The 576,716-nt window shown below is 41.8% G+C and overlaps 3 protein-coding genes and 1 long non-coding RNA gene across 24 annotated transcripts; 3 read left to right on the plus strand and 1 right to left on the minus strand.

Annotated features, from left to right (window-relative positions):
- Positions 1–373: 373 nt before the first annotated feature.
- FNIP2 (folliculin interacting protein 2) lies at positions 374–72,480 on the plus strand. Of its 6 annotated transcripts, none has more exons than XM_014572962.3 (18): positions 374–772; positions 29,553–29,679; positions 33,830–33,964; positions 38,792–38,892; positions 39,009–39,080; positions 40,065–40,165; positions 40,312–40,401; positions 41,643–41,714; positions 42,451–42,580; positions 46,676–46,877; positions 47,494–47,582; positions 51,143–51,289; positions 51,435–51,601; positions 58,744–60,076; positions 61,461–61,617; positions 62,820–63,020; positions 65,436–65,551; positions 68,293–72,480. In XM_014572962.3, exons 1-18 carry the CDS (start codon positions 678–680, stop codon positions 68,369–68,371), a joined length of 3,414 nt encoding a protein of 1,137 aa, XP_014428448.2. In that variant the 5' UTR covers positions 374–677; the 3' UTR covers positions 68,372–72,480. The 6 variants fall into 6 exon arrangements, with proteins under 6 accessions (XP_014428448.2, XP_006121933.2, XP_075786253.1 ...); XM_075930138.1 differs by lacking the exon at positions 374–772 and adding an exon at positions 18,577–18,807; XM_006121870.4 differs by lacking the exon at positions 374–772 and adding an exon at positions 19,431–20,038.
- Positions 26,107–130,119, minus strand: SPMIP2 (sperm microtubule inner protein 2). 4 transcript variants are annotated; one of them, XR_012904194.1, is made up of 6 exons: positions 129,912–130,118; positions 114,663–114,895; positions 106,305–106,363; positions 75,908–76,070; positions 51,385–51,615; positions 26,107–27,133 (listed from the first exon to the last, which is right to left on the minus strand). XR_012904194.1 is itself a non-coding variant. In XM_075930141.1 (5 exons), the coding sequence occupies exons 1-5, from the start codon at positions 129,976–129,978 to the stop codon at positions 27,098–27,100; spliced, it is 558 nt and encodes a 185-aa protein (XP_075786256.1). In that variant the 5' UTR covers positions 129,979–130,119; the 3' UTR covers positions 26,107–27,097. The 4 variants fall into 4 exon arrangements, 3 of the variants coding, with proteins under 3 accessions (XP_075786256.1, XP_075786257.1, XP_075786254.1); XM_075930141.1 differs by lacking the exon at positions 51,385–51,615 and having other exon boundaries at positions 129,912–130,119; XM_075930142.1 differs by lacking the exons at positions 26,107–27,133; positions 51,385–51,615 and adding an exon at positions 55,363–57,474 and having other exon boundaries at positions 129,912–130,119.
- On the plus strand, positions 124,959–140,215 carry LOC112545581 (uncharacterized). The gene is made up of 3 exons (XR_012904195.1): positions 124,959–125,093; positions 137,751–137,898; positions 140,083–140,215. It is a non-coding gene; the product is annotated as an uncharacterized LOC112545581 (long non-coding RNA).
- Positions 140,216–157,943: 17,728 nt separating this feature from the next.
- Positions 157,944–461,005, plus strand: RAPGEF2 (Rap guanine nucleotide exchange factor 2). Of its 13 annotated transcripts, none has more exons than XM_075930136.1 (31): positions 157,944–158,804; positions 250,939–251,009; positions 270,843–270,899; positions 286,737–286,820; positions 303,572–303,647; positions 308,989–309,156; positions 312,404–312,421; positions 380,468–380,599; positions 398,505–398,682; positions 403,486–403,622; positions 404,199–404,357; positions 407,506–407,658; positions 408,023–408,187; positions 412,019–412,126; positions 412,225–412,428; positions 412,628–412,736; positions 413,630–413,876; positions 418,807–418,964; positions 430,103–430,343; positions 430,555–430,938; positions 433,759–433,970; positions 434,061–434,184; positions 435,136–435,159; positions 436,219–436,442; positions 446,350–446,529; positions 447,150–447,302; positions 448,623–448,745; positions 452,223–452,448; positions 453,442–453,770; positions 457,927–458,232; positions 459,015–461,005. In XM_075930136.1, exons 1-31 carry the CDS (start codon positions 158,736–158,738, stop codon positions 459,038–459,040), a joined length of 4,845 nt encoding a protein of 1,614 aa, XP_075786251.1. In that variant the 5' UTR covers positions 157,944–158,735; the 3' UTR covers positions 459,041–461,005. The 13 variants fall into 13 exon arrangements, with proteins under 13 accessions (XP_075786251.1, XP_075786241.1, XP_075786250.1 ...); XM_075930126.1 differs by having other exon boundaries at positions 157,945–158,804; positions 453,442–454,001; XM_075930131.1 differs by having other exon boundaries at positions 157,946–158,804; positions 448,623–448,697; positions 453,442–454,001.
- The last annotated feature ends 115,711 nt before the right edge of the window (positions 461,006–576,716 follow it).

Raw genomic sequence — 576,716 nt, forward strand, 5'->3', positions numbered from 1 at the left:
AGCTTTTCACAATATTCAGTGGATTATTTTGATCCATGTATTTGGTTTGAGCTATTTCTAATGTTAAGGAAACTGTGCACTTCAGATTTTTCAGTATCATCAAATGGGGGCGGAGGGGGAACCCACCTCTGATCTGTTAAGTCACTTTGTGCGTCGTTTTAATAGTTTACTTCACTGGACAGGAAGGGAGAGAAAATATTGGTTCGGAATGAATCAGACAGCCTCTATTTACTCGCCCCTTCCCATTGAAATACCTCAACCTCAGAGCCCTGGCCTAAAACAAGGCTCGTGTCCCTTTAACTCGGGCTGTTGACCACGTGTCGGGGGACGGCTTGGAATCCCGAGTATCCAATGGAGAACGTTCCATGGGTGTTGCGCGTTCGGACCCGAGCATTCCGGGCTAAAGGGCTCGTCCCGCGGGAGGGAGCTGTCAGCGCCCCTAGGCGGCGGGTCCGTTCGTTTGTTCTCTAGTCATATGACGAGCTGGCGGTTCCCTCCATCGCTGGGCGTGGGGGCCGCAGCAGCGGTTCCCTCCCGCGAGCAATGCTGGGCGGCCACGCTGCAGCGGGGATGCTGTCTCCGCTGCTCTTACTGTCCCTAGCCCGCTGAGCTTCTGTGCGTGCGCTCCCCACTGGGGGCTCCTGTGAGCAGGGGCGGCGGTAACAGCAAGCGGCAGCATGGCTCCTACTCTGCTCCAGAAGCTGTTCAACAAAAGGGGCAGCAGCTCGACTTCTCCCCCCAGCAGGGCCCCTAAGGAAGGACCTGCCTTCAGGTGAGAAGCTGTTTCATTCATGCCAGGGATATTACCAAAAGACCATCACCTTCCCAACGAGGGTGGGGGAGCCTTGAAGCTAAAAAAGCAAGCCCTTTGCAGGGGCACCAGCAGGACCGAAGGGGTGTGTACATTTCCCCGGAGCCGGAGCGCGCACATACGTTCCCCAGCTCTGGTCATTTCTGATCACGCTTGGTATCGATCTGCTCACGTTCACACCGGGCATTGAGAATGTAAAGCGCGTTAAGATTTGGTATCAATCGTATTGCAATAGTTTTCTTCAGCACTTTTGATTTAGAATCAGATAAGAGAGTTGGTGTCTCTGCTGGCGAGTATTCTGCAATTTTAGATTGGCCTTTCTGGTTTGGGAAAAATGGCTTTTCGAGATGACTGAGATTTCTACTAGTCCAGATACTTATACATGTTTGGGAGGTGTTTCGTTGCCATCTTTCTGTAAAGTAATTTTTAAAATCATTCTGCTAGCCTTGTCTGTGTAGGTGCCTGGGTTCAGGGTCGAAAATTGGGTGAACATGATGGATTCTGAGGTGTGGAATTGGTCATTCGCAATTTGGACAACTGGCTCAGACCATCTTTTCTCACTGAGTAGGTCTACAACCCTTATTACCTGGATTTTTATGGTAGTCAGTATTAGACCTAACCTCCTAATATTCAAGCTTCTAGACTGTTTCTCAGTCTTCTGGGATTCCATCAAATTCTCTAGACTTTTCAGCATGTTACAGCTGATCCCAGTAGCATGGCCACTGGTTGCTATAACTATAAATATATTGCATAGAATAGATGAGCAGCAAAACTGACCACTATCGAGTCTCACTATGGACTAGATTAATTAAAAATTGGGAGCATGTGTTCCCAAGTTAAACAAAATGGCTTGATGTCACTTCACCACTATAGTCCTTAAATAGTACAGGAAAAAAACTGCAGAAGAGTAGTGGGAGAAGCAACTGAAATTTATTGTACCATATAGTTGTTTTCTTCTGCTTCTTTTTCTTTTCTTTGATGCCTCAGCCATTTTGTCTGGATTTCAAATCTCATATGCATAAACTGGTATAGTTTTTAATACCAGACTTTAAATAAAATAATATAGAAAATATTATGCATGCACCTTTCTTAGTGTTTATATTTTATTACTTGGAGGACTTGAATTAAAATCTTGTTTTCTTTATTTTCAAATATGAGGTGAAATGTCTTACCTTGAATCCAGTTATTCATCTATTTTGTTACCTCTAATTTCATGGAAAAGCAGGGAGCTCCATGCCTTCCATTGCTTTTAGGTGCTAATGATTTCATTAATTTTTGCACATGAAATGTATAGGGTTTCCTTTAGGGGTCTGCTTGGATGTGTAATGCTGCATTTAATTGTGGCTTTTTTAAAAACCTGCAGGAACTGTATTTATAAGCAAGTTATGTGTTAAGGTTCTGGATCCCTTTTCTATACCTTATCTGGTCACAAGACCAGGTTAGTTGTAGCAAGCAAAATAAATGGTATTGCATATGTGTCCCATCAAACCTTCATGTGACTACTCACCATGACTAGCTTGGTCTTGTGAGTAGACAACATATAGAAATGTATAAGAGTCCTGACTTTCACTTCCAGACATACTAAAAATGATGTGGGGAGCGAAACTAGAGTCAAGTCTCCACTTACTGGAGAATCAGCGCTCTGGCAATCAATCTTCTGGGATTTGATTTAGTGGGTCTAGTAAAGAGCCGCTAAATCAAATGCTAAGAGTGCCTTCTTTGGCATTTCTCTTCCTCACGAGAAGTAAGGGAAGTTGATGGGAGTGTTTCTCCCGTCGACCTCCCGCTGTGGAGATGGCACCAATCTCGGCTTAAGGTTTGTTGACTCCAGCTACGTTATTTACATAGCTAGAGTTGTGACCGTCCTCCCATAGTGTAGACCTAGCCTCGGAGTAAAATCAGACAAAGAAGACCCCATTCAACAAATGACTAAGTATAAGCACAGGGACCACCAGCATAGAACCCTTTTGACTTCAGAGGTGCTCTGCATGGGTCAAATGTCATCTGCTTGAACTATGTTGCATGATCAGAGCCAACACTGGATAATGTCAGGTTTGGATTATATATTGGATTCTAAAATGATTGCTATAAATGTGATGGGACACTGGGGATCTGATGTTATTGCCAAAGAATTTCTAGAGTGTTGCTAGTGGATTGGGAAGACTTCAGATGGCCAGGCCCAGAATTCATTGTCCCTTTAATTCATAATGCAGACAAAAGTCATGTGGTAATGGGAGTATGGAGAAGAGGGAAAACTTATGTCATGTACGTACTTAGATTCTTAATTGAAAATTTAGGTTTTAATGTATATTGCTTTTAGGCAAGGGGATCAAAACACAGTAAGATGCAGACCCGTTGGTAGGGACTTAAACTTAGACCTGGGGGGCATTTTCATTAAAATTAAGGCTTGAATCTCCTGCAAGTAGCTCTAGGTGAGCAGTCTCCTGCAGAATCCAGTGAAATTAATAGGAACCTGTCAGCATGGAGATTCTGGCAGCGTTTATATATTCTGGGTTGGGGTTTGTTTGGCTTGTTGTTTTGAGACTCTTGAATTTCAGTTTTGAAAACTGAAATATTGTGTTTAAATTAAAAAAACCTAACGTTATTAGCAAGTTATTCTTAATTATGCCTTTTTTAATTGCATGCATTTGTTCTGCAGTTCTATCTCTTGTCCTGTCCTCAGATTTAAAAAATAATCTGTCTTTTCTGTCTTGTATTCTGAGGTTATATGCCTATTTATGCCTTTCCCCCCCTCAGTGTCCATGGAATGTTTCAGTGATCAACACTTCCCTTCCTAGAGAAATGCATGATGGTAACGTGTGGTTCACAGTTCTATTCCTGTACACAACCCACACTTCTCTATTTTAATAAGGGCCTTTGATTTTTTTTAACTGAACCCTCAAATCCCAAACATTCTTTGAAAACCCTTAATGTCATCTGCTACTGAATTTCAAAGGATGAGCAGTAACAGCGAGCACTAAATATTTTGAGGATTTGGTGGGCTCTAGCTCAACATGGTTCAGCAGAAAGTCCACTGGAAAAGATCTTTGTACTAATGGGGACGTATGGCTGGAATGGACTGGGAGCGAAGAGGATGTCTGCAATGTTTTACCTCTTCCCCCAATCTCTAACCCTTAAGTTACTAAGATTGCCTTTCCTGCTTCTCCTAGCTTTCCTAAGCAAATCTGTGAAATTGATACAATATCTGTAAATTTCACCTTTGCTCACAGGATTGCATCCATGACATTGACTAGAACCATGGTGACTAACACACTAGTCACATGTGACTATTTGGCTGGCTGAGTGTGGCTGATTCGCTATAGCAGTAGCCAATGGTTGGATACCACGGTTGTAGAATCTTGTTATCTTCCCCTCTTCTGCTGGGTAAGTGATATACAAGCAGCGCACCTGATAGGCTTTGTGGCAGTGAATGCAGCATACGGGCAAGGCTCTCATTGAGCCAGTGCAGGCTGTGAAGAATAGAGTGACTGAACTGGAGGAGTCGGAGAGCTGGAGACGTACATATGTGAGACTTTCCAGCATGCAGAAGAGCGTACCCACCCCATTCTGAAAGCCTTTGCATTCTGAAAGCCTCCTTGCTAAGGAGGATGAAGTTCTCAGGGATGGAGAACATGAAGCTGGAACGGAGGGAAATGATCCCATGATTGAGACCAGGGTAGACTGATTTAAATCAAAGCGATTTAAATAATAAATAAAATGATTTAAATCAAGTTACCAAAAAAGCTAAGACTGACTGTGCTTAGAGTGCTCTTACTCCAAAATTAAGTCCCTTTGTACTCATTGGCACATCTGGTTTTTGAGAAAACAAGTGTAGATTGGTGTTTCCTTGGAAAAGCTGAGGTATGATGAAGCAGAATAGGGATTAGTTATGGCATTACCATTATCGTCTGTTCGTGATTTTTCCAAAATAAGGGGCATGTATTTTGTAATATAAAATAAGAAAATGACTGTCAGTGGCAACTGGCAACTCTAGATTTCTCTTACTGAAGCTTTGCGTATTGTGTACTTGGGTGACAGATTCTAAATTCCTCTCTCTAGTTGTGGCAAGCAAAATAAATGGTATTACATGTGTCCATAAGAATTAGCTAAGCTAAACTTTCTTTTTCTAGAAACATCCAACATGGCAAACAGCTTGGAATTTTCCGGTTAAATCACACTTCTACTAAAATAGTGATAGAAATGTAGCTGGGTTAGTCTGGTGTAGCTGAAACAAAACACAGGACTATGTAGCACTTTAAAGACTAACAAGATGGTTTATTAGATGATGAGCTTTCGTGGGCCAGACCCAGTTCCTCAGATCAAGTAGTGGAAGAAAATAGTCACAACCATATATACCAAAGGATACAATTTAAAAAAAAAAGTGAACACATATGAAAAGGACAAATCACATTTCAGAACAGAAGGGGGATGTGGGGGGGGGAAGGTAAGTGTCTGTGAGCTAATGATATTGGAGGTGGGGAAAGGTAAATGTCTGTGAGCTAATGGTATTAGAGGTGATAATTGGGGAAGCTATCTTTGTAATGGGTAAGGTAGTTGGTGTTTTTGTTGAGCCCGACACGTAGCGTGTCGAATCTTAGCATGAATGACAGTTCAGAGGATTCCCTTTCAAGTGCAGATTTGAAAGGCTTCTGGAGTAGGATGCAGGTAATTAAGTCGTTGAGACGGCAAGAAACTGTGATCCTGTCTAATATCTGTTTTGTGGGCATTGATCCTTTGGCGAAGTGTCTGAGATGTTTGTCCAATGGACGTTTGTCCATTTCAACCAGAAAGGACATTGTCTCAACGACTTACTCACCTGCATCCTGCTTCAAAGACCTTTCAAATCTGCACTTGAAAGGGAATCCTCTGAACTGTCATTCATGCTAAAATTCGACACTTTACACCATGGTCTCAACAAACAAAGTGGGTCTGGCCCACGAAAGCTCATCATCTAATAAACCATCTTGTTAGTCTTTAAAGTGCTACATAGTCCTGCATTTTGCTTGAGCTACACCAGACTAACACGGCTATACTTCTATCACTATATTTTATAGGTCTTTGATGATGGGGCTATATCTTCTTACATGTTCTGAAAAGCACCTCACATGTTTTGGCCTCTGTAAAAATCTTGGGGACTACAGTTATGGAGCTTCCTACCATAATTTAATGTATTCAGCTAGAAGCTCATGTACTTCAACTAATTATCCAAGTGAAACATTTATGTGTGGGTGGCTCTAGAGAAATGAATGACTATGGTTTTGGATAAATTGATCATGCTTTAATTTTCATGGCAATTGTAGTTCTGTTCTGGCTCTGAAACAGGATTTCATATTAATGTTGTTCTGCATCTTTCAGCTCTATAGATTGAATCTGTCTTTAGGAAGCTGAGGGCTTAGGTTGTGAAAAAATCTACTAAGAGGGAAACAAGAGTGAAGCTAACAGTTTATATAACATGTCAGAATGTGTAAAGCAAAATAAATCAGACCTGTTCCTGGATTACATTTAGATTGGTAAGTGTGCGGTTTCTGCTTCATGACATCTGTAAAATCTCTTTCTTGGGATATTGAGTGAAAGGATGTTGTAAAAGCGGATATAGTGTCATTTAACCTGCATGCTATAAAAGATGAGATCATGGTGTTTCAGCTGGATTTCAAACTGGCAAACAGGCAACTATTTCAGCTTCAGATATTCATTGGTAGTTCTGGTGTCCATAATGGAATGGATGTTGTATTGTAATTGTGCAGGATCTCTAGTTGGTAACGGTTTGTTAGCTTTGGTGTAAGATATCATTCACTTGGCAGTTGAAACAAGTAATTCTTTTGGTCATAGTGCTTAAATGCTTGGGGAGATCCCATTTGCTAAGCAGTAGTTCACAGCATTTCATTGCAAGCTGGCAATATTCCACTTTTCATAAAAGGAAAGAAGGTAATAGTGAGGTTTGTTGGGGGTACATGGATGTTTTATTATGTTATTCAATTCTATGTACAGTATTTGTATAATATCACTGGGCTTCTTGCTGTTCATAGATATCCTGATAGCAACAGTAGTCAGACATACCACTAGGTAATTAAATAAGTAATTTAAAAAAATCTGTCCCTAAATCCCTAAAAGAGTTTAGGAATGACTTTTGAAGGGGTCCTCTTATGGAAGGCATTTGGAAAGTGGCCTTGGATTTCATCTCACACTATCCAGTTGGAAGCAATGGACAAAAGGTGAAGAGACTTCCTGTGTTGTGACCTTGCTTACTGGCAGGTAAAGTACAGTACAAGACCTTTCTGACCCCAATAATAGTATTTGCAGAGCATTTCATTTGGTTCATGGAAATTATTGCAAACAATTCCACTCAAAAACATAGCCTAATAAGGAAATGATGAATAAGGTTCTTTTAGACAGAATTGGGCTCCCACTGTGGGGGTGTCTGAAAAAGCAAGTCCTCTGTTTCTTCAGCCCTGTTGGACCATGTCCTTTCATCTTTCTGTAAAACCATTTGGATTTCCTTCCTACCTTCTTCGCAATTGAACAAGAGCCTTTGGAGATTTCTGATTTTTTTCCAGACTTACACCAGGAGTACTGTTAACTGCTTTTCTCTGCTTACCTTCCCCCTTCTGCTATTTTAATTGCAACCCTGGAAGAAGTCTTGGGATTCTATTGTCTTTTTTTCTTTCTCCCCACTGAGGAGCTCAGTGGAAATTTGTAAATCTTATTCCTGGAATCCTAGACAATCGTTATTTTTCACTCTTTTGTGAAAAATATGCCATTTTCTGACTTTGTTTTTTTTGTTTTTTTTTGTTTTGTTTAGAATTGTCTTTGCATATAACCAGATTAGTAGTCATCCATGTATATGTACTTTCAATAACTGTGGGTACATCTATACAGCAGTGTTTTTTCGGAATAACTGGTGTTATTCCAAAATAATCTAGTCTGGATCTACAGTACAAGCAGTTATTTTGACATAATGACAAAATGCCAAGCTTCAGGACTTCTTATTCCGACTTTTATAACCCTCATTTTATGAGGAATAAGGGAAGTCAGAAGAAGAGTGCTCTTTCTTGGACTTCCTGCTGTATAAATAAGCTATTTCGATTTTAAGCTATGCAATTGATGTAGCTCAAGTTGCATAGCTTATTTCGGCTTTTGTCCTACTATGTAGATGTGCCCCATGTGTCCCCGTTTATCACACACTTCTCTGCACTTTGAAAAGCGCTAAGTACAGACCTTAATACAGACTGAGAAGAGAAGCACTGCATTATGGGAAGGCTAGATTTATTGCTTCCGCTGCAATAACTGTGTCTTTTCATCTGCACTGGGGCCGGAGCTTTACTGGTGCATCTAGATATGAACTAAAAAGTGTTACAAAACAGCAAACTTGTGTATTTATAAGACCACTTTAGTATGTAGATAGGGTGTTTTTTTTATGTATGGAGTGTTGTTGGTCCCTGGCTATTAAATGCAGTCTTCTATGGACATTACTACTACCATCAGTGGCAATTTCTGTTTTGCCCACTGCAGGAGAGAGATTACAGTGAAGTGAAACCTATGCTGTGAGCATTGTGAAACTAGCTAAGTCAATTAGGTACTCTTACTCCCATTTTATTTCTATGTCCTCTTCTGCCCAACATGCATGAGAGAGATGCAGAGTTATAATAGTGAAATCAGCCTCACAGCACCCCTGTAAACAAGCTGCTGGTTCGGCTGAAACAGAAATGCTGTGAGACTAAGTTCAGTGTTAATGAATTGCTTACACTTCTGGTTTGATACATTTAATCTTTTTCCGCTCCTCTTTCTTTTTAATGGATGATTCACAATTATTTGTTTGCATTAAATCCACTGTCTGTGTTTTTGCTAACTTTTGTTTAGATCACCGGTTCCCAACCTTTTCCAGATGGGGACTCATTTTGGCAATTCAGGAAGACTTGGTGACCCAAGGCAATTCAAAAACTGGGGGAGGAGGGAGGGCAGAGCCACTTGGGGAGACACTTGGCGACCTTTTTGAAATGTAATAGTGACCCATATTTGAGTCCCAACCCATACGTTGGGAAACGCTGGTTTAGATTAACTTGTTGCTCCAGATTTCAAACAGAGAGCTGTCATCATCTTGGACTCTGAATGCTCAGGTAATCTCTTAAATTTACAAACATGGGCAGAGAGCATTATAAGAAGTTGCTTGCAAATTATGGCTAACTGCCTGTTACGTCTTGCGCTAACTCATAGGGCAGTTGATGCATAGGAAGAAAGCACTGAGAATGTTGTGTAGATGTTCCTAAGGAAAAATTGGAAGTCAGAAGGACTGGTTAACTCAGTGCAACTCACACAGTTGTGGATTCCTGGAAGATGGGTTTAATAGTAAATTCGCTTAAAGACTATTTATAGCTTAGGTTGTGAATGCAGCCAGGGCTTTTTATACACATTAATATAACACTCTGGCTTTATCATGATTGCTAAGAAGGATGTGGAATTTTCAGTCATGTTAACTCAATTGGGTTATCTAGCATCTTAACAAGCATTAAGATGCCTTTTCAATCACAGTAAGCTACCATGTTTGAAGTTGTGTTTTAGCTGCCCTAGTTTTTATTTGGATTGGGGGGGGGGGAGAGAGAATAGGAGGAGACTAGTTTATATCCCAGCCAGCTAATACACATTCAGAGGTTTCACCCTCTCTTTATATGCATTAAGAGAGTTCTTCAAAGGTCAAACTAATGCAATGGGGAAAACACGCCCTCTTACCCATCAAGAGTATGGCTGTTAAATTTAGGTTAACTAATCAAATAGGATTTCCATCCACTATTTAGTCAGTAAGGGCACCTCCACGTTTGAACTGTAGCAAGAGTCCTCCCGGGTTCTTGTTACAGTTCAAAAGTGGAAGCCCCGTAGGGAGTGTGGGGCCAGTGGGGGACTGGCCATGTGCTCCCTGCCATGCCTGAGCCTTTCAAATGTACAAGAGCCCCAGGCTTCCGATGGGGCTTCTCCTTTTGAAATGTACAAGAGCCCTACCAGGGCTCTTGAACATTTCAGAAGCAGAATCGCAGCAGAGCTGGCACGAATGGAGACTGCTTTGGTCCCTGCTGGTGCCGTTTCCACTGTGCCTCTACCTCTCTTCTCTCCCCCCATGAAGATGGTGCTGGGGGGAACTAGCTTTTAGGCCAGCTCCCGCCAGCACTAGCTCCTGCTCCCCTCCCCTTGCTGCCTGTCTCTGATAGATGCAGCAACAGGGGGGAAGTGACTAGTTGACTAGCCAATAAGCATAAGCAGCCCTAATCAAGAAAAGACCTATAAGTAGGGTTACCAATTCTGAGTTGGCTGTATTCCTGGATATGTCATCACATGACACAGTCTTTAATTCCTTGAGAGTTGGCAACTCTAACTATGAAGCCTGCATGTGACAACACACTGTATTTGCTACAGCTGTGCTTCAAAGCAGTTTTGGACATGGTTCTAAGCCCAGTGTAGAGAAGTAACTAAATCAATGACATTCTAGTACTTTGGGAAACTCCAGAATGTAGATGAATCTACCTATTCCCTGACAGATCAAACAGTTGTTTACCTCCAGAAATTTTCCAAAAACAAGTAATTTTCTTCTATTTAAAACACCCACATGTGACTTTTTTTTTATAAGGGTGCAACAGGAAATAGTTGGAGAAGAAAAGTATATAATGCAGTCAAATTTGTTCTTTTTCTGCCTAAATAAAGCAATATTGCCATTAAAGTGAGACAAATCAAAATGCCTATCTTGGGTTGATCTTAATGGGAAAATTAGTCAGCAATGAATGGTATAACAGGGAAGAAAATGGGAAGAAGAATTTTCAAATTTGAGATAAGTATCTGGTTCTTAAATGCACATTGTTTTATTTATAGGTAAAATTACTGTTGCAACTTTATCCATCCTATTTTTTTAAAGATAAAATAAATCACTGGATAAAGTGTTGAGCATAATCTGCACCTATGAGTTGAACTTAGTTCCAGTAGAGTAAAGGAACAATACTATATTTGTATTAAAATGGGGTGTTGGCATAGTGGCAAGATATTTGAGTGCAGCAGTGGCTTTTTATTTGTCATTAGTGAAATATTAAAATAACGATGATGTGAAACGGAGATTTGGCCAGCTGTTCTAACAAATTTTTAGTTGGCAGGAAGTACGCTTTTGAAACTTTAACTCTAGCTATACTGAATGCCCTTCCCTAACTACAGTCAAAAAAAGAGTTGCCAATGTTTGACACTTGTCTACATAGACATATATTTCTTTGCAATCTTTAGGGGAGAAAAATCTTAAATCACAGTGTTTTCTCCATGTGTGCAAAGTTGACCTCTTCATTTTAAGGTACGCATCAGCCTTCTTGATGTAGTTAGCCTTGCATGGTTTTTATTCCGACATTTAGTAAATTCCAAAATACTGACTAGTTTCTTGGGTTATATCACATTTTGGCATCTGAGTGTAAGATGACAATTTTTGTTAAACACTCTATTTATAAAACTTCTCATTTAAATTCTCAGTAGTTTGCATATTGCAATACAAGAATAAATATCTGGCTATGTGTATTACATACTTAGACTTCATAAATATTGTTTCTTTTTAAATTAAACATACAACTTCATAAGTAATATAGGTTAAACCTCCTGCATCCAGGACTCTCTGGTCCAGCAACATCTGTGGTCTGGAAGGACCGTGGATGTTGCTGGACCAGAGAGCCCTGGCACTGGGGAGTGCAAGCTGGCCAGAAGTCCAGCAGTGGGGAACCCCACCAGCAAGGCCAATGATGGCCAGGACCTCCATCCCTGGGGAGCCCTGGCGGGTTGCAGCAGCCAGTGAGCCATGGCCAGGCAGGGAAGCAGTCAAGCCACCAGCAGCTAGTAAGCCCTGTCCACAAGGAACCCTAGCAAGCCTGGTGCGCCCAATCCTGGCAACAGCCTAGTGGCAGTGGGGCTGGAGTGGAGCCAGCCACAGGGAGAGTCAGTGGGCCAAGAGGCTGGTGGTAGGGGACCTCCCCATATTCAGCCAATTCCCTCATTCGGAACAAGTCAGATCCCAATGGTGCCAGACCAGGGAGGTCCAACCTTATATCAAACTTTTATTTAAAGCAGAATTGAAATCCTTCATAACTTGTCTGAATTTAGTTAGGGGCCATGTAGTTTTGGGCAAACTGATCCTATATCCAGCAGTGAGCATTTTGGATTCCAGAGTGGATTTCCTTTGCCATTTCAAAAAGACTCTAGCAACTGAGTTTAGGGTGATGCAGCAGAAGAGCCCTAATGCTTATGTTTGTCCTGGAACTGATTATGCATGTCTAACTTCTTCACAAGCCTTAAAGTTTCAATATTATTTATAGGATATTTTATCAGTATTCCACCTTACAAGAAAGGGTTAAAGAGAATGTTCTGTGCAAAACAGGCAAACTGTCATAAAAACAACAAGAGGAATAAAGTATATCTCTGGCTAAAACTAGAGAAAAATTGTGGGTTTGACACTATATCCGCCTGCAGTTATCGCTTCACTCATCTGCTTCAGGATTTCCTGGTATTCATCTCCATGATGGCTATCTTTGTGCTGAGGGAGTGGTGGTGGAGAAGAGGCTGACTTCTGTTTTTTGTTTTTGTTATTGTCGGGGGCTTTGTATGTGTCCCTCTTTGTCTTTGTGGGGTTTTTTAAAATTAATTGTGTCCGTGTCCACCCGTCTGTTATATAGACAAATCAATAAGGGTGCATCTACACAGCAGGGTTTAACTCGAAATAAGGTATACAAATTGAGCTATGTCAATTGCGTAGCTTATTTCGAAATAGCTTATTTTGAAATTGGGAGCGTTTATACAGCACTTATTTCGAAATAGAGCACTCTGCCTCTGATTTCCTTTACTCCTAGTACAATGAGGGTTACAGGAGTTGGAGTAAGAAGTCCTCCAGCTTGACAGTATTTCAACATCGTTTTGAAATATCTGCCTGCTGTGTAGACACTAAGTTATTTTAAAATAGTCATTTTGAAATAATGTTGCTGTGTAGACATATCCCCAAGCGTTCAAGAGTATTACACACATTATTCTCATTTGTCCTCTCTTCCTTCCTCTGATGTGTTAACAATGTGTGGAATAGTCTTGCTTCGCAAGTTACTTGTTATGTTCTACCATCCAACAGCCACAGTGTCAACATATCAATAGGACAAATGTTACGTACCATCCCTGTGCTCTTGGGGAGCCAGGGAGTGACATTCATGGAAAACCATTCTCTATTCCCCCTCCCCCCTTCGCCTAGGCCTCTACTAGTATCAGAGAAAGCAATGAAACGGCCAGGAAAGACCCACCTAAACTAATTAAGAAAACACCCCAGCCTCATCTGCATTGAAGATAGAACTCATTAGCATACAGAATGGAGTTAGTCTGTTATCTACTCCTCCAGGTCTTCCCGCACTTTGGCTATCACAGATCAGAAGACAGAAAAAACATACACAGGATGACATTTTTAATGAGCAAATACAGGTTGAACCTCCCTTGTCCTGCACTCTCAGGACCTGAGTAGTCCCGAACCAGGGAGTTTGCCACACGAGGGGAGGTCAAGGTTTCCTATCCAGCTGTAGGTTCTGCTGCCGCTGCCTCCAGCTCTCCACCGTGCTAGCCCTGACTGTGGCTGCATCCTCCGCCATTACAGCCACACCTACAGGGGCCGGCCCTGCTGCTTCTAACTCTAGCTGCTCCCCTCCACCAACTGTGACCAGGGCTGCACACACATACCCCATCGCGTCAGCCCCGACCCAGACTGTTTCCCACTGCGTCAGCCCCGGCCAGGGCTGTACTCCCCACCTCACCGGCCTCAGCGGGGCTGAGCTCCTGGCCATCAGCCCTGGCCAGGGATGCATTCCTCACTACCAGCCCAGTCCGGGTTGCACTTCTGAACCTGGCTAGTTGAGGCTCTCTGGTACAGCTGGACCATGAATGTTGCCAGACCAGAGAGTCCTGGATTTCAGAGATTCAACCTGTACAGTCTGCCCAAACTGAAGTTACATCTAAACTACATCTCTTTTTCGATAAAGGGATGTAAATTAGATGTATCAAAATTGTAAATGAAGCCAGGATTTGCATTTCCTGTGTATCATTTACATAATGGCGGCCGCGGCTTTTTTTTTTTTTGAAAAGCCATTCTTCGAAAAAAACAACAATAAAAAACCCCAGTCAAGATGGGGATCTTTTGACAGAAATGCCCTGTTTCAAAAGATCCTATAAACCTCATTTTTGAGGTTTACAGGATCTTTCAAAATGGGGCATATTGGTCAAAAAAAAAAAAAGCCGTGGCTGCCAGTATGTGAATGAAGTGTGAGAAATTCAAATCTTGGCTTCATTTACAATTTCGATATGTCTAATTTACATCCCTTTATCGAAAAAGGGATGTAGTTTAGATGTATGGTGACAGAATGAATGCATGGAGGAGAATCATCTTGCCGATCATATAGACTGAGCATGAGGAGAGGAGAGCATGCAGGGAACATGACTGCAAGACCCAGGATGAGACTGAGACTCATCTATCAGCACCTGCAACACTATCAAGAAGTATCCCCTCTGGTTTATGTGCTCCTTGGCAGGGTGGTCTGGGTCCAAGATAGATGGAACACACATCCTTATCACCCCACCACATTTAGGGAACCTGATCATGGCAAAGCCCTCCATTATGTCCTGCACATTTCTCAGAGTCGCTGTGCTTCCTAGCAGAAGGGTATTGTTTGCGCTGGCTACTTGGATCTCAGCAGCCTCCACTGTAGATTTACCCACTCCGAATTGAGTCCCAACAGACTGGTAGCAGTCTGGCATTGCAAGATTCTACGTTTTGGTATTGCGGTGCTTCAGGACGGGGGAAAGTAATTCTCAAAGTTCCATAAAAGTGGCTTTAAGCATGCACATGTTTTGCAGCCACTGAACTTCATTCCTTAGCTGCATAATTGCAGTCCCACCAGCCTGTGCTTGTCTAATGGGACTAGATCAGAGTTCCACTGTGTCAACAGGATCGACTGCTGCCAGCATCTGCAAATTGCTCCACTCAGTGGGTTCATACGTGTCTGTGTTGTGTAGCCTCCTAGCACTCTTCCTCTCTCCAGCAGCTCCTGGCTAGGCTCTGGACAGACCACAGCATAACGGGTGTGGGGTCGGCAATGTTTGCCATAGCACTTCGAAGCTGAGCCGGTGTCCATGCTTGCCCTACTATGGTGTTTGGATGGATAACCATTGGGGGAGAGGGGAGCACAGGTACGAAATACTGTTTGCCATTGCTTTCAAGCAGGGAAGGAGGAGATAAGTTCATTATGGGAGACTGATAAAATGTATCCAAATCCACCTGTTGCAATATTTGTCCCATCAAGCTTTGGGAGCTTAACCCAGAATTCAAAGGGGTGACAAGAACTGTGGGAACTATCAAAGTCAAAGGTAGCCACAGTACTGGGAGCACACTCAATCGACCTCATGTGCCCAGTGAGGACATTGAATCTTAACTTTGTAAATTTGGATGCTAAAAATCAACCTGAATTAATTCAACTAATTTTGTAGTGTAGACATACCCACTATACTTGTTAAAATAGCTGGTCAGGTCGGAAAGTGTATGGGCAGTAAAAGCTGATAGGGTAAGAGATTCTACCACATGTCAATTTTTGGCAAACGTATTTGTGAGTTGTTCCTTGGCAGTGTGTTTTATTTAGTAGCTGTGTTTTTGGAAGTTGGCCTGATCACGTGACTCACTCTGGAACAAGTAACACATGACTGATCCATTGACCAAGAGAGAGAGCTGACTATAAGAGGAGGTGGAGCTCTCTTGCTGATTGGGACACATTAAACAGAACAAATACCTCTTGCTTTAGTCAAGCTTTTGGTATCCAGACGCATCTGAAATGTGGTGCTAGAGGCCAAAGGCTGGACTTGGTTACTAAACATGTACTTTGAACCATTTAAAAAAAAAAAAAAAAGTAAATATGCCATTTTTTTGAAACTCAAGTTGTTTTTATTCCAGAACTAAAATCTGAGAAACACATGACAGAAATTCATGATAAACCAACAGCTAGTAACAGATGCAATCTTTTAAAAAAACCTTTCTTTTGTGAGGGTAGCAGTCAACAGTTTTATTTAGATGAAGGAAGTTATGTCTGCTTGTATGTAACTTTTCTTTGTCCAGAAAAGATTGGGATCAAGATGGAATTGTAATTAACCTTTTTGTCAGCCTTTGTTTCGTTTTATTCCATATTAAGATTCTACCTATTAAAACTATGCCCCTGCAAGGCCCTTATTTTGGTATTGAAAATGTGTTTACTTTTTTATTTGAACACAGCCATGCTTGGACTCAGTGTTCTCTCTGTCAAGAAATTCCATTATTGGGGCTACTGTTGAAAACATTGTCTGCCTTTGAGCCTTGTCCAGGATGTCTTCAGCTTCACTATTCCTGTTTTGCATATTCTTTTTGCAGTTCTGTCCCAAACTATTGCATTCTGTAGATTAGGATAAGACTTGAAACTCTCTTGAAACTGAGAGAGTTGGTGGAGTTGGAAGTGTTATTTATTTACACCTTCTCTTATTATTTGTGACCACTGTGTTTTACCCGATGGGGAATGAGTTCTGGTAATCTAATTTGGAGATGAAGAAACATAAACAGTTTTATGTTTCAGAAGAGAAGGGACTGTTTTTTAGCAATCTAAAGATAGTTAAAATTTAATTTTTAAGCTGGCAAAGATTCAATGTACTCTATCTTCTCCAACACCAATATCAGAAGTGTTTTGTATTAAGCAAGTGGTCCCTAGAAATATGTACTTCTAACGTCATCGAATACTTCTCATGTATTTCATTTAGTAAAGTAAAATATTGTTTTCTGAAATTGACATTGCCGGCCCCTTCAGTAATTCTGTTATTTCTAATCTGATAGTAAGAACTTTCTCCATAACAACTTCCTCATTTCACTGTAACACCCCCCCCCCCCCCCCCCCGCCCCTGCTTACATGGAAAATCACATGCTTGTGCACTTGAGTGACTAATATAGAAAGGATCTGGTCTAACTTGTGTGAAACTGGTAACAATGCATCAGAGTTAAATGAGGTGGCTTATATAGTTTCAGTGGCTTGTTCACTGAGTTGACTTGAATGCTGTCTTGGCTGTTTTAGGTGAATAAGTATAAGAAAAAAGAATGCAGCTGTAGTGTTAGAATTTTGCATATGCATGGTGATTATGGGGAGAAGTGCCTTTTGGGGAAATACAATATGTACTGGTAAACTTTTTTTTTTTTAAGCATCCCAAATTAACTGTTCAACAAATGGAATAGAAGGATATCTATCTTTAGGTGAAGTGGAATCTGACGTTTGTTTATGTTTTGTTTTGTTTTTGTATTATTCATATACGACAAACCACTTGGTACTACTTTCTACTTTTTAACTAGCTTTCTTGCATTTACTGCTTCAGTTTTAGGAGAACAAGCCAATGTGTAATAGTATATGATTAAAAGGAGAGAAGTTTGTTTGGTTTTGCTGTTTGTGTGAATCTGAATCATGCTTGTTCTTTTGGCAAGGAATTTTGTGAAAGTTTCTGCTTGTTTACAGATATCTCTAGTTTGTCTCCTTAAAGGATGTGTGAAAGAAAATCTTACTAGAGATGTGAATGAAGAATCTACAATAAATCTTGAAACAATGCTTGAACTTTAAGGGATAGTTTTGTTTGGTACAGAAGTTTATATCCTATTACTGCAAGGTATTTGGGAGGTGTGTGTTAAAATTGCATTTGAGATTTAATTATGCATATCCAATGCCGCCATTATAAAAATGATCAAAGTAAAGAGGAAAATTAGGTCTATCTAGGTTTTGAAGTGATGTACACACAGAGCAGGTGACATACTGTCAAATAGTCCTATAAAATAAATGACTAACCTCCATTTTCCAATGGATTATGGATGGAGATTAGGAGGCTTTCCTGATTCACAGTTTATGCACGCTCTCTGCCCTCCCATAGATTGATGTCATCTTTAGAGTTTGTTGCAGATTGAGTATCCTTCAAAAATTGGTTAAATAAAGGAAGTGGTGAGCCAGTATTGAAGTTTTGGGCTGGTAAAATGTTAATAACTTGATGTATCCAAGATGATGGCCATTCACATTTAATCAGAGGTGTCTGGAGTAGGGATGTTAAATTGCGTGTAATCTGCTAACCATGTAGCCGACAAATATTTTCTCGGTTACACAGTTAACCATTGCTGGTCTGCGTTGAAAGTAGCTTGAGAGCTCAAGCCAGGCTCTGGCAGCTGCTACTCACTGTAGCTCTGCAGGAAAAGTAATTTAAGACTCCTAAATCCAGATCAGTTTGGGGTCTGGAGAGGCAGCGGGAGCTCAAATAACACTTGGAGCGGCACTCTCCATAGAGAAACTGAGAAGACACCTCTTTCCCCCCCCCCCCCCCTTGAGAACAAAAGTCTGAGAGGGGTGAAGTGAGGGAGTAAGTGGGGACTCTGGAATAAGCTTGGTTCTTTCACTGCGAACTGACTAAGGAAGTCAGAGACAGAGCCTGAAGATGGAGTTCAGTACAGTTTGACTTGTGAATTGCTCTGGGTTGACCAGAATGGACTCTTCTTTAACTGTAGGTGCTGATCTTGCAAAGTGCTGAGGGTGCTTGATCCCTGGCTCTGCTGTAGGCCCCACCCCTCTTCTGCCCCCTCCCTTGAGCATGCTGCATCCTTGCTCCTCTTCCCTCCCTCCTCGCCTCCTGCCCGCTTGTGTGAAACAGCTGAATGTGGTGGGTGGGAAGCATGGGAACAGAGTGGGAGGTGTTGATCTATAGTGGGTGGGAGGTTCTGATGGGGGCTGCCAGTGAGATAATACCCAGCTTTCAGGTCTGTGGATGAAAAGGGTTTTATGAATGCTGAACTTGGGTTTTGTTTTTATTGTAGCCAGTACTACAAAATATTTCAGTGGAAATTGGTGATCTTGTATTGGGTGCTTGGGATTTTTATGTGGAATCCTTTTTTTTTTTTTTTTAAGCTGGAAGGGACAATTATTTAAAGGGATGAGGTTAGTTGATCTTGTAGAAAACAAGCTGTGTCCTCTTGGCCTGTACCCTTGAGGAGATTCGGTACTCATTTGCTGTAAAACAAAAGTCTGTGGTTTTTTTAAGTTCTTAATTGGTTTCTCCAATTTGGTGTTAGTAATTTAGTTGTACTAATTTATAACAACTCTGATTTGGTATTTATTTATTATTATGATTTATTTTATTTTGTTTTTAAGGGACACATTTTTAAGCAAGTGTAAAAGTGAAAAGTTACATCCTGCATATTCATAAGATATTACCTATCAATTGTATTGGGTGAACAGATTTGCCTTTTGTGGAAAAGCTTTTTTTTTTCTTTTTTAAAGCTGCATTTGATTCTTAGATGAATATAGACTGTTTACAGAGTAAAACCATTACTGTGCAAAAATTCTGGGGTGTTTGCTGGTGTTAATCATTCCTTACTGATAACTGTAGGGTATTGATGACAGATTTTTATTTGCATTTGAAGTATGGTACTGAGCCATAAGAGGTTGCTAAGAGTTGTCAGATGACACTTGCTCACATGAGAGCCATTAAGAGGGTGTTGCAGCCAGTGTTAGAACAACCTTGCAGCTAAGGGTGAGTCTGTGCAAAATCACCTATGCTCTTTCTTTCAGAGGCCATATGGTTTGGTCTTGTGACCAAATAAATAATTGCCAGCTACATAATCACATACCAGGAAACAAAGGTAGTTCAAATCAATATTAGCTGCTGTATCTGCTGACCGCTTTGCACTGGGTGGAAAAACTCCAGCAACAGAAGCAGGAGATAAACTTGGATGGGCTTTAAAATTTCAGAGTTCTTTGTGGTGGTCTTATTTGGGATAAATATACTATATTACATTGGATGCAGCTGTCTCCCAGAATTACTGATGGAACATGCTACTCTTGTTCTAAAAATGAAACCCGTGGATGGCTTAAAAGACTTGGTTAAATTTCTTCTCCGTGAGGAAATGTCTGTGGTTGCTGGACGCTGAGCCCTACAGCCTATCTCTTACGTTCAGTATTTTCAAGAACCTTTGGGAAAGTACATCTACGCTAAAAAGATGTGTGGAGGTACTCCAAAAACTGCACACAGCACAGGCGGGCAAACAGACTTAGCAAGAAAAAGTAATGATGCCTCTTGCCCACTGGGAAATAATATCTCAAACACAGGATTAGATAAAAAGGCTAAAAAATCTTTGGTAGCAGAACAGAGCACCGACCGTAACAGCAGGTAAGTTGAGATTTGTTAAAATTTTAGTTAATTTTGGGAAGTGTTTCAGTTTGCTTTATTTTGAAAAGTTACAACATGATGTTTCATTGCAGTAATTACTAAACCAGCTGTTGGTCTAGTTCCAAGTATTGTTTTCTTCTGCTACTGTACAACAAAATTATGTGTCTCGCCCTCCAACCTGGATTTAATAATCATATTGAGTATAACTGAAATGCGTTCAGAAAACATCACTAGACCAACAGCTCGTTCAATATTTGCTGCACTGAAACATCAGCTTGTTCCTTTTCCAACTAAAGCAAACTGAAATACTTCTCAAATCTAAACAAATGGGTTGCTCAGTTGGAGTGTGCACATAGATTTCAGAATACTTTTGGCTATTATGAATGTAAACTAGCTTTGTTGAGATCAGAGTTCTGTTAATCTCTGCAAAGAACTGATGATCTGAAAACAGTATGCTGGGTAAAGCCTCTGGGTATCTGCAACTTTCCGGTTATCATTTGGATTGCAGTAAGGGGTGAATTTTTCAATTTTTAATGTGTAATTACTATTAAAACAAATATGCATAATTTAATTGGCATCTCAAATTTATCTTTAGCTACACTTCACCTATCTTTTAAATTTTCTAAAGCGACTATCAGTGCATTCGTAGTTAACTTTTAAAAAAAACAAACCCTGTCCTTTATAGCAGTGCACACATGGAAAATAATATAGTAATTAAGTGCTATGTCAAAAAATCAAATAGGGATTTTAAAAAAATCAAACATAATTTTCCCCTAAGCAAAAGAGGTCATCTTATCTCCAAGTGAATCCTCTCTTATGTACAGAAGAAGACATTTGAGTAAGTCTAAGAAAGCAGCTTTGGAAGAGTGAAGGATTTTTTTTAACCTAATTCTGACAAGAAACCTGATGAGTCAACTTTTAATCATGCATTTCTTTAAAAAAAAAAATTCTTAATATGTCCTTTACTAACATGTTACCACAAATACATTTTGAAGAGTGCTAGTCACATTAATTGTAGAAGTGCTATATGAAAACTACGAATATAGAATTTCTTTGCTAAAACTTTTAATTATACTAGCATCTCTTCCATAAACTGGGGTTATGTGCTTCTACTTAGCACTTTCAATTTTTAATCTGCCTAAAGCTTACCCTAGTGCACTGTATATCAGAGCTCCACATTTTTGTTTGGTTCCAACTGTCTTAAAGTTAACTCTATTGGAACTTAGCCTTTCAATATTAAGCAGGTGTCCAAAAGTAGTCCTCATACTTGGTGGACCTTGTATGATGTCTGTGTTCCCATTAGCAGCTAGGTAACTGTAAACAGCTGACCAGCTATTATTAAAAAGAACAATTAAAACAGAACACAAACCAAAACCAAAAAGTAAATAGCTATTTTCCAACTGAGCACACAGATTTATCTACTGAAGCATATCCACGATTGTATTACATGTTGAAGAGGAACTGAAAACATACTTTAGAATTGATTAAGCATCACTGTTTTCTAAACACTTCTGTAAATGAGGTTGAAATGGACTAATAGAACTTTTTTTAGTGTGTTGCAAGTAGAAAATTAGGATTTACCCTTAGGTAACAGAGCTTCAGGAAAAACGGTGTAAATTCTCAATTAATATTCTTCCTCAACAATTTAGAAATCTGTGATGCAAGAGTGGGTGGGTTTTTCTCTTCCACCAAACTCTTAAACAAAGTAGATTTGCTTTAAACATAATTTGCCAGAGCAGACGTTTGCTATTCGGATGGGCTAATCATACGCCAGTCTTGCAATGCCAAATGTCATTATGATTGAGGGGAAAACTGTCTTACATGAAGATGAATCTAAAATAGCCTTTCATTATAAGGAAAAATTGGTCAATAGATAGTTACAATACTAATATTTATATTAAAAGTATATCAAATGCAATGAAACACAAAGTCATGTGAGACTCCAAGGCAGGGCTGGGCAAGATGCAGCCCATGGGCCAGATCTGATCAAGCTAAGACTTCTGCCCCACTTTCTATTTATATCCTGCTACCCATGTCACCAAATTTCCAGACAGTGGCTCAGGCAGCAGGATCCTATTTAAAGGGCTCACAGCTCCCTGGCATGCACTACCCCTGCAGGGCTGGAGCTGTGAGCCCTTTAAATAGCCACGGCAACCTTCGGCAGCTGCCAGGCAATGTGGTAGTAGCAGGGCAATGAACCCCTTGCTGTGCTTTTAATTCAAAGATTCTGCCCCAGACAATTCTGGAGGGATGCTAGTCTCTGACCCTGACCCTTTTTGCTTCAGGCCCTGCTCCTTCTGGGGGAAAGGGGAGCAGGGATTGGAGCCAGCCCCATAACCTGTACCAAAATTAAGTGGCCTCTGTTGGAAAATTATTGCCCACCTCTGCTCCAAGGCATACTAAATGATTGATTACTCAAACACCATGGCGTTGGAGCTGTGCATTTTGTGGAACAGCCTAGATGATAGAGGATGGAGATAGAGCTATCTGCTTTTGTGAAGGAGGGGGAAAAAGTGCTAGCCATGTCAGAATCTTGTGCCTTGTGATGGGTTCCGTAGGGAGATGACACTACTGGGTATATGTCCATATGGTGTTTTCCATGTGCATTTGAATGACATTTGATCTCATTACATTAAGGAATAGATCACTTCTGTAGCGTGAAACTGTATTGTTCAAGAAATGTTCCCTTCCTGTTCCTTCCCCTGTGTAATTAAGAGAGTTAAAATGTGGTCTGTCAAAATATAGCATCACAAAATAGATTTGAGAGGGTGTTTTCTGAAGTTCCCTCTTTCAGTTCAGCATACTGTGTGTAAGTAGTGCAGTCCCTTCTCATAAAAGATTTGAGATCTGCTTGATGGAAGCATGGGTAACATCTTAATAGGCAAATGTTGGGATTTAAATGTTGTCAGTTTGAATAGATTCTGATAGCTTTTTGTGTGCAGTGTAGCTGGGGCAGGGAAACTGGACACAGTGCCTCAGCAGGCTGGTTACAGATCGTAAGGCTGAAACTCAGTCCTGTTCATTCTTGGCCAAAAATTGTTGCCCTTCTACCTGAATGTGGGTCTTTGATGGTCACGTAAAATAGATGGGGCAGTATGGGAAAGTCTCCACTGATCCTTGTCCTGCTCTCCCTGTTCGATAGGTAAATAAAGCGGTTAACTTGCACTTCTCGGGAGCTTTACAGTATATTAAAAATAATACATGTAGAGATTGCTTTGTTTGTTTGAAAGGAGTGGGGACCCCCCTTTCAGCAATTAGTACTGTGATTTCTGAGAGAATGTGGAAAGGAATGAGGAGGCAAGCTATAAATGAATAGGATTGAACTTGGAAAAAGAGTCCAAATACATGAAGTAAATTGAGGCAAATCCATGTACTGCTTTCATTTCCTCCTTGGTTTACTTTTGAACTGACTCTTCTAGTGAATCTCCATAGGCAGTGGATGAGAAACTAGTGATGAAGCCTTCAATATAGGAGATGGCGTGATGCAGTTTTTAGAGTACACGAGTTGTGTAGAATTTCCAATGGGTAACAGTGAAGAGAGAGCCCAATCTGGTTTGATTGCATACAGAGTAACTGCCCCAGTGATAACACTGTGATTATTTTTGAAAGGGCAAATTTAAAAACAAATCTTAGTACTTGTCTAGCACTCCTACCTCTTCAAAGCACTGAATATACATAAACACATTAAAGGTAAGGAAAATGGCTGCTAGCAAAACATCCTTCAGCATAATTTTGTGGTCTGTCTTAGACATGCGTATGATACCCATTGCTTTGGCATCAGAGCCTCTTACAATATAAGAATGTTGTATTAGAGGAGCAGATGGCTTATTTTAACTGCAGACGCAAACATCCCTTACAAATATTGAAAAGGAAGATCCATAACTATGACTTGATTAGGGCTAACTAAGGTTTTTTGTTTTTGTTTTTTTGTTTTAAACCTGAAAATCCTGCCTAAGCAATAGCAGTGGATTGGAACACAAAGTACAATTAGAAAAACACAGAGGAAATAGTCCAGAGAATCAAGATTAAAACATCAAGAGCAAGTCAAAGAACTCTAGAAACAAAACAGCTATGTGTGTGACTCTGGCCTGTTCATCGGAGGGGGCAATTAGGCCTGCTTTTCCATGGTGATATTTATCCTTCTTTCCTATTAAAATTAGTGCAATTTGAGGATGTTTAGCTCTTTGCAAGATCGGGCCCTTTAACAGAGGACAAGTTAAAATGACAAAAAAAAGTATGACTTTTTTTCTGGTGGCTTATTTGTGGGATATACTCTTTTTTTCCTGTGTGTAGAGCCTAGCCAGGAAAATTCCTATTCCAAAGGGGCACTGTGTAGCAAATCAATGTGGCCTTGATGGTCTGTTATGCAACATGATAAACTAAAATGACTATTAATAACAGCTGTATTCTTGCCCCCTAAATGTGGTCCATCCAGATTAGAGCTGAGGCACATCACCTCAGCACATTGCCTGGTACATGGAGAGGCTTACACTGTTGCTACCTATGTTGCTCAGTGGGTAGAAGATTTAAGTGCACATCTGTTATTCCAGCTTCTTACAGAAGGTCTAAAATCCATGTACATTCTTACACTGTGAGAACTATTTTGTAACCTAAGAAAAATAATCAAACCTTTATATTCTAAGGTGTAGGCTGAATGCCTGAGAGTTTAGGAAGGGTTGTCTGTCTGTCTCTCTCTCTCTCTCTCTCTCTCACTCCCCCCACGTTCGTCCTCATCAGATACAATACACCAATGATTTTTATGCCCTGTTGCATTTGAATATACAACAGTTTGGGAACAGAATTGAAGAGCACTGCTTCCAATTGACATTTGAGGGAGGGATTTTCAGAGAGCAGTGCTACTACTTGAAATGTGTTTTTAATAAAGAATTAAGATTGTAAATATCTTTTCACTTATAACATAGTAGAAGGTTTTGTTAATCTAGAGAAAAATCTTAAAAGTTAAGAAACGAGAGCAATAATTCATGAAACATAAATATCAGAATGATCCCAGCATTTGCCTTAACTCTCCCCCATTACCTTTATTTGCCCTCTTTACTAGTGGGGGAATTCCAGAGCTTACTGAATTGAATGAAACTAAATCTTCCCTGTTCAAATATACGTATCTAAAATGAGGACCATTACAGCATGATATAGCCTGAACCTATTCTTCCCCAGGAATTTGGAGATCCAGGCCTATTTTGCAAGGATGTGTGAAAGCAGTGGAATTATGGGTTCTAAAGTTCAGTAAGATATGGATAATGTCTCAGGTTGGCCTTCATTGAAGCCTTTAGGAACTAGATATCTTTGTGACTGGATGAGTAGAAAAGGTTTTTGTGTTGACTGTATGTAGAATTGGTTTCTGGTTTATACTACAAGAAAGGGGTGGGGAAGATAATTGTCAAATCTCCAGTCTTTGATTGGTAAGCGAGTGGGTTTGAAGTTAACAATCTGCTATGTTGAGTTGTATCTTGAATGGTGTTTGGACAATAGCCAAAAGTTCCAGGTTCAAAGTGGCATTCTGCATCAATGGAGTATAGCTAATATTAGTTTTACAGTAACTGAGTGTAGAAGATTTGGACTGCAGTAGTCTTTATTTCTTTTGGTTGTCTTGATTTTCAAAAAAGTGAAAGTCAGGGAAACAACAAATGTTAATGGATATTTGTTTACATCCTTGGATAGAACAAGAAGCAATGGGCTTAAACTGCAACAAGGGAGGTTTAGGTTGGACATTAGGGAAAAAGTCCCTAACTGTCAGGGTAGTCAAACACCAGAATAAATTGCCTAGGATGGTTGTGGAATCTCCATCTCTTGAGATCTCAGGTATGATCTAGATAGTACTGGGTCCTGCCACGAGGGCAGGGGACTGAACTCAATGACCTCTCGAGGTCCCTTCCAGTCCTAGTAGTCTATGATTCTATGATGAGCTCAATACTAGTTTATTGACTGAAAATTTCTCTATACATAGTTTCTTCTATTATGATTTATTAGTATCATAAATGTGAACAGTGATAGGAATGTAGCCGTGTTAGTCTGGTGTAGCTGAAACAAAATACAGGACTATGTAGCACTTTAAAGATTAACAAGATGATTTATTAGATGATGAGCTTTCGTGGGCCAGACCCATTTCCTCAGTTCAAATAGTGGAAGAAAATAGTTACAGCCATATATACCAAAGGATACAATTTTAAAAAATGAACACACATGAAAAGGACAAATCAAATTTCAGAACAGAAGGGGGATGTGGGAGGAGGGGGTTGGTAAATGTCTGTGAGCTAATGGTATTAGAGGTGATAATTGGGGAGGCTATCTTTGTAATGGGTAAGATAGCCAGAGTCTTCGTTGAGACCCACGCGTAGAGTGTCGAATTTTAGCATGAATGACAGTTCAGAGGATTCCCTTTCAAGTGCAGATTTAAAAGGCTTCTGAAGTAGGATGCAGGTAATTAAGTCATTGAGACAGTGTCCTTTCTGGTTGAAATGGCAAGAAACTGTTTTTTCTTTGTGATCCTGTCTAAGATCTGTTTTGTGGACATTGATCCTTTGGCAAAGTGTCTGAGACGTTTGTCCAGTGTACCAAGCAGACGGACACTTTCAGCACGATAGCATAAATTATATTTCTGGATGCGCAGGAATATATATTCTTGATCTTATAACTCACTTGGTTAGGTCCAATAATGGTATCAGCAGAGTGAATATGTGGACAAAGCTGGCAACGGGGTTTGTTGCAAGGGAAGGTGCCAGGGTTGGTGTTAGTGTGGTATGTCCTGTGGTTGTTGGTAAGAATCATCTTGAGGTTAGGTGGTTGTCTATAGGAGACTATGGGTTTGTCTCCCAGAGCCTCTTGGAGTTTAGTATCCTGTTCCAGTATAGGCTGTAGTTTATTGATAATGTGTTGGACAGGTTTAAGTTGGGGGCTGTAGGTGATGACAAGTGTGCATAGTGCTTGATGAATAAGAAGACATTCCCTGCCTTGTAGATCTTAGTCAAAATGAAATAATATATATAAGAAGAAATTACAGGAAAGCATGGTGGGGTTTTTTCTCTGTCTTCAGTTAGGAAGTTACAGTATTTGTACAAATTCTTGCCAGGTATATATCTGAAACGAAAGAACAATTATTACAGCAGTAAGCTTGTTTAAAGAAAGATGTGCAAAATAGTTCTCAGATCTCTCTGTTTAACGAGGTGTTACATATTACAGAATGATCTTCATTACCACATCCATGACGTGCTGTTTCTAATAGTTTTATTTAATTGAGTGGAATCTCATATTTAACAAGCCAGGCATGTCTTGATCATTTCTTTTTATTTGCACTTGGTAGAGGGATAGGATTTTTTTGTATAAAGTTCAAAAATAGTAAATTGGTATAAGAAGGTGACACATTTCTAATCTTAAATCTTTCACGTATGAGATTCTAGCACTGGGGGAAAAAAAGCATAAAATAGCAGTAAGTCTCTATAGTAGTCGTCCTGTTATTGGAATGCCTGTAACAGTGTGCTCTTAATGTAAGAGGGTTAACTTAAGCTGAGGGCACGGTGTTGGCAACCTCCTTGAACCCTAGAGGTTCGATTATCAGAGCTTACAGATTTAGGACCTAGGAAGTTTTTGAGCATCATTGAGACATGTTAATTAGGCATAGGTTTTAGGCATGTTAAATATTGGTTAATTGAATAATCGAGTAATCTCATGAATTATTTTCAGTTACTTGACTGTTATAGTCCCCAGAGGCGGGACCAATAGCCAGTGCGTTCCGGCCTCACTCCCAAGAAGCCTCCTGTCACTCCATGCTGCTGCCGCTATATCAGTTCCCCTAGCGGGACCGGCTGCCTGTCGCCCTGTGTTGCTATCTTGGGTGGCAGCATCCCCCGTCTCGGCGGGGATGGAGGGTCTGAGCTCCCAACCCAGCACAAGGCAGAACTCCCACCCAGCTCCCAATACATTTTAAATGCAGAGCCATAGCAAGGGTAGGTCCCAGACCCAATGAGAGCCAGGATGGAGTCAGGCTGCTGGCTAGCCTGCTAAAAATTTTATTGGGGGGGGAGTTGGGTGGGGGGAGGGGAAGGGAAATGCATGTAGGCTATAGCATTAACCTATAAGCTTTTGCTTATCCATTAATTGACTACACTAATACATCCTTAATAGGTTTCGTAGTCGTACTGACTAGCACCAAAAGTTCTTGTCTTGGTGTCAGCGCTTTTACCAGTCATAAGCATTCCTTTATCCTACTACAGTTGATGCTATTGTGATCATAGTATATTTATGTGAAATCCCTAAATGAGTGTTACGTTTTTGACAAAAATAAGTTGCCAATGCACAGGTTCGGGTAATTTTAATGGAGTATAAAAAAAAAAGTGCATACCTTTTAAATTGTTAGTCTGCATTCTGTCATTAGTGAAAACCCTTTTCTTGGGGGGCAGGAAAGGATTGGAGTAACTTGTCCACTTAGTTTCTAAGATCTAGTTCTGAAATTTTATTCATGGGACTTTAAAAGTGGGTCCGTTAATATATTAATATAAAGAACAGAAGGAAGGTGGACATTTTGGTTTTTGTGAGTAGAAACCTATGCAAAAATCTTGTTTACTATGGTCCTGTATTTTCATTAGAGACAAATATTTAGTGCCACTGCACTTTGGACAAAAATAGTTTGACTGTGTCACATGCTTATTTGAGATAAAAGTTTAGATTTCAGTTAACAGTTAGTTGAGGGCCTCCACGGTTCTGATGGCAGAGCTCCAAACTTAAAGCTCTCTCACAGTGAAAAAACCTGCTGAACCTTGCCATGATTTGCAAAATTATGCACATTTTAGTGCTGTTTTTAAAAGTGTGGGTTCTGGTATCTTGGAAAGGGTTATCTTAAAATGACTACTTTTATCGTCCAGTGTGACCATAGCACGACCACTGTATTTTTTTGTTTTTGATTACAAAACTAATAGTTGCTTTTATTCACACTCTTTCCTTTTCCCACCTCCCTGCAGATAAGTACAGGTTGTCTCCTCCCCTCTCCAGTTTAAAACTGCGCATGTGGTGGCTATCTGGGTTTTCAGGATTCCTATTGCCACCTCCTTATTCATGTTTTTAGTCCTTTCGGTGCTGGTGGCAGTTTTCAGCTTTCAGCTCTTTTTTTTTTTAAATAATACAGGAAACATTACTGCCTTGAAAGGATTTCTCCTCTTTTTAGTATATGAGGATAACTGAGATCTGACAATATGTCACTAGCACAAGAATGTATAAAAAAGGTTTAAAATCCTTGCAGGGAAGACTATGCTGCTGCTTCTATAGCTGTACTGCCTCCCTACATGCGCTTCGCTGTAATAACATGACTTTTTCATTTTCAAATCATGGGTGCTCACTCAGCACATCTCTGAAATCCTCCTCTGGATGCTGTTTTGAAATTTCAGTTTGGTTCCCGCCGGCATTGTGCAAAAGATCTAACTGATGGTACATACTTTCTTCACTTATTAAATCCCTTTAGTTTTCTGGAGAGAATATAATTTCTGACTGTATTTGCAATCTGCAGCTGGCCCTGCTCAGACTTTGACTTGAATGAAATCCGCCTGATAGTTTACCAGGATTGTGAGAGAAGAGGCAGACAAGTCTTGTTTGATTCCAAAGCAGTTCGTAAAGTTGATGAGGCGGCAGCTCAGGTATGAAACACTATAGTACACTGTTATCCTTTGATTATATTTTTTTTGTTCTCTTGCCCTCAAGGTAAATAATTTTAAAAAGACAATGTTCATTTCTTCATCTTACACTGAAAGGAGAAGCTGCAGTGTTTTAAGCGTGGACTACCCTGAAACTTTATTTTGTTACAAAACAAATCTATTGGATAGATTTCAAATCACAGCTAATACTGCTAATTGGAATATGTTAACTGGTACAGTCAATATGTAATGCTAGTTATAGTGTAGACTTAAATAGCAGTGCATTGTGGAAATGGCTCTCATGAAAAAGTTTGAACACAGCCATCTGAACCTCTATTTAAATTAAGCTTCAGTGAGTATCACATATTGGCTTAACCCACATAAGTACGGCACAAATGATGCTCATGACAGATCATCTAGTTAAGTGGGTAAATAGGTCAGAGTGGCCTATACTAATCCAGTTTTTTCTGTCATGAGTCCCAGTACCAAGGTCAGTGCTGTATATCTAAGGGGTTGATGCACCATGTTGCATTTACTTTTAGAAAAATGAGGTGTATTTACAGTTATGTAAACCTATTTTGGTCCTCTTAGAGGCATAAACATTTTAAACAAGTTAATGTATGAAGCATAAATTTCCATTTAAAAATATTGTCCTTTCATGGAGAGAGATTCTCCTTTTGTGTGTTCAAAACATCCTGCACCAAATTCTGTGCCATCTTATTTCCTATTCGTGAAAGTAGCCACTTACATCTTAAATATTCAGAATTGACTGTCAAAAACTATGTATGGCTTTGAAATTATCTAATTAACATTTGATGCACTTGAATTTTCCAGATTTCCAGGCTAGGGCCCAAACCTGCATCCATTTTTCTATGACAAACTTCCTTTTGACTTCAGTTTGGAACGAGATCAAGCCTGGAGCAAAAGATTAGGGAGCTTCTTCTCATATAAAGACAAAATACAGATTTAAAGCAGTTTTACCTTTCAGTATGCATATCTGAGAAACCCAGGCAGATTATCTTCAATTTAACAAGGGTATTGAAATGTATGATTAATTGTGCTGTAGTATATTTAATGTGTTATTCTCTTGCTATTCCTGTGGATAACCTAGAACAGAACACTTTTTTTTATAAGGCCATTTTTGTCAAGAGCTTGTGTCAAGCACATGACTACTAACATTTGTGCATTTGTAACCACCTAATGACAGTCACATTGGGGATTAGATTAGCAGCAGTTACATAAATGCAGTGCCAAGCAAAAGCAGCACAAAAGGAATGCAAATATGCGGTAAAATATGAAAGACCAGTCAGCCCCATGTAGAAAAAAACAACAAAATCCTCTACACATGTCTGGTTATTTTTATAATTGATAGTAAGAGGACTTGCGTGTGCCACTTCTGTAGTCAAACTAGGGATGTTAAATTTTGATTAACTAATCGAATAGTCAATGGGATTACCATTGACCATTCAGTTAGTCAATATGGACTAGCGCGGCATTCCATCTTTGAAATGTACAAGAACCCCAGTGGGGACTTTTGTACAGTTCAAAGTTGGAACGCCACCGCTGTGCCCTTGCCCCTTCCCATGGAGCTGGGAGAAACTGGCTTTTAAGCCAACTTCCTCCCCAGTACCCTCTCCTATCCCCCCCCTCCATATCTGCCTCTTTCTGATAGAGGCAGCAAGAGGGAGGAGTGACTAGTTGACTAGTGTGTCGATTATCTGATAAGCTTTTGCTTATTGGATAGTCAACTAGTTGCTTACATCTCTAAGTCAAACACATTTCTGCTCTCTAGAATTATGAGAGCACTTCTGGGTTGTCTCTGGAAATGACCCAGAAGAGCCCCACCCAAGCTCATGTCTTAAATTCCCATTTTCTTGGTTTTATAACTCTACCAAAGTGGTGCTTCACTTAACAATCAAGATGTTTACTTGATAACAACACTGCATTTAAAAAAAAAAAAAAAAAAAAAAAAAAAGATGAGGTGCAATATTTAGCTTCCAATTTTATTATATCCCTTTTATAATCTCTTTGGGTATGTCTACACTACCCCGCTAGTTCGAACTAGCAGGGGTAATGTAGTCATCCGCAATTGCAAATGAAGCCCGGGATTTGAATTTCCCGGGCTTCATTTGCATAAAGCCGGCCGGCGCCATTTTTAAATGCCGGCTAGTTCGAACCCCGTGCCGCGCGGCTACACACGGCACGAACTAGCTAGTTCGGATTAGGCTTCTAATCCGAACTAGCTGTACTCCTCGTGGAATGAGGAGTACTGCTAGTTCGGATTAGAAGCCTAATCCGAACTAGCTAGTTCGTGCCGCGTGTAGCCGCGCGGCACGGGGTTCGAACTAGCCGGCATTTAAAAATGGCGCTGGCCGGCTTTATGCAAATGAAGCCCGGGAAATTCAAATCCCGGGCTTCATTTGCAATTGCGGATGACTACATTACCCCTGCTAGTTCGAACTAGCGGGGTAGTGTAGACACACCCTTTTTTCCATGATCTGGAATGCAAAGCAGTTGGCGAGATAATGGATGTGCTGCTTATTGCATCAAATACAACAATGTCTGTTATCTCTTTTCTATCCACCTGTTTTTCTCTTCTCTTGGCATCTGCTAAAGACTTCTCCACATTAAGGAAATCCAGATATAACTATTTTAGTGCAAACTCCTAATACGTGGATATAAAGCAAAATGTACACAGATGCAACTTAATCCAATAAACCCTACTTTGCATCAGTGAAGCATGTGTACATTGATGTAGTTACTCCATAGGGCATTTCTTTAATGTGACACTGCCAGAGATTGTTGATTCATTGGTATTCGTGTTTACTACCCTATACAATGACTTCCTGACCGAGACCTCTTGTCATTTATTGCAATACTAGTAGTTTAAGAGACCAAAAGATTTTCAGAGTATGTCTATGCTTAGAGGTGGGGGTTAAGTCCCAGATGGTATAGAAATACCCACTGTAGCTGTCATCAAGTTAGCCCTCTAAAAATTGTTGTGTAGTTGGGGCAACTCAGGTGGCAGCAAACGGCAACATGGTCTAGCCTTCCTGAACCCCTTGGGTATGTATACTTAAGGTAGTTAGTCCATACAGCCCATGCCAGCCCTGCTACACTACTGTTTTTATCATGCTAGCTTGATGAAAACTACCATAGATATTTGTATGAGAGCACAGTATTTCATATACCCCTGTTTCTAGCTTAGATGTAACCAAATGAGTCCTTTGTAAGCATTTATTCTAGGCAAACTAGCCCTTTTGATGGATAGCTAAAAAGGTGTTTGTGTTTTTTAAATATTGTTTCTAAATTGGCAACTCTGCATGCAAGAACTTCTATTTTAAATTTTTATTTAAAAAGCTAAATACTTTTTTCCTTAGTGGTAAATATTACCCATGTAAACAGCATGCAACAGTAGAAGATTAAGAGTCTGTATTAAAAACTGACAAACAGAGCAAGCCAACAATACACTGATTTGAGAGTAAACTTGAGGAGTTGGCAGTGCAGTTACTGACAGGTGACTATTACATACTAAGTATTCAGCCAGGGGTTTGTTTTTAAGCTTCTACACAAATGATTATTCATTCTAATATCCCTGCTAATTATTCACTATTTGTATTTTGCTGCTTGTTCTGTTGAAGAAATCTGCTGTTAATTTGTGAAGCGGAAACAACACCATGCAATTTCATAGAAAGCAGCTTATAAAATGATTTATTTGCATAAGTGTTAGCAAACTGTTATAGACTACAGCTCACTCCTAGTTTTCTATAACTTTCTAGCAGGGAAAAAAAGACCCATTTGCTGTAGATAGATTTGTGACAAATTACTTTGGCCAGGATCATGATTATTGAAGAAGCAGAGTATTTATATACTGTGTGTGCCATTTATTTCTATAATAAAAAAGCATAATTCATTGGCAGACTAAGCTCAAGAATAATCCCACACTTCTGTTCTCTTGGGCACCACTTTCCTCTTTCTCTTGAAAGCCAGAGTTACTAATGTGACGTGGATTGTTGGTTGTTTTTTTTAAATCAACAAATACAATCTTTCAAATTGTTCCAGTATCTTCTGAACAAAAATCACAGGGGTGCAGCTAGAGAAACAGATCTTTGTGTTTGTTAAACGTACATTCACCATCAACCTTTTCCGACAGAAAATAGTAGAAGATGCTCCAGGAAAGGCTTCTGCCAGGTGCTGCCATGCAAGCAGTGGGACCAATAGTATTTCTTTCCGTAGTCCATCAGGGGGCTGCACACAGCATGTCAAGGACCAGCTTCCAAAGTACCAGGTAACGGTCACACATCTATGCAAATCTATATATAGATTTTCACTGAAGGACTAAAGATACTAACTTCGTGTTGAAATATTTAAACACATTTGTGATCTTAAGTAGAATTTGTAATGTGTCAAATAAAAAACTGATGCTGGGGATATGAACTGCATTTCTTTCCCTCCTTATGTTGAGGCAAAAGGGTGTTTTATAAGTAAAGTGTTACATAAATTGAGCAGTTCCTAAGCTTTCAGTGTTTTTTTTTATAATTTTCACAGTTCAGTTTTTCTGAACTTATATGTTAAAATAGTTATAACTGCAGCTTAGAAATGTTTAAAGTATATAAGTGCTCTATGGCTATCCATGTTCTTGGCCTAGAAAATAGTGTTTGTCTCAGTCCTCCATTGCAAGAGCAATGTTAATAATTTCAAGAGTGGTTGAACCCAACTGATTCTGGCAGGGGCAGGCAAATACCCAGCTCTAGGTCACTCAAAGCAGCCAGTGAGCCTCTGTGCACTGTGCACCCCCTTGTTTGGCGATGACTTGAGTGCTACCTCTGCCCCCAGCACAATCATCACAGCTCCCGTTGTCTGGTCCTGTCCCATGGCGCAGAGAGGCACGTGGCCCCAGCAGCCAGCCTCTTTGAGCAGGCTGCAGCAGACAGGGAGTCAGTCTAGGTGAGTGCTTCTCCGTGAAAGCCTGCATCTGGCTCTCAATCCCTCCGTGCCTCAGGTATCATCAAACCCTTTGTACCTCCCTCCTCTCCACCCCAGGTACCAACTCCCTGCCAGAACCTGCAACCCCCCCCACCCTCTCCTCCAGGCCTGAATCCTCTACTGCATCCATACCCCCTCTCCTACCATGTACTCCTTTTGTATACCAATCTCCTGCTCCACATTGTAACACAAACCCTTTGCGCCCCTGTGGGGGTCTGGTCCCACCCCCTTCTCTCCCGCTTATCTTTTCCGCTCCCTAGCTACTGATTGGTAGCCGCTTTTAAAAGTATGTTCCGCTGGGTGTGCAGGGTGCGGGGTCTGGGCCCACCCTCACTCCCAGACCCCAGCCCAGGGCCCTAAAGACAGAGTCTCCTGGACCTGTCCCACCGGAGGGGGTACATACCCTTAACCCACCGGTGTGCCGGCTCCGTGCCCTGCCCTGGGCTGCTTCCACCCCGCCTCCTTCGCACCTATCTTATAGCTGTCTTCCCCCTCCCCTGTCTCTCTCCTGTCTCTCTTTCCCCCCCTTTGCCAATTCCCTTGGGGCTTTTATTCCTCTTCCCCTTGCCCTTCCTCCCAGGCGTCTGATGTCATTTCCGCCTCTGCCATCACTTCCGGCCGCCATTGCCCTGTGGCCGTGCGATCCGCGTTGCTGGGCAACGGCCACCGACCAGCCGCTCAGCTGCAGAGCCGCGACGCTACACAGCCCGCAAGCGGTTAGGTCCCGCGGTGTTGCCCCCATGAGCGAGAGGGCAATCGCGGGGTCAGTACAGGGTGGACCCGTTTCAGGGGGGCAGGCGGGTCTCACCCCGTCACAGCCCCACTTCTGCATCCATCCACCAAGTCAGAATCCTGTCCTTCACCCATACCCCCTCCTTGACCCTGTCACCTAAGCCCCTGCCCCAGGTCACAACCCCCTCCTTCACTCAAACTCTCTCTCAGAACCCTCACTCTCTCCTGAACTCCAGCTCTCTACTGTGAGCTCTCTTCTACACCCAGTCTCCGTTCCAAACCCCACACCTCCTCCATAGAAAAGTGCAGCCCTTAACCACTTTCCAAAACCTTGGAGTGCCCCCCCCCCAAAAAAAATTATTGCCCACCCCGGTTTATGGGAAGGATTTTAAATGGATCCTGTCAATGTGAAATCTAGTCATCTTCTTAAAAAAAAGACTAAATATTTTCAAGTCCCTTATAAACAGGGGAAACTGAGGAAAAGTTCCTGTGAAGATTTAAAGCATATGACTAGTCACACCCCACTCAGTGTGACTACTGTCGTATTAACAAATTACGAAACTTGAGCATAGGATAAGGTTCTTATGTGCTGAGCATCCCATGTTGAGGAAATGGTGCAACTGACTAAACAAAATACTGTCAATTATAAAAAGAAAATTAGACCTTATATAAAACGTGTTGGTTTTGGAGGGTAGATAAGGTATATTTCTTCTGCCTTTTAGTTCTGGTAATATTAGGGTACATTTATGCATCCAAAAAAAAAAATCCCACAACCCAGTAGCAGCAGCAGCAGCAGCCAGCTCAGAGCCTGGGTCAACTGACTCATTCTCCTGCTGTGAGGCTAAAAATAGCAATGTAGATATTATGGGCTCCAGCTGGAGCATGGGCCATGAGAACTGGTGAGGAAGGAGGTTCTCCAGAGCAAGCAGGAGCATGCACACTATGTGCACTGAGTAAGATGACTCAGACTTTGAGACTTGCTGTTGTGGTGGTTTGTTTTGGTGGGTTTTTTCCTGTGTAGACTTTCCCTTAGATGCTACCTTAATAATAGGCTTAAAAAAAGTTTCTGTTGGAAGTGACTTTTTAATGTTCATTTTTGCTTCAAAAAGGGCATATTCTGCTTTTATTTTTTTTCCTAGAAGCCTGCCTCTGAAGCTGTGTCTGTGCCTGTGTTTCTAAAGTGGTTTGCAGACCCATTCTGAGGCTACGTCTAGACTGCAAGCCTCTTTTGAAAGAGGCTTTTTTGAAAATATCTTTTGAAAAAGTGCGTCTAGACTACAACCAGTGCGTCTAGACTACAACCAGACTACAACCACTACAACCAGTACAACCAGTCTGGATGCTCTCTTTCGAAAAAGCACAGTTTGCATTATATAGCGCCTTTTTTCGAAAAAAGGCGTTATTCCTTGTAAAACGAGGTTTTCCATGGTTGAAAAAAACTGCCGTGTTCTTTTGATTTACTTTCGAAAGAACGTGGCAGCAGTCTAGAGACAGGTAAAGATTTTTCGAAAAAAGGCCACTTTTCTCAAAATCCCTGTAGTCTAGACACACCCTGAGAGAACTGCTACTGGGCCTCTCCAGTTTGTTTACTTACCGGCTCCACAACCATGGATCCTTGCTGCTTCCATTGGCTGCAGTTCGCTGTATGCAGCCAAGGGGCGCCACAGGAAGTGGCAGCCTGGGTCACGCTGCTTACCATGGTTCCCCTTGGCTGCAAATGGAGAACCACAGCCAATGCGAGCTGCAAGGGTCCGTGGCTGCAGAGCCAGTAAATAAACAAACCAGAGAGGCCCAGGTAGCAGTTCTCTGAGTGGGTCTGCAGACCCCTTTGAGAAACACTGCTCTATACCAGTGTTTCTCAACCCTTTTTATAAAGTACCCCTCTAAAAAAAATACCCCCAGTACCTACAGTTTTTTTGACACACACAATTTTTTTTCTACCATTGCAACACATTTGTTTAAACAACTTAATCGTAGCCAGGCAGGCAATGAAATTTTTGGGTGTAAAAAGTACAAAAATAATAAAGCGCTGTGAAACGTAAAACAAAAAATTCAGTTTTCTCCAAATTTCAGTTGTGTAGATGTACCCCGCCATACTTCTCTCAAGTACCTCAAAGGGTACTCGTACCACTGATTGAGAAACACTGGTCTATACTATAGCTTATGTCAGCATAGTTCGTCACTTGGGCTACGTCTAGACTGCATCCCTCTGTCGACAGAGGGATGCAAATCAAGCACATCGAAATTGCTAATGAAGCGGGGATTTAAATATCCCCCACCTCATTAACATAAACATGGCTGTCGCTTTTTTTCAAAACGGCGCTTTTTTGGAAAAAACCAGCAGTCTAGACACAGATCTGTCAAAAATAAACCCTTTTTTGACAGATCCTGTAAACCTCATTTTTCGAGGCATACAGGATCTGTTGAAAAAGGGTTTATTTTCCACAGATCCGCATCTAGACTGCGTTTTTCAAAAAAGCTCCGTTTCAAAAAATAGCGGTGGCCATGTTTATGCTAATGAGGCACAGGATATTTAAATCCCTGCTTCATTAGCAATTTCGACATTCTTAATCTACATCTCTGTCGACAGAGAGGTGTAGTGTAGACACACCCTTGGTGAGAAGGAGAATAAATCACTCCCCGATAAGTGACTTATTTTGTTTATTTTAAATACGGGACTTATTTTGTTTATTTTAAAATTGTCATTCTAAGTATATCTTGCCATCAAAATTAGTTAATTTAGACAAGAAAAGATTTTTTCAATATTAAAGTAACATGTGAGGCTATGTCTAGATTACTCGGAAGATTTGAAAGAGGATATGCAAATTCCAGTCTCACTTTTGAAAGTGGAGCTTTTCCTCAAAAAATGAGGTTTACGTGGCTTTTCGAAAAAGGGGGGGTTTGGCAAAAAAGTTGGGTCCCGATTAATTTCACTTTTGAAAGCTCCGCTTTCTAAAGTGAGATCGAAAGAAGATATGCAAATTCTGCAGGAATTTGCATATCCTCTTTCGAATCTTCTGCGTAGTCTAGACATAGCCTAAGGGTCCAGACTTTTCAGACTTGCAGTATTTCTCAACCAACATCCTACAGCACAGGGATGTGGGAAGGAGATATAAAATTACTTGTCTGGCCCAGCTGCAAAGACTCTGTGTGGATTTCTTCATTGCATGTATTTGGGAGAGCTGATTAAAATAGGAACTGTTGGGCCTCCCTGATGAACTAAATGTAGCATGCACTGTAATTGGAAGTCCACATTGTTCAAACACCTCTTGGTATATGCTGCTCTTCACTAGGAAGCAGTTTACGTGTGTTTCACATTCAAAATTCAGTAGTGGTGAGCACCACACTAAACTGATGCAATAGGTTTTGATTTGCTTCTTTTACTCTCTTTTTATAGTATACCAGACCAGCCTCTGATGTCAACATGCTTGGAGAAATGATGTTTGGCTCAGTGGCAATGAGTTACAAAGGCTCTACCTTGAAAATCCACTATATACGGTGAGTTGTTTCCTCTTCTAGGATTATTTCATGTTGCCAAATGCTTAGAAACGGGGAAGGAGAAAGTATTGGAACTGTTGAGTCACTAAGATGATGATAATTGTTTATCCTTTCAGCTCTCCTCCGCAGCTTATGATAAGTAAAGTGTTCTCAGCCAGAGTGGGAAGCTTCAGTGGCAGCACAAATAAGTAAGTTAAGTTGTTTCCGGTCTCTTTTTCCCCCATTTCTCATTTTAGAGTTCTTCTGTCACTCCTCGTACAATTGGTCTGTATAAAACTGGAGGGCTTCTCAGACCAAATGACCAAATCTCTGCTGGCAGTGAGTGAAAGGGAGTGTTCATGAGTTATATTCACATGCTGAGCTTTAGCTGTCCCATGTAGGCGAGTGGGGAATGGGATCGTTCAGGGCACATCTACACTGGGATATGATTTGCAACATGGCAGCAACTTACCTAGATAAGCTGACTTGGGCTCGTGCGGTTAGACTGCAGAGCTAAAACGTACAGTGTAGATGGTCAGACTGGAACCCAGGCTCTGGGACCCTCCACCCTTTTGGGGACCCTAGAGTCTGTACTCCCAGTCCAAACCCAAACATCTGCACAGCAGTTTTACAACCCTGCAACCCAAGCCCCGTGGGCCAGTCAAATGACCCAAGCCCAGAGTGAGTGTTGAATTGCTGTGTAGACGTGCCCTTAAATTCTTTACATGTGCCTCTGGATGAGCAGTGGGTGAAACTCACAGTTAAGAGGCCTGGATTAAACATTCAAAGAACTTGGGTTTCTATCTTCCGTGACACCTTTCCACTCTCAACAAGTTACCTCTTTAATATAATAAGGAAAGTGTGCATGTATTTTTCTACTCCTGCTTTCTCTCTCCTTCATAAATAGCTCCGTGTTTTTTTTTTTTCTCCATTTCCCCCTACCCTTCAAAATCGCTGAGAGCAGTGACCAGACATGGAAAGGTAGTTAATTCCAAAAGGTACAGTCTTAAAATTTGTAGTCCTCCATGTTCTATTTTCTATTCTTATATCTATTATAATATAGGAGTAGCTGCTATTCCATGAACTTGATGGTTAGATTTACAAAACAAAGCAAATAAACAAAATGTAGTTTGATATTAGTGGAAGCTATTCTGTCCACTTCCTTAGAAACCTTGATATTTCTCCCTTTTTAGCTTGCAAGATAGCTTTGAATACATCAACCAAGATCCCAATGTGGGAAAGTTGAGCTCTAATCAAAATGGTTTGGGCAGCTGTCGCAGTGGAAGTAATCTAGGTAAATAATATTTATTTTAAACAATCTTTTCCTGATGACACCATCTGTTTTGTGTTTATTCTTTTTTTAAACTATTTTCCATACATTGTCTTTAATTGTTTTTGTTTGTTTTTTGTCTTGCACTATCTCTGCCTTGCTCTTCTTAGGTGTGTTACAGCTGTATAGCAGCAAAATTCTGCAGGGTGTATCTGAAGGAGTTCCCCTCCGGCTCATCCGGAGTGCTTCTTTCTTTGCAGGTTTGTGTGGAATGCTGAGCACAGTGTGACCCACCCACAATAATCTAGTGCCTTCTGAATCTTGGCAAAAGGTCCATAATTACACTCTAGAAACACAGGGCTGAAGTGATAGAGGAGATATTTTACATATTAGCTTTATATTGGCTTTATAGGCACATACTGGCTTTATATTGTGACTCAAGCCTTCTTGAAGTACCTGGCTGCAATAAATTGCTTCCTGTTCTTCCCTCCCTTACCACAAACGTTCACATTAAAGAAACTGCCCAATGTAAAGTGTATTTAATAATAAATGAGCCTTTGTGTTTCTAAGAGGATTTATGTTTCCTGGTCTACAGATGGTCTCTTGCTGGTGTGCAGTTCCCTTTTGCTTCTTTTATCTTTTTGCTTTCCTCCAATATCTTTTGACCTGTGGAATTTTTTTGCTTGATGGCAACTTTTCAAGATACCATTGAATTGAATCTAGGAGGCTTTTAAGCTTTTTGATTTTACAATATTATTTTAAATTCAAAAATAGCAGTTAGCCTACTTTACATATGAAAAGAACCTTTTACAGGCGTGATGACTCATCCTGTGGGGTGAACCTTCGCTATAATTGATCACGTTGATTGCAAAAATGAAAAGTTACTTAATTTCCCTACAAATCTTGCATGCTTCAGAAGTTAAGTGAGCATGTACTAACACCACTGACTGCTGATCTACAGTGCACTGAGTGTTCACTTAATGATGTTAAGTTGGAAACTTGCAAGCACCGTGGTTACTTAAGGAAAAAAAAAAAAAACCTGATTCTCGGCTACCCATATAAAGTATTGTTAGCCTGTTCAATGCCTGTGACACTACAAAAATAAACTAAATCTGGATTTTTAAGCATCACTAGCAATTTCAGGTGCTTCCGTTTTTGGTAATTCCACCTGAGACTCTTTCAAGAGCCTAATTCTCAGCTGTATGACTTTTCAGTGTGTATAAAATAACGTTCAGATTCCTGTAGGTACTTAAAAGGTATTTTAGCCTAAAATAAAAACAGGTGATCACTCCACTAGTGTTCACTATTGAAATATTGTTTGTCATCATCTCTTCGAATGCTATTTTTTTTTCTTTCTGTCCACACACTATGGGTATAGCTATTGCTTAAATTAACTCCACTGGATGTCAATTTGCTGTTGTGTGGCCTTTAAACATAAACTTTGTTTAACCATCAGTATGAGGCATCTGATGTTTTTGTTGGTCTAATCTGTTTACTTTAGCACACAGCACACCCGTTGATATGCCTAGCAGAGGGCAAAATGAGGACAGAGACAGCGGCATTGCTCGGTCAGGTATCTGTTTCTTTTTTCCCATTTGATGGAAAGCAAAGCCTTTAGCACAGTGATTGAGCAAATTCAAGTTTTGACCAACTAGTGGAGTAGAATTTGGATAATCCCGGTTACAGCAAAACTACCCAAACTTGTAGATCTGTTGAGCAGTTAGTTCCCTTGCCAGTAAGCTAGGTTTCTGCTCATCAGTTCCACTGCAAGAACATTCCCCTGCCCTTCTCTCCTACAAAGCAGCAAGAATGGAGGGATATTTTGTGATACTCTGCCTTTGCAACGTTAACTCATGTGGTTCTCATCTTATGCAGTATTTCAGTAATATAAATGTATAAGTTAAGGAAGAAATTGGTAGGAGTGTTTCCCTCAAAGAAAAGAAGGGTGAGTATTTTTGCTCAGTAGGAAGAAAAGCTGTACATACATAGATGTGAATTGGTCTGTCAGGACTGGCACTGTCTCGTTAAGCAGATGGTTACAGAGGTGTCTAAGCCAGCTCAGAGGAGAGACACACCATCAGCATAGCATCACCACCCACTCCATGTAACAGTCTGGTCTTGTTTACACAGTAGAAGACTTTTTTTTCTTAAGGTAGCAAGAATAGTTAGATTGAAAGAAAAGCTACTGTTTTTAAAAAGAAATTAGAAAATCAATTGGCAAGAATGATACTCATGTTAACCTAGCCAGAGGGAAATGTACTGTTTAATCAGCACTCAGCAAAATGTCAATATGTTTGCTCTTTTGACAGCATCTCTAAGCAGTCTCTTGATTACACCATTCCCATCACCAAGTTCCTCATCCTCTTCTTCCAGTAGCTACCAGCGCCGCTGGCTGCGAAGTCAAACAACAAGTTTAGAAAATGGGATTATTCCAAGGTGGTGAGTGTTGTGAGCTTTTACCTGTTGGAGTTACAATAGCAATTGGGCTGCATTTGCTGATAATATTGGTCAGGCCTCTGTACTTAAAGGGGGAAGTCAATTAAAATAAAATCCGAGAACAGTCTGATCTCTTACATTCAGTGTTGCTTAAGATTATTACAATGAATGACTATAAAATGAGGCTGAAATGAACACATTTCAAATTAAAGATTATCCTTTTATCTCTGAAGCACCTGTTCAGACAAGAAAGTTAAACTATCAGCTGTTACTGGAAGAACAGAGCTGCCTATTGAAGTGAGGGAGAATGTAATAACATCAGCGACACGATTCTGTTCTACTATAACAAACTGTGATTAGTGACTACTTGACAAAACTTTGATGCAATAGACTGAAACAAATCTCTTGGCATGTACAGGATACCTCTTCCCCCCCCCCCCCCCCCCCGCGAAAGGAGGAAGCCCCATTGCGCGCCAGGCCTGCCCCCCCCCCCCACAGAGCAGGGAAGCCCACTCAGGCGACCTCTCAGGGGCAACCCCTGCGCGCACCTGCCACAGAGCCAAAACCCCTGTGCGTGCCTGCCCTGGGGCCGAAACACCCCCCCTTTCCTCCTCCCTTGCGCGTGCCTACCCTGGGGCTGAAACACACTCTGGGGTGCAGGGAAACCCCGCGAGTGCCTGCCCCGGGGACAGCTCATGCCTCCTGTGCCAGTGCAGGGAAATCACCATGCTCCTCTTCCAGAGCCAGGGCCCCTTCCCGCAGCGCGCCTGGCAAAGCAGCCAGCGCACTTCTGGAACTCCCAGAAGTGGCGCTAAGCTGCGGGACTTCCATCCACCCACAGGAAGCCAGCACTACCTCCATTTTCGCTGGAGGTAAGTACTAGGGTTTCTTGGGGGTGGGTGGAAAATGGGGCGGGGCCGTCGCCTCGTGATTGACTGGTCAAGGCCTTGCGATCGACTGGTCGATTGCAATCGACCTGTTGGTGACCATGGTTATAGGTAGTCTTGCTTTCTCATAGCAAAGTAAAGAATACTTACGAGCTACCCCTTTCCTCCTCCCCCACTCACATTCAAATATGGGCATGCGCGCGTGCGTATGCACACAGACATGAATCCAGAGAATCCCTCTCTCTGCAGATTAGGAACAGTACAGAATTGGTATAGGTTTGGGAACTGGCCTTCATTCTCTCCCCTTACCCACCAGTCTGGTGAAAGTTACCTGGAAAAGGGCATCCAGCCTAAAGCTGTAATATGTTTTCAGTGAAGCTGGGGTCAGCCACTGCTAAGGAGCTGCGGATGGTAGGGGCTGATATCCCTGTGCTATTGTGGATCCTGGTGATTCTCCAGGCTTCTAAAAATGCCCTCATAGACTTTAGCAAGGAGCTGTAAAGCCTATTTCTTGCCAATGATATAACAGTTCACAGAGATTCCATGTACAGATTTCACACCTGAAAAGCCCCCTCTATGGATTTTATCTTTAGAAAGAATGCTAAGCCAGTAAGTCACAGGGTGCCTTAATAAACAGGCGAAGTGCCCTACAAACACCGTGGAAGAACCATTTCCCATGCACTGTATCTGTGTGTTCTGTTAATCATTGCTAAAGACAGCTATTTTGGATTCTGTGCTACAGTGGCTTTCTTTTAGTTTGTGGGTCAAAGAAATTCAACTGAAACCTACCATATGAAAAACTGATCAAGTTTAAAAAATGAATGAAATTGTATTTTGTCTAAAAGCTAAGCTCAGCTAATTAAGTTGTGTTTAATTTAGATAAACTTATAGTGATCCGGTACATTAGTATTAAAAAAGAAAAACAACCCCTTTTGACTTTGATTTTTTTAAAGGCCCCTTTAAAAATTTTTCTCAAATAGATTACAGTGTTTTTGGTAACTGAAAGCGGTAACTTTCTGCTGGACATAACTTTCTGCTGGACATAACTTTCTCAGTTCCTGGCATAATATTTGCAGTATACAGCCTCAAATCTTTCTTCTAAGGCAAATAACTTTTGTACTTTCATCACAGCCACAGTAGAGAGAGAAATTGCATAAATGTATTTTAGATCCAGTAGTTAAACAGTTGTCAGGCATTACAGGTGTTGCTATATTCAAACATTCATTTGTGAGCCAATGAAGTATCATGAAACAATAGAATTTTTGCTATTGATCTCAATAGGCATTGAATCTGTGCTTTAATTCATACAGCCAAAGCTGCACAGCCGTTCATAGAATCATAGAATACTAGAATTGGAAGGGACCTCGAGAGGTCATCGAGTCCAGTCCCCTGTCCTCATGGCAGGACCAAGCATTGTCTAGAATAGATCATCCCAACCTGCTCTTAAATACCTTCAGTGATGGAGAATTCCATAGTCTCCCTAGGCAATTTATTCCAGTGTTTGACCACTCTGACGTTAGGAAGTTTTTCCTAATGTCCAACCTAAACCTCCCTCGCTGCAATTTAAGTCCATTAAGTTGACTGATCTTTAGGCCAACTGTCCAAAGAAAACAAAACTTCCATTTGCAACTTCATGTAGTGACTTCTCAGTCAAGTGCAATTAACAGTTTTATTGAAAAGGGTTCTCCGAGTCAGACTTCCATTTCCCAATCTCGAACTCTGGGAAATGTCTCCGTCTGCAGTGTTTTGTATATGCTGATTTACTGACCTTTTTACAAAGTCTATGGGAATTTGTCTTTGCACGAAAGTCACTAAGGAGTTCAAATGAGGTTGTTATCCTTTGGGGCTCTTATTTCTCACAAGCCTAGTTTTCTCTTTGGTGTCTGAAAATGTACCACTGTGGTGATGAATTTTATGTATTTAATATATCCTAGATGAACAAGAAAATAGTTTCCATTTAGAATGCATTTCCAAAAATGCACAGATCTCAGTTCAAATAGCTATCTCAAAAACTTCGTCCTGAAAACTGCTTTACAGTACATTGAAAAAGGAGACATTGTAACCTAGACCGTCTCTTCTTGAAGATCTGGTATGGAGAGTCTTGGTAATGCTAACCTAGTTTATAACCTTCTATAGAGCAGCTATGTTGCGACTGCAAAAAAAAGTGGATTTTGTTGTTGTGGTTTTTTTTCTTTTTTAATTTGAGAGAGTTATCCTGATTATGTCACATCTGAGTGGAGACAAGGCACTGGCAGTGTTTAGCTTGATATAGCTAGATGAGGTCAAGAGAACATCCCCCCCGCGCACTTATGGGTTAGTAACTAGCCACATCAAGTTTAAAAAAGACTGTTATCTCCACTGCATTTTATATCAAGATACTGGACTCCAGTCAAGTGTCAAAGTGATGGCAATTTGTCATCAATAAATCATTTTATTTCTTAATTAATAAGCCTGTTGGAGCAGATACTTTATCTTTTTACAAATAACAAATACATTTTCTGAATTCTGCTTTCTGTTCCATTGGATGGTTGACTGAGAGGGCAGTCCTTTTTCTGGCTCCTAAGATTTATAACAGCCTCTTGTTGATTGAATTCCCCTCCACCTAATATGGCTCAAGGAGCCTGTTTACTTGTGTTAGTTTAGCCATTCCTTTGTCCACCTGCTGGCTATGCTGTCACAGGCGTGTTTACCTCAAGTTAGATAGCACCCACGTTAAGAAGGACGACAGCTGTCCTCTTCTGGGGTAGGCAATCTGAAACCTTAATAGTATGGTTGAATCTATTGAAGAATACACGCCTCTATCTTTGCTGTCAGACATAAAATGGTGTAGCAGTGACATGGTAAGGCATTGAGGAATGATTTTGCAGCAGGATATTATGATAAATTGATTAATTCTTACAAAGCATTTGGATATGATGATGATGTCCGTCAGAAATACCCACACAGAAGTGTTTATAAAGCTTCTGTTTATGGGTGCTATTCCTAGAGAAAATCTTTCATGAGAGGGGATCTTGCTTCTAGCAAAGGCTTCTCTAGTTTTTCTGCTCTCTGTGAGCAAGTAACATTTTGTAAGTGGGGGCAAAATTTTTTCCAAGACATTGAAGTAGCTGTGGAGTTATAGTTAGAATCTCTTGCTGACACTCACAACTATGCATTGTGTACAAATATGGAAAACACACAGGGTAACTAGCAGATACTTCTCTCATTGCAGGTCCACTGAAGAGACTTTTAGCATGGCTGATGAAAGCTGTAGTTCGAATCCTGCAATGATTCGGAGGAAAAAAATTGCCATCAGCATAATTTTCTCCCTGCCAGAAAGGGAAGACTCGCAGAGAAACTTCCAGGACTTCTTTTTCTCTCATTTTCCTCTGTTTGAATCTCATATGAACAAGCTAAAGAGTGCAATTGAAAAGGTGCAGAATGCTATTCAGTGGACTATGAACAATAAGTGCTAAGCAGGGATGGAATACTCTAGAGCCTAGAAAGGTATAAATAATCAGGGGGTGAAGCCAAGCTGCAGACTCAGCCCTGACTGTGGCCTAGCACGTAGCTTCTCTGCACTACTAACTGCATTGGAAAAAGGTGTGCTCTAGGGCCAGAATTCCCCCCCCCCCCCAGCCCTGAGCTGTCTACTTGCACTGGAAGGAGGATATATATGTATATGTGTGGTCTCCTTCTTCCATGATATATGGGGGGGGGGGTGTCCTCCCATTTTAGATGGTTTTTCAATTAGTTCATGTATTGTGGGAGAAAGTGCATATTTGCTTTGAAAGAGTTGAGGGAAGGAAGAGAGTGTTTAGCATATAGCCCTTGCTTCCCTCTCTGCATGCACCTGATCACACGTTCTAGATTGGTCCTGTACAGTCACACATGGGGATGTGGGCAGCTTTTGCTATCCTAAGTGGCTGCAGAGCATCGGGGCTCAAGCCACAGTGTCTGTTGTTCAATTCAGACATGTTGATAGAGCTATAAAAATATCAACTTTCTTCCATTTTTCAAGATGTCACTTTTTGTTGTTTTTCTTTCAAGGCCATGATCTTCTGTAGAAAAATAGCAGAATCCAGCCTAAGAGTACAGGTTTATATCAGCCGTGTTACGGATGCCCTGGGAGAATTCAGGTGAGCTGTTATTACACCATATTATAGGAAAAGCAATTGGCACTATATAAAGTGACGGACATCTGGTATTTCCTGTTATAAGGCCCAGTGTTTGTTTCAGATACTTACAACTTTGCCAAACTGTAATCATTTGAGCTATTGTTTTCCAAGTTAGGAAGCTTCCTCAGACTGAAACATCTGCAAAAATGGTATAGCCATTTCTGAGAGTGACAGTTGAGGAAAACACATTATATTCCTACAGATAATGGAGCACTGTAGCTACAATGACTGGGATTCCCTGCGGAGCCCATTTAATCCTTTCTTAGCTTTTTCAGGATCATCACTGAAGAATGAGCCCTAAAACTCAGCCTTCACACAATGTTTAGCCCCATAGGCAAGAGTTCAAACTGACGCTGTTCATACTGCACCAGAGCATGTCTTAAATAACATGCCTAAGAGTAAGTATTCTCATCACAGAATAGAAAAAATACTTTTGGCAAACTTGAAAAAGTAAATTGCTTACAGAATTGGCATAAACTAACAGATCAAAAGTAAAATAAACATATACAAATATCTAAGAAAAATAAAATAAACACACAAATTGAATTATATGGGCACGTCTAGACTACTTTTTTTCTTTCAAAAGAAGATATGCAAATTTGGTGGGAATTTGTATATCTTCTTCCGATCGGTTTTTCAAAAGAGTTTTTTTCAGAAAAGCAAGCAGTCTAGATATGGTTCTTTTGAAAAAATTGTACACTTCAATTTTTGAGGAAGAAGGCTCTTTGGAAAAAAGAGGTTTTTTTTCGAAAGAACTACGTCTTGGCTGCTTGCTTTTTCGGGGAAAAAAAACCCCCAAACTCTTTTGAAAAAGTAATTGGAAGAAGATATGCAAATTCCGCTGAATTTGCATATCTTCTCTCAAACGTAAAACGTCGTCTAGACGTGCTGTATACGTGCAGGGAGTTGCTTAGAGACACAAAGCTAGATTGCTGTGGTAGGGTTGGAACAGACCTCAGGAGGTCATCAAGTCCAACCCCCTGCCCAAAACATAAATGCATCAACACAGATTTTTAAATGTAAAGTAGAAAGAACATTTTGTTACAAATTTGCATGCACTAATCATCCACAGAACAACAGAAAATTTTTCTAGAAAGACGAAGACTTTGCACTACCATAAGGTTATTTCTGAACTTGCTAACTTGTGAAGATTGTATAAAACTTGTAATGTGTAGAAGCCAATCTCTTTAACTTGAAATTTAATTGTGAATCATGCAAATCTGTTTAGAATTAAACTGGAGGTATGTTAACCTCCATTACTGGAGATGGCTGCCATTTGTGATGGATTTGTGTTTTGCTATTAATCTGCCCATTAAATACTTGTATGTCTAAGATCACACCTCTAAAATTGCATGTTATGTATTAAGTAATCATCTATGCATATTTACGGAGTTGGTAAAGCATCTGGCTGGTTGTTGTAAAGCCAGGATGATCAATCAAGCTGCAGATTTCATTCAGAGTTGCTCTTAGAGCATAGTTCTTCAATCTTAAAGGTTCTCCTAGAGCAGGGGTTCCCAAACTTTTTGACACGGGGACCACTAAATCCATTCACGAGCTTTCGGAGGACCGGTAACATTCATTTGCATTTTTGCATATTCATTAAGCAAATTACGACTATGCAAATATGGTGTTTTTTGGTTCTCCCAAAGCCCCCAGAGCCAGCTTTAGCAAAGCTTTTGATACGGCCACCCACAATATTCTTACCAGCAAGTTAAGGGAATATAGATTGGAAAAATGGACTGTAATCCAATAAAACCCTGCACCTTCACATCATGTATTGAAAAGGGGCTCATTTATTTTCAGAAAGCTGACACCATCTTTGGAATTTTTTATCCATCTTCTCATTCCGGATGGTGAATGCACCAGGTTCTCTCCATTCTGACACATTGTAGTGCCTTTAAACCTCACTGTCAGCAGTGGGGATATTTAAAAGGCACTGCTTTTACATTTTTATTCAGGATCTGCGTGCGGCCTGAACTGTCCTGCTCACTGCTGGCCGATTCTTCTCCTCCCCACCCCCCCCAGCCAGCCCGGCTGTCTCTGCCAGCCGATTCTTTCCCAATCTCTCCTGGCAAACCCTGCTGCTCCTGCGACCTGGTTTCCCACCCCCTCCCCAATGTGATCTCCCCTGGCTCAACCCCATTGTTCCTGCCCCCCCAGCCAGCCCTGCTTCTGCCAGCCAGTTCCCCAGCCAGCCCTGTGGTCTGCCCCAGCCAGCCTCACTGCCCCCGCGAGCCGGTTCCCACCCCCGCGATCTCCCCTGGCCAGCCCCACTGCTCCCACCCCTCCCCAGCCAGCCTCACTGCCCCCGCGAGCCGGTTCCCACCCCCGCGATCTCCCCTGGCCAGCCCCACTGCTCCCACCCCTCCCCAGCCAGCCCTGCTTCTGCCAGCCGGTTCTCCCCACCCCCGCGATCTCCCCTGGCCAGCCCCACTGCTTCCACCCCTCCCCGGCCAGCCCTGCTTCTGCCAGCCGGTTCTCCCCACCCCCGCGATCTCCCCTGGCCAGCCCCACTGCTCCCACCCCTCCCCGGCCAGCCCCGCTTCTGCCAGCCGGTTCCCTCCACCGCGCGATCTCCCCTGGCCAGCCCCACTGCCCTCTCTCCCCCTCCCCCGTCCAGCCCTGCTCCATGATCTCCCCAAGCCAGCTTCACTGCCCCCGCCAGCTGGTTCCCACCTGTGCGATCTCCCCTGGCCAGCCCTGCTTCCACTGGCCAGTTCCCTCCCTATCTCCCCCGGGCACCTCCACTGCCCCGACCCTGCTTCCCTCTGGCCAATATCCAACCCTTCCTCCTCCCTCCACAGCCAGCAATAAGAGCTCACTTGGTAACCCTCACTATGCCTCTGCTGGGAGCCTGAACCATACGGCTACATCCGCCCAGCCCGGCTGAGGGCTTGAGGAACCCAGTGCTGAATGGGCAGTCTGGGAGCCCGGAACACCCTGGCAGCCACGCTGAGGCCCGGTATTTTTTTCCCGCGGCCCGGTACCGGGCCGCAGCCTTTAATTTGGGAAATGCTGTCCTAGAGTCTCAGTTTGCATCTTTTTAGTGACACCATTTACCAGAAAGTATGATGAAATGATTGCTGGTTGTATGTGAAGCAGTTGCTGGGTAAAACTAACCTACTGAACTTTGTGGCAATAAACCATGATTCCTTAAAACATTATAATGCTTAGCCCAACTATTCAATTTGTCTCAGAGGAACACTTTCTTTGTCAGATGAATTTCATATCCTCCTTCCATATCCTTACATGCTCAGAGGAATGCGTTCTCTGTCAAGGGAATTGCAATTGTATCAATAAAAATGTTGCTGATGCACTTACAGTGCATCTCAGATAATGTAGTGTCCTACAGTACACCTCTCATTATGTGAGTGGAGCCTCTGACTAGCTATACAGCACCCACGTAAGTATTAGAACTCCTAACACCTGTTGTTAAAAAAGATGGCAGAAAACTGGGTTTTTTTTTCTTCTGTTATATTTTTGAAACCTCATTGACAGTTTCTTTTTCTTTCTTATGGTAGGCTTACAATCCGGAACCTGTACACCGTTCCAAGGGTTGCAGAACCCGTGTGGCTTACCATGATGTCTAGTACTTCAGAAAAGAACCAGCTATGCCAGCGCTTTGTGAAGCAATTTACACTTCTGATAGAACAGATCAACAAAAACCAGTATGTTTCCTCCTACTTCATCCCTTCAGCCTGGCACTAACTTCTGCTCTAATGTAGACAAACATAACAGGAAACACATGCATGAATATACTTACCTTTTTTTTTCCTGGCATCTCTTTATTTTTGTTTTGTTTTTTTTCTTTAGGTTTTTAGCTGCTTTATTGACGGCAGTGCTGACCTATCATCTGGCATGGGTCCCAACTGTAATGCCAATTGACCATCCTTCAACAAAGACCTCTGAGAGAGGCACATCACAATCTGTAAACCTGCTGGCAAAATCACATCCTTACAACCCTCTGTGGGCACAGCTCGGTCAGTAGAAAATTCTAAAAAAAAAAATTGGTGTAAAAACTGTTAGTAAATGTTAATCTATTTAATTGAAAGGTAGTATTCCTCTACAAATGCATCATTGGACATATGCAGATATTTAAAAAATAATACTTCATAGGTGGGTAGCTAAGTATAGAGGGGATGGTGGTGGAGAGAGGTGTCAGGGAGCTGGTTCTGATTCTCTGGTTCACTCTTCTCTTATATTAATGCTGCCTTGCAGTAGTCTTAGTTTAAGTCAGCTACTGATTTGTGCTTCTTCTACCTGAGGAGTATATCACTGGAGCTCACATGTATCCCCTTTATTAGGAAACAGAGGTGGGGCATGAGAGAGGCAGAGGTCCTGGCTATAATGTAGATGGGCAAGCAGAGTGTTCCCCCTATGCCAGGGAAATTCTGTGCTGGGCATTAGCAATGGGATTACAGTCCTTTTGCTCCCTCTCAGTTGCTCAAAGGGGTAGCTCACTATCTAGAGAATCTGGTCCCAATTCCTCAGATATATTACTTAGGGTATGTCTACACTGCCGCCCTAGTTCGAACTAGGGTGGCTAATGTAGGCATTCGAACTTGCAAATGAAGCCCGGAGATTTAAATATCCCGGGCTTTATTTGCATGTTCCCGGGCGCCGCCATTTTTAAATGCCCCGTAGTCCGAACTACCTGCCCGCGGCTACACGCGGCATGGGCTAGGTAGTTCGCATTAAAGCTCCTAATTCGAACTACCGTTACTCCTCATTGGCGGCGCCCGGGAACATGCAAAAATGGCAGCGCCCGGGAACATGCAAATAAAGCCCGGGATATTTAAATCTCCGGGCTTCATTTGCAAGTTCGAATGCCTACATTAGCCACCCTACTTCGAACTAGGGTGGCAGTGTAGACATGCCCTTAGAAATTATCTTGATATATGGAATCAAGTGGATTCTATATAAGAAGCATGTGACTGAGAGCTGGCAAAATATTTATAACTGGCAGTTTTATTTATCTCTGAAAATTCCTCTTCAGGCCCAGTGTCTGTGGACATGAATGTTTGCAGAGTAGAAAGTTACATGCATAAAATCTCTCTCTCAAAATTCCATTATTTGGAAAATCCCTCCCTACCCCTCGATTTTTTTTTTTCTTCTTGCACTCGATCTGTTCAATGTAAAAAAACAAAAAAACAGAAAATTCAGTGCAGTTTTAAAGAAGCAACTTGAATAACAATAGCTCTGTGTCAGTATCAAGTTCGTTTGCTTATCTGAGCAGATCCCAACTGCTGGGCTATGGACTGCTGCCAGTCTGCGACCTGCTGGCTGCCCGGCTGCAGCAGCTACCGAAGCTCAAGCTGGCTCTTCATGGTGGCTCAGCTCTGGCAGCCATGGTGGCTGTGGCAAGGCAGGAAGAGGCGGAGCAGGAGGAGCCACTCCACTCCTCTGTGCTTTGGAAGGGAGGGAGCATGAAGGAGGAGGGAGCACACGTGCCACCACTAGGGCTGAGGAGGAGGAGGCACCTCCCTCCCCTCCTCGGTAATGGCAGCCAGCCGGGATGCCGCGCTCTGCCTGTATGGCCGTTTTTGCTAGCAGTAGCACTGAGGTGGTGGCAGAAATAGACAGAGGAGGAGATGCCTTCCTCCCCTTCGCCCCCCCTGCCTGTAATGGCGGCCTATCAGGGCTCCACGCTCTGGCCCCAGGGCCGCTTTTGCTGGCTGCGGCAGGAGGAGGCGGAGAAGGAGGCACCTCCCTCTCTCCCTCCTTGGTAATGGAGGCCCGGCCAAGGCTCCTTACTCCCCCCACTCAACCCATTGGGGCACAAGACACGCTTGGGGAGGGAAGGGGCATGAAGGAGGGAGTGCATGCGCCACCAACAGCCGCTCCTCTTTCCGCACAGCTCTCTAGCGGCCAGCCTCGCTCTGGGGAGTAATGAAGGGGGCGGTCAAATGGGTGTTGGGTGAGGATGCTGGCATGGGTTATAGCAGCAATTATAGGCCCCACCCCCTAATTACAGGCCCTGTGGGGGTGTAGGGGGAAGGAGCTCAGCCCCACCCCTTTATCCCTCTTGCTGCTGCTGAGGTGCTTCAACAGGGCCAGCTCTGAAGGCGCCACTTAACATGGCCATGTGGTCTGGGGCTAGCCCCACAGGCTGGAGGTGCTGCTGACATGGCGTCTCCAGAACCGGCCCCGGGCTGCGTGACCACGATAGCAGCACCTCCAGGGCAAGCCCCGGGCCACAGTAGCAATGCCTCTGGGCTGGCCCCAGGCTGCCTGGCCATGGTAGCGGCGCCACCTGGACCAGCCCCAGGCCACGGTAGCAGCAGTAGCAGTGCCTCTAGGGCTGGCCCTGGGTCACGGTACCAGTGTTTCCGGGGCCAGCCCCAGGCTGCGCACTCACGGTAGCGGTGCCTCTGGGGTGGGCTGCAGTAGCGGGGCTGGCCCAGGTTGCAGTGTTGCAGAGCGGACCTGGGGCCGTGTGGCTGTCGGACCTCCGGGGCTGGCCCCAAGCTGTGTGGCTGCAGCAGGGGTGCCTCTGGTGCAGCCTGTGGCCCTGGCACTTCTGAGGGTGGCCTGTGGCTGTGGCTAGGACAGCATGGCTGCAGCCATTTCTGCAAGAGATCACGAAGCCGGGTAAGGTTCCCCCTCATATCCAGACCCCTCCCCCCTCCAATTCTGTCACTTCCCTCCCCTCCAATACCCAGCACCCCTAGCTTGCTCTGACACCCTCCCTTGTTTTTGCACCCTCTCTCCTGGCCCCACACTGCACCCTCCCTTGTTCCTGCTTCTTCCATCTGGCCAAACACCCTATTCCCAGCCTGCTTCTGCACCCCAGGTCCTTCCCAGATCCTGCACCCTATCCCTATCCTACTTGCTAGCAGCCTTGTCTACCACCCTTATTTTTGTCCCTACCCCAGAGCCTAAGGAGGTCCATAAAATCCACTAACTCCAGAATCCTAGAAAAGTAAATCTGGCCTATGGGAAACTCTGAACCTCAGTTTCCCCCTTCCCTTCTCCTCACCCTGTGAGGTTGGGACACCCCGTGAGTGAGGTGTCAGTCGGGGCCACATCAGTGAGAACTGGGGGGCTTTGGAGGGTTTTTTTGCTTCTCACTTGTGTGATCTTGAATTGATTTTGTTTTTTTGGGTGGGTCAGTGACCCCCCCAGACCCCAAATGGTTTCTTCACTCCTCCCATAAATAAAGAAAACATTGAAACATTTTGTGTTGGATAGAATATATTACTTAATTTAAAATGAAGTTTGATAAACTAACACGAGGAAGTTAAAACACTTAATCTGTTTTATAATTTAAATTAACCTGTTCTTACTAGCTGCAGCTGGTTCAGACAATAAGGTCACCATACCCAGCAGCATAGTTCTCAACCTGCCCCTTCCTCCTGAGGCCCCGCCCCTTCCAGGTTGGCCTGCGGCCACTTCCAAAATTTCTGGAAGTGGTACCCCCCCCCCCAAAATTATTGCCCATCCCTGGGCAATAGGGATCAGAGGTTAAAGGGTCAAAGGGCATAGGGAGCAGGGGTGGGGCGTTAAAGGGTGTAAGGCACTGGGTTGGGGCTAGGCAATCAGATAACATTGTATTTACATATTTGCATGTTCATTATTTGCATAATGAATAGGCAAATATGCACATAAAATATTGCCAGTCTGCCAAAGGTTTGTGAATGGGTTTGCTGGTCCCCAGCATAAAAAGGTTGGGAACCTCTAGTTTATCTCTCTCCCTTTCTCATTCATAAATTCGTGGAGAGTTGTATTGCTTGCTTTAAAAAAAAAAAGTTATTGAGTTATTGTGGGGGGAAATTGGGTGTTCTGGGATTCAGGTAAGTGGGAACTGGTTTGGGGAAATAAGCCATGGCTGAGGTTCATAGCCAGCTAGAGTGGAACTGTGGAGTTCCTCCTTTGGGCAGTAGATCTTGTCCTCTCTCTCAGCAAAAGTTACCAGTGGTTCTTTAGGAAAAGAAGGGAAATGAATTGTTACCAAATGTGGTAACCCAGTACCTACATTACAGAGTAGGCTCCATAGGAAGATAATACTAGCTTTAGAAACCCAGACAAATTCTAATGGCTGAGCTCAAAATGTCTCAGTTCTCTCTTCTCAGCACAAAAAAGTGAGTTTAGGTGTTATAATTTGTATTAATATGAAGTAAAATGTTGCCCTCTGGTGGTTCCTTCCTCAAAAGACAGGATTCATAGTACAAATGTACTTTCTAAAAACATTTTTTAAAGGATGGTGTAGTATTTGTAAATAGCTTTTAAAATGGAGTTTTATATAAATGCATGATTTATTATTAAATTATACTAAAATGCTATGTTTGTCGAATGCAGCATTCTATAAGTAATAAAACCATATTGTTAATCAAGGAACTGCTCAGTCTCTGCAGTTCTTAATTTTTTGTTTACATTTTTCTTTTGAGCTGCCCTAATACTATTATTGCTCCAAGACTCTTCCTAAATACTAAATTAGGCTAGAATCCTGCAAGCAAGCAGTTGCTTTAATATACCCAACTGTCAGTCATAGAAATATAGAGAGCTCAAGATGTCATCTGTTGTCACTCCATGCTGAAGCTTACATAATTTATCTCTGAAAGGTGTTTGTCTAACTTGTTCTTATAAACCTCCAGTGATGAGCATTATGGAACCTCCCTTGGTCACCTATTCCAGTATTTAACTGCCATTATAGTTAAAACATTTTCTTAACATCTAACCTAAAACTCCTTTGCTGCATCATCTTCATAGCAGTCTTTAACATATTTGAAGGCTATCATCAGGTTCCCTCCCTCCCTTTCTTGGCAAGACTAAGGTTACACAGTTTTTCTAACTTTTTCTCATAGGTCAGGTCAGGCTTTCTAAACTTTATCATTTTTTATTGCTTATCTTTGGACTTCTCCTTCAGTATGTTCTCATCTTTCTTAAAGGGTGGCTCTCAAAACTGGATACAGTACTCCATGAGAGGCCTCACCAGTGCCAAGTAGAGCAGGACTATTACCTCTCATGACTTACATATGATATGCCTGCTAATACACCCTAGAATTATATTAGGCTTTTTTAACAACTGATATTGCTTCATATTCAACTTGTGATGCACTAGAATTCCTAGATCATTTTCAGCAGTTGTTGCTCTAACAGAAGGCTAGGATACACTTAACGAAGCCACACCAGGTACATTAAACATAGGAGGTTTTATTGCCAGGGCATATTATGCCTCTCAGCCTTCGTGCATTACTAAATATGTGCTTCTCGCTGCGGAGAAGCAGGCAATTAAGCAAGCAAGTAAGCAAGAATCCAATGCTTACACCCCTTCTGCCACAGACAGTCCCGGATCCTCCATCCATTCTCTTGAGGGCTAGTAGTGGGTGCTGCTCCAGCGTGGGAAGTCCCTGGGCACACGCGCACACACACGACCTAGGTCCACAGGTGAGACTGTTCCCCAATCAGTGCCTTTCGGCCATCTTGTAATTATTCCTTTCTTAGGGGCATAAACATTCACAAGCAGATTCTGGCAGGAAACACCATGGCTATCTAATTCTCAGACCTCATGTCCTTGGGCCTAATTATCTCACAATTTGTTGATGCAACTAAGGAGGCCTTGGGCTAGGTCATCACCAGTTAAAACCGGCTCACTGCCGTCTTTAGCCGGACCGTCTGTAATAAGGTGCAGGGGTAACTGGTGGCCAGCCCCGACAGCAGTACTGCTGCCTACTCAGTTATTCCCATTTTGTTGTCTATTTGGTTTTTACTTCTGAAGCAAAGTACTTCGCATTTGTCTTCTATTGAATTTCATTTTGTTGATTGCAGACTACTGTTCCAATTTGACAAGATCTTTTTTAAATTCTAATGTTGTCCTCTAAGGGGCTTGCAACCCTTCCCAGCTTGGTGTCATCTGTAAATTTTATAAACATATGGTCAACCCCATTATCCAAGTCATTAGTGAAATACTGAATAGTACCGGATCCAGGACAGGTCCTCTGCGTGATCCCGCTTGATACATCCAGTTTGACAGTGAACCATTGCTGATTACTTTTTTAGTAGACTTTCAACCAGTTGTGTACCTACCTTACAGTAATTTTAAATTTGACCACACTTTCCTAGTTTGCTTATGAGATGTCATTTGGGGCTGCAACAAAAATGTTACTGAAATAAAGGCACATCATGTCTACTGGTTTCTCTTCCCCTGCCCCCGCTCCCCACGGCCCTCATCAGCTAGGTCAGAGTAACCTAGTCAAAGAAGGAAATTCTTCTGGTCTGGAATTACTTGTTCTTGACAAATCCTTGCTACCTAGCTGTTACTTGTTAGTCCTATGATCCTCTAGGTACTTTAAAAACTTACTGCAGGCAACTATTAAACAATATTTTTTCAGGTATTGGAAATAATGTTGACTGATCTATAATTTCCCTGGTCCTTTTTTTCTCTCCTTTTAAAAAGATATTTACAATGTTTGCTCTTCTGCAGCACTCTGGGATCTCACCCATCCTCCTTGTGATCTTGAAGGTAATTGCTAATGGTTCAGAGATTGCATCAATTAGTTCCTTACGTACTCTAGGGTACATTTTGTCAGACCCTGCCAACTTCAATACATCTAACTTATTTACAGTTTTTAACCTGTTCCTTCCCTATGCCTGTGGGACTGCTTGTGCGCATAAAGTAAATCTTGTGAGTGTGTTCTTAGTATCAAGGCTTTGATGTGGCTTTTAATCTTAGAAACTCTATTAAAAATGTCAGTTGGGCTTCTATTTGTTTCCTTATGATTTCCATAGCAACTAGGCTCAGCTTTTAAATAAAAGGACTTACTTTACTGGTCTCCATTTTCAAATGAAAATTATGTCTTGTAAGCTTTGTTTTGAAAAACAAAACTTCCCAATGGTGTTGAGATGACAGAGGTTGAATACTAGCACTCTCACGATCAACCCAGGAAAACATGCCAGGAGGCAAATAGAGGAAATATGTGGGTTTAGAAAAAAATAGAAGTAAATGGTTCAAGCCTCCATTAATTTGTGAGGAAATGCATTTTTAAAAATGAAATTTAAAATAATTTCCCAAATTGTGTGTTCTTACAAAGTATGTAGTGAGTGTCTGTTTTCTATTTTTGAAGCTTGTAGTGTAACTACGTACATGTTTGTGAAGTACCTGTTTCCCTATATGTTTCTATAGGTGATCTATATGGTGCCATAGGCTCTCCCGTTAGGCTGACACGGACTGTGATTGTTGGAAAACATAAGGAATTAGTTCAGCGTATTCTCTATGTTCTGACATACTTCCTGCGGTGTTCTGAGCTACAGGAAAATCAACTGACCTGGAATGGGAAAGTTGGAGAGGAGGAGCAACTGCTAAATGGAAGCAAGATCACAACTACATTGGAAAAGGGAGAGATTGAGGAGTCTGATTATGTGGTTGTCACTGTTAAGAATGAACCTGCTCTTGTGCCTCCAGTCCTACCTCCGAAGAATGGTGGAGATCAAACCAGTAGCACTGTGGGGCATGTTGGTAATCCAGAGAGCTTTCCTGCTGTGCCAACGTCTTCAAAAGAAAAGAATGAAGAAGTAACAGGAATGGCTGATCAGATCTCCAGGGTCTCCTGTATTGCATCAAAAGACTGCACAGTTGGCAGTCCTGAGTGTAAAGGAATGATGGATGACAATAAGAAAGGGAAGGTAGTTGATGATATAGAAGCTGAGTCCAACCATTTTGAAGAACAAATAGAATCAGAGGATTTAACGGAAGAGTTAAAGAATAGCAACCAGGCCACGAGTGAAGCAGCAAAAAAGCCATATGACAGGTCATCTGCTGTACCATGTCCTGAGAGATTTGTTGCTAGGACTCCTTCGTTAGAAAGGGTCTCCTTCCAGATTGGAAGTTCTACATCACCAGAGTCAGATTTAGAAAGTCACAGGAGAGAAATGGATGAAAATTTTAGGGCATTCAGAAAAAGCTGTACTTCAAGTCCACCAAATGTGCCTGCAGAAACTCCTCAGAGCCAACACGAAACTTCCAAAGCCCCCCTTAAACCATTACACATTAAGCATAATATCTGTTATGCACAAATTTCATCATGCGAAGCGAGTGCAAGTATATTTGAATATTTTGCTGAGGGTAATAAAATTGAAACGAATGTAGTAAATACGTCTGGCTTGTCAGATGAACCACTGAAGTCATCTGATAAGAAAATAGAAATAAGAAAACCACAAACCTTAGAAGCTGGAACTCTGCGCTCCAAGAATGGGGAGGACCATTCATTTGACTCTGTTAAAACAAGTTCTGATTTAAAGGACTCCGGCCAAGTAGTCACTGAAGATGTCTCCTATGGGGATCCTGGAAGGAAAAGCCCCTTGAGAACTGAAGGGGAGATTCGTAGGAATGAGAGTTCAGACAGTGCACTGGGAGACAGCGATGATGATGGTGCTTCATGTACCTTTGATCTACACCCTCGAGGCCATATCAGTAATAGGCATGAAGAATTTACAGAAGTAGAACTTCCTTTACCAAGGTAAAGAATGTATTTGAGTGAGTCTTATACTAAGTGGGGTCAAACATTGTTACTAGTCAAGAGTTGTTCCAGTCATCTGTAAAATTCATGGGGGCCTTAACTCAGTTTCTTGCTGCTGTGTCAGCACTGTAAAATAGCTTTTGTAACTGGGTCCCTTGTTGGCAGTCTCTGCAAAAGGCCTAGGTTGAGTAGGATGATAAACAATTATTTTGACATGCAGTGATCATTTTTGACAGGGCTTCTTTTCTTAGATATTTCTGATCCTTTGGCAGGGCTAAGACCCATCTGATGAGGTAGGGAGCATGGACAGTTACTGTCTTTTTGCTTTGAAAGCTCCCCTGTCTAAAGCATAAGCATTAAATTTGTTTACTTAAAACCAAACAAAATCTTTGACTGGTCTCAAGTACTTACATCAAAGTTACTTTTAATATTTGCTGGAAATCACTATTATAGTTAGGACTACAAAACAATTTCCATTATAACATCTCCATTCCTACCTAGGCTCTGAGCTGTACATGGAGCCCTTGTAAACAGGTGGAGCTCTATGTACTTCATTCAGTCAATTATCTGGGCTTTATTATGGTTATGGATCTTGAAAACTGCTCCCTTGGTGCTGAAATGTTCTATCTTTGGCCTCTGGCAGAAGGTGAACATTTTTCAAAATCTGAGCAAAATATTTTCCCCATCCTTTTATGTTTAGAGAGAGCAAAACAATGCATACGTTTTCCCTCTGTTTACAAAATATTCTAATCAGACTTTTGGTACATAGGATCAATGAAGGCTAAAATTTAATGTAAGCATAATTTTGATGCAAGATGGATGCCTTTGCTTTGTTTGAGACTGCATATGCATTTAGTTATGCATTCATTGAACCAAGCAATGAACTCTCAAGCTCAGCAAGCCAACTAGCAGTGAAACCAAGGTGTGTGTTTATTACACAAGGCCTAATGGTTGCAGACTTGTCATCTTTTCTTAAAATCTAGGAAACTAAAATGTTCTGAACTGTTTAAAACTAGTTAGGGGATATTCAAATTCCTACATCAATATTAATTCTATATTGTTTTTGTTTTTCCTTACGTGTGGCTTCATTTAGCGTTGCTTAATTTTAAATGCTAGATGACATGTTATGTAAATTTAAGCAGACTACAGAGTGAGGCACAGAGTGAGCCCGAGGGCTAGTTAATGTCAGGTCTATCAACAATATCTAAATGCAGTCTGTCAGATAAGAATTGTATTCGTTTCATGTATCTTAACATCTTATGACAAGTCTGTTATGCTGACAATGTCACCATATGCATTGTGCCTATAGGAGGAGTGGGGAGAGAGTTCAAAAGGGTAGCTATGCTCTTGGCTTTTGAATGGGCTTCATATTCTTCTGTTTCAGATCCAACATAATCAGCAGTCCAAGTGTGAAAAACTTTGGAAGGTCACTTCTCGGTGGTTACTGTCCCACATACATGCCTGATCTGGTACTGCATGGAATAAGTAATGATGAAAAACTCAAGCAGTGGTTACCAGCAGATCTGCTTCATGCAGTGCATGTAGGTTTCCCTACGTTTTTTCAGAGCCACTGACCTATAATAGTAGGAATGAAAGATCTTACTGAGAACATGGGGGAAAGACAGAGGATAGTTCCTGTTGAGTAAAACCATTTGCCTCCAATAGGAAAACGTCACACTTCTTGACTCGTGGAACATGTGACGCATATACCACTTTCATATATGTGCTTTCATTTGTACTATGTAAATCTTTTATAACACAAATATAAATAGGAAAATATAATTCTGTATTTACAACTTGGAAAATGTAACACGTTTATTCTTTATATTAGGAAAAATATCATATTGAAGTGCTTCCCTTTTCAGTCGCCTTAACAGGCTGATAGCATTGTAACATACATAATCAAGATGGTCCGCAGATACCTGGAAGCTTGTTAATACACAGTTGCCACCTACAACAGTACATGTTATTATGGATATTAGAAATCTTTACAGGGACTGAGATTTTACTAGATGCCATTAGCACATCTATCTGACAGCAGATTGTAGTTGGCCATAAGAACAAACTTCATCATATATTAGACCATGTCTAAAATGTCTAATTTTGCTCTGTTTCTATGTTCAAAACAAGTAATTTATTGTAATTGATCTATCTATTTATAGTTGCATAGTAAATGCTGACTAAAGATTAACAAGCCCTGGTAGCAGTCATTAAGTGCTTGGATGTTAGCAATAAAAAGAATCATGTTTCTCTAATGGACTTGTTTTTAACAGAGCAATGAAGTTATAGTTTTTTCAATGCTTACTGAACAGAAATTTGTCTTAAAAATATACAGGCCATAGGTTAGCCCCAACCTAATCCTTTCTGCCTCCCTTGTAATAGAAAGCAGCATTAAAGCTGATCGTATAGCGAAGCTGGGATTCCTTTTGTATAAAGGAATTTGCAAATAGTGTATAGCTATCTCTTTCACACCCACCTTTTTTAAAAAATCAACACATTTGACTCGTGTATTTTTTTTCCTTTGGCCCCAAATCAAATTTGTCTTATTAGTTAGTTCACTGTAAATAATAATAATAAAAAAATCCAAATTATCTGTGGTTTTAGACAAAAACAATGTTTGGTCTCATTTGTTTGACACACTCTTCTCTCTTAACTATTTCCCCCCACTTAAGTGCTATTGAAACCTTTTAGTCTCATTAGTGTTGAAAATATTTTGAACAGCTAGTGTTGTTGTCTGTTGCAGCATCCAGTTCTAGATGAGCCCATAGCAGAAGCTGTCTGCATTATTGCCGATACAGATAAATGGAACGTTCAGGTGGCTACAAGCCAGAGAAAGATGACAGACAATATGAAGCTTGGCAAAGATGTCTTAGTATCCAGTCAAGTGTCCAGTTTGCTGCAATCCATTTTACAGCTTTATAAACTCAACCTCCCAGCTGACTTTGTAAGTATTTCTTTATGAACAACTGTGGCTAATGATAATTGTTCAGTCATATGTGCTAAACTGCTTACGTTAGAGACTTCAGGTATTATCTATTTGATTTTTAGTTACTGTGAAACTATTTAGTAAATATACTTAACATGCACAGTGCTGCCCACCTACAGATACACTACATGCACAAAACCATATTAAAAGGACATTAAGATAGCAAAGTCAAGGGCAAGTTAGTAAATGCCAGAATTAAGGATGCCTGATCAACCTTAATTCAGACCCTTAATTCAGTTTTTCTTCTGGGTCACCCACCCATTGTTCAGATCAGCAGACTGTGTTTTGTATGGTACTACAAAAAACAGAGACCAGCTCTGAGCTATAGGCAACAAACCCCAATGGTATGTTTTATTGTGGCATTTCAAGATTTATTAAAACCCAGCTTTAGGAATGTCAGTGGTAAGTAGAAAGAGCAAACTAAAATCAGTGTGGATGCTGCTAAAATAAACCTTTTTAATAAGAAACATCATATAAAATGTTTATAGCCCAGTTTGAGATATTACCTCTGACATTAAAACTGATTTGTAGATAATTTTGCACTTATTCAATGGTATAAGTCGTAAAGGAAGCGTAAAAAAAATCCACTTCGCATCTCATGCCTGTGTAGGCATGATGAGCCTGAACTCTTCAGCCATCAAGAATGAGAGGAATTTTCCCAAGGAACCCACACATCACATTTACAAATTCTAGGTATCTCCAGACGTTTAGCTGCTACTCAATGCATGGAGGTGTTTTGTTTGTAAAGGTTACTATACAGGAGTGTGTGATGCTGCAGAATCTGCTTTAGAATACAGCGTAATGAAGAGATAAACTCTTCTCTTTATTGTCATCTATATTCTTAACTTTCATAAAATTTTTAATCCCCATATCTGTTCTCAAGTATGTGAGAACCATTATGAACTGAAAGGATGTTTTTTCAAATATGTATTTATACTGCTGAAGGACATCTAAAGAATATATGGTATCTTGCCTACCACGGACAGCTCTCTTCTGTTTTAGACTTCAGTTAGCAAAAATGTGTTGTATATTAGCATAAAATACCAAAGGAAATTCAAATTTGTAGGACAGTGTTAGGAATCCCACATGCTTGAACAAATGTAGTGCTTTTATTCTTTAAACTTGAGAAATACACTTAGGTCAAATTAAGTTACTTGCTTCTAATTGCTGCCTCTTCTTGTCAGATGTGCTCTGCAATGTGATTTACTGCATATGCTGCTTGCCTTCATTTCTTAGGAGCACGCAAAGCTGCATTATTTTGATTCTGGTGGACTGGTCTTTGCTGTAGAGAGATGATGTATCAAATTTATTTCATATTTGGTTTGGGATAAAGTATCTTACCAGTCCCCATTCTAGCACTAAAAATATTAATTGTAATTCTAGCCCCCGGGTAATTTTGCCATTGACTTCAGTGGTACCAGGGATTTCCCTCATATTTTGAAACAAGCAAAGTCCCATTCTGTTACCAATCAATTAGATCTTCTATTTTCCCCTTTTTGTATCTCTTTGAGGGTGGGCAGAAGCAGTGCCACCAAACATTTGTTCTGGATTTCTCTGACATAATTGCTCTGTTATGTAAATTCTCTTTTCAGTCTATAAAAAAAATGTAACTGTACTTATTTAATATTAAGGTTATAAACTATGATTTTTTTTAAAAAGTCTAATTATTAAATTACCAATTTAACTTCAACGATCGCCTTTTGAAAAACAGAATTTGATTCAGCAGGGTTTCAGAACTAGTATTAAAACTTTTTAATTCTAATACTACAAAATATTTACCAGGGCTTCATAAGTGAGATTTTAGAGTAAATTAATAAACAAAAGAATCTGTCACTACAGCCCACATCATTGTCCTCACAACTTGATTGCAAATGTAAAAATATACAATATTTAAAAAAATAAAAAGTACTCCATTTTATAATTTAGTTTTTTCAAGAATGGAAGTTCTGATTTTAGATTCAGCTATTTAAGTTGCATCTTTCAGAAAAATAGTAAATTGTAAAGAAGACATAGTCAATATTTTCAGGTTTCAGATGTCTTTGGGTCTGATCCAGCTTTTAATTAAGTCAGTGAAAAGACTACAGTAAGAGTTGACTACAGCAAGAGTTGGATTTAGCTGTTTGACAGATGTGCAACAAAGGTGCTAATCGGGGAAAAACAGCCTGACCCAAATCTATTTTACTACAATTGTGTTGACCACTTGAAAACAAGCAGCATGCCCATTCTTCGGGGGGTTTTAGCTACACTTTACGTACATCATTCCTCCTGGTATAGTAGCTATAAAATTATATTATATAAAATAAGTTTGCACCTTTACAATGGTTTCACATGAAAGCTAATCAATTCTTGAAATTTCTGGTGTGTTTTTTACAGTGTATAATGCATCTTGAGGATAGGCTACAGGAGATGTACCTCAAAAGCAAAATGCTCTCCGAATACCTGCGAGGACATACAAGAGTCCATGTAAAAGAGCTAGGAATTGTATTGGGGTGAGTATGATGTAAAGCTGCAATAAACTGCTGTTTAAGATTGGGTGGCTAACTTCCCTTGAAGTTCAAACGCTACTCCACTGTTTAGTGAGAAGGCTTGCTTCTCTTTCACACACAAACCTACTGGACAGTGAGATGCTAAGTAAAAGTGTGAAAATGTGTGCCTTTGAGCTGTTTTTTTTTTAAATTTATAATAAAGAACATTATTTTTCATAAGCAGTTTGACAGGATGAAACAAGCAAAGTCCCATTCTGTTACCAGTCAATTAAATCATCTATTTTCCCCTTTTTGTATCTCTTTGAGGATGGGCAGAAGCAGTGCCACCAAACATTTGTTCTGGATACAAAAATTATGTGTGGAGAAATGAACAGCAATTCTCTATTCAGGAGATAGTCAAAAGTGTTTTTACTCAATATGCAGCCTGTACATGTGCATCTGTCAACATCCTGAAACCCAAACACACACAACTGTTTTTAGTGTGTTAATCGGGCTGGCTTCTGCTCTTTGCTCCTCTTTCCCACTAATTTTGTTCTCTACAATAATTGAAAAGCCCATCTTTAGAAATAAGACAGACAGAAATCAGTTCTGATATTAATTCACTGTAACGGTTGAAAATACAGGCTAGCCTTCTTGATAGGTTATCTTCTTATTTAAATATAATATAAGAAGTTGGTGGTCACACCCATTCTGAATCTTCAGAATCTTACTGCTGTTAATCATGTGTGACAAAAGCAATAAGTGGTTTTCTTTTTGTTATGTTTTTTTAAAGCAGCTCTGAACAGTAACTCAGAATCACTACGGTGAATAACTTGGTTTTGTTTATGAAGTTTTTCTCAGTTCACTTTTCAGCCTTACTTCTCTGGTCCCATAACCAGATGAAGATACTGTGACCACTTTTTCTTCTCTCTCACTCTATCAATCTTATATGTATTGTTTTTCATTATTTGGATTACAGTAAAACTCCATTGGTCTGGCATCCAGTGCTCCGGCACTCCTAATGGTCCAACACCATTGGGAACCCGGAAATATTCCGGGCAGCCGGACAATTGGAGCTGCTCTGTGCCCGGCTTCCCCGATTCAGCCACTTCCTAAACTGACCAGCAGCTGAATCGGGGAAGCCGGGGGCAGAGCAGCTGGGGTGCTGCTGAGTTGGTCCCGTAGCACCGCCCCTCGGGGCTGCAGGACCAACCTGGCAGCACCCCTACTGCTCTTGGGGACGCCTGGGGCAGAGTAGCTGGAGTGCTGCGGGGTTGGTCCCGCAGCACCGAGGGGCGGCGCTACGGGACCAACCCAGAAGCACCCCAGCTGCTCTGCCCCAGGCATTCCCAAGTCAGCTCTGATGAAACTGACCAGTGGCTGATTCTGGTCAGCCGCTGGCCAGTTTCAGCAGCGACTGAATCAGGGACGCCTGGGGCAGAGCCGGACTACCAGAAGGGGGGGCTATGAGGAGTCTGGGGTGGCATCCCCCCCACCTCACTCCAGACCCCACCCCACTCCAGGGTGGCATAGCCCCCTCTTCCGATACTCTGGCATATCTGATAATCCAGCACCCTCTGGGTCCTAAAGGTGCCAGATTATCGGAAGTTTACTGTACTATAGAAGCCTAATCGTGGACCAAGGCCCCACTCTGCAGGGTGCTCTGGAAACACAAAACAAAAGTGCTTGCAATTGCTCTGGAATTTCTTGCAATTTCTTATTGTTCCATTTTTTGTTTTTAAATAATAATAGAGATATCTTGCTCTTATATAGCGCTCCTCATTTGCTGACTTCCAAGCACTTTACTGAGATCAAATCATTACCCTCATTTTACAGATGGGTAAACTGGGGCACACAGGTTACAGAAATTGCCCAAGGACACTCAACATGCCAGTGACAGTACTGGGAATAGAAATCTGGTCTCTTGAATCCCAGTACAGTTTTCTAATCACTTCACACTGCCTCCCTTCCGTATTTTGTTTTCCATCTTCTTTTACTTTCCCTCCCCCAGATACATGACATGTTCCCATTCTGTTTCTCATCAAATGTGCCCAACATCCCATGTCCGAGTCAAAATCCCATAGCTGAAGTGACTTGAAACTGACAGGGCCGTGCTTTTTCTTGTCAAGCTACTTCAAGCTATAATGCGACTCAGATCAGGTGCTGTTGTCAAGAACTGCTACTGAGGTTTTGATGCAATGTGCATTTGGAATGTTAAATTACTGTGGCTGCAGTCTCAGTTTGTGGAATCTTTTAACTCTAACCTGGAGTTCTAAAGCACCACTGCTGACTTAAGAACATGAACCTCTGTCTCAGGACCTTCAAAGCGGTTGAGGTGCTGAACCACTGAGCCTTTGTGATTTTGATTATATAGAACACGCTGCAAAAACTATTTTCTTCAAATTGGTGTGTGTTTAGTACTAATGCAGTAGAACCGGATTAATTAATACTACTGGCTAAAACTGAATTTTGTGAATTAGTGAAGAATTTAAAATCAAGAAAAGATAATGCACCGTGTTAACTGATCTCTTATTGTGTAAATAAATATTAGACATTTATTAATATGTGATGAATGTTCAAATAATAAAACTAATAAACCCTTAGTGATAAGAGACCTCACTTCAGCCTGTTAAATCACCAACAATATAGGGAGTGACTGCCAAGTATTTCTTGTCTGGATTTGGGAGCAGGAGAGAGAATTTTTGTTTCCTGTAAAAGGTGGATGTATATATTAAAAAACCTTCTTCCTTTTCTTAAACTTCTAGGATTGAATCCAATGACCTGCCTCTGTTGGCTGCTATTGCAAGCACGCATTCCCCAAATGTTGCTCAAATACTCTTATAAGTTGAAATCTCAGGATAGTCATTCCCTAAAAGCAAACTACAGGAGTCTTGAAGAATTCAAGTACCAAGCACTGGCAGAGGGGCACAGTGAGGGAAGCAGGTGATGACCGTGCTTTCCAACAGCTTTTGACTCTGACTTTCAGCTGGATGCTTTATTTGAAGACTTCAGTTTACATAATGTAAAAGACATTCAGGTGGTTTGTTGGGGTTTTTCATTTTGGTTTATTTTTTACACTCACATCTGAGTTAACGAATCATGAAGGTGAATTCATCTTTGTGGTCTTTTTAAATGACAAAAGTAAACACTACAGCGAACACTGAACTGTCAGCAGAAAACACTGCTAAAAACATCAAGTGGCAGTAAAAAGAACAGGTGGAATAAGATGGGCCTTCTAATACTGCACTTGGGATCGCATGGTGTTTTGTGTGCTTCTTTGGTTGTGTAACTGGAGTTGTAAACTATGTACATAGCATTCCAATACAGAGATGTTTGAATGGGTCATGAAGTTTTGCAGAACACAAACATCTTTTTGTATTGTAGTAGTGGCCAGCTGAAAACAAGCAACTTTTACTAAGCAGCTGAATTATGTGGCATGTGTGAGGTTGATATTGTGGGTTTTTTTAAAAGATGAAAGGAAGCTGCAGCTGCTTCTAGTTTTACTAATGAGGAAACCGTATGAGCTCTGATTATAATTTGTGCCACCCCAATATTAGGCTGAAGAAGGCTTTTTGAAAGAGGAGGATTTTTTTAGGAAGCTGTATGGAATTTCTACTTCACGTTTACATTGTTGCATTTGCAACATTAATAGATTTCTTTTTTTAAGTTTCTCTGACCTATAAAACTGGGAATTGGTCCTAAGTCTTAATGGAGTCGGATATTACCATCTTAGAGATTTGTTTGCCAAGCTAAAGTACAGTATGTGTTACTGAATGTTACTCTGTGTGTGTGTGTGTGTGTGTGTGTGTGTGTGTGTGTATGCGCGCATGCACACACATGCACAAATACCATCCAATTGCCATAAAGTTAAAAGTTTATTTTTTTTTTTTAAATTCACTAGTCAAATGTATTACTATTATTTGGAAACGACTCTTTAGTCACACTGGAAGGAGGTACTGTTTTTAAGTTAAACAGAGGATAAAGGCAAGCCTGGGCACCATGATTTATTAGTATGAACATTTGCAAACGTCCACTATGATTCAGCAGAACTTTTGCACTATCATCTCAGTGCCTTCTGATCTATTAAGGACTCACTTATTTGAGGAAGAGATCAAATAGTTCATCCCTCCAGTTTCTTATTGTTCCATACAATAAATTACAACTATCTAATATGCTCTGCTCACAGGCATAGTTAACTTTTTGCTATTTAAATGCCATGTGTACACACTAAGGTACAAAGTTACTTTTTTTCATCAAACACTATTGAGGATCATATTAAACTATTTAGGTCAAGAAAGGGCAAAGGGAAATAAGATTATTTTCAAATAAAGGAAGCAAGAAGCAGGGAACCCCCACCCAAGCAGCGTGTTAGACTATCAGACATTCTATGGCAGCCCAGAGGTGGGTAATATAGGTCACTTTTGGCTCTTAATATCAAGTTGTCTCAATACTCATTTAGAAATGATGAACTCTTCCTACTAGAACCATTCCTGCCTGCTAGGATTCATTAATTGGCTCACTGAATTATCCATGCTGGTGATTCCAGAATTCACAGTGTTGAAGGGACACATTTTAAGTACAGCTTTGCTTTAAAAAAACCTAATCACTAGGGTAATACAAAGAGAATCTTCAAGAAATAAAGTGAGAAAAGGTGAGTATTATGGTGTTTTCATTTTGTTCTAAATAGGACAGAAAATGGTCCTTAGCCTTGTTCATTTCTCTTTCTCATTCTGCGAGGAACATGTAGCTATACCATGAGAAATTTATGTGCGGAAGGTTTGTGTGTTCAAGTTTAAGTCCTCTTAATTTCCAAGTATGATTTCTAAACAGATAAGATTATTTAAGATCTGGGTTCTCCAATCTAATATTTCAGGTGCCTCCTTTTGCTTAGTACTTTGAGGATATGTTTACACAGTAATAAAACAACCATGGCAGGCCTGTATCAGCTAACATAGGCTGCAGTGTAGACTTCCATGCTTGAGACTGTGGGATATTTCCCCCTCACAGGGTCCCAGAGCCTGTGCTTTAGCCCGAGCCCAAATATCTACACAACAATTTCATAGCCATGCAGCCCAAGCCCCAAAAGCATCAGTCAGCTGATATAGGCCAGTCATAGTACTTGATAGCATGGTAGACACATTTCTATACAGTTTAGGCTTTTCGCCAATATCCTCTGTACAGGGGCTTCTGTAGTTCCAGAGGTTTGGGTTATCTCTTTTGCTGATCTATGCAGGCCTTCTGGTTTGCCCGGATTTGGGTTCCCTGAGCTGCATTAACCTCCATTTCATGATTTGCTTGAAACCAAATCATATAGAAAGTGCCCCTGTTGTCAAACTTCCTTTTTTCCAATTAGTGAGGGTATAGTTATGTGTAATGACTTCCTTAGTGAGTACACAAGAATTCTGTGTAATATGCATTTTCCTTACTTCATGTCCTGTAGGTTTTTCATGGTAATTTTGTTTGTCTAGTTCCTGTTTATATTCAACCAAAAATGGCTTGTCTTGCTTAGTACAAACTGACTCAAGCCCCAGTTTTACAGAGATGCCTGCAAGTGGACCACTGTATCCACGTGGAGAGCCATTGACAGCATGTCATCCTGAACATATGTTGCAGGATTAGTACCTTGATCAGAAACCCTTAATTTAATACTTAACCCCCTAACAAATGCTGCTGTGTTTGATAAGATTATAATTTAATTTAAGAATATGTATGGAATTGGTGATTCAGAAGCTTTTCCTCAGCTTAAAATCTTTACAGTGTAGTTACTATCTTTTATATAACTTTGCTGCTGTTTACAAATTACACTATGAGACTGCCCTGTTTTATAGTCTCAAATTTGATTTCTAAAATTAAGGTTTGTATACTTCTTAATTTTTTTTAAAAAAATGGTGTCTTTAGCCTAAAAAAACTTAAATATTTCTCCTTCCCACCAAACATACTACCTCAGTTGACAGGATACTATCTTTAGGGCTTCTTCAACTTTTTAAGTCTTACCCGTTGAACATTTTTGTAGCATCTTGCTGGTTGGGCACGTTAGTGTAGCATGATAGAGCAGTAAGTACGTACAAATGTTGTGTTAGACATCTTTATAGCATGTTTGTTTTATTTTTTAATAGAATGAAAAGTGATATGAATGTACAGGGGAAAATGTTTAAAACCGTGAAATAAAAATGTAGCTTAAATCTTCAAGATTCCAAAGCTTTTTTTTATTGTTATCGGTATTATAAATCTTTTGTAAACTTCTTACTACATATTTTTCTTGTTTTCAAGTGAGTGAATAATGTTTCAAAACCCTTCAGAAATGCAGTTTACACTTTACAACTTAAAGAATGTACACTCTTTAGATTATTACAAACTTTTACAAACCTGGGGGACAAATGCCAATACAGATGAAGCTGTAGGACTGCATCTAAAGCAGTTTTAAAAAGAACTAGACATTTTAATCTAGTTTATAGCTTACCAAATATTAATGAATATTAGTTAGTTATTTTGCTTTAAACGTACAAATATATACTTTAATTCTGTGTGTTTCATTGGAGGACAAAATTATAAATGTTTTGCTTATATATACTTTCACTTTGATAATGAGTCCCTTTAACAACACCAAACAGTTGTATGTAAAGGTGACACAACTTGGTCACTAAGTAACATTTCCTTTCCCCACTCTCCACTCTTGACTTAAAGGGACTCAAATCAGAATTGAGTCTAAACTGCCAATTATACACTATCCATTAGCTACTCCCATTAAATGGATCATAATGACATACCTATCCATACTAGAAGCAAATCTGATTATTACAATTGCATGTTTTATGACATTGCATTTTTGAGGATTGACTGAATGGGTATCAGTCTCAAACTGTGTGAATTTTTTTTTAAACTGCTGTTTATGTACCATGTTGTTTTGGTCTATTTCTTTTTAACATTTGGTGCAATAAATGATTTGAATTCGGTTTAAATTGTCTGGTATATTTGTTTTCCTTTTAAATCTCTTCCTGAAATGCTTTTCTGCTTCTGGTCGAAAAGGCTGATATTGAACACTGTGCAGCTGGGTACAGTTGGCTAGTACCATTAGCAGTTGAGCAGCGGAAAGATATGCCATTGTAATAGATCAGGGATGGGCAATCATTTTTTTTACTGGGAGCCACTTCAGAAATTTTTGAAGTAGCTCTGGGCTGCACCGGAAGGGGCGGGGCCAAAATGGATCATACACCTGCTTCGATTGGACTGGGGCTAGGTGAGCGCGTGAAGTCTTTGCTCCCCACCAGAGGTTCCCCCAGGCGACTTCGCGTGCTCCCCCTTCTTCCCTAGCCCAATCAGGGCTTTGGGGCAGCAGAGTGCGCAAATGCTTCTAAGTGCCGCACACTCCTGGCAGGGTGGAGGAAACTTTGTGTGCTTCCTCCCACTTCCAGACCCTAATTGGCCTGGGTGTAGGGAAGTGGCAGGGCTTTCATGGGCTGTTTCCAGCCCGTGGAGGCCCTTTTCTTCACCCCTGGTTTAGGCTTTAACCAGAGCACCATTTGGGCTAAGTTATGTGGTTACCTGCTGTTGAGTGAAAATGTCCACCTAAGTTTGGGATGAGTCCGTAAAATTGATCTTTACCTAATAAGGCTGAGAACTCTAGATAATGCATTTACTTTTTTATAATGTTATTTTAGGGCAAATTTCATGAATTGAATGAGGGGGTGAGAATGGGATGGAATATCAGCAGTTGGACAAGAAGCAGGAACATAAATTGTATGTCAGTACACATGCAACACCCAAGCAGAAGGATCAGAAAGTAGGCCAGGCTCTATACAGTTGTAAATACATTTAAAAAAACTTAGACTCTGTATGAGGTGGATAATGAGTAATAAAATTGATAGGGTATTCAAACCAAATTAAAGTACTCAAGGCTTGGGGATATAATTTTTCACTAACTTCAATTCCGCTATTTGACACCTGCCAAAAAAAATTCTGATTTGTTTAAAAAAATGTGGCCTGAAACAAAATTAACCTGATACTAGTGGCAGATACCTGGTTTGAGATTTATTTTCCATAAAATAAATGGCAACTGGAATTACAAAGCTGGTGGTGATGGGTTTTCTGGTTTTTTGTTCTTGTTTCGTTTTTTTACTGTAGTGGGCTACAGATGATAGATCTACCGTGGGCTTTATGCAATTACTAGAGGCACCCGACTTGCAATGCGATCAGTTCCTGGGGAAGTGTTGCAAGTCGGGGGCATCGTAACTTGAACCCTCATTTACGATAGGCACTATGCGCCATCATAAATGCGGTCCAAGGACGGAAGTCGGGGGTTTTTGGCCCCTTCCACACTTACAAAAATGGTTGTAAGTATGGGGGGTTGGAACTTGGGCGGCTGCAAGTCGGGGGCCTCCTATATACTAACTCTGGTGTGAAACAAAGAAAAATAGACTTTTTTTTTTAAAAAAAAAGCTTTTCCCTCAAGTACAGGCGATATGATAAAATATGGGTAGGATGAAGTCAGTTCAACCAGTGATGAATTAATATATTCTTGCTATTCTGTCTTCTGTATACATACAATTGAAGGAAAAGCAATGGAGTGAAACTAAAAATGCAAGACAAGCTTTTAGATGTGGGAAAAGACAGCTGGGTGGGTTAGTAAACAAAGCATAATACTTTGACCTATGATACTTCTGTTCCCACATAAAATTAGCTTAATTGCCACATGCTGGTAATCCACATCCTGGAAAACTACCCTTGTAATATGTCACAGTCAATCTTCTGTTTTGGCAGAATCCCAGGACTAAGACAGACTAAGAATTACAAGTAGTGAACTACATGTTGTCCAGAGATCCTTCAAGATCAAGACAGCACTAGAGAGTTAATGAGTGACTGTCTCAAACTTTACAAATAAATACAATGTTCTATAAACTAAATGTTGGAGTTACAATGATCCCATGGTGATCTAGAAAAGCCTTTGACGAGAGAGACCCATTGTTTTTTCTGTGAGAGAAGATGTTCCTGTACAGAGAGCAATCTGTTGCCCTATTACAGATGGAGTGAGAACTGTTTTCAGTTGAAGAATGGATTCATGAGTGTTTTGTTCCATGACATTTCCCCTACCACAGTGTTGAGGTGACTAGGGTATCCAACTTGAAGTACATGGAAAGAGAACTAGAGCTGGTATCTAATGAGCAACAAAGTGGGTCCTCATTCTGCATCTGAATTCCAACACTGCCTATAAACCATTTATTTTCAAATATGAACTGTTGGGCAGTTTTGTTTTTACTCCTGTACCTCTGCGGTCTAGATGCATGCATTCACACACACACTCACACTTTCTCTTTTTTTCTCTCGACCGTTACTCTTCTCTTGGTATTTGTTTACTCATCACAAACAAATCCATAATGTCTTGGTGACTTAGTGCTACAACTATTCCTAAGTTCCGATGATATTGTACACTTCTGGTGCTAAGACTCATGTTTTGAGATTTTGTGTGGGCATTAAAAACCTGTAAAAAGACTGTCCTGATTATGTTGATCACTTTAATTTCAAGTATGTTTATGTAACTAAACTTTCTTGGACAGGCTGAACCTCTCCAGTTCGGCACCTTCATGACCTGACTGGTGCCAAACTAGAGAATTTGTCAAATTACAGGAGGTAAATGTTGTGTAGCAGCATTACCAACACTTCCATTGTTTGTTGGCCTCTTAGAAGACATTTAAGGGGCAAATTAGACCGAAATAACAACACAGAACACTGAGAGCCAGGACTGGTGGCTGTAAACCAGTGGTCCCCAACGCGCTTCCCATGGGCACCATGGCGCCCGCTGGGCCATTTCTGTGTGCCCACCGAGTGATTGGGGCCAGCCCCGTCCCTGGGTGTGTGGCGCATGGGCGGTGCCGACCCCAGGGCACGCAGCTTATGGGCGGCCCTGTCCCCGGGTGCACGGCGCAAGGGCTGTGCCAATCCCGGGCGCGCGGCGTGTGGGCGGTGCCGGCCCCCGGGCACGCGGCGCGTGGGCGGTGCCGGCCCCCGGGCACGCGGCGCGTGGGCGGTGCCGGCCCCCGGGTGCCCAGCAGCCCCCAAAGGTTGGGGACCACTGCTGTAAACAAACTTTATGGAACTCCGGAACTTGGCCACACGCTTGTTAAGTGGACATCTAGCTAACAAATCATTCCAGACCATGGCGGTCACAGGACTAGAGAGGTTCAATCTGTAGTACTGAATATGTGATTCTCTTAATAGCAAATTATTCCCCATTTTAAAAGTCCTACAGAAAGTCCTACAGCACCAGGACCAAACTGCACAACTCTAAGATGCCAGTTTCCTACTTGCATCTATTATTTCCTTGACATTTACCACAGCTTTGATTTGAAATATTCAGCTATACCTCTACTAGAGAAAGTACCATACCTTTAACCTGGGAAGTGAAGATGCCCTTGATGACCAGTTACCCCTGGTCATTAGGGCCCATTTGCTGTTTGCGTGATGGAAATTGTCATAGTCAGTGCAATTCCAGGCAATCTTGCCCCTGGCGTTGTAGCCTTGTATATCAAGAATACTGGGTGGCGGCTGCCTAAAATTTAAAAAGCAGGGGAAAATCAGCCCTGAAAACAAGTTATTCCTGGTACCATTATTTTGATTAGCATTCAGAATTCTTTACATAAGATTTCAATATCTCTAATAGGAAAGGGTTGTTAATTCTAAAGACTTTTTGACGAGGAACTTAAAACAAGATTGCTTCTATTAATACTTACACCTATTCTGCTTCCCAGAAGAATGACTATAGATCTAAAGATGTCAGCTTTTTTAGTAGAGAATGCAACTTGTAGGTACCTAGGTTTCAACTTATATAATTAACACGATTGCAGTTAAACTGTAAAGACTTGGCCCATCTAGGGCCATTGTTCTGTGCAGTCATACAGAACTTTCCAGTTGGATAACCAGTCTCTTCCCTACCTTGCAGGGCCAAAGCTCTCCCCTCCTTACTTTACTCAGTGGTAAACATTTATGGGACAGATGCTGAGCTGATATGTAATAATTTTGAATAATGCTATATCATTTTATTAATACTTTGTGACCTGGGCAGTGAGGGGTAGTTATGTACTGGGGTAATAGAGGGTTTGTGTCTACAATATGTGAATTCAGTGGGGTCTTTGTATAAAGACAACACAGTTGCTTTCCAGAAAAGAACACCCGTATATACTTTAAAGACAATAGGGTAAGCTGTTAGCTTCAAGGATCCTGTCTCTCTAGCAAGTTGCAAACATTGTTTTGCTGAAACTGGGAGTCTTTTTAGTGAAGAAGTGCACTAAAGAGTTAAAAAGTTCACTTGCCCTAACTGTCAAGGGAGACCAGCAAACATGGAGAACAAGTCTGTGGAAGGAGGCTAAGAAGCTGGACTTTCCCAGAGCCTGGGATGCCTTAGGGAAAAGTCAGACATGTACAGTCTGGTTTATTGTTCTTTAAAATACATTTTTCTTGTGAAAGCTTTTGTTCTATATGAATACAAATTTGTTTTAAGGAAGCTGTTTGGTCACTGATTACCACTACTATGGTCCCACAGGGAACAGAATTGCAGAGTTGGGGCATAAGTCAAACCTACTGTGGCAAATTATAGTGGATGCACAGTAGATTGCAACACAGGGCCCAGTTTAAGAGTCAGAGAGTTGTGTAATTCCATCCTGACAGGTGTCTGCTAGAGAGGCGTGAGATCCCGAGTAAATGTACTCAGAGACTAAGAGGGGTCTGGGAAAGTCACTCCCTGGGAGTAGAGAGCTGTGTATGAGGGACTGGAGTTCATTAGTCTGCAGTTACTCCCTCAGAGCAGGGAGTTAGAGTTAGTTCATTCGAAGATGGGGGAGTTACAGGAATGACTCTAAAGAAAGGGTATACAAGGTCTGCACAGTTGCCAGGGAGACTGCCTCTGGACTGGCACACAGAGCAGTGAGCAGGCCTGGGTCCCTCTACCAGCCACAGGGGAGGCATATGAGAAGACCTCCTAAGACCACTGGTACAGAAAGACTTTGATACCCCAAAAGGGGTAGTCAGTAGCAGGGATGGGGAACCTAGGCTTGATCTGGCCAGGAAGGCTTGGGGCTCCCTTCATCCCCACAGTGGGGTTAGCTGGCACTTCAGCCATTTGGGGGGATGCTGGGTGTGCCAGTGCTGGTTTACCACTGCTGTGCTGGATGCTTACCCACACAACTCTGCTGCCACCTCCGTTACCCCACATGTATTTGTGACAAATGATTGACACCATGGACTGTGTGGGTTGCCTTTAACTGAAATGGATGAGATTTGTAAATGGAATACATTGCCAGCTTCCCCCCCACCAAGACCCCACAGTTGACTGTTTCCAGCTAGCTTGTTACACTATAAAATGGTTATAGAGGGGCCTGCTTACAGGTATGGCAATGTAAGGTTATGTACCACTGCTGACTCCATGCTTTGCGCATACCAAGCCCCCAGTCCAACTCCTCATAAAACGGGTGTGAGGTTGGCAAGTTGCCCAAGATGCACTTCTCATCCCTGTTAGTTTGACACTCTGTCTTGAGCCACTTAATCTACTCCCTGCACTGGATACTGGTCTAGCAAATTTCCAAGGTTTCCAGCTTGTTTGCTGGTATGTGTGATCGTTTCTGGAATTCTTACTGAAATCCACTGTGTTTTTCTAGCCTCACACCAGAAATTAACCAAAAATCTGATTGTGCTCCTGCAACCAATGTGCTTTGAAAAGGATGACTTCTGGTCAGCCTCCATTACAGAGAAGGGCTTCCAAAGGTGTGTATACAGCTTGGCAATCAGTAAACAATGGAAGGGTTAAATGCTAAGCTGCTACGCTACAGCAAGGGGTGCTGTTTGTTTCCCTGGAGTGGCTTGGTAATTCTTTGGATAGAGAAGACAAAGGAAGTCAGTGCATCAGAGTGTAGCCCACTTTTGATGGCCTCCTAAGGAGCCCAGTTGTGGGGATTGTGTCTATACTGTGAAATAACAGGCTTAAACCCTGGATCCCTGTTGGCTACTGGGTCCAACTCAAGAATCTGAGGGCACGTCTACACTAGGAAATTATTTTGAAATAACTACTTCGAAATAGGCTGCCCACACTATAGGGAAGCCTCGAAATTAGTCTGAGGCAGGATCCCTTAGTATGGACATGCTACCTTGACTTAAAGCCCCAAGAAGCACTGGAAAGTAATTACTCTGACTCTGGGAGTAGTTATTTTGAAATAGCAGCAGCGGAACATCCACCACTGCTATTTTGAAATAACCATTTTGAAATAAGCATTATTCCTTGTGGAAAGGAGTTATTTTGAAATAACCAGCCTGTTATTTTGAAATAACAGGCTTGGTAGTATGGATGTGCCGCTTGCTATTTCAAAATAACTCCTTAGTGTAGACCAGGGCTGAGAGATTTGTGTATAGACATACTCTTGGGTGCTTACATGGTCCCCATTAATAGTGTCTCATCTCACAACTTTTAATGCACTTACTTTCACAGTGCTCCACTGAGCTAGGGAAAGTAGTGCTATCCTCGTTTTACAGACATGGTGACAGAGAGACTAAGGGCATGTCTACACAGCAGCATTATTTCAGAATAGTAGATGTTGTTCTGAAATAATGTAGTGCGCATCTACACAGGAAGCCAATTACTTCAAAATAAATTTGAAAGAACAGGCTTCTTATTCCAACTTCTGTAAACCTTGTTGTGCAAGGAGTAAGAGAAGTCAAAGGAAGAGTGCTCTATTTCAAAATAAGTGCCGTATCGATGTGCCCAAATTCAAAATAAGCTATTTTGACTTAAGCTACACAAATTTAGCCCTGCTGTGTAGACATACCTTAACTGACCTGCTCAAGATCACATAGAACGTCTGGCAGAGGAGGGAATTAAACTCTCATGTTCCAGGTTAGAGTCTTAGCAATGGACTATTCCAGTTAAAAAAAGGATGGTTGGGTATCAAGGCTGGGGGCTAGTATTTAACATCCTAAAAGACTTGTTTTTCTCTCCCTTTACTGTTCCAAAAGGTGAGGAACTATCTTCAGTTCTTACGAAGCGCCTTGTACTTTTCTATGTCTGTTTATACTCACAATTGTAATTTTATTGTGTGCCATTTGTAGCAGAGACTTTGCTAAAGCATCCACCATATGGATACTGCCATAGAAATATTTTTTCTATCTTCTTCATCTTTCAATGATTGAGGGGAAAAGTCTTTGAAGTTTGAGAAACTGTGACAGTAGACAAGCCACAAATAGCATTATAGTGAAACTGTACCAGTCATTTCCTCAAGTCCTGCTGGGTAACAAACCAGTCTGATTGCATGATAGCATGCTATAAACATTCATACTCTACTCTTCTGCAGTTTCATGGAGTAATTTAAGTGGAAACTTTCCCATTGACCTTCATAATGGCTTTACGTCATGTATCAGAGCCAGCATGGTGTAAATAAAATGTGTATCCATACTCTGGAACAGCATGCTTCTGGTCTACTGAACCTCAGGCTATGTCACTTCAGCTTAAACATCCAGGCACCTATATGCCAAACAGATACATTTTCTCCATCCTAATGCTTTTTCACATTAGACTTATAATGTGCCAACAATATTTTGAAAAAACTACTGCTGATAAAAACAATTTTTATCCAAAATTTTGTTTAAAAAAATTCTGCAAGTGATTTGTTCTGGGCTTTGTCTTCCCTGTTACTGTGTTACAAAAACAGGACTTTTCTTATAAGCGTTTATCTGCTTATTTCTCACTAGAAGTCAGCCTCCATAGATGACTGAGGTCCCAGAGGTCTGTGACTTCAGGAGAGAATAACACCTTCAGGGGCTAATAACCAGCCAATGAGCAAAGGTCTGGGGTTTGGCCCTCACAGTACAAGCTCTTGCTAGAGGACTTGGACTGAACTGAAGTTATGCCCCGTTATGCTAGGCAGTATAGCAACTAAAAGCAAAAGAAACACTGTCCCAAAAAGCTTACAACCGAGAGCCAAATCGGTGAGTGATGTGGGAGCTGGAGCTGGGACTTGGCTTCTATATGTGATGTGTTTGCCATTAAGCATCCCTTAAAGTGCAACAAATTTTAATCTCCGTTGATTGTTTCAGGATTCAGATTACAGGTAGAAGGCTCTCTCTGATTCATTCACCGAGCCCTGAAGAATTCTGTCCTTGAAAATCTGGTTTGATAAATGTATTATAATAATGGCATATATATATTTATATTAAAACAAGCTGACTTTTTTTGGAACAGACACAAGCACGTTCTTCTAGTGTCTGCACACAATGGCAAAAATCTCCTAAATATTGCTCTCTCTCTCAAGCACAGTCTGCCACACCTTATTCTTATATGGTAATGTGTATATTAGTCACATACAAATATTAAAAATGCAGAAGTAAAACAAATATTAGCAAAACATCCTGGCTGTGTCTAGACACTCAAGTTTTTCCGCAAAATCATCTGCTTTGGCGGAAAAACTTGCCAGCTGTCTACACTAGACGCTTGAATTTCCGCAAGAACACTGACGATCTCATGTAAGATCGTCAGTGTTCTTGCGGAAATACTGTGCTGCTCCCGTTCGGGCAAAAGCCCTCTTGCACAAATCATTTGTGCAAGAGGGCCAGTGTAGACAGCACAGTACTGTTCTGCGCAAAAAAGCCCCAATGGCTAAAATGGCGAGCGGGGCAAAAGCGAGTCTAGATTGGCACAGACACCTTTCTGCAAAAAGTGCTTTTGCGGAAAAGCGTCCTTGCCAATCTAGATGCTCTTTTCTGAAAATGCTTTTAACGGAAAACTTTTCCGTTAAAAGCATTTCCGGAAAATCATGCCAGTGTAGACGTAGCCCCTGATACTACAAGCAGGGTCTTAATACTATCCTTTGCACAATTTTTTTTTGCACTCACAATTAATCACCACCGCTTGATCCCACAACTTCAGTGCTATAATATAGGCAGTTTATACTTCCACTAGAGGAGCTCCTGATAGGAAGGGGAAAGCATGCTGGTAACCTCTCTGAATCAGCCCACACAAGCAAAGACAACACACATGCAGCCAGTGTATTACACAGTTCTTTGTGGTACAGCAGTGGAATGTTGGTCATCAGTACTGGGTTTTTTTATGATTTTGGAAGCAGATTGTGGTCTAGTGATGATGGGCAATGCAGCCAAATGTAACAATAGCTATGTTTGGGCCTTCTGCTTGGGACATATGAATGTAAATTGAGTCTTTCCCACTTGAGCTAAAGAAGCATGGAAATCCCAATGGGGTCATGAGTTTTTTCTATATGCTTTAGTTGTAGAGCTGACATGCTATTAGTGTGGATTACATAGGCACCTAATCTAGCATGTTTCTTATAAAAAGCCTTTAGCAATGTGCATGACGCTTGGCTCTTGTGTATTAGACGTTGAAATAGAGCTCTAGCTGAAGTGACTGGATGCAAGTTTTTAATTATCTGTAAGACTGATGAATGATAATGACATCATGTGATAGGGTGTTTACCCCACACTAGTCCTAAAGGAGTTAATGTGGCTCATGTGGAGTTAAATAACCTGAGAGGCTACACCTGAGGAAGAATTGACTTGCTAGACAAGCACTATTTGTGCATGGAGTGCAGCTGAGCCAAGAGCAGAGGAGCTGGTATAAGGCCAGGACATGAGCCGTAAGAAGGCTACAAGGTGAAAGCCTGCAATTTATCTCTGGGCAAAGAAAGAATGAGAGTGGTAGGGGCAGAAACCCTGGGACTGAAGCCCTGAAGGAAAAGTCTATCCAGAAAATGGGGGGAGTGGAAGTCTGATAAAGGTGGAATAGGAAATGGCCTACAGTTATGGCAGCAAAGTTTGGAATGTTTTAGACCTTTGCCATTGAAACTAAGTCCTGGAACCTGGTGGGTGGAGTGGGAAGGGGATCTGGCTTCCCCTATCAGCCACTGGAGAAGGGGCATAGCTTGGCTGTCAGTGATAACCAGTTCTCTGAGACTGATACCCCAGAAGGGAAAAACTATATAATGGTATGGTCAGAGAGCTAAGCCAGGAAGAAGGAGCACCCCCAAGTGATGGAGAGGAAGCACTGCAACTCCTGGACAGAAGAGGGGGAATTATTCCCAGATGTAGGCTGTGTGGAAGGGCCTCAGTTATGAGAAGAGTCGGATCCTCTTACAACTCCCCTCCCTTCTTCCCCCTCCCCCCCCAAAAAAGCATAACATGAATCCTTGGTCTCTGGGCTTATACTTTAGTGTACCTTCCATTAGGCTATAGCTACAGTACCATATAGCTAATTCACCTCTCTTGACATCATTGTAAGACTGCCTCTGCTAATACTCAAAACCATCATTTATTCCTAAGAGCTGCCAACATTGAAATAAAATAGTGTTGTTCCTTTGGTTAAAATGCTGTGTAAAAACTAATTGTGTTGCACTGAATTCTTGACATTATAGTTCCTAATATTTACAACTAAAATATTTTTCCTAGAAAGAATGTCACCTCTGAGGCAGAGAGAGAGAGAGGGGAGGGAGGAAGAAACAGCCATGGATGGTGTATGATTCCACAATTAGATGTAATCTGCTCTGACACTCTTGGGTTTATCTGTTGTTGGCTGACATTAGTGATATATTTAAAAAAATCCAAACCCACACCCACTGCATTTGAAAGGTTTATTCAATATGTGAGCACCCTTGCAAAATGAAAAGTTTAGTTTGCAAACTGGAAGGCTTCACTATCTGTAGCTTGATTGCTTAATAAGCTCCCTCCACAGACTGCATCCAAGCTGTCAGAGAATGTGAAAAATGTTCCCAATGCCACAGTGACATCACTAGCACTAAGCTGATAGCTGCTTATGGGTTCCAGCTGGGCTTTTGATTACTCAGAGGCAGTGCAGGCTAAGCAAATCTTGTTGTCTTACTCTTTGGAAGAATCCTCCAAAAGCTACTTCATTGCCAAGGTTTCTTGACTAAAATCTCTCACTAGCCAGGGAAATGCTGACTTTAGTACTTTGAAATATTTCAAATACAGTAACTTTCTATTAATTTTCCTGAATGCTGCTTTGTTTCCTATAGTCAAGTGGAACTAGATACTGCACTGCGTCCTTACAATTATGTAGTCCACTACAAATATTTCCTATTTAAATAAAATGGGTCTATTGTGTTTAAAATGATACTAGTACATAAATGTAAGACTGAATGTGGAAGTGCTATATGAAACAAAGTTGAGCACTTGTGGTTAACCCCTTCTACTATAAGTGGGGTTGAAACAGGCACTGCAGAAGTATTCTACAAAGTGCAGCAACAGTAATTGTAATAAAGACGTCAAGATGTGAACATACGTAAACTAACTCACAAGGACCTTACTGGCTATTATCCTTGTATTTTTCCTTTCCTTTGGAGTGTTCCTACTCTTGCTTATTTTGACACATCTAAAATTAGATTGTAAGCTCTTCAATGCAGGCACCTGTTTGTGCTCTGTAAAGCATACAGCACACTTTTTTTGGATACAGGAACAAGGAGGGAATTTTGAAAATTGTTACCATATTTTCTCTGATTAATTATCTGTCTCAAAGAGAATTAAGGGTCCTCTTCAGACACAAATGCCTTTTGTATAAGGAATGGATACAGACATGTAATCCTGATGTACCACCATGGATTTCAGTGGAGTTATACCCAGATTGAATTTGGTTTAGCAATTCCAAGCCAAGGATAGTGATACCTGATATAAGTCAAGGGGTTGTGTATTTAACTTACAACACCGGATGTACAGACGACAAACTAAATATATGTGAAGTGACAATACCTACTACTTGGACGATTTCTTGGAGAATTTCAGAAACTTTAGTCTAGCTAGAAACTGGATTTGAACCCAGAGCTGTAGGTTGAGTTCTAAGAAAGTAGTTTTCAACCAGGGGTGCACACGTGCCTGGGGTGTTACCTACAGGTAAGCCTGTGTGGATACAAAGTTTGCATCTGCATCCAGCAAAAAGGGTCCATGAATATACACAAATTTACAAGGTTCTATCTAGAGGCCTTCCAGTGAGTAAAACTCATCTAAGGTACATCTACACAGCAGCGTTATTCCAAAATAAGACATTATTCTGACATTCTGAAATAACATCTAAGCTGCAAGCCTTAATTTTGAAATAATGTCAAACTGGAGAACTTTTTACTCTGACTTCTGTAACCCTCATTTCACATGGAGTAAGGGACGTCTAAGGAAGAGTATTCTTCCTTCAACTTCCTGCTGTGTAGACAGCACCAAAAGCTGAGTTAAGCTATTTTGACTTAAGCTACTCAATTGACGTAGCTGTAGTTGCGTTGCTTATTCCGATGTTAGCCCTGCCGTGTAGACGTATCCCTAGATAACAGATTATTTAAAAAAGCAATAATGAAGTCAGTACAAACTAAAATTTCATACAATGACTTGTTTATACTGCTCTATATACTATATGTAAGTACAATATTTATATTTTTATTTTATAATACAGGCAGTCCCCGGGTTACGTACAAGATAGGGACTGTAGGTTAGTTCTTAAGTTGAATCTGTATGTAAGTCGGAACTGGCATCCAGATTCAGCTGCTGCTGAAACTGACCAGCGGCTGACTACAGGAAGCCCGAGGCAGAGTTGCTCTACCCCGGGCTTCCTGGAATCAGCCGCCGATCAGTTTCAGCAGCGGCTGAATCTGGATGCCAGTTCCGACTTACATACAGATTCAACTTAAGAACCCCAGGCGTCCCCAAGTCAGCTGCTGCTGAAACTGATCAGCAGCTGATTCCAGGAAGCCCGGGGCAGAGCAACTCTGCCTCGGGCTTCCTGTAGTCAGCGCTGGTCAGTTTCAGCAGCGGCTGACTTGGGGACGCCTGGGGCAGAGCAGCTTGGGTGCTGCTGGGTTGGTCCAGTAGCGCCAAGAGCGGCGCTACGGGACCAATCCACCAGCACCCAAGCTGCTCTGCCCCAGGCGTCCTGATTCAGCCGCTGCTGAATCATAGAATCATAGAATAATAGGACTGGAAGGGACCTCGAGAGGTCATCGAGTCCAGCCCCCCGCCCTCAAGGCAGGACCAAGCTCTGTCTACACCATCCCTGACAGATGTCTATCCAACCTGTTCTTAAATATCTCCAGAGAGGGAGATTCCACCACCTCCCTTGGCAATTTATTCCAATATTTGACCACCCTGACAGTTAGGAATTTTTTCCTAATGTCCAATCTAAACCTCCCCTGCTGCACTTTAAGCCCATTACTCCTTGTCCTGTCCTCAGAAACCAAGAGGAACAATGTTTCTCCTTCCTCCTTGTGACACCCTTTTAGATATTTGAAAACCGCTATCATGTCCCCCCAGGTTTCAGGTTTCTGAAACTGACCAGCAGTGGCTGAATCAGGACGCCTGGGGCAGAGCAGCTGGGGTGCTGCCGGGTTGGTCCAGTAGCGCCAAGAGTGGCGCTATGGGACCAACCGGCAGCGCCCCAGCTGCTGTACCACAGGCATCCGGAGAAAAGCCGCGGAGCACGGGGGCAGCGGGACAGCCCAGATGCACCGCAGCTCTCCTGCTGCCCGCGTGCTCCGTGGCTTTGCTCCCCGTCTCCCTGGTCTGCTGGTCTCCAGCAGACCAGGGAGACGGGGAGCAAAGCGGAGCAAAGCCGTGGAGCACGCCGGCAGCGGGACAGCCACGGCGCGTCTGGGCTGTCCCACTGCCCCCGTGCTCCGCGGCTTTGCTCTGCTTTGCTCCCCGTCTCCCTGGTCTGTTGGTCTCCAGCAGACCAGAGAGACGGGGAGCAAAGCCACGGAACATGCCGGCAGTGGGACAGCCGCGGCGCATCTGGGCTGTCCACTGCCCACGTGCTCCCTGGCTTTGCTCCCCGTCTCCCTGGTCTGAGGAGATGTGGAGCAAAGTCGCGGAGCACGTGGGCAGCGGACAGCCCAGACGCGCCACGGCTGTCCCGCTGCCGGCGTCCTCAGAGGCTTTGCTTCCAGTCTCCCTGGTCTGCTGGTCTCCAGCAGACCAGGGAGATGGGCAGCAAACCCCGTTCGACTTAAGACGGATCCGCGTAACTGGGGGACTGCCTGTAATGATAAAATGACAGCATAGGAAATTTTTCAGTGATAGTGTGCTGTGATACTCTTATATTTTTATGTTGGATTTGTAAGCAAGTAGAGAAGAAACCTGAGGTAGACAGGACAAATCCGACTCCTGAACGGGGAACAGTAGTCTGGAAATGTGCAGAACCACTGGTCTAAGAGAACCATAGCCCATCTGTCAGGAGATGGAGCTGTGCTGTACCAATAAAAGCAAGCAGGATCTTCTGAGGGGGATAAGGCAAAAAGCCACACTTATTGTAAAGATAATAAAAAATAAAGAAAAGATAGAAGCAAACAATGTTGTTTAACTACTTAACCTTTATGCATATAAACATTCATTCATCCATTCATTCAGGTTCTGTGTATTTGTTATAGTTACCAGCCCGGAAGTTGCTTGTGACAGAATACTGGCCAGGTATTCTGTACACAAGTGATGGTAGTGGGGAGCGAAGTCCTGATCAGATGCGCATCTGAAGCTCCTGGTAGGCTGGCAGCAGAACCTTGGACTCTGATTCTATAGGTTTTTTTAGTCCAGTTCTTATAGGAATTTCTTCCTATGCCAGTCTATGGAAATTGCTGCATCATGCTGATGTCTTTAGGGTGGCTGCCAAGTGCTCGTCAGTGATCTCATCGGGTGGACCTCCAGTACTTGGTTTTCTCCACTTGACACCTTTTGGTTGCACTGGCACCTGACACCTTCAGCCCTTTGTTGCTGTATTCTCAGGCTGGCACCTCTCAGAACCATTCATTCATCATCCAAGCACTCTCTCTCTTACATACATTCCCTAATTAATGTTTCCCATACAGTATTTCGTATAATAACAACTTTACATATTCAAGAGTTGTAGTTATAAAAAAAGTCACAAGTTTCTGGGTGGCATTTCTTGAAACATTCTCTGAGTGCTGAGTTAGTTACAGTTGCTTTGAAGAGAACAGGCGTCAATTATGTAACAATGCCCTTAGTCAATTAAAGGGCTTTGCCCCCAGAGCAGAGTTAGTGGCTTGACAATGCATTGTTACAATGTATCTCTGCAATGTCAATTTCAAGCAGCCCCTTGCACACGCTTGAGCATGCCCTGGGACATTGGGGGGGGGGGGCAGCTATTTGTGGCTACATAGTCCTAATATTATATTCCTAACAAATTATATTCTAGAGGGGCAATAATTATAAATCTAAACATTTAACAATCTTAACAAATAATAAATCTAAATAATAATAATAATAATGATAAATCTAAACACTTTTAAGTTGAGGAACAAATTATGGGGAGTCACTTCCACTTGGAGGGATTACATTTTTAATACATTGATATGTTATCCCTACAGCTGTGATTTTGCCATACCTACCTGCTCAAAGATGTGCATGCTTGCATAGCAGCTTAATGCAGAGTATAATCTTCTGTGTCTGGTCAAATTATTTCTCTGCCAATACAGAAAGAAGGCTAACTTTCATGCTGTTAGCATGAAACAGTGGAAAGACCACTGAACATAGTACATGTCTCTATGATGTTCTGTTGTGAGCCAACCTGGGGCATTACAAGATAGAAGTACTGTGACTATTTTAAGCCTTCTAGGGGATCTTTTCCATCTTGCTTTCCTTGCATCAAAGTTGAAGATGATTTTTGTAGCAAAATTGGAAAATCTTTTGGAGATGACTTTAATCCCTTAAGAGCATTGGGCAACTGTTTGAGAAAACAGGTCCTGGTCAGTTTAGAAGACAAAGCTCTTAATCCAACTTGAATTCATACCATTTGATGATTTTGATCATGTGGAGATGTTTTAATTTCTTTTCAATCTTGACAGAGGAGCCATGACACCGATGCATAATATATTCTCAGCTTTTAAACCATTCCTGAAGCCTAATTTTTCCATTCCCCATCATGGAATGTGAGCAGCTTGACTCTGAGGGGGATAATTACGGCAATGTTCATAGGGGGTGGGGAGGAGGCATGTTCAATTTACATGCACAATTTCCATGCTTGCACATTACTGGTGCTTGTAAATTAGGCATGCAAATAAGCTCATTTTCAATGTGCGATTTCCACATCCGAAATGCCAAAAATCAGGCTCTTTATGTTGACTACTTTTTATGTACATTAAGCATGCATTTTATTCATAAAATGGAAAATAGTTTAGTCTCTGCTGTTTGTCTTCTCTCCTTATTGGTTGATGAACTTACAAAATAGAGTGGAATGTTCAGATTGCAATTTTAATTTAATGTTGATAAAAAGCTGAGGATCCAACTTTAGCTTAACACATTATGTCACCCTTTCAACAGCATTAACTTTGCCAATACTTACACAATCCTTTATCCATCTGGTTATCCTTTACTACAAACACCAAAAAAACCACCCTGAAAACCTGTTTTCTTACTGAACCAATCTGGATGTGTCATATGCCATTTGAAAATGCATCATTTGTCTAGGTGTCAGAAGCAACTAGCTTTACTTTAAAACATTGCCATTTACAGTACTAATTCTTTCAAGATTAGCCTTCATTGTAGATCAGGGGTGGGCAAAAGGGCCTCCGTGGGTCGGATCCCCTAATTGGCCTGGGGCTGGGGGAGCGCGTGAAGCTTCCTCCCGTCTTGCCAGGAGTGTGTGGTGCTTTGAAGTACCATGAGCTACTCACAGGCGGGGGGAAAAGCGAAGGAGGCTTTGCATGCTCCCCTGCCCCAGGCCAATTAGGAATAATGTGTGGGGGGCAAAGGTACTCCCTGACCCCCAGACCAATCATTGTCTGCTGGTGGGGTACCCGGATGTATCTTGGCTCCACCCCCTTCTGATTGATGCCACAAAAAAAAATTTCCAAAGTGGCCCCCGGCAAAAAAATTATTGCCCACCCCTGTTGTAGATAGTACTAGTGATTACCACTCTCCACATCATACAGACCATCTCAGTGTTTAAAACGGACTTTTTCTTGCACTGCAACTGGTTTGTGAATATGAATGGCTTATCCAATCTGTCCATAAAGGGCACATCTGAAGTTAGATTTTTTTTTAGACTTTGACCTGGGACTGTCATCTATTATGTATATTGTACACTGTTTAGCTCAATGGGGCCCAGACTGATTATGGCTCTAAAGTACTACCACAGTATGTTTAATTTACATCCAAAAACTATGTTGAAGAACACTGCCGAGTGAAGCATGCACAAGTTCGGAAGTGAGGGCGGTGGTGGCCCACCTCTTCCCAGCAGTGGGCTTCACACTATAATAAAAGAATGTTGAGACTCAGGGGTAAGATTCATTTCCAGGTTCAGAGGAGAGTGTACATATTCTAGTCCCTTTTGCTCCTGTTCCCACCCCAACGTCTGCTCCTGCCCTTGTTCCCGCCTGGTATAATGCTCTTTCTCCTACCTACCCATTTTCCTCTCTCAAATTCTATCCTTGTCCCACCCCTCCTCCTATCTCTTATCTTTGTGGTTTCCCCACACTCAGATTGAACACTCACCTGTTCCTGTCTTCTCCCTCCTCTGTTCATGCTCATTCCATCCACTTACACTCCTGACTCTATGCTTGTCCAAGGCTTATCCACCCCCATTTGCTCAAGCTCGCCCCTGGCTTCCTGCCTTGTCTCTTTCCCATCCTTGTTCTTCTTGTCTGAAGCCCTCTCTGCATTTTAGTCAGGCAGCGGGTGGAGCATTGAGTGCACAGGATTGTCTCTGCTCTGAATGACTCTACTCAGTAACACCCAACAGAAAGGAAGAGCAATTGTAGGAAGAGTTTACCTCTGTCCCTGCAGCCCTGGGCTGGAGTATGTTGAATTGTTCTGTGCCAATAGCTTATGTGCAGCCTGATTGGCAGGTAGGAGCCATACTCAGTTGGATCCTCCAGACCATTCAGTTGCCAAACTGTAACAAGTTTCTGAACATTAAAAATCTCACTTTGTACAGAAGTTCATAACTTGCTCAAATTTTGAGGCAGATTTTTCACAGGAACGTCAAAAAGAACATCCTGGAAACCAGTGCAATTCCGTGCCAAGTCTTGAGTGTCTGCTCCAAAGAATGGAGTTACTAGAACTTCTTGGTAAAGTGTTAAGAATTCTCTTTAATATGGGTAAAAATATTCTTCTCCTAACCTCAGTCTGAGAAACATCAGAACTATTTTAGCTGGAACGTAAACAGTTTTGAGACAGACATCTAGCATTGAAAATTTCAATTTGAAAGGTTTACGTGTTCTAAACTCATAAGAGCCTCTTTTCAGTTCTTTTAACGGAAAGTGTTTACAATCCTTACCTATAAAACGTCTCTACCTGTGATCATAGATAAATCTTTAATTTAGAAAGAATCATTCTCCCCTATCACTAAGACAAAGGAACGAATGAGTACAGGCAGTCCCCGAGCTACGCGGATCCGACTTAAGTCGGATCCGTACTTACGAACGGGGCTTTTCTCGCCCCGGAGGACGCGGGCGGCGAGACCGCCCAGACGCACCGCTGTCCCGCCGCCCGCATCCTCTGGGGCAAGAAATGCTGCTCCGCGTCTCCCTGGTCTTTTGGGGGGCCCCCCCCAGCAGACCAGGGAGACGTGGAGCTAAGCCGCGGAGGACCTGGGCGGCGAGACTGGGGTGTGTCTGGGCGGTCCCGCCACCCGCATCCTCCGCGGCTTTGCTCCATGTCTCTCTGGTCTGCTGGGGGGCCCCCCCAGCAGACCAGGGAGATGCGGAGCAAAGCCGCAGAGGACCCGGGCGGCAGGACCGCGGCATGTCTCGGTCCCGTCGCCCGCGTCTCCCTGGTCTGCTGGGGGGGGGGGGGGGGGCGCAGCTAGTGTGCCCCCCCCCAGCAGACCAGGCTTTTCTCACGGACACCTGTGGTAGAGCAGCTGGGGTGCTGCCGGTTGGTCCCACAGCGCCGCTCCTCGGCGCTACTGGACCAACCCAGCAGTACCCCAGCTGCTCTGCCCCAGGCGTCCTGATTCAGCCGCTGCTGAAACTGACCAGCGGCTGACTACAGGAAGCCCGAGGCAGAGTTGCTCTGCCCTGGGTTTCCTGGAATCAGCCGCTGATCAGTTTCAGCAGCAGCTGACTTGGGGACACCTGGGGTAGAGCAGCTGGGGTGCTGCCAGGTTGGTCCCTGCAGCGCCGAGGTGCGGTGCTGCAGGGACCTACCTGGCAGCGCCCCAGCTGCTCTGTCCCAGGCAACCAGATTCAGCTGCTGTTGAAACTGATCAGCGGCTGATTCCACGAAGCCCGGGGCCGAGAAACTCTGCCTCGGGCTTCCTGTAGTCAGCTGCTGGTTAGTTTCAGCAGCGGCTGAATCTGGACGCCGGTTCCGACTTAAGTACAAATTCAACTTAAGAACAAACCTACAGTTCCTATCTTGTACGTAACCCAGGGACTGCCTGTACTATACTAGTGTACCACTCTCACCCAGTCCATGCTAAGCATCCATCCATTTCCTTGGAAATGTTAGGAAAACTAAAATTTACAAACTCTAATCTACAAATTCTTCTTATTAGCTAAGAGCTCTATGTAAACTTAGAAGTATTTCTCATCAACAGACAACACTGGTATAATAAGAGATATTACCCTCACCCACCTTGTGTTTCTAATATCCTTGGGCTGACATGCCTATAACATAGCATACCAGAGACAACAAGCAGAGATTTGAATTGTTTAATATTATGTTGTGTATTAAATACTACAATAACTCCATTTCTGATTTAAGACAAAAACTCTGGCAAGAAATTCTACCTTCATTGTGGACAGTTTCCAACATGGTTCAAAGAAGTGACAAAAAATAACAAGGGTTGTAAATGTGAAGAAGAGAATGCAAGTCTAAAGTATGCTATAGCGATGCCCCTTAAACTCTCTGGGAATAGAACAATAGGAATGCAGATGAAGAAATCCCAGACATTCAAGAAATGGCAGTATGTTGGAAGAATCTAAACACTGCAGAATTGTGTACAGAAGTATGAGCTACCAGAGGTAGAGGAAAAATATTTTCCTACTGAACAAAAGATTCATTTTTCAAAAGAGAATTTATTTTATCTTAGTAGCGTACCAATAATACATTCCCCATTTTCACAAGACTTAAAACTTGTATTATGAGTGACTGTTTACCAACATTTTAAATAAGATTTTTATAGGCAGCTATGTCAAATCATTTGCAATACAAATTGAGTCTCAAAAACATGCTGTGAAGGTAGGTGAACATCTGTTTTATAAACAGACTAACTAGGGATTAGATAAAGCCAGTGTTTTTTGGTAGAAAGAGTTGGCATTTTTTCCAGTGACCCTATCAGTTTCTGCAGAACTGAAGGCACAATTCTATTGTAAAACTGTCGTCATCTTAGACAAGAGATTTACTCATGTGTATTCTGTAGTGTCTGCTTGCTTCAGTTATTAATATAATTTATAGCTGATTTTTTTTTAACACTAGCTAGCTCTGCAGAGCCAGCATAGCTAAAATGCAAAGGAATGAAAACCACTTCCTTCCCTGTATTAGTGAACAATTTTGCTAAGTATGACCTACCCCTGTTTATGTCACTGAATATGCACAAGTGGTGCTGCAGGCTGAATTTAATATTGAATGTTTATAACTGTCAATCGGGGAGAAATCACTCTTTTCACTTAAACTGAACACATTTGATTTGAAAGGCTATAAATGTGGGATCCTTCAATGTCACTTTTCATGGAAGAAACTGCACTTTAATTTTGCTTTTTTTAAGGTGACTCCAGAATAATCACAAAAGACAGAAATTTAATTTGCAACACTAGGATTGCCAGATGGTCTCCCAAAAAATACAGGACATGTGGACATTGCACATGTCTGGTATTCTCTGACTTTTTTTTACTGGACAAAGAGCGCAAATACCGGACTGTCTGGTAGAATACTGGACACCTGGCAACTCTATGCAACACTCTGAATTCACAATTTTCATTTTTTCTCAATTGGAAAGGAAAGGGATGTTAAATCAGTTTGTTTAAATCTTTTATTGCTTTTGTTTTGTCAGTATTACAAACCTGTTTAACTCAAACTCCTAAATGGCAGTTAGCTCTTTCCCAAAGAAGTTTTCTTTTAACACCTCTTTTTTTTTTCAAAAGAGGGCTAAACTGCAGCTTGGGATTCTGCCTATTTTGTGGGCCTTATTTTATCTAGAGCATGGGATGTCAGCAATTGTAATTCCTCATTTCTAAAATGAAGGGAAAGAACAATGGGGGGGAGGAAGGTGGAATTCTGTTTTGGAGAAATACTGCAATATGCTCCTAGAGGAGAATCAGAAAAAAAAAACAAAAAACCCCCATGCTCATTTTTTTCCCTCCACAAAATAGATTGAAAAAAGTCTTCGGAATGTGAACCAATGCACTACTATCAGCTGAAGGGAGAAAGAAACGCTGTGGGGACTGCAAGGAGGAGGTATTGCCAATTCAGTAAAGATCTGGATATCATACAGGAAGATCTGGATGATCTTGTAAATTGGAGTAATAGTAATAGGATGAAATTGAATAGTGAGAAGTGTAAGGTTATGCACTTAGGGATTAATAACAAGAATTTTAGTTATAAGCTGGGGATATGTCAGTTGAAAGTGACGGAAGAGGAGAAGGACCTCGGAGTCCTGGTTGATCACAGGATGACTATGAGCCGCCAATGTGACATGGCTGTGAAAAAGGCTAATACGGTCTTGGGATGGATTAGGCGAGGTATTTCCAGTAGAGATAAGGAGGTGTTAGTGCCATTATACAAGGCATTGGTGAGACCTCATTTGGAATACTGTGTGCAGTTCTGGTCTCCCATGTTTAAGAAGGATGAATTCAAACTGGAACAAGTACAAAGAAGGGCCACTAGGATGATCCGAGGAATGGAAAACCTGTCTTATGAAAGGAGACTCAAGGAGCTTAGCTTGTTTACCTTAACCAAAAGAAGCGTGAGGGGAGACATGATTGCTCTCTTTAAATATATTAAAGGGAATTATTTAGAGCTCAATTATTTAAGCTCAATATCAGTGTGGGCACAAGAACAAATGGATATAAACTGGCTATCTGAAAGTTCAGACTTGAAACTAGATGAAGGTTTCTAAACATTAGAGGAGTAAAGTTCTGGAACGGCCTTCCAAGGGAAGTAGTGGGAGCATAAGACCTATCTGGCTTCAAGATTAAGCTAGATGGGTTTATGAAGGGGATGGTATGATGGGATAACAAGATCTTGGCAACTAATTGACCTTTCACTATTGGTGGTAAATAGGCCAATGGTGGGAAGATAGGAGTTACTATAGACAGCATTTCCTGGGTGTCTGGCTGGTGAGTCTTGCCCACATGCTCAGGGTTCAGCTAATCGCCATATTTGGGGTCGGGAAGGAATTTTCCTCTAGGGTAGATTGGCAGAGGCCCTGAAGGTTTTTTGCTTTCCTCTGTAGCATGGGGCATGGATCACTTGCTGGAGGATTCTCTGCATCTTGGGCTATGTCTAGACTGCAAGCCTCTTTTGAAAAAGGCTCTTTCGAAAGAGAGCGTCTACACTGCACGCGGAACTTTCGAAAGAGCAAGCCGCTTTTTCGAAAGAAAGCACCCAGTGAGTCTGGATGCTCTCTTTTGAAGAAGCCCTATTTACAGTCAAGAACGCCTTCTTTCGAAAGAAGCACTTTCGAAAGAAGGCGTTCTTCCTCGTGAAATGAGGTTTACCGCCGTCGAAAGAAAAGCCGCGTTCTTTCGATTTAATTTCGAAAGAACGCGGCTGCAGTCTAGACACAGGTGAAGTTTTTTCGGAAAAAGGCTACTTTTCCCGAAAAAAACCCTGAGTCTGGACACAGCCTTGGGGTCTTCAAACCATCTTCAGAGGACTTCAATATCTGAGATATTGGTGAGAGGATTATTTCAGGAGTGGGAAGGTGAGATTCTGTGGCCTGCGTTGTGCAGGGGGTCAGACTAGATGATCATAATGGTCCCTTCTGACCTTAAAGTCTATGAGTGTGTGTAGACACAGTAGCTTAAAGCTGCAAACTAACCCTATTCATTTTCAGGTAGGCTTTAACTGATGCCTAATATCTGCTGAAGTCAACAGCAGTGGCAATATTGAAACATCCATCTACCTAGTCTGAATGTTATTCCCATTCTTCCAACTTGACCCTACGGGCAACTGAGTCAAAGCTGAAACAAACTGTGCATTTTCAAACATTGTATGATATTTATTACTATTGTGACCTAGTTCCTTGTTTGCTTGGAAAGGGGGGGGGGGAATCCATTTAAATCTGTTTTTAATTTCTGATTCTAAATTGACAGTAGATAGCTTGTGGCTTATAAATTTGGGATGAAATATGCCAGAAAGCACAGACACTCTGTCCCAGCAAGCACCCCAGGAAGTGTCGTGACTTGGGGAGACATAATAACTCCCTAAACAATTCAGAGTACTTAGGAAATTCACCCTTTGCACTCTTTCAGGAGGCTCCAATGTTCACATCTCTCTGATTGGTTCAAAAGAGGCTCTGTCACTTACCATCCCTTTTGTAGTGGCTTGTACTAACAGACAGGCCAACAAGAGCTGCCAGGGTGACTTACTGGCTTCTGACTAAGGAAGACGCTGCAAGGGGATAGAGGATGCTAGCACACCAATTCAATACTCTGGTAACTGTGTGTTTTGGTCGCAACTATTTCTTACACTAATTTTTGGCATTTAAGTTAGAGGCAGGGAGGAAGAGCAATGATCTTTTGGCTAAAACGACTTAACTATTGATGAAGAATTGTGATCCGTTCCTTGCTCAGCTATAACCCTGCAGAGTGGCCATGGACAATTCATTTAAAATAAGGATGACGTGCTTGATAGTTGGACTTAAGCTCAATATGTGTAAAACACACCCTGCCTGAGAAGATCTCTATGGGAAAGAGTAATAGTGATTTCCAAATTTTTTAGTAAAAACATCTTTCTGGGGTTGCCTCCTACTGTCATCATTTTCCAGTCTCAGTGGACTCTGCTGGCCAAGAACGTTGCCCCTGTTCTCACAGTTACATAGACAATCTGCCGCATGCAGCAGGACAGAAGCCAGGCATGCTCTGATCTACGTGCTCAGAATGTCTGATGTAAAACATCCTGACAATGATGAAAAAGGGATAATGGAGTGTTATTGGCCTATTTCAGCAAATTATAGAGATGTGTGTGAGTGCTCACAGGCAGTACAGATGACATTTTACCCTCTGACCCTTGTTGTAGAGTTACCTATGAATAAAACATGTTGTGCTAGAGAAAGCGGTATAGGCAAGACTTAGTTCAGAGGAAGGATAAACATAAAACTAGATTTTTTGTGATTTTTTTTTTTACTACTCCATTGACTATTGCGCAGCTTGTGTAATTATGTAATATGTTAAATAAAATATCCATATTTAAGCATCAATGGTCTTCATTCTGGCATTGTGCCAATGTAAATTTGCAGTCATTCTGCTGATACTGATGGAATTACACACGTCAGAGCAGAATCATTCTCTGTGCCCTTTGCCAAGAGAATTAGAATCTGACAACAGTGAAAGTGCTCTGTTAAAGTGTTGTCTGGGTACTAGAGAAATCTCCTGCAAGAAAGGCACAGCAGTCCACCTCTCAGCACTTGAGTGGCTGAGATTACAGCAATCCCAGAAAGTCTTGCACAGAGGCTGAAGCTCTAATATCCCACAGGCTAGCTCTGGTGCTGTCCTGTCTCTTCTCATCCTTAAATGGGAAGGGGGAGAAAACAAGCCAGTCTTCCTCTCTACAACCCTATTTTCCTCTCAACACTGAAACACTACAGCGAGGTACCTCTCCACTGCCAACCACTGCAGTTGTGCATCTAGGCTCAAACATCCCTCATGAACTCCCAATAAACCTATGAACATCTGAAGGGTGCTGTAAAGGCTTTGGGGCCTGCTCTTCAGGCTAGTTCTGGCCCACTCATGATCCTACTAGTGGGATATCTGATGTGAGAAAGCATGATGAAGAGGAAAAGAGTAGACGCAGGGAGAGAAAAGATGGGAGAAACGCAGGGAGAGAAAAGATGGGAGAACTACAAGAAGGAAAAGTGATGAAGGAGAGGATGGGAGGGGAAGGAGAGAGCAGTCCAATGTCTAGAGCAGTGTTTCTCAACCTTTTTTTAGAAAGTACCCTTTTTAAATATATATGTGTGTGTGTGTGTGTGTGTGTGTGTGTGTGTGTATATAAACCCCCCTTTTTTAAAAAAAATAAGTACCCCCCGTATCTACAGTTTTCAAACACATTTTTTTCTACCATTGCAACACATTTGTTTAAACAATTTAATTGTAGCTGGGCAGGCAATGAATTTTTGGGTGTAAAAAGTACAAAAAATAATAAAGCACTGTAAAACTTAGAACAAAAATTCAGTTTTCTCCAAATTTCAGTTGTTGATGTACTCCCCAGACTTCTCTCAAGTACCCTTAAGGGTACTTGTACCACTGGCTGAGAAACACTGGTCTAGAGAGCCAAGAAAAGTGCAATGATATGAAGGGTGTGAAACAGGCCTGTTGGAAGGAGACTGAGGCTAGGAAATGAAGCTCTATGGAACATAAACTGAGCTACTGTTCCAAGAGATGAGATCTCTCACCTGATAGGAATTGGCAGCCACTGTATTTTAATAGTTGCCGTTACAGAGGAAAGCGAGACTTAGAGTAGGAAAATGAACATATTTTTATTCATAAATACAGGGAGTGAAGACTATAAAGGGGACATGGAAAAATCTTTCACTTATGCCTGGCTTTTACTCTATTATGGGATACTCTTATTTTTTCAATCTGAAAAGCTGGAGATGCAGGAGAAAGAGAAGCAAGCTGCAGCTGTTAACACTCCCCTTCGGTCATAAAGGCCTATATGCAAAGTTGCACCAGCTTAAATAAAGTGATTTCTGAAGCCAGCTAGTTACATTGATGCATTTTTTTTTAATTAAAGACTCTTACCTCAGTTTAACCCTGGCTTTCCACAAGCAAGCTATACCACTGTATCCAGTCTTAAGTCAATATAAATATGTCCACACTGGGGTATGTTACTGAACCAGTTTAATTAAACCAGTACCAGCTTGTGTGTAGGACATGGTTATGTTTGGATGTCCACCAAACTCTCAAGGTAACCACCATTCCCACTTCTTCAAAGTTTCAAGGAGAAGATCCCTGTAGAAATTTGGAGGAAGCTATACAGCAATAAGATCTTTTGAAACCAAAGAGGGAAGACAGCATTAGATAATCTCAGAAAGTGCTAGTGACTTTCTCTCTGAAAGACTGAAGAGCTTTAAGAGGATGCGGGGAGAGAGGTGGTTAGGCTGGTCATTTTGGTTGTGTATGGAGGGGAAGGGACCAGGCATGGGAAGAGGCCCTCTTTGGCCAAGTAGTTACGTCATCAGTCTGAAATATTTAAGTTATAAAGCCAGTCTCCAATATAGTCATTTGGTCTTTCTAACTAGGAAAATATTATGTCTTATGGGAAATTGTGAGGCAGACTCCCCATACAAAATCACATCGCTGATCACTAATAACATGAAGTAAATATATTTTGAATATTGCCAGCAACATCTGTGCTAGTTTAACTACTGGTTCATATTGCAGTCCTTTATGGAATATACTCATTTCAAGAGAGCAAAGAGTGTGTCACCGCATCCATAACGAAGATTGAACTTGTGGGATTTTGTGAGTGCTGCAGCTCAATTCCTTTCAAGCTCTTAAAAATACCCTCCTACTTTTACTTTTTGCTTGATCTTAAGTTTCCAAAAGTCTGGATGCCTATTTATGATCTTATAATATTTGGTTTTGGTGGAATGCAAGCAAAGCCAGACTGTGATGTCATTTACATGAGTGAAACTTCAGAGGAAAGCTATTTAACTCAATAAAGTTACTCCGAATTGACATCGGTGTAAACAAGATCAGGAGCTTAACTTTTAGAAGCGACATAAATTTGAAGAGCACATAAGAGATTTTCCTTCTTCTCCAGAACAAAAATTAACTCTCTGAAAATTCATGATCAAATAAAAGGATTACATATTGTTTACATTTTTCGATATGCTAAGAAATAATACACAGTAATGGTCAAGCAGGGATTAAAAGAAGACTAGAAGTAACTGGTGATTAAATCAGTCAGATTAAGCATGTCCATGCAGTGTGAAAACATACAGGCTGTGTCTACATTGGCACCCTTTTCCGGAAAAGGGATGCTAATGAGACACTTCGGAAATGCAAATGCCGTGGGGGATTTAAATATCCCCCGTGGCATTTGCATGAACATGGCTGCCGCTTTTTTCCAGCTCGGGGTTTTGCCGGAGAAAAGCGCCAGTCTAGACAGGATCTTGCAGAAATAAAGCCTTTTCCGGAAGATCCGGAAAGTAGGAATAAGGGATCTTCCAGAACAGGCTTTATTTTCTGCAAGATCCTGTCTAGACTGGTGCTTTTCTCCGGCAAAACCCCGAGCCGGAAAAAAGTGGCAGCCATGTTCATGCAAATGCCGCGGGGGATATTTAAATCCCCCACGGCATTTGCATTTCCGAAGTGTCTCATTAGCATCCCTTTTCCGGAAAAGGGTGCCAATGTAGACACAGCCACAGGGTATTATGACACTCTTGTGAGTTTTCACGTTAAATAGAGATTTACATGAATATACAGGGCAAAGATATACCACTTCTACTAGCAAATGCTGTTTTCCTGATGGAAAATGGGGATTGGGAGCTGTGAATTTGTCCACAAACAAATTTCACCATTTTTGCCAAGTCTCCAGCATGCCAAGAAAAATAAAAGGGCTTTATGTAATGAAATGCACCACTCAGCAAAATCATGAATATATGACAAGTGGGACTTTTCCATTTTATGCAAATCAAATTTCCACAAGGGGAAAAGTGACTTGTTACTTACTGTAAAATTAAAAACTGAAGGCAAGAATAACAGTTATGCCTTTTCTCTTTGCTAGGGGTTAAGAGTATTTCTATCTTAACAGGCGCTATTGCCACTGTGCTGAGCTAGTTCACCTCCTATGACTTTTTGCACACTTTTTACTTGAAGCATCTAGCATGTCTTCTGTGTGCCTCACCATTCAATACTCACGCAGAAGCATCTTCACTTGGCCACCAAACAGAGGCAAATGTTAACACTTTCACTTCCCTGAAAGCAACAGCTTCTCCCTTTCTAGTGCTTCCATCCAAACTGAACAATAACTCCCTGTGCCAGCACTAGAAACATTCTACCACTGGTGTCAAGTATGGCATATTTCATCCTAAATCATCTCATCCTATACTTGATGTTGAAATTATTCATTCAGTATCAACAAAGTCAGTGCTCATTGTTTGAAATAAAGAACACTCAGATTCATTAGCAGTCAATGTTACTCTGTATTGAGTATTGGATGCTGTACATTCACATAAGCAAGAGAACAAAGGCTGAGAGGGTGGTGTGGAGTGGAATTTGACCCATTACTTCCACAATATATTTTAGGGCAAGCACTGCCTTAGCAAATCACACAATCCAAGACTGACTTAAGATACAGATATTTGCAGTGTTGGTTCCAGAATATTAGAGAGACAAGGTAGGTAAGGTAGTATCTTTCATTGAACCAATTTCTATTGGTGAAAGAGACAAGCTTTCAAGCTACCTAGCTGCAACTCCTCTTACAGCTATAGAAACAGTTTCCATAGCAATAGTATCTATGTGTTCTCAAAACACTCAAGGCAGTAATAGCAAAATGCAGGACAATGTAGCACTTTAAAGACTAACAAGATGGTTTATTAGATGATGAGCTTTCGTGGGCCAGACCCACTTCCTCAGATCAAATAGTGGAAGAAAATAGTCACAATCATATATACCAAAGGATACAATTTAAAAAAAAAGGCAGTAATACATTTAGAATTGTAGTTAGAAATACCTTGCTCATACAGGAGTTGATTGTGGAAGAAGCTGAGCATTCCAGCCCGAATCAAAAAAGCATGGTGCTTAAATTTAAGTACATTAGTGGGAAAAAAATGGGATTTCCTCTAGAGCTATCAATTAACTACAGTTAACTCATGATTCTCTCAATACAAATTAACTCCACTAAAAATTAATTGTGATTAATTGCACTGTTAAACAATACAATACTAACTAAAATTTATTATAAATATTTTGGATGTTTTTCTACATTTTCCAATACACTGATTTAAATTAAACACAGAATACAATGTACAATGCTTACTTTTATATTATAATTTATTATAAATATTTGCACTGTAATAAAAATTACATAATATTTTTCTGTTCACCTCATACAAGAACTGCAGTGCAATCTCTTTGTCATGAAAGCTGAACTTACAAATATAGAATTATTTTTATATAACTGCACTCAAAAATAAAGCAATGTAAAACTTTAGAGCCTACTAGTCCACTCTGACCTACTTCTTGTTCAGCCAATCACTAAGACAAACAAATGTATTTACATTCACAGGAGATAATGTTGCCCACTTCTTATTTACAATACCACCTGAAAGGGAGAATAGGTATTCATATGGCACTATTGTAGCTGGAATTGCAAGGTAGTTACATATCAGAAATGTCTCTTTATGCTTTGACTTGTAAACCGAATTATCTTTTTATGAGGCAAATCTTTATAATAAAAATAATACAACGTGTAGTCCTCACTTTATATTCTGTGTTTTAATTGAAATCAATTCATTTGATTGTGTAGAAAAACATTTGAAAGTGTAGAAAAGCATCCAAATATTTATAATTTAAATTGGTATTCCATTGTTTACCAGTGCAATTAAAACTGATGTGTGTCAATTTAATTTGACAGCCCTAGTTTACTCACATGTTTAAAATTAAGTGTTCCTAAGGGCTTTTCTTGATCAGGGAAGAAGTGCTTAGCCAGGGTTCAGGTCTTGCTGTGGCCTCTCAGCACTATGCACATGCCATCCAGATGTCTCATGCCTTCCGCGTGCAGAGCTGTTACCTCTTCTTGATGCTGCCCTGGCAGGCCCTCTGCCAACAACAGATCCTGCCTATGCACAGTTCTTGGTTTTTCAGTCACAGCAGTCAGGCTGACTGCCAGGCAGCTTTCCCTCTACAACCAGCTGCCCTGCCAAGCTGCTGTCTCTGGCCAGCTGCTTCTACTCACACAAACCTCTGGCTTTCCCTTTCAAGTGGGTCAGATCAACACTGTTTTAACTTTTTTTTCTTAATGAAAAGTTGAAATTTTCCAATGAAATTGAACAAAACAGGGGGAAATAGAAATTATTCTTTTTAAGGATATCCGTGGAATGTTTCTTCCAGAACTTGGTCTGCTCCCAACCTAAATCCACCTTAGCCCATTGAGAGTAACTACCCTTTCCTATCCACTAATTAGCCTGCTACAGTACTTGGTTGAATGTTAGGTTAGGGAATACTGAATCCTTCTTTGGCTACATCCTTTCCCCCTCATCTAATTTAGGTTTCAGAGAAGACACTGAGTAATGCGCTAGTGGGTTCATTATATTTATGTCTATTCCAGATATTGCAGTATATATACATAATCTATTTCTCTTTATAGGCTGGAACCAAGTCATAAGAACTAATTATCCTTTAAACTGAGAAACTTTATAAATGAATTCAAATTTGAATCAGAAATCTGCAACTCAGCCACTCTTCTTCAGCTGAAATGCAGTCTTCCTATCATCATTTCTTCTTCTTGCTGAATGAATCAGTATTTCTGCTTCTTATGATAGACTTCTGATTCTCTTCCAAATAAAAAATTACTCATTCAAGGTGCATCTACACTGCACCCTTATCTCGAAATAATCTATGAAATTTGAACTACGCAAATTGTGTGGCTTATTTCAAGTCAATTTTGAAATAGCTTATTTCCTAATATGGCACTGTCTACACAGCACCATATTTCAAAATAAAGCACTATTCCGAAATGTTCCTTAACCCTCGTGGAACGAGGTTTACAGGGACATCGGAATAAAAGTGAGCCTATTATATTTCGAAATAATGGGCTTGCTGTTAAGATGTGGGCTAGCAATTTAGGGATACCTGTGGTATCCCAAAATAGCACTGCAGTGTAGACGTAGGCTCAGAGAATTTCTGGTATGTTGGACTTTTATTAAGTAATTTAAAGTAATTTAGGTAAAGTCAGAGAGAGACTGACAAAAAAGTTTATAGCAAGGATAGATAGTGGACTATATTTACTACGAATGGAGTTTGCATCGTACTAGCAGAAAATTATATAAAAGTCACACAGATATTGCCTGAATAATATTGTGATATCAATGTTATCAAGGATAAAAGTTGATCACTCTTGCTTACACTTCTAATAGTTTTGCTGGAAAAGTGGAACTGGAAGACACCAGGAAACATGACTGACCCTTTCCTAACCAACTGTCCTAAATGTAAAATGGATACTGCAGCATATCTCAGAGAATGCTTTGTGTTTGAAATAACTAGAGATAATCAAAGAATTTTCCTTGCACTGATGAATTTTTCTTTTTTTCATTAAAAAATCTGTAACCACCTTATATTGCTCATGAGAATAGAAAATCAGAGGCATTAGTGTCAGCCGCACTGAAACTATATGTAAAAGATCCAATGGTAACAATTAAAAACCTCTGAATATTTTATGCAGTTCCTGTAAAATTTGTTCATCCTTTAAAGCCTACAGCATACTAAACAAAATTATTAAATTATCTAATAGTGTATCCTTTTGTGAGACATTGCACATTTAATTATTGTGTTTAAACTCAGATCATTCTGCCTTTCCATACACCTTTCTCTGGTAAACGTTAATATAGTATGTCCTTTATAGAAAGCCACACATTAATCCCTCTACAATTGTTATACACAAGGATGGCTTTAAAAAATCTTGATAAATATGAATGCCTTATGAATGTTTTATGAATTCATTAAAAGATGGACAAGCAGTCTAAGCCTTCTTGAAAGATACTGCTTTGGCTGTCCTCCTACACTGCACTCTGAACGTTTCATTACCTCGCAGCCTTTGGAAAATGTAATGAGGAAGCTGTTTATTTTATAACCTGTCACCAGAAGAAAGAAACCTCAACAGCATTCCATCGTATTAACCCAAATAAGCAATTACATATATTATGTCTTTGTACCAGTGATTTATAGGACAACATAAGAAACGCAGGGCTAGTAGGTGATCAACTCTGTGGCCACACAAGGCAGTCAGGGTAACTAAGGCTATGTCTACACTAGGAAGGTTTGGTGACAAAAGTGCTGTTGACAAGCAAAAGTTGGCAAAAGTGGAAACCAGTCAAACCAGTTTTTCTGTCTCCCATTGTTGACATTTCATGGCCATATTGCTAGCTCCCCTGTTGAAAAACAGAGCAAAGCAATGTGGGTAAGCATCCCACAATGCAGTATTGTGGGAAGACAGAGCTGATCCCTGTGCTTCTTGGGATTCCCTCCTAGCTCTGTGAGCTCTCCATGCTGAGGAATGTCAAAGCAGCACAGCAATCCCTTCCCCCTACAACAGCAGTCTGCCTGTTGCTGTATTTCTAGCAGGGCAGAACGGGATTTGCTCTTTTTGTTCCCCAAAAAGAGCAGCTCACTCAGCTATCCGATACTTCCCAGTGCTTTGAAAGAAGAGGGATGCATGACTGCAGGGCATCAGAGATCAAAACACTGAGCACAGCCATCAGGGCAGGCATTGTTGGATCTTGGTGGAAGCCAATTGTCCACAAAACAAACAGCAGTTTCCACACTGGTTCTCTATCCACAATAAAAAGAGGGGAAAAGACAAAGGTCTCTTGCAGGGCTGGAAGTTTTTTATGACAAAAGTCACATTGTAGTATGAACGCTCTCACTGTTTTGTCAACAAAAGGCAGTTTTTGGCAACAAAACATGCCAGTGTAGACAAGGCCTATAGCACTTCCTGACTTTTGTATGGCCTACTTATACTATGGGCTTCAGCATAGGAGGGGAAATGGTCTCCAGAGAACCATTTCCCCTCACCATGTGTAGGTAGGTATGTGTGGGGGAAATGGGGTGGAGACTAGAGGGACAGCCTTGACTCTAGTCAATCCACCATGACAGAGGGCAGGTCTGTATCAGTGCAGAAGGCAGTGTGGCAGGGAAGGTCCACTGCAGTTTAGTTCCTCCCTAGAGCAAGCAGGCAAACGTGGAGAGAGATTCATAAGCTGCTCCTAGGGCAACATAACTAGTCGTTGCCCCTTTTTCAGAGTGGATCATAATGTGACACCTCGCTCTCATTCTAATATGACTAGTTTTATGATGCTAGGAGTCTTTGCAAGGTTAGTCTTGGGGGAGAACTCACTCTCCTCACTCTTTTTCTCCACGGATCTTTTCAATTCTTTCTATCTCTCATACTTTACCTACAATTATTGTTAATAGTTATAATAAATATTTATAAAGCACTGACTTTGTGCACCAATCAATGTGACAGACCCTGTAAGCCAAGGTAAAATTAGGGATTGCTTGAAAAGTGGTAGGTACCCTAAAAAGTAGGATTTTTCTCTTGATAGTGGTGTTCATGACTCCTAATGAGTTTTCCCTCCATTGTAAAGTTTATTTTGATTCTATTTACATAATAGTGCTATTCATTTATAATAACATATCAATTAAATAGTTAACTATAGACCTTGTCTCTTAGCCGCTATCACTACAGCTCCATTGCCAAAGAAGGATTTTCTACAGCAGTAGATACCCATGGAATCTTTTTGGAAATGACAGATAGAGTTGTCAAGTTAATTCTGCTCTAAGGCTAAGCAGGCCACTGTTCTGCCTGTTCCAGGTCTTCTCACAGATCAGGGTTATCTACACATCTCTGTTGACTGCTATAGTGGCCAGTTACCAGAGGAGATTTGCTAGAATAATGAATAAATAGTTACCATGGATTCTGGTATCGATGAGTTATCTCATCTTCAGCAGCCTGACGGAATTCTCCAGTCTGTCACAGAGAAAGAAAACGACAGTGTGTTGGCAAGGTGAATTGATGCTATATGTGTCTGTCCCCCTCCAATCAGAGAGGAAGTGGGAAAAGAGTCCATTAACAGATCTGAAAGCCAAAGAAGGGTGCTATGCTCCGACATCTTGAAATGTGAGAGTGATCTGGATGCAGAATTCTGGTCCCCTTAAAATTTAGATAGAAAGAATTTATGAAGACAATAAAACTGGCATTGTAAGGCGGTTATGTTTCTGCAATGTCTCAGGCAATGGAACAAAATACTTAAAAGTTAAACAATATCTGGTATATCTAAGGATCCTATATGGGGACTATAAAATTGTAAAGATCAAATGTTCACAACAGACTACAATTCAAAGGCTGTGTCTACACTGGCACGATCTTGCGCAAAAGCAACCGCTCTTGCGCAAAAACTTGCTGCCTGTCTACACTCACCGCATGTTCTTGCGCAAGTAAACTGACGTTCTAATGTATAAAATCAGCGTTTCTTGCGCCAGGACTCTGATGCTCCTGCTCAGGAATAAGCCCTCTTGCGCAAGAGCTCTTCCAGAAGAGGCCAGTGTAGACAGGCAACATGAATTTCTTGCGCAAGAAAGCCCTATGTTTAAAATGGCCATCAGAGCTTTCTTGCGCAAGAGATCATCTACACTGGCATGGATGCTCTTGCGCAAAAGCACATGCTAGTGTAGACGCTCTCTTGTGGAGGAGTTTTTCCAGAAGAACTCTTCTGCAAAAGAGTTTTTGCGTGAGAACGCGCCAGTGTAGACATAGCCAAAGAATGCAGGGGCAGAAAATGGCAGTATGGACAATGTCTATAGAAAGTAAATTTTTAAAACTTAAATTTGCTCAGCAAGATAATCTTACACAACACTTGTACATGTGTCTTTATGAGGGAAGCAACAATGTAGCCTGCAGTGTGCATTTTTCAGAAATACACACACACTTGAATACTGCATCCTATTTTTTGCATCCTATTTTTCCCATTCTAATTTTACCTATTTTTGCCTCTCTCCATCTCTCCAAGTTGTAATTTAGATGCACCATGTCTACTGATAAATCTGAGGGTAAAAATTAAAATACGAATGCCAGTCTAAGCATTTCTCGTTTGAATTCTGCTCCTTATTCAAGGGCAGAACTTGGTGCATTGCAAACATTCTGATGCAAATTTCTGAATCAAAATTTCAGTTATTTTTATGAAATTCAAGCATCATCTGATGTCTTCATTGTTCTCTTTGGCTTTTCTGTTTCTAAGTCATATTCATCTTTGTCAACGGTTGCATTTGATATGCAGTTCAATACTGAAAATGTCAGTCACTGCTAAAACAGCAGCAAGTTTGCCATATAACTTCCTTGCCTTATTCTCTTGTCCATGTTATTTTGCTTTGAGCTGCTTCTTTGTTTAACCCACAAAATTTAAGTACAGGCAGTCCCCGGGTTACGTACAAGATAGGGACTGTAGGTTTGTTCTTAAGTTGAATTTGTATGTAAGTCGGAACTGGTACATATTGTAGGGGAAACTCTAGCCAAACATTTCTCCAGAGCTCAGTTTTATTCTCCCACACCTCACTTCCCTCAGTCCTTTATTCTCAAGCTGAGGTGTCTGCTGAGAAAAGCCGCTCCGCGTCTTCCTGGTCTGCTGTGGGGGGACGCTAGCTTCGTGTCTCCCTGGTCTGCTGGGGGGAAGCAGCTAGTGTGGGGTTGCCTCACCCCGTTTGTACGTAGGGATCCAATGTAAGTCGGATCCATGTAACCCGGGGACTGTCTGTAGTGATGGAACTATAGTCTTATAATACAAAATTTACCTTGTTTTCATTTCATGCTTTTACTAGCTTATACCATGCAACTTACCGACCTCTCTTATTGTTGCCTTTCCAGTGCTATTCTCTCTTACCAGCCCCACATCTGTTTCCATTACTTCTCAAGACTTGTATTGAAAAAACAGCATTTACCTTGTGCCCACTCTCAGTTTCTGCAGAATTTAAGCTTATGATTAAAAAAATAATCTGCAGTATGGATGTATCCCAAGGCTCTGAATCACACTGTGCATGAGTCCATTAAGCACAAGAAGACCTTAGTTTAAAATCTGCTTTACAAATATTTCATTAGTGTGCTGCTGAAGATTATAAAATCACATCTCTAATATGTGCTCCCCGCCGGCCCCTCAGGCTGCCATTAAGCATAGGGGCACCAGTTTAATAGTACTACATAGGGCCCCATGAATCCTAAGGACAGCCAAGATACCACCCTCTTTGCTGGCTTGTTCAGAAGCCACTAAATGCAAACATAGGGCACACGAGTCCTCTGAGTTTTATAAGGAAGCCTCCTGAGCTAGTACACCCTATCTCAATTTTCCTATCCAAATATCTTTGAAACAAGGGACACAATCATGAGGCACGGGCTGTAATCTTGGGGACGCAGTGTGTAGTTTACAAACAACAGCCAATCTGCTGGGCTGGCCCAAGGCTGGGCAAACTGTGCCTTTGTCCAGGGTGCTGTATCCAGCTGGGTGATGCAAGGAGCTCGGATTCTCCCTCACTGGCTGCCGCTGGTGCAGCCCCATGCCGTGCGGCAGGAACGCTCACTCTCTGCTCCTGAACAAGGCAGGAGGGAGACCTGAAAAGAGCCAGGCTTTTTGATAGTCTCTCCTGGAAGATGAGAACAGTTAAGTATACAGACATATTAGAGTAGCAGTAGCAGCACTTATTAGCATACATTAATATTATGATACCACCCAAAAGCTACAACTGGGATAGGGCCCCATTGTGGTGAGTATTGTGTACACAAAAAAGAACAATCCTTTTCCTGAACCATTTATAATTTAAAGCTCTAGATTGCTGTCCTTTCCTTTGTTGAGGTTTGGGGTGTGTTTAGACTAGGTTAAGGTATGTGATATGTGTCTTAATTAGATAAGCAGTTTTTGGTACTAGTGACTCTTAAGTGTTTGGTGCCTAGACATCACAGTGATGGGAGCATAAGTAAGGTCTATAAAGAGGTACTGTTAGCTTACGGGTGGGATCTTGCAAGGCTTGAGTGCAGTGTTGTCTGCAGTGTTGTCTTCAAGTCATCATTGTCAAGTCCAAGTCAAGTCTCAAGTCACTACAGTTTAAGTCTCAAGTCGAGTCTTGAGTCCCTAAAGTCACTTTCAAGTCAAGTCCCAAGTCGAGTCTCAAGTCTTAATTTTAAAAATGTCAAGTCACTTTTGTACAAGCCATCAATATCGGTATTTTGGGACAATTTTTTCACCAAGTCGAAAATTAGCAAGTCTCAAGTCGAGTCTCAAGTCACTAACAATGAACCCAAGTCGAGTCTCAAGTCGAGTCACCTAGGCGACTTCAGTCAGACTCGAGTTCAAGTCATGGGACTTGAGTCAGCAACTCTGGTTGATTGCCAGTAGGTAGGTTTTAGCCCAGTGAGGTGCCTCCACCAACTGAATTTGCTCCTCTCAGAGCTCTGCCAGAACCAGAGTTTGGCAAGCTATTGGGTCTGACAGAAGGCCCTTTAAAATGGTTTGTGTGAATTCTAGAGTTGCCAACACCTCCAGGATATGCCTGGAGTCTCCTGGAATCGGCATCAATCTCCCGATGACTATTGAAAGCAATCCTGGAGATTGTAACAGGATATTTTAAGAAAATTACATTACATCATGTTAAGGGGTGAGTATCCCAGAATAGCTTCAGCGCTGGCATCCTTAGCAAGTTCTTATTTTTGTTCAGTTTTGGTTATTTTGTATTAACACCTGATCTAGTAAGACATTAGTGATAGTAATGCACGGTGTAATTAAGTTGCCATCACTGGCTGCTAACTCATTAAATTTGTTTTAAGTTTGATTGAGTGTATAAGCCTAGCTGCTATGGCAACAGGAATTCATAGAAAATAAAATGAACCAGAATAAAAATTTAAAAGCACAGCAAAGCAGAGTGATTCTGAATAGTAACATAGAAAGGGAATAGTAATCTCACATCAGGTAAACCAGGAGTAACTCCACTAAAGTAAAATGTGTTTACATAGGTGTATGTCAGAAGAAAATCAGGTTCAGTATCCACAAATATCACTAACTATGAGACTGGAGTATGGTCAAGCTGTTTCTGTTTCTTCTTTCCCCTCTTCCCCCTTCCTGCTGAGAGCCAATCTTTAAGAATGGAGAACCTATAAATGGAAGAAGGGAGAAAAGGGAGCATGCAAAATGTCTAGCATGGGGGATAGTGTGGGAAATTGCAGAGTGCCTGAAATTGAGGGGGATAGGTGAGTGGCACACAGGGAGCTTGTGGGATCGAATACAGGAATGCAAGGAGCTCCTGGTATATGCAATGAGCTCAGCTAACAGTCTATAAAGTATGTGACCCCCTTAGTTTATGAGGTTTGTAAAGCAAAATAAACTGAAATACTTCATGACCAGGATCCTAGGTGAAGTTTCAGGGCTGAATTCTGCCCTCAGCTGCATTGGAGTAAATCCAGAATAATGAAGCTACTGCAAATTGACTCTGGTATAACTGAGAGCAGAATTTGCAGTAGACTTGGCTCTCAAGGATCAGCAACAATTTGAAATAACAATGTAGTCATGTAGAAGTAGCATAGCTTTTAGCGTGTTTGTCTGATGCAAGGAGGCCACAGGAATATGGGTTCGGCAACTCCTATCTATAATGTCAACATGACGGGCCCTTGTTCAGAACACAGCGTGTTTTCATTTTCAGAAATGTTATGGTACTAACACTGTCAGACATTACCACTTTGTACAATTTGTACAATTTGTAGGTTTGAAAATATGTTTATCTAAGAGAGAATGAAGTCTTATACGCCTGGTTAGCATACCTGATTTAACCACAATCTTTTATGACGCAGAAGAAAGAAAATATTTAAGTGAAACTAAAACTCATAGCCATGGAGCTGTCTGGTTCTAGTAAAGGTTCTTTTAAAAACTACTTTCATATCTTTGCATTAAAGTCCAAAGATGTTGTTTTTAATTTTAATTTGTATTGACAGCAACATCTGCAGATCAGAAATGTGGGAGCTGCAATTATTTGAAGACTGTCTGGCATTTAAGGGAGACCTGAAATCCATGTGTATTATTGATTCTATACGGGAAAAGTGGTTCAAAATCATTTGGAGCTCCAGAAAAAGCTGACTTAGAAGTATCAAGTAAAATAAGAAAACTGTTAAAGGAAAAACATCTGTGTATTGATTGCTAAGCTTAAAATACTCCTTCCATTAATGGCTATTTGATAAAGGAATAAACCGGTTACACTAGTTAGGCTAAATTTAGCTGCCACTTTGTCATAGACAGGAAAATAAGCAGTGAAGGAGGGCAAGGTGCAACTGTTGAGCCCAACTCTGGTTTCCACTAAAATCTGCAGATTCATCCCATATAGATCCTTCATGGCCAGAGAACAGAGGGGATAAGGCACAATGGGGTGTGAATTGTGCATTTTATGCATCCTTTTCCAGGCCCAGTTGATTTATGTCTCCTTCTATTATTGTAGGTTGAATTGAGTGGTTACACTTGATGCTGTGCCCAAAAGAGATACAGCTACTCCTGCTTCTGTAGGGCAGTGGTGCCATGAAGGCTCCTATGCCCAAATAATTCAGGATCCTAAATAAAGAGATTCTTTGGTTTCTATATACGGGAGGCAAGTACTAAGAATGAAGAGAATTAGGTCCCACATTGTTATTTAATTTCTGCCTAATCTTGAGTGGTAGCCACTACCACCCATTCATGAGTCCATACCAACGTATACATTGTGTGTATACATGTGTGTGTCCATTTGTTCAAGGGCATCTCCTAAACAGTAAGAGCTAAGACCACCACATTTGGTCTGAAGCTTCCTCTTATCATAACCTAAAGCAGGGTTTGGTTGTGCCAGGACAATGGGATGTGGCTGGAATTTGATTGCTTCTCTTAAATGGAAAGGGAGGGGTCTGGTAAGAGGGACACTTATGCTGCAGAATATCCATAGTGGGACTACAAGGGACCAGTGATGGGTACCAGGAAAGCTATAACCCTATTGGGCCAGCAGGGGGAAGAGGTAGAGAAAGGGACAGCTAACTACTCTGTACTTTAGAGCGTCTGTCTGAGTGTGTCTGTCTGTACCCCAGCTGGAGGACATGTACCCCTCCCCCTGACTGTGCCCGCTGCAGCTCCAGTGGCCATTAGCAGTTGCAGTGAGAGAGGGCTGGGGTTATTCTCTTTTCCCCCGGGGAAGCCTGCATAGTGTACCCCTCATCTCCCAGAACAATGATTTAAATGAAGAAAACCAAAACTTATGTGACTTAAGGACCCGAGCAATGCCGAGTAAATCTTCTAGTGCTTTCATAAAACTTTTTCTCAGACCAGCTTCATTTGAGCAAGATATACTGTTTGAACAAAGAATCATGAGACATTAATCAATGTCAATGTTCTTCCTAGGAATGTACACCTGTTCAGATTTTGCAGAAAAGCAATCAATGAAGGTTCAGACTTTGACATAGAAAGGGCAATATTTTGCAAGGTGCCCAAAGTATGCCCTTAGGGCTAAATGCGGATTTCACAGCCTCAAGTTCAGCTGTCTTTTAGTTCCCTGTGTCAAAGCTATGGAAGAATAACTCAGAGAAACTAAAGTTTTAACAATTTAGAACCAAGGTCTGCTGGTCTTCTCTACTAGTTCTTATAATGTGTTGGGCTTTCTCTTTTCCATTGCTGGTAAACTCAAACAACGGTTCTCACCTGTCCACCAACGGAAATAATCGGTTATGTTTGTAGCTATTTATATTCTCTGCTACTGTGCTCCTGTGTTACTGTGCTGAGGGGATAAAAGTTGGAAGGGCCATCTTTCCATCCTGATCCTCATCTGGGTGGGACAGGACTGAAACAAGACAGCTGCCCCTTCCTGCTTTTCTTCACAAGATGTTGGAAGAAAGATAAGCCCAGGCTCCTCCAGCCTTTCTTTCTGATCCTTTTCACAATTATGAAGCTTGGGGAGAGGAAACTGCATCCAGTGGAGGAGTGGAAAAACACCGGGGACTCATGATTGGGGTAAGAAATCAACTACTCGGAACTAATAATTGGGGGTGAAGAGAGGATTAAATATGTAAACTGACCTTTTTTTAGGAGTGCAGTGTGCAGTTATGTAATGTGCAGACACTATTGGATATTGGTAAGCTATGTGTTAGCAATACAAAAAAGCTCTTTCAGGACAGGAACTGTGTTGTATATGTTTGTACAGCACTGAGCACGATACTGCCCCAACCTGACTGGGGCCTCAGGTGAAATTAGTCAGATGTGCTTAATAAAAATATGCCATTTTTGCAACTGTATAAAAAAACTAAAGAATTTTGCAAAAATTAAACACTGAGGGCACTCTCCTGGAATCCTTACATATGCCAAGCATCCCATAATGACTTCCACTGGGACTGCAGTGGTAAGCAAAGGTTGCAGATTCAACACCCAGAGTGGAGGTATACACGCTCAAGAATGTCTTGAGATTCTTTTCTCTATTTCTGCTCCCCAAGAGGCTGAGCACAACAAAAGCATTAACAGAGTTCTCAGAGGTAGTGAATACTTGATCTGATCAAATCTTGCAGGATTCTTCTCACTGAGGAGTTCATGCTTGCAATTCTTTTCAGAGTATTTGGAAATGGACCATCACTTATAGGTTCCCCTTAAATTTCAAGTTCAAACTCAAACCCTGAAGTGAACCTTGCAATCCTTAATGGAAACTTTTATCCTAAAGTTAGTTTCTTCCTAATGTTCCAGTCATTTCCTCCTGCCATATTTCTGAGTAGTCAGATTCCCAGCAACGCCAAGATTTAAAAAACTTGGCAGTCTAAAGCTAGCATCAATGGGAGGTGCTGTGCATACAGCATTGTCTAAAATCAGGCCATTTGTTTAGGCATGTGCATGCACTTGAGAGCCTAACTTCAGGGGTCCATTTCTGAAAATGTTTTCCCAAGCTTTCATGAAAGTGGGTTGATGTTTGCAAACATATGGGCTCAGTTGATTTAAGATGCTAATATTTTGCACAGTTCTAGTGCATGTCTTCATTACACAACACAACTTTCCCATTTAATTTGTTTCATAAAATTCAAGATTTATGAATGCTTAGTATAATTTCAAGTGCAACCACTTTAATACATTTTGCAACACTGTTGATTGTTCATGATCTTAAAAAATGATGCCCTTTTTCAAGTAAATGTGTTCTATCTTGTTCTTCCATTAACCACTTCGTATAGCACAACATTGCAAAGCAAGACACTCTTTAATGCCATCTAGATAGCATCTGATAAAATTCTGGAGAAATATTTGAGTAGTTACCTTAATCTGATTGCCACTGAACATATTTCCTCTGTTGAGATAACTAAATTCTCTTACTCCCCAGCCAATTTGTCCAGGGTAGGAACGTTTGTGGGGCAGTATAGAAGTCGTCCAGGGGGCAGTCCGCCACAAATACTCAACATCACCCGTGGCCCCTTGTGCTGGAGTGGTTGCTCCGATATAGCGAGTATATTCAGGGAACTTTGTTCTGTAATCACAAATAGCATCTGGGCCTTAGGGAAAAAATAATTAAAAATTGGTTATATAAAACGGGAGGGTTACATTTCTTACTACTTTAGTGTGTGTCATTCCAGACTTTATTTTCTCAGTTACTTCAGTGTAACAACTTTTTAAAGAGTTGTTTCACTGCACTGCATAAGAATAGTGCATGCTCATTCTATCTATATCAGATATGTTAAGGTATGTTATAAAGAGGAGATTGATCAATTGTACTCATGTCCACTGAAGACAGGACAAAAAGAAATGGGCTTAATTTACAAGTGCAGTTAAGCTCTGGAATAGACTTCCAAAGGAGGCTTTGGAATTTGAATCTTTGGAAGTTTTTAAGAATAGGTTAGACAAACACCCATCAGTGATAGTCTAGCTCAGTGTTTCTCAAACTGTGCTCCGTGGAGCCCCATGGCTCCGCGAGACATTTCCAGGGGCTCCGTGAGGTTGACAAACTGGAAACATCAATAGGTACAATACATACAATCAGTGGACCGCTGGAGCTCTGCATAAATTTTTACGCATGTAAAGGGCTCCGGAGCCCAAAAAGTTTGAGAATCGCTGGTCTGGCTTTATGTGGACCTGTCTCAGTGCAGGGATCTGGACTAGATAATTTTTCAAGGCCCCTTCTAGCCCTACATTTCTATGATTCAACCTTGGTTACAACATGCTGCCAGATGGAAAAAAAGCAGACCAGGGAGACGCGCAGCAGCTTTTCTCGCCCCGGAGCAGCTTTTCTCGCCCCAGAGTTCACGGGCGGTGGGACCGCGAGGTCCCGCAGTCCGTGTTCTCCGGGGCGAGAAAAGCCCCATTCATAACTGCAGATCCGACGTAAGTCGGATCCGCGTAAGTCGGGGACTGCCTGTATATCAGTGGTTTTGTATTATTATGTGTAAAGAATACCCTTGCAACAAAGAGCTGTAGAAACTTACCTCATATAAAATTAAAGCTGTATTAGTACTGATGTGCTAAGAAATCCAAAACACTTGGAATTCTTTGATCCTGATAGGTTCTGAAGCCTGATTCTGCCCTAATAGGTAATGCACTTCCAAATTCACGGCCATGAAAAAAGCTTCACAGAATTCTGGTGTCATCCTGTGAAATCTAATATTTTGTGTGCTTTTTACCCTATACTATACAGATTTCACACCAGCAGTAATGACCTACTCAGAAAGGAATATCATTAGTACCATCTAGTTGGATATAAGGAAGTTAATTCTCTTCTTCCCATTACTTTAGCCATGAGAGCACAATAAAGTAGACATTGACACCTTTGGCTTAGAACATCAATGTTGTATGTGTTAAGTTTCTTTTGGCATTTTCCAGATCTACCAGTTACATTATTACCTCATTTTACATTTCAACTACATAAAATAACCTTCACTATTCACACATGTTGATCTGCTATTCAGATTTCATTTAAAAGAAACCTGTGTCATTCATTAATATGTAGAAATATAGTTGGTATACATTGTACATCACTAGTCTAATGCTTGCCATTGTGTAATTTACTCCTTGTAAAGAATGTTTTCTATAGACAAAGAGTGAGGGTATGTCTACACTACCCCGCTAGTTCGAACTAGCGGGGTAATGTATGCATACCGCACTTGCTAATGAAGCCCGGGATTTGAATTTCCCGGGCTTCATTAGCATAAGCGGGGAGCCGCCATTTTTAAATCCCCGCTGCTTCGAACCCCGTGTAGCGCGGCTACACGGGGCTCGAACTAGGTAGTTCGGACTAGGGTCCTATTCCGAACTACCGGTACTCCTCGTGAAACGAGGTGTACCAGTAGTTCGGAATAGGCACCCTAGTCCGAACTACCTAGTTCGAGCCCCGTGTAGCCGCGCTACACGGGGTTCGAAGCAGCGGGGATTTAAAAATGGCGGCTCCCCGCTTATGCTAATGAAGCCCGGGAAATTCAAATCCCGGGCTTCATTAGCAAGTGCGGTATGCATACATTACCCCGCTAGTTCGAACTAGCGGGGTAGTGTAGACATACCCTGAAGTATGTATGTTCAGTCTTTCCTTTTAGAGTAAGGAAATAACAAATAAGGAAGGAACAATTGTAAACTCTCCATGAGTGAGAAAGAAGGTGGAATGTATCTAAAAGCCTCCATCTTGAATCTTGAGGAATTGTGCTATACTGTTCCACCTGCAGTCATCAAAGACATTGGAATAGGTTCCCCTTGTTATAGAAGAGAGGCAGCCAATAGCAGAATGTTCTTTATGACAGCTCAAAGTCTTTGTAATGTGCTTCCTATCTTGGTCCAAAATAGCCTGAATGTGGCTACTTTCTGAGAATGCTGCAGAAGACTTCTGTTCAATTAGCCTTTTGGAGAGTACTCAGGGTGCATTCCCAGAACAATGAAGGGGTGGGAAAGGGCAGGATTTGTATAGAGACTAGCAGAGCTCCTTTATGAATAATTAGGTTAATGCTGCTGGAGATTTGTACTGTTTTTTTAATTTTGTTTTATAATATTAATTATGTGTTACAGTGAATGCCAAGAGGTCTATATAAACATTATTTTATTTAAATCTAAATAAATACTTAAATAAATCCTCTTGCTGTCCTGCCTCATGGCAGGTAAACAAACTGCTTAAAAATGCAGTGAACAGCTAACTACGCCAAAATCACTTAAATGCATTGTGCCCCGTAAGGCTATGTCTAGACTGCAGGCTTCTTTCGAAAGAGGCTCTTTCGAAAGCATCTTTCGAAAGAACCTCTTTCGAAAGATCGCGTCTAGACTGCAGGCGGATCTTTCGAAAGAGCAATCCGCTTTTTCAAAAGAGAGCACCCAGTGAGTCTGGATGCTCTCTTTTGAAGAAGCCCTATTTACATTGAAGAACGCCTTCTGTCGAAAGAGGAACTTTCGAAAGAAGGCGTTCTTCCTCGTGAAACGAGGTTTACCGCCATCGAAAGAAAAGCCGCGTTCTTTCGAAATAATTTCGAAAGAACGCGGCTTGAGTCTGGACGCAGGGGAAGTTTTTTCAGGAAAAGGCTACTTTTCCCGAAAAAAACCCCTGAGTCTGGACACAGCCTAAGAGAATTATGTTGCTCTTCCCTACAAAGTTCAATCTACCAGCAGAACAATAACTCCCAGTCCCAGATGACTGAAACTTTATCATGTGAAGCTGGCAATGGGACTACTCACAATACATGAAGTTAAGTATGTGTGTAAGTCTTTGCAGAATGAGGGTCAAAGTCATCATCCCAGTTGGATAGTGACTGTCTTTAGCCTGGCTGATATATGATGTAGATCAAATCCTGTAAGTTGCTTAATATTTACGCGTGGATTTGATCTATGTGTTCCTGATTCACTCCATATGTGAATACTCTTATTTCACTTCACACATGGAGTTATTCAGGAATAGCTGTTGCACTTGAAATTCATACCCCACTTTTTCAGAAACACTTTCAAGGGTACACAACTGTTTAGTGTGCTCAGCAACACTCGTCAATTTGCAGGAGATGCTTAACACCTCAGAAGAGTGGACTCTGTAACCAACCAATGATAAAACTGTCCACGGCTTATTCTTTCTTAAAATTGATAAATCAGTTCTCAGAGCAGCAGCATTTTTGGAGATTAACTGGTGATGCTATAAACTGAGAAATATTGCTTGAAATCGTACTGTAATTGGGTATGTTTCCAAAATGTGAATGTGTAGATGTGTAGTTTGGTAAGCACATTTTATCTCTGCAGTGCTTTAGCAAAAGCTAAAAGCAAACAAATCACAAACTTATACATTAGGGGTGGGCAAGATCCGGCCTGGGGGTCAGATCCAACCTGCCAAGCCTTTCAATCCAGCCCGCAGCCCACCTTACTGGATCCACAGGCAGATAGCAGCTCCAGAGATCAGAGCAGCTGGCTGCTCCATATGACTCTCTGCGACTGTTGGGTGAGGGGGAAGCTTTGTGTGCCGTAAACCCCCTCCTTCTTTCCCCCCAACTCCCTTTCAGACCCCACACCCTTTCCTGCACCCCAATCTCGTAATCAAAAGCTCCTTTCTTCACCCAACTTCCATCCAAGACTCTGCACCCCCTCTATAGATTAGTCCAGCTCATGCTCGTTACCAAAATTTTGGAGTGGCGCCCCCATCAAAAATTATTGCCCACCCCTATTATACATACATTTGTCCACTTAAAAACTCTCCTTCTGAAAGGAGCCAGACTGACAGTTATGTAAACACAACTCCTCTAGTTCGGGGTGGGCAAAAGGGCCTCCTAAGGCTGGATCCAGGCCTCCAAGTGGGTTGATCCGACCCATGGAGGCCCTGCTGCTCCCCCGCCCCCAGGCCAATTACGGCCTGGGGGTGGGGAAGCACACACAGTTTCCTCCGCCCTGCCAGGAGCATGTAGCACTTGGAAGTACCACGTGCTCCTGGCAGGGCAGGAGGAGGAGACTTCACGCACTCCCCTGCCCCCAAGCCCTGATTGGCCTGGTGACAGGAGGAGTGCACAAAGTTTCCTCTGTCCTACACCCACCCTGCAAGGAGCACGCTGCACTCACAGCGGGAGGGAGGCTTTGCATGCTCCCCAGCGCCAGGCCAATCAGAGCTTGGGGGCCGGAGAGTGCACAAAGCTTCTTCCGCCCTGCCCCCACCCTGGGAGGAGTGTACGGCACTCCTAGCAGGGCGGAGGAAACTTTGTGCGCTCCCCGCCCCCAAGCTCTGATTGGCCAGGAGGTGGGGGAGCATGCAAAGCCTCTTCCCGCCCTGCCAGGGGCATCAGTGCTTAGTGGGAAGGAGGGGCAAAGGGGCTCCCCCACCCTCAGACCAATCATTGTCTGGGGGTGGGGAAGCCTGGAAGCAGCCTGGCCCCTCCCCTTCCATTTTAGGCCCGACCCTTCTGGGGTAGCCCAGGGCCACTTGAAGTGGCCCTTGGCCAAAAATTATTGCCCACCCCTGCTCTAGATACAACACAGGCATTAGCTATGTCAACCAACCCACACTGGATTCAAACCTATGATTCACAGATTTTCAGTCCCCCATAATGAATATGGGGCGATCTAAATTTCTTGACACTAAATTTCAGTCCATAGTGTCCAACATGCTAGCCACTAGCTTTTTGGCTGCTTCAGAACTGGTTGGACACCACGGCACTAAGTATTATCATTTAACTTCCTAATCTAATCTTTGCAAGAATTCTGGGATGTTCTCTCTACCGTGTGCCTGAAGCTGCACTATGATGGCATTTAACTGTTTTTATTTGCCTGAGCTTTTTTTAAAAAAAAATCTAAGCCTGATTCTCAGAGAACAATCTGAGTCTCAGACTGGAACAAAGCAAGAGAAGTGGAGAAACAAAAGCAAACTTTATTTTTAATCCACCTGCCAACAGTCAGTCAGCGTTGTGCTGATGTTAGAGGCTGAAGCCATATAGCTCAGGAGCAAAGGAGTCATATTAGGGCAGCTTTATCATACAGTTGTTCTGGTTTATCTTCTTTATCTTCCTGACAAGACAGGTTTTGAGACCATATGATGTCTGCCTTTGACCTTAGGATCGTCAATCAAATCAGAAGACCTAACACTTGAACATTAAAATTCTCACCACATATCTTTGGAGGTATGTGAGTATGCCAATATAGTGGCAGGAGACTTTGTTTATTAAAAAAATGGTAGGAGCAAATGTACAGGCTGTATTGAAAAAATAAATTCATTTCTTACTATTTTAAGGTGAATTATTTTTAAGGATAATCATATATTCTTTAAACCATTGGAAACTGACTAGCAATCAAAAATTGAGCTAGAACATTAGTGATGGAATTAACAAGGGAGATTTAGGAACCGAGGTGCCATTTTAGGCACCTAAGTTCCAACACTTAGGCTATGTTTGTACTTAAAATGCTTCAGTAGCACAGCTACAGCTCTGCACCTGTGTTGCTGTACTGCTTCAGTGTAGAAACTCACTAAAGTGATTGCATGGGTTTTCTTGTTGCTGTAGTTAATCTACCTCCCTGGGGGAATTGTTTGCTAGGTCAATGGAAGAACATTTTTCATCAACTTAGTTCTGTCTACACTGGGGATTAGGTCAACGTAGCTATGCTGATGTTAGTGTAGACCAGCCCTTACGTACCACTAACTTCCACAAAGTTGCCACAAAGCTGTCATCTAACTCTATGGGCACCTAAATTCCCTAGGCAACAGAGTTTACAACAGTTAAAGTACTCTCCTAAATGTCACAAAAAACAGGACTATGTAGCACTTTAAAGACTAACAAGACAGTTTAATAGGTGATGAGCTTTCGTGGGCCAGACCCACTTCCTCAGATCAAGTAGTGGAAGAAAATTGTCACAACCATATACAGGCAGTCCCCGGGTTACATGGATCCGACTTACATCAGATCCCTACTTACAAATGGGGTGAGGCAACCCCGCACTAGCTGCTTCCCCCCAGCAGACCAGGGAGACGCGAAGCTAGCGCCTCCCCCAACAGACCAGGGAGATGCGGAATGGCTTTCCTCAGCAGACACCTCAGCTTGAGAATAAAGGACTGAGGGAAGTGAGGTGTGGGAGAATAAAACTGAGCTCTGGAGAAATGTTTGGCTGGAGTTTCCCCTACAATATGTACCAGTTCCGACTTACATACAAATTCAACTTAAGAACAAACCTACAGTCCCTATCTTGTACGTAACCCGGGGACTGCCTGTATACCAAAGGATACAATTAAAAAACATGAACAATTGAAATAAAATTGTTTTATAAAATGAAAAAATGAAAAATTTTAATTGTATCCTTTGGTATATATGGTTGTGACAATTTTCTTCCACTATTTGATCTGAGGAAGTGGGTCTGGCCCACGAAAGCTCATCACCAATTAAACCGTCTTGTTAGTCTTTAAAGTGCTACATAGTCCTGTTTTTTGTTTCAGCTGCACCAGACTAACATGGCTACATTTCTACTCTTAAATGTCAGTGGTTGGGCACATGAACATAAAAACTGGGCATACTGGGTTAGAGAAACAAAGCCCAGGATCCTGTCTTCCATCAGTGCTTCAATGGGAAGCACTTCAATGGGAATGAACAGAACAGGGCAATTACCAAGTCATCCATCTCCTGTCATCTAGTCCCAGTTTCTAGCAGTTAGAGGCTGATTCCTGTAAACTGTGTGGCAATCCAGTTGCCTACTTAGTGCCATGCAGGTGTTCAAGGACCCCAACTAAGGTGGGGACCTGCCACAGCCTGGCCCCTGCCGCAGCCTGGCCCCACCCTAGCCCGGCTTCCAATCTGACATAGCTGGGGAAGTATGACTTAGGGTATGTCTAGACAACATAGTTCCATTGACGGAGCCATGTAGATGAGTATACTAGACATAGGAAAATGAAGCGGCGATTTAAATAATCGCCGCTTCATTTACATATAAATGGCCGCCGCGCTGTGCCGATCAGCTGTTTGGTGGCACAGCGGGGCAGTCTGGACGTGCCGCAGTCGACAAGGGAAGCCTTTGTCAACCGCTCTGGTAAACCTCATTTCACGAGGCATACTGGAGCGGTCGACAAAGGCTTCCCTTGTTAACCACGGCACGTCCAGACTGCCCCACTGTGCCGCCAAACAGCTGATCAGCACAGCGTGGCGGTCATTTTGATGTAAATGAAGTGGCGATTATTTAAATTGTTGCTTCATTTTCCTATGTCTAGTAAACTCATCTACATGGCTCTGTCGACGGAGCCATGTAGTCTAGACATACCCTTAAAGTCATCCACAGAATCTGCCATGGCTGGGGTGCCTCCCTCCTGGCCCAAATCTATCTGTGGCCAGGGAAGCCTGGCCCTGTTCCTACCACAGCAGCCTACCCCATATCTGTCACAGCCAGGGCAGCCCAGCCCAGCCCAGCCCAGCCCAGCCCTTACATGCTGGGGTGACCCAGAGGCAAACCATGGCCCTGTAAGAACCAGGGCAGCCTTTCCCGGCTCCAACCCAGACCTGGCTTAAACCTTCAGTCTTTTCAAATCTCTCCTTGAATGGAAGTTGTTTTCTACCCCTAATCATTTTCCTTGCCCATCTGTGTACCTTTTCCAATTGTAGTGTAACATTTTGAGATGGCATGAATAGAATTGCATGAAGTAATCAAGGTATCGGTATACAATGAATTTATCTAGAGGCATTATGTTATTCCCTTTTTTATTTTCCTTTCTTAATGCCTCCTAACATCCTATCAGCTTTTTTTACTGCCACTGCACATTGGCCTTCTCACCATCGCCCCACCCACTCCCTGCGGACGCAGCTTTGGGGATTACCGGGGGGCCTGGCATGATGTGGCAGAAGTGATTGGATCTCCCTGCACTTCTGTTGATGAGACAGACGAGCTTTCAAGCTTACAAAGAGTTCTTCTTTGGGTCCAGGGAACTAACTCAGAGTGTCACAGCTAAATACATGATGGAACAGCTTCAATGGCCCCTTGAAATATATATCAACTACTTATGCTAAACGATCTGTTCCACTTTGTACTGTGATACTATGACTTTGGTTTCCTAGAAAGACATTACCTGAGGGTTGATGTCTTCAAATGTGCACTATTTTGAATTTAACAACACTGAATGTCATCTGCTGTTTTGTTGCCCTGTCATCCAGTTTTGTGAGATCCTTTTGTTCTCTTCTTGATCATCTTTGGATTTAACTGTCCTCTGCAAACTTTTCCTCCTCACTATTCACCCTCTTTTCCAGATAATTTAGAAATACATTGACCAACACTGGTCCCTACTATTTACAACTTTCTGTTGTGAAAAGTGACCATGTATTACTTACTCTTCATTTTCTATTTTTTAACCCAGTTACTGATCCGTGAAAGGATCTTCTGTGGTTTTTTTGACACCTCAAAGAATTCTAACAGCTACTTAAATTCTGACACTGATCAACAGCTCAGCTCCCAACTCACATGTAAGAATCAGCTAAATTAGTTCTCCTTTCTACATTTCGTATGGGGTCCAATCAGTAGATGTGCTTGGAGTATGTTGAAACCCGCACAAAACAACCAGAGAAGAGGATTGTACATTTCTTTCTCTTTCAGCCTTTATTCTAGTAATTAAAGCACATGGGAGACCCAAGTTTCATTCCCTCCTCTGTATGATGTAGAACAGATATTTTAATTGAAATCTCCCACTTCCCAGAGGTGGGTCCTAACCCACTGGACTATAAGGTATTATGGGACAGGTTTCCCTTAAGCTCTCCTCGTGAAGCTGTTCCACTTAGTATAAATAATTAAATAGTAATTGAGCCAGAGACAACATTAGAATGACTCTATACTCCAGTGGTTAGAACACTCAGCTGAGACATGACAGCCAGGTTTTGTCCCTCAGCTTCCATGAATATTTAATTATTTACACACAAGAGAGAGTTCATGGCTATGAATCACAAGTGAAGATAGGTGCACCACTTAACTCAGGGCTGTGAATTCCACTAAGTAGCAGGGTACCTAACAGTTGGGTACATAGGCTACCCCAATGTTGCAGAGCCTAAGTCCTCCTTCTAAAACCATATTAGAAAACAAAAATATTGAAGTTAATTCTTTTTATACAAAGAGTTACAGAAATGCATATGAAAATTATGCTAACCTTGAACTAATACAGTAGGCTGTAAACCTGCATAATATAGTTACTAGCCCTGACAGCCAACAAGTTATGATGTGAAATGTATTGCTTGCTTTACTGGCACTTCATTGTTCTGTGTCACTAAAAGCAAACACTGCATTTTAGTTGAACTAAGGCTGTGATTAAGTTCCCTTTGACTCTTTAAAAAATAACCTTGACTATTACTCTTATGTTGAAATTGCCTGTCAGTGATCAAACATTTACAATAGTATGGTGATCCTGCCTTCATCAAATAAAGATGTTGCAACTTTATTGAATTAAATGTGGCCAGGACAAAGAGTGATGATCACTTTCCAACATTACACTCTTAACAAGTGTGCTTTCCACAGAAAAATATTTACTCATAGGAGAGTGTGTGTCAGCCAGATGACTGGCCAGTGGGAATCTTTCTACAGATTTCAGTAGCAAAGGATCAAGCATTACAAACCCAATACAATCTGTATAGCCCGGGGCTAGACTTGGCCAGTTAGATTTTATCTACATTGGCACTTTTCTAAACATCTCCAACTGTTGTACTTCAGCTTCAACAGTAACAATAATAGGAGTCAGTCAAGGCCTGCTCTAGGCACCAGCAAATCAAGCATGTGCTTGGGGTGGCACATTTCCATGGGCGGCATTTCCAGGTAAGCAGCCGCCCCTGGCAATGCCCGGCCCCACCCTGCCCCACCAATTTTAAAGGGCTGCAGGAGCTCGACTCTGGCTGCGTGCCTCTGGGAGCTGGCTGCGGAGCGCCGTGTGGCCAGACTCTGCCCCGCCCCGCCGTCTCCAGTCCTGCCATGGCCCCAGCCCCTTTCGCTGGCAAGAGACCGCTCCCTGCCAGCCACCCGGCACATTGCGCCCACCCCGCTCATTCTCCATGTCCCGCACCCTGCTCCCCCTGCTCTCCCTCTTCCCTGCGACTCTCTGGCTCTGTGTTGCTCTTACACCCCACACCCTGCTCCCCTCGATCCCTGCACCCCTCTGGCTCTGCGCTGCCCATTCCCTGCGCCACTCCTGCACTCCGGCCCACGCCCCTCTGGCTCTGCGCCCCCTCTGCATCCCACAGCCACTTTTCCCTGTGCCCCTCTGGGTCTGTGCCCCCCATTCTCCACACTGCCACTGGACCCCGATCTCTCTGCCTCTCCTGTTCCCCGCATCGCATTCCCCGTGCCTCCCCTGCACCCTGCTCCCCCCAATCCCTGCGTCCCTCTGCCTCTGCGCCTCCCGTTCCCCGCACCACCCCTGTACCCCCCACCCTGTTCCCCGCACCTCTCTGGCTCTGCGCAACCCAGTCCCCCTGCTTCCCCCGGTCCCCACGCCCCTCTGGCTCTGTGCCTCCCATTCCCCACAGTGAACCCTGCTCCCCCTGTTCCCCATGCCCCTCTGGCTCTTCGCTGTCCCTGCACCCTGTTCCCCATGTGGGTCGGGAGTGAGGGGTGCTTGTCCATAGGGAAGGGCTGGACAAAGCAGGGAAAAGGCTGTTGTGACTCAGCAGCGAGTGAAAGGGGAGGAGGAGTTTACCTGAAGCGCCTTTGCCTTTATGGAAAAAAAAATAATTAAAATTATATTTGTTATTTATAGGGCTAAAATGCTGGGACAAAAACGAGAACAAAAACAAAAACCATTGAAAAGTGAAACGTGTAAAAGCCAACAAAAAAGGGGGGGAGGGGACGGCCAAAATTTTTTTTGCTTGGGGCAGCAAAAAACCTAGAGCCAGCCCTGGAGTCAGTAATACAGACAGATTAAATACTAATGGTCAGTTTATCAGTGGTGTTATGCTAATAGCCCCAATATTGCTACTACTGGTATAATATCACATTGGGAGATTTTTAGGAAAACGCCAGTGTAGATAAGGCCTCCCCACGGCATGTTAGATGAGCATTCTCTAGTGGCCCCCCTCAATTTCAGAAGAATAGATGTTACTTTTTTCAAAAATTGTGTCAAGTTTTAGGAAAAACTATTTCACTAGGAGGGTGGTGAAGCACTGGAATGGGTTACCTAGGGAGGTGATGGAATCTCCATCCCTAGAGGTTTTTAAGTCTCAACTTGACAAAGCCCTGGCTAGGTTGATTAAATTGGGATTGGTCCTGCCTTCGGTAGGGAGCTGGACTTGATGACCTCCTGAGGTCTCTTCCAGCTCTATGATTCTATGATTCAATGCAAGCCCATGCAGTGCTGAGTTTGCAGACAGCATCTCTAAGGCTAAACCCTGCTTCATGTGTATTCTACAGCCACAAGAGACTCTAAATACAGCCTAAAATTGTGGGCTTGTTGGATAAAGGGGCAGATCAAACAGGGGAAAAATATATGGAGGAGGATTTCAGTGGCATGGTGAGGCAAGTGAACAGGAATGGCTAGTAGATGTGCCTCTATGCAGATTCAAAGGCCTAAAAACCTTCCACAGAGGGGATAATGAGAGGAAAAGTGTGAATGAAAATGTGTAATGTTGGTGAAAATACTGAGTTTGACTCTATATATGTAGAATGTAAAGTTCATTTGTTGTTTCTACAATATGCATTTTGCAGTTACAGCTTCTTTGAGAGAGGCATGGTCTATTAATATGAGCACTAGATTTGGGAGCAGGGAACTCAACGCTAATCTCAACTCTGCTATTGATTTGGCTTATGGAAAGCTCCTGAATGGATAGTTTGGCATTTCAGCCTGCATGGATGGTCAATACATTCTAGTTCTGTTCTAGTGTACGTGATAGAGGCATTTCCAGGTAAAAGGTCCATCTGACTGAGAATATCTGACCCCAAGAGAAATATAGGGATTGTCAGTTTGCATTCTTGCCCACACAATGCACTTGCACCTGTTAAATCAATATGAAAACTGATTTTAGCTTAACTAAATTGGCGTAAGCCCCAGGAAAGTCTTTCCATGTGTACACCATGGTGTTTGAACTCCAGGAATTGGGGATCAAGGATGGCTGTTCCTATGTGTATTACTGTAGCACCTTAGCCCTGGTCTACACTAGGGATTTATTTCAAAATAATTCCCCTCATTTTGAAATAACAGGTGGAGCATCCACACTACTAAGTGCATTATTTCGAAATAACAGGCTGGTTATTTAAAAAATAATAACTCCTGCTTGTCATGAGGAATCATGTTTATTTTGAATAGTTATAGAACTGGAGCATCCACACTGGCACTATTTTTAAATAGTTATTTCGAAATAGAATTTGTGTGGATGTGGCAATGCTGCTATTTTGAAATAACTATTCCTCAGAGTCATTCCAAATAATTACTCCCCAGTGTTTCCTGGGACTCTAAGGACTAATAATAACTAGTGTTATTTTGAAATAATTTAGTCCGTGTCTACTCAGCAGGCAGTAATGTCAAAATACTGTCAAGCTGGAGGACTTCTTACTCCAACTTCTGTAACCCTCATTGTACGAGGAGTAAGGGAAGTCAGAGTGCTCTATTTTGAAATAAGTGCTGTGTAGACACTCCCAGTTTCAAAATAAGCTATGTAATTGACGTAGCTCAATTTCCGTAGCTTATTTTGAGTTAAGCCCTGCTGTGTAGATGTACCCTAAGTTTAGGTAGTGCATCCACATTAAGGGGGCCTGTCTCAGACTAATTTTGAGCCTTGCTTGTAGTGTGGACACGCTATTTCAAAATAGTTATTCAGGAGTTATTTCAAAATAAGTTATTTTGAAAAAAATTCATAGTATAGACATTATGTTAGGATACGACTACACAGCAATATTATTTTGAAATAACTAGCATTATTTCAAAATAACGTCGAAAAACTGTCAAGATGGAGGACTTCTTACTTTAACTCCTGTAACCCTCATTATACAAGGAGTAAGGGAAATTGGAGGAAGAGCGCTCTATTTTGAAATATTTGCTGTGTAGATACTCCCAATTTTGGCAACCTCTTAATACATTTAAAAATCAGAAGCTCAGCATGGAGGACCCAGCAAGAGCCAGCAATCATCTGCCCTGGCTCGCAATGAGTCCCCCTGCTGTGCTTCAGCCCTTTAAATGTATTAAGAGCCTGCTGGTTCTTAATACATTTAAAAGGTAGAGCTGCAGTGGGATTAGCTGCCATGACAGGGAGCTACTCCCGCTGCAGCTCCCCTGCTTATTGACATCCATCGATTAGTTTATTAGTTGATTAAACTATATTTAACATCCCTAATCTACATTAAAGAAATTAAACATTTAACCAGTAACCATGAGGCAGCCCTGGTCACGGAGGGGCCAGTGGGCCAGTTGCGGTGGGACCCCACAGCCACAACCATCGTGGGGCTAGGCAGTGGGCCAGGCATCAGGCCCTGAGTTAAAACAGTTAACCAGTTAATCATTTTAACATCCCTAATCTACACTGGCACAAACACAAATATATTTTACTAATACTTTCTTATTGGGATCATACCCCACTGGCAGAACTATACTTCTGTATATAATATACAGAGTACAGCCTAAGGTATTGGATACATGACTCTCAATTATATGGACCATGTCTGAAATACTTTCTACAATTCATATTTTGTTTCCAGTTCTTTGCATTTCAAGTATGAAAGGGAAAGCTTAAGTGATTTTACAATCACTTATGTGATAGGATAGCTCAATTTCAATATGCTCCTCTCAAATGAATGTGTATAATTCAATTGTCAAGCTATGTATTCTTTATAAAGTTAGAGACTCAGGATGGACTTTTAAGAGGCACTTTTCAAAGCTAAATACACTGAAGTTTGTTCTCAGTCCTTCAGTGTAGCTGCAGGGCCTTTTCCCTGTCGCCTGTTTTCCAGACATTTCAAATGCAAATGGGTTTCTAGTAAACATCCAGCTTGGGCACTGCTATTAAACTGCAGTGCTTAGAAATCTCTTTCGCTACCAGCAGCTTCTCCTACAGCCACTCAGACATGGCGCTCTTCTGAGATGCTGAGCTGGCCTCTTTGTTCAATGCCTAGGCCGAGGGCGCGCTTTTTCAATACAGAACGCGCACGGCTGAGCAGCACACAAGCGCTTCCAGCTCGGGGAAGTGTCGATTTCACGTTCGTGCTCCGGGTGCGTTTCCCTCACACGCACCCATTAACCAAGCCCGGAGGGTTGAACCATGGAGACACTGACTTGACGGGGACAGCCGGGATAATAATAAAAAAGAGCAAGAAAAAGAAGGGTTTCAATCGAGCTACGAGGACTCCCCTCCAATCAAAGAAAGCCGCAGCACCAGCGCACAGCCTATTGCACAGAGCACTGCTACTGCTGCTCTGTGCATGCGCTGCGCCCCTGTTGCTCCTGCTGGGAACCAGTAATGTAGAAAATGCTCGTTTATAGTGTGATGATAATGTGGCAATGCTGGCAGCGCTGTCGTGTTGGGTAGGATGCAGCTAGTTATCTACCGCTGCGCCTTCAGCCGCCTCTGTCGGCTACAGGGGCTCGGCCCTCAGGAGCAGCTACCTCGCGGCAATCCGGTTGTGCCGGTGCAGGGGCAGAGACGCACTAATTACCTGTAAATATCATCCGCTTCCCAGTGGCGGCTGCTCCTAGGCCGGGCCTAGGGGCGCTGGTGGGCATGACGCAGCCCCTTGCCCCTCCCTCCCTGCCTGGCTGCGGTTACTGCTCGGCGGAGTCAGCTCAGCACCGGGCGCCGCGGCAGCTGCGGGCTCTCTGCAGGCAGCAACCGGCGCGGGCCAGTTGCTGGGCTCGGCGGCAGCTGCATTGTGACACGCTGTCCCTGTGCAAGCAGCCGCGCATTCCAGAGGCGCATTCTCCAGGCGCGCAGCCCGACAGTCTGGAATGAGGATTCGGGGGGGGGGGAGGGGAAGGGCGAGAGGATGTTAAATGGCTTGGTAACACCTCAAGGGAAACTTCTGCAAGAGGCAAGGTCTGGGTTGGCGCCAGATCTTACTTAATGCAGGCTTGCCCCAGGGGGTGGTTGGTCCTACAGTCCTGGGGTGGTGGTATAGGTCATATGTAAAGGCCCCAGATACCACTAGACTGCCCAGTTCTGCAGGGTATAGTCACAGGGCTAAGCTTGTTGCATGCTGCAGAACTGAAATCACTGGCCTGCAGTCTAGGAACCAGTGGGATAGGGACATGCAGGTCTCTCTTTTGCTCTGCCTTTGTTAAACTTTTTTGATTTGGGATTGAATTTCGTGCTCATGAAAGACACTAGCTGCAAAGCCTCCCTTGGAATTCCTGTCACAAGTGGCCTGTGATGACTTGTTCCACATCCCACCCACCACTCAGCTGCAGAGACTTTAAACTACCCACCAACACCAGGCTAACATGTTCTGTTGGGTGCTGGCTCTTACATGGAGGCATCACTTTTCATTAATGTAGTGTAAGCAGGATTTATGGTATTTTACTTTTTGCCAGTTGATGTCATATTTTGATATATTCATAGACATTGCATTTTGTTCTCCTACCCGTTACACAGAGTCAGCAGACTCAGTAGTCCCCTGTTCTATCATCAGTACTTATTGCATTTTATTGTAATTCTAAGGGTACGTTTTCAGTAAACAGTCGACACAGGATCTTACTCAGATGTTGTCCCTAACCCAGCAACACACAACCTCCTTTAACTCAAGTTTGTTGGTGCCTTAAATATAGGCTGTGTGGAGACAGCCCAGCAGCATAAACAAACAGACTAGAACCTGGATACCATTTACACTTGATACAGCGCTGATGTAGATTAACTAACTTGAGTGTTGATAGTTCTCCTGAACCGTCTTAGAATTCCCCCAGGCAGCCCGTCAGAGCTACAAGTCACACAGGCAGGAATTCCCCCAGAAAGAGAACAACTCTCACTTCAACAGAGGCCAGGTCTACACTAGACTTGAAAGGTTGGGTTAAGGTACGTACGTACGTATGTAAAATACATAGCTGGAGTTGGTTTACCTTAAGCTGAACTTGGTGCTATTTTCACGGAGGGAGGCCAATGAAAGCAAATGCTCTTGCTGGCTTCCTTTACTCTTCACAACTGCGAGGAGTACCGGCGCCGACTGGAGCCAACCTCAGTGTTTAATTTAAAGGGTCCATATGGGTGCAGATGCCACTGAGCATAGGGAGAACCCATAGATATTAAAACCTAATTTAATTTTCTCCATTCTTTTAAGTCTGCCTCTAATTAGTGTGATCTGCCTCGCAAAGCATGGTGTTTCCTTCTCAGTGTGACAAGCCTCTGCTGGAATGTCCTGTCTTGTGTCTTGCCCTAAATTTGCCTCCTGATTTTGAAATCAGAATTGTTTTAATGCCAACAGCTGTAACCGATCATCTTTCCTGACTGGATCCATATTTTGCCATTCAATGGAATTGAGGCCATGGACAGAAATCTAGAGCATGACAAGCTACAAGTTGTTTAATGTAGTGAGTTCACACGCTAAGAATGCTTCCACCCAGGTGCCCAGGAAGGACAGACTAGTTCTCCCACAATATATTATGAAATAAGTCTTAGAGCAGCACAGCTTACTGCAACACTAAGATCCCTGGGCTATGCCTAGTGCTTCACACCAGTGAAGGATGTTGAAACTCTGGTATGGCTTAATTGTGGCTTTGTGGAATAGACACTCACATGGAATAGGCTAACTGAGGTTCCCAGACCAGGTTAACTTTACAGTGAAGACAAAGGCCTATAAACTTTAAGATCAGAAGGAACCATCATGATCATCTAGGGTAGTGTTTCTCAACGTGTTGGGTTTTTTTAAGTATCTTATAAAAATTATAAGTACCCCCAGTACCTATAGTTTTCAGACACACAATTTTTTTTTCTACCATTGAAACACATTTGTTTAAAAAACTTAATTGTAGCCAGTTGGGCAATGACATTTTTGGAAGTAAAAAGTACGCAAATAATAATAAAACTTAAAACAAAAATTCAGTTTTCTTCAAATTTCAGTTGTGTTGACATACCCCCCAGACTTCTCTCACGTACCCCTAAAGGTACTTGTATCACTTGTTGAGAAACACTGATCTAGGCTATTTCTAGTCTACGAAGGTTTTCTCTGCTGCATCCAGGGAATGCGTCTGCGCTTCTGCTTTTTTTTGCGGATGAGCAGACACTCTCGGAAGTCTTGTCTTCCTCCTCCCATAAGGAAGAGGGGCTGTTCCGAAATAGGTGTTTTTTCCGAAATTTGGCCCAGTGTAGACAGGCCAAATTGCAGAAAAGCCTCTTCCAAAAAAATGATCAGGAAAAGTTACGCAAATTGTGGAGTGCAATTTGTGTACCTTTTTCCAATAAAGCCCCATAGTGTAGACATAGCCTTACTCTGATCTCCTGCACACTGCAAGCCACAGAACCTCACCCATTCCTGTAATAGATCTCTTAACCTCTAGCTGTATTACTGAAGTCCTCAAATCATGGTTTAAAGATTTCAAGTTATGGAGAATTCATCATTTACACTAGTTTAAACCTGTATGTGACCTATGTGACCCATGCTGCAGAGAAAGGTCAATAACCCCTCAGGTCTTTGCCAATCTAATTAGGAGAAAAATTTTTCCTGACCCCAAATATGACGATCAGTTAGACCCTGAGCACATAAGCAAAACCCACCAGGCAGGAACCTGGGGGTACATCTACACAGCAGTTATTCCAAAATAACATAGTCCACGTCTACACTACAAGCAGTTATTTCAACATAAGGTTGAAATAATGGCGAGCTGGAAGACTTCTTACTCTGACTCCTAAAACTCGCATTTTACGAGGAGTAAAGGAAGTCAGAGGAAGTGTTCTCTTTCTCAGATTTCCTGCTGTGTAGACAGCACCAAAAGCTGAAATAAGCTATTTCAACTTAGGCTATGCAATTGACATAGCTCAAGTTGCATAGTTTATTTTGGTGTTAGCCCTGCTGTGTAGAAATATCGTGGGAAAAAATTCTCTGTAAAAATTCGGAGTCCTCTCCATCTAGGGCTCTGTCTCCAAGCCAGTTAGGGTTTTTTTTGCTCCCACTGCTCCTCTCAGAAGGCTATTCCAGAACTTCACTCCTCACATGGTTAGAAAACTTCACCTAATTTCAAGCCTAAACTTGTTGATGGCCAGTTAATAGCCATTTGTGTCCACATTGGCACTATATTAAATTATTCTCTCCATCCCTGTTATTTATCCCTCTGATGTATTTATAGAGAGCAATCATATCTTCCCTCATTCTTCTTTTGGTTAGGCTAAACAAGCCAAGCTGTTTAAGTCTCCTCTCATAAAATAGGTTTTCAATTTCTTGGATTATCTACCGATTAATTAAATACCTTTGCTATTGGCAGGGGTGTCCAAACTTTTTTCAAAGAGGGCCAGATTTGATGACGTGAACACGCGTGAGGGCCGACCATTTTGCCTGACATTCTTTGAACCATTAAAATTAAATGCAAATTAACTATTTTATGCAAAGTTTATTGCAAACGGCATACTTTTCATTTCGTCACATGGATGACAAATCTAAACAGGTGTTAAATCACTCTGCTTTTCATATCTGAAGGCCAGATGAAAAAAAAATCCAGGAAGCTGAAATATATGTCAGGAACATTGTAAAGTACATTACATATTATTGGTAATAAAGGTTGTCTGTCAACTTTTAAGTTCAAAAAATATGAACAGGAACATAACACCAAGTATCCATGTTGTGTCCAAATATATTTATAACTGATTTAGACCAACTGACATTAACTGAGATTTTACAATGTATTCATCTCAATACATATGGATTTGTTGGGGGCCATAAAAGATAGATATTGCCAAATTACCTGTGGGGCCGTATTAAACCGGAACACGGGCCGCAATTGGCCCGCGGGCCGGACTTTGGACATGCCTGGCTATTGGACTTGCAATTTCATGTGCTAGTTCCTCTAATATTCTTGTATGGAGATTACTTGGACCCCTTAATTTAGTCCCGTTAAATTGTTTGAGTTTGACGTCCACTTCAGATGTGGAAATTCCTGCCTCCATTATCCTTGTTACCATTATCCTCCCTGCCACTACTCCTAAACTCTTCATTAGCCCCATTAAAAACTGAGGCAGAGTATTTATCTAAGAGTTGGGACATGCCTAAGTAATCTTTAATCTCAATCCCTTCTGAGTGCTTCGTGGCTACTTCTTCTTTCCTTGTTTTCTTCTTGTGGCTATAGAACCTTTTACCATTGGTTTTAATTCCCTTTGCAAGATCCAATTTTGCTTGGCTTTGGGTAGTTCTCACTTTATCCCTCCACTTTCTGACCTCCAAGTGGTAGCTTTCTTTGCCAATCCCTCTCATCTTTCATTCCTTTTAGGCTTTCTGATTTCTCTTACTCACCTCTTTGAAATGTTTGCTCATCCATCTTGGCCTGTAATCCTTCCTTATAAATTCCCCCCCTTTGCTTGTGATGCAGACTCTCAGGCTACGTCTATATTGCATCCCTCTTGTGCAAAAGCCTATGCAAATGAAGCGCAGATTAGCATATTCCCATGCTTCATTTGCATAATTAATTAGGAGGCATTTTTGCGCAAGAGGCTTTGCACAAAAAGGAGCCATCTACACAGCTCCTCTTTGCGCAAAACCCCCCTATTGTGCAAGAGCCGTTCTTCCTGAAAAAATGAGGAAGAACGGCTCTTGCACAAGTGGGGGGTTTTGCTCAAAGAGGAGCTGTGTAGATGGCTCTTTTTTGCGCAAAAGCCTCTTGCACAAAACGCCCTTTAATTAATTATGCAAATGAAGCATATCAATATGCTAATCCACACTTCATTTGCATATGCTTTTGCTCACGAGGGATGCAATGTAGATGTAGCCTCAGTTAGCTGAGTCCTAAGACCTGCTGGTAAAGCTAGAGTAAAAAATGAGAATCTTTTATGAGCAGAAGGGCTATTTTTTAACTTTAGCCACGGGCCAACCCAACTTAAGGGTACTTGGTAGCATTTCATAGCACAGATAGGGAACACTTGTCTGTACATGGCTGCTGGATAGTTTTGATAATCCGAGTGAGAAACAGGAAAGGGAACATTGAGGATTTTCTGTTCAATTCACAACTCCACTCCCTTCTTTGACCACTTTAACTTTCCAGTCTCCTCTTCCCAGTCTATTCCTCAGCCTCTGGACTTGGCTATTTTCCCTCTCACCACATCTTCTGGGCTACATCCCGATACCTTTTCGTTGAATTGTTTTGTTCTCTGGCATTCAGTGTTGGGAGATGCACCAAATCCTAGAATTGCATGGTCAGAGATTTTGTGCACCATGATTCTATTGCGTTCAACCATTTAACTGGGAGGCAGCACTCTCCTGGAAGGCAAGCACATTCCTGAGGTCTTGTTTACGTAGAAAATATGTGTTGCTTTGAGTATACTGGCATAGTTAAGGTGGTGTAACCTTTCTATGTGGACATGGTAATACCAATAGAAACCAGCTTATACTGGTAGAACTTTGTACCACACAAGAAGGGACCTTTACACTAGCATAACAATGTCCATCATTACCTGTATAACTTTGTCAGGAAAACATCATTCTCTTAACTCACATAGTTATACAAATACAAAAATTGTGTGTGGACTATTCCTAATAAATCAGGGAACATATCACAGCAGGCACAGTCTGACTGCTGCAGAGACAGTAAAAACAAAAAACAGCCAGCAGAAAACAGGGACACGTTTTTGCTAAAATTTTAATAAAAAATGAATTCAGTGTTTTAGCTAGGTCTGATACAAATTCCAGAACTTCTGTAGGTTAGTCACAGGGGCTGTCTACACAGCAGCATTATTTCAAAATAACTAGCATTATTTCGAAATAACTTAGTCCACATCTACACAGAAAGCAGTTATTTCAAGTTATTTTGAGTTAAGCCTGGCTGTGTAGCTGCACCCAAGGTGACTAACCCTTATATGGGAACAGGCCTCAGTGCATCTGTGAAAGATTATTTACTGCCCAGTTGGACTTAAGGATACCAAGCCCTATAAAAGAGGAAACGGCATCAGAGGAAAGTGGCTATCTGCTGACCTCTCTCAGGCTATGTCTACACTATATAGTTTTTTCAGAAAGACAGCCATTTTTCTGAAAAAACTCATGGAGCGTCCACATCTCAGGCACATTTTTGCACAAAAAAAATCGAAAGAACAGAGGGTTTTTTCCAGCAGGTATTTTCCAATAGGTATTCCTCATTCTACCGGAATGCTTTTCGCAAAAAGGTAATGTGGACGGGAAAGAGGGTTTTTTTGCGCAAAAAGAGGAAAGAAGAAAAAGCACAGGTGCCCTGCTGACTGTTCTATGCATAGCAATCAGAGCTTACTTTTGCGAGAGCATCTATGCAGTCTGGACACTCTCTTACACAAAAGCACATCACTTTTTCGATGCGCTTTTGCAGTGTGGACGTGCTCTTGTGCAAGAAGTTTTTGCAGAAGAGCTCTTTCAATAAAAGCTTCTTGCACAAGAAGTCTGCAGTCTAGATGTAGCAGCCTCAGACTGAAATCTTGTAGAAAATGAAGGAGGACACATTGGCTGCAACTTTATATATTTGTTACAGCACTGCAGCAATGTAAAGCTGCAACACATTTTGAATGAAATGAATCTATAGATGACTAGTGGGAGGAAGCTTCAGGGGGTAGGCGAGTTAGTCTGTACAGAAAAAAACAACAAATGGTCCGCTAGCACTTTATAGACTAAGTAAGGAGACTAGTTCTGACATCAGATATGTAGGCAACAGAAGCTTCAGATGATTCTGCACTGTATCCTGTAATTTCTTAGGAAGACTTGGGAGTTAGCTCCCAGTAGATCACCAACAAAGCACAGAGCGCCTCTGATAGTGAGATGAGTCCAGTTGAATCAAAAGATCATTATCCAGCTAGTAGAAAAGCCGATTGCGTGGGTGCCTTCTCAATGTGACCTGGCTTCTGGCCTGACCTCACAGACCCTCAAACTTTTGGCATCATTGTTATAATGGTGAAAGTTTGGTCACATTCTGGATTGCTTTAAGTAGCTCCAAACTAATCCCTCCCATATTTTTCCACAGAGAAGCAACCTTAATGTAAAGCAGACCTGGTCCTGAGGTAGAAGAATTCTTTATTGCAGCCTGCAGTGCACGTGGACTGATATATATATTTTTAGTGGGGGATACGAAGAGGAAGGTATCAGGGACCTATTACAACTTTTTTCCTCCCCTTTGTCTTGCTTCATTCTTGAGCACACCAGTGAGTACATTGGCAGTTGGTGATATTTGTCTTATTTTTCTCACCCTTTGCAAAAGCCGCCTTCTGCTTAACATGCACATTCTTTCCTTCAGAGCTGTTTCCCTCCTCAATAGGCTATTGCAGTTGGCTAAATGCCAAACAGTAGGGTGAGCTGCATGAAAAAGCCTTGATCATAGACAGGCAGTCTTACAGTTTCTTTCTTGTATTCAAGATGCAGATGGATGCCATTAGAATGATGTTAACCTAGAATATGCACAGCTTGCCTGCAAGACTGGGACTAATACTAACTATTTATATTGTGCTTTTCATCTTCAAAATGATCTACAAATATGAATTCTCTCAACATCTCTCTGAAATAGGTATGAAATATATTTTATTATACTCTTTTTAAAGACAAGGAAACTGAGGAATACATTAAATTAGTTGTCCAAGGACACATCAGACAATAAGTTGTTACCAGAGTCAGGATTATAACTCAGGAGTTCTTGAGCTAATCTTCTACACATACTTTTCAGTCTAAAAATGATCATGTGGGAGATGGGTTGACACATGGCTCCTCTAGCAGGAGAGGGGGCACTTGGGGCTTCTCCAGAACAGTGGGAGCTTGTGGCCCCATCTAAGAGAGGGGGACAGGGGCCCATTGATGTCTGTCTTAAGGCCTAGAATTGCTGTTGGTGGGCTTGCTCTGTGCTCATCTCTTGCCAAGCTCTGGTTCTGCTTTGTTCCTCCGTAACCACAGTCCAGATCCTGCCCTTCATCCCTTCTTGTTTTCATCCTCTTTGTGATATGATAGAGGTCCATAAAATCATGACTGGTGTGGACAAAGTAAATAAAGAAAAATTATTTACTTATTCCCACAATATAAGAACTAGGGGTCACCAAATGAAATTAATAGGCAGCAGATTTAAAACAAACAAAAGGAAGTTTTTCTTCACTCAGCACACAGTCAACCTGTGGAACTCCTTGCCAGAGGATGTTGTGAAGACTAGCACTTTAAAAAAGGAGCTAGATAGATTCATGGTGGTTGGGTCCATCAATGGCTATAGCCAGGATGTGTAGGAATGGTGTTCCTAGCCTCTGTTTGTCACATGATGAGTACCTGTTGTATTCCTTCCCTCTGGGGCATCTGGTATTGGCCACTGTCAGCAGACAGGTTACTGGACTAGATAGACCTTTGGTCTGACCCAATATGACCGTTCTTACATTCTTAACCTGTCCCAGCCCTGCTCTTGCCTCAGAACCAGCCCTGTTCCTGTATTCTCTGACTCCCAATAACCTAGTTCTGACTCTCTGCTCTGATTCATGACTTCACCATTTGACCCTTGGCACTGACTGCAATTCTATCAGGCCTGACTCAACCTATCTCTAGGCCTGACTACCTATTACCTGCTCCTTTGATACTATGTTGGTCAGGGATCACACCATTGACAGACAAAGCTGTGACAGAATGAGTCTGTCATGTAGACCTAGCTGTATTCTGGTTAGGAAACTGAAATAAGATATACTGGAGTAACAGTCTAAACTAGGACATTTACTAGTATAACTAATCAGCAAAAATCTAACCTTAATTGACATAGTTATACCAATAAAAGCTCAAAAGGCTTAAATGCTTACACTTAAAATGCAGCAGCAGCACCATTGTGACACTTCAGTGAAATGTTACCTATACCAATAAGAAGGCTTTCCCTATCCGTGTAGGTATACCACCTCCCCAAGAGATGGTCGCTAGGTAAAGATAATTCTCCCAGTGACTTAGTGCTGTCTGCACTGGGGAGTTAGGTTGATTTAACTGCATTGCTTAGAGATTAGCTATTCCAGACCCCTGGGTAATGTAGATATACCAACTTTTTTTCCTGTCAACCCATCTGCTGTACACCAAGCCTAAGCACAGACCAGCCTACAGAATCTGACTAGGGAAGAGACTGTTCTGAGAGATACAGTTTCTAAGCTATATTAAAGCTTTGTATCCACTATTCCCACCACAATGACCCAGCTACAAGGCTGCAGCTGTGCCATTGAAGCGCTATAGGATCTGCTACATTGATAGAAGTGGTTTTTCCATCAATATAATTAATCTGCCCATCTCTGTTAGAAATAGTAGGTAGGTTCACAGAATTTTTCAATTGACTTAGCCATGTCTACAAATGGGGTTAGGTAGACTTACCTTTGGTCATCAGGGTATGAAATTTTTCACAATCCTGAGTGAAGTAGGCACATTGATCTAATTTTTAAGTGACTACTGAGGATGTAAAGACCATTAATGATGTTAGATGCCATTTGATAGGCTTATCATCATGTAAGATCTTTGCATCCTCAATGGGCCATCTCTAAAGCCTGGTCTATACTAAAAACTTACATTACTAGGTGTACCTCTGAGACTTGTAGATACACTGACCTAATCACTGGTGTAGATAGCACCAAGTCAACCAGAGAATTCTTCCGTCATCCGAGGCACTGCTTCTTGGGGTGGTGGATTATCTATCCTGGCATGAGAACCTTTCTCATCAGCATTTTGTTTTGCTTTTGTTTTTTTTTCTTTTCAGCATAGGTGGAGTTTACACTGAAGGGCTGCAGCAGTGCAGTTGTTCCATTGTAGTGTTTTCAGCATGGACATACCCTTTAGAGAAAATAGGAAATCAAAACCTTATTGTGTGCTTAAGTAACTGGAAAAACCTGTTTTGGAAAGAAGATCTGCAACACTTAATAAGATGGTTGAGTGAGAGAAGAAGTAACTCATCTTTCTCTGGACCAGCAGCAGGAGGAGATTCTCTAACAAAACAATATCAGAACAAGAGCATGTTTTTTAGACATGAAGTTCACGCTTTACTCTGTAATGAAGATGAAAATATCTTATGTACTTTATTTTATGGGAGATGTTAAGCAAAACATTTCTCCTTGCCTTTATTCAATCTTGTTTTTGTTAGGATTACTGTTGTATAGATAAATTGGGTATAGATATCCCCAAATACAAGCGAACTTAAACAATTTCTGGAACATAAACTCTCCTTTGTTTTGGTCAAGAAGCCCATCTTGACATATTCAAGTTTGGTAGGGGCACAGGATCAGTTATATTGGTTTTATCCCAGTTGAGGGTCCTCTGCTTACCCACCACTGGAATTTCCACTTGGCCAACCACCTCCAGATTCTCCCTCTTCTATGCTGTGTGGGACAGAGAAACTGGCCTCCAACAATCAATTTGGAGAAAAGGAAAGTTTCAGATTTTGTTTTGCTTTTGTTTTTTTCTTTTAATTATTCACAATTGTAGATGAAGTCATGGAAATGATGGGCAGAGAAGTTCATAAAAAAATTGCATGGGAAATTACAGCTGGAAAAGGTTATTACATTTCTATGGCTTGCACGTCCTCAGCGATCAACATCAACTATCCTATTTTACTTTACAATCGTATAAGTAAGTGCATCTGGACCAATTAATCAGTTATTGTTATTTAGTAATTTAAAAAATGCAAAAGCCTAATGGAGCTGGAAAACATTGTTATTTTCTTGGAAGACTTAAGAATAAACATCTCTGATTGAAGAGGGCAAAGATGCTCTAACATTCTAACCAGAGCCATACAACTACCTAAGGACTGAATGACAAAACCACTTGTGTGTTCACTGCAAAACCAACAGGTGTTTCAGCCAATTTCTGTTCTATTCTTCAGTTTTGTCAAGCAGTTGTACTACTCTAAAATCTAAGATGTGATGACAATCTGTGCAAGCATTTAGAAATGAGATAAAAGTCAGGAAACTATTTGGACTGGTCTTCCCAAGGCACCTTTGAAGCTCCTTATATGAATCTACTCAAAGAGTTTTCCCCAAATCATTCTCAGATGGTCAAGTGTGCAACCACCAAAAATGATCTGTAATTTCACTCTGAAGCCCCATTGTTCCACAACCTTCTATGTGAATTCTGGGAAAGCACAAAAGGAAAGTGCTCATAATACTAGGTTCGGTACAGCACCACCAATTTATACAAGCGGAAGATTCCGGATTTCTGTTAGTTTTTAAAAACGCATTGAACATTTGCTTGAAAGACCTTTTTTATAACCTAACGTGATAGACATGGTGATTTATGTTTGTAGTTAATTGCCTTACCTTACCCATCATTTCTGATTCTCACATCACTGAGGCCTTTGGAGAGTAAGGTACAACGGTAAGAACACTAGTTTAAGATTTGACAGACCTAGGCTCAAGTGTCTGTTCTGCTAGACTTTCTGTGTGACATTGTGCAAGTCACTTAGCCTCTGTGCCTCAGTTCCCAGTAAAATGGAGTGATTAGCATTTTCCTAACTCAGAGAGATATTGCAAGGATAAGTACATTAAAGATGGCAAAGAGCTCATATACTACTATGATAATAGGTAATAGGGACCCTATAGTTCCTAAGTTAGTGTATGTCTACACACTAGCACAGTGATCTCCAACCTTTTTACACCCAAGATCACTTTTTAAGTCTCAGAACAGGCGAAGATCTACTGCCCCGCCCCTTCCTTGAAGCCCCGCCTACATTACATGAGGAAATCTAATGTAAATGTACTGCGCAGGTGTGCAGTTCAGAGAGGGCTCAAGAGTTACTCTTAGAGCCCCTGAGATCTACCGGTAGATCGCGATCTACTGGTTGGTGACCACGGCACTAGCACATACCTTGAAATAAGCTATTCAATTTGAGCTACACAAGTTGTGTAGCTTATTTCAACATTTTGGGCTATCTACACAGTGCTAATTTCAAAATAAATTGCTTTACTAGGATCTTTCTTAATCCTTGTGCAATGAGATTTACAGGAAGCCAGAATAAGAAGCCCATTATTTCAAATGTATTTCAAAATAATAGGCATGCTGTTTAGAGGTGCATAATGCTATTTCAGAATAACGGACGTTATCCCAAAATAGCACCGTTGTGGAGAAATTATGGAGTTCCAAAATATGGGAGGTACTCTTTCGTCTAAGTATTTTTGTAAATATGTATTAATGGTGATTATGTGTTAAAATTAAATATATGGAAGTTTCAAATACGTCAGAAAAGAAATGTAAATAGTAAAATCTTAATGTAAACTAACTCAGATTTTTTTAATTTTAGGGTTTTTTTTTCTTTTGAAAGACAAATTATAAACACATTCCTAGATTCATCCCTAGAAATTGTGGTAAGTTCCGGAAAAAGTAGTAATATTAGCTAATAGGTATTTATATACTAAAACAATTTGTATGCATATTTGACAATAAATGGCAACAAAAGCCTGAAGAAGCCTGGACTAACAGGTTACCTAAGGGTACATTTACACTGCAATACTATTTCAAAATAACTAGTGCTATTCCGAAATAACTTAGTCTGCATCTGCACAGCAAGCACTTATTTCGAAATACTGTCAAAATACTGTCAAGCTTCTAACTCTGACTCCTGTAACCCTCGTTGTACAAGGAATAAGGAAAGTTGGAGGAAGAGTGCTCTATTTTGAAATAAGTGCCTGTAGAAACTCCCTGTTTCAAAATAAGCTATTTCAAAATAAGCTATGCAATTGACATAGCTCAATTTGCATAGCTTATTTCGAGTTAAGCACCGCAATATAGACGCACCCTAAGTGTCAATATCTTGAACCATATACACACAAACATGTACACACACCCATGCACTCTATAGGCAAGATCCGCTATAGGTCTCTGCTTGCTAAGGAGCAAATGCAAAATACATCCCTTTATAATACAGGCAGTCCCCGGATTACGTACAAGATAGGGACTGTAGGTTTGTTCTTAAGTTGAATTTGTATGTAAGTCGGAACTGGTACATATTGTAGGGGAAACTCTAGCCAAACATTTCTCCAGAGCTCAGTTTTATTCTCCCACACCTCACTTCCCTCAGTCCTTTATTCTCAAGCTGAGGTGTCTGCTGAGAAAAGCCGCTCCGCATCTCCCTGGTCTGCTGGAGGGGGGAGGGGCGCTAGCTTCGCGTTTCCCTGGTCTGCTGGGGGGAAGCAGCTAGTGCGGGGTTGCCTCACCCCATTTGTAAGTAGGGATCCGATGTAAGTCGGATCCATGTAACCCGGGGACTGCCTGTATAGGAGAGGGACCCAGATGAAAGAATTGTGGTTTTTCAAACCTCATCCCAGCTCTGTCCCCTCAGAATCACACAAAGGGTCCAGACTGGCAAAAAGGTGCTAGACTTGGCATCTGGTAGGAGGAACATTCTGGAAAACAGCTATAATGCCCTGATATGCGGCTCTTGTCGTTTTCCTTAGTGCACAGGAGCTGAAGTTCTCACTCCAGATCACTTTTTCTCTTCTGCTCTATCTCCTGGCTGCACCCCATAGCAATCCAAAGGATAGAGCTGAGACTAAATTCCTAAACTATACCCATACGTGGAATGAAGTTATGCAGCTAACCTTCAACCTTCCAGTCTTTTATTCTGCAAGCCTGTGCACTGCTAACAAGTCACAGATGTATTCATCACATGACTAGGAGCAGGATAACTTTATAGTTCATTATGTATTCTTTCCAAAGTGTACCTCTTGAGTTCTGAGAGGTGGGTGGGCACAAGCCTGCCCACCTCTGAAAGTCCCTCCCGTAGCCTAAGAGGAGAGGCTACTAAACCAGAGGCCCAGATGATTTGGGGGGACAGCTAATGCAAAACAAGAGTGATATTAAAGGGCCATAAGCAAGGAATTGTAAGGAGACAATGAGCATAGAAGATCAGACAGTACTCGCTGCACCTCAAAGATGAGTGGGGAGCCAGAAGACTCTGCCCAGAAAAACTCTGAGGTATATGTGAGCAAATTTCAGGAAAATGCCACAAACTGACCCCCTACTCCCACTTCACTGCACCAATGCCTACCCACTCCCTATTTTCTCTACCTACTCCAGTGTAATCTGCTCTCCCCACACCCACCAGTCTAGTCTATGGGGGTGCTGTGTCTCTTGCATGTAGTGACAGTTGCAGCCAAACCCAGCTGGGGCTGTTGTCATCACAGAGTGCATCTTTCCTCTCCTTGCTGTTGTCCCTGCAGCCCCGCTGGAAGTTGGGACACCCCAAACTCTCCTCCCCACTTAACTGACCCCCGCTCACTGCTTATGTCTCATACCTATTAGTAGGGGGGAGATATGCCCCACTTCCAATCACAGCAGCTTTGTGTGCAGCAGTCCTGCGCCCCTCTGTGGGGCTTATTAGACAGCTTAGAGGGAACTTAGACTGTGAGGGGGTGTACCTGGACTTTCAAGGCTCCCTGGTGGAACACTGTCATTATGCTACATCCCACTTCAGGAAAAGAGCAGTAAAGGTAGGTCTTCCAGAAAACTTAGACACAGCCAGTCAGAGCCCAGTAGACTCAAATAAAAGTGGCTGTAGAGGCTGAACAATTCAGAGAAACAAGAAAGGGAGTTCTGCTTTGGAAAATGGGAGCAGCATGGGTAGCATTAGCTCAACCTGGGACCAAGAGGACCTGAGAGCTCTAGCACTATGGTAATGGACAGAGGTAAAAGAGGCCAGGTGCAAAGAGGCCCAGGGCATCTTCCCTAAAGGGAACAGCATGCAGCTACTGGGTTGAGACCTGAAGTGGTGAATGTGCTGCAGTGAAATAAGTTCCAGAAAGGGGACATGGCTAGTTTAAAAGTCCAAGAAAAAGGGCTGGATATAAAGAAACCCAGAGAGAGGTGTGAAGGCATTGGTGAGGATAGACTGACAGTTGTGACAGGATTCTTTACTGATCCCTGAGAAGAGGATAAATTTCCTTCAGACAGCAGAGCAAAGTGCTGGATTTAAAGGAACCCAAGAGTAGCAAAAGCAAGAAGAAGGAGGGTTTGAATCCAGCTTGAGCCAGGGAATGGAATGTTTGTGTTTGTTTTTGGTCTTGAATATCTCCCAATTGTTCCTGGGGAATTCAGACCCCAAACAGAAGATCAGATGTTCTAGTATAAATTAACATAGTTCCTTTGACTTCAATGGAATTATATAGACAAATGAAGATTGACCCTGTAATGTTAAAATATTCAGAATGTTAGGAAGTGGTGTTGTGCATTCCTTACATAGCTTGATAATCTAACTTTCAGTGCTAATTGATTGTTATCACAAAACAACTGAGTAGATATGACCACTCCCTCATCTAACTTGGAGGAGATTTTATGGAGCAGTTCAAGACCATCCTTATCCCAAGGACTGAGTGTGTGGTCTCTATAGCTTCCCTCCACCCCAGCTGGCCAAGTGGACAAAAAGCAGAGACTGGTAATGGAACTTGGAGGTTTCCTTTCTACCACCTTACCAAACAGCTTGTAACTTGTTTTCAGAGATCAGCAAATAGTTCTCAAACTGTAGTCTAGGCTGGAGGTCTGTGATGGCTGGTAGATCAAATGATATATCTTCCTTTTTTTTTCTGGAAGCAAAATCACATTTGATGCAAGACAAAATACTGTGAATTCTTTATTAACAACTTTCAATACAGGCAGTCCCTGGGTTACGTGGATCCAACTTATGTCCCCCCCCCCCAGCAGACTGCCAAGACGCGCCACGGCGGTCCCGCCGCCAGCATCCTCCGCAGTGAGAAAAGCCACTCCGTGTCTCCCTGGTCTGCTGAGGGGATCCCCCAGCAGACCAAGGAGACATGGAGCAAAGCCGCGGAGGACGCGGGCGGCGGGACCGCGGAGCGTCTGGGCGGTCCCACCGCCCGCGTTCTCTGTGGCAAGAAAAGCCGCTCCGCGTCTCCCTGGTCTGCTGGGGGGGGACGCAACTAGTGCCCCCCCCCAGCAGACCAGGCTTTTCTCGCCGACGCCTGGAGTAGAGCAGCTGGGGGGCTGCCGGGTTGGTTCCACAGCGCCGAGGTGCGGCGCTACTGGACCAACCCAGCAGCACCCCAGCTGCTCTGACCCAGGCATCCCCAAGTCAGCCGCTGCTGGTCAGTTTCAACAGTGGCTGAATCTGGACGCCAGTTCCAACTTACATACAAATTCAACTTAAGAACAAACCTACAGTCCCTATCTTGTACGTAACCCGGGGAATGCCTGTATAAGCAACTTTCATTGGGATGTTATGTGACCATGAATAGGAGTAGAAATGTAAATATAATACATTTATAATACAAATATATAATTGTAAATGGGAGGAGATTTGATCTACAAAACAATCTCTATTAAGTTGTAAAAGTAGGAAAAAGTTTGAGAAGCTCTTCCCTTGTTTTATTGTCTTTGAGATTTCTTCTTTTAAAATGTATTTCTTGTCACACATTACTTGCTTAGTTTCCCAGTAAACTGTAATCCTACCTAGCGATATCTGTACAATTGCCTTTTATATTTCACTTTCTCTTTTTTAACTAAATATAGAATTTGCAAGACTGGTTTGATGGCTCGGGCTGCTATGTGATTCATGCCTGATGCTAAATGTTGGGTTAGGAATCACCACCACGGAAAAAGCAAGTTTCATAACCTTTTGAATCTATGTAGATTTTGAAATCATTTGTCTGTGAAAAGAAGAAATAACCTGAGGGCAGATTCTCAACTTCTTCCAACAGAGCTAACAATGATGGTGCATGATGGGACTGCACAGAATCAATCAATCAACATAGAAGGCTGCTCAGGCGATACTGCTTGTTGCAGCATGTTACTGCTGGTCTGGTATTGGGAATGCCTGATGAATGAGTGAAGACTGGTGAAATTTGCTGAGAATATTGAGGGATAACTTCATAACAATATTTTATTTATAGGAAGCATTTAGACAGTCTTGAGAGCTACAATAATTTTCATTGCCAATGAGAGCTTTATTAAGTAGTCTCTCATCTTAAAAACCAACTCCAGTATCCACTAATGTATAATGTAAAATTATATTATGCCTTTATTAACAGATCACCTGCTTTAGGCAATTTATTTTTCATCTGTCCCTCAAGAGATTTCACTGAATCTTTATTTTCATAATGATGAAAGACTTTTAAGGAACAGATGTATTATTGTTAATTTGTATTTTGATAATCTCTGATGGTCCCAGCTGAGGCTATGTCTAGACTGCAAGCTTCTTTTGGAAGAAACTTTTCTTCTTTCTCACATTTAAGTTGTGATTAATTTGGATCAAGTGGCCAGCAAGGCACCTGTGTTATTTCCTGGAGGCCTCTTCTTTTGAAAGAACTCCCTCTTCTGCATCCACACATGCCTTTTTCCAAAAAATCTTTTTTTGGAAAAAGGCTTCTTTCTCGGAGAAAGAGGTTTACTGCTGTCAGAAAAACCCCTCCATTCTTTTGACTTTCTGTCAATAGCAGTGTGGATGTAAGTGTAGTTTTTCTGGAAAAACAGCTGTTTTTCTGGGAAAATGCTTCAGTGTAGACATGCCCTCAGATAGGACTCCCGTTGTGTGAGGTGTTATACATGCACAGTCTTAAACTTACACTGGACCATGGGCACTTTGGAAAGCAAACAATCAATACACATTAGTGAAATTCTATACAGTTTCCCTCTGTAATATTTCTAATGTTTTTTGCCAAACACATGCAGTGTCAAACTTTGCACATAGTAAGTGCAGGTATAGTACCATTAACTAGTTAAAGGTAGTCTGGACAATTCTATGACAAACTTATATTGTTTAATAGTTCACCTCAGTTTTGACCTACATGGTATGAACTTTTCTGGAATGAAATGGTGATTAGTTTTAATGCTGGCTAATCCCTGAAACTATTTAGATGCGGAGAGATATGATGATTAGAAAAATAAATGGGAGGAAGTTGGTGAATCATAGTATTCAAAGGGTTATAAATGGCAGGGATGTTTACTTGTCTGGTTTGTTTGCAGCATTTACTAATTTTGAATCTGATTCTCTCTCCATTGAAATTAATATCACGTAGAACTTGTCGTGCTATTATGTAGGTGTGAATGTGTTCTGTAAGTATGTGCACTTGTACAGCATACCCAGACATGCTCTCATGCTCACACCCCCACACACCCATATGCTAGGAACAGATTTGAGCAACAAATACATGATGAAGAAGCATGAGCCACATAAAATATTCTGTACACTGATCAGTAATTTTAAAGCGACAGGATGACTTACAAATGCTTTTAGAAACTAATACTGCCAAATGCTTGTCTAATTACTGCTGGTGGTACTATAATGAAAACAATTCATGGTGTATTATACTATTCTTCTAAAATCTGCAAAAGAGAACAATGATGGGGAGTCCTATAAAACACCATATTATAAGAGCAGACAGTTAAAACAAAGTTTGTACGCAAAAGTATGGGATTGGTTCCAAGAAATAGTTATATTACAAGCAATACAATAAACAATGGATTTTGTCTGGATAAGAAATGCTGTATCTCGAATAATTAATCAATAATTCTTTGCTGCTGATGAATTTTTCTGTAAACTTAATTTACAGAGCATGTCTTAGAGAAAAAATAAAGATTATAAATTAATTTAAAAATTTAAATTTGGGATGAATTGAAGTCAAAGACTTGTAACTGCAGGCCTATGGAATCATCTTAATTGCATACAATAGGGTGGTGATTTAATTAAAGAATTCTGGTTAAAGACTTTGAACATTAAGCTATTGCTAGAATCCCCAAATTGAAATACGGTAGTATTCTTATAGTGAAGGGACATTTATGGTAAAGGATGCCACACAGATTATTTACTTATTAATATTCCACTCCTCTTTGCAGTAGTGGAATTTTGATCGTCTCTTTTAGTTTGACCACAAACATTTCCGTGTTCTGTTTTTTGTTAGGTATGTTTATGAATCTTTTGGTGTTCACATAAGAAAAAAAAAGTAGCAATTGACTATAGTTCACATTTACTGTTGTCAGTTCTTAAATGACAGAGCCTGATTTAAACACAAACTTCGCCAATTCTCTTACCTTTATTATGAACTCCACTTTGGATTATTAAAAATCCAGAAATGTAATTTACTTTCTACTAAGTATTCTATGGTATTTATTTGTTGGATTATTTGCAGTTCTTTTAGCTTGGATAATGAAAATAGAATAGTAGTTAGTCAGCTAATATGCTGTGATTGCTGCTTATCACTCAGACCTCTATACTTTTCATTATTTCTGTTGTATTTGCCTCTCTCTCATCTTGTACTGAGATTGTAAGCAATTTGGGTCTCGGACATCTTTTTTTTTTTCTTTTTGTCAATTTGTACAGTGCCTATTACAATGGGCCCTGATGGCTGAGTGAGGCCTGTAAGTGCTACTGCAGAACAATAAATAATCATGGAGTATAAAATTAATTTCTAGTCAATTTCCCTTTTTGTTTCTCATGCACCAGGACATCTGGTTTGCAAAAATGGCAACAGAATATTTTGTAACAATTAATATGAAACTTAACTTCTTTTTTAAGAAAAAGAAACAAAGTATTGGTAAAAGCTTAGGTAGTTTTAGAACAACATATATATAGATCACATTCAGGGGCAGTAGTGTGTGGGCTGCAGCCCTCTCCCATCCTGAGTTTAGTATAGAAGATATGCTCCTAGGCAGAGATCTTAATTGCACCAATTGTGGAATGTGAGTTCTGTAGAGCTTGGGGGTGAAAGTAACTTGATTTTCTTATGGTACTGTCATATCACAACCTCCCTCGGGGGCGGGGGAAATTCAGGGTAGGGGAGCTGGTGGGGCTGCAATACGACAGTGCTTGTAAGAAATATAAGTGTGAGATGAAGAGTGGGGGGGCTCAGGGCAGGGAGTTGGGATGTAGGTAGGTGTGGGGGAATGCTGTGTAGGGGGTGGGTTGTGCAGGTGAGTGGGGTATGAGAAGATTCAGGGCAAGAGGCTGTGTTTGAGTGGGTGATGTGCAGGAGTCAGTGCAGGGAGCTGGAGTGTGTGGAGGAGAGTGCAGGAAGAGGGCTTGGGGCTGGCCCAGTTCCAGAGGCAGAGGCGGGGAGGGGAGCCTCAGGGCTGGCCTGGGGCAGTCCGAGTTGCAGCCAGGCTACCTGGCTTGTAGATGAGTCCCTGTCCCATGCTGCACCTGCTCCTTCTATGATAGCTGTGAGCTGACTATATGGGGCACTGTGTCTGTAAACAAATGGGCAGATATGGCTTGAGAAGACCCTCTGGGCTGGCAGTCTGCCACTCACTTCCCCCTCTTCCTAGGAGCTGCAGCAGTGCACGCTGCAGGGATGGCATGTGCATATGTTGCCCAGCATCTGGTCAGCATGATGAGAGTGGGGCAGCAGGACAGGCTGGGACATGGATGTCCCACCAGAAGCCTGACTGAGAGCATGTATGTCTCCACCTACAATGCACCTCTAGCCCTCCCCTTTCATCTGCTACCTGGCTGCCTTCTGCTTAGCATAGTAGGTGGGACCTCCAAAGCCAGCCTGCAGGAGAGCTCCAGGAGCTGGTGGGAGCCTGACTGGGGGCACACTGCATCTTTGCCTGCAGTGGAGCACGCCGCACTGGCCAGCTCCTTATTAGAGCAACACACCCCGGTTTGCTGCCTTACTGTCACTGCTGCTGAAGTCTCAGGGTACATCTACACTAGCCCCCTAGATCAATCTAGGGAGGCTAATGAGGGCGACCGAAATTGCAAATCAAGCCCGGGATTTAAATATCCCGTGCTTGATTTGCATGTTCCCAGCCGGTCGCCATTTTTTAAATTGACTAGCCCAAAGTAACTATCCTCGTCTACACACGACAATGAAATGGGATTCCGATTTAAAGCCCCTAAATCGAATTAGCTGCTAAACCTCATTGCAGGAGGAATACCAGCTAATTTGAGTTAGGGCTTTAAATCGGAATCCCGTTTCACCGCTGCGTGTAGACACAGGCAGTTACTTCGGGCTAGTCAATTTCTAAAATGGAGACCAGCAGGAAACATGCAAATCAAGCGCGGGATATTTAAGCGCTTGATTTGCAATTTTGGTCACCCTCATTAGCCTCCCTAGATCGATCTAGGGGGCTAGTGTAGATGTACCCTCAGAGAAATGGCTTCTTGGCTTTGCTTCAGTCGGAGTCCTTTTTTTCAGCCTAACCTAAAGCATAAAGATAGGCTGATCCACTCAATAGGGAGCTAGCCCTGAGAGACCAACTTCCCAGTCACCATGGACTGCTTGTATGACCTCACATCAGTCCCTTAGGGATAGAGTTTCAAAAGTTTTAAGGCACCCAAAGATGCAGTTAGGCATCCAGTGGAGTTTAGCCTTAGGTACTTTTGAAAATATCATTAGGTGCCTAAATCCCTTTGAAAATCTGGCCTTTATTTGTGTGTCCCTCAGTGCCCCCTCTGTACAATGTGTATAACACAGCACTAGCCAACCTCACTGGGGAGATGTGATGTGAGGCACTCAGGTATTATGGTAATGGAGTCATATAAGTACCACAAAAACAAGGAGTCCTCTGGCACTTTAGAAACTAACATATGTATTAGGGCCTGAGCTTTCATGGGTAAAACCTACTTCATCAGATGAATTGGAGTTGAGTTTACAGAGACCCTGGCTATCTCTTCCCTGGGTTTTGGCTTCTTTTCTCCTATTTCCCTCGTCTCTTCCTCTTTTCTCAATATAACCTTGGCTCTGAGGGCTTAGCTATATTACTTCTCAATCCCCTTCCTTCTCTTTTCAAACCTTCTTCCATCCAGGGATTCCTGTTTTACAGGTTTGGACTTCCTGATCCTTACTTTAATTACTAGACCTTTTATATATTCATCACACATCACAGGTGCCCAGTTTGTAAACAAAACAGACTCCCTGTCCCAGGAAAAAAAATCTGGAGAAGCACTTATTTTCAGAAACCACTGATGCTAGTATAATATATCCAAACCATTCATAGGACATCTGGCAATGAATAAAGATTTCAGTCTATACATGTAGAGCCATGTAGCGGAGCCTGGACAGCCCTCGAGAGAACAATGTCTGCAGTGTTAGGCCTCATTCCAGCCTTGTCCAAAGTATGGATCTCTAACAAACCACCTTAGGTCTGACTCGAGCCTGGGCACACACATATGTATGCATTCAGGCCGGGCCAGAAAGGGTGGGGAAAGTCAGGAGTGCTTGCCCAATTATGCAGAACTGGTACAGGACAGCGAGACCAGGCCAAAAAGAGCAGAAACAACCTGGTACTAGTACATCCCATTTTTAATAAGAGAAAATTTCCAGAGACAGACAGAAAAAGTATTAATGAAGCACTTTTGCAATATTTTGGCATTGTAAAATGTATCCTAGATATTGGCATAATAGGTATTTTATGCAAAATGTAGTTGATTGGTAGATATTACTAGAACGACCAAGTCTCGCTTTGCTATAAATATAGGGGTAGAAGATCTAATCAGTGGGAGGGATTGAATAAGGTGTCCCTACTACCTTACTCATTGCAACAAGAAGATGAACCAGTTCCTATTGCCCGATGCATTGTGGATGCCTCTGCACATGGGAAAAGAAAGAGGCCACGACCTCCTGTCTGACAATCGTAAGGGTAACAGCATTGGAACTGTGTCTGTGTATGTGTGTGTGTGTGTGTGTGATTTACATGAATAAGTATATTCATATTCTTATAATTGAGTAGCTTGTGTACTGTCCTAGGTAAAGGTGTTATTATTACTGTCTGTGCTTACTATCCCATGTATTGAAATAGATCTGTGCAACATTGCACTGCTTTCTTTTACTATTTTGTGCACAGTAAAGTTAACAAGAGTTCATCTGAGGTGTTTTTACTGGCTCCTCTCGTTATCTAAAAACTGAACCACATGACAAGCCATCAGAATGTAAAATCCATCCTTAATCTGTGTCTGCTATCTTTGACATCACACAATGATTGAAATTTAGCAAACACACTTGCCCCTCACTGGGCAAATTTTCAAGGAGTGCATTCTAATAATAAAGCACTGTACATATTAACTTGAGTGTGCTTACGGTCCTTCCTTCCTACTCCACCTAAAGATGATTCATTGTGATTGGTTCACTAGATGATTTGATGGCTATAGTTTAATTTTGTGTTTGGAAGATTTCTGTCTCAGTGTTTCCACAATTGAGAGAGAACATATCTATGCCAGTTACAGCATGCACAAACTAGTGCTGGTGATGGCTGGTAGAAAAGCTCCATAAAACAAGTGGCTTATCCAGCTGAAGAGTCTCTTAGGAAGGGTTGTGCTGGGTCAGTGAGACTCTCCCACCACTAATCTAAAGTAGATCATAAATGTATCTAAAGTTGTAATTAAGGACTAAAGAAAATATACAGTACTTAATTTGGTAAATAAAAGTACACCCAGGGTAATTCATGAGATGCCCTTTTGTATCCTGTCTTCAAATATACCAGCATGTTGTACATCTCCTAAAATAAACTTATTTTGTAGTTTACATAGCTATTTACACAATTTGTATGCAATTACTTATGTATGTAATTTCATACAAGATACATGAAAATGTAGTTCTACATTGACAACCTATTCTGACAGAAATTGTGCATGAGTTCCATGCTGGACTGACTTAAAAAAACAAAACAATCTCTGTAGTTTTAAGTATTTTGTACCTATTTTGCCAGTGAGCATTGTTCGTATTTGAGACTCATATGACTTAACAATCTAACAACATCCATTTCTTTAAATATCTACCTTTAAGCTTTATGACAAGTGCAAAATCTTAAGCGGAACGAAATAGATTCCATGCCATCATGTGTTGAAAGGATAATGTCTGTTTGCATTAGGCCCCATTTATTTTTACCTAGTAAATCCAAATTAAGAAATAATTAGTGTTGGGAGGCGGGGGTGAGGGGGAGGGGAGAGACTGTTTCACTGAAACCAAATACCATTGTGACTCTCAAATACTATAGTAATAGACACCATAAAATAGATCAATCACCAAATTAAAATTCTTAGAGGGACTCAGTCAATATATAATCTTAAAATTAAGAATAACAGTTGTATGGTAAAATAGAGTTGGTAGCTTTCTCTTGATTTGCGGACGTGCATATCATTTCACTTGTAAATTAAACTAGTTTTTCTGCTTGTAACATACAGGATTTAGTGCCCTCAAATGCTTCAAAAACAGATCAATGCTTCATATGCTTGTGTGGCACTTACACTATGGCTTAGTCTACACTGCAGGGGTTTTGCGCAAGAAGCCTTTCATGCAAGAGTTTTTGCGCAAAAACTTCTTGTGGAAAATCACATCCGGACCTCAAAGCGCATTGCAAAAGTGATGTGCTTTTGTGCAAGAGAGCATCCACACTGCATAGACACTCTTGCACAAGAAAGCTCTGAAGGCCATTCAGAGAATGGTCATCAGAGCACCTGTGCTTTTTCCGATAGGCGTCCATGCCCGCCTTTATGTGCAAGAGCTGTAGTGCAAAAAGGAGTTATTCCTTGTGGGGAGAGGAATAACTCTACCGCCAAAAGCCCTCTGTTCTGTCAATTTTCTTGCGCAAAAATGCACTTGAGGTGTGGACGCTCTGCCGGTGTTTGCGCAAACCTTGTAGTATAAACATAGCCTGTGTGTGTATTTCAAGAGAATCACAGGCACCCTGGCTTGGTGATAGGTTTCTCAGAAGAGAAACTGGCACTTTCACACAGTTGCAGCTTCCCTTATTAATTGGAAGGAATAATACATTCTTTCTGGTTTTTTTGAGTGGAGGGAGGGGGAGAGCTGAGGCACATTTAAAACTGATATTTTTAGGGAATAGGGAATTGATTTCGGTCCTGTCAATTTAAACAACATCCTGTCTTTTCAAACAACTAACTCCTGTGCATTGAAAATCAAGATGATGAGATATGGAACTTCCTCCATTTACTCCAACACTTTACACAGAATTCTCTGCACTGGCCACACAAGCATTTCATTAAGATCAGACCCTGCTAATTTGTATACTTTTGCAGCTTTTTCTATTGAGGAAGACCCAGTGCTTTTTTTGTGATGGTACTGCCTGGTACGCAGTACTGGCACCTCCAGATGCAGTACCAGCACTTCCAGTCAGAGCTCAACAACTTTTCTTCTGGAGTGCTGGCACTTTTTTTTTAAAACAAAAAAAGCACTGTGAAGACCTATATGGAGAAACTGACTAGATTTAGTAAATTTCACACAGCTACTCCACAGACTCCTTAAGCAGTCAGCTAGCTCTTCCTAAACTAGCCTGTAAATTACTAGTTCACTTAAGCCTTCAAATTTAGGTTTTGTTTAAAAAAATATTTTTCATATGCTTAAATTTCAATAAATTAGAAATAAACATCCTGTAATGTTTGCACCTTAAAAGATGTACTCTTGTGCTATTATTTGAAAAGCTATCATTTAAAATTTTTTAAACCTTTATAATGTTAACAGTGTTTACATAACATAGCACGGTAGTATTTGGAAAAGCAAATCCACTGAACAGTTCTACATTGCTGAAAGTATTATGTATAATTAACAAGTATTATTTGTTAAGCAGCTGTGGTATGCTCAATGTTATGGGAAACACAAATAACGTTGGTCTTTGCTGCAAGGAACTCATAGTTTAAATGAAGTCAGGCTCCTATATGAGAAAATTCGCTAGGAGACTCAAAAAAAGTAAATTAAAACATCTTGTTTTTCTTTCTCTGTTCTCTTATATAACATGACACAAACGGGACATTTGGCTGATGTTGATTAGCATAGAGACAAGTGACAAGAGTGGACTTGCCAAAGAAATTACAACCAAATTTTAAAACATATTTAGGCACCAAATTCCAGTTGAAATCAATCAGGAGTCAAGTGCTTAAAAGTCCCCTCTGAGCCTAGGTTTTTGCTGGTCAGCATTCACAGAGCCTCCTGAAGTCTTGATGCCAACCCTTTACTCCCATCACCCTGCCCCAGATCTAGCTAATAAATAGTCCAGTGTTCTAGCTAAAGCTGAAACCTAGGCAGGGGAATGCCTATTCTGCCAATAGGGGACAATCCTTTAGGTGTGCTCTGTGCATGCCTAAAACTGGTTAGACCTGAAGCAAACAGCCGGGACACAGACCACAAATACTGCACACCACCTATCCAAACCGCCAATAGCTTGGGTAAATGTAGTGCAAGTGTAAGACACAGCACAAGGCAGATTTGGTTGCTAGAGCATAAGCTACTTAAGCGGCTGACTGAGCTTTGGAGGTTTATTATAGATGAAGATTCCAAGCAGAGGAAGGTGCCTACCTCTGGCTTGTCAGCCAGGACACTGTTTAAACACCTAAACATGGCATTTCATTCCTGGATAGTTTAGGAAATTCCCTAGTCAACTTGTTTAGCTTCTGAAGATCCCTTCCTTACATGAACAACTCTTGTATGGGGAGCCATGCTGGTAGTCGGGGGCTGAGAATTCCATTTGTTAGGTGCAGCAACACTTAAATACCACTGAAGACATGGGGTAAAGTTATTGTGGAGTGTGGAAAGCCATGAGTTGGTTTAGATTATATTTGGCTCCAGTTGAAGACATTTGTCCATTTGTTAGCAGAGTTTGCAGTTGGGGGATCTTATTAGATCCCTAACTGCTTTTAGATGATGAAGGCAGCAGCAGCATGTGCCTCTTATTAGAAGGTAAAACCTTTCCCTTTGGACCTGGCTAATATAACCCATGCAGTAAATCTTGTTATACAATAGCTTGGCAATATACTGGAAGAGTTCCTGCACTGGTGTGTGAATAGTCACAGATTGAAACCTCTGGCAGTTCTCTTGAATAAGTAATCAAAATTCTTTCATCCTTAAGCTTTTAATCATTAGGATGCCTTTCTGAGAGATGTAATGTATTCTCTATCAGTATAAGTCTTTACATCAGGACTGGATGTCTTTCTAAACAATATTCTGTCCTCAGAAAGTATGGCTTGATGCAGCTATTTGTGGATGAAATTCTAAATCCTGTTAAGTGTAAAACAGATTATCATAATAGCCTCTCCCAGGTTTGACAATCTATCATTTTGCCAGGGCTAGAACAGATTATTGCAATGTCTTCCACATCCAGACACAGTTTAAATCCATCTGTCTATGAACTGAGTATGGTATAGAGTCTGGCAACCTGTCTTGTGCACTGCCCTGTCTGCAATTGCTGCACTCACAGCTCCCATTTGGCTGGGAACTGGAGCAGCTTGTGGCAGGATCACTATGACGGGACTGTCCCAACCCTTAACTCCCCTCCCCCCCCTGCTCTCTACACCGCCAATCCCCTGCTCTGAATCCCTCCTGCTCCCCAATCTCGTGCACTGACTCCTGCCCCTCCAAGTCCCAACCAACTGCCCTACTCCCGCACCCTCTGTACATTGTAGGCTTTCCTTTGCTACTCCCCAAAATGACTTAAAAAGGCTATTAGGAAAGAAACTGTATTAATAACACAAAGTCAGATTTATTGCTTTAATCACATATTTTACGTTCACTAGCAACAAAATGCTCCCCTTCAGTTTTCACTTCTTGCAGGGGGTCTGCTCTAGCCTATATGGGAGTACCTGGAAGACATTTACAGCACAAACCCCTGTTCTCACCCCATGGGAACTGGACTCCTCTCCTTGGGAGAGTGGTGGCTGCCGGTAGGGGCACTGGGCTTTGAAGCCTGCCCCCATATGGGTACCTAGCGAGGCTACCCAGCCTCCTGGTCTGAGAGTGGTAGCAGAGCTGGGTGGGTCAGGGGCTGGCAGGCCCGCCCGGGGCCCGAGAGCGGTGCGCTGACCCGAACCCCGACACCCCTCTTGGGATCAAACAGCAGGCGACGCTCCGCGGGGGAAGAGGTGTCGGCCGGGCCGCGGGGCGGGAGCTGGGCGCGGCCCCTCCCCGAGCGCTGCAGCCGCCGCTGGCCGCTCCCCGCCGGTGCGGCGGGCTCCTCACCATGGTTGCAGCAGCACAAAGCCGCCAGCGCCGGAGGCCGCTCCCCCCGTGACAGCCCGGCCCCGCCCGCGCCGCGCCCGCCAGCTCCCCGCGCCCGCCGGGAGCGCAGCCCCGCAGCCCGGATGGGAGGCGCCGGCGGGGATGCAGCCGCAGCAGCCGCGGAGCGGGACGGCGGAGCCCAGTAGAGCCGGAGTCGGGAGCCGCCGCCAGGCGCCAGGACCCCGGGAGCTCCCGGGCCGCCCCTCCCGCTGCCGGCCGGGCTTGCCCGGGCGGCGGCGCTGCTGAGTCCCGGCGCTTCACCCCCAGCGGCCGCGAACCCGGAGCCGCGAGAGGCCGCGCCCGCCAGCCGGGCAGCGCCAGGGAGCGGAGCCCGCCGGGACCAGCCCGGCTCCCCCGCCGCGCGCCTCGGGCCGGGGCTCGGCGCCGCTTCCCAGCCCAGCCCGCACCCAGCAGGGGCCGCCGCGGGGCCGGGCAGGCGGCGGCGGGGCCGGGGCAGAGACGGAACGAGATGGCGTCGTACGTGGATAACAGCTTCCGCCAGGCGGTGATGAAGAACCCGACGGAGAGGAGCCCCCAGGTACCCCCCTGTGTCCCTCTAACGGCGCCAGAGGGGCCCGTGACCCTCCCTTCGCTCTCCCCCGTAGTGTCCCCTTAGGGAGCCCTCCCCGCCCTCGAGATCTGCTGGGGACTTACCCCTTGCAGCGCCCTCCTCTTAGCTCTCGGCCCCCCGCTGCCCCGGGGAGCTCCTACAGCCTTTGTTGTTTCTTTTCCCTTTCAAGAGGAGCCTAACCTCGGGCACCGACCCCCATTTTTCTTCCTGGATAGGAGCCCCAGGGTACAGGCAGGCATCACCTGATCTGTGCCCCCGGGGTGCTGCACACGGGGCAACAGGTACCTATTTCCTTATGCCCTTCCACGTTGCATAGTGCAGTTTTTTCATCTTCCACCCACTCCCACATAATGAATCCTCCCTTCCCCAACATTCCCCGTAGCTACTGCTTGTTTATCTCTTGTTTGTCTCACACACACATCATAAACATTTCCTCTGCTTCGAGTACTCCTTGATCTGTACATACGTATGTCAGCTAATCTGTTTTCAGACCTCTCTAATCCCCTTTCCCACTCACGGGATGGAGGAACTCCTTATTCATTCACAGCCAGCAGTAGTTTTAAGATTTCTCTTCCCACTCCTCTCTCGCAGTACTGTTGTTACTTTTGGGGGGCTCACATTCCCTTAGTCGGTCTGTTCATTCCCTTTATCTTTGTCTAAAATTGGGCAGAGAACCCCTGTGTGGTCAGACAGCAACAGAGGAGAAGGGGGGAGGACATCTCTTTGACTGTGAGTTGCATAAATCCTGAAAGCTGACTCTATGGGAAACCCAGATTTAGTAACTGCTGCTGTCTTTCCTCTCTGTTTTGCATAGTGTGTTTTAAAAGAAGATACTATGGTGTTAATAGAAACTTTGAACACTATAGTTTGTATAGGAGTGCAACATACTCACTGTTACACAAACTTAACTCACCCAAAATATTGATGTATAGGATGCTAGTTCATGGAAAGAGAAGAAATGTTAAACTGAGAGCATGTGTCTATTCTTAATATATAACAAGTAGTTTAATTCTGGAATTGAATTCACTGCGTACATATATAGCGCATACAACATTACTGGCCCATCCGTTTATAAGAGAGGTGAATGTTGTATTTTTGGCAAATCTTTGCTTCCTTAAAATAGGGAGAAATTCTTGCAGAAATAGAAATGCTTTCATAGTAACATGGGAGAAGGTTTTTTTAAATGCTGTATTTGAATCTGTCTTCACTTGGGGGCCCACTTATATGTGGTATGTGTGGGATAAATAACAATTTTACTTATATACTCCTGTAGGATTTTTAGCGCATGGGGCTTTGTAAACATTAGAGACAGAAGGGAGGAAAATGTGTAAAATTATTTTGACTTGTTTTTTGAGTCTCCGTAAGGTGAGTGAATTCTTACTGCTTTGGAGTGGTGACTGGATGTGCTACTGCTGCCAACTGTCTAAAGACAAATAAGCTTTATGCTGATCCCTGAGTCAAGCTGTAGTTCAATAGCTAATGATTCAAGGAGTTACTTTGCTCATTAGTTGCAGTGCCATCTGTCCTGTTTTCTAAAGATTTGTCCTATTTCTCTAAGAACTTAGTATATGCTGATCTTAGAGAGGGGTTTTATTTTTTATTACCATGGTTACTGATGATTTTGCCAGATTTTTGATTGGCTGTTGACATTTTAAATTGTGGTTGAGGAAAGAACTTTGACTTTTGGGGCAGCATCCAGAATTCCTTCTTTAGATAAGTCATTGTGGATTCAGTTTTACATCCTTGAGCTTGTGACAACGTCAGATCACGTTGAAAAGTATGGTGTAAATGTGTTAGAAAAGATAGTCCTGATTTTATGAAAATACATTATTCTTTTCTACATCTCATTCTAGAACAAATTCCTTTTATTATAGTGAAGTTAAAGTTGTGTTTGTGTGTCCTTGCTTGACCTTTTCAAATGTTTATTATAGTACTTGCCTTGAATCTTGGCACCAGTATGAAAGCCTACAGGCATCAGAGTAGCACAACTAGTGACTGAAAAGTTAGATTTGGAAACCGAATGCTGTTATTTCAGAAGGATACTACTTGTTAATATGTAGTAAGATCTCTTTTTCTGGGAGAAGCTTAAATTCCAGTAATGGGAGTCAAAGAGATTTGGGAGAACATTATAAAAAGACTGTCAGTTGGTCAGCAGCAGAGATAATGGCAGTTGCTCAGAAATCAGTCAGGTAGTGGAGCCTCCAAACCAGCCTGTGAGAAGACAAAACGTCCACTGTGACAGTTGTATATCTGTGCCAAATAAAGTGAACTGTTAAACTTTCCAGTGTCCCTGCCAATCAGTTTTTTTAAGAAGAATTGATGCAGTGAAGAAACTAACCTGAATGCAAAGGGATAGAGCCAATGCGAAGAACACAGTATAGAAAGCTAAATCCAGAACACTAGGATTGTTTTAGCACTACAAAATTTAAAATATCCAAAAGCCTGCTGTAGTAGTCTACAGAGAAAGAAACCCTAAATCCTTTAGGGTTTGACTGGCCAAAACAGTCAACAAGACAGACTAGATCTATGGGAAACATGCTTTGTTGGCAGTGCTGGACGTCTTCAAGGTTGGTGATCAAATGTGACTCTTCCTACTTCTGGGGAGAAGACTTGATGAAGGAAAATTCATTTATACTTTTTAGAGTGTTTAAGTATTTTTATTTTCACCTGTGCTTTTTCTGAATTGAGTGGCTTAAGTTTTTAATTTTAAAAAAGAATTTAATTTTTCTTTCCTATCTGAGAAGGAATTACTTCATTTTAATCTTAAGGCATACTGTATGGTGGTGAGTAAGCTTCTTTCTTGATTACTTTGTAGTTTAAAATCAGTATTTTTATCAAGCCATAAAGGCCAGGGGCTATTGTTGTGCTTAAAAAAGTAATTTTAGCTATCTTTGATTTTGCTGCTGGCCTTCCCTAAAAATAAGCCAGATTTTTATTAGAAAGGTAGTTATTTAAGTTTGTGTTGAAGAATCTTCACATATTAAGTCGTATAGTTGTGGCTGTTATGAAAAAGGGTTACATTTTTTATATTGACAGAAATGTGCATGTAAGAGAATGTGCATAGGCAAGGAAGCATCTGTTGGTCATGTTTCTTTGTTCTTTTCAATGCTTATTGAATGCTGTGTTTTAGCAAGTGCTTTATCTATACATGCCCAGCTACTCCTCTCTATTTGTGATGTCTGTAATTCTGCATTTGATGTTAGTGTTTTGCCCTCAATTGTGATGATGTAAGTTTAGGGTAATGACTTCATTGTGAGTCAAAATGAGAATAGAGGACTGACTGCAGGATAGCAAGCCCGTGTTTGAACACACAGCTTTGCAAACTATTACATTAGATTATGAAGGGAGGGGGGTCAATGAGATTTTGTTAGAACTTTTTTCCTGTTCAGAAACCCTTTTCTAATTAGGACAGCTTTTAAAAGGTCCTGTTAGAGCATTGCTTCAGAAATTATTGCAGAAAAATCTTTATTGTGGGAATGTGTCCAGGTTTACACTGGATATTCAAAGCCTACCTGAGCTATTCTAGTCAATGGAGTGTTGTATTCTACTTCACAAAATTCAGAAAATAATATAATCTAAAATGTATATGACCAATTGTTTTACATTATTAATTGCATCTCTTGTATAGCAGAACTCTTCTCTTACGTAATTGCTTTATTAAGCTAATCATATTGTTTTTCTTTGAAGGATCAAATAGAAAGTTTGATCGTCAAATATTAAACTTCTAAATGTTAATGAATTCCGATCATATTTATGCCCCCAAGCTTTATGTAATATAGTGGGTTTTCTTAAAAATGCCTTTTAATATATTTGTGGCTTCAAGCTAGGGATGTAATAGTGTAGTCAATTAACCCATGAGCAAAAGCTTAGAGGTTAATGCTATAGACTACATGCTTGCCCCCCTTCTCCTCGCCAGTAATTTTTTTAGCAGGCTGGCCAGAAGCCCGGCTCAGTCCTGGCTTGTGCTGGGTCCGGGACCTGCCTCCGCTGTGGCTGTGCATTGAAAGTGTATTAGGGGCCAGGTGGGCCAGCAGCCTGGCTCAGTTCGGGCTTGCGCTGGGTCCGGGAGCTCAGATACCTCCCCTCTCCTGACCAAAGCAGCAGCGCATGGTGGCAGCAGCCTCTGTATCAGAGGCAGCAGCATGGGGACAGGCAGCCGGTTCGCAAGGGGAGCTTGTTTTTAAACTGATTCCCCTTGCAGACCAGCTCCAACCTGGCACCCCACAGAGGCAGCAGCGCAGAATGGCAGGGATTCCTCGGGAGTGGAGCTGGAACGCACTGAGAAGCGGCGTTAGTAATACGTTTCATGTTGAAAGGGGAGGACTATCTAATTACCCAGTTGACGTCTGCCAATGACATCTGTTAATGTCCGAGTACCTCAAGACAGGATGCTTCTATCTGGCAGATATCTGCCAAATATTTGAGAGAAACAATCGTTTAATTATAGGAGGTACTTATATTTATTTCAGTTAATTTTTCAGTTTGTTCTCCAGTAGCATTGTTTTTGGAATACAGCATTGTTTTATCTGGTGACCGATGAAAGAGTTTAATTGTATGAGAACTCATTAATAGGGACAGACATGAACATTCACTTCTTGATCTAGCATTATGTTGCTGAATCATTCCAAATAAGTGTCAAGCTATTTGTAGTGCTTCATGGTCATAGAAAACAAGTGTTTCAAGGGAAACTGTATAGGGTGCTTGATTAAAATACAGATCTTTTATCCATCTTACAAATGCATTTAAAGATTAGTTCCTTTTTTTAAAAGAACTTTTTATTTTTCTATCTACTTTTTGTATTTGTCATTGCTTGAACAACAATATGTGAGTAAATGTGTTGTTTAGGGGTTCTTCTGAACTAGCAAAATGCTGTGATGTGTGGGTTGCACATACCTCAGAAGAATGTTTACGTTAAAATATGTAATATATTTTTAGCCATTTTTAATGCACTTGGGCATTTGTAAATGGGAAGAGCTAGCACAATGAGCAGCAATGTAATGATTGCTGTTTAGGAGCCCCTAATCGAAGACATTAGAACAGTTGTGTCTATCACTTTTCTTTCAGAATAAAAACACAGAACAAGTTGTAAAGCGGGAAGAAAAAAAGAGAAATTCTAATTAATATAAATACTTGAATATTTTTAGTCCTGGAGCTATAAAACACTGATCCCATTCAGTGTTACCTAATGCACTTGCAAACTTGAGCCCCATGATAAATGCAGAAGTTTCACTTACATGATATACACTTGAAAAATCTGGATACAATAAAGTTAAAGCAAAAAAACTTTTTTATAAAGATTTCTGGGCTTATACTTCATGCTCCTCTGAAACTAGTAATATGTTAATATGGATTAAATAAAATATTATTTCAATACATTGTTTTGGTCAACTTTTAGTAATAGTAGGAGCTGTAACTTGAGTTTTTGAGATTGAGCTCTTCAATATTTGGGCTTGGCTGGAAAGGCTTGAAAAACTTGTGTGCTTGCTGAAGGACTAAACCTCCTTGCCAAAGGTGGTGATTTATGCAATGTGTATTATTGGAGCCCAGATGTATATGGGAGATATATTCCTTGTCCTGAAGTGCTTAGAATTAAATTTAAGTGAAGACCTAATAAGCAGATGTAATAAAATAAAAGGAAGGGAAGGATAAGGAGAACAGTGATAAGGTTACTTGTCTACATAGCTAACCTACATGTATAACTTGGTGATTCTAAGACCTTTCTTATAGACAAAGTTGGTAACAATGCCTATAAGATGGCTTGTTTTCCATTTTCCATTAAATTAGCAACTGAACCCAGTGTTTTACATATTAACTGCTTAGTCTAAAATGCTATTTCTGAAAAGTGTGTTTTGGGGAAAAAATATGTAGCTTTTGTTAATGTTTTTCCCAAAGTACTTTTGACAGGATCTGCCATTTCAAGGATTTGAGGCAGATACCTGAAGCTGGGCAAAGGGTGTTCCTAGGGTAGGACAAGTGATTAGTGTTGCTTGTGCTCCTTAAAAATCACCAGTGGCAAATGTTAAGAGCTAGTTACAAGTTGGCTGCTAACTCACTGAACACTCCACCTGTTCTAAGCATGTGTTGGCCCCCAATTTCTCCTTACATGGCAACCACAGCATTCATGCTCCCAGATGTAGAATTAGATTTGGGCAGAGTATTGGGCAAAGAGGCAATTGCAGATACAAGAATAGCTACTGCCATCTATTTTATCTAGGGCAAGGGTTCTCAAACTTTGTGATACCGTGACCCCCCCCCCTTCTAAGTTGCTTGTGACTGCCCTCTAAGTTGTTCGCGACCTCCTAGGGGGTTGGGACCGACAGTTTGAGAAATGTGGGTCTAGGGAATTCAGAGGTTAAAGTAAAAAAAAAATTAGAGCCCACCTCTACACTACCACTTATGTTGTTCAGAGGTTTGAAAAAAATACAGGCAGTCCCTGGGTTACATGGATCCGACTTACATCAGATCCCTACTTACAAACGGGGCGAGGCAACCCCGCACTAGCTGCTTCCCCCCAGCAGACCAGGGAGACGCGAAGCTAGCGTCCCTCCCCCCCCCCCAGCAGACTAGGGAGACGCAGAGCGGCTTTTCTCAGCAGACACCTCAGCTTGAGAATAAAGGACTGAGGGAAGTGAGGTGTGGAAGAATAAAACTGAGCTCTGGAGAAATGTTTGGCTAGAGTTTCCCCTACAATATGTACCAGTTCCAACTTACATACAAATTCAACTTAAGAACAAACCTACAGTCCCTATCTTGTACGTAACCCGGGGACTGCCTGTATGCTACTCTACTGAATGACATATGCTGGCAAAACTTAAGTGGTAGGATGCACTGTACTATGTCAGCTTATGTGTGTTAAGGTTGCACAAGCACTCAAATGTTGGGAAATCTTGTCCCTGTATGTGTATACAGAGAGATACAGTCTTTAAGTACATGATGGCATATTGTGAGTCATGCCTCATTGAGTGTATAGTTAGTGCCAAATAAATGAGGCAGTGGTTTAGTATGTGTTTAATTTCCCTGTCACTCAGTGTCTGATGTGCATTATTTAGGACACACTGTTCAAATCCCATGCTGAATACGGAATTTCTATTTGTGGATTTTTGTGTTATGTGATAACATCTGAGTATCTCATACACACAAATGAATTTATTGTCACAGAAGCTCAGTGAGGCAGTGACATATGGATTGTTATTTTACAGATCAACAACTTAGACAGAAGTATGAAGGCCCAGATTTGCAAAAGTGTCCTGTAATTCCGTGTGCCTTAATGATTGGGTGCTGAACTTCTACAGCTCCATTTGATGTCAGAAGCAAATGCTAGCTCTTCTGAAATTTGGGCAGCAGGTATATCAGACTGCGTTTCAGAAAATGAGAATAAATTTCTCAATAGGCTACTGTGAATATTTGATGTCCTATTGTCCATTATTCTCAAAGTGGAAGGAGTGTTATGTGCAGACGATGAAAGATATGGGAAAATACCGTGAATAGATTTTGGGGATAAGCAAGTCAGTATTCCTTTCTTGTAATTCTCTGAAATAGTTTTTACAATGAAGGACCAAAGCTCTCCTAGTAATAAGGCAGTATTTTTTTTCAGTAGCATTTTATGTCTTGAAAAATCTGTTTTTCAGCTAAATGAAAATGTGTAAGCTGAGTGAAATACTGCAAGGTTGCTTATTGTAGAGGCATTTCATAGAACTTGGAGAGGGCTTGCCAATTAAGCAAATAAAAAATGGAGGACTTGAGCAGTATTACAAAAGAAATAGTCCAGAGTTCAGACACATATATTCTTGTCTAAGAATTGCTGTTGTAGAAATATTTTTGTAATAGATATTAGTTCTAACTTCTTTCATCCGGGTCTAGCATAGGAGGAAAAATACTGAAAGGAGATAGCAGTATCTTGGCACATAATATGTTGGGTGAATCTGGTGTTTTGTGATGACATCACAAGTGAATGATATTTTTTGTGTGCCAGATTGGAACTTGTCTGATATTATCTGCTACTCCACTAGTGAAAAATAGCTGCTGTGCGGCAGTGAGAAGTGGCATTCTGAAAAGCATTTTGAGGGACACAGACTTGGAATGTAATTTTGATTTTTACTGGCATGCAAACTGAATTAACGTGCATATAATCACACTCCAAATCAGTATCCTTTGTCTAGAAAATACATCCTATATCATGTTCCATCTATCTTTGAAGACTTTTATAAGATCGTATTCTGTGATAATCTTGCTTAGAGAATACTCTTTCTTAAAGCCAGAATTCACTCTCTTCCAAACATTCACTCAACTAAAAATGGTGATAAACATTATCTTGACAGTGTAAAATTAACAAACGCCAGGCTTGAATTGCAGGGTAGGTTTTAGCTGCCTTTGTCAAAGGGGTGCCAGTTCAAAATATAATGAAGAAATATTGGACAGAAGGAACAGAGAGACTAATCAGGACTGACTGTTAGCTGCACTGAAAGGCAGATATTAGTGTTTAAAAATGAGTAGGTCCAGAAAAACAGATGAAAATCTTTGCACATCATGTTGCCTATACACAAAGCACAGTGTACTTCATAGCATGTAAGGGATGTAGATAATGAAACAATGTACATTATCTGAGTATGTTGGAAAAATGTCAGTTCTGTGGTATCTTTAAGTAAACTTAATATGTAGGATGGAATTATTAACATGAATAATACAGTATAGTAGCGGCTATTTTTATATTAAGTTTATTATACACCAGCCACATTCTCAGTATATTGTAGACTGTCATCTTTAGGTTTCAGAGTTAACCCAATCAAATGAAGCAGCTCAAATCTCTCATGGCTATTTCAGATTACTTGCATGCTCTGAAAACATCACTGCTTCAGTTTATTTTCCTCTTTTCAGGATTCTCTGCACAACGACCAAGGGTAGAAACATTTTTTAAAATTAAAATTGAGACTCTGGAGCAAGGAATGAATTCAGTGGCAAATTTTGCATGTGTGTGTTAATACACAGAACCCTGCCTATGTGAAACAAATTCGCCTTTGTTTAATTTCTAATTTGCAGGTATATGAATTATACAAGTCACAAACTGTCATTACTGTTTATCTCTTCAGAGACAGCAAAGACTGAATGGGTATAAAAATGTGTGGTCCCTGCAAGCTATAGTTGAAATACTTTGGAGAAACTGGTATATTGCTGCTGAAATATGGGAAAACACAAGCCTCGATTCTCCAGGGCTGTTGATCCATCCCCCTTTCACAAAGAAATTCACTTTGAAGACAATAGCTTATTGGTTACAGCATAAGTAAAGAAATCGAGTCTATTATAAAAAGGAATTATGTAGAAGCCAGAAACATGAGATTTTCTACAGAGCCTTGGTAGGGATATTGGTTGTCTAATATGCTCCAGATTCCTCTTTACTGTTTGAGATGCTAAGCAGTTTACTGAATATACTATCTACTAAGGAGTAAATAAACAGTTAGTAAACAGCATGAATGAACAAATTAGCCTAAACTTATTCCAAACTAGGAAGAGAGTAAACCTGTTACATGAAGATCTTGGGGTGACACACATTTGATACTGTATTTAGAGCTATTATATACATACTTCTAGATAATCTGTTACTCAGGGGAGCTCTGTTTTTAATAAATACAGTACAGATGTCAGCAAATTCAATATCCGTGAAATGTGTCGGGCTATTTGACTGTCCTGAAGACTGAAATATTGTATAGACCAGTGGCTCCCAACCTTTTCCAGAATACAGATCCCTTTACAATCTATTAAAATTGTACAGATACTCCCCATCCCCAACAAAAAAGTTGTCCCTGCAGCCTGCATGTCCCTCAGCCTGCACTGCTTCTTGAGCCGCGTCCCTCAGCTCAGCAGTGGGACAGTTAGTACTGGTGTTTCGTTTTGTGTGTGGATTCTTTTAAGAATTAGACTGAGGAAAATCAAGTTGTTGAACATAAGCTATTGAATAGCCTGGGGATGTAAGCAAATAGTCAACTATCTGACAAGCGAAAGCTTATAGGATAGTCGATTAGTCCCTCGACTAGTCGCTTCCCCTCTTTGCTGCCTCTATCAGAGACATCAAGGTGGAGGGAGCAGGATCCGGTGCTGGGGTAGTCAGCTTAAAAGCCGGTTCTCCCCATATCCATCTCACTGGGGAGTAGGTGATGCAGGCGGTAGCTGATTCCTGGCTCGCACTCAGTCCCAGATACTGCACCTACTGGCTCTCAATACATTTGAAAATCAGAAGCGCAGAGGGGAGAGGTCTGGCGCAAGCCGGGACAGCTGATTCCTGGCTCGTGCCGGGTCCCCCGCTGTGCATCAGTCCTTTAAAAGTATTAAGATCTGGCAGGCTTTTAATGCATTTAACAGGCAGAGATGCAGCAGGATTAGCTCTCGCGCCGGGAGCTAACCCTGCTGTCATTCCCCCGCTTATCAACTAATCGATGAAAAATCCATTGATTAAACAAAATTTAACATCCCTAGAATAGCCATAATCTTTTAATAAATGTTAGCCACTACTGTGTTGGCTGAGTTTGACCTAACTGCTTTAGTGAAAGGCAGTGGGTTTTCTGCTCCTTGAACTTCTATTAAGGTAGGTCACTTGATCACTGCTTTTTTATTTTTTTAATGGGTAACTTGGAAGAAGTCAGTATCCTATGGCTGCTGGCCTATGCTAGCTGACTTGGGCTTGCAGGGCTCGGGCTAAGAGGCTATTTGTGGTGTAGGCATTCAGGCCTGGGCTAGATGCCTGGCTCTAGGATGGGGCTGGGTAAGATGCGTCCCGGGGGGCCAGATCCAGCCCATCTAACACTTTGATCTGGCCCTTGGACTGCATCTGGCTGCATTTTACTTATAGCCTGCTGTCCATGCCTCCAAATTTCCAGGCAGTATCTCAGGCAGCCAGATCCTTTTAAAATGGCTCCTGGTCACTTTGCTATCCTGGCAGGGGCCAGAGCTGTGAGCACTTTAAATAGATGCAGTAACCTTGGGTAGCTGCCAGGCAACACAGTAGCAATGGGGTTGGGAGCCAAGAGCCTTTTCCTGTGTTTTTAATTCAGAGCCTCCAGCCTCAGATAACTGGGGGGAGGCTAGTCCTCAGCCCCACCTCTTCCGCTCTAGTTCCCGCCCCTTCCAAAATTCATTGTGTTCTTCTACCCCCAGTGAAAATTATTCCCTACCCTTGGTCTAGGACCCTGCAAGGTGAGAGATCCCAGAGCTCAGGCTCCAGCCTGAGGTGGGGCATCTATACTGCAGTTTAAACAGTTCCTAGCATGAGTCGCCTGAGCTTGAGTCAGCTGGCATCAGCTGGCCATGGGTTTCTAATTGCAGTGTAGACTTACTATTATATTTTTTCTTCAAAAATACTATTGAGCTATTCTAAAGAAAGTTGCCCAAAATCAGAATATGCAGCACCTCTGTTTCATACTCAAGAAAAATCACCGGACCACTAAATATTTTTAAGAACAATAACAAAATTGTGCTGAGATGGTACAGTGGTTCCAAGGAATCTTCATTTATTGAGCTAAGGGAGTTTTGAGTGGATTGAATTACCACTATGCAACTGTTTCCTCCTCAAAAGTACTGAAAAGAACTATGCATGTCAATCATACCACCTGAATCTGTAAATAAAATAAGGAAAAATGTGCATTTTCCCCCATTTTGTCCTCACTTTTATATCTAGCTTTTTTCCCTGTCACTGTTTTGTTAGTGTAGCCTCTTAGAAATTCTTCTGTCTCTTCATTATGATTTGCCATCTCTAATTTTTTTTATTCTGTTTAATTTATACCTATTTGATTTGAGTGTAACTGATGAAAAAGATGAATTTGTAATTTGGAAGAGGATTTAGAAAGAAAAGTAGGGAAGTATTCTACTCTGTATTTTTGTATATAATATACAAAAATAAAACAATACATAAAATGTTTTATGTCTGTGCTGGAAATGAAGCCTTTGTGTTTTCATAAATTCTTTCATTGTTCATAAATTGTTTACCACTTATTCTTTAAACAATAGCAAAAGTCCACAGTATGCCATGAACTGTTTTTGTATGCTTTAAATTCTCATTTAAGGCATTGAAGAGTATGGTAGGAAAAACTAGCATCAGTATTATGCTAAGGGAATTTTAACAATTTTGTGTGGAAAAACAACTGTAATTTCACTTATGTATGGATTTTTATTGGCATACTGCTGTATTTTAACAAATATTGTTCAAAAATATCTTGTCATATGTGATAGTGCAGAATATTTTTCTGTATTAAAATTAAGACTAAAATCTTGTAGAAATAAAACCAGGAGAACTCTTTGGATCTCAAAATTTCAGTGTGCTGTAATAGTTGAACAATTACAGAAACATGGGGAAGCTTTTGTTTTCCACAAGATATGGTGTAGCATTATTAGTTGAAAAATCTATAAGGAGTATCTGTTCTTCAGAGAGATGGCAGGGTAAGTTTGCCACAGTATGTACACTGGTATGTATGCTCACATTCTAAAGAGTAATAGTTTACTGTTAATAAATCTTGAACAGTGAGAGGTTAGTTTGTTTAAATTAGGTCCATTCTAATGCTGTCCCTATGGTAAAGAGCTGTTTTCATGTTAAGTACCATGACTGATAAAATTGCAAAGTAATGTATGTTTTCATTTAAGTAGTTCTATAATTTCATATAATACTCCGTGTTTTGGGACAGTTTCTTATCTTAAAAAAATCTTGTTCACAGCAGCTTCGTGGTGTTTACATTAGAACATTAATTTATTTTTAGGTCTGGTTCCTCAGTATTTGTCAGCCGAGTGTTCATTAGTCAACATTAATATTCTATAGTTGTTACAATGCAGTTCAGAGTTGACTTGCCAGAACTGAGCATAATAATTAAGCCTGATAGATCAAGGAGAGTCGTAGTGGTTTTGGGAAATGCGCAGATGGAACTATTCCAGATTAATGCCAAGTTTAATTGTTTAACTCTAATAGTGACACTAAATCACATTTAATTATTAAGGTAAAATGTGTGTGCTTGAGTTCTAGGAGGCTTCTGTAAGTTGCCTATGCATGTGACGGGACACAGAGGGATTGTGATAACATTACTAACCCATAATGAAGCATATTTCTAAACTAATGTGTTCCTGAAGATTCAACCTATACTGAGAGAATAGTGACCATATTGTGCAAGTGTGTTTTGTCTGGCAAAACACAAACGTTTCTCCTTGTGCATCTCTGCAGCCTAACTCAAACAGAATAAAGATAACATTGCAAGTTTTCTCTTACACGGCCTCCAAGGCTTATTGTAGATTGATTTCTGGTCCTTCATTTCTGAGCAGTTGTTTTTCTTTCCTAGCCCCTCTGGTTATAAATGACTTGAATGTAGGACTTACCTCACAAATGAGATCATGAAATTGCCTCCTCCAGAGATGGTATTTGTTTGACACAAGGGCCTGCACATTTAGCAATCTTCTTATGTGGAAACCCAAATCTTCAGCTGGATAATATCTGGAAGTGAAAATAGTGTACCCAAGATATGGCTCTTTTTTCCTCTTGTTTTGTAATCCTAACTTAGATGTGGCTATGGAGACAATAAGACAGCTATCTGGTTTAATGCCGACATCATAATTTTATTTTAACCCGAACTGTAATTTAACTGATAGACAAGTGTGCTCTCGTGAATGTCCACGTTTTTCTTCCCAAAACTCACTAATAATAAAACAACCTATGCAATCTCTCAGGGCTATTTCAGTCCAGATTTCCAGCTGGCTGCAGGGGCTTCAGTGTATTTTAGTTTGGATACCACAACCCTGCCTTTCTCTCCTCTGCCTCCATATAAAAAATAGGAAAATGAATGTAACAGTTTAGCTTTAGACGCCAGATCAAATCTGGATGCAAAAATTAAAAAAAGGGGAAAATACCTATAAAGTGCATTGCCCATACTACCTGCAGAGAGAAATCCTTCTCAGGCTCTCAATTGTTTAAGCTCCTGGAATCTTGGAGATCTTGCATTCTGTCGAAAGCAGGGGCATAGCCATGGGTGGGCCTGTGTGGGCTGTGGCCCACCCACTTTGTTTCCAGACTCACTCTCTGCCAGCTTATCCAGTGCTCCAACTGGGGAGTGAGGTTGGGGTGCTAGGGCTTCCTCTGCTGTGGTCTGGCACTCGAACCCGGGAGCAGGGGCAGGGCACCACAGCTTCCCATACTCTGCCAGGCGCTGCTGCTGAGGAGCCGGGTTGGGATGCTGGCACTTAACTCCGCCACCAGCATTGTCCACTCACCCGAAGTGGGCCTTTTGGCTATACCACTGATTTGAAGGCAATCAGGTTGTGGGGGTAATATGGCTGCCTTTGGCCCAATGAAAACACCAGTGAGTAGGGAGAATTGTGTGCTTTTTTTTTTTTTTTTAAGTTATTGATTTCACACACCCAAAAAACAAAATAAAAAATCTCCATTGTTGTCTGACGTTGTGTCTTATTATGTTGTGTAGCTGAAGTTGTTGTTTTTGTGGTAAAATCCATTAAGTGCTCGAGTCTTTCTGAACACTTGAAGATCCATGCTCTGAGGAACTTTTAACTTAAGGAGTATAATGGTCATTCCTATCTAAATAGCAAAAGCCTGTTTCTGTCTTTAAAAGATTATATTCCACAGTGACCCCTTAATGGAAATCTGTTCTTTCTGGATATTGGGACCCTACAGTAATGTGAATGACAGCTAACTACTGTACTTTAAAATTGTATCATTGACCTGTGATTTTTAAAAAGTTGATGAGTTAATTTAACCCTCTGAAGTGCACAAATGAGACTGGATATCTTGCTTTTCCCCCCATTGCAACTTAGTATTGATGAGTTGTTTCATCCTGCTGTAAGTATTAGTTCTATTTTTAAACAAAACAGTTCATCAACAACATTCAGTTTTTAAATTTAGAAAGGGCCTTTATTTGCATTTTCTACTTAGGCAATGTTCCAAACTATGATAAAACCAAAATGAGTGCTATCTGTGTATTAGCTGTTTTCAAGAAAATTAATTCCTAGCTTAGTTAATTTTTCTAATGTATATTTAAAGGCATAGATTTGGTGCATGGGATGCTCATTGATCCCCATTTGAAAATATAATTAAAAATATTCTCACTATTTGAACTTTAGTCTAAGTGATTGTATGATACTCATTGGAGTTAAAGAGGCTGCTGTTTTGTTTTTGTTGTTGTCTTCTGAATACTGCATTTTCTAATGTTTCTCTCTGCAACCCTGAGAATGGATATAAATCTTTTAGCAGAAGAAAGAACAGGAAAGAGGTAATCTCTCCTTTGATATCATTCTTCTTGTGATAGGAGGCTGGCTGGTTGATCCTGTTCATTATTTTCCTGTATGAGCTGCAGGAGGAGAGCAGATTCCTTGTTTTTTAACATTTTCTTTGGCACCTTGCCCCTTCCCTCCCCCGTTTTAATATTTTCCGCTGTCAACATTAGATTACTGTTGAGGAAACTGTAAGTAAAGTTTTTTATTTTTTTCAGTTTCTATAATTCTTAGTTTAAAGCCTGATTTTTTGTTAGTTGTATAATTTGATTTCTCTAGTTGGTAGCAGTTGCACTGAGAGAAAGTGGACTGTTGACTTTAGAGTATTCTAATGTATTGTGTGGGAATACTCTGCTTGGTATAGACAGAGGCTTCCCTCACCAGGCTTGGATTAGGGGTGGTTGTCCCAAGGCAGAGAATGTTTTGTGGATGGTTAGTGTCTCCTTGGTGGGGCAAAGAAGACGGTGATGGAAGAAGAGGAGAGAGGATTCTGACTTGATTGTGTTGTTAGGGATGTTAATTAACGTGTATTTGTAAATGTGTAACATCTGGATTTTAGCAGTTACACATTTACACTCAGGAGTGGGGCAGGTAGGAGCTCTGGCTCCCTGTGAGCACCGGCTCCTGCCTACCCTTCTACCCGCCCATGTTGCTGCCTCTCTATCATTTAAGCTGGCTCACCTCCAGTACCAGCTCCCACCTGTCTCCCCTTTGCTGCTGACTCTGTGGGAAGTAATGGGGAAGACAGCACTATGGGACCCTGTATGTGCGGGGAGCCGGCTTCAAAGCCAGCTTCCCATGGACATTGGCTCCTATCCTCCCCCCCCCCCCACTTGCTGCCTTTGTAAGAGGGGAGACGCATGTAATTGTTAGGATTAACCGATTACGCTGAGGCTTATTGGTTAATTGTATAAATGACTACATGCTAACATCCCTAGGATGAACAGATGTCCTGCTTAGTGGGGAAAGGGGGAAAGAAGGAGGATGGAAAGAGAAGGTAATTCAATGAATGAAATGGTGAAATTGATTTCAAGATTACACTGTTCAGTTTCAAAGAAGCAATTTATTCTGGAGAGAGCATTTGATTGTAATCATTTGCATTGGAAGTTGCAGCATTTTCTGTTAGCTTCAGGTAATGTAAATAATGGTAAAACCAAACCTTAGATAAGCTATGTTAAAACTATTTTCTTTTGGTATGAAAATCTAGTTGGCTTATTTCCATGATGAACTATAAAAATACCAGCAAAAGTGTTGAATATTAGTATTGAAGGATTTGAATGAGCAGGCATTCAGTTGTGATGGCAATATTGATGTATGGAATCTGCATTGAAATTGGCTCGAATTTTATAAGGTTTTGAAGGAATATCGGTAGCCTGGATATGTTACATTTGCAAGAGTTATGATGCTGCAGTAATGAGTCGTGAAAGTCTTGTTAATGGACAGCCTATTGTTAAAGAATAGCCATTTATGTACAGTAGCATTTGAAATAGATTCATTCATGAAAAATTGATGTTCTTAAAGCAAGCGAATGAAATGAATGTGTTCTATGGGGATTGTTTAATTTTTTCAGGGTTACTTAATCTTTTTACTTTGGCTATGAAAATCCATGGTGTTTTATATCACTTTCTTTAACTACAAGATAGGACTCTTTTTTTAAAAAAACAAAACGTGCAAATAAACCACCTATGATCAGATGTCTGCCAGTGATTAGTTGTATCCATCTAAAACTCTGTCAACCTGTCAGAAGAAAAAAAGACTTCACTGGTTTCTTCACAGCAGTCAGGAGTTTCTAGAGGTCAGCGAACAGACTGATTCATGATTCCACCTCTTCTGCAGCAATATTTTTTTAGATGGTTGACTTTTTTTGTGAATTATTTCATGCCCTCATGCATAGCATGGAAGCCATGACTCTTCAATTACACTGCTGTCCAGAAAGTTATTAATTGTAGGATTGACATTTTGGTAGTTTCATTCTGTTGCTATTTGATAGCTATTTGTCTGCTATTACTGTAGCTGAGGTAAAGAAGCTATTTGTGTGAACTAAAAACAACACTTAACCACTTAATACTGTGCACTGTTTTCCTCCCGAAAACTTTCTTTTTCTATGATGGCTATAGAAAGGGAATTAATAAATAACCTCTTCTTTAAGGCAGCTCTATCTCTGGGAAATCTGTGTGTCCTGGCATTTCCATCTAGATAGGATTTTCAGCTTGTGGCTCGGAACCCAAAATAAGGTCTTCAGAATGTTTCAGAGGGTTGCATGGCTGCTTCTGTAGCTCCTGTCCCACAGGACTTGCCTCCCTGCTCCAGGCATTACAACCTTTGGGTTCCTAGTTTAGCCCATTCAGGTTTAGCCCAGGTATAATGATGATGTGAGTCTGGGTAGACTAGTGAGCAGTCTAGCCTTCCTACAACCTGACTCATGGGAAAAGGGAAGGTGACAGAATATCTTCCAGTGTGTGGTCACTGGGCACTTTTGTTTATAATCATTCTCCTTGAAAGTAGTAGCATTTTGTGATAGTTTTAGTGAATGTAAATAGCTGGAAAAGTAAACTCTTAGTTAAACTGTATACAAACATTTATTTTGTTGTGAAGTTCTGGTTGTCTTATTTCATTTTATGACCAATGTCCCCTCTAATCTTTCCATCTCTGTGCAGATTTTTCCATCAATACGTGGAATGAATTTTTATGTGCTGAGGCATATACAAATTAGGGTTGTGAAAATGTAACTATGTACGTGGTTAATCGATGAGCTCTCAGTGCTCACAGTTACATGTAGGCTCCCATTATGCACAAGGAGCTGGTTTAAAAGCTGTTTCCTGCTGCGCTACTGGCTCCTGGGGAGCCTCCTGCCCTCCCATGCTGTTACCGACACTGGCTTCTGGGGAGCCAACTGCTGCCCCACATGTAGTTGCTGAAATTTTCAGTGGTCATACTGTTACTTAAATGCATTTTAAATCGCTACTACAAATGTACATCACTACTAGAAACAAAGAACCTAATGGTGGGTGCTTTGCTAATCAGCTAGGTGGTATTAGAATTTCTCTTGAGTATCCACACAAGCACACAGCTTACAGGGAACACTGGTTATGACACCCAGTGATGGCCCTGACAAACATCCACAAAACTTTTTCTTGATGAAGTGTAAATGCTGAGGAATTAATACCACCAATGCAGCTGGACTGTTGGCAGTAAAATAATCATTTGGCAAAAAAGTCTACTGTAGAGATGTTTTAGACTGCAGGCTTCTCAATGCAGGGACATCTGTATTTTAGTCTCTCTTCCAGTGCTGAATATGGTGAACACAAGAAGTCCCAAATTATTACTTTTTTCTGTGTTTGTCACAATAAAGGCAAGAAGCTTAACTTTACAACAAAATGGGGAGAGTCTGCCATGGTCACAAGGTGTAAGTTTGTGCAGACAATTTTTTGACATGTGCTGACAATTTTTTTTTGCAAGACAAAGTATTCTCTCTCTCTCTCTCTCTCTCTCTCTCTGTGTATATATATATATATATATATATATATATATATATATATATATATATATATATATATATATATACACATTTTTAAATTTGCATAGTTAGTCCTTTTTTGTCTTTTGTTATTGCTGTTATGTCAACATAATCTTTTATTAAAGAGCAAATGCAGACTGCAAAATTATCAGTGCCAGTTAACAGCAATGTTATGTTGTGATGACATAATCTATCTTCACAAAGAACAAAGCATAGTTTGTTCAGAACCAAGGAAGCATCTGTGTAAAATATGTGGTATTTCTAGTCCATTAAAATGTCATTCATATTTTCATTTCCAATGACTTTTATTTTTTTTCTTCAATTGAGGTCTGTATTGCCAAATTGTTCTGCTTTGTAATGGACTCTACACTGTTCTCTTTTTCTAGATTGTTTGCTTTTGTCCTCTACTTAAAATATAAGGCATCCTCTATTTTTTTTTGTCACTTACATAAGTAGTTTTTCAATTTCTAGTTATAAAATTTAACCCTTGCATATAAATTGACACTTTTTTCTTAAGAATAGCTTGTTTATTTTATGGGTCTAATGATCCATAAATATACTTATTCCATCGTGGAAACAAAGATATTTTAAAATAACATTAATATGTTGCTTCTGGCAAACTGTTTTAGTTTGTCTATATTTAGAAATATTCTCATAGTTGGAATTTGAGGAAAGTGGAAAATCAAAAAAGTTTAAAAATATTGCAATGTAAGATCAAAAACAGATGGTAAAGCAGAAGAGTATATTATGTATCTTGTGACAAACTATATTCAAATGTATTGGAAACTGGTAGTATAATCATCCATAGTTTAGGTGAATAAAGCACCTTATATTTATAAGAATGTTGCCTATCAGTAGTGTGAAATTCTAAAACTGTGGGGTGTTTCAGTATATCTATAACAACAAGGGTATATTTTCCTTATTGGTAGATCATATTTCAGATTATATCTGTGTCCTTTTTTTAAAAGGACAATGTACGGTTTAGTTACATATTTACAGTGATTCAGTTGGGAAGCAAAATACCACATGTCAATAGTCAAACATTTAACCAGTTTTCAAAAGTGTACGTACTACACCTAAGATTAGACCCCCAAATCAAATTTTCTGCGGGAGCAGAGCATTGTTTAGCTGTTTAGAAAAAACTTTGTTCAAAATCCAGGACTAATGTAGTTATTTAGAAATTATATAATATTCAGTGGTTAGTAGAATTCATGGGCTGCCTATTCAGAAAAATCAGGTAGCTTTATTTATTTGCCTTGGTAAAAAGAATGTAAATATGCAAAAATGTATACTTACGAATAACTGCTTTTTGCTGACTTGGGCTGAGAAACCGTCTTTAGATCAATGAAGTTAGAAGAGCAGAGTAGTGGACTTCTTAAACAGAGTGCTTATTTTTCAGTGTGACTTTCAAAGTTGACCCTTTGGGATGTTTCCTGTAAGCACTAGTTAAAGCTGTGTGTGCATATTGGAGGGGAAAATAAACCTGCTAGTTTTCGTGCATTATAGCTAGATGGCTGTCCTATAATTACTAGCAATTAGATATTTGAAGCACAGTGAGAGTTTGAGTGAGGGATGCAGCCATTTCTGAAGGCTTGTCCGTTTTCCTTAGGAGCTTGACATGCAAACTTTTCAGAACCTTAAGAATTCAGAATCAGTTTTCAGTAAAGGTTTTCTTGAGTATTTTGTAACTTGTTTCAAAGACTTTCAAAATAAATGTTCTGTTTAAAATTTTGTTCTAAATTAGGGATATAAGAGTGTAGCTATTTATACGGGTAACCAATAAGCACAAGGCTACCGATTATCCAAACAGTTACATACAGCTCCTGGTCCAGCTGGCTGCTGCCCCACGCTGCCTCTGTACCAGAGGCAGCAGTGTGGGGCAGCAGCTGGCTCCCCAGGACTGGGATGGCAGGCGGGAGCTAGTATTTGCTGGGAGTTGGCTTAAAAGGTAGCTCCCGGCTCCCTGGGAGTCGACTGATACCTTGTGCTGCTCCATCTGTATCAGCAGGGGAGCCGGAGACAAAGGCAGCAGCGTGGGGCAGCTGGCTGGAGCTGACTGCTGCCTCGTGCTGCTGTCTCTTACACAAAGGCAGCAGCGCACATTAGCTCCCGGGGAGCTGCCTGCTATCCCGCACTGTGGATATGTGTAACCGCTGAAATTTTTCAGCAGTTAGCCAATTGTCCGCATTTTATCATCCTTATTTTAAATTAAAATGCACATTTTAACTTTTGTATGCCCTATTTAAGGAAAATGAAAAATTAACTCCATTATAAAGTTTCTCAGCTTTTGAAATTGCTTGAAGGGGAGACCTTTTTTTCTCTCACTGAACACTTTTAATTAATTTAGTTTAGCAATTTTCCCTATATACAGAGGGGTCATATTACACGTATGTTAGAGTATTTCTGTAGGTACACCAAAGAAACTTGGTGGCCAATTTAAATTATACAAAACTATAAAAGACTGGCTTATTATTGCTTCAATAACAATGGAAACTTATTTTCTTTTTTAATTAGAAGCGAGTAGTGGTCTATGAGTTTTAATGACAGTCAGTGAGCAAAGATAGCAAGGGAAAAGAGCAGAGCTGTAATGAGTGACATTTAAATGTTCTGGATTGCTTTAACTATGGCAGACTTTTATTTTAGGAAGAGAATCCTATGCAGCCACTTCGGCTCTGTCATTGCTAGGAAAAAAAATGTGTTGCATTGAGATAGCAATCTCAATGTAAAAACCTTGTGGAGACAACATGTGGGTAGTTCTGACCTTGTAGCTAGTTGAAATTAATTAGCCCCATATCCTATTCTCCCACCTGGGGTTTACCTTGATTAGTTACATTAATGTAAAATCTGCTGTGTCTCATTGCCACTGGGATTTTACGTGGTGACAGCAGTTTCCATGCAAAAAAACCTCTACCTCCTCCCCTCAAACAGAAAAACCCCTTCATGATTTGCCGTAGGGACACAGCATTTGTCTTAAGTCCACATAGTATTTGAACGCTTTTGAGTTATAGATCTTTATCAAAGCTAAGGCTGCTGCCTGATATTTAAGCTGTGTTAGCAGCGAAGGTGACTTCTGCCGTAAAATTCTGTACTATGGACAACTCTGTAAGCTAAAGGAATTTTTTCCATTGTAAAATGTGTCTAGTAGGGAATTTGTTGGTATAGCTATTCCAGAAAACTGTCTCTAGTATTAGTTGAAGCTTTAATATATTTGAAAACGTGTGCTTATACTTACTAGGGATGTAATAGTATAGTCGATTAACTGATAAGCAAAAGCTTATCTGTTAATGTGATAGACTATATGCATCCCCCCCCACTAGTAAATTTTTTAGCAGGCTGGCCAGCAGCCTGCCTCAGTCCTGCCTTGTGCTGGGTCTGGGACCTACCCCTGCTACGGCTCTGCATTGAAAGTGAATTAGGAGCCAGGTGGGCAGAAAGTCCAGCTCAGTTGTGGCTTGTGTCTGGTCCAGGAGCTCAGCACCTCCCTCTTGAACAGGGGCTGCTGCTACCCTGCACTGTTACCTCTCTGTGAGAGGCAGCAGCATGGAGGGTCAGGGGGTGTCTCGGGAGTGGGGCTGAAGTGCACTGGCTGCTGGCACCAACCCAGGGACTATAGAATAGTTGAGTAACCTATAAGAATTCATGAGGTTAATCGACTATTCAGTTAACCAATATTTAACATCCCTAGTACGTACTTAGCTGTCTGGAGAGAATTCAGTAGTAGTCACATTCATTTTCATGGTATTCAATGAAGTATTTGTAGTCTCCTTAGAATTTCACAAAACTTATGTTAAGTGCTTTATCGGACTTGATTTCAATGTTTTGTAATGCTGTGGCAACAGTACGGTTTTTACTTTGAGATAAATCACTATTTGCGTCTGTGTTTTCCCCTTAATTTTAGCTGATTTTTTCTTCTTTCCATAGATTTCCTAGTATATACTGTATGAGGGAGCACCAGTATCGGTTGCTTTGAGTAGATTGTTGTGGGGGGTCTATTATCCAGCTTCTGAATAACACCCTTTCTCAGCTGGTAGGGGTGGGAAAGAAGAATGGTTTTATTTCAAGGTGACAGATAAAACTTTAGCAATTAGCCCTGGTTTGTAGATTCAAGTATGAATTTTCTAAATGCTACCACAGCTATTTTGCTGTATAGAACATTGGTCAGTTGAGAGCTGACTAAGCAGTGCAAGGTGCAAAGGTTTCCCTAAAGTCTTCAGTTCTTCAAACAATGGCTTTTTTTTTTCTTGGCATGGTGACAGGGCGGCTGGTGAAAAGGGGACACAGACGGTCACCGGCCATGTGACACCCCTTTCCCCTGAGACTGGGGAAGAGCTGGGACAACCCTCCTCTGTTCAAGGACCTGCCTCTCCTCATCCCTTATCTTCCCCTCACTGAGCGATATGGGCCAGGGGTCTGCTCCTGCTCCCATGCTCACTCACTGGCAGTGGCATGGGAAGCGGAGCAGCACAGCACCAGTTTATTGTGCTTCCCTGGACACATCTCTTCACTTTCCACCAGTGAGTGTGGGGGTGGTCCTGTCCAAGTGACGCAGTTAGAAGCACAGCGAGCTGGGGCCGCATTGCTCCACTTGCCCCGACATTGTTGGTGAGTGTGTTTCTGATCCCTGCTGTGAGTGCTGGGTCCCAGCTTGACCCCAGGCCGCTGAGAGTCTCTGGGTACACTGTCTTCTGGCCAGCACCTTGTCCATTCCACCTATGACATTTGGAGGGGCACATGCCCCCACACACTGCCCATATATGGTGATATTTGAAAATTCTTTAACGCTGTTGTTTTGATGCAATCTGTTTGTGTTGGGGTTGATTTCTAGTTTGTTAGCACAGTTTACACGTACAATTATCTATTTCCCATTGCTAAGTTTGATGTGTTTAGCTGGGTGTTGTCTTTTGCTGAAGATCATGCTTAAATAATGCTGGCCTGATGGGTCATTCATTCTTGATAATGCAGTTACTCAATTTCAGTAACTTTACTGGCATGCTGAGAAGTGCTGTATTTTGTATAGTAGTAGATATTTTTTCATACAGAATATTTTTTCAAGTTGATGTTAAGCAATGTAAAATTGCCAAGTAGAAGCAGTGTGTCTACAAATTTAGTGTTGATTGAACTTGCTCAGTGTTTATTTTTTTTTTATAATTAGGATTCTTATCCACACTATGGCTGTTACTGGTATTTAAGATTTTTGACCTAAAGTTATGTACAGTAAATAAGACTACAGAATAAAATGGTCATAGAAACTCACCTAAATGTTTCATACTTGAAAGTATCTCCTTTCTGTTTTTTAGAGTCTGCTCTGACATTACCAAAAGAGATGCCATTGAAATTCAGAGTTGTTTTCATACTGACCAAACTAAACAGCATTTGGGGACAAGATAAATTCTAGAAATTAGAGATAAAATAAATCAATATCAAATATTTCAGGGGTTTATTTATACCTTCCATGGCCTCAGCATTGCTTGCATGAAGGTTTATAAGTTAGGTAATTAAAGCCTGCTTTCTTAACAGTTGAGAGGGTTGTTAGTTTATTTACCAGACAAGCCAGTTTTTAAGGGTATAAAAAGAATTCTCAGGTTTTGCAACAGAGCTCTAGTTGATTTCGCTTCTGGTATTGAGTTAAGGAACAGCTCCTTTTTACTGATCATCTTACGTTTACCAGATTAACAAGTGAATATTTTTATGACTTTGAGTTATTTGATGACATGTGTTTTTGTGTACGGTAGTGAGAGAATAGCAAGTGGAGGAAGAGTGATTAGACAGCAGCTGCCAGAACTGTAGGCTGGATTTAAGCTATTGCTATTAATCAGCTCTGCTATGGGCAAAAACAAAATCCATCAACAGCTTTAGGACACAGGAGGAGAGAGCTTTGCCCAACTAGACAGAAAAACATACTTCTACTTTGGGACTTTAAGTTGTTCAACTAGCAGAGTTCCCACTATTTTTGCTTCAGATTTTTTGGCTTTACTTTTTTTTGTAGACTTCATTAATAGTTACATAGTTTGGCATGTGATGATCTAAGAGCTTAACTAAGGCTCTTGGGCTCTTTGTTTCAAAAGAGTCTCAGTCTGCAACAATATTTCTTAAAGAAGGCTTTAAAAATGTGATATTCATGTCCCAAATGGACAGGATATGCAGTATGAGATGCAGTAGATGACAAGAACCCAAAATGAGGGGCACAGTAATTATTCATCTAGGAAATTTAAAATGCTTTGGAATTAATTTCTTCAGTGTCAGCAGCATTGTGATCTGTTTCACAATTGTTTATCTGACACAAATTTTCAAAAGTAGAATGAGGAGCTGCCAAACTTCCTCTTTTTTTTTTTTTTTTTTTTAAGGGAACTTTGGGACTAAAATGAGACACATTTGTTACTAGCATTTGGACGTTCACCATGGTTTGAAAGGTACCTTGATGGAGATACGTTATTGGAGATTTTTAGAGCAGGTTAGACAAGCACCAGGTAGTCATAGTCTAGATTAGAGATACCATTGAATAGTTGACTAGAAAATTAACTGATAAGTCTAGGCAACAAGGGGTGGGAAGCAGGAGCTGGTGCTGGGGAGAGCCAGCTTAAAAGCTGTTTTCCCCTCAGCACTGGCTCAGCGGTGCCACATGGCCCTTCCCCTTGCCCCCCCCCCCGCTGTCTCACTTAGAGGCAGCAGCTGGGGCCCGGGGAGCAGGGGAGGCTGCCATGAAGTAGCCTCTGTCCGTGGTGGGTCCAAGCTCCCTGTGGACAGAGGCTGTTCCTCATTTCCTGGAGCAGCCTCTGTCTGTGACAAGCTGCAGGCACAGGCTGATCCCCAGTAGCAGCCCGTGTCTTCAGGGTGTCTGAGCTCCCTGTGGACAGAGGCTGCTCCGCATCCCATGGAGAGCCTCTTTATGTGGGGAGCTCAGACCCCAACAGGGGCTGCTGTCATCCCATCTGCTGCTTCTGTATCAGAGGCAGCAATGTGGGGTGGCAAGCAGCTGGTCCACGAGGGAAGCTGTTTTTTAATTACAGCTGCTGCTGTTGATAGAGGCAGCAGTGCGGGGTGGCAGAGGGCTCCCTGGGAGTGGGACTGGGAGCTCAATGGCTGCCGTCCCTGGGGACTTTAAATAGTTGTCTAACCACAAAGATTTAATGCAGTTACACAACTATTCCATTGCCCGATATTTAACATCCCTAGTCTAAATAATATTTAGTCCTGCCTTGAGTACAAGTGTCTAGACTAGATGACCTCTTGAGGTCCCTTCCAGTCCTATGATTTCACATTTGCAAATATCTTTCTAAGCTGTCATTTTAAAACCTGTGTGAAGGTTGTAGGTAGTGACAGATCTTGTGCTATTATTGCATATGCAGGTAGTCACTGTAGCCAGTTTTGTTTTCCCATCTATGTGTGTCAAGATGAGCTCAACCTTTTCTCTTCAATTTGGATGTTGCCATGATTACTCATACGTCTTTCACCATAAGATTTGAATGCCTTCTGGATGGTGTTAGTTTGGGACCACTGAAAAGCTTATGTCAATACTTAATGCTGCAAATTATTCATTAAGTGGAATTGGATAGTGGGAGGACATTGGACCAGTGATCTGCACTAGCTTCCAGTGGGATTCCAGGTATTGGTTTTAATCTGTAAAGTCCTAAATGATTTGGGACCTGGTTACTTGACAGATGATCTCTCCTTGTAATATATACACAAAGGATACACAAAGAACAAGTTAAAAATCACTTAGGAAAGTTAGAGGTCAGCAAGTCACCAGGTCCTGATGAAATGCATCCCAGGATACTCAAGGAGCTGATAGAGGAGGTATCTGAGCCTTTAGCTATGATCTTTGAAAAATCATGGCAGACAGGGGAGAGTCCAGAAGACTGGAAAAGGGCAAATATTGTGCCCATCTATAAAAAGGGGAATAAGAACAACCCAGGAAACTACAGACCGGTCAGTTTAACGTCTGTCCCAGGGAAGATAATGGAGCAGGTAATTAAGGAAATCATATGCAAACACTTGGAAGGTAATAAAGTGATAGGGAATAGCTAGCATGGGTTTGTGAAGAACAAGTCATGCCAAACTAATCTGATAGCTTTCTTTGATAAGATAACGAGCCTTGTGGATAAGGGAGAAGCGGTGGATGTCATATACCTAGACTTTAGTAAGGCATTTGATTCGGTCTCGCATGATATTCTTATTGATAAACTAGGCAAATATAACTTAGATAGGGCCACGATAAGGTGGGTGCATAATTGCCTGGATAACCGTAGTCAGAGAGTTGTTGTTAACGGTTCTAAATCCTGCTGGAAAGGGATAACAAGTGGAGTTCCTCAAGGGTCTGTTTTGGGACCCGTATTGTTCAATATCTTGGGATGTAGATATTGGGATAGAGAGTACGCTTATTAAGTTTGCAGATGATACCAAACTGGATGGGGTTGCGACTTCTTTGGAGGATAGGGACATAATTCAAAATGACCTTAGCAAGTTAGAGCAATGGTCAGAGGTAAACAGGATGAGGTTTAATAAAGAGAAATGCAAAGTGCTCCACTTAGGAAGGAACAATCAGTTCCATACATACAAGATGGGAAGCGACTGTCTAGGAAGGAGCATGGCGGAAAGGAATCTAGGGGTCATAGTGGACCACAAGTTGAATATGAGTCAACAGTGTGATGCTGTTGCAAAAAAAGCAAATATGATTCTAGGTTGTATCAACAGGTGTGTTGTAAGCAAAACTCGTGAAGTCATTCTGCCGCTCTACTCTGCACTAGTTAGGCCTCAGCTGGAGTACTGTGTCCAGTTCTGGGCGCCACATTTCAAGAAAGATGTGGAGAAATTGGAAAGGGTACAGAGAAGAGCGACAAGAATGATTAAAGTTTTAGAGAACATGACCTATGAAGCCAGGCTTCATGAACTGGGCTTGTTTAGTTTGGAAAAAAGAAGATTAAGGGGGGACATGATAGCAGTTTTCAAATATCTAAAAGGGCGTTACAAGGAGGAAGGAGAAAACTTGTTCCTCTTGGTTTCTGAGGACAGGACAAGGAGTAATGGGCTTAAAGTGCAGCAGGGGAGGTTTAGATTGGACATTAGGAAAAAATTCCTAACTGTCAGGGTGGTCAAATGTTGAAATAAATTGCCAAGGGAGGTAGTGAAATCTCCCTCTCTGGAGATATTTAAGAACAGGTTAGATAGACATCTGTCAGGGATGGTGTAGACGGAGCTTGGTCCTGCCTTGAGGGTGGGGGGCTGGACTCGATGACCTCTTGAGGTCCCTTCCAGTCCTATTATTCTATGATTCTATATTGTTACAGCTGAGATCAGCAAAGGTGCTGGAACTCCCTAGATATGCATAGGAGGAAGCTGCTGGCATGGTGATCTCTGTGTAGGTGTATCTGCAATAAGGGGCAGATGACCGTTTTGCGGGGCCAAGGGCAGCATAATCTTGCGGGGCCCCCCTTTGCCACGGCGCATGCGTGGTGACGCAATGCGCATGCGTGGTGGCGCCACGGCGCATGCGCGGGGCTTTTTGAAGCGCGGGGCCCGGGGCTGCCGCCCCGCTCACCCTGCCCTGTATCCGCCCCGTCTGCAATTGAGGAACTTGCTTCCATCCTGCTAGATTTGCTAGAGCCAGAATTGTTAACCTCTTGGGCACACTGCAAAGCCCACCTTTTCTTGCTTGCTTAAGGCTTAATGGTGTGGGGGCAAGGTGGATATATTTATGGACAGCCTTCTATTTATGATTAAATTGTGATTTTTTTTTTAACTTAAGGGATAGGCATTGAAGGATATGGATAGGAATCTATTTTAAAAATTGGAAGAAATAAGACATAAATGAAAAATACATATGATCAGTAATACAAATCTTGAAAAACAAACATTATTTTTGTTTGTTATGAATGCATATTTAAACTTATGTGGATGCTTTGTTAATTAAAACTAGATTTCTCTTAACATGTTAACAATTTGCACGTAGATTGAAACCTAAACCCGCTCTTAGGTTATCTAAAGGCAGTCTCTTTTATCAGTAGCTGCAGATTTACCACTTAGTTTATCTAATCAGTGAAGTAGTTTACAGGTTATAAAGCTTTGTGTTCTTCTAAATGTGAAATCCTACTATAAAAACACTGCTTTATAATAAAATAGAACTATTGGATCAGTTATATGAACTTACATATTTATCTTGAACAGTATATGGAGTGCATTAAAAATTCTGGTAAATAATCTTGGCAACATAAACATTTAAACTTTACAGATGCTTAATGACAGCCTCATGTTTCTCTTTTTGACCCTAAACTTATTATCTGAAAACTCAGAGGTAGGACTTGGGAATCCCATTGACAATGGGTGGTTAAGCAGCTTTGTAGTAGCTGAATGTAAGTCAATATCTGTAGAAGCTTAAACATTTGCCTTAATAAAAATTCTAGTTATGTAGATGAGTAAATCATATCTTGTCAAATTCAGGAAACCTTTTCATGGGCCTGGTCTACCCTGACATAAGGCAGTTCAATCTAATTATGTCACATCCTCCACACTATAGCCATGATCTGCCAATCTAAGTACCTACAACACCAACATAACTGTTCCTCCAAAAGCAATTGTGTGAGTTGTGCTGGTTCAGTTAAAGTGACACAGTGTTTGTATAGACTCTGCCTTCTCTACGTTGGCTGTCTAGTCAATTTCAGGGCTCCATACGGAATTCATAAAATTGAGAAGAAAGGCATGTGGGGAGACAGACAGAGGTCTGCAATTTCAGGCTGCATGTTGCCCACCACTGCCATAGAGTCATCAGATAACTTCAATGTGTCTGGAATGGCCTAGTTTTTCTTGTTACCATAGTAACAATAACAAAACCAATCTGTTCCCCTGCTGCATTTAGCATGCTCTTTGCAGCCCTGATGCTGACAAGAGTAAATACCATTCACTCAGCTGAAACTCTCATAACTTCATCAGGCAGCAGCAGAGGAAGGTACAGAAACTATTCACAGTGGAGGACTGGAAAATAAAAATGGGATTTATCTCCTACAGAGGGTGTGTTGGGATGCTTATATCAAACAGCTATGAGCCAGAGGTTGATACTAAAGATGATGTTCCCGAGTAGGGTTGAGAATCAGTACCTTACTAGAAATTCTAGCATCTGGATTGGGGAATGAAACACTGGACAGTTTAGAAGCCTGCTCTTCTCTTCCTCCCCAATGCACCCAAACATACATGTCCTTATTAAAAAAAAAGAACAACCCAAAAAAACACCTTATTGATAACTTACAAATGTTTCATATCCTACACAAAAAGGCCATGCTTTGCTCCAATTATGTCACTCCTCTCTTAGTTCAAGTGGGCACAGTTGTGTTTATGGAATATAGCTCTGAATCAAGCTATCTTAGAGTTTTTCCAGAACATTTTGTTCTTAGTTCTGTGGTAAAACTTGCTTAGAGTCCAACTTTTCTTCTAGAGGGAGTATTTTCAACTGAAATGGCCAACTTTCTCTGGCACATCTTCCCCATGTTGTCTGATTGGCAAGATCTGTTAAGCTGGCAAAGTCTCTTAGTACTGCAGGTTTTCCAGAGTCTACTTCTGTAGTGTCCATCCAGTTCTGAAGCAGTAGCCACTGTGGTGGTTATTGCCATAGCAACTAGCCACACTCAACCGGCAAAATAGCCACATTGTTCAAGCCAGCTAGCCACTTTCAGTCGTCCAAATAGCCACATGTGGCTAGTGGCTAACGTGTTGGACTCTGTGAGTCTACTTAGAATTGTACAACTGAAAGGTACCTTGAGATGTCAGCTACTCCAGTTCCTTGAACTCAGGAAGGATTAAGCATTACCTAGACCAGGGGTGAGCAAAAGGGCCTCTGCGGGCCAGATCTGGTGCGTGCTCCTCCACTGCCCCGAGGCCAGTCAGGGCTTTGGGGCGGGGCGAAGTATGTGAAGTTTCCTCCTACCCTGCCCCTGCAAGGAGTGTGCAGTACTTAGAAGATTGGCTTGGAGGTGGGGGGGAGTACACAAAATCTCCTCCCACTCTGCAAGGGGTGTGGCACTTAAAGTCAATCGCCAGCTGCTGTGCAAGAGAGCAAGAGACTTCACATGCTCTCCCTCCACAGGCCCTGATTGACCTGGGGGTAACAGAGGGATCACACACAGTCTCCTCCCACCGCGAGGGGTATGGGTGTCTAGTGGGAACCACCAGCTGTTCAGAATAGCTGGTGGTTCTCTCCGGGGGGGTGGGCAAAAACTTTGCGCGCTCCCCTACCCCCAGACCAATCAGGATCCTGTTCCTGCCCCTTCTGCCTGATGCCCCACCCCTTCTGGGATGGCCCAAGGCCACTTCAAAAATTTCTGAGGTGGTCCCATAAGAATGGCCGTACTGGGTCAGACCAAAGGTCCTTCTAGCCCAGTATCCTGTCTACCGACAATGGCCAGCACCAGGTGCCCCAGAGAGGGTGGACCGAAGACAATGATCGAGCGATTTGTCTCCTGCCATCTCTCTCCAGCCTCTGAAAAACATAGGCCAAGGACACCATTTTATCCCCTGACTAATAGCCTTTTATGGACCTAACCGCCATGAAATTATCTAGCTTCTCTTTAAACTCTATTATAGTCCTAGCCTTCACAGCCTCCTCTGGCAAGGAGTTCCACAGGTTGACTACGCGCTGTGTGAAGAAGAACTTTCTTTTATTCGTTTTAAACCTGCTACCCATTAATTTCATTTGGTGTCCTCTAGTTCTTCTATTTAGGGAACTAATAAATAACTTTTCTTTATCAGCCCTCTCCACACCACTCATGATTTTTATATACCTCTATCATATCCCCCCTCAGTCTCCTCTTTTCTAAACTGAAAAGTCCCAGTCGCTTTAACCTCTCCTCATATGGGACCCGCTCCAAACTCCTAATCATTTTAGTTGCCCTTTTCTGAACCCTTTCCAAGGCCAAAATATCTTTTTTGAGGTGAGGAGACCACATCTGTACACAGTATTCAAGATGTGGGCGTACCATAGTCCCCAGTCAAAATTATTTCCCACCCCTGACCTAGACCATCCCTGACAGGTATTTGTCTAATCTGTTCTTAAAAATCCCCAGCGGTGGAGATTTCACAGCCTCCCTGATCAATTTTATTCCAACACTTAACTTGACAGGAAGTTTTTCCTACTATCCATCTTCCATGGTATATGCCGCATCTACTAGAGATGTAATAGTGCTGTTGATTAACCGATAAGCAAAAACTTATAGTTTAATGCTATAGACTACATGTATTTTCCCCTCCACACCTTGCCAATACATTTTTAGCAGGTTGGCCAGCAGCCCAGCTCAGTCCTGGCTTCCACTGGGTCCTGGTTCTACCGTCACAGTGGCTACGCATTTAAAGTGGCTTTGCAGGCAGCCCAGCTCAGTTCCAGTTCGTTCGGGGTCCAGGAGCTTAGATCACTGCCCCCTTCCGCCCCCAGACAGGGGCTGTCTGGGGACTATAGAATAGTCAACTAACTGATAAGAATTCATGAGGTTAATCGACAACTCAGTTAACCGATATATACATTCCTAACATCTACTGCTTCCCCGTATCCACAAAGCTTGTTATCTTGTCAAAGTTATTTGGTTTATTAGACATAATTTGTTTTTGACAAATCCATACTAATTGTTACTTATCACCTTATTATCTTTAGGTGTTTGCAAATTGCTTTATTAATTGCTCAATTTTCTTTCTGAGCACAGAAGTTAAGCTGGCTGGTCTGTAATTCATTGAGTTGTCCTTATTTCCCATTTAGGCTGCATATGAATTCCTCAGTTGGGATCCATATTTGCTGTTAGTCATTATCAGTTCTTGGTGTCAAAGGGCATATTTGAAATCCTGTTGTTGATGGAAGATCTATATTTCTCATATGAGGATAGATTAGGGTTAGACTAGCTCCTGGCTTTTTTTCTCAAAAGTAAGTACTCTATTTCATATTTTACGGCATAGTGTTCTGATTTAATTTTGTCAAAAAGCAGCCAATCATAAACCCCAAGAATTGTACAAATTAGGTGTGTGAAGAGTGAATGCAGTAAACATAAATCATTTATTTGAATTTCTATAGTGAGTAATTTGGGACAGGGACCATCTTGTAGCTATGCCTGTACAGTCCCTAACACAGTGGGTTCCTGTTTCATGACCGGAGCTTGTAGGTGCCTCTATAATACAAATCATAATAGTAGTAATCTATATATATACGAGTCCATTTGTTCATGACCTTCTCCAAATGGTAAGAGTAACAGACACCTCATTTCCACTAACGATGTTAAGTATCATGTAATTGACTAATTGAATAGCCGATGCATTTTTGCATTGCCTATTCAGTTAGTCGATAGGGCGATGCTGCCCCTTGGAAATGTTGCTGCAGCGTTTCAAAGCGGGAGCACTGCACAGAGCCCAGGGTCAGCTGGGGGCTCTCCAGCTGATCCTGGGCTCCATGTGGTCAGCTGGGGAGTCCCCAGCTGATGCCGGGCTCCAAGCGGCGCTGCTGCTGTGAAATGCCGCCCGCGGTGTTCAAAGCAGCAGTACCGCATAGAGCAGCTGACCCTGGGTTCTGTTCAGTGCTGCTGCTTTGAAGTACCCCCCCCTTGCTACCTCTGATAAAGTCCGCAAGGCGGGGAAAGCATTTGCTTATCGGATGGTCCACTAGTCAGCTAGCCCTTAACATCTCTAATTCCCACAAAAAATCAGATATATCTGAATAAAAGATTTGGTAGTAGGAAATTGTTCAGATCTTGGTCCGGTAAACTATTTATTACAAATTTTTCAGAATATGCCATCACAGGAATACTGGTGGTAATTGAGTGCATATGTCTGTTCACTTCAGAGAGCAACTCAAATGTGAGCAGCCATACTGCAAAGCTGTATGTGAGCTACGGTCCTCAATGGTGCTGTGCTCCTCTATATTCAGACTCCAGATAACAGTAATAAAAATGATACTAAGTAAGTAAATAGATTTCTGGGTCCATTTAAAAGCTTTGGACAGTGTGGGTTTGACCCATAATCTGCCTGTTAACTATCCCCGAGCTAGCGTGAAAGTAGAATCTGCACTTTAACCCACAGCTGCAGTCACTTCCAGCTAGGCTAACTAGCCTGGTTTGAAAATACCTTTAAATTCAGGTGGGAGGTTTTCTGTGTAAGGATGGGTGGGGGACTGCAGTGATGCTTGGGTTCAAATCCACCCTAACTCTCCAGGGAAGGTATATCCTTAGTTACTGTCTAGTGAAAGTGTTGGAAAATGGCTGCATCTTCATGATTTGATTGTTAGTCCTACTTCGTTGTCTATTTCACATTGTGTGCCTAGAGAAATCTAGGAAGGGGTTGCTTTACAGAAGGATGGCTTTTACCCCGATTAAAGCTAGAGAAGATTTGTGAGGTAGACCTATAGAAAATTCTACTTTTTTCTTTAAATTAATCTGTAGCAATGTCTTAACAGTTCACACTGGCATTTTAGCACTTCCACTGATGGTACTGTAAGCAATGTTAATAGGTACATATTGCACTTGCACCTTTAAATCCCAGAGATCCCATTATTCTAGGCACTTGACACATCTAAATAGCAGTTCTCTCAAAAAAGTTAATCTAATTGCTTTTTACCTTAAATGCTAAGGATAGTAACAAGTATATCAAGTAACTGAATAATCTCTGTTGGAGCAGTCATCTAGGTAAATATTAAAGAACATTATTCCTATTCACTGTTTTTCCAAAAGAATTAAATAATTAGAGCTGTTGATTAATCACAATTAACTCAAAAAATTAACTACCATTAAAAAATGTCATGATTAATCACAGCTTTAACCACACTGTTAAAAATAGAATATCAATTGAAATTTATTAAATATTTTTGGATTTTTATCTACTTTTTCAAATGTATCTATTTCCGTTGCAACAAAATATACAATATACAAGACTCACTATTTTTATGGCAAATATTTGCACAGTAGAAAGGATAAAAGAAATAGTATTTTCAGTTCATCTCATACAATTACTGTAATGCTATCTCTTTATTATGAAAGAGCAATTTACAAATGTAGAATTTTGTTTTGTTACATAATTTCACTCTAAAACAAAACCATGTGGACTCTTAAGTTTTACAAGTTCATTCAGATTTTTTGTTCATCCTGTTGCTTAGAGAAACAAGTTTGTTTACATTTATGGGAAATAATGCTGTCCACTTCTTATTTACTTTGTCACCTAAACGTGAGAAAACGTGTTCACTTAGCAATTTTGTTGCTGACATGCCAATTGCACAATTAATTTTGTTAATCACATTACAGCCCTAGAAATACTCAAACATTGCACAACCATGCATACAAGGGGGCTTGGGAAAACTGTCATTTACTATTTTTCATTCCCCTCTCAAATGCCAATACTTCTGGACAAAGCAAGTTAGTACCATTTCCATTTTGGTGTGTGTTAACTGCAGACAATTTGAGCTGCAGTTCAAATCAACATATTGTGTAGCGATACAGTTCTTAAATTCACTGGAAAAATAAAGAATAGAAAATACATAGTTTTGTGGTGTTTGCATAACAGCAATAGCTTAAATCCATGTTTCCCCAAGTGCACAATAAAAACCTCTTAAAGCATCAAAGATAGACTAAGACATGTAAATCAAAATAGATGATTGCACATTACTCAAATGTATTTTTAGAGAGCTTCCCGATATTGCCGATTAGGGATTCTTTTGAGCAGGATCCTGTATCAGATCAGCAGGGTCCTGTATCAGAATCTCCTGATAGATCCTGTACTGCTAGTAGGCTTCTCCTTTCCATTAGCCTTATATCAATAAAATAGATCTATACCTATTTTCAGGGTATTGATTGAGGAAAGTGCTATTGAGAATTCTGTACAAAAACACAGCTTGTGTTTTCCTCTATCAAGTATAATCATTAAAATGTAATTTAACTTTTCTACAGTTAGATAATTTTCAGCTTTTGATCTAATGTTTCAGAAAAAGGAAGCTGTTGGGATGAGTCAGGGACGCATGGGAAAGGAGGATAAGTAAATCTAGGTGTGGTTATTAAATCTGTGGCCAAACTGTGACTTGTGAGCCATGTGTGGATCTTTTATAATTGTGACTTGCAGAGCTCCCTGTGTCCCCTTTCTCATTCTCCATCTACTAGCTTTGGGCGGCATCCGCCCCTACATCAGAGGGAGGAGACTAGAGGTTTTCACCCCAAGCCTCCTGCCCTTTTGCAGGGCAGGAACCCCAAACCCTTGCGGACACACCTGGCTCTTGAATGTCTAAAGATTAACTTGTGTGGATCAGAGGGTCAGTAAGCTTGGATATCCCTGAAATACCAACAGAAATCTACAATGAATGGATTAAAAAATTATAAACAGATATGGAAGAGGATCATTAGAACAAAATTTAAAAAATCATATGAATGTGATGCAGAAAAGAAGTTTAATTTTGCCATGTTAAAAAGTGTTAAGCGAATTCTGCCTTCCTGCTGGTCGTTGTGGGTAGATAGTATGTTGAACCTCACCACAAAGGTACTGTGAAGCAATGACATTCCAACTTGTATCATGGCTAGTGTCCCCAATTAGAACACAGCGGGTCTTGTTGCTATCCGATTAAATAATGTAGCTGTCTTAGACATTTCTGCAGGCAACTCAAGCAAGCAAGTTTGAGCCGAAGTCTTGGAAACAAAGTTATACGATAAAACTTTTTTGATGTAGTTTTCCTGTATCCCTCCTCCCCCAACATCCTTAAGGAAACATCAGTGGCACCATAGACCACACTGGTGAGCTTGAGTGATTGTTGTAGACTCAGAACTGAAGTGAGTATGAACCTCTGACTCCTGCCATTGCTCCCTTACCCTCCTATGTGCTCCTCTGTTGTCATGGAAACTCAGGCTCCGATCTTATTCTTCCTTTTTGTATCAGAATGCCTTCAGCAGCAGGCAAGTGTTTGTTTCAGGCTGCAAAATAGGATGATAGCAGAAATGGAGCCAGTTCTAAAAGCTATAATAAACATAATTGAACTGTTGGGGGAAAAATAGTGTTCTCTTCTACTGTCTGAATTGTGGCCCTTCATATTTTGTTGCATCTTATTTTCTGGTTACACTTTCTTTCTTTTTTACCATTTCTAGTTTACAGAATATCCTGAGCCATAACTGTACAGGATTATGGCAGTGTTTGCCCTTACTTGTCTGTGCTCATACTTTGTTTCCACTTGTCGAGTCAGTCTTCTCTCTGGGTTTCTCCTGTTTTGACGTACATTTATTTGCTGTGCTGGAGTGTCAATGGTGCATAATAGTGTAGTACTAATTCTATGGTCAACTTAAGAGAGAACAGAGAAGTGGATAGTTTCTGTGGATCTTGCTGCTGCTAGAGAAGTAGTGTTGTGTGGCATGGAAATTGCCATGCAGGCTTTCTCTGATGTGATTCAAATGAGCAGATATGGCTAGAGAGAGAGAGTTGTAGAAGCAAAACCAAAATCTAAATTTAACATATGAATATTGGAAAATGAGTGTAGAGAATATTTTTAATTTTAGATAATAAATTGGTGGATGTTCATTTTCTAGCAAATCTAGCTTAAGTAAATTTTTAAAAAATCCTGAATTTGGTTTTATAGATTTTTATAATAGGGCACTGAAGTTCTGTCAGTTGTTTTCATTTGACAAAGGCTGAGCTACTAAACTTTGGAAGCCCCAGGGGCCACAATGATACAGCACATGCTGAGGGCTGCAACTTAAGCGTGGTTACATATACATGTAAATATATATGCAAATAGCTTCTTTCACACTGATGGGCATGAATTCAAAGCACTTCCCACAATGCCCAGGTACTCCTGGCACCTCCTCCCTGGGAGCTACAAACACTGACACCCTGTAACAGTCTGTTCCAGCAAGCCTATCTGCTTGTATCTGTCAATGCTCACCCTACCTGGGACACACCTCACTGTTGTGGAGCATGTTCCCAGTGGAGACCATGTTCAAAGGTTCCTACCCGCAGGCTGCTTGTTGAGCCCCGTGTAAACGCAAATTGTACCACGAGCCGCAAAATAACAGACTGCATGCCACGTGTTGAGTAGCCCTGGACAAAGGTATCTTTTGATGTACAAACTGTAGAAAGCAATTTCCAATGAATGATGTACTGACAACTGCCTAGAATGTTGGTTATAATGAAACCTTCATTATCAAGCCTTTTATAACTTGTTTAGATGTTCGTTGAATCTGATATGCTTGCTGTATCTTTTCAAATAATTTATTGCTGGGTAACTTGGTAACTTGATGAGTGGTGCTTCGTATTTATTATGGAGGGAATGAGATCCTGGTGGGATGGGACGCACGATTGGAATGTTGGTATGGAAGGGTACGGCTTTCTTAGGAAGGACAGACAGGGAAAAAAGGGAGGAGCGATTGCCTTGTATATTAAAAATGTACACACTTGGACTGAAGTGGAGATGAACGTAGGAGATAGCTGTGTAGAGAGTCTCTGGGTTAAGCTAAAAGGGGTAAAAAATGAGGGTGATGTCATGCTAGGAGTCTACTACAGGCCACCTAGCCAGGTGGAAGAGGTGGATGAGGCCTTTTCTAAACAATTAACAAAACTATCCAAAGCCCAAGATTTGGTGGTGATGGGGGACTTCAACTATCCAGACATGTGTTGGGAAACTAACACAGCGGGGCACAGGCTATCCAATAAGTTTCTGGACTGCATTGGAGACAACTTTCTGTTTCAGAAGGCTGAAAAAGCTACCAGAGGAGAAGCTGTTCTGGATTTAATTTTAACAAATAGGGAGGAACTAGTTGAGAACTTGAAAGTGGAAGACAGTATGGGGGACAGTGATCACGAAATAATAGAGTTCATGATCTTAAGGAAAGGTAGAAGGGAGACCAGCACAATTGAGGTAATGGATTTCAGGAAGGCAGATTTTGATAAACTCAGAGAACTTGTAGGTAAGGTCCTATGGGAAGCAAGACTGAAGGGAAAAACAACTGAGGAGAGTTGGAAGTATTTCAAAGGGACGTTGTTAATGGCCCAAAAGCAAACAATTCCGCTGTGTAGGAAAGATAGAAAATATGGCAAAAGACCAGCTTGGCTTAACAAGGAGATCTTGCATGATCTCAAAATAAAAAAGGTGTCGTATAAAAAATGGAAACTAGGACAAATAACAAAGGATGAATATAGGCAAGCAACACGGGAATGCAGGGGCAAGATTAGAAAGGCAAAGAACTAGCTACAGGCATAAAGGGAAACAAGAAAACCTTTTATAAATACATTAGAAGCAAGAGGAAGACCAAGGAAAGGGTAGGCCCACTGCTCAGTGAGGAGGGAGAAGCAGTAACAGGAAACTTGGAAATGGCAGAGATGCTCAATGACTTCTTTGTTTCGGTCTTCACCGAGAAGTCTGGAGGTGTGCCTAACGTAGTGAATACAAGCAGAGAGAGGGTAAGTTTAGAGGATAGGATACACAAAGAACAAGTTAAAAATCACTTAGGAAAGTTAGATGGCAGCAAGTCACCAGGTCCTGATGAAATGCATCCCAGGATACTCAAGGAGCTGATAGAGGAGGTATCTGAGCCTTTAGCTATGATCTTTGAAAAATCATGGCAGACAGGGGAGATTCCAGAAGACTGGAAAAGGGCAAATATTGTGCCCATCTATAAAAAGTGGAATAAGAACAACCCAGGAAACTACAGACCGGTCAGTTTAACGTCTGTCCCAGGGAAGATAATGGAGCAGGTAATTAAGGAAATCATATGCAAACACTTGGAAGGTAATAAAGTGATAGGGAATAGCTAGCATGGGTTTGTGAAGAACAAGTCATGCCAAACTAATCTGATAGCTTTCTTTGATAGGATAACGAGCCTTGTGGATAAGGGAGAAGCGGTGGATGTCATATACCTAGACTTTAGTAAGGCATTTGATATGGTCTCGCATGATATTCTTATTGATAAACTAGGCAAATATTACTTAGATAGGGCCACGATAAGGTGGGTGCATAATTGGCTGGATAACCGTAGTCAGAGAGTTGTTGTTAACGGTGCTAAATCCTGCTGGAAAGGGATAACAAGTGGAGTTCCGCAAGGGTCTGTTTTGGGACCCGTATTGTTCAATATCTTGGGATGTAGATATTGGGATAGAGAGTACGCTTATTAAGTTTGCAGATGCAACCCCACCCAGTTTGGTATCAACTTCTTTGGAGGATAGGGACATAATTCAAAATGACCGTAGCAAGTTATAGCAATGGTCAGAGGTAAACAGGATGAGGTTTAATAAAGAGAAATGCAAAGTGCTCCACTTAGGAAGGAACAATCAGTTTCATACATACAAGATGGGAAGCTGAAACAAAATACAGGACTATGTAGCACTTTAAAGACTAACAAGATGGTTTATTAGATGATGAGCTTTCGTGGGCCAGACCCACTTCCTCAGATCAAATAGTGGAAGAAAATAGTCACAGACATATATACCAAAGGATACAATTTAAAAAAAAATGAACACATATGGAAAGGACAAATCACATTTCAGAACAGAAGGGGGATGTGGGGGGGAGGAGGGGAGGAGAAAGGAAGGTGAATGCCAGTGAGTTAATATTAGAGGTGGGGAAGGGTAGATGTCTGTGAGTTAATAGTATTAGAGGTGATAATTGGGGAAGCTATCACAGCTATCCTGTATTTTGTTTCAGCTACACCAGACTAACACGGCTACATTTCTATCACTATTCAAGATGGGAAGCGACTGTCTAGGAAGGAGCATGGCAGAAAGGGATCTAGGGGTCATAGTGGACCACAAGTTGAATATGAGTCAACAGTGTAATGCTGTTGCAAAAAAAGCAAATATGATTCTAGGTTGTATCAACAGGTGTGTTGTAAGCAAAACTCGTGAAGTCATTCTGCCGCTCTACTCTGCACTAGTTAGGCCTCAGCTGGAGTACTGTGTCCAGTTCTGGGCGCCACATTTCAAGAAAGATGTGGAGAAATTGGAAAGGGTACAGAGAAGAGCGACAAGAGGGCGGGGGGCTGGACTCGATGACCTCTTGAGGTCCCTTCCAGTCCTATGATTCTATGATTGTGGGCTACTAGTGGATAGATTGGTTGTATTGTAGATTGGTTGTATCAGCCTCTGGGAAAGGCATCCTTTGAATTTTAGCAACCTGTTCAATATCTGAAGTCCACTCTCGTATTCCTTCCTTTTTCCAAACTAATCATACCTGGTTCCTTTAATCTGGCTTGTGTTCCATCTCTTTGATCATCTTTATCGCTTGTGTTTGGATCCTTTCCAGTTTTTCTATATCTGCCCTATGAATTGGTAACCAAAATTGGATACACAGCTCCAACTGAGCCCAACATAGCACCAAGTAGAGTGATACTATCACCTCTTTTGACTTGTGTTCTATGCCTCTGATAATGCAAACGAAAGTTGTATTTACTTTTTTTGCAACAGCATCACGTTGCTGATTGATGTTGGTTATGATCTGCCTCAACTCCCAGATGCTTGTCAGGAGTGCTGTTGCCAAGCCAGTTTCCCCCTATTCCTTATTTGTCATTTGGTTTTTCTTAAGTGTAACCACTCGTGGAAAAAGTACCCAAAAAGTTACTTGAGTAAAAGTACTGCTACTTTGAAAAAAATGTAATTAAGTAAAAGTCAAAGTATCCTTCTGGAAAACTACATGGAGTAAAAGCACAGAAGTATCGCATCTTAATTGTACTCAAGTATTCAGAAGTAAAAAGTAGCCATCCTGTGGAAATCTATGATTAACCACCCAAACTATCATTTGGTGTGGGGGCCACTGATCTACAGAAAAATCAGTTTGGGGCCACACAAGTTAGAGGCAACCCTCCCACCGAAAAAACACAGAAACCCTCAATGATGAGGTTCTTAACTGAGATACCTTGCTCCCCTGGTGTGCCAACCCCCTGCTGAGGTGGAGGGGAGAGAGAGGAGGCAGGGAGGACCAAGTTTCAGGGCTTCCCACAGGCCAGAAGAACTCTTTTGGGGTCCCAGGCTCCCAGTAGATTTAGTAGATTTTTGTGAGCTCCCAGGCTCTGGTGTGAGGCCAAAATGAGGGGTTCAGTGTATGGGAGGGGGTTGCCAGGGAATGGGATAGGGACGGGGGTGGGGAGGGGGTCTGGGAGGGAGGTAGGGTAGCAAGCTGGGAGTGGAGGTCTGGCCAGGAGGGAAATGCAGGAGCAGGCTGAGGGTGTGGTGTTGGGAAGTGTGGGAGGGTGCAGGAGTGGGCTGGGAGAACTAGGTGGGAGGAGGCTGTGGGGGAGAAGGGGCGGGGGGGGGGGGGGGTTGGCCATGAAGGGAGTTGGGTTGTGTGCTTACCTAGCTCCTAACAGTTTCCAGCACCATATTCCCCCAGCTGGGGGATGGTGAGTGGCAGTGCATGATGCCACACTTCTTCTCCCCAACACACTGGATCTGGCCCGTGAGGTTCGGGGCTCCCCACTCCTGCATAGATACTGTTTTTGAATGAAAAGGTGTTGATGAGGGCTATTAAAAGGGCTCTTCATTGGCAGGGTTATTTTGCTGCTTGATTTTTTTTAAATCGTTTTTTAATCCAATTGCATGACAATTGGATGCTATGCACATGCAGCTGTGCTTTAGCAAGTCAGAATTCTGGCTTGTGCAACTGTCAGTGGGGTGCTGAAAGTAGTGAGTGAGTAAGCGCTTCCGGAAATCATGGTGGAGTAAAAAATACAATATTTTCTAAAGAAAAGTACTTGAGTAAAAGTCAAAGTATAAAAAAAAAATCACTTGAGTTAAAGTACAAATACCGAAAAAATATACCTGAGTAGTGTAACAAAGTATTTCTACTTAGTTACTTTCCACCTCTGAGTATAACATCTTACATTTGTCTTTGTTGAATTTCACTTCATCTATATCCCAGTTTTCTAGTTCATCAAAGATCCCTCTGAATTTTAGCTCTATCCTGCAAAGCACAGGGGTCATCAAAGATTGCTAAGATGTTGCAGTTGGTTCAAAAGCAGCTAGTGATTCAGATTTGGCCTATGGTCATTCTATTGACTACACCTGCTCCAAAGCTTTTTGTCATCTTCAAACTTGATCAGTATATGCTCTCTATCTATAATTAAGATCACCAATAAAGATATTTTTAAACTCTAGATCCAGAAAAGTTCACTTTGGAGGCCTGCTTGGAACCTCCTTCCAATCTGTTGTTGCTATTCAAATGATAGGCACTCTTTTTTTTGTGGTGGTTATAACTAGTTATGAATTCACATGCTGGCGATTCTATCAACCCTGCACTTCTCCAGTTTACTTATTAGACTGTCATGTTGGGACTGTGCCAGAAGCCTTGATGAAGTCCAAGTATATTTGGCCTACCACAATCTCAGTTACCCTGTCAAAGAAAGGATCACACTGATTTATTTTTAATTTGGCATGACTTATTCTTAATAAATCCATGCTAGCTGCTATCATAAACTCCATATTTTAATATTTTTGCCTGCTTTTTCCCCAAAGAGGTTTTCATCCAGATTTCAAAGCTAGATTCTTTCACGGTTTAATGAGTGGGTAGAGGAAGAAGACGACAGTAATTGTTATAAATATCCTGAAGGTAGAAAACAAACCCCATCACTCTAAACTAGTTTTTGGTATTTCCTTAATTAGTGGCATCGTGAGGCTCTTGAGTCCCAAGAGGCTCTTCATATCTCTGTATGTATCTCATTTCTGTGGTTTAAGTATAGCATCATGTGGAAAACTGCCAGCAATGAAGTGCTCTCCTTGGATTATAGAGGGAAGATATAAATTAATATATACTAAAATCAGTTAAATCTGTTTGCATTAACACTCAACTAAAGTAAGTGAAAATTGTTTGACTTAGGTTTTTTTTTTTTTTTTTAAACTTCCAGTACAGGTTGGATCTCTATGGTCTGGCACCATTGGAATCTGATCGGTCCCAAAGGAGGGAATTTGCTCGATCAGATTTTGTCCCTTGCATGGCCCCATAGCCCCTCCCTGCCACCACCTTCTTATCAGCTTAATACAGCTCTTAATACATTTAAAATAAGAGGCTCTTAAAACATTTAAAAAGCAGAGGTGCAGCGTCAGGGACTGGGCACGAGCTGGAAATTGGCTGATTCCTGGCTTGCGCCTGTTTCCCTCTAACTCCCTGTGCCCCATGGAGTCAGTGCTTGGGAGAACCGGCTTTTAAGCTAGCTCCCACCAGCACTGGCTCCTGCTCCTCCCCCCTTGCTGCCTCTGATAGAGGCAGCTGGGGGTAGGTGCGGAGTGGGGAGCAACTAGTCAAGGGACTAGTCGACTACTTGCTTACATCCCTAGTGGAAATAGTCTGGAAATCAGACCAGTAATGTGTGGAGATTGAAAGTGCAGCAACCAGAGAGGGTTCAAATCAGTACTTCTGGTTCTGTTTTAGGTCACAGTCAGCTTCTTCATCTTTCTGTGGTACAGTAAGTTCTAAAAGCATCTATATCCAGGCCATAAGACCACTGCTGTGCTCTATTTGCCTTAAATATAGGAGTATGTACTGTGCTTAAAGTGTTTAATATTTGGTATTGCAGCATGTCAACATACCATGTAGACAACCTATAGGTGCTAATGTCACATCAGTTTTTGTGCTGATATAGAAAAGGAATGGCTAGATACTTTATTAGAGCATTAATAGTATGCGCATACAGGCAGTCCCCGGGTTACGTACAAGATAGGGACTATAGGTTTGTTCTTAAGTTGAATTTGTACGTAGCTCGGAACTGGCTCCAGATTCAGCTGCTGCTGCTGAAACTGACCAGGGGCAGACTACAGGAAGCCCGAGGCAGAGTTGCTCTGCCCCCAGCTTCCTGGAATCAGCCACTGATCAGTTTCAACAGCGGCTGAATCTGGAGCTTGGGACAGAACAGCTGGGGCGCTGCCGGGTAGGTCCCCCCAGGACCATCCCGGCAGCACCCCAGCTGCTCTACCCCAGGCGTCCACAATAGAAGCCTGGTCTTCTGGGGGGGCGCACTAGTTGCGCCCCCCCCAGCAGACCAGGGAGACCCGGAGCAAAGCCGTGGAGGCGGCGGGGTCCCGCCTCTCTGTGGCTTTGCTCCGGAGCAAAGCCTTGGAGGCGCGGGACCCCCTCAGCAGACCAGGGACACCCGGGCCAGCTTTTCTCGCCCCGGAGGACGTGGTGGCGGGACCACTGCACATCTGGGTGGTCCTGCCGCCCGCGAGTTCCGGGGCAAGAAAAGCCCCGTTTGTAAGTGCGGATCCGACATAAGTCTTTGACTCAGGGACTGCCTGTATGGCATTTCCTGGAAAATTGATGGCCATCAGGCAGTGACTCCTCACTTATCTATGATTCCTAGGAAATGCTTTAATTATACTAGATGTTTAAAGTTTCTAAAATTGTAGTTGAATGTTCTTGAAAGTAATTGAGGTTTTATAGTGCATAGGCTGAAATTGTGCACTTTCTCTCTTAACATATATAATTTAGAATAATGCTTCCTACCTTGAGGAGCACCTGGTTCATCTACCTTAGGATATATAATATTTATGTTCTGGAGTATTTAATGGCTTTCATGTGGCTCAAGTTTGTATAACTTTTCATCTGGTCAATAAAAAATTCACATATGTAGATTTCCGTTGTCTCTTTCATTGTAATAGCAATGTATAGTAGGAATATCTTTTTAGATTGCGAACAGTTAATTATCACCTGTATTGTAAGGCTTACTTGGAATGCTTAGTTTAAGAAAAAATACATTGGTTACTGACACACCTTTTCTAGAAAGGAAAATAATGTTTTTAATTAAAAGTTCTTTCATGCATGTCTGAAAACCATGTGCACTGCACATGTTTTGATTCTAAAGACTACATTTTATCTGCATCCTCAAAAGATTGGTCAGCGTATCAAAATAGAACTTGGAAGATTTTTTAATTTTTTAAAAATTTTTTAACAAAAATTGTGTGCGCTCAAGATTAGATGGCTCTTTTGTTAGAACAATGTAAATAGTTGCTAGCCAAAAAATATTGCAAAATACTGAATGAAAATTGGGCTTAGCTTCAGCATTGAAGAAATGCACAGTGGTCCAATGTCTCATTTAGGAGGTCCTCAGAAGAAAAAGGAAGAGAGCTCAAACCTCCCTTTTACTAGTGACTTACCAAAGCAGTTTTCATTCCCAACAAGGCACACTGGAATCACGATAACTATCCATAATTTTTTTAAAAAAATCTGTTCATAATCTACTGTTGTTCTTTGGAAAACATTACCAGAAATGCTACTTCATTTACACCTACTAGCTTTTAATAGCAAATTGAAGCTATTTTATAAAATATATAGGATTTTATTTCATAGTTCTATTTAGGGATATAATAGTGTAATTGATTACTACATGCCTTCTCCCCCCTTCCCCTTTCCCCAGCAGTAAGTTTTTTAGCAGGCTGGCCAGCAGCCTGGGTCAGTCCTGGTTCGTGCTGGGTGGAGGATCTACCCTTGTTGTGGCTCTGCATTTAAAGGCTTTGTCTACACTACAAGGTTTTTGCAGCAGAGAGTATGCTAATAACGGACTCATTAGCGTGAGTCGCGATGTCATTAGCATATTTTCTGCAGATGATTTTTGCGCAAGGGGGTTTTGTGCAAAAAGAAGCACTGTAGCTGCTTCTGTTTTGCACAAAAAAACCCTCCCAGAGAGGCATAACGATCTTGAGCAAAAGGGTTTTTTTGTGCAAAATGGAAGTGGCTAAATTGCTTCTTTTTGCGCAAAAACCCCTTGCACAAAAAGCATCCGCAGAAAATATGCTGATGACATCGCGACTCATGGTAATGAGTCCATCATTAGTTTATTCTCTGCCACAAAAACTTGTGGTGTAGACATAGCCAAAGAGTATTAGAAGCCAGGTGGGCAGGCAGCTCGGCTCACTCCAAGTCCGAGAGCTCAGACCCTTGCACCCCCCTCCTGGTACAGGGGCTGCTTCTGCCCCACACTGCTATCTCTTTATCAGAAGTAGCAGCGCGGGGCAACAGGATAGCTGGCTTTAAAACTGGCTTCCCTTGCAGACAAGCTCCCACCTGGCACTCTGCACTTTTGCCTCCAATATGGAGGCAGCAGTGCAGAGTGGCAGGGGGCTCTCTGGGAGTGGGGCCGGAGTGCACTGGCTGCTGGCCCCACCCTTGGGGACTATAGAATAGTCAAGTAACTGATAAGAATTCATGAGTTAATCAACTGATATTGCTCATCCCTTGTTCTAGTCTGTGCCCTACTTAGAGCCATCCCCCCTCACAGGTTTAAGGTAGTGTGGCCGGATATCTGTGTTTTCAACAGAAAGGCCAGTCAGAAAGGGGAATTGACAATATCTGATCAGATCTACTGACCTGACACATCAAGTCCGGTTACTGCAGACAGGGAAGTGCCAAGTCATCATGCCTGCAAGATGCTACTCAGCAAGGGCCACCACTAGTCCTCTCTGTTTTGGTCAACTGCAGCTCCCAGTCTCAGCCTTGAGACACATGCTCTCAGCCAGGGCAGGAAGGAATAGAAGGGAAGAGCAGTGAGTGACGGGGTGGGAGGTGAGGGGAGAGGAAAAAGTGGGGGCGGGGACAAAGCAGACATGGCAGGTGCAGGGTCTCAGGGAAGGGGCCAGGCAGAGGAGATTCTGGCACTCCTGTGCAGTGTCCAGTTTTTTACATTACAGAGTTGGCAACCCTAGCATGTTTCAGAATCTTTAGATTGTGCTTATAGCTGTCCTATTGATTGTAAATTAGAGTGGTGCTGGTGTGTGCCCTTTCCATTGTTGTTTGAACTAGCTTATTGCCTTAAATTGGATGGTGAGCTCTTCGGAACAGGGTCATCTTAGGGATTCACACAGCACTTGCTATAGAGGGGTCAAACCTTGATTGTAGCCTCTTGGTGACACAAAGCAATGCTGAAATCTAAAATAGTTCTCTGTACGGAGATTACATGTTCCATTGTTGAAAACTGAGGATGCCTTTTGCAGGAAAATATAAATATCTCTAGTGCAGTGGTACTCAGAAATTTGCTTTAAAGGATTTCAACTCTTTCATAATGGGGTGAGCACCATAAGCTTCTAATTTTGGGAACTGCTGAGGTACACTCACAGTATCATGTCTCCTGATTTGTGCTCCCTAACTTTGTTTCAGGGTCAATAATATTAGATCTTTATACCATGTTCCTTTACTCTATGCTTCTGTTTCCTTATTAAATTTTTTGATCAAGTGTAAAACTCAGTATAGTTTTCATCTATTTTCTTCTATTTACTCATAATTGACATGGGACCCACTTGTGAACAGTCTTGATTCATATTAAAAAGTGGGAATGTTTGGAATTGATGCATCTGGTGTTTCTTGGTATCTTTAAAATGCTGTTGGACACCTTGAAACACCGTGACAAATGTAACTTAGCTTTGTGTACACCATGTTCTGAAAGATGTTGGATTTTTGTTGTAATGTCCGTCTTAAGTAGTAAGTTTTGCTGGATGCTGGGAAAATTCCATTAAATTATTGCATCCATATTCTCTTTTGTGTCCCTATTACATTAAAAAGAGCTCTATTTTTATTTAAAAAAAAATGAACCTTGACACTTACAAGAGAAAATTGGAAGTCATTCTGATTGACTGTAGAAACAATCACATCTTATATTAGCAACATCCTATTATAGGTGGAAACAGCTGCATCCTCTGTCTTTACATGCAAGAAATCCTATTGTTCTCAAATTATCAAGTTAGCGTTACTGTGGGAAAGTGTAAGACTACTCGAAGTATTACACAATTTTTATAATACACAAGGGAAGGGAGGGATCTCTTTGATTGTGCTCTTAAAATTGAGAGTAAAAATACTGTGTAAGTTGCATACTATTTATGCTACTGAACTTGTATTATGATAAAATACAGTATTAGGTTCATCAGTTAATTATGTTTTGTTCTTCGCAGCTGCTTTTGTGTTGCATCACTTCTGGGGGCTGCTTAAGCATATTCTCTTCTGAAGAGATGCTTGATGCCATTAATGTCTGATCTTCTTAAACCTTGGATTAAATATATTTTAAAAAAAGAAAGAGATCCACATTCAGTACTTTGGTGCAGATTCATTGCCATTTACATCAATCACGTAGCACAAAAGAATGAAAACCATCTGTAAGTCCATTATCTGGGATTCCCACAGTACAAGGGAGTCCCTAGCAGGCATATAGCCAGCATAGCCTTAACAATAGCTAAGCCTGTTTCCTATGCCTTCCCACCACATCTAGGGTACATCTAGACTGCAAGCTTCTTTTGAAAGAAGCTTTTTTGAAAAAGCTTCTTTTGAAAGAGCGCATCGACACCTTAAACTCGGATTGAAAAAGCAATTTGAAAAAGCAAAGAGAGTGTCCAGACTGCATGGATGCTCTCTTGAAAGAAAGCCCTGATTGCTATTCACAGAATAGCCACCAGGGCACCTGTGTCTTTTCGATTGCTGCCTCTTTTGAAAAATGTCCCTGTTCTGTGTCCGCACAAGCCTTTTTTTGAGTGAGCGCTTTCAAAAAAGTTATTCTTCCTCATAATTTGAGGTTTACTAATGTTGGGAAAAAAAACCTGTATTTTTATTTAATTTCGAAAGAACGCGATTGTAGTATGGATGCAGGTGAAGTTTTTTCCAAAAACATAGTTTAGACATACCTCTATTGATACAGGGAACATGTTTGAGTTGATGGAGGTGGTGTGGCTGGAGTTCTGTAATGCTCCAATTATCTCTAACATTCATTTGATCTGTTTCGTGCTGAAGCTAGCAGACCCAGGTTAGAATGGGGTCAGAGAATTAGGGAGTTGTAATTGGTGGGTGATCCTTGGGTTGCCATTGTTTTTTTCACTCCTCCCTGATCTGCCCTGGATCACGCTGTGGGAGAAGGAAGCTGTCTTATGCACGGAGAGCCATCTGAGCTTCCATACTATTCTGTGGGATGCTCTGACAGCCCATTAATAAACCCTCATACCTTTTCCTTGTGAAGACTGGGCTGATTCAGTAACTTCAGTTTAAAAATGAAAGTGCATGGCTCAGGGAATAAAGTTTTAATTCATAATTGGACACTCTTTTCTTTTCTTACTACATTTGCTTTTAGGAACCACATGTTGGATATCTTTCCTCTACTTGCATGGTATACAAGCTGAAAAGAGTAAGAATTTACTACATTAAAATACTGGGGAAGAGGAATCTAAAAACAATAAACACATTCTTGAAAACAAATACAGTAAACTTCCGATAATCCGGCACCTTAAGGACCCGGGGGTGCCGGATTATCAGATATGCCGGACTATCGGAAGGGGGGGCTATGAGGGTTCTGGGGTGGAGTGGGGGGGATGCCACCCCAGACCCTTCATAGCCCCCCCTTCCGATAGTCCGGCTCTGCCCCAGGTGTCCCCGATTCAGCCGCTGCTGGTCAGTTTCAGCAGTGGCAGAATCGGGGACGCCTGGGGCAGAGCAGCTGGGGTGCTGCTGGGTTGGTCCGGTAGCGCCGCTCCTTGGGGCTGTGGGACCAACCCGGCAGCACCCCAGCTGCTCTGTCCCAGGCATCCCCAAGAGCAGCTGGGGTGCTGCCGGGTTGGTCCTGCAGCCCCGAGGGGTGGCGCTATGGGACCAACCTGGCAGCACCCCAGCTGCTCTGCCCCCGGCTTCCCCGATTCAGCTGCTGGTCAGTTTCAGCAGCGGTTGAATCAGGGAAGCCGGGTGCAGAGCAGCTCCAATTGTCCGGCTGCCCGGAGCACTTCCGGGTTCCCGATGGTGCCGGACCATCAGGAGTGCCAGAGCACTGGATGCCGGACCAATGGAGTTTTACTGTACCTCAAATGCTGCAAATTTTAAATGGAACAAGTCCTAGATTGATGCAGGTTATAAGTTTCACATGATATACAATGTTCTGAGAAGAGTACTGAATACAAACCAACATCTTAGTATTAATTTACAACTTTAAAAGCTTTAGAGGGGTAGCCGTGTTAGTCTGTAACCAGAAAAACTTAAAAAACAATGAATGGTTTTATCAGTACCTTTAAAGACTAACAAAACATGTAGATGGTATCATAAGCTTTCATATGAAGAAGTGGGTTTTACCCATGAAATCTCATGATACCATCTACATGTTTTGTTAGTCTTTAAGTTGCTGCTAGACGGTTTGTTGCTTAAGTTCTAAACAATTTAAACACACGCATAGTAGGTGTACCAGACTTCCAGCACTGGCTCAAATTTTTCCCACTATTACAAACAGACCTGATTTCTTTCCTTCCTTTACACCACTCTAGTTGAGTCATTAAAGTAAAGGTATATTGTGTTTTTTGGATGCCTCAGATTTTCGACAGGATTCTTGCAGTAGTGGTAGGTGAGAAACTTTGTGTCTGCATGTCTGCTTTTCATAGATTAAAGCCAGAAGTGACCATTTAGATTATATGATCCAACCTCCTGCATATCGCAGGCAACAGAACCTCACCCAGTAATTCTATTTGAGCACATCTTTTAAAAAGATATCTGATTTAAAGACTTAATGTAATGGAGAATCTACTACAATCATTAGCAAGTCATTTTAGTTGGTTATTTGCGTTCAGTGTTTAAAAAACACAAAGTCAACAAAAAACAAGTCTCCATTTCTAGTTTGAATTTGTCTAGTCTTTGGGTCTTGTTCTATTGTATGTGATATTAGCTTTGCTCTCAGAAATCTTTTCTCCTAGCAGAGTGGATAAAAATCAGAGTTTTAAAAAAAACCTGAATATTTTTATTCTGATACTTATTTTTTTTAAACCTGTTTAAAATTAAATCTAAATGTAACATTAAAGATGGTAAGGCCAAAAATTAGTTTTAAATGTGAGGTATGTATAGATAAGTTTTTGTATCTAATAAAAGTACAGATTGATTAATAAAAATGATGTGTATTAAATTACATTCCAAGTCATCGTAATGCAGCTTGATACAAATCATGAGCAAAAAATGACTTAGTAAATAAGGTTTCAGAGGGGTAGCTGAATTACTCTAACAGAAAAAACGTTAAAAACAACAAATAGTCTGGTAGCACTTCATAGACTAACAAAACACGAAGATGGTATCATGAGCTTTCGTGGACACAGCCCACTCTGGTCATCTGAAGAAGTGGGCTGTGCCCACGAAAGCTCATGATACCACCTTCGTGTTTTGTTAGTCTTTAAAGTGCTACAGTAATGTTTGTTGTTTTTTTGGTAAATAAACAATGTCAGTCACCATTTTCTAACATATGTAAAATATACAACTACTAAAAATCTGAAAATATTAAGCTGAATGAAAACTTAAATGAATGTATATAATTATAGTGTACCCTCCTAGGTAGCAAAAAGATGACCAAATGTAGTGTAAAGGCTCAATTTAATTTTAAATTTAACATACTTTAATGGATAGTCCTGTGGCACCTTAGAGACTAACACAAATATATATATATATATTTAGTTTCGTGAGCTTTTGTTGCTACTTTTATGGCATTTGAAAATTGTCTTGGAATAGAGCTGATGCTTCTGCTGCTCTGAGCTTGTGGACACTGTTATGGATAATGCCCAGATTTAAACAAGCATTCATTGTATAATATTTCTTTTTGTGCCTTGGATCTGATCACAGTGTGCTGTTATCATTTTGTCTACAAAATGTGTCTACAGTGCTTTTATCCCTTCATTCAAATAGGTATGCTGTATGGCTTTTTGAGTCAAATTTTAATTATAGATGGTTAGAGAGAAGCAAAATGTACTTTGCTGTTACTACAAGCCCTCCTTATCTTAGGTTTTTGCATCATCCTGTTCTCATTTATTGTGTTTGATGTTTATCTTGCTAGAAATCTAGTTTCAGTTCAGTAATCTTGGTGTTAAACTGGTTTGTTTCAAAGATCCTCCGGTAAATAGAGTTTAATCCTGGGGTCTTGTGATTGTATTAAACTTTTTCTGTTCTTTGGTCATCTTATAGGATTGGCAAATAATTAGGGCATCTTTGTGCTTGTTCTTGAAAGGATTACCTTCCCTCACCCAGAATTCAGAGGTCGGAGTAAGAGACAATGGAGCCAGCAGATGTCCTGGACACATTTATTTCACCTGTGCGTATTAGTATTGCAAGTTCTATAAACAAATCTATTGTAGAAGGCTGCTAGCCTGGGAGACAGAGCTAGGATTAGAATAAATTGTGCTACTGAGCAATAATTGTGTGTATGTATTTAGGGATGTTAAATATTGGTTAATTGAAAAGTCGATTAACCTCATGAATTATTGGTTACTTGACTATTCTATAGTTCCTGGGGTAGGGCCAGCAGCCAGTGTGATCCAGGCGCACTCCCAAAGAGTCCCTTGTCACTCTCCGCTGCTGCCTCTATCAGAGGCAGCAGCATGGGGTGCCAGGTGGGAGCTGGTCCTGAGGAGAGACAATTTAAAAACCAGCTCCCCTTGGGGACTGGCTGCCTGTCACCCTGCACTGCTGCCTCTGATACAGAAGCAACAGTGCAGGGTGGCAACAGCCTCTGTCCAGGGTAGGGTCTGAGCTCTTAGACCCAGCATGAGCTGGAACTGAGTTGGGCTACCTGCCCACCTGGCTCCTAATATATTTTAAATGCAGAGCTGCAGAGGGGGTAGGTCCTGGAACCAGCACAAGCCGGAAGTGAGCCATGTTGCTTGCCAGTCTGCCAAAAATTTACTCTGTGTGTGTGTGTGTGTGTGTGTGTGTGTGTATTTTCATACATATATGTATGAATGATGTTTTTATTTTCAAAATAAGTGTGTGTTGTTTGTGATAGATCTATTATCTGGCTTCTGGTAATATAACTTATTCCATTATATGAATGGAGGAGGCTATACTGATAAAAGTATGTTTTAGCCATTATTGTCTCTACTAAGGGAACTGTTTGGTACAGCTGTGGTGTATATGTACTGGCGAGCCTTTCAAGTATAGACTGGATCTTAGTCAAAACTTTGTCTTTGCTATCTCAACCTATATGATACTTTAAATGTCACATTCTTCTGTAAGTAAATTAAATTTCATATGTATTCTTTAGTGAATCATTTTAGCGTTCCTCTCTGTAATCTTCTGATTACTTTAGTATTTTGTCATTAAGGTGTGTGGTCTTTGTTGTTAGCTTTGTTAGCCTTAAAGTAAAGCTTTTTGGTCACCAAAATGGTCCAAACAAAAAATCAACCTTTTAAAGAAAAGTTGCCACCTTTCAACTGGAGTTAATGTAAATCAAATGAATAAAGCTGGAAAGTTTTAGAGAATACTTTAGTTTGGAAAATACAACCTAAATGAAAAAACAACTACATTTGGAAAAATATGAAAAAGCAGAGTTTAATATTTTTTTCCCAAAGTCATCTGTTTTGGTATAAAGTATTAATATTTAAGTTTTGTAATAAGTAGGTAGGGCTAGATTCTCCCATGCTTCACAGTTTGCATGAAATACAGTTCTGAAGATATAACCAGTATTGTTGCTCCATTTGTTAGTGTTCTCTTCTAATCCCTCCTCTTTCTTTCTATTGCTATCTGTATCAAGTTGCGAGTTCTTACTCAATGTGGTTTGTTTTTTTCTGCCTATATCTCTATTCTTGTTTCATTCTAGTTTTCCCCTCTCATAACCAAGGTTTCTCTCTAGTTGCTAGTGAAACGGTGATCTTTGTTCATTCTCCAATCACTTGTTTTCAAACCTGCTTTTTTGTTCCTTAGTTCTGCTGGTGGAATGAACTGTCATTAAAGTTTCTCCTTAATACATTTTTTTCACGTGTCCTTTTAATATTAAACGCATGCAAAAGGACAGTATTTATTAGTCTGCTGTACTGAAAGAGTCTTTGTCTGATGTGTTTGTGATCCTTTGAGCAAAGACCAGGCTTTCTTTAATATTTTGAATAGTGCTATGCACAGGTATAATGAGACAACTTCATAGCAAGATACTTTCCGTACCTTGAAATCTTAAAAAGCTTTATAGCATGGGTTCCCAAATTGGGGTGTGTGAAGAAATTCCAGGGAGGGCGCAAAGTGACCCAGCCACCCCTCCTCCATTAATCCCCCTCCCCCTCCAAGTTTTGCTTCTATTTTTGTTTTTCGGCCCTGGTCAGTTCCTTTTTTGTTTTTTTGCTCTTTTGTTGAGGGTGGGGCAGGGTTTCTCAAAAATCAAAAAAAGGGCGTGATGCTGAAAAGTTTTGGAACCACTGCTTTATAGTATAGGTTGGTGCAGTTAATTGCAGTGAGCATTCATGCCTAACGCAGAGTGTGTTGTAAATTAACAATGAGTTGTTGCATTATTGTGTGGAAAAAGCTTTTAACAGCGGCTGCCTGCATTCAATTTCAGTCTAGATCAGCTATGGCAAGCCTGCATGCGGCTCTTCCCCCAACCTTCCCCAGGGTGCAGCTCGCAAGGCCCACCCCTGCGGCTCGTGAAGCTGTCCATGAAAATATCCCTTGCCTCCTGGCTCCCTGTGCTCTCCAGGTCAGGGGAGCCGTCTTGTGCGTCCGTTAAAGATGGTGTTGGCTGGTGGGAGCCTGATGTGGCCAAAAAGCCTCGAAACACGTTTTCTTAAAGGGGCAGTCCTTTTCTTTTTCCTCGACCAATTGTGGCCGTAGGATCCTTTTAAAGGGCAGTCCCCTCCCTTTTTTTTTGGCTTGACAACTTTGCCCCAGCTCTTCATGCTGGATCCACTAAAAACTTGGCTCTTCACCAGAATGGGTTGGCCAGACCTGGTCTAGATAGACCATCACTTTCATAAACAGTGTATCCAATTAAATTTACACCTAAAATGTGCATGACACAGTAAAACTTTCTTCTGAATTGTCAAGTAAACATTATGATAAAGGACAAGGTGTCTGACTCCAAAATAAAGTTACCAATAGCTTTTTAAAGAGCAGTCTATGGAACATACTTATTATATATTAATAGAATACATACATCAGTTTGTAATGATCAAATATTTATTTTTCAGCTGTTTCATTGAGGTATATTTGGGTCTTCTGTGCATTTCAGTGGCTAATGCACTTAATTTGCACACAATGTAACTGTGCAGCATAAACTAGTAAATAGTTCCCTGAGTATAGACCAAGAGAGTTTAGTCAGCAACTTTAAGTGGGTTGTACCTATGAAAGCTCATGAGACCATCTACATGTTTTGTTAGTCTTTAAGCTGCTGCTAGACTATTCAATGTTTTAAGTTTTTCTACTTACAGACTAACCTTGGCTACCCTTCTGAAGTAAGTTAATACTGTCAGAGAACATTTGCATGTAATCTTTAGTTAAGAGCTCTGTTATGAGCCATTCCAAAATATCTTAGCTTTGTTTTGAGGAAGATTTCTTGAAGTTCCCAATTCATCTGAATTGCAGTATTTGATTCAAGATATCTGCCAAAATGACAATTCAGGGTAAAGTTTTATACATGAACAATAAACTCAGACTGCTCTTTTTTTTTTTTTAAATGAATTTAGAACTGTGGTGTCCAACATGTTAGCCACTAGCCACATGGTTATTTGGCCAGTTGAGTGTGGCTAGTGTGCTATAACAGTAGCCACTATATGGCTACTGCTTCAGAACTGGTTGGACACCATGGATTTAGAAGATAGCTCCTCACTTAGCCCATTGGAAGTCAGTGGGAGGCGAGGGCCTAAGGGCCATATCTACATGAGAAGATTGCATTGGTATGATTTAAAATCAATATTCTTTTTCTGTGTTGCTTGTGTAGATTAGCAACTACAATTTCACTTAAAGTTGACTGAGCCAAATGGCTGCGTTAGGAGAATTTGTTGCAGTAATGTCTCTTTCATATTTATAAATTGGACAATAGGCAGTGATATGTTTAATGGTCTGCTGTGCGGAACCACACTCAAACAGCAGGGAATCTTTGATATTTTTCCATTTGTCCATTAGATATTCGCATTTCCATGGTTAATTTGAATTTGGCACAGAGCTGACCAAGACGCCCATGGAAGGTCAAACCCAGGAACCTTCTGTGTTGAATCTGACACAAGATGCTTACTTTTTAAGTCTTATTTAGCCCAATCTGCTTTCCAAGCTTCCTTCTAATCATAGCCTGTTTGCATGAGGTTAAAGAAAGGCTTGTGGGTCTCAGCTTGGGATCCCCTGGGGCTCTGCTTGAGCTCCAGACATTTCAGGAGGAGAGAGAGGACTTCCAAGGCTTGGAGCTTCCTTCCTTGCAGCACAAAGACTTGCCACAGGACAGGTCAAAGTAAGCATAGGCTGTAATTTCCCCCCACTGATTTAAAGTATAAAGTCAAGATAACTTTCTGTCCTTCATAGACACTTACTGCTGCAGTGTTGAATCTGTTCGCTAGGCTGTTGCAGTGCCTGGAGAGGTTGTTGATAGGGATATAAAAGTGTAATCGTTCAAATGATTAACCCACAAGCATCGGCTTACCAGTTTCCATTACAGTAACACACCAGCTCCTGCTTCTGCCCTGTGCTGCTAGTGCTGCAATATAAATCTTATGCCAGGGGTTGGTAACCTTTCAGGCATGCCAAGATTTAACTTACTCATTTCTATTTACAGGTCTACGTGTCTCTGATAGTGTTCAAAGTCAATAATAGTCCTACTTTCGTTTTAGCAGCTTCATTAATAAATACATTAAGATACAAAACTTAATTTTCTTCTTTGAGTGGTCCTCGTGGGTGCTCCACTCAAGGTGTCGGGTCCCAACCGGGCGCCGCTAGTTGGAGATTTCCAGAGCTGTGGCCGGGCCGGACCGCGCATGCGCAAGAGCAGCATGCGCCATTCACGCCTTTGCAATGTCTCGTGGTCCGGCACCCCCTCGCCAGTTCCTCTCAACTGCCTGTGGTTGCTGGCGGAGTGCCGTTTATCTACTCAGAGAAAGCCGTTCTGTAAAAAAAAAACCAAAAAAACCCACACAAATAGTTTAACTATAGTACTTACAGGTAGTTAATTAGTAGTTAGTTGTTAGTTCTTTCCTCAGAAATAAAAAAATAATAATTTTTCTTCTAGTTACTGTTCTTAGTTTTTATTAGATTAGTCACTGTATATAGTTGCGCTGATCGAGCATCATGCCTGGGTCACCTGGGTTTAAAAGGTGTACTCAGCGTAAGGACGTGATGCCCGCGTCTGATGGGCATGCGACATGCGTCAGTTGTCTAGGGAAATTGCACGTCCCAGAGAAATGCGTCATTGCGCGAAATTGACTCTGAGAGCATGCAGGGAGAGAGACATGCGGTTAAAACTCCTGCTGTGCGATAAGGCTTTATAGCCTTCTGATGATCGTGGCTCAGAACGTCCCGTAGGACAGAAAAGGAGAGCGCAATCACCCGCAGTGATGGTGACAAAAAGGAAGAGAGCTTCTCCTACGTGCTGTCTTCCAGCTGGCTCACTGTCCCAGATTAGTCATGGGGACAAGCTGGGTACGTCCCGAGTGATGGGACAGCCGGAGAGATCACACCGGGCGATATCGGTTATGCATGCACCTCTGAGCCAGTCGGCGTCGGCACCGGCTCTTCAGCCCTGTAAGCGCTCAGTGTCTCACCGTGAGCGATCAGCACCGCCAGAGGTGCTTCAACCGGCAACGGCCGCGCAGTCGCAAACTCTAGTGGCACTGATGAGCCGTGACGAGCCGGAGTCGGCACTGAGGGACAAGCCCGGAGAGGAGCACGAATGGGCCTAACAGCTGAGCGCCCCGCACCACGCTGAGTCGGCACCAATAGATCGCTCTCTGTCTACAGTCTCGGCAGAGATGGAGCTGCCCACAGTGCCTTGTGGGATCCCAGCACAGCGGCACGGTAGCACAGTGCACCTAACGGAGGGTCAATCCTCTCCTCTCTCCCCCGTTCTTTATCATCAGAAGAACGTGAATCTGCCTGTACAACTAAGATCCCTACGAACGTGGCTAGAAAATCAATGCCAAGGCACTCGATTTAGCCATGACCAGTTTTTTCCCCTGAACCTTCGCTTTCGCCGCGTCATTCAGCGGAGATCAGAGATTATTCAGCATCTCACAGTCATGCGATGCGCTCTCGCGATGGAGATCAGTGTCTTGTCACTCTGATCATTACAACCGGTATTCCTACTATCACCGGGGATCGTCATATAGGTCTTGCTTACCTAGCTACTCCCCTCCGAGATCTTATCACAGGAGGCATGCTAGCAGATATTCCTCATGATCGTCCCCTGAGCATGTTGACCACAGGAGTCATCATTCATTCTATGGGAACGGTAGATCTCAGCCCCGTTCCCATCTGTGCTGTTGCCATACCTCTTATGGGTCACAACAGTCACTCCGATCCAGGATTGTCAAAGGGCGAAATCTCGTCTGAAGACCCCCTTGGCCCCAGCTCAATTGTCAGAGCCCGAGGAGGGGCAAATTTCCGATACAGACGATCGCCCCATCCTCCCCAGACAATGCTGTGTTTGTGGGGGATTCCTCACCTCCTGACGACACAAAAGAATTTCAGGATCTTTTTAGGAGGGTGGCTCAGTCACAGGACGTCCAATTGTCAGATGCCCCAGTGAAGCAATTGAAGCTCTGGAGAAAGTTACATCCCAAGCAGCAATCTAAGGTCACTCTCCCTATTGATGAGGCAATCCTCCAGTCAGCAGCTGAAATCTGGCATACCCAGTCTTCGACCACTCCAACTTCGAAATTGGCGGAAAAGCGTTATTTTTGTCTCATCTAAAGACTCAGAATTTCTTTTTACCCATCCTTAACCAAACTCCTTGGTTGTCAATGCAGCTCTACAAAGGGCTAAGAACCTGCAGCTAAAAAATGTAGGGCAGATAAGGAGGCCAAAAAATGGAATATATTTGGCCGCAAAGTATACTCATCGGCCACATTACTTCTTTGCATTGCGAATTATGCAGCCCTATTGGCAAACCATAGTTTCGATAATATCGCAAAGCTTACAGAGTTGGCCCAAAGAACATCGGAGGCCGATAAAGAATTCTTGCAGACAATCCTCAAGGAAGGCTCCGTGTGCTCGAAAGTGAATCTCCAGATACCTATGGATGTGGCAGACCCGGCGGCTCGAGGAGTGGCAACAGCAGTGTCTGAGATGCTCGTCCTGGCTTGCCACAGCGGCGGTACCCAAGGAGCTACACTTCAAAGTCGAGGACCTCCCTTTTGACAGGATAAAACTGTTCATGGAAAAGACCAATGAGGTACTTCATACTGGCAAAGATTCAAGAACGACGCTCCGTATGCTAGGAATGTACGTCCCATCATTCTGTCGTCGTTATTTTCCGTACCAGAGATGGTATGATTACTAGTCTCGTAGACAGCAAAACCGCATGTTTGACCAATCCCGTCCGAGACAATGACCTCAGCGAAGGCGACCACAGCCACCTAGAGCATCTGGCACGTCTGCCTCAAAACAGCAAGTTTGACTTCTTTGTCAAGGGCATGCGAACTCCACCAATCGTTATTGCGTACACAGGTCCTATTTTCCATCATTGTCTATGACCCTATCACCACCAATGGGTCAAAATAACATCGGACAAATGGGTGGTAGAAGTCATAAAGGTCGACTTCACCATCTCCTTCACTTCCATCCCCCCCACCACCCCACCTTCCCCGTCCCTATTCAGGGACCTATCTCACGAAGGCCTCCTGTGGCAGGAAGCTTATCGTCTTCTCATTATTGGAGCGATAGAGAGGGTCCCAGATCAGTTCAAGGGAAGAGGGTTCTATTCAAGGTATTTCCTAATGGAAAATAAAATGGGGTTGGAGACCCATTCTTGATCTAGGCTGCATAAATTGTTATCTCCGCAAGCAGCGCTTCAAAATGGTGACCTTGAATTCCATAATCCCATCCCTCGAATACCATGACTGGTTCGCTGCCCTCGACTTACAAGACACGTACTTTCACATAGCCATACATCCCGCGCACAGACGTTTTCTTCGATTTGTGATAAACGACAATCATTTTCAGCATCGAGTTCTGCCATTCGGTCTCGCCTCAGTGCCCAGAGCTTTCTCGAAGACCCTTGCTGTCGTAGTGGCTCATCTGTGTCGGCTACGAGTGGTAATATTCCCGTACCTGTACGATTGCTTAATAAAAGGTTCCACAGAGCAAGAAGCGTCACAGATGGTGGCAATGGTAGAACGCACTTTCGAATCCCTCAGTCTTTTCCTGAACAAACAAAAATCAACACTTACCCCGACACAATCTATAAAGTTCATAGAGGCAAACCTGGGTTCCCTCATGGCGAGGGCGTACTTACCGCAGGAGAGGTTTCATCACCATACTCAACGGGAATGTGAGTGTCTCTGTTCACAATTGCCTCTGTCTCCTGGGACACATGGCTGCTGCCGCCGTTGTAGTTCCTCATGCACGACTCCATCTGAGGAACCTCCAACACTGGTGGTTGTCGGTTTATGTTCCCATGAAGCACGACATTCACAAGACAGTATGGCTACCTTTGCATGTTCAAAGATCTCTGCGTTGGTGGACAAAAGCTCGAAATCTTTGGTTGGGGGTTCCATTCCACCGACAACAACCATCGGTACAAATAACGTCGGATGCCTCGCTCATCGGCTGGGGTGCTCACACGGCCAATGAATGAATCCAAGGCAAATGGTCTCTCATTGAGAGGAATCTTCCCATCAATCGATTAGAGCTCCAAGCAATTTTCTATGCATGCAAAGATTTTCTCCCACATATCAAAGGTCTCACAGTAAGAATACTGATGGACAACGTAGCAGTGATGTATTATGTGAACAGGCAGGGAGGAGCATGATTATGCTCCCTATGTTCCAAGGCGGTGCGGTGTTGGAATTGGTGCATACAGAGCAACATAACCCCAGTAGCATACTACTTACCTGGCACCATCAATGTAATTGTGGACTCCCTCAGCAGGCGTTTTTTCACGGACCACGAGTGGGAAATAAGGACAGACGTGATTTGGGCGATATTTTGCAAATGGAGTATGCTCCTCGTAGACCTTTTCACAACAACCTACAACTAGAAGTGTCGTCTATATTGCTCCAGAGCAGGGCTCGGCAAGGGCTCCTGCGGCAACGTGCTTCTGGTCGGCTGGAAGAAGGCTGTCCTGTATGCTTTTTCCCCCACAGCCCTCACTTCCAGGACGCTGGAGAAAATCAGAGCAGAGGCAGCGACCATCATTTTGTTAGCACCAGCCTAGCCAAGACAAGCCTGGTATCTGTTTTTACACAAAATGTCGATACAGCCACCGTATCCCCTCCCTCTCCACCGAGATCTTCTTTCTCAGGAACAAGGCTTGCTGTTACATCCCAGACTCGAGTCGTTACATCTGATGGCATGGCTCCTGAATGGTTAAAAGGAGAAGAAAAGCTGTGTTCTGAACAGGTCAAAGTGATCCTGCTGCATATCAGAAAAGAATCTACACGAAATACTTACCTTGTGAAATGGTAGAGATATTCCAAGTGGTGTCTTCAGACTAACGTACAGCTGCTTCTATTTCCTCTGCATCGCGTTTTTGACTACATCCTACATCTACAAAATTCAGGGCTAGCGTTGTCATCTTTAAAGGTGCATTTGGCAGCTATTAGTGCATTCCACCATCCAGCAGAGGGTTCCTCGTTCTTCTCTCATTAAATTACAAGGAGGTGTTTAAAGGGGCTCATGAATTAATACCCACCACGACGGGCCCCTCTCCCTTCTTGGAATCTTGACCTAGTGCTGAACACCATCGTGTACCCTCCTTTTGAGCCATCAGCGTCGGTTCCCCTACATATGCTAACCATGAAAACTGTGTTTCTACTTGTAATTACGTCAGCGAGAGGAGTGAGCGAGCTGGGGCTTTGATGGCATACCCCCCTTTCACTGTTTTTTCCAAAGACGCGGTAACATTACGATTACACCCGGTATTTATTCCCAAGGTCTGCTCTCCTTTTCACATTAACGAACCTATTGTCCTCACAGCATTTTACCCCAAGCCTCATTCTTCAAATAAGGACACTTTATTCCACACACTCAATGTCCGGAATAGACAGAACCCGCCAATGGTGGCAGACGGACAGGCTGTTCGTATCAACGGCACAGAGATCCAAAGGCAAGGCACTCTCCACCCAGTGCATTGCCAAATTGATTATGCTTTGTATTACCAATTGTCATTCGATCCGGAACAAGCCTCTTCCTTCTCTACCTCGCGCTCACTCTATGCGAGCAGTTTCAACTTCTACAGCATTTGCGAGGGGAGTTCCCCTCACTGATATCTGTTGCGTGGCTACCAACGTCTCCAGTGTAACTTTCGCTTGTCATTATGCCGTAAGTAGGAGGTGGGCTTTGGATACCGCCGTGGCCTCTGCAGTCTTATCCACGGTAGAAAATAACTGACCCGGAGCTCATTCTGGGTTACTGCTTTGTAGTCACCTTGAGTGGAGCACCCACGGGGACCATTCGAAGAAGAAGAAGAGGTGATACATTTTTCTAGACATTGATTAAAGTGTTTCCCTTAGTTGACATAGGAAAAATATAGAAACTACAGATAGCTGAGTTGTTTGAGTTTCAGCACTCGGGACAGTGCTGAAAAAATGCAGTCCTAGGAATTGTAAAAAGCATCCTGTTGAATCAATTTTCAGAATATTTTTTTCTTTAAAGCTGAAGAATGAATACTTCATGTCCTAGGGTACGTCTACACTTGCTCCCTAGTTCGAACTAGGGATGCAAATATAGCCAACCAAAATTGCTAATGAAGAGGGGATTTAAATATCCCGTGCTTCATTAGCATAATCTCACATGCGCGTTATTCTGCTCGCAAGCTGATTCGAACCAGGAAGAAGTGCGCTCCAGGACACGTTAGTTCGAATCAAAAATTCTTGGTTTGAAATAAAGTTACTCCTCATTTATAATTGAATTTGGGATAGACAGCTTGCTTTAATATATGTTCAATGTCCCTATATAATTTGTATACTAAAAGGGAGCATATATTTGGCCTGCTGAGTTTGACAGTTTTCTTTTTTCCAGCACTGTCATGATCTAGAAGTCGGTCAGCTCTACAATAATATCCCAGATGTGTATGCAGTGAAAATTGGGGAAAATGGGTAAAACATTTTTACTATAAGATTCTAGGGGACTGTTATTGCATGTTTAAGTGAAAAGAGGAAGAAAATATTTTATATTTGTGACTAACTCGAGAGAGCCCTTTTAAATAGGACTACGTGTAGTCAGTAGGAGATATCATGTGTGGTAAATCATTTCTGTCTATGGGTGGACACAATATTTAAGAACAGATATCTTACTCCAGAACTTGTGCCTTTGTATTAAGTCATTTGTCTGACTTTTGAATTCTCCAAAGCAGACAAGAAATGCACAACAGCACTCTATAATTTTCTCTGTTCACTAGATTTTTGCTGTGTAAAAGTGGTGGCAGGCTTTAATTTCCTATCTAGCCTTTTTACATTTATCCCCTATCTTATGGGATCATTAAAATCATGAATATCTTAATTTTTTCTTTATCCTGTGAAAAGCTTTAGCAGCAGCACAATTTGTTGAATAAATTGTGTTGATTTGAGTATTTAAAATCTACTTCTGTGGGTGGATCATTAAACCTTCCAGTACCCTGTTCATATTTGAACGGGTTGTGCTGGTAAGAAGAAAAATATTTTTGAGAGGCTAGTAGTGTCTACTAATTTTTTAGTGCTTTGTACATTACCCAGCAAGACTTACCATAAAACATAAGTATGGATTGATCCTCTGTAGTTTGGGACTTTCTGGTCCGGCAACGTTTGTGGTTTTCTCCTCAGTTAGCTTTCAGTTCAGAATTTCAAATTTTTAGGCATTACTTGCCAAATAAGATTTTCTGAATTTCAACAGTCTGGAGGAATTTATGGGAAAACTGCCACAAGATTGGGCTCAATTCTAGGCAATATTGGAGGAAGGGTAACTGGTGGCAATGACAGTGATTAAACTAGTTCTGGATGTGGCAGACATCTTATTGTGCTGTATAACTACAGACATTGTCAGTTGGAGGGACTTGTGGCTCCATTCCCCTAGTTTTCCCAGGGAAATGCAAAATATCACTGAAGACCTTTTTTAATTAATCCTATCATTTTAATCAGAAAACTGACTATTTGCCTTTACGCACTCAATGATTCAAGAACTACACTTTGTTCCTGTGTTATTTACACACCTATGCTGATATAAATTTTGCTGCCTTCCACTCACACAACATTATAGAACTTCTTAGTTGTTCCATCAGAGGCCTTACAAACCACCATGCAAGCATCAAAAGCATCTGGATCTGCCTTCTCAGCATTCCTCCTCCCACATGCAACCCTCACAAGAAAGATATTTCGGAGAAAACATAGCCAGCCATCAGCCACCTTATCCACTTCCATACAGCCACCCCACTCCCTGTGGAGGTCATCTTGCATTTTCCAGCTTGGATAAAATAAAAATGGACAAATTGCTGCAAAACCATGGCTGTCCAGTCAAGTTCATTATGCCATCTTATCCATAGCGGCTCTCCCTTGCTCCCTTCCCACATTCCTCTTCAGTAACTGCTCTCACAACAGCATCGTCACCCAAGAGGTGAGCTCCTTACTACCCAGAGGAGCAATAGAGAGATTGCCTCTGGAATACTAGGGGAAGGGGGGTGGGAGGAAGGTGGTGGTCTCAACTTACTTCCTGATAACCAAAAAAGATGGGTGAGTGGAGGCCAATTTTGGACCTACTTCTTAATATCTTCATTTGCAAGCCCAAATTTTGTATGGCTATACTAGCAATAATCATTCTCTGGCAATGCTGTTCTGTTCAGATCAGTGAAACTATGCCTTTGCATCTCTGACAAAGTGGTCTTTGTCCACGAAAGCTTATGATCCAATACATCTGTTAGTCTATAAGGTGCCACAGGACTCCTTGTCGCTTTTGCAGATCCAGACTAACACGGCTACCCCTCTGATACTTGACTATCTTTATTCTGGATTACTACCTATCCTTACAGGCATCGGGAACTGCCCTCAACTCCCTCAGTGTCCAGCAAATGGCAGTTAGTACCTTTCACCACTCCCTGTCTCTTCCTCTCCGTTCCCCCTGAAAGACATTCTGTTGTTACACATCATTTGACTGCTAGGTTTTGGAAGGGCTTCCTGAGTACATTCCCATCCATACAACACTTTGCTCCACTGTGGGACCTAAACCTCGTTCTGTCTGTACTTACAAAAACATTATTCAAACCTTTGGCATCATATTTTATGTCCCTCTTTTCCATGACAGTTACCTTTGTTGCTATCACTTCAGCAAGAAGGGTTGGTGAGCATGGGACCATGAGGGCAGACCCTTTCTTTGCCATTTTTCATGAAGTTAGAATTGTGGTGTTCGCACCCAAATTCCTGGGACATATAATTTCCTTGTTTCAAGTTAATGATCCGATTTACTTACCTATGTTTCTTCCCAAGCTGCACATCTCAGAAAACAGTCAACAATTCCACTTCCTCAGTGTCCATCGGGCTTTGGCCTTCTACCTGCAGAGAACGAGACCAATCTGGAAATCCTCCAGGCTGCTGGTTGCAATAGCAGAAAGAGTTACGGGTCAGGCAGTATCCACACAGAGCATATCCATGTGGATTTTTGGGTACATTACGATCTATTAATTATTTGGCCTGCCTCTACCTTCTGAATTGAAAACTCATTCCACAAGACAATGACCTCCCCCCAGGACGTGCTTATCTGGGACATATGTAGAGTGGCTACATGGTGCTCAGAATACACTTTTTGCTACGCATCATGTCTTGGTGCAAGATTAGGCAGTGCAGTTGTATTCCATTTCACCCTTCCACCTTCATCCTTGCCCTTTCTGTGAATTCTATGTGCGCTAATCACCCTCAGTTGGATACAGTAGGGCAGGGGTGGTCAACCAGCTAGAGACTAAGAGCCAAAATTACTGTGGATAGTAGCGCAAAGAGCCATGTATTGTATATTTATTTTTATATATCTGTAAAGCTCATATTACATACTTATTTGTATATATCTATAACCCTAAGGCACCCCTAGCCCCCCTGCTCTAACCCAATCCCCCCTTCATCCCCGAGAGCCAGGCAGCCACAGTGTGTATGGTAGTGACTCCCTTCCCCATCCTCCTGCTGGAGTCCCTTGCGCCACAGCTCTGTGCCTTTGCACGTTTTCTCTGCCTTTCTCCCCACGGCAATTTTCTCTCTAGTTGTCCCCGCTCCTTGGGAGGCGGGGGGAGGCAGTTCCTATTGAAATGGAAAAAAATGCTTTTGCTTTATAAATATTGCTCACCCTTTTTTGAAAGATCCTGTACTCCTGAAAAAGTTAGGCTTTTTTTTCTCGAAAGAACCATGTCTAGACTGCAGTTTCACTTTCAAATACCCTTTTTCGAAACAGCGATTGGATGCAAATATGCAAATGAAGCATGGGATATTTAAATCTGCACTTCATTTGCACTTTTGATTGGGCTTATTTACATCCCTCTTTCAAAAGTGGGATGTAGTCTAGACGAGCCCTTAACTAGAAGATTGCATTGAGTTAGAACATGACTCCTTAAAGTTGTATTACTGAATTCAATGGTTCTCAAACTTTTTTTTTTTAAACTGTGATCCCTTTTACATAGTAAGCCTCTATGTCTTCAAGGCGCCCCTTATCAGGCCTTCCTAATGGGGTAACTGGTGCTGGCCGTGGAGACCATGACCCTTGCCTTTAGAAAAGAGAAACACTTTTTTTATGTTTAATCATGGGTGCTGTGCTCCCTTTACATCTGGCCTCTGATTCGCCACTTTCCCTTGGCTTCTAATTCCTGTACGTTGTAGGAGGCAAACTACACAAGAGAAGTGTTGGATGAATGCTGCTACAAAGAAGCAGTGCATCAGTTTTAACCTGTGACTGAGTTAAATCAGTATGAACAGTTAATAGTTCCAGTTCATGTTGATTATAGTTTTGTTGCTCCATAAGTAGTTTGTGCTTACTGTGTATAACTTATTTCAATTTTGATGATAAATTCTGTTGAAAAATTTGTTTCACATAAGTGTTTTAAAAGATCTCTGGAAAAAAATATATTAAAGTTTTTTTTTTGTTTTTGTTTTTACTTGATTTAAGAAACAGTATTTACAAAATAATAGCTATGTAAAATATTTGGCACATTTTCATACATGTGACCATTTTGGCCTGTGTTGTGTTTATACTTGCCTTGTACTAAAATATGTGTGTGTTTTATTGCACTACTTGACTAAAATGTTTTTACTTGTATAATGCCTAATTTAGATATTATCATAGATGACTATTCACAATTCTAGCAATTTGATTTTTGGTATTTACTGCAGAAATATTTGCTTTATGACTTTTATGTGTTTTCATAGCTTTTTGTATTTTACACAGCTAATGTCAGGCTAAGAATAAGCATAACTCTTGCTTTGAAGAGTTTGATTTTATACAAGTGTTTCCAAGAGGTTAGCTTTAAAATATGGAATTAAAAAAAACCCAACTTTGGGTGTACTGGGTAGTCAGTCTCTCTCTCAATTTTTCCTGCGGGATGACAGAGTGATGACATCTGTATCCTCATGCTACTGCCTCCCACCTTGGCGCCGTCCCCTCTGTGCATGTACTGCTCCTGCTTCACACCCTGGAGAGGCTGCGCTGCTGGGGAGGAGCTGTTGGGGCTGTGTCCCCTCCGCCATCCAAGCCCAACCTCCTCCACTGTCTGAGCCCGATACTGTCTCTCCCCCACCCCCGGGCTGTCTCGTGTCCCCTCTGCTGTCCGAGCCTGATCTTCACTCTTTCACCAAGACCCCCCAGCCAGCTCCTGCCCCCTTCTCTCTTGGCCAGACACCCTACCCCCAGAGAGAGGGGGTTTGGCAAGCGTAGCGAGCAGGGGCGCAGCCCTCTAGTTTCTCTTAAAATTTAAGATCCAAATTTATAACTTCTGTAAGCCATTGGGATTGCAGGCAGTGTGAATTTAGAACCAAATTCTGCATTAAGACATTAGTAAAAAAAAAAAAAAGATATATTCTGAATCTGTGTTAGAATCTGGCCTTAAACAGAAGCTTGGATTCACTAGTTATTGACTATATTAAAATGTTAATAGAATGTGACAAGTTAAGACATGGTTGGCTCAGACATGGCTAATAATCTGTTGCTGACAATAGCAGCTAATAGTATTTCACCCCTGCCAACAGGCTAACAGATGGTTGTGTCCCTATAAACAGACTGAAGCACTGTTTTGTTGTGCAAATGAGTGCCCTCCCCCACTTTATGCCTGTGTAACTGGGTTAGTCAGTCCTCTATACTATCTGTGCAGAAGGACATTCCAGAATATGTCAGCCCCGTATGCAGGAATTTCCATGAAGGGGTGCGTTTTTGTAAATGTGGACCGCAAGGGTGTGAATGCACCCTCCGTGGTCCCCCAGGCAAGCAGGGAAATCAACCCCAGCCTTCCCCTAGCTGGCTAGAGCATGGGAGACAGAGATTCGGACAGCGCAGTACTGCTGCCTTCCCTTGGCCAGCTGGAACATGCTTACCTGAGGGTTCATGGGGGGTGCTTTTGCACACACACACCCCACGTACAGGTCTTGATTTGGTTCCATACATATTGCTTTTACTACTCTTGGTCTGTCTACACTAGATATAAACTACTTTGTGGCTTGTCCTTGGGATAAGCCTAGAGGAAATTATAAATGTATGTTCCTTGGCACAAATATTTAGGGAGTTTTCATATTAGCTATTATACAGGTATTAACTAATTGAGTTTACTAGCAACTGATTAAAGTTAAAAAAATCTAAGCCATAATGTTTAGAGACTTGATGTGATAAATTGCGATTCTACATCATTCTATCCCTGTCTTTACACATTTAAATTTTACATTTAAAAATGTTATGGCTTTAGGACAGATCTGAATTAAAAAGAGAAAATAGAGAAAAATGCATTAATTAACCTATTTATCCCAACAGTTTAGTCTGAATGTTGAAGAGAATTGAATAAGAGAATGAGGCTACACCAAATCATTGAGATACCAGAATTTATTTAATCTTAATGTCTAAATCCATAGTGAAATGGCAAGATCTATAGAAATTGGCAGTTCTACATGGTCAGATTCTGCCCTTTTGGATGTAGTTGGTTTTAGGACTTAAAGATAATCTTGTTGAAAAATGAATTGTTTGCTCCTCTTGAACAAATATTTGGTTCTAGCAATTTTAAAGTATTCATTACATAAACATGATAGACAACATAAAGGCATTTTTGAGGGAGGCAGGTGGAAAGCAGTATGAAGGGGTCAGCTGAAAATTAAAATTAGGACATGAGCTCAGGGATTCATAACAAACTTGTAAAACTGCAGGCTAAAAAAAACCAGTTGGATAATACTGTGGAAACTGAATCTGCTGATAAGTGCTGGCAAAAAAGAATTTTTATGAACAACACATAATTATTTGCCATAAAAGTTTTAAGGCAGTCAAGAGCAATCAATTATTCTGCTTGATAAAAATAAGCTCTGATAACACATCCTAATGAAATACGTTGCTTTTGCCATTTGACTGATCTATACACTTGGGAAACTCTAAGCTCTTGAGGTTATTGAAAAAGATGTGAAAATATAGGCTTGCCAGAGATATGAGGTTGGTAAAGAAACTTCAGATGAAGATATGAGGAAGATTCTAGAGGCAATAACAAGCATGAAGAATGCCAAAACTCCAGGGAGGCCTGATTCCATGCCAACTAAACCTTGAAAAGATAGTACTCATCTTTTGTATGAGAAATTTCCTCAGTTTATGAAAATTACTGTTGTATTGATCCTGAGTTTGAGAAAAAATATTAGTTTGTGGATCTTACAGGTATATGTTACTGGTGAGTCATAGTTATGACTGTCAACCACGGTTAACTCACACAATTAACTCAAATTAATTGTTATTAAAAATCACAATCATAGTTTCAATTGCACTGTTGAACAATAAATGCCAATTTAAATTTTAAATATTTTGGATGTTTTTCTACATTTTCAAATTTATTAGTTTTGGTTACAACACAGAATACTATGTGAACAGTGCTCAGTTTATATTTTATTACAAATATTTGTGCTGTAAAAAGATAAACAAAAACATATTTTTCAGTTTACCTCATACAGATACTGTAGTGCATGTCTTTACCATGAAAGCACAACTTACAAATGTAGGGTTTTTATTACATAACTGCTCTCAAAAAGAAAACAATGCAAAACTTTAAAGCCTACAAGTCCATTCAGTCCTACTTTTTGTTCAACTACATGCTAAGAGAAACAAGTTCATGTTCATGAGCGCTATGCTGCCTGTTTCTTATTTACAAAGTCACCTGAAGTGAGAACAGATGTTTGTACGGCTCTTTTGTAGCTGGCATTGCAAGGTATTTATATGCCAGATATGATAAACATTCCTATGCCTCTTCATGCTTTGGCCACCATTCCAGGGGACACTTGTTTAAAAAAAAAATCAATTAAATTTGTGATTGAACTCCTTGGGGGAGAATTGCATTCTGCCATATATTTCAGTTGATAGCCGTGTTTGAAGATGACCCAGCACATGTTGCTCATTTTAAGAATGCTTTCACTGTAAACTTTGACAAAATGCAAAGAAGGCACCAGCGTGAGGTTTCTAAAGATAGCTACAGCACTTGACCCAAGATTTAAGAATCTGACGTGCCTTCCAAAATCCTAGCAGAACAGGGAGTGGAGCATTCTTTCAGAAGCGTTAAAAGAGCAACACTCTAAGGTGGAAACTAAAGAACCGGAATCACGAAAAAGAAAATCAACATTCTGCTGGTGGTATCTGAGACTGATAATGAAAGTGAGTCAGTTCACACAGCTTTGCGCTATTATTGTCTGTCATTGTCTTCTGGAATGTTGGGTTAAGGATGAAGGGACATGAACCCCATTCGTGCATATCTTGCAATGGCAGCTATAAGAGAGCCACGTGGATGCCTGGTCTCACCTTTTAGGTGACATTGTAAATAAGAAATAGGCAGCATTATCTCCCATAAATGTAAAAAACTTGTTTGAGCCATTGGCTGAACAAAAAAGTAGGATTCAGTGGACGTAGATGCTCTAAAATTTTACTCTTTTATTTTTGAATGCAGTTATTTTTATATATAATTCTGCATTTGTAAGTTCAACTTTCATGATAAATAGATTGAACTACTACAATTCCTTTATTAAGTAAATGAAAGATACTATTCCTTTTATTTTTACAGTGCAAATATTTGTGATAAATATGTAGAATAAGCACTGTACACTTGGTATTCTGTGCTGTGATTGAAATCAATGTATTTGAAAATGTGAAAAACATTTAAAATATTTATATGAATGCTATTATTGTTTGAGAGCAAGATTAATCACAATCATGATTGATGTTTTTATTGGACAGCCCTAATATTTTGCTAAGTATAGTATTCTTAGCAAATATATTAGCCACCTGTTGGCAGTCCATTCTGCCAGTCTGCCTACATCTAGATCAAACTGTATTCAGCGAGGATGGAAAAAGATGTAAAGTCCAGTAAAATAATTCATATGCCCATATCAAAAGGATGTCCATTTTTCTTGGTACCTTTGATGTAGAAAATGATTTTTTAAAGGATTGAGTGGAAATTTGTTTATTCATCTGCCGCTTAGTTCCTCAAATGGATTCTGCCCTAGCAGAAATAGTCACACTTGAAGTGAAGAATCAATTTGTCATCTGTTAATAGCCTCTGAACTATTGGTTGGCTGTCACTGGAAATAAAGATAGTCCTGAATTCAAAGAATGATTTTTTTGTTTTAAAAAGGGTCGAAGCAGTCACTGTTATGGAAAAGTCACAGCATCAAATATATGTGGCATGTGACAAATATGATTGCTGTGCAATACTCAGAGCATTTTCTCACAGAATCCATCACACTTGAAAAAGTATGAGACTTACCTGGGTTCATAAATACTATTAAAGACAGTTCATAAATACTATTAAAGACAGAACTGACATTCATATTGAGACAAATCACAGAAATATGCCTCTGGGAAGTATAAAGAAGTTTAATTCTGTAATGTGATGCATTTCTAGCTGATGTTTTACAAGATAATTGCAATGTTGTTTTAGTTTGTTGCTTCTAGGATATCAATATGGGTGCATCATCACTCCACCCTTACCTCGAAATAAGCTATGTGATTTTGAGCTATGCAAATTGTGTAGCTTATTTTGAGTCAGTTTTGAAATAGCTTATTTCGTCAGCACCAAAGTTTGAAATAAACCGCTATTCCAAAATCTCCCTTAATCCTCATGGAACGAGGTTTACAGGGATGTCTGAATAGTGTGCCCATTATTTTGCAATAACGGGTTTGTTCAAAAGATGCGGAATAGCTATTTTGGGGTACTGGGAGTATCCCGAAATAGAGCCACAGTGTAGGCATACCCTTAGAGAGACAAGGTGGATGGGGTGACATGTGAAGTTGCCACTTCATATGACAAAGCTTGTCTCTTTCACCAGCAGAAGTTGGTCCAATGAAAAGCATTACCTCATCCACCCTGCCTCACTCATTTTTCAAGATCTGTAAGATTGTAGTAGGCCTTGCTATAAATTTTGTTGTCCACAATGTGATGTCCTGCCAAACAGATACATTTTAATGAATATATCACTATACGGTGTTTCTCTAAACAAAATTTGTATTCATATTTCTGATACTTACTGGTAATTCTAAACTTGTTAAAACTTGGACTTAATAAAATCGTACTAAACCTGATTGATGGTTTAGACTGCTGTTTATATTTATAAAATCTGACCTGTCAAGTGTGTTGGGACTTCACATTGTATCTTGTTGTTTTGCCTCCCTCTCAGTTTTCCTCCCACACCAGTATTTGAACAACCCAGCAGCATTTTTTTTTTGCAAATTAGTGTCCCAGTCAATTAAAATGTTATGTTTGGAGAGACTAATAACCAGGATTTGGTGATACAATCAAATGCTTTTATCAAACTTCATTTAACACAGCTTGTTGGTCCATATGAATTGGAAAGAATTCACATGCTATAGTCACAGATAGTGTGTGTGTGTGTGTGTGTGTGTGTGTGTGCGCGCGCGCGCACGTACGTACATATGTACGTACTTGAATGACCTAGAACCCTGGGAATTGAGCTCCAAAACCAGACTATAAATCTGTTAACTGCCAGCAGTTGGTCCTATGTAGGCTATAATATCACTTAGGGCAGTGCTTCTCAACCTTTTTTTAATAAAGTACCCCTTTAAAAAAATTACCCCCATTCTAACCCAATGCCCTCTCCCTCCTCCAGCCAGGCAACCCCATATTCTTTTATTAACACCCCGGGTCTCACCGGAGCCACCGCCGCAGCCACACGCTTCTTCCTCCAGGCGCATTCCCTCCAGGACCTGGGGCATGTGCTCAGAGCGGCAGTGAACTGTCCAGGTGCGCAGCTCCAAAACACACTTGAGCATTCCCTTGAAAGCAGGTAACTACTGTATTAGCAAGCGGGGGGAGAGCAGAGAAGGCAGAGCTGAAGCAGTCACAGAAAGTGGCATAAGCTGGGACTGAAGAGCCGCCCCTGCAACAGCTGCACCTCTGCACTTTAAATGTTGGAAGAGCCCACCAGATTCTTGCCATATTTAAGGTGTAGAGCTGCAGCGGGAGAAACCCCTTATCAACTGAGTACTTGATAGAATTTCTCAATTAGTTAGACTACTCAACTCGATAGAGTACTCAATTAGTTAATTAACCGATAATTAACATCCCTATAGAGGAGAGGCAACCCCTTTTCTTCAAGAACATTGGGACAATCCCCAACTTGAACAAATAGTATTGTAGAAGCTTTTCATGACTTCTCCATAAATCCCAGTACTTAATTGAATTCAACCTGTATTTGAAAGGAAGAGTTATCAGAATCTGGAAGTGGACCAAGAAATGTAACAAACCAAAATGTACCTGATTAACTCTTTCTTACTCTCCCCTCAAAATATATTTTGTTATAGCTCATTATTTAAGAATTGGTAATAGTTTTTGAGTGGTACGGGTGTGTGTGTGGGGGGGGGGGGGGGTATGTCTACACTACAGCACAATTTCGAATTAGCTTAATTTGAAATAGTTAATTCGAAGTAAGCTAATTCGAATTAACGCATCTACACACAAAAACTATTTCGAAATAGCGCGTTCACACTGAGTGGACCCTGAACCAAAGTTAAGGCTGGCCGGAGCCAGTGCCAGCAGGGCATCAGGTTAAGACTTAGTGTGTGGGGCTAACTGAGCCTCCATGCTTAAAGGGACCCTACTTCCATCCCGAACAGACAGTTCTCAGGGTTCCCCGCTTGCTTGTCTACCTCAATGAGGGACAGCAAAGCAGTCCTGTCTTGGAGTGCCCTGAGTGCCTGCAGACGGGACACCACAGCATTCGGCCACATGGAGCCAGAGCTGCCCCTGGGCACACTGGTGCATCTCGTGGGGTTGTTGCCATCAGCCCGGCTGCACTTGCTGCAGGCTGTCGTCTGGGGAGGTCCATCAGGGGGCTGTCAGTATCCCGGAGGCCCTGTGGGAGAGCATCCACCCCGGGGAGCCCAAGGAGCCACCCCGGTCCTCATGCCCCATTCCTCCCTCACATCCTTCTACTTACCCCTCCCTAGCCCCCCTTCCTGATGTCAAATAAAAGACACGTATGTTCAAAAATAGAAACTGGGTTTATTGAACAAAACTGTGGGGGGGGGGGTGGGAGGATTAACCTCGGGGGAGACTAGGAAAAGGAGGTGGGAGAGGAGAGGGGGAAACCTGGGAGGAGGAAGCTGGAAGGGGGAAGAAGGGCGAGGCGAAGCTCAGGGCCCAGATTTGGGGGTCTTGCCAGACCAACTTGATTTTCATGCAAACCTGCTTCTGGGTTCGCATGTGGCCCTCAGTGGCCAGGCTGGCAACTATCCTGGCATAGATGGCTGCATTCTGCCGTCTAGTGCGGAGGTCATGGACGTTGGGGGCATCCCCCCAAACCTGAATAAGGTCCATGATCTCCACCCTGGACCAGGAAGGTGCCCGCCTTCTCCAGCCCCTGACAAGCTCCTGGGAGCTGGCAGACTGCTCCTGGGGAGCTGTGGAGGTCTGGCTGCCAGTGGCTTGCTGGCTCATGTTTTGGGGCCACTGGTTTGGGGCTCCGGTGGCCACTGCTGGCTTTGGGCTGGCAGGCTTGGAGCTGGCACAGGCACTGTGGCCAGGGTCTACCCCTGGAATGTCTCTGGGGATGGGGGAGAGGAGAGTAAGTTTTCCTGCTTGTGCCCAGAGTGGCCACCAGGGCTCCCTGGGAAGAGTTGGAGCCCCCTATTTCAAATTAAGTGTCTACACAGCATTTAATTCAAAATAGCTATTTCTATTAGCATTATTCCTCATAGAATGAGGTTTACCAAAATTCAAATTAAGCGCTCTGCTATTTCGAATTAATTTTGAAATAGTGGTTTGCATGTATAGACATTATATTAAAGTTAATTCGAAATAACGGCTATTATTTCGAATTAACTTTACAGTGTAGACATACCCTGAGAGAGTGAGATTGGGTTATAGTAACTATGGGTTATAGTAACCATGACTTATTCCCTTTGGGCCAGTGTTTCTCAAAATGGGATCTGTGGACCCTTGGGGGTTCCAGTCCTGCTGATAAATTCCTCCCCCTTCTCCCAGTGCCTCCTGAACGTTAAAAGTCCAGTGGGCCTATGGTAGGCTTTCTGCCTACCCAAGTTCTGCACCTCTCCTGTGTGTGTTTGTGGCCCCGAAGTGGTGTAGGAAATAGGGATGTAATAGCATATCCAGCTAAATGATTAATCGATAAGCAGATGCTTATTGGCTAATGCAACCAGCTACATGAAACTCTCCCCTCCTTCCCGCTGGCTCTTTGAGTACATTTTTTAGCGGGTTGGCCAGCAGACTGGCTCAGTCCCAGCTTGTGCTGCGTCCTGAGAGCTAATCCCACTGCGTCTCTATATGAAAAGTACCTAGCTGCAAGCCAATCCTGTGTCAGCCTTCCTGTCCACTGGCTCCTTAGGTATTTTCAGTGCAGAGCCGCTTATTAGGTAATGGCATAATCGACAACATATTTGTTGTGTATGTGGTTCCTAGATTACCTGCAATTTAACATCCCTTGTATGGAGGTGTCTCCATGTCCTGCCCTCACTCTGAATGTTGATTCTGTGACTCCTATTAGCCAGGAACTGGACAGGGGCAGCACATAGTGACCCCCTGAACTTTCCACCTTGGAGCGCTTTTGGAAGCCTCCCAAAGTAACTTCCACGTGGCTAGAGCCCTTTTCCCAACCCTTTGCATCAGCCCAGAGCTTGCACCCAACTCTGTCCCTGAGCCCTCACCCTTCCTGCACCCGAACTCCCAAATCTCATATGCCCTCCCAGAGTCAATACCCTGCATTTCCACACCCCACATCACCTTCTTCTTGCAGCCCAACCTCCTGCCCCACCCTGGTGAAAATGAGGGATGGAGGGTGCTGGAATGAGAAGGAAGTGGCATTGGGGAAGGGAGCAGAGAAAGGGCCGAGCATAGGGACTTGGGGGGGTCCCTAAACTTTTAAAAACAAAATGGGGATCCTTGTGTTGCTAAAGTTTGAGAACCACTGCTCTAGGCTGTCTTTTTCCCATCTGTTTTAACTTCAGTTGATTTCCTGTTAAATTGAGTAAGTTAACCTGTCCCTTTGCAAATACTGATCTAGATATTGCATAAATATTTGCACACAAGTGCTGTCTTCATATTATATACATTATATATATTAACTCATATTATATTTTTATGTAAATCTTAGTATTAACCTAAACTGTAACTGCCATGGTTTCATGAGGATTTTAATGTGTATCATCCTAGTCCAAAAATGGAGGGATTAGCACTTACAAAGATATTAATTAACTCGAGTGAATGGGCAATCAGTTAGCTAGGTTAAAAAAATAGGATTCATATCCCTAATTTAGAAATAATGCATTTAGTGCACCCCAAATAGTGATTTAGAGTTAGTGATTCCTAGAGCCCTGCAAATCCACAAATATCTGGTTTACATCTGTGGATATCCACAGATGTGGATGCAGATATCTGTGGCTCATTTTTGTAGGTGCGGGCACAAAATTTTGCATCTGTGCAAAGCTCTAGTGATTCCTTCGTACCTCCCTTCCCCCTCTCTCAGATCTTTGCGGAAAACAAAATAAGCTTGTACTTCCTTCTAATGACTTAGTTATTCCTCTTATTTCAATTTATCATGTGAGAAGCTTGGTTCTTACTTCTCTATTGATAGTTAACATTACCCTTGCAACGAAAGGGAGTATGTTTTTGCCTTACCAATAGAGCATTGAATTTCTCAGAGAAAAGCATTTTGATTTCCTGTGGCAAGGACAGAGTTCAGCTAGGATAGCAGTTTCACGTCCTGCCGCAGGCAGGAATGGAAACCAGCATTTAAAAAATTTTAACCATAGATTAGAGCCTGGGTCTCGACTCATGGTCCGGGAGCCATCTGTGGCCCGAGCAGTTCGACAGTCCAGCTTGTGCACAGCTGCTGGCACGCAAGTTTCTGTTGCTCTGGGGGTAGGGTGTCTGTATTTCCCCCAAGTCCAGCTCCTACTCTGCCCCATCCTGCTGCTTCCCATCCCTGCTCCACACTGTTCCCCCCTTATCACTCCTCCCCCAAGGGATGCTGCCTCAGGAATTACCAGGGGCTTGGCATGAGGTGGCAGCAGAGGTTGGGCTCATTGCACTCATTGTGGCAGCAGTATCTGTAGGGAAGCGGAGCAGCCCATCAGCCTCTGCTCTCTTCTGCAATCTCCCAGCCTGGTCACTGTGCTTCACCCCAATGCAGGCTGGCTTGGGAGATGGCAGCGGAACAAAGCAAGCTGCCCCCCTCCCTGTGGTGTTGCTTCCATACAGCTCCCGTTGCCATAGTTGGTGCGAGAGGGTCTGACCACTGTGGCTGGCTCCAGGTTGCCCACGGCCTGACAGACTAACCGGAGTATGTCCATAGGATGGTTGGTGTGACTGCTGCGGAGCCCCCCAAAAGGCGGGGCTTGGGGTGGCTCTGCACACACTTCCCCTGGTTGCAGAGATGTGCTGGTATGACACAGAGGTAACAATAACTGGAAGCTGTGCTTTAGTCTCACCGAGATACTGGGGTGTATGGGTTAAATTGCCTGGGTGCAGAAGGCCAGGCCAGAAGATGTAAGGGGGCAGAGGAGAGCACGGGCCAGCAAGTGGGCATGGAGATTGTGTATATATGTGTGTGTGTGTGCGGGGAACATGTAGAAACCCCCTACCCACCCTGGAGCGCTGCTGGAGAGGGGTGTCTGCTGGCCAACTAGGAGGATTTGAGGGCTGGCACTGGCCCTAAGGTGAATTGAGTTTGATACCCCCTGCATTAAAGGGTAGCTTTTTTTTTATGTGAGTTGTTGAGGTTGAGGGTACAGTGCAATTCTATAAAGTATATTTACAGCATATACTTCCACAAGTCTGTAGGAGGGCAAACTCCCTGCACTCTGGGCTCATTGGATAATTTTCATGGTTACACACAAGCCCCCCTCCTTGTGGTGTTGCTTCTGTATCAGAAGCAGCAACATTGGACGGGGGGAGAGGGAGGAGAGCAGGCGGGAGCCAGTGCTCCTGGGGAGTCTGCTTTTAAACTGGCTCCTCGCGCATACCAGCACCCACCAGTCTGTCCCCTCCTCCCCCTGCACTGCGGCCTCTGTATCAGAGGCAGCAGGACAGTGAGAGGGGAGGTAGGTGGGAGCCGGTGTCCCCCCTCCCATTTATACATATAAGGGCTGAAATTTTCAGTGGTTACACATTTGTCCCTCCCCTCCCAAAAAGCGCCTTTTAACATGGTTTGTTTAAATGGTATAAGTCTTTCTGTGGGCACTTTTATATTGGTTTAAATGAAACCTGGCTTTTTTATTTAATGTACACTACTGTTAAGCTGGTAGAAGCCAGATTTAGGGCTTGTTCATGTTGTAGAGCCTTTGCTTGTATACATGTGCCTGCAGGACCCCTTAATATAGATACAGTATAAGTTGGCAGAAGAAGACCACAGTGCCATCTCCCCAAATGATATTAGCTAAGATGACGTAAACTTGCTTCTCTAAGCATAGGCGCATCTAAACTGGGGATTTTGCTGTGCTAAGAATTGATTATATGGAGTGTTTTCTTTCACTCCTAGCTGATAGCTATGCTAGCAAAATTTTGTAATATAGAGCTAGACTTAAACTGATACAAGAATGTTGGCATACACACTTAACACTGACTATAATTGAATGGATGTGAAATCATACTTTCAATTTTATCAGTACAGTTTTGTATGTTGTCAGGCTCTCTCACATTTTTATCTATTATTTTAAATCAAATAATAGAGTAGATGGAATAATTAAATCAAGATTATTTTTGTTTCTGGGTTCTCCTTTGAAATTATTTTAACTGTGTCAGAACTTGAAAGTAGGAGTATGAAGTGTACAATCTTACTGCAATCATTCAGGTATTTCCTGAGTCAATAACAATCCCAGAAACAAGGTGAGAAGAAATCTGATGCTTTGCCAGTGCCTTTGTGCAGAAAAAAGCTTCAGAGGAGTGCCGATTTAGTCTGTAACAGGAAAAATTAAAAACAATAACAAATAGTCTAGTAGTACTTAGACTAACAAAACATGTAAACTCTGAGTTTATTCCCACTGGAAACAGAAGTAAAACTGACTCTTTTTTTCTAGTTATATATACACATATTTCTAGTTAGAAAACTGAGGAAGGACCTTGTGTCTAAAGTGGGAGAGGAATGTTTTTGTATCTGAATTTTTGAAGGTTATATATGGTTCAGTCTGCCATCTTGTGGTAATTTGGTGTTTACAATTATAATGATTTTGAAAACTAGCAGAGCGAACAGATTGATAACTGTAAATTTTTTTTTGTATACGCTGTGGATTGATTTGTAAAATAATTTTCAGAAATATTATTTGTTCTTTGGAAACAATTGTGTAAAACACAATGTATCTGAATAGGGATGTTAGCAAGTAGTCGACTAGTTAACTACTTGAAAAGCATAAGCTTATTGCAGAGTTGGCCAACCAATTAGAGATGAAGAGCCAAAATAGCTGTGGGTAGAGTGCAAAGAGCAATGCATTATATATTTATTTGTATATATCTCTAGATAGATAGATATAGTACACAAAATGTAGTGATAAAAATAACATTACAGGACATTTTAGACAAAAATCAATAAAAAAAGTATCTAGTCACTTAAATTCACAGCCAGTCCATAGATCTTCAGGGAACTTGGCAAGAAATAAACATCAAATTAAAAAAAACCAACAACCTTTAATACAGTAATATTGTCTCTCTAAGCATCCCCACCATGTATTTTAAATTTAACACTACTGCCCTATTATGTCCTGTAAGGTTTTTTAAATTAAACCGAACTGAAAAGTAAATTAGCACAATTTTGAAGTGCCGGTTTCACTCCAGCTTGTTGATCTCTGGTATGTGTCATACCTCGGTGTTTTCGTACCTTCGGTGGTCTGAACTGTCAGTGTCAGCGTCGTCTGGTCAGGGTCGTCCTGGCGCGCTCCTGACAGGACCTCTACTCCGTTGATAAACTTTCGGCTGCGTGCGTAACAATCGGTACACCCTTTATCTAGAGTGTTAGACCCCGTGCACTTGGGTCAACACAGGAGATCTCTGAGAGGCCTCGGAAACGACAGATGCAGGCAAGGTTTGAAATCAATCGAGCAGGTTTATTGTCAAATGCGACACTCTACCAGTTGGTAACAGAGATCAGTACAATGTTACACCACTGGGCACTATGGCCCGCGTTGACAAGGTACCAACACCAGGCAGGCTTATTGCCATATAACAGATATTAACAGCTGTTAGTCAAAGTTAAGCTACTGTGCGTTCTGTAAGTTCAGGCAATGACACCTGCCGTTCAGACGCCTAGTGCGCCCCCCTCCCACCCAAGGTTGGCCGGAGAGCACCCTCTGCGGTGTCCTTTTATAGACAGGTACAAACAACTTACATCATTTCTTTACTTACCAGGTTACCACCCTCTGTTGCTAGTTACCACCCCTTACCTTATGGAAGGGGGGCTTACTTGCTATCCTTCATGCTGTCAATCTCGACACGGTCCTGAACCTAGGTCGGTATGTGCATTAGTTTTTAGGGAGTCGTTGTACCAAGACATTTCTTATTAAGATGTTCCATTACTCCTCTTTGGCTTACAGTCTGTACCCTGTGCCTCCCTGTGTCCTGCCATGCTCTACCTAACTTACACAATTACACAGTTATCAGTATGGCCTCTTTTTTGGCTCCTGTTACTGAACCAAAGTCTTGCTTACTAGATTTGCTTAGCCTGGCAAACAATAGCCTTTGAATTGTCTTTAAAGAAACACAGAGTAAACCAGGAACGTACTGATTTTTTCCCCCCCTGGAATTTAAATATGACATCTGTGTTGGCTGCCTTATTTTGCATCCATGAAGACTTTGAGTTTAAGGTGCTTCAGCCTCCCCGCTATAACCCAATCTCCTTCCTCTTCCCCAGAACCAGACACCCCCAGCCCTTCCCCCCAACCCAATACCTGGGTCCCGGAGCCGCCACTGCCACATGCTTCTCCCTCTAGGCACTTGGGCACATCCGCAGAGCAGCTGGCTGTGAGCAGTCTAGGCACGTGGCTCAGAACAAGTCGCATTTTCTTAACCAAAGAGCCGCATGCGGCTCAGCCACCCCTGGCTTATTAGGTAGTCAAGTGGAGTATTGACTGCTTGCTTCCCTTCCCCCTCACCTTGATTCCCAGTTACTCTTATCACATTTAAAATGCAGAACCGCAGCATGGGTGGCTCTCTGAGCCAGCACTGTTCAGTCTCGGCTCGAGCCGGTTTCTGGAGCTACCCTGCTGTGGCTCTGCAGAGCGGCTCTTATCGACTAATCCTGTAGTTAGTACAAATTGTATTGACTACACGATTAGCCAGATTACTGCAATTTAACATCCTTATATCTGAGTTCAGTAGCAGCTTAATGTCAATCATATAGGGATTTTTTCCAATTGTTCTGCTCAAATGTTCATAAATATATGCTGTATTTGCATAATATATATTTGAAGGACAAAAGAAAGCAGTTTTATTGATTGTGTCCTTAATATATTGGCAGTTATATATGGAATATCAAAACTCAAAGGTTTTGATATTCATTGTTTACATTGTTTTATAAAATGTCTTTTAGAACTTCAGTACAGGTTGAACCTCTGTTAATCAGGACTCCCTGGTCCAGCAGCACCCATGGTCCAGCAGGACCAGAGAGTCCTGTAGGAAGGCCGGCGGCTCGGGTCCCCGCATCTGGGCTGCATGGTACACCGTAGCTGGGATGCTAGGTACAACCTGGGCCTGGTGTGTTGGAAGTGAGGAGGGTGGCTGGTCTGGCAAAATCCCTTATCTAGGACTGGTCAGGTCCTGAGGGTGCCGGATCAGGGAGATCCAACTCAGAGTTTGTGGAGCTCCTATGCCTTTGTGAATACTGTAAAAAGGCTGCTATACAAATGTTTAAAAAGGATTTTTTAGACACAACTCCCGGATAAAAAGATGTATTAATGGACACTTACAGGGAAGTACTTGAAGTTTTTACTTCCTCCTTCTCTGCACAACACAAATTAGAGTTGTACCATTTTCAGAGTTAAGTGGAAAAATACATGAGGTAGCGGCTGGCTCTCACAATGCTCTTAATTTCCCAGTCAGACAGGAAAATTGATTGCATTTATAAGAAATAAGTTGGTTGAAATAATATTTTTGGGGACCAGCTTCTGTGATGGAAGGGACAAACTTTTGAGCCTTACAGTTGTTCAGGTCTGGGAACCAGAGTGACTGAGTTATATACAAGTTGAGCAAAGTGTTTAAATGTAAAGTTGTTGCAGGCGAGAAGGAAATGGGAGAGTTGGTGAGGTGATGAGGATGGCTTTTTGAATGTTGTATGTTGTAGGTGTTGGAGGCAGTCAGTGATGAAGTCATAGGAAGGATGCTGTTGCAGCGTTTGTGGAGGAGGTTGGTAGATGAAGTTGGCTCTGTGTGATGAGTAGGATTGCCAGCTTTTTAATTGCAGAAAATTGAATACCCTTGCTCTGTCTCTACTCTGAAGCCCCAGCCCCGCTTCCCCCCCCCCTTTCCCCCCTCCCCGTTGTCACTCTTCAATCCTCTCTCTCTTTCATCAGGCCATAGGAGGTGGAAAGGACTCCAGCTGGAGGATACAGGCTCTGAGGTGGGGCCAGGAATGAGTTGAGAGTTCAGGAGGGGGCTCTGGGATGTGTGTGTGTGGGGAGGTGAGGGCTGTGGGTAAGGGTCTGGGCCCTGGGATGGGTTTAGGAATGAGGGGTTTGGGGATCAGGAGGGAGCTCTGGGCTGTGGCTGAGAGTTTGGAGTGTGGGATGGGGCTCAAAGCTAGGGTAGTGGGTTGGAGTGTGGGTGGTGGGATGGGGCTGGAGATGAGGGGTTTAGGGTGCAGCATGGGTCCCAGGTCTGAGGCAGGAAGATGGAGGTGTAGGCTCTGGGTTGGAGTTAGGGTATCGGAAGGGGTTTAGACCTGGGGAAGAGTGTTGGGCTGTGGGCTATGGCCAGCACTTACCTCAGGCAGCTTCTGGAAGTGGCCGCCATGTCTGGCTCCTAGCTGGAGGGCAGCCAAGGGGCTCTGCATGCTGCTGTCCACAGGTGCTGCCCCTATAGTTTTAATTGACTTGAGGTTCCAGACATGCCAGCCACTTCTGGGAAAAGTGAGGAGTGAAGACAGGCAGGAAGTCCATCCACCGGACTTTTAGCTGCCTAGTCAGTAGTGCTGACTGGAGCTGGTAGTTTGAATTCAAGGACTGTATTGCTATCCTCTTGTTGGTGATGTGATGTTCGATGAGGATTTTATAGTTAACTTTTTTCTAAAATTTTAAACTTATAACTGTTTTTCTCCTGTTAGCATTGCAGTGTTCTGAACCACGCACAAGTGTGCAGAGTATGTATTAGTAACAGAAATGAATTCTGTCTCATGTCTACTGCATCTTTCCATAAATCAGAACAGAGCTTGACAGGTTGAGAGAATATTGTGATAAGCTTTTTTTTTTTTTGCTTTTGTACTTGTTTTTCTGTTGAATGCCAGGGGGAGCTCTTTCCTATTAGCAGTTTTGTTCTCTTGAAAGACGTGGTTTGTAGAATGGGTTACAGCTGTGTTGCAAGGAATTGGTCATGAAGTGGTGTTAAATAAAGCATCAGATGAAATTGCGGTGCAATAGTTTTTGTTTTCATAGGATTCTGCTGCATGGGGGGGGGGGGTACTGATTATTTCAGTGCTGCTTGTTTTTCAGATTCCAAATACACAATTTTCAGACTCTTGATTATTGGCTGTTTCCACATTTTTCTCCCGTTGTTCCAGCCAGCAGCCATCATTACATTGCCATTATAAGTATTACTTCTGCACCATCAGGTATAGATTTGAGAGGAAAAAACTTTCCAGTCCAAATTGAAAAATCAGAAGAATTGACCACTAAGCCCCATCTGTTTACTTGTAAAGTGGGCAAATTTGCAGTAGGAATTGCAGACACAAAGCTTTGGAACAGGGGCCCCTCCATGCTGTATATTCCACAAGGTTAGGTTCACGCTTAAGCTATGGTATTTTTCAGTTCTTTCAGTAATCTATCAACCTGCAATTTTTTATTCAGATATATATACAATATGAAAGCCTCTTAATGGGCCCTTGTTTTTGTGTGTGAATTTTTACTCTTGGATCTGTTTTAATCTCTTCTTATACTCCAAGTATCTTTTAGAATTGGTAGGCATTAGTGTTATAAATATAAATTTACTCTTTAAAATCCTGTACTTAGTGTTGTTTTTTCTTCTTTTGGAAATGAACTACCAGCCAGCCAGTAAGTATTAACAGTTCTGAATTTGATTTGTTGAATACACAAGTAAAATTCTGCTTTTAAGGATATGTCTACACTGGAAAGATTTGGTGATTAAAGTACAGGCAGTCCCCGGGTTACATGGATCCGACTTACATCGGATCCCTACTTACAAACGGGGTGAGGCAACCCCGCACTAGCTGCTTCCCCCCAGCAGACCAGGGAGATGCGAAGCTAGTGCCCCCCACAGCAGACCAGGGAGACGCGGAGTGGCTTTTCTCGTCAGACACCTCAGTTTGAGAATAAAGGACTGAGGGAAGTGAGGTGTGGAAGAATAAAACTGAGCTCTGGAGAAATGTTTGGCTAGAGTTTCCCCTACAATATGTACCAGTTCCGACTTACATACAATTCGACTTAAGAACAAACCTACAGTCCCTATCTTGTACGTAACCCGGGGACTGCCTGTACTGTTGTCATTCATAAGTTGCCAAATCATGTTTGTACTGCACCCTTTGTCGACATACCATGGCCAAATTATTCACTTCCCTGTTGACAGAATGGGCAAAGCAATGTAGATAAACATCTCAGTCCCTGGCATTATCTCCAGGCACTAAAGATTGTGGGAATACACAACATATACGTTTTGGGAATGTAAAAACATTCTTTTAGCCACCTCTTTGCTTCCCTGCCTTCCTGAGGCTTCTGGCTTACTTTCACACCTCTTGAATGACAGTTCTTGCTGAAACTCTGTCATGGATCCCAGACTTCTCTCCCATGTTGTGCTCAATGTGGTTGGGACATCATGCGTTGCAGCATAGCTACTTATGCACTTAATAACAGAGGACAAAGACTTTGATACTGATGACAGTGTGAGTGACAGGGACAGCAGTGAAATGGCATTGCATTGGGCTGTCACCGAACAGCTCTGCACAGTACAGCAGTGTTGCTTTTGGGCTAGAGAAACCAGCAAGGAGTGGTGGGATTTCATTGTCGTGCAGGTGAGGGATGAAGACTAGTGACTGCAGAACTTTTGGAAGCATAAAGCAACCTTCCTGGAGCTGTGTGCTGAGCTGGCCCCTGAACTGTGATGCAAGGATACTCAAATGAGAGCTGCTTTCTTAGTAGAGAAGCGTGTTGTTATTGCTTAGTGGAAGTGGGCGACTCCTGATTGGTACCATTCAGTTGCAAATCAGTTTGGAATGGGGAAGCCTACCTTTGGGGGCGGTACTTATGCAAATGTGTAGGGCAGTAAATCACATTTTGCTGCATAGGACTGGGACTCTAGGATAGGTGAATGCCATAGTGGCTGGCTTTGATGACATGGGCTTTCCAAATTGATGGAACATTCAATGGCACACATTCCAATTATAGCACCAACTCACCTTGTGTCAGAGTACATCAATCAGAAGAGGTATGTCTTCATGGTGCTTCAGGTGCTTGTGGATCACTGTGGATATCTCAGACATAAATTCAAGATGGTCTAGAAAGGTGCATTATGCACACATCTTCAGGAACACTGGCCTGTACAGAAAGCTGCAGGCTGGGACTTGTTTCCAGACCAGAAAATTACAGTGGGATATATACTGCCCACAGCTGTCCTAGCTAATGCAACTTACCTTTTACAGCCCTGACTCATGAAGCCTTGCATGGGGCATCTGGATAGCAATAGGTAGCTGTTCAACAACAGGCGAAGCCATTGCCATATGGTTGCTGAATGTGCCTTTGGCAGATTGGACTTTTTGAGGATCATATCCCCAAGGTTGTAGCCACATACTCTTGCTACATAATTTATGAGTAAGGGTGAATCGTTTGTCCATGGGTGGAACAATGAGACACAGCCCCAAAACACAGATTTTGAACAGACAGACACTTGTGCTGACAGAGGAGCCCATAACATGGCCATCAATATCAGAGAGGCTCTGAGGAACCAGTTTGACAATGAGGGATGTTGACATTCTGTGTTTGGGTTGCTTCCCTGCCTCATTCCACTGCTCATCCTGAGGGATATTTTAGGATTCCATAGGGGAAAGAACAATTGTTGTGGGTTGTGTCACACAAAATAAACTTATGGAAAACTGCATCACATTTATCTTTATTGAGGTCTTTGAATCAGGGTGCTTGGTGGTAAGGGATGGTAAGAGTTATTGGAAAACCTCCCAGTGGTGTTAACATCCAGCTGTCTGAGTCGTAGCTGCTTTGACAGAGAGTGGAGTATGCTGTAAAAATGAGCGTATGGCTGTAGAGAGGGTTATTGGATAAAGAATTTTGCTTGTGCAGCCATGGAGTCTGATGTTTGGGTGTAAAGAGATGGTTTTTGTGAAAAGAGTTCTGTATTTCTGACAGGAAGGCTTTGGTTCTGTTTGCTCTGCATTTTGATAAAACTCTTCAGCATCTTATTTTGGTCTTCCATGAGCTTTAGCATACGTTCATTGGCTTCTGTTCTTACTTGTATGTCCGTAGCTCTTCTTTGCTCCCTTTTTTCTGTTTGAAGTGTTGACTGCTGCAACACATCCTTGACCCGATCCTCTTTTGTCCTCTGAGGTTTTTTTCCCTTAGTTGATGGATTCTGTCTGCAGGGCCTGACTTCTCAAGGTCTGCCCTGGAAAAGTAATCATTAACAACAGAGTGCCTGTACTATTCCTGATAAAGATTATAACATTTCCACTGACATGCACATCTCTGAATAAAACAAGACTACTTTTCTTGGTACTGTACAGGCAAACACAGATCTTTCCAGATAATCTGCTCATGAAGAGTTTTAAAGTTGGGGAGAAAGGAGGGCTAAGGGTCAGGCCTGGGTCCCTATGAAAGTACAGTCTGTGCTTGTGCAGCAGTTGTACATGGAAACAATTTGTAATAATCCTCCACTTATGCACAGTCAGTTATTACTTTGGCTGTCATCTCTGCTGAATGTTAACAGGCAAATTTGGGCTTAGCTTCTGGATGTGAGCAGTGGGTGCCCCCTCTTATGCAGCTAAACTTCTTGGTTCCAGCAGCACAGATTGAGGAATAGTTTGGGAGAGTGTCATGGTTTGGGAGAGTTAAATCATGGTGATGGGGAAATGGCAGCCCTGCCCTGGAATCTCTGTGAGAAAATTAGTTAGTACATCAGGAAAAGCTTTGACACAGTCTTCCCAGCAAGATTCTATTGATATCTTTGTACATCATGCTCTGTTTTGGACATAATACAGACCCAGGGAGGGCTTAGCCAGTTCCCCAGAAATACACTCTCTAGTTGCCCTGCACCTCCATCTCCCCCTGCTGTAAGAGCAACTTCCCGTGCCACTATCTGCCCCCTTGGTTCCCCACTGCAGTACACAGACCTGTTCCTTTCCCTGCCTGCACAGTAGCTTACCCTGCATCTCTTCGCTTGCTTCATGCTCCACATCCAGTTGCTAAACCATGGGACTTGAGAACAATTCCTTACTGCCTGGTGAACAGATTGTCACTGGATTGAGCCCCAGCCCCACCTCTTCGTCGACTTCCATCTCTTCATCAATAACTTCTGCCTCTGGGTTAACTCCTGTTTCTGACTGTGCAATAGGAAGTATCCATACTCTCCATAGGTGCGGACAAGGGGTTCCTACCCAGGATTGCATTCAGTTCTTTATTTTTTAAAAAGGCATGTTTTGGGTACAGCACCACACCGGCTGTTACCCTCCTTCACCTTGTGGTATGCCTCCTGTAGTTCCTTTATTTTGGCTCTGCATTGTAGGGTGTCTTGATCACACACCACACAAAGGGCTCGAGAAATGTGATTGTACATATCCCAGTTCCCATGGGTCACTTGTGGTTCTGATTGCACTAGTTCTTCTCCCCACACACTGATAATATTCAAAAGCTCTGCGTGCTCCAAGCAGGAGAGTGTCTTTCTCTGAGAAGATGCCATGAGAACCACTAAACAATGACCCAGACAGCAGAAATGGATTTCAAAGTTCCAGGGTTTACAGGTGGGAGGGGCACATCTATTAACCTGTTTACATGGCTGCAGAGCAGCAGAGTTCAAAGTTCTGGCCAAAGCGGCTAATCGGGCAATCAGTTCAACAAAAAACATACAGTAGTACGTACTGCATGACTGTCAACAGTACAGGAGTCCCCCAACTTGCAACTGCCCGAGTTCCGACCCCCCTGCACTTATAACAATTTTGTAAATGCAGAAGGGGCCGAAAACCCCTTCCTTACGTCCTTGGCCCACCTTTACGACGGCCCGCATTTACGACAGTTCTCCACGAACCAATTGCATCGCAAGTCAGGGGCCTCCTGTAAAAGGAGGGGAGCAGACCAAAGTTCCTCATGGAACTTGAAGTATTTTGTTACTGAAACTGTGGGCTTGTTGCTATTTTTGTCATGTTGGAATGTGAATGGTCTCTGGGTTTTGTTTCCAAAATGAGTTTTTGGCAACAAAATTTGCCAGTGCAGGCAAGGCTTAACTGGTATCTACTAAAACAAAATCTTAATTTTAATCTATTGTAGTGACTTTAGTATAGGTCTTGACTTTGACCTTTAGTTAAAATAGAATTGTAGGACTACCTCAGAATTCTATGGATAGATTTTTTTTCCAGACATAATTTATTATGACAAATCCTGTCAGCACATCATTTTAATGTTAGTTTCTATGAAGAGCTTGGGACAGGGGAGGAGAAATTGGTGGTCAAACATCCATTCTTAATCTCATGGACCGCTCAGCAGCATTTCACGGTGAAGTCCTGCTGATCCCACTTGAGAGAGGTGGCAGAGGTCCTGATGCTTGAGTCCTACCCAAAGAACAGTAATGGAAAACTGGACCTGTAGCACTAGATTGATGTGTCACTATGTGAACTGAGAAGATGACTTGGCTCAAGAGCTAGCAGTATATAGATGAGACAGCTCTACTTATTCAGCATGATGATACTGCTCCAATAAAGATGGTTAATTGCTTGGCTGAGATCCATCTTATAGATGGAGAGCAGGTAGTAAAAGCTCACCCAAGGCACGTCGGAGATTATTCAGGGGGCAGAGAGAGATCCCTCTGGTTGACCTCTGACTCTAACCTATATTGGTGAATGATGATCTGGCCTCAGTGATACGCTTCCATCAACTCCCATCAGGAGTGTAGCAATGCAGTATAGCTAGGAATGAAGCCGTCATCGTGTAGTAAAATCATCTGCTACGCAATGCTGCAGCATATCACCTCAACAACATGGGCTACTGTGAGCATATCAAACCTGTTCTATCTCTGCGCTGGCTTCCCATAAAATGTTGAATTAAGTTTAAGGTTCAGTGCTTATCTTAAAATTGGCCAGCATATCTGAAAGATGACCTAAAACTTTGGGATGAAGACTGTGATAAATAGCTGTGCTCCTTAGGCACAATGGAACTGGTTACCATAAGGGCAAAAGGTAGTCTTTTGTAGGAAACATACCTTTCTCAGGGTAGTCCAGGACTGAAACAAGCTCCCACAGGAACTAAGGACCATTACTAATCTTTGCTATCCAAAACTTTCCACTTAAAGTGCAAGGCATACTACTTCAACCCCAGAATCTCAAAAATAAATATCCACATGTACATTAATTAAAAAAACAACAACTCAAAACCAAAAAGCTCCCGTCAAACATTACACTGTACTTGTGGTTTTTCCCTTAGAGAGAATATGAACCATCTGTGATAGACAATGTTAGTGATGTTGCTTAATACATATCAGGAAGACGTTTGGATCCAACAGTGATGGGGAGGCACAAGAATCTTTATAGAATAGCAGGCTGAAGAGCAACTCCTAGGAGCTAGTGTAAATGCTGCTATAGTTCTATGGCTTACTCATGATACCATCTACATGTTTTGTTAGTCTATAAAGTGCTACCAGACCATTTGTTTTTTTTTTCTGTACAGACTAACTTGGCTACCCCTTGAAGTGTATGAATCTTATCAGGTTTCTTCAGCCCATTATCTCTTCCTTTTCATAATTATTTTTCTCTGTAGCAATGTACCCACTGTTTCACATGAGTACTTATTTAGCTCCAGTGTCACGTTCATACTAATTTAGCTCCAGTGTCCAATTTTTGTTATACGTTGTTTGCACAATTATGGTTTAAACAAATATGGTACTGTAATACCTGTATATGCCTTTGAGTTTTTACTTATACTTGCCTTTTGCTTTTCACCTCCATGTCTAAAAATAGAGAAAATTCTACCTCTCCAACATTCTGAAGTCATTCACCAAGACTTTATTCATCCTTGGCATGAATTCCATATATTTCTGTAGAAAACTAATGCCTCTTCATGTTGCAATCCACTTACAACAACACACTTTCCCATGCCCACACATAACATGTTCACAGCTTGTTGTTTAATATAGTCCTTCGCAATGTACTCACTGCGTATGTGATTTCGATGTTGACTGATTCTCAACTGTCTGATTTAGAGAGGAAAACTTACTTTCACACTTTTCTGTGTCTGATGTGTCTTCCTTGACCTGAAGCAGCAAGCTTCTGTTAAGGGTTTCTTAAGAAGAGCAGATAAGCAGTTGTCCCCTATGACTAATGTGCCATTTAAAAAGTGGACAATTGCAACATATCAAACCCTCTTCCATAGTTAAATAGTGCTGACAGTACCATGGAATGAGCAAACTCAGTAGAAGATTTTGGGGAGCTCTGTAAAGGTGGTAACATTTTTAATGCCATATGTTAATATGAGAAGCATAATAAATGTTTTCTATTTGTTTGCAGGATTTGGAGATAGTGTATTCCTATTTACATGGAATGGAAGCCTTGTCTAATCTGAGGGAGCACCAACTCAGGTATGGTATTTTAATGTTAATACTATGCTACTTACATGCAGAGAAGCATCCGTTAATGGTGAATTAGAAGATATGTATTATTTACTTAGATATCATGGTGATAAATATCTTACTATTAGTAATAATACTTGATTTCTTTTATCTTATGAACATGGCAGTAATAATGCAGATTTTTAATTTACTTATCGGTGTGATGAACTCTACAGCCAGCTCTTAAAACTAGAGTAACAAACTTTTGTAGAAGATGGGTTGCCAGATTTTTCACTGCTCATGTATTTTACTTAAAAATAAATTCAGTTTATATTAGGGATGTAAAATAGTAGTTGAGCAGTTGACTACCCAATAAACCTAGTTGAGTGAACTACTTGCATTTCCTCTCCCTTCCCCAGCTGCCTCCCTATCTTAAAAGCCAGTTCCCTCCAGCCTTGTCTCAGCAGTGTGGGGGGTGGGGGAGGACAGATGGACAGGGGAGGCAGAGGCACAGCAGGGAGCTTGGCATGAGGGAGGACTAATTCAGTCCCTGCTAGCGCTGGGTTTCCTGCTGTGTCTCTGTCTTTGAAATGTAGCAAGAGCTGCGGGCCTCTCTTGTTACATTTCAAAGGCAGAGACACAGTGGAGGGACACCAAGTGCCCCCCCCCCCTATTGACTAATCGAGTAGGTGATGGAAATTCCATCAACTACTTGATAAGCTGATGAGTCAAAATTTAACCTCCCTAGTGTATGTGCAATTTCAGTGAATAATTTTTGATTAAGTACTACCAGAAATTTTGGCTTTTATTAGAGACAGAGCTGGCAGTACCAACTATAGCTAAGGTTGTCTGATGTTTTCCATTTGAAGATCCTGTTGTCAGTTGGCTAGTGTTACCAAACTTTAAACTGTTTAAGATGAAATTTTCCACGCTTGAAAAAGATGCCTCAGGTTGATTTGTTTTTTAATATTTCAGCCAAAATGTGTCAACTGCTCTGAGAGAAGTTGAGGAAAAATAAACTGTTTTCTCCTAATGTTACACTCTTACAGCTGCGTTAGGAAGATCTTGCAAGCCCATATTTTTGAGAGAGGACTTGAAATTGTGTGAGATTTGCCCTGTTTTCAAAGGAGTACAATTTGCTGTCTCTATGAAAATCTACTCAAATTTGACTAACTTATTTCTCTGATAATTGTTGTTTGTATGTCATTATTACTGGCTTGTTAGAGAATGTCAGCAAAGTTTTCTGAACGTTGTCTCCGCTGAGTGTGCTCCATCTGAACCAGACCTCTGTTTTAACCATACTGAGTGTGTTCCAATGTGTCTGGACAGAGGTTTTCATGTGGTTGATTCTGGCTGTAGGGTAGCCAACTTTCTGATTCCAGAAAACTGAACACCCTTGCCTTGCTCATCAGCCTCCCTGCTGCTCCCATCCTTTCTCATATGCTCACTTTCACTGCAAACAGGCATATTTATTGCTGTGATGGATGTTTTACTAAATGTGTTACAGGATATTAGAACTGGCAGCAAAATAGTACAAAAAAAGTGTAATTTTTAAAACAATGAAATGTCATAGATTCTTTCCCTCTTTTTCCCATTTTACGTAACCAGTTATTGTGAATGTTGTGTATGGAAATAGGACCTCATGCTATCACAGCTGCAGTGGTCTATTATCCCCTCTAATGGTAGGTTCCTCCATTTTACGATAGGCACAGACCCACTACAGCTTACAGTCCTACCGTTTGGCCTGGCCACTGTCCCCAGAGTATTTACCAAGGCTTCGTCTACACTGCCTCATTTTTGTGGAAGAGGCAATGCAATTGAAGCGCTCATTAGCAACTTTTTCTTGCACTTTATTTGCATATTCTTTTCCAGTGCTTTTTGCGGAAGAGGTTTTTGTGCAAAAAAAGCAGTGTAGACGGGTTCGTTTTGCTCAAAAAACCCCTTCTGCTCAAGAACCCTCATTCCTCAAAAATGAGGTTTACAGGTTCTTCTTCAAGTGGTTGCTCATGTCCATTCGAATTAGGTGTGCGCACCGCGTGCACCGTGTTTTCCGGAGCGTTTTCCCTAGCGGTACCTGTAGCGCCGGTAGGGTGCCCCCTGGAGTGCCGCCGTCATGGCGGGGCACAAGTACCCCTGCCGGCGTTCCCCCACCTCAGTTCCTTCTTACCGCCCGTGATCGTCGTTGGAGCGTGTCTCTTAGATCAGTTAATGGTTCCTGTTTCTCTTAGTTCTAAATACTTCAGTTAGATAGTTAGTGTCTCGTAGTTTTTCTTCTCCCCCTTCGTGGGTAAGGAATGCCAGGGCCACACGGCTTTAAGGTGTGCGCTGTCTCGCAAAGTTCATGCCTAAAAGAGACCCTCACGACAGTTGTCTGAAGTGTCTGGGTTAGGGCCATCTTACAGATGCCTGTAAAATCTGCAAGTCATTTAAGCCGCGCACTAAGGGTGTGTCTAGACTACATGCCTCCTTCGACGGAGGCATGTAGATTAGCCAGATCGGAAGAGGGAAATGAAGCCGCGATTAAAATAATCGCGGCTTCATTTAAATTTAAATGGCTGCCCCGATCTGCCGATCAGCTGTTTGTCGGCAGATCGGGGGAGTCTGGACGCGATGCCCCGACAAAGAAGCCTTTCTTCATCGACACAGGTAAACCTGGTTTCACGAGGCTTACCTGTGTCGATGAAGAAAGGCTTCTTTGTCGGGGCATCGCGTCCAGACTCCCCCGATCTGCCGACAAACAGCTGATCGGCAGATCGGGGCAGCCATTTAAATTTAAATGAAGCCGCGATTATTTTAATCGCGGCTTCATTTCCCTCTTCCGATCTGGCTAATCTACATGCCTCCGTCGAAGGAGGCATGTAGTCTAGACACACCCTAAGAGGGAGAGAGAGACTCGTCTAAAACTTCTCATGGAGGCGGCTTTACAGCCAGCACTGGCTGGGCACTCTGTGGTGAGCAGTGCACCGGCATCCACGCGAGATGCTCCATCTCGGGACCGGGCCTCGACGTCGAGGGCCCGGCACCGGTCTCACTCTCTATCACCGAAGAGGTCGATAACGTCTCGTGATAGGTCTCCGAGCCGGAAGTCCAAGTCAAGCCTACACCGCGATGCCGAGTCTCTGGTGCGCACATCCTCATTCACCACAGTGCGGCGTAAGCAAGCGGGACGTCCATCCAGTCCAGGGGAACTACCCTCGCACCGCCCCTCCACACTGGACACCTTTGAGGTGGCGCATGACCTTATTAGCCTCACTACCTCACCCCGTCGTCGGTTGAGGCGGAGGGGTCGAGGTTGCCTACGCCGGAGACCGTGTTGGCACCGGCTTCGCCTCCGCACCGGCATGACCGGACGGCACCGATCGCTTATGCAGCGGGACCGTCCCCTGTGGGACCAGTACTGCTTGCCTCCACATCGGTGCCGGTCTCGACGCAGGCAGCCAGGCTTCACTTGGCACCTGACTGGGCTAGACCCCTCTCGGTGCTGGGACCCCTTCCAGACCCTGTTTTGGCTGCACTGGTGCCGTATCACCCTGGACTTGCGGCGACGTCTTCGACACAGTCGTCATCATCTTTGATACCGGCTCTGAGCAGGTTTCCTGGGGTGCTGTTCCAGTCGTCGGCACTGGGCCCTTCAGCATCAGGCTCTTCAGCACCGATGCATATTTTGGCACCGTCCCAGGCACCGGCATCAATCCTGTGAGCCATGCCGGTGCCGCCATCACCGGTGATGTCGGCTTCTTTGGGGTTCATCTCTCAACTGATACCGACTTCGGCAGTGCAGTCATGCTCAGTGTTGGCACCGGGACCGGTCCTTCCGGTGCCGCAACCGGCTCCACCCCGGGCACCAGGACCTGTCTTCTCGGCACCGACTCCACTTCAGGCACTGGTTTTCCTGGTGCTGCACCAGGCACCGGCACCAGGACCAGTCTTCCCGGTGCCGGCATGCCCTCATCGAGCGCATGCGGGCAAACCCGAGTCTATGGCCAGGTTTGCTCCCCCATCGGTGGCAGGACATTTGTCATCTGTGCCTCCCTGGCCGGGGTCTGACTGCTCGTCGGATTCTGATGCGGCGTCATTCAGGTCGTAGTCCTCAGGAGCTTCCTCAGTTCATAGATCCCGTTCCCGGCACCGGCGTGATCGTTTGCGGGTGCAGCAGACTTGGCCGCCTCAACCACAAGGGCCCTTCTGGACACCGTGGGCTTATCACCAGTGGCAGGGGCCTGTGCCCTTCTCTGTGGTGTCCGGTGCCTCGGGGCACCGAGCTCAACGTTTGGCGTCATTGTCATGACTCTCTCCCTCCCTCCAGAGGTCGGTTGCTACAGGGACCACTGCTGAGCCACAGGCCTCGGTACCGAAGCTGCTTCCACAAGCGGTACCGCCTGCCCAACCAGCGCCTCAACCTGTTCCTACGCTGGGTCCGGCACCGATCCAGGAGTCATCATCATCATCGTCTCCTGATGAAGCCCTGGCGGATCCCGCACCGGCATTGCCTACTATGGATGCTCTAGCGCATCAGGATCTGCTTAGGCATCTGGCCTCCAGGTCAAAAGGTTCCTTAAGGATTTGGATAAGTTGTATCCCTCGGTTAGACCCCCCCTCTCCCCACTTGGGACCTTAACCTCGTTTTGTCTAGACTTGTGTCGCCCTCCCTTTGAGTCGCTGGCCACGTGCTCTTTGAAGCACCTCTCTCTGATGGTTGCGTTCATTGTAGCCATTACGTCGTCTCGCAGGGTCTCCGAGCTGAGGGCTTTATCGGTAAACCCGCCCTATCTAGTGGAATGGACATAAGTAATCACGTGAAGAAAGAACGGTTGCTTACCTCATCACTGTTATTCTTTGAGATGTGTTGCTTGTGTCCGTTACAAATCCCACCCACGTCCCCTTCCTCAGAACGTCTGGGAAGAAGGACCTGGCTGGGGGTGGGTGGGGGAGGGCAGCAATCAGGAGTATATATGTTTCAATATAGTGGCGTGACACGAGAAGACTCCCTGTCTGGCCTGATGGGTACTGTTAAGAGTAAAAAGCTTCCAGGACTCATGCACAAGGTGTGCGCACACCTAGGTGAGACATGAACACTTGTGTGGAATGAACACATCTCAAAGAACAACAGTTATGAGCATAGTTCTCCTTAAAGTGTTTGCCTGTGCAGCCACACCCAAAAAATTCTTCCCTTGCTCACATCCTCTGGACAGCTGCACAGCAGCACTTGTTTGAAGCAGACGGGGCTGGTTGTGAGGGTGTGGTTAGGGAGCTGCTAGGGCTGGGGGGGCAGGACCTGCTGCTGCTGTGTGGTGGCGTGGAGGGAGGCCTGCTCTGATGGCGGGGCTGCCACATGGCAGAGGGAGCCGGGGCCCATTCTGGTGGCTGGGCCCAGGAACACGACCTTCTGGGGTGTGTGTGTGTGTGCCTCTGCTCTGGTGGCTGGGAACGGGACATGCTGCATGGCGGAGAGAGGGGTCTGATCCATTGCCTGGGAATGGGACAGGCTGCATGGCTGGTGGTGGTGGTGGAGTGGGGGTTTGCTCCAGTGGCCGGGAATAAGTGTGTTTTAATAAATTGGCGCACATGAGCATCATATTGTTGCACAAGCCAAAACTCACTCTGCTCATGGTTGGAAAATCTTAAAGGGACCACTGGTTACAGAATAAGTAAGCATTTTTTTAATGTAGCTAGACCCGTGGTCCCCAACCCGGTGCCCGCGGGCGCCATGGTGCCCGCCGGGCTCTTTACATGCGCCCGCGGAGCAATCTGGGCTGGCAGGTGCCACCCCGGGCGCATGGCCGGTCCCGGGGGCACCGCACGTGCCCTTGCCAGCTCCGGCCTTGGCCCCGCCCCTGCCGCGCGGGCCCCGGCCCCGGGCGCACGGCGGTTGCCGGGGGTGGGGGGGGCCTGGCCCCGCCCCCTGGAGCCCGCCAACCTGAAAAGGTTGGGGACCACTGAGCTAGACAAAGGTAGGGAGAAATGTATGCTACATTGGCTGTTCTGCAATTACTAATAAACCACTGTCCCTTTTTAAGTGAATACATGCATACATTCCTTTTAGAGTTCCCTTTTTCATAAACTTGTTATGAAATGAATATGCACACATTTTAGGTCATCAATTTTTGTTATGTGCAAGCTAGCAAAAGGAATAAAAATCAAATAATTAGGCTGCAAATTTTATTCACACGGGTATAGACGCATGCGGCAATTGACACACATCTTCCTACACAAAGACATACAGTCTCTTGCACACATGCAGTGCATGCATCCACTAGGGTGTAAAATCCTATTTAATTGATTAACCGGATAAACCAGGGCTCAGGAACATATGGCTCACAAGCCAAATCTGTCTCACTAAGGAGCTAAATATAGCTTGCAGCTTGAGCTCAGCCGCCCCTTGCTTGGCCCCCCAAACCCACAACAGGCATCCTGCACTGATGCGCCAGCGTCACATCTCCCGCAAGATTGGAGCTAACGTTGGCTTCCTGAGGGAGGGAGTGGGGAATGGAGAAAACCCTGAGCCTTGCTGCGCAGTCAAGGAAGAAGCAGCACTGCTGCTTCCCTGCCTCTTCCCCTGGCGGAGGGAACAGCAGCGCAGGGATGTGCTGCCTGAAGGCTTTCCCCTTTGATTCTGTTGGCCAGAATCTGGCCAATAGGAGCAGCGGGAAGCCATGCCTGGGACAGGGAGCCTGAGAGCAACACAGGGCACAAAAGCAAGTAAGTGCCACCAAGACCCTGCACTCCCAACCCCTCATGCACCTCCCCGCCCCCTTCCTGCGCCAAGAACCTGTGCCTCTAACCTGTTCCTGTCCCCTCCTTGTGGCCAGATACCTGCTATCACCCTGCTCCTACCTCCTCCCCCCTGGCTGCACACCTACCACAAGCCTGCTCCTGCCCCCTCATCGACCAGACACCCACTCTCACCCAGCTCCTGCACCATCCTCCCTGGCTAGGATTACCAGATGGTTTAAAAAAAATACCGGACACACTCGATCAGGGGGAGGGGAAGCGGGGCTGGCTGGGAGGGGGTTGAGGGGATCCAGAGGAGGGGGGGAAGAGGGGAAGAAGAACTGGCTGGCGGGAAGCAGGGCTGGCTGGGAGGGAGTTGGGGGGCACAGGACTGGCCAGGGGGGAACCGGCCGCCGGGAAGCAGGGCTGGCCGGAAGCAGGTTGGGGGAAGCAGGGCTGGCCAGGGTGGAACTGGCCGCTGGGAAGTGGCTGGGCGGGAAGGGAGTGCAAGAGGGAGGAATCAGCCAGCAGGGCCGGGGTGCTGATCCTGGGGTGCTGCCTGTCCCGCACATGGTCCCAGCAGAGTGCATGGGCGAGTCTGGACCCGGGGATTCCATCCAGCCCCCCTCCTCTCTACTGCATAGTTGTGTACTGCCTGGCTGGTAGGTGTGTGTCTACCAGCCAGGCAGTACGCAACTACATACTGATACTCATGATAATAATACAGCTTACTTAATTAGAAAATACTGGACATTTATATGTCTGGTATTTTCTCAATTTGTTTCCCGGTCAGAAAGCTCAAATACCAGACTGTCCAGTTCAAAACTGGTCACCTGGCAACCCTATCCCTGGCCAGAGATCCTATCCCCACCTTTCTCCTGCCCTCTCCCCCGGCTAGACACCCTATGCACTGCTTGCTCCTTTACCCTACCTTGCACATGTCCGGTATTTTCTGATTTTTTTTACCAGACAGAGAGCGCAAATACCGGACTGTCCGGTACAATACCGGATACCTGGCAACCCTAACCCCAAGTACCCTCCCCTGCCTCCTGCACCTTCCACACACCCCAGGCCTCTGCCTTGAGCCCCTCATACACGCCAACCCTGACTCCTACACCCCCACATCCACAAACTACACCCCCAGCAGCAGTAGCAGAAGTCCCATTAAAGTAAGTCTGTGAGTACAGTGTTTTATTTATCCTATTATTAATGATCATGTCAATTATTAATATTAAGTTGTATATTTTCAGTCATGCAAATAAGTATTCTTACACTGTCTCTTTGTTGACAACTTGTTCTGAATTTTGATATAGTTTGGATCTTTGGTTTGAAAAGGTTTCTGACACTTGGGGAAAACATTAAGTTTAACTGGTTAACTGATTAAATCGTAGGCTTGGGCGGGGCGGGGGAGAGGGGAGCAAGGGGGTTGCTGGAGCAGCCTGCCTGCTGTGGATGGAAGTTGCCCCAGCTAGACTAGAGCACTCCCGCCCGGGACAAGGGTTACTCCAGTGCATATGCCCATAGCAGACCCCGTGGGGCGGAGCAGCCCCCTGCCTGCAGCTGGTGAGGGGCTTCTCCTGTCCATGCTCCTACTGGTTAATCGTAACTGATAAGCCTCACCTGTCAAATCATTAACATCCCTAGCATGCACACAGGTGACTAAACAGAGACACTTTTTCATACGCTTTTTCAGGGGTTCCCTAAATCCCTAAAGGAGAGGCAGGTGAGCTGGGGGTGAGAGGATGGGGATGGAAGAAAGACAAGGATGAAAGCAGGGTAGTGGGCAGTGAAGGAGAGGGGAGATAGTATGGGGAGTAAATGAGGTGGATGGGGTACCGGGGGAGGCAGAAGGCTTCCAGTGCATATTGGTGATGTGGGTGCTCTGGTTATCAGCCGTTTGGCATTTGAAACTCTCTTGAATGGCCGCCCAAGCGCTCGGCTTACAGGGAACACTGAGAACCTAGTTTGTTTCTCTCCTCCCTGCATGTCCAGCCAAGAATCCAGAAGCCCACAGTCCCTCCCTTCCAGAGCTCAGCCATGCACCCCACCTTGTCCAGATACTTGCACCCAAGCCCAGATACCCAGTCTTTTTCCCCGCCAGCATTAAAGATTACCACAGGTTGACTTCAGTACACTCCCAGTCCCAGATTTTCCTCAGAAACCTATGCCATGTACAGCTCCATCCATTCCTGATCATGCTAAATGTTTTAAAGCCATTACTCCCTAGAGGGAATAGTATGCGTACAAGTTGTACCCAAATGGAGGCACCACAACACTTCACCTGGAACTCATTGGGTTCGATGAAATAAAAGGAGGAAGATTTTAAGTGGGTACAGGTAATGAGTTCTCAGAATGGTTACAAGAAAAATAAATATAAAACTAGTATCTATTTAATAAACAGTCCTCGTTGCAAAGCAAGCATTCTCATCACAACTTCCAGCAAACTAGTGAACAAACTCTCAGGTCAGGACCTGTCCCTTAGAATCCAAGAGCTCTTCAAATGTAGGTGTCTGCCCCTTCTTTTTTATTATCTTTTTATAGTCTTGCTCCCTTTTGAGAAGCATTTACAGCTGGTAGCAAGGTGATAAGCAGTCAATGTGGAAGGAAACTTCATGATGGTTCTTTGCTAAAATGTAGATTTTTGCCCTTGCATGTTTTTATGCCAGAGAAGGTCACTTAGTACCTTGGCAGCACTTGGCCAGGCATCAGCTTGCCCTGTGTATCTGAACTGTGTTCAGAGTTATGAACTGACCAGTCAATCACAAACCAGGTTTGGGAGTAGAAGTATTCAGATAGGCAGCAGCAGCAGCAGAGATGGGGGGGGGGGGACCCACAAATTCGATACAGTACTGTGTTAAATGTAAATTTTGAAAAAGAGGGACAGTAGCATTTTTTTGTTCCTAGTAAAATATCAAAGCTGTATTATATCAGTGTTCAGATCTAAACTTTTGAAAGAACAGCAATAACAATAATTTTGAACAATAATTTTGTTCAGTTAGAAACATCCTGGCTGTGTCTACACTGGCATGAATTTCCGGAAATGCTTAAAACGGAATACTATTCCGTTTTCAGTTTTTCCGGAAAAGGAGCGTCTACATTGGCAGGCTGCTTTTCCGGAAAAGCGTCTGTGGCCAATGTAGATGCGCTTTTCCGGAAAAGAGCCCCGATCGCCATTTTTGCGATCGGGGCTTTTCTCCGGAAAAGACTACTGGGCTGTCTACACTGGCCCTTTTCCGGAACAGTGTTCCGGAATAAGGACTTATGCCCGAGCGGGAGCAAAATAGTTTTTCCGGAATAGCGGCTGATTTTGTACAGTAGAGCATCGTTGCTTTTCCGGAAATTCAAGGGCCAGTGTAGACAGCTCGCAGCTTATTCCAGAAAAGCGGCTGATTTTCCGGAATAAGTGGCCCAGTGTAGACACACCCCTGAGTTGCAAATAATCTCTATTCATGAGGTGTTTGTAACTCTTGAGGTTTTGCTGTAGTCATTATTTCAGCTTATAACTTCACTACTTGCATTTTACCTGATATCATTGATCAACCAATTGAGTTTTCAAATGATGTTTTACAAGGCATATTTTTTACAGACATTATTATAACAGTGTTAGATAATCCTTTATCATGCTCAGAAGTTAGAGAATGGTACAGTGTGTTTGCCCATGCAGCCTTAATTTGGCCCCCTCCTCTGTATGTTTTAAAATAGTCTAATTACAAGATCAGAAACTGATTTTTCTATAGGACACCTTCCTGATTCACTTAAAAAATGGACTGTGTTCTGGGAATGAATCAGTTGTTTTAGTCAGCAACATTGGTGTGTACGATTCTTGCCTCATTTGTTTCTGAAGTTGGGAAGTGTGTGGTGAATGATGGAGATGAATGCATGGGGAAAATGGATGACCTCGTGGCAAAGGCAATTGAATATCACCTTAGACAGCCTATGCTACAATGTTCCTGTGTGAACAAGTCAATGAAACCAAACTTTGTGTAGGTGGTCATTAGAGTCATGTCTATTCTGCTTCATGGAGGAGTCTCCAAGTCTGTGTGCTAAAAAATAGCTGCTTGTGGCAGCATCACATTCTAAACTTAATTAAAAAAGAATTGCTGGAAAGTTGATTTAATATCATTTAAATGTACAGTTTGACATGACTAATGTGACTATTGCTGTTCTGTAAATAAAATCAGATTGCTTGAGTGTTGTTAGCAGAAAGAGAGGCCTGAAGCAAAGCCAGGAGTCCTTGACCACTATAGGAGAAGTTGTTGCACGACTTTCCATCAACAGTAAAACTCCTGATGATCCGGCACTCCTGATGGTCCGGCACCATCAGGAACCTGGAAGTGCTCTGGGCAGCCGGACCACTGGAGCTGCTCTGCCCCCAGCTTCTCCTATTCAGCCGCTGCTAAAACTGACCAGCGGCTGAATCCGGGAAGCCGGAGGCAAAGCAACTGGGGCGCTGCCGGGTAGGCCCCCTAGCGCTGCCCCTCTGGCTGCGAGACCAACCGGGCAGCACCTCAGGTGTCCCCGATTCAGCTGCTGCTGAAACTGACCAGCGGCTGACTCCAGGAAGCCCGAGGCAGAGCTGCTCTGCCCCGGGCTTCCTGGAATCAGCTGCTGATCTGTTTCAGCAGCAGCTGACTTGGGGACACTTGGGGTAGAGCAGTTGGGGTGCTGCCAGGTTGGACCAACCCGGTAGCGCCCCAGCTGCTCTGTCTCAGGCGTCCAGATTCAGCCACTGTTGAAACTGATCAGCGGCTGACTCCAGGAAGCCCGGGGCAGAGCTGCTCTGTCCCGGGCTTCCTGAAGTCAGCCGCTGGTCAGTTTCAGCAGTGGCTGACTTGGGGACGCCTAGGGCAGAGCAGCTGGGTACTGCCGGGTTGGTCCAGTAGCGCCGAGGAGTGGCACTGCGGGATCAACCCAGCAGCACGCCAGCTGCTCTGCCCCAGGCGTCCCCAAGAGCAGCTGGGGTGCTGCAGGGTTGGTCTCGCAGTGCCAAGGGTCGGCGCTACCGGACCAACCCGGCAGCACTCCAGCTGAATCAGGGACGCCTGGGGCAGAGCTGGACTATCGGAAGGGGGGGCTATGAAGGGTCTGGGGTGGCATCCCCCTGCCCACCCCAGACCCCTCATAGCCCCCCCTTCTGATAGTCCAGCATATTTGATAATCCGGCACCCCCTGGGTCCCAAAGGTGCCAGATTATCGGAAGTTTACTGTACTTAAATACCAGTTCATTTGCAAGTGTAATACATCATCTTTAGTTTTAATTGAAAAAATATGTCAATAGAATTGAGCACCTCAGAACATTAATCCTGAATAAACATAATTTTTGTTAATATAGCTTATAGGTGAAGTCAGGGCTGGATTTCCAATTAGGCACAGTAGGCACATGGCTAGGGGCATTGGCATTGTAGGGGTACCTGAAAGTTAAAAAGAGGTTTGAGAATTAAAAAGTTAATATTGCATTTAAACTATCATTTTTATTGCTTTAATTTTTTGTGGAAAACATGGTTAGCTATAGGCGGGTGGAGTGATCTTAAAAAAATGTGCCTATGGGTATGTAAAGTGTAAATCCGGATGTGGGCGGGGTGTTCAAGGATACAGTTGTACTGTACTGTGAAGGGCAAAGATAGTGGCAATCTAGCAATCTGTTTAAACACTTACAATCATAGATTACTAGAACTGGAAGGGACCTGGAGAGATCAAGTCCAGTCACCTGCGCTCATGGCAGGATCAAGCACCATCTAGATGAGGGTTGGGCAAGAGGTGGCTAGCAGGCCAGATGCAGCCTGCCAAGCTGACGGATCCAGCCTGTGGCTGCCTCATCAGCACCCTTACTTACAAAGCAGCTGCAGCTGCTTTAAACAGCAGGCTGCTAAATGCTCTGCAACCTGGGCAGGGAGGAGAATGCTTGGCACACTATCCCTGTTTCCTAGCAAAATCCCCAAGCTCCCATTGTCCAGTTTCCAGCCAATAGGAGCTGAGAAATTTTGCTGAAAGCAGGGGCTGCAAATGAAGTTTCCTCCCTCCCTGTGCTGAAGCAGAGGCATGTGGAACAGCCTCGCCCCCTCCCTCCCCCCCGTGCACAGTCAGGGAGCCTATCTCAAGTTCCTGCAAAGCTGCTGGCTGGCAGCTGCCTAGGTAAGCACCTCCCAGCCAGAGCCAGTCTCTGGCACCCCACCTTTTCTCTCTCCCCAACTACTAGCCCCAGGCCACCACCCAAACCCTCTGTATTCTCTCGCCCCACCTCTTCCATCCCTCAGCATCCCTCCCCCCAGGCCAAAATCCTCTCCTGCACCCATACTCCTCCCTGAAGCTGCACTCCATTCTTCTGCCCCATATCAGCACCCAAACTCTCTGCACCTCCTTTCTGCCCTTCTCCCAGGTCACAACTCCCTCCCGGACTCAGGCCGGAATCCCCTTCTCCACCTTTAAGCCCCTCCTGGACCCTGCAGCCATAACCCCTCCTGGACCTTGCACTCCAAGTCCCAGATAACCTCTTCCTAGACCCAAACTCCCTCTCAGAACCCACACTCCCTCCTGCACTCAGTCCTCTATCCCAAGCTCCTTTCTATCCCAAGCTCCTTTCTACACCCCATCCATCAAAGTGTGTCCCCCCATTAAAAATTATTGTCCACTCTGGTTTAAATCATCCCTGATAAATGTCTATCCAATCTGCTCTTAAATATTTCCAGTGAAGGAGATTCCACAACCACCTTTGTCAATTTATTTCAGTGTTTATTTAACCAACCTGTCATTTAGGAAGTTTTTCCTAATGTCCATCCTAAACCTCCCTTGCTGCAATTTAAGTCCATTGCTTCTTGTACAGAATGCCAGAGGCCAAAGAAAAATTATTTTCTCCTTCCTCCTTTGTAACACCCTTTTAGATACTTGAAAACTATCATCGTCCTCTCTATCTTCTTTTCTAAATTAAACAAGCCCATTTCTTTCAGTCTTCCCTTACAAGAAAGGTTTTCTCAGCCTTTAATCATTTTTGTTGCTCTTCTCTGGACCTTCTCCAATTTCTCCTCCTCTTTTTTGAAATGTGGTGCCTAGAACTGGACACAGAACTCCAACCGAGGCCTAATCAATATGGAGTAGAGCGGAAGAATTGCTTCTCTTGTTTTGCTCACAACACTCCTGTTAATGCATCCCAGAACATGTTTGCTTTTTTAGCAACAGTGTCACACTGTTGACTCATACTTAGCTTGTGTTTCACTATGATCCTTTCTGTAATTCTCTTTCCTAGACAGTCACTTCCCATTCTGTATGTGTGAAATTGATTGTTCCTTTCTAAGTGGCGCACTTTGCATTCGCCCTTATTAAATGTCATCCTATTTACCATTTCTCTAGTTTGCCCAGATCATTTTGAATTATGATGCTGTCCTCCGAAGCATTTGCAACCCCTCCCAGCTTGGTATCATTTGCAAATTTAATAAGCATACTCTTTACGCCATCATCTAAATTGTTGATGAAGATATCAAACAGAATCAATCCCAAAACAGACCCCTGTGGAACCTCACTTGTTATGCCCTTCCAGCCTGAGACTGAACCATTAATAACTACTCTCTGAGAGAGGTTATTCAGTCAGTTTTGCACCCACCTTATAGTAGCCCCATTTGTTTGCCTACCGTGAGACCATATCAAATGCTTTACTAAAGTCTAGGTATATCACATCCACTGCTTCTCCCTTATCCATAAGACTTATTATCTTATCAAAAAAATCTGTCCGATTGATTTGACATGATTTGTTCTTTACAAATCCATGCTGGCTGTTACCCATCACCTTATTTATCTTCCTGTTGTTTGCAGATTAATTCCTTAATTACTTGCTCCATTACTTGCTCCATTTTCTGGCACATAAGTTATACTGACTGTTCTGTGGTTTCCTGGGTTGTTCTTATTCCCCCTTTTAAAGATGGGTTCTATATTTACCCTTTTCAAGTTTTCCCTTCCGATTTCCATGACTTTTCAAAGAGAACTAAAAGCTCAGATTCCTCCTCTATGAACTCCTTGTGTATTGTAGGATGCATTTCCGCAGGCCTGGTGACTTGAAGACATCTAACTTTTCTAAGTGATATTTAACTTGTTCTGTTTTTATTTTAACTTCTAAACCTACCCCATTTCCACTAGTGTTCACTAAGGGTACGTCTAGATTACATGCCTCTGACGACAGAGGCATGTAAAATAGGCTACCCGACATAGTCAGTGATGCGGGGATTTAAATATCCTTGGCTTCATTAAATAAAAATGGCCGCTGCGCTGTGCCAGCTCAGCTGATCATCGGCACAGTGCGTGAGTCAAGACCCGAGTCAGTTGACAAGAAGAAAACTTTGTCGACCGCTCCTGTTAACCTCGTTTCACAGATTTACATTTCCTTGTTGTGTCCATAGAGTTAAATGCCAGTTAGGAAAAATATTCAAGAATTATTTTAAATCAGGCCACTTACATGTATGTAACTTCACATTATGCCACGTCTTAAATTGTGTAAAAACCACATTTTATTCAGTTTTCATAAAATAATTTATGAAATAAAAGATGAACCAGTAGTATATTATGTGTCTTGTCTATTGCTTTCTCTACTCTTGCTGAAGGTGCTTTTTGTCTACATTTTAAACATTGGGACTGGTTGCTGTGGAAGTGAAAGTGTTATGTACATACACATCTTTCATTGAGTTAGTGCACAGTCTTTATCAGTCCTATGTCGTCGTCATCACTTCCAACACCTGATGAATATTGTTCTGATATTCTTGTGATCTTTATAACGAGAGTGGCCAACTTTCTCTTCGGTGAAAACAGGACACAGAGTCCTAGAACTTGCTCCACCTCTTCGAAAGCCCCATCCCTAGTTCAGCCACTTCAGACCCTCCCCGCTCCACCCTTCCATCACTTGCTGCTCTCTCCATCACCCTCCCCCTGCCACCTGAGCAGGGTTCCAGTATGTGTTGTGGGAGAGACTGTGGCAGGATGTTTGGAGAGGTGGGCTCAGGTCAGATGACTGGGGTAGGGCTGGACAGGGAGAACTTCACTCGGAGACAAGGGGAAGGGAGAGTGGAGCAGGAGAGAGGGAGCCACTGTCCAGAGCTTGTGAGTAGGGCTGATTCAGAGAGAGAGAGTTGTGCTCTTGGGTCGGGGGGTTGAGGAGATTGTGTTCTGGGACTTCGTGTGTCTGGTTGGCAGTGCTGACCAGACATTGCCCAAGTTCCCTTTTCGACCAGACATGAATTACTAATGAACATACTTGTGTTCTTAAAAATTATTCTTCGATGTTTCAGTATTAATGCAGATGGGGTACTATCAAGTAAAGTTGCTTTATGTGGTTGGTTTATTTGGCATTTGGTTTACTTAATATTTCAACTTTTGAAAAACATTAGCATTTTAATAGAGAATACATAATTATTGTCCTACAGTGCAGAAAACAACATAGGGGACAAACCATGTTACTTATGTTACCTTATTTTAATGCATTGAATTAACTTTGACACAAATCAAATCTGTGATCTGCATGTGAATCGTCAGTCTCTAGACTGCTCCTTTGTCCTTCACATGTCATTTTATGCAGTTTTATTCAAGCATTGATTTTTTTTTTTGATCCAAGAGTAGTCAGAATATATTTTGCTATTTGTATGTAGGTACAGAATTAACTTCACTTCACTTTATTCTGGAATGTGAGCTTTGATTACTCTCAAACTGTAGATTTTTAATTATATAAAATTATATGTAAGAGTATATTATATTCTTAACCGTGTTTGAGAATACGAGGCTAAATTGACATTATAACTTATAAATATTATAAGATCAGAGTAAATCTACATGGTGGCCTGATGCATCGATGCATGGCTTTGGCTTGTATATTGGAATTAATTCTTGCTAAGGAACGAATGGAACTTTTTCCATTAACTTTACTAGAGAATTCCTAGAAAAGAGCTTCTGTTTACAATACCATATATAGAAAAGGCTGACTTCATCCAGATATGGGTTCATAGTGTTTTCTAGAATAGCAACACTCTTTTTGTGCCTGTTAGTTTGTAAGCTGTTTTTGGAGATGAATTGTTTTTGTGGGTATTTTTATACAGCAAGCTTTTCTTCTAAAACAGCTTTGTTGTTCACTACTGAAAAATACTATCTGAAAGTTTTGGATTTTTGAGGTTGGTTTTAGTTTTGAACTTGATTGCCTAAATTATGTTGTGATGTAGCAAATGGATGTAACATTCAAATAACTATCAGACATGCATAGTACTGGACAGAAACTTTGCTTCAATACTTTATATAATCAACTGTCTATTACAAAAGAGCTTTAATTTTATTAACTAACAAAACACATGATTTGTTACTGGAAACACCATGCTATCTTTTGCAAGAGGTTTTTTTACTTGTTTATCTTCCGAAAATTCAGATACAGTGCTACTAAGGAAGGTTGAACTTGTCTGACTGAAGGAGGAACGGATTTCAACCTTTGCCCCAAACTCAGATAAAAGCTGAACTTTTGTGCCAAGTAAACTTGCAATGTCATTGAGACACCAGAGTCTCCTATAATTTCTAATCCCAGCCTGTCCATCACACGGAATTCTGTATTAGCAGAGCAGAGGCTATAGAAGAGCCTATCTGGTTCCTTTATTAGTATTTCATTTTTTTAAAAACCTTAGCTCCCGAAGTTGTGATTTTTTCTGTTCTGTACCTTCTCTTAGGTTCTCTGTTCTACAGATTGATTTATGACAATAAGACTGAGAGGCTCAATAACTGAAGACCAAGATCTTAGAATTAAGTATAGGCATCTAATTTAAAGGTTTCAAGGTCTTCTCATGGAAAGCCATGTGTGTCCTGTGATGCAGTGGGCAATATTTTAGCAATAGGTTATATTAATAAGTAGTGAAAAGACTGAAATGCTGCATGGAGTCTGGGGCCGGCCCCTGGCACCATGTGGCAGTTCTACTTTTAAATGCACAAGAGCCCCTACTGGGGCTGTTGTAAATTTCAAAGGCAGAATGCTGTGCCGCACTTCCTCCTTTGAAATGTAGCAACATATTGAAACTCCCGGGGAGTCTCACACTGGCCCCAGGCTCCAGCCAGCACTTGCACTTTGAAATATACAAGAGCCCCAGTAGGGATTCTTTTTTCTGTACTTATTTATTTTCTCATTGTTTGATATAACCATTGAAACATTTTCAGTAAATGGAGCCTTTACACATCTTTTTGCTACTATTCGGGTATACTCAGGGGCGGCTCGTGGATGTAGGCAACCTTGGCAGTTGCCTAGGGCGTCGCGTTAAACGCGGCACCCAATGATGACGTCACACATTTAAGGGCTATGGAGGCGGGGGTGCTGATCGCGCATTCCGCCTAAGGCATCAGTTGCCGGCAGCTCTCCTCGAGCTGCTCCTGGGTATACTATTACATTTAATTAATAAATTATATAACTTAATTTCAAATTCTTGTTAGTTCTCATTTTTAGTATGTCAGAAAATGGTGAATGATCTATTGATTATTTACTAGATAATTTATGGTAGCAGTTTTCAAGTATCTAAAAGAATGTTACAAAGGAGGAGGGAGGAAAAAAATTTCTCTTTGGCCTTTGGCCTACATAATTCACTTTTTTGCTCACAAGTTTATGTTAAGCTTCATTAGGATGGCAACTGGAATTTAACCAAACATACACAATGGCACATATGATTTATTTTTTATCAAACAAAACAACCTCAGTGTTTTGGATACATAAACTTCTATTACCAAAACATCTTTTGCTTTTTTAATCTAAATTAACCAGAGAGATGAATGGTAGTCAGTGAAATGAATTGATTATTTAAGGTCAGCCTAGAAAAAATTAGCTAAGTGAAAGTGGCTGGAGATTAAATCCCTTGTCTCATCTCTGTCTCTTGAAAATGAGACAGTCTCCTAAATTACTTGGGCTGTCCTACTGTCATATTTATGAGCTTGACCTTAAAAGTTACATGTTTTTCTCCTGATTGTCTTTACTTGTACTCATTATTTGACGTAGGCTCATGGTTTCAGCATATTTATTTAAAAAGACTTTAATAAGTGTAGGCCTTAATATATTATATTCATATTTCATTTTAATAGAAATCTTACTATTTAAAAAAACAAATTAAAATCCACCTTTTATCATTATGTTTTTTTTAAATCAGTGTTGAGCCACCCTGGTAGAATGACGATCATAGTGCTGGGAAACTACGTCTTGTTATGCTATCAGAAGCTAGTGGGCCATCTTCACGTAGCAAGATATCTCAGTGCAACAGAAATGATCAGACCACCTGGTACTGAGAATTTTTGCCTGAAATTTAAATATAATTCCTAATGTTTTAATAAAATATTCATATTGGCCACTAAAGCTCATGATACATCTGCATGGTTTTGTTAGTCTATAAAGTGCTATCAGACCGATTGTTGCTTTTTAAGTTTATTTGTAATTTGTTCTGGAGGGAGGAGTGTTTAGTTTTTCTAAGAATCATCACTGATTTAATCACTAAGAGGAAAGCTGCTGTTCACCAGATTTTGAAAATTCCTTACAATTGTTTTGTATGAAACATCTGAATCTGAACAAAAAGTGGCACATATCGAATATGAAAGGACTTTAGAATTAGAAACCAGCAAGGGATTTTAATGTTAAAGCTTTAAGATTCCAGCCAAGGGCTGAAGTGTCAACATTAAGTACTTTTTTAGGTATATTTGGCTTTACCTAAAGTGCAGGTACTGGAAATTTCATAAAAGATATATGATCTCAGTATGGCTTATTTCATTATTTTTTCTTGAAATGTGCTTCAGATTCTGAACTAGCTTACACTGAAATGTGAAATACTTAACTCCTGTATAGCACTTTTCATCACCAGATCACAAACCATGTTATAAAGAAGATCTGTCTTATTTGTATCATGTACCTGTTTTACAGAGACTAAACATTTAATGACCGAGGTTACGTCACACTAATAGTCACGTTAGGTAAACTGGCAACTTCGATACTCTAAACTCACCAGTAGATATGTTGGTAAACAAGTTTTAAACATAGAGTATTTTCATTAAGGATTAAGAACAGATGTGAAAATGTTTATTAAGTATTGTAATATAATTTTTCAGACATTGAGATGTCCTTTGAATAATGAACTATGAATGCTGTAAATTAATTTATGTATTTGTTTTCTTTTAAAGATTGATGTGTGAAACTGTGAGATATGAAAGGCATGAAGCAAATGAAGTTCTGTACTAGTAAGTGTTTCCTTTTTCTTCCTTTTACTATGTGCAGTTCAGTGAATCAGATCTTTCCAAAAGTGCTAAAGTGTGTGTTTGTTTGAACTTGCTTATTAAAAGCATGTTCTGTAAACACAAATGAGACCCTTTAAGTTCATCACCTAACATAAAAATTTGCAGGTTCAGACTGGTGTCGGGGTAGAGCTGATGTGCATTGTTTTAACTTTGTAGTTAGTGACAAGACAGAGAATTAATGGTGTGGAATGTCATCTCCTCAGATTAAGCTGTCATCTGTATTTACATCAATCAAGATAAAGCTGTAGTGACCAGTTTTTCCTGTCATAGGTGCCTGCCCAGGTGATAATTAGCAGGGATGTAAACTGATATTAAAGACACAGTGGAGATCTCTTAACAACACACATCCTTTAGAATAGTAATAGAGATGTAGTCGTGTTAGTCTGATCTTGCTGAAACAAAAGAAAGGACTATGCAGCACTTTAAAGACTAACAAGATGGTTTATTAGGTGATGAGCTTTCGTGGTGAGCTTTTCCTTTAGAGCGCCTTTAATTTTTCCCTCCACTGGGCTATTTTTTGCAGATTTTAATTTAAAGCAGGTAACCTACAACTAGTCTAGTGCAGTCTTTATTAATGGATGCATTTTTGTATGAATAATACAGCCATGCAAATTCTTCTATTCCACTTGCCCAGAATCTGTAATTTAGTTTTTGCATGGGCAAATAATTTTTTGTGTGTTTTCATTATTGATCTTGACAAAGAATGGTGAGTATACTTTTCATGATTGCAAAGTTGAAATGGTGTCTGAAATGGTGTAAACTAAATGTATCTAAAGAAAGATATACTGAAAATAAAGGTTAGTAGATATAACATATTCTAATATCATGATCTAGCCAGAATAATATTAAATATTGTACATGACAATTTTATCAGTGAACATTATGATGGCAGTTTTCATTCCATTCTGGTTTGACTGCATTCCTTTTTTGGGGGTGTTTAGGTTTAATAATAATCATCTAGATTCTAAATCTCAGGAATAGAAATTTTACCTGGTCATTAGTTGGAAGAAAGAATAGCTGTAGGAGACATCACATCTTTGCTTTTTTTGGTGAACAAAATAAAGGTGCTATTCACAGAATTAATGGTATTAATACTTACATTTTCTCAGAATATATACCTTGAATACTTAACATACAAGTGGAAAATCCTGAAATCTGGGTTAATTTGAAGTTCCTTTTCCATTCCTTTGCATTGATTCCCTTTGTCAGGCCTTTCATGTGACTTTATCTTCAGTATGATCTTTGCCTGTCCTTTCTCCTTAGTTTCTGACCCTTTTTTTCCACTCCATTCAGTTGGTCTAATCAGCAATTTCTTCCTAGACACACAAATGTAAAACGTTGGGTTTTTTTTAAGCATGAGTGATCTGTACACACTTGGACTCTGAATAGTGGGATTAATTTGAAAGCCTATACAGTACTGGAATAATTTTTAAAAATTGTTGGAATTTTGTTAAGTCAGATGCATAAAATATGTCTGACTTGGTTATAGTTGAGCATTTTTATACGTTGAGATCAAAGATAGATCTGTAAGGAAATCCTGCAAAATTTACTAGTTTGCAATTTCTTATAATTCTCCTTGACTACTTGAGTGGCTCTGAAATTCTGGTGTTTTCAGTACAGTTTTAATTTTAGTTAATTTCCATTTTATTTTGGTATGGTAAGCCTTCTGGGGACGAAAACTTGTATTTTCTAAGGTTGGCATATGTATGAAAAGATAAATGTGCATAATATCGAAGGTTATAAAGAGATGCATTTACTAGTCCATGTATCTGTGTTTCGAGGACTAGACACTTTCATCTCTAGGTAAGTAATAACCAAAAGTTAATTTTGACTTATATGAAATGATATGGGCATCTGTCTAGTTTTCTAGCGGACAATGTAGAACTTCACTACTATAGCACTTGTTTTGTAATTTCAAAGGCCAAGGATTTAAGTAGATGCAGACATTGAACTCCTTTCTGTTCGGTATATACACAGAGGATTTGATTTCAGTATTCTTAATGTGACAATTTTTAACAAGCTCTAAAATTCACTTAAGGTTTCTATGGAAGTAGCTGCAACTATGACTGAGCTATAAATGATTGATTGACCTCTTTTTTCATGTATATACTAATGACCTTCCCCAGGCGCAATTTATTGTATCCGTATTGGGAAGCTAAATCTTTATTTCTCTTCATGCGAAGATGAAAGCCAATACCCTTGTTGTTAGGTGGAACAAACTACCCACAGAAGCAATATACATTTATTGTAAATATAGCTGGTCCCCGAGTTACGAACGTGTTACGACCAAACACTTGGCTTTAACTCGGAATGGTCGTAACTCGGAACCCATTGAGTTGCATTGCAACCTCACTGTTCGTAAGTGCGGATCGCATTCGTAACTCGGAGCCTGCATTTACGACCGCTTTCGTCGTAAGTGCGGATGGTCGTAAGTTGGGGTGGCTTTAAGTTGGGAACCGGCTGTATCATGTTTCTAAATACAGGACTGAAGCCTTGTTTCCTCAGATAGTCATGTAGGGAGAATGGAGGTACCAATTTTATCATCTGAAGTTATAAGATACACATTTAAAAATGTAGCATAAAAAATTATCCATGTTCATTAAAAACTTGACTGCCACGCTATCTATTTGTATCTTTGTCTTAAAACAAATAAGCTGTGTTATAAGCACATTCATAATACCTATATACATTTTTAGTTTTTTTAAATGGCCAAAAGGGGGAAAAATGGAGCATCTTGTTAAAGTTTACTTAGCTCATCTGCATTTACTTTACTATCAGCGGGTATATGTCCATGCAACAAATTCTCAGACCCTACGGCCATCTCCCTGCTTAACATGGAAACTGGGTTATTTAAAGTGGCAGTTCAGCTCCAGTTATTCTTCATTTGCCAGACATCTCTACTAGTTTCATTTGATGTGAAGTTAATGATAGAAAGGCTAAAAGCCTTTGAGGCAAAAATGCAGGTTTGAGGCTTTTTCCTGGCGTGCGCGCGCGCACACACACACTTGATTTTCTTACCTGCTTGACAAGACATTCCCGTGGGTTTTTGTTTTGTTTGGCTCCTTGCTACATTCTGTCAAAGTACTTGTTAAAAAGATTCTACATCATATTCACATTGGATAGGCCATAGATAAGAACTGGTCAGCATTTTTATTTATAAGTATGAATTTTAATAGTTGCATAAGTTGCCATTTAATTTATTAGAATTACTCTAGCAGCCAAAATACAGTTTCTTTTTATGACCACATTAAATAAAATATGCTTAGCTATGTTGGCAAATGAGGGATTTTTCTGACTATAAAAGTATTTATACTTCCCTGAACTAAAAAAATACAAATACTAAAACCCCCATCTTTAAAAAAAAATATTTTCAGTGGACATGGTTAATATGTGGTGTATATACAGATTAAAATCAACAAAGTTCGCACATAAACAAATATCATTCTGGGGAGGTGACAATGACGTGTGTACTTGGGACTAAATTCACCCTTAGTGTTTGATTTTAGTGCAGTAAAACCATAGATGAATTGATTGCATTAACATTTTATAATTGACAAAAAGTAGGTTGCTCTATTACTTTGACATTTGAGAAGAGGATCTTCCTAACCTCTGCATGATTTAGTTCCTATGTCCTTCTCAACTTCCTTACTGAGAGTGTGTATCAGACACCTTTTCCAAGACTGATATATTTGATAAAACTTCTTAAATTCTTGCCAATGAGAAAATATTTCAGAACTTCAATGTTGGTTTTAATAGGGTCACCTCCTAAAACTGAAATGCCTTAGATGAGTGTTCTCCATCTTTCAAATGTGTTTTAACTAATTTTAAATGAGATTAATTTTCTTCTGTCAACACTTACTAAATTCTTTCATTTTTAATCTGATTTGAAATTTCCCCTATTTTTTCTAACCTAATACTCTCTTAGTTCTGCTACCAACTGCATTTTAATTGAAAAATCCTAAATCTGATTTCAGTGATGGACATAATTTGATTTAAAAAAAGAAACATACACACATTAGTACACAAGAGACTACTTATTCAGACTTCTAAATAAGAAAGAAGCATTAGAGAGCAGGAAGCCTGCTAAAGACCTCTTTACAGATCTTGCTCCCTAAATGCTGTCCCTTTGAATTCTCATAAACAAAATCTAATTGAAATTAAGATTCTTTGGGTTCTACAGTAGAGCAGTCAGTAGTACTTGCATGACTCCACCTATTCAGAATTGGTTAATAGGGCAGAGGAAGCACATGCAAGAGAGTTGGTTTAATGAGGCGGGGCCCCCATTTGTGCATAATTTGGTATAGCTATGGAGTGGGAGGTGGAAGCATGCAAGCATAATGTGGCCCTTAGTTTGTGGTAAGTGATTCTTTGACTGGGCAGCAAGACATTAAGCATATATTAAAATTTGTATTTTGACAAGTACATTTAGGTGCTGAAGTTTTTTAGCTATAGTATATTGTGTTGATAGTGCATCTTTCTAAACAAAGTACTCTAAATACGATTTTTTTGAATTTTGTATTTCAATTTAATGCTTTTAAAATTAATATTTTATAGTCCAGACTTATCTTGTACAACATTTACGTATTAGGGAAGGGTCTTGGTTGTTTGAGAGAAGTCAGAACTTTCATGCTTGATACTCTATGCTTATAATTATTTCCTATTGCTTTCTTTGGCAACTTGCTCTACTTTTAATCAACACTTAGCTTTTTTCTGAATATTGTGTGTCTTCATTGAGGCTTTGGAAATATTTCAGAATGCATTGTACTCAGTGAAGATCCTTGATTTCTAAATTTGTAACAGATTTCCTTTTAATTCCCATGTTTCCAAGGGCACAGAAGGCTTTATGAAAATGCGTAATTAAAACCCCTCTGAATAAACAACAAACTCAGGATTAAGTCTATTTTGAAGCTTTTGTCTAGATCAGCATACTGACTTTCAGATAGACCTCTTCAGGCGATATATATTAATTCTCCTTGTGCTTCCACAGGCCTCCTGTGAAGGTCATCCAACAGTATATTTAATAATGCAGAAAGTCATTGCAGAAGGGCTGGTCTATTGCTTCCTCGCTCTCCTGAAGGTGTATAATACCTTTTGATAGCCAGGCAGTTGGCAAAGTTGTGCTGGGATCCTGCCAGGTCTGCACTGCAGTAAATCAGAATTTCTTATTTATATATTTTATTGGGAGGGCATTTGCCACAGAGAGATTTTTCAGCCAACATCTGCCAGTAGGTCAAATATATTCAAGGACTTGATAGTTGATTCTGAATAGATAAAAGTTATTCAGTGAAGACATGCAAATACAGACAACTCATTGCTAGTACAATCCGTTCTATTAGATTATATTGCATGATTTTGTAAGCCTTTTGTCAGATTGAAATTAAGGTGTTTTAGAAGAAGTATAGGTTGCACCCTTTTTATGATTTATTAAAGATGATTATATTTTTATTGTTGTAACAATGCTGGGAATAACAGGTAGTTTTAGAGAAATAATGTAAGGCCTTGTCTACACTAGCTTGTTTTGTTGCCAAAAACTGCCTTTTGTCAACAAAACAGTGAGTGTTTACGCTGCAATGCAACTTTTGACAACAAAAACTTCCAACCCTATGAGAGACTTATCTTTTCACATGGAGCCATCTGCTTGGCCCTGCTGCCCTGCTAGCCTGTGGATTATGCTACTGTGAGGGGTCTGTGGGCCTGCCGGTTGTGGGCTCTGCAGCCCTGTGGCCTGTGCTGTCCTGCCAGCTTGCGAGCTCCACTGATCCCAGCAGCTGGCAACCTTTGCTGCTGGCACTCTATCGTCCATGAGTATTGGATCACAGATGTTGCCAGACCACAGTCCCAGACCACAGAGATTCAACCTGTACTATATCTGTCCCTCAGATTGTGGGGAAAAGGTGGAAGCTGTAGCTCTTTATCACGTGGGTAAGTGACTCATGATGCAAAGAAAATACATATTTTTTTCAGTTAAACACAGGAAAACAGAATATAGGTTGGACCTTCTTGGTCCGGTACTCTTGGGACCTGACTGGTCCCAGATGAGGGATTTTACTTGACCAGAGGCAGTCTTCCTGTCTTCCCCTGCCTTTTCTACTGGCCAAAGGCTGTCTCTTTTCCTCTGCTGCTGCCATCCCACTGCTATGTGCCTGGTCCTGGCCTCGCTGGGCAGCCGCGCTGCTGCACACTAGGCTTCCTGGCCCTGCAGGACTCCAGGCCACCAGCCTTGCCCTGAGACTCGGATCTTGCCAGACCATGGATGTTGCTGGACCAGAGAGTCCTGGATAATAGAGGTTCAATCTGTATTAAAATAAGCGACTCTGACAGAAGGATTTTTATCCTTCTTCAGATTGATCAGTTTGGCTGTTTGAATACTACAATGGGAGCGTCTACAGCAGGGGTCAGCAACCCTCAGCATGCATGCCACAAGCAGCACGCAAGCCAATTTTTATTAGGGTTGCCAGATGGTTTAGCAAAAAATACCAAACACAACCCTCACCCTGCAAAACAAACAAACAAACAAAAAACCACACTGGGAAAAAATTCTGTCATGTTGTTAAGCAAAAAAAAAAAAAAAAAAAAAAAAGTGTGTGTGTGGGGGGGGGGGGGGGGAGTTAAATTTGTTAAGCAAAAGTTGTACTGCTCCCTCCAGTTTGGGACCACACGCAATGCACCCACCCCTCCCCCTAAGCCAGCCCCCCCCCTCCCAGTCTCCCATCCCAATGTACTCACCCCTGCCTCAGACCCAGGCCTCCCTAGCACCCCGCCACCGCAATTCACTCACCCCTGCCTCAGACCCAGGCCCCCCTAGCGTCCGCCCATCCCAATGCACTCCCCTGAGGCAGGCATCCCTAGTTTCGGGAGCCTCCACCCCAATCAAATCTCCTCCCTCCCCCCTGCAGAGCCAGGCACGAAGGAACAATCTGACTTTTAAAGTGGCTGCTTCTGCTGCCCGGCATGGCTGCCTTGGCTCGCAGTGTGTACAGGGAGGCATCACGTGGCCAGCTCCCGGTCTCCGCTGGTCACGTGGTCCAGAGCGGCACGCACTCCGCTCCCAGCCTGGCACCCCCCTAGTGTGGCGCCCAGCACGTGCCCCTCCTCGCTAGACTGTGCCGCGCTCCTCCACCCCTGCCAGAAGTGGCAGGGGAAAATGTCTCCACCGTGCTTCCGTCCTAGGAGAACGGGAAATACTGGACATTGCACATGTCTGGTATTTCTTGTTTTTTTTTTTTTTACCAGACGGAGCCCACAAATACTGGACTGTCCAGGTAAAAACCAGACACCTGGGAACCCTAATTTTTATTGTCATGCCAGATGGGATTTCAGCCCCGCTCCCCCCGTGCTGTGGCTCTAGACTCAGCAGTGTAGCTACAGGCTGGAGCACCAGCTCTGGCTTTCTTTTGGGCTGGGGAGTAGGAGAGGTGCATGCATGTCCCTGGCTCTGTCTCCTGCTTCAGCACAGGGGTGGGGGTGGGCCTTCTCTACAGAACTGGGACTAGGCAGCTGGCACAGGTGGTGTGCTGGGGGCCCAGACTGTGTCACACTGCTCCCCGTGGGCTGTGTGCGGGGGTGTAGAGTCCCTTACCCAGCGCTCCTCTGTGCCTGGCTGGGCTGGAGCCAGCTGTGTGCAGCCCTGGGCTCTGCCTGCCCCAAAGCCACAGCCTGCAGGCAAAGAGCTGCGCTGGGCAGGGAAGAGACTCTGCCTCAACCCCAGCGCTGCTCCCGTGGGGCTGAGAGTCCTAGTGCTGCTGCCTTGTTGGTGAGTGTGCTTGGGGGCACAGGAATGTGGGAGCAGGAGGGGGTTGAAGGAGGATGCAGGGGCAGGATGGGAGGGGGCAGGAGATGCACTGAGGGGCATGGGGCGATGCAGGGGATCAGGCTGTGGGGGCAGGATGGGAGGGGCAGGGATTTCTGAGGGGGGGGGATCCTGGGGCTGAGGGGAGCAAGGCTGGAAGAGAGGAAAGATGGGGGGGGGTTATAACTTTACTTGGCAGAAGCTTCACTTTTCTTTACTCCCCACTTATTTGCTTCCCACCCCAACTAGCTATTTGGCTGGCTGCATTCTCACCCTCTCAGCTTTTCTGTGTTACTCTCCCAATCCGCTCCTTCCCCCAAAATGCCGCTCACCCCCACCCCAAACCCCCTCTTGCTGCCAAACTCCCTTCCATAGCCTGCCCTCCTTACCCCATCCTGCACGCCATCTCCTGCCCAGATCTTGCATCCTTATCCCATTCAATGGGACTCTGTCCCACACATTGAACCCCTCAATTTTGTTCCCACCCCGCATCCACAAAATCCACTAACTCTGGAAACCCAGAAAAGTAACTCTGGTCTTTGGGAAGCCCTGAACCTCAGTCCTGCCTGTCCCTTCCTCTAACCCTGTGGGGCCCGGAGTGCCAGAGGAGTGAGGTGTCTCAGTTGGGGACCACATCAGTGAAGTTAGGGGGTTTTGAGATGATTTTTTTTTTTGCTTCTCACATATGTGGTCCCCAACTGATTTTTCTGTGGGTCAGTGAACCGGCCCAAAAAAGGTTCTGCACCCCTGCCATAAATAAAGAAAACATCGAAACCTTTTGCGTTGGACATAATATTTTACTTTATTTAAAATGAAGTTTGATAAAGTAACATGAGAAAGTTATAAATGCTTAATCTGTTTAATAATTTAAATTAAACCATTCTTCCCAGCTGCAGCACTAGCAAAATGGCTCGGGCATAATTATATAATTAAAAGTGAGTTTCCATTAGCTACTGGTAGTCTGCGGAAAGGTTTGCATTAATCCAGGTGGTCCACGGGGCGCGCAGTGGAGAAAGCCTTTGCCCCCATCCTGAGAGAGCAGCATGGCCCAGGACAGGAGGGTTAAATCTTAGCATGCTACTTCGGAAGGTTTGCCAACTCCTGGTCTACAACCTCCTTGAAACACAGCTGTGTGATCAGTGGTGTTTATGAGCTCAAACATATGTTGGCAGAGCTTTATCAACTCTGCCAACCTTTTAAGCTTTATGAATATCACTGTAACTGGGAGACGATTCATATATTAGAAAATGTAAATAAGCCAGAGAGAAACACATCTGGTTTTATCAGAAGTTAGAAGTACACTTTTGATGTCATCAGGGATTGTTGAATAAAAGCATCTTAGAGTGGAGAACAGTTACTTATAAGACAAGTTCACAAAGTCATGTCTCAGAGTTCCATGTTTCAGAAATAATGTCTCTGATTTAACAAAAGCTTTTCAGGTGAAAACAAACAAAAAAATCTTTCCTCAAGCTAGATTTCATATTCAAGAAAAAAGGACTTCTTTAAGAAAGTTGGAGAGGTTACTATAGTTGTGCATCTAATGGAAAGCAGCTTAGAACCCTGACGCTGAAGTTTTCTATAAGTGCATAATTCCTGTAAATCAAGGCCTTGCATATTCACCTTGTCAAGTTGAATCTATTTTTTTCAGCAAGCCCCATACTGCCTGCAGTGTTGTGATACAATAGAATGGAAATTCCACAATAACTTGATTTAAAATAAAATCACACTTTTTTGAATATAAAGCATGAATTAAATCAGCAAAATGGCCATTGCGTCTTTTTGTTAAACTCAATTTTACAATGTTCCAACATTCAGACTGCAGCAGATTTATATCAATATGTAATTTGTGTTGTAGAAGTTGTAATGGGAAGCAGAAGTTTTTGGCAGCTAATGCCTTCTGCATTTCACAATCATGGGGTAAGCAAATTAGCTAGACGTATCAGAGGGTGCGTCTAGACTGCAGAGCTTAACTCGAAATAAGCTACGCAATTAAGCTATGTCAATTGTGTAGTTTATTTTGAAATAGCTTATTTCAAAATAGGAAGTGTCTACACAGCACTTATTTTGAAATACAACACTCTTCCTCCGACTTCCCTTACTCCTCGTACAATGGGGGTTACAGGAATTGGAGTAAGAAGTCCTCCAGCTTGATGATAATTTGACATGTTTTCGAAATAACTACCTGCTGTGTAGATGCGGACTAAGTTATTTTGGAATAATACTAGTGATTTTGAAATAATGTAGCAGTGTAGATGCACCTTGAGTTTGGGAGCTGTTTGCTTCCCAAATCCATACTTATTCCTCTCCTGCTCTGTTCCAAAATGTTGTTCTCAAAACTTGATGTTTTTTGAGACGCATTTGCCTGCTTAAGAGGCAGTAAAGGGGGGAACAGGAACTGGTGCTGGGGGAGCTGGCTTAAAAGCGGATTTCCTCCAGCACTGTCTCCACAGTGCCGCCTGCACTCCCCCTGCTGCATCTGTCAGAGTCAGCAGGGGAGGAGGAAAGGGGAGGCTGGAGCAGCTCCTGCCCATGGCCAGCCTGGGTCACTACTGTGGCCCTGCATTTTAAATGTATTAAGAGCCTGCCTGGCGGTTCTTACCACATTTAAAACGCAGAGGCACAGCAGTCTAGAGCTGGCGCGAGCTGAGATTGCTCGGTCCCAGCTTGAGCTAGTTCTGGGAACTATCCCCTCTGCAGAGCGGCCCCCTTATTGACTAATCATGTAGTCAATACAAATTGTATCAACCACATAACTGCTCTTACTTCTTGAAAGTTCTGGGCTTTCAGTTATCTTTTCTCAGTAGACTAACCTGTGCAAGGCAGACACAGATTGGATATGATTCTCTTTTGTTGTGTGCTCATGTGGTGGTGGACCTGAGCCAAGCATGGCACAGTTAGTTAAGGCATTGTGTTAAGTGAGAGAAACAGTATATAGGAAAGGATGGAGGTAGAAAAAGAAAGGAACAGTGGAATGTACTGGAAAGAAAAAGGGAAGACATTACCTAGCACATATACAGCTTACTATATTGCCCCACATTTTTGCCACAGAAAAAACAGTCCTGGCTTCTGGATGTAAGAGATCCCTTATCTAGAAATATTTTGAAGAAATTCATTCCCTGGGTAAAGAAGGAAAATGTATTAAGTGTAAGCAGTGTAAGATGATGCAGGGCATAGTTGCAAGAAGGAAACATCATAAGGAAAACTTCTCACTGAGAGGAAAAATATGTGGATAAAGATGTGGATATATCTGTAAAAGAATGTGGATCAACTATGCAATGCATCATTCTTCAAGACTCTCTCCATGTCTTTTAGTATAAGTGTGGTCTAACAGATAGATAAATTCCTGAGTTGCTTGCAATGTTAGATGTTTCATAAAATAAAAATTTAGGTTGGCAAATCCTTATGGCTTGTTTAATTAACTAGATTCAAAATCTATCTTTCAACAGAAAGCTGGATAGGCAAAATCTAGAGTTGCCAGTTGCCACTGAGTATAATTTTCTTATTTTATATTGCATAATACGTGCCTATCTTTTTGAAACAATATGGTCACAGACCATAATTGTGATGCCAAATATCTATTCCCTATTTTACTTCAGCATAACTCAGCTTTCTCAAAGGAACCCCATCATATACTTGTTTTCAAAAGGGCTTACTATACAGTTAAGTGCTCTCTAAGCACAATCACTCTTAGGTTTTTTTTGGTAACTTCTAATCAGATTTGCATCAAAATGACAGTGTGAGTGAGGAAGATGAAAGCTAATTGCAAATGTGAAACATTTATGTAACATTTAAGATTTAGTTTAATAAAATATAACCGTTACTGTGTTTCTGTGTATGATATAGTTCTTATCAATCTTAAGGTATTGCTACTACATCTGCAGCTTGATACAGGCAATGAGTATTGTGTACTAGAACATAAGAACATATGAATGGCCGTACTGGGTCAGACTGAAGGTCCATCTAGCCCAGTAGCCTGTCTGCCGACAGTGGCCAGCACCAGGTGCCCCAGAGGGAGTGGACCGAAGACAGTGATCAAGCAATTTGTCTCGTGCCATCCATCTCCAGCCTCTGACAAACAGAGGCCAGGGACACCATTCCTACCCCCTGGCTAATAGTCTTTTATGGACCTAACCTCCATGAATTTATCTAGCTTCTCTTTAAACTCTGTTATAGTTCTAGCCTTCGCAGCCTCCTCTGGCAAGGAGTTCCACAGGTTGACTATGCGCTGTGTGAAGAAGAACTTTCGCTTATTAATTTTAAACCCGCTACCCATTAATTTCATTTGATGTCCTCTAGTCCTTATATTATGGGGACTAATGAATAACTTTTCTTTATTCACCCTCTCCACACCACTCATGATTTTATATACCTCTATCATATCCCCTCTCTGTCTCCTCTTTTCCAAACTGAAAAGTCTCAGTCGCTTTAGTCTCTACTCATATGGGACCCGTTCCAAACCCCTAATCATTTTAGTTGCCCTTTTCTGAACCCTTTCCAAGGCCAAAATATCTTTTTTGAGGTGAGGAGACCACATCTGTACACAGTACTCAAGATGTGGGTGTACCATAGTTGTATACAGGGGCAGTAAGATATCCTGTGTCTTACTTTCTATCCCTTTCTTAATAATTCCTAACATTCTATTTGCCTTTTTGATTGCCGCAGCACACTGAGTGGACGTTTTCAGAAAACTATCCACGATAATTCCAAAATCTCTTTCGTGATTTGTCATAGCAAAATTATCCCCCATAATACTATATGTATAATTGGGGTTATTTTTTCCAACGTGCATTCCTTTACGCTTATCCACATTAAATTTCATTTGCCATTTTGTTGCCCAGTCACTTAGTTTTGTGAGATCTTTTTGAAGTTCTTCACAGTCTGCTTCTGTCTTGACTGTCTTGAACAGTTTAGTGTCATCCACAAACTTTACTACCTCACTGCTTGCCCCTTTCTCTAGATCTTTTATGAATAAGTTGAATAGGATTGGTCCTAGAACTGACCTTCGGGGGACAGCACTAGTTACCCCTCTCCATTCTGAAAATTTACCATTTATTCCTACCCTTTGTTTCCTGTCTTTTAACCAGTCCATGAAGGAACCTTCCCTCTTACCTCATGACAATGTAGTTCACACAAGAGCCTTTGGTGAGGAACTTTGTCAAAGGCTTTCTGAAAATCTAAAAATACTATATCTACTGGATTCTCCTTGTCCACATGTTTGTTAACCCCTTCAAAGAACTCTAACAGATTAGTAAGACATGATTTCCCTTTACAGAAACCATGTTGACTTTTGCCCAACAAATTATTCTTTGTGCCTAACAATTTTATTCTTAACTATTGTTTCGACTAATTTGCCCGGTACCGACATTAGACTTACCAGTCTGTAATTTAAATATTGGGGTCACGTTAGCTATCTTTCAGTAAGTAGGTATGGAAGTCGATTTAAAGGATAGATTACGAACCACAGTTAACAGTTCTTCATTTCCCATTTGAGTTTTTTAGAACCCTTGGGTGAATGCCATCTGGTCCCAGTGATTTGTTAACGTTAAGTTTTTCTGTTTGTTCCAAAACCTCCTCTAATGACACTTCAATCCAGGACAGTTCCTTAGATTCATCTCCCACAAAGGACGGTGCAGGTTTGGGAATCTCCTGTTGTTATTACCTAAATTAATAAAAATCAAGTTGTCTAAAAAACACACATAGTATACCACCTTAGATGTTGTAAAATGCTGTGCTGGGCTGTAAATTAATATGTTTTAGTGATCAGATTTGCACCATTGTTTGAAGAAATGTGAAGAAGTATCAGTGAGAAACTTGATTGAAATCAGTCATTTTTTTTAGTGGTTTTAAATCGTGATTTAAGTCAATGATTTAAATAAATCCCCCTTGCACAACATGTTGGCCATTGACAGACATCCTACATTCTGTTCGTATGCCTTGTGAGGATGCTCTTCTTTGGCTCCCATTAGGAATTTGTCCTTCAGGAGAAGTTATTGTGTCCAGTAATACATTGGTGTGGCACGTTTGGTTAGAATATTAGAAAACTGTTTTGGCTACAATTGTTCTATACTTGGTTGCTGAGGAAAATGAGGTTGTGATCTATTTGTTGTTCATCCATGTACGTGATGTCTCTTCATGGCAAACAGTTACATTTTAAAATCTGTTAAAAGTGACTTATTTCTATTATGGCTATACGTTGAGAGAAGAGCTGAAAGGAAATTACATTCCTAAGTATGAAGGTTAATATGCTTTTAGTCATTTCCAGCCATTTTTCTGATGCTTTTTTTGTCTCTCTCATCATCCTTTCCCTTTAAAAATGACTACATGCATTTCTACAGCACTCATCACTATGATATCTTGGCATTTGCTTTTGAGGACATTGTCACTTAATGTACTTGCAGCTTTGCTTTTAAAAATGAGATGTGCAGCTAGCTGTAAATAGCTTACTTAGCTTAAATATTGGATTTTAATAACTATGCTGTCACCTTTTGTTAAAAGATACGTGGGCTAGGCTTGCTTGAAGTTTTAACAAGCTAATTGTTGCTAAAAACTTGAGGCTTGTAATTAAAATAATGAAGTAGGAAGTGCTATAGAATGATTAATTCTACATTCTTAAGAATGTGCCCCAGTAATTTTGATTTTTGATGAAAATGTTATGTACATTTATTGACTGGATTCAAGCAAGGGTGAACTATTACTGAACATCTGGGCAACAAGCAGTAGGAGTTGTAAAACCTGCAGAAGCAAAGAATGAAAAATCACAGCCTAGCCTACACCAATTAAGGTGTCACAAACAACTTGCTGTTCCAATGTGGTTATTCCCTGTAAACCTTTTGAAAGTAGTTTAATTCCCTGTGTAGATGTCACAGACATATTTGTTTCTTGGAGGTTCTGAAGGGATGGTTATGTTGAACAGAAAGGAGGGCTGTCTGGACCAGCTGAGATATAAGCTAGGTCTGACTGAGGGAAGCAAATTGCAACCTGTTCCTCCTTTCTGGCTAGTAGCTAATCACTGTCACTTGTCCTGATGGCCAAAAAAATAAGATGCCTTTCCCTGCTGCCCCCTCCCTTGTGCTAGGAAGAAGCATAGAACAGCAGCATAAAGTAGCACCACATACATACAGGGAGCCCACAAATGTTTGGTGTGGGTGGGCTGACAAATGGGCGAAGGTGCTCTTGAAATGTGAGTTCTGTGTCTGCACTCTGGGTTTGCAAGATGGAGCCATGAAATGAGTAAATCTTTTTGGATAAGGGGGTGGGCATGAGGAACAGTCCAGAAATGGGGAAGGAGCTCATGTTGAAGGCAAGGTGTTCTGTCCTTCAACAAGGAGGTACGTGATTCTGCAGAATACAAAGCATAAGCTTGATTCTGTGTTTGATCTTTTATAATCCAAAAAAACAACAAATAGTCAGGTAGCACTTTGTAGACTAACAAAACATGTAGATAGTATCATGAGCTTTCGTGGGCATAGCCTACTTCTTCAGCTGACCGGAGTGTTGGATGTCTAGGACCAAAATAAATAAGGGAGATGGGAGGGGGCGTGGAAGAAAGGAAAATTGGGAGGGGGGACAAGGAAAGGCAGTGGGTAAAAATATATATCAAGGGAAAGCTGAGTCTTTCCTAAAGATAGATAGTCAAACGGGGCCGATAACAATTAATTAGCAAACAACAGAGTCAGGAAATGCTTAAAGACTGATTCAGTTCAGCTTCATTTTATTGGGCTACTGTGGTTGTGTACTGTGGCCAACTGATACCACATAGGTGACTGTCATAACTTAAAACTTACTATTAAGTAATTCAAGGTGTTTTGGTGATGTGTTTTTAGGGGAAATTAGAATTGTTTAAGAAATTTTGATGCAAATGATTAAACAGTAATTTTCTTTTATAGTTTGCTATGTGTTTTAGACTTACGGTTTTGAGACGCTTTTCATAACAGATTTTTGCAATTTCTATCTAAGTTATGCTTCTCATAATTTTCTCCTCTTTATTCTAGCCCTGATGATATTGGCACCTGTTGGTATATCCTTCTATCTGGGTCAGTATTCATCAAAGAGTCTATGTTTCTTCCAAGGAGCAGGTATGTCTATTTCAGCATCTGTATATTTTAAAGGAACACCTTGAGATGGAATTCTGTTCCATTTTAAAGAAAGTAGTCAGGCTAAACCATTAGTGTTTCTTGTCATTTTTTTTCCCAGTTTTCTCATTTTCTAAATGTGTCTGTTCTGTTTGTGTGAAAGACCCACATAGAGAGGGAATTTGACCATACTTCAAAGTACTGATAAATGCACAAAATTAACACGTTTGAAAACAGGAAAAAAAATATTTTGGTGGTGGCACACACAAAGGCCACAGCTGGAATTAGGAGACCTGTTGTTCTAGGCATAAGTTGAGCAGAAACACAGATGCAGTCCTTAGCTTGAAGAGCTTATAGTCTAACATGAAAAGTGGCATAGAAAGGCTGTAAGTATTAAAAAAAAACCACCTTATTTTAGATTGAACTGACACTTAGTAAACATTGTGTCCACTGAAATAACAGACTTAGAAACTTTTTGAGTCAATGATAGTTGAAATCTTTATTTCTGGTAGCACCATAGTCCATTAGACACTGTGCCAAACAGAGGGAAAGTCACAGCTCCTAGCACTTTATAGTGTGGGAGACAAACATAGGAGAAGGCGTACAGCAAAAATGTAGAGGTTAAGGTTGTGATTATCTTGTTTTGATAATATGATGATTTTAGTAACGAAACTTATTTTACATTTGAAATATAAAATTCTATTGTCCTTCTATCTTAACAATATTACTTGGCTAATTTCTTGTATTTGTCATAGATTTGGGTTTGTCTGGAATCATCGTGTAGGCAGTTGTTATGAAGTTTTTGAAGGGGATCTAAAATTAGACTGCTAATAGAGCAGTTATTTTACAAGAGGAAATATAATTGTTTAAATTGAGCAAAATGATTCTGAATAACCTCTGATATCAGTTTCAGAAATATTTTGAGACACTTTTCAGGACACCCATTTTATTTTGTTTTTAGGCACTTCATAGATTACATGGATAAGTTTTTAATTTCAGCATGTCACAATTTTGCTGTTGTTGCTTTTGTAAAATATAACACATCTGTGCTAGATATGAATAAAAAGAACATGAAATGATACTAAGGCACTTTAAAATATGTTTCGTTTAAAGAAAGATAGCCTGGAATAACGTTTTCTTTCCTATGAGAGCAATAAAAGGAACATTATAGTGATTACTGGTAACACAAGGTTTAACGATTTTGAAGCAAAAACTTGTTAAACTGGGGACAGTTTTTCATATGTAGGCATAACTAGTTTGTCTGGATATTATTCCTAGATGTATAGGTACCTCCATTATGATAAATTAATATTACAGAAAGGAAACTAATTATCTTTTTGTACAACTGAGAAAGTAACTAGGTAATGAAATGGGTTAAGAAGAAGTTGGTTAAAGTATAGGTTAATTTAAATATAAGGATTTTAAATTTTAGTTTGGGATTGTAAAAATTAATTTTTACTTGCAGCAACCAGCATTGAGAGATTACTTGCTCAGTACTGAAAGGAGGACTTCAGTTGTATTAATTATCAAACTTATTGTCCTTTCATAGCGATTCTGATAAGATCAGAATCTGAGTGAAACTGACTAGCTACTAGCCAGCATTTGCCCAAAAGGAACAACAAAGTGAGCTCTGTGTAAAAAATTGCACATTGATTGACCTTTGGGAAGGGAGAATAACAGCAGCAAAGTTATACAGAAGTAAAACATGGAAGGGCTATCCACCCACATGGAGGGATAATATTGACTAAATGAGGGAATGGAGAGCTGTGCTGTTGGTCCAACAAGCAAGGTCATGGAAAGTTACAGAAAGTACACACTTCAGAAGCTAAGTATGTCAACCTATTATTGAATCCCATCTAGAGATGCAAGATCAGTTAGCAACCCCGAAGCCACTTTGGACTCTTCACCCTGAGAGAGATTTAATCTCAAATTGTGATTTTGGAATTGGTAGGAAAAGACAATAGGGTTCCTGAAAGCAAAGCTTCACAAACCTCTCCATTAAAAATAAAAGAAAGTGGAATCTAAACAGTAAGTTGGAAACTGTTATGGTTGGAACAAGACCATCTCTTTTTGGGCCAGTTGAAATTCTATCCCGTTTTGCTGCTTCTATGAAACACTTGTCTGCCTAGGAAGCCATTAATAATAACCCAGTAAAAGAGATTTTAAAAAAGGATCATTGTCACTGTTTGGAGATTTACCTTTAGCCATCTAAATTTCATTGTCTGTAAAACTGACTCTAGTCTTTTTGGGAGCAGAGATTACTCATGTTGTATAATCACAGGCATGCTGATGGTACTGGGTAAGTGAAATACAGATGGAGACAATGGTGTTTAGAGAAAATGGCAGCAGTAAGGCCCTGATAACATAGTTGAAGCAAAATGCAGGACAATGTAGCACTTTAAAGACTAACAAGATGGTTTATTAGATGATGAGCTTTCGTGGGCCAGACCCACTTCCTCAGATCAAATAGTGGAAGAAAGTAGTCACAACCATATATACCAAAGGATACAATTTAAAAAAAATGAACAAATATGAAAAGGACAAATCACATTGCAGAACAGAAGGAGGATGCGGGGGGGTGGGAAGGGGGAGGAAGGAAGGTAAGTGTCTGTGAATTGCTGATATTAAAGGTAGGGAGAGTGGGATGTTTGTGAGTTAATGGTATTACAGGTGATAATTGGGGAAACTGTCTTGATAATGGGTGAGAAAGTTCAAAGACTTGTTAAGTCCTTGTTGGTAAGTGTCGAATTTTAACATGAATGACAGTTCAGAGGATTCCCTTTCAAGTGCAGATGTAAAAGGTCTTTGTAGCAGAATGCAGGTGGCTAAGTCATTTAGAGAGTGTCCTTTCTGGTTAAAGTGGCAAGAAACTGTTTTCTCTTTGTGATCTTGTCTAATATCTGTTTTGTGGGCATTAATCCTTTGGCGAAGTGTCTGAGATGTTTGTCCAATGTACATAGCAGACGGACACTTTCGGCACATGATAGCGTAGATTATATTTCTGGATGCGCAGGAATATGTGTTCTTGATCTTATAACTCACTTGGTTAGGTCCAATAATGGTATCAGCAGAATGAATATGTGGACAAAGCTGGCAACGGGGTTTGTTGCAAGGGAAGGTACCAGGGTTGGTATTAGTGTGGTATGTCCTGTGGTGGTTGGTAAGAATCATCTTGAGGTTAGGTGGTTGTCTATAGGAGACTATGGGTCTGTCTCCCAGAGCCTCTTTGAGTATGGTATCCTGTTCCAATATAGGCTGTAGTTTCTTGATAATGTGTTGGACAGGTTTAAGTTGGGGGTTGTAGGTGATGACAAGTGGTGTTCTATTGTTGGTTTTCTTGGGTCTGTCTTGAAGTAGATGGTTTCTAGGTATTCGTCTGGCTCTTTCAATTTGCTTTTTTGTTTCTCTGGGTGGGTAGTTGAGATTTATAAATGCTTGGTAGAGATCCTGAAGCTTCTGGTCTCTGTCAGTGGGGTTAGAGCAGATGCGGTTGTATCGAAGGGCTTGGCTATAGACGATGGATCGTGTGGTGTGTTCTGGATGGGAGCTGGATGCATGTAGGTAACTGTATGAGTCAGTGGGTTTTCTGTAGAGAGTGGTGTCTAATTTTCCATTGTTGATTTGTACGGTGGTGTCCAGGAAGTGGATCTCTCGTGTAGAATGGTCCAGGCTGAGGTTGATGGTGGGGTGTAGGTTGTTGAAATCTCTGTGGAATATCTCCAGTGTTTCTTGGCCATGTGTCCAGATCATAAAGATGTCATCGATGTACCGTAGGTAGAGGAGGGGTGAAAGGGGACGGGAGTTGAGGAAACGTTGTTCTAGGTCAGCCATAAAGATGTTAGCATACTGTGGGGCCATGCGTGTACCCATGGCTGTGCCGCTGATCTGGAGGTATAAGTTGTTCTCAAACCGGAAATAATTGTGGGTGAGAACAAAGTTACATAGGTCTGCTATCAGGTTGGCAGTAGTGTCCTCTGGGATAGTGTTTCTAATTGCTTGTAATCCGTCTTCATGTGGGATGTTGGTATATAGAGCTTCTACATCCATGGTGGCAAGGATGGTATTATTGGGGAGGTTATCGATGTTTTGTAATTTCCTTAGGAAGTCAGTAGTGTCTCGGAGATAGCTGGGGGTATTGGTTACGAAGGGTTTGAGAAGAGTGTCTACATAGCTGGATAGACCAGTAGTGAGCGTGCCAATACCAGAGATGATGGGACGTCCGGGGTGCCCAGGTTTATGGATCTTGGGAAGTAGATAGAACAATCCTGGTCGGGGGTCAGAAGGTGATTCTGTGAGGATTTGTTCCCGAGTAGCTGTGGGGAGGCTTTTAAGGAGACAGTGTAGTTTCTTTTGGTAGTCCAAGGTGGGATCAGAGGGGAGAGGTTTGTAAAATGTGGTGTTCGAGAGTTGTCTGGTTGCCTCCTGGTTATAGTCGGCCTTATTCATAATGACCACAGCACCCCCTTTGTCAGCTGGTTTGATTACAATGTCCAGGTTGTTTTTGAGACTCTGGATGGCATGGTGTTCAGCGCGGCTAAGATTGTGTGTCGCTTGTTGTCGTTTGTGAATAATGTCAGTCTGTGCGTTGTTGCGGAAGCTGTGTATATAGAAATCCAGATTGTAATTCCGACCGTCAGGGGGAGTCCATATAGAATTATTTTTAATTATGATAACATAAACATACGCAATCCAAGTACAGTAGAGTCCCTATCATCTGACCTAAATGGGACCGACACATGGTCAGATTACCAAATATGTCGGATGATACGGACTCTACTGTAGAGAGCAACGGAACAGCTGATGCCGCTCCTGCCGGGACAAAGCGTCCCCGGCAGAGCAACATCAGCTGTTCCATTGCTCTCTAGGAGCAGTTGCTGCTGCTCCTGCTGGAACGCTTCCAGGCAGGAGCGGCAGCAGCTGCTCCTAGAGAGCGACGGGGCAGAAAGCTGAGCCGTTCTCCCGGCCTGCAATGTATCCTACCCTGCAGCTCACTTGGAGTAGGCCATCATGGCTTTAACTTCTTGAAAAGGAGATGTGGGATAATTTAGAGCAGTGGTTTTCAAAATACAGGTCGCGACTCATATTTGGTCTTGAAGTGCCAGGCACTGGATCGCTTTGCTATAGTGTGACCAGATGACTAGTGGCAGTTGCTCAGACAAGCTTCCTGCCTGTCTTGGCATCATGCACTGCACTGCACCCCAAATTTGCCAGCAGTGGATCTAGCTCCTGGGCCGGGAGCCACAGGGTTCCACGCACTTCCCTCCCCTTAAGCACCAGCTCCACACTCCCGTTGTCTGATTCCTGGCCAATGGGAGCTAAGGAGGATGGTGCTGTATGTGTGAGAGCAGTGCGCAGAGCCACTTGCGCACATCTGCCTATGACTCAGTCCCGTTATTGGCTGCTTCTGTGGCACAGTGTGGACAGGCAGGAAGCCAGCCTTAGAATCCCCACTTCTCTGCAGAAAGTGAGTTGCTGGAATTAAGCTTGTGCCCAACTCGGTGCCCCAAGCCTGAGCCCCTTCTTGTACCTCAAACTCCTCATTTCTGGCCCCACCCTAGAGCCCACACTCTAGTTAAAAGATATAATTATGTTGGGCATCAACAATTTTCTTCAAAAAGGGTCATGAGTAAACAAAATTTGAAAAAATGATTTAGGATTTAGGATTTAGGATTTGTCTCCTGTTTTTATGGGGGGACGTGGGAGGGATACCAGTTGCATCTGTGACAGCTAAGAGAGAGTCCTGTAAGTAGACTTGATTGCAAAAGCAAGTAGTAGAAGTCAATCCAGGTGTTGAACTGGAGACCAGGATCAAGCACCTCTCTCTACAAAATGCTGCACCAATTAGGAGGCAGAGCAGGAAAGCCACCACTGCTCAACGCCTCTCTTTTTTTATGCAAATTGCATCAACTGTTTGATTAGCCAATTAATTGAAATTTTGTGTCCCTAGTCATTTTAATCTTTGTTTTGAAAAAAAATTGATCACTTTTTATTTCTATCTTCCGAATTATTAAATGAGGAAAGGATTTTAAAAATAGTTGAATATATAACTTTAAATTAAAATATGTTCCTGTAGCAGAGAATTTTTAAACAGTGAGGGGAAAGGTTTCAATGTATATTTGTCTGAATGCGTGTTCAGATGAGGTTGTCTTCTCAGGTAATATTTTCCTACTACTATTTGTCCTTCAGTAAGTTCTCCTAAAGCTTATTTTGTGACATCACAATATTTCCATGGTAACACTGTTATCATGCAGAGAAGTCATGTTCTTATTTCAAGATCAGGCAGAAAATGGGTTGTTTGAATCAATGCTTTTATTAGAATAGAAATATTTCCAGTAATTCAGGTCAATTTTTTTTCTATAAATGTTTTCTGTGTTTGCTGTAGTGTAAAATTTCCCCCTTTTTAATAAGACTTAAATTATTTAGTGCACCTTAACAGCTTGCTTTCTCAATTTTATTCTGATGAGGGTAGATGACTTCTAGTATGCTATAGTCTCAGCTACAGTATTTAGTTACTTGTTCAAGTGGGAATTTTGTGGTTGCTCTAACTACTACTTTCTAGATGTAGACGATTAATTCATTTTTTAACAAATCACTAAGACTGCGATAAAATAAGTCTCTTCTTAGAGTACTTGAAACAGCCATAAAAACCACTGTTGTGTGACACGGATGCTTGAATAGTTTCCAAGGTTACCTACTGGTTTTGAAGTCTGTAGAGAAATGACCATGGTCTGCCATAGATTTGCAGAAACAATATGTAGACTTATAGAGAACTTCATCTGTAGATTTAAGAGTTTTACAACTTTCCAGGTTAACTATTATTGTAATTGAAAAACCAAAAGGATATTCAATGATGGATAAAAATGAAAGGTGTCTTGAATATAATCGATACAAAAGAAAATACCTTTTAAAAACATGATGTAGAGTTAACCTGGGAAAATCACTTCTAAACTATATTAGTAGGATTAGTAGGATTAAAAAAATGATTAAGTTTAGTAGGATTAAAAAAATGATTAAGCATGTTATTTGGATAAAAATAGGCATTTTCATTTGATACGATTCTTTACAAGAGAAATTCATATGCTTCAGGGCATCAGTCAGTTCTTGATTATGTCCACACTACAAAGCAGTGCAAGGATGAGCCTGGGCGAGCCTACCCGATCTACTTTGAATCTAGCAAATGCAAGTAGCAATAGCAGTGAGGACAGTGCAGCATGGGTTAATGAGCAGAATATTACCCAAGACCCATACTGGGCTTTTACTGTATATATTAAAGCCCATTCTGTGTGTGTTTTTCCTTCTGATGCTGAATCCTACCCGAATATTGTAAAAGATATGCTCTAATAAAACGTGTTACTTAGGGGCAAATCTTTGGTTTGTGTTATGCTGGATGTCTGACTTTATGATCATAACAAACCCTTATGGCCTTACAATCTCTTTTTCTCTTGGGGCCAGGTGAAAAGTGCCTGTCCATGGCCACTGCAGCGGACACAGATCGGGGAGGGATACATGTCTCCCAGCTCTCTGAAATATATAGTAGATAGCTGTCCTTTTCTCTACCCCTGCCGGCCCAATAGGATTATAGCTGTCCTGGTCCCCCCTCTGTTCCTGTGCTGCTCCTCATGGTCATTCGACAGTATAGCTGTTCATTCTGCCAGACCCTTCCTTTTCCGTTGTGTGAAACAATTGAATTCCAGGCACATCCTATTGTTGTTACAACCAAACCCTTCCAAACCCTTACATTGTTTTAAGTTATGATAAGAGGAAGCTGCATAAAAATTTGGTGGGCCTAGCTCATACCGTTTAGGAGGAGTTATTTAACGGACTCATGGACGGGCAAACAGATAGACGCACAAATTCTTTCCGTAGACTAGGGGCATAATCTAACAGTATCAAATCCATTTACCCACATAACATTCTGGTGCTCCTCAGTGAGGGCTGTCTCCCTGTTAAAATGCTGCATTTTTTCTTCTAGATTCACCTCAACTAGCTAATGCATTAAAACATAATTTTGGACTATAGTAGGATTTTTAACTGTTAGTGTTCTTCTCTAAAGCCTTGTGTTCACTGCTTAAAAAAAAGTGTGTGTAACAAATGTGCATGAACTGTCCCAAGATTTAAAAAAAAAAAAAAAAAAGTAGTATTATTGAAGATCAGACACTTCAGATTTATAGTGAGAAACTCATCAAGGTCTGTCCTATATCTGCACCTGGGGCTGACTGTGGTAAGCATACCATGCGGTAAAACTACAGTGCCTGGTGAGCTCATGTGCATCAATGTCTCCACTGAACTTTCATCTTTTATTGCTTGGGGGAAGTGCGTGCATGCGTGGGGAAATCCCTGATGGACAAGAGTTTTACTGCTGAAAAGTGCCAGTGTAGACAGAACTTTGTCATTGGGAAATGTTCTCCCACCAAAAAAGGGAACCCCTCTCCTGCTGACAGAGTAGCAACATATTATCTTACAGCTTGTGATGGCACATCTGTGTAGCTAAAAGGCACACTGTTTAAACATAGCTTGGGTTACGCCCAAGTTAAAAACACTTCTTTTTTAGCAGTGTAGACCAGGATAGGTCTAACCTAGAATAAAAAGGTGTGCGTCATTCCTAGGTTAAAAAAGTACCCTTAAAAGAAATGCAGTGAAGATGTGGCATCAGTTGAAGAAAACAGTAGGGAAAGGAGAAACTGCACTGAATCAATTCCACCCACAAACAGCACCTGAGGGACAGGTTGGAAACAATCTCCTTGGTTTCAACCAGAGGTCACTAAAGTTGCTGGCTTAAATTTCTAAGTTTATTTTGGAAGTTAGCATGGCAGAAATCAGACTGTTTTGTTTAGGAGTTTACGTCTGTCATGCTTTAGTGGCAAGAGTAAATTTGTTGATCATATGACAAGATTTGACCTTGGGATTTTTAAGAGATCAGATACTCCAAAACTCATATTTACTATTGTATGGTCAGAGGATAATGAATAAATTAGTAGAAATTGATAAAAAGCAGTGGTTTGGTAGTGGCTGAGGTCATAAAGTTTGTATGTAGAAGCACTGCCTAGCCCTATATGATACACAGAACACATATCTACAGGGAGAAGAAGTGGTTGAGTTACCCAAGCAGGAAATTAATCACTAAAAAGAATGTTGTTCCTCTGTGCATGCAGCATAGAGGCATGAATTAAGGTTCAGAAAGAGTGGGGGGAGGAAAAAATGGGAAATGCTGCAGAGAATGGGTTTGTGTAGATAGCAGCAGGGCTGCTTCTTGAAAGCTAATGAAGACTAGTGCAGGTTAGACAAATTTAATTTCTAGAAGTCATAAACAAGGGATATCTGTAAATTTTCTTTTTAATAGTCTACTGAAAGTGACTCAGAAGTTGCAGTCTGTTATAGCAATGTAATAACGAGCAATAAGGACCAGTATAACAAGCAGGAAACATGGTTTCTGGATAATTATCTCGCTCTTTTGGATATCGAGTACAGGCAGTCCCTGGGTTACGTACAAGATAGGGATTGTAGGTTTGTACTTAAGTCGAATTTGTACTTAAGTCAGAACTGGCGTCCAGATTCAGCCGCTGCTGAAACTGACCAGCGGCTAACTACAGAAAGCCCGAGGCAGAGTTGCTCTGCCCCGGGCTTCCTGGAATCAGCCGCTGATCAGTTTCAACAGCAGCTGAATCTCGACACCTGGGACAGAGCAGCTGAGGCGCTGCCGGGTAGGTCCCCGCAGCGCCGCACCTCAGAGCTGCAGGGACCAACCCGGCAGCACCCCAGCTGCTCTACCCCAGGTGTCCCCAAGTCAGCTGCTGCTGAAACTGATCAGTGGCTGATTCCAGGAAGCCCGGGGCAGAGCAACTCTGCCTCGGGCTTCCTGTAGTCAGCCGCTGGTCAGTTTCAGCAGCGGCTGACTTGGGGACGCCTGGGGCAGAGCAGCTGGGGTGCTGCCGGGTTGGTCCAGTAGCGCCGAGGAGCGGCGCTGCGGGACCAACCGGCAGTGCCCCAGCTGCTCTACCACAGACGTCTGCGAGAAAAGCCTGGTCTGCTGGGGGGAGGGGAGGAGGGGAGGCACACTAGCTGCGCCCCCCCCTCCCCTCCCCAGCAGACCATGGAGACACGGGCGGTGGGACCGAAATGTGCCGTGGTCCCACCGCCCGGGTCCTCCCTGGTCTGCTGGGGGGAGGAGGGGAGCAGACCAGGGAGATGCGGAGCAAAGCCGCAGAGGACCCCCCAGCAGACCAGGGAGATGCGGAGCAGCTTTTCTCGCTCCGGAGGACGTGGGCGGCGGGACTGCGGCGCGTCTGGGCAGTCCCGCCGCCCGTGTCCTTCGGGGCGAGAAAAGCCCTGTTCGTAAGTACGGATCCGACATGTAACTCGGGGACTGCCTGTAGTGAGCATGAAATGCTCAACATATACTTGAATTTTTGGCTTCTTTTATTATAAATATGTGAATGTTGTGAGAGCGAAATAAGGAAGACACTAATTAGACTTACTCTTATTCTTTTCTTAGAATATTTCCATAATAATAATTTATTATTATTATTTATTAACTGGAGAGATGCAGAGGAGAATCTAGTTTCACAGCACTAATTTTCAAACACACAATTCTTATGAAAATCAAGTGTTAGTGCTTCAGAGAATGGTAGTTAAGCATTTTTTTCATTAAATTACTAGATTCTGGTTAAAAGTTACTTGGAATAATTAAAACTATATGCTTATTTCATTTTTAGTTGAAGATATTTTAGAAAAATTGTAATCTACATCTACAAGAAAAGTATATGTGGAATCAGGAGATTGGAATTGCTGTTATATTGACAGGAACAGAAATCAGTGGTATAGTCAAGGCTCTTAATTTCTTTTTTGCTGTTATTTAACCATCCTTTGCATACAGTACTTCTTTGAGACAACATGAAGCATTTGGGGTTTAATAAATACTTTGAGGTCTTTGGATGAAAAGTGCAGGGGAGTCCACACAGATGTTCTCTGTTGCTGATAGGAATGTAATTCATTCTATCTTAACTGTATACTTATTAATGACAATTTCTAAGTGCAATAGTGAAACTTTGGCAAACATGCTGATGGTCAGCTCCTCACATCCTATCCTGTAGTTAGTACGATATTGTTCATTTTAGAAAGCAAAAAAATCTATGGATTTTTTTTTCATAGATATGATTCAGTGCCTGCTTTCTGCCTTAATTACCCTGACCATATGTCCCATTTTTTCCCAAATTTAAATGCTGGACAGTCCCAAATTTAAATGCTGTGTCTCGGAGTCTTTATCAACTAGGGAAATGTCCCAGAAAGCTTTGCCGGATCTGGCTAGAAATGGCACCGCTCTGGGACAGCCTCGCAGACACTAGTGCAACGCCTCCCTCCCCTATGTAGGCCATGTAGGTGGTCCCTAGGTGCTTTGCCAGCGGCAGTAGGGCCACTTCCAGGGTTGGGTTGGAAGCTGGAGCCTGGAGCATTCTCCGAGCTCCAGTGCGGTGCACGTTGCCACCCTGCAAGCTCTTGCCTGGCCCCATCCTGCCCTTTCCCCCCACATGCCTCTTCCACACATGGACCAATCTGGCTGCACCGCCGCCTCCTCCACTTGCTTTTTGTACAGCAATTGCTGTGGTGAGGTCCAAGAGTGCTTCTCATACAGCTGCTGCTTGATTCCAGCTAGAGCTGGGACCACGGTGCTATTTGCAGTACTGCTGTCCCGGTCCCCACTGGCAGCCCCAGCTCCAGCTGGAGTCAAGTGGCAGCTGCACAAGGCCCATTCCAGTTAGGACGCCCCAGCTCCAGCCCCTGCAAGCTGGAAGGCTGAAGGTGAGGGAAGAGACGGGGAGAACTAAGGGGGAGGTGGGTGAGGAGAGAAAGGGGCTTGTGCTGAGGAATTGGGGGGCAGGGTAGTAGAACAAAGGGGAAGGCACCAAGAGGCAAAGTGAAGGAGAGACAAATGCTAGGGAGCCAAGAGGAGACAACAAGGAAAAGGGCAGGAGGGGGGAGGAGAGAGAAGGTATCAATGGGGGCTGGGAGAGGAGAAGGGAGGAACACTGAGGGCAAGAGGGAGGAAGAGGAGAGGGGAGGAGTGGGTGCCAGGAGAAAAGAGGTTGAAAGGAGGGATGGTCATGAGGATGGCAGGGGATGGAGCAAGTCATGTGTGAGGGCACAGAGGAGCATGAGGAGAACTGGGGCAGAGGGTGGTGAGGAGATGAGCACCAGGATGAAAGTGGGCAAGGAGAGCAGGGGCAGTGAGGGAAGGTGGAGGCACCTGAAAGGTGCAGGGGTTAGAGAAGGTGCAGGTGCCAGGGGATTGTGGGGGCAAAGCAGAAGGGCAGACACGTGGAGGGGACGGACAGGAGACACAGGGCAGAGGAGAGAGGCAGGGCAGGTGGGTAGAGGGAGGTGTTAGGAGAGGGGATGGAGAGGAGTAGCTCCAGATGATCGGAGTGGGCTAGAGGAGGAGTGGGCACAAGGGGAAGAGAAGGGCTGGTACAGGAGTCAGGATGGGGAGGGGTGCATGTCCCCAAAGGGCTGAGGGAAGAAAGAAGGGCTGGAGCCAGGAGAGCAGAGGAGGGGCAGGGGAGGGGAGCAGCAAACACCAACGGAGGATGGGAGATATGTCAGCAGAGGGGAAAAGGGAGAGGTTTATAAAATATTCATTAGTAACTTGGGTGCCACAGTGACACACATCCGAACAAGCGGATATGAACTCAATACTGGTTGCTCAAGACAAAACTCACTCCGCTCACATTTGGAAAATCTTCGAGGGAATACTTCCTCCAGCTTATCCCCCCCAAGTTAATGCAATGCAAGTTGGGTTAATGCAGTTGCAGGCTAGTTTGGGGGGGGGGGATCCTGTGGGGGCTGAACCTATCCCTATTGGTGGAGGATGGTGGGAGGAGTTCTTAGAGGGGTCACATGACACACTTGATTTCAGGGGTTAAGATGGACACATGACCAGGAGTTCTATCTCCAGCAGTGGGATTTCGTGTGGCAGGGGGCGTAGCTAATGGAGGATGGGGGCATGGCTAACATGTCGCTAATTTTGGTTCAGAAAATATGATCACCATAGCCTTAATGCACTGACTGCTCCTTTCTGCTGCGAGTTACTCTTGCAGGTAATTCAGATATGTAGTAAGTAAGCGGTGAGTTGTGGAATGTGTTGCTTTCCTAAAACTTGAAAATTAGGCAAGAGGGTGATGTCAGGCCAAATTCGGTGGTTGAAAACTGAAAGTTCCTATCCATAAGAGACAGCAAAAATACTTCAGAAGATGAGGGATAAGAGTGGCAGGAAAAGATAAGTATTTGTTTAATTTTCTACTCTATTCAGAAAAATTACCTCACGGTTATGTTAAAAAACCTATTCCAAGAGAGAGATTTCTGACCTCAAGTAAAAACTGTACTATGTTAGATGTAACTCGTTTTTTCTGGTATAATAAGTAAACAAAGCTCTTACCTTGTGTGTTTTTCTTCCAGTTTGTATACAAAGTTGCATTCTTGCCACCACAAAGTCTGTCTTGTTTACAATCAGTCGATTAGGTGATTTTATTTCCTGAAGATTTTTTATGTAGCTGTTCTTTTTATTGGTGTAGAGATGACAAAAATCAAGTAGTTTTAGATTCTAAAGTATTTTTCCAAGGTCTAATGAAGTAATGGTTTACTTTTCTACCTTTTAAGGTAAGTTATAATTTGAATGAAAATCAAGAATGCATTGATGAGTAAGGCAGCACACATTCTTTTAGTATTAGGTAATAGAAGAATACTTATCTTTGCCTCTGGAAATGTATGCATTTCACTGAGCAGATTTTAGATTTTTTTTGTATTACTGAATCTTTTAAAAGGCTCCGTATTTTGGAAAACCTTTTCCTATTGTAAAAGTTTCATGTACCATTAAATGTGTGCATTGTTATGGTGAAGGAGCACAGCTGGTATTGCTTTACAATATTTAACTGCCTTCTTTGCAAGCTATTGAAATGCTGTTGTGCATGAATCACCATTTGAGCCACAAAAAAGTGAAATTTTTCATTCTTTACTAATCACCCTGCAGGGTGGGAGGGTAGTTGTAGATTCACTAAAAATACCATTAAGAATGACATATTAAGTTCCTAGTTGGCCTCATTATGAAATTGTGAGAAATTAAGAAAGTATTACTTGGCAAACACTGTGTTTTCGGGGATTTTTTTTTAACAAGAACAGTAAATGATGCAAATCAGCATCATTTAATAGAGAAATATGTGCAGTCTCCAAGGCTGGAGGTACATAAGTGACTCTGTTTTTAAGGGTGGGATAATAAGCTTGATTTTTTTTTACATCCTTTCCCCAAAATGTCTTGAATCCCCCTTTCCCCATTTACATTTATTGACTCTTTTGACACGGTTTTTGAGAGAGCTTATTGAAAATGTTTTTGTTGGATAAAACTGAGTACAAAAGCTTAAAAAGCCAGCTTTACTACTGTGGGCCTCTGGGCCTTCATTTTGTCCTCATTGATAGATGTTTTATAGGTATTTCTCTGACGCTTGTCACTGTAGTATTTTGTCACAGTGTATTTGTCAATTTGGATAGCTAATTTTGTACTGGCTATGCATACATCACGTTTTTTAATATGTGAGACCACCATCAAAGATGTTGTCAGAATTCATGTCCTATAAAAGGATTCAATACAGTTAGACAACTGTGGCTGGATCACTTAAGTTCAAGGAACTTGTACATCAAACCGGTAGAGTAATTGGTTTGAATATCAAGGACAGTTCCTAGAATCTGGACAATCTATGTCCAGTGCAGGAATGTAGGATGTGGAACAGATATCCTCATTTTACCATATCCCGTTCTATAATCCTGGGGTTAGGCAGCAGAAAGAGTAAAGAGTCAAATTTACTTTTAGCACAGTGGATCAGTGTTAAATGGCATATATTATCTTTTTATACTGCATATGTAATTATAGTGAAATATATGATTGCTATCAGAAGTACAACCATTTGCAGGTTTTTCATATACATCTCACAATGTGTTAATATAATCTGACATTTTGTCACCACGTGCAACTTCATTGCTGGGCTTGAGCAGCTCCCACTTGTGTTGGGTGGTGGACTGCTCCTGCTCAGCGGGGCCACTGGTTAACCGCTTAACCCTTTACATCCCTAATGTCGTCATGTAGCATTGTAAGGTGGTATGCAGGGGTGGAGGACCTACAACCCATAGGCTGCATCTGGCCCTGTCATAATTTGATCTGGCCCATGGCAAGTTTTACATTGTGGGCTGGAAGCCCTAAGCCTCAGCATATCCTCAACTCCCCCTTGCCCCATCTCTGTGGGGCTGGAATGCAAGTGCTGGCTAACATCAATACGGGAGCAAGCTTGGAGACTCAGTGTGTCCCCATGCTGGACTGGAGCATGAGCACCGACTTGCTTCATTGCAGGGGAAGCCTAGATCCTCCATCCCCCACGGGGCTGAAGTGGAGTTAAGTGAGAGTGAGGATGATTTTGCTTTTGGCATTAGGAGCCGTGAAGAGTTGAGGATGATTTGTTTTTTGTGTTTTTTGTGTTGCTTGTGCGTGGCCCCCAACTTATTTTTCTGTGGATCAGCTGCCCCGACAGAAAAAAGGTTCCCCACCCCAATCTATGTATTCCTTTAAATAGGCAAATATTTAAACTGTTTCTCATTTCAGTCAGTGGTTTTTTTTCCTGTAGAAAGCAAAGGAGAATGTATGTGGTATAGTGGTGAATAGCTTTTTAACCTCATCCATTCAGCTCTAAGGGGTGGGGAACCATTTTTGGGTCAGAGGTCTCTGACCCACAGAAAAATCAGTCAAGAGCTGCACAAGTGAGAAGCAAAAGGGTGGAAAAAACAACCCTCACTGACATGGTCCCTGACTGAGAAGAGACACTCCCCACATTCCCCTCACACACCAGAGTCTAGGGGGGCCCAGGCTAGAAGATTTTGTGTGCTCTAGTCTGCAGGGGGATGTCAGTGGGTCTGGAGCACGAGCATGGGCTCCCCAATGCTGTGCGAGGGGAGGAGCTCCAAGCCTCAGTGGCTGAATCTAGGCAAGCTGGGGGCTGCATCCAGTCCCGGGGCCTTAGGTTCTCCACCCGTGCTTTAAATATAGCACATAATATTTAACTATAAAGGAGAGAGGTGTTAGAGTATCTGAAGAAGTGGGCTGTGCCCACGAAAGCTCATCATACCATCTACCTGTTCTGTTAGTCTTTAAAGTGCTACTACTAGACTATTGGTTGTGTTTTAAGTTTTTTCTGTTATAGACTAAGTTGGCTTACCCCTCTGAAGCTTTTGATACCAGTGTAATTTTTGTGCATTAATACTGTTGGCAACTCTTTATAAACATAAATTAAACAATGTATATTGTAATACCCACAGAATATAATTGCCCGTTTCAGAGCTAGTTGTTATTATTTTATAGTGTGCAATAAATTTCAAAATGAGCCATATAGAGAGCTTAATTGGAACTGATTTAGTTATTTGCATATGTATCAATGTAACTTTTAACATCTACAATTATTATTGCTACTATAGCTTTCATAGCCGACAGGAGTCCTTGTTGTTCCAGGTGCTATACAAAGAATTCTTCCTAAATTCTACAAATTGAAAATATATCAGAATTTGTTTTCAGTTAATCAGAGGCAGAAAAATCTGCATGAAAGTTTTGTTCTGGGCATGTGTATTTTTCACATAAAATTTTAAGTGTCTGGGAAGAGGTTTTAAATACTTTCTTGAGTTGTATTACAGTTTTGATTTTGTTCTGATTAGGTGTTTTTCTTCCTCAGTTTTGGCAAGCGTTCTGCAGGAAGCTTCAGGCGTGGCTGTGAATGCATTGTTTTAGAGCCGTCTGAAATGATTGTGGTAAGACTGGTGCCATTCAGTTTCTTTCAAACAATATTTTTTCAAATTAAATCACACTTTCAAGTTATCAGTAAGCATAGACAAAACACTTCATTATTAAGTAACATTTGAAATTACTTTGAATTGTCTAATATACTTAGTTTAAGGTAGTATAAAATTTAGTGTGAGTTTTTTTTAAAGTCCTAGTTTGCAATACATAACACAAAAGTTGGAAATGCCGTTTAATGAAATAATGGAATGTTTCAATAAAGATAAATTGCCAGTTTAACAAAGTCAGTTTAAAAAAATGACTGTCGAGATAGACAATCAATGGAATGTTGGAAATAAAGATGTTAACTGTGATTATCTGAGTATTTATCATGTTATAAGTAGGCCTCTTTCCTTAAAATTGATAAACTGCATTTAGTTTAAGAGTGATTAACAGTTGATGATTAAATTCTGTTTCTAGACAGGGTTAGACTTGAGAATGTAGGGTAGGGATATTTTTACCCTTATAGTTAAATTTTATCCACATTACTAGTATGAAGGCATATTTGTCATTTAGAACAACTGCTGTGATCCAGTGCAGAACAATTTTATTTCCCACTGGGATCTCAAATGTAACACTTCCATCAGTGTCATAGGACACATCATTCAAGCAGATTTGCTGTCATAACAGGAGAGATTAAATGCTTTTATTCTCTTTCTGAAGGACATGGAGGTCCAGACCATAACACAGGCATAATCACCATATCACCACACACCCTACTGTCCAAAGGCAGGGCATACTACAGTATATTCAGTGCTAAAACAATGTCATCTGTTTACTGGATTTGTTGTAGAAATCAGGATTAGTGAATTAGGCAGTACTGTAGAAGACATGAGTTATTCATCCCTGCAGTATATCATAGGACTGGAAAGTGCCTCAAGAGGCCTTCTAGTCCCCTGGAGTCAAGACAGGATTAAGTATTATCTAATAGGGATACCAATGTGTACAGTCAACTAAAAAATTAACTGATAAGTTTAGGTTTATAAGTTAATCGGTATCGACGACACATGTTCCCCCCCTTGCTGCCTTTGCAAGTGGGGGGGGGGGGGCGGCTTTTAAGCTGGGTCTGAAGAGCCACCTCTCCGTGCCCCCCCCTCCCCCCACTGCCTCCCAGAGAAGCAACAGAAAGAGGAGGCAGGAGCCGGTGCTCAGGAGGAGCCAGCTTTTGGCTCCCCATGTGCACCATCTCTGCAGAGCTGCCCCCCGCCCCCGTTGCCATGGGGGAGGGTGTAAGGTAGGCTGCTTTGGAGCAGCCTCTGTCGGCAGTGAGCCTGTCCTCCTTCCCCTCCCTCCACGGCCAGGGGTGGCAGCCATGGAGCAGCCTCCCCACAGGTGGACCCAGGCTTGCCGCAGACAGAGGCTGGTCTGTGGGATGCTGGTACAGCCTCTATTTGCAGGGAGCTTGGGCCCCCATGGACAGGTGTGGAAGGCAGCCAGTCTACCTCCTGATACCCTGCACTGCTGCCTGGTGTAGAGGCAGCAGCGTAGGATTGCAGGGGGCTCTCTGAGCACGCACTGGCTGTCCTCCCTGCCCCCGGGGACTATTGAATAATTGTGTAACCGCTAAATTCTGATGTAGTTACTCAATTATTAAATTATTCGACATCAAACATCCCTATTATCAAATGTATCCCTGGTAGGTGACTGTCTAACTGTTACGGAGATCCAAATGTCCTGACTTCTAGAAACATTAAAGAACAGCTTTCACACAAAGTATAACTTTCTAACTTATTCAAAATTCATATCTAGGGCTCGACAAACCACGGAATCTACTCGCCCATGGTGAGTAGATTTCAGCCAGTCGCTCTATGCGCTCCATTCACTGGTGCTTCGCGCATGCACAGTGCTGGTCTGGTGCATGCGCAGTGCAGGGCTGGCGAGTAGCTCTCGCTGGGGTTTGTCAAGCCCTGTTTATATCCCTTATTCTTCACAAGTTTTTTTTAAGTTCTTTGCCCCTTTCACTCTCAGTGAATAGGACATTTGTTGTGTAATAGCAGTTTACTTGTCAGTCCAACTCCTCAGATACTGGTTGCCGTCTTTCTCCCCTCTTTCCCTATTTTGCTAATAAAACTCGGATGCATCCTATTTTAGTGTTTTCAGAGCACAGAGAGAAGCAGAAGTGAGAAATGCCCCTTCCTCCCATTTCTCATTCCTCAATCCAAATCCCATAATTCTGCTATGACAAAAGCGGCCTCCAGCTCCTTTCACAGTGCCCACTTTCTCTCTCACTGTTCCCACAGTACCTTATGTACATGACTGTGGGTTCTGGGAGCAACTTGCTATCCCCAATTCCTGTTCCTGTGAAGTTCCTCTTTAGCTTCGGGTGGCATCAATTGATGCCCTTGGTACACAGCTGATTGAGTGGAAGGAATGGGAAGGAGACACAGTTTTGTGTGTGGGAGGAGAATGGAGAGACTAAACAAAGGGGCTTAGCAGGTTGTAGGGAGAAGGGGTGGCAGAAAAGCTGCAGCTGTACTTTTGAGGCATGGTGGGTTGGTTATTGGATGAGAGCATTTATGTTGCAGTTGATCCAAAGTAAGTCATGAATAAGAAGAGCTTTGAACCTCTGAATTAAATCTTTGGAGTATTCTTTGGCCCAACCTTTCAAAGGATTGATTAACTTGACTGCATCTACACTGTAGGGTTTTTGTGCAAGAAGCCTTTTGCAGAAGAGATCTTCCACAAAAACTTCTTGCACAAAAGCGTGTCCAGATTTCAAAGCGCATCATAAAAGCTACCGTATTTTCCAGCGTAGAAGGCTACTAGGCGTATAAGACGACCCCCTAATTTTTTAGTTAAAAGATAGAGGTTTCGTCTTATACCCCAGCGCCCCTCCGCCTCCCCGGCTTTGCTCCCGGTGTCCCTGGTCTGCTGGAGACTGTCCCCAGCAGACCAGAGGCACCGGGAGCAAAGCCGCAGCAGCGGCCGGTCCCGCGCCTCTGAGGCTTTGCCAGAGCAAAGCCTCAGAAGCGCGGCACCCCGCCGCCGCTTCGGCTTTGCTCCCGGTGCCTCTGGTCTGCTGGGAACCGTCTCCAGCAGACCAGGGACACCGGGAGCAAAGCCTCTGAAGACGCCCCGGCAGCGGGACAGCCCCGGCGCGCCTGGGCTGCCCCGCCGCGCCTGGGCTGCCCCGCCGCCGGAGCCCTTCCGCGGCTTTGCAAAGCCTCGGGGGAAGCCGGTGGCGGGGCATCCCAGGTGCGCTGGGGCTGTCCCGCCGCCAGCTTCCCCCGAGGCTTTGCAAAGCCGCGGAGGGGCTCCGGCGGCGGGGCATCCCAGGCGCATCGGGGCTGTCCCGCCACCAGCTTGCCCCCGAGGCTTTGCAAAGCCGCATACCCGGCGTATAAGACGACCCCCGATTTTTGGGGGATGTTTTTTAACATCAAAAGTCGTCTTATACGCCGGAAAATACGGTATGTGCTTTTGCACAAGAGAACATCCATACTGCATGGATGCTCTTGTGCAAGAAAGCTCTGATGGCTGTTCACAGAATGGCCATCAGATCACCTGTGCTTTTGCTGATAGGGGTTTCTTGTGCAAAAACCCCTCCGAAGCATCCACACCTGCCTTTTTGTGCAAGAGCTGTAGTGCAAAAAGGAGTTATTCCTCGTGGGGAGAGGAATAACTCTACCGGCAAAAGCCCTCTGTTCTGCCAATTTACTTGAACAAAAACGCACTTGAGGTATGGACGCGCCACCGGTTTTTGCACAAAAACCTTCCAGTGTAGACGTAGCCTTTGAGTAGAAAGAACTCAATTCAGGGGACAACATATGGAGCAGCTACAAGTCATGGCTACATATTTGTTGCAGACCATAAGTCTATGGGTATATTTACACTACAATTTAAAATTATATGGCTTACCTGTTGCAGCTGACTCAGGCTTGGGAAAGGTTGCTTTGTTAAGGTGTTAACTTTTGAACTTGGGCTGGAGCCTGGGTTCTCGGATCCAGCAAGATGGCAGGGTCCCAGAGCTTGGGCTACAGCCTAAACCCAAATCAGATGCAATTAACAGCTTAGACCCAAATCCCGTGAGCCTGAGAATGGGCTAGCCACAGGTGTCTAATTGTATTGTAAACATACCCTTAATTAGTCATGTTTAGTCATATTTCATACCTTGGTTAGGGTAGGACTAGTTTTTATTAAACCACATCAGCAGAATGTGTAACGATGTTTCATGTATATAGATGGTAAAAAGAAACATGGCAAGGAAAAAATTGTCCGTTTGAGATAGTTTGTTGTCATCATCCTTTTTTAAATCTGTATACCACTACTTATATTTTGTTTCTCTCTTCAATGTTGGGATACACCCTGAGGAATGTGAATGGATTTAATAAGGACAGTAAGGGACAGTTTTTGCCATTTACTTTCTGCTTCCTTGTAGATATAACATAATTATAGCATGACATTCTGGGATTTTGGTAGCAAGATGGGCATAGGGGAAAGGTCTGCAAGAAGTCAAACTACTGCAACTTTCTTATCTTCCATGAAAGTCTGAATTGTAACAACTTTTTCATAGTAGTACATTATTATGTTGTAGCAGGACAGTGACTTTACTGCAGCCTCCAGAACTGACAGAATATTGGTATTGATGAGCAGGAAATTCCTTATTCAGTCACTCATCTACTAGAAATGTTCTGGGGTTTTCCCCCCTCTTGGAATTATTACAAAGCAAATTACTGTTTATATACAGTTAGTTTTTTTCAAATTTCTCTGATGTGAAAGCTGCTCTTTAAAAGTCTCAATATTTAAAATAAGCAATAACTGTGTTGCTATTGAAGAGAGGCAGGATGAGAGTGGAAGGTCCTAAATCTGACCCATTGAAATCTCCAGAAAGCTATATGTTCCTTCCAATGGGAAAGCTTTGTTTGCCAGTGTACAGACAAATGCATCACTATGGGTAAGAATAAAAATTGAGGAAAAGGATGTTAACTTTTTTTTAAGCAGACCATGGTATTTATATAATATGTGAAAGTATCTTCTCAATAACTCTTTTCATAGTGATACTTGTCCCTTCTCATCCCTGCGGATATTTGATTTCTTGGCACTGATTTAACGTTTTTCTCAGTTGAAAATGCAGGAAATTCATAACCAACCACATTTTCTGAAGTGGAGTTCCAAGTGCCCTTTCATAAACTAAATGTTAAACTAAAGTGGGCTTGTTTAATAGGAGTGGCACACTTATGTTTAAGAATTGTCTAAAATAAAGACTTCCACATAGCTAAGAGCAGAAGAAAAATAGGCTTCCGTTTTATTGCAGAGTATGCAGTATTTTTCATTTGTAGTGAAAGGCCCTTCATTGCATTTATTTTACTATAGGTGGACTATATGGATGAAAATGAAGAATATTTCCAGCGCCAAGCTTCCCATAGACAATCCCGAAGGAGATTTAGGAAAATCAATCAAAAAGGAGAAAGACAAACCATTATTGATACTGTAGATCCTTATCCTGTGGGGAAGCCACCTTTACCTAGAGGTTATCATACGGTAAGTTACCTACATTTATTCTAAAAACACGAAAAGGGAAAAACATTTTATACAAAAATAAACCCCTGAATGGTCAGATTCACTGCTGGTGGAATTCTGTGTGGGAGTTTCTTCTTAGGGTATCTGTGAACTTCACCCAAAGTGTGTACATGCCCTTCTGTGACTTGCTTCATACCTCAGATTGAGGGTTGAGATTAATTGGTTTGTTGCACATTTATTGTTGTTAAAGAGAATTGCTGACAAGAGAATGGCGCACATCTTTACTTGCCATTTCAGTAATTTTGGGCAGCTTTGAAACAAATCTGTTACTTATAACCTGTGATTCAAATTTCCTTTCAATAATTGAAAATATGATAGAAATATTTTAGTGTACAGTCTTCTTGTGGTTAATCAGTAAAGCATTCATATTTATATGAAGCAATTGTTTTGTGAGAAGAAAAATAATCCATGATTTTGGACTGTCATTTTTCTATGCAAAACACAGACCTCGGAGAATATTAAACTAACTTTTATTGCTGACCATCACCAGACGAGAATTTTTGGTCTGAACCGTTATACTTTTGTTGTAGCGTGAACTACTGCAGTCCATCCTTCTATGCAGTCCATCTGTCTATGACAAAGCATAGACAGAGTTTTCTTCAAAGTAGATTGTGTACTTTTACACACAGAAATTTATAGATTTCCTCCATAAAAGATGAAAGACCAGAAGCACTAATATTTTAAACATGGTCTACAAAATAATCTATTAGGTTATTATTTTATTGAGCAAGTGGTCTTCAGATCCTGTACTCAGCTGACTTAGAATTGTAGAGGATTAGGGTTGGAAGAGATCTCAGGAGGTCATCTAGGCTATGTCTACATTGCACAGTTATTTTGGAATAAACTATTGCGGAACAGTTATTTCAAAATAGCATGTCTATACTGCAGGGAAGCCTCAAAATTAGTTTGAGGCAGGCTTCCCTAATGTAGATGTTCCATCTCACCTTAGAGCACCAGAAGAAATAACTTAGAATGACCCTGGTGAGGGGCTATTTCAAAATTGCAGAAGTGGAGTGTCTACGCACACCTTATTTCGAAATAGCTGTTTTTGAATAGGTGTTACTCTTTGTAGAATGAAGTTTACTGAAGTTGGAATAAGCCATCCATTATTTCGAAATAATGGAATTGCTGTGTAGACACTTGCATAGTTTTTTCAGAATAACTGTTGATATTCCAATATAACTTTGCTGTGTAGACACACTCGTATATAAACACTGCTCAAAGCAGGGCCAACCCTAGCTAAATCATTCCAGTCAGGGCTTTGTTAAGCTTGGCCTTAAAAACCTCTAAGGATAAAGAATCCACCCTCCCTAGGCAACCCAGTGCTTTGCTACCCTATTAGTAAAATAGTTTTTCCTAGTATCCAGACTAGATCTCCTCCACTGCAGCTTGAGGTGATTGCATCTGCAGTCACTGAGAATAGCCTAATTCTGTCCTCTCTGGACTTGGACTTAGGCAGCTCTGAACCTGGAAAAACCTACTAGTACATATATAAATGATTTTATGCACATGATTGATCATATAGAGTGCAGTTATTTAAGCATATAAGTGTTTGCAGAATCAGGGGTTTACTGTTTTAAAAATGCTGTGTCTGATTTGAAGTAGTAGATTTTTCCCCTTATTTTCTCCCTACCCATTCGTATTCCTTTCCTTTCCTTTACAGTTCACTGTTGTAATCAGTGTGCATGACTGTAAACGTGTAGATGTTTGATTACACCAGTGTTAGAGGTTTTTCTCCTGAGCTGAATAACTGTATCTTACATAAACACTTTATGTATTTTGTTTATAGAGCAAATCCCTTTTAATGCTTTGATTTGCTGTGCAGTTTTGATTTTCTCCAAATTTATTATGAATTTCTTGGTTGAGTTATTTAATTTGGCTCATTCATCTAACCCTTTTGGAGTTTTAAGTTAAATGATTTTTCAGGTTTGTCACAAACACTTTTATATGGTATGCATGTTTGGGTCAATCATGGTACAAGCGTAGGAAGGAATTCTCGATGAATTTTATTCAGATGCAACATAAACATTTAATGAACATCTTTAGTTTGGTGTTTAATATAGTATTGGAGAAAAATGATAATGTAATTTGCTGTAAGAAGTATAAACTATAATTTGACTTGTATAAATAACTTTTTAAACATGTATAGTAGGTTGTTGTACTAAGTGCAAAAGCTTATTAATCATTCTGTATACGTTCATAATGATTTACAAGTATATTGGGAAGTACATTATGAGAATGTCAGGTAGACTGCAAAACCTGAAGTAATTATTGGCAATTTAAACATATTTATATTATTTATAGTCTCTACTTAAAAACATGCATTTTTCCAGTTATTCACGTCTGTATAGATTGTCTGTTCCTCACTCTTCCGCCATTTGGCCACCCAAAAAGCTTTTTGGTTATTTCAAAATCAGAATTTTGAAAATCAGAATCTAAATGTGCCTTTAAAATGGGACTGAGGTATATTCTCTGAAACAAATAGGAATGAAAAAGGCATTATTATAGCCTAGATCCTAAGGGGTTCTGACCATTCACAATTCCCATCTCTAACGTAGACTTTTAATTTATTTTTTTTTTAAAAAAAACGCATATGACATATGCTTGACCAGAGAATGGTCAAGAATATAGGCTTAGTTTTTAGTTCCATTATTTTAGTCCTTATTGTGGGTATACTATGATTTGCGTGTTAAATACACTCAGGTGTATAATAATAAATAAAAAATAACTTAATCCAAAAAAATAGACCGCATAGCTTTAGAGTAAACTAGCTTCTTGACTTTTTTTTTATACTGGCTCATTACTAACACATCACAGACATGTTTATTGAAAGATTATCAGTTTTTACTTTACATAGACCCAGTTGATTATGTACATAGAAAGCTGGTGTTCGTAACTGTAATTTTTTGGACTTCCAAAATAGCATCTCTGAACAAAGTATTCTATAATGAAAATGTAAATGAAATTATATAAAGATAATTCTAAAAAGGAAAGAGCATGGCAGTACTTTGTAAATCTGTAAATGCATTGTGTCCAAGTGTTGAATAGATTACAGAACATTTACACGTACAATCAATTTATAAGAGAACAGGGACCACCCTAAAATAATTTTAACATTATCTTAATGGTGATATGTACTATAGCATGTCTGATAATGTTCATCTTTTCCTTTCCTCCTATATGGCATTCATTTCATTTTGGCTCACAGGAATGCACTAAACCTCAGGTATTGTAATTTATATGTGTGGTCCACTAACAATTTTACTTATACGTTTTAAGTGTGATTAATTGTGTCAGAATACCATTGCAGTGTTATGGCTAAATTTGTGTCCTATCTCAGTTTTCTTTATTGATGTTTTGTATATTCTGTGATGAGAATGCTTAAAATAAATGTGGGATTTGGTGATAGCACAGTCTCCTTAACTGATTACATAAAACCTCTGTTAGAGACACCTTGGGAATGTAGGTTGTCAATAAATCTGAAATGTTTGTAATTCTAAACAAAACACAGCTCTGGCTCCAGAAATGTACACTCTAGGTATTGTTCCAGAGGCAGCTAGGCAGCTTCCTTGTAAATGACAGCTTTCCCAGCCCAGGCAAGCTTTTCTCCTCCCGACTGGTTTGTGATGGTGAAAACAGTGAGGTCCCTCCACAGCAGAGGGAGTGGTGAAAACACTTCTTCCAGCCTCTGTGTGTGTGAGAGAGAATTGAAAAAACAGTACACGTGGCTTATAGGGAAGCAGCACAGAACCTAGTGCTTCTGCTGCTCCAGATGGCTTGCACTGGTAGTGGGGGCTCACAGCTTTGCCTGTGAATCTCAGTGTCTTCAACTCCTAGCTGTAGGCAAGTGAGTTATGGTCAGAGGCAGCCCAGATATGCCTACCTTTTAAGATCCAATACAGGCACAGTATCGGTTGGACCTTCCTGGTTCACACCCTCAGGACCTGACTGACCGTGAACCAGGGAGTTTGCTGGGCCAAGGGAAATCAGTGCTGGTCCCTCTGCTGCCAACCTCCGGATTCCACTCCTGGCCCCTGCCATTGAGTTTCGTAGCTGCCAGCCCAGCTCCACTTCCGGCCAGACCCTCTGCCTGCAGACCTCCTGCCAGGCTCCACTCCCAGATGCCAGCCCTCCTGCTGCTGGGGCTCTCTGGTCCAGCAACATCCATGGTCCAGCAGACACAGTTTTGCTCCCTGAGTTGTACTCAGTCATGGAGTACTCACGAGGTACTATAAGAATGGCTGTACTGGGTCATATTAGGTCAGTACATCTAGTCTAGTATCCTGTCTTCTGACTGTGGCCAGTGCTAGGTGCCCCAGAGGGAATAAACAGAACACGTAATCATCCAAAGAATCCATCCCTGTCACCCATTCCTCGCTTCTGACAGACAAAGGCGAGGCAAACCATTCCTGCCTATCCTGACTAATAGCGATTGATGGATCTATCCTCTATGAATTTATCTAGTTCTTTTTTGAACCCTATTGTAGTCCTGGTCTTTACAGCGTCCTCTGGCAAGGCGTTCCACAGGTTGACTGTGTGTTGTGTGAAGAAATACTTCCTCTTATTTGTTTTAAACCTGAAACCTATTCATTTCATTTGACAATCCCCCAGTTCTTATGTTATTGGAACAAGTAAATAACTTTTTCTTATTTACTTTCTTCATAGCAGTCATGATTTTGTAGACCTCTTTAGCTAAACTGAAAAGTCCCAGTGTTAATAATCTCTCCTCATATTGCAGCCATTACAAACTCCTAATAAGAAATAAGGAAAATACATAGTATATTTAACAGACTGCATTTGTGTATTTCATCACAATAGACAATTTATTAGACTTTTGTATTTGTTTAAAAAATAAAGTCCATTCATAGCTGTTATGCACCTGTGCTTTGTCAGGTCAGAAAAATAAGTTGGAGAAATGAAAAAATGCTCAGTGAAAATATTATGGAAATTTTGTTAGCAGAAAAATTGTAGGTTTTGCTTTTGTAGGTTTGTGCTGCTGTTTATTTCAGCAGGAGACCATGAAATAAGACTTTAGTACAACACTCTTTGGTTGCTCTTGATTGAAATGGGGAAGGGGCTTGAATAGGCTTACCACAACAAGTTGAAGAATCACAATTGGGGAAGTCATGTCTGAGTGAATAAGCAAAGTATGATTTCTATCTCAAATCAGCTCTTAACTACCAACATACTCTGAAGACCTAGAATACCATGCTTTATGATTTTAAATTTTGCTTTAAATTACATTGATCATCTTGCAGCTATAAACATTTATACATATACTATCTGTGATACTTCATAGGAATTTTATATGGTATAATTTATGTCACAGAGGGTGTGTCTAGACTACAGGGTTTTGTCGACAGAAGTGGACTTTTGTCGACAAAACTATAACTGCGTCTACACTACCGCCGAGTTCGGTCGACATAACGTCGACAGAACTCAGCAGTTTTGTCGACGGCTGTAAACCTCATTTTTCAAGGAATAACGCCTTCTGTCGACAGAGTTCTGACGACAGAAGGCGATATTGCATCTAAACTGTCCTTTGCGTCTACACTGCCATGTTGACAAAGCGGCTTGCTTTGTCGACAGAACTGGATGTAGTCTAGATGCTCTTAGTCGACAGAAGCTTTGTCGACAGTATCTGTTGACAAAATTTCTGTCAACAAAAGCCTGTAGTCTAGACGTACCCAGAGTGATGTAAAATATAAAGAAATCCCTTTGGTTCTCAGAGCGTGGTTGGCAAATGAAAATAAGTTTCTGCAAGATCCTCACTTTGAGCGAAATATTATTTTCTTTGCTTTATCGTGCTGACCATAAAGCAAGAAATTTGATGACTATTTTAGCTATCTTGTGGTACACCACTAATGAATCATTGTACTGACACTCAAATATTTGTGTTTTTAAAGGTTTCTTGTTGTTTAGAGAATACCAAAAGAGCCTCAGTGCTGTTTCTTACAAAGCTGTTAGTTGTAAAGTAGCCTGTTATGCTGAAATATCATATTTTTGTAACACTAAAGATACTTTTTAACTTACATTTTATCTTTCTAGGAGCCCAGTCCTCTTTTAAATGCACAGTATGAGTAGGGATATTCATTCCAGTAGTAATGTGGTACTTTTGGTTCTTAAGAGAATGAGAGGGGAACACCTCATCATTGACATAATATATTGGTTTAATTGTCCTGCCTAATGGTCTTATACATGATTATAAATGAACATATGCAATACATCAAGATCCTGATTTTGAGTATGGCCCTTAAAATAGGAATGTCAGTGTGTAGTTGACTACCTGGTTAACTGACAAGCCTGGATTTATTGCTTAATCCTATTGACTAACTCCCCCCCCCTCCCCCCATCGCCTCTGTATTTGCCTGTGCCAAATGCTTACCATTTGGGCTTAAAGTTTTCATGCTTTCTATCTGCTTCAGATTTTTTTAAAACTACCCAATACCCCCCCCCCCCCCAAAATGGGTTTACCTAAGTTAAATTTCTTTCTTATCTTTTTATTTAGGTGTTCTGATGCCACTGTGCTGGAATTGGGGCATTCTGTAATAATCTCACAACTGTATTCATATTTTAGTGTCTGTACATGTTGGTTTAAATTGATGGGGTCTATCAGGAAACACAGAAAGGAAAAAGAATGTCTTAAGATAAGCTATGTGGTCACAAACATTTGTGGGTTGTTTTCAGACAATGTTTGGAAAGGAAAGCGCCTATGAATACGCAGGAGAAAAGAGAATTGTAGCTAGGTTTTAAAAGGGTCTTTCAAGAGGGAGTTTTGTTTGGAGAACAGAACTGACAAAAGTAACTGCTGTGATGTCCAAAGGTGTTCCTAGGTTACTGTCATGGAACCGTAAGCTGTTAGGTAAGATAGATCGTTAGACTGTTTATTGTTCTAAAATCCTTTTTTCTGAATTCTTTGTTCCCACTGCTCAAATAAACAATACTTTGGGGTTAAAAGATTATTCTATAAACTATGGTTTCAGTCTCTTGAAAAGAAGAACCTCAGGTGCTAAGTAAGCAGAGCTGGTACACGTGACGCTGTAGCCACGGGTTTGGTTTAAGAGTGGAAGAATTGTCTGAAATAGGTAAGGGTATGAGGCCCTGACACCTGAAGCTGCACTCGGACACCAGAAAGGGATTGATGCAGAGGTGCAGCTGGGCCTGTAATCATGACAGTGTAGTGCATCCATGACTTTAAGCAGGAACATAAGTGGGAGAGGGAGAAGGTAATGGGAACAGACAGATGTTGTTTGCTGTTCCCATGGAAATCTGCTCAAATGGTAACACATGATAAGAGTCTGAAAATTGACATTTGAACATGATCAGAAAAGCTTTTAGTAACTGGAGGCTGATAATCTTTGGAAACATTCTTAGCACATTGAACACATCCTTGAATCTCACCAAGTTTGAGCTGAAGATGAGATGGCAGCAGCCTATGGGAAGAAATGTTGGTCAGGGAGTCATAAGTTTTCATCTATGCTCTTTCACTTAAAGTTACAGTAAAACTCCAGTGGTCCAGCATCCAATGGTCCGGCACTCCTGATGGTCTGGCACCATCTGGAACCCGGAACTGCTCCGGGCAGCCGGACAATTGGAGCTGCTCTGCCCCCGACTTCCCCGAGTCAGCCACTGGTCAGTTTCCACAGCGGCTGACTTGAGGATGCCTGGGGCAGAGCAGCTGGGGTGCTGCCGGGTTGGTCCCCTAGCGCTGCCCCTTAGCGCTGTGGGACCAACCCAGCAGCACCCCAGCTGCTCTGCCCCGGGCTTCCCGGAGTCAGCTTCTGCTGAAACTGACCAGCGCCTGACTCCAGGAAGCCCGGGGCAGAGCAGCTGGGGTGCTGCCGGGTTGGTCCCGCAGAACTGAGGGGTGCATCCCCCCACTCCACCCCAGACCCGTCATAGCCCCTCCTTCCGATAGTCCGGCATATCTGATAATCCGGCACCCCCTGGGTCCTAAAGGTGCCGGATTATTGGAAGTTTAATATATTAATTCTGTGAACTTCACAGTCCTTTTACTGAGTCAGGCCTCCTACCTCTTATGCAGCAGACAAATAACACAATCTCCTCCTCCTTCAGTTTTGCAAATGATAGTTCATCCAAGGTCACTTTGAACAGAGCTAAGAATAGAACACTCTCTCTTACATGGTAGATCCATGTCTCATCCTCAGCTACAGTTTCAGAATAAATAAATCAAACGTGTGTACTTTACTGAGCTCTCTCTAACCAGTCCCACTTCCCTCCACATCCAAGGATAGAACCCAGGAATCCTGCCATTCAATTGCTGGCCTAGTAAATTGTTGTGTGAGCTAGGGGCTCTTAAACTTTCCAAATTACTGTACCCCTTTCAGGAGTATGATTTGTCTTGAATGCTTCTAAGTTTCACCTCACTTAAAAACTACTTACTTACAAAAGCAGACATAAATATGCAAAAGGCTCACAGCACTCTATCACTGAAAAATTGTTTTTGCTCTCATTTTTACAATATAATTATGAAATCAATCCACGGGAGTATAAATATTGTACTTAAATTTCAGTTTACAGTATGTACAGTGAAAAGCAAGTCACTGTTTTTATGAAATTTTAGTTTGTACTGGCTTTGCTAGTGTTTTCTATGTAGCCTGTTGTAAAACTAGGAAATTATCTAGATGAGTTGATGTACATCTGGAAGACGTCTGTGTACTACTGGTGTAAACCACTGTCCAAATATATGTCACATCTATCTCTTTTGATCCACATTGAAGATAGCAGCTAAGTGGTTTGGTATGGATCTCAAGGTTCTGAATTCAGATTCTTATTAATGACACTTGTTGCGTCAGTAGGGTTCGGTTAGATGAAATTGTTTTTTGTTTTTGTTTTTTGTTTTGTTTTGTTTTTAAAGCCCAGGAAACCAACTACAGAAAACTACATTCAAAAAATGTTAGGGATTGCAAATTCAAGCATTCAGTCATTAGGGTTATAAGGTTTAAGGTGCCTGGGCAACTTCAGTTTATCTGCCTGTGTATACATAATGCCAGTTTTTAATTCCGCAGTGGGGAACCATTTCTGGGTCCCACAGAAAAATCAGTCAGGGAGCGCACACAAGTGAGAAGCGAAAAAACCCCAAAACAACCCTCATGGGTTGTGCCTCCCAACTGAGAAGAAGCAAGACGCTCCTCAGTTCCACTCTCACATCAAAGCCTAGGGAGGCCCAGACTTTGTATGCTCCAGCTCTGACTCTGGGTGGGAGGAGAAGAGGCTGGAATGCCAGTGCAGGCTTCCCAGTGCTGGGGGGAAGTGCTGAGCCTCAGCAGCTGGATCCCCACCCCTGCTTTAATTACATGATCATATATTATTTGTTCTACAGGACTCCTGCTTCATTCAGCACACAGGATGGACTGTGAATGAGGCTAAGGACCAAGGATCTTATGTGTTTAATAAATAGAAATAGAACCCAGCAAATCTGTGTTCTGTTCCAGGCTCTGTCCCAGGATTCCTATATAACATTAGTCAAGATATTTTAATATTAAATTAGGTATGTTTAGGGCTAGATGACAGGATGGTCGACAGGATAAGAACATAAGAACGGTCATATTGCGTCAGACCAAAGGTCAATCTAGCCCAGTATCCTGTCTGCTGACAGTGGCCAATAATTTCTAGTCGATCAGATAGAGGCAGCACGGGGGGGAGGGAAGAGAAGGGTACTTCAAAGCGGCAGACCTGAACAGAACCCAGGATTGTGGGCTCCATGCGCCACTGCCACTTGGTACTTAACATCGTAAATTAAAATGAAGCCTAAAGAGTTATGTTATTGGTGGATCCAGCTACACTGTAACTATCTCAACTTTTAAAAAATTGAACATTCCAAGTATTTGTGATATTTGCTAATTGGTACTTACCTCTTGAGCTTTTGGAATCCGTGTTTTCCCCAGGAATTGAAATGGGGGAGGGAGGGACGTCGCGGCCAATGAGGGATGAGACCATGAGGGTGAAGGTGGGCTGTATGGCGCCATAGTAAAAACTGAAAAAAATGTTTCACGACCATTTTCTTAGATTTAACTCATGTTTTAAAATCACACACATTAAAGTTGGCTACTGAAGCCTTCTATGAAGCACTACGTCTACATCCTTCTTGGTTTCTTGTTATAATTTTGCACAACTCTTTCAATGAACTTCTCGTATGCAATGCGTTCATCTTCGGTGGCTTCTCGTGTGTCTGGTACTTCCATTCCTTCAATTGATATGCTCATTAATATGATCAAATAGAAGGTGACTTCTTTCAGAACACAAAATTGTATTCAGTGATGAAAAAGAATGCTCAACAGTAGCTGTTGGGACTGGGAGTAGCAAGAGATGAATTCATACTTCTTTCATCCCAGGAAACATAGCACAAAGATCTGGTCGAGCCACTAGTGATGATAAAAAAGAAGTTGAAGTCAAATCTTCATTCATTCGTTGTATGATATTCCACTCTGTGTTCAAATTCTCTATTCTGTCCTGAGCACGTGGCAGCCCCATTGCTGGTAGTGCCTCACTCCACTCAACTGTCAGTGTTTATTATGACAGGCATCTGTAAAAGCTACGTAGAGGTTGAGTAGAATTTAGAAGTTGCTGTTGTAGATTTTTAAGAATTAAGTCCGTGTACTTTTTCAGTTGTCTTAACAAACACTTCTTGTCTTCTTCACGTAAGGATTCAACATAAATGCCTTCATTAGTCAACTTCTGGACTGAAATCTTTGCTTCTTCCAGTACTTTTTCAATGGATAGCTTTCTGATTGATCCAAATGTTGCTTATATTGCTGGACAAAGATCTAATACTGTTGTAGCAGATGCCTGAATGGCATTGTTTAATGACCCAAGTGGTTTCAACAGTAGATTTACACGAGAGAGAATGGCAATACTACTCTGAACGCAGTAGCAAAAGTAATCCACCAGCCTCACTGCTTAGGTCCATCCAATCTTGGTAGATACTTTCCAAAGCCAGTAATAACGGCTGGAGTAATTTTAAGACAACAGCCAAGGATCGCTCATGAGAAAGCCAGCGGGTTTTCCCAGGTTGGACTAATTTGAACTTCAGTCCCAGTGTATCTTCTATATTTTCCAAGATAGTCAGTGTTTTTGGACTCTTGCTGAAAAAAGAATATAATGAAGACATTAAATTTATAGCTTTTTAAATGTCTTTTGAAGATTCTGCAGCTCGTACTAGTGCTAGTTGGGGCAGATGGCCTCTGCAGTATGTATAGGAGAGATTAGGGTTACACTTCTCTCTGAGCAAAGCTTGTACTCCACCATATCTTCCAGAGAAGTTTGCAGCTCCATCAAATGCACAAGCAACCATCTGTTTGGGGTCCAATTGACAAGCATTTAACTCTTCTAAGATGTGGGTTGTCACAGATGCAGCCGATGTGTTTTCTATAACTTGAACATCTAGAAATGCATCCACTGGCCTACCACTGACATCAAGATAACATAACATTAACTTAATACTTGATGCCCATTTGCATCGGTGCATTCATCAGCCATGTATGCAATTTTTTTGAATGTGGTGAGAGAGTTCTTTACTTTTTCAACTGTTGAGTCTTTCACTGGTGCACCACATGCTTCTAGCCAGTCAGCTGAGTTTCTTTCAGAAAGATAGTGAGCATTTGCCTGTTGCAAGAAGCTGGGAATGGGCAACAGGGGATGGATCACTTGATTACCTGTTCTGTTCATTCCCTCTGAAGCACCTGGCCTTGACCACTGTCGGAAAACAGGATTCCGGGCTATATGGACCACTGGTCTGACCCAGTAAGATGACTATTATGTAAAAATTAATTATAATAATGAAAATGTTTAGTACAGAAACTCCCCAACATAATGACCTCTCAAGATCGCAATGATGTGAGATGATAACCTTGGCAAATAATACATTTTAAAAATCTTGGCCTACTAGGAAACACATTTATATAAGTTTCCATTCCCAGTCACAAATGTAGGATTCTGGAGCAAAATCACTAAAATATAGTCCAACAAACAAATGTTTATTTAATGTGCCCCTCATTTTTCCCTCCATCTTACCCCCGCTCACCAGTGTTGTCCTTGGTCAGTGGGGACTCAGAGTTCAGAGGTGCTTTCATATGAGTACAACACCTTGCTTGTTCCTCCAGCTGCTCACTGTTCGCTTTGGCCACTGTTGTTCTTTGTGCCACCGTTCACTCCATCACTCTGTTGCCAATGGCCCTGTGCTGTCACCTTCTGCTGTCACCTGCCACTGTGACCTCTGCGAGTTGGTCTCTTGAGGTTCCACCCAGCTCTGTGATTTCAGCTGAGCTCTCGGGGGAACCTCGCTGCTAGTGCAGTCTGGGCTCTCTCTTACACAGAAACACTGTCCCCACAGGAACACTGTCCCCACAGCAGGACTAACACTTAGACCTGACTATCAATGATTTCAGCTGTAGTAGTCACTTAACAAAACAAAAGACTATATATGGAGCCTAATGAGCTCTGTCTTTAAACAGTGGAGAGGGGCAGGTCAAATAGTACTTGTGACTCAGACAGACCATCAAGCAAAACACCTGTCCCCACCTTCTCTCTTGATGTCCTCAATCAGTACAGGTTAAGTACAGTTCTACTGCCCTTTACTCATACAATAAGAACAACAACATTTCATTCCCTCACCTTCCCTCCCTCCCTCTGCATTCAAGTGATTTCTAACCCAACCCCAGCCAAAATCTAATCTTGGGCAACACAGCTCTATTTGCTGGCTACCTAGGTAGATTTGGTGTGAATGTAAATACAATCTGGTCCTAAAGCCTTCCCCCCTCAGCTCCCAGCTCATCTCTAGCTGTCAGGGAGAGCTCATTTTGACTTTGCTTACAAATCATAATTTGAAATTATTAGGTTGGCCAACATCACCAAAATGAATGCACTGACATTGTCATAAAAACAACAGCTGTATAAGAAAGCTAGTCTATGTTCATACTTTTCAAATCTATTATACTTTTTCAGATACCCATATCTTATCATACACTGTATATGCTTTTAAAGTGTGTATTAATGTTTCAATTTCAATTCAGATTTCCAAAAAATCACTTAATTGGCATGTAACTAGTTCACAAAACTGGGGGAGATTTTGGGGAAATTCAGGGGGAGAATACACCCCCGTTGGGAGTGGTGTAGAGAAATCCCTGTTTGGAATAGCACATACATGTAAAGTTTAAACAGGAGAAAAAGATTAGATGTGTATTTGTATTAAACATTTTTCTAATGGAGGCATGGGTATCAATGAATTAGGTAGACATAGAGAATGGGGGTGTTAGATGTATGTTGCTGGATTGAGTTCCTGTGACATACATAAGCACCCTCCGTAACACATTGAATATCTGAAGTCAGAGTGTTAAGAGAAGTGTTGCCTTTTTGGATCCGTCCTGATTTCTGCCTCTGAGGAGTCAAGGGTTTTTTCTGCATTTTAGCTAGAACTATATGGAATGTGGGAAAGGTCCTGTTCAGATCCCAGGGAAATGCTTCCATTATCCTCCATGCAAAGAATAAAGGATCAGAATAAAAATAGAGGTGTTAGAAAAAGGATATTATAAAGGAAATACTAAGCCCAATTACAAAGAAAACAAACTGAAAAAAATAAAATGCATTCACTTCTAATTGGTAAGAATGCAAAGTATATTCTTCAACATTGCAGATTTTATGGCACTGTAGTATGTCTCACTAATGCAATTGCTTTGCTTTTAAACTCAAATGTTCTGTCTGCTACTTTCAGTGCCCCTTATTCTGCACAGTAAATTGATGCCAATATAGTCGTACACTTGAAGTTGACTTTCTAAATTGATTTTTATATACTTCAACCATTATAGTTTGTATCAAAGTGAATCTAAGAACATGATTAATATAGAATGCATGTGGGATGAAAAATCACAAGAAATGAGTTTAGGATGAAAAGACAGCCATCAGTTTCTTCAAAACCCCCACAGCTTCAGTTTCATATTCCTCATAATCTTAACAAATTTCTGAAGGTTGAACCTCTCTAGTCTGGCACTCTCTCGTCCGGCAACATCCATGGTCTGGCATTATTTTAGTTAGCTGGATGTCTACTTATTATGAATGTGGACAAGTTTCCTGTGGCCCCATGAAGTTTGTTTACAGCCACCAGTCCTGGCTCTTGGTGTTCTCTGCTGTTATTTTGCTCCAATTTAATCTCTAAATGTCTTTGAAGAGCCTAATAAGCAGTGGAAGTATTGCTAATACTGCTAGACAATATTGACTTCGTGGTTTAGCAAATTCTCTGGCTCAACACCAGTCAGGTCCCACAGCTACCGGACTAGAGAGGTTCAACCTGTATTTATTTTAATATAGATTATTTTACTAAAAATACTTATCAGGCATGACTGTTCATTCTAGAATGCTGATTTCATATGCAGCCCCTCCCTTTTTACTGAGCTTATTTACAGAAGATGAGTAAATAGATTACTCTTGCTTCATCTGCATAGTTCTGGCACAGTGAATGATCTGGAAAGGTGCAAGGGTAAAGAGACTGTGGATCAGGAAAGTATTGTATTCCTAGCACACACAAAGAAAAAATTGTAATACTCTTGCTGGAAGATTGAGATAACAGTACTTCATTTCTTACAATTCAGACCCAATGCTCTAGGACCCCAAAATAAAGACAAAGCAAGCTATTCCCTGAAACAGTCACATATTTACTCCATTTTACTGTTGACTGGTTCTCTGGAGATTGATGCTTATCCCAGTTTCCACACTTAGCCTCTTAGCATGCCAGCAGGACCAGGAAACTGCCAAAGGAAATTAAAGTGAGAGCTTTAAATTTAAACACAAGTTTTCAGTACACCACAGTAAGAAGTAGTGCTTGTGAGCACCACTGATATTGGAAATGCTCAAGAAATTATTTTGACGTGGAAGAGCAGGAGGGGAGTTTGGGTAAAGAAATATTGCTGGGAATTTACACTGGGATGCATAATATTTTTTTAGTTGGAGAGCTCAGAAAAGGCAATTAGATTTGGTAGGGGCATAGGGGCATCTAACTGGATCTCTTAGGGTTTTCTGGGATGAGGGCATATGGATAGAAATTTTGCTTTCTTGCATTGGATCCCTAATTTATTTCCCCCTCCATGGTAGGTAAAGTAGATGAAAGAGTCAGTCTCACTGAACCTGGGTATAAGAGGAGAAAGTGGCAGAGAGGGAATGGCAAGGGTCTTGTGTATGTAAAATGAAAACGAAATAAAAAAAGAACTAAAGATTTACCTAGCATTGCTTGGGTTTTTAACTCAAGTTTTGTTCTTTTCATTTAAATCATTGTTCTGGGGTACTGTTGTGAATGAGGGATTCAGTATTCAGGCTGCCCTAAGGAGAGAAGACAACTCCAGCCCCCTCTCCCTGCTGCAGCTTGTAACCAGGTGAAAAATGCTTGTCCATGCCTGCTGTAGTGGGCTCAGCTGTGGGACAGACAGATACACCAACAAACTCTGAAATAGTCCCAGTCTTGCCCCCTGCTGGCCCATTGATGTTATAGCTGTCCCTAGCTCTAGCCATTGCTTCTCCCTCTATCCCCCCCACCCCCTCCCGGGGTCAGTCTGCAGTGTGACTGTCTCTCTGGCCAGACTCCTCCCTTTCCATTTTATGAGAAACAATCGAATTCCAGACATATCCCATTGTCATGGTACAACCAAACCCTTACCTTGTTTTAACTTATGATGAGGAAGTTGCATACCAAATCTTTGTTTAGGAGGCCTGAACAAACAGACTCAGATGGACAGACAGATGTACATTTCTAAAATATATAGTAAGATACACACTGTTTAAAACAATATATTTAGCTTGTATACAGTATATTTAATAATCACTGGTGGTTGTTTAGTGTTCATAAGAGATGTGAACACAAGCCGGTAAAGATGCCCCTCTAATTATTAAAGGGATTTAAAAGAAAAGGGTATATGGAACATTGTAGGGTAGTAATAAAGCATCAGTAGAGTATCTGTATCTGCAAAAATGAACTGTGGATATCCACATCCGTGGATGGGATACCTGTGGATAGTAAATGAGTATCTGCAAATTTGGATGGTTCTGGATATAAAATTTGTATCCACATCTGTATTCACAAAAATTGATGCAACAGCATCCCCAGATGCCGTTAACGTAAAGCAGATTTCTGTAGATTTGTAGGGCTCTAAGCATCAGGTCACTCAGTTCATGGATGTGAAACAAAAATTATGTAAATTATTCCTGATGGCATTCTGCACCAAAAGATTAAGAATTCTGCCTCCCCACCCTTCTGAAATTAACAATTCTGCACACAATTTAAATTCTGCAAATTTTATTTGTAAAAATAGCAGTACTATAATCACACCAGTTTCAAATATTTTGATAATTTATTTCAAAATACCTGTCAACAAGTATGTCTCCATACAGATACCCAGGAGTCAAGAGCTAAACAAACCCCTATGACAACCCAGTTTTTCTGCCCTCCTCTGTAGAGGCAGGCTGGGTGGCCAGAACCCCATAAGTCGTCCATCAGAGCCTAGCCATGGTGCTCATACCCAATACACTCAACCTCCTCCTCTTCCCCCTCCCCGAGTTGAGTTGTGGTATCCTCCTGGCACATATACTTACCTAGTTATGCTCCCCTATCCTGTCCAGATACCTGCCTCCCTCCCCCCAGAGACCAGCCACAGATCCCCACCCTTCTTCCCCGAGAGCCCAGGGACCCAGAGGGAGAAACAGCCTGATGCTCGGTACCAGGCATGCATGGATTTTCCTGCTTGTCACTGTCTCTTTCCCTCAGGCTACGTCTACATCGCACATTCTTGCACAACAAGATATGCAAATGAGGCACAGCACTGAATATCGCCACACCTCATTTGCATACTTAATGAGCTTCCATTTTTGCGCAAGACCCATTCTGCTGCTTATTTTCAGGTAGAACAGCTCTTACACAAAAGGGGGGGCTTTGCGCAAGACAGAGCAGTGTAGACTGTTCCGTCTTGCACAAAAGCCCCTTACACAAAAGTGGCAGCTCATGAGATATATTCATCGCTGTGCCTCATTTGCATATCTTTGCGCACAAGAATGCGAAATGTAGACATAGCCTCATGTATTTATTTTCCAGTTCTGCAGTCACCGAGCCTCACAGCTCCCATTGCCTCTGGTTTGCTTTTTGCAGCCAAGGGGAGATGCGGGAAGCAGCATGGGCCAGACCGCCACTTCCCACAGCTCCCCTTGGCTGTAAATGGTGAAATGAAGCCAATAGGAGTCACAAGGCTCCGTGTCCATGGTGCTGGTAAGTAAACACGATGGAGTGGCCAGTTAACAGGTATCTCAAAGTGGCTTCACAGACCACTTTGAGAAACACTGGGGTAGAGGGAAAGAGAATTCTGCAAAATTCTGCATTGCACAGTGGAACTGATTTCCCCCAGGAATATTAAATAAAGAAAAAAAATTACAGTAGAATCATAGGACTGGAAGGGACCTCAAGAGGTCATCGAGTCTAGCCTCCCCCGCCCTCAAGGCAGGACTAAGCTCCGTCTACACCATCCCTGACAGATGTCTATCTAACCTGTTCTTAAATATCTCCAGAGAGGGAGATTCCACCACCTCCCTTGGCAATTTATTCCAATATTTGACCATCCTGACAGTTAAGAATTTTTTCCTAATGTCCAATCTAAACCTCCCCTGCTGCACTTAAAGCCCATTACTCCTTGTCCTGTCCTCAGAAACCAAGAGGAACAAATTTTCTCCTTCCTCCTTGTGACACCCTTTTAGATATTTGAAAACCGCTATCATGTCCCCCCCTTAATCTTCTTTTTTCCAAACTAAACAAGCCCAGTTCATGAAGCCTGGCTTCATAGGTCATGTTCTCTAAACCTTTAATCATTCTTGTCACTCTTCTCTGGACCCTTTCCAATTTCTCCACATCTTTCTTGAAATGTGGCGCCCAGAACTGGACACAGTACTCCAGCTGAGGCCTAACTAGTGCAGAGTAGAGCGGCAGAATGACTTCACGAGTTTTGCTTACAACACACCTGTTAATACAACCTAGAATCATATTTTCTTTTTTTGCAACAGCATCACACTGTTGACTCATATTCAACTTGTGGTCCACTATGACCCCTAGATCCCTTTCCGCCATGCTCCTTCCTAGTCAGTTGCTTCCCATCTTGTATGTATGGAACTGATTGTTCCTTCCTAAGTGGAGCACTTTGCATTTCTCTTTATTAAACCTCCTCCTGTTTACCTCTGACCATTTCTCTAACTTGCTAAGGTCATTTTGAATTATGTCCCTATCCTCCAAAGAAGTCGCAACCCCACCCAGTTTGGTGTCATCCGCAAACTTAATAAGCGTACTCTCTATCCCAATATCTACATCATTGATGAAGATATTGAACAGTACAGGTCCCAAAACAGACCCTTGAGGAACTCCACTTGTTATCGCTTTCCAGCAGGATTTAGAACTGTTAACAACAACTCTCTGACTACGGTTATCCAGCCAATTATGCACCCACCTTATCGTGGCTCTATCAAAGTTATATTTGCCTAGTTTATCAATAAGAATATCATACGACTACTCCAGTGGTCCGGCACTCCTGATAGTCCGGCACCACCTGGAACCCAGAAGTGCTCCAGGCAGCTGGACAATTGGAGCTACTCTACCCCATGTTTCCCTGCGTCAGCTGCTGGTCAGTTTGTGCTGCCAGGTTGCCCCCTCCACCCCAGACCTCTCATAGCCCCCCCTTCTGATAGTCCGGCATATCTGATAATCCAGCACCCCCTGGGTCCTAAAAGTGCTGGATTATCGGAAGTTTACTGTAGTAGTAATTTTACTACTTCACTTATTACTTGTATAAGCCACAGATAGGCGTGCAATGCCCACACTTTGGTACAAGAATACATATTTTTATAAGTGTCTACAACTTCAGAAACTTAAAAATTTAAAATGATTTAACGGTCGTGTCTGTTTTCAAGGAAGTGATGGTTGGTCCATAATGCTATAGAACCACCAGGTTTTTTAGGAGGAAGAATATTTATACCTAGCAATATTTTTAATAGAAAATAAATATTTAATTGTAAAATATTCTCTTTTCGTACCTTTTTTATGTCATTTCATGATGATATTATCCCGAAGTTGCCGCGATTGTCAAGATAAAATATGCTCAACTTACTCAAATATAAATAATCAAATGGTAAATGTATACATATAATAGTAAAATTATTGTGTGTGTATTTTTGAGAGAGACCCATATAATTTAAAAAAAAACCAAGGATATTCTCGTTTGCAGTGCCATTCACCCAGAAAGCAAAAGATTTTTTGGACTAATACAGCAGCTTTAACTAACCTTGCTTTGTCTAGAAATTGCAATACAATGGTCCTCTGTGGAGATGTCAAAAAATAATAGGTGAATATGCATACATACAGTACCGTTCTATGTGTGCTGCAGTTTCTAGGAAATCATGGCCTGCTAGCCTGAGAATTTGACAGTCGGTACTTCTGCCTTTGGATGATTTCAAGGTGGTATTTTTTTTAATCAGGGTGTGAAAAATTGTAATTTTAATCTATAGAATATACAAGTTATGGAATATTCAGTTAATGTAAATAGGAAATGTATGTTAGAACACAGATTGTTCATTCTTCTTAATAATGGCATGCAACTGCAAATTAATGCAAAGCAGTCCAGAATTGTATGCAGTGTGCTGTTTATCCAAGTTTCAGCTTCTGTCTGAGGATGTCTATTTTTGTATATTACATCATCTCTGCTGCAGAACTTGTGTATCCATTGGGACTTGCAGTTCTTTCATTCCCTTCGGAAAGAGAGCTTGTACTGATGTCATAATTGAACCCATCTTTTGATTGCATTTAGAAATTCAAAGTAGATATCTGTGTATCAAGTCATATAGTATTTTAGGCAATTTAAGTTATAGTAATAATACTGCCAATTTGGGTTCTGTTTTCAATTTGTAAATATTGATAATACCCTGTTTACAAACATGTGTAAACTTGATCAAGAAAAATACAGATTTATCACAATAGGGATGAACTTTTACTATCATTGGGTTATGAAGTAGATTTATTTATTTATTTATACTATTGCAATGTATAATTTTGTCCAGGTGACATGGGACTATTGATGTAGCATTAAATTCTAGGTTTTTCTTTAAAACTAAAATGTGAGCTCACTTTTGCAACAGAAAAATCAAGCTGTCATGCCTCACTCTGTTTTATCATTCCAAATTTAAAAAAAAGTTAGAATTTCTGTTATCTTTTAGATGCAAGGAATATTAAAAAAAATGAATTGCAGTATGTTCTTGCTTTTAAACTATTTGTATAAAATCTCTACTTGCAGGTTAAAGTTTATGCAGTTTAAAACAGTTAATACATGACATTTGTATTGGTATATGGTGGTGGTCTATATGTTAATAGACTTGGCATTCTTATGTTGGTTGCACAGCTCTTTAAAAGATGCATATTTTGTTAGGATGTCAGCATCATTTCGATAAACAAGTAATTGTTTATGTCCTTTCAATAGTTGCTCTTTCTTTAAAGACAGTTAACAAGGTTGCCAATCCAATGGTGGATTTTGAATTTTAAGTTGAACCTCTCTAATCTGGCACTCTCAGGACCTGACCGGTGCTGAACCAGAGAATTTGCCAAATCATGGGGAATCACTATTGTCTAGCAGCATTACCAACACTTCCATTGCTTCCTGGGCTTTTAGAAGACACTTAGGGGCAGTGGTGGCAAAAGTATCCAAAAAAGTTAACTTGAGTAAAAGTACTGCTTCTTTGAAAAAAAAAATAATTAGGTATAAGTCAGAGTATCCTTCTGGAAAACTACTTGAGTAAAACTACAAAAGTATGGTATCTTAATTGTACTCAAGTATCCAGAAGTAAAAAGTAGCCATCCTATGGAAATCTATGGTTAACCATCCAAATTATCATAGGGCACCATTATTTGGGTTGGGGGCCAATGATCTATAGAAAAAGCAGTCGGGGGCCACACAAGTGAGGCAGCCCCCCCAAAAAACAAAAAAAACCCAAAAACCCTCACTGATGTGGCTTCTAACTGAGATACCTCACTACCATGGTGGTCCAGCCCCACACAGGGGAGGCAAGGGAGAGGCGACAGGGAGAACCAAGCTTCAGAGCTTCTCACAGGCCAGATTGTCTTTGGGGTCCCAGAGTTAGTAAATTTGGTGACCCCCTCTGGCTCTGGGTGAGGCCAAAATGAGGGGTTCACTGTGCAGGAGAGGGTTGCCAGGGAATTGGATAGGGTTGGGGGTGAGGGTGGGGGTTTGGGTGGTAGGTAGAGTGCTGGAATGGGCTGGGAGTGGAGGTCTGGCCAAGAGGGAGGTGCAGGAGCAGGCTGAGGGTGGGTGTCTGGAAGGGTGCAGGAGCAGACTAGGTCTGAGAGAGCTGGGCGGTAAGGGGCGGGTTGCAGGAGAGGAATGGGGGTGCAGGGACTGGCCATGAGAGGAGTGGTGCGGGGGGGGGGAGAGGGGTTTCTCACCTAGCTCCATGCTCCCTGCTGCTCCCATTGGCTGAAATCTGGCCAATGGGAACAGCGGGGAAACCCTCCCACAAGTAGTTTCCAGTACCACATTCCCCCAGCTCGGGGGAGGATGAGCAGCAGCGTGTGGCACATCTCCCCAACACGCTGGATCCAGACCGCGAAGCTCAGGGCTCCATATCCCTGCATAAATACTGGTTTTGAATGAAAAGGTGTTTGAGGCTATTAAAAAGGCTTCTTCATTGGCGGGGTCATTGTGCTTTGTTTGTTTGTTTGTTTAAATCATCACTGCATGATGATTGGATGGTTTACACATGCAGCTGTGCTTTAGTAAATCAGAATTCTGGTTTGCACAATTGTCAGTGGGGTTCTGAAAATAGTGCGTAACTAAGAGCTTGAGCTATCAGGAAGACGTGGGCATATCCACACTGCAAAAGGCATATTGCATCAGCTACATATCTGTAGCCCCGTTAAAAGGGGTTTCCATTTCTGTAATTAATCCAACTCCCCAAGCAGCAGTAGCGAAATTATTGGAAGAATTATTATGGCAACCTACCACTGTCCCATCCCTAACTGACATGTCTATATCTGTCTGTGTCTACGTTTTAAATGTACTTGCTTACTATTAGAAATAAATGGCAATAGCTACAGGTCTCAACTGTGATTGGGGTACTGTTTTGTTAGGTGCTGTGCAAACACATAGTGGGATGGTCTCTGAAGAATTCGTAGTATGAACAGGTAGGACTCACAGAAGGCAGAAGATGAAACAAACACACAGAGGTGATGTGCCTAGCCTGAGGTTGTGTAATAATTAGTGGCTAAAACAGGATCGCAATCTAGAACTTCAGCTCCTGAAGTCTGATGCCCTGTCTCATAAAGCACACTGTCAGAAGGATATTCAGTGTATTTCGGCTAAGTATGGCCTGTATTTCATATGCTCCCTTCTTTTTCTGGATTTCTTGGTTTTTATCATGAAGGAATTATTTTAAACATTCATAAAAAATTAAACATTAGGGAAATACTTACAATCAGCTGCTTTGGTGGCATTTGTCTATGACGTGTCTGACTTGAAGTAATGTAAAAGAACTAGTCTAAGGTTTTTTCAGCATGGATCCTCAAGGTTGTTGACAGCTAAATAGTTTGTTTGTGATGTAATACTGCACATTGAGAGTCATCAGAGAACATGAATAGGAATCAGATTAATTTTAGTGGGATATAGTTGCCTCTCTTTTATTTAGAAGCTGTATTTGATTAGAAGTGGTATTTAAGAGTGAATCACAGGTGTTCAAAAACACTTGTTTGTAAGATTCCAAAAGAGGAAATACAGCTGTTTAAACATGTAATTAGCATTGTATTTTAACAAAATCTAAAACTCCTTAACACTCTGAGCTGCAGACATCCTGCTTCCTCTGGCAGGGTGACGACATATCTACTATTAAAACACAGATACACATTCCATTATAAACTTTTGTTTCCAAACAGGTAAAACTTAGGGCAGAAATTCATCATGTTCACAGGTGCATATTTAGGTTGTCTATACTACATTTCTTTTTTGGAAAAATTTATGCAAATTGTGCTTTGCAATTTGCATACCTTTTTCTGATTTTTTTGGAAGAGGCTTTTCCAAAATTTGGCCCATTTATACTGGGCCAAATTTCCGAAAAACCTCCTCTTTCGGAAGAGCTCTTCTTCCTCATGAAACTAGGTTTGCAGGGCTTTTGAAAGAATGTGTCTGCTCTTCTGCAAATATGTCGGAAGAGCAGATATGTTCCCTGGACATGGCGGAGTTTTTCCGGGATACCGAAAAACTCCGTAATGTAGACATAGCCATAGTGTGGTTGAATGACTTGTTAGTTGTCCATGAATAAAGATGTAAAGTAAAATTTGTGAATGCCTAAGTTTTCTGATGTACGGCTACATTTCTATTACTAAGTTTTCTGAATAATATTTAGACATTTTCAAAAAAATTTTTTAGTGTCCCCTTTAGGAGGGAAAAAAAATCTTTAATACACATATAACTTTCAGTGAAGAAGTTGCCTTCGAATAAAGAAATTTGTTTCTAATAGAAATGTTGAGATTGCGAACAGAAATGAAAAAGTAGTATTGCAGTGTTCACGATCTGTAGATTTTCAGTTGTTTAGAATTGTCTTTGAAAATCAGATATTTACAAATATATTGTTGGCACTTGTTATCAGTGTGGACCATGCTGACAAATTTGAAGTTCTAAAAAGGCCATTCATATCTTGTACTTCCTCCAAATTATGAATAATTCTCATGAATTTGTTGAAACTCACTTTAATCCATATTTCTAAAGAGGGTTAAGATGACCATGTAAAATATGGATTGGTGTAGCTAATTGTAGTACTCTAGCTTATGTTGTTTGGATTTTTGTTCCTCTGGAAACTCATTTTTTACTGTCTAAACTTCCATATAGGTTCAGTAATGTTTTAGTGCTGCTTTATGCTAACTCAGCACAACCAACAGTGCTGTCTGTATCAACCAACATAGTTGAGATATGAAAACTAGGGTATATGATACTAAAAATAATTTGATAAAATGCTAGTTTATATTTTTAATGTTTATTATATCTCACTGGGTTTTTTCACATCCCCAAGTTACCTAGTGAGTTTTGAAAGATGTGGAAATATAAACCATGACAGTGGAGGAAAGATACTTAAAGTTAGCATTCCAGCAACCATACTGACATTAAAAACAGAAAATAAAATGGTGTAGAATTAAAAATAGATAATTGCAATTTCTGTGTTTAATAAGACTAAGATTTTACTTAATTCCCCCCTTCCCCATTATACATTTCGTGGAGTGTTGTAATATTCTTTTTAATTAGTTAAGATTTAGCATAACTATATTTTGCTATGGATGTTTGAAGCCATTGACCTTGTTACTGGACTGAGTGGGCAATCCAGTGAACAGTTGCCACCATTTGCCCTGCAATCCTAAATACCTTAAAGGTACCTTACAGGGTTTTGCTCCCTGCCTGCTATGCTTATAAACAGCCTATGAGCATGGAAGCCATAAACTGAAGTGTCTATGTGCTAGACAGATATGCATCGACAACTTTGAGCCCGGGAGCCTGTTTGTAGTGTCTCTCTCTCTCTCATTTCCACCAGTCTTGTTTATCACCAGCAAGATGATTCCAAAGCGCACACAATCCTGAATTTTATTACAATCATGTGCTCTGCAATGTACAACCTTCTCTTGGGCAGTTCAGGGAAATTATATGATTAATTTGGTCCTCTAAAGTCACACAGGTATGTTACAGCTTATTAACTGAACTGGAGTAGTGACTCACTTCTACTGAAACACAACACTGAGTTGGTTGGGATAGGTGTAATTAGAGTTCCAAAGATACGTCTCTGTTTAACCAAAACCCAACTTGGCATACTCAAATGTTAGAAACTATGTCCAATTTACTAAAATGGGATAAGAGAGAGAACCAGTCTCTGAGGAAGACCAGAGACAACAAGTACACTCTTCTTTTCCCATCTAATTCTGAAAGAACATTTTGGTACCCCACAGTCATTTCCTCTCTGTCTTGGTAATCTCAAATGAAAAAGTTCAATTCTGAACTTTCTCAAAACCAGTCATAAAATAAGCCATTTTTCTCTGGTTGAGAGCATATGATGGCCAGGAATTTACACCAATACTCTGGTCCAAGCGAGCAGTTAAGAACATACATTGGCTAGAGTTCAAGGCAATCTACCTGGTCTTCAAAAATATCCTACCAGTGTATCCTCATGACAACAGTCAATAGAACAGCTACGGTGTACATGAAAAAGCAAGGGGGTACACAGCTATCCATTCTGAATAAGAGAATTCTTAACATGGAGTAAAGGAGATACTAAAATTCCTTTGACCGCTTCCACATCACTTGACAACTCAAGTCCATGTCAGGTAGACAGACAGCAAGATGAGGACCTGATGGAGTAGTTAAGGTAACAACATGGAGATTTGGGTCTACCTTACTGAGCTTTCTTTCTTATCCTTCTTCAGGAATCCAGGTTCTCTAATCCTACAATACCTCTATCGATCTTGGTCTCAGAAAAATATTTTCCCTCCCACGTCCCTACTGTTTTTCACAGTTAGAAAGCAAGAGAAGGCACAGTAATCCCAGTGCTTTTATTCTGTCACTGAGATCCTTGTTGTCCAATCTGATTAAATACATTCTTGTAACCACTCTCCATTTACCAAGATGAGCAAATCTGCTAAATAATAGGATGACCTCATAGCCATGCAGCCTCAATGAGACTCCATTTATCTATTTGTGTATGGAAAGGATACAGTTAAGACAACAAAGCTATTCCTGCAAAGTAATTACTGACATCCAGAAAGTAGCCATCCACTTCAGAATAAACTAATCAAGGACAGAATCTGTTATAGGTGCACAACACCTGCTCAGCTAAAATTAGCCATTATACTAGAATTCCCTCAAGGGGGTCTAAACTCTAGGGCTTAAGACCATTTGTTTTAAAGTGCTAGTATAGAAAAACAATTTGTCTGTGTGGTGGAATAAAAAATTATGAAGAAATTTCTTTTTCAGAGGGGTTAATAAGGTAATTGTTGAAGATAAAATTATTTTAAAAACTATAATAGCGTTTTTTGGTATGGGCAGAAATATATATCCCAATTAAAGGTTTAATTTTTAGTGTTTAACTGTAGCAATAAAATATATCTATATTTTCCTTAAAACCAATCATATTAATCATACAGCGTTATACACTGCATAAATTTATGTAGAAGGTATGCATTGGCTTTCATGAAAAATGTATATAAAATGAGATTAGTTGAAATTTGTACATAAATGACTTGTATAGAGTATATATTAAATATTAATGGCATACATTTTAGATAATCTTGCAAAATAAAATTTTAGACAGTGGAACCATTATGTGTGTTACATGAGAGCAAAACAGTGAATGGAGATGGAGGGTCGCTAGTACAAAAACACACGCTTATTTTGAATAAAGCATAATTAAAAATAAAATACAAAAGTGCTTTTGCATACTGAATCTTTATGGCAAGGATTTAGCTTAAGTAGTTTTTTTCCAGCTAAATTATATATCCTGACAATAGGATACTAACAGTCATTACAAGTGTGCCTCAAGTAGTTCCCCAGTTGCTTCATATTTCTTTTCTAAAACCGTTGCAATTGTCAGCTGTCAGAAACGAAGATGTGGTTATGGTTTTAGAATACTTTTAGTACATTTTGCACCTTGCTGATGTTTTGAGGACTATGACGTGCAAAGACAAGAATGTTTTATTTTCTAAAAACTGAGAGCTCAGTACACAAAGTTAGAAATAGGAAGATTGGCAGACCATAGTGCATCAAGTCCAGCTGAGGCACCAGTCTGACTGTATACTCTGGTCTTGTCATTATATTAAAGATTTGGATTATAGATTCATCTGCAGTAATAGCTCAACAGAAGGGCATTTGTTCAAATGTTCTGTAACATTAGTAAATGGGTTATCAAAACAGCAGACATTACAATGCAGTAACTGAAGCTTTGGGGTTGCCAGGATATTAATTGATTGCAGTGAGCTTCATTAATTTAACAATGCCTCTGCATGTCTGTTCTATAAGGTGAAGTGGTAATATTTATCATGTTTAATCCTTTGTTTTGGCTGAAGTAATACAATTTTAAGAAGAAAAACTACATTGTGAATTTGATCAGTAGTTTGTTTTTATTAATTTGGTGAAGTTTTCCGAGAGTTTAGAGGAAGTTGTGGGTAAATTTGAAATTACTGTACAGGTGTTCATTTGAGTTCGGAATTTACTACAGCATGTTAGAGGAAAGGGCTGTGTTTGTAGAGCCCTGCATGGATACAAATGTGTATCCACGTCTTATCTGTAATCTGCAAACATAGTCCATGGATATAAAACTTGCAAGGCTCTATCTGTTCAGTATATGAGGCATTTAAACTTATTGCAGCATTCAGAGCAATTTTTTTTTTATTCCCCATGCTCCTTTTTATTCGTTATCAGCCATCTCCCAAGAGACAAATTGTTGGGGAACACTAATTGAGGTCAAGAAAAATGGTATAGAAATAGTTTGAAATGCCCGTGGGTGCTGGGAAATGCATGTTTAACGATACTGAGCTTTTTTTAAAAAAATAATTTTTTAGACTTGGCCTTTGCCTTTTACTAAACAAAGAAAAAGAGGAATGTTTACATGCACTAAAATGATGTACTACTATTACTGCTGGTGTTCTGCACATTTTTCAGAATGAGTGAAAAGGATAAAAAACAGGTTTCTTATTAAAGGGATATTCTATTCTAGATTCAGAAAATATAATGGGTTACTAGTGTCTGCTTTTCGCTAACAAGTCTCTTTTTCTTTTCACTGACGCCCTCATTGTATATTGTCCGTGACCTCATTTGCCATTCATCTCTTTCATATCTCTCTTCAGAACAATTTTTCTAGGACTGTAAACCTAGTCTTCCTTACAGAAAACTTGTGTTGGATGACTATAGAGCTACTTTATGACACAACAAACATTAAGAATTAACCTTGGCTTGAATGTTGCTTTTGGTTCCCTTTCATCTCTATTCATCATTTGAATATTATGGTTAAAGCAAAGTTGTGTTTTTTACTAATCATAATTATCTAAGATTGGATACTTTCCAGGATATGTGGAAACTTTAGAGATTTTTTTTTATGAATTCCAGTTATATTTGAAATAGGACTTAAAACTTACAAAATGTTGATCAGATTTCTGCCTTAATCATTTTATTTAATGTGTAATTATGATATTTTAATTACTTTGTTAAAAACAGTTGAAGATAAAATTACTCCATATGAAGCTGCTTTGGTATTTAGAGACAGGTCAGAGGAGGGAGAGAAAGCAGATATATGAAGAGGCTTGATATCTTAGGTTTTATGCATGTTGTTAAGTAACAAAGTAACTATCAGATAGCTGCATGCACAACAGTAAATAATACTTCTTTATTTTAAGCCACAGCAAGGATGGTGGCACAGGTTTTGTCTAATTTCAAAGGTGATAGTCTTACAAGATTTTGTGATTCATGACAGTGTGAGCTATTTAAACTTCAGTAACTAAGGCCAAATCTACACTGACATTTTGCAGTGCTGTAACTTTCTGGCTCGGGTGTGAAAAAACACCGTTTTCTGAGTGTAATAAGAGTAAAGCACCAGTCTGAATGAGAGCTGTGCTCTCAGCACTGTTAACTATTCCCCTGGTTGAGGTGGTTCACGTAAAGCGCTGGCAGATCTCTTTCCCAGTGTTCATGTCCTGACCACACTCCCAGTTTAAAGCGCTGTTACGGCTGCACTTCAACTTGTAACTTTAGATGAAGTCAAGAATCAGTTTGGCTAGGCTGTTGTGTATCTTCTTCTAAAATCAGGGCTTTATTTTCTAATTTGATAGTGTAGTTTTGCTTTTGGTAATGAGGTAATTTTCAGTAATTAAGATGGAAGTGTTGGTATGGTATGGTTAGTTGTTTATAATTACTCAACAGACATGTTTTATAGCTTTGCAGCAATTTTATATTTGTGGGCTGGGGAGAGGGGAAAGGTGTTGTCTAACACCTTTTTAAAATCTTCACCCGGGTGAAAAATCATATTGAGTCCAGAGCTTATTGAAGTAATTCTTACTCTTTATTCCTAACCTGTTTTCAATTGTGTCTTAATTCCCGGCTTTTCGCCCTCCCTGATACTTTTCTGTTCAGTACATGTTTTCTTATTTCTCTCAAGTGTTTTTATCACAGATGGCTAGGCTTGATTTCTTTGGAGAATTATTGCTTTTGTTCTTAAGTCAAATGGTAAAGTACTATGCATGTGTTCAGTTTAATATATAATAAGTTGTGGAGATTGGTGCAGTGTTTCCCCACATAGGCATGAAATGGTTTGCTTTTGCAGAGAATCCTTCACTTGGTAGCCAGGAGTTGAAACACCTAACTCAAGAAGTGGTGTTTTGAAGAAATGGGCTGTGCCTACGAAAGCTCGTGATATCATCTGTATGTTTTGTTACACTTTAAAACCTCCAAATGGTCTGGTAGCATTTTATAGAGTATCCTGAACAGACTAACTTGGCTACCCTCTGAAGCTACCTAACTCAAGTTAGAGAAGGGCACTAATCACAAGTCCACCAAGCCACACAGCATGTGTTTGTTTACCTTGACAAAAAGTAATATTTTTGTTTTATCCATATTAGGGATGTCATCATGTAGACGACTACATGATTAACCTATAAGCCTGGACCTATTGGTTAATCTTGTTGACTACATGCATTTCCTCACCCCGCCCCCGGTGCTGCCTGTGTATCAGAGACAGCAAAGGGGGGTAGCGGGAGCCAGCGCTCGGGATGGAGGGGCAACTGGCTTAAAAGCCGACTCCCCACCAGATCTGCCTGTCCCCTCCACTTCTGTGCTCTACCTCTGACAGAGAGGCAGCTCCGTGGAGAGTTAGGGGGGTAGGCTGGAGCCAATACGCACAGGGAGCCCACTTTCAATCTAGCTCCCCATATGTATCTGCTCCCGCGGACCTGCCACCCCCACCATCAAATGCAGCCGTGGGGGAGGGGTGGGCATGGAGAGACTGCCACGAAGCAGCCTCTGACCGTGAGGGGCGGGGGTCCATGCTTTCCATGAACAGGGACTACTGCCACCCCATGCAGCTGCCTCAGTTATCAACTGGTCTATGAGGGGACCTGGTTTTTAAATTGGCTCCCCTCAAGAACTAGCTCCCACCAGCTACCCTACGATGCTGCCTCTGCTAGTCATGTAACGCTAACATTTCATGCGGCTACACAACTATTCAGTTCCCTACTCCATAATCTTGTTTCACTTTTCCAAGTTTCATAAATTGGATAATTTACAGTATCAGTAAGCAGAATTTAATTGGTTAAATGCACATGTTTAACATTTCCAAAAATAAAACTTAAAATTTAACATTTTAAAATTCTGAATCAATTATTGAAAAATGTTAGAATCATTCACAAAGTACTGAAGATACCCAAACATTTTCCCTGTGCACAGATTTGTTTATAAAATAGTTTTGTTGAAAATTATAAATTTCAGCTTTTAAAAGAACTGCTTTTGACATGTATTAGAAAATCAAGGAGACATACTAAATTAAACAAGCCCATAAAGGTAAATATATTCCCTTTTGAAAGTGCCAAATATTAAATAAATTCTCCCTAAAATAATTTTATAAAAAAGATTGTGGCTCTTAGCTGCGTTAGAATCCTCCTTTATTAAACTTAAACTTAGTTTTAGTCTTATTTGCCAGTAATCAGTGTCAGTACAGAAAATCATCACCATGTAGTAACCTAGTAAGTTAGGCTAAATAACATAGAGTGCATGAGTTACTTGGTGAATATAGCTGCAGAATACATGTTAATATTTTTCAAAATTCACCTTTAATGTTTTTATGCAAGTTAATAGCTTTTTGTTTCATGAACTACATATTTCATTTTTTCAAGAGCAGCAGTAAAAAAAGTTTTGTTTAAGTGAGTTCATTGATGCTGTTGTCTGATTTAAGGAACTTGTTGTGAATACTGGATGTGGCAGATCAGACAGATTCTAGCAAAATGACTGCTTAATGGTTGAGAAGCAGGTTTGTTGGTTTGCAAAGGCTTGGTCTCCACAGCCATCAGTTTATATTGGACACAGCTGACATTTATTTATGGCTTGAGTATGTTCTCTGTTGCATTATAGCTTCTCTATAGTACAGTGCTGCAGATGTAAAACTGGAAGTAATGTGTTGTCCATGAGAGTGATTGGGTAAATTTTCCTACAAGAAGTACATTTTTAAAACAGACAAAAGTTAATCATTTATATCCCTGGGATTGTATGCTCCATTGTTTTAATGGACATTCATCTTGGTGTAGAGGTATGTCTGTTTAAAAGGATTGTTATTGGTATTTGTGAAAATTCAGGACCTTACTTGTATCAGTCAATAGATATTTGCAATTGGAGTTGTGATTAAACTGTTGAAAATTCACAAAAGCTTATCAAGTGATGACAGAGATGTTTTACTGCTTTGCAGCAATTTTATGTTTGTGTGCTGGAAGGGAAAGGTGTTGTCTAACACCTTTCTTTACCTTTGGCTGGGTGAAAAATTGTATTTAGCCTAGTGCTTGTGGACGTAAGTCTTCCTTCTTATTCCCGCCCTGTCTTCAAGTTATACTCTTTGGAGTGAGTGCTCAATGGATTTTTTCCCTCTGGGACTTGTTTGACCTACAGAAACTGATACAGTACAGGCAAGAGCTTGTTATTTTTTTCTGAATTGTCCATCTCTTCCTTAATGAGTGCAATGATTTAAGTATTTGTGTGGGTGAGCCTCAAGGACTGCGTCTTTCATTTGAGTTGAAATTTTGGTGTAGAGAGGGAGAGGGAGGGGGAGGGAGAGGGAGAAATCCACTTACATCACTAGAACTGCATTGAGAGTGCCTGTCTGTTCAGGTTAAGAGACAGACTACAGTGTCTTTGCTTTCTGCAGGAAGCAGCAATGCCGTTTGTATCCTAAGAGGAATTTTTTATTTAGAAAAGGAAGCATTCTTTCTGCCCAGGAAATGGCTTTCCTTGTGCGTTGCTATGCCAACTGCCTGCAGCCATGGTCTTCCAAAGTAAGCACAATAATGTAATTATATTGGCATATTACATTCAGACTCATGATTCTCTAGGTTTTTGTGTGTATAACTGTGTTGTATTTCTGTTACTGACTCTCAGTAGTAGACATGCTTGCCTTGAGTGTGAGGGTCAGGCATCATGAAATTAAATGTCGATCAATGTCATGCTGCTAAGATTAATTGTGCAAACTTGGTTAGTTGAGTGGCACAGTGATCACTGGTCACCCACTCTGGCAGCATCATTAGCAGCCAGGGAGGAGGACCCTATTCACATGCTCAGCCCTGATTTTTTGGGGTGTGTTTTGTGGGGGTGTTTGCATGTGTGATTGCAAACGAAATAGTATTAACAATGCTTGGCTGAATGCTGGAGGCTGGTTCTGACAACCTGACTAATATAATACTGTTATAAGCCTTTTTGAGGGAGTCTCTGTGCAGTCAGCCATTTTAGCTTTTTTTTTTTTCCTCCTTTTTCTTTTCCTCCCATTCTTCAGTCTCAGGGAATGATTTTGTTCGCTTGGAGGAATGCTGGATGTTTAGAGCTTCATCAGACTCCTTACATCCTGACATGCTTAGACTTTCAGTGTTGCAAAAATGGAGACGAACGCTGTTGTTTGGATTGCTTTTCTGTATTACAAGTGTGAGAGGGTTTTTGAGCTTAGCGGTAGTGACACTTTAAGCTCTATCTTGGTTTCTCCCCCCCCTCCCCTTCTTCTTGTAATTTAATGCTGTAGAGGGTGACTTTCCATCCATGAGAAATTGGTACATGATGTGTAAATTCAGTTCAGCATATGTTTCTTCATTATGAAACCACTAGCAATCTCAGCTAACCATGGAGTTATGGGCCAGCAGGAGAAACATTCAGTAAGTATTGCAAATTCTGTTTGTTCTGTCAATAACCTGTCACAGTTAACGGCATTTAAATTGGAGTTGCTTCTTTTATTGCTGATGTGCTTTAATGATTTGCAGTTTTAATGGCATTGTTTACAGGGGGAAAAGTTGCACCGGCAATAGTATTAATATTTTTATTAAATGGCTGTATTTCATATCAACTGTTTTAATTTGGAAAAAACACCAATCACTTGATTCTTTTAAATTGCTTAATTTTTAATTTAAAAATGTTATGACACTGTCTTGGTCAAGAGACTATAAACATTCTGTTTCTACTTTTCACTGGTATCTTTTATAACTTTTCAAAAATATACTTAGGCTGTATAGTCAGTGACCTATATTATAGGAGGTCATGGGGAAAAGCTTGTTCAGCAATGTGTGGTGCTAAAATATGGTAGTTTTCTAGCTTGGGCAGATGCCTTTGTAACTAGTTCGGCAATATGTATAATATGGACATCCTACTAAACTGCTTGAAAATGTAAAACCATTGGTGAAAATACAGAATAATTTAGAGGGAACAAAAGCCATAAGTACTGGTGCTTTATAATTGGTCCCATGAGTCAGCTTCACTTTTGTCATGCCGTAATCCCATAGGCAACCATTCTTTGTTGTTTGTGAGAACAGCAAATCTTATGAGTTTCAGTCTCAAGTGTCAAAAATGTGAGTTGATAGATTGTTCTTATAAAAGAAAAATCTTGGAAGCTTTAATTCATTTTTAACAGTTAATGCCTGTTGCATAATACACACATTTTTATCAGTTTATGCAGTGCAATTTTCAGCCTGTTTGGTAATTCAGAAAGGTTTTTATAGATGGTGTGAATGTGTATAGTCAGTAATGTGTACGTAGTGTAGAATATACACAGAAATGGTGTACTGAAATACCCATTTGGAGATGAGTGCTGAAAGGCTGTTCTGGGAGGAACTTTTTATGGATATATTTTATTCACACATTCAATCTAGTTAAGACACAGTGACTTTAAAAACGTGTACAAAAGCAGAAGTTAATGTAGAAATGTCTTTTAAAAGTTGAATAGATGTTCCTAAGGCATTTGGCAGACATAATGTGGAACCTCTTATTACAAACTGTATTGGTTTATGCTGTTAAGTTTGAATGTAATGAATGTAATGGCCTTGTTCCATTCTCCCTACAAAGGAGTTCATGATGTGTTAGAATTTATACTAATGAAAAGACTGAGCTATTTCTCCCTCTTCAATAAGTTCTACCAGGCCTGTTTGAGGATGTTTGCAAGAGTACAGATTGACTGGAAAATGATGAAGTTGAGTTTTGGTGCTGTTTTTCACTCAGTTTTCATCTTCATTATTCTCTTTGCTCCTCCCACTTATACCTCTAAGGGTGTACATTCAAGGCTCTAGACAGGCTGTAGTAATAGAATAAGAATCTAAAGAAAGTGCAATAATTACTTGCAGGTGATGGAGGGAAGGTATAAACTTTGTAACTGTAAAGACTTACATTTTTATACATTGTGCCTCTTTTATGCTCTAATATTGTTGCTTCAGATTAATCTAATAACACGGGTCAAGAATTTTATACTAATTAATATATTCTAGATATACTTTTAAAATTGAAAATAGGAGTGGGAAGCTCTCAAATGAAACCATGATAAATCAGAAAACCAAACCTTATAAAATGGAGAAAAAAATTGATGATATAATCCTAGTACAAGCTTATAGATACGTTTTGTGTTAACAGAAGCAGTAGTTAAAATGAAAACCTTGATGTAAGCTTATATCTGTCATCTAATATATATTAAAAAGTATGTGCATCTCTCTATGTCCACCTGTCTATCTGTGAGTCCATTTGTTCAAGAACTCTTCCCAACCTGTGGTCTCCAACCAGTAGATCAGGATCTACCAGCAGATCTTGGAGCCTCTGACTGGTGATCCTGACTGGTCTGCCTGGGAGGCTATCAAGTACCAGTCCTTCAGCTGCCCTTCCCACATTGCCCTGCTGCTCCTGCCCAGAGTCTCTCAGCTACCCCTGGGAGCCTCCTGCTTGTTGTGTAGGGTGGGGGAGACAGAGGCAGGGGAGTACTGATGTCACTCTGTCCCCCCTCTCCTTTACCCCATCTTCACAGAGTGGGGAGAGGGGGATTTTGGAGAAGGGGTAGGGCTAGGGTTGCCAGATGGTTTCAACAAAAATACCAAACACACTTGACATTGCATCACTATCTACATTACATCTTCTTTAGAAAATACCAGACATTTATATTTTCTTATTTATATTTTCTTATTTATATTTTCTCAATTTGTTTCCTGAACAAATAGCTCAAATTCTGGACTGTTCGGTTCGACACCTGACAACCCTAGGTAGGGCAGGGATATTTGAGTTTGAGGTAGATCCTGGACTGACTTAAATTCAAAAAGTGACCTTGTGCTTAAAAAGTTTGGAGATCACCTTCCTAAATGCTAAGAGCTAGGCTCGCCAAATTTGATGTGCAGTTTGCTCTTATCATAACTTAAAGCAAGATCGGAGTTTGGTTGTTTTGCATCAGACACCAAGTGAGGGATGAGATAGCAGGGACAGTTGAGTTCTCAGCTCACAGGTGATTTTTTTTGGAAAACAGGAGGGAGAATCTGAAAACTGGTTAGTGAGTTATTGGTGGGAAGAAGAACTTCATAGGTTCAAGATTGTGAATTTTTTATAATCTGCATGAAGAAAAAAATGTATGAGTTCTTATTAATAAGTGACAGGATCTGAGAGTAAAGTAAATATGAAAATGTTCTGATTTGAAATATCACTGTTGAGCAGGCTATGTTAGCAGATACCAAAATGTTATATCATATTAAAGTCCCCTTTTTGACATCCCAGGGTACTGTTTCCTAGCTTGATCTGCCTGAGCAATTTGCAAATGGTAGAGTGCAAGTGTCTCATTGTTTCACAGGATTTAGCTCTGTGTGCAAGAATTTAAATTAAGGAATGTCTCCACTGCTTTTAAAAGCCAACTCAGCAAGTCTTAGAGACCAGGTCTACAGACTCAGGCTCATACTAGTGTGCTAAAAATAGCTGTATAGATGTTTGGATTTGAGCTCCAACTTGCTGCTGGTGGTTTTAATTTAGTCTAGATATACCCTTAGTGCCTATCATTCGTTACTTCTTTTCCAGATTTATTGTTGCCCTGATAGTCCACTTGTGCAGAAAAATGTTGATTACTCAAATTAATAGAAAATGTAACAGTTCTAATTTGCCATTTCTGCTATAGTGAGTTGTTAGAGAGACAGGGTGGTTGATGTTGTTATCTTTTATGGGACCAGTTTCTGTAGGTGGGAGACAAGCTTTTGAGCCACATAGAGCTCATCTGGATATCTGTACAGCAGTTAGACACTTGCAAAATGCTAGCTTAAGTCTAAGGGCTATTTAATTTAGAAATGTAAATAGGTAACTAGTTAACTGGTTACTTGGGAAGCATCACCCTTAACATCAGCTCAGCCCCGTGGGGGAGGGAGGAAGCAGCGGGGGGAGAGAAGGGGAAGACTGGGAGTCAGACTTGTGGGCTGGGATTTGGCAGGTTTATACAGGGCAGAAGCAGCAGTCCATGAGCCTTCCCTTAGCACGGCAGCTGCTCCAGCACAGCTGTGGCAGGCAGGCAGTTAAACTTTACACTTAACAGGTTAATTACGTAAATGGGACATACATACCTAGTTTAATTGCAGTGTACACTTCTTGGCTTAGGTTGGAGTCTGGGCTCTAGGACCTTGTAAGATAAGGAGAGTCCTAGAGTGTAGGCTGCAGTCTGAGCATACATACCTAGCATATGTTCTAAGTGACCATTTAAGGGAGAGTGGCCCAGTAGCACCTCTGCAGTCATAGGACAAAAAAAAGGGTAATGGGTTACAAAATATGGCAGTAAGTCATACGTTCAGTGTGTCTATTCCAGGGTATTGAAACTTTGGGTTGCAACTCGCAACTGCGTGAAGCAGTGTGGACTGGGACACTGCTTCCTGTAGCTCCCATTGGCCAGAAACAGAGATCCGTGGCCAGTGGGTTCTGCAATCACCCATACCTGGGGAGGCACAGGTAAACCAAGTGTCTTATAGCCAGTTAGTGGCTTGGCCTTACAAATCATGACCCGGAGTTTGAAAATCCCTGGTCTATATTCAGTTCATGATTTTTGGTTGTCTAGCAGAGTTGCGAATTCCATCTTCCAGGCTCATCTTTTGAAAGTGTTCTGTAGGTTTTCCATTCCTGAAGAGCTCTGTGTGGCTCGAAATCTGGTTCTCTGTCTTTCACCAGTGGAAACTGGTCTCTTTTAATATCCTGGGTCAGACACTGCAACAACTACAGTGCACACATCAGTGAGTTATGAAAATTAAGCCCCAGAACTAATCAAAATGAGGTATACATGACAGTTGGGTTCAGGCCTCTTAAATTATAGAATGCATGAGCTTTATGTGTCTTATTTTCTTTTTTAAAAAGCCAAGGAAAAATGAAATAATCTTAAAATTGAATTATTGTATTAACATTATGTATTTGAAAAAAAAATCAATGGATGCAGAAATTAAGCTTCTCATAAAATGCTAATTTATCCAGATTCCTTCCATATTCTGCTTTGGAAGTAAGTTAAACTGTGTTCAGTAGTGAATGTGTATGGAAATATATACAGCATGTACAATCTTGAGTGGTTTAAATGTCATTATGCGACCCTTACCTTTTTCCTTTGGCTTTTTTTTAAACTACTGTATATAGAATCATTACACTGTATTAACTAAATTCAAAAAGCCCATTCCTTTCTTTTTTTGAAAAATGGGGTTATGAAATAGCCATTATATTTATATACAGTTGTTCATGCATGATGGCTAACTCATGAGTTGCAGGATATACTGGAATTGTGTGCACATTCTCGTCAGTGGATAAAAGTTACTGCTTTGAAATAAAGTGTAGTAATGAAGGGCTTATTTCATTGGCAGGTTAGCTCAATTGTTTTCTTCTTATGTAAGGTATAGCATTACAGCCATGATTTAAACAGGTGGGGCTACTGGTAAGGTCCTGAGCTCTGCATCTAACTCACTTTATTTTTTTGGTTCACCAGAGCTTGGATATAATAACCCTAATATATAGGGTATTATGGTTTATTTTTACAAACATGATTGTTAGCTGTTGAGTCAGGGAAGGAGAAGAGTCTTTATTCAGCACTGTCAATTAATAATTTGTATTTCCTATTTTAATTTTTTACATTCTTTTAAGACGGTTGGTTAGCACATATATTAATCAGATATAAACACAAAACTGTGCAAAGGAAAATGAGACCTTTCTCTTTTAATTCTGGAAGAGAAATGGCTCTATATACGTTCACTTTTCTAAATAAATATCTGAGAGTTTGAGGTTAATTATTTTTTCTCCAATTTAATTGAAAAAAACACGTATGTAATACATGAGTGATGTGGTATGAGAAGCAGGAGAAGACAAGAGTAATTGCAGCATAATTATGTTGTCACATGGAGTAGCTATTACCTGAACCATTTTTAGTAAAGTCCTCTGTGTTTTTTTTCCCCTGCACAGCATAGTTATCACTGTTGCTTATTAGCTCAGATCAGTGACAATATGGACTGGGGCTTGCTGTGAGTTTTTGTGTGTATTTGGCATCTCTTACTTACTAGCACAAACTGAACAATTCATCCAGATTTGCTTGTCTCTTGCATTTATTCTTAGCCATCTCTTATACACATTTGAAGTATAGGTTAAACCTCTCTGCTCTGGCATCATCAGAATCTCACTGATGCCAAATGAGAGAATTTGCCAAACCACAGAAGGTCAATATTGTCTAGCACAGCGTTTCCCAAACTATGGGCTGCGGCCCGGTACCAGGCTGTGGGGAAAAAAATACTGGGCCTCAGCATGGCTGCTGGGAGGGGAGCGGGGCAGGCTGGGAGGAGGGGTGTGTGTGGGGGGGAAACCGTCCGGCGGGAAGCAGGGTTGGGGGCAGCGGGGCTGTCCGGCGGATATGGGGGGGGGGGTGGCCGGCCGGCAGGCGAAAACAGGGATGGACGGGGGGGTGAGGTGGCTGGATGCGGGAGATCGGCAGGAGAAGGATGGGCAAACCAGCTGCCAGAAGCAGGGCTGGACGGGGGGGCAGTGCGGCTGGCCAGGGGAAATCGGGAAGAGAAGTGGGGGAGAATCGGCTGGCTGGGGGGGGGGAGCAGGGCTGGCCGGGGGATATCGGTGGGGGGCAGGGGGAACTGGAAGCAGGGCTGACCGGGGGAGATTGGGAGGAGAAGCTGGGGGGAGGGGAAGGGAGAGGGAGAGAAATGGCCCATGGGAAGCGGGACTGACCTGGGCACATGCAGACCTGGGCACACAAGTGAGTCCGGTCACGAGGATTCCATTTTGCAACCCCCCCCCCCCGTACCCTTCCTTGAGTAGTTGTGAACTGCCTGGCTGGTAGACACACTTGCGCAGCGTGAGCACAACTACCAGCCAGGCAGTTCGCAGCTATGGACTGATACACCTAATAATAAAAAAACATACTTAATTAGAAAATACCGGACATTTTATATGTCCGGTATTTTCTCAATTTGTTTCCTGGGCAGAACCCTCAAATACTGGACTGTCCAGTACAAAACTGGACACCTGACAACCCTTCCCCTCTTTACACCCTCCCTCCTAGCCAGATACCCTATCCCTAATCTGCACCTGCTCCCACCTCCTGGAGTGCCTATGCGGCTCCGGGTCCCCCAAGCTCTGGCCCAGGCTGGGCGGAGGATGCAGCCAGGTGAAACACTGAAAATTTATTCATTTTTAATTTTTTTTAATATGTGTTTATATTTTTGGGCTGGAAAAAACAGTAATGAAAAAGAAAAGCGGGTTCCAACTAAAGTAAAAAGTTTGGGAAACCCTGGTCTAGCCAGCTTTCTATCCATCTTACAGTCCATTTATCCAATCCATATTCCCTTAATTTACTGGCAAGAATATTGTGGGTGACAGTATCAAAAGCTTTGCCAAAGCTGGCACTGGGGGCTTTGGGAGGACCAGAAACTACTTATTTGAATATTCATCATTTGATTAATGAATATGCAAATGAATGTTACCAGTCCTCCAACAGCTTATGAATGGATTTACTAGTCCCTGTGTCGAAAAGTTTGGGAACCTCTGGTCTAGCAGCGTTACCAACTCTTCCACTGCTTACTGAGTTCTTAGAAGACATTTAGGGATAAACTAGAGCAAAATAACAGCACAGAATACTGAGAGCTGGGACTGGCAGCTGTAAACAAACTTTATGGATCAGTGGGAAACTTGGCCACATGCATGCAGAACTGAAATTAAGCAGGTGTGCAGCTCCCGCAAGACCTGACTGGTCTTCTGCAAAAGCCAGAAAGGAGCTATTTAAAGAGCTGACAAGGACCCGAATTGCAATAGGACAGTTCCTATAAGAAATTTTAAGTTACTTTCACCGCTGCACCCATGATAAGTGGACATCTGGCTAATTAAAATTATGCCAGACCATAGATGTTGCCAGACTAGAGAGATTCAACCTGTAGTCTCTTAAGGCTAGTGAAATTAGTCTGGGATTTAGCTACTGGACAGTTTCCTCCTCCACATTGCCTGGGAAGCAGCAGAGAGTTAAGGAAAGCTCAAAATAGATTCTCTGCACTCATTTCTGATGTCCAGTCCTATCCAGGCTTGGTACAGCAGTTAGTTTGGCAGCCCTGAGCTGGAGGAGGCTGGATCGCTCTGTTGTGATGGCACCCATGCAGTATGGTTAACATTAGGAGCTGTGAGAAGCTCAATGAAGATGGAATCCTCAGAGATTTTAATAGCGAAAATCCAGGTCTCTACTGAACACATGCATGCTTTAATTTTTTTTGAAAAGCTTTGTAAAGGTGTACAACTTGGCTGGATGTGCATTGGATTTTGAAGGGACAACCAAAGTCTGTGCCTTGTCACATTTTGCATTCCTGATTCAGAAGCACTGGAAGTAATATAGCTTTCCAAGTAGAAAGTTCCCAAAATATTTTGACATGGGGAAAACAATGTTTTCCCTTTGTATTTTTCTTTGAAATGCCTCAATTTTTTTCACTGAAATGTCCAAAAAAAATTCAGTCTGCATTCAATATCTTGCATTTGAAGCCAAATGGTTAAAGTTTGGCAATGATATAAGCAACCGAAAACTGTTTCTTATAATGGGAAGTGTTGAGCAACCTTAATAATAGAAGGTGCTACCAACCACTCTTAAAATGTCATAGGTGTGCAATCCAGCAATGTTAAATCCTCCTAAAGCACTCAGGTAGAGAAGAATACCCAGTGGAATAGATACTTTCTCATCTTTCTCACCCTGTTACTATACATCTGTATATTCTAATATTCAGAATGTAGAAATGGGCCTCCATTGTAAAGTCCACTGTGGCTACTTAAGTTGTAGAAATGTTAAGTATGATTTTTACAGTAGGACTGCAGAGTTAGGAACACCAGAGTTACAAACTGAGATCAACAACACACCTCATTTGGAACCGGAAGTATGCAAACAGAAAGCCAGAGACAGGGAGGGGGATAAGCAAATACAGTGCAATATTGTGTTAAATTTAAACTGATAAAAAAATTAAGGGAGATTTTTTTTTTTAAATTTACAGTCAAGGACAGCTTCTGGGCTTGTTTCATATAAATTAAGATGTTTAAAAGCAGCATTTTTCTCCTGAACAGTAAAATTCCAAAGCTGTATTAAGCCAATGTTCAGTTGTAAACTTTTGAAAGAATAGCTATAATATTCTGTTCAACCTTCATTCCTGAGATAGTTGTAACTCTGAAGTTTTGCTGTATTTGTAAATGCAGTTGAAGTTAATCTGAGCTGCAGGTGCTTGTCTCCTGTGAAAATGAAGTCCCTTAATGTGCAATTGCAGGTTTTTTTGCCTCTGTTGAGCAGGTAAATAAGGACAAAATTGTAGGACAAGCCCAAGTTCCAAAACAAATGAAGTGTTTCATGCTTTAAAAAAAAAAGCATAGGATAAAAATACCAACAAATACTTCTGGCAATTAGAGGCTGTGTATCTGAAGCATCAGAATGTCTGTTAGAGTTTAGAGCAGCTTGTAGCTAGCTGAAGTCCCATGTTTCAGTTTCTCATTATTCTCTTTTCCACGGGTCATCAAAAGTTTTTATCCTTGATATACTGTATATCATGTTGCATCATTGTTAAATCTGAAAAATCATAATTTTGGCCATACTGGGCATGTGAAATAGCTTCAGAATAAGTAATGTGATTAACTACAGTATATCAAAATGTTAGTTAACCTGAGCTGAAGGTGAAATTAAAAAATTACCCATTGAGCAACCACATCAATAGGTTTATAAACTTGGATTAGTTAAATACCTAGCCTATGTTAATCTCAGCTCTATTTTTCCAACATATAATCCAGGAAATTCTTAATCCAAATGTGTTGATGGTAGTCAAAAAGAAGTGATTATCAGGAAAGAAACCAGTATGTATTCCACAATGAATACTTTTAACCAGCACATTATAAGGCAATGGATCTGTAACTAAGAGCACCTTAGTATAAGGAATGTTCCTCAGGCCATCTTTTTCACTAAATTTACTGAAGGTAGCCCCTCATAGATACTTAATCATCTGGTTATATCAAACTCATATAACTATGTTTTCCAGGGTATCACAATACTATAATAAAGCCTATGATTATTTTAATTTTTTTGATCTTCAGGTAGTGCTAGTTGAAAATAATGGATCAGTAAAATATTTATTATGTGAAACATAATAAATGAAGACTTTTTGTGAATTTCTTAGTATTCTGTTTTTCAATTTAGAAATGTTGCAAGGTTAGTCAGAGTAATGTTACAGTTTTTCTAGATATTATATAGCTTAGAAGGTTATAAGTGTGTTGAAACAGAGATTGTTGCCAGGATTCATTATCTACAAGTATTTGATGACAAGTCCTACGGACTAAGATACTTTGTGATGGAATATAGTAGAATCAATGTTAAGAAAACTGGGAAAGAGTAGTAATTCAGGATTTAGCCATGATGAAACCATTGGATTTGACATATTTCACGTTGTAGATTTAAGGAAAAAATATTGGTAGCTAGTGTGATAATACGTTTTGTATTACAAAGACCTACATGGATAGAGCTGGGTATCTGAACCTACTAATATATCATCTTGATTTCTGTAAACCATCAATGCTTTCTCTCCTGGAACAAAAGCACAGTATTAGGTAACCCATAGAGTTGGACTGTATTAATGCTCATTGAACACTGGAAACCTATATTGTGCTGCTTATTGTGTCCAACAGCATATGGATTGTGTAGATTTGGGCTGCACTGCTTTTTTTGTGGAGAAAATATTTTTAGGGGACAAATGTCGGAGGGGTTGAAATGAGTTTAAACCACAGATACTCAAGTAAGTTATTGAAGGTTTAGAAGTACTCTGTTCTGTCACCTCTTCTTTGGCTTCATGTGGTGACTAGAAGAAAGCAGTAGGCGTGAACTAGGTCCATTTCTGGTGGAGATTCAGTGCCTTCATTAAGGACTGTTGGCTTCAGCTCAATAAACCAATGCTTGCTATGGACAGTTCAAGTAATAGTCTGCCAGTATCACATTTGTTTTGGGTTAAGATCACAGAGGAAATTGTTCTGAAATATCAAGTTGACTCAGATCTCCTGTCTAATCTTGCCTGTCTAATAACAGAAACTCCCTTGTTGACACTTGTAAACTATCCTTCTGGTAGCAGGTAAAAACCAGCAGACCTACTCAGTCAAATGTTTAGATATTATCTGCCATTTCTTGTACTCACCCTATAACCTATAAGTTTCATGTCTTAAGTCTTTCAGCTTGCTCTTTTCCAAGCTTCAGTCTCTGTTGGGAAATACATAAGCCACTTACTTGGACACACAACTTAGTTGGATTTACTAGTTTAAGGTTGACTCTATTATTGCCACTTAACAGCAGGGAAGAACAGTTTAAAGTGTATTTTGGTTCTGAAAAGTTGAGTATATATAAATTATATCATACTGTGTTGCAGGTCTGGCCCTTTTGTGTATTCAGTCAGTCTGCTTGCTTGAGAGTTTAAAAATAGTTTATTGCTTTTTGCTTACCTGAGCTCTGCAGTGCAATGAGTGCGAACTGGAATCTTCCTACACCATAGAGTTGCTTTCTAAATTCCAAGCTGTCACATTTCTGCAAACCTGTTGAATGTCATGGGAGTTGCACAGGTGTCAGTATAGCCTGATTTGGCCTGCAGAACATTTAGTACAGGAGATAATAATAGTTAAGAAGCAGAACATAGCTGGGGAAACTGATTCCACAATGTATAGGAATGGCAGTTAGGGAAATTCCATTCATATTTGTAAACTGAGGACATTTGATTGGTAAAGTATTGATTAAAATACAATTAACATGAAAATGCACAGTGCCATGTTTAGAAATACTGTTACAGTGGAACTGATCTTCTTAATTTCAGTTTCCAGATTTTCAAAGCCTGGCCTCCCCAGCATCGGGGAGTCTTACAAATGATATTTAAGCATAGTTATCCTCTTTTGAATTGTTTATTCTCACCGTAAAAGGAGAAGATGGGGACAACAATAGCTCAATATACATCCATTTAAGAATTTAGTAGCCTTTGGGGGGCATCCTGCTTGCATAGGAATACATCTAGAACACAGGCTCTTTCATGATAGTGATAGGAGGAGAGACCCCGCCCCCCACCTATTAAAAAGTGAAGTTGGTCAGCAACAGCGAGGGCAAGGTAGGGAGCAGCACTAGAAGCCATTAAGGGACAGCAGGAATTGTGATGTGTAAGAGGCAGTACTCCACCTGCCAAGAACTTCCAGTTTTCCTTCTGGTACTCAGTGAGAACTTCACTTTGCTTTACCAAGAAGTGCATGCAGAATCACTACAGCAAGACTCTTGAGGAGATTGCTTGTTCATGAGTAGATCCCGGTGAAAAGGAATATTCACTTGTTTGGCCTACTTTTCAAGAATAGGGCTAGAGCTTAGGTCTCTGAGTGGGGATGAGTGTCCTGCTGCCAGTTATCTTTATGGATCTGTGCAGAGATGTTAGATCTCTTGGATCTACTGAGAGACTTCTGATTTCAGGCATTCACTCAGGAGAGCAGTGTAAGGCAGGTGCTTTGGGTCATATGTTTGTGATTAGGCTACTGTAGGACTCAAAACCACTGAGACCTCCATTAGAGTACTCCAAGACTATAACCATAGGATCCTTCTTGGATGCAATCTGGCCAGAGTAATGACTAGAACACTTGTCATTGCAATGAATAGAATGATGCTATATGGAATCATTCTGACCATATCTCTGCAAGACCAAGGGAGAAAACCGAGCCATCAGTAGGAGGGAAGAGCTGTCTTTGTAGTCTAGAGAAGAATTCATGTAATTTAAAGCAGTGCACATGCCTTAAGTATGGAAATGAGGATATAAAATTTATGCTTACAGCAGTTAAGTATCTGCAGCTAAATATATTGCACCCATTGCTGTGTGATTAAAGAAAGGCTGGCTCTAATCCTTTGACTGATTTTGGGGGCTTCTGTGCTGTTTTGTTTCACCCAGGCCAGCCAGAAAACTATCTGGGCTGTTTTTCCTACTTTCCTATTGCTTGTTAACAACATGAGCAGGGAGATAAGACTCTCTCTCACATATCACAACAAAGGGCTGTGACTATTCCAGTTAGCAATGGGATTCCTGAAATCCTTCAATAGATTTGTTTTAAAAAAATAGTGGATTTAGACTATAACTTAACATTTCTGTCTAGAAAGCTGGTGCCCAAGGTTACATCATCCACGTGTAATTGCAGGAACGGATATGGCTAATATAGCTGATAAGAGTTGTGCTGGCCTTCCAGAATCAGAAAATTTTACAAATGACTTTTTAACCTTCCACAGCCTGGAGTGTCCTTGGCTTGGCCATTTTAACCCTGTCATAAATCAGTAATTAGGATATGACACACAAATTATGTTGCTATTGGAAGGTGACCTGCTGAAATAGCTGACACATCTATTCCAGGTCCATGTAGCTTGTATTTTGATAACTGAAATGTCTTCTTTTACCTGTATGTAATTTATGAAATGGGATCTAAACTGCTGAGACTACAAGCAATCCCAGTTTTTCCAGGCTGATTTGTGTATCTTTAAGTTCCTGTGAAGTGGGAATGTCTGAGGTCAAAGCCGTAACCCCCACAAAGGTTAGGGTCCCAATAAGTACTTCATGATGACAGAATCAAGACCCCCTTAGCGAGCTGTGTGAGTAGGTATCTGTATGGATTTTTTTGTAGACCTTTCACATAAGGAAGGAAAATAGAAATAGATTCAAAAAGTAGAAAAAATTCGGGATACCACATTTCTGAAAGGCACAGACCTCGGGAGACAAGCTAATCCTTGCCTTCAGACACCGCTTCACCCCCCCCCCCTCCAAAAAGCAAATGCTTTCTAGCAGCCACACACCACACCATGGATACACTCACCTAGGAAGCTACCCCTGCAACAAGCCCCATTGCCAGCTCTGTCCACATATCTATACAGGCAGTCCCCCGCTATATGCCCAAGATACATTAAAAAAAATGTGGATGTATAGTGAAGCAGCATAAAGTGGGGGAAGTTTTCCCCATAAGAATTAATGTAAATGTGGGAGGAGGGATGTGTTCTGGAACAGACTTTGTTGCCTTAAAGAAGTAAGGTGGAGAATTTTACTCCTTAAGAATCAATGGAATAAGGAGAGGCTAGGTTCCAGAATGTAGGAAATGCCACACTTCTGATTTTAACAACACTGAAACATGATTTTATGATATCTTACTGAAGGTTTTAATACTATAATCTAACCTTGAGACTATGATGTTTTTGTTGGTTGATGTTGATGGATAATTAGTTGGAGGAGGAGGATGGGGAAGCAGGTGAAGGATCGGCAACTGCCGTCAACATCACAGACATCTACCACCTCAACCACTGGTGATTCAGCAACACCTGCTGCATCATTGTCAATAAAAAATGCAATGGACTTTTGGAGGGTCTTAACGGCTGCTGCATTGGTTTTTTTCTGCTTTTTAATGCCACACCAGGTTAGCAGTTTCACTGCATCTACGGTGTTGGTGTTCAACCACTTTTGGAAATCCAAGTTTATAACTTAGGTTCTTAGGGCTCTGGCTAGACCAATTGCTGTGTCCAGAATAGTAGCTCTCCATTTTTTTCATACTGCGATCCCCTTCATCCTTACCTCTGTTAATGGAACCATTAGTGGTTCTTCAGGTGCTTGCACCTGTTCATTCAACATAGGTGTGTGTGCTTGCCACAGCACCAGTGCTGGAAGTTTTTTTCCCCTAAGCAGTAAGCATAAGGGTTGGGGTCCCCAGAACCCTCCCTGGAGTGGCATGCATATGCCACGCTAAATAGGATACTCCCCTTCCCGTCCCTCATCAGTTCCTTCTTACCACCAGTGATGGTGCTTGGAACAGTGTACTCCAGCCTTAGCTGTAGCTAGCATCATCTCCATGGTATTGTCTGTCCCAACTCCCCTGCTGCTGCTTCTATCAGAGACAGCTGTGGGGGGGAGGAGGAAGATGGTATGGAAGGCTGCCATGAAGCAGCCTCTGCCTGAGGCGGGCCCAGGCTCATTGCAGGCACAGGCTGCTCACACAGTAGTCCATCTGCAGCCAACACCAGTCTGCTTTGAGGCTTGCTTTGGCCTCCATTAGAGTCTACCATGCAGAAGTTTCCACATTCCATTAAGCCCTGCAGGGCTGCTCTGTATTCTCCCATGATGTCACTTCTTGGTTCCGGAGGGGTGTGGAATGGTTCTACCCGTAAGATCCTCTTCCACAGTAGAACCTAAACTTGGTCCTGCCATGGCTCACCGGACCTCTGTTTGAGCCCCTGGCCATGTGCCTTATGTCGCTGCTTTCTTTCAAGATAGCCTTCCTCATTGCTATCACGTTGATTGGATGGGTGTCTGAGCTCGGAGCCTTGATGTCAGAAACGTATATACCCGGTTCTTCAAGGATAAGGTCCATCTGCAGCCTCATCCGGCCTTTCTTCTTAAGGTGGTCTCTGCATTCCATATGGACCAAGATGTTTTTCTGCCAGTCTTTTATCCCAAGCCTCAATGAGGAGACACCCCTCCATGCATTGTACGTTTGAAGGGAGCTGGCCTTCTGCCTAGAAAGGACAAGGTCCTTCTGCAAGTCCATACCCATCTCTTTGTGGCCTATGTGGAGCAAGGGAGAGGTTCCCCAATTTCCTCCCACAGATGTTCAAAGTGGATCACTTCCTGCATCCGTATGTGCTATGAGGGGCCCACTTTACTAGAGCTCAGGCTTTATCATGTCCTTACTTTGCACATGTCCTGATCCTGAACATTTGCCAAGTAGCGATGTGGTTGTTGGTGCACACCTTCACATCTCATTATGCCATCATGCAGCAGGCTAGGGATGATACTGCACTTGGCAGGACTGTACTGTGGTCTGCATGTCCTCAACTCCTACACACCTCTGCAGACATTTCTTAGTGTTACATACGTTAAATGGATGTGAGCAAGTGTTTGAAGAAGAAAAGACAGTTAGGTGTTGTGTAACCGGTGTTCTTTGAGATGTGTTGCTCATGTCTGTTTACTTCCCAGATACCTCCCCACTGTCAGAGTTCCAGCAAGAAGAAACTGAGGAGAGAGGGAGTGTCTTATATAGCGTGGCATACGTGCTCCATTCCAGGAGGTGCTGCAGAACCCAACCCCTATGGGTACTGCTTAGGGCACGGGTGGGCAATAATTTTTGAGCAGGGGGCCACTTGAAAATTTTTTGGAGTGGTTGCGGGCTGCCCAGGAAGGGGCAGGGCCTCAGATAGATGGGGCAGAGCCTTGGGCAGAAGGGGCGGGGTTTTTAAATAGCAGGGGATTGAAAGGGCTTGCACCTCCCATGCAACTCCAGAGATGGGAGCAGCAAGCCCTTCAATTCCCGCTATTCAAAGGGCTCGCTGCTTCCAGCCTTGCTGCTAGTGCTTTGCCAGGAATACGCAAGCCCTGCTCCTATTTAAAGGGCTCATGCCTTCCCCGCATCTGCCCTTTAAATAGAAGTAGTTGAAAGGGCTTATGTGGCTCTGGCTCCCAAGCTGTGTGCTAGGAGATGGGGCCTGAACACCTGTGCAGGCCGGATCAAAGTTCTAAGCAGGCCAGATCTGGCCCGCTGAATGGCTTTTGCCCACCCCGGCTTAGGGGAAAATTTCTGGCACTGGTGCGTATGGCAGGCACACACACCTATGTTGAATGAACATTAGCAACACATCTTGAAGAACAACAATTACAAAACAGGTAACTGTTTGAGAGGTGGAAGTGTCTCAACATTTTAGGTGGCTGAAGTAGGTTGGCTCAACATTGAAGGTGTGCAGGCCAGGGAGGGTCAGGTGCAACCTCGGGGATAGAAAGCCGCCATGCAGGAGTGGTAGGGGGCTCCTCAGGAGTGATGCCGGAGCGCATTGGCTGCCGGCCCCACCCCTGGGGACTATAGAATGGTCAAGTGACCAATAAGAATTCACAAGGAGTACTCGACTATTCAATTAGCCAGTATTCAACATCCCTTGCAGGGATGCCTGTTACCATGCATGTTGTTAAAGAGCTTGTTGTAGAATGAAGTTCAAATTTTTTCTTCAATTTTCTTTTGCTTTTGTACTGGTATAAAAAACATGCAAACAATCCTCTGGTCCTACAATAAAACTTCTAGTGCTCATAGTTACAGTTCTATTACTCTTCAAATAACCAAAGTATGTTATAAGCTTCAAAAATTTTATTTTTGTGATGTCAGATTTAGAATATTAGGTGAATGGTAAACAAGATAATATTTATTCTGATTGTACATTAGTGATGTATAAAGGGAGGGAGCTGTTTCTTTAAAAATATTTTAAAGCTACTTTTCCTAGTCGATGATGTATATTTAGATAATTTAAGTGAACAAGTCTGACATTTTTACAGGGCTCACTAGCTTCTTACATGAATACAAACCTTTGCTTTCAGCTTTCACACACCATTTTTATTTAAATATATTTGTCTTATTAACTTCATAATGAAAAGTGTCATTCTTTCTAAGGCCAGGTTACATGATCATCTTTAAAAAGAAAAGGAGGGGAGGTTAGCTGCCCTTTCCCCCTTTTAGCCCTTAAAATATTACATAATTTATATAAACACAGAAATATATGTCCTTCATATTGAAATGCCAGGATTGAAATGCCTTTGGGGATCTGGTACTCATTCCTGCCTTCCCTTGTTAAGGTGCACATGGGGATTCAAAATTATGATTGTCAGCAGCTGCATTTTTGCTTTATTTTAGATTGGGCGACTGTTGGAGGATTTTTAGTGTAAATCTTGTAGTTTAATTCAGCACACTTCCACTTGAGACTAAATATTCTATCACAAATTCTGCACAAATGTATGTATTAGCATGGTGTTACGTAAGGGAGGTGTAAAAAGTTAAATTGGTGGACCAAAGCAAATATATGGGTGACTGCATATGTGGTATGTGCCTTCTCTTCATCTAGAGACCATTTGTAGAGAGCAAAATAGAAGTGCAACATGGAGTCACGATGTAACAATGGCATTAAGAAAGGAAATGGGAAATTCAGGTTCTTTAAATCAATGGATAGTTTTTCTTTCCTGTAAAATATTCCAATATGCTTAACGATGCCCAGCTGTCATAAAGCCAAGATTATGGCCTTGAAACTGATTCTTTGATGATGCCTGACGTTCTTTGTGATTGAAGACTTATTGGAATTTAAACAGACTTTTAAAAAAATTGCTGTTGTGGAACGGTTGTTAACTGGTTATCTCCTATTTTCATTTAAATTAGAAACTAATGTACTCCAGTTAATTTGAGAGGTTTTTTTAAAGCAGCAGTTAGTCTCAGTATTCAAAATAAAACTTCAAATTTACTTCATTGCACAAGGAAGCTTCCCAATTTTTAAATAATTTCTTCTTGAAATACAAAAGAAACATTTATGTTGTATATTAAGAGATCATTTATCTCAATAGTAAAATCTAAATTGAACATTTTGTTGGCTACTGTTTCTTACTCATTGGGCCTAACAATGTATGTCCACATGGCGTTTCAGAATAAGCTTCCCAGCCTGGATCAGAAGATTCGAAATAGGATAGCACTGTAAAAATAGCCATGGTAGATCAGAGGGTGGGTAATTTTTGATGGGGGGGAGGGGGCAACTCCAAGAATTTGGAAAGTGGTCAAGGCTGCATTCTTGTATTAATGGACGAGGTGCGGGATCTGGGATGGAGGTTGGGTGCAGAATGGAGCTTGCAGTAAGAGATTGGGTTGCAGGAGAGGGTGTGGGGTCTGGGAGGGAGTTTGGATGAAGGAGGCAGTTGTGATCTGGGTTAGGGGACCAAGGTGCAGAGATGTGAGTTGTGAACTTGGGCAAGAGAGGTTTGAGTTGTGAACTTGGGCAACTTGGGTAAGGGGACTAGCATGCAGGAGGGTCTTGGGCTGTGACCGCAGGCAGGAGGGAGGTTGTGATTTGTGTTAGAGGACTGGGGTCAAGGATCTAGGAAGGAATATGGGGGCAGAGGGGAAGGGGCAGAGGGTTTGCGTTGTGAGGGGAGCAAAGGGTTGGGGTGCCAGAGGCAGGCTCTGTCTGGGAGACTTACCTGCTTGACTTCGAGCCAGCAGACTCCCTGCCTGCCGTGCCCCTGCACTGGCTGCAAGGGCCATGTGGCTTTTTAATAGCTATGAGCCTGAGGAGAGGGGTGGATGGGTGCTTTACGAGCTGCCTGTTGACAACAGGCAGCACCCATTGGCCAGAAATCAGCTAGTGGTATTGTGGTGGGAGTAGAAGCAGTACTGCTCTTCCTTCTCCCTGCTCAGAGCTGTTCATAAGAACGTAAGAATGGCTGTACTGGGTCAGACCAAAGGTCCATCTAGCCTAGTAGCCTGTCTGCTGACAGTAGCAAGCACCAGGTGCCCCAGAGGGGGTGGACCGAAGACAATGATCAAGTGCTTTGTCTCCTGCCATCCTTCTCCATTTCTGTCCCCTGGCTAATAGCCTTTTATGGACCTAACCTCCATGAAATTATCTAGCTTCTCTTTAAACTCTGTTATAGTCCTAGCCTTCACAGCCTCCTCTGGCAAGGAGTTCCACAGGTTGACTAGACGCTGTGTGAAGAAGAACTTTCTTTTATTAGTTTTAAACCTGCTACCCATTAACTTCATTTGGGGTCCTCTAGTAGTTCTGTTATGGAAACTAATAAATAACTTTTCTTTATTCACTCTCTCCACACCACTCATGATTTTATATACCTCTATCATATCCCCCTCAGTCTCTTCTTTTGTAAGATGAAAAGTCCCAGTTGCTTTAACCTCTCTTCATATGGGACCTGTTCCAAACCCCTAATCATAGAATCATAGAATAATAGGACTGGAAGGGACCTCGAGAGGTCATCGAGTCCAGCCCCCCGCCCTCAAGGCAGGATCAAGCTCCGTCTACACCATCCCTGACAGATGTCTATCTAACCTGTTCTTAAATATCTCCAGGGAGGGAGATTCCACCACCTCCCTTGGCAATTTATTCCAATATTTGACCACCCTGACAGTTAGGAATTTTTTCCTAATGTCCAATCTAAACCTCCCCTGCTGCACTTTAAGCCCATTACTCCTTGTCCTGTCCTCAGAAACCAAGAGGAACAAATTTTCGCCTTCCTCCTTGTGACACCCTTTTAGATATTTGAAAACCGCTATCATGTCCCCCCTTAATCTTCTTTTTTCCAAACTAAACAAGCCCAGTTCATGAAGCCTGGCTTCATAGGTCATGTTCTCTAAACCTTTAATCATTCTTGTCGCTCTTCTCTGTACCCTTTCCAATTTCTCCACATCTTTCTTGAAATGTGGCGCCCAGAACTGGACACAGTACTCCAGCTGAGGCCTAACTAGTGCAGAGTAGAGCGGCAGAATGACTTCACGAGTTTTGCTTACAGCACACCTGTTGATACAACCTAGAATCATATTTGCTTTTTTTGCAGCAGCATCACACTGTTGACTCATATTCAACTTGTGGTCCACTATGACCCCTAGATCCCTTTCCGCCATGCTCCTTCCTAGACAGTCGCTTCCCATCTTGTATGTATGGAACTGATTGTTCCTTCCTAAGTGGAGCACTTTGCATTTCTCTTTATTAAACCTTATCCTGTTTACCTCTGACCATTTCTCTAACTTGCTAAGGTCATTTTGAATTATGTCCCTATCCTCCAAAGAAGTTGCAACCCCACCCAGTTTGGTATCATCTGCAAACTTAATAAGCGTACTCTCTATCCCAATATCTACATCATTGATGAAGATATTGAACAGTACGGGTCCCAAAACAGACCCTTGAGGAACTCCACTTGTTATCCCTTTCCAGCAGGATTTAGAACCGTTAACAACAACTCTCTGACTACGGTTATCCAGCCAATTATGCACCCACCTTATCGTGGCCCTATCTAAGTTATATTTGCCTAGTTTATCAATAAGAATATCATGCGAGACCGTATCAAATGCCTTACTAAAGTCTAGGTATATGACATCCACCGCTTCTCCCTTATCCACAAGGCTCGTTATCTTATCAAAGAATCATTATAGTTGTCCTTACCCACATTACCCACATTCAATTTCATTTGCCATTTTGTTGCCCAGTCACTCAGTTTGGTGAGATCTTTTTGAAGTTCTTCACAGTCTGCTTCTATCTTGACTATCTTAAACAGCTTAGTATCATCCGCAAACTTTACTACCTCACTGCTTGCCCCTTTCTCCAGATCATTTATGAATAAGTTGAAAAGGATTGGTCCCAGGACTGACCCTTGGGGGACACCACTAGTTACCCCTTTCCATTCTAAAAATTTACCATTTATTCCTACCCTTTGTTTCCTGTCTTTTAACCAGTTCTCAATCCATGAAAGAACCTTCCCTCTCATCCCATGACAATGTAACTTACACAAGAGCCTTTGGTGAGGGACCTTGTCAAAGGCTTTCTGAAAATCTAAGTATACTATATCTACCGGATCCCCCTTGTCCGCATGTTTGTTAACCCCTTCAATGAAATATAATAGATTAGTAAGACATGATTTCCCTTTACAGAAGCCATGTTGACTTTTGTCCAACAAATTATGTTCTTCTACCTGCCTGACAATTTTATTCAATGTAAAGTGTTCAATCAGAACCCTGCAAGTTTGCAAAGATTACTTTTCTCGGCAGCATGTGTGGGATGGGCAGGGAGTCTGTTTGAGGCTCCTTACTGTGGCCATGGGCTGGGTCTGGTGGCTTGGAGGGCCAGATCCAGCCTGCGGAGGGTATTTTGCCCAGGCCTGGTATAGATAGTGCTTAGAAGTTATGGTCCTCCTGATGCTCTGGCTCCAAGGAGGGGACAGCTCCATAACCCAAGCTCTAGCCCAACTTCAAAGCAATGGCAGTACAGCTATTTTTAAAATGCGAGTTTAAGCCCTGGTAACCTGTCTTTTCACCTGGACTATACTGTGTAATCTTATACTCTGTGTTCTGTGCAGTAATAGGTAAGGAAACAGACTGCATCATGAGACCTTATTTTCTCTCGGATTTTTCTCTGAGAGAAAACAGCCTTTTCATACACACACTTAAGTCTTTACTTCTGGTGTACACTGCTTCATGGGACAACCACATTTTGGCTTTTTGACTTCATATTAGCATATGAAAACACAGCTAATAGTAAAATGAATTTAAAACATTCCAGTGCTTTCTGAAATGTATATTAGTCTGATAAGTTTACAAAAGCATAAACAGTTGCAATTCAGAATTAAGGGTCCCAACCTGTCCCACTGTAGCGACTGAAAATAGAAAGGAATAGATTACATGATCACAGTATACTAGATAATGAAATAAGGTGTTACTGAAGTTCTTGAAACAGTCTTAAATTCATAGTATTTTATTCATTTCTATTTTGTTTTGATAAAATAAACACGATACAGCTATAGCCTTTCAAAATACCCAGTATAAATGGCAGGTGTATATAAAAACTTCAAATGCCAGAAAACCTAAGTTATATTATGCATTATTACAGTAGGATACCAGTGAACCATTTCTTATTGAGAGAGTAAAGAAATGTACAAAAACTATGTACAGTAAACTTCCGATAATCCGGCATCTTTAGGACCCAGGGGGTGCCGGATTATCAGATATGCCGGACTATCGGAAGGGGGGGCTATAAGGGGTCTGGTGTGGGGTGGGGGGGATGGAGAGGTGGCGCTGCAGGACCAACCTGGCAGCACCCCAGCTGCTCTGACCCAGGCGTCCCCAAATCAGCCGCTGCTGAAACTGACCAGCGGCTGAGTCCGGGAAGCCCGGGGCAGAGCAGCTGGGGTGCTGCCGGGTTGGTCCTGCAGCACCGAGGGGCGGCATTATGGGACCATCCCAGCTGCTCTGCCCCGGCCGCCCCAAGTCACCCGCTGCTGAAACTGACCAGCGGCTGACTCGGGGAAGCCCGGGGCAAAGCAGCTCCAATTGTCCAGCTGCCTGGAGCACTTCCGGGTTCCAGGTGGTGCCGGACTAGCAGGAGTGCTGGACCACAGGATGCTGGACAACTGGAGTTTTACTGTATGTGTATACTATGGGCCACAATGGATAAAATGTATTAACTGTTTGTGTATTACTGTAATCTTTTTATGGCTCTAGAAACAAGTTTCATATTATATAAAATTCTTATACTTTCTCTTTTAGATAACTGTCATTCTCTCTAGATAGAATACTAGGACAGGAAGGGACCTCGAGAGATCATCAAATCCAGTCACCTGCCCTCATGGCAGGACCAAATACTGTCTAGACCATCCCTGATAGACATTTATCTAACCTACTCTTAAATATCTCCACAGATGGAGAGTCCACAACCTCCCTGGGCAGTTTATTCAAGTGTTTGATTAGCCTGACAGGAACTTTTTCCTAATGTCCAACCTAAACCTCCCTTGCTGCAGTTTAAGCCCATTGCTTCTTGTTCTATCCTCAGAGGCCAAGATGAACAAGTTTTCTCCCTCCACTTCATGACACACTTTTAGATACCTTAAAACTGCTATCATGTCCCCTCCTCAATCTTCTCTTTTCTAAACTAAACCAGCCCAATTCTTTCAGCCTTCCTTCATAGGTCATGTTCTCTAGACCTTTACTCATTCTTGTTGCTCTTCTCTGGACCCTCTCCAATTTCTCCACATCTTTCTTGAAATGGGGTGCCCAGAACTGGACACAATACTCCAATTGAGGCCTAACCAGAGCAGAGTAGAGCGGAAGAATGACTTCTCCTGTCTTGCTCACAACACACCTGTTAATGCATCCCAGAATCATGTTTGCTTTTTTTTGCAACAGCATCACACTGCTGACTCATATTCAGCTTGTGGTCTACTATATCCCCTAGATCCCACACTCCTTCCTAGATAGTCGCTTCCCATTCTGTATGTGTGAAACTGATTGTTCCTTCCTAAGTGGAACACTTTGCATTTGTCTTTATTAAACTTCATCCTGTTTACCTCAGACCATTTCTCCAGCAGCGCAGTTCCCCGCCGACCCCACCTCCCCCACTCTAGACCCCTCATAGCCCTCCTTCTGGTACTCCAGCATAGCTGATAATCTGGCACCTCCTGGGTCCTAAAGGTGCCGGGTTATCAAAAGTTTACTGCATATCTGGATATTTGAAGTCCCCCATCGCCACCAAATCTTGGGCTTTGGATGATATTGTTAGTTGTTTAAAAAAAGTCTCATCCACTTCTTCCATCTGGGTAGATGGCCTGTAGTAGACTCCTAGCATGACATCACCCTTTTTTAACCCCTTTTAGCCTAACCCAGAAACTCTCAACACTTCCGTCTCCTATGTCCATCTCCACCTCACTCCAAGTATGTTCATTTTTAATATATAAGGCAACACCTCCTCCCTTTTTTCCCTGTCTATCCTTCCTGAGCAAGCTGTACCCTTCCAAACAAACATTCCAATCGTGTGTATTATCCCATCAAGTTTCTCTGATGCCAACAATGTCATAACTGTACTTATTTATTAGCACTTCCAGTTCTTCCTGCTTATTACCCATACTTCTCGCATTTGTATATAGGCATCTAAGATACTGATTTGACCTTACCTCCCAGTTTTGCCCTGACCCTCCTTTCTCTCTGCCATTATAGCCCACACTCCCTCCCATTTCCGACCCACCTCCCAGGTTTCCATGTTCTCCACTTACCTGTGGGCTTTGCTCACCTGTCCCTGTCGAACCTAGTTTAAAGCCCTCCTCACTAGGTTAGCCAGTCTGTGTCCAAATAGCGTCTTTCCCCCTCCTCGAAAGGTGAATGCCATCTCTGCCAAGCAGTCCTTCCTGGAATAGCATCCCATGGTCAAGGAAGCCAAACCCCTCCTGGCAACACCATCTTTGCAGCCAGGCATTCACCTCCAGGATGCTCCTGTTTCTGCCCGGGCCCCTAGCTTTGACAGGAAGGATCGAAGAGAATACCACCTGCTCTCCTAACTCCTTCACCTGTACTCCCAGAGCTCTGAAGTCACTCTTGATCCGCTCAGTGTCACACCTCGCAGTATCATTTGTGCCCATATGGATGAGGCATAGGGTAGTAGTCAGAGGTCTGGGTAATCCTTGACAATGCCTCCATAACATCTCGGATACGGGCCCCTTGCAGACAGCATACCTCCCGAGATGAAATGTCAGGGCGACACATGGGAACCTCTGTCCCCCTCAGAAGAGAGTCTCCAACCACCACTACCCTATGTTTCCTATTTGCAATGGTGGAAGCAGACCTCCCAGCCTTGGGGGTATGAGGCTTCTCCTCCTCTGTTGTAGGGGGTGATTCCTTATCTCCTGTATAAAGAAGAGTATAACGGTTTCCTAGTACCACGACGGAAGGGTTCGGAGCAGGGGTGTAGCCGTGCCTGCTGCAACCATCTGCCAGCGTCCACCCTGAGCCGTCTCCTCCTCCACCAGTGGTGTGTCTGCAGTCCTGTGTACTGGGTCAGCTACCTCAGCTGTTTGCTCAATGAACATGGTACAGGAATTGCTTGTGGATTCGGGTGCTCTTCAACCTAGCCACCTCCTCTTGTAGTTCTCCCAACTGTTGCCTGAGAGATTCCACTAGTAGGCACCTTTCTCATTGGATAATCTCCCCAGCCTGGATATCAGTAAGTGGGGGTTACAAGCCACAGTCCCTGAAAAACCACAACAGGATCTGGGTAGAGGCATCCATGCTCAGGCACTCTGTCTGGCTACAAGCGCAGATGGAGGAGACTGAAGCAGTGCTGGCACAGGTGTTGCGGGTCTTTCTCACCATAGTAGGCCTCCCTCTGCCAAACTCCCTCTTAAACTGCCCTGTCTGCAGCCTCCTGTCCGCTTTCGCTTCCTGGTCACTCTGCCTCTGGCTTTTAAAGCCTGCTTGCTAGGCCAGGCCTGCCCCCTCTTTATTCACACAGGGGAAGGCTGACCGGATGCAATGAAGGGAGCAACTAAGGGAACAAAAGGTCAGACACTCAATCCCAACTGCCACAGCAGCTGAAACTGAAACTGCAGTCACCTGAAATCAAAATCAGAATTCAACAAACGAAATTCAAACACTCGAGCAAACTCACTCATACCAAAAGTACTCTCACTCTCACCAGGTAGCCTGTTCAGCGGCAGGATCTTTTGTGGTCCCTCTTAAACTCCCCCGTCTGCAGCCCCCTGTCTGCTTTCGCACTTGCACCCTCTTTCGAGAGAGGGATACAGATGAAGACATTCAAAATTTCAAATGAAGCTGGGATTTAAATATCCCGTGCTTCATTTTCATAATCGTGTTATGGCACTATTTCGAAAAACAAACACGGTGTAGATGCAGTTACTTTGAGAGAGCAACCTTCCCTCGAAATAACCCTTATTTCTCATAAAATTAGGTTTAACAGTTATTTTGGAAGAAGGGGTGTTCTCCCGAAATAACGGCTTCTACACCAGGTTTGTTATTTTGAAATAGCGCCATAACGCAATTATGGAAATGAAGCGTGGGATACCTAAATCCCGGCTTCATTTGCAATTTTGAATGTCTTCATGTGCATCCCTCTCTCGAAAGAGTGCAAATGGAGACATACCCTCACTGAGCAAATACCCATTACTTTTAGCCCACATCTTTAGTGTAATATGGTTCTGACATGATAGCGATTTTATATTTCTTAGTTGGAGATAAAGTTGTAATATGTGCAAAAACACTTGTATGCGTTCCTTAGTTCTCATGTCCTCAAGTATGCAGGGTAGATCTAACCCATCTCTTGAGGATCTTTTCCATTTTCCACTGGTTCACAGCAACTATATATGTGGACGAGCTAGTGTAATGTACAAAATGCCATTGTATGATTTATTTTCTGCAAAAGATTGTCATAAAACAATGAAACAACTTTGCTGAGCATATGCAGAGATGTCACTAGTTTGCTGAAATGAGTTCTGCCAACTCATGAGTTCTGTACTTGCTATCTAAAGCAGTTGTACAGAACTTGAGACCATTTGTCACTCATTTCAGATTGTTTAATTAGTATCTGGTATGTGAATGATCTTTTTATAGCATCTTATTTACTAATGTACTCCGTGAATAAACTGATAATGCATTGATTATTGATAATGCAAGGACCTTAGTACTGCTTATTCCACCTGATATTATTTGCATAGTTAAGCTATGCCTTCCTGGTATAAATAACCTAGTTAAATGAGATAAGGAGTCTCCTGCTATGCCAGTGGTCTCCACCGTTTTAAGCACAAGATCACTTTTTGAATTTAAGTTAGTCCAGGTTCTACTTCAAACCCAAATACTCCTTCCCTGCCCTGCCCGTTTGCTGAGGCCCCGCCCTTCTCATTCTGTGAAGTGGGATACAGGAGAGAGGGACAGAGTGACATCAGCGCCCCCCTGCCTCTGTCTTCCCCACCCTGCACAACAAGCAGAAGGCTCCCAGGGGGCAGCTGTGAGGCTCTGCAGGGGCAGCAGGGAAGTGTGGGGAGGGGCAGCTGATAGTCTCCCAGCCAAACCAGTCAGGATCACCTGTCAGAGGCTCCAAGATCTACTGGTTGGTGGCTACTGTTCCATGCCAAGTATGAAGTGTTAGGTCTTGAAAAAATTACGCCACACTTAATGAAGCTGGCACACGTTGCATGCACCTGAAAAAATACACTGCAACACTTGGATCTACATTGGCTACTTGTTGATTTCTGGGTAGAATTTTACATTAGTTTTTCCTGTATTATCTTTAATGGCTTGGGGCCTGCCTATTTAAGACATTGCTTTTGCCCTCAATGGTGAGCAAAGACAGATGGTTTGGTGCCTACTTGGTATAAAGGGGAACTGGCAACATAGTGTTCTCCATGAGATTGCGTGTTAAAAAAAAATAGTGACTTGTGCCAAGCATACTCCTTGCTGTTTTGAGACTCATTAAAAGATAATCTCAGCAGCTGAAACAGTTAGAGGATTGATTATAAAGTATAAGCAAATATAGAGTCATTTCAACAACCTAATGACATGCACAGCATAGCTGTTGCTATGGTCATAATATAATTCGTTTTGTAAGAAAATTGTCTCTTTCTCCAGTTTAGCATATATTATTGATAATGCAAGGGCCCTAATATGTCTTATTCCATCTGATATTATTTGCATGGCTAAACTATGCTTTCCTAGTATAAATAATCTAGTTGAATGAGATAAGGGTTCTCTTTCTGTGCCTAATATAAAGATATTCGTGTACCTGATCAGGAACTAAAAATAAAATAATACTGTACAGGATACTAGCTGGCTCATGGATAAACTTGCTCTTAAGCTGTGGGGATGAGTTCAGAAGAAAAAATCATCAAAAGAAGGACTAGTGATAGTAGAGATGTTTGTTACTTTCCTAAAAAAGAGGAAGACTAGTGTCTTCATTCCTTCCGTCTGTGTTTACTATGAAAGACTGACATGTAGATATATAACTAGATACATTTACATTTCCTGGGTTTAATTATGAGCATAAAATTTTCCTAGGGAAGTGGGTAAACCAGATTAATGTATTAAGGATAATTATTTCCCAGTTATTAGTAAAGTGTCATATCTTTTAAAGGTTAAAGGAAAAATCACATATTTTGATGCATTAAAAGTATAAAATAATAAGGCTGAACAGTTGAAAAGTCATATGTAGGAAAATCTCAAAAATGGCAAATTCTATGTTAACAGTATTTTCCACTTAAGGTTCATGTGACCTCTCTTTAAAACACATATCAGACATAGCTTTGTTTATAAAGAAAAATTATTTATATTAGGAAGCAAATTTACTTTTTTCTGAAACTAGATTACTTTTGTGAAGATTATATAGGTTAAACAAAATGACTGTTCTAAGTTATATTAAGAGGACTAAGTCATTACATGTTCAGTGACTGCAGTTCTGCCATTCTACTTGAATTTCACACAATTCAAGAAGGCAATATACGTTTGATAACATAATAAGTATACGAACTTAACTTTTTAACTAAATTTTAATATCAAGGCTAATTTGATATTTAAAATGTCTAACTCTTTTTGTAGAACAATCACTGTTTGTATGGACGCTATGCCTTTCTTCTATATTTATATCTGGAATGTGAGCAGATGCGTGCTTAATCTCAGTTCAAAGACTGAGTGTGTTGATGCAGTGTTTTGTAGTCTATGCTCAAAGCTCATCTGTGTAACCACTGAGGAGTAAACTCAGCCGGGATCTGGGTAAACATGCTGCATAATGTACAGCAGAATTTGTCACAGAAAATCTAAATTTCATCATAAGTGCATAGGGAAAGGTTTGGTGTATTGATGCTATAGAAGCTAAACCCAGTCTGTTTGCCTGCAACCGAAAGCAGAGATGCCTCTCACTTATAATATATTTGAGTTTTATTAATTTATTCTAGAAAGGTTGCTTGGGGAAGAGAGCAAATGATTCGAGACATTCTTAGTAGTGCAACAGATTTTTCTATTATGTAGATCTTATTTTAGCAGAATCATTTTTGCATTATTGTAGTATTATCTATGTGATTTCAAAGCAAACCTCCATTTTATGGTGTGTAGAATTTGATTAATGTTTTGATCCATGCCAAAAGTAAAAATATAGTTTTGGTCTGTTGATGCTTTGAGGTACATTTATGTGCAGGTTCATGAGAAAATCAGATATTTTAAGAATATTGTATTGCGTTGGCGAAACAAAGTGCCTATTTAAAACAACTTGTTCCAAAATGGTTGAACTGCATATCTTATCACAAGAAGGGGCCAGGCATTTTTGGGGTTCTTGTCTTACTTTATAATTGCAACTGTATTGCAGTAATACTTTTAAACAGCTGAGGATAACTACATAGGGTTCCCTCTGTAGTTTATCTTCTCTGTGCTTTAACTGATCAGAGCAGTTGCCAGGAACTTCCTCTTCCTCCTGAGATTTAGCATGGTGATTCTATAGCATCTGAATCTCTGCTCACAAGTAAGAAACTGGGAATTGAATCTGGATCTCCCATGGGACCCTTCTCTTGTTAGGCTACTAATTAGTCTGGCTTTGTTTTTCATAATAAGATTAATTTGATGGATTTTAAAAAAGGGAATAGGGCATTCTTACTTCATTTAACTTTTTAATTTTTTATACCATATTTCTGGTTATGTATTCTCCAGTAAATACCTTCTCTACAGAGTAGTATTGACAATAACTCCAATGGGGACTATATATTTGCCCCTCACAACAGGAAGCAAGTTACCAGTCAAAGGTAGAAATGATAGGAAGAGAAGAAAATAATAGGAAACACATAAGTAAAATAAAAACCAGTAAGTAGTCTGTCCTTTTTTTCAAGAAGCAGAAGTGAATGGTAGCTCCCTGAAATGCACTTTCCTCTCAGAGTAAACCCAGTGGCTTGTAATCAATAGCTATTCCTCAACCTCCACAGCCTTCATCTGTGAAGTTCCACTAGGCTCAGTCTTCTCCCCCTATTACACAACTTTTATATGAAGTTGTTGGAAAGGTTAGCAAGACAGCCTGGTCTGAACACAGCACAGTCCTTTTGTAGCCTCTGCTCTGAATGTTTTCCACAGTAGGGTGCTTGCTTGGCACCACCTGGCACTGTTCTATAAGACTTTAAAACTCATAGAGAAATGCTATAGAGAGAATTGGTATAAGGGCAGAATCTGGTCCCCCACCAAAATTGAGATTGTTATGTAATTGACATTATTTTTAAATACCACCTAAAATCAAAATAGTTGTGAAACAGAAAAGCATCTGGACTTTTTAGTGTGATGACAGGAGTTGTTGCAGCTTTGAAACTTTTTAATTCTTCATACAACGCTATTTACTATTACACCATAAATAAATGAATTAGTCTCCCATGAGTGCCCATATAAGCCAGTTTGTGTTTCTACCTACAATTTTATTTAGCAAGGGAAATCAGAAGTGTAAGTTTTAAATATATGTGTTTCCAGCAGGGACTATCAGATCCTTGGATAGGTGCTTTCTAATACTATATAAAATAAAATAATGTATTGTTTTTATATTTTTAATTTGTTTTTTCTAGTGGTGGGAATAGTACATAGGGTGCAATGACCGAAGAGAAGTTGGCATTTTTTCCCCACAATTAAGGAATAATACAGAAGAATATTGTAACAAATGTTGCATCAGAAAATGCTTAAATTAAAGGGAGGGAGTATTGGATTTAAAGCTCTGGTCATTTTTAATTTTGATTGCAAAGAGAGTAAAGAAATAGTTTTAAAGAATACTTTTAATGTAATATTTTAACTAATTACCAGAAAGACTGATCGGGGGGTGGGGGAGGGTTCTCCTTTATGGCCACTATCATAAATTTAACATTCATACATGTGAATCATTATTCCTATGTCCTTGAAATGCTGTGAAGGTTTGACAAACTCTTCTGCTGGAGTACGTGTGTAACTTTCATTTTAGTAACTGGGAGTTGCACCCAAATATTGGAGGACAAATTTGACCCTATAGCTTTTTGAGAAGGAAAAAAAGCTAATAGCTGAATAAAAACCTAAATTAAATGGTTTTGTCATTTAATTGTAGAAATTTAATAGAAGTACATTGGAAAATTGTTTTTAGTTTAAAAAACTCAATGTTATATTATCACTTTAATGTTAATTTGAGGTAATTTCACTTTTTCAGGTTTTATACATTATTTGCATTATCTCTTCATATTCATTTTAATTGCTTGTGTGAGAAAATGTGGAGATTTAACCCATGTATAAGGTGCTGTCCATCCACTGATTGATTGATTGTGTTTACTAAAGCATGTGTATGCTTGCTCTTTAAAAGAAGAAACTATTGAGCTCCATGCTAATCACTGTTTTGAAAGCTGTCGGTAAAGTTGGCAAAGAAAGTATGTTAAAGGTGAAATGGTGGATTGAAAATTGTATACAAAAAAAGCAATTTACCTGTGATGACTAAACACAGGGGAAAACAGAGGTAATCAAAGAGCTTTTTGCCTTAAATTTAGATATATACAATGATTGAACAATACTGAGTTCCAGCGATGCACTTCATAAATGGTTTTCCCTTGAGGAAAGTTACTCTCTAGAGCTCACATGAAGTCTCTTTTCTTATCCCTGAATACACCCTTTTAAATTATTTTTTCATATCTCTCTCTCTCTCTCTCTCTCTCTTTCGCTTTCCTCACATATTTTTAGATTAGCTGGCTATAAGATATTGATTTCATTTATTTTTATAGTGTGCCCTTTAATATTGTATACATGACTGTGTACAGAAATGCAGCAAACATTTTTTGCCTTCTTTTAATAGTGTGCATCAGTGCAGAGGAGAGATGAAGAACTTGCTTAAAAATGATCATGCAGTGTATTACTCTTAAGTTAGTGTTCTGTTTTTGTAGGATGGCAAATTCTATGCACAATATAGGGGTGTGATATGTAAAGACTGACTAGAGAGTAGCATCCTTGTTGGACACGTTGTATAACTTAATATTTATTTTAAATTTAACACTGTACTTCATATGTCAGTTTGCATCATGTCTGTAGGCAAAAATCAATGGAAATTAGTTTATTATTCTGTAATTACCTATATTAACGACTGCCTTGAAAATCACTGAACCATAGAACTAATGTTTCCCTTGATGTCTCCCTTGGTTAGTGAAAGATTGTATTAAAGTAGCCAGCGAGATGAGTACACATCATCTTTCAGTCATTTATTCCCGCAGTTTGGGTATTGTCCATGTAGCTTTTTTTGGTTAATATAACAATTCAAATATTTATAAATGCTCTATTATAGGTGACGAGCCAGTGTATTAGCCTTATGGAAGAATCAAACAATGAAATGTCTTATTACTATCTTTGTACAATGTGTAGTACTATGGTATCTTCATTTTGATTGGGGTCACAATACTATTTCATTACAAATCATAAAAATAATCATAATCTGCAATGCATCATCCTTTCTCTTTAGTAGCAATGGAAAAAAAGAATATGGAATAACTATTAATACCGTTCATGCACTGTTATATTGTAGAAAATAAACATTTTCTTTAATGAGTCAGAAAATCGAGATAACTTTGTTGTATTTCACTTACGTTAGGTTGGTTGTCTACAGAAGCCATGTAGCCAGAGGCTAATTATCGTGCTGATATAATCTTAATGTGTGAAGTAGATACCTAGGGCAGAGCAAAGGAATAATTTATAAACAATATTTGTGGTTGTACTTTGTTCTCTTTGCGGCATTTAAATAGGTTTTGAATATAATCACTATTAGCTAAATATCCATACAAATTAATCCTGAATAAACTTTCATCTGCAAATATATTTGGGTCTCAAGAATGAATATGGAAGGGGATGGTACTTCCTTTGCTTGATACATTGTTATATAAAAAATGAAGTAGTATTCCATAAAAAGGTAGCTTAGTTTATCTTCTCATGAACACATGATGCAGATGCCCTATTAACCTATGCCTTAGGGCCCTTCATCCATGCTGAATATTTTGTGTTTGTTTTCATACTTTCTTGAGATCAGTCATCTATTTAAAGCACTTGAAAAGTTTTTAACTTTTTATTTCAGTGAAGTGGTGATGAGCCTTAAAATAAAGATGTTCATAAACTATTCATTTCCATTTGTAAAATTATAGATGAGTGATGTATAACATCTTTCTAGTTTTTATTTACAATCTGAAAAATGCATTTTAGATTTTTCTCTTATATTCACTGTTTTCACTTGTTAAATAATTATCAACTAAAAATGCAAATGGCTGAAATTCATATCAAGTAAGTTTATATTGCCTTAGTTCTATGGAGTGGGATATTGAACCACAAGTTGTGCCCTGTCTCATGTTTTATTAACTAAATAATATTTTGACATTAAAAACATTGAATTTTATGTAAATACAGTACTGAAGATTTCAGTCCACTTATTTGTTAAAAACTTATCTTGTAATACACAAAAAATGTTACATATACTTAAGTTACAACAAAGGGTAGTCTGCTTGTGTTTACATGAAAACAACATTTTCAGAGCTATATCAACAAACAAATCTTTTGCATCATCAACTCACTCTGAGATCCTGGTGTAGGATAAGTTGGTTACAAGTAGAAAGAAGTTGTTTGCTGAGTGTAGGCTGAAGGTAGGTTATGTAAATTTACTTCCTTGTCTTATTTCTCTAAGTAAAAGAGCTCATTCTTTCTGAAACCTAAGGCCAGATTTATATTACACCCAAAAGGTCAGCTTAAGGAGCGCAATTGCAGCTACATAAATAACACATAAAGTAAGGTAGTATTTTCTTACATGTTCCTTTTGAACTGACCGGATGCTGTCGAATAGGCATAAATAATAGCCTACATTAGTAAAGTATTAGGGATTCAGGAGGTCTGTTTTTATTTACACCACATTTTATCAGTTACACTGAGGTCTCTGTGTCTGTCTTCCTTGAATATCTTCAACTAAATTCTTGTTCATATAAAATATTTTTAGATTTTAACCATTGTATCTTCCAAAATAATATTATTTAATTACTACTTTTGGTCAAATATTCTGGAATTCATCCTCATTGGGTTGTATTAGCATTATTACTTCAGGAGAATTATACAGGTTGAGCCTCTCTAAACCAGGACACTCTTGTCCAGCAACATCTCTGGTTCAATAGGACTCATGGATATATCTGGACTAGAGAGTCCCTGGGGGAGGGTCGGTGGCTGGTGGCAAGAGCCCTGCCGAGTCAGCAGCTGGGAGGTTGACAGCCCTTCTGGGGCTGGAGGACTGGCAGCCATGGTGGCTGGGAGCCCAACGGGGCCAGTTGCAAGAGTGGAGCCAGCAACCCTTCTAGTCCTGTGTCCCTTCTTGTCTAGTGGCAGTGGAACCATTAGCCTGGCTGTGGCTGGGAGCCCTACTGCGTTGGTGGTGGGGGAGGAGGAGAGAGTCAGCCATGCAGCCAGTGGCTGGGCCAGGAGCCAATCTGGAGTGGGAGGTTGGTGACAGGCAGGCAGAACTGATATCCCCTGGTTCAGCAAAATCCCTCTTTCGGGACCGTTCAGGTCCCAAGGGTGCTGAATCAAGGAGCTCCAATTTGTACTAATGCTGATGACAGGAATTCTGAGGTAGTAACAAAGATATCTGAAAGTCATTATGAAAAAAGAAAGTGGTTGGCTTACCCAGGCTTAGACTATGCTCTTTTGAATTAGCTACTACATTTTGGATATATTCGCATTGTTGCATGAGCTTTTATTACTTGAAAAAATTAATATAAACCTCACAAAGATTATTACTTAAGATTTTTGAGTGTTTGTATTGGATAGGGGAGTGTTCTGTGATTTCCTTCAAAGAAATCTAAATGTCCTGTTCTCCATGCAAAAACAAAATGTAAACTTGGACTTCTCTATATCATTGTTCTTAGGTGAATGACATTTTCCGATGGTTAACAGCATGTAAATGTTTTTTGGGAATTGTTACAGATAAGGTCACCAACTTTCTAATGGCACAAAACTGAATGTCTTAGCTCCACCACTTTCGTAAGGCCCTCCCATCCCTTTGTGGCCCACTCTTTCCCATCCTCACTCACTGGGCTGGGGCAGGTGGTTTGGGTTTCAGAGGCCATGAGGGTTCTGGCAGGGAGTGAGGTCTCTGGATGGGGCTAGCAATGAATGGTATGAGCTGTAGGTGGGGGCTCCAGGCTGGAGGGTGGGGCTGAGGTATTCAGAGTGCAGGAGGCGGCTTCAGGTTGAGGCAAAATACTGGAGTACAAAGGGGAATGAGAGCACTGGGATGGGGACGGGGATGAGGGTTCAGGGTATGGGAGTGTGCTCTGAGCTGGGGCAGCGGATCAGGGTGGAGGGCAAAGGGCTGGGGGTGGGGTGGGCTGTGAATGAGCGGTATGGTGTGTAGGAAGTGAGGAGATAAGAGTTAAGTATTTTGAGTTAAAGTTGGTAGATGGCATTTGCCACAAATGCAGACCACAAGATGCAAGGGGAGGGGGGGGAATAGCGAAGTCATTTAATACCCTGTCTGTATGCCTCTTATTAGTCCCCCATTTAAGAATTTACCTCTTCTATCACCTTTATACTCAATAGCCTTAATTCCAAACATATTTCTTGATTCCATGTTCATGTAATGCAATGATTGTAGTACTTTTGTGGCTTTCATAAATTACATTGTATGTAGTTCTCTTTGTGCTTTTGTCCAAAATAGCTGTAGCTGATGGAACTACAACTTTTGAAAGCTAATCTTTCCATGACTGAAAGTATTTCTTAATCCCGAGAACTCAAAACTGCTGTTCTGAGTTGTACGAAGATTAACTGACAGCTGCTCAGATCTGTCCATTTTTTGACAAAAAGCACAAACCGGGGGAGTTGGTTTAAGTTTGAACAGAAAAATGGCCTCTGTGCAAGCTATCAGGAGTCAAGCTGGAGCAAGATTTTTTCAGATAAATAATTTTTACCCAAAACAATATTTCTATTCAGCCAAAACTATTAATGAATTTGTTTTAGCCAAAATATATTTTCAGGCTAGATTCATGAAGAATGTTGTTCACAGCATTGGAAAAGGTGGTGGTGATAGTGCTGCTTCTGCTGCTCTCTATCTCCTTTATAGCTGTATGGTTAGGGCACTCATATAGAGTAAAGGGAACACAGATTCAAATCCCTACTTTGCCTGATCTAGAGCAGGGACATGTGCTGCAATTGCATGAACATAAGTGTGAGCGAGTCAGCTCTACCTTCTTTCGTGGTTTTGTGATAGGCAATTCCAAATTCATTTTACTTTAATTAAAAAAAAGTTATAAATGGCTCAAATTATAGAAGCTTCAGGGGGCATCCGAGTTAGTCTGTACAGGATAAACTTTAAAAACAATATAGTCTGATAGCACTTGATAGACTAACAAAACATGTAGACGGTATTATAAGCTTTCGTGGGCACAGCCCACTTCTTCAGATGACCTGAGTTTTGAGTTTCTCCGGTCATCTGAAGAAGTGGGCTGTGCCCACGAAAGCTCATGATACCATCTACATGTTTTGTTGGTCTATAACACGCAGTGCTACCAGACCATTTGGTTTTTAATTAAGTTTATTAAATTATAGAATTCATTTTAAATCAATTAGAATATTGTATATAACCCCAATTTTTTGTTTTGATTTGGGTTTTTCTGAAATATTTCCCCGCACTTTAATTTCTGACAGCAAACTGAAAAATCAGCATTTTACACATCTCCATGCAGGGTACAGTGTGCAAAGATGTGAATTTGTGTTGATTATAATTGGTTAGCTCAAGGGCCCCAAAGAATTGTTATCAATACAAAGCAATTTTAAATAAAGATAATTTTTCGAGGGAGGTGGGGGTTAAATGTTTTCATTGCCAGTGGGTAAAGAATTGTGGTAAATTGAGTTGTCTACTAAAGAGTTAATGTGCCAAATTTATAAACTAAGGGCAAGTCTACACTATTGGCACATGTCAATGTAAACTATGCAATTTAAGTTCTGTTAGTAACCTAATTCAAATAGATATAGCTTAGATCTACTTACTGCCAGGTCACTCCATGAATTCCTCTTTCTCATCTTGTTCTAGTGGAGTACTGGAGGTGACAGGAAAGTGGTCAGCAGTCAATTTAGCAGGTCTAGAGAAGACCTGCTAAATCGACCTGAGGTGGATCAATCACTGCAGGATCAATCCACCCAATAACGAAGACATACTCCAAATCAACCACTGAATTATGAAACAGAAATTTAGTCCAGTTTTTAAATGAAAATCTCAATGCAACTTCAGATGTACAGATCATATCAGTGCCTCCATAAAAACATAGGTGCTAATTTGAAGTATAGAGTTTGGACATACAATATGATTTAAGTATCCAATATAATTTTAATAGTTACTGACTGTTAACAAAATATACAATATTTAAACTGCCTTCCTATAATATATAGTGGAAATGGGGACTAGAATTTTATGCTATTAGTTAGGTAGGATTGGGATATTAGATCTTCAATATTATGACTGCATAACCATTAAAATATTTCTTCAGATTTTAATTAGGTTGGATGGTGGTTCCCTTTTTTATATGAAAGGCTTCAGTCAATTTTCAGGGTTTTTTTTTTTACAAAATTCACGTTAAGTTTCCTGAGAGTTGTTCACATGTGGATCTTAAAATTATGGAAGGCCTGTAGGGTTAAGTAAAGGCTTACTTGGGGAGTAAACCATTTAAGTTGCTAGGGTTTTAATTAAGTTGTAATTGTTCTTGAAGTGATTGCAGCATGCATATTCCTTTATTGGAATGTGACCAGATGGATTCTGTAGTCACTTAAATTGTTCACCTACATTGGCTGTTGTGTATATTTATAGCTCTGCAAATTATTAGTTGTTATTTGTTTCCTATTTGATGTCCGAGTTTATGGTTTGAAATATGACAGATAGTTGAGTCAAGTAGGTTTTACGTGTGCTATAATAATTGATTTCAATGACAAAGAGAAATAGGAAAGCCACATTCAAAGTGTATATAGTATAGGTCATTTCAAATCCCATTCTTCAAGAAAACCCTTACTGTTTAAACTGGCAAAAATCTCTCTCCAAATTTAGTTAGATCTAAACATAGTGTTGGAATTGAAGTACATTTTGTTCATCAGTGTTTTCTTCTAGATATTGTGTGTTGAATCTCTTACTATATTTGACGCAAGTCTTTTTTTTACGCTTCGGATACTTCATTGAACTATTAGCAAATTTAACAACTGTAAATCTTAAAGTTGCAAGCTCTGTATTCAGACTCCAAGGGCCACCTTAATACATTTTGTGTAGCTTTTTGTACGGGCAGGGAGTAAAATGTGGCATGAACAATTTAAATGTGTTTTGCACTGCATACCTGATCCATATTGTAATGTTGCTTTTTCTACCCCACCTGTAGCTTCCTGCAGATTTCACAAAACTGCATCTTACTGACAGTCTCCACCCACAGGTGACCCACGTTACCTCTAGTCACTCAGGATGTAGCATCACTAGTGATTCTGGAAGCAGCAGCCTTTCTGATATCTACCAGGTAAGACAGTATTTCATAACACCAGCTCCTCAAACTATTTTCTTAAGATAAATATTTAATGGCCAAGTGTCAAACAAGAAGTGATTAAATGAATTATAATTTTGATGCACCTAATGTTAAACATACTTTTATTGCTTTTTTGTCAATATTCATCTAATGAACCAAAAGAAATATCAAATTACTGTATTTACAAGGAAGTATGTTTTCTTCTGAAAATGAAACAATCTGAGATTTTGGTCCATATACTAGCTTAATATTTAAAGGTAACAGATGATTGGTAACATAATGAATCTGATGCACATTGACCTATTTATTTGAAGGTAATACTTAGCTCTAGTATTCACTATAAGAGATATGCCGATACAGCTATACACAAAGGCCCTTAGTGGAATGCAGCATATCCTGGCAAAAGAAATTCATTTGCTGATGTAATTGTAACTCTGCATTGGGTGATGAGTGCATATAGTTTAGGTGTAGTGTTTGTGTTTTTCTCGTACGCTTCTATACCACACAGCTTTACTGATACAATTTTGTAACATAGGTCTGGCTTTAATATTTGCTTGTGACTATCAGCGCCACTTGACAGCATCTAGAGAAATGACTATAATACAAACCACATAGTCTATATGAACTTTGATTGACTCTATTTGCAATTTATAGTTTTGGAGAAAAATGTTTTCACCCAATGTTAAGTTGGAAGTTTTTAAAATTTTAGAATTTAAAATCGATGACATAGTATATGCAAGACTGCCTCTCTGGTGATACTGAACAACTACTGTTGAAGTTTGTGGGTTTTCTTGGGCTGGAACATGCTTAATGTAAAAGAGGGAGTTGCCAACAATGTGCACTTTGGTCTTTGACTTTGCCCTCTGTCATTGCTCAATTCCTCAGCCTGGCACTTCAAATGTAGATATGGGGGCTGGTTAGCAGAATAAACTCTGTAAGAACCTGTCTCTGTAACTCCCAGAGACAAGCCTGTTCAGTCTCAGTTTCCCTGAGACGATTGGTTGCTGCCACTAAGTGTAAATAAAAAGCATCAAGCCCTTTTCCAGAGAAGAGCTCACTTAAAAAAAGTCTCTACCTGAGGCAAAGTCCTGCCGTTCTCCCCCCCCTCCCCCGGTCCCAATCTCTGTTTTGCTTGTAGCTGGGAAAACAGAGGTAATCCGCAGAGAGCAGTGGGGCTTTGCTTCCTCCAGGTAATGGACATAGGTTTACACATGCACGCGTGTGCACACGCACCACCCTAATACTGGTTAAACAAAAAGAAAACACTTTTATTATTAAAACAAGACTACTTTTGCAAGCATAGTAAATGACTGTGTGTTAAAAGCCATGGATTAAAATAGACTCAGGGAGAAGAATCCTTGGGCTGTAATCCTTACTTACAAAAGAGTAAACCAATTAACCATCTCAGACATGATTTACAAACCCCCAAACAAGGGAAATAATAAAACCTGATGGACTATCTAAACTTTTTGCCCTACTTACACATTTCAAGGAATCTGTTCCCGGGAGGGCTGTCTCTCCTGCTATCTGGGGGAAAAAACTGCTCTAATCTAAAACCAAGGAAGAGAGGGGAAAAAACCCCTGTCTTGGTTTGAAATTCCTATCTGCGTTTCATTGGCTGAATGCCCAAAGTCCTGTCCCTCAGGTGTATCTCAAGAGTTGCTTAACCCTTTCCTCATTCTCAGATAAGACAGACTTTCCTTAGCAGCTCCTATTCATGACACCCTCAGTCTCCCTAGTGTATCAGAACTGGATTTTATCATTTGACATAGTTCATCTGTTCTAGGTATTTGGGGAGGTGGTAGATTAAGAGTTGGAGGGATTTTAAAAAATATGCTATTTGTAGAGGTTCTTTTGTTGTAAGTTTGTTAGGGCATAAGTGTGTATTTTTTGAATGATCTGAGGAGTCAAATATGTATTGTGAGGATTATCTAAAAGCTTTCAAAGTGTTTGGCAAATGATTGTTTTGTAAACCTAAAACACACATATTTGAAATGAAAACACAAACAAGTCATACTCCTAAAGTCTGTCTGAAGCATGCTTGGTGGATCTTTCACTGAAGTCAAGGAACTGCAGGTAAGTATTGGAGGACAGAATTTGTACCCATAAATAGAAAAATGTACAGTGTTAAATGTGTATGTAGGGAAGCATAGGTGAACTTGAAACAAATTAACTTTTAAAAGTACTTTGCAGTGTTCCTCACATTTTAGTTTTTCTGCCTTAATTACTGCCTACTATAAGAGCAATAAATCCATTAATGAAAAGATTAAAATTTTACATAGGTAATAAGGTAGTTGAGAGTACATGGATGATTAAATGAGATGCAGAAGCATAGATTTTTAGTTCTCTTGGCTCTTGATGTTGTAATTTCCAGGATGCATGTTGTTGTTGACTGCCTTTGATAAGCTATTTTGAACTTGAACAGTTGTTACATATAATTACTTTGTATTTTAGTAATGCTCAGATTTGGTGGATAAAACTGGAACCTTCTTTGTAATTGAAGAGTGGCTAAAGTTTGATCTTGTAGTGTTGGTCTTTGATATGGACATCTATACATTGTCTAGATAGTGCTGAAAAGAACGGCTTAGAAAGATCATTGGCTTAGAGAGGTTTTCTATTTCAAATCGGTAATAGAAATCAATAAAATAAATGTTTCCCTTTTGTTTAATAGTGAAGAGGATTATTAACTAACCCCTCATTGCAAATATAAGTGTGTGGGTTTTTTTGTGAAATTTCTTAGTTAACTGTTAGCTCTGTATTTGTTTCATAGCTAGATAGTGGTGGTGGAGCCTCAAGAGCTGCTGTTGGTAATGAAAATAGATTCCTTGATCTTCTTTAATTTGAATAAATCATGAAGCTGAATCATCAGATGCTTTCAACATTGATCTTAGAATATTCCTGTTTCAATATTAATGTCATAACTAAATTTATATATCAAGTGCTGCACATGAAAGATAAATTAATTTAGAATACGTATTACTTGCTAGGATGATGTATGTAGTCATTTCTCCAACTGCATGTGAGAAAGAGATCATTGAGGTACTTTGAATAAGACCTTTTAATGTTGTTTCATACCTTAATTCAGGAAGCAGCTTTATAAAGTCCCATACTATTTAATAAAAGCGACGAGGAGTCCTGTGGCACCTTATAGACTAACTGAAGTGTAGGAGCATAAGCTTTCGTGGGCAAAGACCCACTTCGTCGGATGCAACTGACGAAGTGGGTCTTTGCCCACGAAAGCTTACGCTCCTACACTTCAGTTAGTCTATAAGGTGCCACAGGACTCCTCGTCGCTTTTGCAGATTCAGACTAACACGGCTACCCCTCTGATACTTGATACTATTTAATGTTGCTTTTTGGAGAATGTGGGGAGAGTGGATGTTAAGCGATTGCTCTTGGTAGACATGGCATTATGGTATGTATAGGCTCCATTTCTCTCTTGTACTGATTCTGGAAAACAGCCGTTCACTATTGCTTCTCACATGCAGCAACTGCTGCCTTTATGGACACCTGTGGTTTATACTAATAGCCAAAAAGCCAAGTTTGGCAGTCAAAAAATTTAAGCTTGTGAGGGTGGTGTGTTGTTTTCTCCCCTCCCTGTTTCGAAAAGCTGGTCATTGTTTTTAGCTTCTTTCTCTTGGCAGCATTTCTTTTCCTCATCCTGCAATCAGATTGCACAGTGTCCTGTCAGCCTAATATGCCCTCTTGCATCTGTGCCAGATTGTCTGGAACAGCAAAGGAAACTGCTAACATCCTTTTTGAGACCCTCCCAGGATACACACATCCCTTGGAAATTTTCAAGATGTGAGCTTGCTTCTCAGTATTCCGACTATTAGAGGAACAAAATAAATGCACTCCACTCCCCAAAAGTGCTTTTTAAAAAAGAACCAAAATCTTAAAATCGATTGACAAGATAACTAGTGCAACCCATTTCTTGCAAAACCTTTTTTCTGTGGTATACAAGTATAAAGGCACTGTCACTTTCAGACCTTAATAAAACAGATCAACCTTTGGCAGTTGTAGTATTCCATGCATGTGGTATTGGACAATATGGGTTAGACCTCCCTGGTCCGCACCCTCAGGGCCTGAGTGGCCCTAATAAGGGTGCTGGAACAGGGAAGGTCAGGCCTTCAGTCTTTCCCGGGGCTCCCCTCCTGATCACCAGCCCCAATCACTGTGCTGCCCCCAACCCACTGGCAGGGCTCCACTCCCGGCCACCAATTCCACAGGCTCTTGGCCGCTAGCCCCATAGATTGCTGACCCACTGGCCAGGTGTTTGGCTTGGCTCCCTACCCCCAGGCCACTGGCCCTGTGAGCTGCTGGCCTGCCAGATCAATTCGCTCCCAGTAGCTGGCAACCTCTGTGGCTGGCACTCTGATCCAGGGGCTCTGTGGTCCAGCAACACCCATAGTCCTGGTGGACCAGAGAGTTCAGACCAGAGAGATTCAACCTGTAGTATGTTGTACTATCTCAAAAAAGCAAAGTGTCAAACAGCTAGAGGCAAGATTTATCTTCCTCGAGCATGTTCTTCTAGATTCTAAAGTAAGAATACAGCTAAAAACAAATTTAGTCCTATAACAAATATTAATTGTTCAAATGAATGATTAACGCATACTGACACAATTATTCACCAAGTGGAGAAGCTCTATGTAAGATAAAAAACTTTCGCCTTACCAACAGAAGTTGGTCCGATAAAAGATATTACCTCACTCACCTTGTCCCAGTAATATCCTGGGACCAACATGGTTACAGCACTGCGTACATAATCCCAGGGGCAGTACAAGCGGAGCCATGGATCAGGTGGAGTGCCCACCTGATCTCCAGCTCTGCGTTGCAAAGCCCCTTTGAAGTGTCGCTCCAGCTGTGGACTGCAGCTGATCCTAGGCCTGGTTGTGCTGTCCCTTTGAAGCGCCAGAGCGGCACTTCAAAGGGGCAGTACACCATTAACGCCTGCGATGAACATGTTAAAAAATTTAACGTGTTAATCTTGTCCTGTGTTAATTGCAGGCGTTAATGCAAGTCAAGCCTTAGTCTTGAGACAAGGGTCTTCCTTTGAAAGAAAACTCCAAAGTATAAAGAAATCTGTCTTGAAGCTGCAAACAATCCTGCTACCCCTTCTGTTTCTTGAGACTTTCTCAGATGGACACCTCACTTTTATGAGAGCTTGAAAGTCCAGGGGTGGTTTTCTGTCTCAATAAACAAGACTAAAGAAAAGACAAAGCCCTGTTGTTGGAATCAGCTTTTCTCTTCCAGCCATCCAAAAAAAAAAAAAAAAATCTCGTTTGTGAAAGTCTCATGTGCTCAGGCTGACTGTCTGGGAAGCCATTTTTTGTATTAGATAGTCAGCACGAAATATGCTAGTAGGGTTGCCAGATGGCTGACAGAAAAATACTGAACAACCCCCCCTGCCCCCCAAAAAACAAAACCACTGGTAAAAATTTTTGTTGAAGGAAAAAAAAAAGGGAGGGGACTGGCCAGGAAGGGAGCAGTGCTGGCCGAGAAGGGGGGGGGGGGCTGGAAACAGCTAATGGGGCTGGCTGGGGGGGCCAATGGGAAGCAGGGCTGGTCAAGGGGGGGGCAGTGAAACGGGGCTGGCTGCGGGATATTGGGGGAGAGGGGACTGGCCGGAAGGGGGTGGTGCTGGCCGGGAGTAAGAGGGGGCAGAGAGCACAGCTGAAGGGGCTCATGGGCTGCGAGAGTGGCCGGGAGGAAGGGGGAGCAGGAAGCAGAACTGGCGTGGGGTGGGTGGGGGGAGGGAGTGCAGCGGTTCTGGCTAGGAGGAAGGAGGAGCGGGAAGCAGAGCTGGCGGGGGGATGTGGGGGGCGCAGGGGGGCCCCGGGAGGAAGGGGGAGTGGGAAGCAGAGCTGGTGGGGTGGGGGGAGAGGTGCAGCAGCGCTGGCTGGAGAATTTTAGGAAGAGGAATGGGCCGGCGGGAAGCAGAGCTGGGGAGCAGTGCAGGAGGGCTGTCCGGGGAAGATCAGGAGGGGAAGTGAGGGAGAACCAGCTGGCCGGGAAGTGGGAGGGTGAGCAAATTGGCTGGCGGGGAGCAGGACTGACCTGTGCACTTCCTGCCTGTCCCGCGCAGGCTCCTGGCGATGCATGAGCGAGGAGGAGGCTTCCCCTCCTCACACTCAACCAATTGAGGGCTCCTGGCAGCAATTGCGGCCCCGCCTCCCAGCTGGGACTCCCAGCTGCTCCCCCGCCCTCGCCAGGCTTCCGTCCGGTGCGCAGCTGGAAAAATCAGAAAATACTGAACATTGCACATGTTCGGTATTTTCTGATTTTTTTTTACCAGATAGAGAGTGCAAATACCGGACTGTCTGGTACAATACCAGACACCTGGCAACCCTATATACTTGTGAGATTTTAGGTAAAATTAACCAAGGAACAGGTTAAACACTCAAGATATTTAACAACACATAAGTTGATCTAAAGTCAGAAGCATGAAAATATTAAGAATTGAATCAGATTATTCTACCAAAAACCTCACATTGTTCAACAGTTAGCATGGTTGACAAATCCATTCTCTATCCAGGGAAATAGTTATTCAGTGGGAAAGTCTTTCATCATTTCAAGTCTTGTTTCCTACATTGACTTTCCCCTTTGGGCTTGTTTGCATTACACTCCAGTCACCTTCTGCAAAGCTATTGCAGGAGGAACCCCAACCTAAAAGCTTGGGTTTAGGATAGCTTCTTAGTTCCTTGCTTCCCACATTCCTGGGATGTCCTCCAGATCCCAAACTTCCTCTGCTTCTAAAATTTGTCATGCATTATTGCACCACAGCGAACATTTTTCTTTAATTTTAAATATTAATTGGGCAGAGCTTCCTGAGTTACAGAATTGCTTTGTGGTGTATGGGAAAGGATTTTTTTCACTTTGGAAAAAGCTTTCTACTTTTCTCTGGAAAGATGAATCTTTAAAATGGATTGGTCTAGAAACCTCAGATTATGGAGAAGCATTATTCACTTCACAGTTTGTTGTAACCGGCGTTCTGTTATGAAACAGATTGTAGCCTGCTTCTAATGTATTTAGAAAGCTAAATTATTTTTCTGATTTCCTCAGTCTTTAGTCAGAGAGGACAACAGAAATGCACTTGCTTCTGTGTAGATGGATTATGAATTTCTTGGAAGTCGAGCATACGTTATAAGATATTTGCATGGGGCCTTCTGGATTTTCTAGCCCATGACAGAAATCAGTAGATTTTAGAATGCAATGGCTGGGTATGTCTACATAGCAAAGGAAAAACCCTTGGCTGTCCTGTGCCAGCTGACAGACTTGGCTGTGAGGCTGTGTAGACTTCCGGACTCAGGCTGGAGCCCAGGCTCTAGGATCCTGCAGGGTGGAAGGGTCCCAGGCATTGGGCTACCGTCTGAGCCTGAAAGTCTACACAGCAGTGAAATAGCCCTTCATCCTGAGCGCTGAGAGCCCAAATCAGCTGCATGTGCCAGCTGTGGGTTTTTCCTTGCCATATAGACATTCCTATAGACCAGCCCAACTATTTCCCTTACAGCATATGGGAAAATATGCCTCTACCGCGTCACATCTTCATGTCCAAACATAGGCATTCTTACTCTCACCTCACAACACATTCAGGGACACACAAATCTAGAAACAGATCTGACCTTCAATGGACATAAATACCAATTGAGTGTCATCATCTTTATACCAGTCATTGTTATGTTTAAAGACTATCATCAGGTTCCCCTTTAGTCTAATTTGGTTGTTTTGTTTACAGTGGGTTAGAAGATGGACATTTTTAGCACTGATGTCACATAGCAAACTTATGGTATGCCATAGTTGAGACTTCAGAGATTTCAGAATTTTGATAAATTATATATGTTGTTATTTAGATCTTACATTACGAAGCTACTGGGTCTGATTCTCTCCATTGACTCAGATAAGGCTACTTCTTTTGTACGAAGGGTGATGTAGCAGGTTTATAGTATCTCCTTACAAGGGCCTTCAGCAGTTTCCATTGCTGAAAACGGGTAATAATACTTTACCTACCGGTATATGTTATACTTTTCCTTTTTTAAACAAATTTATGAGCTGCACTGATCCTAAAAATGTCATGTTTCTAATTTGTGGTAATTGCAGCTAATAAATTAAAGCCTGTTCCTTATGGGAATATAGTACATGTATCAACCCCTGATTTCAGCTGTAGAAGAGATTAATTAACTTTGTAAAAACCAGCTTTCACAGATATATTTTATGTTGCATCTGGTTGCAGATTCTTTGATATCTAGATGCATACACTAATGAGGTATATTGTGAAGTCACATTTAAATTCAGTTGTGTGAAAAATTCTTTAGGTAATTCTTTAGTTTTAATTAGTATACCTTTCCAAAAGCAGGTGTTTGGATGTGGCATACCTGGTAATGTCTTGAACTGCTTGAGATGAGTAAATATTTATTGTTCTGTCAAACGGCTATTTTCAGATTTAAAAAGCTGTCTAAAACTCTCTTTGAAGCAGTTTTGGAGCAGGTTAATTTTAGGTACTTTTGTAGAAACTTTTAAAAAGATATAATGGTTGATCTTGAGTATTTTCTTTTTGGTCACTTCGGTAGGATTCTTGCAATGTGGGTGGGCTGTAGGGAATTTCTATTTCTCACAGTGTTTGCAATGGTCAGCATAAATACCTGATAGGTAGAGTGATTTTTAAGATCTGAATGCTCTAATTTTTATTCCATTATTGTAACATGAATTTGAGTAGAATCTCATGAACTGTTCATATTAGAGATTTACCCTTATAAAGATGATGTATTATCAGATTGCATGAATGTTTTCTAGTTCTAATTGCTCTCATGAGAGCACCTGCTAAAATGTCAGTGTGAGTGCGTGTGTGTGTGTGTTTCTTCTTCGAGTGCTGGTCCCTATGTGTATTCCGCTGTGGGGATATACATGTGGTCTATGCTTCTGGGATGGGGAAATTTTTACAAGCAGAATCTGTTGGTCCATGCCAGTACCACTGCTTACCTCATGCACCACACCAAAAGTTTTAAGGGGTGGGATGGACTGGTTTTCTCTTCAGGACAGGTCCTCCTTACTGACACACATCCTGAGTTAGAATTCTCCAGTATCCAGAGCTGATACTTCCTCTCCTTGTAAATATTCAGATTTATATTCTTAGGATTTTCTTTTAGTGTTTTGATAGTTCCCCAGTTAGTCACTGTACCCTGGGGAGCCTTCCTGTCTGTCAGCACAGGACTTAAATTATACTTGGAATATAGGCTTCAAAAACTGTCTTCTGCTCCTTTTCAGTCATTGCTTTTATTGCAGATGTTCCCATATTGTGGGGTGCTATCTCATAAGAGGTGGGGAAATGTTTGGGGAGGCGGGGGTGGCGGGAGCTTGGGCCAGCCAACCTGGGGGGATGGGGATAGGGACAGTAAGGGAGTACCACACAACTCCGCTTCTAGCCCCAGACTTGGCTGCCATTCCCAAGGCCACAACTCTAGTCCTGGCCCACCCATCACTGTAACCCCAGAATTAGTTCCCTTCCCCCTCTCTTCATCCCCTCCTCCTAGAACAAGGGCCTGGCTTGGGGTGTTGGATACAGACAAGCAGAAGTGGGGCACAAGGAAAAAAGTTTTGGGACCAATGTTTCATCGTCTCAGAGAAGCTCCTATCTTCACTAAAGTGAAATATTTAGCTGTTTTCCCTGCTAAATGTGGAAGGTGAGATAACTTTGGCTTCAGAAGCACTTTATCAAGCACACAGTTAAGTACCAGTTACACTCAGACTGGGGAGGCTGCTTCCATACCTCAGTCAGAATCATGAAGGCATGTGCCCCTAGTACTGTGTATGACTCCTGTATAGAAAGCTAAAAGAGGTGGAACATAAGAACGGCCGTACTGGGTCAGACCAAAGGTCCATCTAGCCCAGTAGCCTGTCTGCTGACAATGGCCAGCACCAGTTGCCCCAGAGGGGGTGAACAGAAGACAATGATCAAGCGATTTGTCTCCTGCCATCCTTCTCCAACCTCTGACAAACAGAGGCCAGGGACACCATTTCCTTTTATGGCCCTAACCTCCATGAAATTATCTAGCTTCCCTTTAAACTCTGTTATAGTCCTAGCCTTCAAAGCCTCCTCTGGCAAGGAGTTCCACAGGTTGACTACACACTATGTGAAGAAGAACTTTCTTTATTAGTTTTAAACCTGCTCCCCATTAATTTAATTTGGTGTCCTCTAGTTCTTCTATTTAGAGAACTAATAAATGACTTTTCTTTATCGGCCCTCTCCACACCACTCATGATTTTATATATCTCTATCATATCCTCCCATAGTCTCCTCTTTTCTAAACTGAAAAGTCCCAGTTGCTTTAACCTCTCTTCATATGGGACCCGTTCCAAACCCCTAATCATTTTAGTTGCCCTTTTCTGAACCCTTTCCAAGGCCAAAATATCTTTTTTGAGGTGAAGAGACCACATCTATACAGAGTATTCAAGGTGTGAGCGTACCATAGTTTTATACTTGTTTTTGAGTCCTTTCATGAGAGTAAGGAGCGTTCTCACAAACCAAAAATCAGATCCCTTCCAAGACCTAAGACAAAAGATCGATCCATCCCCAGTCTTCTCAAAACTGGGTGAGATTTCATGCCCGAGAGAAAAACTTAAGGTCCTCCTAAGCCTTATGAGCACAATCAGAAAGCTTCTAAAAGCAAGATTCCTTTGGTACCTGTCTCTGCACCACCCTCAATGCCATTAAATGAATCCATGCTAGATCTGACAATGGCAGTATGGTTCTCACTGACTACCCATCCTCCTACATCCAAGAGGAAAGAAAAGCAGTACTTTGTCTGGGTAAAAAGAACAGAATTCTTGTTCAGCTCAGACAAGGCAGCTGACCCATCTTCTTCCTGTCCTTAGATGACTGGCTTTTGACCTGCAGGTCTTGCCTGCAAGTCTTAGCATCAGTCATGTTGCTGCTGTTCCATCTTCTAACATCCCTGGGATCCTGGGCAAACATACAGATGTCTAACATGACTGTTTCTGATACCACAGAATTTATATTAGCGACCTTGATTTGATCAGGACAAAAGCCTATCTCCCCAAGGATGAATTTTACACCAAGGATACTCTGCTAGACCTAGTTGCACACAACCCTCAAATTTCAGTCTGTTTCTTCTGGGGCATAAGGTTTGATGTACTTATATGATACCATTCACAATCTGTTACCTGTAGGTTTGGGCCTTAACAGTATGTACACAAGCAAGTACACCATGAAGATCATTGTAACAAATCCATCATACTCAGGGCCTTCCTGACATAGTAGAGGGACCTAGACCTGTGTGTGGGAGTTGCATTTCTTTCCCCCCATGCAGTCTAGAGCAGTGTTTCACAATTTTATTTGGCCATGGAACCCTTTCCAACTTTTCAGAATTTCAAGGAGCCTCTAGGTTTGTCAAGCAAAAAAAAAAAAAAAAAAAGGGGGGGGGGGAACCCACCAATGCATGAAAATCACATTTCTTCCCCAAGACCCCACCCCTTTGAGGCCCCATCCTCTCTGTTCTCCTCCTCTCCATCATTTTCTATCTCAGCCCTTATACACTCTCACTGGGTTGAGACAGGAGGTGCGAGCTCTGGGGTGGGAATGAGGGATTTGGGTGTGGGAAGGGGTGAGAAGTGCAAGCTCTGGGAGGGAATTTGGATGCAGGAGAAGGGGATGTTGGCTCGGGGAGGGAGCTCCAGGCTGGGGAGTGTTGGGCTCAGGTAGAAGGTTGGGGTGCTGAGCAAGTCACAGGCTTGTGGATGTGAGGATGCAGGAGTTTGGGTTGGATATGTGAGGGGCTCAGCAAGGAGGCTGTTAGTATGATTGGCTCAGGACACAGATTTGTGATGTGTGGATGGTGCAGGAGTGTTGTGGCAGAAAACTGAGGATGTGAGGATGCAGGAGTGTGGGGATGGAAGAGGCTCAGGACAGGGGGTTCCAGTGTATGATACACTCAGATTTGGGGTCAGGTGGTGCAGGAGTGTTATGAAGCTGCAGTGAGATGGGGATTTGGCCCCAGTTGGGGGCATTTTGTCCCGGCTTCATTTTTAAATAAAATATTATGTCAGATGCAAAAGGTTTCAGCATTGTCTTTATTTATGAGAGGGGCGGGGAACCTGTTTTGACACAAGGGTCACTGACCCACAGAAAAGTCAGTTGGGCTACCCAAGTGAGATGAAAAAAAAACCCTCCAAAACCCCCATGCCTCACTAATGTGGTCCCAACTGTGTTGGTGGGGGCAGGGGACAGGGTGCTAGTGGGTGCTGGGGCTGGGGAGAGGGTGCTGCTGGGTAGCAGGATGCTGGCACAGGTGGCGGGGTGCTGGGATCAGGGACATGATCCTGCTGGGCACTAGGGTGGGTGGCAGAGTTCTGGGACGAGAAACAGGGTGCTGCTGGGTGCTAGGATGGGTGGCAGGGTGCTGGTGCTGGGGACAGGGTGCTGCTGGGTGCTAGGGTGAGTGGCAGGGTTCTGGGGCCAGAGTCCTGGGGTGGGTGGCAGGGTGCTGGGGCCAGAGTCCTGGGGTGGGTGGCAGGATGCTGGGGCCAGGGCCAGGGTGGTGCTGGGGTGGTTGGTAGGGTGCTGGGGCTGGGGACGGGGTGCTGCTGGGTGCTGGGGTGGTTGGCAGGGTGCTCGGGCTGGAGACAGGGTGCTGCTGGGTCCTGGGGACAGTGCTGGGTCCTGGGGACAGGGGCAGCTGGGACCAGTACCTGGCAATTCTGCAGCACCTCAGAGTTACAGGAAGTGTGCAACTGCACTTTCCCTCCCCAAACAGCTGGTGTGCGTGCTGCCTGAACAGCTGGGGCTGTTGCACTCTAGCAACTTACTTCCATGATGCCGTCCTGTGGGGAGTGGGGGATGGTGCGGAGAGTTCCGGGGCAGAGGACGCTGCCTGCACAGTTGGAGCTACGCAGACCCGGGTCTCCTGACCTCCCCATATCTCCCCCCACACACACACCCTGCGCAGAAAGGCCACAGAACTAAGTTACCGGGTGCTACAGCCCCAGCTGTTCAGGCAGCGCACACTGGCTTCTTTGGGAAGGGGAAGTGCTTCCCTCACCGCTGTGGGTCACGTGGGGATACCCCCGTCCAGCACCCCCCTAGTGTGCCAGCTGGGAGCAACTATTCTCCTCTGCCCCCCACCTCGTTATACCTCTCTGTTGCCAGGGAGGAAGGGGAAACAAGCATGCTGCTTCTTTAAGAAGCTGGCCAGCTGTCGCACTCTCTTTCAGAGGGGGTTGAGGGAGTGCTGGTTCCTCATGAAACCCCTATTTTCGCTTCGCGGAATCCCAGGGTTTCGCGGAGCACTAATTGGGAAACACTGGTCTAGAGGGTTAGATACATTCTGATGGGCTGGGGAACCCACATAAACAGTCATGCAGTACAAGGTACTTTAATACCTCTCAAATCCACAATGCACATAGCTCTTCTAGAACTGAGAGCAGTCTGAGAAACCTTCAACATTTTCTTACCACTCATATACTCCTGGCATGATAATATTGGACAGTGTAACAGTTGTTTTCTATATAAACAAGAGAGCCCTCGCCGGTCTATAGAAGAGGTCTATTTATGGAATTGGTGTATCTGGAACCATCTCACTTGTTAGCAGTTTATTTTCTGGGAGTTCAAAACTCATTGACAAGGTAACTTCAGCAGGCATTTTGCCACAGTGGGAATTACACAATTCACCAGTGGATAGCATCTTCACTTCTCAGGGAACCTCACTCAGGACCTGTTGCCTGCTAAGCAAACGGGTAACACAACCTTTACTGTGCCAGAGGAGTTCAGTGACAGTATCACAGAGAGCCCCTGAACTCTCTTTCTTCCCATCCAACAACTATCAGAAGTAGGTACTGTGGTGAATTGGACTGGACAAAGCATGTATTATTTAAACGCCCTCAAATTACCCATATAGTTCTGCTTTCCCAAATCAAAATCTGGATTCTCTTCACCTCGTGCCTTGGTATTCGGATGAGCATAATACTGAAAATATTCATGTTATACAAGCCATTCTTAATATCAGAAAGGACCCCATCAGGAAATGTTATGTAGCCAAGTGGATTCGTTTCTGGTTACCAAAGACAGTGGATAAGTCTGCTATTATCTCCTTGTTCTCAATGTGACAGGCCTTTCTCAAGGCCTGATATGGATTCACATATGTGCAATCAGTGTTTGTCATGTGCCAATAGATGGTTATTTGATTTTTACTCATCCCGTAACAGCTAGGTTGTTCAGGGGTCTGATAGAACATAAGAATGGCTATACTGGGTCTGACCAAAGTTCTATCTAGCCCAGTACCCTGTCTTCCAACAGTGGCCAATGCCATATGCCCCAGATGGAGTTAACAGAACAGGTAATCATCAAGTGATCCCTCTCCTGTCATTCATTTCTAGCCTCTGTCAGACAGAGGCTAGGGACACCATTCTCACCCATCCTGAATAATAAGTATTGATGAACCTTACCTCCATGAATTTATCTAGCTCTTTTTTGAACCTGTGTTCAAGTCCTGTCCTTTACAATATTCTCTGGCAAGTAGTTCTACAGGTTGTATGCTGTATGAAGAAAAACTTCTTTTTCTTTTAAACCTGCTACCTATTAATTTCATTAACTTTTATATTATGATTAAAGCCTTGCAACTGGGAGTGGGGGAAAATCCTCATGGAGATCTTAAGCTTTCAGTACTCAGTAGGCCACCATTTGAACCATTAGGTATGTGTTCTGGATCTCCCTTGTCAGAGAACATCACCTCCATCATGGCCATTACCTTGCTCAGAAGAGTAGGTGAGCATGAGGACAAAAATCAGTTAATTTATACACCTGCATTTTTCCTGAAGCCCCATGCCTCTTGCAAGTAGAGATTTCATTCCGTCAACATGAGGTATCATTGACATTTTACCTGCAGAGAACAAAACAGATTTGGAAATCCTAGATGGTTGGTTGCCATAGCATAATGAGTGTGAAGACAAACTATATCCATGTAAAGAATCATGAATTCTTACTGTAACTGATGCAGCTTCCTTTTCCTCATGAGGTAAGGGTGCATACTACAAGAGTACATGCAGCCTTATTTAGCATTACTTCAAGAGGTGTCCCTGCTTGATATTTAGAGAGCAGCTATATGGCGTCTGAGCCCCACATTCATTAGACATTATGCATTGGCCCAAGACTATTTCACTGACACATCCTTTGGGGCTGTGATTCTAAAAAAGCTCTATAAACTTCATTATTTTGCCCTCTGACCCTGAGTGCTTGTTGTGAGTTCCCCATACTGGGAAATATATATATATATATATATATATATATATATATATGAACCAGCAAACTTCCCTTTGCTTTGGATCATGACATGATTTGTAGAGGAGAAGCAAGCAACTGGAGAGGCATTCGATCTGTCCTATCCCTTTACCTAAACATAGCAAGTGTGTAGGTGTGGTCCAGCAAAAATAGCTTGCAATACCTTCTCAATATCAGGTGCTTGCCATAAATGTATATCCCTGCAGGGACTACACATCTTGAAGAGTGCCAGTTGTAATAAGGAAAGTAACTTCCCTTTAAAGAGAGTATTCAAGGTGGTAAATGCAATTACTTTCTTTGTAGTCCTCATACATTTTGACCACCAGAATTTGAAATGAATCCATTATGCCTCTTTGAAAATCTACTTTTCCAATGTCTTCCTTTATTATAATAGCTTTCAGTTCCTTGATGATTGCTGTGATTTATTTCACATACCGATGACACTCTTCAAAAAGAGACCATTCTTGTTGTCTAACTTTTTCATTTCTGCTAAAATGTAATATTTGATCAGCATCTGCTTTCTAGAGAACAGAATCATGTCTGTTATCTGACTAACCTAAGAAGACAGAATTACTAGGAGAAATATAATTTTAAATAATCACTGTACAGCTCCTTTGTGGTTTGTGAAAAGATGACCTCACTTTTCTGCTTGGTTTTATGATAGAAATACCTGGTCCTCATTATCTTCTCTTTTATAAGTGGGATTGTGACATAGCTGAAATCTGGGTTTTAAATCTTCCAGCTGCTAACTGAGCAGTGTTATTGAGTCTTAAAAATTGAATATGATCATCCTATTCCTCATCAATAGGCTGTCATCCATAAGCAGTGTCACATTCACAGTCCTCCAAAGGATGTCAGAGTTCTCCAGGAAAAAGAGAGTTTTATGGTCTGAGAGGTTTATGTCCGTCACAATAGATTTTTCTAAAAAGAGAGTGGGGAAAACTTGTAATATTTTAAGATTACATTTAAAAACCCTAAAAGAATAAAATAAAAAAAGATAATATTCTGTTTTTCACCTTCACCTTTGCTTGAGCAGCATGTAATACCTAAAAAAATCTGTTGCATTTTTGTTATTGCAGTGATATTAAGAGGTTTTAATGGATAATTTTTAAACTAAGTATTTCTTGTCTCTCTGTTTTAGTATAACAAGGCTAACTGAAATTTAGCAAATTTGTTAACCATGAGTCTTTTTGAAAAACTTAGCCTTGTTCTGATGAGTAGGAGTGATTTTTTGCTAGCACTATCAAGATTTGCAAATCAAACCAATGAATTAGTCAGTGGCTCAGTAACCTGAATTAACGCTAACAGAATCAGAGATTCCTATAGGAACTGCTGAGTTACCCTGCTACCATTTTAAATGTATCGTTGATTTATACTGAGCAGTCTTGTTAAACTAAGGCTGATGTTTTTGTCAGAAGAAGAGAGGAAAATAGAGTAAAATTATTTTATTTTACTTTATCAAAGAAGAGACTGTTTGTATAAAAGAAAGAATATATTGTTTTCCCTTTTACTCTTTTTGGAACTGGCTTCAGTTCTTTTCAACATAAAGCTCATTGTTTTGCACAAGGGATGTTTCTTGAGGATCGTAAGTATAAAGTCTAATGTGCCCAGATGAATTTTTTAAAAATATATTTGGCTGTGCCGTTGACCTCCAGAATCTCTGAAATTAACAATCCTTTGGGGACAGAGAGTTCTGCTTTTGGAAAAGTGTCTTAGAATATTCTCCTTAGAAGCTTTTTTTTTTTTTTCTTTTTTAATCACAGTGGTTTAGCAGCTACTTTGGTATGAAATCAAGTTCTGAGAGAAAAGCTGCTCAATCTGAGATGACAGGCAAATATGTTTATGGGCTTTATTAAATGTTTGGTCTTAAAAATGAATAATTAAAATGTATTTACCTCTGTGCTATACTAATGACCTTGAACTGTGTGTTGGCCAGATTTTTGTTCATTTTCATAGGATTGAAAGCAATTTAAATTTGCCAGATATTCTGAAAATTCCCTCTGTGGTGCTGGAGCACTGACTTCACATGTTTTCCGCATCTGTAAATTCTTACCTTTAAATAAATAAAAACCCTAGCTTCACTTCATTGCTGAGCTTTCTTATGCAGCTGCTATTTTAGTCTTTAGTGGTATTTTGATAGTACTGGTAGATGCCAATATTCCCTATAAACTAATGACAGTATTACATGTACCACATTGATAAGTACCTGCAAATACTAATTTTTGGATCTCTAAGTTTTATTTAACAATATGAATTGTTAATAATGTTTTCTGTTCTTGTGTTCCAAAGAACTGCCTGGTGAATTTAAATTGTCCCTTTCTTCTCCTTAGTCCTGTTGCCTAAGAAGACACATACCATACAGTTATATACATATCTATATTATTCATACCAACATTAAATCTTGCCAATGACATTCTGTTTCAAAAAATTACTGACTGCTTTCTTTAGAAATAATGATGGTAAAAAATAACAAAAGTGGTATGTCAAAAATGATTAATTTATCTTCCACAAAGCAGAGTAAAATTCACTTAATTTACATGTTTTTAAGTGGGAAAGAATGGCTTTAGAGGACACATGAATATTTTAATTTGAAATATCTGTATGTGTATATAGGCCACAGAAAGTGAGGCTGGTGACATGGATCTGAGTGGGTTACCAGAGACTGCAGTGGATTCAGAGGATGATGATGATGAAGAAGATATTGAGAGGGCATCAGACCCTCTGATGAGCAGAGATATTGTTAGAGACTGCTTGGAGAAAGACCCAATAGACAGGACAGATGATGATATTGGTAAGTTGGCATGAAAACTAGCAGGAAAGAATGGGAAATTGAACCTCAGGACATTAATATTTAACATTCTCTAACTTGCGCTCCCACCTACAGTCCCCCCCGATGAACCACGTGCCAACCCAGACTGCTGTCTTGTGAGCGAGTTCTATATTAAAAGCTGGTTAAGAGTATATTTTTGTCACTTTCATTTGCAACCTAAAATCTGCACTGTACCACTTTGACAATAGAGTACCTAGTTTAAAATAAAAATTGAATTGCTTCATTAATTTTGGTTTCAGATTAACTGTTGTTGTTACCATAATTATTTATTCTAAACCAACCATTTAGTATTTAAAATGATTAATTACACACAAAGTTAGATATTTGTTACACAGATCCACTCTACTTAGGCTTTGGATAGAGTAGGGATGTCAGCATATAGTCATTAAGCATATAGTCATTTAAATGGGTTTATTTGTTAATCCAAATGACTACCCGTGCACACACACCACTTGCTGCCTCTATCAGAGGCAGGAAGAAAGGGGGATGCGGGAGCCAGTATGTTCAGGAAGGTGACTTGAAAGCTGGCTCCCGCCTGTCCTCTCACCCTCCTCGCTGCTGCCTCTCTGCAGGATCCAGTGCTCACTTTTAAGCTGGCTCCACTTGAGCACTGGCTCCCACCTGTCCCACGCATAGTTGCCTCTGTGAGAGGCATCAGGGAGGCACGCCGCTCCGCGGGAGCTGACGTGTGCAGAAAGCTGTCTTAAAAGCTGGCTGCCCACATGCCCTGGCTGTTGTATCCCAGATCCCATGCTTTTTGAGAGCCGAAGGTAGTTTCCTCATCTGTCCATAGGGACCTAGGTGATAACAGGGGCCCTGGTGCAGGGCAATAGCAGAGGTGCATTCCCCCCCCTCAACTCCCCACGCTCACCACATGGGCAGTGGGAGCTGGAGTGGCTCTATGCTTCTGTGCTCTGGCTCCCATCTCCTACTTCGTGGGGCGGGGAGGAGCGACCGCTGCTGCTGCACCAGGCCCCCCATAAATCTCTTGGGTCATGTTGCTTGGAGGAGAGGATGCAGGGGCAGAGCTTGGAGAAGAGGTGGGGCAAGAGTGGAGCCTGGGTGGAGCTGCCTCTGGCCCGGCACCCACCTTGGGACAGCCCTGCTTATGGAGTTGTTCGATCTTCCCTGTGCTGCTAAGAGTGCCCGTGTGTTATCACAAGTACTGCAGGACAGATTCTTCACCCTTAGTTATACCTGTGCAAGGCCATTGTCTTCAAATGTTCCTTCGTTATTGGGGTTCCTTAAGTGTGACTAAAAGCAGAATTTTTTGTTATATTTGTGACTCCTCAGCAGAATGGCTAGGTCTCTTAGGTCTGTGTTGATTTTGCAGTACTAACAGGAGTTAATAAAAGGAGCAGATAAAACACGATGGTTTAAGACTCTGGAAGAGTCACTTGAGATTAGGGATGTGAATGGTTAATTGGGGTGTGGGTGGCTAGAGCAGCTCCCTGCCCGCCATGGGTAGGGATGCTCCAGCCTGAATAGAGTGGACCTACCCTCAGCTGGCAGGGGTGATCCAGTCTGGCCAGAGGAGTCCCTTCCCGTTGCATGGGGCGGCACTCTGGCCACGTTGGGCAGTAGCAAACCCTCCTCCCCCCCGGCCCATCTCCGTTTAATTGGTTAACCAGTTAAACTTAATGTTTAACGGGTTAACTAATTAAATGGGATTTTATATCCCCTCTTCAGATTACAGTTGCCATACTTTTAATTGGACCTTCTTACCAGGGTCTTGTTTACAATTTGTGATATTTTATAGCACAGCACTGCAAAATTTAGAACCAGAAAGCCTGGCTAAGGATAGGAGTATAACAAACAGACAACTTCATAAAAGTGTGTCTCATCTGATTGTCTTAATGTATCTTTAAATGTTGTTTTTTGTATGGGTTTATCTTAATATTGTTATACTTTTTTGTTGTCCAGTAGACAGCTTGAGTATAGAATACTGCCACTTTTAAAAACTTAGAATCATAGGGCTGGAAGAGAGCTCAGGAGGTCATCAAGTCTAGTCCCCTGCCCAAAGTAGGACAAATCCTAATTAAATCATCCTAGCCAGGGCTATCTCAATCCAGGACTTAGGGATGGAGATTCCACCACCTCCCTCTATAACCCATTCCAGTGCTTTACCACCATGCTATTGAAACAGTTTTTCCTAATACCCAAACTAGAACTCCACCACTGCAACTGGAGACCATTGCTCCTTGTTATGCCATCTGTTGCTACTGAGAACAGCCTTTCTCCATCCTCTTTGGAATACCCCTTCAGGTAGTTAAAGGCTGCTATCAAATTCCCCCTCGTTCTTCTCTTCTGCAGACTAAATAAGCCCAAATCCCTCATCCTCTCCTCGTAGGTCATGTGCTCCAGCCCCTTGATAATTTTCGTTGCTCTCTGCTGGACCCTCTCTAGTGCATCCATATCTTTTCTGTAATGGGGGGGCCCAGAACTGGATGTAGAACTCCAGATGTGGCCTCCCTAGTGCTGAATAAAGGGGAATAATCACTTCTCTAGATCTGCTGGCAACGCTCCTACTAATGCACCCTAATATGATATTAGCCTTTTTGGCTACTAGGGCACGCTGTTGACTCATATCCATTTTTTCATCCACTGTAATCCCCAGGTCCTTTTTTGCTGAACTGCTGCTTAGCCCGTCAGTCCTCAGCCTGTAACAGTGCTGAGTATTTTCCCGTCCCAAGTGCAAAACTCTGAACTTGTCCTTGTTGAACCTCATCAGATTACTTCTGGCCCAAGCCTCTAATCTGTCTAGATCACTCTGGACCCTATTCCTACCATCTAAGAATAGTGATAGAGATGCAGCTGTGTTAATCTGGTCTACTGAAACAAAAGACAGGACTATGCAGCACTTTAAAGACTAACAAGATGGTATATTAGGTGATGAGCTTTCGTGGGCCATGCCATCTAAGACATCTACTTCTCCCTCTTGCTTAGCGTCATCTGCAAACTTGCTAAGGGTGCAATCCATCCCCTCATGCAGGTCATTAATACAATAAAGATGTTGAACAAAACTGGCCCTAAAACTGACTCCTGGGGCACTCCACTTGACACCAACTACCAACCAGTCATCGGGCCATTAATCACTACCCATTGAATCCGACAATCTAGCAAGCTTTCTGTCCACCTTACAGTCCATTTATCCAATTCATACTTCCTTAACTTGGTGGCAAGAATGCTGTGGGAGACCTTGACTGCTAAAGTCAGGGTACATCCACTGCCTTCTCCATGTCCATAGAGCTAGTTACCTCATCATAGAAGGCAATCAGGATGGTCAGGCCTGACTTGCCCTTGGTGAATCCATATTGACTATTCCTGATCACTTTCCTCTCTTCTAAGTGTTTCAAAATGGATTCCTTGAGGATCCCCTCCATGATTTTTCCAAGGACTGAGGTCAGGCTGACTGTTCCATAGTCCTCTGGATTGTCCTTCTTCCTTTTTTAAAAGATGGGCACTACTTTTGCCTCTTTTCAATTGTCTGGGGCCTTCCCTGATCTCCACAAGTTTTCAAAGATAATGGCCAGTGGCTCTGCAATGACATCAGCCAATTCCCTCAGCATCCTTGAATGCATTGAATCCAGCTCCATGCATTTGCGTATATCTAACTTTTCTAAATAAGCCCACCTAGGGCTGTATGTCCAACCTTTCTAAATAAGCCCACCTCCTTCCCATCCTGTGTTGCCTAGTGCAGTAGCCCTGGGAGCTGACCTTGTCTGTGAAGATAGACGCAAAAAAGGCATTGAGTATTTCAGTTTTTCCCACATCATCTGTCACTAGGTTACTTTCCTCATTCAATAAGGGTACCACACCTTCCCTGATCACCCTTTTATTGCTAACATGACTGTAGAAACCTTTCTTGTTACCCTTCACATCCCTTGCTAGCTGCAATTCCAATTGCGCTTTGGCCTTCCTGATTATATTCCTGCATGCCTGAGCAGTATATTTATACTCCTTCCTAGTCCTCTGTCCATGTTTCCATGTCTTGTAAGCTTTCTTTTTGTGTTTAAGCTCACTAAGGATTTCACTGTTGAGCCAAGCTGGTCACATACCATATTTGCTTTTCTTATGGCATATTGGGATGGTTTGTTCCTATGCTTTCAATAAGGCTTCTTTAAAATACTGCCAGCTCTCCTGGACTCCTTTCCCCTTCATGTTAGCATCCCAGGGGATTGTGCCCATAAGTTCTCTAAGGGAGTCAGTGTCTGCTTTTCTGAAGTCCCAGGTGTGTATTTTGCTGCTCTCCTTTCTTCATTGGGTCAGGATCCTGAAATTGACCATGTCATGATCACAGCTTCTCAGGTTGCCACTCACATTTACTTCCCCTACTAATTCTTCCTTGGTTATAAGCAGCAAGTCAAGCTGTGCATGGCTCCTGGTTGGTTCCTTTGGCACTTATACCAGGAACTTATCCCCAGCATTCTCCAAAAACTTAATTTCTTCTATTTTAAAGGTCTAACATTGTATTAATAGAAGTATTACAATGATTCTGTGGCATGTATTCAGGACACATTTGTTACATTATAATATTTTCATTATACCAGTATTTTAACTCTATAGATCTTCCATTGATGATATAAGCTAGTTTGTCTCCAAAACCACATAATTATAACTACCTCTGTACATTATTTATCAGTATACAGAGTACATTGTATAGTACTTGAACTTAAGAATTCTGAAGCATTTTTCTGAAGAACAGCCTTTACTTAGTTTGTTGTATTGACTTGTGTGACTCAGTGGACTTTTTAATTCTTTCAGAACAACTATTGGAATTCATGCATCAGTTGCCTGCTTTTGCCAACATGACAATGTCAGTGAGGAGAGAACTTTGTGCTGTGATGGTATTTGCAGTTGTGGAGAGGGCAGGAACCATAGTATTAAACGATGGGGAAGAGGTCAGTAAACTTTACTTTTTGTGCAGATATCACAGAATGTGGAAATGGTTTTTTTTAAATTTAGATATTTGTTTCTAGTTGCTGAAAAGTAGCACTAGGAAGTAAATCATTTGAATGCCTATTTTGTTTTATGTTGATTATGGTTTTTATTTAGTTCAGTTTACAAATTATTTTTCAGTTTAAACACTCAGATCAACTTACAAGACCCAGGCAGTAGAACTTAAAAAAATATTCTTAATAAAGGCTATACAAACACATACATTAATAATGGCCAGAGCTGATTTCAAATGCTTTTCATTTTGAGCTTTTAATGTTATTTAAATACTTCCATGGGTTTTTTGTGTAAAAAAAAAATGTAATTCCAATAATTTATTAAATGTTAAATATTAGATCCCTTAAGGAGATGGAAGGAGTTATATTTTTTCAGGTAAACTAGTTCTTTGTTTTCATGAATAGTTGCTAAAATGAAACTAACTTTTAAAAAGTTCCTAGTGTTTTTGCAGTAAGTACCATGCAAATATGTTAAGTGAGTAGATGGTGGTTCTTTTGACCTATCCTTCACTATTCAATTTCTAGCTGGATTCATGGTCAGTGATACTGAATGGTTCTGTGGAAGTGACACATCCTGATGGAAGAACAGAGATACTATGTATGGGAAATAGTTTTGGTGTTTCCCCTACCATGGACAAGGAATACATGAAAGGAGTGATGAGAACCAAAGTGGATGACTGCCAGGTAGAGTATTTTACACTATATACATTTGCAAAACAGAATTATAAATTATATAATACTGTCATTACAAGTGAGCCTATATTTTAAAAAATGTTTGACAGAGGTCATATTAAGTATACCTGGTAGGCTACAGAGAAGGGTTTTGGGATAGTTCTTTAGAATAATTTTTAATGGATATTTTCTCTCCAGGAAATTTTTTCAGAAATCAGGTTCCCTCTTTTCTTTCATTTTAAATGCAAGAATGGTTTTGTGCTTAGTTGTGGTGAGGTCTTTGAGTAGGGTTGTCAACGTGTCGACTATATATGATCAGTTGACTATCTATGATCTGTATCAGAGGCAGCAAGGGGAGGGCAATGCCCATGAGGAGCTGGCTTAAAGCAGGCTCCCCATGAGCGCTGGATCCACCTGCCCCCCAACCTCCCACACTGCTGCCTCTGATAGAGAGACAGCAGTGTGGAGGGTGAGGAGGATAGGCTGGAACCCAAACACACAGGAAGATAGCTTTCAAGTAGTTTCCCTGCAAGTGATGGCTTGGCAGACCTGCCTGCTACCCTGCTCCCCCCTTTGCTACCTCCTACAGAGGCAGCAAGCAGGTGCAGGCAGGAGCTGGTGCTGGAGGGAGCCAGCTTAAAAACCAGCCCCCCTCAGCACCAGCTCTGTGGGTGCCACCTGCTCCCCCTCCATACTGCTCTCCCCCGCACTGCTGTCTCTATTAGAAGTAGCAGTGTGGGGGTGAGGAGCAAGAAAGGCTACTGTAAGGCAGCTTTTGTTTGCCGCGATCCGGGCTTGCTAAGATTTCGTGTGGTTACACGATTATTCAATTACACAATATCTAACAAAATTCTTTAAATCTTTAAGCACATTTCTAATAGGTTCATTGGTAAAGTGAATTAGAATATTCTGTTTAGTACTGTGTGCTTGAAATTTGACATTAATTATGAGATGATAGGATAACTAGTCTTGTGGATAAGGGAGAAGCGGTGGATGTGGTATACCTAAACTTCAGTAAGGCGTTTGATACGGTCTCGCATGATATTCTTATCAATGAACTAGGCAAATACAACTTAGATGGGGCTACTATAAGGTGGGTGCATAACTGGCTGGATAACCGTACTCAGAGAGTAGTTATTAACAGTTCACAATCCAGCTGGAAAGGTATAACTAGTGAGCTTCCGCAGTGTTTGTTTTGGGACCAGCTCTGTTCAATATCTTCATCAACGATTTAGATATTGGCATAGAAAGTACGCTTATTAAGTTTGCAGATGATACCAAGCTGGGAGGGGTCGCGACTGCTCTGGAGGATAGGGTCATAATTAAAAATGATCTGGACAAATTGGAGAAATGGTCTGAGGTAAACAGGATGAAGTTTAATAAAGACAAATGCGAAGTGCTCCACTTAGGAAGGAACAATCATTTCACACATACAGAATGGGAAGCGACTGTTTACGAAGGAGTATGGCAGAAAGGGATCTAGGGGTTATAGTGGCCCACAAGCTGAATATGAGTCAGCAGAGTGATGCTGTGGCAAAAAAGCAAACATGATCCTGGGATGCATTAACAGGTGTGTTGTGAGCAAGACATGAGAAGTCATTCTTCCGCTCAACTCTGCGCTGGTTAGGCCTCAGTTGGAGTATTGTGTCCAGTTCTGGGCACTGCATTTCAAGAAGGATGTGGAGAAATTGGAGAGGGTCCAGAGAAGAGCAACAAGAATGATTAATGGTCTAGAGAACATGACCTATGAAGGAAGGCTGAAAGAATTGGGTTGGTTTAGTTTAGAAAAGCAAAGATTGAGGGGGGGACATGACAGCCGTTTTCAGGTATCTAAAAGGATGTCATGAGGAGGAGGGAGAAAACTTGTTCATCTTGGCCTCTAAGATAGAAAAAGAAGCAATGGACTTAAACTGCAGCAGCGGGAATAAATTGCCCAGGGAGGTTGTGGACTATCCATCTGTGGAGATATTTAAGAGTAGGTTAGATAAATGTCTATCAGGGATGGTCTAGACAGTATTTTGTCCTGCTATGAGGGCAGGGAACTGGACTCGACAACCTCTTGAGGTCCTTTCCAGTCCTAGTATTCTATGATTCTATGACCTGAAAAAAGTGTAAATTAATTTTGAATTATATTGGGGCAAATATGATTTATCATTACCCTTATGTTTGGTAAATATGATTGCAAATTAAATAGCAGTTCAATTTTTGGTAATTGTTCGTAACTATTATTACAGTTCAAATCTGAGATTTATATCCCCTAGTAATGAAATGAAATGCACAGCTACTGCATGAATGAATTTACATGGCCAAAACACTAGGAATAAAACATTTGGGTTTAAAGGAAAAGATTCAGCTTGGACCATTTGTCCGATCATTGTACTTGTAGTGAATTTCTGCAGAAACACCAATTGTCCAATGTACACAGTATAAGATTTTGACTAGCACAAAAGGTGGTTATACCTAAGTTATCCAACTGTATAACTAGTGGTGTTAATATATTTATATAGCAGTTTTGTTTCTGCTTGAAATATAAGTTGGAGATTCTTTTGATTTCTTTCATAAATGGCAGTTTTCCTTAAAATGGTATTTATTAAACAGGTGTATTGTATGGAAAGGGAGTGGTTCATGCTGGAATGTACATATTTTAATCTAAAAGTCATTATTTTCTGTGTATTTGTTACTCATAAATTAGAATGGTAGAGTTCTCAATGTATTTGTGATAACTCAAAGAATAAAAGTGTAAGTTTGCTTTCCCATAGAGGTTTTGGCACCATAATTCTAGATAGGGCTTTCCTGTTATTGTTCTCCTTTGTAAAGAGCCCTGAAGAGGAGGAGGAGGTTTCCTTTTGAGGAAAATTTTGCAAGTGGTATTTACTTTTATTGGAGGAGAAAATTCAACTATATGAATATTCTATAGAGGTATTAAATTATCTAGAATCAATTTATCTTCACTCTCCTGAGGCAAAAATTATAGTGGAATTATCATGCTTGCTTATTCAGCTGTTTATTTTAGCAAAGTTCATAGAAAATTTTAGCCATCCATGGATTGAGAAATTACATTTTCTTCAATAATTGTAGAATACTTATATATAAGTAACAGGTTTTCTGACGTCTTGGTAATTTTTGCCTTTTAATACCTGTGTCTGATGATTCTTTTCAGTTTGTGTGCATAGCCCAACAAGATTACTGCCGCATCCTCAATCAAGTGGAAAAAAACATGCAGAAAGTAGAAGAGGAGGGAGAGATAGTTATGGTAAAGGAGCACAGGGAGCTTGATCGCACTGGAACAAGAAAGGGTCACATTGTCATCAAGGTAAAGAAAACCAACAGTCAAACAGATGCTTTATAGATTTGTATGAGATTTCCTTTGGTGAGCAAAGTCCAGAATTAGTTCAGCTACATATTTGAAATATAGTCTTCCAAAGACTCTTGAATAGTTTTTTAAGCTCTTTTTCATTTAAAATTAAACACAAAAAATTGCTGTTAGGTGATTTTTTTGGTTATGTTTTAAAGTTAGTGAATCTCTTATTACAGTGGTCCAAGATATGTTTGTATTAAGACATTGCTGATAGGACAGGCTTTATGGTACTACTGTGTTTAGTGTTCCATTAAGATGTTAGCTGAAAATTTTAAAAAACATTCATGCTAGCTAATAATTAAGCTTTTATTTGTTATAGGGAACGTCAGAAAGGTTAACAATGCATTTGGTGGAGGAGCACTCAGTGGTGGACCCAACCTTTATAGAGGATTTCCTTTTGACCTACAGGACCTTTCTTTCCAGTCCAATGGAAGTGGGCAAGAAGTTGTTGGAGTGGTTCAATGACCCTAGCCTCAGGGATAAGGTTGAAAAAACTTATAATTGTGAACATGCTTATGTTTAAATATAAATAATTAAGAACTAAATAAAATGTACAAAATATTTTTATCTTTAAACCAGGATAACTAAATTTAGTTGAACCACCAGTTAATAGTATATGAAGCTATCGAAAATGAATGTTAAATCCGGCTAATAGTTATTTAAAAAGTGTTAGGTACTACCATTAAACACTAACTCGGGGGTGGTGGAGATATTTTCTCAATCAAGAAACCAGTCAACTCTCCGTATTAAATAATTGCTTGTAGAAGTATCAATGGGTATGTCTACACTTGCTCCCTATCTTGAGATAGGGATGCTAATGAAGTGTGGGATTTAAATATCCAGCGCTTAATTAGCATAATCGCATCCGGCCGTCATTTTGAAATCGCATTATTGCAAAATAAAATGCCCCGTGTAGCAGTGTTAGTTCAAGAGGAAACCCTTCTCTCGAAATAACTGTTAAATCTCATAGTATGAAAAGCCACTCCCAGAATTTTAGTGTGGATTTCCTTGGGCTTCAGTGACATATTCTCAGAAGATTCTCTCGGCACTGAGTGAGCTCCAGGCCTGGTCCAAGCAGGAATTTTCCAGCATTTGGTGCATAAATTGAAAACAATAAACCCATCTTATCTGGGTGCTAAGTAAGAACCACCTACTGAAACCCAGACAGTGTGGAGGAGGCAGGTCCTCTGTTCAAATGCAGAGAGGCAAGTGTCAGACCTGGGAATGTAGGGACAAAGGTGATTACATTAGGAGAGGGACACCTGGGAGTTGGGGATACTGATCCCAGGCACTTACAAAGGGAGGAGATGGGAGAATGGAACTGGGAATTGAGCTAAGAAGACTGGGACTGCGAGCTCATTGGGGAGAGATGTATAAGGGGGCTGAGTTGAGGATTCACAAAATGATCTTTGCTAACTTTTGGATACTTGGCTTTGCAGTTTTAACTTTGTTTTGAAAACGGGGTTAAAAATGTGTAATATATGTATATACAGCCGCTCCCCGAGTTACGACCACCTCCACTTACGACCGTCCACACTTACGACCAAAGTGGTGATAAATGCAGATCCGAGTTACGAATACTTCGAGTTACGGACCAAGTGTTGGTCCGTAACTCGGGGAGCAGCTGTACTCCCTTTGTCCATTGGTAGACAGCTCTTTTCAGTGCAAAACTCATTTTGTCATTTACGACATCCATAGTGATGTCTTTAATGAAACTATCACTGTAGTATATTTCAGCACTAGTCCTTGCTCTATCCCGAACCCAAACTTATATGTCTAGTCCCTCTTCTTCCCCCCTTTTTTCTTTTTATCTCATTCTGTCATCTCCTCTATATTTATTGAAGGAAAAAAATTGTAATAGTTTTTAACGTGCGTTGTCTTTCTTGCATACTTATCTTTCTAGTCTATAACCACACATTTTGTAATTTAAATGTATGCTAATCAATACATTTAAATCCTTTCATAAAAAGTTCTTGTTATACGCTGCATAAGACCTTCTCATAAAAAAATCGACGTTGATACTGAAAACTTATGGATTCTTGTCTAATAGATTAACATAGTACTTAATATTATGAAAACAATGTGAAATTTCTCCCCACCTATCTTCATTCAACACACATTAAAAAAAGTTAAGTAGCTCATTTAAAATATAGAATGTATTTAATGAAAAAAATTTTGACCGGGGAGTTGGGGAGGCTTTTTAAAAACTATAATTCCAAGCCTTAGATGTAGTAATTCTGTGTACATAGTTGATTCTGCAGTGATTCTAAGATAGCAAAGTAATTCCTTGAAATCATTGAGGACCACAGGCACTGATTATACTTCTGTGTCAGAAAGGAAAAGTGTGAAATCTTCATCTCAACAGATTCCTTCTCCTCTGTCCCACCCTGCCACACTGAACAAAAAAATTAATAAACCCACTAAAATGTAGATGAGTGTGCTGAAAGATTTTTGTAAAGCCGTTTTTTATATACTTTTGGTTTGTTTTTATTAAATTTCAGCCAATATTTTTACAATATAACAAGTATTTTGTATATTTCAAATTAAAAAATTAAACTTTAGAGTCTCTGGTTGCTTGTATTTACAAGCCAGAAATTCCAAGTTTTGTTCAATTAAAACAATGAATTATGTTCTGGTAGTCCCTGACTTACGAATGAGTTACGTTCCAAACACCTGGTCGTAACTCGATTTGGTCGCAAGTTGGAAATATCCTTAAACGTGCTTCCTGCGCTATTAGAAAAACTTGACGTTACATGGTTCTCAACTCAAAAATATTATAATGAGGTTAATGGGAGGTTGATCATAAGTATGGATGGTCGTAAGTCAGTGTGTTCGTAAGTCAGGGAATGGCTGTATCCATAAAATTGCAAAAAGACTGAAGCCACATTAGTGTGTGACTTGTTTTAAAAGCATGGCAGTGTAGTGTTAAGGCAACAGTCCTGTCTTTATCCTACATCATTTGATTAGGAACTGCAGCAGACATGCATTATCTCATTGTTAGGAACCTCCAAAATAGGTAGCCTAAAATATTTAATTAGTCTCAGTGTTATGAATTTGAGCAATTTTGCTAAATTTGCTTGTTTTTGTAGACGAGTAGGAATGTACTTAAGGACGTGAAGAATCCTTAACACAATAGACATACAACTCCAATTCATGTTAAGGTCTATTGGTGGATGCTTTAATCTCAGATCATTGGCACAAAAGACTGCAGTGACTGTGGTATTGTGTAAGTCCATGCAAGAGTCAGTTGTATTGTCATTACATGATTATAGTTTGCACAGGTTTTTATTAGTGAAAAGCAGCTATTGGTGAATAGTTAGTATTTTTTTTTCTGTAACTTCTGCCAGTGTGACAGAAGTAATCCCGTCATAGTTTTGGGTTACTGTTTTTCATTTTAAGAACATAAATGTTCATTGAACCAAATCTGCTTTTAAATCAGTGGGAGGAAAATGCTGCTGACTGAAACTTCATTGCTCAAGTTGCAGGCTAGAATAAAAGTTTACAGGTGTCTGTATTGTGCTTGAAATGCTGACAATGATTAACTATAGTAGAGCTTGCAAAAGAGTCTTTTACTGTAGTACAGTCTTTAATTATAGTTTTAAAATATGGGATGGAACGAAAGGATCTTGCCCAAACTGCTGATCAACATAGGTGTCAGAAAGTTACAGTAAAAAAGAAATTCAATTCCTGTTCTAGAGATGACAATTAAGAATAAATTCAGTAACTAATAAAACTAATTTATCTCTTCTGTCTTCGGTAAAGACCTATTTTACACTCTGTTACAGAAATACATGCCTAATGAAGTTAATGGCACTTTTGTCTAAAGCCTAGAGAATAAAAAACTGAACGATTTAAAATAGAGCAGAGTAAATCCTGCCTTCTTATAAACTTGTCATTCTCTTAAAATGCAAGAAAATAGATAGTTCATTGATTAACTGCCACAACAACACAAGTATAAGAGGGTTTCAGCACCAATTCTTGTTTGTGTTCACATCAGGAATTGCAGTGAACTAGGCAAATGCTCTACTCCTGCAGTTTTAATGTTCTACCTTCTGACAAATTGAATGAAACCAACATTACCATTTTAAACAACTGCGAAGTTTTTAAGCATAGTTTTAGGTCTTTGGCTCATTTTATCTCTCCTTGGTGATTTGCTGGTAAAAATGTATGTCAGAAGAGTTGGTCTTGAACAAAATTTTCAGTTTTCACAACTAAAATACATGGAAACTGGAAAATAACCTATTTAAAAGCTTAAAAAATAGAGTTGTTCTCTGCATCTGTTCCTGGATAAAGTTTTATATTAATTGTCTTACAGGTTACACGGGTAGTACTGTTATGGGTGAACAATCACTTCAATGATTTTGAAGGAGATCCTGCTATGACTCGATTTTTAGAGGAATTTGAGAACAATTTGGAAAGAGAGGTAAAACTAATGGAGTTCTGTAAGAAAAAGATTTTGGGAAGTACAAGTGTTGAGGCTATTGTGTGTCGTCATTATACCATTTCTTTTTCCCCCTGCAGAAAATGGGTGGACATCTGAGGCTATTAAATATTGCATGTGCTGCTAAAGCTAAACGAAGATTGATAACATTGACAAAGCCATCTCGAGAAGCCCCTTTGCCTTTTATCTTGCTGGGAGGGTCAGAAAAGGGATTTGGAATCTTTGTTGACAGTGTGGATTTAGGCAGTAAAGCCACAGAAGCAGGCTTGAAACGTGGTGACCAGGTACATAATTTTAAAGGGTATCAAGTGTATTCTCTCATCTTTAGTTGGGCGGTTTTATTTCTTTTTTCCCCATGAGTGTTGTCATAAATCTACAATTGTAACCTGTTTCATACCTCTCTGTAGGTTGAGTGAGAGAAATTCTAATGCAACCGTGGGTCATTGAATAAAACTAGTAATTTGTTGTGTGGACTTTTTTTAGATACTGGAGGTGAATGGTCAAAATTTTGAAAACATTCAGCTGTCAAAAGCCATGGAAATTCTTAGAAATAATACTCATTTATCTATCACTGTGAAAACCAACTTATTCGGTAGGTTTGAAAGCCTCTTTTTCTTTTGATCTTACTCTGGCAATCCTATATTGAATCTTTCAAATTAAGCCTTTATTTTTGTCCATTGTGTTGTATACACATAATGCGTGGAAGTAATTTATAATGAAGAAAGGAAAAGGAGTAACCACAAAAAGATTTTTAGGTCCCCAAAGCATTTTTATAGCACTTTTAAGTGGAAATTGCTGAGGAAGCACACAACTAATTTTTAGATTAATTTTCATTACAGTACAAATTATTTCACATATAAAGACATTATACTGTTCCTTAGGATTTTAAGAATAATAGGAACCATTATAATCCTCTAATTTGACCTCCTCACGCATCTATGCATATAAACAAACATTCTTCTGGATACAGACTGCTCTTGAAACTTAGATTTCATTTGTCTTTGCCTCCCCTTTTTGTACTTTGCCTGGCTCACATTCTTTCAGTCCTTCCTCAGAGTAAATGCAGTTAATGTGTCTACCTGAGGGGAAGAAAGATGAATCCCACTTGCAAATCCCAGTCACAAAAATCTAATGTCTATTTGTGCATGAACATTTGGAATCTGATCCTGTCTGATCCCAGTGATTCAATACATTGATTTCAGTCGGACTGTGGGACTCAGCACTATACCTAACTGTAAGTCCTTGTAGGATAAAACCCCTTTACTTGTACTGTAGCTGCTCTCTTACTATGACAGAGGATGGACAATCTTAAAATGGCAAATAAACATTTTGACACTCAAATCAAGGCTATATTTTTTAATGATATAATTTGCTGAGAATACTTTTCTATAATGTTTATCAGTAAATTGGCATGGGGTTTCATTATATTTTCATAGACAGTTTTCTTTGAGAATATGGTGTTTGTTCTTTTTTCTTCTTGTGCAGTTTTTAAAGAACTTCTAACAAGATTGTCTGAGGAGAAAAGAAATGGTGCTCCCCATCTGCCTAAAATTGGTGATATTAAAAAGGCCAGTCGTTATTCTATCCCAGACCTTGCTGTTGATGTGGAGCAGGTGATAGGACTAGAAAAAGTAAATAAGAAAAGTAAAGCCAACACTGTTGGAGGAAGAAACAAACTTAAGAAGATACTTGACAAAACTCGAATCAGTATCCTGCCTCAGAAACCATACAAGTGAGCATTTCTTAATCTCATCTAACACGTTTTGTTTTAACTGTTGAATAGTAACAATTTTTGTTAGAGAAGGATATGTGTTTGTTATGAAAAAATGTTAAATTTGCAAAGTTTAGGTGGTTCTATTCTCTATGAACTGTGCTGGTTAACTTAAGATATTTGAGTTGGATATGCTTCCTTTTGGAAAAATTCTAGACAACTTTGAGTATATTTATCATGTTCCCATCACCTTAAGTATTAAAGTGCTAACAAACTACATAGCATACAAGTAATTTATGACTGTTCTCCAAACATTCCTCATAATCACAGTTGTAGTATGTGGTTGATATGTCTGTGTGTTTCTTCCATGTGCTCCTTTTCTTCTAGCTCCTCAGCCACACCAAGTTATTCCTGGGGTTATTCTGAGGAAAAGTAGCTGCAAAAATGTGGCAAACATCTCACTTGTAACAAGGGAGTTTGGTCTGAGGTCTGATGCATGGAGTTTCACTGTTATAGGCCAATACAGGGTTGAGAGGGTGAAGTTCTCAAACCAGTATTGACAGTTCTTAACATCACCATTCCTGAATATTAACAAGGCAATGTCTTATGTAGTGGAATTTTGTTTCTGGAGAGACTACATGGACAAACAAATTGTGTTTGCGGTTGATTATAGGAGCTATAAAAGTTGTGGATTTCTCCAGTCCATTGTCCTAATGTGATCTGTATACTACCGTGTGGGAGACCCAAGTTTTCAACCAGGTATTTCAGGAGCATTGCACAGGAACTAAATTTAGTCCCACAGTTTCTCTTGCCCTAAACAGACATAGAATCTTTTAGAAATGTGTTTAGAGCCCTAGAGGAGTGTGCTGTGGTGATAAACAACAGACTCTCTTACCAGTTGAAGAATGAGTTGGGCATAGTTGCATGGAGTCTCTCAGTAGAAATCTGGGTAGTCTAATGATGAAGATAGGGAGTAGGAAGATGATAACAATGAAAAACCAGTCTTCCACATCTCCAGGAGAGGAGCTTTTGTGGGGTCCCCGATGAGTGGTACTCTAGTGGAACCAAAATTTCCTTGCAGCATCACTTTTCTCTTCTGTATCCTTTAGGATAGCTGTCATTTTGCCCTCAGTAATGGAAAGGAAAATTGGGACTAAAATTTTTCACTCCCAATAGTAGTAACTGGGAACAGAAGTACTTCAGTTAATGTTTAGTTGAGCGCTTAAAATTAATTGTGATTTATCACGCAGTTAAACAATAATACAGTGCCATTTATTTAAATATTTTGGATGTTTTCTATATCTAGCATATAAAAACCCTGTGATGCTGGCTGCAACAGTGCCATGTAAATGCCTTTTCTCAGTTTCAGGTGATATTGTAAACAGGAAGCAGGCAGCATTATCTCCTGCATATGTAAATAGACTTGTTTGAGTGATTTGCTGAACAAGAAACAGGACTGAGTAGACCTGCAGGCTCTAAGGTTTTACATTGTTTTATTTTTGAGTTTGGTTATGTAACAGAAAGCCTGCACTTGGTTTGTAAGTTGCTTTTTTATGCTAAATTGCGCTACAGTACTTGTATAAGGTGAACTTCAAAATACTGCTTCTTTTATAATTTTTACAGTACAAATATTTGTAATAAAAATGTGAGCAATGTACACTTTGTATTCTGTATTGTAATGGAAATCAACATATTGGAAAATGTAGAAAACCATCTAAAATATTTAATACATTTCCATTGGTATTCTATTGTTTAACAGTAATTAAAACTGATTAATCATAATTTTTGAGTTAACAGCATAAGTTAACTGTGATTAATTGACAGCCCTGATGTTTAGGAATTAATAGCGCCAAAAAAACCCCCCAAACCCTGTGTAATTAGTAAGATGCTATTGGCTGCAAAGGAAAGAGAACAAAATTTCTTGCTGTACAAATAGCAAATTTAACATAAATTATAAAATGCAAGTACTGTATAATTATAAAATGAAATTGACTTGAAAATGTAGTTAGACCATTGAAATTAAGGTTTCAAATATTTTTAGAAGGACTGTATGCTGTTGATTTATCTCAGATTTCTATGGAGGAAATGGAATGTATAAATCCTTATAAAATGCCTCTTTTAATATTATCTGATTCTTAACTACTTCTCATTTTTTATATAACCATTCTTGCATATTTGTGTCCCTTATTTCTCTTATGAACCAGACACATTATTCACTGAAGTTTGCCCTGTTCCCTATTAATCTTACTGATTGCATCACATTCATTTTTCTTGGTTTGTCACTTATTTTTTCTTTCTCCATTTTTTCCTTCCTCCTTGAACTTTGCTAATTCCTGTGTAGGGGACTGTTTGGGTAAGAGTCAGAAAAACAATACAATTGAGCTAAAATCCCATTTCCTTTCCTAGCCTTATATCCCTTTGTTATGTATAGCAGTGTATGTCCCCCAAACCACTGATGTTTCAGTTTTGTTAGTGCAATCCCCACATAAGGTTGGGTAGTTATAGCTTTTCCAGCATGTACATTCTCCTTTTCCTGAAAGCCTGTAGTTTAGATATCTTAATTAACAGCATTTCATTGTCACTGAAAGAATTTTATTTGCTATTTTTGAAAACCACACACAAAAAGGGTTGAAGCATTTAATTTGCCTATCCTTATTAAATGGTAAACCACTATTTAAAGGTAAGATGGTATATATTTAAAGAACTCTTTACCTTCTTTGCTGTCCAAGTAGAAAATGTGCACTTTTCCAATTGTTGTGTCTTGCTATGTTAATAGTATCACGGTGCACAATACAATAATATATAAAGTAATGGAAATCCAATTACTTTTTCCCTTTAAGCCATAGCCTCCTTCCCACTATTCCACACAAGTAATATACTTTGCACAGCAGAGGGGAACGTGTGTTGTAGTAACACCCAGGATCTTGCAGTACTGCCATTTTTAATTTTCTTGGTTCTTAATACTGGTTTACAACTATGCAGATTTCTTAGAATTAGGATGTAATTTTAAAAAAATCAGTTTAGGTTCTTTAGAAGAAAGAAATTAATATTTTTACTCGTGTCTAACCTTTCACACGAGATTCTTCAAGCGTTCTAGAAGTATTACCTATTTAATCCTCTCAGTGCTGTAGTTAAGAATGTCAGTAACCAAAGCAAAGTCATCTCTGGTATGGAACATAACATCTGTTTAATAACATGCAGTAAAATTAAACAGTTTAATAGAAAGTAAAAATGAATGCATCATCTAATTGAACTACAGGAGGCATTTAGTCAGACATGCTGTCATTATCTCTGTGAATTTAGCCAAAACATTGATGGTAACATCTCGTGTCCTATGAAAAATTATGTGGGAAGTTATCACCAGAAATGATTGCGTTATTGAGTTTTGTACTAGGAAAGCACATCTGGCAGCATTGATGTGCGTGATAAAACCTATCAAATATTGTTGAGTGTGGTGGATTAGAGGAAAGAGTGCTATCTACTGAATTACTATCACTATTTTTCACAGAACTCTAGGCTTTGTGAGACTGATTAGGCCAGATCCTTTTTCAGAGATTTGTTAGGATCAAAGTAGAAAGTGGAATGGCTTTACATCTTAGAAAATTAAAAACATAGTTTTCAGAGTCTTCCTTTCCTGAAATTAATTTGGACAGATGAACTTAATCTGATTTTAAAAGATATATTTGTAGTATTTTTTTTTTTGATGAACAAGATTTTTTTTTTTTTTTTTTTTTTTTTTTTTGGAAAGTGGTTAGTCCATACAAAGTCAAATGTTTCTTTTTCTTTTAGCATAACTGCAGACCACACTGTTGGATAGCAACCACAATATTGTCAGGATAGTTATAAGCAGTATCAATTTGATCTGTAGCCTCAGTGATTCAGCTCTTGACTACTGCACTACTCTGTGGTCTCTGGTTTTTCTTCATTTGTCCACTGAACAAGCAGCTTTCCAGGTTTAGAAAGAATATAGCATTAGCAATAAGAAAGTAGGACTTTTGTGCACTGGGTAAAACACTGGTACTGTAAGCACAAAGTGATATTACTAAATGTGCGATAGCAACTCTAAATGGAAATGTAATTAATTAACAAGAGTCAAATGCTTCCTTTGGGATCCATAGATTTTCTGTTTGATGGTTGATGGACTGGCCAGGATTTTAAAAAAAGTCTGCCTATGGCTAATCATATTGAGGTACTTTAATGAGTGGACTAATTTTAAAAGGTGTGTTGGGGACGCAGCAGCTTTTGTTAGAGTCCAAGTTGTTTCTATCTTCTATAGCAGTTACAACTGAGAATTTAAAATTTTCCCCCTCGATATGTTGTATTTGAAATTCTAGGCTGCATCCCTGTGAGTAAACTCAACAGGTTGGCACCTTAGGAAGAAGGTGTTACCCTGGCTTCTACACCCTCCATTGTCTCCAATTTGTTTCCATTGTCCATTAAGACTTTGTTCCCACACTCAAAGCCATCAATATTACTCATCATTAGACAACAGATCTCTGTCTACCAACATTGTCATGCTCCTCTGGGACAATGCAATTCACAAACGATAAAGTGCCTGAAAACTGGAGAGGTATTGTTCTGGAGTGAGGGGACCTTTGTGGAATGAGTTAGGAGAGGAGATTAGACTGAACCAAAGTCTGATCGTTTTTAAAGTGCACTGCGTGCTCCCTCCTTTTCAGTAAATCTTCCGCTCCCTGAATAAAGCATGGAATAAAACTAGCCATTTTCCCAGAACTAGAAAGGGTGAAGAGCAGAGTCCTCAATGGTTCCTGATAAGCAGATCTAATTTTATTGTTCTATAGCACTTGGATACTGTGGCTAAATGTACCATAGAGAAACTGTAAGATAGCTACTGCTTTTGAGAACCTTTAACTTTTAAATAGCAAACCCATAACAAAGGTTTTGAACATTCCATTTCTGAAATTTATTTTCTCATTATCCCTTCGCACAGTGACATTGGAATTGGCCAGTCACAGGATGACAGCATCGTAGGATTGAGGCAGACCAAACACATTCCTCCTGCTTTACCTGTCAGTGGAACACTGTCATCCAGTAATCCAGATTTATTACAGTCACATCACCGCATCTTAGACTTCAATACTACTCCAGGTGAGCATCAATTATTTTTGCTCTTACCTCTAATTTTCACACTTTACTTTTAGGTGCTGCATGTTCTGGGTCTGCCTATTGATTTATGTTAACATATGTTTTAACCTATATATTGATCATGTATTAATATATGTGTCTGTCTTGTGGCAGTGCTCCAATTTATTTCATCTGCAACAATGGATATCTTTACTAAAACTCATGGAGACAGGTCATGGACAATAAATAAAATTCACGTAAGGCTGTGATCTGTGGCTCTCATTATAAATATCCCTGACAAAAAGTTCAGCACCCACTGCTGCTCCTGGGTTTCCCAACACTGCAGTGCATGGGAGCTCAAGGATTTCCCTGCTCATGTTGCTGGACTGCTGTGAGGTACCCTAGCCTCTGGGGCAGCTGCAGAGGCCCAGTCTCTCTCAGCAGCTGAACTGGTATAGGGTCCACCAGCCCCTGATGTTGTTCCGTCAGGAAAGGGTTTAGGAGTTGCAGGGGCAGGGCCTGCCTGGGTGCTCTAGCCCAAGGGCAGAAAATATCACAGAGGCCATTCCATAATCATAGCTTTAGGTATGATAAATGTGACTTGAGCAGTGGAATAATGCTTTAGCTTTAGTGGTATAGCAGCACCCAAGTAACTTTTGGGAAAACAAAAAAATGTCAGAATGCCTCAATGGCATTGTTGAGAAATAGGATAGACTCACCCCAAACTCGTGGTTATTCTTATATTAGATATACCATCCAGTAACAAAAGTAAACTTCTGTGTCACCACACTGATTAGCAAGAAGTCAGAAATTCAGTCACCTTAAGTATTCCAAGACTAATTTCACCTCCCGGACACTAGACTTTATGATACTTGCTTATTTAAAGCCAATTTAATTAAAAACAGGGTCCTTCTAATCCAGGAGTTTTCAAAGTTGGGTTGTGGACCCACCCAGATAAGCCACTGGCGGACTGCGAGTTGCTTTATCTATGTGCTCATAGGCAAAGAACCTTGCAGCTCCAACTTAAAAACCCCTGTTCTAATCCATCTAGCCAGGTCAGTATATAACATGGATCTTACCCAAAAATCATGCTGTTGGTTGTCCTTTAGTCTCTTCTATATTTTAGAGAGTTTGTCTATTTGTGTATCTGTTCAAGAGCTTCTAAGATGTAAGAGCTAGGACCACCAAATTCAGCGTACAGCTTCCTCTGCTCAGAACTTAAAGAGAGGGGTAAGAGTTTGGATGTACCAGGAAAATGGGATGTGCCTAGAATGGGATTGCTTCTCATAAAACCAAAGAGAAAAAAGATAATCACCAAGCACGTGAAAGGAGCTGATACAGGGATGTTTGCTGGTCTCTGTTAGGGAGCGAAGGAAAACTTACTGGCCAAATCACATGAATACTAAAAGGCATAGAGAGAGTCTTGAAGAAGGCTTCATTGCAAAGTGAATTATTTAAGTTACTAACCAGTTTATCCACTCAGCCATATCCACATCATTTTCTCCCAATAAGCAGCTTTCTTTATGATGTTTCATTCTTGTAACTAAGCCTTACATCCTCTTCTTGCACTGCTTATGCTTGATACGTTTTCTTTTTTTGCCCAGGGAACAAATGTATTCAAAATATTCCCAATTAGGGTCTTTCTTATACTTACAAGCCATGACAGTTTTTCCAATATTAGAAGTTGTGTGTGCGCTGAATAATGTTTTCCCTTTTTCTTTCCAGTCCACTCTGTTACTTTCTATGGTGCCTCTGTCCTTTCCTATATATATAGTCTCTCTGTCTTTAAGATATTGTCTTAACTAAGTTCTCCATCATGCTTGGCCAAGGTCCATCACCACGTAAGCACACAACAAAAACAATCCTATTCAGCTTGTGTTTTTCTTTGTACATGTTACTTTTTAGTCTGGTGTAAAACAAATTGAAAGCCTAGAACTTTCAGGAAGCAAGAGCTAGTAGCTAGGCTGGATAGATGAGTCTTTAATTCATTTTTATGAGACAATAAATGTAGGTGTAGCATGTTTGTGATGAGATTTAAATGTAACTGTTATTTTTAAATGAGAAATGTGGTTATTTTATTGTTGAGTTGTAAAAAAAAATTGATTTTTATCCACCCTGGTCTTTTGTGAGATTGAAATGTTCCTCCATGTGCTCTCAATTTAAATAGTACTGTACATTCATAATGTGCTAGCCAGACTGTTTATAAATTACCTTCTGGGTTGTTATCCCAAGAACAAACAAGTTTGAAATACAGGTCTATATAGCCAATGTTCATAATGTCAGATAAAAATGATACATCGATTTAATTACACTCAGAAACCCATAACTTTTTCATTGATACCTTACATGATAGTTTATTCAAGATTTGTTGCAATTGTCTAACAGTGGGTGTATTAATGATACAAATAGTCATGTTCCAATCATGCAGCATCATAGACTGCTACATGACAGTTCATTTAACTATAATAAAGCTTGTCCAGATATATTTCATATGGGTTTAGAACAATTATTAAGTTTTTTCCTTTTAAAAAAACCCTCACAAACAAAAAGCCAAACCTCTCTATCTAAATCAGATAGCTTGAGGGTGTTAGGAATATTTGGGTTATAGACACAAGCCATTGAATGTTTTTAGTGTACCTGAAGATTTGAAAAAATGTAAAGCTTGCAGTTTTAAATGTGGTTGTTACCTTCGACAAAATAGAAGATGTGGATGGGAGTTTTTCAGAGAATTGAATGCGCAGAAGTAGAAAGGGAAAGCCTCATGGAGTTGCCATCCTTTAAGGCTTTAGTGACTATGCTCTAGGATGAAACATAAAGCTACTTGCTCAAGTAAGCTTTGAAAATCAACATTTTGGAAGCTAGTTTTCAGTAAAAAAAAAAAAAAAAAAAAAAAATCCATTCTAGTAGCTTGAAGTCTGTAACAATCTGTTTTGTTTTATATCCTACTGTGTTTAGAGTTTTTGTTGTTTGTTTTTTTAAAAAATACTCCATAACACTTTTGCTATTGTGGCTGTATTCTACTGGGATTCAAGAGGCTGTTATGATTTTTAACTGTCCATCCCTTTTAATTTCCCCTTTACCTTCAGATGGACACTCCAAATAGACTGGACATGTATACCTAAAGCAGTGCTTTTCCCAATATTCCTGCCAAATTGAGAAAAATGAAAAAAATATGTAAAAGTAGTAAAATTAAGAAGTCATACTTAATCTATAAAAAAAAATACTTTATGAAACGTCTCATTATCTGAAAGAGACTGTGTTCCCTACAACAATGACTACTAATGAGTTATCTTTGCTCACATGCAACCCTCTTTTGAGTGAATGGATGAAAGGAAACTAAAATGGCATTTTGCACTTTGCAGTCAGATCTTAAGCAGTTTCCCAAGGACACACTCCCTTTTCCTAACATTAACAAAATCAATAATACTATCTTCTAAATGCATAGAAAGAGTGTATCCCTGTGATTTGCAGTTACATTAGTTTTCAATGTGGTGTTCACAAAAGATGGACTTGGATCAGGCCCCACTGTTTGGATTGGTCTTTGCCAAAGTTATGGTGCGTTAAGATCTGAGGCATTGATTTGTTGCATCATAGAAATAATAGTCATCTGCATTGTTGAGTTTTGGATTTGAAGTTTAGGATTGTTTGGATCTGAGGTGTCAGATAATCAGATCTAGGTTAGGGATGTAAGTGACTAGTCGACTACCCGATAAGCACATGCTCAACAGGTAGTTGAGTAGTGAGTCAACTAGTCGCTCCCCCTTCCCCTTACTGCCTCAGTCAGAAAGAGGCAGCGGGGGGGAGGGGGGGAAGCCGGCTTAAAAATTGGTTCCCCTCCCAGCACCATCTCCATGGGGGCGGGGGAGAGGCAGAGGTGTAGTGGGGGACCGGTTGGGAGCTGGGAATCAGCTCATTCCCAGCTCACTCCAGGTTCCACTTACTGCGCTTCTGCCTTTTAAAAATGTATTAAGAGCCTGGAATTAAATGCCTTACTACAGGCCTGGGCAAAATACAGTCTGTGGGCCGGATCTGGCCCATGAAGCCACTGGATCTGGCCTGCGGAAGCAGCGGGGAGCCCCAAGCAGGCTCCCCGGCTTGCCCCGCAGCCCTGCATGCCATTCAGAAACAGGGCTGCAGAGCTCAATTTCTATTTTAAAACTGGAAGGGAGGGGCGAAGTTTTAGGAGCTGTCTTACCCCTAGCACATTCCCATTGGCTGGTTTCTGGCAGAAACCAGCCAATGGGAGTTGCTTGTTGGAATAACAGGCAGCTAAGAAGAATCACATCTCCTCTCCTAGGCTTAGTTATTCGTGAAGCACATGGCCAGGAAAACAGGCAGGCTACCTGGGAAACATTTTAAGCTCTGCAAGCAGGCAGGCTAGTTTGGCAGCTGGCAAGTAAGTCTCTTGGCCACAGCCTGCTTCTGGCACCACAGCCCTTTCCTGCCCCAACTCTCTGCCCCTCCGCTCAACATACCCAAACCCTCTGTCCCCCTCTTACACCCACACCCTCCCAGAGCTGGCACCCCAATCTCCTGCCCCAGATCACAATCCCCTCCTACCCTAGGTCACATCCCAAACCCCTGCAGTCCAGTCACTTGCCCTAGGTCACAACTGACTGCTTCATCCCAACTCCCTCCCAGACTCCAGTCTGCCTCCTGCACCCCAGTCCCTTTCCCTAAGCTCCTTTCCACACCCAACCTCCATCCCAGACCCCACATCTCCTCCATTAATATCATGGAAGAGAGTGGCCCTCGACCACTTTCCAAAATCTTGGAGTATCCCCCCGATAAAAAATTATTGTCCACCCCTGCCTTAATAAATGTAGAAGGCAGAGCTGCGATGAGGGTTAGCTCCCAAAACCTGTTGCAGCCCTGCAGTTTGTCCCCTTATTGACTAATTAGGGTTGCCAGGTGTCCGGTAAAAAAATTCAGAAAATACCGGACATCAGTATTTTCTGGCTGGGTGCTGGACAGAAGCCTGGCGGGAGTGGCTGGGAGGCGGGGCGCAATCTGTGCTGGGAGCCCTCAGCTGATTGCGTCTGAGGAGGAGTGACGCCTTGGGGAGGAGGAGAAGCCCTGTCCCTGTTCCTGAGCGCTATTCAAGTGTGTTGTGGCACCGTAATTCAGGAGAGACGCCTGCAAGTGCTTTGTAGTTGTGTTTAGGCGCCTTCCATGGGCTCTCAGCCAAAACCTACTGGGGTGGAATTTTTGCTTCTTCCCATTGGGACACGCAAAGACCTGGCTGAATACCAGCAGCTTGTTTTGTGTGATAATGAAGTGAAGGAAAAGAGAGGATTGACATGGCGAAAATGACAGGCTGCAATAGCATTCTGAATGGATTGAGCGGGGCATGATTGCATTTGTCAAGGCTAGAGAGACGGGTTCTGCAAAAATCAAGAAAAAGGTGAAGAAAGTCTGTGCGAGTATTTTAACTGTGACTTAGAATCTTAGGACTGGAAGGGACCTTGAGAGGACAATAAGAATCTGCTTAAAGGAGATGTAACACCATGTGGTTGTCAGAAGGTAATTTTTCACTGTTCGGATATTTGTTCTTCAGACTGACTCTTCTAATCCTAAAAAGCAGGTTACCTTCCTTTTGAACAAGATGGGGCTGTTAGTGCCATCAGTAAGCTTTTATGAGTTGAGTTTACAGTGGCATGTAGTCAAATGTTGAAAACTTTCATTTTGCGTAATGTATACTTTATTTTTTCAAAGTAGCAGTGAGCACATTCTTTTCTTTTTTCAGTGTGTTTTCCTTTGAGTGGATAGAGCACTATTAGGGGCTTATGTCTTCCCAAAGTAACTGCTCTCTGAGGCAGTAACTGCTCTCCTTCAGGGTTTAACTGTTTTCTCCTCCATGAGATGGCAGACCAACCCAGAAATTACAGAAACATGCTCTGTCCCTGAAATCTTTCTTCTGAAGGAACCTCTGTCTACCAAAGAAAGAGCTGTATTAGGAATGTGAAAACCAGATGAACTCTCACTGTCCAGGGAAGGGCAGAATAAGCTTGCAGTTTGTCTAGGTCTAGGACACCTGAATATATGGCACAGTGAGGAAGTGCTCTGTTTTGATCATCATACATTAATCATTTTAAAAATAGGCTTAGAAGTACAGTTACATAAAAGCATTACTGAATCATTGTAGATGAGATTTGAAATTCAAGGAAATGACTGATGATTGGCCTAAATTTAGCCTAATAAATATGTAAATTATGAGGTAATCAGTCAGTTTTAATATTTTTATTACTGTTCTTCAGGTTGCAAAATGTGCACATCCCAGTAATGATCACTGTGTATCACTATAGAAAACAAGCCATGTACAAGAGAAATTAACACTCATGTTCCCTAAATTGACTATAGGTTGAATCTCCCAAATCTGGGACTCCTGGTCCAGCAACATCCGTGGTCTGGCAGCCTAGGCAGCCCCGGCCAGGAATCTTGGCAAACCCCTGGTGGCAGCAGGGCCGGGTTGACTAGGCAGCCTCTTCTGGGTAACCCCCTGGCTGAAGCAGGGCTGGCGAGGGGGGGGGGGGGCAGCTGGAGTCCCCAGCAGCAGCAGAGCTAGCCCTAGCAGTGGTGTGGGATGGCTGGGCACCCCGGCTGGAGAACCCCCTGCAGCTGCAAGGCTGGTTGTGCCGGGTGGCTGCAGCTGGGCACCCCGGAGAACACCCTAAGGCAGCTTGGATACCAGCGACCAAGCAGTCCCCGCCTGGGACAGCAGGCAGGCAGCAGAGTGGGGAGCCATGCTGGGCTAGAGTTAGGACTAGTGACAAGGGCAAGCAGCCCCAATGAGAGTGGCTCAGGAGCAGGACAGCTAGCACAGATGCACTGACCTCCCTCGGTTCAACAAACTCCCTGGTCCAAGACTGCCCAGGTCCTGAAGGTGCTGGACCAGGGAGGTCCAACCTGTAGTTTGGTAACATCTGCCGATAATATTTTTTATCTCAGCACTTCTTCTGATGAACACACGTTTGTTTTTGTATTGTTTTTTTTCAACATATACATGTAGTGAACAATTATGTCTAATAGTAAATTCCCCTTTTCTGTGAATTGCTGCCAACTAAAATACCTTTTCTTCAAACAAAATGTTTTTGTCTTGTAGTTGGTTTATTAGTATTAGCCTATTTTAAGTACTAGTCTTGGCAGTAACTGGAGAAGACTTCTTTTTGCTTTCTGTTTTCATGTTGTTAATATGACCGTTCCGTCCTTTGGAATAAAAGTACAAATTGCACCTCCTCTTATTTTGATGAAAACTAGAGTAGGAATTTAAATCCACGACAGGATTTAAGGATATCCACAAATATCAAAGATTATTTACCTTTGAAAAATATATTCACTTCCCCGTTCAATTAAAAGATTAGAGTGGAAGTGCTTACCTTTATCATAAAAATACCTAGGAGGAGGCAGGACATTTGTGTCCTTACAGTGAGTCTAGTGGTGAAGACCTGTAACATGGGGGACCACTCCAAGATTTTGGCAAGTGGTTAAGGGCCGCACTTCTGTGGAGAGGGTATGGGGTCTGAGACAGATGTTGAGTGCAGAAGAGAGCTTGGGGGAATGGACTGGGGTGCAGGAGGAGGTGTGGGGTATGAGAGGGAGTCTGCGTAAAGGAAGAGGCTGTGATCTGGGCCAGGAGCTTGGGGTGCACGGTCCAGGAGGGGATAAGGGTACAGGGGAGGGGCTCTAGGAGAGGGTGCAAGGAGAAGGGTCTTGTGATTTGGGTGAAAGGGGTACAGAGGATTTGGGTGGTGACCTGGGGCAGGGAAATGGGATGCAGAGTCAATGCGGGGGGGAAGGGGGTATGAGTGCAGGAGAGGATTCTGGCCTATGGGAGGGTTGTAGGAGGAGGTGCAGATTCTGGGAGGGAGTTGTGACCCGGGAAAAGAGGGTTTGAGTGGTGGCCTGTGGCATGTATCTGGGGGGAGGAGGAGGATTCCAGAGGCAGGCTCTGGTTGGGAAGCGCTTACCTAGGTGGCTCCCAGCCAGCCATCCTGCAGAAATCTGAGGCAGGCTGTCTGCTGCAGTCTGAGGCTGCTAGCTGCTCCATGTAGCTCTGCTCCAGTCATGGAAGGCAGGGAGCGAGGCTTCCCACACTGTCCCCTGCCCCCCAGCAAAATTTCTCAGTTTCATTTGGCTGGAAACTGGTCTATAGGAGCTGAGAGATTTTGCTGATGGCCAAGGGTAGGGTGCAAAGACTCCCTCCTTACTTTCCGCCATCCAGAGTGGAGAGCAGCTGGCTGTTTAAAGTCTGAGCTGTTCTCTACCTAAAGGTTCCAGTGAGGTGACCATGGGGCGGTTCTGTGGCTTGGCAGGCCGGATTTGGCCCGCCAGAGGCTTCTTGCCCATCCCTGTTCTAAAGCTTTGCTTTTATAGTCTAATTCTACTGAAAATAGACAGAATGAAAAAAAATCTGGGTTCATCTCTAGATCCAGATTCAATCCCCCCATGTTTATAAAAATATTCAAATCTCAGGTTTTAGATTAAAGGTCTCACTTTTTTAAAAAAATAAAGAAATAAAATGCTCAATGCAACCATTGTATTATCAGCTATTTAAACAATATCTTATACATATTTAAAGTATTGAATGCCTTTTTCTCTTGACTGAAAGTATGTAATTCCTGATCATTAGTTTCTTATGCCAGTGTTTTATAAAGTCGCAGGTCTCAGCTCATAAAAGTTTACTTATGTTGTTTAGTTTTATATAGTTAATACTATAAGAGAAAGGGGCTGATTTTTAAAAGTTAGGCACAAGTTGATATTAAACAGTTGATGAAATGTAGTGTAGAATCTTTACCCACGCCCTTAGAGGATGTCAGAGAGTTCAGTCAAGCTGCTGGACATTCTTCGGTGGTCATTTTCAGCTAATGTTGGCTTGCCAATTAAGGAGGCCCTATTAAACGCTAGCAAAATTATCTAGCAAACTCTGGTAGTCATACTATGACCATGCAAGCATGCCTGTAAAATAATATTACATCCCAGTCAAGGGCCCTGAGTTTTTATGTTCCTGCCCTGAACTAGCTTTCATGCTATGGAAGTGATGAATGAACATAGCAAACAGCAGCACATAAAATACATGCCTTAACAGAAAGATCAGAAATACCTTGACAAAGAATGCTGCCTTCCATATCCTAAGTGTCAGGAGGATGTGGGCCCTTTTATTTAGACAGAAGCAGACCATTTAGAAAATTTCCAGACTGTCATGTCAATTGTTAAGAGATCCAAAGGGTTCACAATCTCCACCCAAACACTCTCGAGTGTTTGTCTCTGGTTGTATTAGTTTTTGTTATCATAGAGCATTAGCCTATTCCACAAGAGTGTTCTCTTTGAAATTACTCAGAAACATGCCCATTGTTGGGATCCGCAAAGCTGCAGCATTGTCTTTGGTAGTTAATTCTTCCAGCTGTTGTTTTTGGGAAAGTAGTCTTGTCGTCAATGTTGGACTTGACTCTGAAGCTTCCTCCTCCAGTTGAAGATATTGCTCAGAAGGCCCCTGAAGTAGAGCATCCATAGAAACACTACTCGACAAAGAGAGATTATTCACCTGGTGCAGTAACTTGAGTTCTTCAAGTTGTATTCCTATGGACGTTTTTCTGCTCTCCTTTCCCTCTTCCCCCAAATTTCTTCTATGGGACATTGTAGTGGAAATTGAACTGAGGGCAGTTTACTAGTGCAGACCTGTTTGGATTCTGTGCAGAGCATAGGAATGTGTAGAGTGCTTGTGCAGGGTGAAAAGGCAATACTAGTTTAAAAAAAAATCTCTAGTCAAAGCACATATGAGCTGGAGTGCCCATAGTGGGACATATCTCAATCTCTAGTTTCTGCATAAGGTGAGTAACTTTTCCTTAACTATCCATCTTGCTGGCCATTTGCACACCCCGTGACCTTCAGTTTATACATGGAGTTGTGATTGAAAACACAAGCGCACAGTTGTATATACAGTTCTATAGTTGACTCTGAAAATCATTCTCAGAAAGGCCAACATTTTCAAACTTAACTGTCTTAACTCCAGTTATCTGAAGAAGTGGGCTGTGCCCATAAAAGCTCTTGATACCGTCTATATGTTGTTTTAGTCTATAAAGTGCTACCAGACCATTTGTTGTTTTTTAAATTTGTCTTAACTTAGTTACCTATATCCATATTTAGACACCTGAAGCAATTGCTTGATTTTCATAGGTATAGCATACCTTCAGCTCACTTTGACTTGTGTGGAATTCATGGATATGCAGTACCTATGAAAAACAGCCAACTGTTTCAGGTATCTGAATGTAAATTTAGGTTCCTTACTTTATGTTCCCGTATTTGAAAATATTCACCAGAGTACTTGCAATACCATAATGCAGTGATCCCAAAAGAGAGACCAAAATACTAATTATGTGTGTCTTGCCCAGTTTGTTCCAGAACCAATCTCCAAAGCAGCTATTTGAATCAGACCTCCCTTCAGGGGGAGGGATAGCTCAGTGGTTTGACCATTGGCCTGCTAAACCCAGCATTGTGAGTTCAATCCTTGAGGAGGCCATTTAGGGATCTAGTACAAAAAATCTGTTAGGGATGGTACTTGGTCCTGCTGTGAAGGCAGGGGACTGGACTTGATGACCTTTCAAGGTCCCTTCCAGTTCTAGGAGATAGGCATCTCCATTCATTTCAGGTGCTGCTTTACTGGCCTGTCAGAGGTTCCATTTTTGGCAATAATGGGAAGGACAACTCAGCGCTAAAATGCTTAATTTTTGCAGGATTTAAAACTGTCTAAATCTACACACACACACTTTGGGCTCTTAGTATAGGAGTCAAGGACTTGGAGTGGAGAGTTGGTTTTTCTGTCTTTACACAAAATCTGTCTAAAAGTGGCATATAATCCAGATTGAAAGCAGTTCCATTTATAGACCAGAGAAACCCAGACTTCCAAGATGCATGGTTTACTTGCTTTCGTGGATTCTGATCAATTTGCTATTTCCACAAAATCTTATGAAGATCTCACTCATCTAATATTGTAAAGGTTCCATAAGTGAATCCTTAAGCCGGAGAGATTCAGCCATATAGTTTCTCTGAATGTGTATCAGTCGGGAGCTATGTGCTATAAAATAATTTCTGGAGCAGATAAACTCCTTTGCTGGCTGCACTTCTGTTATTGTTAGACCTGTATTTGTGTTTCTTGTCATCTTCAGATTTGCCAGACCAAGTTCTGAGGGTTTTCAAGGCAGATCAACAAAGTCGTTATATTATGATCAGTAAGGACACAACAGCGAAGGAAGTTGTCATTCAGGCAATCAGAGAGTTTGCTGTAACTGCTACTCCCGATGCATACTCCTTGTGTGAAGTGTCTGTCACTCCAGAGGGAGTAATCAAGCAAAGGAGGCTTCCAGATCAATTATCCAAGCTTGCTGATAGGATACAGTTAAGTGGCAGGTGAGACTATGGTTTATATTATGTCAGTTTAATAAAAATTCTGATGCATTTGGGCATCTTGTGCCAAAGTTAATTTTATTTCACTGTAACTGCAAAATAACTTCAAAGTTACTTTTTAAGCTAGTTAGAGCATATTCACTAATTATATTCTAATTGTTCTATAGTATATGATGATAGCTATAAATTTTATTCTGGTATTCAATTTTTATAGGTATTACTTGAAAAACAACATGGAGACAGAAACATTGTGTTCAGATGAAGATGCTCAGGAATTATTGCGGGAAAGTCAAATTTCCCTGCTGCAGCTTAGTACTATTGAGATGGCTGCGCAGCTTTCCATGAGAAACTTTGAGCTCTTTCGTAATATTGAACCCACAGAGTACATAGATGACCTGTTTAAACTCAAATCTAAAACCAGTTGTGCTAACTTGAAAAAGTTTGAAGAAGTGATAAACCAAGAAACATTTTGGGTAGCTTCTGAGATTCTAAGGGAAACCAACCAGCTAAAAAGAATGAAGATTATTAAACATTTCATTAAGATAGCACTACACTGCAGAGAATGCAAGAACTTCAACTCCATGTTTGCAATTATCAGGTAAATGGTGTGTGTGTGTGTGTGTGTGTGTGTGTGTGTGTGTGTGTGTGTGTGTGTGTGTATTAAATGGTGAATTCAGTTCAAGTTAGTAGTAATGTGACAGTTTGAATAGAAATGTGCATTAAACATAAAAAGGAGATGACTAATACATCAGCTTTGGACACTCCTAAAAAAGATAAGAAGAGATCCACTGCACCCCCCAAGATTCTTATATCCTGATATTAAAATGTTTATTGAAATAATCTTTGAAACTCTTTTAGGGATTTTAACATGTGGTTAATTGGCTAATCGAGTAGTCGATAAGGGACAGCAGCCCAGCTCAGTCCTGGTTTGCGCTGAGTCCAGGACATATCCATGCTGGAGTTATGCAGTGTAAATGTACTGAGAGCCAGGCAGGGTTGCAGTACAGATTGCGTCGAGAACCTACTCCCGATGTAGCTCTGCAGTTTAAATGTACTACATTTTTTACTACTTTAAACTTCAGAGCTGCAGCGGGGATAGGTTCTGGAACTGGTGCGAGCCGAGACTGAGCCGAGCTGCCTGCCCTCTGGAGCAGCCGCTGTCTGCAGCCAGTTCACGTGCCGCAGACAGAGGCTGCTTTGTGGCAGCAGTCCTGTCCATGGGGGGCCCCAGTAGCACCATGTAGATGGCAGCAGCACGGGGGGCTGGAGGTGGGGGGGGGGGAGCAGGCGACACCACGGATGGTGCTGGAGGGAATCAGCTTTTAAGATGATTCCACCAGCTCCTGCTCCACCTGCCCCTTGCTGCCTCTGGGAAGCGAGTAATTGATTACATTAATTACACCCCTACCACCTTTATAAAAACTGAGGCTAGCAGAATTGGGGAATGCAGAAGTTGTGGAGCAAAGAAGAAAAGCCAGAATTTTGAGAAGGAAGGCAGAGTCACATTTAGAAGAAAAATTCAAAGGATGCTCAAAGAGTGAGAATAAATCCAGCAGCTGTATGGAGGAGAGTTATTAAAAAGATTATATATCCCCTAGTTCTACTATTTTAGTTTTGGCTAGGGGAAGGGTAATAGGTGACAGTGGAGAGTGAAAAGAATTTGCAATTATAAGAAAGCAGGTGGTTTTGTGGGGATTTTTGTCTTGATGCTTGATCCTTACAAGATACTGAATGCATCTTGTGAAGTGCTATTTGACTTCAATCACTGTTTTCTTGTGGGAGTTAAGGATGTGCGATACCTCACAAAAGGTGCTGTGTACCCTGCATTTGTGTATATTATTGATTGCAGTTTTGTACTATTAGCAGCTTAAGCTGTTGACCAAAAAAAAAAATTGTTCCTAGTGGGAGAATGTATAATACTCTACACTAAGTGGAGCTGAAGAGAGCAACAGAAGCAATAAGACACACCAGAACAGAGGCCCCGGCTAGAAATTTTTTTGTCAGTCTTGAAGCATTTAAAACGAGTGATTTAACTCCACCATGTCAGCTGATTTTAACTGCTTCCTGTCAGTTAACTACGACTTGAACAGTAGCTGGAATTATAGATGATATCAATACTTCCTTTGCAGCCAGAAGTGAACAGCTAGTCAGGTTCACTGGTGTAAAATGTTCCTTTTCCCAACACGAAGGGAGTAAACCACAAGTTTTTACAGCTTCTGTATTTCCTTAAGTATATAGCCTATTTTAGCAATTCCATCTGGAGGCGACAAGGCACATGCATTGTGCCGTTGCACTATCATCAGGTATAGATTTAGAGAAAGGATCGCTGGTTACTAATAGTCTGGGAATCCAGGAGCGACTGTGGATCCATAATTACATTACCACATGGCTACGTCTACACTGGCCCCTTTTCCGGAAGGGGCATGTTTCAGAGATCGCAATAGGGAAATGCGCGGGGGATTTAAATATCCCCCGCGGCATTTAAATAAAAATGTCCGCCGCTTTTTTCCGGCTTTTAGAAAAGCCGGAAAAGAGCGTCTACACTGGCCCCGATCCTCCGGAAAAAGCGCCCTTTTCCGGAGGATCTTATTCCTACTTTGAAGTAGGAATAAGATCCTCCGGAAAAGGGCGCTTTTTCCGGAGGATCGGGGCCAGTGTAGACGCTCTTTTCCGGCTTTTCTAAAAGCCGGAAAAAAGCGGCGGACATTTTTATTTAAATGCCGCGGGGGATATTTAAATCCCCCGCGCATTTCCCTATTGCGATTTGAAGTAGGAATAAGATCCTCCGGAAAAGGGCGCTTTTTCCGGAGGATCGGGGCCAGTGTAGACGCTCTTTTCCGGCTTTTCTAAAAGCCGGAAAAAAGCGGCGGACATTTTTATTTAAATGCCGCGGGGGATATTTAAATCCCCCGCGCATTTCCCTATTGCGATTTCAAAAATTACCATGCCCCTTCCGGAAAAGGGGCCAATGTAGACGAGCCCCATGAGTTTACAGGAGAAGTTTACAGATTATAAACTTGCATAGTAAAGTGTAGATAAGAGGAGGTAGATACCAATTCTGTTTATAATCCTTAATTGCTTCCCTTAGTTCATAGGCATTACCTGTTTTATCAGAGTATATTGTGTCGTCTATATTTCATCAGTTATTATTTCTAATATAAAATCTATACCTAAAATATACATTTTCATAACAGATGTATGGATTTTATAATGTACCTTTTCAAATGGCAATTTTTGCTTACCAGTATTTGCACTTGTTTGTTATATTGCTGTACCGCAGCAATTTGCCTGATTCATCTGCTACACAAAATTGTATAATGTGTTATATTTAGGGTCTGATGGGGTTTTTTTCTGTGAAGTTTGCATAGTCTTTATTTAATTGGACAAACAAAACAAAATCCTTATGAACCATTTTCAGTGGCCTGAATTTGGCACCGGTTGCAAGGCTCCGCACTACTTGGGAAAAACTTCCAAGCAAATACGAGAAGCTGTTTCAAGATCTACAAGACTTGTTTGATCCATCTAGGAACATGGCAAAATATCGTAATGTCCTGAACAGCCAAAACCTACAGCCTCCCATTATTCCACTCTTCCCTGTTATCAAAAAGGACCTTACGTTTCTTCATGAAGGTAAATGCAAAATAGCATGGTTCTTTATCTCTGCATAAAATGGATATTTCAGGCTGGTAATTGATTTACTTGTCTTGTTACTAAATATAGGAAATGACTCAAAAGTGGAAGGCTTGGTCAATTTTGAGAAGCTGAGAATGATTGCAAAAGAAATTCGCCATGTTGGTCGAATGGCTTCTGTGAACATAGATCCTGCTGTAATGTTCAGAACTAGGTAAGTTTGTCTTCAACAGACCTTCAGTTAACTGAGACAAAAAGTTGAGTATCAGTAGTAAAGTAAGTATTTCTCTAGTGCCCTCCACAGCCCTTACAAAAGAAACATTGCAAATTAAATAATGAAAGATGAGTCTTCACTTAACGCATGTGGGGCCTCGGTCATATCCTTTCATATGCATGGAGCGCTCACAGAAATCAATGGAGGTTTTCAGTTACAAGATTGGACTGTTTAATTTCTGTATCGCTGGTTGTATTACAGCATTATAGAGGTATGATGACTTGCTCACTACCATGTGACACTTTTAGGTAATCACAGTTCTGTATCGAATCCACATTTTAAAACCAGTTTTTAAAAGGAATCATAGAATACTAGGACTGGAAGGGACCTCTAGAGGTCATCAAGTCCAGTCCCCTGCCCCCATGGCAGGACCAAATACTGTCTAGACCATCCCTGATAGATATTTATCTAACCTACTCTTAGATATCTCCAGAGAAAGGAATTATAGATCTTACTATGGATGGAACAGTGTTTTATATTCTTTTGCTGACACAACTTTGCCCAGTTCCATGATGAAAGCCCATCAATTCATAGTCTAAATAAAGATAACCTGTTTGAATATATACTGTACTAGTTTATTGCATGAAATATTGAGCATAGGGCCATCTAAATTTTTCACAATTTACTACAAATAGGAATAATTGAACTTGAGCATAAATCAGTAGTGCAGGAGAATGTGAAGTGATAGGTTTTGAGTAGCAACAGTTTAATGCGCTCAATTTGAACGGGAAGAGTTTTTAATTTCAGATTGTGCGACTGAGATAAGACTCTTAAAGTTTGTGGGCTTCTAGTACTGCTTGTCCTGAGATCTGGTCTTTTCTTTCTGAGCTTGTGATCTTTCTCTGTCTCTTCCTAAACCCATGCTTCACTCTTCGTGGCTCTCACTTGCAGGAAGAAGAAATGGAGGAGTTTGGGGTAAGTGGTTGGAGATAACACACACAGACAATCCATTCGTTTCTGACCATTTGCATTGTTTTTCTACTTGCTATCTTTAATTTTCTGATGCTTTGACATTTTTCTTTTAACCCTTTTGTACTTACAATAAATTGACTCTAATGGTGCTTTTGCTTTTGAAGTAAAAACCACAAGAGCTGTGAAACTATTAACAGATATTTTTGAGTGTGATATGGGGAAGGGCTGTGTATTTAGTATATTCATGAATTGACTTTAATATAACCAGTTTGGCTCATAATATACAAGAAATTCCAAAATAGAATGGTAATAGATGTACAACTAAAATTTACAACCATTTTACCTATGCCTGATAAATGAGTGAGGAAGAAATCCACCAATGTGAAAAATTGAAGTATCATGTTTTTTACAGCTCAACTAACTATATTTTCACTCTACAATCCAGACTCCATTTTTTACTCTTAACAAATCAGAAGCCACTCAGATAGCTTCCATATTTACATACACCAATTGAAATGCATGATATTTATTTCTTCATTAACTAATTGATCATTTGTTTAACAAAAAGCTCATCATACTCAAGTGAGGGAATAAAAAAAGCATTTTTCCTCATTATGAAATTTAAGTTTTTATAAAACCAAATTGACTATGTTGAAGACTTTCTAGATAATATGTATTTACATTTGAGGCTCAGCTACAGTTGTCTGTCAGTGTTGCCTTGCTGCATGAGCTTTTCTTAATGCTCCAACCTTCTCAGTAGTTGACTTACATGAGAGAGCTAGCTTGAATGCTTTTCTAGATGCGTGAAGGGACATTGCCTAGTTGGAGAAAAATAGGTTCCAGGGACTTATTTTATTTTAATTATACAAAAATTATTTTTTAACCAAGTAAAAAGATTTCTTGATCCTCATCTTCTGTCTATTATACCTGTTTGACTTACTGGAATGAGGCATGTAAGCTTTGACCATAGACTGACATTCATGCAACTTTTGCATGTTTCCTCTTTATGAAGTGATACTGTGCTGGACTAAGTTATATTTTTCCTTTCTCACTTCACTTCAGGTCTCTCAGTCAGGGCAGTACAAATGCAGCAGTGCTAGATGTTGCACAAACAGGAGGACACAAAAAGCGGGTTCGTCGCAGTTCCTTTCTCAATGCCAAAAAACTGTATGAAGATGCTCAGATGGCACGAAAAGTGAAGCAGTACCTCTCTAACTTGGACCTGGAAATGGATGAAGAGAGCCTCCAGACTCTGTCTCTGCAGTGTGAGCCAGCTACCAACACATGTGAGTGCTTTCAATAAGTATGATAGATAACCACTTACATCTTCATGTAATTTAACTCCTGGGCTATATATAGAAAAACAATGGCCATAATAATTTGTGGATGCTGAAAAGCTGTGATTTCCAAGAATGAAGTCATCCATTAGATATACAATATGGACAGGTTTTATAAAGTTTGCACAGAAAGATGCATCTCTTGGGCTCCGTGGGAAATACACAAGAATTTCCTGAGATTCTCCTGCAAAAGCAGATTGGGGGGGGGGGGGGAGGGAGAACCTCTCATCTTACCTACAGCTGCTACTGCAATCAGAGGGCTTTCTCATCTTAGGTAGATAGAAAATGATTCCTCCACCTCCCTCCAACTAAACCCTACTGTTCCAGGCCAAGATCCTCAAGCTCAGCAGAGGAGAGAGATTAATTTGCTTATGGATTTTTTTGTGTGTGATCTAATTATCTACAAAAGAGAAAAGTTTAATTTCTTCTATTGTGTAAACAGCACTTAGAATTGTGTGCCATTAGGGATGGTGAGGAAGGGTCCCAAGGTTTGTGACATATTTGGACTCAAATGGCTGCCTACTGACTGGTCAGTCCCAACCCATCTGAGAAGATAGCATCACTGGCAAGATGCTTTCTGCACTCCCTTTCAGCCAGGATCAGGGAGCTATTCAGACAACATGGTGATGGTGGCATTATAAAAATCTAAATTGCTGGATGAAAGTGAGTCACCAGGAAGTTGTCATAGTGACACAGGTGTTTGGGATGGACAACCCTGATAATGTCACACTCAATGCAGACTGCAAGAAACCTAGTAGACATTCCCCTCCCAAGCTGGTGGTTCAGTCTGTAGAATCATACTGGTTCAAACCAGTAGAATCACACTGTTTAACAAGAAGCCAAATGCTGCCCCCCTTACGCGTTCCAGGCCTTGGTTACCATCCAAACAGATAAGTTTAATACGGTGAGAGGTTAATGAAACCCCAGATCACCGAATGTGGGGTTGTTACTAATCCCAATGGATAAGACATGTTTCCCCAAGTCAATATATATCTCAGATCTTACCTAACTATCATGTCCGCCAATCCTGAGTGAATTAACTAAGAATGTATTAAGAAAAGAATTGTTATAAATGGTTAAAAGATCCTATACATACAAATAATTGTGAGATCGTTAGATCAGGTTTGTAGCAGTAATGGAATAGTCTGCTGGTTTCCAAAAGTTTCTCTGGTAACATCTAAGATTGGAAGGTTCTTAGTCCAAAATACCCCTAGTTGTAAATCCACAGTCTAGAGATTTAGAGCAGGCACACGGCAAAATGGAGATGTCATGTGTCTTTTATATCCTCTTCAGTGTTCATGGACATTTACTGTTGCAAATAAAACCCACAGCCTCTGTATGGAAAGTTACTGACAAAGATGGAGTCAGAGGTCACAAGTCCACACCACATGCCCTTAGATGTTTTGCTGAATCATAGGAGTGGCTCTTTGGTGTCTGAGACATCCAGTTTGAACAGTCGTTTCACAGTGGGCTGGTGAGACTGGATATAAGCTACCTTGTGGGTGTCACTCCAAGAACAAATACATTTGAGAAAAGAAATACATAGCCAGTATATATAATAGCAGATAAGAACCAATGGTTTATTAGCTCATTATCCTCTCTTTGGATGGTGCTTCAGAGGAAAGTAACAGAACAGCGACAATCATCAGGTGATCCATTCCCCATTACCCAGTCCTAACTTCTGGCACACAGAGGCTAGGGATACTTCAAAGCCTGGTTTTGTATCCCTGTTCATCCCGGCTAATAAAAAAAAAGTTGAAAAAATGAGTCGTAGCACCTTAGAGACTAACAAAAAAATATATATTTTTATCTATTTGATCTGAGGAAGTGGGTCTGGCCCACGAAAGCTCATCATCTAATAAACCATCTTGTTAGTCTTTAAAGTGCTACATTGTCCTGCATTTTGCTTCAAAAAAATATATAGATTGTATGATGAGCTTTTGTGGGCACAATGCACTTATTTGTCATATGAAGAGGTGGGCTGTGCCCACTAAAGCTCATGATACTATCTGTTTTTTTAGTCTCTAAGGTGCTCAGGACCACTTGTTTTTTAAGCTTTGAAGTAACAGACTAACACAGCTTCTCCTTTAAGACATCCTGGCTAATGGCACTGATGGACATATCCTTCATGAACTTATCAGTTCTTTTTTTTTAACTTTGTTGTATTCTTGACCTTCACAACATCCTCTGGCAAATGATTACACACCATGAGTGTGTGTTGTGTGAAGAAAGACTTCCTTTGTTTGTTTTGCTTCCTTTTGTTTGTGCTCCCTGTCCAAACATCACGTGATCTCTTAAGAGGGCTACAGTTTCATTCTAGAGTTGAGGAAGCTAAATTAGTAGCTATATTCCAAGAATGCGTTAAAGGGGTTTTCATTCTGTCCTTCTCTGCCAATGAAACTCATCCAAGATTCACCAGTACAGCCTGAGAAGTCTCTTTCAACCAACTACAGATTCAGGTGCCCTGGTTCCAGGCCAAATTGAAACTCCACATAAATCATGGATCTCAGGATCATTAGAACGACTTGTAAACCACTTCTATCTATCCTGCAAAACTCCATTGTGCAAATCTTGTCTCACAGTACAGCTGTAGTGCACTGTCTAAACATACAGGAAAGACTTAGTTAATCATCCCTTTGCCAAAAAGCCATCCAGTAATGGACATAGTACTGTCAACACTGGATTGGAACCTTCCAGGAGTCAGCAACAACCAAACCAAACCAACTTCTTAAGCATACACAAAGTAAGGAGCCATGAGTAGTTCTTCGAGTGATTGCTCATTGCTTTCCAATATAGGTGTGTGCGCGCATTGTGCAAGTGCCATCGGAAGTTTTTCCCTCAGCAGTACCCTTAGGGCCCGCAGGGAGCCCCCCTGGAGTGGCGCCAGTATACTGGCCCATATCTACGCCTGCTGTGGCCACCTCACCCACTGAGTTCCTTCTTACCATCTTCAGCATAGTGTCTGCAATTTAAGTTAAAGACTTTTTTGTTGTTTCTGTTGATTGCTCCCCGCCGCGGCGCACCGTGTGCCCACAGCAAGACATGCCTGGCCTGCAAGGTTTTAAGCCCTGCAAAAAGTGCAATAGGCCTATGCCATGCAGTGACCCACACTCATCGTGCTTAAAATGTCTGGGAGAAGCACAAGTTACAGAAGCCTGTAAAATCTGTAAGGCCTTCAAGCCCAAGACAAAACGTGAGAAGGAGTCACACCTTAAGATCCTCCTCCTGGAAGCAGCTCTGACGGGTACTGGCACCGGACTTCGCACTGGCCTCCCAGAGTGCACCGGCTTCGGTGCACAATGGTTCTGGCCCAAATTTGGGGGTTCAAGCGGAGAAGGTTTCCAATAACTCGGATCCTACTGTAGACATTCTGCATGCCAACACCCCCTCTGGCTCCAGGGTTCTGGGGTGCTGTTGGAGCTCCAAAATACCATTCAGGACTTCCCTTTCGAGGGCCCCTCACTCTTTTCAGAGCAGACCGACCAGAGGCTTCATGGCCTCAAGGATACCAGGGCGACGTTAAAGTCCTTGGGCCTGTACACTCCTACCCAGAGGCGTACCTACTCAAATAGGAATGTTCCTAGAGTGCTTCCCCAGGGCCCACGCTCCGACTTCGCTTGCTGTAGGAGCAGGAGTGGCAATGGCAGGAACGACAGGTGCCAGCCTTGCGTATCCCCCAATAATAACCAGGAGCCCCCTAACAATCCCCCGGGACTCCGTCAGGGTTTTTGATGGGACCCTCAAGGGCATCTTACCAGTCTCCCCTCTACTTTTTTGGGACCATTTATCCCATTTCCTCCAGCCCTGGCGGTCTGTTACATCGGACCAATGGGTGCTGGAGATAGTGGGAAGGGGTTATATAATCCCTTTCCACATGTCCCTTGCCTTCCCAGCCCCCTACTCCATCCCTTTTCAGAGACCCCTCTCACGAGCCTCTGCTACAGGAAGAAGTAAATCATCTCCTCACGCTAGGGGTGGTGGAACGCATTACCCCTGAGTTTCGGAACAGGGGATTTTATTCCCCTTATTTTCTGGTTCCAAAGGCAAAAGGGGGGCCTTCATCCCATTCTGGACGTCAAAGCTCTAAATTCCTTCATCATCAAGACAAAATTCAAAATGGTGACTCTGGCGTACATTATCCCTTCCTTAGCCCCCGGACACTGGTACGCTGCCCTCAACTTAAAACACGCTTATTTTCACATTTCAATTACGTCCCGCCATTGAAGGTTCCTACTGTTTACTGTGAGCCCAGACCATTATCAATTCATGGCCCCCCCTTTGGTATTTCTATGGCCCCTCAGGTCTTCACCAAATGTATGGCAGGGGTGGCTGCCAAACTCAGGAAAAGGGGTTTCCAGGTGTTCCACTACCTAGACGATTGGCTCCTGAGGGGGCAGTCAGAGACTCAGGTGGGAGCCCACATCACCACAGCCCTCAAACTCTTTGAAATCTTAGGCCTTTTGTTGAATCTGGACAAATCCACCCTGACTCCTACCCGGACAATAGAGTTTGTTGGTGCTACCCTTAGATTCCCTGGCACAGAGAGCCTCTCTGCCCAGCTCCCGGTTTCTCATGATGCAGACGGCGGTCAGGGTGCTCCAGAACTTTCCAGTGACCACCGCCCAGACTTCCATGCATCTACTGGGCCTCCTGGCCACCTGCACTTATGTAGTGCAACACGCCAGACTGCGCATGCTCCCGCAACAGATGTGGCTATTGCGAGTCCACAACCCGGTCGTCCACTCTTGAGACAGGGTGCTGACAGTCCCTGCCCTCAACCTCCTTGCATTGGAATGGTGGACCCACCAGGTGGAGGTCTGTGCAGGGGTTCCATTCTTCAGACCAGTGCCGTCCATCCAACTGGTCACTGATGCGTCGGACACGGGCTAGGGATCTCACCTAGGAGATCTCCACACGCAAGGTTTTTGGTCTGCGGACGAAACCTCCCTGCATATCAATGTCAGGGAGCTCTGGGCAGCCCGATTGGCTTGTGTGGTTTTCCTTCCCCACCTGAAGGGCAAGTTTGTCCTCTTTCTGTCGGACAACACAACAGCGGTGGAGTACATAAACAAGCAGGGCGGGGCAAGTTCCACTCACCTGTGCTTGGAGGCGATCCCCCTGTGGGACCTCTGCATCAGAGCAGACATCAACCCGATGGCCTTCTATTTCCCAGGTTCCCAGAACGTCCTGGCAGACAGGCTGAGCAGATTGTTTGTAGGCCATGCGTGGTGCCTGCTCTAGGATATAGCCAATACCATCTTCCGCGTGTGGGGGTTTCCCGACCTGGACCTGTTTGCCAGAGGCAGAACAAGAAGTGCCCACATTTCAGCTCCCTCATGAGTCAGGGGCTGGGTTCCTTAGGGAATGCTCTCCTCCTCCCCTTGCCGTGAGGCCTGTTGTATGCCTTCCTGCCTTTTCCGCTAGTTCACAAGGTCTTCCTGAAAGTGTGGGAGTTCAGGACGTCCCTGATTATAATCTCCCCGGTATGGCCCAGGCAATATTGGTTCTTGACCCTCATCAGCCTCTCCTGCGAGAGGCCCGTATCCCTCTCACTGGTCCCAGACCTGATATCCCAGGACTCAGGCAGGCTCTGCCACCCGGACCTGCAATCTCTGCTCCTAACAGCATGGAAGCTCCGTGGTTAATGACAAAGGAGCGCCACTGCTCTGAACGGGTTCAGGAGGATCTCCTGGGTAGCAGAAAAACCTCTACCAGGGCCATGTATCTGGCTAAGTGGAAGTGGTTCTGCTGTTGGAGTTCCCAGAAGGGGGTGCACCCAAGGTGAGTTCCAACCCTCCTGATCCTAGATTACCTGTTGGACCTTAGGCTCCAGCATATTTCTTCCTCCTGCATCCAGGTTCACCTGGCAGCTATCTTGGCCTTCCACCTGGGGGAGGGGGGAAAAACCCTATTTGCCAATCCAGTGGTCAACAAGTTCCTGAAAGGCCTGGACAGGCTCTATCCCCACGTCCGCCTGCCTGTTCCCCAGTGGGACCTAAACTTGGTTTTCTCCAAACTTATGAGACCCCCATTCAAACCGTTAGCAACGTGCTCCCTCCTCCACGTTTCTTATAAGGTGGCTCTCCTGGTGGCGATCATTTCCCCCAGGTGGGTATCTGAGCTTAGGGCACTCACATCAGATCCCCCCTACACGATAATTTTTAAGGATAAGGTTCAGCTCCGCCTTCAACCCGGCTTTCCTGCCGAATGTGGTGTCATCCTTCCACACCTCCCAGAACATCTTCCTACCGGGTTTTTACCCTAACCCGCATGCATCTGGGAAAGAGCAGGCTTTACACACTCTAGACGTCCGTAGGGCACTAGCCTTTTATTTAAACAGGACAAACCATTCCAGAGGTTGCCACAACTTTTTGTGACTATCACAGAGCACATGAGGGGCCAACTCATGTCCACTCAGCAGATAGCCTCTTGGATAACTGCCTGAATCAGGGAGTGCTACACCCTGGTGGGCGTTTCAGCTCCGCCCCTTAGAGCACACTCCACGAGGGCAGTGGCCGTCTCCACTGCTTTCGTAGCGCAGGTTCCCATCCTGGACATCGGCAGAGCTGCCACATGGTCCTCCATCCATATATTTGCCAACCACTATGCACTGTCACATCAGGCCAGAGGGGACGCTGCCCTGGGTAGGGCGGTCCTCCACGCATCTGTAGTTTCATCATCCAACCCACCTCTTTAGGTTCTGCTTTGGAGTCACCTATATTGGAACGCACATGAACAATCACTCGAAGAAGATAGAACGGTTACTTACCTCATAACTGTGATTCTTTGAGATGTGTTGCTCATGTCCATTCCAAATCCCCATCCACCACCCTTTATCGGGAGTATGCTGGTAAGAAGGAACTAAGTGGATGAGGGGGCCAGCAGGGATATATATGGGCTGGTATACTGGCACCACTCCAAGGGGCTCCCTGCGGGCCCTAAGGGTACTGCTGAGGGAAAAACTTCTGATGGCACCTGCACACATCTATATTGGAATGGACATGAGCAACACATCTCGAAGAATCAGTTATGAGGTAAGTAGTCATTCTTTATAGAGCTGATATTCAATCAGTGGGGGATTCACACAACAGACGTCTTTGTCATCTAGGATTGCACCAGATATCTGAACTTTTTACTTCAGAAAGCCATTGGCTGCCAGATGCTTTGCTTTTACAGTGGATTCAAGGCTTTTTATATGCTTTTCCTGATATCTCTGATCCACAGCATAATAGTGAAGATCAGATGGGACAAAAGCACACTGAACCTCATAGCTCCTTATCGGAAGAGGCAGCTTTGTCTGTCAGACCTGTTGCAGATATCTGTTTGGCCCCCTTCCACCTCCCAGTCTTTTCGGACATATATCCCAGAGTTGCAATCATATACTGCATCCAGCGTTGCAGTCATTGCACTTAACAGCTTGTCTGTTCCTGGTAGGTCTAGGGAATTCTCATAAGAAGGGACATCCCCAAGCAAGTTCTCTTGGAAATGAAAGTAGTTCTCCATCTTGGTTCTCCATCTCACTCAATCTACAGATGTGGGAGACCTGTATGCTGCCCTGGCATTCAGCACTCTTGAGGCCCATCCAGCCAGCAACAATGTCACTTTTCTACTCTGTGGTTCAGTCATGTTCTTTATCTCACCCAATGGTATCCAAGTTCCTCAAAATCCTTCTGCATATTTACTGTTTGATTAGGGATCTAACTCCCTCCTCTTCCTCCTACTAAAGCACGTGATGCTTCCTTTTGAATTGCTGTCTTACCCTTATGACTTTTTTCTGATTATCATTACCTTGGCAAAGAGGATCAGAGAGCTCCAGGCCCTCCAGGTCAGACTTTTCTATATGTGCTTTCACAGAAATGAAGTTGTACATTGTCTGCATGCCAGGTTCATCGTTAAGGTGGCCTCAGAATCCCACGTAAACCATTGAATCAACCTGCGTAGCTCTTTTTTGTATAGGTCTGGATGCAAGAAGAAAAGAAGTTATGTATTCTGTCCATCTCCAGAGGGTTACTTTATGAATCAAAAAGAACTAAACCTTTTATACTATCCCTTTGTCTTTTTGTAGTTTTATGTAGCCCTTTAAAAGGCCAGGCCATCTTATCACAAAGAATCTTCAAGTAGATCATATAATATATTCCCATTTGTTATCGGATGTCTTATGAACTACTTCCACCAAATGTTAAAACTCGTTCTACCAGAGCACAGGCAATGTTTTCTGCCTGTTTGAGGGATGCATCAATATCTTGTGAAGCTACCCCATAACCTTAGTCAGATATTATGTCCCTAACTAAGCATTTAGATCAGATGCAAAGTTTGGGAGAGCAATGCTTCAGTCACTATATGACTAATGCAACTGAAACTCCTTATTGCTATCATTCTGTGAGGATACTGATTGCCAGTCACCTACAGTGGGATACATACTGAAACAGTCAAATAAGAAAGAATGGATAATTAACCTTTAATAACTATGGTTATACTGGGCAGATACTACAATGTTTTTAATTTGTTTGCCAATGTGAAGTACTATTTTTAAGAAAGCTGTATTTATTATACTTAGAGGAAAATAAAATAATGTTTTGTTTCAGTTAGAGGGAACATTTCATATCTAATTCAAAGTCCTCTCCATTTGAAACTGAAATATTATAATTGGTACTTCCATTAACTGGAACTGCTGTGGTATTAGTATAACACAGGAAGAGACACAATTGCTCCAGTAGCTAGATTGCAAACCAGTCAGGATTTATATGCCAAACCCAACACCTTAAACTTCACTTAGAAACAAACATGAATCCAGAACTAAGGGGGGGGGGGGATGTGTGTGTGTGTGTGTGTGTGTGTGTGTGTGTGTGTGTGTGTGTGTGTGTGTGTGTGTGTGTGTGTGTGTGTAAAATAAAAAGGTTTTCCTGTCGGGCAACAGAATGATGTCATCACGCTCTCTGGCCACAAAAGTGTAGCATAGTGAGCATAGCATGCAGCTTGCTCGTATTTTTTTTAATAAACAGGCAGTTAGCTTCATTCCGCCCTAGCTTAATTTTTCTGAATGGTCGCAAGGCATAGTCCCAAGTACACTGCAGTAGTCTGACTTCAGGCAACAAATTCTTGAGCAGTGCACATCAAAGGAAAAGGTCAAAAGAGCTCAAAGAGATCAACGCAAACTTGGTTAATGCTTTTACCTCCTCATCCTGCAACAGTCTATTATTAAAAAACAACCCCAACGTAACAGTACCTAAGAGAGAAGCAGCAAGTATACCCTTCACGATCAAGTAAGAGGACATCAATTGTCTTCTCTGCCTCTCTCTCTTTTTTTTTCCTGGCTGTACAAAGACTACCCTCAGCCTTTTCTACATTAAGCTTCAAGTCTCAGGCCTTGTCTACACTACTGGGGTAAGTTGACCTAAACTACAATATTCCAGCTATGTGAATAATGTAGCTGGAAATGACATAGCTTAGGTTGACTTACTGCACTGTCTGCATCCAGCACTACACTTTCAGACCTCCCCTAAAGAAACAGTCATTCAAGTACAACTCCCTAAAGCCACTGATATTAAACAGATGCATTAGCAAAATATCCAGCCACCAATTCGTAGAGATAATTGTAGTAATTGACATTCTTTGAGCTGTTGCAATCGATGTGGATCCCACAGTAGGTGCATGTTTATCTTGTGTGCAAAATAGGGATGTAAATTATCAGTTAACCTAATGTTTAACCTGTTAACTAATTAACGTAAACTTTAACCAGTTTACTGACAAAAGCAGGAATCTGGGTTAGGGACAGAAAAATAAGAAATTTTGAACCTTTCACATAAATATTGCTGAAATAGAACTTAATTCCTTGTTTCTTCCATATATTACAAAGTACCGAAGAATCCAGGTGACAAACGGTCTGGGAAACAAGAAACGTCACCAGTGGCACCTAGAGCAGGAATTCAGCAGAAGATGCAGCAACAACATAAAATAAACCAAGCATTACAGGTCCCTGCTGTGTCCCTCTATCCCTCTCGCAAGAAAGTACCAGTTAAAGACCTCCCACCATTTGGTAAGTACAATGTGAGGGTGGGAGTGGTTTGTTATGTGTTTATATTAATAATCTTTCTGTATGTATAGTTCAAGTGTATGTACTGTATTTAGTTCAAGTTGTGATCCAGTTCTCTGTCTGTCAATTTAAATAGCATATCTAAATTCTCTACCTGCAGATGGTCAGGAGAAAACTTATCCTAGTAAAACGTCTGGGTGGCTTATCCATCTCAGTAGTAGACCTATTTCCATCAGGCAGAAGCTTCTCTTCTAGCTGATGCACTAGATTTGGGGATTAAGTTTTCAAAAGCCATTAGTGATGGGTGCCTCCATTTTTCAGTGACCAATCTGAGCTATCATAAAGGGGCCTGATTTTTCAAAGCGTTTGTGCATCTGCTCTCCAAAAATCCAGCCTGTTCAAGGTATCTTAAATTGGGTACTCACAATCAATATTTGCTTTTGAAAATGTGATACGTCATTTAGAGTGGTTGCGTTGCTAAACATGTTCTCTTAAAGTGGTATTAGTACCTCAAAGAAGAAAATATTTAATTTTTACAGTGTCCCTATAATACAATGTAAAATTAACAGGTATTTGTATTTTCAGCTTCATCCAAACATACATTTGTTTATTCTTCCTTAAAGGTATTAACTCCCCACAAGCGTTAAAGAAAATTCTTTCATTGTCTGAAGAGGGGATTTTGGACCGTCATAAGAAGCAAGCTGAAGACACAATATCAAATGCATCTTCACAGTTGTCTTCTCCTCCCACTTCACCGCAGACCTCTCCAAGAAAAGGTATAATCTGTGCAATTCTTCTCATTCTTTTCCTGAAACCCACAGACTTTAGTAATAGCTGTGAGGTGATCTGGTAAACTAACTGCTTGTCTAAATGAACAAATCAGTGCATGGCAAGCTAGAGTATAAATCTACAGCACATTAGCTGTGTTCATGTGGATTTTGCTAGCAAATTAAAAGTTCACTAGTGCACACTAATCTACATGGGTTTGAAAGTCGAGTAAGTGCACTTTCTGTGTGTGGTAGTATGATCTACACAGACATCTAACTCAGATTAGCAGGCTGTATTTACACCCCAGCTTGCCTCTTGCTACCTAAGTGTGAAATCCTTTCATTATTATGCTGCCACATTAGGATTGACAGGAGAGGGGAGAAGTGATGCCCAAGCAGATGCCTCAAGAGCCATCCTGTTATCACAACGCAGGGTGATTAGAATATCCTGGAGCCATCGTGCTAAGCAACTCTCCTTACTGCTACTTAAGACAAACAGTTGCCTTCTACCATAGGCAGCATACATGAGCAGAAGTTTGGAGTGACAGTAGCACACTGCAGAACCACTGGGTATATTAACCCAGCCTTCTGCACATTAAAATCATACCGACCTTCTGTGCAATTGTTCTAGATGAGGAGGGACCGAAGCAAGATGAAAAAACTAGAGTGTTCAAGCCTCCGTTCACTAACACATTACATTTCCTTTATGTTGCCATCTTAGTCTTCCCAAGAATCAAGCTGGACATTTGACAAATGGCTTTGCATAATGAAACTTTCTTGGCTGAGATGGTTTCTGTGAAATTATTTAAAATTATCTTAAAATATATTAGTAGAGATCACTGTCAAATGTGGCCAGCCAAAACTGCAAATGAGTTTAAACAAGATGATTTAAGACACCTGATGAATTTCTGTCCTGTTTCCTTTTTTTCATTGTACTGGCTTTGATTATAAATTATGAGGAAAAAAAGATAAAGTGGAGACTCTTGCTTTTCTTGTATAAAAAAATATAGAAATGGAATAGTATATTCCTATAGCGGGTAATATCAAGGTCATTTTCTCATAAATAACATAGAAATCAATTTTAATGACTGCATGAGAGAAAGTTGAATATAAAAAAATCTATGCTAGAGTTGACCTCCACACAGTAAGAGCGCACATTTTTGATAGAGCTTGGATGGTTTTAGAATTCACTATAGTAATAACATCCACCAAAATAGCACTGTGATGCCGAGAAATTGAAACTCGTGTGCATTGCATATGAGTATCACTCTCTCTCTCTCCTGTTTCTGACAAATGGATATCTAAACTCTTTTCTCATCCTGTTGCTAGGTGCCAGTGGCAATCAGCTGAGATCTTATGGCTCCAGACAGTCGGATCTAACCAGTTCCTCCTCTTCTCTTGGAAGTGAGAACAGTAACAAGAATAACAATGCACCATGGACCTATAGGATAGGTGGGATTAACAAAGCCAAAAAGAAAAAGATCATAAGAACAATTGGCTGAGTGCTTTAAAAGGGATGGGGGTCTGATCTGTCCCTCAAAAGTACAAATATATGTCCAAAAGCTCTGCTGTAGTGAATTTTTCGAAGGGTGAGAAGGAGGAGGATCTTGTGCAGAAAAGGCTTTGATAATCAGCTTGAGTTTTTTTAAGATCTCAGCATTATTTTATCTTAAAAGCTTTAGCAGGGTGTGAATTTATATGAATTTGATCAAGGCCAGTGCATTGATTGAAAAAAGAATTGGGATCAGATATATGGAGAGGAATTGAAATTCTGTGGTTTTGGAAGAGCAATACATAAAAATGGTTCTAAGTTTCAAAGCATTTCCAAGATTTAGTGGCACCAGGAACTAATCTTACATTTTCTCTTTAAACTTTAATCAGCTTTGACAGTGTTAGGGACAGAACCTCAGTTAGCATAAACTGTGTAGTTCCACTGAAATCTCTTTGAAGCTTAATGTTGAATTGCAAACCCAAAATAAAAATTTCATGCTTGTGGATGAATGACCTATATTATATATCTTTCTTTTTTCCTGTGTTCTCTGAAGCTCTGTTACAACTTACTGGTTCCCTAACCATATCCTAAATCTGACAAAAGACAGTCCAAAAATCTCATTATAATAGTACAGTGGGATATTGTCAGTGAACCAGATGCCACCCAAGAAAATTCAAAAGAGAATTTTAAAAAGTTGTGAAAGGTGACTGAATAAACCGATTCAGTTTTGAAGGCTCTTCGGAGTCTGGATAGTGGGGAGCATTCAGCACAGAGGTCTGTGTTTAATGCAGTTTTTTTTCCCCTTGGAGTGTGCCCCTAAAGTGTAGCTTTATGTAGCATAAAGTTGTATATAAGAGAGCTGTTTGTGTGTGCGATATATTTAAATGTTTATTACAGTTACAAGATCATGGACTGCTCCTCTGTTTTACTCTTTCATTTGCCATGCACATATTTGAACTTTTATACTTGAACCATTTTTGAATTATCTTTCCATAAAGTAGTGATTGGATTTTTTTAAAGCATAAACAGTGTGTTTTCTCTCATGCTCAGGGAATAAAAAATGACTGACTGGATTTTGTTCACTTTTCTAAATAACTCATTTCATAATAAACTATCTATGTTTACACTATCATTTATGCCAGTATCTCTCTCATCAGCGTAGAGCGACTTGGGTGCAGCTGCGCTTCTGTAGCCATAGTCTAGAAAATGTTAACTGCCTGAAAACAAAGGAGTAGATGTCAGTTTCAGCTGACAAATCTCACATGCAGTTCTATAATCAAGGCCCAGATTTGCAAGGCAATCAGTCCTTTACATGCAAAATGAATTGACTGCTATGTTCTATGCTATCATGCAAACAACCCCACTACCAAAGTATTCTTCACTCTTGGCAAAAAACATAGAGACAAAATGAGAGAGCATGCTAAAGTAAGTGACTTTGTCTTAGAGGAAATGACTCTTGTAACACCTCACGTAAGTGGAACATATATTGGAAACCTTTTTGGATAAGATGGTGAAGGTTGTATGAATAATATATTGGAGTGTATGAATAAGGAATTGGCATACTATCAAACTTAATACATATGGTCCTGTATTTTGTCTGTCAGTGATCAGTACCAAAAATGTCAGAGGAAGCTTTAAAAAACCAGCACTAGGTACAATAAGTAGGTCCCATCCTGATCTCTGTTAGAGATTGGTTTAAACCCTGAAGTATGTGGCTTAATATCCCATCCAAAATTTCTGTTATCTTAACTACTGTAACTCTGGATATTTTTATACAAGAAATGTTGATTTCCTTTTTAATTCTTGCTACTTTCTATACCTCAGTTCCTATGGCAATGAGTTCCACATGCAAGTTTCACACTGTATGAACAAGTATTTTGTATTATCAATTTTGAGTTTGCCACCTTTTAATTTTTCCAAATTTTTCTAAATACTTAATTCCATTGTGATATGAGACAGAGGGCAGAAGCTATACTCTGTTTTATCTATACTGTACACATATCCGTTGGAAATAATTTTAAACTGCAGAATTAGGTGTTCAATTGTTTACTTTCTGTCATCAACTAAAAGAAATCCCCAGTAACATTGTAAAAATGTCAAGTATCAGAGGGGTAGCCGTGTTAGTCTGAATCTGCAAAAGCGACGAGGAGTCCTGTGGCACCTTATAGACTAACTGAAGTGTAGGAGCATAAGCTTTCGTGGGCAAAGACCCACTTCGTCAGATGCATGCATGCATCTGACGAAGTGGGTCTTTGCCCACGAAAGCTTATGCTCCTACACTTCAGTTAGTCTATAAGGTGCCACAGGACTCCTCGTCGCTATTGTAAAAATGGTGGTGTTTCCTAAATACTTTGTTTTCACTTGCTTGTTTCCAAAACAAATACAGCCAGTGGTGGAGAAAATAAACCAAATGTTAGAAAGGGACCAAGAGATGGGATGGAGAATAAGGAAAATACTAAAGCATTATTTAAATCAGTGTAAAATCCTCATCTAAAATATTGTGTTCCGTTCTGGTCATACTCCCCCCAAAAGGCTATGGAAGAATTATGGAAGGGGATTTAGACTGAAAAGATTAGGATTGGTTACCTCACAAATGAGATGAATAAGAAGGGATAGGATAAAAAATTACTGTTAGAGAGGTGATAGTAGAACTGGATCTTCTGTTCACCTTGTTTCATAATGTGAACTCGGAAGGTGGTAAATGCAAAATTGGTAAAATAAAAACCTTTTCTACAACTAGTTTGTGGAATGTAGTGCAGGTATATCTGAAGCCAAAAGCGTAGCAGAATTTTTTTAAGGTAAGATATTTATATAGATAACAACATGTAAGTCCAGAGTTGTTATTGCAAATACTTAAAGGTATAGAAGGAAAATAACTCGTCATGCTTCAGGACTTCAGGCAAACTTTAAATATTGGGATGTTAGGAAGAACTGAGGGTGTAATGCAGAGTATTTTGCCCTTTTCCCTGAGTAGCCAATGTTGAGAAGAGATTCCTGGACTACATGGGCCACTGACCTCATCCAGCATGGCAGTTCCTATGTTCCAACCATCCCTCCTCCCATATTCTGTGTTAACATACATAGATGTAAACAGTACTGCAAGACTGGGTGTTAAATCCCATAAAAGGAAATGTTTTCATGTGGGAAGTAATACATTTGTTGGTAATTTTGTGAAGAAGAGATCAAACTTTTACAAATACAAATATTTCATGTTGCCGCTGATCTTTAAACCTACGTTTAATACAGCCACATTTAAATGATGGTCCCATTGCATGCTTTTGTCGCATGCAGTGCTGCTCTTCTTGCTGAAATGTATCTGTAATTGTTTGCTCCAATAGTATTGATACTATCTATGCTAATGGTTGAAATTTTTTAAGAAGTCATTTTGTTGTAAATTTTTAGAATATGTATTTAATGTTGTTCTGTTCTGTATGCAGGTTATACTTTGGCTCCTAGTGGCACAGTGGATAACTTTTCAGATTCTGGTCACAGCGAAATTTCTTCCAGATCTAGTATTGTCAGCAATTCTTCATTTGACTCCATGCCAGTCTCACTGCATGATGAGAGGAGACAGAGGCATTCTGTCAGCATTGTGGAGACTAATCTTGGTGTGGGGAGAATTGATAGAAGACCCATGATTGAACCAGATCAATACAGTTTAGGGTAAGAATTTATGTATGTTTACATTAAAAGATACCTCTGCATCTGTGTAGAAATTTTCCCACTTTTGTGAGAGACTTGCTTTCTATCCTTTAGCTTACCTCCATTGTAGTGGGATAGTGTTGTAACAGGAAGTATTTTAAGTACAGTATTGTTCTTATTTTACAGATTGGTAGTGGGGGGACTTTCAACCAAATCCCATGTATGTCACTTGTCATCAATACCTTTTAGTAAGGACTGAAGAGCTATGTTAAGATAGCCTTACAGAAAGAAATTCGCCAAGTCATTAATACAAATTACATTAAACTTTGAATATAGGGAAACTGTGCTGTAGAAACAATGAGAACTTCTATGGTACCTTATAGACAATCAGATTTATTGGAGCATAAACTTTTGTGGGCAAAGACCCACTTTGTCAGATGCATGTAGTGGAAATTCCAGAGGCAGGTATAAATATACAAGCACATGAAAAGAAAGGAGTACCAATCAAGAGGAAGGCCAGAGATGACGAGGTCAATTCAGTCAGGGAGGATGTGGCCCACTTCTAGCAGCTGATGTGGAAGTGTGAACACTAAGAGAGGAGAAACTGCTTTTATAGTTGGCTAGCCATTCAATGTAGTGTTTTATAGTGAATGGCTAGCCAACTACAAAAGCAGTGTCTCTTCTCTTGGTGTCCACACTTCCACATCAGCTTCTAGAAGTGGGCCGCATCCTCCACTACGTGCACCTGATGAAGTGGATCTTTGCCCACAAAAGCTTATGCTCCAATAAATCTGTTAGTCTATAAAGTGTCACAGGACTTCTCATTTTTGCAGAGTCAGACTAACCTGGCTACCCCTCTGATATGCTGTAGATGATACTTGTGTCCTCTGTGGTTTTCATTAACTATCATTTGTTTGTAAAGTAATGAATTGCTTTAGATTTCTGACACTGATTTACTGATTGTCACTGATTATGCCATTGCCAAATTTCTCTTCCTTTCTAATTTACATATAGATCATATGCACCGCTGTCAGAGAACAGAGGCCTGTATGCTGGAGCAACAGTGCTTTCTTCTCCCAGTACAGAGGAGCTATCACAGGATCAGGGGGATCGCACTTCACTTGATGCTGCAGACAGTGGCCGTGGCAGCTGGACTTCTTGCTCAAGCGGTTCTCATGACAACATACAGACAATACAGCACCAGAGAAGCTGGGAGACTCTTCCTTTTGGACATATTCATTTCGATAGTTCAGGCGATGGGGCAGGATTGTGGGCCTCAGGCAGTCATATGGACCAGATGATGTTCCCTGATCATGGCACAAAATATGGCAGGCAGAGTCAAGGTAGGGAGGGCCTTGATCAAGCACAGTCCAGAGCAAGCTGGGCATCCTCAACAGGCTACTGGGGAGAGGACTCAGAAGGTGATACTGGTACCATAAAGCGGAGGGGTGGGAAGGATGTTTCAATGGAAGCTGAAACCAGTAGCATAACATCTGTAACAGCAGAGGAGTCAAAGCCAGCTCCCATGCCCTCTCATATAGCTGTATCATCAAGTAGTGCAAAGGGGCTTATTGGTAAGTTGTATTTTTTTACCGGAAAGTATCCTATTAATTTACATATAGATATGAATTCACTATTTAAGTATTTTGCTTTAATCTGATTTGTTTTTAAAGCAAAAAGCACAAGTAGTTTCTCTCAAATTTTGCTCTTGAGTTGCATGTTTACTGCTGAGGAAAGCATCACTTTATAGATTCTCATTCATGAGTTATGTGGCCTCTTGTACTTCCATCTCAAAAGCCGTAAAATCAAGAAAATGATTCTGGTCTTGGAGATTGGTATTTTGAGATGATAATATACTTAGGTCACCGTTTTCAAACTCAGGTGACTGAAATAAGGCACCAAAGTATCAAAGTGTTGGAAGAGACCTCAGGAGATCATCAAGTTCAACCCCCTGCATAAAGCAGGACCAATCCCAACTAAATCATCCCAGGCAGGGCTTTGTCAAACTGGGACTTAAAAACATCTAAAGATGGAGATTCCACCACGTCCCTATGTAACCAGTTCTAGTGTTTGACCTCTCTCCTAATAAAATGGTTTTCCTAATATCCAACCTAGACTTCCTCCACTGCATCTTGAGACCATTGCTCCTCATTCTGCCATCTGTCACTATTGAGAACAGCCTGCCTCCATCATTTTTGGAAAACCCCTTCAGGTAGTTAAAGGTGGCTATCAAATCCCCCCTCGCTCTTCTGTTCTGTGGACTAAACAAGCCCAGATCCCTCAGTCTCTCTTCGTAGATCATGTGCTCCAGCTCCCAATCATTTTTGTTGCTCTCCACTGTACTTTCTCCAAAGTATCCACATCCTTTCTGTAGTGGGGGCCCCAGAACTGGACACAATACTCCAGAGGAAAACTGATACCTTACTCCAGAGGTGGCCTCACAAGTGCCGAATAAAGGGAAATAATCAGATCTGCTGGAAATGCTCCTCCTAATGCACCCTAATATGCCATTAGCCTTCTTGGCTACAAGGGCACACTGTTGACTCATATCCAGCTCTCATTCACTGTAATCCTCAGGTCCTTTTCTGCCAAACTACTGCTTAGCCAATCGGTCACCAGCCTGTTACAGTGCTTGGGGTTCTTCCATTCCAAGTGCAGAGCTCTGAATTTATCTTTTTTGAACCTCATCAGATTTCTTTTGCGACAATGCATTTATCTTTTTTGAACCTCATCAGGTTTCTTTTGGCCCAATCCTGCACTTTGTCTAGGTCACGCTAGACTCTATCCCTAACCTCCAATTTATCTACCTCTTCCTCTAGATTAGTGTCATCCACAAACTTGTTGAGGGTGCAATCCATCCCCTCATCCAGGTCATTAATAAAATAAAGATGTTGAACAAAAGTGGTCCTAAAACTGACTCCTGGGGCACTCCACTTGATACCAACCATTTCTAAATAGTTCTTAACATCGAGCTGTTGATCACTACCCATCGAACCCGACAATGTAGCCAGCTGTCTGTCCGCCTTACAGTCCATTTATTCAATCCATACTTCCTTAACTTGCTGGCAAGAATGCTGTGGGAGACCTTGACCTCTAAAGTCAAGGTATGTCCACTACCTTTGCCATGTCCACAGACCCAGTTACCTTGTCATAGAATACAGTCAGGATGATCAGGCCTGACTTGCCCTTGGTGAATCAATGTTGACTATTCCTGATCACTCTCCTCTCTTCCAAGTGCTTAAAAATGGATTTTTTGAGGATCCATTCCTTGATTTTTCTTCCCTTTTTTAAAGACTGGCACTACATTTATCTTTTTCCAATTGTCCAGGATCTCCCCTGACCGCCACAAGTTTTCAGAGATAATGGCCAAGGGGTCTACAATGACATCTGCCAACTTCCTTAGCACCCTTGGATGCATTAAATTCAGCCCCATGGATTTGTGTATGTCCAACTTTTCTAAATAGTTCTTAACCTGTTCTTTCTCCACTGAGGGTTTCCCACTTTCTTCCCCTACTGTGTTGCCTAGTGCAGTACCTTGAGAGCTGACCTTGTCTGTGAAGACAGAAGCAAAAAAAGCAGCTTTTTCCACTTGATGTATCATTAGATTACCTCCCGCATCCAGTAATGATCCCAACCTTTCCTTACCCGCTGTTATTGCTAATATGCTTGTAGAAACCTTTCTTGTTACCCTTCACATTCCTTTCTATGCACTTTGGCCTTCCTAATTATACCCCTGCATGCTCAAGAAGAATACAGGCAGTCCCCGACTTATGCGGATCCGACTTATGGCGGATCCGACTTATGTCGGATCCGCGGTTACAAACGCGGCTTTTCTCGCCCCGGAGGACACGGACTGCGGTACCTCACGGTCCCGCCGCCCGTGTACTCTGGGGCAAGAAAAGCTGCTCCGCGTCTCCCTGGTCCGCGGATCAGTTTCAGCAGCGGCTGATGCCAGTTCCGACTTACATACAGATTCAACTTAAGAACAAACCTACAGTCCCTATCTTGTACTTAACCCGGGGACTGCCTGTATTTATATTCCTCCCTAGTCATCGGTCCATGTTTCCACTTCAATTCAGCATCAATGGAGACTTGCTTCTGTATGATTATTATCCATGCACAGCTCTTCTCTCAGAAGCAGTATAAATGATCTTACCATGGATATATCAATTTAATTCTATATTGATCCTATGTAGGCAATCAATCACTGTGATCAAGAACAGCAGCAGCTGTATAACTATGTCGGGGGGTGGGGAGGAGGGATGTGAGTGGGGTTGAAAATAAGGAGACAGATGGAGGTATGGTGAAGTGAGGTCAACCTGCTAATTTAGTGGCAGCTTGTCAGAGTTCATCTTTAAAATTTCTTCCACGCACCCGCTTCACAAATCCCATTTGGAAAAGAGCCACTATCCAAGCATAATTGTTCATCCTTGTGTTATAGATTAATACCTATGGTAGGACCATTTTTCTTCCTATTCGTATTGTCATTAGGCACCATCAGCACGTGGTAGAACGGACTTGGTATATTAGTAGATTCCTATTTTAACATGGTGGATTTCACACTGTATAATATTGAGACAGCTCTTTCTAGGAGATTTACCATCCTCTCAGCTATAAGAAAAAAAGAAACTATGCATTATCCATTCATATAAATAGGAAGATGTAACAGATCTGTTCTGTCATACTTCATAAATGCATTGGCTGCATGTTTGTTAACATTTCTAGAAACTCTAGATGTAGTCTCAAAAACACCATACTGTAATAGTTCATGCTGTGCATCTGGTGTTCTATACCAGAGGATTAGAAGCTCTTTTTCAATATATGTGCATTTCATTTGTCCTCTGTGTTGACAGTTTGACCAATCCTGAACAAACATATGATGCTATCCTTTCCCTAAAGGGTTGAATTATCTACAGATAGGAAATTGATGGATAATATCCTGTGACTAACACAGATTCAATACTACAAACATAGTCCTCATTTTAAAAAGGTTTAATAGTAGAAGTGTGAATTGTGACAAAATATCAGTGAAAGATATTTCCATTATGGTTTTTCTTTTTCCATGTCATGAATGATTTTAGAAAGGTTTTGCTTTAAACATTAATTATTCTGTACTTACATTGTTGCTTGGCATTCGTGTAAATTTTACATTTTCAAAACACTGTGCAGACAGTAATCTACTAAAAGTCAGGGACTGATGTACCCAAGTATACCATTGCCTGCAAGAGGGAAGCACAGTCATGCTATATCTACTTTGTTTTACTAAAAGTGTTTCTTAAATTATTCCTATTTAAAGACGTGTGTGTGTGTGTGTGTGTGTGTGTGTGTGTGTGTGTGTGTGTGTGTAAATAATATAAATCTTACTTAAATCTTAATCTGTTTGTAGTTGGATTAGGTCTTGGGTTGGTTCATATATATCTTTCTTGTTGCTCAAATTCTGTTTTGAGCATATTTTTCTGCAGTTACGATCTCTTACGGTAGCGTATTATTTTTCTGCAGCACGAAAAGAAGGTCGATATCGAGAACCACCTCCAACTCCTCCTGGCTATGTAGGAATACCTATTGCAGACTTTGCGGAAGGCATTTCCCATCCAACCAGAAAACCTCCAGATTACAACGTAGCACTTCAGAGGTCTAGGATGGTGGCACGGACATGTGAAACCCAGGGGACTTCAACTTTGCCGCAGCAATCGCACAGTCATTCAGCTGGCAAGCCTGGTAACAAACCTCAGTGGCACAAACCAAATGAGTCAGACCCACGTCTTGCTCACTATCCATCTCAAGGGTTTTCCACAGAGGAAGATGGTAAATTTCTAGTAATGTTTTCAAAACATTAAGTAAAGGCTAGATTTAAACAATCCACAAGCACTTGCACATGCATTGGAAATTCTGGCACTAAATTTAATCATTTTCCATCTATGAATTTTAAAGGGGGTTTTACATTTTTGTTTCTAACTACTGTTTTATGGAAGAGAGTCTAAATATATTTTTTAAAATATTGATAGAAGTTTTGTGCAGTCTTTATTTACTTGACCTCTGTACCTGACCATACCAAGGAAATATTTTAAGCTTCATTAATTTTTCACAAATTTTCATGTGTTTGAGAGAATTTATGAATTTACTCTCATGCTTTGTTGTTTCCACCAGTGAACAAGGCTATAAGCCACTTTGGCCTCAGTAGTTTTAATTTAAATAAAAATGTTTGAAAATGAAGTGGTTTGTGGCCAACTACAACTAGAGCCAACCACAAGATACCTCACTGAGCTATTGAAGATGTAGTAGTTTCTGGCAGAATGTTGTGTTTTCCAGGTGAAGGAAAAGCCAAACCCACCCAAATATGGTACTATATTTAAAGCTGACTTTCTTCATTTAAAATAACAAAACATGTTTTGAATGTATGATTCTGAGATCATTTTACCTTAAGGGAAAAGGGAAGGAAAAATAGTTACCCATAGCAAATAATTATATGCTTAATTTTTACAGAAGAATGAAATATGTGTGAACACAGCAAATTTATTTCATTCAATAGCAATTTAGTTTTAAACTGATGAATTTATTTCCTTCCCCCCCCATTCTATTGTTTGCAGAAGATGAACAAGTCTCTGCCGTCTAAGAATTGGGGCTTTTCTGGATCCAGAGTGAGCCACCTTAAAGGAGAGCACAAGAAGACGTCCCTAGTATAGGAGCCTTGGAACTATAATTAAAGGATGGTAGACCTATTTGCCTCCTTCCCTGCCTTAAAGCAGCATGGGGCTTCTTCTCCCCTCCTTCCTCCCCCATTCCCCTTGCATGTGAAATACTGTGAAGAAATCGCCCTGGCACTTTTCAAACTGTGTTGCTTGAAATGCACAGTGCAGCAGTCTCCAAGCTACCACTGTCGCTGTCTGCCACATCACACAGTATCATTCCAAATTGCAAGATCATCACATCAAGATGATTAACTCTGGCTGCACTTCCCAATGCCTGGAAGGGTTTTTAAATCTTCCTTTTAGATTTTAATCACAATTCTAGCACTTTGTCTCGTTGGGATAATGAGATAAGCTAATTGTCAAACTACATTGAGCCTTTAAGTACAAAAGAGAAAAATACATTGAAATCTTCAAGTATACAATGCTTGTTTGCTTGTTTACAATGCCTTTGTTAGTGCTGTATGTTGTTGTGTTCAGAGAGCAAATGTTACACCTACATAATAATTACAGTATTATTCCATACTTTTTAGTAGGGTTGCCAGCCTGGGCTCCTAAAAACAAAACTGACATGGCTGAGCAGGGCAGAATGGAAGGCAGCAAGGGTTATGGCGTACAGCCTTTCATTGGCCACCTAGCTCTACTCTTAAATTGCCCCACCCTGGAGTCTTAGAAAGTTTGTAAATCATAGGATAACTGGTATTGTAAAATGAGTGTAGCATCAATGCAAAAGGAAGTGCTTGCAAAATGGAGGAAAACAGGACAACTTGTATTGTTTGTACAATACAATTTGTATACCTGTGCCTTGTGGAGTACAGGATGGCATAGTGTAAAAAAAAAGTCCTATTCAAATGAGACAGATGACAGACCCCACTTTTAAATTATATTTTTGTTTTACTGTGGTTAGAAGTTTAGTTACATTGAGAAAAATTAACTGGATAACATTGCAGTGAAGGCAATTTTGGGATGTCACAGCTAATGTCAGCTGTTATTACTGATCTAATCTCTTTATTGACGTGGCATTAGGAAATAAACAAGCCTTTAAATTATGAAAAAAACACCTTTAGATATGCCAGCCTTTGCGATGCAGAAATAGTCACAACTGTTAATGGCTTTACGGAACACTGCATGTGTAGAGAAGGCCAATGTGTAGCAACCACCTGCTCACAGCTGCTATAACCCTGTAATGACTGAAATGACCCTTCCCCTCTATTTTTGTGTTGTTTTTGCACAGACTCCGGAAAAGTGAAGGCTGCCAATCCGAGTAGTACTCAAATGTGAGGAACTGCTGGTCTTGGATTTTTTTTTTCCATTGAACTCAGCTGATCATATTGATCAGTAGATAAACGTAAATATCTTCAACTTCAAAGATCAAATCGCAGTGTTTTTTCACTGTATCAAACAATGTCAGTGCTTTATTTAATTATTCTCTCTCTTGTAATCATGGCTTTTGTCTATTTGCTTATATATCACATTGTCAATTATGAATTTGTAATTTACATGTAATATGCATTATTTGCCAGTTTTATTATATAGGCTATGGACCTCATGTGCATATAGAAAGACAGAAACCTAGCTCTATCACCAGTTGCACAAATATTATATACGCATTAAGTAATTGTAGACCATAGGACTGCTAATCTCAGTTCACTCTGTGATGTCAAGTGCAGAATGTACAATTAACTGGTTATTTCCTCATACTTTTGATACTACTTGTACCTGTATGTCTTTTAGAAAGACATTGGTGGAGTCTGTATCCCTTTTGTATTTTTAATACAATAATTGTACATATTGGTTATATTTTTGTTGAAAATGGTAGAAATGTACTATGTTTATGCTTCTACATCCAATTTGTATGAAGCTGAAAAATAAATAAATAAATATAACATTAATGAAGTCAGTATTGATTCTTACCTATTTTACAGGTTCATCATATTTGAGCAAATTCAATTTTTAAAATTTACTTTGCTATCTATGAATATTAAAGGAATACTGTCAAGTAACAGGCTCAATACTGAAGGGGTGTTTTTTTTTTAAACCTATTGTTTTATTGCCAGTAAATTAGTTTGTCCATTACTAACCCAAAATGGCCATCAGAGGCATTAGAATGGCAAGTATTAAACTGACATCATTGCTGTTGAGGTCCAGACAAGAAGGGCTGAGTTGGCTGGATACACTGTAAGACTCATGGGGCAATGAATCTATATTTATAAAATTTGGTGCAGGAAGAAGTATGGAAAGAAATATTACCTTCTTAGAAACTTGAACCTATTATGGGTAATGAAAAGTACCTGAGAGTGCCCCTTTTAATGAAAGCCAGATGCTGTAATCTATATAACTAGCCAATTAGCCCGCCATAAGACGGGGTTTTCAGGTCTTTCCTCCACTTGGGTCTTCTCTTCTGAGCCTCCGGTCTCTCTCTCTGTCTCTTCCACCTCCTCTCCCCTCTCAGCTCTACTCTGCCCTCTGCCTCTCTCTCCGTCTCTCTCTTTCTCTTCTCCCCCTCCTCCTGCCCCTCACTTTCTCTCTGCTCTCCTCTGTCTCCGTCAGGGATGCACACTCATCCAGGCCCCGCCCTCTGGGCGTGTATGCCGCCTCCCGCCGTGGCGCTCGGCTGACTTCTACGCCGCTCAGCCAGGCCACCGTGTGGGAGCAAGCAGCCATTTGAGCCCCGCGTTCCCCATGCAGCACTCCCATGCTGCATGGGGAGTGTGGACCCCAAATGACCCCTTTGTGCTGCTTGCTCCCGTGCGGTGTCCCGTCTGAGTGGTGCAGAAGTCAGTCCAGTGCCACGGCGGGAGGCAACAGCGCTGCCCAGAGGGAACAGCCAGCATTTCAGCATTACAGAGTCACAGACATTGGGCTATATGATATGATGTCACAAGTGTTTGTTCTTTTGTGGATATTATGAACTCTAGCTATTGGGTACAGGAGACAAGTTTAAAAAAATTTTTCCTAGCCTATCCATTGGTTATATTTGGCTTGTATTTTTTTAAGAAAAAGTCTCCAGTATTGTTTACAAATGAAAGTTACTGTTTTAGAGAAGAGAGTCCTCCCGGGACGCAGCACCTGGCATGGTGCAGTACCATTGCCCGGCCCCTGCGGCACCTACCTCCGCACGGGACGCCCGTGCCACCATGCCTCCACCTCGGCACCACGGTAAGCCCGAATCCTTGGCCACACAGGCAGCAGCTTCTTCGGCGCCCACGTCGGCCCTGGCTTGGAGTATTCGTCCGACTCCGAGGCAGAGTCCACTTGGTCGTCGAGGGGCTCCCGATCCTGCTCTCGACACCAGTCTCGCTCCCGGCGTCGCAGTCCGTCCCATCTGTACCAACAACAGTGGGCGCAACCAGTCCCGATGCCGATGCTACAACAGACATGGCCTCCGCAAGCTCCGGTCCAGTGGCTGTTCTGGACGCACTGGGCATACCATCAACAAATACCTATTTTCCCACTCTCCTCCAGGCTCTCTGGTGGTACAAGGAGTAAACCAGAGGGAGAGACAAGGTCAACCCGCCACCATCCCCAAGAATAGGGAGGCCAAGAAGGCTGACCTGCTGGGCAGGAAAGTCTACGCGTCCAGTGGCATCCAGTACTGTATCGCCAACCAGCAGGTCCTCTTGTCACGCTATGCCTTCGACACCTGGGTCTCCATGGACAAACTCACTGACTTGCTCCCCAGGGACTCTCGCTCGGACTTTAAAGCTCTCCACAAGGAGGGTAGAGTGATCTCCAGGGCAGCCCTCCAGGCAGCTCTCGACATGGCAAATGCCGCTGCCCGTGTGATGGCCACAGGTGTGGTTCTATGCCGTAGCTCCTGGCTCTGGCCTCCCTCTCCCCCCCCCCCCCCCCCGGAGCTCCAAAACATCTCCCCCTCCCTCTTTTTGGAGCAAACAGACCAACGGCTTCACGGTCTCAAGGACACGCATGCCACCCTGTGTCTGGAGACGATCCGCATCTGGGATCTCTGCATCGGGGTGGACATCCACCCGATGGCCTCGTACCTCCCGGGTTCTCAAACTGTCCTAGTGGACAGGCTGAGCCGGACCTTTACAGGGCACAAATGGTCCCGAAGATGGGATGTGGCCCACTCCATTTTCTATGCATGGGGGGGGGGGGGTCTCCCCATCTTGACCTGTTTGCCACGGGGAGAACGAGAAGTGCCCACAGTTCTGCTCCCTCATTGGACAGGGATGGGGGTTCTCCTCCCCTAGCCAGAGGGCCTGCTCTATGCCTTCCTGCCATTCCCACTCATTCACAGGAGTATAGGAGTTCAGGGCATCCCTGATCCTCATCGTCCCAGCATGGCCCAGACAGCACTGGTTCTCAACCCAGTCTGTCATGCGAGAGGCCTATGATACTCCCGCTGTCCCTGGACCTGATCTCTCAGGATTTGGGCAGACTCCACCACCCGGTCCTGCAGTTGCTACACCTGACAGCGTGGAAGCTCTGTGACTGATGACAGCGGAGCTTCAGTGCTCGGCCCAGGTCCAGGAAATCCTATTGGGTAGTAGAAAACCCTCCACTAGGGCCACCTTCCTCACCAAGTGGAAGCAGTTCTACATCTGGGTCTCCCATAAGGTGGTGTCCCCCAGGTGGGCGACAATCCCCATGATCTTGGATTACTTGTTGGACTTCAGGCTCCAGGGACTCTCCTCCTCCTCCATTAAAGTCCAGCTAGCGGCTATTTCGGCCTTCCATCCCAGAGGAGGGGGGGAAAACCCTGTTTGCAAACCCCATGGTTAACAGGTTTCTGAAAGGAATGGACAGACTCTACCATCATGTCCGTCAACATGTTCCCCAGTGGGACCTCAGCCTGGTTCTCTCCAAACTCATGGGGCCCCCGTTCGAGCCATTGGCAACATGTTCTCTACTGTACCTGTCCCACAAGGTGTCCCTCCTGGTAGCACTCACATCTGCCAGGCAGGTATCTGAACTCAGGCACTCACCACGGATCCCCCCTATACAGTGTTCTTCAAGGACAAGGTCAGGCTCCGCCCTCACCCTTCTTTTTTACCCAAGGTGGTGTCTGCCTTCCATGCCTTCCAAGATATTTTCTTAACAGTGTTTTGTCTCAAGCCCCGTGCATCAGGGAAAGAACAGGCTTTACACACTTTAGGTGTTAGGAGGGCTTTAGCCTTTTATTTAGATAGAACAAAACCATTTTGGAAATCGCCGCAACTCTTTGTGGCCATTGCAGTGTGTGTAAGGGGTCAACCTGTGTCCTCAGAGGATTTCCTCCTGTATTACCACCTGCATTAAGGAGTGCTATGCCCTGGCGAGGGTTCCAGCTCCTTCCCTTAGAGCGCACTCCACGAGGGCCGTGGCTGGCTTTCGCAGTGCAGGTCCCGATCCTGGACATGTGCCGGGCTGCCACATGGTCCTTGGTCCACGCTTTCGCTAATCATTATGTTCTGACGCACCAGGACAGGGAGGACATCCAGGACAGGGCGGTTCTCTATTCATCGGTAGCTTCGGCATCCGACCCTCCTCCTCAGGTTCTGCTTTGGAGTCACCTACATGGAATGCACATGAGCATTCACTCGAAGAAGAAAGAACAGTTACTTACCTCATAACTGTTCTTCAAGATGTGTTGCTCATGTCCATTCCAAATCCCTGCCCATCACCCTTTCTCCAGAGTATTCTGGTAAGAAGGAACTGACTGGGTAGAGGACCAGCAGGGGTGTATATGGGCTGGTATACCGGCTCCACTCCGGGGAGAGGCTCCCCTGCTGTCCCGATGGGTACTGCTGAGGGAAAAATCTCCGACGCGTGCACACTGCATGCGCACACTTACATGGAATGGACAAGAGCAACACATCTTGAAGAACAGCAGGTTACGAGGTAAGTAACCGTTCTATTCTGCAAACATGTATTCTTAAGGAATACTAATCATGACAGACTTTTGATTGACAGTGATTTCCCCACCCCCACTCCCTGGTGTGGTGATGTGTGTGAGATTTATCTTCAAGTGAATCATTGTGCTACATCTTTGCCATACTGCTGCATAATGTGAATCCATTGCCCTCTTAACTTATGCTTTCCCTTCTATTTGCTGGCTCTAGGACAACCATTAGGAAGAAGCCATGTCAAAAGAGCAATGCGTATGTAAATTTGGCCCAGATCTGTTGCTGAGTTCTTTAAGGCTGGCTTTTGATTATAGAAATTAAGAAATGAATTAGCTCTAACAAGATCAGAAACTCTGATGTATGGTGCATTCTTATAAAGGAGAATTAGTAAGTTGAATGTACTCCGTGGTATGGGTAAAGTGGCAGGATAAATCATATTTCACCCAAGAGAAAAACATTAGGTTGTGAGTTCTTTGAGGCACGGAATAGCTTTTATATGTTTGTACGGTGCCTTGAATGGTGAAGTGCCACTCTTGATTTGAGATCTCTGGAGGCTTCCAAGCCTCTCTGGAGGCTACTGCAAAACAAATAATGCATATTCTTCTTCTTTGAGTGTTGGTCCCTGTGTATATTAAGGATGTCAAATTTAGATTAATCCATTAATCGAATTGCATTGACTATTCAATAAGTTAATAGGGGGCACTTCTGCTTTTGAAGTTTAGCAAGAGCCCTGCCAGGGCACTTGTGCATTTCAAAACCAAAGCATGTGTGGGGAGCACGGGGCCAGCGGAGGACTGCTTGAGTCCCCCGCTTGCCCCTGCTCCTACGGTGCTTCTGCTTTTGAAATGTAGCAAGAGCTCTTATAGCAAGAGCCCTTGTGCACCAGACTGGGGCATAAGAGGCAGTCCAGGCTGGCACCTTGCCAGTATTCTTACTGCCTTATGGCCTGAGTTGGAATCCTTTGAGTCCAGCTTCTTTCTTACTAGTTCGTAAATGATTTTTAATATTTAGCATAGTTAATTTTATGTAATGTAATTAGTATAGCTTAATTTTTTCCCAGTTGGAGCTTTAGTTGGGAGCATACTTTATGGTGAAGATCATTAGACCTCACTCTGATCCAAAGCACCTTGTACCTTGGCTTTAACTGACCAGCAGTACTCCTCCAAGCATGTGGTTGGAAGTTGTGCTAGAGCTGCCAAGCCCAAAGAATTGTTTTCCAGGGCTTTGCATGAGAGCGCGGGCACTTTAGTAGATACATGGACGGATCTTTTGGCTGGAATGTTTCATTATTTTGTGATGAACATTGTGATAGCCTCTGACTGCTGATATAGGGGCTAGAAGTTTGAATAATGATCTACTGTAATGAAGCTGTTTATGTGATTTGTTGCAGAAAGAGCCATTTCTACTTTTCTGCAAGATCACTTGGAAATGCTATGCTTTCCAGAGTCTATTTTTGCTGCTTAGTCTGCATTTCCACAAATGTATCACAGCTGCTCACCAGGTCTCTGCTATCCCTTGCCAATAAATGGCATCTCTGGCTTTCTGGAGGCATGCTTTTATTCCATAGTGGCTCTGATATATTCTTGAGCAAATTCTATTCTCAGTGATCTAGGTATTGTGATTCAACTATCTGTATATATTGATGCTATCTTGGATACTTAACTCATCTGGCCAGATCCACTACTCTTAGAAAGCAGGTAAGGCTTCTCCACTGGTGTTTAGCTGTCTTGACAGAATAATGTAGTCTCTTGCATTAAAACTGGCACATGATTAACTTGGTCCCTGCTTTGTATGTCTTCCCAGGTTGCCTATATTTCTTATAATCCTTCCTGATTTAATTGGCCTCACTTACACTGGTACTACACTTGATAAGTAACTTTCTTCGTTTATGATCTGTATACCCTTACCTCTCCACTCCAATTTCCACTCCAATTCATCTGATGAAATGGGTTTTATCCACAAAATTTCATACTCTAATAAATCGTGAGTCTCTTAGGCACCACAGGACACTCTTTGTTTGCTTGTTTTTCAGATACAGACCAACATAGCTACCCCTCTGAGACTTATTGTATGTCTCACGTCACTAGGTAATTAATTGTTTTAGGTGGCTTCTGTGGTGTTTGTAGTACCTGAAATTTTGAACTTTTCCTTAGTATTCTGCTTGTAATGTATCTTTTCTTAATCATGTTGTCCTAATTTGAATTTCAATTTGCTCGGTTGCAATTTTGTTTTCCTGCACAATTTTGAGGACGTTTTTGACCATGTCTGTGCTACAGAGTTGAATCAATTATAAAGCACTGTAATGCTCTCACATTAATGGAGAGAGTAGTGCACCATGATTAGCTATACTGTGGTGCAAATAGCCACTTCACTTGCTAGGAGTTTATGGGAATGGATTGTATCATGTGAGTGGCATCACTACCCCAGGATGCAGTTTTCTCTGTCCCATAATTCCAAGGGCTTTCAAGTACATTTTAAAATATTGTATTTCAGCTGCTCACCAATCTTGTGTTGGGTGTTATGAACACAACAGTCTGGTATTGCAGTATTTTATGACGGCGAATCTGAAGAAGAACCCATGCTGCCTGCTCTTGTGTGTATGCAAAGGAAAAAGATGTTTGAAGATTGATGTTGGCGCTCATGGAGATGCTGCACAGGGTTTACCATCGCTATTGGACTTGCGAAACATGCACTGATTGGTAGGATCAAATTGTGATGGAGATATGGGATGACAAGCAGGTAGCTGCAGAACTTTCATGTATGCAAAGCCACTCCCCTTGAACTGTGTGTGGAGCTCGGCCCTGAGCTGCAATGCAAGGACACCAAAATTGAGCTGTCTTAATGGTGGGAAAGCATGCAGTGATCACTGTGTGAAAGCTGGCAGCTCCAGCCTACCACTGGTCAATTTTGACTCTGTCTGGAGTTAGGGGTTGTAGTGATACGAGTGTACAGGGAGATTAATCACCGCCTGCTATGAAGAACTGTGGTGCAGGGGAGTGTGTGGGAAATAGTGGATGGCTCTGTGGCAATACGATTCTCAGATCTGGTCAGATGTGTCCAGGTACATTGCATTGGATCAGAGCTGTAACTGCACAGCCCCTTCTTCCAGAGACCCAACAGAGTGAAAAAGATGATGTGCATATCCCAGTTCTGGCACAGACTATCTTGCGACCGAGTATATCCACAGAAAGGGCTACTTCACATATTGCAGGCATTGGTAAATCAGCAGGTTTGTTTCACTGACATCAGTGCAGGGTGGTCATGACACACATCTTCAGGAACACTGGCATATATAGAAAGCTACATGTAGCAACTTCCTTTCCAGATCTGAAGATTTCAATATGGATGTGGAGATGCCCATAGTGATCCTTGGAGAACCAGCCTGCTTCTTACTCCTGTGACTCATGAAGCTTTACACCAGAGACCCTGATAGCACCAAGGAATGTTTCAACAAGCTTAGCTGGTGCAGAATTGCCATAGAATGTGCCATTGACAGATTAAAAGGTCATTGGCGCGGGTTTTATGGCAGGTATGATCTCAATATTCCCATGGTCATAGTTACCTGTGCTCTGCATGCCATTTGTGAAGCCAAGAGGGGGAGAAGTTTCCCCAGGAGTGGAGTATTGAAATGGATTGTCTGGCAGCTGATTTCAAGCAGCCAGACAACAGGGCTATTGGAGTGGCTCAGTGGGGGGGGGGCCTATCTGAATCAGGGAAGCTTTAAAACAGCATTTTGAAAATTAGATTGAGTATTGTCTTTCTAGTAATGTATTCATTTCCAGGCTTTGTTGACTCACCACCAGGAATGACCTCTGTTGAGTCCTACCTGAGCATTAGTTGTAGTTTGCAAATGTGCTGATTGCTACTGTGTATTAATTTCTTCTGCAACCACCATGAATAGGTCACAAATCAAGAATCACTGTCTTTGTCAGACTAAATTTGTATTAAACACCAACACCAAGGTTAACATTTCTTACATGGGGCAGTGAGCAGCACTCACTGAAGTGAGGATCTCAACGCTTTGTGCAAATTCAGCTGTCATTATGGAAAATGTTCTTGGCGGTGAAGTACAAGAGGCACTAGAAGGGCTGGGAGCATGTGAGGTATGTGTGGGGTGAGTTTGAGGAGGGCATGGATGTGTTCCAACTGCTGTGCAATCCTGGGACCAGAGGATTTTTGATTGGTCCTCCATGAGTTTTATCAGCCACTACTGATCCTCCATAATGAAGGTCTGCCCCTGTCTCCTCTCCTGGCTATCCATTTCTAGTTTTTCATGTGTGTGTCTCCACGTTCATGGCCTGCAATGGTTGCAGCACTTTGTGAAACATGTCCTCCTCACTCCTCAATTGCCTCCTTTTCTGACAGAGATGCTCTGCCAGCATGTAGTAGTTTGCCCTCAAGGGCACATCTATAGAAGCAAAACAAACTACACCCAGTCAGTATTGTGAGTGCACTCAGTTTTAAATCATAAAAGTTACACACACCTCTTTCTTTCTTTGCTCTGGCAAGCTCTCAGAATAGCCAGAGTACTAAACTTGGTGAGTTTGATTGAGGGTAGGAGGTTGTGCAGGACAAGGAACGGATATTGGGGAGGAGGATCAATGCAAGTGCCTAGAGTAACTATTCTGAAAAATGGCACGGTTTTCTACTGGAAATCACACTCCTGAAGATAATCAGAGGTGCAAGGGTGCATTGTCTGCATGCATGCAGCTTCAGACTGAGTCTGTATGCTGCTTGCCCTGTGTGCTGCTTTGGTTTCTGCAGAAGTAATTGCCAGTTGGTGCAATGAGGTTGCCTACAACTGAGTAAGAAACAAAGCAGCTCTGCCAAGGAACCATCAGCGGAGGATTACAGTGTATCTGCAGGATCCCCAGACACTCTTGGTGTGCATTTTCCACAGGGCTCCTACCATGTGGCTGCAGAGGGGAGTGAGAAACAGATGCAAACAGGATCTAGTGTGGTTCATTTTAATCCTTTTCCCTATGTGATTCATGTAACATGGGTTCTCAAACTTTGTGATACCGCATCCCCCCTCTAAGTTGCTCGTGCCCCTCCGGGAGGTCAGGATCCACAGTTTGAGAAATGCAGAAAAATAAAGGACACCTCTACCTCATGTAACTGTGCAGTGTCAAAACAAAAAGAGTACTTAACTGGAGCTCCCATCTTCTATTTCACATGTGACAAACCTCGAGTGCTAGGACTGGCTAGACCTCACCCCAGTGAAAAAGAGGTCTTGACTTATCACCACCAGAAGAGCCTGTTGCCTGTCCCATACTCTCCTTCAACTCAACTTTCTTCTCAGAGTTGACTCAGCTGGCCAGTATCTCCAGTCCCACAAAGTATCCACGGGGATCTTGGCAGTAGAGGTGGGGTCACTGCCGGCAATGGCAAGCTGCTCTTCGTTGAAGCAGCTTGTTTTCGGTGCCAAACCACAGTGATATTTTGCCTCTCTTGCCTTCTGGCAGGCCCTATCAGAGGGGACCCAGGAGAGCCATTTGGCCCAAGCCTCAAATTTTGACATTTTTCTACCAAATTATTTCCATTTATTATATACCTTGCAGTTATATATAACAGAGACAACAAAAGAACCTATATATACCTGCAAAAAATTTATTTAAATAATTGTGGGATCTCAGGCCTTTGCCAATTTTTTGGTCACATCTGAGTTTTCGTTTGCATGTCTGGAGTAGCTTCTGTGATTAGTGATTCTACCATATGAAACACTTTTTACAGATCTTTGCATAGTTTAGAAATTTTGAAAGTCATAAATTCTATTACTGTAAGATGATTTTGCTTGGTCTGAGGGTGAGTTTAACCTTTAAATTAGATGTTTATCCCTGCAGAGGAGATTTTTGTATTCCTGTTTTTTCTTAGGTGTCTTCATATACAATAACCATATCAGACTCAGTTGTAAGCTTTCTCTTTGTCCAGTTTTAGATGCATCTTTTAAAGGCTTTTTTGTGTTGATAAACTTTTACATTCTAGATGTTTAATAAACTTTATGTCTAATCTGGCAATTGCCTCATATTCATAATAATGCACCAGTTATTAGAGGAATTTAATAATGGGAACATTTTAGCAGATGAAATTTCAAGACTTTGAAATAAGGCTGTAAGGACCATAGTAAATTACGCCACCAAACTACTGTTATACAATATGCTTTAAGTATATATAATTAAAATTTTGCTTAACCAATAGACTTTGGTGAATTGATTATGGTGTTTTAAAGGAATCCCTTTATAAAAATGAAATGAAGATTTGAAAGTGGTGCAAGTAAGAGACAGTGAAAGCAAGAGAGTGAAGCAGCAGTTAAGAGTTTAAAGTAGGGCTGTCAAGCAAATAAAAATATGAATCATGACTAATTGCACTGTTAAACAGTAATAAGACTCCAGCTGACCCAGGGCTCCGTGTAACACTGCCTCTTTGAAACACTGCCATGGCATTTCAAAGGGGCAGCATCACGGGAGCCTGGGATCAGCTGGAGTCCCCAGCTGACCTTGGGCTCCATGCAGCGCTGCCCCTTTGAAACACCATTGCGACATTTCAAAGGGGCAGCACCTCATAGCTGATCCTGAGTTCTGCTTGTGCTGCCCCTTTGAAATGCAGCAGTAGCAGCATTTCAAAGGGGAAGTGTTGCATGGAAATGCCTGCGATTAATGCGCATTAAAAAAATTAATGTTAATTCTGCCCTGCATTAAGCGCAGGCATTAATGCATGTTAATTGACAGCCCTAGTTTAAAGCCAATAACATCATTTCTTGTAGAAAAAATGCCTCAGCCATCAGATGGTGACCATGGTGACTGACAGTGACACTAGCAGTTCTCATGATGAAAACTTTGTACCCACAAATGACATTTCAATGCCACTGCCTCAAAATGAGGAGGTCATTAATCAAGACACGGAAATGCCAACAGTAGCAATAAATGCAGAATCTATGCTTGATTTAGGACTGTGCAGGCAGAAGATGAGGACCTAGCACTAGCTGACAGTTCAATTGAAAACTTACTCTTGAGTGAAATAAACACAGAACCTGGTAACTGGAAAAAAGCCTCCTTCAGCACATAATGAATATCATTGTTTTTCTTTCTGAACTAGGATTAGCTTTGTTTGGTTCCAGTCAATGTTTCGGTGACCCTAAAAACAAAATTTTTCTTGATATACTTAAGCTTCTTAACAAGCATGACCCACTTTTATCAGGTCATGTTAAGCATGATCATGAATCACAAGAGAGCAGAAAATGTATACAAGTCCACTATCTGTCTACCAGAATATAAAATGTGTTGATTGAGCTGTGTGGGACACTTATGTTAATAACAATTCTTGAAGAGATATGGCTTGCAAAGTACTTTTCAATTATTACTGATGCAACTCCAGACTGTTCTCATAAAGAACAGATGACTGTGGTGGTTCAATGTGTTAAAATTGCAGGAAGTTCAAAGGTTTCAATTGAAGAACAATTCATTTTGTTTGATAATTTCATGAAAAAAACTGGAAAAGAAGTTGCCACGTGTGTATTGGAAATTATGGAAGGCTTCAAATTAAATTTTCAAGTCTGCATTGGCCAAGCCCATGACAATGGATCCAATATGGCTGGGAAGTACAACAGAGGACAAGCAGTCCTTCTTGAGCAAAATCCTAACTTTATTTTCTCAGCTTGTGGCAACCACACACTAAATCTTGTCGGCGCTGATTGCGTTGAACCATGCAAGGAAGCGATCACATATATACATTGGAACAATGCAGCAAATGTACAACCCCTTCATTAGCAGTCCTTGAAAGTGCGAAGTTCTGAAGCAGCATGTGCCTGTTTACCTTCATGGCATGTTGACAACGAGATGGTCAGCATGAATTGATGGCATTAAACCAGTTGCATGGCATTTGGACTCTGTGAGACGCTTTAGTGAGCTTGAATCTCTTACTCACAGCATAGGCTCACACTGAGCTTAAGTCAATTCAGAAGTATACATCCAAATGCATTTGAATGCATTTTAATGTCCATGTGATGAAGCTGCTAAAAATGATCCACAAAACTAATCTTGTAATTGAAGGACTCAATACTACATTAGATGTTGAGAGGGATAACACTGAACAACCTTTTAAGATATTCAAAAGATTCGTGATCAATGAGATGCAATCCTTTCTGAGTCCAAATCAGTAGCACAGGATATTGACATTTCATCTGAGTTTTCTACCAGTTGCAGCCTAACCTTAACATGTCAGTCTGATGCAGAAAGGTGCTATCAAGTCAATTTTTGTTGTTGTTATTGGCTTCATCAAATCTGGACTTAGACATTGTCGGGGGGCTCCCCCCTGGTTTGGGGTTGCCACAAGCATAGTTGCCACAACCATCCGGGGCATAGTTCGGCTCACCTGGGTCTAGCCCCAAAGTGCCATGCCCGTCTTTTAGGGGTAATACGGCCCGCTGGCCTAGTCCTCAAAGTATGCTGCCCCTGTATCAGGGGAAATATGGCCCACTGGCCTATGCAGGCTCTGCGGCCTAGTCCTCAGGCTGAGCTTCCCACTCGCTGGGGTTCAGGGCAGGAGGGGTAGGGGGGCCCGGGCCCTCCCTCTCCACCGGGCCCTGACCCAGGGCCCTATGAGCAGCGGGCGGCTCCCACCACTGGCTCGGCAGGGGCTCCTCCCCGCAACGCCCCGAGCCCTCGGGGGCTTTTCCAGCTCCCTGCCCTGGGTCACTTCCTACCCCCGGCCCCTGGTCCGTAGTGGTCCCACCTGTCGGCGTTGGTCGGGTGGCTGTAGCGACACTTCCCCAGTCAACGTCGGGGTCGGCAGCGTCCGGTTTGGTGCCTGGGTCACGGGGGGTCGGCCGGCGGCTCCGTCGCTGGGGGCGAGCCCAGCTGGGGCCTGGCAGCAGCGCGTTCAGCAGTCCTCGCGACTCCCTCTCTGGCATCTGGGTGCTAGCTCCCACTCGGGCCGTGGTCTGCCCCCTCTGAGCAGGCCAGCAGCCTTTTATATCTTGGCTCCCCTCGGAGCATGCCCAGTAGGGCTGTGTGGGTGGGGCCCTCTCCACCCCCAGCTCCAGGTGGTTTCCCTGGGCTTGAGTGCGGGGCGGGGCTGCCCCGTCACAGACATCAATTTGAGTCACTGCGATAAATGTGTACCCTTTTTGGATTCCTTGGGATTTCAGAGAGCTGAGTGATGAAGATCTGTATTCAGTGGCTGTACAGTTTCAACAAAAGTGCAACAACAAAATATCAAGAGATCTCTGTGATGAAATCATCTCCCTGAAACGTATACATTCCACCAACTTTAAATTAGACTACAAGCCAAAAGAACTGCTTCAAGAAATATTCGATCTCATCCTGTCAGTTGTATTTCCTATTATCACAATTGTATTAAGTATTTTTGTCAGTCTCCCTGCATCAGTGGCTTCAGGTGAATGCACATTCAAGTATTAAAACAAAGAACTATCATCATTCTACAATGGACAAGAGCGTTTGAATGGCATGCAATGCTTAACGTTAACAGTGATGTTGCATGTAAATTCGATTTTTCTTCAATTCTAAATGAATTTGCACACAACAAAGCCAGAAAAGCATTCCTAAAACAAAGTTTTTGCTTGCAGTAAACACTCACAATGAAAGTTACATTTTTAATATACATGCTATTGGTATAATGACTTAATTGTTCATAAATAAATATCTCAAGTGTTCATTTTCATATATTCTTTTGGTTTTAGCATGACTCTGTGGATAAGAAGTTAGATATGTCAGGGGCCTGGATCTGGGACTGGGCTGAGGCCTCTAAACTCAGTGGCCTGGACCTCTGTCATTCTGAGAGATCCTGCCTTCTGGAACTTTGCCTCAGCTCCTTGATATTGCACAGAACTGCTGAGTCTCCCTTTCATAACCTGTTCTCATTCATGCCATGAAAAATCTGCTAAGAATTGTCAAAGTTCATGCAACTGGGTCGGATCTGCGAATGCAAAGCTGCTTCTCCCCACAGGCCAACCGCTCCAGTAACTTTGAGGTACTCCGAGAGGAGGGCATTTGCTGCAGAAAGCTGGCATGGTCAGCTGAGAAGATTTAATGAGTGCTGCCCACACCAAGCAAACGGAGTGGAATTTCAAAACTACCCACAGCTATAAAGGGGAGGGGCTCATCTGACCTCAGGGCAAAGGAATAGAAACTGCTTATCAGAACAATTATGAGGGGTATTGAGACACCTTAAGTGGCCTCTAAGGAGGTAAAATAAGCAAAATCTACACTGATGCTCTGTCACTCCCACTTCGTTGCAAAAAACACTATGCCACTCCTTGAAGTGGTTTTATTATGTCATCATAGAAAGAGTTAAATCAGTAGGAGGAGCATTGTGTGTATGCTTCCCTCAATATTTGTCAACAAAACTGTGTAGTGTAGCCAAGGCCTTTGTAGCAGAGGACATTCACTGATGCCCCACTGTATATTTGGCATTCAATTTCCTGTTTTATGTTGCTGTCTTTGCATCTGATACTAATCTGAGCTTTAAAAAACATTTTGCTATTTTGCACTGTATTCCTGTCATACATGCACAGTCTCATCCTCTTCATCACTGATCATTTCCTTAGACTGGTGCAACCTTTTCTTTGCTTTTTCTTGTCTACAAGTCATTTGGCATTGTTCCTTTTGCCACAGTTATTGCAAATGAACCCATGTGCAGGTCAGTTTTCAGGGTCATGGTTTTTTCCACAATACCAAAAGGTTTTCCTCTGCATTTTGTATATTTTCCTGTGCTTTCTATAGGTTCATTTGCTTTTCCACAAACTTTGGAGTGTTTGGGGGCTTTCCTTGCGTTACTTGGTGAATCATCCCTATGTCTGCTTCACTTATTAATGGACTCTCAAGTTCTAAGGCTGGAAGGGACCACTGTTACCATCTACTGCAGGGTGGACAGTAAGTTTTGATGTGTGTGTGGGACTCCAAGAGTTTGGTAAGTGGTCACAGGCTACACTTTTCCATGACATTAACTGAGGAGGTCTGGGATGGAGGTTGGATAAAAAGGGGAGCTTGGAGTTGGGACTTGGTGTACAGGAGGATGTGTAAAGTCCAGGAAAGAGTATTGTGCAGGAGAGGATTCTGACCTGTAGGTGGGGTGTAGGAAAGGAAGTCTGGTCTGGAATGGGTTATGACCTGAGAAAGGGGTTTGGGATGCAGGGTCTGAGGGTGCAGAGGGTTGGGAGGTAGGAAGAGAAGTGGGGTGCCATGTGCAGACTCTAGCTGGGAGGCACCTACCTTAGGCAGCTCTCAGCCAGCAGCCCGGGTGCTCGAAGTGGCTAAGTGTGGGGACCATGTGTGTTTCTTTGGGGGAACCTGCAGAACACAGGTCTTAGAACTTCCCTAAAATACTTCCTGTTTGAACTAGAACATATAATTTAGAAAAAAAAATCCTATCCTGATTTTAAATGGTCAGTAATAGAGTGTCTGCTGTGAGCTGTGGTCAACTTTCAATGTTAAGTGTGCGCCCTGTTTCCCAACTCAGCTGGCCTAGTTTCAGATTCCACCAGTTAAAAGTTCTGTCAACAATTAAACCCTGGAAATGTGGAAGACAATTGGAAAAGATTTAAACAGCGTTCACTGTTTCTGTGAGTAATGAGAACCAGCCATAAGGCAGAGGGGTGAAAGGTAATCTTATTTCTGAAAAAGCTAATTCTAAAGCACTTAACTAAAATCTATTAAATGCATTCGCTCAAACAGAAGAGGGTATGTATGAAACTGCAATACTAAAATGTGAGTTCTTCCCTCTACATAAAAATGAACATATGTGAGAGATTTTTTTTTAAACAGAGACAAAGGGAAAGAGAAATCATAAAAAGTTTGTGGCTGATCTCAGGCTGTAGTGCTGATCTTGCCATTTTGGGTTGGGGGAAACAGAGTAACAAAAGTGATTAGGGGTTTGGAATGGGTGTCATAAAAAGAGATTAAAAAGACTGGGACTTCTCAGCTTAGAAAAGAGAAGACTGGGGGTGGGGAGATATGATAGAGGTCTATAAAATCATGACTGGTGTGGAAAAAGTGAATAAGAAGTTATTTAGTTGTTCCCATAACATAAAAACTACGTGTCACCAAATGAAATTAATAGGAACCAGGTTTAAAACAAACAAAAGGAAGTTTTTCTTCATGCAGTGCATAATCAACCAGTGGAACCTCTTGCCAGAGGAGGTTAAATGGAGGTTAGTATATCAATGGCTATTAGCTAGTATAGGTAGGAATGGTATCCCTAGTTTGTTTGTCAGATGGTGGAAATGGATGCCAGGAGAAGGATCACATGATGATTACCTGTTGTGTTCATCCCCTCTGGAGCATCCGGCATTGGCCACTGTTGGGAAGACTGGATACTGGGCTAAATGGACCTTTGGTCTGACCCAGTATAACCGTTCTTATGTTCTTGAGCTTTTGCTTGGAAGGGAAAATGTAATATTGAGAGCCTAGGTCTTTAAGAGCTGAGCTTCCCAGAGATTCTGGGTTGGGGCTCTATGAAGCTGTTGTTATGAACCATGCACAGAGAGCCATAAAGCAGATCTCTTGCAAAGGAGTAAGTGATCACTGAACACCACAGACCAAATGTATGGAAAGCAAATGGCCACGTCCTACAACAAATGAAGAAAAGTTAACCGATGACATTGGCATTGCTGGAAGAGATGTCAGAAAAAGTCCAATTTGTTTGGGCCCACATCCGTATTCAGACACCTCCCAATACACTCTGAATTGTGTGTGTGTGAGGGAGGATCTGATTCATCTTGGAGGGACATAACGAGGCCATCGTCTTTAGGGAGAAGAGGAGAAAAGAGATTAGACAATGTCTGCACTGGATGGTCCAACACAGGAGCTGGAAACAGTACTGAGGAGGGATGATCCATTTAAAATAAAAGACAAACAGAAAAAGAATTGTCATGTATTTTTTATGGTCTGTCTCAGGCCTTATGTTACTTGTAGAGATACACCAATCCAGCTCTAAGGAACTGGCCATTCCTTAATGCATTGATGACAACAGTATGCAGTATTTTAAGGGTTAACTTTAATTTTTTTTGTATTGAAACAGAAAAAGAAAAACATCGAAACATATTTGTTCAATTCTTCTGCAGTTTCTGTTCAGATGCTATTTATTGCTTAATCTCCTCCTATAGAATTAATCTCCTGTCAAGCAGGTACTTGATATTCAAAAATGTAATTGAACAAAAAATACTAAGCTCTCTTTCGGGTGTTCACATCTAAATTCCACTGCAGGCTTTTGCATGCTCAGTGTACTTTTCAGGCTTTTGCAGCAGTACCATTAGGTGGCCTTCCCCAGCTGGGCCTTGACCTGCTGCCCATGCTTTCAAAATCCATTGTGTCCAAAAACTTTAATTGTCTAGTTTTCCCCTTTCCTTGCTCTATTTCCCTTAACTTAAAATAAACAAAAGAAAATAACGAGCTGTAAGGTGGTACTTTGTTCCCATGTTTTTGAATCTGTTCACATCTGTTAGGCCATTGCTTGGTATGTGAACCTCAATTTGCTGATATTGGATGCAACTCCTGTAATGATTATACCACTGTGAGATTTTGGAGATCACCCAGATCAGTGGGATCTACCACCACCTGCCCTGTAACCTAATGTGTCTGAATGCTCTGCTGCTATGGCTCAGAGCACTGTTCCCAATAGCCTGCCCACAAGGTTAATGTCTTACCCTGGCTTCTAATAGTCTAGTTCCTCCTTGTAGAGTGATACCAACAGCCCTTCCAGTCCCGAGTCGCCCCAAATTCATTCCGCCCAACTTTTCTCCTCTTGTTCGTCTCCCCCAAAGTTGTGAAACCAGCCCTCCCCCCCCCATCCATTCATTCCACACTCCACATAGTTGTTGGGATACCAGAAAAACTCTACCATGTCCAGGGAACGCGTCTGCTCTTCTGAAGGAATAAGGGCTCTTTGAAAAAGGTTTTTCTGACATTTGGCCCCATGTAGACAGGCCAAATGTCAGAAAAGTCTCTTCCAAAAAAGGAATCGGAAATTGCAGAACCTTTTTCTGGGGGAAAAAAAAAAATCCCCAGCAATGTAGACATATCCCCAGAGACCTGCTTAGGGTAGGGAATAAAGAAAACATTTATGTATTAGGAAAACCACAGATTCTAAGATGAAATATGATCGGGAAAGCAAATATACACAAATTACAAAAAAAAGTAAAGATTCAACCTCAAGCTTTACACTTTTATATTAGATGAGAACCCTTTGTACAGCCCTAGCTATAGAGAAAATTCAGCATTTCACCTAAATGCAGTCCCTCAGTTTTTAGATTAAAATAATTATATAAGACTACTTTTAAAAGTCTTTTCCCTCATTTGTTTCCTGTTAGTCCATGATGATTTATGTTTACTTTAGTGTGTGGAAACCCCCTCTTAATGTGAAAAACACGATGTCTCAATTTTTCATTCTTTCTGCAAGACAAATGGGTCTTACTTAGATCTGGCTTCTTGTAAACATCTGATTTTAGAGGTACCCTCCCTGCTGTGAAGGGTAGTTGAAATTGTAATACAGATTATGAGCACAGTTTTCTATATTCACCAGTAAATGGATTCATAACTACAAGCTGTATACAACTCTCATAATGACCATCGAGTTCATAACATTGAGCTTCCATAAAAACAGTCAAATAACTTTTATTGTACAGTAATATAGTATTTAATCTGTTGATTCAGCTTTTCGTTTTTGAGGTTTATACGAGATTTTGTTCCAGGGCAAACAGCCCAAGTTTGATCACAGATGCCATTCTGCTTCCAAGGTCCAGTCATCTCCTTTCAGTTCCTTCTCAGAGAATATTCAGGAAACTGAATAGACAAACAACATTAACCCCAATTGAACCTGAGTGGCTCAGACAGTCTTGCCCCACCACATAAATTTGTCCCTAGAAAAAGATTTGGGGAAGTGCCACCTTATGGTACTTAATACAATTCAGGGGGTAATTATTGTTCCTTTTCTCCCAGCAATGGAATGACTGTTGAGCTATAACCCTTCCCTTGCTTCTCTTGTATTTGAAGTTAGTGTAATGATACCATCAAGGTATGCAGTTGACCACTGTTTCACTTACTAGTTTGAAACCTGCATGGGGTCAAGTAGGTGACCATAACTAATTGGGTTACGAAGCTTGCTATAATAAGGGCATGTTGTATTATTGTGAGGCCTTCTCTGAGAGTTATGTTAAAGGCTAAGTTTTGGCTATAATGTAATATTAGGTTAAGGAGATAACCACAGATCAAGGATTTTGCACTTTCATTCTAAGAGGTGAAGTTACCAGAAAAGGGAGAATACACCATAAGATTCCATGACATAGAAAGTATTGGGGATCTTTAGTAGTTAGGCTGGTAGGCCATATTTAGGCATTAAAGAACACTGATCCATAGGAATTAAGAAATAATGAAGAAATGATTGACACAAATTATGAATATTAATGTTTAAAATAAATTAGATTCCAGAATTCCACAGGTGGATGGGGGGCAGATATTAACCTTATAGTAATTGATGTGCAAGATCAAATATGGATATGCATTCGGACAGTTACATACCATACCCGGTCTCCATTTCTCAGGTTTTCTTGGGCTCCGGAACGGACATTATTTGAATCTGTGGCCTTCTAAAAGTGCTCCATTGACTGATTCTTCATCCTTGCATTTTTCTTATCTGTTAGGCTCTAAGTAGGAAATCTGATTAATAGCCCACCTCTTTGGACACACAAGTTGATAAGAAGATGGGTCTCGTGTGGTATTTTTCAGTCATCTGAATATTTGGCTTCTTCGTATGGATATAATTGATTCTACACAACCTCAATCTTACAAAGAGGAGTTTCTCTATGAAACTTCTGTGTAGTCCACTTTGCAGGAAAAAAGGCTGTCTTTATGTTACTGTAAGAGTGATCGTTAGCAAAATGGCACGAGTGAAATTATACAGGGCCGTCATGTACTAGGGCTACACTGAGAGCAGGAAGAGACCAGGGGCATGTGTGCTATCTTATGATACTGCTGGAAAAAGTCTCTGGTTTGAGTGCAGTGGGCACAGTAGAATGTGCATGTGCACAACACACCTCAAATCACAACAGTTACTGTACCGAGAAGTAGCTATATTTTCTCGCAATGTCAACAACAAACTCCTACCCACAGGAAAAACTGAGGTCTTGTCTCAGAAAGAATGTGGGTAGCTAGATGCCCTTCTGGCCATGGTGGAGCCCAGGGTTCCTCTGGCTCTAGGTGTTCCGCTCATAACCCTAACACAGTCCAGCTTGGATAGGCAGCACATGATTTTTCTACTGTTTCCTATTGCTGGTCTTGACTGTGTAAATATCTGTGGAGCTTAAGAGCCCTGATGATTTTGCATAGCTCTTTCTATTGACTACTCCCACCCCACCCCCATATCTTGTTAGGCCATCCTTCTCTTTTGTCCTTTCCTCTCAGGACCTAGCTAATCAGAAGCTGAGCAGGGCAGAGACTTCCCTCTACCCAGAACAGCTTCTGGCACCCCTGCCTCACTTTGGAGTGCTCTGTTTTCCTTACTGGCAGTCTGTGTTGTCTCCCTTCTTCTCCACAGAAGAATTTTGATTCCTGCAATTCAGAGATCCCGCTTCAAGACGGACAATGTGAACTGTCTCTGACTCTGCTTGTTTCAGCCTGAAATATCCTCCATTCCCTGGGGCTGCCTGGTGGTTCAGTTTAGGACCATCCATCAAAGCGCACAATATCCCCACTGTCACCAAACTAGCTGAAAGAAGCTCTTGGATGAAGAACAGTTAGTTGAAGACCAGATTTAAATAATACATAAAGCATACTGGCTGGCATAGGAAGGAGTTTGCAGCATCCGTGCGTTTCTTTGGATAATAACCTCCCATAATCAGTTAAGTAGGTGGTTTAGGAGTACTTCTGGATTTCTTCCTTTCACTAAATTTTAGAAATTTTGACAGTCTTCCAAATAATGCTTGTGAAAAATATTTTTCAACCAGATTACTAGTGGTCATGCTTTTCAGAAAATTGATATTTTAGTAATACATTTTTGCAAAAATTTTAGTTCAGTGCTGGCTCATGTTGATTCTACATTAGATGTGGGCATGCCCCTATGCACGGTAATGGGCAGTCTTGTGTCCCTTTCACATTGTCTGCATGCTTAACTATTGTATCCTATCTTTGTGGGCTGATTGGCTGCCAGCTCTCTCCTGGGCTATGTCATCTTCAGTATATTATGAATCCCTGTCTACTCTATCTGTTAAGATGAGGACATATAAAGGCACTAAGCTAGCAAGTAGTGTTATTTTCTTCTTCTTCATAAGGAATTATCAAAAAATTGTTGCTGCCATTGTTCCCCCCCCCTTTGGTTGATGGATTTATATTTTGCTTTATTTTCTCTTCCTTCTCCTGTAAGCCTTGTATCTCTATTTGTCTAAAATCAAACTGTGTATTCTGTTTCAGCACCTTGTGGCTTTCACTCCATTTGCTTCCTATTGATTGTTACTGTCATTTGTTTCCTTGAGTATAGCTGCTTAATTTGTATTGTAAGCTCTTTGAGGCAGGGTTCATGTCTTTAAATTTTTAATAAGTATGAAAACCTTTACTCCATGAGTAAATGATTAAAACATGCATATTTTTTTTTACTATTGGAAAACATTTTGCTCATAGTCAAGGTTAAAACTTGCCCTTTCCCCATGGATTTTCTTATTATGGATGGATGCATGCTCAAATGGGTATTAAAAATATTGTTTGCTTAGTAAAGGTCACTTGCTTTCCATTGAAAAATGACTTTAGAAATGAAATGTGCTTGGATTTTAAAAACATGGAGTTGGCCAGATGCACCCAATCAATATACCTCACAAATCTGCCAGAAGGATATGCTTAATACAGAACTGCTTGTTGACTGAGTAGCTTGTGTTCAAATTCCATTCAGTTTGTTTTAAATCTTACACAGATATGGAGTCAATTAAAATCATAGACATTATTCAGTGTTGTATTCTTTATCCGTCTCTATTTTGAAAAAATATCCCTTAAATAATAATGATCTGGTGAGGCCCCATGTTGTTGTAATGATCTGAAGATGGCATTCATATAGATAATACTGATACCAATCTTGCATGCTATCTGTGGCACTTATCCTACAAGTTTCAACTAACATTCCAAAAATGTTTGCCTCCACTCATTGAGTTAAATTATGCTAGTTAGGACAGTTATATATAACCTCAACAGACCTGACTTTCCATGAGTTAGATATATAGATACATGCAAGCTAGTCCTTCCCACTAGCATGTGAACAAATGCAGTGATGAATATAAAATGTAGTCATCTTGAAGCAAAACTATCCTCCAGAATAAACAAGAAATTTCCAAGGGGAATGAATTGCCGATATGTTCTTGATCTTCAGTCATATGCTTTGGGAACTTTTAGTAATTTGAGAACAGATCTCTGACATCAGAGGCACATTTATATTACTTCTTAAATGCCACCAATTTAAAAAGATGGAACATTTAATCTCGCTGTTACAAATCAGTACAAAAGAACAAGCAATGCGAAACAAATAAAACTAAGAGAACCGGAAAGACTGCCATGCTGACAGAGAAAGTTACTTGTAAGAATGTTTAAAAAAATGCTAGGTGTCAGGAGCAATAACAAGTAAGGGAAATAGGCATGGAATTCTGTGCTTTTTACTGTAACAAAGTCTATATTTGTTAGCAAATCTTGTAGCAGTGAAATTATGCTTTGAGTGTAAATAATGTTAGGAAGGGCTGGTTCTGCCATCTGATCTTACTTTTGATCTCATTAAAAGCACTAACTTTAATCTCGTTAAAAGCACTAACTTTAATCTGATGGCAGTAGGTAATGAAATATCTCCACCTACAGTTTGTTTAAAGATAAACAAGATTATGGGAATAGTGATAGAAATGTAGCCATGTTAGTCTGGTGTAGCTGAAACAAAATACAGGACTATGTAGCACTTTAAAGACTAACAAGATGGCAAGAAACTGGTGAAAAAAGCAAATTGAAAGAGCCAGACGAATACCTAGAAACCATCTACTTCAAGACAAACCCAAGAAAACCAACAATAGAACACCACTTGTCATCACCTACAACCCCCAACTTAAACCTGTCCAACACATTATCAATAAACTAAAGCCTATACTGGAACAGGATACTAAACTCCAAGAGGCTCTGGGAGACAGACCCATAGTCTCCTATAGACAACCACTTAACCTCAAGATGATTCTTACCGACCACCACAGGACATACCACACTAATACCAACCCTGGCACCTTCCCTTGCAACAAACCCCGTTGCCAGCTTTTTCCACATATTCACTCTGCTGATACCATTATTGGACCTAACCAAGTGAGTTATAAGATCAAGAATACATATTCCTGCGCATCCAGAAATATAATTTATTATGTGCCGACAGTGTCCGTCTGCTATGTACATTGGACAAACGTCTCAGACGCTTCACCAAAGAATCAATGCACACAAAACAGATATTAGACAGGACCACAAAGAAAAAACAGTTTCTTGACATTTCAACCAGAAACGACACTGTCTCAACGACTTAACTACCTGCATCCTACTTCAAAAGCATTTTAAATCTGCACTTGAAAGGGAATTCTCTGAACTGTCATTCATGCTAAAATTCGACACTTTATGTGTCGGTCTCAACAGAGGCGCCAACTATCTTACCCATTACAAAGATAGCTTCCCCAATTATCACCTCTAATGCCATTAGCTCACAGACATTTACCTTTTCCACACTTCCCCCCCCATCCCCCTTCTGTTCTGAAATGTGATTTGTCCTTTTCATATGTGTTCAATTTTTTTAAATTGTATCCTTCGGTATATATGGTTGTGGCTATTTTCTTCCACTATTTGATCTGAGGAAGTGGTTCTGGCCCATGAAAGCTCATCATCTAATAAACCATCTTGTTAGTCTTTAAAGTGCTACATAGTCCTGTATTTTGTTCAAGATTATGGGTCAAACTGAGCTTGGGGAAAGTACAGAACAATTTTGAATGTGTAACATGTCGTCCTCTGATCTTCATCTACATGGGCAAAGGCACTGGAAGATCATATTCTTACCTGTAAAAGAACTGTGTGTACCACTTTTTGGATAGCTGGACTAGTTGTAGAAAAACTCCTGACCAGTGGAGTCTCTTGGGGAGGTGGGGTATTTGATTCAGAAAAGGGGGAAAAGTTGCACACTAGCAAGGTTCAGGCAGTCAAGAGGTGGACACAGAGATTCAAAGGAATAAAAATTATAGCAGAGATTTTGTATATGCACCTCTGCAGTCTAAGGGCCTGATGCTATTCCAGTAGAACTCAATGGCAAACCATATACTCAAACCAAGCCCTCGTATACTTGAATGCTAAATCATTTTAAAATGATTGGCAGGAATGTCTCACACAGGGATTCTCAAACTATGGGTCGGGACCCCAAAGTATGGGTCATGGCCCTACTTGAATGGGATCACCAGGACCTGCTGGAGTCTAGGGCCGAAACATGCACTCTGACACCCAGGTCTGAAACCAAAGCCCAAGGGCTTCAGACTTGCTCAGCAGGACTCAAGTTGAAGGCCCCCTGCCTGGGAATGAAGCTGTTGCTCTGTGGCCCCTACCACGGGTCATGGGGATCAAGCTTTGTCTAAACTTTCCCCTACCTCACCCGGGCTGGCATGGCTTAGGTGGACTCTCAGACTTCAGTCTCCCCACCTGGAGTCATGAAGTAATTTTTGTTGTAAGAAGGGGTTTGGGGTGCAATTAAGTTTGAGAATTGTTGCTCTAACAAACTCAGAGGATCTTTTGTTATAAGTTGTATCTATTTCACTGTGTTAATTTGAAAGGCTTTTTTCCCTGATGGAGTAGGACAGGGTGGAGTATCATCTAGGATGGGAGGATAACCAATATTCAGATCCTTCTGGAAAAGTTTGTCCCAAGGATTATGCTACAAAAACAAGAGGCTCTCACTTTGAAAGACTCAGAACCAGAGAGGTAAAGGTGATTTTTCTTTGTAGTGGTACGTGCAGTGTGTGAGGTGGAACATGCAAACTTTGATATGCTTTTAAAAATACCTTGGAATTCTTCATTAATTCTGCTAGATGCAGCCATGGGGACAGTGCTTTAATCTGGCATAACTCAGCTGACAATGAGTCTCAGTAGCAATTTACATTTCTCCAGGGGCAGAATCCCAGCAAGAGAGAAGGATCAACAATGCAAATTGCAGGCTTGTGAATCAAGACCATGTTACCCTGTACATCTGTTACTTACATAACTCGAGATCTTGAGAGGACAGTTTGAGAGATCCTTACTTTTTCAGTGTTACTTTTAATACAGGCAGTCCCCGAGTGACGTGGATCCGACTTATGTCGGATCCGTACTTACGAATGGGGCTTTTCTCGCCCCGGAGGACGCAGGTGGCGGGACCGCCCAGACATGCTGAGGTCCTGCTGCCTGCGTCCTCCAGGGTGAGAAAAGCTGCTCCGCATCTCCCTGGTCTGCTGGGGGTGGGAGCCACTGGGGGAGCCCCCAGCAGACCAGGGAGACGCGGAGCAAAGCCGCGGAGGATGCGAGCGGCGGGAGTGCCCAGACGTGCCACGGTCCCGCCGCCCGGGTCCTCTGCGGCTTTGCTCCGCATCTCCCTGGTCTGCTGGGGGTTCCCCCAGTGGCAGACACGGAGCAAAGCTGCGGAGGACCCGGGCGGCAGCACCGCGGCGCATCTCGGTCCCTCTGCCCGTGTCTCCATGGTCTGCTGGGGGTGGGGGTGCAGTTAGTGCGCCCCTGCCAGCAGACCAGGCTTTTCTCGCGGACGCCTGTGGTAGAGCAGCTTGGACGCTGCCGGTTGGTCCCGCAGCGTCACTCCTCGGCGCTACTGGACCAAGCCGGCAGCACCCCAGCTGCTCTTCCCCAGGTGTCCCCAAGTCAGCCGCTGCTGAAACTGACCAGCGGCTGACTACAGGAAGCCCGAGGCAGAGTTGCTATGCCCCGGGCTTCCTGGAATCAGCCGCTGATCAGTTTAGCAGCAGCTGACTTGGGGACACCTGGGGTAGAGCACCTGGGGTGCTGCCAGGTTGGTCCCCGCAGTGCTGAGGTGCGGTGCTGCGGAGACCTACCCAGCAGCGTCCCAGCTGCTCTGTCCCAGGTGTCCAGATTCAGCTTCTGTTGAAACTGATCAGCGGCTGATTCCAGGAAACCCGGGGCAGAGAAACTCTGCCTCGGGCTTCCTGTAGTCAGCCACTGGTCAGTTTCAGCAGCGGCTGAATCTGGACGCCAGTTCCGACTTAAGTACAAATTCGACTTAAGTACAAACCTACAGTCCCTATCTTGTACATAACCCGGGGACTGCCTGTATAGCATGAAGGGAGTGTGGATGTTACTGGAGGGAAACAGCCAACTTGTGTGTGATGGGAGACCTCGTGTGCTTATTCACAGGTACTGCAGTTTGTGATTAAAAAACAAACAAACAAAAAAAACCAAAACAAAAAACAACCCCCTCTCACCCCCGCCCCCCCAAACCCTAATCTGAGAGCATTTGGTGGTAATTTCCCAATCTGTTTGTCAGAAACACTGAGGACTTTGAATAAATATTTGGTTTATCACCTGCAGCTGTGTGTAGAACTCACTTTAATCTTGCAGAGGGAGAAGATATACAGAGATAGCATGCCTGTGGAGTGCAGGAGAGTTGGGAATTCGGGGCTCTACATTATATTCCTACCCAACTTGTTACAAATAAAAGGTCTGACCGTGTCACTTTTAGTGCTTGACTGCATGAGCAGTGTGATGAAGCTCTCAGCCCACATGAGAATCTAATTGCTCACGTGTCCTGTTCAAGTCTGAGGACTGGCACCCCAAAGACAGGAAGCAGGTACAGTCCCCATGAAAAAGGGTTCACAAAATGTATCTATTTCACATGAAAGCTAACTCAGGAAACACAGAAAAAAATCAATGTTTAAGTCTAATTTGGCAGTTTTACTCTAGCTAAATAGGTCAGTGAGAGCTGCTGAATGTTCGACTCCTTTCAAAACCAAGCAATTTATTTAAGTCTCTTAGTGAATGTGGGCAGAGTTTTTCCACACAGTTTGGAAGCAGGCCTCCCCTAGGGTAAAGAGGGAGATAACTGGAGAAGCAGAGAAAAACTAACTTTGGGTTGATGGAGGATTCTTTAAATCTTTGTGTATGTTCATTGAACTTGACTTTTAGTTAAATCTACAGGAAAGGTCAGGTTCCAAATACAGTAGAGCAAACTGCATCAGTCATTTGTGCAATTTCTTTGTCCCAGAGGAGTAAGGCATACAAGTAAAACTGGCACAAAAATGGGGCCTCAGTTGCTTCTTAGGGACTACCATAATAGAAATGATAGTGATAAAGCCGCAGAAAAGGGGGCCTAGAAACTACTGCAAGTATAATTTTCCCAAATGGTAGAGGGAGGGAAGGGAAGGGTCAGTGCAGGAATTAAAGCAAAATGCAAGTTAAATCATTGTCTCAAGGTACCAAACTTGGGCTCCCGTTGACTCCTAGAGAAAGAGTTCTGCTGGCTAGATCACACCGTTGAAAGTATTCTGCTGCCAGAGATGGGCTCTGATGCATCCCACAAAGACATGGCACATACAGCCTGAACAACCTTAAGTACAAGCAAGATGCAGGTCAAGAAAAAAACAACAACTTGTGATTACATCCAAAATAACCTTGACTGTAACTGGCCTGGACCAGGTGGCAGAGCCTTAGAATTTGGATCTGATGTTGTGGAAAGAGATGATGGTAGCTCTCGCCAGGCTGCCAAGATGATGAGGAGACAGTATTGTGGCTAGTGGCAGGGGGACAGTGAAAGGTAACTGTATAGAGATGACATCATGGCCAGAGACAATGGTCTTTCCTTTTGAGAAATGGAAATGGACCTGCTCAAGTACATTCCCAGTTTCTGGGACATCACTAGTTACTGGTGACATGCAGCAAGAGGAATGTATCAGAGGAGAAGATGGAGAGTGAAGTGTCAAAGGGATTTTTATCCATCAGATATTTACACAAGAAAGTGAGGAAACTGAGGCAAAGGACTGTGACCAAAGATTCATGGAAGGGAAGGTGTTTTACTTGCTGTCCATGTAAACATATAGTTGATTTATTGCTGTTGTGTTTTATTAAATTAATGCTGGCTTCTTTTCCCATTAAAAAAGTTTACTTTGTGTTATACCCAAACTCAGTGTTCCAGTCAGGAAAATATGCTGCTTAAGGTCCCTAGGGAAGGTTACTGTTGCCGGTGGTTGTTAGGGTATTTGAACTTGGGCCTTGTTGCAGGTGACAGCACTTGGCAGAAGGGTTGCATTAAAAAAGAAAGCTGAGATTCTCTAACGACATTTCCAAGAGCTGGGGCTTTAAGAAAAAGCAATGTATAAGGAGATGCATGATAAAACCATGAGCTGTTAACAATGGCAGCACTGGATGGTTTTCAAATTGTGCTGCCAACAGCAAGTGCTCTGTACAGCATTCTTCCTGGCAGTTTGCAGGTGAGAGTGGAGGAGAGCTGATATGCAAATCGGAGCGTGTTCTCAGTAGCTTTGTTCCCAAGAGGGTGTCCACTCTGTTAATCACTTCTTGTGGTAGCAAATTGAACATACAAGATTAAGATTTCTCAGTAAAGGAAGGCACAAAGGAACAATGAGCTGGTGAACATTATTAATATCAGTAAATATGAGCTAAGAAATGCACTGGTGAATCTGAGAAAAACACTGAAGATGACATTGAATTCTGTTCAGAAAACTGAGAACTACACTATAATGGGATATACAACCAGTTCCCCTCTCTGGGGCCCACTTGCCTTCCCAAATTAGGCTTGGAAGGCTTCAGTGTAGTGCAACACCACTGACCTTTATTCCTTTCAGTTTCCCCATCATTAATGTCCAACTATATACCAGTTGTACAGGGTTTCTCCTCCACTCCCAGGTAGTCAGTCAGCAGCTATGAGGCTTCTAACTCCTTCCCTGACTGACTACTCCCTCTTTGCACCCCTCCTCCCATTCTGGCGTACAGCCTTTGTACCCGCTGGCTCCTCAAGATGACAGGTGGTGCCAATCTCCGGAAAGCATCAGGCTTTTCCGCCAGCCCCTATCTAGTCCACGTGGAGACTTAGATCGTATCTATGCTGCAGTTCCCAGCAAGGGTAGACAGTTGTGCTAGCTCAGTGTGAGTTGGTCCACTAAAAGTAGCCATATGGATATTGCAATACTGGCTTACTGCCAGAGTCCAAGCCTACCTGACAACCTGAATTGCCACTAGCAACATTCACATGAGTATTTTTAGCACATCAACTCACCGTGAGGTAATTAGTATGTCCGCCAGTGCTGGCAGTTGCATTTCCTGGCTGTAGCACACACAAACACTTAGAGCTGGCAAACCAGCCTATAAATCTAGTTTGAAAGCTCAGAATGTCCAAGTACACTACTGAATGTTTAGTATACCCTAGCAGGGTCAGTGTGGCTGCTAAGTACATGGAAGACTAACATACACCCCAGCTTGCCATATGCTAGGTTTCTATGCAAACAATCCCATGCACTTTAGCCCTAAGGCTGCCAGTGCTAAAAGGTCTGAGGATTACAAAGCATTGAGGAACCAAGCCAGTCACTGAAGACAGTAGCCAGAATTTACAGAGTTCAGAATGAATACATAGATCCTGTCTACATGATTGAATCTGCCATTTAAAAAGAAAAAAGTATCTTGAGAATATTTTATAAACACCTGTTTTAGGTTGTACCCTGTGCATACTACAGCATGGCAAAACACATTTGTTAACAGCAGTTCCTGTAGATAATATGACTATACAAGTAAGTCCCCACTAGGCTTACAGGGGGACAGTAGATTCCAGTTTGGTGGTGAAAGTTGGTTATACAGTAAAACATGGAACAGTGGGTGTTCATTACTTTCGCCCTGCCAATGCATTTAAAACAAAGGGGCTGTGTCTACACTGGCATGAATTTCCGGAACTTCTTAAAACAGAATAGTTTTTGTTATAAGTATTTCCAGAAAAAGAGCGTCTACATTGGCAGGCTGCTTTTCCGGAAAAGCCCTTTTTCCGGAAAAGCATCTGTGGCCAATGTAGACGCGCTTTTCCGGAAAAGAGCCCCGATCTTCATTTTTGCGATTGGGGCTTTTTTCCGGAAAAGACTACTGGACTGTCTACACTGGCCCTTTTCCGGAACAGTGTTCCAGAATAAGGACTTATGCCCGAGCGGGAGCAGCATAGCTTTTCCGGAATAGCGGCTGATTTTGTACAGTAGAGCGTCGTTGCTTTTCCGGAAATTCAAGGGCCAGTGTAGACAGCTCACAGCTTATTCCGGAAAAGCGGCTGCTTTTCCGGAATAAGTGGCCCAGTGTAGACACAGCCAGGGAGTTACAATACATCACACATCTTTTCAATGTTACTCATCTTACATAACATTAATGAAAATGTAATTGTATGCTTTGTGTGAGTGTATCATAAAATATATTTGGAGGGGGAAGAGGGTGTTGAAATGATGGATATATAGGGAAGAAGGCACTTGTTAAATACAAAAGCCTCACTCAATTGGAGATTACATCCATCCATCCATCCATCTATACTAGTTCTAAAGTAAGTGATAAGGTGCATAATTTTATTGACTATCCTGTGACATGTATGATCTGTAAGTTGTTTAATTCTTGGAGAAAATTAATAGGAAACGAGTTAAAAAAGTAAGTAAATGTAACACTGAAGGTGACACAGACATGTGGTCAAATAGCCTCACTTCCTTTTGACAGATAGGAATTACCAGTGCCATTTGTGTGACAATTTCAAGAGAAGAGCACATGATTAATGTATATAAATGATGCTTAATTTAAAAAAATAGGATTAATCAGCGAATATGGTTTATTTAGCCTTTTTTTTCCTTTCTCATTTTCTTTCCTTCTTCCTCATTCCTTGTGGACTCCAATCTGATTAGGATATTTTTTATTCTCTTTAGTGATCCTCAGTATTTTAACCACTAAAGTGTTGCCTAAGTCAATCTATCCACCTTCTATTCTTAAGGTTTTATTTTAGATGAAGGGATTTGTTTCAGTCTCCATGTTTCCCCCGTGTTTTACTGATGTTAAGGTGTATCTGAAGCTTGTTTCTCAATTTTTAGTTTCAGTTCTTCATTTGTTTTCTTTCAGACCTCTAAACTCCATAGTAGGTAGTTTGACCCATATAAAATTTAGAACAAAATCCTGGATTTCAAGGAGTCAAAAGAGTGTAGACTGCCATAAAACCCATACAGAGTAGCAGAGTTCTCATTAGTCCGCAAGGCAGAGTATCACCAGGAAACAAGGAAGTACCTTCAGTTAACATTGTGGGACACTGTTGCCTAAGGAAGCAGGGATATGTGAACAAAGGATGATATGTCTGGTTCCAAAAGGACCATCTTTACTTCACATTCAGCAGTATGTAAAAATCTTTATTATTCTATCTACAGTAAAACCTGCATTATCTAGCACTTAACTATCCGGAAAACTTTAGAAACCAGCAAATTTCCTAGGGGCTGGGAGCAGCCGCACAGCGCTTTGATGCGGCCAACCAGGGGCTGGGCATGGCCGCGCTGTGCTTTGATAGCTGGGTTCTATTTCAGGCTTCAAGGAGTAGGGAATTGGCAGTAGGACCCCGGCATTCTATTCATGGCGCTGAAAGGAAGCCTTGCCTAGTTGTAGAAGCAAGGGAATAAAAACTCCTGGGTTCCTTTTCAGGCTTTTGGAGGCTTTATAATTAGTGAGGGGGTCTGGAGTCCTGGACTTCTGGGTTCCACTGATGACTCTGGTGGGAATGTGGTCTGGCAGGCAGAGCTGGGGAGGAAAGGTGGGTTTTTTTAGGAGACAGAAAGATGGATCAGGGCTCTTTGTTTCCTTGGTTGGCTGTGCAGTTGTTGGTTGAGTGTGACTACTTGGGGTGGTGCCCCTCGATCCTGTGTCATGTAGGTAGGCATGATCCCCCAGCACCGCTGCTGCTGCTGCATGGAACACGTTGCTTATCGCTGTCACCCACATGCTTACTGCCACGGCCAGCTGACTAGATCCCCAGTGGCTTGAGTCCCCCAAGAGCACAAATTAATTACTAACTGCACACTGTGTGATTAGTCCCTGGTGGATAACTCCAGCAGGGGGAGGGTGCTTGTGATTTCTGTGCCATCTGCCTGGTCTGCGCGCTTCCCATCATGTCCTGTGCCGTCTGTCTCAGACAGATCTGTGTTGCTCACATGGCCTCTGAGAGCACTGCAAAACAGCACCTCCCAGCACTGCTTTGATCCGGCCGGCGCGAGCCTGGGCCAGGCAGCTGGCGGCCCCTGCGGCGTGAGGGTCACAGCTCCAAAAAGGTTGCGCGCCACTGTGCTTGACCTTTCTTGACCCTCAGATAACCGGAATTTTTAGATAACTGGAACACCCTAATCCCCGAGTGTGCCGGATAACACAGGTTTTACTGTACAACTGTGGCAGTGCTCAGCAGATTCCAGTCAGGCTCCTGTTATCCTTGATGCTGTACAAACATATGATAACTACACCTGCTTAAAAGGGATCACAATCTAATTAATAGCTATTGAGAACTTAAAAGGGAGCTGATGAGACCCAGTGCCTCTCAGGACATGCGGCATGTATTTGGAAAGTTGTGCTGGTTCTTTCAATGTTGTGTAAGCAGGCTATATATTATGATTATAGCAGACTAGATTGTTCCTTTTTCTAAACCCCAAGTATTTAGGGAGATGGTCACCCTGGTGTGTAGGGTCCACACAAAATACCTGTAACAGGTGGAGCAGACAGGGGGACTGAGTGCTTGTGCAAGCCCCCTGTCCTGGCAAGATGGGGCGGGGGGGGAGGCAGCTCTGCACCCTTGGAAGGGGGCAGGGCCTCAGTGGGAGAGGTGGGGGGCAGGCAGCCAGGCTTTAGTGCCACCCAGAACACGTTGCCACCCCCTTAGAGCTGCACATGGCATGGTGCTCTGACAGCAATTTAGAAGGCCCAGATCTCACATCCGCCACCACTGCTGCAGTAGCAGGGGTGGCAGCTGGGGGCCCCAGGCACGAAGGTACCTGTCAGTGGGCCTGGGAGCAGCCATCCAGGTGGCTTTACTGCCTGACAGATTCTGCTGGTCCCTAGCAAAGCCTTACTGTGGGTGTGTACATTGGGCACATCCATTGCCGTATCACCCTGCACGGTTTGGAGAAAATAGGCTGCTGTGCCAGTGGGTAAGAAGACTTCCTGCAAGAAGGAGGGGAACTGAATTTGGGCCAGGATAGGGGCAAAGTTGGCTGGCAGTCCCCTGTCCCTGCCCACGTCACTCACATAAAGCCCAGACAGGTGGTCTGTCGAGTAGCAAAGGGAGTTGAACCTTTTATGTATTTGCTTTGGTAGATTTTTATGAAAGTTTGTCTCAGGCCATTAGGTTTTTAGTAATATGGTTCATAAATTGGAATGTAATTATGTTCAGTCAAAAGGCTGTGAGGTTGGGGATAGAGACTTGTCTCTTTACAGCTTTTTCATCCTCCAACACAAAGAGGCCTGTTGTAGGATTCCTATGTGCTACTGTACTAGAAATTAGTAGCACTGACAATACAATTAACAGTGATTTTTAAGAAGCAACTTTTAGAACCAGAAAGTATAACTGTTGAACTTGGGGTAGTACATTCTTCTGGAATATAAAGCACGGGAATGTGTGCAATACTAACACAGCAGCCAGGATTCAAGTCCTGAAAACAATTACTTGGTGACAGTTCTGGCCCATTTATTGCCTTTTAAAAAACTCTGCCATGGCTGGCCTGCTTACTTTCAGAATATGAAACATAATGAAAAGTGTCTTAATAATGACACAGCAATGAGAGGAAGTTTATATTTGCTCTGGCTTTTGTGAGACTTTATTAATTTTTCCTTCTAGTTGCCAGTTGCTCTTCTAATAACAGCTACTTTTCTGCCTCCTGCTGTTGGTTAGCAGTCTCCAGAAAGCAGTGCCTTGAAGTTACTGCAGACTAGTTGATCACCATAGGCACATAAAGTATGAATGAAGTCCAAATGATCAAAACAGTATATTCGTACTCAGGGAAACAGCTCAATTTTGTGTGTAACTTGCTTTGTGACTCATGTGAGCTACAAAATGCACCCCTTTCAATACAAATTTCAAATTAGAGAAATTATTGGTACATGCCATCAATGAAAAATAATTTTACCATAAAACATCTCATAGGATTGGAAATTTGACCCATTCAAAAATAATTGGTCAACTGATCAGTCAAAATGGCCAAATATTTTAAAACTATTTTTCAACCTTTTTTTTTTAATAAAGTACCTCTTTTTCAAAACAAAAAAAAGTTATAAGTACTCCCAGTACCTACAGCTTTCAAACACACACATTTTTTTTTCTACCACATTTGTTTAAAGAACTTAATCATACCTGGATGGGCGATGAAATTTTTGGTTATAAAACACACAAAAATTATAAAGCGCTGTATGATAGGACTCTCCTTTGAGAGGAGAAGGCGAGAACCAGGAGGGCTTTGGGGGTATGTCAGATAAACACTTTCTTTTTTTCATTAACTCTGTCTTATAGGCATAGCACAAAATCCTCTTAATTCTGGAATTTTCTCACAATTTGTCTTCAGCCTTCTCTAGTTCCTTCCTCAGTGTAAGACATAACCATGCTAAGTTAGAGGGGTAAAGATATCTTCCATACTTGTGCTTGTCTGCAAAGCCCTGTGCACATTTAAGTACAGTACTTCTTAAAGACCCACTTTTGTTGATGATGCTTTTTTGCCTCCTGCTAATGAATCAAGTCAAAATACATAATTAGCAGAATGTTTTTCCTTTCACGGTAAATAAACTCACCCACCTGTTTATCCTTAGATTGTGACCTCCATTTTGCAGGGGTTGTCCTTAGGTGTTTAGAAAGCACCCAGGGCATAGTAGTCACCACTTCAAATGAATAGAAAGCATAACATTCTAAAGGCCCAGATTTTAGCAGAAGTTCTAGGCAGGCGCATAGCTGCCCTGGGGATTGTGGAACCTCAGTCCCAAAAGTATCAACAGAAAATGCAGCATCTATCCATAAAATATTCCTTGTAACTTCTGCTGAGCAAATGGTAAAGAGAATTAGTTATCTCATCAGGAACTAATTTCAGGAAGACAGCCTGGAGCATGAACATAGTGGATGGGGAATACTTTTGAGTATATGGCGAGGACAGGCAAGCTTTTCCTTCCAAATTATTTATTTGTATTCAGTAAGGCCTAGTTGCCTTAACCAAGTTCATAACCCATTTATGCTTGGTGTTATATTAACACATAAGAAATCATTCTCAAGAGTTTGAATGTCTGCTACAAGCCTAATTCTAAACCACTGAAAGAAGGGTTTTAAAATATAACCTATTCTCTGCTTTAACTATGGCATGATAGCTCAAGGGAGCAAATATCTGTAATCAATCATTAGCCTCCACTGTTTCGACAACTTGGACATTGATTAGGAGAAAGTCTGATATATAAATTCAATATCAAATTGGTGATATTCCTCTACTAACTGTGTTCCTACCACATTCAAACAAATTGGTTTGTGCATGAATTCTGTTATGTGGCATTAAGCTATAAAGCATTAATAGAATTTTTCTCTGTCTTACCAATGAGATAGTCGTTACTGTAATAGGAAACCACTGTTTTGACTGCAAGCATGTATATCTCCTAAGGATTTAGCTGACATTAAAAAACCTAATTTCTATAGACAAGAGTTGCTATTATTTTATTAAAGTCTAACTTTGCATTACAGGTGGCAGTTACACCCTGAGAGACTTAGTAGTCCTGTCATCTCATTGTGCTTTTAAATCTTGTGCTCCCAAGACAGTTGATAATAGGCTGTTGACTATTCTTCTTGTGTTTCTGCAGGCCCAGTGGACATTATTCACAGGTTACTTATGACAAGACTGAGAACAAACAGGAAAGACTGTGTCCCTAATGTATAATAAACAGCACTTTGCAGTGTCCCAGATATAACAGAAGATACCCACTCCCAGAGCATTTTAAAAGGCAGCTTAAAATTAAAGGCAAATGTGCCATACTCCTGGGGAAAAAAGGAACTAAAACTGAAGGCTGGTTATTGATCTCACTAACACTGCTTTTATCTTTGAATAACTCTGGCTTCAGTGGAGTTACTGAATTTACACTAGTGTTAAAGAGATCAGCATCTGTCCCTCAAACTTTCAGGCTGCGTCTAGATTGGCATGATTTTCCGGAAATGTATTTAATGGAAAAGTTTTCCATTAAAAGCATTTTCGGAACAGAGCGTCTAGATTGGCACGGACGCTTTTCCGCAAAAGCACTTTTTGCGGAAAAGCGTCCGTGCCAATCTAGATGCGCTTTTCTGCAAAAAAGCCCCGATCACCATTTTCGCGATCAGGACTTTTTTGCAGAAAACAAATCTGAGCTGTCTAAACTGGCCCTTTTGCGCAAAAGCTTTGCACTAAAGGGACTTTTGCCTGAATGGGAGCAGAATAGTATTTCCGCAAGAAGCACTGATTTCTTACAGTAGAAAGTCATTGCTTTTGCGGAAATTCAAGTGGCCAGTGTAGGCAGCTGGCAAGTTTTTCCGGAAAAGCGGCTGATTTTCCGGAAAAACTGGCCAGTCTAGACACAGCCTCAGTGAAGAGAGAATATATTTACAAGCATGTATGAAAGAAACCTAACAATTATCTTATCTTTAGAGCTACCAAGTATCTGTATTTGTGACTGTTTCCTAAATGGGTGGTAATGCAATTGGCCATGAGTATAGAACTTCATTTTTGCTCCTTTGTAAGGGTGTCCATGAGTGAGTCTATTGTAGCCAGTAACGAAGAGTGTGTCACCTCAACTGTCCTTTGGCTGGATTCAATCTGTGCCCCATCATTAATCTCCAAATCCCACTTCCTATTTATGTGTTCATGGTTTGTGTGTAGCCTGTTTCTATGGTGACAGACAGAGTCTGATTTCATTAAGATGGAGCATTGATCATCTTAATTCCTTAACCCATTGGAAGTAGTACATTTCCTCAGAGCTTTTTCCAAGCTCTTCAAAGCTGTCCCTCCCTCTGGCCTATTACAGAACCTCTTATGGAACTACTAATATTCCATGATATCAGCGTGATAAGTTATACTCCACCTTACATCAGTGGGTTAATTGCATATCTACAGTGTCTCTGAAAGACAATGTCAAGGTCCCAAGCATGCCAGTCTACCTTAAAAACCTTGGAAAATCAAAGATCCCAGGTTTACTCAGTTTTCCTTATTCTGTGCTCTCCCTTGGCATTAGTGTTCTCTAGCTATCCTATATAAGCAGAACTTTTTGAAATAGAAAGCTTGGCATCCTTCCCTCCTGGCAATCTACAATAGCTCCCATGGCTAGTATGCTCCCACAGTGGGAGAGATTTGACTGATGGATCTGTGTATTGCAGATCCCTTGGATGTTCCACTATCCTTCTGTCTGCCACATCTCCAGCCTCCCCTACATCGCAACACAGAAGGACTTCCTAACCTTAAAAGTTAGTTCTGAAATGTGGTTTAGGCTACAGCTTGTAGCATGTTATTCACCCTCACTCTTAAGTTAGATTGATTCCTGTTCTTTGCAAGGCCTTCTGTGTCCATAGAATGTCAGGCTGACAGACGAGCTCCTGACCAAAGTTCTGCTATGGAAAAATAACTTCACAATAAGAAGGTTCTATTATATTATGAAATAGCTACTGTCAGTTAAGTGCAAGGTGGCACTTACTCAGTTCCTATGATTCAAAAGGGCATAGCCTATCAGTTTGGAGACAGCTCAATATATCACTGAAGAAGCATCTGTAACTTGAAGATACCTTGCTTCCAATATTTAGCTCGATGTCACTCTTTTTCGAATGTGTGTGAGACAGGCCAAAGAAGCTGGAATTTCAGATGAAGGATTTGTAATGCATTTTTTGAGAAGATACTGAAATAAATATTTCAACTCTCTCTGAAGGTACATTGCATCACTTGTTGAAATGTGTGGCTGAGTAAGGCATTCTAGTAAGATTGTATTTATTGCAAGACAGATTATACTGTAAATTGATTTAGTGCACAGTCCATTAAACAATATCCATGACAATGGGAAGAGCCTTTCTTTGCAGGTTTGAACATTTTGAATGATAGAGCTGAATGTTGTTTGCTTCTTAGAAAATGGCTGCAGGCATGTGTTAGCCTCTATCATTTTCTGTGAACTGTAGGGATAAATTACTGTGCAGATACATCCACGGAAAACCTCCAGAGGACATCGAAATGCTGTGTGAAGGAGTGGTCCTGATTTAGAGGAAGACATTTTGTGGTGAGTCAATGTTGAACAAATGCCTCAGGTTGGCCTGGGGGAGCAGTCTGCTGCTAGTGATGCCATCTCTTAGATGTGATGTAAAAATCAACTCTTGACCAAATATGGTAATTAAAGAACCTTCAGCTAGCACCTTCAGTAAGAATGGGATGTTAAGCTCTGGTATCCTTATCTAATTCCAAATCTGGCAGTTCTGGTCTTTCTCAAAGTTTCTTACAGTTTTTGGACAGAAAATTCCTGTATCTGGTTCTAAACAGTTAAGTGGTATTGATATACAGCTAAACAATTTTCACCCCATAATTGGGTACATTTGAGAGGCAGTGAGTGATCCAGGTATGTATGAATATACAGTATATGCAAATAACTGGCATGCTGTTGCTTATTTTTTTTCCGGTAGCACCCAAATTCCCTAGTCATTTAGGAAGAAAGATAAGCTAAACATCAGATGCTGTTGTTACCTCTTGCAGGACTTTGAAAAATTAAAAACATAAAAATTGAAGTAGCGGAATAAATTGTTTTTTCCACATCTTTGCTTTTCCAGAAAATAGTGCACCTAGGTTGTAGACCAGGGTATGCTCTTAAGGATTCTGGCACATGGGAAAGAGAACGTATAAATATGGCGGTTCTGAGGTTCTGTTCAGCCCATGTGTGCCATGCCATCAGGCGTTGCAAAAAGCAGCCACAGATCAGACAGAGATGATCTCAGGGAATACTCAAAGTGTATGTGAAATTCTTGGGAGCTAGACAGCAGGATTAATATAGCTACTGCAGGTATTTCAGGTGGGTAATATGGAGTCTTTTAATAGCATCTACATGGTATACATAGAACAGGGAAGTACCACCTTGCCATGTCTAGATGCTTTGGCACCCAGAAATGTGAAAAGGTACTCAGGTACTCTTATTTTTTCTTGCTTATTTAGTTCTTCATATCTCTCTTCTGGGACTGCCACAAAGGATACCAGTTGTGCTGATAGATCATCTGATATAAGCCACCAAACGGCCATTGGTCACTATCTGGCCACCAAGACTGGCCATCAACCAGCTTCCAAGAGGGGAAAGGCTTTCTTATCCCACTAACAATCCCCTGAAACAACCGGAGAAAACTCTGAGACAGATGCAAAACAATAAATTTAAACTTCAGAAAAATGTGCAGTGCTGCCCATATTTCTTTTGATGTTTATGTTCATAGTTCCTCTTCCTCCTCCCCACACATCCTCACCTTTTTCATGTCTCTCTTTACCCACAGTTTTTACAGTCAGAATAGCATGGAAGTAATGACCTGTTATTCTTCAAAGTGGCAGGATGTTTTAAAGCCTTTGCTGACAGTGTGTGTGCTGTAGATTACATTATGCCTTTGCAAGGTGGCAATGTATCTTCAGCGAAGAGGCGCTGTAGGCTGTGGATTTATGCCAGTGCTTTTCATTGCTGCTGCCTTTGCTTTAGAATACCACTACTTAACTATTTGGTTTTCCCTTTACTATTTCTCAATGGGATACAGAAGTCAGAACTGATCCCATACCCCTTTTCCCTTCTCCTTAAGATATCTCAGTGAAATAATATGCTCAAGAAATCCCTGCATTTCACGATCATAAAGAGAAGTGATTTTCTAAAAAGCGAGCTGGCTTAATTTAACATGACATTTAGAGCATAATAGATGTATCTATAGAGGCTCACATGGATGTCAAGATAATCACTCTTTACAGGATTCTCTTTCATCTTTTAAGTAACAGAAATTAAATCTGACTTTACTGATTTAGTAAATCAGTTGCAGAAAATGAGTAGTACCTGCTGCTGATCAGCAGAGAGCGCTCAGTGATACCAAACCAAGAGATTGTTTTGTTCCATGAGCACACCAAATGCCAGGTAAAAAAATTGAGTTATTTTCTGGGCTAGGCAAAGTACATGCATGCAGGCTGCTTTTGCTATTACAATTAATTTTGTGAAGCTGGTTTAGAGTTGATGCGGTTAATGCCCCTTGTTGCCAGTTGGAAAGCTCATGTTCTTTGGTGCAAGGCCAGCTGGGTGCGGCACAGAGCTCTTTTTATTCAGCTTCTGCTTGGCCATCCCACAAAACAGGAGCATGAGGGCCCCTCTTCTCTGTGGGGAGTATGGAATGATGGGAGCTGCTTTAGGGAGGAGGGAGAGAGAGATTTAGGGGGAGGGAGACCTGTAAAATCTATTTTTTTCAGGCTATTCTGTTATGATTCAATTGTTTTCTAATGGGTAACTATGAAGCGAGATGCAGGTAAAGTGGCACTGCAGACCAGAGGATTTCCTTAAATCTTTACACAGACTTGGAGAGTTCCAATGGCTATGAATTATTTTATTAACCTCTAGTTTGCTAGGCTATGGCTTATGTGTTTGGCTTTTTTGGTATGATAGATCCTATATGAAATATAAGTGCTACTTGACTGGATGTAGATTACATTTCCAAATGCTATTTTTTTTGTTTTAAAGTCAGCTCTTACTGTGTTAGATACCTACTATGAAAGGGTTCAGAGAATTTAGGTCTGTAAATAAATATTTTTTTGCCATTGACAACTTAATATGATCCATTCTTATTTCTTCTGAGCAAGAATGAAACAAAGATTCATCAAAATGTTTTGTACTAATGATTGGGTGTGGGAAGCAGTTTTACTGATTCAAAAGGTACAATTATTTCAATTAGAATTAATTATGAGCCAGTCATAGTGTCTGAGTCCAGCGCATCTGGTTGGAAATAATTGATTCAAAGGCTGTAATTATTACAGGTTTGGAAAGGGAGTTAAAATGACCCAGATGGTTAGCCTGATTAAAAGGATCCAAAATGCACTGAAAGAGGAGCCAAACCTATTTTTCCAGTCTTCATGACAACGTCTATTGCAGATAGGCCCAGTGGTGCAAGAGAAAGGGACAGGTCATGACACTTCATTGAGGGGCACAAGGCAGACAGGAGTGGAAAACTTACCTAATATAAGCATACATTGCACCTGGTGCTGACTGAGTGATGTGTGCCATCTCCTGCTTTCATGAAGGGTACCATTCATCACAAAAAAAGTCTTTTTCTAGACTTGGATCAGGCTCATCTAATTTTGTTATAGTCTTCACATTTTATATACTAAAATAGGATATTCCCTTTGGCCGGTAGGCTGATGCAGTTCCTGCTCTCTGATTCATAGCTGTGTCTGGAATCAGAAAGTCAGCTACTTCACTACTGTGCTACTATTATTTTGTGTTTATGTATTTCAGGATATAAAGATGCAAAGAGAGACACTGATCTGAAAGCTCTAACGCTCTCCCTATGTGTGTTAACAGAAAGTATCTACTAAAGAGAATGGCTGAACCTGCACCTCCTTCTCAATATCCCCACTGAAGCAACTGTTGTTATAATGTCTCGTTCATAAGTGAGCATGACTGCTGTGTATATATATATATATATATATATATATATATATATATATATATATATATATGTGAGGCAACAAGGTTCCTGCTCCAAAGAATATCAATTAAACTGGTAGCGAACAAGTAGTGACATCAAACCAAATTGAGTGGATGGAGACCGAAGGAAAGGAGTGTTTTTGTGCTAGTAACAGGAGATTTACGCAACACTTCAAGGAAAAGGGAGTGAGTTTGGTAAAGGAACAGAGGTGGGTTTGTTTTGTACACATACAGCCTCACTCTCCATTTCTATGCAGTTTGTGTGTGGATTTACCCTTGTATAAAGCAGGTGTTAAATGCTACCAAATCAGACCACCAATGTTGTATGTTCATTTTGCACTGAGAATCTGGCTCAGGTTCTTTAATTTGGACTTATTTTATATAATACTATTGCTTTTAGGGTGCGATTGCACTCATTGGATGAAGAGTGGTCTTGAAGTTAAGGCATTGGATTGAATCTCTGAATATCTAGATTCTAATCTATTCCCAGCCTTTAAACAGTCTCCCCATGTAAGGATCACTAAAGGCTTGTCTTCACTAGTGATTCAAATAATGACTTGATTGTTCCTGTTAAATCTTCCCTAATCCAGACTACAAATCCCTTCTTTCATATGTTGTTGCTGGAATTATTTTGAGGCACTGGACACAATCAGAAATACAGAGCACTATATTTGAGTCCTGCTTTCACTCAGTCTGTCTCTACAATCAATGGCTGCTGCTCCTCCAATGCTGTCCTGCCTTATGACCTATCTTATCTGCATAGTCTCTGGTGACACATTTCCTATAGCATTACCCAGTATTTTGGTTCCCTATCTCGCATAAGTGCAAGTACTATTGACTGCACCCATCTCTGGTGCATATCTCCAAATTTTGTGAGTGCCCTCTGAGAAGTCCTCATGTCAGTGTGTTGCTCAGAAAGGCATTGCTAGAACTTTGGAAGAAGGTCAGAAATGAAAAGCTCACCAGCATGTGTCTGGTGAAAATGGAATCCATTGTTTTAGGTCACGGTGTAGGGAGAGTATCAAGGGGTTTAAAGGAGCCTAACAAAATGCCAAGGACCCTAATACAAGATCTGGTAATGCTCCATTTGTCCCCCTTTTTATGATCAGATACATTGTATTATCAAAAGTGCCCTGGCATGAAGCCTAAATTTATACTGGGTGTACCAAGGTGTCACATCTATATTGCACCCTTAGCTTGAAATAAGCTACACAATTTCAGCTATGCAAATTGCATAGCTTATTTTAAGTCAATTTCAAAATAGCTTATTTTGTAATTTCAAAATAAACCACTATTCTGAAAAGTCCCTTACTTCTCGTGAAATGAGGTTTACAGGGATGTTGGAATAGTGAGCCCATTATATTTCGAAATAATGGGCTTGCTTCAAAGACACGGAATAGCTATTTTGGGATACCGGAAGTATCCCAAAATAGTACCACAGTGTAGATGTACCTTTGGGCATTAGGAGAACTAGGTTTAGAACTCAAGAATACTGGCTCCCAGCTACTCTCTTAACCACTAGACAACCCTTTTTGTACATGTTCTTGAAATTTTCATCTAATGGCTTCTGAAGATAGTTTTCATGTAATGTTTTTGCATGCACTTATGGCTAAGATTTGTTCATTATTTCCCAACACTGCAGTGATGTGGAGCTCATCTCCAGAATCATATAAAAACAGAGTAGCAAATATGAAGATTCCATTGTTCAATTACAAATATTTGATCTCATTTCCTTCTTCAGAGTCCAGATGAACTACCTCTCACTAGCAATCCATTAATAAAAAACCTCTAATACATCAATTTTCACCCTGTGTGTGTTTATATGGTGAGCTTTATACAATACCCTGCACAAAGCTATATATTTCTTTCTCATTTTCAAGAAAACTGCATACACTTGCATTTTCCCTTCTTAGTATACATTGCTTATGTTTGTATACAGCAGATCTTCTCAGACCTTGTGTCCCTGCTGATCTCTAATCAGGTTGCTTTGATTTTCCTGTGTTGTTGTGACACACCATAATGGTAATATTAGATTACAGTGGTGTAATGTCAGACATAACGACATTAAAACATGGAAAGCCTGCGGCTTCCCTCGTATTGATAATATACACACATTTTAAAAACTCAAATTTCATTTCCCCGCAAAAGGAGGCTGCTTCAGTGTTTAAAACATTTTGAATATAACAGTAAAAATCCAAATATAATTGTTAAAAGCAGGCTTTTCACAATGGTCTCTAAAATTTAAGAAGTAGGCAGTCAACTCTGTCAATGAACTGAACCTCTCATTACAGAGAGGCCGACAAATCGGTTTGGTAAGTACCACTTGGGAATCTATAAGGGAAGTTAAGAAAATGCCCTCTCAAGTCTATCTCCTCAGGCTGAATATGTGTTATCTTTCAAGTTGCCCATCCCGAGAAGCACTGAAACCCAACTAGACAGAATGTGTTTTTAGCATAAAAGTTGATGTTGTGCCTAAGGATTGTGACTGGATATTTCCTGGGTCTCTGATTTTTGGGACTTCCTGAGAGACCTTAGAACAGGGGTTCCCAACCTTCTTCAGTCCCCGTACTCCTTTGGCTTTTAGTAAACCTTCCCGTGCCCCCTATTCTATATGAAAGGAAAGAAATTCTAGACTCTAGAATCCATAATTTTTTTCACTAACACTATTACTTTTGGAATATTTTAGTGAGGATAATCTAGTTATTTACCAAATATTCCCCGTACCCTCTTGACAAGCTTTTCATACCCCCTGAGGGTACACGTGTCCCAGGTTGGGAAGCCCTGCCTTAGAACATAAAAACATAAGAATGGCCGTACTGGGTCAGACCAAAGGTCCATCTCGTCCAGTGTTGTCTTCTGACAGTAGCCAATACTAGGTGTTTTAGCAGGAATGACCAGATCCAGGTAATCATCAAGTGATCCATACACTGTTACTGACAAACTGATGCTAGGGACAGCATCCCTGCCCATCCTGGCTAATAGACATTGATGGACTGATCCTCCATGAATTTATTTAACTCTTTTTGAACCTTGTTATAGTCTTTGTCGTCTTAATATCCTTTGGCAAGGAGTTCCACAGGTTGACACTGCTTTGTGTGAAGTACTTCCTTTTGTTTGTTTTAAACCTGTCCCTATTAATTTCATTTGGTGACCTCTAGTTCTTGTCTTTTTGGAAGGAGTAAATAACTCTTGTTTATTCACTTTCTCTATACCAGCCATGATTTTAATAGACCTCTGTCATTTCTTTTCCATGCTGAAAATATGCCAGTCTTGTTAACTCTCCTCATACAGCAGTTGTTCCATATCCCCTCATCATTTTTGTTGCCCTTTTCAAAACTTATTCCAGTGCTAAGGTGTATTTTTTGAGATAAGGTGATCTCAGCTGCATGCAGTATTCAAGATGTGGGCATACCATGGATTTATGAAAAGGCAATAAGATAATTTCTGTCTATTTGCTATACCATTCTTAATGATTCTCAACATTGTTTGTCCAATGACTACAAGAGCTCTCTCTTGAGTGGTAACAGCTAATTTAGTCCCCATAAATTTTATATGTATATTTATATATGTGTGTGTGTGTGTGTGTGTGTGTGTGTATAAATAAAAATTGGAATTATGTTTTCCAATATGAATTACTTTGCATTGATCAACATTGAACCTGATTTGCCATTCTGTTGTACAGTCCCCTAGTTTTGTGAAATTTCAAAACTCTTCACAGGCTGCATTGGGCTTGACTATCTTGATCAGTTTTGTATGCTCTGCAAATGTTAACCTTTTCTCCATATCGCTTATGACTATGTTACATAAAATTAGTTCCAGTATGGATCCTGGATGACACCACTAGTTACTTCTTTCCACTCTGAAAACTAACCATTTATTCCTACCCTTTGTTTCCTATCTTGTAACCAGTTACCAGTTCATGAGAGGACCTTCCCTCTTATCCCATGATGGCTTACTTTGCTTAAAAGCCTTGGACAAGCCTCTTATGTTCTTTGTGCCTCAATTTCTCCCTCTGTAAAATGAAGATGACATTAAATTTTATCTGTCTCATGAGTGTTGTGAGAATTAATTAGTATTTATAAAGCACACTGGGATTCTCTTTTAGAAATAGGAACGGCAAACACATATTTAGCTCTACATAAGGGTGTATGAAACATATTCAGATCAGAATTTCATAGTTAAGTTTGAGAATGGTCCCTATAACATTCCAAATATTATATACCATAAAAAGGTTCTGATCTGTACATTTCCTCTTATGCGATATATGATTTTGTTCTTGGCAGTTTCTCTAGGCCTGGACTAATGTGTGGAGTTCTTTTGCCAGTATTGATATACTTGCCTTTATACCATCCCCAGCATTGTACACTGTACCCAACAGAAGGGTTTCAGCAAGGGGGTGTCTTCAATCATTCCTGAAATTTTTATTTTGGATCTGTCAATACTAACCATTTTTACTGTCTTCACTTGGATTTTTTCCATTCAGAGACCGCTGGTGACATCAATAAGTGGGCAAACAAAACGTGGCAGGCTCCTTGACATGGTTAAAATAAAAATAGTTTTGGGTCAACACAAACTGAAAATTTTCAATGTATTTAGCAAACACATTTTTTTAAAAACCAACATACCCTGGTTTTGGGTTAAATGAAATAGTCATTTAGGCGTGTTTTTTTTTTAAAAAAATGAGGTAAAATTTAAAATGAAAATAATATTGAACAAAAATATTGGAATGTTTCATGTCAAAATGAAACATCTACATTTTTTCAGAGGTTTTTTGATCCACCCAAAATAATGTAGCATGCTTGACACAAATTTATGAAGTGCTGTGATCAATCCGAATCTTTATTTTTTGGCAAAAAAGTTTAATCTGATTTTTTTTTTCCACAGCTTTAAGTAAGAAAATAAGAACAGCCATACTGGATCAGACCAAAGTTCCATCTAGCTCAGTAGCCTGTCTTTCAACAGTGGCCAATGCCTGATGCCCCAGAGAGAGTGAACAAAACAGGTGATCATCAGGTGAGCCCTCTCCTGTCATCCATTTCCAGCCCCTGACAAACAGAGGCTAGGGAAGCCATTTCTACCTGTCTTTGCCATTGATGGACCTATCCTCCATGAATTTATCTATTTCTTTTTTTGAACCCTGTTAAATTCCTGGTCTTCATAACATCCTCCAGCAAGGGGTTCCACAGGTTGACTGTGTACTGCATGACTAAAAACTTCCTTTATTTAAAATGCTGTAGTATTCCTTCCATTAATGGAAACAACTTTCTATAACCCTACTTTTATGATTCTCCATTTCTGAAGTAAATAGTTTTCAACAGTAAATGTGAGGAGAGAGAACAAATTGGTGTGGAGTATAGACAACTTTGTGACTAAAGTAGTATGGCAATACATTTGGATAACAAGGATTTTAACTGTGTAAAAATAGGACTAAAGTATTTTCTTGTTTTGAAGTACAAGCTGTATTTTCAGTACCCAGCAAAATCAAGCTGAGCAAATGGTTAAAGCTGGTGTGGTAGAAAACCCATTCATCTGCATGGAGGTCTATACAAAATGGCCGCCTGTAGCTTTAAGTGTTAATTAGCTCCAGTACAGGTTCAGAAACCACAACCCTCTTTTGTGTGACCTCACTGGTGTGGCATCTGGGCAATTATCTTTGAGATAATGAGCCCTTTCATCCATAGCAGAACAACATCATCTCACTTGGATTGCAAAAGATCAGAGCCAATCTGCTGCTCATCAGGGTGCCTGCCCTCTCCTTTGTATCACACCTTATTTCAAAACTAACCTTTCACATCCTGAATTAAATGTTTTTAGATTAAAAATTAATGAATTCATTTTAGCAGCATTTTTAGGGGGATAATAAGCACAGAGTATCAGCCAATCATATGAATCTTAATATTCTTGTGTCTGTTCTTTCAGAAGGAAAACATTGTACTTCACTGAATATAAATTATCATAATTTTTTTTAACTTATTAAGCACTAAAAGATTTATCCAGCATTGCTCGGGTCCTTAATTCAAGTAATTTTTGGTTTTGGGAAAATAAAATTAAAACATACATGGTTCATTTAAATCATTGTTCTGGGATGGAGCTGAGGAAAGGGGTTCAGTATTTAGGCTGCCCCAAGCAGAGAGAGGACAACTCCAGCCTCCTCTCATGGTAGGAGCCTGTGACCAGATTAGAAGCACCTCTCCATCGCCGCTGCAGCTCCAGTGGGCACAGCCATGGGGAGGGATCCTGGTTCATCTTCTCCCTGCACTCCTCACCTACAGTGGGGAATGAAGCAAACTGTGCATTTTCCCCTCTCTCGCTGATGAAAGGATACAGCCAGCAATTTCCTGTATGAATTGGGGAGGGAGTGAGTGAGTGGGGGCTTTCACCCTCTCCCTATAGGGTGCTTCAGGGAGTGGGAGGCTTGGAGCAAGGGCAATGCTAGATCAGGCGGGATGCACCCCTAGTCAGCCCTTTTTATCTTCCTGGTGATTCTGTCTCTTTTCTGTATGATTTCATGAGAAGCAATCCAATTCTAGGTGCATCTCATTTTTCTGGCGCTACCAAACACTTACATTGCTTTACATTAGGATAAAAGCAAGCTGCATACCAAATTTGATGGTCCTAGTTCTTACTGTTTGGCTATGTCTAGACTGCAAGCCTCTTTCGAAAGAGAGCGTCTAGACTGCACGCGGAACTTTCGAAAGAGCAAGCCGCTTTTTCGAAAGAAAGCACCCAGTGAGTCTGGATGCTCTCTTTCGAAGAAGCCCTATTTACATTCAAGAACACCTTCTTTCGAAAGAAGCACTTTCGAAAGAAGGCGTTCTTCCTTGTGAAATGAGGTTTACCGCCGTCGAAAGAAAAGCCGCGTTCTTTCTATTTAATTTCGAAAGAACGCGGCTGCAGTCTAGACGCAGGTGAAGTTTTTTCGGAAAAAGGCTACTTTTCCCGAAAAAACCCCTGAGTCTGGACACAGCCTTTAGGAGGAACAAAAACCAGGACTATGTAGCCCTTTAAAGACTAACAAGATGATTTATTAGGTGATGAGCTTTCGTGGGCCAGACCCACTTCCTCAGATCAAATAGTGGAGGAAAATTGGCATTACCATATATACCAAAGGATACAATAAAAAAATGAACACATATGAAAAGGAGGAGTTCTTGACAGACAGATACACAGACAAACTCTCACAAAATATAGTAGATTACAGTTAACACAGAGCGTATCTCTGCCTCAGCTATGCAAAATAAATCAAAATATGTCTTACCAACAATTCACTTAATGTACTAAGAATTAGTGACAGGCCCATGGAAAGTCATTTGTGCTTCAAATTTATATTGTCTCATGTTACAGAGTGAGGCTTACACATTTGAACCCTATGAATGGGACTGACTTATTTCAGGTAGAGGAGCATAGTGTGTGTGTGTGTGTGTGTGTGTGTGTGTGTGTGTGTGTGTGTGTCAGGAGGGTTAGTTAGTTGTGTGATTCTATGGAAATAAGTGAATAAATCATAAGTAAGGACATGTTTACATTTTGAGCAACTATTCACAGAACATCTCTCCCTCTTTGGCTGAGGCTGGTGGGAAGGTGGAGAGGGTTATGGGGCATCTGACGTTCTGCTTCCCATTCCAGCAAAACCCAGTGTATCACCTATATTTGGCACCAGCTTTCAACGATTCACTCTGCCTCAGTGGTCTGCAGGAATGGATCCCATGTTGTTGACCAATGTATTGCTCACTCTAATACACCATGAGTGGCAGTGGAGTTATTCCTTAAATAATGACGGTAAAAGATGTTTGACGTTCATCTTGCCAGCCACACCTAGTATCTTTCCCTTGTGATTACGTGTGGCATTCATGGAGGAGCTGACCACAGTGGAACACCATTTTCAGACTTGGAAATGAGAACTGAGTGGTGGAATCATGTTGTCATGCACACATGGGATGATGAGCAGTGACTAAAGAACTTCTGGATGAGGAAAGCCTCTGTTATAGATCTGAATGTTGAGCTTATCTCAGCTCTGAGGTGCAAAGACATGAGAATAAGAGCTGCCTTGCCATTGGAGAAGCATGTGCTAGGTGCACTGTGGAAACTGTCTATTCCAGACTGCTGCCAACTGGTCACTAACCAATTCAGAAATGGAAAGTTGACCATTGAACTTGTGTTAACAGAAGTGAGCAGGGCCATTAATTGCATGCTGCTGTGACAAATTGACTCTGGGCATGAAGTTGTGGATGGCTTTGCACAGATGGGGTTCCTTGAATGCAGAAGGGCAATAAATGGCACACATGTTCCAATTCTGGCACCAAACCACCTCCCTATAGAGTACATTAATCAGAAAGGGCATTTATTCATGTTTCTCCAGGTCTTTGTGGGTCACTATGGGCATTTCATGGATGTTGATGCAGGCTGGTCAGAAAAGGTGCATGACGCACACATCGTTTGGAACTCTGGCCTGTTCCAGAAGCTGTAAGCAAAGACTTTCTTCCTGGATCAGAAGATCACCATGGGGGAAGTCAAAATACCCATTGTGACGCTGGGAGATCATGCCTACCTCTTAATACCATGGCTTATAAAGCTATATATGGGAAACCTTGACAGCAGCAAGGAGTGGTTAAACAACAGGTTGACTGTTTAAAGGCCTGCTGTCTATATGGGAGACTGGACCTGGCTGATGACAATATTCCTATGGTTATACTCATGTGCTGTATGCTTCTTAATCTAATCTAAATTATTATAAAATGAGAGATGTCTATCATGCCATCTGTCACAGAGAACATTTGAGAATACATTGGAAGACTTGAGAAGTTTCTAGAAAATGCCAGATGCCAACCCCCTCCCCGTCCCCCACTCTATTGTACATCCTCTCTCGGGCCCCAATCTGCCCTGTGCCATTACCTTTCCCCTCAGGCCCCACCTCTCCTCTGGCCCCCTCACATCCCTTCCCCAACCCTAGTGGCCCCAGAGCTCACCCTGTCAGGCTGGCTCTTGACTGTGCATGCCCCCACTCGATCTTGCATCGCTATGAGGGTGTTTCTGAGTGTGAGGCATGTAGCTGGAGAGGTGGGGGCAAATGGAAACTCTGCTCCTCCCAGGACAAGGTAGCCATAGTGCACATTTGCTGAGTGCCAGTTCTTTACTGCCCTGCCCGAAGCATGCTACTACACCAAAGGGCCCAGGTAATTTAAACACGGGGTGAGACTTAGGGAAGGTTCCTCCCCTCAGGAATGGTAAGCCATGCCCGGGTGGAGCCTTCACACTCAACCTTAAAAAAAAAAAAAAAAAAAAAAAAAAATTTGGGCCGCCAACCAATATACATGTGCTGCAGCCCATCCCATTCTCACTGCACATCCGTCACAACGGGACAACACCTTTCAGGGCTCATGTCATTGCACATCCATTAGCACCTGTCTCGGGGCCTTGGGTTCTTCCTGCGCATGTGCTCAGTGGGTACTGCTGTTGTAGATGGCAGAGGTGCCCTGATGTGTCTGTGGGGGAAGGCTATGTGTGTGTGGGAAAATTCTTGGGGGGACTTCCCACTTATGGGGCTTGACATGCCTACTGCTTACTTGCCCCCTTTGCCCCCTACTGGTTGCAGAGTCAATCCCTATAAGCGGGAATCCCTCCTTATTCCCCCCACATAATGTCAGGAATCAGGCCAGGCCAACCTGAGTGTACCTCTATTGTCACAATGGGATGGGTAATGCTAGTATTTGTGAAGGGAAGGGTGAAAGCTTCACTCAGAGCTGAATCACTGAGGCTCAGAGCCTGGCAGCTGAATTTGGACAGCCAGTGCCTAGGGCTAATGGAGGGGTGCAGCACGGGGCCATAAGAATCAGGAATGCCTTGAGGCAACAATTTGAAGCTGAAAGCCACTAATGTTTGTTGCTATGCTTGGGAGTTCAATATTTGTAATGCTGGGAGGTGATGGTGACTGGTGGAGAAAATGCTCTGTGACGGTTAAAGAAAATAGCCCTGCAAAGCAACAGGCAATCTTTGCTTTCAGTTAATGGAATAAAGATTGCTTTAAACCCAAACCAATTCTTTTATTAAATAACAAAACCAGAGGAGAGAGACAAACAAAAAAACACATCAGCACTGTGGGGGATGGGACCAGAAGGGCAGTGACAGATTTGCGTGTGTCCAGATATCATATGCAACATTGTTTTTGTAGCATCCAGCAAGTACTGTACTTCAGCAGAGCTACTCTGTGCTGTGTTAAGTGCAGTGGATACAGAGAGTCCACAGGGCTCGACTGTGATGGGCCAAGCATGAAATGCAGCAGGGACTTACAGGAGCTAGGATGCTGGTAAGAGTGTGTTGGCCGTGTCTGGGGGAGGCCCGAGAAATAGTTTTGTAATAGATGCTGCCGGGGAGGGTGGGCACAGAATTGTTTGGTTTGCAGTCCTGTGAATGCCTGGAGCATGCCCACCTGGCACTCCATAATGTTTGAACCACTCTAAGGCTGGCATGCTGTGCTTTCTTTTTGGTTCCTCTTCTCACTGTCCTGCCACTCCTGCAATTCCTGCTTTCCTGCCACTGAGTGCAACATAACATCACACAGAAAAGTCCTCCCTGTTCTTTTCATGGCTACTTTCTCCTACACAGCTATTCAGCAGGAGAGGGAGGCTAGGCTCACCAGGTCATATTTGTGATGCCAAAATGCATCATTTTACAGAAGCACTATTGTTCGCAACACAGAGACCACTGAATCAGTGTTTTAAAATGCAGAGAAATTCAGTGTTTCAGGACAGTATTGGCCACTTGACTCTTGTTCCAGCACTGTAGAGGGGTGTTAAAATCATTACTCTCCCCCATATTCCACAGGTGGTGTTAATTAAGGAAGACCGCTTGCTGCTGAGGGTAACCAGAGAATCAAGGAAGGTTCTTCTCCCACAATGCCATTTCCATCCTGGCCCTTAGATAGAATCATAGAACTAGAAAGGACCTCAAGAGGTTGAGTCCAGTCCCTCGCCCTCACGTGAGGACCAAGCATTGTCTTGTCCTGACAGGTGTCTGTCTATCCTGCTCTTAAATATCTCCAGCGATGGATATTCTACAACCTCCCTAGGCAATTTTTTCCAGTGTTTAACGACCCAGACAGGCACAACATTTTTCCTGATGTCCAACCTAAACCTCCCTTGCTGCAGTTTAAGCCCATTGCTTCTTGTTCTATCCTCAGAGGCCAAGAAAAACAATTTTTCTTCTTCCTTTTTATAACACCTTTTTAGATATTTTAGATATGCCTCACCTGCATGCAGCAATGCCTCCCCAGCTCCGCTGTGATGGCAGAGTTGCATGGAAATGTTACCCTGAATGCGGCAAGAAACAAAGCAACTATGCCAAACAGGGCCGGCTTTAGGAAGTGCAAGGCCCAATTCGAACCATTTTGCCCGCCCCCCCCCCCAGATTTTTTGTTGAGCGCAAAAAAACCAAAACCCCCAAAAAACCATTCACACAACAAACCACAACTACACACAAATATCACATCAGAAGTAGATCTGATCAAAATGAAGGGGCTTCCCAAAGCAGGCCCTTGCTGCAGACTCCCAAGGCATCCACAGGTCCAGCCCTCCTTTCAATGGGCCCACTTCCCAGGGCTCATTGATCTTGGATCTGGGTTCCATCCCCTCTCCAACCTTTGCAACTGCACAGAGGTGCTGACCTTCCGCCTTATCCATTCCCACCTCATTCACCCCACAGGGACAGTCTCTGCCTCGCTTGTCCTAGGGACTATTCTGCCAAGACATAATACAAAGTTTCCATGTAAAAGGACTCACTACAAAGCTAAAAACTTCAATGAGAGAATGATTAATACAGAGACGTGTCTACATCTGCAGCAGGAAGACACCTCTGCCTGCCTCCATCCCTCTCCCCCCAGAGTCTACAGCCCCATTGCAAAGCAGGGGAGTGGAAGGAAAGAGGCTGAGGCCCATCAATGGGACTGAAGCAGTCATGAGCAAGCCATGCCCAGGAGCCATTCTCCTGTCCATTGCTGGTGCGGTGTTGTTTCAGGCATGCTGAAATGCAAACACCTCTAGGGTGGGCTGGACAGCTGTTAAACACCTGCACAAGGTTTCAGGAAGGGGGCAGTGTGGGCTGCCTTCCTGCAGAGCCTTCATCAGAACTACTATGCCCTCTTGGCTTAGGAAAAGAATAAACAGGAGGACTGGAAATTAACCCACCCAGTCTCACATCCCCTAGGCAGGAAATGACCCATCTACATTAGGCCCCAGCTGGAGTATCATGTCCAGTTCTGGGTGTCACATTTCAGGAAACGTGGAGAAACTGGAAAAAGTCCAGAGAAGATTAACACAAATGATGAAAGGTCTAGAGAACATGAGATATGAGGCAAGGCTGAAGAAATTGGCCTTGTTTACCTCGGAAAAGAGAAGACCGAAAAGGGACATGAGAGCAGCTTTCAAGTATCTAAAAGAGTATCATAAGGAGGAGGAAGAAAAATTGTTCTGCTTGGCCTCTGAGGTTAGGATGAGAAGCAATGGACTTAAATTGCAGCAAGGGAGGTTAGGTTGGACATTAGGAAAAACTTCCTGCCTGTCAGGGTGGTTAAACGCTGGAATAAATTGCCTAGTGAGATTGCGGAATCTCCATCACTGGAGATATTTAACCAGGTTAGATAGACACCTGTCAGGGATGAGCTAGGGTAACTCAACTTTGGAAGTCCCAGGGGCCACACTGATACTTACAGAACATTCTGAGGGCCTCAACTTAAGTGTGGTTGCATATGCAAGCAAATATATACAAATAGCTTCTCTCACAGGCATGAATACAAAGATTAAGGCAAGACTACACAACACACAGGCCCCATTTAAGTCAGTTCTGCTCATATTAATAAAATGCAATATTTACCCAATTTCTACCCGTGTGACAGCACTTTTCATGAGCAATGACAGTCCAAGAATTTAACTACTAAAACACATATCAACAGAAGATCATTACATTGACTACTTTTTTGTTTCGGCTCCCATTCGCTGGCCACGTGTTGATCCCCACATAAACCCAAACTACACCCCGGGGCACAAACAAACTGGCCGTGGGCAGCATACCAAGTTATTAATAAATATTTTATAAACCTTTACCTTTTCTCTCTGTTGCTATGTCTCCTCTCCTTGCTCCATCATCTCCCCTGGTGTCTGCTGCCCCCCAACTTCTCACCCTCCTCTGCTGTCCTGACTCCTTCCCTTCTCACTGCCCTCAGCCCTCCTGCAACCTGCCCCCATCAACCAGCCCTTCTCTCCCCCCTGTGCCCACTCCTCCAGTAGCCCCACTCTGATCATGTGAGGTACCCCTCTTCTAACACCTCCCTCTACACACGTTCCCTGCCTCTCTCCTCTGCTGCTGGTCCCTCCACTGCAGGTGTCTGCCCTTCTGCTTCACTCCAGAATCCCCCGGCACCTGCACCCTCCTGGTCCCTCCCCCTTTCCTTACTGCCCCTGCCCCCTTTGCCCTCTTTTTCCCTGATACCCACTCCCTCACCACCCTCTGCCCATTCCCCTCCTGCCCCTCTGCATCTGGGGATCCAGCCAATAGACGCGGCAGGATCCTGCCTCTAGGATCCCAGAAAGCCTGAGTGAGGGGCTGGGTTGCCAGCTGATACAAAGGGGGAAGCAGCACGGTGAAGAGCGTTCCAGCTGGGGAGAGGAGAGGGAGGAATGCGGCCTCCCCTTGGCTTGGCAGGAGGTGGAAGAGAGCAGCACTCCCTGGCCCAGCTGAGCAGGGGAGGGGAAGAGCACCCCCAGCCCGTGGCCCGGCTAGGGAGGGGAGAGAGCAGCTTTCCTCCCCGCTGCTGCCCGGCATCTGTGAAGAGCAGCGTCCCCCTGCAGCCTGGCTGGGTGGGGGAGGGGAAGAGTTGTCCCCCCTTCCGGGGCAGGAGGGGGTCTGGAGAGCTGTTGGAGGGCAACTGGGGGGAGGGGGGCGGGGGAGCCCTGGGAGTGTCTACCCCCTCAGTCTGCTCCAGCACACTCCCCCTTGGCCAGACACCCTACCTCCAGGCTATGCCTACACTGCGGGAGTTTTCTAAATACCTGAGGTATCCTGGAAATGCCTTTGTTCATCACCTTTTTTATCCATGGAAGAGCAAATGTGCTCTTTTGGGGAGCCCTGTATTCTACATTTCATGAGGAATAAGGGCACCTCCGAAAGAGGAGGCTTTTCTACCATTTGGCCCCATCTAGACAGGGCCAAATGGTGGAAAAGCCTCTTCTGGAAAAACAATTGGAAAAAGCTATTCAAATTGTGGAGTGCAATTTGCGTAGCTTAAAAAAAAAACCCAACAGAACAACAACCTGATAGTGGACTTAGGCTAGGTTTACCCTCCTGCACCCACCATTCGTCCTGCACCCTCCTTCACCACACATTGCACTCTCCCTTGTTCTTGCACCCTTCCTCTAGCCAGATACCCTACTCCCAGCCTATTTCTGTACCCTATCTGCCAACCTCCCCCTCTTCTGCCCTCCCACCTACCTCCCAGATCCTGCACCCCATCCCTATCCCATTCTCTGGTGGCCCTGTCACACATACTGAACCCCTCATTTTTGTCCCCAACCCAGAAACCAAGGGGGCTCCATAAAATCTACCAGAAAACTTGGGACTGGAACACCGGAGGAATGAGGTGTGTCAGTTGGGGGTCACCTTGGTGAGGGTTGGGGTTTTATGGAGTTCTTTTGCTTCTAATTTTGTGGTCCCCAACTGATTTTTCTGTGGATCAATGGCCCCTGACTGAAAAAATATTCCCCAAACCTGCCATAAATAATCTAAACTTAAAAAAGAACAAATAGTCTGGTAGCATTTTAAAGACTAACAGAACATGTAGATGGTATCATGAGCTTTTGTGGGCACAGCCCACTTCTTCAGATGACTGAAGCTGTGGGCTGTGCCCATGAAAGCTCATGATACCATCTACATGTTTTGTTCGTCTTTAAAGTCTTATCAGACTACTTGTTTAAAGTTTATCCTGTGCAGACTAACTTGGCTACCCCTCTGAAGCTGATAAAGAAAAAATTGAAAGCTTTTGTACTGGACATAAATTGATATTTTATTTTTTTATTTTATTGAAAATTAAGTTTGATAAACTGAGAGTAAAACGCTTAATCTGTTTAATAATTTAAATTAAACCATTCCCCCTAGCTGCAGCACTAGAAAAATGGGTCAGGTGTAATTAAAGGTGAGTTTCCATTAGCAATTGGTGGTCCATGGAAAGGTTTACATTGGGCTGTGGAACCCCTGGCTCCAGCCCCCTTCGATTACCAGTTAATTGGAACCGGTAGTCAATATCCATGAAGAGGACTATGGAAGTTGTCCCATGAAATTGTGGGATAGTTCTGGATGATTCCCAGGCTCCGAGTCAAATAGGGCTGCATCTACGCTGCAAAGTAATAGGTCTTAGATCCTGGATCTCATCTTGAATCAAGGTTAGACCCCTAGCACTGCACTGTCATGGGACCCTAGGTCTGGACCCTGGGTTAATGCAGTTGTAGTATGGTTTCATGGGGGACTTCTATGGAGCCCAAATCCATCCCTATAGGTAGAGGATGGTGGGAGGAGCACTTAGAGAAGTCACATGACACCCTTTACTTCCGGACATGTGTTCATCTTGACCCTGGAAATACTATCCCAGGGGTGGGACCTAAGGGGTCAGCCGCATGGCTAATGGTTTTAGGGGGCGTGGCTAAGGTGTTCTGAACTATTTTTTGTTCAGAAAATATGGTCACCGTACCCCTAGATCCCTTTCTGCAGTACTCCTTCCTAGACAGTCGCTTCTCAATAACATTCTGAATATCTTTGCTTCATTAAGCAGGAGCTTAGAAATGCTGGTGGAAGTTGAGATTCTGTCTGAATGCCCTATACTTTAAGTTTGCAAGATTTCATTTTCTCTCTCCCCACCCCACCAGTCCAGTACATTTGGGCTCAGTTTGCAGATGCGAAATAATTGATAATTTCTCGTGGTCTGATGGAATGGCATTCTTTCCAGTTGAGAGAAGTTACTTAGTTTCTTTGGAGTGGCAGTCAGAAAGGTACCTTTTGATTGATATAAAACTAGCATTATTAAAATGTGGTCTGTTCTTCATTTTTATGCAACCTAATGATGTCAAATCTTCCACATTGGAGAACCACAATGGAGTATATCATAGCCCTGAAAACCTCCTCTTGTTTCTTATTCACAGAGCTGTCCTCATGTTCTTTAGTGTTCATTCAGCTATAACTTGCTACTTCCTGTGTCCCATGCATTTGAACTACTTCTTGTTTTTCCATTCAGTCTAACTAATCAAATGCAAATGATTCATTTGCGTTACTTGCAACCTGCAGGCATTTGACTACAGCACTGAGAGAAAATAAGACATTCATTTGCATAGGATCATTGTTTACGAAAACTATATGTTAAAAGGGTTAAATTTCTAAGTTTCCTAAACACCATCCTTCTCCAGGGGTTTAAAAACTATATTGAATTCCAGTTGTTTAACCTTCATGAATGCAGTAACCCGAAAAGGTTGTTTTAAATGTTTCATGTAATTTACATTACAATAGCAGTAAGGTGTTTAACCTTAAAAGTTAATGATATCAGATCTATCCCAGAGTACATATTTCTGATGCTTCTTTGTACAGTGTTGTGCACACTAATAGCAAGAATTTTCAGCAAAGTGGGAGGACATGGATCTCATTTAAATCATATTGCTAGCTAGTATTTATACTGTCTAATTTTTTCCTGCCAGGGCTTGTCTAATTCTGCTTTGAATACCTTAGCGCAGTGATCACCAACCAGTAGATCGGGATCTACTGGTAGATCCTGGAGCCTCTGACAGGTGATCCTGACTGGTTTGGCCGGGAAGCTATCCAGCACTGGTACTTCAGTTGCCCCTCCACCCACTATTATGCTGCCTCTGCTTCGGAGCTGCCCCCTGGGAGCCACCTGCTTACTGTGCAGGTTGTGGGGGTGAGATCGGGGGGTGCTGATGTCAGGGTGTCCCTCTTCCCTCTTCTCCTGTACACGATCTCCACACAACGAGAAAGGGGTTGGAGGGAGCTTGGCAGGGCAAATCTCTGTCACTCACACATACTGTAATTCTCACAAATACACACTGTCCTTCACTCTTGTCTCCTGACCCAACACATATGTGGGTTATTGTTTTTACTGCTTTTACTACTTGCAAAGTGGATTATTTTTGGTTTTTTGACTGGTCTGCGCATTTCATAATTTACATTTCTCTCTTATGCTTGCATTTAATTCTTTGAGTAGTGCGTTCAAAAATGCCTAACCTGTTGTGGCTGGAGTAATTAACTCTATGGTAATTGCTGCTCCTGGAAGTGGCTGGCATGTCCCTGCAGCCCCTGAGAGAGACCGAGCAGAGGATCTTCCCATGCTGTCCTTGCCTGCAGACACCGCTCCTGAAGCTCCCATTGATCGGTAATGGGGAACTGTGGTCAGTAGAAGCTATTAGGTCAGTGCCTGTAGAGGAAGGGCAGCACATGGCACCATGGAGCCACTGCTATACATGCCAGCTGCTTTCAGGAGTGGTACAGGGCTGGGGCAGGAGTAAGTCTGCCTTAACTCTACTGCTTCACCTCTTGGAAGCTGTCTCAATAAAGTGGTGCACAGCCAGAGCCTGCTTTCTGAATCTCTGTCCCAGCCCTGAACCCCCTCCTGCACTCAACCTCCTGCCCCAGATGTGAGTTCCCCTGCACCCAAATGCCTTCCCAGAGCTTGCATCCTGCAACCCCCTCCTGGACCCCAATCCTCCACCCTGGACTAAGCCCGGAGCCCCTCCCACACTCTGAACCCTTTGGCCCAAGACTAGAGCCTGCACCACAACTCCTTACCCCAGCCTGCTGCAAGTGATAATGGGAGAGGAAGGGGGATGGAGTAAGCAGGTGAGGCCTCGGAGAAGGGGTGGAGCAGGGGCAGGGCTTCCAAGAAGGGGCGGGAAGGATCTTGTGGTTAAAAAGGTTGGAGACCACTGTCTTAGCGGATGCAGCTTCTGTTGCTGTCTGTACCATAGCTATTCCCACACGTTACGTTTTATTTGTGTACACCCTCTGTTGATCCATCCAGGTGTTCTGTTTGACCTTTCAGCGGATGCTACAATTTTGATTTTTTTCCACTGTTGCCTTCACATCTTTTCCCTTGACATTAGCATGTTGCAGCACCAGACCATTTAGTACTCAAAGTCGAGCAAACCTCAGTGCTGTGCCTGTTCACTGTGAGGCTTATATATCTGCCCTGAAAGTCACTAGACTAGCTTCTGGCTTGTGGATTGGTTGGAGCCTAGCATAAGAATGACTGATGTGGGGCTTAATCAGTCTTGAGTTCAGGAATCAAATTAAAAACAAAAGACTCTTTTTATGTATTGTTTTATGAGAATTGGTGCACTTTGCTGAAGGTTTCTTTGGACCTTTGTAGGTTGTTGCCATATATACTGCATTATGATCCTTTGTCACTATTGTCTTGGTACGGTTGCATATTAAGATGAGTAATTTCTGTAGCATGCACTCAATGGCAACCTGATAACACAATGAAATATTTCCTATGAGACAAATTCTGTTCTTCTTTTGGCTTCAAGAATCTGACCCCCGCAGCTCGCTTGGATGGACTTTGGCAATTGTGGTTTATGTCACTTGAGAATAGTCAGGATCACGCATTATTCCTCAAATGTGGTTGTCAGAAGGTTTTGGGGTTCAGGAAAGAGTTAAGAGTCTGAGAGGTCAAAGCAGCTCAAACTTAATAGCGGAGCTTTCACCTATCAGGAAAAAGAAAGATGGAGACTAGAATGGGAGGAGGAGGAGGCAGATGCTCAGATGAGGAGAGAAACAGACTGTAGCAAAATTTCTGGATTTGTTTGTGCTGTGGGAGGGAGGAGCTATTATGGAAAAGTATTTCTGAGGAGTGAGTTATAGAGTAGAGCTGAGGGAATAACAGATATTTTTGGTCCCTGGCAATTCCAAACAAACACCAAATATGATTCGGATTGACTCAAAACTGCAATAATTAATTTTTTTGACAAAAAGTAAAAAAAGTTTTAGGTCAAATGAAACATTTTGATTAGATGTTGAGTCTTTTTAAACATTTTTAATTGTTTTTAATAAATGTAAAGGAAATGTTGAAATAAGAACATGTTTGCAACCAAAACATCAAATTTCATATGTCATCAGTAATCTAGAGTTTCGGGGATTTTTTTTTTCAGTTAAAAGAATTTGGCAAAATCAGCACATATTGACAAAGTGTTTTGGTAGTGCTGGATTTATATTTTTCACTAAAGAAAAATTTTGGTTTGAGAATTCCACCCAGCTCTATCAAGAGTGGATTTCCATGTGCCTGGAATAAAACACTATTGTTGATGTAGAAGCTTCTAGATCCTCTACCTTGGTTTGGAATCTTGGAGACACTTCTAGCCTGCCTCTTTCTCAGGAGCTGAGAGATAGAGATGGCATTATTTTAGACAAGTCCCTGTCTCCATTGCTACTGTGTTTAAATGTTTATCAAAATGGGTATAACACAATGAAGTATTGCTAACCTGAGCATTCAAAAACCATACATCAGGCCTCTAATAACATGAGATATAAACAAAAATAAATGTTGGGTTCTTTTTTTGCTTTTTGTTGTTGAAGTATTAGCATGTTTTCAAGCTTTTCTCCACAGCTGTGGGGGCTAGAAACTTTTTTTTTAAGCTGAGATTCTAAAAGTAACAAAGCCCTGGCTGCTGCATTCAGGTTAAGAAAAACACCAAGTATTGAGAGACTTGGCAACACTTCCAGTGTCATATCTAAGTATAGACAAACTTTTTGAGGACAGTCTCCTGTTTGGTTGTGCAAGTATTCTGGATCCCCATGCCAATGCACTAATTATCCACAAAGTCATGTAAACAGCAGGTACTTAAATACACCTACTGGCTTAACTATGGGGGCATTACCAGATGTTGTAGCAGACTGACAGAAGAGAGATTTCCTCTCTCAAAAGGCATTTCCTTAAAAAATAGTTTAGCAAAAAGGAGCAACGAGAAAATGTGTGTATCTTTTATTATCTATACTTATTTTTCTGTATAGAATATAGTACCAGGGCAATAGGTTACATTCCATGGTAAAGCACTGGACTACTGTAACTGCTTTAATATGAGGGTTTGCATAACTCTTTCATTATATGTACTAGTAGCCATATCACAGTTTGCTTATACAAGCATTGTAAAAACAATAGAATCTGGTCATGCAAGGGTTGGTCTGCCCTGAGTGGTTTTTCTAAACTGAGTGCTGGCACTTGAGAGATAACTAATGCACTTATAAAGAAACTGTTGAAATCGATGACTTGGCAAATACATTATCATAAATTAACTCCACCTACAGCCCAATTCACGGGTGAAGTTAGAGGAAGTCAAGAATGATGCAGTATTGCCAGTTAAGTTACTACATCTGGTCCTCTCATGGTCCCGGTCCTGAGTATGGGCCTGTCTCCGAGTTCCCTGATGTACATTCTAAATGGAGTGGCGGTGTACTGAAGCTGATAAAGTGGGCAATTGAAAGGGAACTAAAGAGCACTCAAGTGAGACATGAAGAAGTATGCTGAATGCAGTCTGTGGGCTGCCTTTGGCCCAGTTGCAGGAACTGGTTCAGGCCAGAGGCAAAGGGAGAAGAGTGAGCAATTCCCTCCGTATAGACCATCCCCTTACTGCTCCCCAGGGATTACCTCAGTGTCACAAAGCGTGGCTCTGCTGGCAGTGCTGGAGCTTCCCCTAGAGGTGCCACAGCCAGGCTTCTCTGCTCGCCCAGCACTTCCCGGCCTTTCTCTGGGAATGAACCCTTAGCGCTGCCTTGGGGCATTTGTTGTGTGACCTCCCCATTGGACTCCTCTGTGAAAGGGGCTGCGGGCATCTTTTTGCAGCGTAGTAACCCCCTCCCCTGCACCGGCATTGAGTGGTCCCTGTTGTGAATGGTAGGCTGATATTGCTCTGTGATGGGATGTAGGAACATTTCCTCTTGAAAACATCGATTTGTGCCTGACCCCAGCTGGTCTGGGACTAATAAATGGGGAGTGGAATCAGTAGAGCAACACAACCAACCACAAATCCTCATGTCATGTGTGGTAATATGGCGGGGACTCCTACTGCAGCAGCTGTGTTACAAAGCGGCTCCAGTGTGACAGCCCCCTGCAAAATCAGGAGCTGAGGAAGGACCCCATCTGCTCCCATTCCTTGTAAGAGGGGCTTTGCCAGAGATGTGAGCAATTTGAAGGCAATTGCTTGGGACAAACTGTGAGAACATTAATGTTTGTGACCTTGCACTAAATCATCAAAACCCCAACAGGGTCAATTTTGGGGGGAAAGGGTAACTTCAAGGTCCAGTGGTGCATATGGCATTACCCAAAACTTTCTCAGATAAGGGACCAAGGTTGTTTCCCCTTTCAGCCTTATCATTATTTTTACAAGACCTTCTGGGCCAAGAGGGGGCTGGCGGATATAAAGTTGAGGAGGTACTGCTGCCAGGCAGCATTGCTAAAGGAGTACTGTTCATGTCTGAAGAGTAACACAGTAAATACTTAAAAACAAGGAATAGTCCTTTGGCATCTTAGAGTACGTCTACACTTGCTCCCTAGTTCGAGTGAGGGATGCAAATGTAGCTGACCGAAATTGCTAATGAAGCGGGGATTTAAATATCCTGCGCTTTATTCTGCTCAACAGCTGATTCGAACCAGGAAGTGCGCTCTGGGATGCATTAGTTTCAATCAAACCCCTTGGTTTGAACTAACGTTACTCCTCATTTAGGAGTTTACTCAATTTACTCATCGAGGAGTAACGTTAGTCACTCCCCCCATCTTTCAGAAAGAGGCGGCAAGGGGAGTGGGAAGAGGACAGGATGCTGGGGGGAGCCAGCTTAAAAGCTGGTTCCTGTCAGCTCCAGCTCCATGGGAGGGGGAAGGGGCTCAGTGGTGGCATTCTGCCTTTGAAATGAAATGTGCAAGAGTCTCCACTGGGGCTCCTGTGTATTTCAAAGGTGGAATGCTGTGCAGCACTTCTGCCTTTGAAAAGTAGCAACAGCTAGGTGGGCTCTTGCTATCTTTTAAAGCGGAAGTGCCCTTATCGACTAATTAAAGAGTCAGTGGGTCCATTGACTATTTGGTTACTTGATTAATCTAATTTTAACATCCCTAATCACCCAAAAGGATTTCCTACAAACATGAATTCATTAGCCAATCCAATTTGCAGACATTCACCATGTAAACTTTCTGTTCTGCTATGGAAACCACAGGGATCAGGCTCTATGTTAGGTTTTATTTTATTATTTTGGAGGAAGAATACAAAATGCAGCCCACTTTCTGAGAAAATGAGTCATACTAGCTTCTACTAAATCTACTAACATAAGGGTACCCTCTTTTTTTCTCTACTTAAGCTCATCTGAGGAAGTGGGTTTTTCCCATGAAAATTCACGATGCTATATATATATATATATATATTGGTTTTGGTATGTCTACATTACAGTGTTATTTTGAAATAATGCATCTAGACACAAAATGCATTTTGAAATAACGTTTTGCTAATTCGAAATAGCGCGTCCACACTGATAGGACGCTGAATTGCATTTAAGGCCGGCCAGAACTGGTTCTGGCAGGGCATCAGGTCAGGAATTACCTTGTGTGGCTGCTGTCTGAGGCTATCTGAGACCTGTGCTTAAAGGGATCCCCTCCCCCTCCGAGACAGCCGGTTCTCAGGTTTCCCTGCTTGCTTGCCTACCTCATTGAGGGACAGCAAAGCATTTTTTTCTCTGAATGCTCTGGTTGCCCTCACTCAGGACACCACAATACTCTGCAGCATGGAGACGGAGCCTGGCAGGACGTTCTGAAGGCAGTAAGAGTCTCCCTGGTGTGCCCCATTGGGGGCTTGTACCTCATTTCTCCCTCACGTCCTTCCACTTACCCCTCCCTAACCCCCTTTCCTGCTGTACAATAAAAGACACACGTGTTCATTACAACAAAGCCTCTTTATTGAACAAAACTGGGGCGTGGGGGGGAAATGAAACTGAGGTGAGACTGGGGAAAGAAGGTGGGAGAGGGGAGGGGGAAATCTGGGAAGAGGGAGCTGGCAAGGGGAGAAAGGGGGAGGAGAAGCTCAGGGCTCGGGGTAGAGGGTCTCGCTGGCCCAACTGTCTCCCAGCACCATGGGTATGGGGGCCTCGGCATCCGTGAGGGTGTGGGGGGCGGGAGGAAGAAGCAGGAGGGGGAGAAGGAGTGGAAGGAGGAGCGGTAGCTGGGGAGGCAGCAGGAGCTGGAGCAGTAGGAGGCAGCAAGCTCTGCCCCAGGGTCGATGATCACGTGGGGGGCACAGACTGTCCTGCCCTCCAGGATGTGGTCCACGGCATCAAAATAGGGGCAGGGGTCTCGAGCTGACCCCTATGGCCCTGGCATACACCTGCCACATCTCCTTTATTTTCAGGCAAACCTGATCCTGGGTTACCATGTGGCCTTTGGTGGCCAGGCTGGCAGCCATCTGCCTGTAGACGGTTGTGTTCCTCTGTTTAGTGCGGAGATCATGAACATTGGAGGCATCCCCCCAAACCTGAATTAGGTCCCTGATCTCTGCACTGAACCAGGCAGGTGCCTGCCTTTTCCAGCCCCTGGCAGGCTTCTGGGAGCTGGCAGACTGGTCCTGGGGAGCAGTGAAGGGCTGGCTAGCACTGGATGCCTGGCTCATGCTGGGGCCACTGGGTCAGGTGCAGGGACTGCTGGCTCTGGGCTGGCAGGCTTGGAGCTGGCACAAGCACTGTGGCCAGAGTCTACTCCTTTAAGGGCTCCGGCGAGTGGGAGAGGGGGAGGGAGAGGCGTGTTCTTGATTGTGCCCAGAGTGGCCACCAGGGCACCCTGGGAAGGGCTGGAGGCCCCCTATTTCGAAATAAGTGTCTACACAACGCTTATTTTGAAATATGAATTTCGAAATGGTGCTATTCCTCATGAAATAAGCCCTCTGCTATTTTGGTTTAATTTTGAAATAGAGGTTTGGCTGTGTAGATGCTGGTAAAGTTATTTTGAAATAATGGCTGTTATTTCAAAATAACTTTGCTGTGTAGACATACCCTAAGATGCCACAGGACTACTCATTTATAAGAACTACAAGTAACACTCCTAACACAGGAACTAGCAGTCATCAAATAAAACTAATAGGTAGCAAGTTTGCATGAAACAAAAGGAAGTTTTTCTTTATGCAGCGCATAGCCAAACTGTGGAACTCTTTGACAAAGGATGTTGGAAAGACCAGTACTTTAACAGGGTTCAAAAAAGAGCTAGATAAATTCATGGAGGATAGGTCCCTCCATAACTATTAGCCAGGAAGGGTGAGGTAGCCTCTATTTGTCGGAAGCTGGATGACAGGAGAGGGATCACCTGATGAATACATATTCTATTCATTCCCTCTGCCATGCCTGATATTAGCCACTGTTGGAAGACAGGACACTAGCGTAGATGGACCTTTGGTCTGACCCAGTCTGGCCATTTTTATGGTACAATCAGGTCAGAGAACCAGAGTCAATACCACATGAGTAGTCATAGAAAAACGACTGACAGGAGGCTAGTAAAACACCCTTTTTTATGTAATTTTTTTTTCACATTGTACTAGATGTCTTACAAAATGAAAAAAAAGAGAGCATTTTCACTAGGGATCCATGTGCAATCCATGTAAATAAGTGCTGTGTGACTGACTGACTTCATTATGCAATCAATGATAGTCATGGGACCATCGGTGGCCCGTGAGCCTAGGCAAGCTAGGCAGCTGCCTAGGGCGCCGCTGGCCTGGGTGCCCGATGATGACATCACGGCCATTGACGGACGTGGAGGCAGGGGCGCCGATTGCGCCGCCCCACCTAAGGTGCCAGCTGCTGTAGCCGGCCTTGGGCCACTCCTGCATGGGACTGATGGTACCTAAGAAGTGTCTATTAGAAAGAAAGGACAGTCTTCTAGTCCTTACCCAGGCCGGTATGCCAGGGGAGTGTGAAGGGTGTAAATGCCCTGAAGTGAACATGAGCTGCTGAGGGAAGGCTGGGGTGGCATGCTGCCTGAACCTCCCTCTCCTGTGCTCCAGCTGACCTGTTCTTCTGCATTACAATTTCATACACCCTTCCCCCCACTACGCAGCCCAAGTGGACTTGGATGAAGTGGTGGATATCTTTTCCCAGAAGTGTCTTAAAAGACGGGAATGTCAAACTCTCCTTAAAGATGGAAACCAACTATGAACATGTCTTAGACACTGCTATGAACTTACTGTCATGAAGAAAAGTTTGCTGTTACCTCAAAGCTATTTCACCACTACTACTAGTCTGCATATAGTCTTAACTGAAAAACTTTGAAGAAGAAGACTGCAATATTCTGGAATATTGTTTTTCACTTACAAGCTTACACAGCAAGATCCCAGAAGGTAATTTCTATAAAACATTTATTACCGCATACATTTCTAGTATGTTATAACAAAATCATTTTACCAGTCACTGTTTCCACTCAAATTTTTCATTAACCTCTCTTATTCACACTCATTGCATGACTATTTTGAACTCCTTTATAGTTAAAAAAAAATTACGTTCCACATTTACAAAAAAACCACAATTTCTCCATCCTCCCCCTCCGAAATTCCTGTATACGGGACCTGTACTAGATGTTCTTTTCCTCACTGGTGCAAGTCCAGGTGGTACTCTGGCAGTGCAGCCAAAAGACTTCGCCAGGCCTTTGTCAAGGGTGTGCGTGTGTGTATGGGAGTGTGGCTTTGGGATCCCGGAAGGGACAGGGCTGATGCTAGCCTCCCCCAGCAAGCCCTTCAGTGCTGCTTGCGGCTCCTGCAGTGATTTAAAGAGTCTGGGGCTCTGACTGCTGCTATTGCTGCTGTGGTGGTGGCTGGGAGTGTGGGATAGCTACCCTCTGTCCCCTCAGCAGGCCTGTACTCTGGGGCTGAGGAGGGAAGATTGGAGGCTGTATTCCTTTGTGCCCCCTCCTCTCACTCCCTCTCTCCCACAGTGAGTTAGTTAAGCCAGAGACATGATATGAAACACAACAGTTCTTGTCTACACTGACTGCTAACACATTTACTGTCCTATTGGTTGGCATGTTATCATTATATCATTATGGCCACAATATCATTTGCTACTTAGACAAACCCACAGAATCCATTCTGGTTTCTACCCTGAGTCCAGTGCATGCTGGGACCACATTTTGTGTTTAGAGAGTATTTTGTGTAATCACACACAGTGCAGACATACTCATTCAGGCTTGTAGTTCAGTACCATATTGCTGGCCCTCTATTGTGGTCCAGAAGTTCAAAATAATTATTTGCAGAACACTGAAATTTACCCTCCTGGCGCACAAATATAACAGAATGTGATAGAAAATCATGGGGGGAGGGGAGGGGAGGGCAAGGAGCATGAATTCTGGTGGCTGTGGGAATCACAACTTAGCATTTCTGACTTTTAAATGTTAAAGTGGATTTAAATTCTCAGTCACCATATTGCACTGATGTAGCTTAGTGCAACAGCTTGTGTTGTCCCAGCATGCACTGGGCTCAGGGTAGAAACCTGAATGGCTTCTGTGGGTTTGTCTAGGTACCAAATGATATTGTGGTATTATAACATGCCAACCAATAGGACAGTAAATGTTGAACAGGTTGAACTTCCCAAAACCAGGACTCTCTGGTGTGGCGATATCTGTGGTCCAGTAGGGCCAGGGATGTTGCTGGACCAAAGAGCCCTGGAGGTGGGAGTGGGAGCCAGTTGAGAGAATGTGGGGCTGGGGAACCCAGGCTGGAGAGCAGTGGCTGGACGAGGCAGTGGCCGGGGGAGCTCCTGCCCCAGCCAAAGAACCCCTTGCATTAGCTGGGCCAGGCAGCCAGGGAATCCCGACCCCAGCTGGGAAATCCCAGCTGCAGGGGGCTTCTGGTGGCAGGTGGCCTGGCCAAGGACCCCCATCTTCTACAGCTTCAGGATTGGCGGTAGCCGGGCAGCCCTGGCTTGGAACCCTAGGACACCCCTGATGGCAATGGGGCTAGATTGGGCAGCCCCAGCTGTGGAACTTGCAGCTGAAGTGGGGTAGCAGAGATGGGCGGCCCTGGCTGGGGAACCCCAGGGAGTTCCCAGCAGCAGTGGGGCCAGCCCTAGCAGCGGTGCAGTGTGTTTGGGTGATCCCAGCCATGAAATCCCTGGCATCAGTGGGACTGGCGGTGGCTGGGTGGCTCCAGCCCAGGAATCCTGGGGAACACTGTTTGACAGCACGTCTGGCAGTGGCCAGGAACTCCAAGAGACCTTGGGGCAGAGTGCAGGCAGCAGGTTGGGGAGGCCGTGCGAGGCCAGTATTAGCAGGGCCAATGGCAGGACAGGGAGCCCCAGGTGACGATAGAGGGGGAGGAGCCCAGGAGTGAAGCAGCCAACAGGGGAACACTGACCTCCCCTGGTCTGGCATATTCCCTGGTTTCGGACAGCTCAGGTTCCAAGGGTGCTGAAACAGGGAGGTCCAACCTGTAGGTATTCAGGTTGTTACCCATTTCACTTATTATAAACCCTTTCACCAGCATTGCTGGTTTTTTGAAAGATTCACAATGTTATATCTGACTCTGCACATCAGCTGATTAATTTTGAAAAAAAAAAACCCAAACCTGAACAAAACTAGTTCACACTTTAGACCAATCTCCTCTGCCCCAGTATTTTGCTTTAGTTTACACAGCAGGAAGAAGGAGATGAGAGAATTGTGTAGCTGTGTGTGCTTGTTAAACAGTGGGAAGTGCAGAAATTTACTAAAATAAAACAAATTGTGCTTTTAGTTTGAAAAATTGAAGCAATGTGTTTAACCTGAGCACTGCTGCTCTTGTTTAACACACAGGGGTTTCCACAGTAGCATAACAGCATCCCAAAGGTTAATGCAGATGTGTCTATGCGGGGGGTTAGTACAGATTGTTTGATGTAGGATTCTCTTAGTGAATATGTTAGTGAGAGTTCTGAGAAATTGTCACCATATCAGCAGTATCAGGATTAGATTATTTGGAGAGGAGAGAAAACCATCCCTATTTGAAACCTTTTTTAAATGGACCCAAAGGAGAGAGCTGAATTTTAAGTAATCCTGAACTGGGGGGATTTTTGAGTTCTCATCTTGTGATTTTGACCTTTGAATTAAACTGAACATGTCTAGGTATTTACAGTATTGGGGGGGGGGGGGGCGGAGAGATGATAGAGAAGAAAACCCATATAGTTTATGAGTAACCCGAATATTCTCTGGCCCATTGTGGAGCAGAACTAGAGAGACAAATAATTATTACAGATGTACCCATTTCTTTTCCTATATGCTGAGAAGTACAATTATGAGGGTCTCCCTTGAGGATCTTACCTTATGTTGCATCAGAGCAAAAATTTTTCAGGATTCTAGCAAATTTCAGAGTGTTCATGTTTCCGTCTTGTTTTCTTCATTGTAAAATGTCTATTGATTTACCTAAAGCTTTGAGGGTAAAAAAAAATTAGGAGAGGAACTCTATTAGGGGAAAAAAATGTAGATGTAACATGACCCTTCAGTTTTCTTCTGCTTTTCTGAATATCAGGCAGTTTGGGATGCTCAGCATTTGTTTTGATAAATAGAAACATTCATTTTGTCTAGCAGAAGATTTTGAAGGCAAAAAATATAATCATTTGGACACTCTTTAGTCATTTTAAGTATAAATGAGGAGTTATAGCCACATAAAGATAATGCAAGTCAGAGTTCCCTGTGATGGTGATATTTATTACGTTGAATAATAAGTACAATTATTCCAGTAAATGATGTTTAATCCAGTTCATTCTATTGCATCTTGATATTGCACATTTTATTGCTGTTAGCATTCATCTTTTCTAGATTTACAGAATTTGCAAAGGATGGCTCATTCAAATGCATGGTAATCCATGTGTGAGGACTCTTGGTCATGCACTGCAGATCTGAGTGCAGACAAGATACTCCTTACAACCTTCATGCTTTGGAGGTGTATGCAATATGGAGGTGCTGGTTGCAGTGCCATAGCCAAAGCTGAGTTCTATTTTGCACTTGAAAAGGGGGAGATTCTCCTTTTTTATACATCCTTCTCAGACCCACAGCACCGACTCTTTGAGTATAGAATGATTTTTCTGCAAATATCCAAGCAAATGCATGAATTACAGTAGTTTGATTTCAGAGGAGTTAAAAACAGTTCAAGAAATTTAGCACCAGTTGATGTTTTCATACTGTGGTATGGGCTGGGTGTGAGTGTGAGGTTATGACACTTGGCCTTCCCTCTCTTTTTGTTGTGTTCTGCTGATAAAAACATAGGTATTGCTCCTTTTTGCTATCATGGAAGGTCATTTCATGAACATACAACGTGGAGAGAAGCTCGTTTGCGGCATTCTGGCGCTTCATGGCTAAGCAAAGGCCTGTCTAAAACCGGTCCAAAGAATTACAATTTAAAAAATCCCAAATACTTTGAAACAGATTTCCTAGATCTCATGTTTGAAAGGTTAATTACTAGCTTTTGCTTTAAAAGTATTACACGGAGACTCCGTCTTAAGAATTTGCTGTAATGTTCACCTACTGCAAAAGTATTGATATTTGTTCCCTGTTGGCACAAACAGAGTTCTTGTAAGCAGGGGGAATTCTCATCTTCTTTAGAAGAGGATAGTCACACTATATTTACTCCAAACTCAATTATCTTCTGGGCTTTGGTAATTGAAATAAAATAAAGTAAATTATTTTTTACTCTCCCTCCCCCCATCAACTATACACACACCTCAGGCAAAGACTGTGTTTCAGGGTTTCTCTATAAAGGTTTTTCTGTCCTAGACCCTTGTTATCTGGCCACAAGCAGCCATGCCTACCTTCCTTGTAGCCATCGTGGGATTAATGAGCCACGCTGAATCATCAGGAATCTGTCAGCATGTTCCTGTAATGTCCAGACAATGATTTGGGCCAACTGAAGAAGCCAGCTGCCTTATTAACAATTCTATAGAAATATAATGAAGTTCTTGAGAAATTACTAAATTCCTATAGAATTTAACAGTATGTGATATCTTCACTATAGGCTCTTTCAAACCATTTTATAGAACTTCATAGCAGGTTTATCATGTTCTATTAAATTATATGTTTTTTCAAAAAGGCATTTAAAGGTTATTTTCTGTCAAACTCTATTCTGTCAAGCATTTTTCCATAAAGAGAATTCTGTCTTTATGCTTCTTAAAATATTTTTCTCTCCTGAGCTAGGCTCATGTAAAGGTCATATTCCTATTTACATGATAATGAAGGACTTTGAAAAGTGATCTTCGGACTCATCAGCAATACAAAGGACTAGCTAATGGACCTGCATGTAAAACTGGAGGAGTGTGTGTGTGAGAGGGTGACACCGGGTGGCTATTTCTCATAGCAATACTTATTTGAAGAGAAATGTGCATTTGAAGGTACCCATTATAAACAGGTAATGTGTAATATGCCACATATCCAGCAGAAAAAATTGGGAAGTTGGTGTAGATTGGAAGAAATGGATACGTTCAAAGAATTAATGTCCATTTATATCTATAATAGAGTTTTTCCTGTATTTCTAATATAGCCCATCATTCCAGATTAGCTCTTCTGAGAGTACAAGTGTGCCCATTAAGATTAATGTGAGGCATAGAGCACTTCAAATTAGTTTTCTAAAAAGAGATGAATCTTGCTCTTCATGTGCTGTTCCATTTAGTTTAGAAAATCATTCTTGAAATGCCACCTTTTAGGGGAGGCTGTTCACTTAATCGCAGTGAATGTCAACAGTAACATTGAATGCTCTAAAGGTGCAGACTTCAGAGATCTGGACTTTGGATGAACTTGACAAAGAATTGAAGAATACATTTATCTGAATTTAGTAATCAGGAACTATAGCAAATATTCTTTGCCATTTATGAGAAGAGATGATATCCACACAACTCATTTTCTACAACATGCCAAAAAATTACCCTCCATTATGCGACTCCTGTGGTATATACATTTATTATTATTAATGTTGTAGCACCAAGAGAGTAACAGATGCTTCACAACCCAGTTAGAAAGTAGTGCACCAAGGAAGTTCAGTAAAAAAAAATACCTAACTCAGGTACCTTCACCAACAGAAGTTGGTTTAGAAAGGGACAAGCTTTTGAGCTACACAGAGCTCTTCTTCAGATCTGACTCCATGTACTTTGAAACCATTTGTTTCCCACAAAAGTTGATCCAGTAAAAAATACTATCACCCCTATTTTTGTCTCCGTAATATCCTGGGACCAACATGACCACCATAATACTGCAAACCTAAGGAGAATGTAAAATAATTCCAGACATGAGATAAGTGGGAGGCAGGAGGTGAAGGGTGTTAACATAATATGGAAAGATTGGAGAGGAAAGCAAAGTCACATGACAGTTAAAGTAAAAGGGAGTTACCGTAGAGCACAGTTTCCAGTCTCCATCCTTTTTTGGCTTGGCAGCACAACTTTCCCTTTCCCCCTTCTTATTGCTTAGAATCATAGTGTCATATAAGAAGCCATACGTGAGGTCTGCAGCCCAGAGGGCCAGGATGGAAATTTCCATCCTGGGAGAGTACACAGCCTTGAATCCTGCAAATGCAAACACCAGATGAGCCTTATTGGCCCCAGCCCAAGCAGAGGAGCTGGGAATATAGTGAGGAATAAATCCCATCGACCTTGATTTCAGCTTCATGAGAATGCTAAGAGTGGCATGGGGCCAGTATACGCACATCCGGTAAACAACTGTGATATAACTAGTGTGGAGAGTACCGTGCCTGGTGAGTTTTATCAGGGACCTAGGCCTCAGAGAGTGCCCTGGATTCCCTCAGCTGGAGCCACATCAACCACCGACCTTGAAATGAGGATCAGGGATGGGATTCTCTGGGGTAGAAGGTATGTAACTATGCCAAGTGCCTTTTACTCTTATATGCATTGCTCTGTAGCACTTGCTGATATGCACTCTGTAATATATATAACATTTATTCAGCAACATTAACTCTGTAGTAGCAGTGATGTAGTGAGACTAATAATATAAACGATCCCTAAATGACTCTGTGTTGAAGCAAATGCATAATCTCATTTGTCCATGCCCTGTGAGTTGACATGTAGAATACTAGAACTGGAAGGGATCTTCAGAGGTCATTGAGTCCAGTCCTCTGCCCTCACTGGAGGACCAAGCACCTTGATAGATGTCTATGCAATTGGGCAAAGGAATCTGAAATGGGAGCAATTAGAGGAAGTGGTGCCTGGTCTTTCTATTCATAAGTTGAGCAGACTTTATAGAGTGTGCCTTCTGTAAACTTTTACAATTATTTGAATTTAGCAATTGTTGGCAGTCTGAAAAATCTCAGCCCAAAACAAACTTAAGTGGAAGAGAAAAGGAGCTAATAATTCAGATGACTTCCCTGATTGAAAACAAGATTCCCTCCCTCCTCCCCTTTAATAGTGGTATGTTTAGCCAATGTAAAAAATATTTAAGCAGTTCCAAAATGAATCCTCCTCTGACTAAGAGGGAAGGTAAAAAAGTAAATAAATGTACTGCCACCATCAGAATGTGATGAAAATATTCTAATGAGTTTATAATTTCTGTCAGTATTTTGATGTACACCTTTTGGTAGCAAAAGCTGGTTATTAACAAGCAAGAAATAAATTAAACTATACTATCATCAGTGATGACAATTAACTGCAATTTGAAGGCAGTGTTGCTTAGTGAATAAGCCACTTGACTTGGTTTAATGCTACCCTTTTACTCCTGGATCTTTTAGCCAACCAATCTGTTGTAGCCAGAAGGCTGAAGGTCCTGAAGAAGGTGGTGAAATAAAAGCCAAGCCACAGTAGTGTGAATCTGATCAGGTATTGTGCTATTTAGCATGAGTAGTTCACAAATAGGTTAATAAGCCAAAGTAGCAACACAGCTGTCAAAGAGTGAGGTCCTGAGGGAAAGGGAAAATCTTAGAATAGAGGAAGATGGTCTGAATACAGAAAAGCTGAATGAAAAGAAGAAATCTATGAGTAAATAGTGAGTCTAAGAACAAAGACAGATGTTTTACAGAAGATAGAAAATGAAAAAAATCCCAGTGACTTCCAGAAACATGATGCTAAGAACTTGAGTTTATAGAAGATACTGAGTGTTACAAATGAGGCTGAGAATTTGGACTTATTCTATGAAATTTACTAATGGAGTTTTGAATAACATATTTTACTAGCGCTTATAGCGTTTTTCTTGATGGATTTAAAATAAGTTACTTTAGTTCTTCGGTAATCAAATAGTGAATAAGTAATCATCACATTGTATTGGATATATGAAATAAGGAGGTATATGATGAGTAGACTATGCCCAAAGGCTCCCTCTTTCAGGTCTTAGGTCCCGCCACCTCCTGTCCTAGAGAGGAGCAGTAAAGGCCTTGAGAGTTATGGGGAAGCAGCCAATGAGAGATGTTGCAGGGAGCAGCCATTAAAGGTCCAGCAAGGCCATATAAAAGGAACTGTAGAACAGAGCAGCAGACAGTTGCTGCCTGGGGCTGGAGGAAAGAGAATTGTGTTTCTGACTGGGTGAAAGAAAAGAAGGACTACAGACAGGAGTCAGTTAAAATAGAAAGACTACAGATACTTCTGACCAGAAGAGGGCACTTATAAGAGATAGGGGACAACTTAAGTTGCAGGGGCTCGGGGCTTTGGTGGGGAGAGATGCTTCTCTTCAAGCCTCAGACCTGCCACAGCCAGGAGAGGTGCCTTTCCTCACAGGTCCCAGTGCAGACATTCAGCTGCAGGGAGAGGCAACTCTCTGTGATGGCCCCAACTGAGATGTGCCCCAGACTTTCCACAAACAGGGGAGAGGCACCTCTTCCCTGGCACCAATCCAACCCAGGCACAGATTTGCTGTGGCTAGCGGAGGGCTATCCCGACCCCAACTCAGCTCTGGCATGAACCTGCTGTGGCTGAGGGACAGGCACCCCTCCCGTGGCCTGGCCCCTCTGGACCTGCTGTGGCCATGGAGAGGTGTGTCTCATCTGTCCCTGAGCTGATGTGGTAACAGGGGGCTGGCTGTAGTCCTCTTTCCTTGGGGCAGTCCACACTGCAAACCCCTCATCCTTGGTCCCACCTCAGAGCCCCCACCCCTGGCCAAAGTCTTCACCCCCCCCAATACAATCTCTGCACCAACTCTAAACCCCCTCCCACAGTTTGAATCTCTTGCCCCATCCCTGCCACAAACCATTCATGGGTGGTTCACCAAGGTGGATGTAGTGTTTGAAATCAAGACCCAAATCTTAACTAGAATTTTGAAAATGGTTGTTATTTTTTTCCATGGCACAAATAAGAGTCCCAGATTTGAAGTCCCTCAAACCTGATTATTCTAGATTAGAATTTTCCATTTGGAACCCATTCCAATTGTAAGAAAGGGTCACAGGAGGCAATTAAAAAGATTAAAAGAGCAGCTTCAAAAACAGTAAGTAAAAAAGTAGCATCAGGTAATACATCTGCTTTTGAGTCATCTTGTCTGCTGTGCAATCACAATTTTTTATTTATGAAAATTGTTTTTCTTTGCTCTGCTACTATGTTAGTGAAATGCAAACAAAAGGGTAAACTTACTGACTGACTATATGTAAAGGGGAAATGTTGAAATTGACTATGCCAGTGTGCTGTGAAATATACAAACTCAAAATAGTCTCTCTCCCAGTAGCTCAGGCCTGGCCTGATGTGAATAATTAACACATGGAGGGTTGCCTAAATTCTTGGACAATAATGTATGTATAGGAAGAGATTTTCTGTTTAACTTGGAGCTGTGATGTGCAACCCCTATATGATTCAGTCTGATAAACTTAGTGTAATTTTGCGGTATGCCAAATAAAGGAACCTCAGTGATGTAACCTAGAGTTGAACTGAGCTTTTGAGTCCGAGAGAACTGGAAGACGTATTCTCCCAAACTGGACAAGGTACTCAGGATAAGACAAGAGGAAAAGATCTCAGAGCAAATCCCAATATGCCCAATTTCTGGTTATAGTAATCTCAGGTGTTATTTGAATAACAATATTTTTTAAAAGATCAGTCAGGTGAGCTTTGTTTTGGTTTATAGTGTCCCTTTAGATAAAAAGGCAATTAATTGAAAGGCGCACACTGAACCTATAATTGGGTGTTAGGCAAAGTTTGATCATAGATTAATTTGTCTAGCTGCAAAATTTTAGTCTAAGTGCAGTAAACTTAAAATGGATAGCTCACACCTACTGCCTAATGTATAGCTGTCCAATAATGTTGCAAGGAAATTGGAAATATTTTAGATGCAATTTTGAAATCTATTTAGCAGAAATAAGTGAAGATGAAAATATAATAAAGTGATGGTATCAGTCTTTTCCTGATGCATGGTTTAGGAGCCAAATCATGTATGGTGCCTTTTACATAGGATGAAGGAGAAAAGCCAAAATTAAATATTGTGAAGAATTTTGTAGAAATTTGCATCTCAAGAAGGAATGGCATTTGGACATTTAAGATTCTTCACACACATGCAGAACAATTGGGAAATAATAGCTCAATATGTAACAGAATTAGGGACACAGAACTAAAGAGAGTCTGGTGAGCTGACAGGTTCACTAATAAAGGAGAAAAGAATCTCTGGAATTTGAGGTGACGTGTTGAGAGAAGCTGGTTTGTGAGGAAGAGCTGATACTAGATAAATCCTACATGTACCAGTCAGCATAAATTATTCAAATAGAAATGAAAAAAAGAGAGACAGATGAAAAGGAAAACATTCTCAGGCTTAGTAAGGAATGGAAAGCACAAAAATAAAGGAAGAAAAAAAAACAAATGAAAATATGTGGCTGCTGTGGACCTAAAGCTAGAATGACCTCTTGTGTAGAAAGAATTGATAATTATGATCTATGGGTCTGTTGGGGTCATATGTTTTTAGTCTAGAATGGATTTCTCACTAACATCAATGGGGTGTTTATATACACAGGTCAAGGGTAGGATATAGCCTTGAATAACCATTGTTACCGTTTGGTCAGTATCTTATTGTCATAGTGAGCCACACGCAGATGGAAAATATGTTCATCTTTAGGAGCAGGATAGTTTCTGCCATTTGTTTCTCTTACTTTCCCAGCTTCCTTCTCTACCAGTTCTTTTTCTTTGCATGTCTTCTCTATTTCTCCCTGTGCATTTCCTTCTGCGAAATAACTCCTGGTTCTCATTCCAATTGACTTGGTTTCCAGACCTGTTATATTCCATCTGTTAAAATGATCATGAGTGAAATAGTGATTTTTTTAAATGTGTAAATCATTAGAGTGTAGTGTTAAAAATGTAATAAGAATTATACGGTGTGGGAAAGATCATATCACTGAGCTACTATTTTAGGCTTTTCTTTTCAGATCCATAACTCCAAAACCCTGCAATAGTTTATACGAAGTTTACATTTGAAATGTTACTTTTGCTGCTGTGAGCGTTAAATGTTCACTCAATGAAAAGTTATATAATGCAGAATCTATTATTCAGGTCCCACAAATTCATCAGGCGGATTAGATGTCTGATACCAATGACTTAAAAATTGTCCTGCTTTCCATACACTTCACAAGAATACTAGTTTAAATAAATATATATTCAGAGTTGTGCAGGAAAAAGATGCAGTGAAGTTAGGTACACTACAAGCAACCAAAGAAATGCATTTGAAGAACTCTCTGCTAATATACTAGAAAGTAGAACAACTATTGAAAAGCCTGTCTACGACTGAATGAGAAATGTTATCATTTCAACTTGACTTCAGGCACATATCATATCCGAACAAGCTCTGGCACTCAAAGGAATAAAACTAGAGGCATCAAAGATAAAAGTAATAGGTTATGTGAAAACTCCTCTACCAATAATAAGAAAACGTATTGTTAAAAAAACACATTATAATTCATTCTTAGAATGAGGTCCATAGCAAAATCTGTTTCATCAACCCTGAACATTGGCGAAGTTGTGATATGGAGCTAAATTTGGTTGCTAGGGTCCGTATTACTCTTTATGGTATCAAAAATATTCTCATGTTATTACTTTTAGAGAAATCTATCTGACTTGTACAGAATACTAGAATCATAGAACGCCTCTCATGCTGGCTTCAGACTCTCCATGATCAAATACCAGGATTTATTTTAACAATTTGGCTGCTTACAACAAACAACTGAAATAGACAAGCAGATTCCTTCATAATCCATCCTTGCAGAAATATATTTGGCCTGATTCTCCTCTGACCTATACCACTGTAAATAATTAATAACTGAGACAGGGCATACCATTATGTTCATCGCTTTTACAGATTTATGAAAAATTTTGAACAAAGTATGCCTTGTGATAAGTCATTTTGAATCATCTGAAAATTCCTAATCTGCTGAACATTATTGCCCTGGTAAAACGTGTGTAGCAATTTTGTATGTAATGTTATGAGATTTTACTGTGTAACATTGCTGTTGTATATTTCAAGTTAGGGTATATATACACTACACACTTTTAGCAACACAGCAGTTCAGGTCTCACAGATATGATCAACACCTCCTACTGGCACCATAGCTTGTAAAGTGGCAGCCCCCTACCCACCGGCCATTTTGGATCTACTGGGTTTTCCAAACAAGGTCAAGGCCAGAGTTATCAGTTTCACTCCTGAGTGGCTTCCAGGGATGGACCCTGGGGAGGCGGAACTCGAACCCATGACCTTGTCCTCCCCAAGTGAGTGCCCTCTCCCCTAGGGCTTCCTATGTGTTTTCAGCCTCCCAGACCACTGTTTTTTTTTCCCTTCTGATTTCACAACACCACTGGTGTTGGAACTGGTATCATTGGCACCAATTCCAGTATCTTCATCACGGATGACAGCAGCACCCACTGTGGTGATATTGTCCTCATAGCAGGACCCCTTTCACAGGGTAGTGCAAAATCCAAGCTGAGGTGGTAGGAGAGTCTTAAGGTCTTAGGATACCATAGTGATGCCCTGACTCCTTCTGGTCCTTCCCATGTGGTTTTGTCCCTTATCTGGACCATTCAAGAGGCAATTAAAACATCCTCTTCGCCTCCAATGCCAAAGAGGAATGAGAGGAGGTATTTTATTCCCTCCACTGGGTATGAACACCTTTATACCTATCTGCCGCTGGTGTCCCTTGTGAGATCCATAACAAGTGAGTGGGAACACCTGGGTCACCAAGAAGGAGAGAAAAAAGATAGACCTCTTTGGAAGAAAAATTTATGCCACTAAGGGAAGGAGTCTGCAACTCCAGAAGTATGACCATTGTAACTTTTTTCTGTTGGTGTACTAATATCACCTCCCCAGTTCCCCAGATGACAATAGGTGTGCATGCAGAAGCACTTATCTCTAAGCATAGTTGCACCTGCACTGGGGGATTTGCCAGCACAGCTTTTTTTTCAGCTATGTAGACAATATTTTGTAGTATAGAGATAGAAATCAGGCCCAGATCCAACAAAGCATTGACATTCCAGAATTTTCATTGACTTCAATGTGACTGCACATAATCTGAAAGTTAATCATATACTTATGCTCAAGTGTCTGGCAGAGTGGGATTAGATTTAAGTTTGTATTGAAATGTCTTGGAGAATCTGGGGGAACTGCTTGGTTGGATCAGGGCCTTACGGGAAAAACATTGCTCTTAAGTAATTTTGCCCACCCCCTTTGAAATGCAACTTAATTCTCCCTTCCCTTATATTCTCCATAGCTTGTTCACTTTAATTTACAAATGAGTTGAGTGATGGGATTTCTACTCCTACCCATGGGAGAGTAATTTGTTAAAAAACATTAACACAGTCACTGATATACGAGCAGCAGAACCCCTTAAAATTATGAATGTGTATAATTAATAAATCAAAAGTTTGGTGATTTTTTTTTAAAAGAAGCATTACCTGTGAAATCCTTTTATACCTGAATCATTTTGTTTTTCAGTGAAAGCCGAACCCCCTACAGTGCTGTCACCAGAAACTGAGCTGTTTAAAATATGGAAACTGGCTGCATACAGAAGGTATTTTGTCCATGAATCGAGTTACGGTTCCATCTGTGCCCTTGAAATTCAAAGTTAAATTCATAAGTAATCTGATCTTAAAATTTAAAATATGCACCCTCCTCCTGCACAGCATACAGTAATAAGCAGCCTGTAGTCACCCAGGCTATGTTTCCTTTCCTTAATTATCCCCAATATTAAATAAAAAGGTTTCCCAAGTCACCTCTGCTGTTCAGTGAAAGCAGGATAAAATACAGCAGGTTCTAATGAGCCAACACACACACAGTTTTCCTTTTCAGTCTTTAACACTAGATTTACATTCTCCTTTAAGACTTCAAACTTCTCCCTATTTATCTCATGGAAATCAAATACTGTAGCTTAAATTCATGTTTTAGAGAAAATTTTGTACTATTAGAGGGGAATTGTCTTCCATTTCTTGCAGAGTTTTGTTTTATTTTCCTAATGCAGGAGTTGGGTTGAATTATAGAGAGCTATTTAAACCATAATATTGAATTTCAAACATTGTCCTTTATAATCTATTCACTTAGCTGCTGTTCCTCTCCATTCCCTCATTTTCAACTGTGAACTGATCTCATTGTACTTAAATTAATTGATGGTCTTAGTTTCAAAGTGTTGCACATGCTTAAAGCTTGGAAATTTGAAAAAAAAAATCTTTTTAAGGCTCTGTCAACACAATGTTTGGAATCATGACTCAACTGTGCCCTGCAGGATTCTAGTACAGTCTCCCTGAACACTATTGTCAATGGACTTTGTTGTATTGTACAACTACGTTATGGAATATCTCAGGGAGTTCAAGGGGAGAACATAAGAATGGCAGTACTGGGTCAGACCAAAGGTCCATCTAGCCCAGTAGCCTGTCTGCCGACAGTGGCCAGCACCAGGTGCCCCAGAGAGGGTGGACCGAAGACAATGATCAAGCGATTTGTCTCCTGCCATCCCTCTCCAGCCTCTGACAAACAGAGGCCAAGGACACCATTTTATCCCCTGGCTAATAGCCTTTTATGGACCTAACCTCCATGAAATTATCTAGCTTTTCTTTAAAATCTATTATAGTCCTAGCCTTCACAGCCTCCTCTGGCAAGGAGTTCCACAGGTTGACTACACACTGTGTGAAGAAGAACTTTCTTTTATTAGTTTTAAACCTGCTCCCCATTAATTTCATTTGGTGTCCTCTAGTTCTTCTATTATGGGAACTAATGAATAATTTTCTTTATCTGCCCTCTCCACACCACTCATGATTTTACATATCCCCCCTCAGTCTCCTCTTTTCTAAACTGAAAAGTCCCAGTCGCTTTAACCTCTCCTCATATGGGACCCGTTCCAAACCCCTAATCATTTTAGTTGCCCTTTTCTGAACCCTTTCCAAGGCCAAAATATCTTTTTTGAGGTGAGGAGACCACATCTGGACACAGTATTCAGGTAGGTCATAGCATGGTTTCCAGAAAAATAAATCCTGTTGTACTGATTAGTGAAATCATGAGAGAACCCTGGTATAAACTTATGTGTATAAACTTAGATGTGGTGAGTTAATGTGGGTGGAGCCTTTAGTAAAGATCTGGATTTTATCTGTTTAAAAATTACAATTTATTAATTTGTCTGAAAAGAAGGAAAACATACTGTAGTCTGTTGCAATCTGGTGGCCAGTCACTCTACAAAATGAATTTTGCAGAATTTCCCATCATTTGGCTTCATTGTTGTATATTTCATGACCTCTCCATTGTCCTAGTTTTAAGGTATCTGCACCTGTATTTCCCATGGTCCACTCCATGAGTGTGGAGGCAGATCTCAGGGCCCTGCTCATCTCTTGTCCTAGGGTAGGGAACCTTGTCCCACTTCCTTCTGACAAGGATTTCATGGCTGCACATACTCCTTCCATATACTACATCACTAGCAAGCCATCCACATAACAACCAGAGTCTGTACTTTTGTTTTCTCTCTGAAGACAGTGAGAGAGTTTTGATCAATGATGACACAATTCTCCCCAAAAAGGACATTTATTTTTAGTACAAAAGTATTGCAAAGAAAACATAAAAATAATAAAAGTTTTTATTCACCTACTAATAAACAAGAAATCACCCATTGTCCACATGGTGAAATCTTGTAGGACAACATTGACATGGATAGATTGTGCCAGACTAGCTTGATTTCCTTTATTGAGAATAGCTGGGGGTTTTTTTAGATACGGTAAGTGTAGTAGGGGCAATATCCTTGCACTGTGACACAGTACGTTGTGGGAAAGTATTAATTAAATTAGGGAATGTGAGGAGATTAGCACTGTAAGGTGGATATGGAACTAGCTAAAGGTGGAGTTGTGTAGTATGCGGGAGTCGTGTGCCCTGCCGGACCAGCCCGCATAAACTTCTAGGAAGCGGCCATGGTGGTCCACGAGGGCCTGGAGTACAATCGAGCAGTACCCCTTCCTGTTCATAAAATGGGCCGCATGATGGTCTGGGGCCCGGATGGGGATGCAGGTTGCATCCAGGGCTCCCCCGCAGTTAGGGAACCGAGGGCAGCGAAGCTGGCCATGGTAGTGTCCACATCGCGCAGGTGGATGACTCTTGAGAGCAGTACGTCGTTGATGGCGTGGATGACCTGCAGAAAGAAGCAGAGAAACACAGGGGAACACATCACATAAGGCAGGGTGAGTGTGTGCTCCCTTGGGCTCCCCCCCGTGATGCCCTCTGTGCTTGTGCGCGCGCGCACACACACACACACACACACCAGGGCCCCCTCACGCCACGCCCTCCCCCCTCCAGCAGGCCTGTGCAAGGGAGGGATGGCCCAAACCCCTGGGTGACCTAGCCTGGAGTCTTGGCTGCCTCTGGGCATGGAGTGCAGCACCCTCTCCCCATCCCACTCCCCCTGGGACTTACCTGCATCACGACGACACCGATGGTGGATCTGCCCACTCCGAACTGGTGTGCCACCGATCGGTAGCTGTCCGGGGTGGCCAGCTGCCATAGTGCGATGGCGACCCTCTTGTTGACGGGGATGGGTGCCCGCAGCCGGGAGGTGGTTCTCTGGAGCGCAGGAGCGAGCCAGGCACACAGCTCCAGGAACATCCGCTTTCGCATGCGAAAGTTCCGGAACCATTGCTGGTCGTCCCATTGCCCCAGGACCAGCCAGTCCCACCAGTCCGTACTGGTGTCCAGTTTCCACAGTGGCCTCTCTATGCTGGGGTGGGGATGCCTCAGGGATGCCATGGCCTCCATGGTGAGGGAGTCCAAAGTGATCTGCGCCTCCAGGTCCTGGAACAGGAGGGCAGCAGCCTGGAGCACCAGCTGCAGGCACTCCAAAATGGCCGGCAGGGGCCAGAGCAGGCACATGGCCACCCCTGACTCCATGGCAGAAAAAAACAAGGGAGATGAAAAAAACAAGGAAAGGCACTAAGTGACCAAAAAGGCAGAGGGCAACCACCAAAACTGCTACGGCTGTCAGTCCCTGCAAGAGGTCCTATAGCACGCAGCAGGAGAGAAACGGCTATCCAGGGAGATCCCTTTAAGCACGTGTCTCAAAGGAGCTCAAGCCCCCGGCCCCGGAAAGGGCTGGTGCCCTTTTGCCCTCTTCAAAATGGTTCTGGGCTTCTGCTTTTGCACAAAAGCGTTCCGCCAATGTAGATGCGCTTTTGCGCAAAAGTGCATTGTTATAACGATAACTCCGGGACCAATCTAGATGCGCTTTGTGGAAATACTTTTAACGGAAAAACATTTCTGTTAAAAGTATTTCCAGAAAATCATGCCAGTCTAGACATAGCCTAGGGATATGGAACTAATACCATTATACAAGTCATTAGTCATTATACAAGTCACTGCAACGATCACTCCTTGCTCACCAGAACTATGTGCCTCTGATCACTTTAGCACAGTGCCTATCCTTAAAGGAAGAGAATCCTAGAAATCACAGCCCTGAAATTTCATCCAGTTTTTACGTCAAAAATAGTTTACATCTACCATAACTCACAAGTACTACAGAGGCTGGTACTCATGAAAATAGACTTCATTTGCTATGAACAGGTGAAACTGCAAATCTTTTCACTGATGAAAGACTCTTTAAATACATCTGTTTTGTTTTCTGCTTCCTTTGGTAATTATAGGAATACAAAATGCATCTTTTTTTCAACAATACACTCTTTGCCTGCATATTTATACAGAAGGCCACAGGCAATGTTTTCCAGCACTAAGACTAGTACTGAGCCCAGGCTGCAAAAGTCTGCTAATGTTTGATTGGGGATGGGGCAGAAGACTACTCCAGGGTCTTCTGATTTCCATAGAAATTAACTTTTCTTGTTGATTTACAAATCTGCTTGCAAGATGCATGCAACCTTGAAATTATGTATTCAGAGCCACGTCCTGATAAAGTTATGTTGTGATTGGAATAGCTACCTTTTATACTGCAGGATGGCAAAATAGATCAGTATCAAAGCACTTGCATTCACTCCGATGAATAAAACTAATTTAGCTTTAACAAGACAAAACTGACTTAACTGCAAACATTACTGATGGATGAAAATGGTATAAACTAGCTTCTCTCTTTGGAGTTTTGCAGCATATGTTGCAGAAGAACACCAGCTTCAGACATAGAAATTAGATATAGCAGTAAGTTGATTTATGCCTACTTTACCCCAGGGCTGAATTTGGCCCACTCTGACTTTGCTACAAAGTTGGTACATCTGTTCTACAGTAAACTGTAAACTGTGTGCAGCATTGAGTTTTTTTAACATTACAATTCTATAATGATGGAATCGGGCCATCCCAGACTCAAGCAACCTTCAGTTGTAGCTGAATGGTGCATTTTTTTTACTAAAATTGTATCATCTGTTCAAATATTTTGTTCTGCAATGCCACTGCATAATACAGCTGGAATGAGAAATTAGCTATAGCCACTGCACAAAAGTGATTCCAAATTGACTACAACAAAAATCACAATAATCAATTAAATAAATTCAGATCTCAGAAGCATTCTACTTGTAAACACAATTATTAGAAATAAGATTTCAGTCTTTAAATATAAGACTAGAAGAGTGCATCAGCACAGCATCCAACCCTTGAAATAAGATATTCAATTTGTGCTACACAAATTGAGTATCTTATTTTGGGTCTATTTTGAAAGAGCTTATTTTGTCATTTGGCACTGTCTATACAATGCCAAATTTTGAAATATAGTGCTATTTCTAGCCATCCCTTACTCCTCATACAATAAGGTTTACAGTGATGGCAAAATAGTGTGTCTGCTATATTTTCAAATAGAGGATGCGTTCAAAAGACTACGGGGTAGCTATTTTGGGATACCTCTGGTGTCCATAAATAATTTTGCTGCGTAGACATACCTGAAGAAAAACACTTGAAGAGCTCACTTCTGAATTCATTTGCCACATGACTAAATACCTTCCCCTAGGAGTAGCCTATTTTCATCGGACAACTTCTGAAGTTAGTTAACACTCAGACTCTGGCTGGACGTGGCCCTTAATACCTTTCCATTTAAATTTTAAATTTTTTTTTCTGGACCTGGAAAGATTCATCTATTTAGCCACAACACACTGTGTAACCTATGCAAATTTCAGCCAAACAAAAATAGGTTTTCAAGCTGATTCATATTTATAGGATCTGAAGGTAAATAAATACATTCCAAAAGTATATGAACTCAGTTTTGGGTACTCTGCTGATAAGAAGTCCAATTCTGCAAACATCTGTTGTTGCTATATGGATTATCCATGCAATAAAAAGAATCTTTGCTATAAAAGTGAGACAGAAAACGCTTTATGAAAACTTGGCGTTTGATTTTTCTCTGAGCACTGACTGAGAAGATACCTATGTTAGCTCAGTGGATTCTGGAGGATCTATTTCCTGCAATTTATTATACAGTAACATTTTATGTAATAGCAACATAAAAACAGATTTTTGTCTTTGGGTGTTTTGCATCTTTCCTTGGAAAGCTTTACAAATGTCAGTGCTACTTCTGTTTTGTGTAAGGGAAGAGTGATTTTCTTCAAAGGTATTACTTTTAATTAAACTGTTTAAAAAAATCTCTCTCCAGGTTTGATTGGCTAATGCCGTTCTTCACTTCCAGACTTAAACTCTTGTGTAATTTTACATTTCAATGTTAGGGTGAAATGAACCTCATTTCAAGGCCCTTCTATTCCACTTCAGTTGTTCACTCACAACCCTGGACACCATTGCTGACTCCTCCCACAAAACTATGGAGCCACTCAATGGCTGTCACTGTTATCCTGAGGTTGCAGAAGCCTCCAGGGCTGTAATGTGTCATGGAGAAAAGACAGGACAACTCAAATAGCAGATTTTCTTCCCAGCAGGAAACATTAAGGCCAGGTCTACACTAAACCTGGAAGGCTGGGCTAAGGTACACAGTTCCAGCTATGTAAACTGTATAGCTGGAGTCGGCTTCCCTGAAGCCTAGTTTGGTGCTGCCTTCACAAAGAGGTGTTAATTGTAGCATATGCTCCCATCAGCTCCCTTGCTTCTCAAGACTGTGAGGAGTAACAGTGTCAACTAGAGCCTCCCTCAGGATTTGATTTAGCAGGTCTTAACTAGACCTGTTAAATCGAACACTAGAAGATAGATCTTCAGAATGGCAAGTGAAGACATGGCCTAAGACTGGGAAAGGGCAAGAGAGTCCCTGTGGGCTGTATCTGGCCCACCACACAGGTTGATCGGGCTCATGGCCACACTGCCACTTTTCCACCCCCAGGCCAATCGAGAGCTGGGGATGTGGGAGCATGCAAAGTCTCCTGCTCCGGCAAAGGGCACACAATGCCTAGAGTGAGCCAACACCTGTTTTGAAAAGCTAGTGGTTCACTCTAGGTACCATGCACCTCTTGCACAGTGGGAGCAGGGGATGAGAGAGTTTGTGCGCTCCCACACCCCCAAGCCCTGATTGGCCTGGGGATGGGGGGGAGCACACAGTCCCCTCCTGTCCTGCAAGGTGTGCATGGCACTTAGTGAACCACCAGCTATTCCAAAGAGCTGGCGGTTCACTCTAAATGCTACATGTCCCTTGCAGGGCGGGGCAGGGCAGGGGGTGAGAGACTTAGGATGCTCCGCTGCCCCCAGATCCTGATTGGCCTGGAGGGGTAGGGGATTGCATGAAGTCTCCCCTCACCACCAGGGGCATGTGGTGCTTAGAGGAAAATGCCAGCTGGTCAGAACAGCTAGCAATTCTCTCAAGGTGCCCAGGGGAGGAGGAGCGGGAAAGACTTCTCCTCCATCCCCAGGCCAATTAAGGTCTGTGAGCAGGGGTGAAGTGGCCCCTCTTCTAAAATTATCGTCCATACCTGCCCAAGACTATTACAGATTTTGTGTCCCAGTTTAACAGTAAGCTTCCCTGACCCTGAGGATATTGGCCATTAAAGAATGTTCCTGAACACAGACATTGTTGCAGGTCTTGCAATACTATTCTCCAATGCAGGGAGCCATCTCAGGGGATAGGGAGTCATGGTCAGCCTGTCCTTAGGTTGAGGTAATCTTTGACTGCTGGAATAGCCACTAGGAGATGTTGACAACAGTATAGTTTACAGCAGCTCTAATGCCCTCTCCTGAGCTGCACCTGTAACTCGGGGGCACAGCTGAGAAACTTTCTTTCTTGAAATAACTGGTCAGATTGAACATACTGGGCAAAATCCTGACCTCACTGAAGTCAATAGCAAGCAAAACTCCTCTGCTGTGTCTACGCTGGCAAGTTAATCCGGAAAATCAGCTGCTTTTCCAGCAAAACTTGCCAGCTGTCTACACTGGCCGCTTGAATTTCCGGAAAAGCACTGACGATCTAATGTAAAATCATCAGTGCTTTTCTGGAAAAACTATGCTGCTCCCGTTCGGGCAAAAGTCTTTTTCCGGAAAACTGTTCCGGAAAAGGGCCAGTGTAGACAGCACAGTAGTGTTTTCCGCAAAAAAGCCCCGATCGTGAAAATGATGATCGGGGCTTTTTTGCAGAAAAGTGCATCTGGATTGGCCACGGACGCTTTTCCAGAAAAAGTGCTTTTCTGGAAAAGTGTTCTGCCAATCTAGACGCGCTTTTCCGAAAATGCTTTTAACGGAAAACTTTTCTGTTAAGCATTTCCGGAAAATCATGCCAGTGTAGACGTAGCCCTCTTGTCTCTAATGGTACTGGGATTTCACACGCTATGGATACAGGACTTAGTGCCCTGAGCAAGATATCCTGGAAAAGCACAGCTAAAGACTACAAGTAAAATTAGAGCATTCTTACCATTTGTGTGAATGATTTTTATAAGAATGTGGTGAAATTAGTGGACTGCATGTCAAAAATCAAAATGAATTAAATTTTGGCTCATTTGATTTGCTTGCTCAATGCTTAAATATGCGGTTTGAGAACAAATTGATATTGTGTCATTCTTGCTTAATAAAATTGAATTCACACAAATGATTCTCCAGCTGAGTCCAGCTTGGCATGTTAATTAATCCAATTTCAAAAGAAATTAGTGATCCAAATTTGTTTAAGAAAATTGTTATCCAGACTATGAAGCCTCTTCAGACTCTTAGTCAGATGAACACCAAAACAGGCAGTATTTCTTTACAAGAACACATCAGACCACTGAAGTGTAAATTAGTTTATTTTCTAGTCCCTCTGGAGGAAAATAGATCTACTTTTGGCATTGATTCAGTCCTGAAAAATAATTTGATCATACTTGTAAATGACAATCTGACAAAAACATATTAACTTTGACAAGGCCACATCAACTTGAGTATTAAGAGAGCTGTACTGGAGAAGTTTAACCAAGTACAACCTGTCCTAGGGGATTCAAACATTACAGTTACATCCAGTGGGGATTTAAAATATGGTATAGCCTTAAATTATGGATAATCTGACCTGCCACAGAGGGCTGGAAAAGCAGCAGCCAGATTGAGGTGAGAAGGCAGCAGGTGGGCTGTCTTCTACGCTGACCTTCTGTATGTTGCTGGATAAGTCACTTCACCTTGCTGTGATTCTAATTCTCCCTTGTAAAATAGGGCTGGTTATACTTGCCTTCCTTAGTTAAAGCCCTTTGAGATCCTCTGATGAATCATGCTATATTATAATGTAGCATTATTAAAATGTATTATAATCTTCTGATGTCTGCTGCTTACAACTTGACACCATTTTCTATCAAACTTAATTTCTCAAAAGATGTTAAAAAAGAAGAATCAATTTTAGTCACACTTATGCAGATCTTGTGCCTCTGTAACTGATGTGACAATTTTTCTTGTTTCACATTTCATCCTCCAGAGTTGACCAAAATAAGTCTGGATAGAACTGAGGAAAAGTGAGTGTGCAGGGTGGTTGACTCTTCCATCCATCATTGGTGGCTAAATATATATTCTTAAACTTTCCAAAGCTTTGTGTTGAGGACAAGAATGGAATATTTCAGACCAATAAATTATTATTTTAGGAAATGGAGCAAATGAAAAAAAAATGGAGGAGGGGGAAGGAATTACAATGCAAAGGTTTTGCAAACTTGATTATAGTGGTGCGTATTCAGATTTCCTGCATATAGATCATAAACCTTAAATATAGAATGCCTAAGATGACTTGTAGGAATTTGTTTTTCTGTGCACTTTGGAGATCACTGCTATACTTCATGTGTTTCAGTGGTTGACATTAGCGATTGATTTTTAAAAGGAAAAATGAGATACGCTGATATTAAATGTTATTACAAATGATATGAAGCTAATGATGTTTTCTATGTTATTACAGTGAAATATTTACAACAGTAGGAAATCTCAATTAGCTTACAGGTATTTTATCTGGTGGATTATATAGAAAAATGAAATCGATATGGGGATGAGAAAAAAATCTTAATTTGTTGGAATACTACCAAAATTTTCTGGAGGGCAGTCATAAGGCAAATGAGTTTATGGTCAGATTTCTAGGGGTCCTCTGCTGATAGCTTAGCTGGAGTTGTCATTGGGAGATATGTATGCTTTTACAGGTCAGTTCTGCAGGGCTGAAGCAGATTTACAGGAATTTTCCTAGCTAAATAGGGACCAATAGAGAGTTCATAATAAGAAATTCAGCAGTGTCATGCATGATCTGCAACATGACAATTACAATTATTCTTGTTATGATTACAGTCTGTTCATGCAGCATGTGAATGGTCCAGTAGGAATAGAGGGAAGGGTTTTCTGAATTTTGATTCTCTGAGATTTGAGCAGGTTGTTTAATTTCTTTTTCTTCCTCCCTTGATGGGCATGCAAGTCTCTCGACACAGAATATGTCAAATGTTTGTTGAAATGTTAATGCTTCTAGTTGAATACAGGGAGACAAAACATTCAATGCAGTTGTTAATGTGAAACATGGCCTTAATATACTAATAGATACAGAGTGATATCATTATAATTCACGTTTTCTGAAGATTTTCAGGAACACTGGGCAAATGGTTCACCAAAACTACAGCGAAGAGGGGAAGATGAATGAAAATAGTGAATTAAACTACAGGACTATGTAGCACTTTAAAGACTAACAAGATGGTTTATTAGATGATGAGCTTTTGTGGGCCAGACCCACTTCCTCAGATCAAATAGTGGAAGAAAATTTTCACAACCATATATACCAAAGGTTACAATTAAAAAAAAAATGAACACATATGAAAAGGACAAATCAAATTTTAGAACAGAAGGGTGATGGGGGGGGGGGGCGGGGAAGGTAAATGCCTGTGAGCTAATGATATTAGAGGTGATAATTGGGGAAGCTATCTTTGTAATGGGTAAGATAACTAGATCCTTTGTTGAGACTCAGGTGTAAAGTGTCGAATTTTAGCATGAATAACAGAGAATCCTCTGAACTGTTATTCATGCTAAAATTTCTACCAATAGTGAATTAAGACTGAGTCAGATAATATGAAGAAACATTTGGATGTGAACTCATGGGTAAACCTGAAGAGTTGGTCTGATGAACACTTCCAAATATGGGTAATTGATTCAGAGATCAGAACCCCCTGAAATAATCTTCACAATTTTGTCTATCAAAAATTGAACTCAAAATCTTACAAAGAAATGGTCTTTCTCTTGACCTTTTCAGAGGTCTTGAACTAGGAAATACAAAAGAGAACAGAAATACAAGCATTGGAGAATAAAAAGATAACTAAATATTTTTAAACTACATAAGGGTATTGGTTTGAGTTTAGTCAGAGCAAAGAGTTGGTGTATGAATGTGATTTATTTTAATGTAAATCATTTTCTCATCTCTAGACTAGATTGTCCAGATGTGTCATCCAAGCAGGGTCTGATTTTAGTCTCATTTAAAATGAAGTAAGAGTAACTATACTGTAATAATCTGGAAAGAGTTAATACAGAGATCATGCAATAATGTGTTATACAGTGTTCCGTCTTTTCTTTCTTTGGGCAACTTGAAAAGCAAATTTAGAAGTCCATGTCCAAGTTGTCATCCATTGTATGGCTTTCAGTGACATCGAATGAATAAAACCTGTCCCCCCCCCAGAGAAGGGCATATATAGTTGTAAAATCCATCCGTCTGTCTGAATTAACTTTGGCATAATATGTTTTGTCAGCTACATATTGTGTGATGAAGAGGGGAAAAAAAAGGTAGTAATTGCCATTGAATGAAAAATATTGTTCTCTCATTTTCTGTCCTTACAAGGTCAATATATTGGACAATGCATGTTGCTATTTACATTTCAGAAGACAGAGGAAATTAAACCAACATGAAAAATTAAAACTAAACAAGTTTCTCGGGTGCTCTACTTTTTGGGGGGCAATATAGCTGGTGAAACCTGCTAAGTGAGTAGATGTATTTGTGTAGGCTTTATTTAGCTTAACAGAACCAAGGGATCACTGAAAGGTACAGCTAGTGATCTTTTGGTCAAGGTTCTCCTATTGTTAATGGAGAATAAGAGAACGAATCCTGATTAAGTGCATTAGCTGCAGCTAAAATCACAAACTCACACTATCTTGTCTTCCCCTGAATAGCAGGATCAGTCATAGATTCTGACAAAACTCTCCCATTGGTCGCATGGTGAAGCAAGATATACAAAAACTTTATGTATTTTATGCTCCCAGAAGCTCCAAGATCAAAGTGTCACTTTCAACATGAAACATACATCTATCTGTCATGGATTCCTTCGTACATTCCTCAAGTGCAGAATACACAGTCAGATGAGCTTGTCAGTACAAATCATTTCTATGGAGCTTTCCCCTCTCAGTGAGTTTTCATGTTGGAATGCATTTTTCCCAAACATAAATTCTGCCTTCAGCCTAGTCATCATGCTGATGCTGTGGGGGCAATGATACAAGCTTGACCCCTGGGCATTATGTCCTTCCAGAATATAAAGTTTGGTGTGCTGATATGTAATCAGTTCAGCACTGGCACCCCTAGTAGACTGACATTGGAGCACAAAGCAGACCACCACCAATAAGTTTTACACACTCAGGACTAGAAAATTTAGGATCTGATTAGGTAAAACACTTAACCTTATGCTCAGCTTTAAAGACATGCTAATGTCTTGTTGACTTCAATGGGATTAAAGCATGTATTTAAGTGAGTTGCTGAATCAGGGCCCTAGAGACCAATAGGCAGGAATTATAGAGCTTTCTTCAGCCTTTTACACAACTGTTTCTGATCACCACTTTGGCAGGCAGATGTCCAGTATGCCATTGTCAAGTGGTGCATCCTTTGTTAAATGGTATTCCAGATATAGGGCCTCATTCTGCTTACAACCTGAAAGCCTATTACTTATTTTAAAAATCAGATATGCAGCGAGGGAAATTTATTCTTCATTGGATTTTCTGTTGTTCTCCACAAAGGAGAAAAAAACATTTTCACTGATTGTTATCCATTGATGTGTTGGTAAATTAAAAGTGATAATTTAGTTATATAAAATATAGTCTGTAATTTGGATTAAAATATGAATTATTCATATTTAAAAGATTTCCATTGGGTGTACCTTTTGGGGAGCAGAATTCCTCAAAATCTGCACAAAAGGAGGCTCAACTGAAAGGTTTAGATATTAGTCTAAACAGTTTTTGTCTGCAAGAGATTACAGAGAGAAGAAAAATGAATTGGTGGAATAGGAAGAGGGGCATGATTTGTTGGTAGAATGGTTAGGGCATAATCTGTTTAAGGCTTTGAACAGGGAGATAGGATGTCAGAGATGGGCTGAAAGGAAATCATGGGAAGGAAAATGGAGAGACAGTGTTAGGAGATAGCAGTATGGACTATTTTGCAAGGGGAAAAAAGCCTGGATGATATGGTGTAAATCAGGAAGTAAAATATACAAAAAAGATTTCTATATATTTGGATAAGCACTTTAGCCTTTTCACATTTAATTAAACCTCTCAATCTCTTGAGGTGCGCTTCCCAGTAGTATTTTGACATAGTTGAAAGCATATAAGTATGGCTGAGTAATGAGGAACAGTTCTTTATGAGGAGAGAGAGTGTGAGGGATCAAGATCATGGGAAAAGAAGCTTAACAAGTGAGTGATGGGGTCTGTTCTGTTGGGCTGATTGTAGGGATGAGTCAACATCTTAATAGTAAGATTTGTAGGTTGTAAAGGGCTTTGGAAGTGAAGACAAGTAGCGTTTTGTTTGATGCAGAGAAATAGGAAGCAAGAGAAGGCATGCAAAGAGAAAAGTGACAAGCTCAAAGCATCAGGCTAGGAAATGATCTTTGCAGCCATGGTCTGAATGGATATGAATGGGACAATTTTGCATTTGTTAAGGCCGGAGAAAAGGATGTTGCAGTAATTGAGATTTGAGATGAGAGCTAGGATAAGATTCTTAGCTGTAAGGCCATATGTTAGAGATGTCATGGAGAAAGAATCTCTAAGATCTACACATAGTCCTTCATGTGAGGACCTAGACAGAGGCCTGAGGTTAACATGACATTCACGTTATATGGGTCTGAATGAAAAGCAGAAGGAGATAGCAGGAAGGAGACAGAACTGTGTTTTAGTCATATTGAACTTGAGCTAGTAGACAACCACAGTAATATGTCAGACACACAGGCTTTTAGTTTGGAGTAGTGAGGGAGGTCTGAGAATCCCTAGCATAGAGATGGTAGTTGGGTTTATGAAGGCGATTACTCATAAATGAGGCATAGAGGGAGACAAGAAAGGAACAAGGACAGATCCCTGTGAAAACCTCCACTTAAAGGGAGGATGAGGAGGATGCTGTAAAGGACAGGATGAAACCAGTGGTGACCAGAGCCAAGAGAGGACAAGTGTTCAAGGAGAAAAGCATGGTTGATGGTACTAAGGCACTCACATGGCAAGGCTAAAGAGGAAGCGGTATTGGTTCCAAGACTGAGCTCAGAATAGGTCATTAGAGACAAGTATTTCCATAAAATCAAGGAGTATAAATTTGATTCAAGAGTGTGTAGGATGAAATTGGAGTAGAGGAATCCCAAACAGAGATTATGAACAGAGATTCAGCGAGTTTAGAGACCAAAGGGAGAAAGAAAGACAGGGTGGCCCTTAGAAAGGAAGTGGTGTCAAGGGTGAATGTTTTGTTTTTTTTTAATGTAAGAGACTAAAACATGCTTGTATAGTGAGGGGAACGAGCCAGAGATGAGTGAGAGGTTAAGAAGGGAGTGAATGACAGTGAGTGTGAAGAAGATCAAGAGAGGAGATTAATATGGTCACTGGGGTAATGGAAAGATTTGAGGAGGAAAACAGACAAGAAACTTTTTTGTGACAGGTGGAAAGGTAGAAAAGTATAAGAGGGGAATGTGGTAAGGAAAGTGATCTGAGAGGAAGTGGCAGGACTTTGTCAATTTTATCTTGGAAGAAATTAGAAAGTTTCTGAATAGACAGAATAGTGGAGACAAGAGGGGAGGATTTGAAGAGAGTGTCTTTTCATCTCTTTTGACAGGTGGATCAGGGATATCAGAACAATTTTATAGTGGGGATATTGATGATGCAAACCATGTATTTGTTATTTTTTATCACTATTACAAGATGATGGTGCTGGGGATGACAGCCATTTCAAAACTATTAGTTGGATTGCAGGTATGAGGGTCAGTTAAGTTGGAAAAGTTTACCTAGGAAGATGGCAGAATTGAAGGAGCAGAGAATGAATTTGTAGTGGAGGAAGTTGTCCTGGCCATGAGATTTCTGACAGACAAACTCTGCAGCATGAGAACAGGAGCAGAGGAAGCAGCTGTTGAGGGGGGGGGGAGGGGGAGAGGGCACAATAGGGGTGTTGGTTGTCAGGATGGATCTTATGAAGGGACAGAAGGGCAAAAGAGTCAAGGGTTAAAGAGAGTGAAGCATGAAGAGAGTGAACAATTGCTATTCCTAATATGAAAACAATGAATACTTTACCTCAATAAGTTCTGCAATTTTCATTGTGTTTTTTAGAGGCAATTTAAGTGATACATACATTTGGTCAAGTAAATATTCAATTACTTTCTAATGAATTATAAAACTTATACTATTATTATTATAAAATGTAGATTAAATCCAATTATTATTTCCAGACAATGTGCATCTTGAATTATTTGTGTGTCTGTTGAAAACAATAAAAAGAAGAGCAGAATAATGACCTGAAGAATAGATCTGTGGATCTTAGTGGCTTGTCTTTCAGCAACACAAGTTCGTCCAATAAAAGAGATATTACCATCCTGACTTTGTGTCTCAGAAGTCAATGAAGGTAATTAAGTTGATACATGGTTTTTGTTTTCATCAACTGTAAAATTCATACTTTAATTACTTTAAGCAAGATAATGGTCTGAACTTGGATCGTCCAAATCCTTACTCACACGAACAGTTCTTATTCATGCAAGTAGCTGCAGAGATTTCACTGGAACTTCTCAACCGAGTAAGGAAAGAGGCTTGTAGGATCATATCCCTTCAGTACTCAGAATAAAAATTTAATTGAAAAAGTCTGGTTTAAAAACTCAGATGAACAAATAAAATTCTATACTGAAATATTAGAGTGATTCTGATATAGCAAAGAGCTCTGCCTGAAGACTGAGTTTAGAAAACTGGAATGTGGGGGATAGAATAGGTATTAGCTTGGACATTAGTCATATTTATGTTGCTTTAATGAAATACCTATCCCTTTATATGTTTTTACTTCTGTAAGTTTTTAAAGCTACCAAAAAATGGGAGAACCTTGAGGATGTCTTGTCATAGTTTTAGAAATTAAATTTGAAATGTTCTGAACAGTGACTTGAGTTTCCTTTCATTTAAACAGGCTCCTCAATACCTCTTTAAGGTACAGTTTTGAACAAATGTTTAAGTTGGCCTCCATCTGCATGCATTCAACTTTGCATATTGTGACTTATTGCCAATGAACAGAGATAACTTTAGTAAAGCCCATTTGTGCTCATGTCATATTATTTGTGTGAGCCATTGTTAGTGGGGGAAAATGAAATAATAATCGTATATCCCCATGATTGCAAAGTGAAAATTTTACTTGGACTAGTGGTTCTTGTCCTGGCATTCCCAGGGACAAACGTGACCTTGGGTAAGTCACTTCACTTCTCTATTAACCAAGTCCCCATCTATAAAATGGAAATAATTCTCCCTTTGGATTGCTGAGAATAAAGACAGTAAAGTGTGTGAGCTGATCAGACACAGAGCCATAATGACATAGATAGAAGAGGTAATCCCCAAATCAGCTAGGCTTCCCTGCCTTCCATTGAGAAGGAAAGGACAATTTGTGCCATATAGTTCCTGAATGATTTTGTCCTCTTCCATTAAAAGGTGATTTTCCATTCTGACTTTCTTAGTGAACACCAAAATCATTAATGTCAGCAGAGCTCCTGGAATAAAGTTCATGTCTTAATTTGCACAATATAGTATAGATCCTACATAAACAGTTTTGTGTTTTCACTAACAAATTGTCACTACGAAAAAGCAATTTTAGTATCCGCAGGACATTTCTTGCCAGGCAATAACAATTTGAATTTAATTTCAAACTGGAGGATCAAAAGACTTGTGCTGCTTTATATGTACTATTAAAATCTGACTTCACTTCTGTCTCATTTGAGTTTAAAGAATTTGAGTTTAAAGAAAACACTCTCTCCCTCTCTCTCTCTTTCTCTCCACTTCTCCACTGGACTCTTACTTAAAGAAGAGGAATAGTGATAGAAATGTAGCCATGTTAGTCTGGGGTAGCTGAAGCAAAATGCAGGACAATGTAGCACTTTAAAGACTAACAAGATGGTTTATTAGATGATGAGCTTTCGTGGGCCAGACCCACTTCCTCAGATCAAATAGTGGAAGAAAATAGTCACGACCATATATACCAAGGGATACAATTAAAAAAATGAACACACATGAAAAGGACAAATCAGAACAGGAGGGGGATGCGGGGGGGGGGGGGGGGAAGGAAGGAAGGTAAGTGTCTGTGAATTGATGATATTAGAGGTGGAGAGTGGGATGTTTGTGAGTTAATGGTATTAGAGATGATAATTGGGGAAGCTATCCTGGTAATGGGTAAGATAGTTAGAGTGTTTGTTCATTCCTTTTTGGAGAGTGTCGAATTTTAACACGAATGACAGTTCAGAGGATTCCCTTTCAAGTGCAGATGTAAAAGGTCTTTGTAGCAGAATGCAGGTGGTTAAGTCATTGAGAGAGTGTCCTTTCTGGTTAAAATGGCAAGAAACTGTTTTTTCTTTGTGATCTTGTCTGATATCTGTTTTGTGGGCATTAATCCTTTGGCGAAGTGTCTGAGATGTTTGTCCAATGTACATAGCAGACGGACACTTTTGGCACATGATAGCATAGATTATATTTCTGGATACGCAGGAATATGTGTTCTTGATCTTATAACTCACTACACCCCACCATCAACCTCAGCCTGGACCATTCTACACGAGAGATCCACTTCCTGGACACCACAGTACAAATCAACAATGGAAAATTAGACACCACTCTCTACAGAAAACCCACCGACTCATACAGTTACCTACATGCTTCCAGCTCCCATCCAGAACACACCACACGATCCATCGTCTATAGCCAAGTCCTTCGATACAACCGCATCTGCTCTAATCCCACTGACAGAGACCAGAAGCTTCAGGATCTCTACCAAGCATTTATAAACCTCAACTACCCACCCGGAGAAATAAAAAAGCAAATTGAAAGAGCCAGACGAATACCTAGAAACCATCTACTTCAAGACAGACCCAAGAAAACCAACAATAGAACACCACTTGTCATCACCTACAACCCCCAACTTAAACCTGTCCAATACATTATCAATAAACTACAGCCTATACTGGAACAGGATACCATACTCCAAGAGGCTCTGGGAGACAGACCCATAGTCTCCTATAGACAACCACCTAACCTCAAGATGATTCTTACCAACAACCACAGGCCATACCACACTAATACCAACCCTGGTACCTTCCCTTGCAACAAACCCCGTTGCCAGCTTTGTCCACATATTCATTCTGCTGATACCATTATTGGACCTAACCAAGTGAGTTATAAGATCAAGAACACATATTCCTGCGCATCCAGAAATATAATCTATGCTATCATGTGCCGAAAGTGTCCGTCTGCTATGTACATTGGACAAACATCTCAGACACTTCGCCAAAGGATTAATGCCCACAAAACAGATATCAGACAAGATCACAAAGAAAAAACAGTTTCTTGCCATTTTAACCAGAAAGGACACTCTCTCAATGACTTAACCACCTGCATTCTGCTACAAAGACCTTTTACATCTGCACTTGAAAGGGAATCCTCTGAACTGTCATTCATGTTAAAATTCGACACTCTCCAAAAAGGAATAAACAAACACTCGAACTATCTTACCCATTACCAAGATAGCGTCCCCAATTATCACCTCTAATACCATTAACTCACAAACATCCCACTCTCCCCACCTCTAATATCATCAATTCACAGACACTTACCTTCCTTCCTTCCTTCCTTCCCCTCCCCCCGCATCCTCCTCCTGTTCTGAAATGTGATTTGTCCTTTTCATATGTGTTCATTTTTTTAATTGTATCCTTTGGTATATATGGTTGTGACTATTTTCTTCCACTATTTGATCTGAGGAAGTGGGTCTGGCCCACGAAAGCTCATCATCTAATAAACCATCTTGTTAGTCTTTAAAGTGCTACATTGTCCTGCATTTTGCTTAAAGAAGAGGAATAACTGTTATTATCCAAAGCCAACAATTTGACATTCTAACTGAGATTCTAAAGATACTATGTTTCCTCTGCTAGAGTTTGCAGATCTAGTCAGCAGATCAGTAGCTGGTGTATCTCTCATTCAAAGATAAGCAGCAGGATAGGAATCACTTTAATCAAATGAAATATCAGGGCTATTTCTTTGGGAAAAATTGCTTTCTTCTTCATCTTCTTAGTCTCTTAAATCACAAAACACCCTATTTTCCCATAGTGATTGATATTGAGCAACATGTAGTATTTTGGCAAGGAATGGAGATAACATTTAATTGAGCATCTGGTAAACGTAGATAGCATTTGTTAAAACACTCTCAATAATTGTCCCATCAAAGCATCCATATCAGAAGTACTAATGCCTTATATCCAAGCCTTCCTGTACTCTGTGGCATTTTAGATGTTAAATTATTCACACACACCCCAGGGTATCTTTCATAGCTGAAGTAAAATCTATGGCAAAGTCAGAATTTATGCGGCAAAACAGAACAGTTACAGAATCATTGGAGAGCCTTAAATTTCACTGAAATAGTATAAAAATACACTACAAAGAGTGAATGTAGATAATGCATATTTATTTCTTCTGCACTAAGAGTCATATCCTGGTAGAAATTAGGAACTCCAGTGGAAGGGGGAGTCTTTTGGGCCTACATGATGATCTAGGGAGCAAAAACATGAGAAGCACAAGAGGCTAAAATATTGTCTTGGGAAAGACAGGCAGATAGTAACTGAGTCTTACAGAATGAATCCCTCTGTTTTTCTTCCATATGGGGTTGCCAAGCTTGTAAAGGCAAAATGACAGGACAAACCAAGGCTATGGAAGATGGCAGGAAAGTGGAGCTTTGTGGTATAAACAGATTTATTCCGTATCTTTGACTAAATGTAACTATATTGAAATATAGTGTCCCAATGACAAGAAAGTGTAAATTTAGGAAGATCTTATTTTTCAGTCATGTTTTTTCTGATAGTTTCAAAAAATATTCTTGGACACCAAATGTGTGTGTAGGGCTGGTGGTGATGGTGCAAGTACATACACTGAGCAAAGAGAGAATGTATTGCACATTGTCCTGCTATTAGTCCATTCACCATTTTAAAGAAAAGTATCCTTTTATTGTGTCTTTGCGAGTTATATGTTCTCATTTAGCAATATAAGCAGCAAGAACAGCAGCAGTTGTACTAATCAGAGAAGCAGAAGTTGCAACATGGGTCCCCAAAGAGGTAACTTCCCATTACTAAATTAAAGATTAATGACAGAGGAAAACAGTTGCACAACCCTATATATATGTCACTGTGTATATATCCGACAAGTGACAATGCACATTTCAATTTTTCTCCATCACTCAGGCTTGAGGAACTTCTACAATGTCTTGATTTATTTCTTTAATAATCCATCTAGACTGCTGTCCTGTGTCTGACAGTAATAGCCAAAGCCAGATGCTTTTGAGGAAAGTGAGCCTCATAATGGACAACTATTGAATATTTTTTCCATATGTCTAATAATTTTTGCTTGCCACCCTTGTTTACTTCCCATTTATGTTATATTTTTTTTGAGGTGGGATGACCAGAACTGAAAAAATTCAATGTGAAGGGCGTACACTCAGTTTTCACAATGGCATGGTTATATTTTTCAGCTTTCTTTTGTATCCCACGCTTGTTAGCTTTTTTGACAACACCCTTCATGAAGCAGAGGTTTTAATTGAGCTGTTGTCAATGACAATCAGGTCTTTTTCTTAAATAGCTACAGCTATTTAGGAATCCAGCAAAGTATTCCAATTATTTCTTCCTTAAGAAGCATTTATCACTAAAGAATTTCAATGTTCAGTTAAATTCAAAGTAGATGCAAAGTAAGGTGCTTTATTCTCAAAACTTAAAATCATTTGGCAAAGATGCTTTTACCAAAGACTGGTTTTTCCTCTATAAAGATCTGCGGGTTAATTCAGAGACCTTAGAGTCTAAATAATGGGGAAGGGCACAGGTATAATGTGTGCAGGCTTTTGGAATACTGTACAAGTTCCCTTCTGCCTCAGAGTTCTGTGAGCAAATGCTAGTGAACTTGAATTATGATCTACAGTAATTGCGCTATTTCAGCCCAAATGCATTCTAGCTATCTTGAGTGATTTTATATACATGAAATGAAAGTTGGTAGGACCACATGAAAAACTCTTTAGTGTACAGTATATCCAGTATGATATTTAGTGAATAGTGACAGTATTGCAAGGGTCTGCAAACTTTGAGAACAAGGCTCTGATTAATGAATATTGTCATATGGTCTATAGAAAATGACTTAATTGACAATGAAGAGAGAATAGGTTTAAATGTATTTTCCATGGTTTTCTTTACCATCCAGTCATAAGCTCAGTAACAAACAGTAGTGAATGTCACACATCATTCAGAAGCCCCAGAGAACAAAGCCATAGCAACAAACTGTTTTCAGTGCTTGTTGGATTGACAGTAATAAGCAAGAGACATGTGTTTCACCTGCCAAAGCAACCACTTGCTCATATTGCTGTAGCATTTCTTTTGCCTTACAACTCCTTGCTGGGTTTATTGTTATCCCTTATGAAGTCATGACCTATGGCTCAACCCTGCAAATTCTCAATACCTTATTACAGTAAGTCAATGAACTTCTCAGAGTGGTAAATTCTCTGGCCAGTAGTTTTTGTGGGACTGAGTCCTGAGGGTACATGGTTTTCAGGGAAGGAATTTTGCATTTAGTTTGTCACATGCAGAGTACATTTATGGTGCTACAGAATAATACACTTATGTGAGTGTTTACCATTTAAGGACATGATTGTTACTTCCCTTCTGTGCCTCCAAGTCACTGTGCAGGGGAGAGGGGGAAGCAATCTCCATGAAGCTGGTTCCCTCTGCACGTGTAGATTGGCAGGGAATGTGTGGGAAGGACTGGAGAAATCTAGCCCTGGTTTTTAAATAACATTGCAAGCTACTGCATGAAATATCGTGTTTTTTTTTTTCTCCTGTAACCTTTCCTTGAAGTACTGGTAGAAATAAACAAGACAGGTTTTGACTTGCAGATGTAATAGACATTTAAATAATTAAAATGCCCAGGAGGTGGCACTGTTGTTTGTAAAGCATGTAAAAAAAAAGTCTTCCTTTAGTTTGCAACCATGTGAAGCTTTTTTTCTTTCTCAGAAAAAATTAATGTTAGTGTGTGAAAATTCCAATGAGAAATTGCATTTTGCCTTTTAGTCCTATTTTAATAGTGACTAAATGGTTATAGTAAAAATAATAATAATCCTGGATTATTGTACACATGCAATTTTCAAATTTATTGCAAATTACTTCTAGCCTGGAGAGATGCCTTAAACTGTTAGGCTGCATTTCCCAACCCCTAATATCATTCATTTTTGAAAAGTCACACTATTATGCTATATATAGGGTTATTACCAGGTCCATCACTGTACACTCCAAGTACCACACAAAAGAGATGAATAAATCATGATGAATCAACACTGGTGATATTCTCACTCCCTCTCCCTCAGTCTCCAAATTAGTATGAGCTTTGGATTTATAACACCTGTGTGTGATTGTTCATCAATTCTGAAACCTGACTCAATCCTACTCTCCTATTTGATTTTCACTATTCAAAATGTTTTCCCTTTAAAATAAAATAAAACAAAACAGATAGTGGATGTAAGTAGGTGAAAGTTGATACATGATATCTCCAGGTTCATTTGAACATTTTAAAAGTGTGACTTTTTGTTGTTTGTAGTTGTCATAGCAGTATTGGACCCATGAGAGGAAGCAAGCTGTGATGGGTAATATCTTCCATTGGGTCAACTTTTGATAGTAAAAGAGATGAGCTCTCCAGCTCCACAGAGTTCTTTTTCAGGTCTGGGAAAGTTAATCCGAGTGCTATTTTCTCTCTCTCTCTATATATATATATAACAAAGTTTTTCTTGCCACATAACAGAATGATGTGATCAGGCTCTCTGGTTTCTTTTGTGGCCAGAGAGAAGGGGATTGATGAGCATAGCAAGCAGGGGGCAGGCCCCTAGTTGTTGTTTAAAAATAAAGGCGTGATCCATGGTGCACCTCTAAGAAACACAGCACATAGCTTGCCATTCAGGGAAGTTGGGGCTAAACTATTTTTAAGCAAACTCTATTGCCCTCTGACTGTGGACTGCTCTTGAGTGGAGACAGCCCTTAAACACTTCTCAAGACTAAGTTATGGTGGTCTCCCCAACTGCCAAGTGCTTCCCGTATATGCTTTCCGCAACCCCTACAACCTAACCCCTACAACATGCCACTCACTTCCAGCTAGGGTTGCGAGATGGTTTAACGAAAAATACCGACCCCCCCTCCCCCCAAAAAAAAACTACCGGGAAAAAATTCTGTCGGGGGGGGGGGGGGGGGAAGGGGGAGACCAAAGTTGTTGAGCAAAAAAAGGACTCCGACAGCAGTTAAGCAAAATAAATAAATAAAAGTAAAAATCAGCATGGCCCCTTTAAGAATAGGCTTTTTTTTTTTACCGGTGGCCATTTTGTTTTTCTGTTCCAGCCACAAGACAAGTCCCTGTGGAACCAGGTAAGTGGGGCGGTGAGGGGGTGTCTGGGGGGGGGGGGGTCAAGGCAGGCCTGGCGGGGGAGTCCAGGGGTTGGGCCCAGGTGCTGAGTGTGTCGTAGGGTTGCCAGGTGTCCGGTATTTTCTGAATGATTTTTACCACACAAGAGGTGAAAATACCAGACTGTCCAGGGTAATACGGGACACCTGGCAACCCTACTCCCAGCCCATTCCTTATATTAGGACTTACAAGGGGCCCATCCTCCATATCTGCAAGATGCGAATACTTCCCCAGCTACAACTGTGTCTTCTTGAGCCTCTTCTTAATTTTCTTTCACAAGATTTCCCCCACCTCCTCCGAAAGAAAGGAAGAACTTAAAAAAACTGTTTCAACTTACTCAAGGTATCTCTGTAACAGCTGTGCTTTCAGAGTTCAGAAAATAATAACAAAGTTAGATGAGATTAGTGTATTATAATTTAAAAGAAACCTTCAAGCAGTCATAACTAATTAGTGCAAACTGTAAAAAACAAACAAACCCAACCTAATAACAATGGGTCCGGATTTAGAATAAAATCTCTCTTCTCTTCCCCCCCACAGAAGCAAGACACAAAATTTAATTCTCCTCACTGTATTAGGGAGTACACTGCTGCTGCACCATCAGCCAGCACTGCAATAACTCTGTTACAGTCAGCAATTATTGCCAGCATCCAAGTATGAAAAGCTGAGCAGACAGAACTGTCTACTTTGCTAGTTATTTCCTTTGCATGTGATTTGTTAGTTCACTGCTATGAAGCACCTTTACTACTGTTCACAAAAAAAGTTTGTGCTCTATTCAATGTACATGGCAAACCATTCTATAACAACAAACTCACCATCACATCTGAAAACACAACAGTGACCAGAATTGTATGGAAAAAGTCAGCCTTACTTCCTGACAGACAAAAACCATGTATATTATCCTAGGCACGCAAATGGTCTGTCAGTACTCTCTGCTGTAAAAAGGTCAGAAATTCTAAAGGAACAAAATACGCATTTTCATCAACTCTTTGGTACCTCAACAAATTCTATTGCTTAAATATGTTTACAAAGTTAAGCCCCAATTAAATGATTGATTTCAATAATATGCTTGCATGCTTAAAATTAAGTGCAGATTTAAGGTCTTACATGAACTCTTCATGATGAATAATTACTGACTGTTGTATAATCCAAATATTAGGTAAAATTTCTTTTTCAAATCTGCTTGATAGAATACGATTGCTGATTAATTTGTTTTATGTAAATGTATGGGATCTGCACTGTCTTTATTTAGCCTAAGAAAATATTTTAAGAGTATTTTATAAAGTGTATTTTGTGAGAACATTTGCTCATAGAAGTGAGGGATTCATGGTGCTAGGTAGCACCCGAGTAAGGTACTCCATATACTCCACCTATAGATCTTTTTTCTATCCCACAATAATTCTTGCTTCTCCAGTCTTGAGCCTCACTTGAGCAGAGAGGCTAATGTCCAATAATATCACTTTGCACTTTGTATAGACCTTTCCATTCAAGAATGTCAAAGCTTTAAAGAGATTAATGAAATTAGGTTTACAACTCCTCTGTGAGGCAAAATAGTATTATCCCTCATTTATTGTTGGAGAAACTGAAGCACTGAGACACCAAATTACTTGATGAAGGTCAAACAGGAAGCCCCGTTAGAGCTAAGATTAGAATTTGAATCGCCTGACTCAAATGTTATCCAAAGAGAGCAGACTTATTGACTGTGACTGGCAAGAATGGTTTTCATTCATGTCAAATCTTGTGGTAGTTTTGTGATGTAGCAAAATGATTCATAGATAGTAATTACTCATTGTAAAAATTGGTCTAAGGCCTTATGGATAATGTCTCTTGACTGTAAGAGAAAAAGTCTACACCCAAAAGACTATTTTAAAGTAAAGACAAATGTTTGGTTTAACCAATAGAAGCCAGGAGATTTAAAGTTTAAACCCACTGAGTGGGATTTTTGTAAGTTCCTGAGTGATTGAGGAGCTCCAGTCCTATTAAAAGAGAAGTTAATGCTGGTGAGAAGGGCTGCTCAGTGGGTCTTGAGCTCTCAAATTACTTTTGCGTTTTTTGAAAATCCCACCTGCTGTGACTTGGTAGCTGAAATATTCGTCCGTAAAAGAGGACTTTAAACCAGTGGTTGATATTACACAGCGTGGCTATAGATAATCAGAAAACACTTGCAATTGTTTGTGTGAGGGAAAGGCTTGAATCTTGGCTCTGTGTCAGGTTAAATCATTTCACAGATATGCAGGCTTGCTGACACGCAGCTGCCATTTTGCTTTTCAGGTTCGCAGATATAAGTTGGTTTAACCTAGAGGAGGAGGAGAGCTCATGTAACAAGCTCTTTGCTTGAGACTGGTAAGTATTCATACCATTATAGTAATTTGGTTCATAGTCTTAGCAGAGGCACTACATGGATGTGGAATCTGAACTGCTATTTTGTCCCTAGAGTTGATTTTCATAGAATCATAGAATCATAGAATAATAGGACTGGAAGGGACCTCAAGAGGTCATCGAGTCCAGCCCCCCGCCCTCAAGGCAGGACCAAGCTCCGTCTACACCATCCCTGACAGATGTCTATCTAACCTGTTCTTAAATATCTCCAGAGAGGGAGATTCCACCACCTCCCTTGGCAATTTATTCCAATATTTGACAACCCTGACAGTTAGGAATTTTTTCCTAATGTCCAATCTAAACCTCCCCTGCTGCACTTTAAGCCCATTACTCCTTGTCCTCTCCTCAGAAACCAAGAGGAACAAATTTTCTCCTTCCTCCTTGTCACACCCTTTTAGATATTTGAAAACCGCTATCATGTCCCCCCTTAATCTTCTTTTTTCCAAACTAAACAAGCCCAGTTCATGAAGCCTGGCTTCATAGTCATGTTCTCTAAACCTTTAATCATTCTTGTCGCTCTTCTCTGTACCCTTTCCAATTTCTCCACATCTTTCTTGAAATGCGCGCCCAGAACTGGACACAGTACTCCAGCTGAGGCCTAACTAGTGCAGAGTAGAGCGGCAGAATGACTTCACGAGTTTTGCTTACAACACACCTGTTGATACAACCTAGAATCATATTTGCTTTTTTTGCAACAGCATCACACTGTTGACTCTTATTCAACTTGTGGTCCACTCTGACCCCTAGATCCCTTTCCGCCATGCTCCTTCCTAGACAGTCGCTTCCCATCTTGTATGTATGGAACTGATTGTTCCTTCCTAAGTGGAGCACTTTGCATTTCTCTTTATTAAACCTCATCCTGTTTACCTCTGACCATTTCTCTAACTTGCTAAGGTCATTTTGAATTATGTCCCTATCCTCCAAAGAAGTTGCAACCCCACCCAGTTTGGTATCATCTGCAAACTTAATAAGCGTACTCTCTATCCCAATATCTACATCATTGATGAAGATATTGAACAGTACGGGTCCCAAAACAGACCCTTGAGGAACTCCACTTGTTATCCCTTTCCAGCAGGATTTAGAACCGTTAACAACAACTCTCTGACTACGGGTATCCAACCAATTATAAACCCACCTTATCGTGGCCCTATCTAAGTTATATTTGCCTAGTTTATCAATAAGACTATCATGCGAGACCGTATCAAATGCCTTACTAAAGTCTAGGTATATGACATCCACCGCTTCTCCCTTATCCACAAGGCTTGTTATCCTATCAAAGAAAGCTATCAGATTAGTTTGGCATGACTTGTTCTTCACAAACCCATGCTGGCTATTCCCTATCACTTTATTACCTTCCAAGTGTTTGCATATGATTTCCTTAATTACCTGCTCCATTATCTTCCCTGGGACAGACGTTAAACTGACCGGTCTGTAGTTTCCTGGGTCGTTCTTATTCCACTTTTTATAGATGGGCACAATATTTGCCCTTTTCCAGTCTTCTGGAATCTCCCCTGTCTGCCATGATTTTTCAAAAATCATAGCTAAAGGCTCAGATACCTCCTCTATCAGCTCCTTGAGTATCCTGGGATGCATTTCATCAGGACCTAGTGACTTGCTGACATCTAACTTTCCTAAGTGATTTTTAACTTGTTCTTTGTGTATCCTATCTTCTAAACTTACCCTCTCTCTGCTTGTATTCACTACGTTAGGCACACCTCCAGACTTCTCGGTGAAGACCGAAACAAAGAAGTCATTGAGCATCTCTGCCATTTCCAAGTTTCCTGTTACTGCTTCTCCCTCCTCACTAAGCAGTGGGCCTACCCTGTCCTTGGTCTTCCTCTTGCTTCTAATGTATTTATAAAAGGTGGTCTTGTTTCCCTTTATGCCTGTAGCTAGTTTGATCTCATTTTGTGCCTTTGCCTTTCTAATCTTGCCCCTGCATTCCCGTGTTGCTTGCCTATATTCATCCTTTGTTATTTGTCCTAGTTTCCATTTTTTATACGACTCCTTTTTTATTTTGAGATCATGCAAGATCTCCTTGTTAAGCCAAGCTGGTCTTTTGCCATATTTTCTATCTTTCCTACACAGCGGAATTGTTTGCTTTTGGGCCCTTAACAACGTCCCTTTGAAATACTTCCAACTCTCCTCAGTTGTTTTTCCCTTCAGTCTTGCTTCCCATGGGACCTTACCTACAAGTTCTCTGAGCTTATCAAAATCTGCCTTCCTGAAATCCATTACCTCAATTGTGCTGGTCTCCCTTCTACCTTTCCTTAAGAGCATGAACTCTATTATTTCATGATCACTGTCCCCTATACTGTCTTCCACTTTCAAGTTCTCAACTAGTTCCTCCCTATTGGTTAAAACCAAATCCAGAACAGCTTCTCCTCTGGTAGCTTTTTCAACCTTCTGAAACAGAAAGTTGTCTCCAATGCAGTCCAGAAACTTATTGGATAGCCTGTGGCCCGCTGTGTTAGTTTCCCAACACATGTCTGGATAGTTGAAGTCCCCCATCACCACCAAATCTTGGGCTTTGGATAGTTTTGTTAATTGTTTAAAAAAGGCCTCATCCACCTCTTCCACCTGACTAGGTGGCCTGTAGTAGACTCCTAGCATGACATCACCCTCGTTTTTTACCCCTTTTAGCTTAACCCAGAGACTCTCTACACAGCTATCGCCTACGTTCATCTCCACTTCAGTCCAAGTGTGTACATTTTTAATATACAAGGCAACCCCTCCTCCCTTTTTTCCCTGTCTGTCCTTCCTGAGCAAGCCGTACCCTTCCGTACCAACATTCCAATCGTGCGTCCCATCCCACCAGGTTTCTGTAATACCAATGATATCATAGTTGTATTTATTGGTTAGCAATTCCAGTTCTTCCTGCTTATTACCCATACTTCTTGCATTTGTATATAGGCATCTAAGATACTGATTTGATCTTGCCTCCCTGTTGTGCCCTGACCCTCCTTTCTCCTTGCCATTATAGGCCGTAGTCCCCCCCATTTCCAACCCATCTCCCAGTCCCGCACATTCATCACTTACCTGTGGGCTTTGCTCACCTGTCCCCGTCGAACCTAGTTTAAAGCCCTCCTCACAAGGTTAGCCAGTCTGTGTCCAAACAAGGCCTTCCCGCTCCTGGAAAGGTGAACTCCATCTCCGCCAAGCAGTCCTTCCTGGAAGAGCACCCCGTGATTAAGGAAGCCGAAACCCTCCTGGCGACACCATCTTCGTCACCACCAACCATGTCATGATTCACACACACTAATGGGGAAGCTTGCATTTTCTTTTTATTTGTTCTATAGGAAAAGTAGTTTGCCAGTCTGGCACCTTTCACTAGCACTAATTTAACTTTTAGTAACACCTTACTCTCCCCAAATATATGCCACTTTGAAATCTTTGGCCTTAGCATTACAGAAAAGATTAGATCTCTTTTGTATTCACTTGTGTAAAATAAGAGCACCTGTTAGAGCACGGGTGAGGAACTTAAGGCCCCCACTTTCCTGGATCTAGCACCCAAGGCTCAGGGCTTCCCCTCCATCTGGCTCCTGTGCTCTTCCTCCCACCCAGACCCCAGACCCAAGTCTGCTTTCTGGAAGCCCCCTCCCACACACTATGCCCTCATTTTTGGCCTTACCCCAGAGCCTCTGGGGGCTCACAGAATCTACTAGCTTGGGCTTCCCTAGCCTCTGGTGTGGCCCCTGACTTATTTTTTGGTGGGTCAGTGGCCCCCAACCCGAAAAAGGTTCCCCCCTTTGTTTTACAGTTTGGGCTTTTAGAGTTAGTTATTTAAGTGAGACAAATAATGTGTTTTGAACTGAAATGAATTTGCTTCAAACAGGTTTGCACCTCACTTGTTTCTTTCCCTGATAGTTCAACAATCAAAAACGTTCCCAGAAATTAAAACTAAAGATTTCATGTCAGAGTATTGGAGGAAATGGAATTTTAAATTCAGAAACTTAAATCTTCATGCTGGAAGTGCTTCTGTGCCATCTAAGTCAGAGAAAGGAACAGCATCCTGTGATCTATCTGACCAAGCATAGCTAAAAGTAGCTTACATTTTGAATATATTAAAGAATAGAAATACAATGTTTAAAAATGGTTGAATAAATCTGAGTAATGGATTTAAAGTAATTACAATTGTCTTGCTGTTATGCTGTGGACAGAAAGATGCTAAATCAATAAATTGGACTAAACTCTTCCTTTGTGAATTATTCACTCAGCTCCAGTCATAACATATAGTGATGCCCAGAGCTTCCGAATTTAAATTCCTCATAAAGTAGCCTGTCATGCTGACCTAGAATGCCTCTTAATCAGCCAAGAAGCATGTGTTTCTTAAACCAATGCAGTTGTCAGTGGATCTCAGAGAATCATTGCGTTGATGGTATCACATCCGTTTTCCACTTCTTGCCATGTATTTTCGAGACTTCAGAGCACCTCCACAGGAGGGTTTGTGAAACCCCTGAAGCAGCATTTCCTTAATTCACTGTGGGGTCCTAATGGAACATTTGACAGTCTCAGAATAACTTTTGCAGCCCTGAGAGATGTTTGCTTCTTGGTTCAGCTGGAGCTCCTCCAGGATGTCTACTACTTCCGTGGCAACTGGGAACTACAATTGGAAAGGATTCAGAAACTGCAGATTGTGACTGGGTTCTGTGCCAAACAAGCCAAGTTCTGCTGACGCTTGGACAGCTGTGCCTTGCCACGAAGGAAATCCTCCAAAGAAAATGACAGATTATCTCAATAATATGTTACTGTCAAATGCCTAGTTATATTTGTACATAAGTTTAAACAGGACAGACAGTATTTCCTCAATTCCACAAAACAACTGCCTTAGAGATGTTTATTTTTCTTTTCAAAGCGAGTGTTGTGCCTGATCTTGCATTTCTTTTTTTAGACAAAAACTCCAATTGAAGCAAACAGGGTGCAATGGGAGATTTGTCTGAATAAGGAATGCAGGATCAGGCCCATTTTGAAGATAGGTTTTACAGGAGTATGATGAAAACATGCCTCAGTGAGAACCAGTCACATTTAAATGTCATGTGTAGTGTACATTTGCTCAAATGTTGTATGGAAGCTGCGTATTTTGATAACTGTCTGAGGCAGTGGGTTACTGTGCTCATGTGAAATAGCATTCACCTCGGTAAAACAGCCCAGGCAGTTTTTGTTTGATCGGGTAGTGTCGTAAGCTGTAGATCAAGGTTAGCTTGATTGATTTTTCAAGAGCCATAGAAATTAGGTCAATATAGATAACCAATTTAATTCATGTTATCGCCCTGGTGTCCTCAATGCATCGGGCCCTGTAGGAGATATTGCTCAATGATATACTATCACATTTTCCACGTGAATGCCTGAAATGCTGAGAAAATTGCCACTTCACATACGCACCTGAATGTCAAAGCTGCAAGGATGAGTTGAGGACACAGTTATCATGGCTGCTGGATCAAGAAAGGCCATTGTGGGGGACAGGAAGCATGGAAAGTACTATAAGCAGACTCTAGTGCCTTGATTCAGCAAAGCATGTAAGTACATGCTTAGCTTTAGGCACATGAAATCCTGAAGTATTTTATTGGACTGGGAATTGGAGCATGAAAATCTTTTTTCTAATTTGAATCTGAAATGATCTTGTTCTTGTTCTTGTTAGAGACTAGAGGAGAGGCAGTTTCAGCTGAATTCAACCTCCTTTTAAAACATTTCGTGCAGAGGTGTGTGAAGGCCTCATTCACAGCAGATATCACCCAGTGGTCAGAAATGGCTCGACAGGTCCTTTTCTCTCCAGGCACACCTATCCTCCAGGGCTGGATTAACCATTAGGCTAATAAGACTATAGCCTTTGGCCTGCCCATTGTTTAGGCCCTGCTGCTCAGCCAGGAGGCGGGGCTGGGCTGGGTGAGGGATGGGGAGTGAACTTGCTTACATAGCCCTGCTGGAGCCTGGAGCCCTCCTGCCAGCAGGAAAGGCAAGGCAGCCTGCTAATTCTGTTCCCCTGAGGATGTCTTTCCCCAGCCAGCTGTGTGGCAGGAACACACTGCTTCTGCCAGGCATCCTATGCTCAACAGTGGTGACTGGACACTAAAAATCTAGTTTCTACGGGAACCCCTGCCAGCTGTAGGAGCAGACATTGACGTCCCATAATTCTTCCCCCTCCAGTTTCTCCAGAGCTCTGCTTAGTTGTTAGGGAAGGGCAAGCCTCCTCGCTGTGCATGTGTCCCTCTCAGCTGAGGGCCTGTCGCCATCATCTTCTATGGGTGTGTGTTCTGAGTGCATGTCAAATGGTGAACACCTGTGGGAGAAGGGGGGAGGGTAGGCAGGGCAAGGATGCAGCAGGGAGAAGAGGCAGTACCAGAACAGTTGGTGGGAAGCTTGTACAGAACCTGCACATGCTCTATCTAGCTATAGGCAGATCCAATGCCACTAGTACCTCCCCATCCCATATAAGGAACAATTCCCACACATTAGGAAAAACAAAACATCCTACTTTGAGTGCTAGTACTTCAATTTTTACAGAACCTTCTACCAACAGGGTGCAGATTTATGATGCACAGTGTTCTACATTGTACTAAAGTGTGCTAAAAATCAAAGACATCCAATTCATTTCTTTGATGTATTTTTCTGTACTGGGATGCAACCAATCTTTTCCCTTGTGCTCAGCCTAGTTCCACAGGCCAGCGTATCTTTGTACTTTTAAGGTTTCGCAAAAGGAGTGGAGGAAGTATAACACTGAGAGGCAGAACCAACTTTGGGACCTTTGGAGTTTAGTGTATGTGCATCTACAGTTTGAGCTCTAAAGCCAGCTTGTTTTCAGATAAAGCTGTAGAGGAAACTCATTATTTCTCATTTTAAGTTGTCTAAGTGCCACATCACAGGACAGTGACCCACACCTAGTAGGAGTGTGGGTTACATACTCCCCCCAGCTAAGGAATCGCATCCCAGGTTTCAGAGACCCAGATGAAATCCCAGATGAATCCCTACTTGTAACGCTGACAAGCTGAACTGAATCTTGGACCTCAGGAGCTTAGTCAAGGGTCAAAAATATTCTCCAATCTACCATGAATCAAGAGCATCTCCGTCCTTTGTCCCTCTAGAGCACTGAGAAAGAAATTGTCAGGTCTTTGAACTAAAATGACATCATTCATGACATTGCCACAGCTAAAGTTATTTGAAGAACTGAGTGTAGAGAGTAGAATAATGTGTTTATTTTATGTAAATATGTATATAGATAAATGTTTGATGACTTGATAATTTTTGTGCAATATGCAATTCATACTAAAGCCTCTCATAACCTTAATCTGGCCCTTCTATCTTCTGACCAGCTACTCTGATACTGCAGAAATTCACCCCTTCCATAACTCAGATGTCTGGCTAGGTCATGTGTTTCGTGTCTGCACCTCTAGGAGTATAAAAAGACTTCAACAATAGTGTACACCTCTGGGTTACTTTGGGGCCTTTTCAGAGTCAAGGTCTCAAGGTCTTCTCTCTCCTAGACTTCTTGAATCAGGGGTCTGCTTCTGCCTTGGGTCCCCTTATGGAATTGGAGTAGCAGCTGTGTCCTCCGGCTCCACTCAATCCAGAGCCGAGTGTAGAAATTTGCATCCTGCACCACCAAAGTACCATATTCCTGCCTCCATGGATCACTTGCTACCAGTCTCCTCTTTCCCAATAGGTAAAGATAGCAAATAACTGGCAATCAAAAGTAAAATTTCTGACCTTCTACAAATCCCAAGTCTTTACCCTTTGGGTTTGGCCACACTGTTATAAGGCATCAGTCACTATGGCCGTGTCCACACTCAGGGGTTCTTTCGAAAAAAGTAGCCTTTTTTCGAAAGAACTTCCCCTGCGTCCAGACTCAAGCCGCGTTCTTTCGAAATTAAATCGAAAGAACGCGGCTTTTCTTTCGACGGCGGTAAACCTCGTTTCACGAGGAAGAACGCCTTTTTCGAGGGAGTTCCGTCGAAAGAACGTGAGTCTGGACGGGGGGAGCCCTTTCTTTTGAAATTATTGGCCTCCAGGAACAAGCCCTGGTGGACAATCTGGGCCATGGGTTGCACGTCTGTGGTTCCTGGCTGCAGCCATTCCTTAAAGGGACAGGCGCACCCTCACAGCCACTTGTTGCAGACAAGGAGCCAGAGCACACGGCGACCTTGCTGCAGCATGTCACAGCCCCAAGAGCATCCTGGCCCTTCCACCGAGCCTTCTGGGGACCCAGCCAAGGGCTCCAAGCGCCGGGCACCATCCTGGTCCGGCGCAGAGATAAAGAGCCTGCTGGAGCTGTGGGGAGAGGAGGAGGCCTTACAGGCCCTCAAAAGCCGGCGGCGAAACGCCGACATTTATGGCCGCATGGCTGAAGCCCTGGCCCAGAAGGGCCACTACCCCCGCACCCAGGACCAGGTGCGCACCAAAGTGAAGGAGCTGCGGCAGGGCTACGCCAAAGCCAGGGAGGAGAGCTCCCATTCTGGGGCAGCCCCCCACTACTGCCCCTACTACTCAGAGCTGGACCAGATCCTGGGTGGCAGTGCAGAAGCACGCACACCACGGAGGTTCGTGCAGTCCGGACTGGCAGACCCGGTGGTGGACGCTCCAGAGCGGGAGCTACAGCAGTCTGGAGACGGGGACATGGGCCCAGAGGAGGAGGACACCGAGGAGACGGCGACCCTCACCCTGGAGCCAGTCACCCAGAACTCTGAGGCCTCCCAGGCGTCATCTGGCGCGGGAGAGGAAGCAGCAGGTGAGTACAGTGAGTTTGTGTCACACCCGGGGGGGGGGGGGGGGGAGAGGTAGGTGGGTGGGTGCACAGTGGGTGATGCACAAGGGAAACCTGTCATGCTCAGGCTGATGCCCAGGTGTGTGTGTGTGTGTGTGTGTGTCTCTCTCTCTCTCTCTCTCTCTCTCTCTCTCTCTCTCTCTCTCTCTCACACACACACACACACACACACACACACACACACACACACACACACACACACACACACACACAGTGTGACCTTCAGAATGTCTGCTTCCCCTGTCTCAAGGGAGAGGGCATGCCCTT

Source organism: Pelodiscus sinensis, chromosome 5, assembly GCF_049634645.1.
Source record: "Pelodiscus sinensis isolate JC-2024 chromosome 5, ASM4963464v1, whole genome shotgun sequence".
NCBI lineage: Eukaryota > Metazoa > Chordata > Testudines > Trionychidae > Pelodiscus > Pelodiscus sinensis.

Excerpts from the sequence above, each read along its gene's own strand:
- RAPGEF2 (XM_075930126.1), top strand. The coding sequence starts at position 158,736 with ATGGCGTCGTACGTGGATAACAGCTTCCGCCAGGCGGTGATGAAGAAC. Across the intron at positions 251,010-270,842 it reads CTGAGGGAGCACCAACTCAG|ATTGATGTGTGAAACTGTGA; the intron begins GTATGGTATTTT and ends TTTCTTTTAAAG. Across the intron at positions 380,600-398,504 it reads GCCTTTCTGATATCTACCAG|GCCACAGAAAGTGAGGCTGG; the intron begins GTAAGACAGTAT and ends ATGTGTATATAG.
- FNIP2 (XM_006121870.4), top strand. The coding sequence starts at position 19,869 with ATGTGTGGAGGTACTCCAAAAACTGCACACAGCACAGGCGGGCAAACA. Across the intron at positions 47,583-51,142 it reads GATGCCCTGGGAGAATTCAG|GCTTACAATCCGGAACCTGT; the intron begins GTGAGCTGTTAT and ends TTCTTATGGTAG. Across the intron at positions 63,021-65,435 it reads TCAACCTCCCAGCTGACTTT|TGTATAATGCATCTTGAGGA; the intron begins GTAAGTATTTCT and ends TGTTTTTTACAG.
- SPMIP2 (XM_075930139.1), bottom strand. The coding sequence starts at position 129,978 with ATGCCCACCAGCGCCCCTAGGCCCGGCCTAGGAGCAGCCGCCACTGGG. Across the intron at positions 106,364-114,662 it reads TCAGTGGCAATCAGATTAAG|ACTGGAGAATTCCGTCAGGC; the intron begins GTAACTACTCAA and ends TCTCTGTGACAG. Across the intron at positions 76,071-106,304 it reads CATCGATACCAGAATCCATG|GCAGCCGCCACCCAGTATTC; the intron begins GTAACTATTTAT and ends TTTAAATTTTAG.